The sequence below is a fragment of the Halichoeres trimaculatus genome, unplaced genomic scaffold (genome assembly GCF_033239565.1).
Source record: "Halichoeres trimaculatus isolate MK-OKI-2021-1 unplaced genomic scaffold, fHalTri1.1 fHalTri1_scaffold_5, whole genome shotgun sequence".
Taxonomy (NCBI): domain Eukaryota; kingdom Metazoa; phylum Chordata; class Actinopteri; order Labriformes; family Labridae; genus Halichoeres; species Halichoeres trimaculatus.
Genome location: NW_027437183.1, coordinates 5,532,995 through 6,001,882, shown reverse-complemented (window position 1 = coordinate 6,001,882; position 468,888 = coordinate 5,532,995). Strand labels below are relative to the sequence as shown.

The 468,888-nt window shown below is 39.6% G+C and overlaps 12 protein-coding genes across 16 annotated transcripts; 9 read left to right on the top strand and 3 right to left on the bottom strand.

Moving 5' to 3' along the window:
* Positions 1 to 45,852: 45,852 nt before the first annotated feature.
* Positions 45,853 to 122,243, top strand: nos1 (nitric oxide synthase 1 (neuronal)). The gene is made up of 29 exons (XM_074669961.1): positions 45,853 to 46,091; positions 48,881 to 49,667; positions 53,440 to 53,542; positions 60,007 to 60,144; positions 66,945 to 67,090; positions 69,577 to 69,739; positions 70,719 to 70,810; positions 74,753 to 74,894; positions 75,001 to 75,140; positions 75,993 to 76,167; positions 78,309 to 78,410; positions 79,274 to 79,468; positions 79,728 to 79,813; positions 82,931 to 83,075; positions 83,967 to 84,071; positions 84,170 to 84,228; positions 84,312 to 84,428; positions 87,268 to 87,442; positions 87,795 to 87,933; positions 90,717 to 90,795; positions 90,891 to 91,084; positions 106,126 to 106,295; positions 109,240 to 109,450; positions 110,220 to 110,307; positions 112,553 to 112,674; positions 112,923 to 113,071; positions 113,433 to 113,627; positions 114,327 to 114,445; positions 117,023 to 122,243. Exons 2-29 carry the CDS (start codon positions 48,946 to 48,948, stop codon positions 117,036 to 117,038), a joined length of 4,287 nt encoding a protein of 1,428 aa, XP_074526062.1. The 5' UTR covers positions 45,853 to 46,091; positions 48,881 to 48,945; the 3' UTR covers positions 117,039 to 122,243.
* A 332-nt stretch (positions 122,244 to 122,575) lies between these two features.
* On the top strand, positions 122,576 to 146,023 carry lrrc74b (leucine rich repeat containing 74B). The gene is made up of 10 exons (XM_074670198.1): positions 122,576 to 122,881; positions 124,672 to 124,846; positions 125,460 to 125,602; positions 132,294 to 132,426; positions 134,712 to 134,918; positions 138,740 to 138,849; positions 142,329 to 142,444; positions 142,811 to 142,889; positions 145,398 to 145,493; positions 145,605 to 146,023. The coding sequence occupies exons 1-10, from the start codon at positions 122,771 to 122,773 to the stop codon at positions 145,719 to 145,721; spliced, it is 1,287 nt and encodes a 428-aa protein (XP_074526299.1). The 5' UTR covers positions 122,576 to 122,770; the 3' UTR covers positions 145,722 to 146,023.
* A 2,044-nt stretch (positions 146,024 to 148,067) lies between these two features.
* On the top strand, positions 148,068 to 159,529 carry nipsnap1 (nipsnap homolog 1 (C. elegans)). Its single transcript, XM_074670200.1, has 10 exons — positions 148,068 to 148,301; positions 151,113 to 151,240; positions 151,876 to 151,921; positions 152,216 to 152,310; positions 152,612 to 152,682; positions 153,146 to 153,286; positions 156,265 to 156,296; positions 156,405 to 156,499; positions 158,130 to 158,213; positions 158,881 to 159,529. The coding sequence occupies exons 1-10, from the start codon at positions 148,225 to 148,227 to the stop codon at positions 158,943 to 158,945; spliced, it is 834 nt and encodes a 277-aa protein (XP_074526301.1). The 5' UTR covers positions 148,068 to 148,224; the 3' UTR covers positions 158,946 to 159,529.
* Positions 159,530 to 161,266: 1,737 nt separating this feature from the next.
* On the top strand, positions 161,267 to 188,931 carry castor1 (cytosolic arginine sensor for mTORC1 subunit 1). Its single transcript, XM_074671112.1, has 9 exons — positions 161,267 to 161,625; positions 170,212 to 170,282; positions 176,792 to 176,985; positions 177,493 to 177,628; positions 180,355 to 180,478; positions 180,977 to 181,093; positions 181,421 to 181,503; positions 182,725 to 182,819; positions 187,812 to 188,931. The coding sequence occupies exons 1-9, from the start codon at positions 161,513 to 161,515 to the stop codon at positions 187,881 to 187,883; spliced, it is 1,005 nt and encodes a 334-aa protein (XP_074527213.1). The 5' UTR covers positions 161,267 to 161,512; the 3' UTR covers positions 187,884 to 188,931.
* A 13,195-nt stretch (positions 188,932 to 202,126) lies between these two features.
* LOC141790039 (uncharacterized) lies at positions 202,127 to 204,820 on the top strand. Its single transcript, XM_074669671.1, has 3 exons — positions 202,127 to 202,178; positions 202,275 to 202,417; positions 204,317 to 204,820. Exons 1-3 carry the CDS (start codon positions 202,127 to 202,129, stop codon positions 204,818 to 204,820), a joined length of 699 nt encoding a protein of 232 aa, XP_074525772.1.
* A 3,823-nt stretch (positions 204,821 to 208,643) lies between these two features.
* spring1 (SREBF pathway regulator in golgi 1) lies at positions 208,644 to 213,641 on the bottom strand. Its single transcript, XM_074669605.1, has 5 exons — positions 212,975 to 213,641; positions 211,213 to 211,369; positions 210,965 to 211,116; positions 210,605 to 210,718; positions 208,644 to 209,156 (listed from the first exon to the last, which is right to left on the bottom strand). Exons 1-5 carry the CDS (start codon positions 213,068 to 213,070, stop codon positions 209,073 to 209,075), a joined length of 603 nt encoding a protein of 200 aa, XP_074525706.1. The 5' UTR covers positions 213,071 to 213,641; the 3' UTR covers positions 208,644 to 209,072.
* Positions 213,642 to 213,689: 48 nt separating this feature from the next.
* rnft2 (ring finger protein, transmembrane 2) lies at positions 213,690 to 229,979 on the top strand. 3 transcript variants are annotated; one of them, XM_074669602.1, is made up of 10 exons: positions 213,690 to 213,817; positions 213,941 to 214,018; positions 214,245 to 214,759; positions 214,853 to 214,929; positions 215,867 to 215,967; positions 216,257 to 216,410; positions 221,578 to 221,727; positions 226,324 to 226,389; positions 226,503 to 226,604; positions 226,797 to 227,711. In XM_074669602.1, the coding sequence occupies exons 2-10, from the start codon at positions 213,972 to 213,974 to the stop codon at positions 226,929 to 226,931; spliced, it is 1,347 nt and encodes a 448-aa protein (XP_074525703.1). In that variant the 5' UTR covers positions 213,690 to 213,817; positions 213,941 to 213,971; the 3' UTR covers positions 226,932 to 227,711. The 3 variants fall into 3 exon arrangements, with proteins under 3 accessions (XP_074525703.1, XP_074525705.1, XP_074525704.1); XM_074669603.1 differs by having other exon boundaries at positions 213,705 to 213,817; positions 213,938 to 214,018; XM_074669604.1 differs by lacking the exons at positions 226,324 to 226,389; positions 226,503 to 226,604; positions 226,797 to 227,711 and adding an exon at positions 229,770 to 229,979.
* Positions 229,980 to 230,406: 427 nt separating this feature from the next.
* Positions 230,407 to 260,895, top strand: fbxw8 (F-box and WD repeat domain containing 8). Its single transcript, XM_074669601.1, has 11 exons — positions 230,407 to 230,991; positions 231,076 to 231,180; positions 232,225 to 232,389; positions 232,604 to 232,692; positions 239,034 to 239,191; positions 239,274 to 239,470; positions 239,567 to 239,785; positions 253,526 to 253,653; positions 258,458 to 258,631; positions 259,033 to 259,149; positions 260,583 to 260,895. The coding sequence occupies exons 1-11, from the start codon at positions 230,560 to 230,562 to the stop codon at positions 260,746 to 260,748; spliced, it is 1,950 nt and encodes a 649-aa protein (XP_074525702.1). The 5' UTR covers positions 230,407 to 230,559; the 3' UTR covers positions 260,749 to 260,895.
* Positions 260,896 to 261,258: 363 nt separating this feature from the next.
* On the bottom strand, positions 261,259 to 274,499 carry tesca (tescalcin a). Of its 2 annotated transcripts, none has more exons than XM_074670109.1 (8): positions 274,319 to 274,499; positions 271,245 to 271,314; positions 270,785 to 270,865; positions 268,064 to 268,203; positions 265,666 to 265,727; positions 262,294 to 262,401; positions 262,153 to 262,200; positions 261,259 to 262,063 (listed from the first exon to the last, which is right to left on the bottom strand). In XM_074670109.1, exons 1-8 carry the CDS (start codon positions 274,377 to 274,379, stop codon positions 261,971 to 261,973), a joined length of 663 nt encoding a protein of 220 aa, XP_074526210.1. In that variant the 5' UTR covers positions 274,380 to 274,499; the 3' UTR covers positions 261,259 to 261,970. The 2 variants fall into 2 exon arrangements, with proteins under 2 accessions (XP_074526210.1, XP_074526211.1); XM_074670110.1 differs by having other exon boundaries at positions 270,785 to 270,862.
* A 132-nt stretch (positions 274,500 to 274,631) lies between these two features.
* Positions 274,632 to 287,736, bottom strand: fbxo21 (F-box protein 21). 2 transcript variants are annotated; one of them, XM_074670107.1, is made up of 12 exons: positions 287,477 to 287,736; positions 285,232 to 285,367; positions 284,867 to 284,976; positions 284,578 to 284,699; positions 282,330 to 282,476; positions 281,968 to 282,104; positions 281,746 to 281,882; positions 279,971 to 280,150; positions 279,692 to 279,824; positions 279,400 to 279,590; positions 279,155 to 279,312; positions 274,632 to 275,580 (listed from the first exon to the last, which is right to left on the bottom strand). In XM_074670107.1, exons 1-12 carry the CDS (start codon positions 287,698 to 287,700, stop codon positions 275,339 to 275,341), a joined length of 1,917 nt encoding a protein of 638 aa, XP_074526208.1. In that variant the 5' UTR covers positions 287,701 to 287,736; the 3' UTR covers positions 274,632 to 275,338. The 2 variants fall into 2 exon arrangements, with proteins under 2 accessions (XP_074526208.1, XP_074526209.1); XM_074670108.1 differs by having other exon boundaries at positions 284,867 to 284,961.
* Positions 287,737 to 288,309: 573 nt separating this feature from the next.
* On the top strand, positions 288,310 to 341,030 carry nf2a (NF2, moesin-ezrin-radixin like (MERLIN) tumor suppressor a). Its single transcript, XM_074670006.1, has 16 exons — positions 288,310 to 288,963; positions 293,362 to 293,487; positions 293,622 to 293,744; positions 301,889 to 301,972; positions 313,008 to 313,076; positions 313,199 to 313,281; positions 316,670 to 316,745; positions 317,250 to 317,384; positions 317,607 to 317,681; positions 319,204 to 319,317; positions 320,099 to 320,221; positions 320,452 to 320,669; positions 323,953 to 324,058; positions 327,146 to 327,264; positions 329,682 to 329,841; positions 340,278 to 341,030. The coding sequence occupies exons 1-16, from the start codon at positions 288,850 to 288,852 to the stop codon at positions 340,326 to 340,328; spliced, it is 1,776 nt and encodes a 591-aa protein (XP_074526107.1). The 5' UTR covers positions 288,310 to 288,849; the 3' UTR covers positions 340,329 to 341,030.
* A 79,644-nt stretch (positions 341,031 to 420,674) lies between these two features.
* cabp7a (calcium binding protein 7a) lies at positions 420,675 to 461,488 on the top strand. Its single transcript, XM_074671269.1, has 5 exons — positions 420,675 to 421,597; positions 452,830 to 452,973; positions 453,125 to 453,237; positions 456,770 to 456,920; positions 457,904 to 461,488. The coding sequence occupies exons 1-5, from the start codon at positions 421,489 to 421,491 to the stop codon at positions 458,032 to 458,034; spliced, it is 648 nt and encodes a 215-aa protein (XP_074527370.1). The 5' UTR covers positions 420,675 to 421,488; the 3' UTR covers positions 458,035 to 461,488.
* Positions 461,489 to 468,888: the final 7,400 nt, after the last annotated feature.

Below are 468,888 nucleotides of genomic sequence, written 5' to 3'. Positions count from 1 at the left end.
AGCAGTCTTTTCTTGTCCATCCTTGTGAAACGGTACAATTCAAAGAAAGCCCATTTTGAAAAAGAACACATGGTCTTCATGTAGATACTTATTTTATGGTAGATTTGATTTCCTCATTGTTAGATGCTTTGTTAGCTTAAAGGGTTACAGTTAGCTTCTCCTAGGACTTAGCTCCTAGCTAACTAACATGAAGAAGGGAAAGCAAAAAGAAATCTTGGTTGGCTGTTGACACTGAAATTTAAACACTTAAGCTACAGCGGATAGTTCAAAACAATGCTAATAAGAAATCAGAACTGCAACCTTTATGTTCACAAACCAGCCGTAAGCAAAGTAACACAACGAAACATAACATAAGATGATATTAGAAAACGTGGCTCATGCATGTTGTGGAGTTGAAATTGCTCATCTAATTCGTTGATCCTAGTTTCCAGAATTAAGTAAAGATGTTTTGACCAATCAAAAGAAGTGAATCAAAAGATAGCCACGTGTCTACTTGGGAAGTAGGGTGAAACTTTTTGTAATTCAACACTTAACGGACCATAAAGTTGTATAATGTGTTACATGTGACAGAATGTACAGCAACAAGATGTAACGATAGTAATGAGTGAAAAAAGGACACGAGAACGTAAGATAACACAATGAAATGTTACGTTCTTGTAACACAACATACCACAAAACAACTTTCACTACGTAACATAACATCACGTAACATAACATCACGTAACATAACACCACGTAACGTAACACCATGTAACGTAACACCACGTAACGTAACACCACGTAACGTAACACGACATAACACCACGTAACGTAACACAACATAACGTAACACCACCTAACGTAACACCACTTAACGTAACACCACTTAACGTAACACCATGTGAAGTAACGTAACACCACGTAACATAAAACGACATAACATAAAACAACGTAACATAAAACGACATAACATAAAACAACGTAACATAAAACGAGAAACTAAAAAGGATGTAACTTAAAACGAAGTAATTTAAAACGACGTAACTTAAAATGATGTAACTTAAAACAACGTAACGTAACACGACGTAACATAACACAACATAATGTAATACAACAATATAACAATGTAATATATCACAAGGACACATATTACAAGGTTAAGTAACACAATGTAACACAATGTTACATATCACTACACAACATATCACTACATAACATAACACAGTGTAATGTAATGTTACTTAACAAAACATACCATAAAACTGGGTACTGCAACACAGAGTACTGTAAACACAACATACGTAACACAACATATGTAACGCGACGTACGTAACACAACATAATGCACTTCAATGTAATGTACTGCAATGTAATGTTACGCTACTACAAATACAATGTTTAGAGTTAAGCTAAAACATGGAACTCATTCAAGAGTAGTTTGCTCACTTGTAACTGGAAAGAATCCAAAAACGGGCAAATAGACTTGTTTAGAATTACAGATCAGTTTCATTTGAGTATTTTCAAAACATTTGCCACTATAACCTACAAATTTACCAGACCCCGGAAATCTGTACAATCATCACAACTACTAAAAAATCTTTTGTGTATCTTGTGTCAGTGTAGCTATTGTCAACCTAAATTGACCCTGGTTGCATTTCATTATTGAAGGTCATATTAAATAAACTGTGACTGTAGCTGTTCAAATGAAATTCATCTTAAGTCCGTGAATTTTTTAGACTACAGAAAGAAACTAAAAGTCTTAGATTTCAAATTTCAACAATTTCTTCTTTCATTAACTTTTTACAGGCACTTATTCCCTTTGTTTTTTTGTCTTTTAGTTATAACAGCTCCTTGTCTTCTCATGACTACAACACTGCTGAAAAGCTAACTGTGTTTCTTGTTTTTTAATTCCTGAATAACACAAACATGTAGTGAGAACTACTGAGTTCATTAAGTGAAAGTAACAAGTAAGTTAAATCTGAACGTTCCCTTTAACATATCAGAAGAGACATATCAGGACGCTTATGACCACTCCAGACCATTTTTCTACTTCATACTGTTGAACATAATATATTTTGATTTCAGTGTTGTTTCAGAGATATCATTCCTCTGAGTCATATCATTAAGAATTGGAAGCTGTGGTGTCATTCAGCTGTATACTGCTTTTGATTCTCTCTAGCCACGTTGAATAGATAGAGACAATCCAATCATGTTAAATAGCCATTTTCCACCTCATTATATACACATCTGTGTGTTGGAAAATGCATACAAACAATCTGCTGCTGTTTTTTGGACACTGTCTATTTTGGAATTGCTGGGATTCAAATATTGTAAGTGGGTCATTTATATTTGTACTGTTTACAACTTTCAAGTGCATGAGATGGACTATCAAAGATTGATTGTTATGAAAAAAAATCCTTCTACACTATATATAAAAAGTATGTGAGCATTTTTCTGATGAACTGTTGTCCATTGAGCAGTTTGATCTCAATATCTAATGAAGTTTTTCGTCAGGCTTTGCAAAACTTTTCAACAGCTTTGTTTGAGAGAATGATTGTTTCAGAATATTTATAGATTATATAAATGATAAGCCTAGCATTTAAATTAAAAAAAGAAAAGAAAAAAGTTGCAACCTGTGCACATGCTAGAGTTGACAACAACCTGACTGGACAACAATCAAAGATCTTACATTTAGTGCCAAGTGTACATAACAGATTGTAGACTATGTTTTATCGTCATTTGCCGTAATATCAATATTCCTTGTGAATTTTTTTGGACTTCTTTATTTTGAATGTACAAATTGTGTTGTGTTTTTTTTTGGTTTTGTTTTTGTTTTGTTTGTATTTTTTCCTCTTCATTTAAGTTTCTTTTCCACCATTTATTTTCTGATTGCATAGGCATTGATGCTGTGTTGTTTCTTTTCCTTGATTCCGTCCTTGTATTGTAGATGATAGCTCCAAAAAGCTTGTATTTAATGATGCCTTATGGTCCATGGCTTAGTGATGAGTAGACTTTGATCACAAGCTCTTTTATTTGCACTCATCCTTTACAAAGTGTATGACAATAAAAAGATGTTTTCATTTTGGATGTTTTCTGTTTCTTTTATGTCATCTTTTATCTTACTCGACCCTTATCCATATTTTACTTTGGTTGGAATTTTTCACACGTCCTGACAGAGCTAATTTATGTCAGTTATGAGAACAGAGTTAATGATAAATCAATCGCAGTTCTGAATTTAAAAAAATTTGGTGATACCTGCACCAAACGGCAACCCCTGGGCTGAAACCTTATCGGAAGTACAAGAAATTGCAGTTCCTCAAGTGTCCACTAGAGGCTGGCTCCTGAAACACCAGATACCACAAACACACCAAACCTTAAAAGTTGATCTTCACAGCTGAATTCAACCTATTTGTAGCCCGGTTCATAAAAACTTGTGTAGTCTGAACACCTCCAAATATGGCTTCTGACAACATTCGGCCTCAAGACTCAGGAACTGAGTGACATCACAGACACTATGGCCATATATTAAAAAAAGAATTCTAAAAGCTGACACAGCAGCCCGGACAACAAAGGCAGAAAGTTTTAGACGAGCTGACAGACCTGGGCCTGTGGGCATGTGCAGTCATTAGAGTTGAAAACTGACCATTCGTACGAATGGAGAAAAAAACTGGATTAGCAGTTTGCATGAACCAGTTTAACGCCTCAAAGCAACTCAATGTAATGGTGGTAGACCCCACTATTACAAGCCCTGTCAGCACGACTACTCCAATTGTAAGGCTGTTTTAAAGATGGCGGATGTCATGCTCATAAAAGGCTCGTAGAAATCAGGACTTCTTCTACAAGGGTGACGTAGCCAACAGAGGCAGTGGTACACATCGAAGTAAACAAAACAGACACATAAAAAAATAAATTACAGGCAATTTGATATACAAAGTGCAGTACAGTAACAGTTTAAAAACATAGGAATTGTTTGATGGTTTGCCCTAGTTGATTTCTAAGACAGAGTGGGAAGATTTCATTAAAACAAACTGACAATTTTGGAGAAATTGAAGGGGATGCCAAGCAGAGGGGGCAGAGTAACTGAACTCTTTTTCCCCCAAAATACTTAGTGAAATACATGTGAAGAGAACACATTTTTAGCGATCAAGAGAACTACTTGGGAAAGTATGACAATAGCCATGGTTACGTGAGGAGTTTTTCGTCTTTCCGAATGGAATCTTTCTGAATGACTTTTCCGAAAACCATAGGATACATGTAAAGGTATATTCCAATCTCTGGTCTACATGCGCCGCTATAATTAAACAGAATAGTCAATGGGGTATGGGCAGAAAAAAGTAAACATCACTTGATTAATCAAAGTTGGAGGACGAGAGTTTTTTTTGTGCGAGTTTTTCGTCCACCCAGTCTTGAAATTATGTTCATTTCTTTCAAAGCTTGGATAAAAAAAAACTTTCTGCAGCAGTCCAGTACTGACTGCTCGCCGCCATTTTTAAAATTGAGGAACGTCTCTAGTTGCGTCTTACCTCATATCTGCACCCTGACAACTTTCCATTTGAGTGGATACATGATACGTCAATTGGTTTGGGGAAAGAAATATTCCACCCCTGTGAAACCGATTAAATTTCCATTCGGATTGACACTTTTCTTTCAGAATGAGGTGTATAAAAAGATTAAATTCTTTCCGTTTGAGCAAATAAACCGAATGCAAGCGGAATATTTGGGTCCATGTATACGTGGCTAGTATTAAGGTATACAGCATATTTCAATTTGGTAGATGAGACATTTGTTTTTCTCACTCTTTTCTCAGTGCCACCATTGCCACTCTCCATTTTTATTGCTGGTTATGCGTAGTATTAGGTATGCACAATTTGAATTTGTTGGATAGTGGTTGGGATGGGTACCAAATTAGGTACTTTTATAGGTACCAACTGAATTCTGTCTGTAGTACCCAGTTCCGTTTCACGTAAAAATCAAATGGTACCATGTTTAGGTACCGTAACGTATCCTTGTGACTGTGAGGGAGTGGAAGAGTAGGCGATTTTCCATGCTGGACATGAACACAGCATTACAAGTATATAAATGGAGAAATAAACATGTTAAATAGAAAAACTCTGGGATTTTATTAATTAACAATTTTTTTTTTTTTTTACCACATAAACACAAACAAAAGTGCCAAGCGTTGGTACCATATTTTTTCAAATGAGAAAGTTACCCATCTCTAGACAGTGGTTTTGGTTTGACAGTTTGGTTTAATGTTCTGCACCAGCCTCGCTTTCAACGTTCTATTAGTTAATTGGTGAAATTTTTGCAATCAGCTAATGCTACGGCCAAATTAGCCATTCCATAACAGCAACTTACGACTAATGGTCTTGTTTGTGTGATGACTGGATGTACATACTGTCTGAGTCTGCAATTATCAACGAACTCAAGAGGCTTTATCCAGTACGACACACTTGACATACTCAGACAACGAGAGCCTGGGTGACACAGCTGGACAGGTATTTGAACTAAAGATTTAACAGTGAGTCTCCAGCCAAGAAGCAACAATCTACTAAAGAATTCATTGGTGACTTTTACAACAGGAAACTCATTCAGAATGGCCTGGTGTCAACATTTCATCCAAAGAAGCTGCTATTTTGAACCACAAACATAGAGACAGTGTTGAATCTAAGCTCTCTTGATGTAAAGTCTGACTAAAATTAACACTTCTACTTGTTGCTAAAGCAGAAAACACACAGCCGGTTTGCAGCTCTTTGTGAGTGAAACAATAACTTCAAATTCACACGCTGTATTTGCCAGAAGAGCACGTGGTTGTTTTCACTGTGGAAACAATAAGCATACACTCCAGCTCTAATTATAGTGTTTTCTTGTCTTCTCCAACAGAAAATGGGAGAAAACATTTGTTTCTGCTGGATTCCCTCCAGATAAATCTGTAAAAACAGGTCTGAAAAAGACTTCACTAATCCCAGTGTCACGTTAGGGTCAAGGTTAGAGATGTCTATATTTAAAATCAACTGGCTTATTTCTTTATACTCTACCTTTGAGCATACCTGTTTCCATGAAATCCATGAACTCAGCTGAGCAATAGAGCCTTCACCACACAGAGACCTTCATCATTTGTTCTTACAGAGGGTTGCAGAAAAATAATATTTCAGTTACCTTAAACAAAATGTCTCTATAAGCAGTATTTGTATCGCTTACTGGACTACCTGGATAATGGACATTAGCCCTCTTTGGCCCCCACTGATTTTGTTATTACACCGGCCATTAAATTTAATTTTCAAATTTTATTTAAAGTTCAATAACAGAAGATATTTCTGTAGCCAAAAAGTATCAGGGGGATCAATGGGTGACACATTTCATCATGGGGTGGGGATTCCTTTTTGGAGTTACAACTCGCAGGATTCAGCCCCATGAACTGGTACACTGAATATTGTTTTATAAACCTAATTAAATTAGAAAAATGTGAGAAAAGTGTGAATTTTTCCTGTTGTCTAAAACTGTTTCTTTTTTTTCTTTTTATGCAATTAACAGAGGTACTCAGCTCTGGTCCTAGGCAAAGCCAATATTTCTTCTGTCTCCCAAACACAACCCCAGGGACCCTTCATTGGTAGGGTTGAGTAAAAATATTGACTAATTGATGCATCGCACTATTTTTTTCGCCCAATTCCATATTGATTCTGCAAATCCTCTGAATCAGTTCATTTCCCAGCAAGTGGGGGGCACTGTGCCTGTTATTCGCATTGTGTGGACAAGGGCCACACAAGACCAAACACCAACAAAATGGCAGCTGAAGCAGCAGCAGCATAAAGCCGGCCCCTTCAACTTTAAAGTCTGACGTTTGGGTTGTTAAAGTGCTCCAAAACATGAGGTGACATAATGCGTGTGTTAACATGGGTGTGAAAATCGAACAATCGAAACATTTAAATCAATATCAAATTGAATTGGTATCGAATCAATTCCAAACCTAAAGAATCAATATCGAATCAAATTGCAACCAAGAGAATCAATACAGAATAAAATTGCAACCTAGAGTATCAATAAAGAATGGAGTTGCACCCTAGAGAATCGATATAAAAGCGAATCGCAACCTAGAGCATCGATATAGAGTGGAATCTTAACCTAGAGAATTGATATAGAATCAAATCACAACCTAGAAAATTGATATAGAATCAAATCGCAACCTTGAGAATTGATATAGAATGGAATCACAACCTAGAGAATTGGCATAGAATCAAATCCCAACCTAGAGAATCGATATAAAAGCGAATCGCAACCTAGAGCATTGGTATAGGATCAAATTGTTACCTAAAGAATTGGTATGGAAAGGAATCGTAACCTAGAGAATTGATATAGAGTGGAATCTTAACCTAGAGAATTGATATAGAATCAAATCACAACCTAGAAAATTGATATAGAATCAAATCGCAACCTTGAGAATTGATATAGAATGGAATCACAACCTAGAGAATTGGCATAGAATCAAATCCCAACCTAGAGAATCGATATAAAAGCGAATCGCAACCTAGAGCATTGGTATAGGATCAAATTGTTACCTAAAGAATTGGTATGGAAAGGAATCGTAACCTAGAGAATTGATATAGAATCAAATTGCAACCTAGAGACTCGAAATAGAATCAAATCGCAACCTAGAGAAATGATATAGAATCAAATCGCATCCTAGAGAATTGATATAGCATAGAATCCCAACCTAGAGAATCAAAACAGAATCGAATTGCAACCTAGAGGATGGAATTTGAATCAAATCGAATCGAATTGAAACAAATCATGAGGTTCTTAGCGATACCCAGCCTTATTCATTGGGCCCTCTGTTTCAGGTTGTCTCCCATCTACACCTGGCCCCTTACACTGTGTAGCTTTCAGACTACCTCGGTAATCTTTGAAACAACAGGAATAACTGGCACAGTGCCCCCCCCCGAAACTCTAATTTTTCATGCTGATTCATCAATAAGCAGCCAAAAGCTACCAAAATGTGGGGTGACATATATTTTTCTCAAACAGAAGTAATAATAAAATAAAAAATCATACCAAAGAGAGTCAGTAGAAGGTGTGAATACAGTGAATACAGTGAATTACCATGTTGTGCTTGTGCTGCTCAATCTAATGAATCTGCTGACTGTCTTTCAACAAAATGAGAATCTGTTGCTCCACTTCTGCTCTCAGTATCCCCCAATACTCCAGATGATCAGCCCAACTCTACTTTGGTGGAGATCTACCATAAGTAGCTCCTGGACAAGACAGTTATAGCCCCACCTACTGGCCTGTCATGCTTACTACAGCGTTTTCAGTCACTCAGTGTCAACACAGATTTTCTTCACTGCGTTTTAACGTTTTTGTTTAGTGTTTTCAGATGAGTGTTTTTGTGTAAATGGGGCCTAAGAAGGCCGGCTTTAAAACCTTCACTTCAACTGTCATCAGAGGGAGCTCTCAAAGTTTTGGCTTCACTTTACGGGAGTTGTTGTGATGTCTGGGTTTTAATGCCATCCAAGCAAAACCGTCATAGGAAACAGACGTGACCTTTTACTCTATGTTTTGTAGGAGATATGATCACAGTGTACAGATTACAGCTGGATGTGATCCAATCAGACGATCTGGTTGATCCCATCAAAGTGTGGTCACAGTGTGTACTGCTAGAATGTACAGCTCTGCCTATATCCAAAGAGTGTACAGCTTAAAAAAAAAAGGTAAAAAACTCAACGTCTTCATCTCAGATTCTAACACGTTTGTGTAATTTGGCTGAAAAAAGAGAACAAGTCTACACCTCAAAGTTAGGTAGAAATCAGTTCAACTATTCGATCCATTTCTGCCTCCATGTGTCTCCTCCTCCTCCATACTGGAGCTACAACAGACATCATGTTGTACATGTGTTTGGCCAAAATTTCAGTCATGTGAAGCAAGAAGGTCGAAGAGTGAGTTAGTGACAGCGTCAAGCGAGAAAACTGGAATGATGGATTAAAAAGATGGACAGATGGGAGTTCGACCTACCTCTCCTCCACCTCCACCTCTAAAGTCTGGTCCTGCTCCGTCTTGTGTGTAATATGATCCACATCACCCAATTTTAGAGAGGCTGAGCCCGGCAGAGCATGAATGTTGGTTTTCTGTTAAGAATTTTAAAAGTCTTAAAGCCTGACGGGGTTCAGTGACTATCCAACCCAAGACACCAAGAGAAAAAAAAAGCATTTTGAGGATTTAAGGTGCAGTTAAACTAAATATAACGTTTACAGGAACAGTATATGGAGCGTAAATATAGCCTCAGCAATGCAACAACCACAGATAAAAAGCAACAAAATAAGAAGGAGAAAGTAAAAGGAATAATCCAACAAGATGTTATGATGCACCAGGCAGAACATGTTTTCTGTCATGTTTTCCCAGTCTTAAACTGAAACAGTTTTTCATTTATCATTCTGTTTTCTCTGTTTTCATCTGGTTTCTTTGAAGCGTCTGCAAGGAGTTTCTGATTCTAAAATGAACAGTGATGCCTTTTCATGAGCTGCAAAAAATAAGCAAGACAACATCAGTAATAAGGCTGAATATTTTTATACAGCAAATTTTAACATGTGTAACCACTGTGAGGTGGAACTGTCAGACAAGATGATTCAAAGCACACTGAAGAAACTGAGTTTTTACGTCTTACACAAAAAGTACTCCCACAGAGTGAAACATTCAAACACAGAAGAAGTCTTCGGGAATGCATCCTGGTTTAGTTTGATACAGGAATCAGAATATTTTCATCAGATAAGTAAGAAGACAGGGTGGTCTGGTGTTTTGCTGGTCAAAGCTCTTTCAGACTTCCTCAACCAGTAGCTGCGTTTCCATTACACCTTTTCTCAAAATATAAGATATTTCTGAAGTTTCAATAAAGTACAATTGCGCCTTGCTGGTGTTTCATTGCAACTAGAATTGTGCACAACTTGAGTAAAGTAACGCAATATCCGTCCAGAAGCTGCTATCATAATGAAGCCGATTCATGAACATTAGTGTTTTTATTCTCTGGTCAAACTGTCAAACTGTCGGCTATGATCGCCCCAACTCAAAACAGGCAGGAACAGAACACTGAATTAAAATCATCATCCCCAGCTCATTTGCTCTCCCACACACACACACACACCTCTGCCCCTCCCTCCTGCTGCTCTCTGACTCTGACCAGCTCGCAGCCTTCCTGGTCCCTTTACTACTACTAAATATCAATTTGTTTAATAATGAAATATACAAATTGTTCAATTTATCATATTTATTCTTGAATATATCACTCCCTCACAGTCACAAGGATGTGTTTAGGTATCTCAACATGCTACCTTTTGATTTACCATGAATTGGTACCCAATACTTTTGATGGAATTTGATCTGTACCTATAAAAGTACCTAATTTTGTACCCATCCCTACATAAAAACTTTTTATCCTAGTTCGAGAGTTTTTTTTTTTTTTTAAATATAGGTGTTTCCATATATATACATTTTTTTGCGATATTTAAATTCAGTGCAATTCCAGGTGTAATGGAAACGCAGCTGGCAACAGCTTTTCTTCTGAACAAGACAGTTACAGTACCAACTACAGGCCTGGCATGCTTACTACAGCGTTTTCAGTCCTTCAGCGTTTCAATGTAAATGCAATTTTTTTTTCACCGTGTTTTAGCGAATTTTGATTAATTACAGGCCTTAGTTAAGTTTTTTTTGGCTTTATTTCATGAGTCGCTTTAGCAGCACTTGATTTTCCTAATATAAAAGAAAACCCTGACACTGCCCTCTACTGGTGTGGCTGTGCTTTGCAACTAATTTTTTATTTTTTCTCCATACATTACTGGCCTGATTTTCGTAATCTACCCAGTTCCTGGTTGAAAAGCACCTTTGACCAGTAAAAATGTACTGGATACCACTCTGTCCACAGGGGGCTACGAAAGTGACACGAACAGAAAGATCCTGTCAGGAGCTTTAAATCTTGCTTTTAATTGTTGTACTAAGGAAAACCAAGCTCAGGAAAAAAAATGAAAGAAAGAAAGAAAAGCACCAAGCTGCAGGTAATAAAACCTGACCTTTAACTGCTCCTTAGAAAAGAGAATCCCTGTGGGAGTTCATCTTTATGGCAGAAACTGAACATTTTTATATAGAATAAGAGAAAAAATGACATTCATACATCATTGGCAGCCTCTAAATACAGGAACGATGAGTTCACTGACAGTCAGGCTGAGCAGCATTTTAGTCTCAGTGTCTAGAACATCAGGGGTAAATGTTATCACTTTGTGCCAACTGTTGAGTGATCTTTTAAAGGAAAGAAATAATCTATAAGAGGCTTAGATGGAAAATCTGCTGCCAACAGAGGCTTCAGATGACCTGAATTTATTGCTGGTGACATGTGGTGAGCTATGTTCTAAAAAAGAGATGACATGAAGAAATGTGCAAACTTTGTCAGATTAACAAATTTAGAGTGTCATCTGCATAAAAACAATGTCTGCTCTCACAGGATGGCTCACTTATTAAATGAGGTTGTAGCTCCTGGTCTACCGTGGTGTTTTTGGAGAGAGGTGCTGGTTTTGTAAAAGCAATGTTCAGCTGGTGAGGTGTTGACTCAAGGAGGCTGAATTTGGTCGTATCTTTCTGACTTCACCAAGGTCAGTTTTGAGCACTCTAAGCGACGAGTGCTTCCCCCTTTGCACAAAGCGTTCTCTTCAGAGATCTCCCACTTGAGTGATCACTGTGCCGACTGGCAGGCAGATTGAGTATCTCAAAGTTAAATTCAACACATCTCTCAAAGGGAGTGCTCTCATGTATTGTTGATGATCCACTGAGCCTCAAATCAAAAGTAAGAAATCAAACTTTGAAGTTTAAACCTTTCCTGCCGAGAATTTCCATTCCTGGCTACCCGAGGCGCCGGCCTCCGTCGCCCCCTGCTTCAAGTCCCACCATGGTGCTAGGCCCATTACTGCTCAGCGCTCGACCAAGATTACATCTCCGTTCCACACTTGCTCCAAAAATATGTGCATGCATATTTTACTTATCTTTAATTGAAGTCTTAGACCCCAAATAGCTGGGGGGTAATAAAATATTTGTACTCCCATACTTTACTTAGATAAATTGATTTTGGCCTGGATTTGCATTCAAGAGGTAACTGAAGTGGAATGCAGATACAAAAGCCTTATTTCCACCAAGCAGTTCAGTTCAATTCGTCTCGGCACAGCACGCATTCGATGGTGTTTTCACTGACTAATCCTGGGACAGATCCCCAAATAACCGAGATGAGCCATCCCACTTTTTGGGACCCTTCTGTAGTGGTGCCAGGCTGAACTAATCCGATCCCAGAAGGTGGAGCTACAGCACAGCAGTCTGTTGATTGGTCGAAAGAATCGTTGCTTACGGGCGTATCCGAAGCAAAGACTGATTGCGCTTCATAACAAACGAAGAAGACAAATTGCTGGATGTCTTCCATATTTGCTCTTTGTTTACTGGATTACTTGGATTTTTTTAGCAGGGTACACTGTGTCACGCTGCTATCAGCATCCAGTTTACACACCGCCTACCACAAGGGGGCACGGCTGGCTGTGGAAACACAAACAGGACCAGGCTTAAACAAGCCGACCCATACCAAACTGTACTGATCTAAACTGTACTACTTGGTGGAAATGGGGCTAAAAAGTCCAGTTGTTTTCCTTCTTTTGCCCCATGTGAGGGCTAAAAATCTTTATTTTTTTATTTGTAGCAATGCCGTGCATCAACGGTCAAAAGAATGTGAATGTCACCACAACTAGCTGTGCTCTCACTTATGTTAGCTAACTACAGACCCTTGTCACTTGCCGTAAAGACCCAAATATAGGATGACCCCTGTTATAAGACAACCCCCCTTTTTTCAAGACCTATCTTAAAAGATTTATAACCCAAATTTTCTTGGTAACTATTTTCTCACTGAAATTCTGAGACAATCATTGAAATGATACAGGCTGCTTTCATATTTCGCTCTCAGTACAATCACTAAGACCTGTGTTTCAGATGTAATTCCAATGACAGCTCTGGTAATGGGAATGCCTACGTTACATTTCTCAATAAACTCACACACCCTCTTGTCAGTGTCTTAGTAACGGTCGCTCTGAGGACTCTGATAAGCTTTTCTTTTACAGTTTGCTTTATGAATGCCTGATCTTTGGACATTATACTCCGTACCTTCATATTTTTTGTCTACCTGATGATTGTTTAACATCTCTGCTGCATTGCCCATCATTAGCTTAACATTAGCATCACAACTCTGCCACGGCTATCTGTTAACTTGCCCGACTTTTGGTCCACTTTGCTCTGGACAATCGTGAACAATCGGCGTGCCTCATCTCCTGTCACTGCATCTCTGCTTTGATTGACAGATGACCTTAGCCACCGTGAGGTCACTGGCCTTACAAAAAGCTGGTGCCCTCTGCTGTTGTAAACTGACCCTAGACAACTGTCAGCATGTGTCAATGGTTAGACCCCATTATGAGACGACCCTCCTACTTTTCACATTATTTTTGACAGAAAAAAAAAAAAAACTTGTCTTACATTTGGGTCAATACGTAATGTTTAAATGTCACATAATTATGTGAAACTGGATTTCATCGGCTTCACCCTTTCTGAAAACGTCATCAGAAATGTCACATAACTTGAAGCTTTCGGAAAAATTTGACTGTCAATATTCTTCAATAAACACAATCCCATTTGTAGTCAAAACTAAGCGCATCAGTTCCTTTTTAAGGTTTTTAATGGTGTGTTCTGGGGAATGTAGTTTAGAAGCCTCAAAAGGACCCTTGAAGAATATATCACCATACAGCATCCATATGAAAGACATGGCGATCTTTGTGAAGTTTCTTCTTCATCTAACAGACCTTTCTCAGACTAATGAAGCAAATGAGTTAAACTCGGTGTCCCTAGTCACAAACATGAAGAAGGTCTATAAAAGCAAAACTATATGACTTTGAAAATAGCCAATTTAGAGGAACATTAGCTCTGCCATAGCCTGGGAGGACTGTGGGCTTTTTCTTTATTCATTTAGAGACACCCACGTGGCTTATTAAACTGAGCATGTACTTCATTAGACCAGAGGTTGGGAACAGAGACAGGGAGAAAGAGCAGAAGCAGTACAAAGTGTGCCATGTAAGGGGGATTTCCTGAAGGTTTAGCTTTACTGAGCCCATAGCCTGCCAGGAAAGAAACACAAGCCAAGCCAAGAGGCTAAAAACATGTTGGCAACACCTGTATGTGCAACCCCACGCAGCTGTTGGCCTGATTCAGTGAGCAAGTACATAGATATACACTCTCAGTCAAATCAGCTGGAAACGTCTTGCTGAGTGAATAATTACGACCAGCGAGGCAGCCCGTCTGACGTATCTGGGGAAGAAGTTTTTGGCGGTCAAACTGGGCTGATTTCACATCATGCTCAAGAGCCTGAGAGTGGTTGACTGTCTGACAGCCACTTGGCAAACCCACACTGGTTTAAACTGTACATCCCAAAAATAAACCTTACGTAATGCAAGAGGATGGAGGATGTGACCCTGTCTTCCCCTCCAGCAGGCCCTGTGCCGGTCCATCTGGCAGATAATGTGCAATGGCACTGCCACTCAGAGCCGCTCAGATCCATTGTGGTTTTCCTGGATGTGGAGCTTGACTTCTGATCTGCAGAGTTTTTGTGGATAGGTGCTGAAGTCTTTCTTGAGTCTAGCCTTCACCTGATTATTTATTTTTTTAATTATTGCCCCATCTTTCTTTTTGCTGCAATTTTCTTCATGCAATTAAATTATTGTATATTTGCTTAATTTGAGTGTATTTATCAATGCAAATTCTTGCCAGTCGTTGCTCAAATTTAGGGGTGGAATGAGTTTGAGTGAGAAGGGGTAACAGTCAATTCAGCCATCTTTTTTTAAATTCTATTTTTATTTGGAATTGAAAGATTAATACAAAAGTTTTACACCATTATGGCAGGTAATACCAAAGTCTTTCTATTCTTTTTCTTTTTTTTTTTTTTTGAGTCCAGAGCAGTTTTTTGCTAAAAGTTGTAATGAAAACTTGTGTTTTTAAGTCCAGGGATATATTAAATTTCAACCAAAAGTTGAGAAGAAAACAACAACAAAAAAAGAGATTAAACAAAACAAAAACAGTGGATGCGTTTTGACCTTTCAAAGATAGAAATGTTAGTTTGGTCTGGATGAGATCTATCAGATAAAGCTCGAAAGCTCAAATAAAGGGAACTCTATGACTTCTTCAGTAAAGATAGAATAGTTTGCATAGAACTATATACAAAGAACTAGGGTGGTTGCCTGCCACTGTTGTCATAGAAAAACTAGAAAAATCAAAGCTGCAAGCAGCGATGAGCGGGCCCAATGCTTGCCAATCAGAGCATGTCTTAGCTGCCACATGTGCAGCAAAATGTGGCTCAGCCAAAAGCCATAGGTCAAGTCATGATAGTTATGCCAAAAACATTTCATGCCCGTAGCTCAAAGTAGCTGGACAGGCTGCAGATTTGAGCCCCTGGGTGGCGCTATGTGGCATTAATGTTTGTACATCTAGTGACAGAAATGCACTCAGACTGTGACAATGAACCTGTGTGTTTATTTTGGTCTTGATCCAAAAATGAACAGGCCAGCTATCAAGGTTTTCATGAAGCAGCCAAAATGGTCAATTTTGACAGTCATTTGTTGCCATGCCCATTTATGTAGCAAAAAACCATTAATAACTTTTGATTGTCAGTGTGAGTAGTGTACACAAGCCAAATTGGAGTTGATGAGACGAAAAACCTAGGAATTGTTGAAGGTACTACACAGGCTAGTACTCGTCAAAATCCGTTGTTTGTTTTCAAATTGCAAACTTTCTGTTCAAAATTCACTATGGTCATAAAAGACTTTTTAGTAGGCCCGGGCATGCTTGATATGCCCACAAAATTTCAGGCTTGTGGCTCAAAGTAGCTGGAAGGGCTGCAGTTTAAGCCCATAGGGGCGCTAAGAAGCATATTTTTTTTAACATGTAGCAGATTCATACATTTTTTCGGGGAAGTGAATTTTGGGGCTAGGTGCATTCACGTTTTTTTTCCAAGTGGAAGGCACGCAATTTGGGGTTGGGGGGGGGCAAATAATTAAGAGTAATAATAATCGCAAGGGTATCAATAGGGCTCTCGCCCAACCATTGGTTGGCAGGCTTGGGCCCTGATGAGTTTAACATGAATCAAATAAATATTTAATGCTTTAATCACAAAAATAGGTGTACCAGTGAGATCAAAGAAGTCTGCTCTCTAAGGGGAAATAAATATAAATCAGTTGTTCCAAATTTGGTAAAATTTGTCCATTTGTAGTTTTATTTAGTAGGTCAATTGTTCCATTTTGGATCTCAAAAGTTATTCCAATTCAATCATCCAGGGAGGGCTGAATTGGACTTCACCATCTCCTTGTAATGGTTTTCTTACTTATCTCACTTCTATGTTTTTTTTTTAAAAAAAAAAGAGATAAAACCTAAATATAAAATTTCAAAGCTCTGAGGAACTTGAGTGTTAAAAACAGAGCTCAGGGAGACCTGGATACCCTTCCAGAAAGCCTTATATTTAGGAAAATCCCCCAAAAATGTGATAGTGATTAGCGACATTCGAGCCACATTTTCTCCAGCATGGCAAATGTGTGTCTCTGTAGTGCTCCTGATGTGGTGATTTAAAAAATCTCGTGAAAAATTCTGATTCAACAGCTGAAAAGTCAGACAATTTACATTCATGACTGATATATGATCATAACTGCAGGTATCTACAATCAATTTGTGTCAGGCTATGTTTATTCTTCGAAGTATCAAAGCTGAGTGGCTGTTTTTTTTGGGGTAAGTGAAAAGAATGTTGTGAGACCATGTATTGTCCATGTCTTAAAATTAGTGTAGAGTCTGTTAGGAGCAACCCATCTAAAACTCTTCAACATTCTACGTTTGTCACATGTATTGATTACCCTCTGCCAGGCAATTCAGTCATCTTTAAAAGTATGTTTTCACTCTGTCTGGCGTTCTTTCCTCTATGACCTCTTCTTTCTGCAAAATAAACCAAATAATTTTCCAGAAATAATGACTTGGACATCACTGAATCTCCTTGTATTTGCCTCTAAAAGCTGAAACTGCAGGCTGCAACAGCTGAAATCAAACTGACCATCTCCACTGATGGTGAAATTAGGCGAGGTGGCTCATAGATGAATTTCAATCAGCAGGATGATATCAAATGAGCTGGATTCCTCCTGAAATGCACCTAATGGTCTGTTGATAGCAATCTTGCAAGATATGACCATCATATGCTGTAATAGACCAATTAGAATCATGCATTCATGAGATGTTTTGTAAAAACAAGTTTGCAGAAACCTCTGCAGACTGGGGGAAGTTTCTACACCTGGTACATTGAGCTGACAGCGCTGAAAAGATAAACAAAAAAACCCCAACTGTCACCAGGTTTTGAGTCAAATGGATCTGAATTGTGTTTCAACATGCTGACATCATACTTTCCCCGCAGAGCGCCGCCCACTTCAGACAAGTGAAAATGAGCACAGGCAGGGAAATAAAGACAACATACAACAGATTATTCTGAAGCTGATAGACAGATGTTGTTTTTTTTCAGGGTCTTAAAGGGTCTTTTATGTTTGACAACTTAATGAGCTTCAGTAACTACAGACTGTTTACTGCAACACTGGATATGTATATATTTCTTTATTATGACAGAGTCTGTGGCATCATTGTATGTGCACACACCATATTTACACAACTCCCTGTGCAGTTCCCAACCCACTAACTACTGTTTTTGTCATTTTAAAATCTGCAAAATTTGGAAAAAGTGTAAATTGGGCCAAAGAATGACAGATATATGATATGCAAATATACAGGGGTAGCCAAAAAATTTACACTTGATGAACAAAAAAATATAGATTTTTTCTTTTTTGGCAAAACAAGGTTTCATTTCATAATATTCTTAAATTAAATAATAAAATAAAAGATTAAAAAAAATCTTGTTTATTTAAAATGCTGTGTGCTTGTATCATTTTTAGTGCTTCCTAGATACAATTTTTCCTGTTTTTTTTTTTTTTTTTTTTTTTAACATAAATTGAAACTGAAGGATAGTTAACATAGTCAATCAATTTTGACAAAATTTCTGTATCATTTCAAATGAGAAATTATCTTTTCTGGGACTATTATTCCAAAAGACTTAATAGACAACCCCAAAAAAGGGAAAAAAAGAATAGACACTTACATAAAAATAAACAAAAAGTAATACTATTATTGATAAAATAATAATTATTATTTAAAAATAAAAACATATAAGGGACTTAAGTACCATAAATGAGAAAACTAAACTATATTTGTATATCTTTAGATAGATTTTTTTCTAAATTACTGCCCAAATCGTGAGAATAATACATTCATTAATTTAACTTACAATACTAACAATGAAACGTAGAATAACAATATGATTAACACTCACAATCTGAAAGCTGTAGTGTAAACCAATGGGTGGCAAATATCCTTTATGTAATAAAATGCAACTTAGTTGTTTTTGTGCACTCTATTTTTGCCAGAGTTCTTCAAATTTATCCAGTTTAAATTTGAGCAAGTAAATCAGTTTCCTCAATGTATAGATTCTTGGCATTACTTCACCCCAGCCCTTGACCTGAGATATCTGTGTAGTAAGCCACTTTTGTGTTATGGCTTTTTTTAACTTGATATAAGCATTGCCCTAAACATGTATTTCTTTACAAAAACTGTTATTTCTGCTGTCATTTTCCCAAGGTAGAAAAGTTCAAAATAAAGTGGAAGCATAATTCTCATAATGGTCTCCATACTCTTCTGGGTCTCCTCGTTTCACAATTTTCATTATGGTTGCTCTGAGCACAACAAATATCAGGTGAAGTGAGCTCCTCTGGTTTTGTCTACTTTGAGCTTTGATATTTGTTCCATCCATCTTTAGCAGCAACAAGTTACAGCAATAAAAAATAAATTGTAAAAAAAAAAAAAAATCAAATATGAGACTAAAAACACCAAATGACCATAACTTTATCAGCAGGGATGCAAAAGCACAAAACAAACCTTGAAATGAGCTCAACCTATCAAAGAGGGAAGCAGCAGCTGCAGTTGTTTTCTTGTCAAGATCATGCTAAAACAATTGTTTTATTACAAGAACACAAGCTTTGTTCACTAAGGATAATGAGATGTAGCCAGGTTTCTGTTTCTTTTATGTTAATCATAATACTTGTGTTTGTAACATGTCTTTTCTGAATCCAAATAAACCCCAAACCACTTTTACTTCACTGTGACTCAGCATCAGTTGATTCAAGAGTAGATGATAGCTATCTTCAGCTTCTTCTGGTTGCATTAAAATGGTATGAAAACATGGCTATGCATCAAATCTTTGAACCCCAGTGTAGCAGTATCCTGCATTGCTGTCTGTGTGAGCGTAGCCTGTTTACAATGTGGTGTCCCGCAGGGCTGTGTGTTAAGACCACCTCCGATTTAATGTTGTTTCTGTTCTCCTTCCCTCCCCCTCCCCGCTCTAGGCTGTAACGGAGGCATCGATGGGACTGTGTCTTTGCGTGAAGCTCGTCCTCAGCTCTGCTCACATCTGCTCCACCGCCCACCCACCCTCCTCTCTTACCCCACCTTTCCTGCTTCTTCAACCCCCCCTGCCTTTCCTGTTCCTCCTCCTCCTCGATTGAGCTCTGACACATACATCTTTCCCTTAATGCCTGATTGGACCCTTTAGCGGTCAGTATTTGCCCACTTGGCCAGAGTGGGTGACAAACACGCCGCAGACTTTCAAACAGAGGCCTTTCTTCGCTCTATGCCTGAAGCCCTTCCCCCAAAATGACATCCTTGTTTTTCTGTTGAGGAACTTTGACATGCACCATTCATGCCATGCTGCAATTCATCTTAAGCTGCAACTATGATTTCTGTTTAAAACCATGATTGTACAACCTCATTGTCAGCTTTTATAGGAAGCCCCTGGGGGACAATTTCACAACTGCTACAATGCTGTTAATCACAACATCTGGTGTGTGAAAATTATGCAAAGGAGTCCAATTTAACACATTTTGAAGTTTAATAACTTTGGTTGCCATCTTTTGAAGACCTTTTTCTCTTCTTGTTTCTCTTTTTTTTCAATTCAAAGGATAAAATTCTTTGTTTTTCCTCTAAAGAAATTTAGGAGAGATTATGCATCGAGAGATGAAACATAGCTATTTTCTTCAAAATGTGTGTTTCTCTGACACCATCCAATGTGTTTTGTTATTTTGAAAAGCATTTATTTTTGCTAGCAACTGTTTGTCTTCTGCCTTTCTTCTGTTGTTGATGTAACTAAAAGAGTCCCACACCAAAACATGCAAACCTACATCTAAAAATGACCGTGATACTGCTTATTTGGAACAGCAAACGCATTCATAGCCTCAAGCTAACGCTACTTGAAGAACACAGGTAGACATACTAGGCTGAGCAAAGAAATGTTAAAATGCAAAATGATCACTTCCAGCATCCGTCCAATGACCAGTGTTTAAATTCATATCAATGGGAATAATGCAACACATGTTAAAAGTAAGTTACAGTTACTGTCTCTGCTGCCAATCTGCCAATCTGCTTCAAATTTGCCTTATTCACATCCTACCGATTTGCCTCTGATATTGTTTGTCGCAACGTTGTACTCATGAGTTCCAGGTTTTAAATAATATAAAATGATGCCAAAGGCCTGTACGGAGAGTAAAACCAGGCAAAATGCATGCATGATGTCCTGACTCTTATCCACGGTAATCTGACCACAGTTTATCCATCTCTGTAAACATTTATCTGCAAATGCAGCTAAAAATCTGCTCAGGACAAAAATTTCTGCTTGATGTCTCCAGCCATAAGATGTTGTGAAATGCATTAATGTAAATAACCTCTGTTGAAAAATTTCAAAGCTCTTTGCTTAAGAATGGACTTGACTTGCTTAAGATTTCACTTTTCACAGGCATGCTTTGAGATTTTATTATATCAGCTAACGTAAATTTAGCTAATGTATAAAACCACAAGACGTTGATTTCAGGTATGGTTACTACTCTGAAGAAGCACCAGAGTGAAGCCTCTGTTTTATTTATTATCTAATGTTGAGCTGAGACACACCAGATTTAGATAGGTAGGCGATAATCCATGGGATTGTGAGTTAACCATAAGGTACTTTGGGCTAGAACTCATCCCTGCCTAGTTAGGCTGTCTACTCTACCTACCCCTGCTCCCTGATGGGTTTTTTTTATGAGTGATAAAAGGAGAGAAGAGACAGATAGTATATAATAATTTAAGAAATGAGACCCAGTTGCCACACGTCTTGACCAGAAGTCACATAACACCAGTCGCTGGCTGCAAGTTAGCAGTCATTCCTAGCATTATATCACCTTTCACCATCAGATGATTGCTGGTTGGTTTTAAGATAGCAAACCATACAGCTTATTATTCTTTACAGCTCCAGAAACTGTAAAGACAATGATGGATGAAAATTATATACGATCAGCTGTTGCGGCAACAGCAGATGATAGCATCCAGCTAGCTAATCACCAAAACAACAATAAAGATTGTAGCAGGGAAGTGGGTGAAGATTAAGGTCACCAGTCTGTAGTTTTGAATCTAACAACAACAGCACGAGTTTCTTATACAACTTTTCGCAAAATAAAAGCGATATTTCTGAAGTTTTGATTAAGTATAATTGCACCTTGCCGTGTGGTTCCATTGCAACTAGAATTGCGCACAACCTAAGTAAAGCACATTGTAACCTCCAAACGCCGCACTGATGATGACGTTGATTCGTCCTGATGCCTTTGCTATTGACAGTCAAAAACACAAACATCTGCACTGAACCCATGACTAACAACAGAGCTGTTACAAAATGAAGATATTTTTTTTGCGAAAAATGTGTTACCATTGCACTTTTGCGTAATTTCAGAATCAAAACTTCTGAAAAACCACCTCATGAGAGTGCAAAATGGTTCTATCAAAGTTTGAGAGGTTTTTCAAGATTTTGTTTTTTAATATAATTTTTTTTAACTGTGACATTTAGGTTTTGCACAATTCTAGGTGGAATGGAAACGCAGCTATATAGTGTGAAACAATTAAGTAGTTCATGTACATACAAGCTAATATGTTGTTTGATGCCTATTTTTAATTTGGGTCAGGTTGAGTGCTAGCATTATCCGTCTTAAGGCAGGTTAAAGCACGATTTGTAACTATGACCCAAAATGTAATAGAAGAAATGTAAAAAAAAAAACAACAACTCTGAAATGTAACACTTTGTCACATTTTGGGCAAAAAGTTATTAAATTTTTGGGTTACCATCTTGTTACATTTTGAGTCATTGTTACATATTGGGCTCTAACAAGGCAGTTTACTGCTTCCAATTTTTCTTTTCTACTTGAAAGTATGGCTCAACAAACCCCAGATTTTCACCATTAATAATTGTGTGATGATAATGACTGTCAGGCACTCTACATAAAAACAACTTACATCCAGTAGTCAAACTTGGTCTGTGCACACTGAAAACCAGTGTGACAGAGCCTCTACAACAAAAACCAAGCTACACAATTGATCACTCAGAGAAGGAAAGTGAGAAGTATCTAATGTTTGTGGAGGGAATCAAACCTTCCATTACGAATATCTCCGCAGAATTTATTCTATTACACGGTCCACTGACTTAGAGATGAGTATCGCTTTTGTCTAGACGCACAAATTAGCTTCTCGCCATTGAGAGACATAAATTTATAAAACATCCCCATAGTTGCACAGTGGTTGTGAATATATATGCACGGAGAAGGAATTCATTTTTCTTTTTATTAATTTTTCTTGAGATACTGGCTCCTAAAATTTTAAATCTCAGAGTGGTCAGACAATTTTTGTGAGTCATGTCTTGCCTCCAGTTAGAGGAAACTGAACAGACGATCAGATAATTCAACAAAGTATCTTAAGGTTTGTTCATGAGACAGAAGGATGGACTCTTCTCCTTAATGACCTTGAGACTATGCAAATTAAATAGAACATGCAGTCTGAAACTTAATGAATGTAGATTTTTTCTAAAGTTTTTAATCACCTGCAAATTTGACTTAAATTTGAGGCATGTTTTGATTTGTTTGGGGAGAACATCTTCCAGTTAAGGCTGATGCTTGTGCTAATTAAGACAAAGTGTAAAATATGAGAGCTCCCTGCGCAGGGCTTGGCAAGAAGCTTCACACCTGTTCTTTTGTCTAAAGTCTAAATAAAAAGGTTGCTTTTGATTACAATCTGTGTTTTGGGCAGGTGAATTAGAAAAGCTCCAGTACGTCATTTTCCTGCATCTGAAAAAAATCAGAACTGGCAAAGTTTCACACCACTAAGTCCACCCAGGTAATAATTATTATCATTGTTCACCTTCCTGACAGGATTGTGGAGGGTTTCCATCTTTAAATACTTACCTCACCCTGTTGTTTTCCTATATGAAATTAATTACACCTCCAATTTTCACCCACAAATACAAGCATTCTCATTCACAGTGAACAATGCCCAATCACAGCACACAGAAGTCAGAAATATTTGAATTGTTTGCGCTGTGTTCTCTGCTTGCAGCTCTCTTGTTTTCAGACCTGCAGCCTGACCACAAAGACAAACTCCACTCATTACGCTTCTCATGTGCTGCTGGCATTCAAAGATAAGGCTCGTACTGTTAACAAATCCCATAAAAAAGGACAAAACTAACAATGTGTTAATCTTGCCACCAATGCTTCCTGACTCCTCTACCCTTTTCTGGGGCATTTGGCACCAATAAGGCAACAATCTTTCAAAATAAGGTTTCCTAAATCAGCTGGGTCTCATGGGTTTTAGCAGAAGTAATTTGGCAGTTTTAAGTCACTATTTTTAGCCGTGGATTTGGTGCGTTAGCTCGTATTAAAAGCATGAGGATGCTGGATTTAAGAATGACTAAAAATAGAGGGCGCATGGTCACGGTGATGTTATGATATGTCACTTCCCTTAAAGGCAGAGCTCGCAAACTATTTCTAAAAATTGTACAAAGACAGCAAGCTCGGAAAAGCAACACAATCTGACAAATTTAGTCCTTTTACTTGCCCTATTTTCATTTTTGAGTCAAACTACTGGCTCCTGAAGGTCAGGAAAGCATTTGTTGGTACAACTGAAATACTCATCAAAGTTTCTGCCAACATAGTTAAAAGTTTTAAAGTCTTTTCCAGAATTCACCTGCTGGCTTCAAACAGAATAAAGCTCTGCATCGTGTATGAGTACACACAGTGTGGGCAGAGGACAAACCCTGTTAGACCTATTCCTCTGCTGTTCCTCTTAACTTTCCTACATAGTCTTGGCTAATAGGGCCCTGTTGAGATCAAACACAGTGGCAGGACATCAGAAAAAAAAAAAAAAACATAATTCACAAAAAAGGACATGCTGAAAAATGAGCGCTCTCAACTCCCCTGCTCCGTCTAATTTCCCCCAGCTCGGGGAAATATTGACACAAGTATCGTGCGACAGATGTGTGTGGAGAACCAGCTTTCCATGAAAATTACAGATGAGTTCATGCAGATGAGTGGATGCAAAGATGATCATTTTACAAATTGTTCACAGTTCATGAACAGGAGTGATGACCAATAGAGGCTTTTAGGGTACATGATACCCTCTGAAGTCTGGGGCTTCATACAAACAAAGGGACTAAATAAATTGTTTCAAACTCTTGCTTTTCAGAATTTTGGCTTCAAAGAAACATCTTACTCCTCTAGGAAATACTTCTCTTGTTTCTTTTTTTTGTTGTTGAAAGTTTAACTCAAAGGTCACTTCCACTGTGAAGTCTAGCAAATAAATAGCTTAGCTAACATAGCATGTGCTCATCTGCTGCTCCCCCTAGAGGTCGCTTATCAACAAAGTGTCACAAATTCAAGGTGGATTTGCCTAAAGATTGATTTAGACAGCTTTCATTCTTAATTTGTAAACTTCAAGGTGCTGGAAGGTGATTGTGCTACATTTGGACAGAGCCAGGTTAACTCATTTAGCTTGGCTAACCAGCAACTCGCTAAATACTAAACATGACAGGGGACTGAAAATTGTTTTTTACGTCTCTGAAGAGTTTTTATTGCACCATATTAAATTCAGATACAGTATCACTGTCTTTGATGTGCTTTACATGTTTGTGTGGTCATTTGATTTTACTGTCAAAACTTGCTATGCTAGCAGGGCTGGCCCTATGTTCCCACAGTTCTAAGTAATCTATGTCTGAGAGAAAAGTGTGTGTGTTTGTATAAGCATGATTACACAAAAAACAGGGCTGTGGAAGCATAGACACGCTAACATGCTAGCTTCTTTCCCAAGTTTTTAAGCTAAGTTATGCTAACAATCTGATATTTTGCCAGACTGGTAGCCTAGCATTGCGACCGAGGATTGGGGCCACATCAAACAATTGAAAAAAAAGGATTTGGGGGCTAAAGATATTAGCAAGAAAAAAGTATTATTACTACAAGTTGAATTTTTTTTATTTTATTTTTTTGAGTGAAATGTAAGTTAAGAAGGTTAAAATGCAACATTTATGAAAAATATGTTGTAAATACAGATTTTGACACTTTAATTTTTACATAGGTGAAAAAAAAACCAAATAACCATATATGGTGATATTAGAAGAGCAGCTGTCCTACTGTGCCAAAATGAAAAACTTGGATCAATTTTAACTCAACAGCTGAGGAAAAATGGCAGATGCAGAAAGAAGAACAATCCAATTATTAGTCCCCTCATCTTCAAAACAGACTCAACAGAATACATTGAAAGTCCTGAAACTTATGCTACAACTAGTCTTGGAGTATAACAACTTTTCCTCCTCATACATTTGTATGTTTACTCTCAATTTGAAAAACTTTCTCCATGAATTGAATCTCTGAAGGTGGCCCCTCTACTCTATCGTGTAACATTTTCTTTCAAACATTGGATTGAACATTTTTCACATATTCAGAGAGATCATCCCTTCCTTTTAAGCTAGAGATTCACAAAGAAAGAGACTTTGTTGTGCCATTTGAGGCTAAGGAACCATGAAATTGTTCTCAATTTGACTGTTATACAAGGGAACGCACAGAAAGGGCTTCTCACAATAGTTCTGTCTGCTTTTATTTGGTTTAAAAGGTCGTAATCAAATCAAAGTCATAAAAAACTTGAGAATGTACAGGATGATGTCAAATATGAGCAGCTTTTCCCAAAGGGGAGAGCTGATCAGATTAGCCTAAAAGTACAATATATCCTCCGTACTGACGACAGCCTTTCATGACTGCTCTTTTTCTTTTTAACCTTGGTCATACTGCTGATTCAAATGTGCTCTGAGTCTGCTTTCATCTTTTGAATGCATACTGTGTTCTGTAGCATTAAAGGAAATATTTCCATCTCCTTTAAAAATGTCATTTGATTCTGTTTTTACCCTAAAATCTTCTGCTGCAGTACAGTCATAAAGCAACACCACGATGCTTCCTCCCAGCCAGGTTCCTCATTTTAATTTTGACAAATCCTCTACCCCATTGCCATGGAAATCAGCATCGTCATCCTCATAGAAGCACATAAAGAGCATATCTATCATTCAAGCTTGTAACTGATCCTCATTTGTATAATTTGTACAGTAAAGTTTATAAAGTTTTCTACTCTTTCAGAAATGATTTAGTTTCTGCTGTTCAACTGAATGTCAATGAACTACAATTTGCAGGCCTTGTTATAAAGTTTGTGTTTTTTGTGCAACATTTCAGTTTGTTCTACTGTCCAGAAGAGAAATTGACAATAAAATCTTAAACTGATGAGTTCATGTTGTTTTTTTGTTTTGTTTTCTTGTGGTCCCCCTTTTTTGGTTTTGTTTGTCTCCGTCCTGAGACAAGACTGATGTTTCAAACAGCAAACTGAGTGACTCATTTAGCGCCCCGAGACATCATTAATGTTTCTAATAATGCAAATGTTGTTGACTTGATGTTATATTTATAGAAAGCTAATTTATCATTCTTTTGATATTGACCAAGGAAGGCCATAAATTGATGACTCATTTGATGCTATTCCATTATAGCTCATGGCAGTAATGTGAATGATAGCATACACACTGCATCCATCTGAAACTGAACCAATCAATGTTTGGTGTTCCTTCCTGCAGCCTACACAGGGAGGACGGTTTAATGACTACATACTGCACAGTCTGCTTTGCTAAAATGTAGCTGACATGTAGAAAGATGGCAGTTCCCCACTAAACAGGCAAGTTAGAGCCTTCAGGAAATAAACTGTGACCTCAGAAGAAAGAAGAAACATACTCATTGTGTCTGCAAAAATGCTAATGGAGTCGAGCTAAAGTTGGGTTATGGTTACAATCGGTGCAGCGCCCATTGGCATCCCTTCCCAAACTACAGGGGGCGGTGTATCACAAATGCATGTCTATCACAGTACTAAACTAGAGTAGAATAAGTTTACACTGTTTACAACTTATTATTTTTGCAAAGTCCTCTTCTCTGCAAAGTTTGGCCACAAATTCCCAAATTCCCACGGTGATCCCTGTGCTATGAATCAAGCCAGTGTTTTTGTACTCTGGACACTAGGGGCTCCTGTTAGTCCTTACATCTTCATGGGGAAGTAAAAATTTTTAGATTTGCATGATGCAGAAATTTTCGGCTTGGAAAAGGACCTTGCAAAGAGTCATGTCATCAAAGGGACTTTCAGGCTATTTGCCGTAAATAGATTTGTGTTTGTGAGAAATATCATTTAAGAATACCAAATTTTGTTGCTGATAATCTCATTTCTAATTTTGGATTATAAACAAGCAAATACATACAAGTGAGACTATTCCAAGATCAGAATAAATTCTTCACAGGGCCTTAGAGTATCCTTTGAACATACTGATATGATAAAAGGTTAATGAGGTGTTAGATAACATTGTCTGTCGGGCTGCTAATCTTCAACCCTCAATCAGAGCCAATTACTGCACATAGTCAGGTACTTACTGAGATGGCCAGCTAATCCTAAACAGATATAAAGCTGAAGTTTATTAAGTTTGTTTATTTTTGTGGACACCTTAAAGCATGTGACTGATAGGGATGGGCATTAAGAAGATTTTATCACTATCAATGCCATTATAAATTCTGCTTAGCAATCCAATTCTTTATCGATTCCCTTATCAATTCCTCCTGTGAATTTTCTCTGTAGAAGAAAGTTACTTTACAGGTTTTCTGGGACACCAACATTGAATTGAATTTCTAAGTGAATAAATATGTAATTGGTCACTGGATCTAGATATCTCTGGATGTAAATTTACAGAAATAAGTCAAAATTGCATGTCATGTGATGTAGACGTACTATTTTGTAATATCTTATTGACTCAAGTATGCCATCTAGTGTCTCAAAGTGGCTATAGCATTATTCTAAGTTATTTGGAACCTTGCCATAGCTATGGAGCCAGCCATGAGCCTGCACGTAACTTTTCTTTCATTTGCCTGAAAGTATTTTGACATTTGGAGTTCTCAGTAGGTTTTTACAAAGAGAAACTATGATATGTTTCTGTGATGAAAGTTGAAATTCTATTCTGAAGCCCAAGTTACACAAATGTATGCTAACCGCTAGCATACCAATGTAATTTCCTGTATACATAAACATCAAGCTAGCGGTATTTTCTTTACTTCATTTTTGGTAAATAAGGAGATTTAAATCGTGCTATATGTATTGAATAGGAATCTCCTGTGAGAGAGTAATGTAAATTTCTTTGTGTGTTCAGTTCTACAGTAAAACTTCAAGCTGAAAATCCTGAATCAGGGTTTTCATGGAAAACGTTATCTATCTGTTGAGCTAAGCTAAGAAAGCTGCGGCAGACTAGTTGTTGTAAGGTCCAGCAGTTCCAACATAGCGTAAAGAATCCATAGGAGAATTGTTAAGCACAAAGACTTACAAAATTAAAGGATTAAACATTTTTTACAAATTCTTAACAGGAACTGTTTCGCAATTCCCGTCCCCAGGCTTCGATGAAAAGTTAAGATATAACTACATTTTAACAATTCTTTTAAATTCTTTTTCAATCCATTTCCATCTATTAGGGTTATGTAAACAGATTTAAAATCACGCTTTGGTTTCTTTGACTGTATGATTGACCTGGGGTATTTAGCTGCTGCCGTGTTGGTTTGTCAGAAACGTGATATTTGGAGAAGAAGCTCACCAGGCAACTTTGCAGACAGTTTAGCTCTGATTCCTCGCTAACCCTTTACTCAATTCTGCTAACTTCCTGCTAATTGAATCACAAGGACAAACAAGCGTACTGGGAATCATTTTAGGGGTTCAAGTAGGTATCATTTTGCAATTCTGGTTGGGAAAGACTTGATTATCAATTAAATCCACGTGGAGATTAAACAAAACTGGAGTAGGTCCAAACTGTCTCCCTGGTTACTGCTGGTTTTCTCTCCTTCTTCTCATCTACAATCTATTACAGTTAATTAATCACAGTTATTTGGTTTCACCTTGACTTCACCTTGGGTGAGTCAGAGATAGCTCAAGAGAAGACCAGAGGGGATGCTGAGATCAGGGGGTGAGACACTTCTGTTTTATAATATAAAAATATACGCAATTAATGAACTTCATTCACAGTATGAATCACTAACACTGGTGTGGTTTAAATGTTTAAAGATACAGTGCAGAAAGAACTAATCTACATTTATAATCTGTGTTATGCACAATGGTGTTGTCATGATACCAAAATTATGATTCGATACAGTACCTGCCTAATATATCTCGATATCGATACTTAAACGACACCATGGTAAAACCTAAAACATCAGCAATAAGCAGCTTGAAGGGAAGGCTGCCTGAAGTGAGTATTTGCTGATTTTTCTGACGTCTGTTTGTGTGTCTAAGGGAGATTCATAAATTGTGCCTTGACAATTTATTCAATTGTACAGTTGTGCACAATATAACTAAATAGAAAACCAGAAATAAAATTCATTGTTGTGCAGTAATGAGCAGGTAAAATAATCCTGTCAGACTCCAACATCCATATATTGGTTTCATGCTCAGCACACTGGAGTTTAGCTCACACTGTGTGTGTTGAGACACGGAGCAGCAACACACTTTAACATGAAAAATCCAATCATGTTATTAACACTCTTTCACGGATGCAACACTTTAGTGTCTCCTGTAGGTTTCTTTCATTGTTAGAGTTACAAAACTACTTGTCACTTAGTCGAACTTTGTCAACACCACACAGCTCTGTGACTCAGGGCTGCGTGTGCTCCACAGCTCATGTGTTTACGACGCTGATTATTTGTCGGATCAACTACAAGCAGTGGTGAACTAGTTTGCTTGTCACAAAGTAATTGACACTCATTTGACTTTTGTGTTTGGGCACGTCGTTTGAATCTGTCACACTTGCTCTTTAAGGAGGTGAGGATGCTGAAAGGTGAGGTGCTTCGTCATGCTTGTAGTGTTTCCTCTGTGTGTGATGGTAGTAAGTTTTATGAACAGGCTTTGATAGGTCTGTTGGCTTACGAACTATTGGTTTCGTAAGTAAAGTAATGCCAAATTTTGCCCCTTACACCGGCTTTTTCAACGAGCTGTGGCCAGTTCGCGAGTGTTGAAACTTGGAGCTGATGTCTGTAACTCAAGCTGCGTTTCCATTGCACTTTTTCACAAAATAAAAGCGAGATTTCTGAAGTTTTGTGAAAGAACAATTTCACCTTGCTGGTGTTTCCATTATGACCAGAATTGTGCACAACTTGAGTAAAGTAAAACATAATGTCCGTCCGAACGCGGCACTCATGATGATGCCGATACTTGAATATTAGTGTTTTTATTCATGGCTCAAACTGTCAGCCGTGGTCACGCTAACTCAAAACAGGCACGAACAAAACACTGAATGAAGATCATCATCTCCAGCTCACATACTCTCACTCACAGACCTCTGTCCCTCCCTCCTGCTGCTCTCTGGTCCACTCACAGCCATCCTGCCAGATTCAGTTTATGTGGCAGTGGACACGTACAAGGAGGTGAGGGTGTTGTTATGGCAACATGATGTTTTTGCGAAAAAGGTGTTTCCATAGCACTTTTACAAGAAACTTTAATATCGAAACTTCTTAAAAACCACCACATGAGAGCGTAAAAACTTTTTATCTGAATATGAGAGGTTTTTCGAAAATGTGAGAACGGATGATTAAGACGCACGTTATCAACTCTGTTGGATGGACTGAAAACGGCCATGCATTGGCAAACAGAGATGATACAGGTTCACTGTTAAACTTCGCAACAACAGACACACTTTTGAAAGTCTTCAGAGAGGAGAGAGGACCCAGCCCGTTCACTGCAGTCTCTCAAGTTGCCTGACTCAAAATGTCTCTGATTTAGACGGGAAAAATTGCCTCAGAGTATCGATACCTAAAACACTTGGTATTGTTACTTTTTGAAAACAGGGAGTATCAATACTTTCTCAGTATCGGTATATTGTGCAACCCTAATGCACAGTCATATTTACAGCGCTGATACTGTTTTTGAAAATTACCCTGAATACCAAGCGTAAGTATGGGTGTAAAATTTCCAACATAAAATCCAGAAACATCACCATGCTCCCTGACTCTGTATGGCTTTCTGATCCTCAGGTGAACTCCTTCAGCAATTATTCAACAGAGGACTTCAGATTTATGTGTGATAAAGCTGTGAACAGCCTCACAGGTAATGACAAGTCTGACCTTCCAGGGCGAAGAGTAGGAACAGGAAGTGTTTTGTTGTTATATTTTCTTAGTAGAATTTTAGCAGGAAAAGTATGCGAGGATGGAAACATGACCATATTGATTATCTACAATGAGACAGAAAAATTAGTGTTGGCATCAAGCCTTCTTTTTGCATTTTTTCAGGTAGAAACAGACACATTCAGGAGTAGCATTCAAAATATGGTGATAATGTGAGGCATTCGATGGATAATTATTCTACAGGTTCAAACCATTTTCATAATTTCTGTTACTATTGTTTTCCCCAAGAAGTCTTCCTATATTCAAAGGTGTTTGCAGGTGCTGTTGTGGTTGATTGCCATTAACACATTGACAGCTTATTACAATTGTTGCACAAAAGCACCCAAGATTACGTGGTGGAAGTTTTAGCAAAACTAATTTAAAGTTCTAACGACCAATAGCACCTGTGAGCTCATCCCCTGAAATATAGATTATGAATTCAAAATTGTTCGACATTCCCATGGAACCCATTACCGTGTGTCATTGAAATTTGAGGAAGTAATTTCAACACCTAATAGTGCAAACTGTAAAACCTCTACTGTGTCAAAGTATCCTTATGTGGACTGTAACCACTTTCGCTTCATGGACAAAGTCTCAACAGGGAGATTCAAATAGTTTAACACCAGACAAGAACCTAGATCTCACCAGACATTAGTCATCCCACCCAAGTTTTCATCATCACACAGCAATTTCAAACGCGAGAGGATTTCACAGCCTGTGCTCACGCTATTGCTTTTGAATTTGTGAAGAAACACTTTGAAGGGCTCAAGAGGAAAAATGAGCTGCTCCTGCTATCAATTTTCTTATAACAGATTTCTTTGAAAGGCTTTGCTGCTTTTTTACAGTTTAAACAAGAATCTTGTTTCTCTACACACAATAGTTTTATTAATTCAATGACTACCAAGCTCAGCAATAAAGGAGAAGTGGAGGCACATTTATTGGAAAGAAAATTAGAGTACAAAGGAAATTCGACAGTCACAAATGTCTTTGTGAGTTTAACTGAATTCTGACTCTGAAAATGTGATGACATAACTTGAAGAAGTGGATTACTGAGAATAAGCCCTGTTCTGTTCACCATTTGTCAACTAGAATACATTGAGAACAACCAAATTCTTACCTCATACATAATCAAAAACATAATCTAGCATTAGACACAACAAGGACTCCATTTCCCATAAGCACCATTACCCACTGTTGTAAAGACATTACTCTCTTGGCACTAGTGGAGCTAGTGTTTGAAAGGTTTCCACAACCATCAAACTTTGTAAACTCAGTTTGTAGTCTAGTGTCCAGAAGGTGAGCAGACTATCTGTCTCGTGTTCCTCACAGCTTGGTGCTCTGAGACATGTCTGTAACGTGTAACGTTTGTGAATCCTGGTTATGTCCTACCACTGCTCATCTACCAACTCCAACCTCACCAAGCATGTAACCTGGCTCTCCCTTTTTACTGCTAAACTTTGCTGGCTGATGTTGGGTCACCAAAGGGACTTTCTGTCTACGTACTGTAAATGGATTTGTGATCTCTTAAGCCCTGTTTCTTATCAAGCAGTTCAGTTCAGTTTCATCTTGGTACAGCACGCATCTTGTGGCGTTTCCACTGACTAATCCTGGCACAGATCCCTAAATAACCAAGACTAGCTGTCTAACTTTTTGGGATCCTTCCGTAGGGGTGCCAGACTAAACTGACCCGATCCTGGAAGGTGGAGACTGTTGATTGGTAAAAAGAATCATCACTTACCGTGCGACAACGGCTGTATTTCTCCTTGCAACAGTCTTCTCAGAAACAAATCTTAATGGCACGTTGTAACAAAGAGCCACATGGAAATCACAAAAAAGGCGAACTGCTGGATGTCTTCCGTTGTTGCTCTTTGTTTACTGTGCCGCATTCTTCTTCTTCGTTGGATTTAATAGTGGGGTACAACGTGTCATGCTGCTATGCAGTCACACTATTACATAACTCATGTGGGTATGCAGCTTGCATGCTGCCTTCCAGCAGGGGCACTACAGTGGCCCTGAGAGCTCACGCCACAACTTAAGAAAGCACATGCAAAAACACAAGCAAATTAAGAAAACATCTTTGTCAATTTGACAACACACGAAGGAAACGCAGCAAAGACCACAACACATAGAAAAACGCGCTGCAAATACACTACAACATAACGGAAGTGTTTCCAGAGGACACTTAAAGTGATGCACATCTGTCGACACATTGTTGCCGGGGATTTACAGTCACAGCTCTAACATGAGTATCTTTCCGTCAGTTTTATTGGAAATGCAGCGCGTAAGGCACAGGTGGACCAGGACCAGGCTTAACTGAGCCAACCCGTACCAAACCGTACTGATCTAAACTAGACTTCTTGGTGGAAACAGGGCTTTAGGGACCAACCTGACCATAAATACTAATTGTAGATCATGGATCGTTAACAGGCAAATAAATAAAAGTGAGTCTATTTCAAGATCACTCATAAAGTCCTCACAGGGCCGCCTCGAAGTACTTTCAATAAAACCTTTAATAAAACCCTGTCCCAATTACAGGCAGGGCCCCTTTTAGTGGCCTGGCGTGGTTGTCAATTTTGACAAATAGATGGGTAAGGCTTCTATTATCTAGAGTTTAGCTTTTGAATTGTATGCGGTCAATCTGAATAAATAAATCTCTCATATGCACACCAAAGTATCAGAAAGCAATGTTACACAACCAACACGCTACCTGACTGAGAAACATTCAGCAAACATCCTTTTTAACATATAAAATGTTGAAATAAAACATCTGTTAAATTCAAAAAGTTGGGGTTTGAATAAATTATGAAACAGCTATAAACCTTCACTGCTTGTTTTGAAATATTCAAAAACTGTATAGAGGAGGAATTAAATATGAAATGATGTGGATAAAAGACTTCCCACATCAGAAGACCCTCAAGCTCTTACACACCACCCACCAGCATTTTGGGGCTGATACCACACAAGCCACCACTATCCTCATCAACAGGGTGTTATGGACTGGAGGAACACGATAAAAAAGTGCCACTCATCTGTGCTGATGATGATTTCTCTCCTTTTTTTCCATAAGCAGCTTTGCCCTCAGCTGTTTTCAGTTCTTTGTCTTTGGCTCTGCAGCACTGACCTTTTTAACTGTGCTCAATCTATTGGTTTCAAGACCATCTCAATGCCAACAAAGAGTGGGAGTTTTCTTTTCAAGTGAGAGATTTAGCGTGGAAATGCCCGCACTGTTTCTGCTTCGCTGTGGCCCACTGGTCTTCACAGATTTTCACTTTCACCCAGGAGCTACGGGGGGATCTACACTGATGTTACATTTCGGATCACATCAAAAGAAACGAGTTCTCCACATCGTAGCTGGTGGGAAGGTGCTGGCCTCGTCTTGCATACATTAAGACCTTTTCATTTTATCATCATTTTGCCTGCACTGCCCACTTCATTTTGATTTCGACAGCGCTGCCACACAAGCGGGAAATCTGACAACTTCAGAGGGAGCTCCCAGCCTCCACGCTGGGGAGAAAATGTAAAACCATTCCTCTCTGAGAGAAGTTAGTGTCAGAAAGAATTCTTCTTACCTTGTGCCACTTGGGTATTTCCCACCTGTGTGACAAAAATGAAGTCTGGGTCTTTGGGGATGTGAGTCATGGCGAAATAGGACCTCACATGTTTGGCAGGTTTTAGTAGTGTATAAATGAAAGAAAAGTTACATTTATACGAGTCCATTTCAAACTGTTGACGACATCTAGGCAACAAAGTTTAGAATTAAAATATCAGCCTCTGTTGGTGATTTGACTTTAAAGGTCCCATATTCTGCTCCTTTTCTGCAGTTTGATATGGATCATTGATGTCTTCATGAAATGGTAGTAACATGTTTTGGTCCAAAAAGCCAATAAATCAAGCACAGTAGCATTGTTTCCAGGCTCTCGTAGCCCCTCTGTTCAGAACGGTCTGATTAAGTGGTCGTGACCTTCATATGTAAATGAGCCACCGCTGATACCGCCCCGCTCTTCAGCGTCACTGAGAGCGGCGCCATGTAACCATAACGTCCGAGTGCACAATGTTAAGAAAACAGCATAGCTTGTTTACCGTAACATTACAGGCTAAAACAACAGGCCAACCACAGCTAAAATTAGCATCCTGAAGCTAACACAGAGACAGGGGGGACACTGAGGAAAAGCTCTTCCATCTGCTCCACAGCACACATTTAAAATACTCACATTTCCAGGGTCCGAGGTTTGTTGGCGGAAGTTTGGTAATGTGCTTGGATCCAGGACCAGTTAATTCGCTAGCTCTCTGTTGTACTGTCCAAAGTTGGAAAAGCAGTCGGCTGTGAAGTGACAAGCACACACTGCACAGTTTTACTGAGTGTCTAAAATTTCCTTGATAAATGAACTCTAGCCTCTCAGTCTTGTCTTCTTCCGAGATGGGAAGCAGCTGGAGAGATTTCTCTCCAGCAGCAGGGGGTGGGCGGGGTAGGGTGCGGGGGTATCTGCTCCGGTGGACCAATCAGGTCAGACCTGCTCCTGATTGGTCAAAAAAAAGGACTCGCTGATGTCGGCAAATCCTCAAAATCCAAACGGCTCGCTTTAGGGCAGGATTTTACATTCACAAGCACTACTAATTACGGTTTTTTTCATTAAATATCACATTTTGTGGGCTGGGAGGAAAGCCAAAGACCCACAAATTTCACTAAAAGACTTAATAAAGTGATTTTTGAATACTACTACTACTACTATTTGAATATCTTCTTTAAGAGATTTTCTGAAGGCCCATTTGTTCAGGGAACACTTAACTCTTAAGCGCTTAATCTGACTCTTCTCCTCTTTGTCCTCAGGGGTAGATTCACTCAGAAGGTCTCAGACTCAGCTCTTGGTGAATATTCAGCACTAATTACTGAATGTTGTCAAAGGTTGAAGTATACTGCTGCAGCAATTAATCGTTGATAGCTGGCTACATTATTCTAACAGTTCTTGCACTGAATGGCAGCACCTGAAGCCAAATAACTTTTTACACTAACTAATATTTCCCCTTCTGTCAAAATTCTTGCTTGTGTTGTAAAGCGTATGTAAAATAAAACTGTAGAAATGTATGATGCAAAAAGATATTATTAAGAGTGCAGAAAAGTCTGTCACTGACATACATATTACTTTTCTTTTGGATGTTTTTTAGAAGCAGGAGAGATAATCTACCAAAGAGCTCCTGGAACAAAATCCACTGACTCTGGTCTTATTAAAATAAAAAAAAATGCACATTTGAAAGTTTTCTCAGAATTTTTATGATCTCATAAAGCTCAATCATTTATTTATAAGTAGACTTTTCTCTTCAGTCTCTTTATTTCTTAAAGTAATTTTTATCTCTTTTTATACCTGGATTTTTGCATTAAAAAACGCTTTTTGTGGCTATATGGCCATATTCAGGCTATATCATGAGATCGGTCAAAAAGCAGATATGCATTAAAGACAGCATCTGTCCTTTTAGTCTGTTTGGCTCATAATGCAATTTAACATTAAATAGCATCCAGAACTAAATGCAGCAAGTCTGGAAAAATTGAATGAACTTATGGTTTTTCTTGCATTAACAAGCTGAAAGGTAGACATATATTTCAGAATTAAAGTCTTAAAGCTGACTTTGGTGGCAGATATTTCCTGTTTGAACCTTCAAGTAAACGTCATCTCAGTTCTTTTGGTCGTGCTTCACAGAAAAGAGGAGCCGTCGTACTAAGAGACAGTTAAGCTTGGAATTTAACTGACACAATGGAAATGTTGGATAGTGTGTGAGAGCTAAGAGAAGGGACATTAAGATAACTAGGAGAAAGAGAAGTAGGCGAAAAAGTGGGAGCAGAGGAAAGAGAAGAGGGTGCACAAGGAAGAGAAGAAGATAGAAACATGAAGCTAAAGAGGATTGGTTTTACCTTTGTACCACTTAGAGAAACCTCCAGCTGATATTTCCAGCTGTTACAGCTTTCTGATCTCTTCACCTTTGTGCGTCAGTTCACATCAGTCGCTCTTGACGTCGGACCTGATCGTCTCATATCAGGGGACATTTCTAAAGCTTTAACCTGCCTTTGAGGTTGCTCTCCCTGGCTCAGCGTTGGGGCTCAGCATTGGGGCTCACAAGGGATGTGAATCATTTTGTGAAGTGTGGATCGAAAGCTGAGGAAAACCAGGATTACAGGAGCTATTAACAGACCCTTTAGCACAGCAGACTAGTTTTTTGCTAAAGGGACAAAAATCCTCTAATTCACAGCAAGGTAGGGCAGATGTTCTGAAAGACTGGACAACGAATTACTTTGAAAATCTGTGAAATTCGACTTCAGATGCCTCACCATCCTTAACCAACTTCAGAAGGCGGGCTGCTTTTCTGATCTGATCCCCTTCGAAATACTGTACATAGTAAATGTTGATCAAAATTATTAAAAAACTTGACTTGTTTGCCTGTAAATTTACTCATCTTTTGGCTTAATTTTTTACTATTTTATCCCATTTTCTATGCAAAGAGACTCATGGAAGTTAGGAGGATAAACAAGTCATATGCCCCAGCTTTAATCAGCAGAAAGGCTGCAGTTTGAATCATCACTGTTTGTCACTCATAAACCAATCACAGCCCATTCTCACAACAAAGGCGGTCCATTTAAACACTTCTGTCCTCACTAATCTGTCTTTCCCCAATTCTGCTTACAATCTGCTGCTGGAAAAGCTTTGCCTCCACCACCTCATCCCCCTCCTCTCCAGTCGGAAAAAGCCTTGTTTTTACTCTTGTGGAGGATTTTGCAATCCTTGAAAGCCAAAACATGCTGCTTGGCTAACTAAAGCTGGGCTTCTAGTGCCAGGCATGACTGTATTTCCATTTGGCAAGAAATGGTTGAATTCATGACGAGTGTTCCCGAAGCCATTTATTTATCTTATTTATTTATTTTTCTGACCATCCGGACTTTGACTTCTTTTTAAGTCTCCAGTAAAAAAGTTGTGCAGGCCATGGATTGCTTTTGTTTTTGCAATCACATAAATGCCAGTATTTTTTGTACTTTGGACACTTGGAGCTCTGGTTCGTCTGCGCGTCTCAACACTGAAGTTAGGAATTTTTGAAGGTGCACGACGCGGAAATTTTTTGCCTGAAAAGGACCCTGCAAGGGGGTCAAGGCTGCTAAAATGACGTTATTTGTCCGTAGGTAGCCACATGGACACATCAAGCATGTACTAAGCTTCAGGCTTCCAGCTTCACAAACCTACCTCCCTTTGACTGGCAAGCCCTATGTAGGCTTGTTGGGGGCAGAGCTCTGGGTAAATCTTGGTGTTTCATGAACCAGTTATGAGATCCTTATTCGATGACATCATTTTCACACGTCCTGTAAAAAGCTCATGATATTTTTTAAGAAAAGACCATTTTGAGAAACTTACAGATTCAGGGATTTCTGCAAAATATGAATCAATGGAGGATTGAAAAGCTAAACATATCCATGTATCAAATGCGAAAAAGCAGAATATCCCCTCTCTAAGAATAAGTCATCTTCGTAAAGAGTGGTCTTTTTACTTTGACTTTCTATGTCACATTTGTTGGCCGTGGACACCTACATGGTTACATCTGTAGCGGCGTTTTTACTCATTTTTGTTCCTGTGTAAGTCTGGGAATCCTATGTGTAACCATGGTGGCATTGTTTGCACACAAGATTAGCTGTTAGCAGTCTGTAGCATGCTGGTACTAACCGGTGCTAGGCCCAATGCTCCCTGCAAGCTGATAAAGAAGGAGGTGAGGTCGACATGCTGGTGCTATGATGTGAGCTAAGGAGAGATGATATCAACCTGTCCCTCCATCCATCATTGTGGGGAATGTCGGATTTATCTCCAAAAAGATGGAAGAGCTGGCAGTGCCAACCCAGCATCAGAGGGAATACCAGCAGAGTAGCATCATGCTATTCACAGAGACATGGCTAACTGAGCAAACAGTGGACACGAACGCCAGACTGGAAGGATTTTACCTGTTGGCCCTGGTGGACATGTCCCACCCTTTCAGAAGACTTTTTACACATATTATGTAATTTTATTCATCATTTTCTTATTGTAATGTTTGCATCATACACGTTCTTGTTTGCTGCTGTAGTTTCCCAGTTGGGGGACAAATAAAGGATTATTTTTCTTATCTTATCTAAAAGGTTATATCTCAAACCAGTGTGTTCAAATTAGGTGTTAATATGAATCACCATTGTTCTTCTCTGGCTATTAATCTAATCACAAGTGGTCCATTAAACATAGGTAACATGTAGTAATTATGGCATGCATGTAATCAGTTCACAGCAGTATAAACATTGATTGCTGAGAATGCACCTAATCATGCTGTATACCATACTCACATTAATCAAACAACAATTAATATATGCAAACTGGAACTAAGTATAATTAATCCAATTTAGGTCGGATTCATGGAGCACACGTTTTTCCAGTATACTGTTTAACTGTCTCAAGAAGCAGGAAATGATGAAACATCATTAAAAGTTGCCATAGAAACAACATGAGTAATTAGGTGTCTTAAAAATGGTGTGAAAAGGCGAAAGAAGAAAGCACTGCAGAGCCACTTAAGGGATGAGACCAACCAGTACCTGTAGCATCATGCAGACGCAAAGTATTGCTATTAAGATGCATGTAGAATGCACTGAAACATACAAGACATGAATTATGGTCATTCTGAATAACGTGTGTGGCATATGTACTCATCCAGGCATGAAAATAAAGTCATGCAAACAAATGTCTTCTGCAGCCACACACTCTAACATGAGCTCGCAAGACACATCTTTGCTTTTCAGGGAACAAAAACGGTTTGAAGACTAGCAGAGAGGAGGAGGAGGAGGAGGGGAAGAGGGGGGTGTTTAAATAGAAATTTTAACCAGTGAGTCTTAACTCAGGGCGATGTGCGATGTAACGGGGCTAAGCAGGGGCTTTGCACAGTGATCCACATGGTGTGTGGCTTTATGAGAGGGCAGATGGTACCACTCAAGCAGGAAGTGATTGACATAATGACATGGCCGGCCGTGGAATGTGTGTGTATGTGTGTGCATATAGTGTGTCTGTGTCTAAATATACATCTTCCAAAGATATCTCACTGTTTTTTTTTAATCTAAATGTTCTTCTTCTTGTGTGAGACAGTGAGGCATATTTGTAATAACAAGGAGCTGCACTGGATTCAACTCTGCACTTTCAGTGGTATCTTATGCAAGGCAAAGGATCATGCATGACTTACTGTGCACACTTTGAACTCCACCAGGTTATTTCTCTCCACATGGCTAAGGAACTTCAATTCAGCAGTGCTAGCAGGCTCCATATCCGAACCACATGAATGTCTGTGCGTCATCTGCAAGATAACAGAGCAAACTCAGAGGAGGACTCAACTTTCAGCCTGTTATGATAAATGGAGGTAATTATTTTTCTTCTGTTCTGGGGAGAACTCTAAGAAGCGCTGTGAAAAAAAGGCTCACTCAGCGATCACATGCAGAGAGGCAGCACATCATTTGTTATAACTTTTTACCAATGTGGGGTAGACTCAGGGATGGTGCTGAACATTCAAACCCAGAGAAAGAGCTGGGAGATCCAATAGGGATACTTAAGGTGCTCTGCACCTGAAGGGCTGTGAGTAATTCACAAAGCTTTCCAATCAGAAACTAGACGTTTCACCAGCTACAAATATAACCAGACCACTTGGCCCGTGAATTTTTTTATCCAGTTTAATTTGAATTTGTGTTTCAGACACATCCAGCGGAACCTCAAAAGGCCAGGGGGTGAATAATCATCACTTGTGAAAAAGTCTGCAGCAACACATTGAAGGTTACTGGAGCTTTGTGTCACAGAGATCAGTTTAACAAAACAACCAAAGTTTGTCCTCACTGAAAAGATGACACACAGAGCCGTGAGTGACAGTTTTAATAGTTTGATGTCATCACCATCAACCACCTTCAACCACCTTTATTCTATGTCACCCTTTGTGCTCCTGTGTTTAGCTTTGTAATTAAAAATGCGTAGCCCTGTTAATGCACATACAGTACGTGTGCATGTGCGTGTGCCAACTTTGATGGCATAAAAACTAGACAATACTTGACAATATCAAAATCAGGATTCTTTGTTAAATTTTTTTTTTCAAATTCATATTCTTCATTTCAGTCTTTGTTTATAAATTGGAATGGAAAAAAGATACCACTTTTCCTAGCAGAGGGTGAAATGTTTCTCTATTACTCGTGTGATGTGCATTTTAGTGGAAAACATGGCTCCTGATATAGTCAGTAGACAATATCAGAAGCCATTTAACTTTTTCACATGGTCTGGTGTTAAAAAAACAAAAACAAATTTAAAATAAAAAATATTGCAATTTAAATCGAAGTGGCACCTCAAAAATTATAGCAGAATGGAATTGTGAGAGTGTATTGTCCAAGCCCTGATTAAAAGATGGCCAGCACAACAGCTCCTTCAAAGTGAAGCCTAAACTTTATGGGTTCCCTCTGGTAACCAGTTGCAGTATTGTTATAGAGCCTTACTAATCCTGTAAGACAAGTAGGAAATGAATCAACCAAAAATATGACAAACTATTTTGACAGGGACCTCTGTCACTGCAGTTACTGTGCACATTTATATCAAAAAGCTCCTTTGTTGGAGACTTTACTCTAGATACTGTTATTCTGTATGTTTATCATATCTTATTTTAGCTTGTTTTTGTGTGTATACATCCTCTCTTTCACTTTCTGCAAGCCAACACTTCTGGTAAAAACTCTTCATATCATCTGGGTTTGCTATCTGGGTTTTAACTGTTTGCACCAACAGACCAAAGTAAAGTCTTTGTAATGTAAAAACAACTTGGTAATAATTAAAACTAAAAAAACAAAATCTGATTCTGACAGGTTATTTGATGATAAAAGGAGAGATGTTTGTAATGATTGACAGGTGAGTGTTGTTTACCAGGTTAGCAAAGTAGAGGAAGGATAATAACAATCTGTTATGTCAATAACATCTGACTTTCAGTCACTGTCACTATTGGCTCCTGATCAACACATAAATCTGCTCTGCTGTAAACTGTACAGAGGAATCATTCATGGTCTATTGGCAACCAGAGAAAGCATGTGGTTCAACTGAAAGAGAACAATGCTGGAGGAGCATTTCAAAACATCTTGTTAAAACAGAAAAGCTCCCACGGTGTCATCCACAAGATAAAATAAAAAGAATAAAGATTTCTCCACTCTCTCTGTTTGTCTACTGCTGTTATGCCTTCTTCTGAAACTGTCTGTTGGCATCTACCATCAGTGACTAAGGTGTATGAAAAAAATGGGATGATAACATCTTCAAATTTCCACATCACAACAAGCTGTGACATGTGTGACTTTTTCACTCAGTTGCTTTCTTACAAGCAAAAGTATTAGACTTTTTCTATATGCCAACAGTCAACACTTTATTGCACCAAACATGAAAAAGAAATAAGGGTTTTCAAACATTTTCTCTAATTTAAACATTTGTAAGACCTGACCAAATCTAGTCTGTCCATATGAAAAGTGCTGACATGAAACCACAGAAGAGGTTTCTCTGCATGTGAACAATGTTTGAAAAACATCTCGTGAAGCCCACACCTCTTCCAACAACAGCAGGCAAGGCTGGAAAAACATCATATTTGTGGGCAAACAAGACTGGACAGGAAACACCCAAACTCAATCAGGTGTGTAAGCTTTATCATATCTGATATTGTGAAATCAACCTCTCAGATGAGTCATTAGGATTCACAGATCTCACAGAAGCAATAACTGTATCTTTCTACAATCATGATGAAGATTCTTGTAATTGAAATCAAGCTCAAACAATACATACACATACCAGGCACTGGCGCTGCTAACTTTAGCTACTCGGCAAACCGGTGTTTCTCTCCTTCACATTTTTGACTTTAACTTTGAAACTAGTCATTTGGATTAGACACAATGATAATGTATCATTGAACAACACCTCAAAAATACAAAACATATTTGTAAATTTAAACAGCCATGGGAGTAAGAGTTTTACAAAATGCTGAAGTTTTTCTAACTTGATGTGTTTCAATTTCAGAAAAAATGGCCTGCTTCTGTGAACTGAAGCCTTAGAGAGGCACTGACTTAAAACAGCTTACTCATCATGGTTTCTAAGCTTAAAGCTGCATCAGTTTCATTTATTATTTCTTTCAGATTTGGACTGAGTCTACGGGCTACTGAATAAATAAACAAAGTGAGTGGTTTAGTTGTGCCTCCCATTTGAAGCTCACCACATAAAAAGCGATTGCCTAAGGTCACAAATCAACAACCTTAAAAAGAAAAACCTTTAGTAAATACTGCTTGGATGACATTTGTTTCTTTTGTTTTTTGGACTTTCTTTCTGGCTTTGAACTTATGAAACATGAACTTTTTAAAGTTATGCCAAGGTGAAGACTACCTACATTTATCCACAACATCTAAAAGGCAGTGCTGCCACATCTGCAACTTTGTCACGATATTTCAAGAGCACCCATCTGCAGGGACTGAGCGTCGCCATATCGTCAACACATAGCGGAAAGGGCAAACTTGAAGTTGGTCTTCTTCGTGTTTTTTTTTTTTTTTTTTAAATGTAAGAATGTGCAATTTAAGTTTTTTTTTGTTTTCTGTTTTGTTTCTTACACAAATTACCATGTCATTTGAAACGAGCATAATACATGTCAACAGCATAACGTCTACAAAATCTGGTTACGTCGAAATTTCATTTGTGTTTCATTGATATCTGGTATTATTGGCTCTAAGGGGCGCCTGAGTTCCTGCATGGTGTCGTACAGCTGAAAAAGTGAAAAAATAGACGAAGAAGACCAACTTCCGGTTTGCCTTTTACGCTGTGTGTTGATGATATGGTGACGCTCAGTCCCTGCAGATGGGTGCCTCTCTGATATTTAGCGACTTTCAGAGCCCTCCAGCAACTGTTTTACAAAGTGCAACCAGTAACAAATCTAGTTACCGCTTCTGCAATTTAGAGACTCTGACCCAAAAGCATGATTCGATCTTAGCAGTCCCTCACAGCTGCAGCCCGTGCAGGTGACTGCATGCAAATGAATTGCACATGCTGGAACCTCACATTGGTGGATCCCAGGATAGGATGTTTTACTTTAGTTGGTATTTATTTCAGCCTGTTGTAACAAATTTATAATCAATCAAAAAAAAAAAAATCAAAAGAGAATGGAAGGAGCAAAAAGAATAATATACCTTACTTTATCTGCCCCTTCTCTCACACAATATTAAACACATAATACAACTTAAATAATATAATGAAAAATTGTATGCCTCTACAATAAATCCCTGCAAATAACGTACTGTTTGACGCATACTTATAGTGTTATTTACTCACTTTTTTGTCTTCCATAGTGCCCATGACAATTACATGCAAATTTTTAAGTTAGTTCCAAATGTTACTATTTTCACTGCTACAAAGCCAAAAAGAACACAATAACATACTCAAAAGAATAACCCAATAAATACTTCCAGTCTACAAGAGGAAATTCTCAAAAATCAGCATTAATATAACAAATAAGCGCTGCAATTTAAAAGTAAAACGTTTCTGTTTGCTGCTGCTCCTAGCGGGCTAACGTTCACTTTACCGAGTTCTGCTAGCACGTAGCTGCCGCTAGCACGTAGCTGCCGCTAGCACGTAGCTGCCGCTAGCACGTAGCTGCCGCTAGCACGTCAATGCTGCTAACAAGCTTAAGTGGGTGCTCAAATCTTTTCTGCGGTCTGAAAATTAGTGAATTATGTGGCAAATAGTTGTATATTATTATTTGCAGATGTATAAAGTGGTGGACAAAACTATTTACGTCTAAAATGAACTTTTACTGACGGGAACTGAATCTTATAAACAGTCATCAGTTAGTTGCCTCGAATGTCATTAGCATCATGAACAATTCACCCCCCTGGAATCAACTTTTAAGTCTCTGCATGTGCTGCTTGCTTATTTTTTAAAATGTTCATGACTGAAAATTTCAAACTAGGATCAAAGGCTCTCCAAGTTGCACACCTTGCCTCGTCGCTGCCTCCCGTGAAGGCCCACAGTGCGCTCTTGGAGGAGTGGATGTAAGGAGACTCTGCTCCTGCATGCTGAGTGATGACGATAGCCGACATAACTAAACCCACCCACAGTTGATTTAAATGCCCGCGCACGGCTCTCTCCCAGCTCGTCACTGTGTCTCCCGTTGCTCTGTATTTATAAAGCGCCCCGGTGCGCGGAGAGGCACAAGCATGCCTCGTCTCTAGAGAGGCAGAGCGCGTCGCTGTGACTTGGAGTCGTTTTATTTTGGATGAGAGACTTGTGCAGCCGCTGCTGAGGAAGCACAGGAGTTTTATCTCAAAGTTCACTGCTGCAGGTCGTTGTGACAGCGACCTTGTTCTCAGGGGTGAGTTTTTAAACATTTAATTTAACTGTTCTCTTGATTTCCTTCTCTTTTTACGGGAAACAAAGCTGCGCATTCCCTTGCTGAATGAGGGTGCGGGAGTGCTGTTAATGAGAATGGATGGAGAGCTGCAGAACTAATGTGCAAACCTGAGGCTGAGATAAGATTCATTTAATTAAACATATACAACTGCCATGCAAAAAAAAAAAAAAAAAAAAAAAAAAAAAAAAAAAAACAAGCTGGTACTTTTGTTTTTGCATCCAAAAAGTGAAGCCAGAACTTGTTGCTTTGAGAATCAGAGGTGAGAACATACTGTGCATTTTTGCAGATTATAATGAGATGAAAATGAATCAACTTGACTGCATCTTACTTAACTGTCCTTGCATGTTTGGTAAGTTAAATATCTTTAATTTCACTTGAAAATTAGTCACCTTGCATATATACTAAATTAAGCATTTCATAATTGAAAGACCATTGTATAGTTTTGCAGGTCTTATGTGCTGTTCTTTGCCTGCACTTCCCTACACAAAAGGTGGAGAGGAGGGGTAATTTATCTAACAGTAGGGGACTTAGGTTGAAATATATCATGGCTTGGTTTATCTATATTTATGGGACGTTTTTCTGGTTTATCAGGATTTTTTCATGGCTAGTACAGGTTTCTTTTTTACTCTAAAGAACCAGAATATCTGACTCCACTTTGTTTTATTTATGATGCATAGCCTGATTTACCTGCCAGGTATGCTGACAGCTTACCTAACCTTTTTGTAACAGGTAGATATTTTTTTAACCAATTTTCTGGTTCAAAACCTAGCAGTGTGTTTGTGTGGGAGAAACACCACACTTGAGAAATGTATGTTTATAAAAACACTTCAAAACTGTGCAGAAATGGATGCAAATTAAGAAAAGGTAGAAATCCTAAGTAACAACTACAAAACAAGTAAGAAAGCATTTGCATTGCCTGTTATTTATGAATGGTGAAGTTTCAGAACACTTGGGTTATACATGTAATGGGAGAAAAATGTAAAGAATCAATAATGTATGGTTTCTATATTTAAGGTAATTTCGTATCATCCTACCAGACACTGCAGGAAACATTTGACTCTCATGTTCATGACACGTTTCCATCAGTATTCACGTCGTTGTTGGTCATTTCTTATCTTAGTGGGGTGCAGCTACAAAGAGTTGGGATTAAAGGGCTCGTCTATGTAAAGTTATTCCTGTGCCTGGGGACAATTTAGTCAGTATTTATGACTGTGCGCCACTCTCACCTACAGCCATGTGCATGTGTGATTCCACTGGTTATGCAAAGTGGGAGTAGATATAAAGAGTGAGACTTTTGAACTATGCATTATCTTTAATGTGAGCGTCGTTTTTTGTGTTTTATGGTTTTTTTTTAATACAAAGAGTTGAGGTAAACACGAACTTAGTTGCAGAGGCAGATGAAGCTGTGGGTTTGAAAGCAGCACTCAGAGGCAGAGCGCTGTCCTCGGTGCTGAACTGCTGCCGCTGTTCGCCGCGTGCCTCCCTCCTCCATGCACAGACGGCGGAGCACGCGCAGCCTCAGCTCTGTGCGCGCGTGTGTTTTCTGACACACTGTACATACAAGGCGAAGCCACCCACGCGGACAGATGAAGCGACTTCAAAGAACAACTAAAACGGAAATGACGGATTATTATAACGTCTGGCTAAACGGGGCCGGAGGAGTGTTTCTGTTTTTGTGCGTAAAGTTCATTTCGAGTGAAAAGACAATGAGGCACAGGGTGGAATAATAGGGCTTGAGGAGCCGAGGGGTAGGCTTTAGTTGCATGCTTTTTTGTTTTGTGCTGAAGAGTGAAGTAGGAGTTGAGTGAATGCTCCCTTTTTCTTTACAGCTATGCCTCAAAATAAAAACAGACAATACATAATACAGTTTGTTGACACATTTCTACATTTTCATGTTGTTTGTCTCAACTTTGATGGAATGTGCTGCTGCTAGTCTTAGCCAAGAAATTCTTGCAAAAGAGATTTTTAATCTCAGTGAGGTTTTCCAGATTAAATTCAATTTAAATACTTAAAAAGATATGACATTTTTGTTTTTAAAGACATCTCTCTGTATGTACAAGTCCTTTCTTTTCAGAAGTTGGCCAAAAAAAGTGAAAAAACGTCAGAATTTGCCTAGCTTCTGCTTAAGATAGATGGAAACCACTTTAGTAAGACATGTCCTGAGGCAAAAGTAGTTATTGTGCCTGGTAATGATGCTTAATTTATCACAATTATCTACTTATCAAGACATTAAAAGCTGAATATTAAGCTGTATCAAAGGTTGCATTATGTTGACTCCTCATAAATTGAGATCTATAATTCTCCAGACCAATAATATGCCTTTGTAATTTAATAATATCTAAAAGTACAGCTGTATGATAAGTAAAAATAAATACTTAACCTTTAAATATACAGAAAAATTTTAGTGAGAGGTTACAGGAAAAACCACTATAGAAAAGAGACAACAGAAGCGAGGAGACAAGCTCAGCCAGTGTTTGCCTTTGAGAAATAACAGTCTGTGCTGCGTTAATACAGAGGATAATAGAGTCTGATTAGTTGCCTTATAGATTTTCACATCTGTGATGAAATCGTGCATAAGTGACTCAACGATGCTTTATTACCTTGAGAAAACATATAATGACTCTTATACCCTCTTTGACTTATGTTAAGTCAACACACTGTAAGTAAATGAGGCAGTCAAGGTAATTTCCTCTGAAACTAATAGAACTTCTACTTCTCCTCCTCCTCCCTCTCCTTCTGTTGCTTTTCAGAAACATCCCTGGGGACACACAAACACTCACACACTACCACACAGTAACAATCACACACAGGCACCATGCAGGAGTCAGAGCCGACAGTGTGCCAGCTGCAGCCCAACATCATTTCTGTGCGTCTTTTCAAGAGGAAGGTTGGCGGCCTGGGCTTTCTGGTGAAGCAGAGGGTGTCCAAGCCGCCTGTCATTGTGTCCGACCTTATCCGTGGGGGCGCAGCAGAGGAGTGCGGCCTTGTGCAGGTGGGCGACATAGTCTTGGCGGTCAACAACAAGCCCCTGGTGGACCTGTCGTACGAGCGGGCCCTGGAGACACTGAAGAATGTGTCACCTGAGAGCCATGCCGTGCTGATCCTCCGTGGGCCTGAGGGTTTTACCACCCACCTGGAGACCACCCTGTCTGGAGATGGCCGCCAACGCACAGTAAGGGTCACACGGCCTGCATTCCCACCCTCAAAGTCCTACGAGCACTGCTCCCCTCTGAGCCCATTCAGCCCCGGGCAGCAGCAGCAGGTCAACAAGGAGCCCCAGCTCCGAGCTATCGAGAACCTCTCCTCTCCATCCATCACCCAGTCCCTCCTGCAGAGGGGAGGTGTGCAGACTCAGGACCCCCTGCTGATGAGAGACGGGGGTCGTGGTGCCCTTCTGTGCAACGGGCTCGAGGAGAACAACGAGTTGCTGAAGGAGATCGAACCGGTGCTGCGCCTCATCAAAAACAGCAAAAAGGAGATCAATGGAGAAGGCCAGAGGAATGCTGGGAGGAGAGACGCACAGATTCAAGTAGCCTGGTAATTTGTGATGTGATGCTGCCTTATTGATCCTTTAGTTAAAGTGTCTTTGTGCTTGTTCGCCTCCACACACAAGCTGGAGTTAGAGGACAGGTAGACCTCAGATCCAGGTCAAGGACGCTTCAGCAAGTTAGTTATCAGCAGACATAAGAGGCTGCACCTGGTCCTCTTATTAAAATTAAGTCTCTCTATACACACTTTGTCACCCTGTAGTCTCCAAACTACCTGACCCAGCTGGGTTGTATTAGCAGCTGCAGACTGGCTCTCATTCATCTAATATGACTCAGAGTACAGCACCAAGTAATTACTGTCTGCACGCTGGCCTCTAGCAAACCTCAATTAACATGATATTGGTCATAACATTCATCATCACTATTTTTGGTTTTATTCTTGCTTCAATGAGTTCATGTAAACTGATTTAAACAAGGGTTAGCTGCATGGCTTTGGAAGTTTCTCATAATTAGACGCAAACTTTCAGTCCTCGATCAGGTGTGGGGTTATTGAGTTGCACTGATTGCTTTCAAAATCTGCATCAGAAATTAATTGCAACCCACTCAGATTTTAGGACAGCAGTTCATGTATTAATACTTGAGGACATTTGCTTCTTCAGCATTGATGTCAGCTTCCATATTCATGTGACATTAATAATTAGACCCCAATTAGCAGCCTGTCACACAAAGCTTATCACAAACCCTTTTAATAAGCTCCCAGAAAACAAAACTTCTTCCCGTCTCTCTTCTTCGGTGGGGTCAACAACAAAACGTTCAGTCATGAGGTTTTATATTTTTAATGTTTTCCTTTTAATATTCTGGTTGCTTTGAAGTGTCTACTCTTGCCTCGCTCATGAGTCTGCCTGTCTCCATCTAAATGCTCTGCACAGTGTACTGTTGATATTGGCGTCTCAGTTATCTGCTGTTCTCCTCCCACGTCCAATTGAAATCTAATTGAGGCTACAGTCTCCTGGAATCAATATCCCATTCTTGACCAATCCATGCCCGTCCTACACTCCTCTGTTATAAATACACTCAAAGTGATTCATGTATTCTGAGGAGACACGTGGCTAAAAAGATCTCAACATATGAACTGTGAAGTCATGCTACAATTTTTTTTCTTTTTAAAATTGGGGCAACCTTTGTACGAAGAAATTGGATTTAAAACCTTTTGACAACATTAAAGCATACTGACATTTGCTCAGCACCAGGAAGGAAGCAACTAACTCAATCTTATCTCTCGTTTCAACTTTAGAAGAAGGCTCTCTGAAGCCTTTAAAGTACAATTACACATTTCATCTGAGGGACTATTTTCCTCGAGCAGAAAGAATAACTCAAAGCTTGTTGCAAGAGAGGTTGATACTTCTCGATACCTCAGAGTCAGAGTGGCACAGACAACTCCTCCAGTCGTTTCTCCATGTCTGAACTCCACCTCTGATTGAGACGACCGAGGGGATAAATATGCTCTTGCAAATTGCATCATTTAAAGAGATACAGTGTGAACAGGAGTGTTAGAGAGGGGAAGGGATGCCTGCGAGGATTTACAATTAGCATGGAGCGTGCACATGAGGAAGAACTGGAGGAGGGGGTGAGTGTGAAAGACAGAAATGGTTGATATACTGTATGTGTGGGCGTTTTCAATAGGAAAGGGAACACAAACTTGAAATCACTTTGCTGGATTTAGTCATTTCTCCTGTGGTTTACAGCAGGAGCAGCACAGAGACGTCTCCTCCCCTCTAAACCTCTAAGGATTGCAGTTACAGCTCGGAGTGAGATCTCTCATTTCATATCCTATTCCTATTTACCTTTGGGGCATGGATTCAGCCGTTTGAAAAAAGGAGACTAGCGTCCAATCAACCAAATAAACCTAGCATAAAAAAAGAGGAAACATGTGTTTGGTGGATCAGTGGTTCTCAAATGGGGTACGTGTCCCTCTGGGGGTGTGCGGGGGCACTCCAGGGAGTATGCAAGATTTAAAAATGTATATTCAAAAAATACCAAACAAGCAAAATTCCTTCAACACCATATATTCAGTCATTTTTTGAATCAAGCGGCAAGCTCCAGTCTAAGAATATGTGACAATGCTGAAGTGCTAAACTCTCGAGTGTCCGCTTGAGGCTGGCTCCAGAAGTACCGGAAGTCACATACACACCAGGCCAAAAAAAGGCCTTTTCAGAAATAAACCTATTTACAGTCTGGTTAAAAAAAAGAGTCTTCTTTCTGAGTCACTAATTTTACTATCGGCACACACTGTACGGGGGGGGGGTGAATTTTTTCTAACTCGGCCATTTAGAGGATATCAAGATGGTGAGCTCGCCCAATCAAAGGCACAGCTCAGGTCATGTGACTGAAGGGCGCCCTATGGCTGTACTCCAAACCCTTGCCACTTCCAATATGGCATGAGAGCTGATCTGCTTCAAAAAAACTGTTTTGGAAACAGACAGACGTTGGGGAGACTGTGTTCATAAATTAAACAGTTTATGGTTTGAATCAAATACAAGTTTAAGTTTATAAAAGTAGTACTTTATCCAATTGCCACTAATATTACAGCGCTGTGTTTACAACAAAAGCGGCTTTGCGCTTATTAGGGTGAGGGTGTACTCGGCAGAAAAAAAAAAGAGGGTAAATGATTGAAAACAGTTTGAGATCCACTTTGGTAGATCATTTCTTTGTTGTAATACAGTTTCTTGGTAATAAACCTCATACTATTTGGATGAACAGCAAAGCTTAGATTTAGGTTGAACCCATGAAACATTTGCCAAATCTTCTCTGCCAATACCAAACAGATTAAAATCTAAAGAGACTAGATATATTTGAAATCAAAACATTTATTTATTGAACCATCCAGGCACCTGATGGTCAGCATTTTTCAAGAAGCTCAAAAGAAGATTTAACAGAAGAATTATCTGTTTGGTGTTGGCAGAGAAGAATTGGCAAATTTCTCAAGGGTGCAACCCACAAACTCTGCTCTGCTACCTCTCCCACAAAAAGAAAAATAAACAGACTTTCCAACAGTGTGGTTACAACAAAGCAATAATCTACCGAACGTACATTTCCTTACTGTTTGTGCTAAGTGTAGATTTGTGTTGCTTGTGCTCTGTAAAAAATCATTAAAGCAGCCAAAACAAGTCTTCAATAATGTTGTTAGCTTTCCAATGGCAGGAGTAAGGCCTCACAAATGAGTTCATGAGAAGAAAAGCCACCTACAGTCTTAATCTCCTGAATTACTGGGCAGCGTGTTGACGGGAACATTGATGGACTGGCACTTTTTCATTATTTGCAGGAGAACAAAACAATTAAAGAGGGAAAGTGATTGAAAGTGTAGAAACAAGGTCAATGCACTTTTCTGATTAACTTTTTTCTCCCCTCTGACTTCAAAGTGGTGTTTTCCTCTGAGGTTTGTAGCTTTTCACCCACTTCCTCTCAGTATGATGTTGGAGCAGAGCTGCGGTGGGAAATTACTGGAAGCCATCCCACTGCAGCTCTGCAACAGGTGCAAACAACACAAGAAACAAGAGAACCTGAAGCTTTGTGTGCACACCCACTATGTTCTGTGGAGGGGGAACCCTTCAAGGGGGTGTTGAAACTGTGCAGGGCTTCCTGTTTGACAGCATTTTGGAGGCTGCACAAGACTGTGGCTCAATGTGTAATGATACCAGACAGGCAGATTCATCACTGTGTGTTTGTGTGTGTGTGAATGATTCGTCTTGGGGTTTTCACATGAAATGAATGCACCGGATGTGATCATTCACACCTGACAGAGACTTCTGTGTGATTTCCAGGGACCTTGGCGTGGGAAATGGCACGACTCCACAGCTGGCGTCAGATAACAACAGAATGCTGGAAAACATGCCGGTGGTGCTGAACAACGCTGACAGTGACAAGGTAAAGAGAAAATGAATGCTCAACTCTGCAGTGAATGAGACCTTCTCTTCATTTCCACACTCTTGGAGGAATAACTTGAAAATCCCTTCCTCTCTTCTCTGTTTACATGTGTTTGTAAGTGTTTCTGAGCAGGCTCTCTGCAGCTGTGTAATGCATGTGTGAGCATGGCTGCCTGCGCCTGTCTGGCTCTTTCGACTCGCACAATAATCCACACTATTTGCACTTTCCATGCTTTCAGAAACTGAGCACGCACATCTGTGTTGCTTCTTTGCACAAAGTCGTAAAGCCTTTGCTTAAGATCCCATCACCTAGGCATTAGATCCTTCCGGGGGGAAAGCTGGTGCAGCATTAAATCCAGCTTATGCCTTCCTCACAGAAGGGTCTGGTCACAGGTCTGAGTGTCTGTGACAGGGATAGTGTCGTAATCTGCACATGGTCTGCGTTATCCACCCACTTGTGACGTCGCTCTAGCCCCCATCAATGGGACCGGATGGGACAAAATGATTCCAGGAGGCATAATGAATGAGTGCAGCTGCTGATCCGCCGCTCTCCATCAAATGTGGCCTCTGTTGAAACAATCTCGGCCCTTTAGACCTGCAGAGAAGAGACTGCTAATGTGCACGTTTGCTGGAATATCTATGCTGGAGTGTGTGGTGGTTCGAGGATGTGTGCGGATGATGTGGGGAAAAGCCGTATGTTTTTCCTGGTAGGATGTTCTCAACCTGAAGTGCCCGTCAGAGGGTGTGTTTGAGTGTCTGCTATGTTCTGATTCATGCAGCAAGCAGTTTCACTCCAGGCCTTTTGGGAGACACTGATGCAAACTTGCTCATTGTTTGAGAATTTAATTCAATAGACTGAAGATGATGGTTTTAGATGGTCTCGGAGTCTCTCTTTGATTAAATACAAGGATTTCAAGTGACATTATCTTGGCCTGCGAATTAGTTTTCTCACTCTAGCAAAGGGTTGTCCGTGTGCCTCAAGCTTGAGCTTCTGCTTCTGCATAATTTAATGTTTAATAAGCCGGCTGAAAACGAAAGGTGCCAGAATGTTCTGTTAAAATTTACCAGCTCATCAGCTGTGGATGATCAATAGAGGGCAGAGAATATGCCTCCTTATTGGTAAACGATGGCTTCATCATTACTGTCAATATAAGTGTGTTAAAACATGACTATACCTTATAAATACTAAGTGAATACTGTGTTTTTTCTTTCTTTGAGCTGTCAGTCTCTCCTCTCATCAACCCCCTGTCTTGCACTCTTCTTCATTTCCCATCTGAAGTTTTAATTGATGGGTAATTGAGGGACTTAAGCTGCATAACTGCATTTACTGGGAAAACATTGGTCATTATGCCTCTTCATGTAATTATCCTCATCCGATTAGCTTCAATTAGCTTCATTGGTGGCTCCACGGATGCTCTCCATTGTTACATCCACACCTCATTCTTGGCTATGAAGCCCTTTGATTGGCATATGATGAGATTAACACGTGTTTTAGATTTATGTCTGTTCCTGCAGCTGCTCTCGGTAATGGGAATTTCCTGTGGGGTTGTGTGCGATGTAATGCCATTAGTTTAAGATTATATATCACCTACTTATGATGTAGTTACTTACTATAAGATAAACCATGTTCCATGAGTTAGTTATTTAAGGGTCTCTGGGCCTACTTCCATTGAGTAAACCCTACAGATTATGTTTTCACTCAGTCTATGCCTGTGGCTAATTTACTCTAAGCTAGAGTGTTTTGAACAGAATGAGTCTGATTGTAAAAACTAAACAATAAGTAACAGTTGCTTTTAATTTTCAAGTAAAATTTAAAACAAAATAAAATAAAAGGAAACGCCCAGCAGACATCAAAAGTAACATTAACCAATCACCCCCCCTCCAAAATAAATAAATAAATATGTATATAAAATTATATTAAATAAAAAAATATAAATAAAATAAAAATAAATAAAAATAAAATAAAATAGAATAAAATAAAATAATTAAATACAATTTAATTTAATTCAATTCAATTCAATTCAATTCAATTATTTAATTTAATTTAATTTAATTTAATTTTATCTTATCTTATCTTATCCTATTTTATTTTATTTTATTTTATTTTTTTTATTTTATTTTTTTATTTTTTTATTTTATTTTTTTATTTTTTTATTTTATCTTATTTTATTTTATTAAAAAAAAACAGGAACAGTAAAGTCTGAAATGACAGCATTGCTAAACATGCTGCCAGCTGCAGGGGTTAGCATAATTACATGCTCACACTGGAACAACATACAAGCTCTAGGAAATAATAAGGTTATGAGTTTAGTTTTAAAAGAAGAGTGATGTACTTCAGGTCAGCAGGTAGAGCAATGGACCACAAAAACTGAAAGCATCTTCACTGGATTTTGATATGATTTTGGTTTCAGTTCAAGGATCTCCACCTGATGATATCAGGAGTGAACACATCAGAAAAATTACTTAAGGCCAAGGTAAAAGGTAAAGTGTGAATATTTAGCGATATCTAGTAGTTAGATAATAGATTGAAATTAAGCGGCAACCTCTTGTCAAAGAATATGAGACAATGCTTAAGTGCTAAAACCTGCTTTTTCTCGAGTGTCTGCTTGAGGGTGGTTCCAGGGGTACAGGAAGTCTCATACATACCAAGCCCAAAAAAGCTGTTTTCACAGCAGAAATAAAAACATTTACTGCCTGGTTCAAGAAACGTCTCCTGTCTGAATCGCTTATTTCACTATCGGCACACACTGTATGGGAGGGGTGAATAGTTTTCTAACTCAGCAGTTTAGAGAATATTAAGATTGTTAGCTCACCCAATCAGGGGCACAGCTTAGCTCAGCTCACGTGACTGATGGGGGCCCTATGGCTGTACTTGAAGCCTTTGCCACTTCCAATGTGGCCCTGATAGCCAATCTGCTTCAAAAATCTGTTTCAGAAACAGATGGCTGACGTTGGGGAAACTAAGTCCATTATTTGTACAGTCTATGATTGAAATACTCCAGGAACAATGGGGGACTTTAGGGACAAGAAACTCAGATAATGCCATTTTTTCAAGACTTTACCATTAAAACATCTATCCTTATCAGTTTTTTTCATTATGTGCTGCTGTAGAAACAACCCCCTCCAATCTGAGTTAACAAAAACAGAAAAAAAATATATTCAGGTAATTTGATTTATAGTGGTGGACAAAATTGCTGGCAAAACTTGGCATATTTCTAGAGGTTTCAGATGTTTTTGCTGAATTGGCTGTTTTACTTTCATTCTTTTGTCATTGTTATGTCATTGTGCTCTACGTACCATAGAATAGAGACATCATCATCAAAGAGATTTAGGTCCTTTTCCTGATAAGGATCATTGAGAGTGATGGACTTGCCCCCCCTCAAGTCTGGACCTCAACTCCATTCAGCAAATATGGATGAGTTGTAAAATAAAGTGGACACATCTATTGTTCATTCAAAGGGAAGCCTTTGGTATGAGTTGCAGACAACATGGGTTAAGATAAGTGTTAAAGTTTATGCCAGAGATGTGTGGTGCTGTAACAGCTGCAAAAGGTGCACAAACCACATATTAAAGTTCAAAGTAGATTCATCTGGTATTTGTCGTGCTCAGAGTAACCATCAGCACGTTTCTGTCAGGTGTTTTACAATTTTACGACCACTTTATTTAAGCATTACATCCGATTTCTACCAGGTCAGTTCTGTGAAATGCGGCTAAACACTCACTTTAACTGTGTCCCATTTAATTTGGGCACAGAGATCTTAAAAATGAATAAAAATAGCATCATTCTGCCATGCAAGCAAAAATTAGCATTAAGACTTTCCACAGCTGTCCCTGATGACGCAAAGTGATGATTATTTGAAAATGTCCAAAATCATAACTCCTCTGAAGCAGGTTGTAGTAAATGATGGATTGATTTTGACCCTGGCCTTGAAATACTTAGTGTGCCTGGTTATTACCGGACAATATCTGTTCATTTGGATGGTTGAGCGAAAAAGCAGTTGCACTCTTTGAGGCCAGTCATATATGACTTGTAATGTTTTCCATTTATCTCTCTCCATCCATCCAATTTCCATTGCTTATCTGGGTCTGGGTCTCAGCAATGTCATCAGCAAAGACCAGTGGCCCCTGTCCCCAGCCACTTTCGCAAGCTCCTCTGGAGGGAGGGATTGCGAGGCCAGCCGGGAGATAAATTTCTCTGAAGTCCTGGGTATACCCTAGAGTCTCCTCCCAGATGGGCATACCTGAAACACCTCTCCATGGCGGCATCCAGGCATCCTCACAAGATGCCTGAGCCACCTCATCTGGCTCCCCTCAATGTGAAAGAGGCTCTACTTTAAGCAGTATCTAAGCTCTGAACCGTCACGGCTAACAGATCAGATAGGTACCATTCTGTTGTGGTACATCTGCGTGGCTAGTGCATCATGTTGCTGGTAATACGCAGCCATCCTATTTTTGATAGACGCAGAGCTGTGATGCACCAGTTTAGCGTAGGGAAAAATGAGTGGGACAGGAAGCCGTGACCGTGAACTACCTAAAAACACCCAGTGACTTTCAAAACAAAACAAAACAAACGAAATCAGTTCGTGTTTAGCTTGACTACGATGGAAAACGGACATCATGAGTAGAACCAGACCAGGAGTCAACAGGTTTGAGGTTTTACAGCCAAGAGACTTATCAATGGAGTAGAAACTCTTTGGTCTGTGACTCCAGCTGTCTGTCAGTCATGCAGCTTGTTGGACTGAACACTGGTGCAAGTAGCTGGTGCAAGTTGACTGCTGCAATGGAGTCGCACTGCAGTATATCTGGTGTATTTGAGGTGTAAGGCTGAGCCCAGACACATTGTAAAGAAAGCTCATTGCAACCACTTGTATTCAGGATCTTGTCTTTTCGGTCACCTCCCATTGCTTGTGATAACAGGCGAGGGTTGGAATGTAGATTGACCGGTAAATTGACAGCCTTGCCTTCTGGCTCAGCTCCCTCTTAACCAGTACAGACAGTCCATCCTTTTCTGGCTGAGAACCATGGCCTCAGGCTTAGAGGTGTTGAGCTTCAGCCCAGCTACTTCACGTTCAACTGCAAGCTGCCCAGTACAAGCTGGAGGTCATTGCTTGATGAGACCAATAGGACCACATCATCTGCAAAAAGCAGAGTTGGGATCCCAAAACCCCTGAATATGATTCCCTCTGCTGCTTGGCTGCGCCTTACATGTCCTTAGAAGTAATGTACGGTATCAGTGACAGATACAAACCAAACTATGGCTCCGGAAATAGCATTTATCGCTCTTAATATCTTTGTTTTTCTGTCTGGACATTTACCCAGTGGTCTATATATGTCTGACCCCGCTCTAACAATTGCTAAATAAGTGAGTCTTTCCACACTGACTCTGACATTTAATAATCAACATCATCACATTTTTAAATGACTAAAGTAAACTGACCTTTAATAGTTGTTCTTAGAAACAGGCCTGTCTTAAACCTGCATGGATAGAGAGGTCCTCATGTAAATGCCAAAGCTGAAACTTCCGGTCAATGAGCGACAGGCTTAATACTCATATTCAAACACACAACCACTGTGCGTTTTATGTCAACAAGCTTTAATTCTCCTCATCTGATTTTCTTCGCCTCTTCGACTTAGAGTCTCTTTACGGTACAATGATCTTTCCTCCTGTCCGCGACCGCAGTGATCGCAATGTGTCACATCTGAGCCGCACAGTGAGGGTTACCGCTGTTGGAGCATGAACACACAGGAACTAAGCTCTTTACTCGCAGTTTGTGCGAAATCAAATTCAATCCTATCCTCCTCATTCCTCGCTGCTGTTTGAGAGGACACAAAATGACAATGAGACTCAAACGGCGTGACACTGTTGGTATTCATCTCCCCTGCAAGTGTGATGATTGTGTCACTGTTGTTCAGAAGCTCCTCCTCTGGGCGCTAACAATGCTTGGGGAGATGATGATAGAGCCTCCGAGGTGTGGGATTGATTACCAAGATCTTTGGCATTTACTCTCAGGTTGGCTTTGAGGTGAAATTGCAGGCATTCATCAGTCAATAGCTACAGTATTGGGAAATCCAGAAAACCAGGAGTTAGCGCAGCCTCAACCTGCTGTTAAATGTTGATTGCCTTTATCTTTCGGTGTGAAATAAAACAGCGTGAGGCGAAGGATGCACTCAGTAATCTGTGTGAGAGACTTCAGCCCAATGATGGGAGTGAAGAGTTCACAGAAAAAGCTCTTTGTTATAAAAACCCTGTTGAAAAATGCTTCCTGATTCTCGTATTATCCACACCCTTAACTTACCAATCAATGTCAAATTGTGACTCTTGAATCTATTCCCCAAAAGCATCCCTTTTCAGCTCTCTTCTGCTCAGTGATAAACATCTTGGTGTCACAGAGGTCAGACGCTCCACTCTCAAGATAAGATCGCACTTTAATGCCTCATGTGTAACTGTGTTTGTGCTCTTTTCAGCCTCCAGCCCAGGGCAGGGCCTCCCCCACTAAGACCCTGCAGAACGGCAGCCCGTCCAAATGCCCCCGCTTCATAAAGATCAAAAACTGGGAGACGGGCACCATCTACAGTGACACGCTCCACCACAGCTCCAGCAAGGTAAGTCATATGGAAATGAGATCAATTAATGGTTGGATGAAGCTGTCGACTCTGGAAATTTACATTTGTGGCTGAGGCAACCAGGCTGGCAGCAAAAAGACAGCTTTTGATGACATTATTCAAAGTTATCCCTTATTAGGCTGAGAGAAGCGAAACTGCCTCGAGGCAAGGAGGTGCAGCTCTCTCTTCACACCCTGACGCTCCTCATTAAGTTTTCAAACTTAGAGCATAGTGCAACCAGTTTTATGGGACACCTGTCTGATGCAATTTTGATGCAATGCAATAAAACACGACTCGAAAAACAAGTCATCCAAAATATTGCTGAAAATACAGAGGGTTACTTTTCAGATTGTAGCCATGTCAAACTATGAAATGTTACAAAACAGAAAAAAAATCGACATTCCTTATAATTAAACAAATTTGAACTGCTTTGATTTTACTGTACAATCACTATCAACTATTTTAGACATGAACATCTTCTCTGTGACGTCTCCAGCTCTTTATCAATCCAGAAACAGGCAAAGAGCAGGAGCTGAACTGAGATTTTAGCATCTGGCAAACAGCTACAAATGACCAACATCATCCTTCAACTTAGATAAGAAAATTTGTTGTGCTAGTTTATGAAACTCCTCATCTTGATAAAATCAAAATGGGTTGTGTTTTTAAGTTTTGTTGTAAAATAATTAAATCAGACACTATTAGACTCCTAAAAGATGTAATGCATATTGACAATAGCCCAGTTAAGCCCCATTCATTCAAATGAGTAAGCATTCTTTAAACTCTGAATGATAACTAACTTGAGAAGTACAAAAATGTCTGGTCAGTTGTCAGAACCGATAATCCGATAGACAATGTTACAGAGAAACCAGTGTTTTGGAGTTAAGAGCATAGACTGTAAAAAAAAAAGATGGACGCCATCTGCTCCCCCTGGTGGCTGGCTGCAGTATAGGTCAAAAAATCCATCTCCCCAGTCATTCAAGACAGGCTTTGGTCAAACTTTTCAAAATCAATACACCTCGTAGAAATGTTTCTCACATCCGATTGTTGTGGTGATTTGAAGACACCATTACTAGTATTAAAATCCTCTTTTTTCTAAAATGTTTCATTTTCATCAGCGAGAGGTTAAAAACGAGGCGTTACGACATGTTTAACGATGATTGGCGGCTGCCATTCTTGTGTATTTTTTGGGGGGATTGTAAAATATTTTGAGAGGGAGGGCCAAGATGAGATTAGACTCCCAAAAGAAAAAAAATATTATTTTTGTCACCCGTCTCCACTCAGATTCTCTCATAGCCTCTACCGTACAGACTCTGGCTTCACAGCTGCTGTCAATGGTGGCGCCTTTATCGGGGGTATTTCGGCTTCAAAACCGTACAACGGTTAATGGTGTTGGTGACCATGCCAACTTGAGACCTTCAGAATATGTCAGTAATTGTTGCCTGACAGTCACCAGTTAACAGGGTTACACTTTACTCTGAAACACCAGGGACATCAAAATTCTTAACCTGGATTTGTTTTCTGTGGCTTGTTAAAAAGTTGGTTTGGAGCAAAGTTTATGACATTTAGGACCCAGTCTATTGACAAGTTTATGTCTTTATATATCACAGTTGTCTAATGGATATCACTTTTCACTTGCTGATGTCTTCCGCCAACTCACAGATTTCAAAGTGATTTTTTCTTTTTCATTTTTTTTCTCAATAAAAATTTTGAATTTTGTTTTTAACTCATTAGTGTAGCTTTACAATCGATTGTAATCTGCAGTACTTCTGTAGCCTCAAGAGGAAACGCAAGGAACTGCAGGTTTTGTACTTTTTCACTTTGTACTTTTTACTTTTTTAGTGCTAGACAACCAAAAAAACAAACAAAGTAAAGCTGCTCCAATTTTTAATGTAGAAGGTGAAATATCATATTTTTGTCTCATTTAAAAAATTGATCAAATGTATCACAACCTTTTTTGCTGCATTACATTGGAAGGTGTTTGCTATCATTTCAATACATCATTTCAATATAAAGTAAGGGGGTGAAAAAGTTTAAATGCATTTGATATCAAAACGGAACACTTAGCTCTGCCAGTTCTCAGGGCAGTTTTGACCTTTGGCAAAAAAAAAAAAAAAGTAATTAGAAAAAAACAACTTTTCTTTAAGTAACTGCTGTATTTCAGTTTCTCTAAAGAGCGGAGATTGTTCCTGAAAATACTCAAATAAACTGTGATCTTGGAAAAGCATTTAAAGATAACTGCAGTTTCTCTGCAGGCTTCTGTAAAATCAAAACATGACTTCACAAACTGAAAAGAGAAAAGCACAACCCCTGTGAGTCAGCCTGTGTGTAATCTTACAGGCATGTGAAGCTTTCAGGTCAACTCACTGAGGTGGCACATGTGATATCTGTGGCTTTAATGGTATATTTAAGGCCCTAATGAACATCAAATACATACATTGGTTGACTTGGAAACATTTAGCCTGCAGGCTTAACAACACATCATTTGCAAGTCAAGTAGACAGAAGAATAATGGCACAGCATGGCGTGTTTTTCTCTCTGCTTCACACTAACTGTTCATACAGTAAAGAGCTCTTGCCTGAAATGTCGGTTATTCAGCTCGTTACTGTTTATCCAGAGAGGAAGGGAGTTACAGAAACCTGTGTGAAGCTTATGAAACAAGGGATTCGTCAGTAAGAAAAGGAGAAACGTATGGGGACAGCTGACACTGTAATACAGTGAGTCAGGTGGTCCTGTGATGATTCAGCATTTTCAGCAAGCTGAGGAATGAAATGTGACGTTTGATAGATATTTTTACAACATGCATGACAAAGAAATGCTCCCTATGATTCATAGATTCACATGCAATCCAACATTGCATTTATTTTTCAAAGAGGGCTGCATACCTTATTTTAAAATGACCAACTGTGAAAGTAACATAAGAATTTCCCATTCCTATCGTTTATTTTAGTGATTTAGTGTGTGTAACATCCATCTTCCATCATTACCGACTGATGAAATCAAACCTCATCCATCCCTCAGGTGTCTCTTGATACCAGATGATCAGTGGTCAGTTTTCTGCAGAGTAACTTGCTGTGTAAACACAAGCAAACTCTGCTTCTGACCAAGGAAAATGTTCACCATTAGTGGGCGATATGGGAAAATGTGTCAAGATGTTTTTATATCAGGTTGAGGATCTGGATTTTATTAGGATTGTTTTTCATATTCACGCTATTTTGACCTGCAAACAACCTTTTTAGACCCAAATATTTCTGATCCTTCATCATTAACAAGTTTTTTGCAGCAATTTTCACCTTTCCCACTCCATGTCATAACTTTAATCCGGTCTTCTGTCCTCTAATGTGTTTTCTGAACTGGAGACATTCCTCAGAGAGTTTGGTCCATATTGACATGATAGCATCACACAGTTGCTGCAGATTTGTCGGCTGAACATCCATGATGAGAATCTCCCGTTCCACCACATCCCAAAGGTGCTCTATTGGATTGAGATCTGGGGACTGTGGAGGACATTTGAGTACAGTGAACTCATTGTCATGTTGAAGAAACCAGTCTGAGATGATTCCAGCTTTATGACATGGAGCGTTATCCTGCTGGAAGTAGCCATCAGAAGATGGGTACACTGTGCTCATAAAGGGATGGACATGGTCAGCAACAATACTCAGGTAGGCTGTGGACTTTAAACCATGCTCAGTTGGTACTAAGGGGCCCAAAGTGAGCCAAGAAAATATCCCCCACACCATTACACCAGCAGCAGCAGCCTGAACCGTTGATACAAGGCAGGATGGATCCATGCTTTCATGTTGTTGACGCCAAATTCTGACCCCATCATCCAAATGTGGAGCAGAAATCCAGACTCATCAGACCAGGCAACGTTTTTCCAATCTTCTATTGTCCAGTTTTGGTGTTGCTGTGTGAATTGTAGCCTCAGTTTCCTGTTCTTAGCTGACAGGAGGGTCACCCGGTGTGGTCTTCTGCTGCTGTAGCCCATCTGCCTCAAGGTTGGACGTGTTGTGCGTTCAGAGATGCTCTTCTGCAGACCTCGGTTGTAACCAGTGGTTATTTGAGTTACTGTTGCCTTTCTATCAGCTCCAACCAGTCTGTCCATTCTCCTCTGACCTCTGGCATCAACAAAGCATTTTGTCCCACAGAACTGCCGCTCACTGGATATTTTCTCTTTTTGGGACCATTCTCTGTAAACCCTAGAGATGGTTGTTGGTTAAAATCCCAGTAGATCAGCAGTTTCTGAAATACTCAGACCAGCCCGTCTGGCAACAACAACCATGCCACGTTCAAAGTCCCTTAAATCACCTTTCTTCTCTATTCTGATGCTCAGCTTGAACTGCAGCAGATAGTCTTGACCATGTCTACATGCCTAAATGCATTGAGTTGCTGCCATATGATTGGCGCTTAAGAAATTTGCGTTATTGAGCAGTTGGACAGGGTGCCTAATAAAGTGGCCAGTGATTGTATTTTACTTTTATACTTTGGTTTTATTGAGAGACATTTTTAATTTCAGTCCCATAATGAAGATGAAAGCTGGGGGCTGTATGAAAATAGACCCGGGCCTGATTTTTGACGTGAATCTGAAATACTAAGGTCAACTTGTGCAAAACCACAAAAGTCATCATCTAAATGCAAGTCTTGGGGGGAAAATGTATTCCTGTGGTTTGTTTCCATCCCCCTCATCTATCATCCCCCTGGTTCATCCATTCCCTCCATTTTATCATGCAGCCATAGTTTCCTCTTCTTGTTAGTAAGCCGGTCCTGCAGGGACAAGGTGAACCCCACCGTTTACTAATTCTACCCCCCAAAACACTGCAGCCATTCGTAAACAGCAAACAGCCGTCTAATTACTTTGGTGATTTATCGGACACGCTGTGCATCCCGATGAATGGCCTGTAGTAGCTTCTTCAGAGTTATTATTTATCACAGACGCTGCTGTATTGGAGGATGATCCGTCTTTTTCCAAAAGGACAGCTGGCTGGCATGAATGCCCAGAGCGGTATGATGAGCGGACGTGCTGGAGCACAAGTGATTCCTTTGTTTTATTTTTAACACTCTCTGCTCTACTCATCCATTTCCCCATTTATGTTGTCCAATCTTTAGTGTTCATGATTTTCTGTAGCAGTGTTGTCTTCTTACTGTCAGTCACCGTCCCTGAGCTCTGGGTTATATCTGTATCATTGTTTTATTTTTATCTCTTCTTGATATGCTCAACTCAATTTCCTTTCCCATTTCCCATTGTTTTGACTAGCTGAAATTGCGTGTTTGTTGACTTGTCCAATAGTTTTTGTCCAGGGAGTGTTGAGCGGACACGGAGGGGAGTTTATTTTGGACAGACTGCCAGCCCACGTCTAAGTATTTGGACTGTACAAGTGTGTGGTTCAGAGTCACAAGCCAATTTTAGCAGCACTGGGGTCATTGTCAGATTTTCGCCTGCACGCCTGCGCTGTCGTCTCCGTCGGCTGCTCCGGCTCAGTCTTTGGCTCCAACTTTGAGCTGATGAGGACGTTTAGGCAAACCAAAGCGACAGCTGACTTCATCTCTAATCACATTCAACTGACCACACAAGGTTGCTCTCAGCTATGAGCCGCTCTCTCTGTGCATCTGTCTGTTTTCTGAGTCTCTGTCTTTGCTTCTTGCTCTTTCTGTCTTCCTGTCTCTGCTTCATGGAAGGATACCAATCCATGACTCACTGACTTACTCATTCACTCCCATTCGTGCCAGCCATTTGTGAGCGATATGATGAAAGGAATTGTAAAACAGTTATTATCTTTTACATGCATTCAGGGTCCGGAACTTAACATCAATAACGCTCTGACTTATGATAAAAATGTTCAATTTATTTCACATGAATGTATTATATTTAAAGGAAACTTTAGAATCGTCAGCGTATTGCACCAAATGCCATGATCCTCTCGCTCTTAACTTGCATTTTGCAGGGAAGATAAACCACAGTAGTGGTTCTAGTCAGAGTTTGAAAGTGATCTTGAAAAAGTCCCACTTCTAGATATATGCTACGATTTATGTGATTGATTTGTAGTGATGGTGGACACTGAAGTCTAACTGTCAGACAGAAAAAGGACAGAAGAGCAGAAGAAAGCTAAATGGGAGAGTGATACAGCCTGAGCTAAAGGCTAATTAGCCTTTAGCTTGGGCTGTATCACTCTATAACACAGGGGCTAAACTGTGCTGATATTCAACCCAACCCACAGTCAGCAGTTATTCTGCAGTGGTCTGTTCAAACTTGAGAGTCTATCAGTAAAATGAAGAGTGAGGTTATATTAGCTCTGCTTGGTATATGACTGGCGGGACGCAACCAGGATTTACCAATGTTACACATTACAGACATGTCTTAGAGCATTGGGCTGCCAGCTGTGCTAAATGTAAACTTTTGTGAATTTGAATCCTCCCTCCACCTTGTGCTGGCTTCCGCATTTGGGCCTCTAGAGAAAAAAGTAAAAATCGGGCAGCTTTAAAAATTACATGAATGGATTCCTGACACAATTTCCTACCAAACTATCCCAACTTTACACAGATTTGTGTAAAGTTGTGGCCTCTGTGAGGAGTTGTTTCCAAAATTTTGGTGACAAAATTTCACCATTCACTCTGCTGCAGTTGTTTGATGATGTCACACATTGATCAGGAGTTCCGTGCAGCTAGTCATGTGACTCAGCAGAGGACATAATACATGGCATCAACTGTTATAGCACTAAAAGGGCCAGAAAGGGATGAAACCCTAACAGTGGAGGTAATACCTTTTTAAAAAACCCTCCCGTCTGTCATGTGATTGCTTTTTTTAGATGCCAATCTGCTCTGAGAATGTCTGCATCGGCTCTGTTATGGTGCCCAACCAGCACGTCCGCAAGCCAGATGAAGTCAGAACCAAAGACGAGCTCCTTCCGCTGGCTACTGACTTCATAGACCAGTACTACACCTCCATCAGACGGTAAGCAGAGCATACTTTGGGCTGTCAGGGATACTGTAATGTGCTGTAAATGCCTACTCACTCTATACCATGTCACATATTACAGTGTTGCAGATTTCCCTAACAAAAATTAGAATAACAGAACTTGACCCAGGATGAGATCTGTAGCTTTTTTCAGATTTATTGTAGGGGCAAACATGCCCAGGCTTCTTTCACGTTTTATCAAAATTTTATCTTGTTGCGCAATTAATTTCCAGTTTTTCTTCCTAGGAGCTCCCTGCCCTTCCATGTGCCTATGTGGAAAGCCAGAGCCTAGTATACTTCCTGCCTCTTTCATGTGCATAGAAAAATTGTCAAAGCAGGGAGAGCAGCAGCAAATATATGACCCGGGTAAAATTAGTCACAGCATAAAAGGAAGAGCTGGTATCGAGATGGGCTGCACAGCGGCTGTGAAAGCAATCAGATGTTTAGATTCTAATCAGCAGAGCTGTCAGCTGATAGTCTGGTGTTGAGAGCAGCTGATGTTCTGTAGGCAAGTTTGGCTTTTGAGCCTTTGAGACACTGTGTGCAATGCTACAGTGTGTAGAAATGTTTATTCAGATTAAGATAACATACGTCGGTTTCAATACTATGTTAAATTTACTTTGTCAGAAGGCAGAGATAAGAAACTTCACTACCACATTACTCTACAAACGCCAAATAGAGAAAAAAATCTACTGTACACAGCAAACTCATGTTCATTGAGGGCCACATTAGCATGATGGTTACCCTCAAATAGCCACATGTAACTGGAAGAGTATAAAATGTTGCTTAATGTAATGTGAAATAAATGCAACTACTGCTTAGAAAATGCACCCCCTGAAAAAAGACTTTGCAGTGTAGGCAATTTCTCCGGCCACAATAAAGTTAGCTTTCACTGCCGCGTTGTTTGGTTGTGGTTTTCTCGAAAATCTCATACTGTTTGTTGCTTGTCTTGAAGGGTCACTTTAGCATTCTTAGCTCCGTGTTTGGTGTCAAAATGCTAACATAGATTGTACTTTTTGACAACCGCCACGGCCTCATAACACAAAAGACATATGGGTTTTTCTCCTTGAAGCAAAAACAAATATTGGCCTTCCCATTTTTCCTGAAACAGCCTTTACTCGGCATCAACTTTTCTCTTCCTGGACAGTTTGGGCACTGATAGGAAAACACTGCAATACACTGTAAAAAACTGATATTCTATTAAGTGTTTTTGTTTTATTTTAAGTTAAACTGTCTTCCTATACTTGATATGAGCCACAGACAATTGATTAGTCCAGAAAAATGTCTTGTTTCAAGTTGTTTGAAGACAAAAATGAGGTCTGAATTGCTTGTTACAAGCAAAAAAACAAATCTGACAATGAAACAGGAATAATGTTTTAATGCAAGTAACTTTTCTCTTGTTCTATTGGCAGATTTTTTTTACTTGTTACATGCAGACCTACATCAGACCTAATTTTTGTCTTTAAATAACTTGAAACAAGACATTTTTATGGACTAGTCGGGTTAATGCGGCTCATATTTAGTCTAAAAAGACATTTTCTACTGAAAATAAGACAAAAAAAAATCAATAAGATTTCTGTTTTTTTGCAGTGTAGTGGCAGGATGGTGTCACTTTGTGGGTAACATAGTCTGTAAGTATTATGGGAAATGTAGTTTATGGTCAATACGCTCTTTTGACATAAAATGGCATGGTGGGCCATGTGGTATACAGAATAGATTTGTTTCTTAGGCTAGAAACTGATCATTAGTTATAGAGTTACACTGCTGTGTGGTGTCTCCATTTTCTAAACAGAATTAAAGGAGGACCATCAATAAATCCAAACCTCACAGCACTGAAGGGGCAACAGCAGGGTCAAACCACCTTTTATTAGACCAACAGCTGTTTTCCTCACTGAGATCTGGATCAGATCTAAAGGAGGATTTCTGATCAGTACTTACACTTCAGCAACTTCAGCCACAAACACAGATAACAGCAAGAAGAGAGCGGCACAGTTTTTGGAGTGCTTTCACACAACACAAGGTTGCTTAGCAACATTGATGTTCTCTTCTGAAGAGAGTTACAACCAGCAGAGAGTTTTATTGTTGTTCTCACCTATCTGATTGGCATTTTGTGGGCTTTATGGTCCTTCACAATCTGCTCTCAATTCAACCTCACTGCTCGCTTGTTGGCTCGCTCTGTGGCATGAAATAACCAAACGCTCAGGCTCTTCTTTCCAACAAAATGTGATCAACAAACTGCAGAAAGACACCAAAAACACCTAGCTGGAGTTGGCATTTAGCCCCCTAGTTTCTGTAAATGTGTTTGTCACTTTCACCTCTGTGTTACATAAACTTGGTGAACAGCTCGATTAACTCTAAAAGCTTTTTTGAAGGTAACAGTGTTTTAAAGTGTTTTCATTCTTCTAGCAGCTTTATCTCTGAGTTCCAGAAGTGAACCGGTGTCTAGTTAAGGCTTTTGACAGTGAACCTGCTCTCATCTACAGGTATGGCTCCAAGGCTCATGTGGACAGGCTGGAGGAGGTGACCAAGGAGATCGAAGCTTCAGGAACTTACCAACTCAAAGACACTGAACTGATTTATGGAGCCAAACATGCGTGGAGAAATGCTGCTAGATGTGTCGGGAGGATCCAGTGGTCCAAACTACAGGTAGAGAAGGGTTTTGAAGTAGCATATTGGCATTTTGGTCATCCAGTAACTTGGTTGTGTGATCAAATTTGAAAGAAAGAAGTTTGGTGTGCATTGCTACTCCTCTATACTGGTTGACCAGTTGAATGCTTCATACAACTAGACTTAATTTTGCAACTGGGAAAGCAACACCCTGATGGGAATTTAAGATTACCCACGTTTTTGGCTTCACTGTGAAGATGCTGTTTTATGCTAAAAGTAGGGATGTCACTTTAACATGTTAACTAGATTAATTAATTACATCGCAAAATAATGCATTATAAAAAATATCCCAATCAACTCATTCGCTGCCAGCCAGCCATTTTCAGAGTATGTTGAAAGATCTCTCAAGACCCAAATAATATTGTGCGAACACAGACATTTTAATATTGGCTACTTGAAAAAAAACTTGGATATAAAAATATTCTCTTCTTTGTGTATTTATTTGATCGTGCTATAACTTAGTAATGTCTTATACTTCAAATTCTTTATCTGGGGACCTTAAGCAGAAATAAGATTAAAATGTGATTAATTTGATTAATTAATTACAAATGCTGTAATTAATTTGATTTTTTAATTGCCTGACAGCACAGCAAGTAGGGATGCACCGATATGAAAATTTTGGCCAATACCGATATCCGATATTGATATTGCTGTTATGGCCGATAACCGATATTTACCAATATCAATATAGTTAAAAAAAAAAAATCTTATGTCTGTTTTTTGGATCAAAAACAGGAAGAGAGACATTAAAGAAGAGAGTCCACTCTTCTTAGGTAGTTTTGGTGTTTACATAGTCAGAGAAAACAATATTATTTGGGTCGTTTGACATGCTCTGAAAATGGCCAGCAGTTAATGAGTAAATATTGGCTCACTTTTACGCATCAGCCGATACTGATATTGATACCAATATATTGTGCTTCCCTAATTTCAACTTTTCATTTTTGTCTTTGCTCCCCAGGTTTTTGATGCCAGAGACTGCACAACAGCTCATGGAATGTACAACTACATCTGTAATCACATCAAATATGCTACCAACAAAGGCAACCTGAGGTAAAAACCCAAGTCTCATCTCTTTATGTTGTCCATTGTTTCCTTTCTTTCAACTCTGCCCGGGTTCCTCTCCCCATCTGTCGCTCCATGTCTCTCATCACCCCTCTTGATATCTCGCTACCCTGACTTGACCCGCCGTCCCATCTGTCAGTGTGCGCTCCGCGTCTTAATGCTGCCTCTGACACTATCTGCTTTCTGTCTGTCTTTATGTGTCTCTGCACCAATCACGGCCCTGTCAGCGAGGTGCTGGACCCTGCTAACGACTAGCAGTCGTTTGCAGGAGCTCCACAGAGCACGCTCACTTTCTGCCAAGTGCTGATCACATGTGACACCTCTTATTTACTTCTTGGATGATGGGTAGCTTCTGAGTCATTACTAAACTCAGCCTGGCCTTCAGAGGGACAGCTCAGATACACATGTTGGTCAAAGCTGGTGGAGTAACATCCTGGCAGAGTGGAAACAGAATTATTTGGCTCATTCAAGTTGATGCATTGATATTACTGTAACAGAGAGAGCTCAAGAGTGAAAGTCATACTTCAAAGAAGACTCATTCAATAATGCAAGAAAGACTGAGTGCCAGCTGCTGAGAAAAGCTGGATTTGATGGGTTTAAAAACAGCACATACTTTCTGAAAAAGGAGTTCCCTACTGAAGTGTTTGGAGTTCAATAGAAGTACTTTTTCTGGTCTTTTCTTATTTGCATTTTCGGTTTATTGTCACTTTCAATAACAGACTAGCTGAAGAGAGACAGGAAGTGTGAGGAGTAGAAGTTTGGGGAAGACTTGCAGCAAATGATTGAAGCTGGGACACGCTGTAGTCTCAGAAAAGAAGCTAAAACTACAAGGCCAGCAGCGCCCCCCTTCTTTCTTTGTATTTAACAATAAATTAAAGTCAGTTTATCTCAGAATATGTTCACCAAACTGCTCATTTAGAAACAAACCAACAAGGCTAGCCTGCTGTTTTAAATATAAATGAAGCGTGAACCGATTCTGGGCTCTTTGATAGAAATAAATAATGCTCTCAGGTTTCTCAGCAGCTCATGCCCACCACTGCTTCAGAGTGTTATTTAAAGCAAAGTGAAATGACTGATGAGCCAGTTATCAAGCAATTAGCTCCAACTTATTCATGGCTATTAGTCACAGCTTATTGCGCCTTTATACAGAGTGGGTAAATATTAATATGTGCAGAATAATTACACCAACCAGCATGTGTTATAGTATTTGTTATTCTGAAGGAGACCAAGCTGTTAGTATCTGTTATTACTGATCTTTGGGGTTTGTAAGAAGCTTGATTCTGATTGGTCAAATGGTAAAAAATAATAATGGTTATTAACATTCACTTACATGCGTAACAGCAGAGGCAGACTGCGAGGCAAAACCGTGACTATTATATTGGTAAACAAGGTGGCTGAAGCGTTAGTTTGACAGGCTAACCAATGCAGATGCTTTCATACTGGATCCTGTCAAACAATCCTAGTGATGGCAGCAGAGCAGGTCAGAGAAACTTCAGGCTACTTGTCTCTTCAAAGAAACTTAAACCATGAGTGGTGGTGATGACATCAGCTGAGATACAAGACATTTGTTTATTTTTAAAGAGAAATAGGAGAAATGAAAGTTTACCCTTTATTTCCAAATGCATCATATTTGATACATCAGTTTCCTTAAAAACCTGTTAAAATGTCTAATTTACCCTACCCCTTTGAGGATCGTCATACCAATGCAGACAGATGAAGTTGTATTTTGGCCATTTGCAAAATGGCTGCTGAAATCATGAAAGTGCACACACTTTTTTGGTCAAAAAAATAATTTCTAATGTTCAAGAAGTTGCGGTAAGAATAACATATAAATTGTTACTTCGAATAAATATAGAATTTTCTAGCTATTTTTGATGGGTCAGGCTTTACAGGGTTAATGTTAAGGGAAAAATTCATAGCAGGCCCTTTGAACACTGACTGCAGTCACATCACTGGGATTCCTTTGTAACATTTTATTAGCAAATCCCTTGAATAAATAAAACAATCTCTTAATCAATGTTTTCTGACAGGATGTTTGTGTTTTAAGGTAGTAGACAGATGGTATAAATTTCCTGCTGGTGCGTCTTGGCCAGGTCATCTTTGTAAATGACAATATGAGAAACATTTATACCTGGTAAAATAAAGGTCAGATAATAAATATTGCAGGGCACAGATGGCCTTGTGGTTTAGGTCCCGCCCCATGAGGTTCATCCTTGAGTGGGGGACCTGGGTTCGACTCCAGCTTGTGGCCTGTTTCCTGCATGTCGCTCACCACTTTTGCCTCCTTTCCTGCTCTATACACTGTCCTCTCCTCTATGAAAAGCCCCAAAAATAACTTAAGATTAATAAATAGATATATAAACAAATTAAATAAATATATAAATATATTGCATGGTAAGCAGGTAGTTATGGGTTACAGAACCCCATCAGGTTTTGACAGGACCCCGAAGTGAACCACTGACCATATGTTATCTCTTACACATAAATTTCCACTGTGTAATAATAATAATGATAATGATAATAATAATAATAGAAATAATGATAACTAGAAAAGCACACATAGAGCTCTGACCTCTGCCAAGCATATTGTGATTGTCACAACACTTTAGTCCGACTTTAATGTTATACTCCCTTTCAGCAGACTGTGTGCTACAATTTGGTGTAAGTTGCAGGTTTGTACGATCATTCATTACCTGACAGTGTTAAAAATGATGATGACCCAGTGCATATTTCGTATTCCGGATCTTAGTATCCAGAATATTACCAGGATCTGGATCGTACTTTTACATCTGTCAAAAATTATAGTGACCCTGTCTTGTATTGTTTTGCAAAGCAATCCAACCATTTATGGTGGAGTTATATACACATATGTGGTGAAAACGGCCCTATCTCACAATGATAGAGAATCTTTTAAAAAAGTCCTAGACCCAGACGGTGATCCGGATCACCTCCAAAATTGAGTCACTTCTTCCTTATCCCATTTTGAACATTTCCTGAAAATGTCATCAAGATCTGTTGATTACTTTTTGAGTTATGTTGTTTACAGACAAACAAACAAATTCCCAAAAACATAACCTTCTTGGTGGAGGTAACAATAATGATAACAAAAGTAAATTTTATTTATAAGCCCCCATTTAAAACATTCAAGGTCACCTCACGATAAAACAAATAGCACAACAATAACTTAATAGCTTAACCACAAAAACTCACAGTGTGTATAATTAATAGTGAACAGTTGTAGTGAATTGGAATCAAAGTTGATATGCAAGTTTTGAAAGATGTGCTGTTGAGAATGGAGTTCAAGAGGCAGGGGATGGAGCAGCTAAAGGCTTTGAACCCCATGGTGGTACGGCGAGGAGGAGGTGCATTAATATCTGTTTTCTGCATAAAAAAATAACACTGTGAAAAAATGTCTATTTGTTCCCTCGTGTACTGTAGTCTCCACGGGCACAGAGAGACAGTTTCCATCAGATGGACACAGCAAACACAGCTGGCCCAGATTCCCACAGCTGCTCTCACTCCTCTGCGACTTATAACCAGCTTAGCAGTATTACTTTGACCCTTTCACTTTTACCAGGTCATGGCATCAAAACACTGCTGTCATGTAGAGCAGGGCAAAGGTATCGTGGCCTTGCTTATGCTTAATGCAACATGATTAAAATGAAGCCAGTGCAGGAACGCGACTACGTGTTGGGTATTGGGCTGATTCATGAAGTGAAAAATGGATGCAGAATGATTGAGTCAGAAATCTGTTAGAAGATTTTTTGGCTTTTACTACATTTGTTGCTGAATAAAGCAAGAAAGGAAGTATCAAGCACATTTCTCCAGCAGAATAACAAATAAATTGGTGATCTTATTCTAGGATGTTGCTGTAGAAAATCTGAAGAATCTCATTTAATGAGTCAAATTTCAATCTTTTGTGTTTTGAAGGTCAGCCATCACCATATTTCCACAGAGGACAGATGGCAAACATGACTATCGTGTGTGGAACAGTCAGCTGATCCGCTACGCAGGCTACAAACAGCTCGATGGACATATTTTGGGTGACCCTGCAAACGTTGAGTTCACCGAGGTAACCCAGGAGAAGGAGCTTCAGTTTTGATTTCTCAAGCTGAAGCAGCACAATCTCACTTTTTGTTTCCTCTACTCTCAGCTCACATGTTGCTTTTGGTCACCAGATCTGCATGCAGCTGGGGTGGAAAGCTCCGAAGGGTCGTTTCGATGTCCTCCCCCTCCTGCTGCAAGCCAACGGGAATGACCCTGAGCTGTTCGAGATCCCCGAAGACCTCGTCCTGGAGGTGCCAATCACACACCCAAAGTGAGTAATGCTGCCTTTCTGAAGCATTCAAGGAAGAAGGAGGAAGAAGGAAGAAGAAGAAGAAGAGAGGGGGCTGCACCAAAGACATCCACCCACTCACACATTCCTTACCAACACTTTTTTAAACAATGGGAGACTGCAGAGCCAAGAAGTCTTGTTGGGTTATCGTCACAATCCGACTGTGCTGAATGTTCCCAGAAAACACGGGGTGCCATGCTCTCTCTGTTGCTATGCCAGGTTTTGTGGTAACCATGGGGCTCGTTAGTGAGGTTTTCATTCTTATGTGTTTACTTTTCCTGCAAGCAAACTTCTCTCTAACTGCGCTGGCTTCTTGAGAGTTAAAACATTAAGCCGCTGTATCCAATCTCTTTATTCCATAATCACTCAATTTTATTACTACACTGCTTTCTGCACATACATGCCCAGATGCACACAGAGCTATCACAGAAGTGCTACACGCTACAAAGAGCATCTCATAATCCCTTGACACACTGATCTCCCTGCCAGACTCCCCCGAAATTGGCATCTTGTGCTGCAAACCCTGCACCAACCGGCCCTCAGCTCTGGCAGCAGCTTGGCACAGACCGGGACCACCAACAGAGTCTCATCATTACACTAGATTAGACCAAGCTCTGCAAATAATACACTGAAAGCAGTGTTATCAATCCCTCTAGAGGGTGCAAGGAGGTATATTTACGCCCTGGCTGCTCTGACCAGCTCTGAAAAGCTGTCAGGGTGTTGTTTTTTCATGTGTTAATGTTGGTTTTGGCTGCACTCTTTGTGTCATGAGGATAGCTATCTGTGCCCAACCGTGTACATTACTGACATCATTTCTCTGTTTGTTATGCCAAGGTATGACTGGTTTAAGGACCTGAACCTGAAGTGGTACGGCCTGCCAGCAGTGGCCAACATGCTGCTAGAGATTGGCGGCCTTGAGTTCACCGGCTGCCCCTTCAGTGGCTGGTACATGGGCACAGAGATTGGCGTGAGGGACTTCTGCGACAGCTCACGTTACAACATTCTGGAGGTAAGGGGCTGCGTCAAAGGACTGGGTCCTGATCCATGAAAACAAGGGATGAGAATCCAGGGCACAGATTGACAGAAGCCTGTACATAGGTGAGCACGTGTTCGGTCAAGAACGCCATTTTTCCTCACTAGAACACTATTAGGAGGAAAATTACCCTCTTCACATGTTAATGATAATTCAAAGAAGCAACCTTTTCTTTCATGAGAGCTACCTTAGCCTCAGCTCACCTGCACTGAAATAACTGCAGAGCCACAAAATCTACTTTGTCTTCACGATGAAGATAGTGAGTGTTATAAATGTTCTAACCATAGGTAAAATCTAGTGAATGACTAACAAGAAGCGGTTTTAATTCATATAATTGCAGATGATGTCTTTAGTTTGAGTTTAATTTGCAAATATAAAAGAATAAATTGAAATGTAAAAAATTCAGAAAACAAAGTATACATTTTTACATTCACAAATTAAAACAAAAGAAATAATTGAAATATTTTTTTTACTTAATTGAAACTTAATAAATTTACAAGAAGTAAAATTTGCAAAACTTACAAAAATTGACAAAAAAATCTAAAAATTGAAAAAAATAAAGTAAATTTGAAACCAAAAAATAACAATTTGAAATTTAAAAAGTTATAGATAAAAATAATTATGTTTGCAAATATAAATTTTAATTTGCAAATATAAAAAAATGAATTAAAATAAAAAAAATGCAAATATTAAAAATTTGAAATTTAAAAAATTGGCAAAACAAAATAAAAAATTTGAAATCCACGCAACTTAAAAAATTCAATCAATTGAAGCTTAATAAATTTGCATAGAGTAAAAATGTTCGAAATTTTATAAAGTTGCAACAATTTCAAAAATTCACAAAAAATAAAATAATTAAAAGTAAATTTAAATAAAACTGAAACAAAAAGTTATAAAATTAAAACAATAATTTAAAATGTTAAAAAGTGCAAAAATGTTTAACAATTTTGGATTGCAAAAATTTGCAAAAGTGATAAAAAATTTTAAATAAACTAGGATTTCATAACATGTATGGATTACTTTGCTAAACTTATCATTTTTTTGTATTTTTTCTAATGTCTTGCCAAATATTAAGGTTGTATTTTGAGTTTGCAAGTTAGCAGTTAACTGAATTCATCTAGACAGAATTAAAATCTGTATTTTCTTTTACACAGGGCTGTTGATGTTGTAGGAGGTGAAGTATGGGGATGGCAGGTTTTACTGCAAAAATGTGATGTGATGTTATTTCAATTAAAAAAAAATGATGTGAATGTCTTTAATCATCAATACCCTCAGTTAGAAAATAAAAAAGATACAAATTGAATGTGTGAGCTTTTAAGGAGGACATGCTTCATTTTTTATAATCCTGCAAGCAAAGAAAAGGTTATTTGTGAACAGTAAGGACCAAAGTTGTCGAACTGTTAAGAGCAACTGAGGACACAGTGGTTGATTTTTTGACAAGTGCTGTAATCATGTTGGGCTTTGTTAGTAACAGCAGCTTATACACTCGTGTTTTGTTCTTTAGGTTTTGTTCTCTTCTATAATTTGCGTGCATTGTTCGGAGAATCATTAATTGCCAGCCTTCCTCATTAAGCACTTATATAAACAACTTGAGGGACTTTAAAAAGAAGTCTTCATTTTAATGATAGACTGTCACAGAAGCTGAAGACCATACAGAAAGTGTTTCCGAGTCTTTTGTTGTAATGAAAATTAACAATTTACTGGATTTGTTACTTAGCTCAAATCAAAGTTGGATAATTAAAGGACCTGACCATCTGTGTTTATTTATCTTACATCTGGTTTATCTTCCGTTTTAACAACACAACTGAAGCTAAAATGCACTTTATGAGGCTCCACAGGCGTGACATACCAACTCTGTGTCACTGCTGATTTAATTTTATGCAGACACACGTGTTAGCTTCTGTTTTCCTCCTTTCTAACATGCTCAAGAAGAATCCATGAGGATGATTTTGGCTTAACAAATTAACAAATAGGGTAAAAAAAATATAACTGCAAATTCTTTTTATTCTGAAGCTTAAATCAAGAGGAAATGGAGCAACTCAAAAGCTGAATTATCAACCAGAACAGCAGCTTTCACTTGGCATCATAACTCCTTTTTTCTTTTCTGTGTTTCGTAGGAGGTTGCAAACAGGATGGCCTTAGACACCAGGAAGACCTCCTCCCTCTGGAAAGACCAAGCACTAGTGGAGGTCAACATTGCTGTTCTCTACAGCTTCCAGGTACGCACATGTTGTTGTTGTTGTTCATTTATAGAAACACTTCACCTGTGTTTGGACAGCCTTTCAAAACATTTCTGCAAACTACTCGGGTCTTTTTTCTGCAGAGTGTTACACAACTGATCTGTCCATTTCTACAGGCAGCTGCTTATGCTAGTCACTCATGGGTATACCAGCAATGTAAGCAGGCATAAAACATTTCAGATCAGCTCAAAAGTATTTAACACTTTTACTTCTGTAACCAATGTAATAATATAATAATAACAACAACAATAATAATAATAAAAGAAAATACTTTTTTTTATCCCTTAGGGGAAGTTAAGGAGTCAGAGTAGCAATCAAGGAAAAAAAAGTAAGAAAGTGCAAAAAGGTCCACAACAAGATAGATGATGGCAGCTTGCATGCTACTCTACCTTCTCATATTCCCTCTGTTGCTGGGTTAGCATGGCTAGCTCGTCCATCTTATTGGAGACAGATCTTGTGTTCCCAATAACGATGGATGGAAGGACAGGTCGATGTCATTACTTCTTAGCTCACACCTGAAAACCAGCACGTCGTCCTCACCTCCTTCTCCTCACCTTGTGGGAAAACATCTGGCCTTGCACCAGTTAGCATTGACATGCTACAGGCTGCTAACAGCTGATTATACAAAAAATGCGGCCATGGTTACATGTAGGATCTCCAGACAAACACAGGAGCAAAAATAGTAAAAAGTTTCACTGAAGACAAAACCAGTTTGGTGTCCTCGACCAACAAATGAACCATACAATGAAAAGAAGCAGCAACAACGGGCCAGCGCCTAGCAACAATAATAATACAGAGAAAAATACATTGATTGCTGTATTGGTTGTGCCTCATTTTTGTAGACCTGCAAAGTGACCATAGTCGACCACCACTCAGCTACAGAGTCCTTCATGAAGCATATGGAGAATGAGTACAGGGTGCGAGGCGGTTGCCCTGGCGACTGGGTGTGGATTGTGCCTCCCATGTCAGGAAGTATTACACCTGTGTTCCACCAAGAAATGCTCAACTACCGCCTCAGCCCCTCCTTTGAGTACCAGGTGAGATAAAGGGTTAACTTCATTGAATTAATTTGTAAACAGCTCTCCTATATTAAGAAAGTCGTTAAGGTAAATTAAAGTGGAAAGTCATTAGATGGTGTTTAAGAGGGCCAGGGATGTGTAAATTTATTGGGAGCTGCAGCTGCTTTATACTAAATTAGTTCTATAATACAAAGAATTTCACAGATATCATCAGTATCCTTGAATTGCCTTGAATCTTGAATAACAACAGCCTCTCATTTCTGCTCACATGCACCAGCCTGACCCCTGGAATACTCATGTGTGGAAAGGAGTCAATGGGACGCCCACAAAGAAAAGAGCTATCGGATTCAAGAAGCTTGCCAAGTGAGTGCAATCATACAGAAAAACCTGAATACCACATCGTTTTGCTTTGTTATGGTTGTGATTCACACCTGCATTTATTAACTCAAGGTTAATTTGCGGGCCTTAAATGTCAAAGATAATTCACTGTATGATGTGTGTATGATAATGCAACCCGTGACGAATAATCACTTCCCTGACAAAAGTTCGACACATGGGAAGGAAGCCAGTGTACTCAGCAGTGAAACTCATCCAATCAACCCCTCAGGGAGTAATCAAAGCTTTGTCGTCGTTTTTAATGCACATGCATTCACTAGAGTGTGTGTAAGTGTGTGTGTATTATCTGCTATTAGTATAATTACCCTGAGGATATGACAAGCTAGCTAATCACAATTGTTATCCGCCCGCTACCTTGACATAAAATCTGTTGGCTGCTGAAGAGAACCACATTACCCTCAACAACAAATATTTAGTCAGAGAAGTGAGATCTCTGGATTCAGTGGGTACAAGAAGATTGCAAGGTAGATTGTAGATAAAAAATGTATTCTGTTCAAGGAGTCCCCAGCAGAATCCAAGTGACAGATATAAACAACGATAACAGGCTTAAAGTAATTAATTTAGCTGAAAATTAGACCACCTTTGCACCCGCGATGCTGTGTCTTCTGAATCAACCTGTGGTTGTTTTCCTGGTTTAGACATATCATGGGGTCTTATGGCAACAAAGAAATTTGGAAAACAGATAAATATTTGTAATTTGCATGGTTGAAGACCAAATGTAACCCATATATCTGTTTTTGTATCTACAATTATGGATAAAATATTCACCTATCCACCAAAAGAAAACTGCAGACAGGTCTCGTTTTCCAACAGTTTAAGAGAGTGGTGGTGAATAGGCAGTTGAGTGAGTTGAATGAGGGAAGTAAGGGAAAGAATTGGCTTGGCTGGTTGGTTGTGGTGCGTTCCATTTGTATGCCGAAGTTGGAATTTACGAGTTTCAAGAGTTCAACTGGAAAACCCCCTGAGGTTGAAATTTCCAACTGGGAAGTCAGTGGATCCACACCGCCCCCAAGTTCACAATCAAAGATGGCTGCCCCGGGTGTAATCAGTAGTGAAGCTCCTGTTATATTCTGTTTATTTTAGCATTTCTGACTAGTGTTTGTCGCATAGGGATGGGTACCTTTCACATTTGAAATGATACAGTACCGATGCCCAGCACCTGGCAACCGGTTTCGGTACTCAACGGTACCAATTTTCTGTACTTTTTTGCATTTATGTGGTAAAAAATATAAATTTGTTTAAAAATAAAATCTTAATTTTTCAATTTAACTTATTTATTCTTCAGTATATAACCTTGCAATGTTGTGTTCAAATCCAGCATGGAAAATCACCTACTCTTCCACTCCCTCACAGTCACAAGGATGCATTTAGGTTGGGGCAAGTTTTTCCGGCTTGGCAACTGAAACGCTATTAACTCGGAGATGATATCTTTCCCACTTCCCAGTTCCCAGTTCTGATGTAAATGAAACACACCATTAGGGATGGGCGTCAGTGTAGGGTTCCTGTCGAAGGTGATGATTGGATGAAAGCTGGCAGGAGTGTAGATTGAAAATCCAGAGCAAGCAGCAACCTCCAATCTTAGAATATGAGACATTACGGAAGTGCTAAAATCCGCTGTTGAGGGTGAATTTTTTTCTAACCTGGCAGTACAGAGGATATTAAGATTGTGAGCTCGCCCAATCAGAGGCACAGCACAGTTCACGTGACTGACAGGTGCCCTACAGCTGTACTCGAAGCCCTTGCCACTTCCAATATGGCTGCGATAGCCAATCTGCTTCAAAAATTTGTTTTAGAAACAGATGGAAACAGAATTTGTGTGTGGTTGATTCTTGGGAGGGGGCGGAGATATAAGGTGATTTCCTTTTTTGGAGTCACCTTTCATGGCTTGGGTGGCGTGGATGAGAGGAGGGGATGAGCTGGGTCACCGTAATCCTTTAAATCACTGTTAAAATCATTTTTTTCACATTAAAATCAGTTCATTATGATTAAATTATCTTCAGTAATAAAAGGGTGACTTTTTTGTGATAATGAGCTGGACATTTTACCAGGCCCAACCTCAGCCTCTCAGCATTTTTTGTTCCTTGAAAGCCGCTACAACAAACAACACCAATAAAATGAACTAAAAACACATAAAAAACTGGTATACAGTAATTTCATTCTCGCTTTATTGATCTTGACTTTGCATTTGAAAATAAGGCCTGTACTCACTCTGCGTTTGGCTTTGCATCCATCTTATAAAAATCCACTTAAAATCCTGTCTTCTTTGAGGCTCTGAAAAGTAGTTTCAGTAGCCCACTTATTATTTATACCATAGCTATGAAGCTTTGTGATTGTATTTCTATTTTTAGCTCTTATTGTACAAGAAATATTGAGGCACAAAATCTCTTTTGGAAGGGAATTCTGGCCAAGACAGCAGCAGGAAAGTTTCACACAGTGAGCACAACAGAACAATAGACAACAAGAAGAAAACTTTACATCAATAAATAAATGAATTAGCAGCATCCATCAGATGATCCTGAATCCCAGTTTTACAGTGTGGGAGGAAGTCAAGGAAAGAAAAGACGGTGAACTCAAGGCTGTCGGCGAAAGCTGTCTTTCATTCTGATTGACTTTTGATTGACTCTCCTGATTGGTCAAAAAAGGGAATTGCTGACGTCAGCAAATCCCGGAAATTCCAAACAGCTCGTTTTAGGTCAGGATTTTACATTCACAAGCACTACTAAGTACAGGTTTTGTCATTAAATGTCACATGTTGTGGGCTGGGAGGAAAGCCAAAGACCCACAAATTTCACTAAAAGACTCAATAAAGTGATTTTTGCATAATATGGGACCTTTAACATATAATTATACCTCTCCATCATAACCTTAAAGTATATGTTTTAATCCATGCAGAGTTGCAGACTAATCTGTGGTATTTTTTGACATTTACTTTAGGAAGATGAGAATTCTCTCTTTAAGATATAAACCTGAGATATAACCATTGACTCGACTCGACAACCTTGTGACTTGACTTGACTCGACTTTCCCACAACAGAAAAACTTGAGACTTGCTTGAGACTTGGACTTTTCTCTATTTCTCTGCAGGGCTGTGAAGTTCTCGGCCAAGCTAATGGGTCAGGCCATGGCAAAGAGGGTGAAGGCGACCATACTGTTCGCCACGGAGACGGGCAAGTCACATGATTACGCCAAAACTCTGTGTGAAATCTTCAAGCACGCTTTTGATGCAAAGGTACGCTTGCTCCATCCTTGCATCACCTTATCTGAAAAGTGAAGGAGCTTGTGTGTGGTTGATATCTAATCAGAAAAAGAGGAATTCAAAGCTCCTCTTTGTCTCTCTGAGGAAGCCGAGAAGATGCCAGCTGAGCACAGGCGGCAAGAGGTTAGAAGAAGACAGTGTGTCTTTTGTCACATCTTCTTCTTCTCTCATGCAGCAAAGTGCCGGGGGTCAGTGGTAAGATTTACTCACTGGAGCGTTGAGCAGCGCAGTAGTTTAAGACGAGATCCTGAAGCACCCCTGGCTGTGCGAATCTGTTAAACAAAAATAGAGAAAAAAGATCAACATGCTGCTCTCAATCATACACAGTGTGCTTTTCCTCTCCTCCAGGTCATGTCTTATTTTCCCTTCCTGTTTCCCCTGGTGTGATCAATCACACAAGAGGAGATTTGTGCATGCGAGTGTGTGACTGTGTGTGTGTGTCACTGAGAGTGGGTGTCTAAAGATGGATGGCAGGGCAGATGTGAACGCCCGGGGCAAATCCTCCTTTTCGTGGGGCTAAAGCCTGTTTTCTCTTCACGCCTTTGGTTGTGTGTCCTCATGTATGTGTGCATCCTGTGCTCGCCTCACACCATCATGTTGAGTGGTGTGCATCACGGCTGCTCGTTGTGTGGCGGCAGCATATTATCATCTCGTTAGAGGCGAGGACAGAGTGGTCATTACAACCTCCTCCTCAGCCAGCGGCTGTGTGTTCAGCTTTAATTTACACGCTCGAGTCATCTTTCATGTGCAGCGTGTGTGTGTGTGTGTGTGTGTCACAAAGACCGGAGCTCGATAAAGACTGCACTGACAGAGATTGGAGTCTAATGCTCACTATGATGCTCTTTTTCTTTGTGGTTTGTAAAGGTCATGTCAATGGACGAGTACGATGTTGTGGATCTGGAGCACGAGACGTTGGTGTTAGTGGTGACCAGCACATTCGGTAATGGTGACCCTCCTGAAAACGGAGAGGTGTGTATGTCACCTAACAGTTAACGAAGCACAGAACACACACACACACACACACACACACATAGCGCACACTAACAGCCTCTCTTTGGTTGCTGCAGAAATTTGGAGCTGCCTTAATGGAGATGCGCCACCCAACATCCAACACAGAAGACAGAAAGTGAGTTTCAGTGTCGAGCTTTTCAGTTTCAGAGTTACTCACCCACCTGTCTCATCTCTCTCATGCTTTCACTTCACTTTCAGGAGCTACAAGGTCCGATTCAACAGTGTGTCCTCCTACTCTGACACTCGCAAGTCCTCCAGCGATGAGCCAGAAGCCAGGATTAACTTTGAGAGCACAGGACCTCTCGCAAATGTCAGGTAGAACAAAACCAAAGGGCACTAAAAAACACTTGTATGGCACTTTTCTGAAGGATACTGTGCTACTTTAAGAGTCAACACAACCAGGAAGATTAGACTAAACCTATGACCATCTTAGAAATATTTGGCCAATCCCAATTGTCACTCTTGCTCCTTCCCCTTTGTCTTATCCCTCTGGTTTAAGGGCTGAGGTGAAGGGGTGAAAACACATCTCTTAGAAATGAGATGCCACTTTCCTGCCGATGAGGGGGACAAACTCACAGCAACAGTAACGAGACAGCTAAACCATGAAAAGCCAACGTTAAGCAAACGTTATGGTACTCATAAGCTATATTAAGTAGCTTCTGAAAACTGTAACATTCCCCCTTTCATAGCTTGCACAAGTGACCCCTGAAATTTATCATACACAACTCGGTTGCACTGCATCTTGACTGGGTTCGTCAAATTACACCAGCTCCATGTTCAGATTGTTTCTTTGTTGTAACAACACTTCTCTGTGATAAATCTTAAACTGTTGGAAAGCCTCTTTTCTTCCCTTTTAAATGGAGCCTCATTTGTCCTCATTTGGAACCTGCGTTTTTGGGTTGAGCAGCAGAGCTTAGTATATGGGTTGTGCCCATGAAAAATTTGCCAAATCTTCTCTGCCAATGCTGAACAGCTGATTCTGTAGTTTTGATTGTCACCTGATTGGCCACATCCAGATTTTACTGATCTGCAGTAATCCTGCTGTTAGCGTCTGTAATGGGTCAGCCGCCATCGAATTTACTTCCCTGTAACTTGCGACCTTAACCTGGCTCATGCATACTGCTGATCCTTGTTTTCTGCAAACTCAAGCTGTGGCATTACATCGTACCTCTCCGAATTGAAGACCAAGCTCAATACTACTGTTTGTTAAATTAATAGATCGTTATATTACCAAGATGTCTCTTTTCTCTGGAGTTTAATGATGAAATCCACCGTAATACATCAATTAAGAGTCAATGGCAGCTGTTTGGCATTGACCAAGAAGATTTGGCAAATTTTTCATGGCGGCCATGATCAAACACAGCTCTACCGCTCATCCTATGAATGTGTAATTCCTTACATGTAGCACCATTTACATGGGAAATAAATATAAAAAATAAAATAAAATAAAAATATAAAATTTTAAAATATTTGTATTGATTAAAAATAATTTTTTTTTTTTTTTTTTTTACTTAAAACTCACCTTTTTAGTCTAGCTGTTGACTGAGTTTTACTTTAACTTATTTTTTTTCTATTTATTGAAATAAGTTCGGCTCTTCTTCCTAAAGGCATATAATCTTAATGTTTTAGTTTAACATATATTTAATATTTTATCTTATTTTTGCATTCCGTTCAGCTTTTTAATTCTGTATCTTAAAGTTTAGGTTCACATCATTTTCTCTTTTACTGCTTTGGTCTTTTAATATTTTATTATCTTATTTGTTTCATTTAATTTGGTTGCTTTATTTTCTTATTTTAAGTTTAACATTCAACTTTACCTTCTGTTTTTCCTCATTAAGGTCTCCAAATAGGGTTCCCAAGGTTCCAAAGATACTCAGGTCATCTTAATGGGTTTTAACTAAATTGTGTTCATCTTGTGCACTAAGGGTGTGGATTGGGGGTTGGAGGTGGAGGGTTGTAGACTGATGTGTGTGTTCATGGGGGTTTATCAGGCCACTTATGATTATTACTGTTACTTTGTTCTTGTTTTCTTTTGTCAAGAAGTTTGTGTTGCCACTGTTGTGCATAAAAAGTGCTTTATAAATTAAGTTTGATATTATGATTTGATTTATAATGCACTTGTCATCTCTCAGAAATCTCAAAGTGCTACAAGAAAAGTTTTTTTTTTTAATCTATTTATTCATTTTTTTCTTTTTAAACACACTATTGTAACTTAAAAGCCTCTTTGAAGAGGAATGCTTTTAGGTGTTTCTTAAAAGCATCCACGGTCTGTGGGGTACTGAGGTGACTGGGTAGGGAGTTTCACAGACTTGTTGTAGCAGCACAAAAGGCCCGGTCCCCCATAGTCCGGAGCTTAGTTCTGGGTGGGTGGCGGAGGTTTTGGTGTACCGATCTTGAATCTCCAGGTTGGGGTTTGCTGGCTGAGGAGCTCTTTCAGGTAAGGCGGGGCAGATACTTGTTCTAAGTTTTGAAACAAGTGAGTCATTCTCAAAAACTGAGCAGCAGTGTTGCCTCCAATTTGAAATTGGAAAAAAAAAAACGTTTTTTTCAACACAGAAACTGTCTGTAGATTTGTCAAGTTTCGTGACTTGTGCAAAAGTACAAACTGAATGACGTGAAGAACTAACAGAAAAACATCCACAAGGTTATTCTTTCACTCAAGGTTTCCATCAAATCCTTCAACTCAACCATCTGCAGAACGGTGTTAAGCTGTTAGTGCTTTCATAACATCCTGAAATATTCTCCTATGTAAATTGAGTTCTCATCGTCACTCACATGATGTTTAAATCAAAGTGCACTCTGAAAGGTTTTGGGGGTGACAGATCTGGATCTCAGATCTCAGACTGCCGTGGACAGTTGGCTGATTTTGATATGAGAAAACATGAAGACTCGCTCAGATTGAACCTGATGTGGGCTGACTACTCCTGGCTCCTCCTGAGAATGTGTTTTTCCCATGTTTACATCTTTCTAGAACAAGCATTTGTAAATCTTTCAGTGCCTCTTGAAAGGGAAGGAAGGCCAACTCTCTAACGTGGGCTCTGTGGGGAAGTTCTGATGCGTGTGAGCTCTTGTGTTTGTGTTTTGCTTTTTTTTTTTTAACACAACCTTTCTTTCCCATCTCCGTCTCTTTCTTCGTGTTTGTGTGTCTGTTCAGGTTTTCAGTGTTTGGCCTTGGCTCCAGGGCCTACCCACACTTCTGCGCCTTTGCCCACGCCGTGGACACGCTGTTTGAAGAGCTGGGGGGAGAGCGCATCCTACGCATGGGAGAAGGAGATGAGCTGTGTGGCCAGGAGGAGTCATTCAGAACCTGGGCCAAGAAGGTTTTTAAGGTTGGTTTCTGGGGACTCTTGGAGCTTAATTAAGTGAATTTTGTGGATCATTATGGTGTGGCGTGTCTGGAATGAAAGCACCATGCACATTTTTGGCTTAAGCTTGTAAATGGAATATAATTGGCTTGGCTTTGATACGAGTAGTTTCTCCTCACAGTCTAATTTAAATCAGAAATGCCTCTCATCCTTTTTAAACAACCTCAGCTTTCAAGGTTGCCCCTTTGTGGATTTCCACCACCTTGAACTAACGGAGGCTGTCCTAATTAGAGTGCAAGAGATCGAGTTACAAATCCTTTGTTGATGCCGTGTAGGTGTTCTCTGAATAATAGTGATGCTCTCTGCCCATGTTAAGGCTGCCTGTGACGTGTTCTGTGTCGGAGACGATGTGAACATTGAAAAAGCCCACGATTCATTGATCAGCAACGACCGCAGCTGGAAGAAGAGCAAGTTCCGTCTGACGTACACGGCCGAGGCTCCGGCGCTCACAGAAGGTAAATCATCATCCTAAAGGAGGGATGAGCTGGTGATGCTCTCCTGATGGCATGAGTGGTAATGAACCCTTAGCATAACTGGACGTAGTATATCCATGGAGAAATGGTAATGTTATTGATTAAACCCAGTGACTCATCTGTCAGAGCCCATTGAGATTAATGGTGTGCTGTGAAAAATGATTAACAGAGCGTCAAAACATTTCTACCCCATTTATTAGAGATTCACTTTGCAAGTGATCTGGAAGTAGTCTCACTTTTATGTGTTATGATCAGTCCCAGAGTCAGTGCTTTACATTTACGCCTGTTATCCACACGAAACTGCAGCTTTATGTCTGTAAAAACAATGTTTTCTGAAAACTCTGCCAAAGTGCAGATTTTGAAAAACAGTTTCATGGTTTCGTGCTGATGCAGGTAAACAGAGTTTTGGTTCTCAAATGTCACAGCTGAATGATGAGGGCTCATTCTGATTAAGGGGCATGGATTTTACGTCTCAAAAACACTGACAAATACAGGCCCGAAATGCCTCTAGCTGCAGTTTTCAGGGGGGGTTAGTTTCTGAAAATACCAGGCTACGTGTATACAAGGCCTTAAAGTGATACTCCTGCTGATACTATCATGTCCCTTTGTCCTGGCAGACTACCTGCATTTTTTTATATCTGGCACGCCGTGCGCGGACTGATACACTAAGTGGTGAGCGCCTCGTAGCCAGCTGTGGCTCTGCAGCGGAGGTAGCGCCGTTTTACGACACGATGAGAACTAGAGCCTTTTTTAGCGGTGTTTTTGTGTGAAAGTAACGAGCTGAAAATTCTCTAAATAAAGCATGAATGCAGACCCATATCGGATTTTTTTCGGTGGGAGTCCGTTTATTTGTGTTTTGGGTCAAGTAAAATATGGCCCCGTCTGAGTGCAGAGGAAACCAGCAGAGGAGCAGGGAGGGGGTGTTTGGTATTTGACTGCACAAAAACACTGCTGTAGGGGTCATTTCTGCCCTAAACCTTGTGATAGGACCCGACTTGTTCCATCCCAGAGTATCACTTTAATCTGTGTAAGACATGCCTACATGTGCTGGCCTACAAAGTTTGGGAGTGCAAAACAAGGTCTGTCCTTTTTCTGCTCAAAAAAAAAAAAATTGTTAGATTTATTTTGTGGTAATGTTGGACACTGGAGCTGGACTGTCCAAAAGAAAAAGGAGGTCAGAAAGGAAGAAAGCTAAACAGGAGAGTGATAGAGCACGAGCCAAAACAAGGGCTAAGCTGTTTGTGTCAATGTTGATTCCAACCCACAGTCAGCAGTTATTCTGCAGTGATCTGTTCAAACTTGAGAGTCTATCAATAAAATGAAGAGTGAGGTTACGTTAGCTCTGCTTGGTGAGGTTTGAGTTGGTAGATGAGCACTGGTAGGGCATAAACAAGATTCACTAATGTTATAGATACGTCCCACATTGCAAAAAAACTGAAATCTTATCAAGTGTTTCTGAACTATTTTATGTAAATATTTTCTTGTTATACTTGATAAAAGCCATATCCAACTGGTCAGTTCAGAAAAAATGGCTTGTTTTAAGTTTTTAGAGACAAAAGTGAGGTCTGAAGTGCTTGTAACAAGTGAAACTAGAAAAGCACTCAGAGACCGCAGACCTCCACCAAGCATATTGTGATTGTCACCAACACTTTACTCCTACTTTAATGTTATTCTCCCTTTCAGCAGACTGTCTGCTACAATTTGATGTTAGTTGCAGGTTTGTATGATAATTAGTTACCTGAAAGTGTTGAAAATGATGATAACCCAGTAAATATTTTATATTCTGGATCTTAGTATCCAGAATATTTCTGATCTGTCAGAAATTATGGTGACCTTTTCTTGTATTGTTTTTGTAAAGCAATCTGACCATTTATGGTGGAGTTATATACACATATGGTGAAAACGTCCCTATCTCACAATAATAAAAATTAGTAAAAATTGGGTCCAGACGTCGATCCAGATCACCTCCAAAAGTTAATCACTTCTTGCTTTTCCCAATTTGATCATTTCCTGAAAATGTCATCAAGATCAGTCGGTTACTTTTTGAGTTATGTTGTTCACAGACAAACTCTCCCAAACACATAACCTCCTTGGTGCAGGTAAAAATCTGCAGGTGGTACAAGAATTTTTTTATTTATTTTTTTTTCAAAATTTGCCTAAAACTAGAATAATGTCTTTATAAAAGTAACTTTTCTCTTATCCCATTGGCAGATTTTTTTTTCTTGTTACAAACAATTAAGACTTCATTTTTGTTTGAATAACCTTAAATAAGACTTCTTTCTGGACTGGGCAGGGGAATGTGGCTCATATTAAGTCTAAAAAGATATTTTCTACTGAAAATGAGACAAAAACACTTGATAAGATTAGTTTTTTCCAGTGCAAAGCATCAAGATGTGAGCAATACTAAACAGATAGTATGTTCACCTTCAGGACACTAAACTAAGAACTGAGTTTACAAAGTTTGATTATTGTCACGTAGCTACAAATAAACACGTTACCACATCACTTTGTATTCTGGGAAAAGTTGTCAAGAAAAGTAGATTTAAAAAGGTTATCGGCTCTCCGTTCATGTCTCTACCATGGTCTTTACGTGGTTGATAGTGCTGATAGGAAATGTATTGTATTTATCCCACAAAACTCAACCCATTTCGCCGAAGGTGTCTCTAAAACCAGCAGGTACAGATGGATGAACATTGTTCATTTATGAATATCTTGATTGAGCAAATATCTGACTTGTGATTGGCTTGATCTTTTCCTTCTTACAGCTTTATACAGTATTCACAAGAAGAAGGTCTATGGAGCAAAGATGCTAGAATCCCAGAACCTACAAAGTCCTAAATCCAAGTAAGTAAACACTGCTCTCCAGCTCCTTCATTCAGCCAGAGATCAGAGTGAAAATACTGCAGCATCTTTCCCTAAATCTCTGATCTCTTTCGCAGTCGCTCCACCATATTTGTGCGGCTCCACACAAACAACCACGACAGACTGAGCTACCAGCCCGGCGACCATCTGGGCATCTTCCCTGGCAACCACGAGGACCTGGTGACGGCTCTCATAGACAAACTGGAGGACGCTCCGCCTGTCAATCAAATTGTCAAAGTGGAGTTTCTGGAGGAAAGGAACACTGCCCTAGGTGGGTGTCGCTATCGGCAACACCACGCTAATGTACGAATGGAGTGGGCGCACGGTCAGGAGGGTCGCGGGCTGAAACGTGGGCAGGATGTCAAAATCAAAACATGAATAAGAGGCAGTCTCACTGCCGCTACAGACAACATGAAGTCACACTTCAGTGAGGTATCAGTGCCCAGAAATCTCAGTGAAGCTGCTTATTGGCAAACAGTTGTGGCGACACTTGGTGACATAAGTGTGATTTTCTCTGTGACTGTGAAGTAATGGTGTCTGTGTGCTTTTTAAAACTTAAGCTTGATTAATAGACACATTTTTTCCCTGATGCTTTGTTAAAAATCCTACTTCCTTCAGTTTCTTATATGTGCTGCTCCTTAAACCATTTGACTTTGTGTTTGAATGCCGACTCATATATCTTCTTACACTTGGGTAGATTTTATTTGAGCTGACAGAAAAAGAATAAGAGTGTTTATGGAGCCTTTTTTCTGCACGAGCGCTCTGTAAACGATGTTTACTTGTGGATGTCAAATGGTGTTATCGCTTCTCAAATGACTGTTCTTCACTAATTGCAAATACACTTAGAAGCTCCACAGGGCTCGTGTGGGTGTTTAGAGCATACAGTTTGTGATAATTGAAGTATTAATTAAAGAAAATGATCTCATGATCCTCATCAAGGCTTAAACACTGTAAAAAAAATATTTTTTAAGTGGTTTTATCTTATTTTAAGTAAAAATTGCCTTGATATGAGCCACATTCAACTGGTCAGTCCAGAAATAATGTTGTGTTTTCAGTTACTTGAAGACAAAAATGAGGTCTGAATTGCATGTGGCAAATAAAAAAATCAGACAATGGAACAAGATTTTTTTTCCTGAAAATTTGCCTAAAACTAGAACAATGTCTAAACACAAGTTGTTCTTGTTCCATTTGCAGATTTTTTTTTACTTGTTACAAGCAATTCAGACTAGGGCGCACCGATCTTTAAAAAAAGCCTGACCTGCTGATACCGATTTTGGCAGATACCAATTTTTATTTCTTATTTTTTGTAACTGACAGCATATACTTTCAATGTTCCAATCTTAAAATCATTGAACAATACCTGTGAAACAATAAAATCTTTATGTTTTAACTTAAACAACCAATAAAGTGTCCTGAGTTTTAGGTCTCAGAGCAAAAAGCAATGGCTGGCTGTCAGACCTTCCCGGAGGTATATAAGATCAGTTTCATATGTTAGGATGGGCTGATCACCAATCACTGATCCCCCCAAATTGTGGAAATTTGCACCAGTTACTCAATGCATGTCTAATTCAGACCTTATTTTTGTCTTTAGATAACTTGAAGTAAGACATTTTTTTGGACTTATCAGGTGAATGTGGCTTATATTAAGTTAAAAAAGACATTTCCCAATCAAAATAAGACAAAAACACTTGATAAAATTTAAATTTTAGTAGTACTGATTGGTGTTTTTTTTATTGGAGTGTTAAGTAGAACAACTGCAGAAAACTGTAATCCTATCAAGTGTTTTTGTCTTATTTTCAGTAAAAATTGTCTAGTTAAACTTGATACGAGACACATTCAACTGGTCAGTACAAAAATTATCATGTTTCAAGCTGTTAAAAAATAGAAAATGAGGTCTGAATTGCTCGTAACAGGTAGAAAATAATTGCCAATGGAATAAGAAAAATATGCTTGAAATAACTTAAAACTAGATAATGTCTTAGTACAAGTAGCTTTTCTCTTATTCCATTGGCAGACTTTTTTTTTTACTTGTTACAAACAATTCAGACCTCATTTTGTTTTAAAATTACTTGAAATAAGAGATTTTTCTGGGCTTGTCAGGTTAATGTGGCTCACATTCAAGTCTAAAAGAGGCTGTTTTTTTAAAAGACGAAAACACTAGATAATAATTTAAGGGTTTTTTCAGTATACTGATATGTGCGTTTTTAGGGTCCTCGGCCTGAGCCAGGGCACCTTCTAGCTCCTGCTAGAAGGTGCCCTCGGCCGAAGGCCGAGGGCACTATTGTTTTCCGTCCGTTTCTTTTTAGGGTCCTCGGCCTGAGCGGAGGGCACCTTCTAGCAGGGCTAGAAGGTGTCCTCCGCCGAAGGCGGAGGACACTATTGTTCCTGCTGCGTTTCTTTTTTCTTATTATTATTCCGCACCGTCTTTGATCGCAAATTAGACCCCCTAAACATATTCAAAAACTCACCAAAATTGGCACGCATCCCAGAATTGCGAAAAATTGCGAGTTAATACCAAACATGACCCCCGACATCCCATAATAATCTCCATAGAGCCAAAAAACCCAAAAAACACACTTAAACGGCCCTATCTCAGGCCAGGAATGTCGCAGAGAGATGAAACCAACACCAAAACGTTGCTCTCATTGAGACGCACAAAAAATATAGGAGGTATTTTCGCGTAGCTCCAACAGGAAGCCGGCAATTTGCCCGCCAAAATAAGAGTTTTCGCCATTTTTAGCCTTTCTACAAACATTAACTTGTCAATAACCAAAAATGGTACTGGCATGAAAATTGGCTCACATGACAGACCAGACCCTGCTCTACAAAAGTTGTTCAGGACGTTGTTATTTCGGGCCCGGTTTTCGAATGGCCAGCCCTCAAAGTCGCCGCCCGCACAATGTTAACAGATGGGAGAAGAGCTTCTCTGAAGCAGTTGGGCCTCTAGACAAAAAAGTAAAAGTCGCACAGCTTTAAAAATGACATGGTTGGATTCCTCACAAAATGTTCTTTAAGAAAATCATATTTTTACACAGATAAGGTCAACATTCTGGCCTACAGGATGAGAAATTGTCCCTTTGGGAATCTCATCCTCCTGCACTCCTGTGATGATGTCACACACTGATTAGTAGTTCCACACAGCTGGTCACATGACTCAGCAGAGGCAACAATGACTCTCTCCTCCATTAAAGTGCTTACTAGACCCCCTGAACATGCTCAAAAACTCACCAAAATCAGCACACACATTTCAAGCATCAAACTCTTCAATATAATACCAAACATCCCATAATATTCCCTCTGTCCACATTCTGGCACATTAAAACAGCCATAGCAGCCAGTAGGAATGTCCTAGAGAGATCAAACCAACATCAAAATGTTCATCTCATTGAGACGAAAAAATTATTTGCTGACACCCTGACCTGCCCCTGACAGGAAGTTGTCTATTTCTCTTCAGCATAGCAGAGGATACGTTACCATGGTATCAACTGACTCCCTGACATCCCATAATATTCTCTCAGAGCCATTAGGCTCACTTCCACCTATGCACAGCAAAACAGCCCTAACTGGGGCTAGGAATGTCCTAGAGAGATGAAACCACCACCAAAATGTTTGTCTTATTCTGTTGGACACAGTGGGGCCAATACCATGATAGTAGGGCAAAACCGGCATGAGCCCGAGGACCCGTCTAACGCTGCTTGCAGCTTTAATTTCTTATTATTCCGCCCCGTCAACGAATGCTAATTTGACCCCCTAAACATGCTCAAAAACTCACCAAAATTGGCACGCACATCAGGATCGCTGAAAAATTCGAGAAAATACCAAACATGACCCCCTACATCCCATAATAAGCTCAACAGCGCCACCTAGGCACACGCTAACGGCCCTAGCTTGGGCTAGGAATGTCGTAGAGAGATGAAACCAACACCAAAACGTACGTGTCATCGAGACGCAAAAATCATACGCTGCTACCCTGGACCTATCTCCAACAGGAAGCGGGCTATTTCCCTCCCAAAATAAAAAAAAAAATTTTTTTTACCCTTTATTTAGAAATTATACCATCTGAAACCAAAAATGGTACATGCTTGAAAATACCATCACATGACAGATGAGACCCTGCTCTACAAAAGTTGTTCAGGAAGTTGTTATTTCAGGCCCGGTTTTCGAATGGCGAGCCCTCAAAGTCGCCGACCGCTTTTGGCCAATTTAGGATTTCTCCATGTTAGCAGATGAGGAGAACAGATTTCAGGTCAAAACACACATTCTACTAGTGCCGCATTTGGGCCTCTAGACAAAAAACTACAAGTCATAGAGCTTTAAAAATTACATGGTTGGATTCCTGACAAAATCCCCTACAACAACATGATATTTTTACACAGATTAAGCCAACATTGTGGCCTACAGGACAAGTAGTTCAGACATGTCTCTAAAATAAAAAAATCCATTTTGAGCACTTTTCCATCTGTCTTGTGACGCATTTGTGCTTCTAGAGAAAAAAGTAAAACTCGTACAGCTTTAAAAATGCCAAAAATGGATTCCTCACAAGCTCCTCTATCAGAGATGATATTTTTGACACAGATTGGGGTAAAATTGTGGACTCTGTGAGGATTTCTTAACATTAGATGCCTGATAAAAACTCCCTCCAGCCTGTAGTCACACTCGTGTCACGCTAATTAGAATTCCAAGCATGCAGGTGGTGATGTCATTCAGCATAGCAGAGGATACTTTGCCATGGTATCAACTGACTCCCTGACATCCCATAATATTCTCTCAGAGCCATAAGGCTCACTTCCAGCCTACACACACCAAAACAGCCCTAACTGGGGCTAGGCATGTCGTAGACAGATGAAACCAACGCCGAAATGTTCGTCTTATTCTGTTGGACACAATGGGGCCAATACCATGATAGTAGGGCCAAACCGGCAGGAGCCCGAGGACCCGTCTAACGCTGCTTGCAGCTTTAATTAGGGTCCTCGGCCTGAGCGGAGGGCACCTTCTAGCAGGGCTAGAAGGTGTCCTCCGCCGAAGGCGGAGGACACTATTGTTCCTGCTGCGTTTCTTTTTAGGGTCCTCGGCCTGAGCCAGGGCACCTTCTAGCAGGGCTAGAAGGTGCCCTCGGCCGAAGGCCGAGGGCACTATTGTTCCTGCTGCGTTTCTTTTTTCTTCTTCCCTCCTCCAGTGAATCGCTTATTAGAACCCCTAAACATGCTCAAAAACTCACCAAAATTGGCACGCATGTTCTATGCGCCCAAAATTTTCGTTTGATACCAAACATGACCTCCGACATCCCATAATAATCTCTCTAGAGCCAAAAAACCTCTAAAAACCACTCTTAAACACACAAAAATGGCTCTAGCTCGGTCCAGGAATGTCGTAGAGAGATGAAACCAACATCAAAACGTTCGTCTCATTGAGACGCACAAAAAATATGAATAATATGAATATGATAAAAAAAGAGGTATTTTCGCGTAGCTCCAACAGGAAGCCGGCAATTTGCCCGCCAAAATAAGAGTTTTCTGAAATTTAAGCCTCTCTACAAAATTTAACTTGTCAATAACCAAAAATGGTACCGGCATGAAAATTGGCTCACATGACAGACCAGACCCTGTTCTACAAAAGTTGTGGGGGAATTCGTTGTTTCGGGCCCTGTTTTCGAATGGCGAGCCCTCAAAGTCGCCGACCACGCAATGTTAACAGATGGGAGAGCAGCCCTCGCTGAGCAGTTGGGCCTCTAGACAAAAAAGTAAAAGTCGCACAGCTTTAAAAATGACATGGTTGGATTCCTCGCGGAATTTCATATAAGATATGTATATTTTGACACAGATTAGGTCCACATTCTGGCCTACAGGATGAGAAGTTTGTCATTTGGGAATCTCATCTGTGATGATGTCACACACTGATTAGGAGCTCCACACAGCTGGTCACATGACTCAGCAGAGGAAACAAAGACTCTCTCCTCCATTAAAGTGCTTATTAGACCCCCTCAACATGCTCAAAAACTCACCAAAATTGGCACACACATTTCAAGCATCAAACTCTTCAATATAATACCAAACATCCCATAATATTCCCTCTGTCCACATTCTGACACATTAAAACAGCCATAGCAGCCAGTAGGAATGTCCTAGAGAGATCAAACCAACATCAAAATGTTCATCTTATTGAGACGAACAAATTACTTGCTGACACCCTGACCTTTCCCAGACAGGAAGTTGGCTATTTCTCTTCAGCATAGCAGAGGATACGTTGCCATGGTATCAACTGACTCCCTGACATCCCATAATATTCTCTCAGAGCCACAAGGCTCACTTTCACCCTATGCACACCAAAACAGCCCTAACTGGGGCTAGGGTCCTCGGCCTGAGCAGAGGACACCTTCTAGCAAGAGCTAGAAGGTGTCCTCCGCCGAAGGCGGAGGACACTATTGTTTTTCGTCCGTTTCTTTTTTCTTATTATTCCCTCCTCCAGTGAATCGCTTATTAGAACCCCGAAACATATTCAAAAACTCACCAAAATTGGCACACAGGTTCTATGCGCCCAAAATTTTCGTTTAATACCAAACATGACCCCCGACATCCCATAATAAGCTCAATAGCGCCACCTAGGCACACGCTAAGGGCCCTAGCTCGGGCTAGGAATGTCGTAGAGAGATGAAACCAACACCAAAACGCTCGTGTCATTGAGACGCAAAAATCATACGCTGCTACCCTGGACCTATCTCCAACAGGAAGCCGGCTAAATCCCTCACAAAATTAAAAAAAAAATTTTTTAACCCTTTCTGCAAAAATTTTCTCCTCTGAAACCAAAAATGGTACAGGTTTGAGACTACCATCACATGACAGACTAGACCCTGCTCTCCAAAAGTTGTGAAGGAAGTTGTGGTTTCTGGCCCGGTTTTTGAATGGTGAGCCCTCAAAGTTGCCGACCGCTTTTGGCCGATTTAGGATTTCTCCATGTTAGCAGATGAGGAGGCTGGATTTCAGCTCAAAACACACATTCTACTAGTGTCGCATTTGGGCCTCTAGACAAAAAACTACAAGTCATAGAGCTTTAAAAATTACATGGTTGGATTCCTGACAAAATTGTCTACAACCATATGATATTTTTACACAGATTAAGCCAACATTGTGACCTACAGGACAAGTAGTTTGGACGTTTCTCATAAATAAAAAATCCATTTCCAGCACTCTTCCATCTGTCTTGTGACGCATTTGTGCTTCTAGAGAAAAAAGTAAAACTCGTACAGCTTTAAAAATGCCAAAAATGGATTCCTGACAAAAATTCCTATCAACATGATATTTTTGACACAGATGGGGTAAAATTGTTGACTCTGTGAGGATTTCTTTACATTAGATGGCTGATAAACTCCACCTCTTCACTCTGATCACACTAGTGTCACGCTAATTAGAATTCCAAGCATCCAGCTGGTGATGTCACTCAGCTTAGCAGAGGATACGTTGCCATGGTATCAACTGACTCCCTGACATCCCATAATATTCTCTCAGAGCCACAAGGCTCACTTCCACCTAGGCACAGCAAAACCGCCCTAACAGGGGCTCGGAATGTAGTAGAGAGATGAAACAAACGCCAAAATGTTCGTCTCATTTTGTTGGACACATTGGAGGGAAAACCGGCAGGAGCCCGAGGACCCGTCTAACGCTGCTTGCAGCTTTAATTAGGGTCCTCGGCCTACGGAAGAGGGCACTTTCTAGCAAGCTAGAAAGTGCCCTCGGCCGAAGGCCGAGGGCACTATTGTTCCTGCTGCGTTTCTTTCTTATTATTATTATTATTCCACACGCGCTTTGAACGCTTATTAGGTCCACTTAACATATTCAAAAACTCACCAAAATTGGCACACACATTGTGACTGCCAAAAAATTTGATAAAATAAAAAAAGTTAAACCCGACATCCCATAATAATCCATCTAGAGCCAAAAAACCTCGAAAATCCACTCAAAACCACACAAAAATGGCTCTAGCTCGGGCCAGGAATGTCCGAGAGAGATGAAACCAACACCAAAACGTTCGTCTCATTGAGACGCACAACTTCGGGGGTGGTCTCTTTTCGCGTATCTCGCACAGGAAGCCGGCAATTTGCCCGCCAAAATAAGAGATTTCGGCATTTTTAGCCTTGCTGCCAAAATTTTCTCCTCTGGAACCAAAAATGGTACAGGCATGAACATTGGCTCACATGACAGACCAGACCCTGTTCTACAAAAGTTGTGGAGAAAGTTGTTGTTTCTGGCCCGGTTTTCGAATGGCGAGCCCTCAAAGTCGCCGACCACGCAATGTTAACAGATGGGAGAGGAGCTTCGGTGAAGCAGTTGGGCCTCTACACAAAAAAGTAAAAGTCGCACAGCTTTAAAATTCACATGGTTGGATTCCTCACAAAATTTCATACAAGAGAGTTGTATTTTTACACAGATTAGGTCAACATTCTGGCCTAGTTTCTTCATTTAGGCAATTTCATCCTCCTGCACTTCTGTGATGATGTCACACACTGATTAGGAGCTCCTTACAGCTGGTCATGTGACTCAGCAGAGGAAACAATGACTCTCTCCTCCATTAAAGTGCTTATTAGACCCCCTGAACATGCTCAAAAACTCACCAAAATCGGCACACACATTTCAAGCATCAAACTCTTCAATATAATACCAAACATCCCATAATATTCCCTCTGTCCACATTCTGACACATTAAAACAGCCATAGCAGCCAGTAGGAATGTCCTAGAGGGATCAAACCAACGTCAAAATGTTCATCTCATTGAGACGAAAAAATTATATGCTGACAACCTGACCTTCCCCAGACAGGAAGTTGTGTATTTCTCTTCAAAGAAATATTTCCACACATTTTTTCCCATTCCTACATTTTTTGATTGCTTATAACACATCCAAGCATGCTCAGAAACTCACCAAAATTAGCACACACATTTTGAGCGCCCTAAATTCCCATATGATACTTAACATGACCCCCAATATCCCATAATATGCTCTACAGCGCCACCTAGGCACACTAAAACGGCCCTAACAGGGGCTAGGAATGTCCTACAAAGATGAAACCACCACCAAAATGTTAGTCGTATTCTGTTAGACACATTGGGGCCAATCCTGTGACAGTGGGGCAAAACCGGCATGAGCCCCGAGGACCCGTCTAACGCTGCTTGCAGCTTTAATTAGGGTCCTCGGCCTGAGCCAGGGCACCTTCTAGCAGGGCTAGAAGGTGCCCTCGGCCGAAGGCCGAGGGCACTATTGTTCCTGCTGTGTTTCTTTTTTTTTCTTATTATTCCACACGCTCCGAAAACGCAAATTAGACCTGCTTAACAAACTCAAAAACTCACCAAAATTGGCACACACCTCACAATTGCGAAAAATTGCGTAATGATACCAAACATGACCCCCAACATCCCATAATAAGCTCAATAGCGCCACCTAGGCACACGCTAAGGGCCCTAGCTCGGGCTAGGAATGTCGTAGAGAGATGAAACCAACACCAAAACGTTCGTGTCATCGAGACCCAAAAATCATACGCTGCTACCCTGGACCTATCTCCAACAGGAAGCCGGCAATTTGCCCGCCAAAATAAAAAAAAATTTTTTTTAAACCTTTCTGCAAAAATTTTCTCCTCTAAAACCAAAAATGGTACAGGTTTGAGACTACCATCACATGACAGACCAGACCCTGCTCTACAAAAGTTGTGGGGGAAGTTGTTGTTTCGGGCCCGGTTTTCGAATGGCGAGCCCTCAAAGTCGCCGACCGCTTTTGGCCAATTTAGGATTTCTCCATGTTAGCAGATGAGGAGAACAGATTTCAGGTCAAAACACTCACTACTAGTACTTCTACTAGTGCCGCATTTTGGCCTCTAGACAAAAAACTAAAAGTCATAGAGCTTTAAAAATTACATGGTTGGATTCCTGACAAAATTCCCTACAACCATATGATATTTTTACACAGATTAAGCAAACATTGTGGCCTACAGGACAAGTAGTTCAGACATGTCTCTAAAATAACAAAATCCATTTTGAGCACTTTTCCACCGATGTTGTGACACATAAGGGCTTCTAGAGAAAAAAGTATAACTCGTACAGCTTTAAAAATGCCAAAAATGGATTCCTCACAAGCTCTACTATCAAATATGATATTTTGACACAGATTGGGGTAAAATTGTGGACTCTGTGAGGATTTCTTTACATAAGATGCCTGATAAAAACTCCCTCCAGGCACTAGTCACACTAGTGTCACGCTAATTAGAATTCCAAGCATGCAGCAGGTGATGTCATTCAGCATAGCAGAGGATACGTTGCCATGGTATCAACTGACTCCCTGACATCCCATAATATTCTCTCAGAGCCATAAGGCTCACTTCCAGCCTACACACACCAAAACAGCCCTAACTGGGGCTAGGCATGTCGTAGAGAGATGAAACCAACGCCGAAATGTTCGTCTTATTTTGATGGACACATTGGAGGGAAAACCGGCAGGAGCCCGAGGACCCGTCTAATGCTGCTTGCAGCTTTAATTTCTTATTATTCCGCCCCGTCAACGAATGCTAATTTGACCCCCTAAACATGCTCAAAAACTCACCAAAATTGGCACGCACATCAGGATCGCGGAAAAATTCGAGAAAATACCAAACATGACCCCCTACATCCCATAATAAGCTCAACAGCGCCACCTAGGAACACGCTAACGGCCCTAGCTTGGGCTAGGAATGTCGTAGAGAGATGAAACCAACACCAAAACGTTCGTGTCAAAGAGACGCAAAAATCATACGCTGCTACCCTGGACCTATCTCCAACAGGAAGCGGGCTATTTCCCTCCCAAAATAAAAAAAAATTTTTTTTTACCCTTTATTTAGAAATTATACCATCTGAAACCAAAAATGGTACATGCTTGAAAATACCATCACATGACAGATGAGACCCTGCTCTACAAAAGTTGTTCAGGAAGTTGTTATTTCAGGCCCGGTTTTCGAATGGCGAGCCCTCAAAGTTGCTGACCGCTTTTGGCCAATTCAGGATTTCTCCATGTTAGCAGATGAGGAGAACAGATTTCAGGTCAAAACACACATTCTACTAGTGCCGCATTTGGGCCTCTAGACAAAAAACTACAAGTCATAGAGCTTTAAAAATTACATGGTTGGATTCCTGACAAAATCCCCTACAACAACATGATATTTTTACACAGATTAAGCCAACATTGTGACCTACAGGACAAGTAGTGCGGACGTTTCTCATAAATAAAAAATCCATTTCCAGCACTCTTCCATCTGTCTTGTGACGCATTTGTGCTTCTAGAGAAAAAAGTAAAACTCGTACAGCTTTAAAAATGCCAAAAATGGATTCCTGACAAAAATTCCTATCAACATGATATTTTTGACACAGATTGGGGTAAAATTGTTGACTCTGTGAGGATTTCTTTACATTAGATGGCTGATAAACTCCACCTCTTCACTCTGATCACACTAGTGTCACGCTAATTAGAATTCCAAGCATCCAGCTGGTGATGTCACTCAGCTTAGCAGAGGATACGTTGCCATGGTATCAACTGACTCCCTGACATCCCATAATATTCTCTCAGAGCCACAAGGCTCACTTCCACCTAGGCACAGCAAAACCGCCCTAACAGGGGCTCGGAATGTAGTAGAGAGATGAAACAAACGCCAAAATGTTCGTCTCATTTTGTTGGACACATTGGAGGGAAAACCGGCAGGAGCCCGAGGACCCGTCTAACGCTGCTTGCAGCTTTAATTTCTTATTATTTCTTATTATTCCCTCCTCCAGTGAATTGCTTATTAGAACCCCTAAACAAAGTCAAAAACTCACCAAAATTGGCACACAGGTTCTATGCGCCCAAAATTTTCGTTTAATACCAAACATGACCCCCGACATCCCATAATAAGCTCAATAGCGCCACCTAGGCACACGCTAAGGGCCCTAGCTCGGGCTAGGAATGTCGTAGAGAGATGAAACCAACACCAAAACGCTCGTGTCATCGAGACCCAAAAATCATACGCTGCTACCCTGGACCTATCTCCAACAGGAAGCCGGCAATTTGCCCGCCAAAATAAAAAAAAAATTTTTTTAAACCTTTCTGCAAAAATTTTCTCCTCTAAAACCAAAAATGGTACAGGTTTGAGACTACCATCACATGACAGACCAGACCCTGCTCTACAAAAGTTGTGGGGGAAGTTGTTGTTTCGGGCCCGGTTTTCGAATGGCGAGCCCTCAAAGTCGCCGACCGCTTTTGGCCAATTTAGGATTTCTCCATGTTAGCAGATGAGGAGAACAGATTTCAGGTCAAAACACTCACTACTAGTACTTCTACTAGTGCCGCATTTGGGCCTCTAGACAAAAAACTAAAAGTCATAGAGCTTTAAAAATTACATGGTTGGATTCCTGACAAAATTCCCTACAACCATATGATATTTTTACACAGATTAAGCCAACATTGTGGCCTACAGGACAAGTAGTTCAGACATGTCTCTAAAATAAAAAAATCCATTTTGAGCACTCTTTCACCGGTGTTGTGACACATTAGGGCTTCTAGAGAAAAAAGTATAACTCGTACAGCTTTGAAAATGCCAAAAATGGATTCCTGACAAAAATTCCTATCAACATGATATTTTTGACACAGATTGGGGTAAAATTGTGGACTCTGTGAGGATTTCTTTACATTAGATGGCTGATAAACTCCACCTCTTCACTCTGATCACACTAGTGTCACGCTAATTAGAATTCCAAGCATTCAGCTGGTGATGTCATTCAGCATAGCAGAGGATACGTTGCCATGGTATCAACTGACTCCCTGACATCCCATAATATTCTCTCAGAGCCACAAGGCTCACTTTCACCCTATGCACACCAAAACAGCCCTAACTGGGGCTAGGAATGTCGTAGACAGATGAAACAAACGCCGAAATGTTCGTCTTATTTTGTCGGACACATTGGAGGGAAAACCGGCAGGAGCCCGAGGACCCGTCTAACGCTGCTTGCAGCTTTAATTTCTTATTATTCCACCCGCCCCGAGAACGCAAATTAGACCCCCTAAACCTGCTCAAAAACTCACCAAAATTGGCACACACATCAGGATCGCGTGAAATTACGATTTGATACCAAACATGACCCCAAGACATCCCATAATATGCTCAATAGCGCCACCTAGGCACACTCTGAGGGCCCTAGCTCGGGCTAGGAATGTGGTAGAGAGATGAAACCAACACCAAAACGTTCGTATGATCGAGACGCAAAAATCATACGCTGATACCCTTGACCTATCTCCAACAGGAAGCCGGCAATTTCCCCCCAAAGTAAAATTCCCCACATTTTTTCACCCTTTCTGCCAAAATTTTCTCCTCTGAAACCAAAAATGGTACATGTTTGAAAATTGCCTCACATGACAGACCAGACCCTGCTCTCCAAAAGTTGTGAAGGAAATTGTTGTTTCGGGCCCGGTTTTCGAATGGCGAGCCCTCAAAGTCGCCGACCGCTTTTGGACGAATTTCGCCATTCTCCATGTTAGCAGATGAGGAGAACCGATTTCAGGTCAAAACACTCACTACTAGTACTTCTACTAGTGCCGCATTTGGGCCTCTAGACAAAAAACTAAAAGTCATAGAGCTTTAAAAATCACATGCTTGGATTCCTGACAAAATTCCCTACAACCATATGATATTTTTACACAGATTAAGCCAACATTGTGACCTACAGGACAAGTAGTTTGGACGTTTCTCATAAATAAAAAATCCATTTCCAGCACTCTTCCATCTGTCTTGTGACGCATTTGTGCTTCTAGAGAAAAAAGTAAAACTCGTACAGCTTTAAAAATGCCAAAAATGGATTCCTGACAAAAATTCCTATCAACATGATATTTTTGACACAGATTGGGGTAAAATTGTTGACTCTGTGAGGATTTCTTTACATTAGATGGCTGATAAACTCCACCTCTTCACTCTGATCATACTAGTGTCACGCTAATTAGAATTCCAAGCATCCAGCTGGTGATGTCATTCAGCTCAGCAGAGGATACGTTGCCATGGTATCAACTGACTCCCTGACATCCCATAATATTCTCTCAGAGCCACAAGGCTCACTTCCACCTATGCACAGCAAAATAGCCCTAACTGGGGCTAGGAATGTCCTAGAGAGATGAAACCACCACCAAAATGTTCGTCTTATTCTGTTGGACACAGTGGGGCCAATTCCATGATAGTGAGCAAAACCGGCATGAGCCCCGAGGACCCGTCTAACGCTGCTTGCAGCTTTAATTTTTTGTTTGTTTTTTTTGTTGGAGTCTAGTGCAGAACAACACACTGCAAAAAACTGATAGCTTATCAAGTGTTTTTGTCTTATTTTAAGAAAAAATTGTCTGGTTATACCTGATTTGAGCCACATTCAACAGGTCAGTCCAGAAAAACATCTTGTTTTAGGTTGTTTAAAGACAAAAATGAGGTCTGAATTGCTTGTAACAGGTTATTTTTCTCTTGTTCCATTGGCAGATTTTATTTTTACTTGTTACAAGCAATTAAGACCTAATTTTTGTCTTTAAATAACTTGAAATATGATAGTTTTCTGGACTGGTCAGATGAATGTGTCTTATATTAAGTCTAAAAAGACATTTTCTACAGAAAAAAAGACAAAAACACAAGACAAGATTATCAGCTTTGGATCAATTTTGGTTTTATACATTGTCTCTGTTTTGGTCCTTAACTTCTAGATCGGGGGTGGCCAACCAGTCAGAGACCAAGAGCCACAAAAATGGCCATGGTACTACAGAGAGCCACGGCACACACGTGGTCTCTCTCACACTTGAACAAAATGACATAAAATGAAAATCAGTACATTTCCAATTTCCATTTTTTTACAGTGTTTGTGTGTTTAAATTCATACTACAGAAGAGAAACTGAAACTTAAGTATCAACCTGTACACCCAAACACTGATCGACACTGAACCCAATGTTGGCATCAGTATACCAATATTTAGATTGATCGGCACACCACTACTCATAACTTTATAATGAATTTTTATGAATGGATCAAAGAGCCGCACACTGAAAGACAAGGAGCCACATGTGGCTCGCGAGCCGCAGGTTGGCCACCCCTGTTCTAGATTACTCCTCTTTTTATCACTTGAAGGCTTCGCTATGTCCACCACAAACTCAAAAAGTCTTTCCAGAGTTTGCTGCCCAGCAAGTTGAAAACTGTGCTTTTCCCCATGCTAATAGCTTCCTGTTGAGCCTGAAAACACAGCTGATAAGAGCTGGCATGTCTGGAAATTGTAGAAGAAAAACAATTATTGCACTTTGTCTTCCTCTGCAGGTGTTATCAGTAACTGGACAAATGAAACACGCATCCCGCCCTGCACCATCTACCAAGCCTTCCAGTACTTCCTGGACATCACCACCCCACCCAGCCCTGTGCTCCTGCAGCAGTTTGCTGCTCTGGCAACCAACGACAAACACAGAAAGAAACTCGAGATCCTCAGTAAGGTACAGTCACTCGTTTTTTCTTCCTGGTCTCAAACGTTGACCTTTAGAAATATTGAGCTGCGGAGGCTGCCTGGCTTGGTTCGTGACCGGGTATTTGCTGTGTAAGTGCATAGGATAATTGTGAAAATGAACTGTGCCACATCCAAGCCCAACGTATGAGGTCATTTCTTTACTCGTGATACCTTTGAAGGCAGTATTCTGGTAATAGCCAACATAAAGACAGTGTTTCTTACATCTGAAAGCCAATTTGATGCACTTTGCAATGAGGGGAGTATGAAGGGTAGGACAGAGCTGGCACCAAATCGAAGCCACCGATTGTTCCACCCAGGAGCCATCCCCCCCTTGTTGTGCCTCCCACAATTCACTCTCCATTTTTGTCAATGTGTGGAGAAGGCTTGCTAAGGCCAAGCAGTGAGTCATATGCCCAGACTTTGAATCACTGTCACTGAAGCAAAGGGTAAAAGTTGGAAGGCTTCTGAAGTGTACGTTGGAGTCAGCAACTGTCAAATCACCTGAGAAAGTGGTCCCTGCACTATGTGCAGCTGCAACAATGATGCAACAAAAAAACAATAGAAATGTGTCTAATTTTTTTAAAATAAAACAGTCAGAGGAAACAGTAACTTTATTCAGAAATACACATCTCCACACAATTGGGTCTGCAACATACAGCAGATTTAATCACTGCCATAAGGGCACATGTTTTACAAGAAAGTCAAAATTTCAGCTCATTGTCCTGTATTGTTGACATTTTAATTCATAAATTTGACTTTTATCTCATAATTCTAACTTAATTTTTTTAATTTCATTTATTTAAAAAGGATGGTCCCATTAAGATCAAAAACCTATTTTAAAGGGAGGCCTGGCTAAGACAGGCAGCAGCAAAAACACAAAGTTACAGACAGAAGGCAGAAAAAGAGACAAAGCACAGTCAACAAAACTCAAGATCATGGATTAAAATCACGTTAAATTGTTCAAACAGTGGAGCTAAAACACTGACATCTTATAGAAAAAGCCTCCATGTCTTTTATTTAAGATTAAAAAAAACACTTAAGGACATCAGCTCCTTGAGCTTTAAGTCTTTCTGCAACTGGTTCCAAGCTGTAGGTGTACTCAAAGAGTACTCGAGTACCCAAAGACCTTTTTCCCGATTTCTGTCCGTGTGTTGAGGATAGACACATATTTTTGACTAAGTATCTTATCATTCAGACTTATCTCATAATTTTGACTAATATCTGATGAGTTTAAATTGAGTATCTTATAATTTTTTCATAAAATAACACAGTACCTCGTAACTTTGACTCTTAATCTTGTAATTTTGACTTATCATAATATGACTGCATCTCATAATTCTGACTATAACCCAAAATTTTAACAATTTATCTTATTATTGACTCTTTCTTTCATAGTTTGATATTTATCTCACATTTTTAAACTTTTGACCCTAGAACATCCCTTGGCACCTTGTAATTCTGACACTTTCTCTCTTAAATTTGACGTTAATGTCATAGTTTTTACTTTTCACATGACTTTACCTTTTTTTTCTCATAACCTTGAACATTGTTACATAATTTTAACATTTTATTTCATAACTTATACCAAATATAGAATAGAATAGAATAGAATAGAATAGAATAGAATAGAATAGAATAGAATAGAAAATACTTAACTTATCTAGTGGGGAAATTCAGGAGGAGTCACAGCAGCAAACAAGAAATCAAAAGTAAGAAAGTGAATAGAAAGTGCAAAAAGGTCCATAAGAAAATAGATGCTGACAGCTTGTCCATCATTGTCCAGTCAGCCAGCCTCCACCTCCACAGGGTCCAGGACTGAGCTGACAGGTCTATGTCTTCTCACCTTGTGGGGAAACATCCGGTCTTGCACCAGTTAGCACTGACATGCTACAGGCTGCTAACAGCTAATTTTACATGTAAACAATGCAGCCATGGTTACATGTAAGATCTCCAGACAAACACAGGAGCAAAAATGGTGAAAAAATCACTGAAGACAAAACCAGTTTGGTGTCCTTGACCAACAAATGAACCGTACAAAGTAATAATCCACTCCAAATGCAAAGATGATGAAAAAGAGATTAAAAAAATTACAAGACAAGGACAAGGAAGAGAGAGCTGCTGCAACAGGCAGCCACAACCAACAGGGCGGCGTCTAGCAACTTCTATAAATATCTCACTTGTTAAACTTCTCTTAATTTTTTTCTTTTTTTATCACTTCATCATTTAGTTTTTAACTCATAATTTTCACTTCTTATCTCATAGTTGTTCTTACTATGTCACAGTTTTTACTTTGTAGCTCATAAGTGCCTCTTTTTTATCCCCGTCTCCCATTTTCTAAATGTTTTTTTGGCTTCCATTAAACAGGAATGGAAAAAAATATTTTTTGTTTTATTATTAGTCTCATGTTTCAAAAAGCCCAAACAAACATATTTTAAATGTAGTTACAATACTTCAAGGGACTAAACCACGTTTGAAAAGTCCTTTATCCCCTGCTGTGCATCAAGGTCAGAAACCGTCCTGTGAGTCCTTCTTACTGTTGAAATGTTGCTAATTGTTCGCGCTGTGCTTCAAGCTCTGCTGCTGGCTGCAAGTGGAGACCATGTCGGGTCTTTTAATGGGTTCTGTGTCACTTTTTAGCAGTCTGAGAACAAAGCATAAGTGTGGAAAACACATCAAAGATTTTTAGTGCTCTAAATTCATGGTGCTAAAATGTCAGCGACGACACAGAGAAACAGTTGGGCAGTGAATGGTGAATGACTCTGCAGCCTCATGCTCTTCAGTCAGGGATGTTTGCAGATCCACAAAAAGGAAACCAATCCTCTGTCCACCTTCAGTTCTTTTATTAAGGTTCCACTAATTTAAAACATGCTTCAACAAAGCAAATCAAATCCAATAACCTCTTTATTTCCTCTCGTCTTTCTCTTGTTTTCCAGGGCTTGCAGGAGTACGAGGAGTGGAAGTGGTACAACAATCCAACGCTGGTGGAGGTGATGGAGGAGTTCCCCTCCATCCAGATGCCCTCCACTCTGCTGCTCACCCAGCTGCCCCTGCTGCAGCCTCGCTACTACTCCATCAGCTCCTCCCCAGACCTGCACCCAGGGGAGATCCATCTCACCGTCGCTGTGGTCTCTTACCGAGCCAGAGGTGAGGACCTAGCTGCTCAGATGAGCTAACGTCTCTCTGAGGATTTAATGCTGTGTGGGCGTAGCTGCAGGGCAGCTCACTTGTAAATTGCTTGACATCTCAGCACCTGTGCTTTAAATCTGAAATTTGTGCTTATCAAAAATACATCATACATATTCTGTATGTACATTTCCCCTCAGCTCATTTTTATTTTTTTGGGATAAAAGGGAGTTTGCTGTGCTTTTTCAAGGTTGCTGCAAAGACTTAAATAGAAAAATGACTCAGCCACTTTAAAAGCAATGGATTGGGAGTCATCATGGACTGGCAGCCAGACCATGACTGTAAATACAAGAAACAGTTTAGGGACTCTCTGAATCTCCAAACAGGTTTTTGTTACAGATCTGGACACAAACGTAAACGTTGGAGAAAATAACTGCATGTTTGCCTTTCTTATAAATGCATTAGTGCAAAGTTAATTACCCTAATAGCTCCAACTGTGAATTATCCTCCATACACTTAACCTTTAAAGCAGTCTGCAAACATCCCCAGACGCCATCACTTCTTTTCTCTCCCACACATGTAACGTCCTACAGCAAACATGTTAGCGTGCTTGGAAAAGCCGGGACCGAATCCCTGTAATTTCCTCTTTAGAAAGAGAAGAACAGCTCTAGTCTTGGAAAGCATGTAAAGGCCACTCTTCTCCTGTTAGTTTGTGCACTCAGAGAGAGTGGGAGGCAGAGGTGAGGAAGAAAAAAAGCTAAAGTGCTTGCTTGGTAATAATGCTTTTCAGATGGAGGAGGACCCATCCACCATGGAGTGTGTTCATCATGGCTCAACAGGATAGAGAAGGGAGAGATGGTGCCGTGTTTTGTCAGAAGGTAAATGTTGCATGTTTTTTCAAAGGGTTTTACTGAATGTCAGGCTGCATTTAATAGAGTACGATGATCACCTCTTTCTTAAGACATTTACACAACAATGTTTAAGCCACGAACAAATCTGAATGCTAAGTAGGGCTAACATCAACTTGGGTGCTGAGCTCAGCGAAAAAACTGGAAACCCCCGTTTGAAAACTTGCAGGGTTCATCTGATGTTTTATATCTCATTCAACCAATACAAAAAAATCACCAAACAGCTATTTTACAAGCATTTACTGTCATTTCTAAACTACAAAAAAGTTATAAAGCTGGAGTAGGCAACTAATCTTAATATTCCCAACAGCAGGCAAATGACGGTTACTCCTCGAGCCGGTGCATTGGATAAAGACAACAAAGTCTAAATTTATCAGAAGAAAGTTCCTGCACACTGGCCAACTTTCAGAAAGAAAAAAAATATATTGAAACGTTTTGGTCATAGACCTTTTTCAAGCAAATGTTTCTTTTAAACCTTTTATGTGCAGAGAAGCGATTGGTTGGAGCCACACAGCCACTCCTATTTTAAACGGCTTCTTTTGGCAGCACAAACACCTGCTTGATAAAAGTCTACGACCAAACCGTCGCAATATTTTTTCTTTTTCTTTCTGGAAGTTAGCCAGTGTGTAGGAAATTTCTTCTCATTCAATGATGAGAAAACTTTCATACTTGCTTTCTTGTGTCACCAATTATTCACAGCTACCGTCTTATGCATTGCAAGATGAACCCAGCTACATGTAGCATGACAGTCGTGCAAATGACACAAAAAGGTTGATAGTTATCGATAACATTAGGGATGTTTTGATCTTTCTTGTTTTAAAGGTAATTCGAAAGGTAAGAAAACACTCATCATAGCTAAGCAAAAGATCAAAAGGTGTTTTTTTCATTAGAGGGTCCAGGAATTGGAATGGTTTCTTGTAAAAAAAAAAAAAAATTCCCGGACAGACTGGTTCCTGTAGCCCATTGTTTGTCTGCTTGGCTGCTCCATCATGTTGCCGGTAATACGCAGCCTTCCTATTTTTACCGGACGCGGAGCTGTGATGCATAAATTCAGCATAGGGAATAAGGAGCGCAACAGGAAGTCGTGACCAGAAAATACCTAAAAGCACCAAGTGACCTTCAAAATAAAGTAAACTGTTGAAATCAGTTTGTATTTAGCGTAACTACAATGGAGCCAGACCAGGAGGCAAGACGTTTGGGACAACCAAATCTGAATGAAGAGAGACTTATCAATGGAGTGGGAAGCACAGGGACTCCTCGGTTTGTAACTCCAGCTGGGGTTAGCTGAACATGCAGCCAAGTTGACAAAGGCAGACAACACACAACGGAACAGAGACCGACTGCAGACATATCTGGTGTATTTGAGGCGTAACCTGTAGAAATGAAAAAAGTAACTGCAACACACCACAAAACCAGTAGAGGGCAGTAAGACAACGACAAAAGCCATCCACCAAAAGTGGTATATGTAGGATAATCAGCTTGTACTGGTTTTGATGGTGTTTCATTGCACTACGGATGGATTTGTTGACGCCAGTCGAATGGTCATATGAGAGTTTCACTAACCCCAGCCTTCGTACAACTTCATCTCCGGATCTGTGCTTTGAGTATGTCTGGGTTGAAGAACAGTGTAGCTGTAGTAACTGGAGTTACAGCAGCACAAATGGCAGCACTCCAGCTTAGATGAAGCATGTGAGCTGCATTTCAGGCCAACAGAAACAAAACCATTAAACTGGCTCGTTATTCTGTTGCCAATTAGAGATACTAACACAATTCATTGATTAGTTGACTAAACGCACTCTCGGTTGTTACTCAGTTGTTTCTCAGTTCATTAAATCGTCATCTCTCCTTGCCTGACCTGGAAATTGTCTCCCCCCTACCATCATGACGGATCTACGAATTCATTACTTGCACCTCGAGTAGACGAGGATTGATGAGAGGAGGTTTCTGTAGGAGCCCCGAGCGAGGATGCATGGGTTAATCCTCCGGGGAAGTCTTTTGATCAAAGACGCGACATGATTGGTGCACGTGTAGCATGCTGCGCTCCTGCATCATTCTTTATTTATGTCTTTGCCTACACCAGCTTTAATTTCGTCTCCATTTAGCCTCAGAGGGAGCCTGAGGAGAAGATGTGTTTTCGTTAATGTACAGTGCTAGAGTAGCTATTTACAGTCTAATCACCTCATTCATGTTTTCTTAATCAACTGTATTGTTTCAGCGCACCGTCATTCCAGCTTCCCAAAGACAACCAAGCACCGTGCATCCTGGTGGGTCCAGGAACGGGAATCGCTCCGTTCAGAAGCTTCTGGCAGCAGAGACTATATGACCTTGAACACAAAGGTAGGGTTTCTCCTCACTTAGTCGAGGTGTATTCATTATTGCTTCACACAAAAACCTGCAGACTGAATCTGAAATATGAAGGCAGATTTTCAGAATACCCACGACAAGGTGTTAAATTTATTCATCCAGTTCCAATGCTGTCATATGCACCTCGGCGAAATAATGGAATTCAGAGCAAATCCCTGTCAGAGATTTTGGCTATCACTCCCACAATGCCATCCTGACGCCTCTCTGCCTGTCGCCTCCAGGAATGGAGTTGTGCCCCATGATCCTGGTGTTTGGCTGTCGGCAGTCTGAGATGGATCACATCTACAAGGAGGAGACCATCCAGGCCAAGAACAAAGAGGTGTTCAAGGAGCTGTACGCGGCCTACTCCAGAGAACCCGGCAAACCAAAGGTACGAGTGCTAAACTGTCCACAACTGTGGATGAGTCAGCCCGTCACAACTCTCTGTGGATTGCTGTGTGGGTTTGAAGTGAAATCAGAGTGAAGAAGAGGCTGTTTTGAAGAAATCTGTGGTTATACTCTAGAGGACGTTTGCTCAGTGCTTCTGTTCCAGGGTTTTTTGGGGTGTCACTTAGAAAATCGTTACTTATTCAGTCTCTTACAAGCCAAAACTGCTCAAGCCGCAGTTTGCAAATTCAGCTTCATTTGACATTATTACCTGTCCATCAGTTGTCACATTGTTCCCTTTCCCACTTCTCTCACAATTGACTCCTTCACACTCACACATCATTCCTCCTCTGCCTCTCTGTCAGAAATATGTACAGGATGTTCTGCGCGAGCAGCTGTCAGAGACGGTGTACCAGTGCCTGAGGGAGGAGGGGGGACACATCTACGTGTGCGGGGATGTTACAATGGCTGGGGATGTTCTCAAGACCGTCCAGCAAATCATCAAACAGCAGGGCAACATGACCCTGGAGGATGCTGGGTTCTTCATCAGCAAGCTGCGGGTAAAGGGACTCTACCTTCTGCTGACATCAAACATATGCAGTTGCTCTGCTTCCTCATGTTCAATCATTAGTTCATTATTTTAAGGTGCAAAAGGAGACAGTTACTGCCACAGTATTCCTCCTCTTCCCCAGCCTGTGTGATGTAAAATTAAATCTTTAAAACCCATTAAAACACTGGTGCTCCCATTTTACAAGTCCTCTTTAAATTACCGTAATTCTTCAACTACTTGGGCAAGTGAAAACATTCAAACAACTCCTTAAAGAAGAAAACACAAGCTTTGAGTGATATCCAGAGTATTACAGTACTGCATATAAATAAATGTAATTGATGCAAGCTGTTCTCATTACTGTAACTCTTCAACAAATTGGTCAACTCAAATAATTCAGACAGCTTGTTGAAGAAGAAAACACAAGCTTTCTGTGATATCCAGAGTATTACGGCACTGCATAAAAATCCACAACTTGTAATTGATGCAAGCTTTTCTCGTTACCGTAACTCTTCAACCATTAGGGCAAGAGATAAAACTCAAATGGTTCCTGAAAGAGGAGAAGATAAATTTTTGATCTCTGACCCTCTTAAGGCCAAAATAAAAAAAAGTCCAGGTGGCCTGTATGATACTTGGGTAATAAATCCAAAACAGTATCCACCTCACATTCCTTTCTTGTTCTCTCTCCTCTTTCATGCCCTTTTTTTTCCAGGATGAGAACCGCTACCATGAGGACATCTTTGGTGTCACCCTGCGCACCTACGAGGTCACTAACCGGCTTCGTTCAGAGTCCATCGCCTACATTGAAGAAAGCAAAAAGGACTCAGATGAGTAAGTGGTTTCCTTTTATTGTTATTTTTTGTTATTTTTATACAAAGAGATATCTGCGTAAGGTGTTACCTTTTACATTCAGAACCCTAAAGTTTTTTGTCACTGGCTGAGATAAACATCGACAGGTTTGGTAAAATAATCGCAGGTTCAGGTTTTGTTTACATAATCTAATTTCACAACAACAGCATGTCCAGGCAGATTAGAAAACTAAAGGTGGATGCTTCCACCAGATGTTACTGGCGCTGCACTGCAAACAAGTGATTTTATGTTATTTCAGCAGAAAATGTCTTTTTAGACCTAATACGAGCCACATTCACCTAATCAGACCAGAAAAATGTCTTGTTTCAAATTATTTAAAGACAAAAATTTGGTCTGAATTGCCTGGGACAATGGGACAAGAGAAAAATTAGTTGTGTTAAGACAGTATCCAAGCTTATCAGCTTGTTACTTGTTATACAATTCAGACTTTAAAGAAGACTTTTCTGGACTGATCAGTTGAATGTGGCTCATATTCAGTATAATTTGGCAATTTTTACTTAAAGTTAGAAAACAACACTTGATAAGATTTCAGTTTTTTTTGCGGTGTGCTTGGCACTGGGTGAGATAGGTGACAAGTCAGCGTATCCACTCACGCTGTATCCGCTCATAGCTGCATCCCAGCCCCGGCAAATTGGAGCTCTCTGAGCAGTAATGTATCAATTAACAAAAAGCAGATCAAGCAGGGTGGGAAGTCGTACAAGGAAACAACATTTGAACACCCATTGACTTCCAAAATAAAACGAAACCAAAATTTAGCTTGGGAACCTCCTGTTCTCCTGACTCCAGCTGTCTGGTGGTCATGCAATGAGGCTGAACATGCAGCCAGGGTTAAGGCTGGTGCTTATTACAGGATTCTCCAAAACTTCACACATTTAGAGAGCACACACTTGATGATAACAAAAAGACGGATCGCACAAGATTTCTTTCTCCTGATCTTACAGTGTGTGGTGTGCACTCCGAAGACACCACACACTAACAGATTCTTCAGCAGAGCTTCAGCTTCTTCACGCTCAATATTCCAAATCTCGCAAAAAAGTAAAATGTGACTTTGGTGTAAACAGACATGACGGATGTAAGGAGAAAGGCAAAGATGTTTGTTTTCGGACTCTAGAATTTCAAACAAAACTCAGAAAAGTAAAGGGAATATGGAAATGGTTGTGGAGATGGCGGGGATATGGGCTGTATGAATAAAAATGCGAGTTGTTGGTGGGTAAAGTCGTTTTAAGTAGTACAGATAAATTTCTTACTTCCTCTTCGGTCAGTCAGCTGAGTCAGCTTGCGTCTTGATTGGCTTTGCTCCGGTACACGAGACATTACACACTGCTCGGCTCTCCTCAGAGCGCCCAACAAACTACAGGATTTTTAGTCGCAAATATTAAACATGTTCATTATCTACGATCTCTGAATCAGAGGCCTTCTGAGTGGCTATGACCAGAAGAAATCACTCTTAACACACCCCGCACCACAGGAAAATCACACATGATGTCATCAGACAATCGGGCCTTTGCTGGCTTTGATTGTAAGAGGGAGATCGGGACAAAAATCAGCCTGAAAATCCTGTAGTGTGCTGTAGTAAGCTGATGAATGAGAGTCAACACACAACAGGGCATAGTCGGACTGGACATGCATCTGGTGCTGTTAAGACCTGTAAAAGCACAACCTAAATACATCAAATCAACAATATGAATTTAGAGCCATGTCACAGTTATGGAACCTGCTGCTGACTCAGTCATTAATGATCCAAAATTGTAAACAGCTTCTTATTCTTTAAATAAACCCAGAATTTAGTAAATATATTCCTTTCTTTATTTATATATCATCCTCTTTCTTCTCTCATTGGAGTGTTTCATTTGTTCTGCCTGGGTTCTGGGACGCAAAGTGATGTGTAGTATAAACACTAAATCCTGAACTCAATTCACTTTTCGGCACCACCCCTGAACTGTGTGGGACGCCAAATATCTCTGATGTGTTCATTCATCTTTTTTTGTTTCACTCCAGCTGTTAACTTGTGCTTCATAAAAAAAAACAAAACAGTTTCTGCTCAGCCCATTGAGATTTATCTCAGCCAGTGAGATTACAGCAGTAGCTTTATCTCATAGAGACGTTTGAATAAACCCAAATCCAATCTGCAACCTGTAGTTGTTGGCGTTGCTGATGTGTTATCAGCCCCACTTTCAGATGGAAGCAGAGTTTGTATCTATGGAAACCTGAGGGGCGAGCCTTTAAACTAACAGGATTAGAGCGAAAGCGAGTGGCTCTGTTCCATTTCTGTTGTTGTTTCCGCCGTTATTTGCGCATATTCAAGATGAAACACTTCATATAGCCTTGCCATGAGAGCAAAACAAGGACCCTACATCGCCAGTATAGCTCATTAAACACCAACATAGTGCATCACAGACGATGGCTCCTGTGTGGATTGTCACTTGAATTTCACATTTGGCCATCAAAGCCCCAGCCAGCTGGATGAGTAATGACTGTAACATGTCTATTTCTATGTTTTTCTCTCTTTCTGTCTGTCTGTCCTCTTCTCTTCTCCAGGGTTTTCTGTTCATAAGTCTAAGAATCGGAGCTGTCTGATGAAAACCGGTCTGGAAGACACAGCGATGCTGGTTAAAGAATACTGTGCCAATTTTTGTACTGTAAAAAATGGGTTACTTTCTTTTTTTTTTTTATACCAATTCAATGTTTCTGTTGGGCTCTGCAATTTTTGTCTGTAGCAAGTTGGAAATGTTCTGTTCTCAGAGACTTTGTTCTTTGCTTGTTGATGATACTTCCAAAAATGATAAATTGATCATTTTGATTCATGATGTGTGCACCTAGTGTAATGACCTGCCTCATTGTGAATGCATGACCAAGACAAGATATACTCGAGAAATATAATGTACTCTGTGTTATTGTTACAGTTAAAAGGCTTTATTGGGGTTTTATATTTACGAGGAAACGTGTGGCATTGATAACAAACTCGCAGATATTTCAGAGGAATAAGTCGAGTTCATGTTCCAAGGTCATGTTCTTTGCCATTGCAAGACTTCTGGAGTAGGTCAATCCAGTCTATATATGTTTTGAGGACTTGGAGATGGCTTATTACCATGTCCTTTTGGGGTCTTAAGGGGCTCCACCAGGAGGGGGGGGGGGTTAGGGTAGCTGCAAGTCAGTTCTCTGACAGGGTTGTCCCTTGTCATTGATTCTGTTTTTGGTCTTAGTGGACACAATCTCGAGGCACAGGGTCTCCAGTTAGGGGGCTTCAAAATGTCAGTTCTTCTGTTTGCAGATGATGTGGTTCTTTTGGCTTCTTCAGCGGGCATCTTGAAGTCTAAGGCCATGGTTTCACATGGAAACGGTGGATTGCAAGTCTTCGCCCCAAGTGAAGCAGTTTAAGTATTTTGGGGTCATGCTCTTGATCGTCATGGCCAAGAAAGAGCTGAGCTAGAAGACAAAGCTGCCAATTTACCACTTGGTCCATGTTTCGACTCTTACCTTTGGTCATGAGCCTCTAGCTCTGACTGGAAGAAGAAGTTTGTGCTAACAACCAGTTGAAATGATTCTTTCTAAGGCTGTCTGGGCTCAGCCTTAAAGGGGGGGTCAGGAGATTGGACAACCAGAGCGTAGAGTAGAGCGTAGTACAGAAGGATGTCTTCTGGATGCATCCCTTTGGAGGAAATGTCCAATTTGGGAGGACCCAGATCTTGGGTCTTTAAATGGATCTCCTGGGGGTTTCTCAGAGGGAGCAGGAAAGAGTTGTTGGGAAGAGGGACGTCTTGGTTGATATACTTGGACTTCTGCCCTTGCAAACTGACGCCAGATAAGAAAACTATTGGATGAGGACATGTTTCAAGAAAGAATCAGAGCTTTTTTTTGTAAGAGGTTGTTGTTTTGAGAAAAGTTAAAAAGGGTTATTTATTTGACAGATGTACAGGCATGCAGATAAAAAACAGATTTTTTTGTACACAATTTGGCGTGTTGACAGCTCACCCTGAATTATGAAAACAGCGACTCTGTCACAGCCTCAACACACACACTCACACACACACAACCTCACACATCATTCTCTAGCTCTGCATTGGCAAACCATCCAAATGCATCAGTCGCTGTGCCAGCTCTGTTTTTAGTGGCCTCTCCATTCTCTCACAGCATCGTAACGTTTTTCCCAGCTGGTGCCACTCAACCTACAGCAGCTGCATGGGAACATGCAGGGCAGCCATTAGCCCGTCTGTACATACCGAAATATCTCTGTTAAATATGTACTCATGGGACAGGGAAGATTGAATTTGATCATTATTGATGATTAATCATTTATAAATTCATTTTTGGTTGTTGTTTTTTACATAAAGCTTGTTCTTTCAGAGCTAGATGAGAATATTGACACCACAATAATGTTTGTTCAGGAAATATGAGCAAGATTCCCACTTCCATTTAGCTAGAATTTAGACTAAAAAAAACCCTAATGTTAGCATGTATGACCTTGAAATGGCAGATGCTTTTGTGTCAGGGACTGGTAAGACCTGCAGTTTAACTCAAGAGATGTAGTTGGAGAAACTAATCTGATATCTTTCTCTTAGGTTGCATTTCTTTCTGTGTGCTAGAAATGCTAGTTAGCTGTTTTATAAGCTAAGGCTAGCAGTTCATCAAAGCAAAGGCTTAAACTCCAGAAAATCTGGTTTACTTCTAAAGCTAATTAGCTAGTTAGCATAAAATAGCAAGAATGAGGATTTGTAGCATTTAGCTACCAGCCTGGTTGTCTGCACACAAAGATGGGGGCGCTACTCTAGTTGTACAAAACTGAAGACAAAATATCAATCAAGATATATAGGATTAATGAGCAGGAAATTGGCATCCCTCCCTTCCACTGACCAAAACTTAAAGCTAACTCTGATAAAAACAGTGTCCAATCATCTATTGGAATCAGTTTGCAATCGACGGTCTCAATTGAGTCTAGCTTTGTCTCCTAACTGATCCTCAACTGCTCTGCTAACCCAGAGTACAAAGCTCCAAAGCAGCCACTCTTATCAATCTGTATGTCTTTTTGTGGGATCAATTAATGAGTTAAAACTACTCCGCTAAAAAAAAAAAAAAAAAAAAAAAGGAAGAATTTGTTTGACCTGAGTAAGCATTTTAAAGTGTGACTAGTGTCTCATCTGATAGCATGAGGTGTTTTTCAACTAGAAGGCCCAGGAACTCTTAGTTCCTGGGCCCAAAAAATACATGTTTTCTGTGGTTGTTCACCTGAGTAGATTATCCAAATCAAGCCAGAGACATAAAGAAAAAAAAGACATTTGCAATTCACTGCCAGACCAGTAGATGGCAGTAACACAATGACAGAGGCTTATAAGCAACAAGAAAAGCCCTCGGAGCTCAGACCTCTGCCAAGCATTTTGTTTTTGTCCCGCAAAATATAAAATATAATAACATTTGAGTCCTACTTTAATGTTATACTCTCTTTTGGCAGACTGTCTGCTACAGTTTGGTGTTAGTTGCCTGACAGTTTACCTGACAGTGTTGAAAATTGTGATGACCCAGTACATATTTCATATTCTGGTTCTTAGTATCCAGAATATTGCCTGGATCTGGATCATACTTCTACATCTGTCAGAAATTATGGTGACCTCATCTTGTACTGTTTTGCAAAGCAATCTGACCATTTATTGTGGAGTTATATACAAATATGGTGAAAACAGCCCTATCTCACAATGATAAAGAATCCTTAGAAAAAATCCTAGATCCAGACGGTGATCCAGATCACCTCCAAAAGTTAATCACTTCTTGCTTGTCTCATTTTGAACATAAACTGAAAATTTCATCCAAATCTGTCTGTAAAATACTTATCTGATGAGGATATTTTGACACATATAAGAGTATATGTATATGGTAACTATTTTCAAGGATATTTATTACCCTAGAACTAAATTTGACCTATACGGAAGGGCTCGGTTTGTTTATGCTTGACTTTTGGGCACCCCATGCATCTTTTAGCGTAGCTTACAACAAGCCTCTTAGCTAATGCTACAAAAGCAAAACAAAACAAAAAAACCCCTAAAAACTACAATTTCTAAATTGTTGTAAGTTTTTCTGGGGTAAAGCTTGTTACTTAGTGTAAAATTTGGATGTGAAGTCTTTTTCCACTGTTTTCAGTGCTTTTTCAATATGCTTAGCTAAGCTAGGCTAACTAACTTCTGGGTTGAAAAGTCTTGTGTGAATATGATTGTGGTGTCAATTTACTCATCTTTCAGCATAAAAAGCAAACAAGTGAAGTTTCAAAAAACTCCTCAAAGCTGTAGTTTCTCTGCCAGAGCTGAAAATTCTTAGCGGAGCTTTTAGCATCAACAGCGTCAGCATCACGACTCCTCTGCCTCTTGCCTTAGCTTAACTCTCTGCCTCTGCCTGCACACAGCACATTCATTTTCTTTCATGTCTCTCTGCATGATTATGCACAACCCTGCAGCTCATGCGCCACCCTTTCACTGTGACCTGACACCTGCTCAGTAGCATCAGCATGCATGATGAGTGTGCGCGTTTGTGTGTCATTAAGTGTCTGCATGTCTATAAGAGTGGGTGTAACACACGCATGTGCTCAGGTGTACGTTTTTACATGAGTATTCTTGCTTCTCGTCCGTCACCTTACCTAACCGGTCCGATTTGAAAATAGCATGTTGCTCTATGAGTCACACAAGCCTGCAAATTTAATTTAACATCTTGTTTTGGTGACAGGAAACCTGCCCACATGGCTTTCATTTTGATCTCTGCAGTTTGGTTTTATTGTCGAAGTTTTTCATTCAGGTATAAAAGGCGATCACACTGCCGCTGTGGTCATTCGCTGCTTTCCAATGAGTCAGGGTTGTAATTTGAATTTATAGTGCAGGGGCCATGTTGTTTATCGATCTCACTCTGCAGTAACTTGATGCTTTTCTCGTCAGCTTCTCGGTCTTGTTTGTTTCCTCTCTTTGTCCTTCAAATTAAAGATAGCTGTCAGCATGATTAAAAAAAAAAAGTTTTGATGTGATCTTCAAACGTCCCTTAAAGCTGCCAATTTTGCTGATTTTTTTTTGTTTTATTTCCCTTCCTGTGTCGACTATTTTTACTGCTGGGATGAAATGAGTAACTCTCATTGTCCCCACTGTTGTTCATTCTATATGAATGTCTCCTCTGTATCTTTTTTTTTTTTAAGCAGATTTAGTTTAATTGGAATGAGAGCCGTCAAGAAAATGTCTGTGATGTAAAATGTGCAACAAAAACAATTCGTACAAGACATAGCTTCTATATATAGCTTCTATATATAAATATAAATATATATATTCAAAGAAAAAGTATGAAATATAAAGAGTACCACTCCGATCTTTTCTAAGAATGTATTTTGATTATGTAAATGAGCACTATGACTCTGCTTGGTTTAAAAAGAACAAAAAAAGGCATATTCTATGGTGTCTCTCATATCCTTTGGGTGTGGGTATGAAGCAGCAGCAGTAAATAAATGCATGGTGATCTTCTGTCTCCTGTTCATATTTAAAAAGCTCTGTCTATTTACCAGCACTGTGTCTCTCAGTCAAGACTGTATTCGTGAGGTTTTTTTGGCCTTTCTCACAGCGCTCGGAGTGATAAAAACCATTCCCGAGGGGTTCCTTTTCTTGTGTTTGCATATCGCTGCTGCTACAAACAACTCTGATCCAATCAGCCTCTGCTGTAATGACCTTTGTCGTGTTATTGATTGAGGATTTAATGCATCAACTGCAAGGACTTTGCATTTACTTACAAATAAAGAGAAACATTTACAGAATATGTCAACACATTTGCTTCATTTGTTTTTGTTGTTGAAAAGGTTTCTTCCTGCGGTGGGAGTTGTCACAGGGGAAATTGTTTTAGTTTAGAGGTTCACGTTTCCATGTTGTAGCTGAGTAAACACTTCATTTACTTCCTCCCTTTCCCTGCTTCTGTGAGTGCTGGTATGCAATCACAACACAGAGCTGCTTCTCAGCGCCATGGCAACGCAACAACAAAACAAACCACCCAGACTTCACTGAAGGGCTCTGATTGGTCACCAGCTGCCACATAAAGAAGCAAAGTCCCTCCACTGTCCACTCAAAGAGCTTGACCCTCCTATGAAGCAAGTTCGGTTGTGTGAACACACACTGAAGTACCTGCTGGTCAAACCCAGGGCAGTGATTTCACTGGCAGTAAAATATTTTCACAGCACCCTGAGTTTAAAAAAAAACACACCCCAGCAGAATTCAGAGGGCGATTATTGCATAAAGGTAGCAAAATATATCTTTCACAGCATCGATAGCACCATTACTCATGGCTGAAGTCATGGTTCACGGGGAGAAGTTGGCCGAGGAGACGCTGCTGCCTTCTGTGCTGGAAGACGATGACGCAGGAACACAAAGTGAGAAGCTGCAGCTGTGGGAGGTAGGAAGCTGAAGCATCCAGCCAAGTCTGCAAACTTTAAAGAAAGGGAAGTATCAACAACCAGGTAGGGGAGAAGGGTTGTTATGGTGTTAAATAAGACACAGAAGATGGCCTTTATATACACCTGCAAGAGTATAGGAATCAAGGTCCTGACAAAAATACAAGCTCTTGACACGTCTGAACACTTTTCTGTGCCGAGGAAAAACAGGCTGAGACATTTTATTTCCTTTTTATGGGTTTTTCTTTAGACCTGTGCCGGCTACATGAATTAATTTAATGGTAGGACTCACCTTGAGAGCCTGTTATAATCACAGTTTTATGGCATAGTCATTGGGCTGCATGAAGCACTTCACAGAGAGATAAATACATGTTAGCAGTGTGACTCTAAAAATAAATATCCAGCTTTTCCTCACAAAATAAGAGCCTGAGATCACAAGCTGAACAACCCAAACTCCAAACAAACTTGAACGTTGGATGATGTCATTTAAAGCTTACATTTAGTTTAAGAAGTAGTAAAAAAATATCCCATATGATGCTAAAACTGAAAACAAATCCAACAGGTTGCTAACATGACTGTGTTTGGAAAAAGATACTCCAGAGAAGCGGAGTATCTCAGAGGTAAAGGCATGTTCAACACTCTGTGTGAGTAAAGAGTTGACAGTTTCAAAACTGTGTTTCCCGGTGTAAAGATAATTTGGGCATTTCATTATTTTCAGCACGGACAAGGCCAAAAAAACAACAATAGAAGACTGACACTAAGAGCTGCACATGGGAACAAAATTTCACTGCATACAGGCTTCAGCAAATCCAAACAGCTGAACATAAAGAGTAAATATTGCATATGCAAATTCTAAAGGAGCATTTAAGCACTTATCCAATTACACTTTATTAAAAAGTAGTCATGGCTCTGTAGTGGAAATCACCACATGAGCTCTAATTACCTTCAAAAACCTGTCAGTGAACAGTTTGTGACTGCATCCACAAATACAGGCTCTAGCTGGGCGTGTTGTTAAAGGGGCAATAAAATAAGATTGGAACATTGGAGGTATATGCTGTCAGTTATTAAAAATAAAAATTGTTATCTTCCCAAATCCATATCAGCAGGTCAGGCTTTTTAAAGATCGGTGATCGGCCAAAAATTGTGATCAGTGTACCCCTAATTCTAAGTTAAATGAAGGGTTTAAATGTTTCGCAGACGATCAAATTCTCTATTTTGACATTTTACAGTTATCCAACATTTACATGAATTGGGGTTGTTCAGTAAAGATGCCAATAAAAATAGAGTTCCAGATGTTTTAGTTTCACTTTTGTGGAACTGTAATGTGGTCCATATTGATATTTACAATCTATAGTCAAGTGGTCTACATCATCATGACTCATCTTAGTGACTCAAAAGTTTATTTAATTTTTAGTATGTTTTTGATGTTTTTTGATGACTGGACCATAAAGGAAACAATATTCAGTACATCACAGCATAAAATGTGATGAAAAATATGCCATCATTTTTTAAATAAAGAGAAACAGCTCAAACAGCCTCTGGTTCAAAAGTTGAAGAGAAGAAGTAGGAGGGGTTGGAAAAAGGGACAAAAGCTGTGAGGACAAAGGGATGTGAGCTTAAAAAGAGGAGTTAAAATGCTCCATCCACAGTGTCGGACTCTGTTGTCCAAACTGTAGGTATCAGTTTTGTTCTCCTGGCAGTGAATCCATCTAATCTCCTCACTCAGGCTGCCAGCAGCAGCCGCAGTGGCTCTGAGGAGTCACGATGTCTTATTGTGTCATTCTCCTCCCAGCAAAGAGCGAGCCGGACAGAGGTCGGCGTGCGTGGGCTAAAGGACCGGCGCTCCAGCCCTGACGGGGATGAGCTCGTCGGAGGTGAAAGAGAGTGTGAAGAGGAGGAGGAGGAGGATGAAGAGGAGGAGCAGGTGATCTCTGATGAAGACTACGACACAGATATAGAGCTTGAGGGTAAAAACAAAAATTGTTTTGGGATATAAAGGATGATACATTAGTTTATATATGATGACAATGCTTCAAGAGTATGATGGCTCTCAATATTATCTTCCTTTTAGTCATAAAATAGTTTGATTTCATTATTGTGTCATGTATCGATAATATCTCCAGTCCAAAATTTATAAACAAGATAAGAAATAAAATCCAGTTTTCATTTCATAACCATACTTGTCCACTGTACAGCCTGCGACCCAGTCTCTAACTTTCCTCTCTCGCCTCTGTGATTTCTCCATCACGAAATCATCTCAGAAACAGGGAGAAAAAAAAAACAAAAAACAAAGAAAAACTCTGACTCCTCCACACGCCTGCCCACGCATGTGGAGCCCCGCTTTGCATCTTAATGGTTTCATCTGAGTCTTTGTGTCAGGCTGAAGTGGAAACCATCTGCTCTGAATGAGCTCCCCTGACAGGACCAAATCTGCCATGAGGGACTTTTCAATATCACACTCAAAAGGTCCTCCTCCAGGAGGGGGGGAGTGAGAGCGCCACATCTCTGCTTCCACAAAGAGGTATTGACGAGGAACAATTCAGACAGACAGTACTGACAGTGTCTTTATTCATTCTGCAGATAAAGAGGGGGGATACGACCCCACAGGACAGACGCGCTACATGGAGGTGTGTGGAAAGTTACAGGTGGTTCCTTCCTCGTACTTCATGCGGCACCTGCAGGACAGTGAGCTGAACATGATGCATCGTGGTCTGGGGCCGAAGGTACTTTGATTTTATGTTAGAATAGAAATGAATAGAAAATACTTTGTTAATCCCCAAGGGGAAATTCTGGAGGAGTCACAGCAGCAATCAAGAAAACAAAAGTAAAAAAAGTGTCCATAACAAGATAGAGGATGACAGCTTGGCCATCACTGAGCTTCTTCAGCAGTCTGTTCAGTCTCTGTCTCCTGGATCCTGTCTGCTCACAGCAGGTGAAGTTCTTCCAATGTGGCGTTGGTGTCTGATGTTAGCTCTATTAGCCATGTCTGTTAATAACATGATGCTACTCTGCCTTCTGGTATTCTCTCTGTTGCTGGGTAAGCACGGCTAGCTTGTCCATCTCATTGGAGATTGATCTTAAGTTCCCAGTATCGATGGATGGAAGGACAGGTCAATGTTGTCACTTCTTAGCTCACACCTGAGAATCAGCACATCGTCCTCACCTCCTTCTCCTCACCTTGTGGGAAACATCAGGCCTTGCACCAGTTAGCATTGACATGCTACAGCTGATTTCACATGTAAACCAGTTTGGTGTCCACGACTAACAAATGAACCATACAAAGTAATGATCCACTCCAAATGCAAAAATGACAAAAAAAAAAAAAAAACGATGAAAAAATTAAAAGAAATGGACAAGGAAGAGAGTGCTGTTGTAATAGGCAGCCAAACAGGGGTTTTGTTAGTATGAAAACTTTAAGAGGAGACATGGACTAAACATAAGGGAACGGTCTTTTTATGTACACATTTTGACATAAAACTGTGTATTTTTGTCTTTTTATGTCAAGTTTTCAGTTTTGCCAAGCCCCTGCTGCTGAAAATAACCTCATGGTCCTCCATGTGAAATTAGACAGATGAGATGGATCGATTAACACTTTAATATAACACTGTGGATGATCCTGCTTTGTTGAACACGTGAAGCATTAGTTTTAAACACCCTCACCTAAACATTTCTCATCCAGCTCTCAATGTGGTTTGTTTTTTTCCTCCCGTTTCACTCATCAGACCTGATTCATTGAACAAACTTTGACTGAATCTGCCACAAACGTTTGACTCTTGTGTCAGATCAGCACAGACCTCTGATCAGTGTCTGGCTCATTAATTCAAAGTCACGTCCTGCCCTGGAGGGACTGAGCTGATCATGACAGAATCTGTGCACAAACCAGAGCAGCTGGGATTCAACAAGTTCCAAGTCCGGTTGCTGGGGTTAGATCATGCATGTACACACCTCTGCAGTGCATGTTAAGTATGACTTCACATGAATATTCAAAGCCAGTACTAGACTTATTTGTTTAAAGTAAGAAGACTGAAGGTTTTGGTTGGGCATCTTTATCAGAATCAATTGTTTTTTATGCCTTAGTATAATCTCAATCTGTGCTGGAGTTCAAGAGTTTTTCAGGAGTTTTGCATGAGTGTGTGTGGAGGCCTGTTTCTGCCAGGGGGGAAAAAAATTACATAGGGATACTTGCACTTGTAAAGGAAAAATATGGTAATTAAAATTACTTTATGTCTCAAAATGTAACATATAATATCATAATTTGAATTATTATTTTTTATTTCTATTTGTATGTCCTCACTTTGAATTAATTTCTTTTGCCTTTATATTTTCATTTGAGTTGAATCCCAAATTCTCATCTATTTATCTATTTTACCTCATAAATTCAAATCAATATCTCAAAATTTCAACAAATGCTTCATATTTAAATTGTTTCATCTCAAATTTTTGCATTTTCATCTCAATTGTATTTAAGTATCTCATATTTTCAACTTTTTATCTCATAATTTTGACCTTTTTCCATCATTTTCCAGCATAGCTTTTTCCATCTCACAATTTGTATTTTTTCTATCTCATAATTTTAACTTTGTATTGCATAATTCTAACTTTTCATCTCATATTGTCAACCTCTAAGCTTATAATTAAATCTTCTCATCGCATATTTTTAATTTATCTCATAATTTCAACTTGTCATGTCACATTTTCAACTTATTACCTCATAATTTTAGCTTCTCATTTCATATTTCATTTTTGTATTTCATAATTTAACTTATTATGTCATACTTTAAAGTTTATCTTATAATTTTGACTTTTTTATCTCATATTTACAAACTTTTATCTCATAATTTCAACCTTTATCTCATATTTTCAAATTTTTATCATATAATTTAACATAAAAATCTCAAATTTTTAGCCTTTTATCTCATGATTTTGACTATTTTTTATCATATCTTTGACTAAAAATCTCATAATCTTAATTTTTAATCTCATAATTTTAACTTTTTATTGCAAAGTTCTAACTTTTCATCTTATATTTTTTAACTTTTGTCTCATAATTTAACTCTTTATCTCATATTTTCACATTTTTATCTCATGATTTAATATAAGTATCGCATATTTTAAGCCTTTTATCTCATGATTTTCAGTTTTTTCATCATAGCTTTGACTTAATATCACACAATTTTAACTTCTTATCTCATATTTTTAAGTTATTTTCTCATAATTTCAACTTTTTATCTCATATTTCAACTTACTGTCTCATAATTTTAACTTCTCATTTAATATTTTCAATGTTTTATGTCATAATGTCAGCTTTAAGTTATTATTTCAACGTTTTATCTCATATTTTCACATTTTTATCTCATAATTTAAGATAAGTATCTCGTAATTTAGCTTTTTTTCCCCTAATTTTGTTTTTTTTTTAAATTAATCTATGACTTAGTATCTCATAAATTTGACTTTTTCTCATAATTTGAGTCTTAATCTCATACTTTTAATTTAGTTCATTGATTTAACTTCTTATGTCATAATTTAGACTAAGTATCTCAAAATGCCCTTATACTATCTCATACTTTTGACATTTTGTATCTGTAAGGTGATTATGTTGTACTGAGAATATACCTGGATTATTTTGGCTGCCATTCATCACAACATTTTTTTATTTGTTTTTCACGGTGCAAACTGTTTTTCTTTTACCTGTTCTGACAAATCTCAGCAGTTTGGTAGCATGACCGGAACAGTTCATGCTGGTTGATTCTCAATAAAACAAAAGAACTGGCTTTCCCTGGAACAAGTTCAACAATTGTTTTTTAACTATGATATTGTGCCAGATCAGAAGGTCACCTGAGGACAGGTTTCATATACTCTCAGATCTCAAATGTAGCAATAACTGACAGAGGTTTAATACTCTGGGAAGAGTCATGTGTGAAATGAAGAAGTTAACAGAACTTAAGGTTTGAGCACACATCTAAAGAAATGTTTGTAACTGAATCAAGTCTGTGAACATCAACTGTACTGTTTAAAATCATAACTCACGTTAGCTGCCGTTAAATTGAGTTCGTAAAGTCGTGAAGTTGTCTGGATAAACAGCTTGGCATTTCAGTGGTAACTGAAGGGGAACACCAACGCCAAAAGTCAGACGTTGAACTGCGAGTTTCTCAGTGGAAATTTAGCACCACCACGAAAATTCCTTCGCCTATTCTAACAAATCTGAGCTGTTTCACAACTGAAACTGTTTACGTGGTTTTATTCTGACGCAAACATGAGAGATGGCTCAATTACCAGAAATCAATACAACAACTTTTTAGTGATAAGACCCAAGACGCCAAAGAAAGTCATCTGACATTTCAACACATCAAACCAACCCTGCCATCAACTAAGACAAAGCCACCTGACTCATCAAACTCTGGTTGGAGGTGTGGTGGTTAGCGTGAGAACAGCGATGGGCCGGCGTTGTTTATTTTTCAATCCAATTCAACCTCAGCTGAACCAGCATTGAAACGCTCAGTTCTTGAATGTTTTGGCACACAGAAACAAAATGATTTCACAAAAAAAAAAAAAAAAAAATCAAAACTACCAGGGTCGAAGGAGAAGAAATGGAGTGAGAAGTTTCATCAAGAAATTCAAAGAGAGACACACACAGTCCAGAACAAGTCTGGCAGAGGAAGAAAGACAAAGATTTCAAAACTGGACTCTGGAAAGAAAACCAAAGAAAGAGATGTGATCCTCTAAAAAGTCCAGAACAACTACCAAACTACATGAGCCCATGACTCAGCCAAGTCAGGAATTGTTGAAGTGTCGAAGAAGACTGGCACTAGAGCCCTGATGCCCCAGACATGGACTGCTATGGAGGATGCAGGCCAAGAAAATCTCTACTTCTCTACAGGAGAGAGTGAAACCTTCAAGCCAGTAGACTGGAGGATGCCAAGGACCATCTGGAGGTGGATTCTGCAGACAATGTCTTCTTTGCTCAGATGAGACCGAAGTAGAATACTGTCTCCACAGATAAGTATGGTTGGGAGATGCTTCAGAGCCCAGTTTGGAACTGGGAATCTCCTCAAGGTCGAATCATGAAGAAAGAAGGGTATGCCAAGATTTGGAAAGAAAACCTCAAGCAGTCAGCAGCAAAACTGGGTCTTGGTCTGGGTTGTGGCTTTGTCTTTGAACATGACAAGGGGCCGAAACGTACGTGGCTCCTGGTGAAGAACAAGCTCCAGAAAACCAAAGTGAGCCTTGTTGACTCGCCCTGTCCTGGATCTCATTGGCTTCGGTTCCACCAAGAAGTTCAGTTTGGTTTGTCTTGGTAGGGTACACATTTTAGAATATTAATCCCAAGACAGATCCCCAAATGACCAAGACAAGCCATCCAACTCCTTAGCATCCCTCCGTAAGGATGCCAGACTAAACCGATCTGAGCCCGGGAGGTGGAGCTACAACACTACAGACAGTTGATTGATCGAAAGAATCATCACTTAGCGTGCGAGGCTGTAATTCTCTTAGCGGTACTCCGCCCTCTCTGAAACAAAGCTTGATTGCGCTTTGCAACAAAGAGCCAGATGGAAATCACAAAGAAGACAAATTGTTGGATGTCTTTCATCGTTGCTCTTTGTTTGCTGTGTAGCGTTTTTCTTCTCCGTTGGATTTATTGGCCAGGTACACTGTGTTGCGCTGCCATGGCTTCATGCTCTTATTTAACTAATGTGGCTATAAGCATCCGGCTTACATGCCACCTACTACAATTGCAATCATGTTTTGATTCAGCTTCTATGCTCCAAATATCTGGAACAAACTGCCAGAAAATATCAGGTCTGCTGAAACTCTGAGCTAATTTAAATCCAGGTTGAAGACTCACCTTTTTACAGTTGCCTTTTATTAGAGCATTTTAACAATAATTTTTCTTAAAAAAACAAAACAAAAAAAAAAACAAAACAAACATACAATTTGCAACTCTGCACTGTGACTCTTATCTTAAAATCTGTTTTAAAATCTGTTCTAACTTTTTATTCTTTTTCTCACTTTGTTTTATTGTATCTTAGTAATTTTTAATCTGCCTTTTAATAGAGTTTTATTTGTTTTGTTATGTCTGTAAAGCACTTTGAATTGCCTTGCTGAAATCTGCTATATAAATAAACTCACCTTGCCTTGCCTTACTACGAGGGGGCTGGAGAAAAGCAAACAGAACAGGCTTAACCGAGCTGACCCATACCAAATTGTACTGATCTAAACTGGACTGCATGGTGAAAACCGGACTATCGAAAACCTGTAAAGGGACTGAATTAAAGTCCAGGGTCCATTGGCATGATACTTAAAAAAAAACATCCAGGATGTCATTTTACAGTTAATTTCTGTAGTTCTACAGTTGTGTAAAATATTTTTGAGAAACAGAAAAAAATCTTAAAAAACTTAGGATAATCAACCATAAAATTACTATTTTGTTTTTAAGTGTAAAATAACTGAAAATATATTTAAATCTACTATTCTTGTGTTGTTTTATAAGAAAACAGGAAAAATCTGTTAAAAATTCCCAAACATTTCCTGTAAAATTCAAAAGCATCAAATATTGAGGAGCTTGAAAGATTTGCCAAAAAAAAAGATGGGATGAATAAAAAACCCATCCACCTTCTCATCAACTGATTGAGAACAAAGAAAACAAGAAACAAGTCGTACGTTTTTCATTTTCCCAGACAGGCATTAACGGAGAGTGAAAGATGTACCGTATGCTAAGTCATGTCTCACACTTATAGCTTCAATAACAACCACTAGCTGTTACAATTAAAAGCATATTGATGTTTAATCGATGCAAAACCGCTCTGCACATCATGAAAATGTGAGTACGTGCCCCCTGCTGCTCTTATAGACACATTTTGACATTTTCACAGCCTCCCACTGCTCCATAATGCTGCAAATGAGAGTTGACAAAGTAAATCCATTCCTTAACACCCAGCATCATCAGAGCTGACTTTAAATGTTCCCCTTTCCAATCACAGAGCAGAGAGGTCAAAAACTACAGTATAGTATGAGCTTCTGCAAAAGGTTTTTGTTTGGTGTCTCAGAGGTAGAACGGCTTCTTGAATATTATAGAAAGATGGCCTGCATGCATTGAGAAACCTTTGATGTGCATTTTTTATGCTCTGGTTTTTGAAGGATCAAGTTAACAGAGGGTTTCATGCTCTCAACTTTCTCATTAGCAAAGCTGGAGACTATAATTTTCATGTTCTGTATGCTTCATTTCTGACCTATACGCCTCCACACAGCTCCCTTCTGCCTCATTTGTCTCAAACAGGTTTAATACTCCATTCTTTCTCTCTCTGCCCACCTGCATCAGTACATGAACTCTTTTAACTGAAACACAGATATGAAAATATACTGCGGGGAACAAACAGCAGAATTTCACTCAAGGGGGGCTTGGTTTTGTGTTTGCAGGGCACCAAAGCACTGGCGGTTCCCCTGGTAACCAACACTTCAATACTGAGGCTGAACCTTCGAGATAATTGGATGGAAGGAATGGGAGGAGCTGCCGTGGCTGAGATGTTGAAGGAAAATTGTTACATTACAGGTGGTTTCACCGGGCACTCAAGCATGCACGTATGGTGTCACCCTCTCCCCCCAGCCCCACTCTGTTTCACCTTTTCTAGCAGCAGTGTCACCCCCACGCCCACTCGTATGGCACTCTCACCTCAATTCTACGCCACAGCACATGGTCTAACATCTGGGGTGTGTGTTCTGTATTAATTTAATGTCAGCCTAATGCTCGGGAAGCTAAAGAGGGACTGATGGAGAATAATTCCATCAAAGAATTTGTTTTCTATTGAACATCCTTAATCAGCAAAGTTGGTTTAACTTTCTGGGCTGATCCTGCAGACAGAAATATACACCAGAGCTTTATTTGCTGTTCATGAAAACACAAAAAACAAGATCTGCTCTCCAGAACAAATGCACACCTTGGAAGAGTCACATCCTCATGCTGCGTTCCATTTGTACTCAGAGCTGGGAAGTCAGAAGTGGGAATGACATCATCTCTGAGTTCACGGGTCCAGTTGCTAAGTCGGAAAAACTTGCCATAACAGCACTATTTCTGTATATAAACATTGAATAACACTAAACATATGGCTGATTTATTGCAACAAACTCTAGTCAAAAATTCTAGAATAAAAAGGATATAACATTAGCTTAATTACTGTTTACCCCTGAACTTGGAATTTCCTACTGGTAACTCAGGGTTGTGTTGATGCTCCTACTCACAAGTCAAAAAATTCTGACCTCGAGGAGGCGTTCCAGCTGGGTGTTCCCACTTGGAACTTGGAAATTCCGACTTCCGAGTACAAATGGAACACAGCATTATAACAGTTGTTGGTAGTGCTCATGGGAAACAGAGTCTTTATCCCAGCCAATTATAACATTATTGGTCTGTGTGTATAAAATGTGCAAACTTGATCGCTGATGTACTAACCGGGTGCACCGAGGACTGCGTCTGTCGGATGAGCAGAATAGCACGCCCTAACGCCCTAATGTTTGCTGATCATCTGAACGTGCAAAATACCAGGAGTGTTTTTGCACTTACAGTTAGCATGTTTGAAACGCAGGCGCAAACTGGCACAGCTTTTCGCACAAGTGGCTGATAATTGATTACTGACCATCTTCTTTTTATTTCATGGACAGACCTTATGGTTTTGCTCCAACTCCACGTCCCAAACTTCATTTTTCATTTGCAGACACTCTGCTTCCCCAAACTCTCGATGGTGACAGCCGGCAGCACACACAGAATTCGCATTTTAGTAGGGAGCTCTGCATAATTTTTGCACCTGTTATCAATTGCACATGCAATCATAGTAGATCACTCACAACATGCCCACAAATAGCACATGAATTCTTTTAGTTTGAACACGCAATTTAGTGCGTTATTTGGGATCTTAGTAGATCAATACCAACGTGTTTTACAAAAAGGATGATGTCTACAAACTATATCAGGAGCCATATTTTCCCAGAAAAATCCACATCAAATTTGGGTCAGTTTTTAAGATTTATTCAGGATATCTGACATGTTAACTTTTTTCCAACCAAGCTTATAAACAAAGACTATAATGAATGACTTTAATTTGACAATAAACAAAAAAAATTATAAATAATTTTTGAAAATCCTGATTTAAAATTGTAAAACAAAAATTGTGGATACAACCAGACAACACTTTCTGGGGCCTCTCTCTTCTCTGGCTTTTGTCAAATTATACTGCTTACCAGCTGCAAGCTCCCACCTCTCACCAAACCCACTCTACACGACAGAGAAGACAAGAGACTAAACAAAGAGTGTGTGGATTAATGTCAGAAAAAGGACAGGGAAGGCAGAACAGGGGTGAGAAGCTTGTTTGGGCTAGAGCTCCCTCTGCTGGATGAGGCTGTAAGCTCCATCTCCTCCAAATACCCTTTAATCATAAAGGAGAGGAGAGAGAAGAAGATAGAGTCTTCAAATCGTATGTCTCCTCAAAATTTGAAGAGGCATTTTGCTATTGTAGATAAAAAAGCAAATCTAACCTTAAAATCATCTTTTCTCCTTCATCCATGGATGAAGAATCCTCACAGGACCCTCTGAAGTGCTGAGGTTTTTAAGATTTGATCAGATTTGTCCTTTCCAGTGAGTAATCATTTAATAAAGAAAACGATGGTAAAAAAAATCATGACTGAAAACACTCAAAATCTTTGGAAGAAGCTGAACTTTTTTTCTGTGAACATTTGAAGCAATTATTTTATCAAACTGTTATATAAAAATGATATGTATATATGTTCCTCTTGCTTCACATTTCTCCTCCACTCGTGACGTTTTCTTCCCTTGCCTCTTCATCCCAGAGGTGGATTTATCCAACAACAGACTTGGGGATTACGGAGCCAGAGCAATTGCTGCTATGCTGAAGGAGAACAGCTCTCTTTTGAGGCTTAATCTGTCGGGAAACCATTTAACAGACCGCTGTGCTGAACACCTCGGTCCGGCCTTGATCAGCAACACAAAGCTGCAGCACCTGGACCTCAGCTACAACGCTCTGGGAGAACGTGCAGGTACGGCTGCAGTTATGTGAACACGTTTCATATTTTATAAAAGAAAAACTTCTCTGAGGTTTAAGCATTTTAAAAAGGAAACAGTTTCAAGTGCTCCCATTTTTTATTCACTTATTTATTAAAACAACCAGATAACTCAACCTTAGGGCATGTTGCATTAATAATTAGAAAATAATTAGAAAAAGACTGGTTGGTTAAAAAAATATGAACATAAATAGTGTTTTTAGCAAGGGTAAGTTAAATTTTAATTGGTTGAAAATATCTGTTGGAGATAAACTTGGTGAATTTTACATCAGTATAATTTTTGCAATGTCATGAATGTCAAGTAAAGGCTTTTGTTTATTTATTTATTGATAAAGGCACAATTAAAACAAAATCTCATCTTGACTAAAATGCTGAAACAACCAACGAGACATCAAACAACAACCCAATAAAAGACCTCAACAACAGTACAAGTGCCTCTAAACCCTGAGCCCTGTTCCTAGGCCTTGCACACACATAGCCAGGTATTTTCAAAAATGAATATCCCCCCTCATTAAGTTTTAAATACTTTTGTACGCACGTATCCAGGTAAATCCTCTGGTAAGTGCGGCTCGAAGCATGCAAAACCCATATGTGGTGACGTTATTCAGACGAGAAACCCCTGCAAGCCAATCAGGATGAACCCTGGCCATTCAGCTGTGACGTTTGAGATCCAAAAACTCTGTTTTCTATATATATATATATATATATATACATGAAACCATAAATTAGCGACCAGATTCTGTCAAAAGTACCGAGTACCGATTCACGTAAAACCAAAAGGTACCATGTTAAGGTACCTAAATGCATCCTTGTGAGTGGAAGAGTAGGCAATTCTCCATGCTGGACATGAACACAGCATTTTAAGGTTATATATAGAAGAATAAATATGTTAAACTGAACAACTTTATATTTTATTATTAAACAAATTGATATTTTTTACCACATAAACACAAAAAAGTACTGAAAATTGGTACTGTTGAGCACTGGTACCAATTGCCAGGTACCGGGCATCGGTACCGTATCATTTCAAATGTGAAAGGTACCCATCCATACCACAAATCCAGAGTTTGCCAAAATCTGCACTTTGGTTGGAGTTTTCAGAAAACACTGTTTTTGGTGACTTTAATCTGCAGTTTCATGTAGATGTCAACATACATAAGTGCATGCAGTTTCCCAGATAACCTGCTTCGTGTGGACCTGGCCACAGTCTCTGGCTGTACTGGAAATGTTGGAACTCAACCCAACTTTGTTTAAAGGGGCTGTGGGGAGATGAAGTGATCTTGAAAAAGTCTCTCTTCTAGATATATGCCTGATCGTTAGGGATGGGTACAGAATTAGGTACTTTTATAGGTACCGACCAAATTCAGTCAGAAGTACCGGGTACCGATTCACATAAAAAGTACCATGTTTAGGTACCTAAATGCATCCTTGTGACTGAGAGAGTAGAAAAGTAGGCAGTTTTCCATGCTGGACATGAACACAGCATTGCAAGGTTATATACTGAAGAATAATTATGTTGAATTAAAAAAAAAAATGAGATTTTGTTATTGATTATACAACTTTATATTTTTTTTACCACATAAACGCAAAAAAAGTACCGAAAATTGGTACCGTTGAGTACCGTATGCCAGGTACTGAACATTGGTACCGTATCATTTTAAATGTGTAAGGTACCCATCCCTACTGATCGTAATCCACACTTTGAGATGGGATTATCAGGGCCAGTGCAGGTTATTTGGAAATGCTACTTCCTAGCTTCTAATTAGTTTGGCAATCAGGTCAAGCAAGACTGGATTGATTTACAACACGTCCAAGTCTCTATGACAACACCACGACGAGATCTGTGTTTTTCTCTGGTGAAATTGATTTCTTGGGTTAATTCTGTAGTGATGGTGGACACTGGAGTCTAACTGTCAGACAGAAAAAGAACAGAAGAGCAGAAGAAAGCTAAACACGAGAGTGATACAGCCTACGCTAAAGGCTTAAAGGGCTAAACTGTTTGTGATAATGTTCATTTCAACCCACAGTCAGCAGTTATTCTGCAGTAGTCTGTTCAAACTTGAGAGTCTATCAATAGAATGCAGAGTGAGGTTACGTTAGCTAGCAGGACACAACCAGGACTCACTAACGTTACACATTACAGACATATCTCACAGCACCAGGCTGTCAGAGCTACGTATGGGTGTCTACTAAACTACCGTAAGAACTGACAGTTTGCTTGTTGACGCGTTAGTCTATGGATACGTCGGAGCACCAGGCTGCTGATAGTGCTACATATAGCCAGCTACTGACATACGGAACAAACATGTGTTTGCTTGTTGTCATGTTTCAACCAACAGGGCAATGTAACTGTTCTGATAAATACCCTACCTCGTTCTATTCTTTTCAAGAATTAAGAAAATTTGTTCCCAAACAAAAACACATGTGCTGAGACTCCAGGCCAGAAGGTGGCGAGGCAGTCCAATTTAAACAGATTCTCCTCATCGCATCTTTTAGTGGGAACTAAAATGCAATTCAAACAGAGATCTTATAATGCTGATTTATATCTATCTATTCTGAGAAGTTTAGCTTTAAATGGTCAGCTAACTATGATTCTTGATTTACTGCTCTGTTGATTGAAGAATTTGGTATTGGTTTACCAGAGTAGATGAGAAACAGCTTGAGAAAACGTATTGAACACTAACACAAGAGTCATTAAACTTTCATTTGCCATGAGTGTCTGCTTCAAATCAACACATGTAGAACACTGTGTGCCGTGGAGGTGGTCTTTCAGTCATGACCTTATTCAGGCCACCTCAGTCTGAAAAGTCTGGATACGCCCCTGACTGACTGCACAATAAAGCCCTATAAATAAACCAATTACAGCAAAGAGTGCAGATTAATGTGATATTCTGACCATGTATGATAAGTGCTATCTACTTAAATAGAATTTAGAAAGCTATCCTCATAAAACCAGTAAGAGCTCGCCATAATGGTGCAGCCTTATCTCTGAGCAGACAGAGGACAGCAGGCTGCGGCAGACTGTGGCATTCAAAGGTCAAGAACGTACCGCCTTCATTAAAACCTCTTTCAATTATGATGAGGATGAGCTCTGTGACAGGCAGTCTGCGGAGGAACCACCGTCTGGGGTGTACTGAGTGTGTGATGGAGGTAATAGAAAATAAATCTGTCCGTGGGAAAAAGGGGCACAGCTACGTCTTATTGCTGTTCGTGTAGATGAATCACCCCCACATACTCAATTTCCTCCATGGCTGAAATATCAAAGAGCGTCCTCATTGGTTCTGAGCGCACACTTCCGAACAGTGGAGAGAAAGTACACTAATCTAACGCTCACTGACACCCAAGCTGGTGTTATTACTTTTCCAGAGCGCACCATGAGCGTGTTTTCTGTGATTACGAACCGCTGAGGGCCGTGCACTTTCTTATCGTTGGCGTGATAATATCAGGGATCCCTCTCTTTGTGATTTCTGCGTCAGGCTTACTCACTGGTGCTTTAAGGCAATGAAACACACTCACACCATCTCAGCGGAGATGAGATAAGTTGCCCGCAGAGATAGTGGAAGTGAGTGTTTGATTTTAATAAGTGCTTCTGATTATACTTCCCTGCCACTACAGTATCATAAGTACATCTGTCATGTGTCATTGTGTCATTTCCTTCCTGCTCCAGTCTGGATGTGAAACAAATGTCACAGGCTTTGAGAGCTGAAAGTGAGACCTGACTTTTTGTTTTATGTAACAAAATTGGAGTTTTAAATTTTCATAAAGCCATTAATTTGCATTTCGTTTCCTATCCAAAGGGCAGTTCTTGGGAGACTCCCTGTCAGAGAACACGGGGCTGAAATCTTTAAATCTGGCCTGGAACTCTATCAGAGGAAGAGGAGCTGTGCTGTTGGCCAATGGGCTCGAGGTAATGCACCTGGACAATGCTTTTCACAGACTACAGCAAAGAGAGAAAACCAAAGACTGTGTAAAACATTAGCACCGTCTCAGAGACATCATCCAAAGCTGATAGTATTAAACCCTGGACAAGCCTCCAGCCTATCACAGGGCAAACATTTCTATTTATTTAATTAAAGGGGCTGCGAGGAGTTTCTAAGTGATCTTTAAGAAGTCTCCCTTCTGTGATTAATTTTGTAGTGATGGTGGACACTAGAGCCTAACTGTCAGACAGAAAAACGACAGAAGAGCAGAAGAATGATACAGGAGAGTGATACAGCCCGAACTAAAGGCTAAAAGGACTAATCTGTTTGTGATAATGTTCATTCCCTCCCACAGTCAGCAGTTATTCTGCAGTGGTCTGTTCAAACTTGAGAGTCTATCAATAAAATGAAGAGTGAGGTTACGTTAGCTCTGATTGGTAGATGACTGGCTGGACATAACCAGAATTCACTAATGTTACCCATTACAGACACGTCTTAGAGCACCGGAATGACAGCTGCGCTAAATATAGACCGCTACTAAACTACTTACTGACATGTCATATTAGCCTATGGATATAATAATATATATCTTGAATAAAGAAAGTTTGTTTCGATGCTCTCTCCATTTAATTCCAAAACAAACACATGCCTCACTAAAAGAAATTTATGAAAGTGTGTGTGAGATTCCAGGGCAGAAGGTGGCGAGGGAGTGCAATCAAAACAGATCCTTCTCATAGCATCTTTGATTTATAGGAACAATGCATATTAGGTAACATTTCTGTAATTGTGCCAGTTAGTCAAAAGCTAGTTTCCATCTGTAGTCCAAGGCCAGATGTTAAAAGAGACTCCCTAAAATGAAGCAAAGGAAGTAAAAAAAAAAACAGAATACAAATAACACCCTGCAAATAAACCTGAAGGGAAACAACAACATTAAGTAACCATGGTCAATTCAGAAGCATTTCGCAACTAAATAGACTATGCATGAGTCAAAAACTGTTGGATAGCCGACAGTCGTGGTATACGCCTGTCTTCTTGTGTCTTGCGGCATTAATCCACTTCATGTTTCTTTTAAATTCAAAACACAAAAACCTTTTTTTTTAAGAAGTGTCACAAAATTATCCAGAAGCTTCAGTAAATCAAAATCTCATAAGTCCCAAAATCTGCAGCCAAGCACCACACCAAGATAAAGTTCAAGCTGTATCAACAAAACCCAGAATAAGACAACAATTACAAATTTATGCAGAGCACAAGATCAACATATTCATTATTCAACCACACTTGAATAACTAGAACTTGTCTCATACAGATTAACTGGCAACACGTCAGCAAAACGACTGGGTATAAAAAGATTATTTCAGAGAGGCCCAGTCCCTCAGAAGTACGGATAGGCAGATATTCCTCAGTCTGTGAAAAACTTTGTTGAAAAAATGTGAGACAATTCCAGAAAACAGTCCTCAGCAAAAATTGGAAAGACTTTAAATATCCTAACATCATCATGGTAGTAATAAAAAATTCCTCAAGTATGGCCAAGAGGTCTAGGTTGCGTGCCTAATGAAGCACCCTGTTTCCTGCTCTATCCAATGCCCTGTCCTCTTTGAGTGAAAAGCCAAGCAATCTGGAAAAATTTCTACACTGGAAAAAAATTAAATCTTTTGTTTTTGTCTTATTTTCTGTAGAAAATGTCTTTTTAGACATGGTATAAGCCACATTTACCAACCAGTCCAGAAATATGTCTTATTTCAAGTTATTTAAAGACAAAAATCAGGTCTGAATTACTTCTAACAAGTGGAAAAAAATCTGCAAATGGAAAAAGAGAAAAGTTACTTGTATTAAGACATGTTTCTAGTTTTAAACTTTTTTTTTGAGCAATTTTTTCTTGTTCCATTGTCAGATTTTTTGCTTGTTACAAGCAATTCAGACCTAATTTTTGTCTTTAAATAACTTAAAACAAGACATTTTTCTGGACTGACCTCTGACCTGTTGAATGTAGCTAACATCAAGTATAACAAGACAATTTTTACTTAAAATAAGACAAAAACACATGATAAGATTTAAGTTTTTGCAAGGACCAAGAAGGAAAGTCAGTATTGGATGCTTGTGACCTCCAGAAACACTTCCATAAATTATTGTCTGTGACAACAGCAGTAACCGCACAAAAAAGTTGCATGTCAGAGAGCAGCCATAGACATAAAACACATAAAATACAAGCAGGAAGAAGCATTAAGTGAATTTTTAAAATATGCAAGCATAAGAAACAACGGAAGAGAAAAAGAAGTGCAAAAATTGAAGGTTTAAAAGAAGCAGCATTAAGAAAGTGATTATAAGAAGTGAGAAAAACATTAAATGCAGCAATATATAAATTTCTTGCTTACCTGGTCAGTAGGTAGTAACAGACATGCTGCTGTTACAGCTGCCTCAAATATTGTTGGTTTACGCCAGTGGATTTCAGCTGGTCTGGCTTTGGGACCTACCTTCACTCCAATAAGACAAGCTGTGACCCAGATACAGGAACATTTTTCCAAATCCATATCTCATGTAGATGGAGTTGAACTTGCATTTTGCCATGCTCAATTGAACATGAGAGCAAACTTTGTGGATCTTCTTCTGCACTGTGAATCTGCAGGTGTCAGTTAGCATTACAGGCCATTATCGCCACCTACTGTTTAGGAGTGTGAACAGACAAAAAAAAAAAAAATCCCTTCCAAATAAAAGCTTTTTTTCCTCCCAGGCAAAGGCCCTTGATTGACTTACTTATGGATGACGTTTTTGCAGCGACCCACCAGCTGAGAATCACTGATTTAAGTAAACAGATGCTTTCACAACCCAGGCTGCCTTGCTCCAGTTTTTCCCATCAGAGATGTCAAGGGTCAAGTAGTTCCTCAGTCTGCTCTCATACCTTTTGCCTGGTTTCTGTCATTATTTCATCATTTTAGACCAGCATTTGTCAGAAACATTTTAGCCACTGTATCAACAGGCAGAGGTGTTTTCACCAATCAAATTGACATGACCTGTGTGAGTCACGACAAATCTCTTGTATCACTTTATCTATTAAGAATCAATTGGTTTGAACCAATCAGAGTTTTATAGAATATTTTAAATTTCTAAACTGACGTGTATTAATTTTGATATTATGACTCACCTCTGCAGGTTTTCAAAGGATAATGTTGTGTATAAAACCTCACTTGTTTATGCAGTTTGTGCAGCAACCCTCAGGTCAAGTATTCATTAAGTAAGTCCCAGCAGGAGAAACAGAAGAAGCAGCTTCTCCTTAATGACCGGAGTGGTCAGGAGGGCTCTGATCATCACGCCACGCTGACAGCTCTGATTGATTCAGGTCCTGAGAGGCTTATTATCTCAGGATCTATACTGGGGCTCTCTTACATTAAATCCGGTTGTTCTTTTGGTCTCTGGTCAAGCTTGTTTAAACTCTAACTTCTTCTTGCATTTATTTGTTCCTTTGCTGTAGGGAAACTTTTCCCTCAGAGCCGTGGATCTGTCTTTTAATGGTTTTGGTAAAGAAGGAGCCAACGCCTTGGGACAGGCTCTGAAAGAAAACACCATATTAGAGGAGCTGAATGTGAGGTATGGACCTTTAATTTCTGAGATTATTATTTCGTAAATCACAATGAGAGGAAATTACCCTGATTGTTTCATCTCGTTTGGTTCGAACTCTGAGAGAAAAACTACAGGACCCTTTCTTTATTAGACTCCTAGTGGTCAATTTGCTCCACTTGATTAGTTGTTTTGGTAATAAATCTTAAGCAGTGCTCCCCTTCTGTCTTTCAGTACCTCTTTGTTTCTCAAGCAAAATAAAGCTTTCTTCACAGTTTAGAGACATTTGAGCAACATCGATGAAAATGCTTTTTTAAAGATGACACTTTCTGATTGCTTCCCTCACACCCCAACACTTTCTTTTTTGTTGACTTCTCCATTTGTTTCTCGCCGCAGTGAGAACCGAATACCCCCTGAAGGAGCGATCTGCCTTGCCGTGGGCCTCAAAGCAAATAGGACAATCAAATCCCTGAATGTAAGCTGCTGAAAACAGATTGGTTGGAGCTGTGAAAGCTACAGGGGGCAACAGATGAATAAGTGGAGCACTGTACTTTGTTTTAATGTTGATCTCAAGCAGAGTTTGGGACTCATCTTAATCCAGGAGTGAGATGGTTTTTAAGAAGAAATGATGGGGAAAAGTTGCACTTAAACTAAGTTATCGCCTGAAGATGTAATGGAAACATATGCTCTCATAAGATGAAGTATTAATTGGATGTTAAATTGTCTGTAAACTTTCTGTGAACAGCAAAATTTCAGCCATTCAGGATTCAGAAGTGTGATAAGTTACTTTTACTGTTAAGAGCTGAAAGAATAAGTTTGGGCCTAATCGTCATCAAGAAAAGTTTCCTGCTAGCAGCCTATTGGCTCAGCTTTGCATAAAAGTGGAAATAAACCAGCTGTTTAAACCATTATCTGTATTAAAAAATGTGTTTAATCCCTATGACATCACTGGTTAGATTCCAGAGAGACATTTTTAATCCCTATGATGGTGAGCACCATGTTGGAAATGTTGATTTAACCTATTTTTTGATTCCAGTGTTAAGCTTTTTTGCACACCGGACGCATATTTTTGTGCGAATATTTTGCACATCATTTATTTTTTTTAACCTACCGTTTATTATTCCAAGCTTTCACACCAGCAATGTTATTTTGCTGAGCCAATTTGCGGCTTTTATTTTTCGGACCAAGGTCGATTTTTCCAAAGTTTTGCTTGCGACAAGTACACATCTGGACAATCAAAAAGCACACTGTTGACAAGTCACATACTAAAACATTCAACGCTGATTGTGTTCGAGTCCCAGCACCTGGTTCTTTATGACAAAAGACATAAAACTGCAAAGACAACAATTCCAAAGACATCCTTGGAGGAGAGTAGCTGCAGAGATTGAATATGAATTGGTTAAGGTCTTGGAGGCCTTTCACCTATCCTCTTCAGGCTTCTTCAGGTCTACCTGACTGGACAGAGCAAGAAAATATGAGTCTCAAAGGGTCGTTGGTCTGCCATTGAGTCACATGTGGTCTAACAGAGCTGTTAACCTAGTTTGGGGTTAAAGTTGTTTGGGGTCTATGATCATCTTGAGTACATTTGCTGACCAAGTTGTGAGGCCACCACCACCTCAGACACTTCTTATCTCCAACATTTATTGTAGTTTTGAATTGTCTTTCTGAGCAAGCAAGGCCACACATACACCAGACATCTTGTGACCCAAACAATTCTCAGAAACTAGGGTAATGACTGTACTTAGGATGACCAATCAGCAATCAACAGGAGGCCAATCCATCAATGGTCAGTCCTGCTGTGAAACTTCAATTAATTACATGGACAGGGACATGGTCAGTGTTGAACACTACAGTGGACTGCTAGCCTTGCTCCTTCACGTGGGATCAATAGGGCTTTATGGTAGACTTCTACCAAGGCCCCGTTTACTCGACGTTTTCATCTGAAAACACAGTGGAAAAAAAATCTGTGTTTACACGGAAGTGCTGAAGGACTGAAAACGCTGCAGTAAGCATGCCAGGCCTATAGTCGGCGCTACAACTGTCTTGTCGCCGAAGCCGCTTTTGGGAGAGCTCCACCCAAGTAGAGTTGGGCCAATCATCTGGTGTATTGGAAAATACTTAGTTCAAAAGTGGAGCAACAGATGCTCATTTTGCTGAAAGACAGTCAACAGCTTCAGCAGATTCAGCAGCAAAAGCTTAACATAGTAGTCCGTGATGATCGTAACAACGGTACCGTTGTCCTGTTGTATGCGCTTGCACGAAGCGGAGTCTGAAGTCAGCGTTTCCACTGAAAAGGCCGCCCTACTGTTTACATGGCAACGGTGTCGGCAGCCACTCTGGGGGCTGTTTTCAAAAGTTTGTGTTTTAGGTAGGCTGAAACACCGTTTCCGTGGCTTATGCCGTTGTCGCGTAGGAAGTGGGACCTGGTCTATTGCATCACTGGCGGCCTTTTCAGTTTGTAGGTGTAGAGAATGTTGGCTTGGTTAACGGTGGGGGAGATCGTTAATGAGTTTCACATTTGTCTCAAGGGTGTTTATCATTACAACAAACTACGTGCCAGTCATTAAGTGGCACATGTCTGTCAGCCAGTGCCATGTGGTGATGAAAAGGCACAACATGCAGATAGCACAGCGCCACATAAAGGGCAGTTAGCTTCATACATAGATCACTTAGCAACTGACATAAGGTGCAGCTACTGGCATGTGCCGTTGATTGACTGGCACATGCCACTTAATGACTGGCACTTATGTGCCATTAGCACATGGGTCAACTGAATGGCACATGGTGTTGACCTACCGGTATGTGGCACTGACTGACTGGCATGTGATAATCAGAGGTCAGTGTCATACCATAAGGTAATTAGGATCAATCTGGGACAGTAACTGTCTTCCTGCCAGTTTAAAATGCTAGAAAAGCCTCAAAAAAGCCTCAAGTCAAATGCTTGTGACGTATTATTGTATGTGTTTTGTTTGTCTCTGGCCAGATGGGGAGGAACCCTATCCAAAACGCTGGCTCCTATGCTATCCTGAAGGCAATACAGGAAAACCCAGATTCAGCCATGGAGACGTTAGACTTTTCAGTGAGTCACACATACAACTCTCGTCTTTGAGACATTCTGTTAATCCTCTCCCTTTTTAAACATATTCACCCACTTCTCTGTGTATCTGTCTTTTTCTCGCTCCCTCTCTAGGACATGACAGTGAACCAGGATTTTGTAGACTTGTATGCGGCAGTGAAAGAAACATTCCCTTCGCTTACAGTAATTCACGGGGGCAAATTTGGCACATTCAGGAAAGCAAAGGCTTGAAAAGTGTTTTAAAGTTGTGAGAAAAAAAGTTTAATTGCTGCACTTTTATGCCAGAAAAGATGCAAATGGTCTCATCAAAGCTCTGCGGACGATTTTGTCGACAGATGAGCGAAAGGATTGATGCATGCCAGGATATAATTATAAAAGAGAAAGTTCTGGTTAAATGAGCTGCGTGAGAGAATATCGCTCTCTGGAATGTTTTTATATCGCATAAATCTTGTTAAATACCCAATCAAGTGAAAATAAAGATGATTAAGAAAAAGTTTGTTCATTTCCTCTGAGAGAAAGCAAATAAACGACATGTGTGCTGGCTTTGAATGTGGTGTTGTTAAAGCCATTCAGCGCAGGCATACAATACAGGTATTGAGTGATTCTTTTCAGGTATGATCTGATTTGATGTTATATAATGTCAGTGGGTAGAATGATAGAGAGGATCAGAGTGCAGCGCATTGTGTATGAAAAGAAGTGAAAGTGGGTTGCACAAAAAGGATTTAAGTACTGCATGACTAGTCTAATAGAGAAACCAGCTTTGAAAGAACAGTCCACGATTAGATAAGAGACCTGTTTACTGCAGCAGGACAGCTCCAACACCGTTACTGATACAGTGAGCCACCATATGGAGACATGTGTTCCTCCCACACAGACTCAGTAACTACATCAAACATGGCCTTTTTCTTATAAATCCATATGATATTAACTGATTTAGACCTTTGTACCCTTTTTAAAAGCAGATATGACAACTATGGTTAAACTTTTTTAGATGTCTTGATCTCATAGCAGTAATTTTATCTTGGTTTTAAGGTATCGGGTCAAAAATCAAGAAGTTAAGGGCTTGGGTAATACATCAGGATTTGATGTGTGGGTTTGGCCTTGTAGTTACATTGTGCATCTCATGTATAAAGGACATAGTCACCAAGCTTTATCCACTGTCCTATTGTCTTTGAATTAAGGCATAAAACCCTTGAAACATAATTTAAAAGAAAAGTCCACTGAAACTTGAATTAAACTATGGTGTTTACAAATCCTAAAGTAAAAATTATAAACTGATAAAATTGTGATAATGCAACAGTGTTTGAAAATACATTTCTGTCACAAGAACATACAACAACTTAATTATGTATTAATTCCACCCAGCGTTGAAAAAGGTGGACAATAAAGCAGTTGAAAATTTGAGGGGTAAAGCTAGGGATGGGTACCTCTCACTTTTGAAACGATACAGTACCGATACCCGGTACCTGGCAATCGATACCGGTACTCAACGGTACCAATTTTCAGTATTTTTTTGTGTTCATGTGGTAAAAAAATATCAATTTGTTTGAGAATTAAATATATATTTTTTTCAACTTAACATATTTATTCTTCAGTTTATAACCTTGTCATGCTGTGTTCATGTCCAGCTTGGAAAATTGCCTACTCTTCCACTCTCACAGTCACAAGGATGCATTTAGGTACCTAAACATGGTACCTTCTGATTCTACGTGAACCTGTACCTGGTACTTTTGGCAGAATTCGGTCGGTACCTATAAAAGTACCTAATTCGGTACCCATCCCTAGGTAAAGCTGACTTGAATGAGAGAAAAACTGTAAAATCATGTCGCTTATTTTGTGTTAATGTTGCCGTTGAAGATTAGAGTTTCTTCGCAGCAATATGTGCTGCCTTTTAATGACTTAACTAACATTTCTGAGGTATTTATTCACTGATAAATTAATCAATGAAGGTCTCAGAATGGGGGCTGTCTACTATAAGAAGGCTACTGCAGTCCTTCTCTGTTTTGACACTCACCTTTTCTTATTATTTTAAAATAAAATTAATATAGTATATAAATACAAATACTTAATAAATATATATTTATGTATAAAAATATTTGAATAATTTAATAAAAATAAAGATTAAAAAATAAATAAATGTAGTTATTTGAAACAGAATGTCCCAAAATATTCCAGCTTGCCAGCTCCGTAAATAGTAAGAATACACTTATTGGCCAATCCAAAAAACAGGCAACAACAACAGCAAAAAAAAGGAAAGATCTTGTGACACTAAAGAAATGTGAGGAAAAGATGTAACATTTCTGTTTGCATGGGTTTATATAAAATCTGACCTCAATTTTAGTTTATATTTCTGCAACAATGGATGAACTATGCAACTGTCTTAAGTTTTTCATCCTAAAAGGCATTTCTACTAATTTAGAATCATTATTAAATAAACATAGCTTAGCTCGTTTCATGGAATATATAAGATAATCAAATAAAAACCAAAACAAATATTGTGTTAAGTCCGTCGGCATTTAATTTTCCTGTTTTAAGTGAACGCCTCTATCAGCTCCTCAGGTCTGATCGATTGTGCGTGCTACGTCACAGCGTCACCCGTCCTTTAAACCTCCGGCGGGCTAACTGTTAGCAGGTTTGACAGGATTAGCCGTGAAAAAAACACAGACAAGGGGGTAAACATTAACCTGAACAGTCTGTTTGAGTGTCAGAAGAAGTTTTTACTGTACAGGGGAACATGGCGACTAACAGCTCTGTGTGGTCTAAAGGACAAATGTTGTTCAAGTATCCTGTGAATCTGCGTCAAGCTACCAGGTAAGTTGGTGTTTATGTTAAAGTAACGGTAGCTCATAAAGGGGTTTGTGTGGCGTTATGTAAGCATACCTGAAGGCTAGCGGTAACTCTCCATGTCTCCCCAGTCTAATATATCAGAAAATAAGCTTGATTAACTATAAACTATAGCAGTATATAAGGAGTTTTTGTCGTTGTTTCAGTTAATCAGCAAACGTACAATTCCATCAAACGTCAACCGTCGTTTTCCTGCTGCCTTTGCTGACTCTGTGACCCCATATGTCACAATTCTTTCACATAAATGCAGCACATTGTAAACAGAACTTGTGCTACATTAACCGTTTTATGTCAAAAACAAGGGTCATAATTCAGAAAACAACATGGCACTTTTCCAAACCAGCTTTAATCATTTGCTGGGCTCCTGAACTTTGTCCTGTAAAGCCACACTAAGTATACCCCCCACTTGTAAACTACTTATCTCTGCTTACACACTGTCTGCAATCACTCTGTGCCATTCAAAAGCAAATCTTTCACTTAAATTACTGCTAATTTTAAGAGGGTGTCATGGGAATTTCATTTCTAATTATAGCTCCCAATTAAAGCCATATGCTTATTAAAAGAGGCGCCACAATAACCTTGGAAGTTTTTGGATATTCAAATCATGAATTACAGACTCACAGTGTTTGTGATTAGACTTTCAAGGGCTACAGATGTACAATATATCCCCCTAATCCTTAAGTGGTTCTTACTGGGCTGCTCTTAGTTTAACATTTCATATCCAGAGGGGAGAAAAAAACAGAATCAGAGGTTATTTATGACGTTAAAGCAGCTTTAAAGTGGTCTCAGAATTACGACAAACTGGTGAGTTTATAAATAGAAAAATGTCCTTGGATTTAAGAGTGTGGGGACTCAGTTTAACTCGGCTGATGAGAAGGCATTTTTTGTGTTGTTGGTGAAACAGCTGATAAATTCCATATTCAATCAATCCTTCATTTTTATTGAAACAGCACAAACTCATGATAACCCTTATCTCAAGGAAGTACAAAGAAGTACCTTTACTCTTTGTTATATAATCTCCAGAGACCCTTTATGAGCCAAACACATACAAAGTAACAAATAGGAAAGCACTGACATGATTCTGGTATTGCATACATGGTTCTGATACTAACTCAAAATAAGATTATATTTTGATGACAAAGCGCTGACACATTCATAATCCCATAAAATGTTTAAAGGGGACATACCATGCTGATCCCTGATTTAATACTTACATATAATATAATACATTTGAAAACAAGACCTTACACCCCCTGAATTTTCAAAAAAATGAGATATTGTATTTTTTCTGATATCCTAGAACGAGATTTGATGCCTCTGAAAATAGGTCATTGCCATTTGGCCGCGAGATTTCGACTGTCGTGATGACACGAGGATCCTTTCTTTTTATTGGAGTAATCTGATAAAGCAGCTCCTCCTCTGTGATGTCAGTTAGTCACACAACCGCCACCGAGGGATACACCCACCAAGAGCCGACTGACTGAGTGCTGGATGCAGGGACTCTGCTCTGCTTAGCAGCTCGGCTTTACATGGTGAATTAGCAGTTAAAACACTGTAGTTTTAGCAGACGGGGTAATACTTGTGAGACTGTGATATTTGAATGCTTGTTCTGACATTCACTGTGAGCCTGTACCACAATAATGCTGCAGTAATAACATAGTGACAAACTGACGGTAGAGGCGATCTTTAGACTACACTTTCAGCATGATGGATAAAACAGACAGAGAAAAGTGAAGGAGCAGGATGGAGCCCTGTTATAGAAATAGTTTATTGGTGAAGTCTGCCTATATTTCCACCTATAAACTATACATGTTACAGTACCGCTTTGACTCACCACACTGAAGCGTCCTGAGATGATCTGTGTGGAGGTGGATTTTCTTCCTCCTGAGCTGCAGAACCGTCTGGGTCTGACTCGGGGTCCAATACAAAAGGACGTATCGTACACTCTGCCATTTTATTAGTGCTATCAATGCCTTACGGTGAAGTTTTGGCAAACAGCAAACTCGCTCGGTCTGCTCCATCCAATATGGCGACTTTGTAAATTCTGCCATGATGCAAAAACCGCCCCCTGGCTCTACCCCCTCCGCCCCTCTGATAGAACTGACCAATCAGAGCACAAAGGGCTGTGACGTTGCGAGGTTACTGGAGGTCATTCTCCAAACGGAGCGTTTCAACGAGATCTTCAGAATGGCCTAAAATGAGGATATTGAGAACGCTATTGTGGGGCAATGAAGGAACTAAATGACTTGTACTGAGGGCAGATATGCTTTATAGGCATCCTAGTCTGGCATAGTGAAAAGGAGAAACAAGCATGATATGTCTCCTTTAAATCTGTATCAGACTGATGCCTCATACCAGGATCAGATCAGTACATCCCTAATCTGTAGAGACAGTTGAGTACAGACAGCTAAGACCACCACTTGTGTAGCATCAGCAAGATGAGCACAATAACGATCAACTGACGCCACAACTCTGACTTTTTCCCCTCTCTGAATTTGAGGCAAAGTTATTTGTGATCAAAAACTCATCAGAGCCTCTTGGGTTGTAACAATAGCTCTTAAAGTGAAGTTTCTTGTGCGGCATTCAGCCCACTCACTCATACAGTATGCATGTTTTTCCACATCAAAGCATATTAGCATGACTATCTTTTTAACCCATATGTCACGCACATCTCTCTCTTTCTTTCAAGTTTGTCTCTCCATCCATAACTTTTCTGTTTTATGTTGTCGCTCAGAGCCTTTGTTCAACTTTTTTTCTCATCTTCTTTTTTGTGTGTAGGAGGTTTTCAGAGAGCGGCGACAAAGGCTGGTTACGTTCCTTGTTTGTGCACAAAGTGGATGCCAGGAAAGATGCCCACTCCAACCTCCTGTCAAAGAAAGAGACCAGTAACCTCTATAAGATTCAATGTAAGAGACAATCTTTACTCTTAACTGGAGTGTAGGAGACGATATGTAAGATGTGGTTTTATTATGTTTTAATGAAATCGATTGTGCTTTCGAGTCTCGACAGTTGATTTGTTTGTGGAGAAAACTCACTGAATCATGCGGATGAGATTCAATCCTCTCTGGCCTCAGTGACCCCCCACAGAAAAGTGAAAGCAACATTCAAGACGAGCATTGTTACGAGTTGTTTGTTATTCATTTATGAGCAGCACAACCCATCTGACGCTGTGTACCACACATCAAGCCTGTAAAGTTTTCTAAGAGACATCAATACAATACTGTCTGCCTTTCTCTTTGTGATAACTTTCTGTGTCTGTGTCTTGAAGAGAAATCTATCACTTTCCCCCGAGCTTTGATCTTTTTTTTCTTTTTTTTTTTTCGGTGGCGTACGTCTCACCATGTGGGGATTTCAATTTGAACACTCTATCAGCCGTAGCCTACAACCCATTGAAAGCAAATCTGTTTTTTTGTGTATAGAAGTCTTTGTTGAATCGGAGTGTGAAATTACTTTGTTGGAGAATTTGATCGTTGCTTGTATTTAAAAAAAAAAAAGAAGAAGAAAATCACAAGTCTGATTTTTCTTTTTTTTTTTTCCCCAGTTCACAACGTCAAGCCAGAGTGCCTCGAAGCCTACAACAGTTTAGAGTGAGTACATTCACTGTAACATCAAATATTTCCAAAAAACTAGACGACTTCAGGGATTCGAAGACGACACAACTTGAGAGTTCCTCGCTTTATTCCCTGGTTTTTATCCAGATCGTAAGATTTATTTAGCATTGAATTAAAGTCGTAGAAGTAATGTCTCAACACTGCTAGTTAATTGCAGTCTGGATGCTCTGAGTGCCCTCAAGTTGCTCATTGTAGTGAAGTAACAGTATGATATAATTAAGCGCACTGTAAGTGTGTGAAGATTCTCTGTTTATTTGCTTCTAAATTTAGAGCTGAAGTGCAGAACAGGCTCCATCAGGACGAGGACTACCCCTGTGAGGTGGTAGGAAGCTGGAACACCTGGTACGGAGAGCAGGACCAAGCAGGTAAGCAGCAAACATGATGAGAAGTGTTCTCTGTTTGGATCCATTTTTCTGTCTCAAGGCTTCATGAACAACAGCACTTATTTTAAGTGTTTGGCAGAGCATCACAGAAGACTGTACAGACACTGTCGGATGACTCATCGCCAATACTTCTCCTTGTACATCTGATCTATTACCATGTATATATACATGAGTGCTCAGAGAGAAGTGGTATCAGGATGGAGGTGCTGGAGCTCTGGGTTATGTGGGTGGAATTAATACTTATACGGAGCTACAGTGACATCTGCTGGTTGTTTTTTTGCAGTGCATCTATGGCGGTACAGAGGAGGATACCCAGCTCTGACTGAATGCCTGAAAAAGCTGAACAAAAACAAGGTCAGCAGTGAAGAGTTTGTTCATTTTTATCCAGAGCTCTGTTCCAGGATATACAACCTCAATCTCTCAAAAGTTTGGAAGAATTTCATGATTTGCAAATCATTTGAACCCTGTGTAATATAGAATATTGTGCCAAGACATTTTATCAAATCTTAAAGCTATGGTCTATGATCTGAAACCCAGTTTGGCTGATGAGACACATTTGAAAAACGTCTTGCAGCTGATGTACTGAATGGATTTTTTTCGTTCTTTTTGCTTTTTATATTGCGCCCTGACCCTAACCCTGTAGATCAGACCATCGGACCATAAGAGCCTCATAAGTGGTGATATTAATAATTACTTAGCTTCCAACTCGTAGACCATAGCTTTAATTTGGTTTGTGAAAGTTCTAAAATGTCATGTTGGTAAAATGAATGGTAAAATCTTAATGTGCTTCTTTGATTTTCTTCGTGATGTCTTTCAGGAGTATTTGGAGTTTCGAAAGGAGAGGGCAAAAATGTTGATTGCACGGCGAAATCAGCTCCTCCTGGAGTTCAGTTTCTGGAATGAACCCTTTCCGCGACCAGGACCCAACATCTATGAAATGCGGACGTATAACCTCAAGGTATCATCACACTTAATAATAATAATAAATGTTATTTATGTAGTGCTTTTCAGGAACTCAAATCTGCAAATCTATTGCAGAGGGGGCGCTGGGTATCTAGCGAGCTCCTAGGTTCATCTCATTTCTGTATTTCCCCATGTTTGTTTTCTTATATGTCTTGAAAGGGATGTAACTGAAATGAAACTGCCCCTCGGGGATCAACAAAGTATTCTGATGTTCTGATGCACAGTCACAAATTAAAAGATCATTTAAAAAAGGTGAGTTATTAACAGAGATTTGAATGTAGGGAAGTCAGAGCAGTTTTGGATATGCGTGGGGAGTGAGTTCCAGAGAGTGGTGGCAGTTATGGAAAATGCTCTGTCCCCCCAGGTTTGGTGCTTGGTTCTGTGAGGGGGAGACAGGAGGTTGGTGTGTGAGGAATGGAGGTTACGGGAGGAAATGTGATAGTGGAAGAGGTCAGTGAGGTAGGAATGAGCCTGGTGGTGGAGGGCTTTATGGGTGAGGAGGAGAGTTTTAAACTGTATGCAGAAGGGGACGGGAAGTAGAGGTAAGATCTTAAGCCCGAGCCCGAGCTCAAGCCGGCCCAAAATTTTTGGGTCGGGTCGGGCCGGGCTTCTCTCTCGCTAATTTTTTTGAATGAATATATATTTATATTTTATGTATAGTATTGCACACTCACAGTCAAAAGCATACTGGGAAGCTTTAGGGCCCCGCTTTTTCAACCAGAGGCAGTAGCACCTGTTTCACGAGCCATTGCTGACTGAAGTCTGTAATAACCAAATACACGGCTCGGGACACGTGCGTGCTTTACGCAGTGCTTAATGCCAGATGTTCAAGAGGACGAGACCCGAGACTGAACTCCCGCACAATACGTACTTTACATCGAGATGACTGCCCTGGACCACCTACCTCAGCAGGTCTGACTTCTGCAAACAGCAGCAGGTCCAGAAACATGTATGAATGGATTCATCCGTGCGCACAGTCTCCAGCGGAGGATTTTTAAAGTCTGTTTGTTTCCGCCTTTGGTAACGAAGACTATAGTGAACCTGCTGCGCTCTGGAGGCTTTACCCTGTGTATCTTAGATGCCCTTCCTTGTGATCTACAATGAAGCCCAGAGACCTGCTCCTGCTGCTGTTCCTCTCCTTGTCAGAGAGGCGCGTCCATGTGAGCACAATATCTCACACAGAAATATCTTCAACAAACTTTTCCAGCATTATTTCATTGTGTAAATGCATTTATAATGATCATAAAATATATTGATTTTTTTAACATTAAGAAAACTTGCGATAAATTAAAATTTGGGGTTTGTTTCGGGCTTGGGCCTGCAAATCAAGTTAATTGATCGGGCTCGGGCCGGGTCGGGCTTTAATACCCACGGGTATGGTGGTGTGGTCATGGGAGCGGGTGCAGGTGAGGAGGCGTGCAGCCGAGTTTTGAATGTACTGTTGTTTATGGAGGACTTTGGATGATGTACCATAGAGGATGCTGTTACAGTAGTCTAAGCGTAATGTGATAAATGCATGAATAAGTGTTTCAGCAGCAGAAAAGAAGAGGAATGGACGGAGGCGGGCTATGTTTCTGTGACGGAAAAAGGCCCTTTTAGTGAGCTGAGTAACGTGATGGTGAAAAGAAAGGTTGCTGTCAAAAATGGTACCAAGGTTATAGATGTGAGGTGAGGGAGATAGTAGGGAGTTGCTGAAAGTGAGACTGAAGTCCTGGATGGGCCTATGATTATGAGGTCAGATTTGTTGTAGTTAAGTGATAGGAAGTTGAGGTTCATCCAAGTTTTTATGCCAGTGATGCAGTTTATGATTGAGGAGTGTGTGTCTGGGGTTATGGATTTGGTGGAAATGTTGAGCTGAATGTCATCTGCATAACAATGAAAATGGAGGCTATGTTGATGGATCATGTCACCAAGGAGGAGCAGATATATGATGAAAAGAAGGGGACCAAACACCTAGCCCTGGGGGACGCCTTGAGTCAGAGGAGCAGTTGTTGATGTAAATGAACTGTTGATGGTCAGTGAGGTAAGATTACAGCCAGGATAGATGAAGATTAACATGATGTAAAGATTTAAACATTAAATATTCTTGGATGGAGCAAAGTGTCTCCTGAGGGAGTCAAATGTTTGAAAACACCAGCTGAGAAAACCCTACCAAAGACTTACAGGAGGATCTGATGACAGACTTTCAGAAAAATACTGCACAAGCAACAACTTCATGGTCAGAAACCACATACTTGAACAAAATGCATCAAAAAGTGAAGCAAACTGGCAGACCTAACCTTGTGTGACAAAAGAGCACTTTGAATACAAGCTGGTTTTTGAGAGAGGACAGCGATGCCCTCAGTGTGTAAATCACATTTCTTGGATTTTATTTCCGCTGAAAATTTCCACTTGGGTTAAAAGAGAGCTGTGACACCACAGAAACCAATTTGCTAAGCTGAGCTGGAAGGTTTGGCCCATGAGGAAGAGGCTAAAAACAGAGTCTGAAGCCTGTTAGAGGATACTTGAAGTGTTTATTAAAAGTCATACAAACCATTAGAATAAAATAATCTTTGTGGATGAAATTTTTTACAGCTTTTCTTGACGTCAGAAGAACCCTTTTGTTTCTTTCCTAACAACCATGAAATAACTTGTCATGACAAAGCTGTTAAGTTGCATTCAGGATGTCATGTTTTTACACTTTGGAGCTGCTGTTAGACTGAATCTCATATCTGTCTTTGTCAGAAAGGAGGATTTTGACTAAACAGAGACTACAGTGTGTGTACAGACAGCACTGAAGTTCTTCTTTCTGTTTGGTCTGTTTGAATAAGCAAGCTATGAATGTGCTGTCCAACTGGTTTGTCTGCAGCATTTTTGTCTGATTAAACTGTATGTGTACACAGAGAAGGACTGACCTGTGTAGAGAAGTGCTGGTGCAGCTTTGATTGTGACGTCTTAGTTTTTAAACCACATTAATGCCTCTTTGTTTTTCAGCCAGGAACTATGATTGAATGGGGAAACCACTGGTAAGGCTCAACCATCTAAATATGGACAAATTCCCTGAACTTTTTCTAGTAGCAAGAGTGAAATATTTTGAATGTGATCAGGATTAACATGAACTTTCTAAACAACAGGGCCAGGGCTATCAAATTCAGACAGGAGAATAATGAAGCAGTGGGAGGGTTCTTCTCACAGATTGGCGACCTCTATGTTGTTCATCACTTGTGGGGTGAGTATGTTACACTACGTTTCTGTCAATCACAAAGTTTGGGACATAACGTGGATTTCAAAATGAAATATGTTGGGTTTTTATGATCAAGGTGAAGTGATGAAGCAAGCATTTAATCACTGTAGTACACCATTCAGCAATTTGTCTTCTCTACTGTTCTTTGTCTTGGTGCAACCAAGTAAATGCCTGACAAACGGATTGGCAGTTGCATTGAGAAAAGACACTTTCTGTCCTCTAAATTTAGAAAAGAAGAAAACAAAACAAGAAAACAAAAGTAAGAAAGTGTATAGAGGGATTATTTGTTTATTTGTTTAACCACCAAAAAATGCATTTTTAAACTTAATATCATCACTTTTACGGATGGTAATTGGCTCCCAGGTTTGTGAAGTAGCAGTGAGTGGATATAAGAGATCAGCAAGTGGACAGACTTTTTTGGAGGAGCAATCTAGCGTGTACCCAGAGAGCAATTTAAACACACAACTGTCACTCGATGCTCATGACTGCATTATCCGTGGACACTTACCAGATTGTGACAGACCAGGACGTAAACATGTGTCAATAAATCAGAAACCCTCCCAGACCAAAAAGAGCACACAGACTGCTGAGTCTGAGACCCGGTTCATAATAAAAGAACCAAAACTACGTCCAGAGAACTTCACCAAATCAGATAAAGACGGCACATTTCATTAGTCACCCACAGACGTTGCTGGTGTTTCAGTGTAAAGTGTGACCCTGTTAACTGGTGACTCTTGGCCGTTAATCACTGATGCAGTCGACTGAGAGTCACCAGTTAGCATGGTCCCTATTAACTCCAAAACACTGGTTGCTCTGTGACGGTCAAAACTTGATAGACGTTTCCTCTGTTGTGTAGTATTGTTTCTAAAATCTGACCACAGAACAACCGAACATTTTTATGCTGATAACAGGCTGAAATTAGTGTTTAAAAAAACGCTAACTCGTCTGAATGAATGGAGCTAAACGCTGTTTCTGTGTGCGCATCTTTATAATGACGTTGACTAATAATCCCTCTATAGAAAGTGCAAAAAGCTCCATAAGAAAATAGATGATGACACCTTGTCATTCTCCAGTCAGCCAGCCTCCACCTCCACAGGGTCCAGGACTCCTTCCGTCCAGTGTTCGCTCTGTTAGCCATGTCTGTGAATCGCATGATGCTACTCTACTTTCTGGTATTCCCTCTGTTGCTGGGTTAGCACAGCTAGCTCGTCCATCTTATTGGAGATAGATCTTGCGTTCTCAATAACGATGGATGGAAGGACAGGTTGATGTCGTCACTTCTTAGCTCTCTCTTCAGCACCAGCATGTCATCCTCACCTCCTTCTCCTCACCTTGTGGGGAAACATCAGGCCATGCACTAGTTAGCATTGACATTTGAGAACTGAACCTGCCACAGACGAGTATTTTGTCTCATGCTACAGAAGTGTCGTGTTTACTTATTATCTTTATTGATGACCTGATCCAAAAAGTAATTTAAGTTATTCAAAAATTGCCTGATTTGATACAGTTCATGCTAAAATTTGTTCTCTTTAAAAATTTTTAAGTGAATTTTCTTGCAGTGGCCAAAAATTATTTAAGACCTAACGTATGTTTTTTTTTTAACGTGTGTCTACAGCCTATGAAAGCCTCCACTCCCGAGAGGAGACCAGGAACTCTGCCTGGATGAAGCAGGGATGGGATGCAAATGTGTATTATACAGGTAAGAGAAACACATAGAAATCATTAAAAGCCAGTGTCTCACACAAGACACTGTACAGCTTACATCAATGTATCATGCCTCTAAGTGATAGTCCTGCGTCTGTTGATAATTAGATGGAATTAAGGGTCTTTAAAGGTGTTTGTCATATTACCATATAAATATTCAGAGGTTAAACGGCAGGATGAAGCTATAGTGGCTTAGGAATGTGAAAAGGTTCAAAAACATTGAGTTTTGAGTGCCAGTTTAGTTTTTTGAGGTTTAAGCCTTCACTTTGGGTGCAGAGGCTGTAGCCTCTGTAGCAGATGCGGGTTATACTTCTGAAAATGTCAGTTATCAGGGGAAGACTTTCAAATAAAAAGTTGGATTTTAAATGTAGTTTGGTTTTCTATACTTTATAAGTTTCAATCAATTTGGATACAGAGAGTTTATCTTCTTATGCAAAGTATCACAAACCTACAACTTGGCTTCATCAATAGCACAGTCATTTCCACTTTTAGTGATATCTCATAAAGACAATTATAGCTAGAAAGGTTTTTGCAAACTGAATATATTATTTTAATCACGTTACGTTCTACTAATTTACCTAAATACTTGTAACATGGAAAAAAAAAACCTTTGTTGTTTGACTCTGAAAAATGACTGATCCTGTTTCCATCTCTGTCCTCAGTACCTCTGATCCGAAGCATGGAGTCTAGAATAATGATTCCCACCAAGAGCTCACCTTTACAATAAGATGTAGACTGAAACAAGGTCTCAACTCTGGCCTGGAGCTCATTTTCCCAAAGCAGCATCCAGTTTTATTTAATTGCTTGATAATCATTGTTTTGTTCATGCATGCAAGCTAAACTACAGCAGCAGGCTAGTCTAAGAAAAAAGGATGCAGTGTTTGTGTGCATGTACTAGTGAAAATCCCTGTGTGTCGAGCGGTTAAGGTCTAACATGGAAAAAGGAATTATAATGTGGCACAATGAAATTCTAGCTTGTATGTAATGGAGAGGTGTGGTGTGGTTCTGTTTTCTGTTTTTATCATGAATTAAGGTAATGATCCATGTTGTTGTACTTCACGGTGATTAGTCTCCACCCAGGCTTTTATGATTACACTTTTATGACTGCATCATGAATCACTCGTAATGGGTCACACTAAGCCTCACTGTGGTGCATGGCGGTGAATTCTGTGTTTGATGAAACAAAACATGCCAGACTACCTCAGGTATTCAGATGTTTGATTATTTCTAAGATTCATCAAGGAGCAGAAATGTAACCTCAGGTGATGAATATGGTCTGTATTTTCAAAATAAATGTTGAATTAAAAACAATATGGGTGTGTTATTTTCATGAAGTTTTGGTTTGCAGGACAGGTCCTCATACCACCAAGAAAACAAATGAGGTTGAATCAAGAACTGTAAAATCAAATGTTATCATAACGGCTATTTATCTTTCTTGCACAGTTCCTGTATTTATAGCAAAAAAAAAAAAAAAAAAAAAGATAAGGAACATCATTTATAGAAGTGCTGTTTTCAGGAAGAGTTGCTTTTAACATCTATACTTCCGGTCAGGCTTTACTGTTATGAATCCTGACAAAGGGATTAGTTAGTGATATATGGGCAAAAAATCTGGCACATGAAGTCAGCACATTAAGATCACTGTATGGGTTAAAGTTAGTCCCCTATTCAGACATATATATTAGGATCCTTCTCTTCATGTAGACTTGTTAGAGCCCAATATGTAACAACAACCCCAATGTAATTTGAAAAATAATAATACTAATAATAATAACACCAGAAATACAATGACTGGTTGACAATGTAACAAAAGTGCTGCCCTCCAAATGTAATTAAAACAGAATAAAACCCAAAGATGTAAGAAGTTGTTACATATCAGGCACTAACAAGACTTCAGTCAACAGGGTCAGGATCATTTCAAAGGGTTTTGTGATTACCTGGTTTCAAAATGTAAATTTTCAAAGAAAAAAAAGACAGATAAAGTTAATTTTACAGAATTTCTCTGATATTAAAAAATGTTGTCAGCAATGTGGAGAGTTAACTCATTTATCTAAAATGTGCTCAAATGGTGTCATATTTAGAACGTAGATATCTAATGTAGATATGTAGATATCTTATGATGTTCTTTATCGATATATATTTTTAAATTCCTCTTTATAACTTACTTCTCAAGTATTTCTTTTATTAGGAGTAGTCTTCTCAATACACTTTGTTGTCTTTATTTTCATAATGTCATTACATTTATGTAGATGACATTTTTTTTAGTTCTTGATTTGTGTAGTTTTAGTAAATCTGTCTTCTTATTTCCAAAATATCCCTTTTATTTAGTTATTTATATTTAATTTCTATTTATTTTAATTGCTCTTATCTTTTTACTATTTTTTTAGTGTTTCATGTCAAGGTTTTAATAATCAGAATTGTTGATTTGGGAATGGGATTTTGGGTTGGGGATCTGTGTGAGTTCTTTTGTGTTTAGGTCTCTAGATTTATATATCTATTTATTTATTTATTTATTTATTTATAATTTTTTGCCTGTTAATTAACTGTTTTTCTAAAGATGCTGTATGAATAAATTTATTATTATTATTATTATTATTATTATTATTATTATTATTATTATTATTATTATTATTATTATAAGTAGTAGTAGTATTGGGTCAAGTCAAAAAATAGACAGGCTATCACTCATCTAAATATGATAGTGTGTCCAATACCAGTAAAGTTTTTTTTTTTTTTTTTTTTTTTTGTAGCACATTTAGAACCTTGTTTTTTTTACTTAAATTTCTTAGACCTTTGTGGCTCTTAGTGCTGCTAATAAATGTCATTGGTTCATCCTACGTTGAAAGTCTGCTTGATTTCCTGTAGAGTTCAGGGTATAAGAATGACTCCTCATATCTCATTACTAAAAGTTGTATCTCAGATTAACCAGACCAAAAGTGATCGGAAATTTCCTAATATTTTGGGCTGGTTTTTAACTTTTAAAAGCCATCTTTCTCCTGCATGCACGACACACTCCACGTCACAAACCTGTAGCTTTAAGAGGAGGGGGCGTGTCCTCCTCGGGGCTGTCCCTGTTGTTTGAATATACAGTAGTTCAGCAAGCCCGGAGTCGGATTGCGTCGGATGTTTTTCGGCTGGTGAGTCGAGCCCAGCGGGACGTGGTCTAGAGGAATCCTCGGTAATGGTTATCATCCGGGCCTGTGTTTAGCATTTGAATGAGACCTTTCAGCTAGAGAGGCGCTCCCACCGCCGCATGCTCACACACAGGAGGAGACTGCACCGCTCGCAACCGAGAATATGGACTTGCACATATTGGACCACAGGCTGCGAGTCATCAGCATATCCAAGAACGGGCTGGTGAATTTCACACACCCCCTGATTAAACTCATATTCCTCCGCAACAGAACACGGTAAGAGGGCTCACCGATCTGGGTTGTATGTTTGTGAATCAGCCTGGTCTTTAATGTGATCACCTACAGCGCCTTTTCATTCACTGGGTGGCCGAGCTGTTATTTGGATATTTGCCTGTGCATGCCCTGCTCCGCCTGCATGAATAACACACTGCCATGTATGTAACTGAGGGTAGTTGTACTTCATTCAGCAGTGTTTTACCTTTCCCATGGTATGATACTACAAAAAACCCTGCAGCACTTTGGTAAACACAATGCAATTCCATGTGTTACCATGCATTTATTATGTAATCCTCTTAGATATATGCACGAGTGCACAGTATGCATGCAGCAGTTGGCTTTCATACATCTGCATGCACTGTGCACAAACTTAACCCTTGACCTCTTTTGCTCAAACACCACATCCAGTTTACAAGTTGCCAGGATGTCATGTAGGCATTAGTACCACTTCTCAGCTAATCTCTGGACATCCTCCCATTGTTATGTAATTGTTTACTCCTCTGGCTGCTCCACATATAGCAGGAAAGAGGAGCTCAACATCTGTCTTCAAGCTGCCTTTGATACAGGCCAGGTGGTGGCCCAGCTACTGTTCTCATATTAAGTTACAGACAAGTTTTCAGCAGGCGGATCGGGATCCTTGAAAGCATAAGCATGTAAATGTGTCATGTAAACTGACATACAGATGTGAAACCTGGATGTGTGCCTAGCTGCACCCAGCAGGAGTTATGAGGTTTTAACATGTCCGACTCCGAACCAGACAAATTGTCATGATGACTTGCAGCACCTCATAAACTCACTGAGTGAATAACCGGTCAGAGTGAGTAATAGGTTGATGTGCTGCGTTTTGCATCAGTATGAGTAACTTAGGGCTGCAGCTATCGAATATTTTAGTATTCGAGTATTCTACTGAAAATCCCATCAATTAATCGAGTAATTGGATAAAAAACATTTTTGTTTAGTTAAAGAGCAGTTATTTTTCAAATGAAAATTTTTCTCTTTAAAAAATTTAATTTTCTGATACAGCATGTCAATAAGAGCACTTGCTTTGGTAGCTCCAAAATTTTTAAACACACACATTTTTTGTGCCTTGTACATCTCATCAAATGCTGTGGACCCAAATGGCACCCGTTGCGTAGAATGATCCATTAGTCTCCAAACTCCAGAAAAGAAGCTAGATTTGTTGCTAGTTGCTATTTTGTATAAGAGGTAGCTTGAGGGGTCTAAAAACTCTCTTAAAGGGATAGTTCAGTTTTTTTGAAGTGGGGCTGTATGAGCTCTATGTGACCACTAAGGACATTAGGTACAGTAGAAAGTTGTCTCCTCTCCCTCAGTAAGACACAGACTGTAATTGCTGGTGACGAGGAAATAGGCGCTAATAGGGAAATACCGTACCAAATTCAAAGGCTATTTTCTCTGCCTACAAGAACTAAAATCCAAAAAGTAATACCACAGTTTAAGAGTACGCTACATAAAATATTTTTTAAGTGCATTAAGTCTTCGGAAATATAAACATTTATCTGGACCTAACTAACTGGTCATGTATCCTTCCGCGCAACGCTAGTGTGCTCCGTCCCCCCTCCTCCTTTCAGCTGTAGGGAATGTAAACAAGCTATGCTTCGGGCGCTGGTTGTAGCCTCGTGTAAGTTTGATCAAGTATCGTAATTCTTTTGTTTGTACTCTAAGGATTGTGAGGCAGCGTAGGAAATTCAAAATGAGTGACTATGACAGCGATGATGAAGTTCCATTCACTTTGGAACCAAAAGGACACCTGTATGAACCGGAGTACACAGAAGAAGAGCTGCTACAGATGGCAACTGAAAGGAATACAGAGGAAACATCCACGGACACTGGACATCAAACCCCACTTCAAAAAAACTGAACTGTCCCTTTAATATGGCCTCAGCTCTATTTGAAATACCACTCTTTGATCTTTTTAAACGATTCCTTGAGGCAGAGAAAATTAGTCGAGTAATTTTTGTAACCGAGTACCTCGAACCATTCGAGGAATCGTGTCAGCTCTAGGGTAACTCTAACTACGGGGTTAGCATCTATATTTCATCATATGCTAAAAGTGCAATCCTAAATTTTAATGTGGAGAGGCTCATTGCAGGCAGGATGCAGAGTGAGCCATAAAAAGCATGCAAGCCACGCTTCCTTGGATTAGCTGCCCGGTCTGTTTTGCAGTGTTTTGTTCTGCATGCTTTCAAGTTATGTCATCCGACTGTGGCTCGGCAGTGTTTTGCCCTGTTTTTCCTGTTCCTTTTCTGCCACAGAGGTTGTTTTTTTATCCTATTCTTCCCCCCCTCTGGTGAAATTATACACAATGCAGATCGGGGAGTGGTGGAGACGCTTGAGTTCATGGCGACTCAAAACAATCACAGAGGAAAAACAAACCTGATTGCATGTGTTTTTTGTTTAATACAGCTCCCTCTCTTGGGCCTCTGCTATTCAATGGAGGAACACTTCCCCGAGAATGTGCTCAAAGTGGTTTGAAAGCGGTCCTGAGCAGAATTTTAAAGAGGTTATCGCTTTCAGTCGCTGGGAGTTGGCAGAGAGAAAGAGAGGATTGAATGCTGAAGATGCAGAGGATGAAATGTTCAGACTTGTCTAAAAAAACATAGCTGAAAGTTTTGACAGTGAGTTTGCGATCTGTTGTTTTGTAGTCCTGTTTTGTTGGTTGTAGTTTTTAGGTGTGGTAACAATCAAAGCTCAGTATCAGTGCAGTAAATCAGAGTTACTGTACTGTGTGTGGTGTGTGGATGCAGCCCAGCAGGCTCCACGCAGCCCTCTTTTCTTCTCTTCCACAGGCTCACTAACGAGAGCATGAGCCCGAACAAAGCCTCAGCTGAGCCAGAAACCCAGCGGGGAGTTTTCCATGTGTCTGCCTCTGTGATCCCTCAAGGTTGGGGCTCAGAGCAGGCCCCTCCACCCCCTCTAATAACAAGCAAGGATTTCTAGAAAAAACACACGTTTTCCCATTGTTCCTAAAAAAGTAGAGCCGTGAGAACGCTGATGGTCTGTTTGTAGGAAGCTGTGAAGGCAGCTCGAACAATGTGGCTTAGATAGCTCAAGGCGAACACCTCACACTTCAGCTACATCGGCCTGCTCCGCTCTTATCATGTTTCCTCAGCTGGAGCATCAGTCACAGAAACCCCACCGTCACCAGCTCGCACCACTGCAGCCTCTGAAGCTGGATCAAAGTCGAAAGTCTCGTGTGGTTGGTTTTCATCTCCACATCTCGGCTGCTTCCTCCATACCTGTTGCTTCTCTTTTGGTTATTTTCCACCTCCTCTTCATCCGCAGCAGAAGGAGCTTGAACCCATTACCGGCAGGCTATGTGGGCACGGTTACAGAGAGCTGTGTAAACATGTGTAATCACACGATTAATCATGGAGACACAAGTTCCCACAGCCTGAAGTAGGCAGCAGACTGCAATCTGAAGGAATGTTTGTCTTGCTAAGAGTGGAAACAGAAGTTTCCATAAGAGAAGCTGAAACTTTCATATTTTCAATCAAGAGAATCAGAAAAATCGTTTGTTGTTAGTGTTCTTTCAGACCTCAAGTTGCGTCCTTTAAGCATGCTCCAAAACTCAAGAAACTTTGCACCAAAGTCAGTCATGGCAAAACATGTATGAAACCAGTGCTTTTGTGCTGATATTTGCTCTGTAGCGCCCCCTAGTGACTTAAAACTGCAGCTACTTTCACCTTCACACATGAATTTTTGGTGCGTAGCGATTATACCAAGACCTACTGCATTTAAGCATTTTCGGGTGAAACGTTGTTGTGTAAACGGGGCCTAAGACCAAAGTGAAATCCGAACAGGAAGGTACTAAATATGAATTAAATGACGTATTTTGGTGATTTGCAGAATTTGTACTCTAACGAACTCATCCTAAGTATTTTTGCAGTATTTAACCCCATACACCTTCAGACATGCTTAAAAAACATCCAGATTCCCAAATGACCTCGCATCAACATTGCTGTGGATGATATCCACATCATAGTTACAGCCGTACCTGGTGGTCAGAAGCAGTACTGCATCATACTCAATGGTTAAAAATACCCATGTGTGCCTGGTGTAAGGAACTGGGTTATTCAACATACAAAATCCCTAACAGACACATGGTTGCAAGGCCATTTCTGACCGCTTGTGGATGTGATTTTATTTGTTTCTCTTTAAAGGTCGAGGTCTCTATGTCTCCTCAGAGCACGGTTCAGTTCCCTTGAGACTCTCTGTCCCCCCACACTCTCTACTCCCAGCAGGAGGAGGCCGTGTCTGTAAACTTTTGTTACTCTCAAAAACCACTGATCCAGTGTTCACGCCCACACCTCACCAGGTCTACAGAGAGGAGGAAGGAGAGTTGAACTTACCTCTCTAGCTTTAATGTTTCATCCCTTTAGCCAATACTTTGCCTTCTACTCTTTTATTGAGGCTGGCTTCTTGTTCCATTCTCTTGCATAGAGGTGGGCAAACTTTTATCACAGTGGGACAGATTTGGTTTTGTTAAAATGACAAAGGGGGCAGCTCTTACATTTACATTTTCTGTCAAGTTCACAAACAAAACCAACGTAAAACTAGTAAAGTTTCTATAAACTACACTTGGATTGTGCATAGCTACTTGTATAAAGCTAAAGCTCTGTATATCCTAGAGACACTCAACAGCTCTTGCAGCCAGCATTTTTAAATGAATGTCTATCATGACGTGAAAATGTGAGCGTTCAAAACAAAAGCGTCGGAGGATACGAGATGAGATTCAGGAGCCGTTCACATAACAACGGTTTTAGGATAAACGCACAAGTATTGTTGTGTTTTGGCCTCGCGTTTACATAGAAACTGTGTTTTAGCCAACCTGAAATGCAAACTCTTGAAAACAGCCTCCAGAGTGGATTTTTTCTGACTTGTGCCACCACAGTTGCAGTGTAAACAGTAAGCCAGCATCTTCAGTGGAAATCCTGACTTCACGCTCTGCTTAATGCATGTGTGTACAACAGTTCAGCAGTACCATTGTTACGATCGCTGCGGACTACTATGTTGTGCTTGTGCTGAATCTTCTGACTGTCTTTCTGCAAAATGTGCCTCTGTTGCTCCACTTCTACACTTAACATCCACCAATACATCAGATGATCAGCACAACTCTACTTCACTTGAGATCTCCTAAAAGCTGCTTCTGGACAAGACCGTTATAGCGCCAACTACAGGCCTGGCATGCTAACTACAGCGTTTTCAGTCCCTCAGCATTCCTGTATGAATACAGATTTTTTTTTTCACTGTGCTTTAGCGTTTTTGGATGAAACATTGTCGTGTAAACAGGGCGTAAAGTTATGACAGGACCTGAACATGAAAAACAACCCTGATAAAGTCCAGATCCTGATCCTGCCATAAAAAATCCCATATTCTTCCCATATCTCCCCCTAATGGAGAACACATTCCTTGGTTGGAAGCAGAGTTTCCTGATGTTTACGCAGTAACTCTGCAGAAAACTGACCACTGACCATCTGGTATCAAGAGACACCTGAGAGACAGATGAGGTTAGATTTCATAAAAACTGATTTATGTTTGACATGTCCATGCCGTCTGCGCAGCTTTGTGCGGACGAATGACCTCATTTTCACACCTACGGCCCTTGTGCGGTCCTTCACACAAAATTTCAGTGCTGCACATACTTGAAAATTTCTAACCTAGATAGAGACGCACGGATAAGATGGGGAAAGAACAGGATCTCCTAGTGGTTGAAGTGCAAAAATCTGTATGACTCTTCACTCAGAGATCACAGTGATAACTAAGTGATAAACAATTCATGGCGTGAAATTGCGGCCACTCTCAGCAGAGAAGAGGAATCTGTTAAAAGAACCTACAATAATCTATGTGTTGTAAACAAAGGCAAACTTCTTCGACTCTCGTTTAGTACTCTGGTAGATGGACGTTTGTGATACACCGCCCCCTGCAGTTTGGGAATGGTCACCAAAAGACGCTACACGGAGTGTTGTTGAAAAGCACTAAAGTCTTACGCGTTCTCTCGTGTGGATCTTGTGTGTCTCATTTACGTGCGTCACGTTCGTGCGGGAAGCATAACACAGCCTTAAGTCACCCTTGGCCTCAGTGATGGAGGATTATCTGATTTAATACTGTCTGTATTTCACAAACCAGCTAAGTTGTATCACAGATGTTGTTCAGCCATTGGACCCTCGTGTTGCTGAAGCAGGAAAGTTTAACTCCCCCGCAGGTTGAGATAATAAAGCTTTTATTGTCTTCTCCACATGTGATTCTGCTCCAAACTAAAAACACCCAGTCCCACTTCCAGGATGAGTTTCTAGCAGAAACTACCAACAGGAAAACCACGATCTGGGAAAGGTGAAGGGTCAACAGGAAATGAGCAGGGTATTATAACACAATGGACCAGCTGAGTTTGCCAGCACAGCTGATATTTCGTGATACAGCGTCCTGCCTCCACCTCTCTTTGTCTCTGTGGGGTGATTGTCTCATCTCATGGCAGGGATTACTTTTTGCTGAGTCATGAGTTTGGCGGTCTCACTCAGGCCTCTACTGTAACGGCCTCAGCTGACTGATAAGCAGAGGAAGAGGAAGGTGTATCTCCAGTGGGACGTTTTAAGAAAACAGGAATATGCACTTCCTTTTTTAAGGGAATTGGAGAAAACAGAGAGAGGTCATCCAAGTGGAGACTGCTCATATCTTCTCTCTGTGGTAAGCAGAGGTTTTCTTTCAGCTGTGTTTATCACCACTGTGGCTGGTGTTTTTCAGTGTCAGGCTTCTTCCTATGATGAAACCCTGTTTTTCATCGGATCTGGAAGAATTTAAAGAGGGGGTATTCTGCTTCCCATATTTTAAACATAAATACAAAGTAACAATGATAGAAGTCTAGACTGAGCATGTGCAGATTTTCAAACATCTACATATTCATATATTATAGAAATCCCTAAATCTGTCTATAAACTGATCAAGATGCTTTTTTCAAAAAAACAGCATGAGATCTTCACAAGACTTACTGAAATGATGACATCACCATATAAGAATCTCTTTACTTGTTAATGACATGTTAAAAGGTAGGGCCTCAAACACCATGGCCTGCCCATAGCTCCGCCCTAAACAGGTCTCAAGAGGGCTAGCCAATCAGAGGGAAGGGGGTAAGTGGAGCTTTTAAGAGACAGGATCAGGGATCAGGATAAAAACCAAGTTGTTGCTTATTGATATGGACTGCTGTCCAGTCTTGTGGGCCTATGACTGCCATTAACTGCCTCATATTGATTAACTGATGTGCAAAATGGTCTTTTGTTTGGCCACATTTTACCAACACCAAAGATAAAGAGGAGGCAGAATACAATTTGTGATGCAAAGTATAGTCTTCACCTCCATGCACATCAGCTTTGTGCATCAGAGTACACAAAAAAGCAAAACTTATGACTGCTTAGGTAAAGTTTATTAAGGCTGTATAATGATGCGTTCAAGGTCACCTTGGAAAAATGACTATTACGTACCCTATTCCAACTTTAAACTCTAAAGAAGAAAGAAAACTTGACACTGGTTGAAAATCTTCCTAGAAAACAAAAAATCCACACAGCCTGAAGCCTCCAAGAGTTTAAAATAAGAGTTTATTAAAACCCTAAAGTCTGGACTAAGCGGTGGAGACCGACCAAAACAGCCATTAATGTCAAAGCAACGGACTCACTGCAGGGTGAGTCTACTCCTCAGTTACACAGTAATCACTCCTCTAGGCCCACAGCTCACCATATGATATAATCCTGTCTCTGCTGTCTTGTTTTCAGCATCACATTTGGTAGAAATATTACATTTGGTGTGGAAAAACTAAATTTTTCCTGTCCGGAGATGTAATTTGAAGTATACCATTGACAAACCTGATGAGTTTCACTCAGTGTCGACCCCAAAAAAACCCGGGGGGGCAGTTTTCCTTTTTTTAACAACACTGCAGCCAAACCAAGAAGAGCCTGTGCAAGCTGTTTTATTTCCTGGCCTCAAGACTGATGAAGAGGCAGAGCTGGGAGAGAATTGTAATGAAGTAAATAAAAGATCAGCCAGTGGAGAGAAATCTTTAAAGCCCAAAAGACATGTTCGTTCTTCTCTTTTGGTAAATTTTTAACCCTGTTGAGACTGTATCAGTCCACAAAGCGACTCAGTCCTTCAAATATTTAACTGACATGACTCTTTTTTTGGCTCAAGGCAGCACAAGTTGGTCTTATGAAGAGCTCTTTATACTCTTTCTGGCTGTCTGAGTTATAGAAGTTGAACATTATAACACAATGTTTTGGTCTCCCTGAATGCAGCAGTCGATAATTGAAGCCGTGCCCCAGTTTGGAGCGTTCCCCACCACTTGCTGAAGACAAAAGAAGCGATGCTGGCATAACACTGAGCATGTGCTCGTGCTAATTGAGTGACAGCCAGGACAAATTCATGGAAATCCATTTATGGGATTCTTGGTAGCTGTTTGTTTTTATGTAAAACTGAGCCTCTTTCATTGTTGTTAGCAGATGAATAACTCTCTTCTTCTTCTTCTTCTTCTCTCTTTCTCCTTCTTTTCCTCTTCCCTCTCTTCATCTGCACCTCCACATTCAGATGCAAGTTTTTCAGCCTGACAGAGACACCGGAGAACTACACAGTCGTCCTGGACGAAGAAGGATTCAAAGGTAAACACAGGCCACGCACATCTTTCATCTTTAATGCAAGACACAGGATGTCCTCCCACTGTCTAAACATAGACTCACTATTACAGTATACTCTGATGTAATAATGAATATAAATGTACCAATCACTCTTTGTGTAGAAGAGAAACTTGGTGTGATATTTTGTAGAAACAGAGGCATGCACTGATTTAAACCAACAATCAACAGAGGTTTAGGGAAGCTACAGCACTCAAGAAAGTCAGTAACTTCTAGTCAACAAGATCACATTTTAGTGTCTAACTCCTCTATTTGTCATGTTAAAACTGTAGTTCAGTTTATTTTCTGGGTCTGGAGGACCTCTGTCAAATGACAACAGAGGTGTCATAGCTTGATATAACTAACAAATAAATATATTACCTCGCCGCTTTGCTTCCTGGGAAAAGAAGTGTAAAAAATGATTCATTTGCTTCCAAAACAAATGCATACCTTAGCAGGAATAGGGATGGGCAATGAATTAGGTACTTTTATAGGTACCATATGAAATTCTGTCTGTAGTACTGATTCTCATAAAATAAAACGGTACCATGTCCAGGTACCTAAACACATCCTTATGACTGAGAGGGAGTGGAAGAGTAGGTGATTATCCATGATGGACATGAACACAGCATTGCAAGTTTATATTAAGAAATAAAAACTTAGATTTTTTATGAAACAAACTAATACTTATTACCACAAACACACAAAAAGGTAACAAAAATAAGTTCCAGGTATCATCCGGTACCATATCATTTCAAATGTGAAAGGCTCCCATTCCTAGGCAAGAGTCATGTCCTAATAAGAAGAGGTGACGGTAGGGACGGGTACCGAATTAGGTACTTTTATAGGCACTGACCAAATTCTGTCAAAAGTACCGGGTCCAGATTCATTTAAAATCAAAATGTACCATGTTTAGGCACCTGAATTTATCCTTGTGACTGTGAGGGAGTGGAAGAGTAGGTGATTATCCATGATGGACATGAACACAGCATTGCAAGGTGATATGTTGGACAGTAAATTGAAAAGGATTTACATTGTTTTAATTAAACAAATTCATATATTTTACCACATAAACACACACAAGTATTTAAAATTAGTACTGTTGAGTACCAGTACCGACTGCCATGTACTGGCAGTCGGTACCGTATCGTTTCAAATGTGAAAGGTATCGATTCCCAGGGTGACAGTGCTTGTTGGAAACAGTCTTTCCTGAGAAGCAGCACAGATTCTGGCCACTGGTGTCACTGCGATCAGTGCCAAGCTATTAGTCCTCACAGCTCCTTTAAAGATGTTATGTGGAGGATCTGTTTTAATTTGACAGCCTGGACACCTTCTGGCCCGGAGTCCCACGAACACTGTCGTGAAGATGTGACTTTAACCAGTAAAACTTTAATCAAGTCAAATTTTTACTGGATACAACCTGACAAGGTATTTATCAGTACAGTGACAAGCAAACTGTCAGTTTGTGCAGTAGTTTAGTAGCCGTCCATAATTGGCTCTGACAGCCTGGCGCTGTGAGACGTGTCTGTAATGTGTAACATTAGTAAATCCTAGTTATGTCCTGCCAGTCGTCTACCAAGCAGAGCTAACATAACCTCACTCTTCATTTTATTGATAGACAAGTTTCAAGTTTAAACAGACTGTGGATTGGAATGAACCCTAGCACAAACAGTTTAGCCCTTTTAGCCTTTAGCTCGGGCTGTATCACTTTCTCATTTATATTTCTTCTGCTCTTCTGTCCTTTTTCTGTCTGACAGTTAGGCTCCAGTGTCCACCATCGCTACAAAATCAATCACAGAAATCGTTTACAGCAGAGAAAAACACAGATCTCTCTTCTCACTTCTAAACTTAGTCAGACGGCGTGGTGTTGTCATAGAGACTTGGATGTACCGAAAATCAGTCCAGCCCCTTCAGGTGCCCCAGTTCACCTTGAATTTATGAACAATCTTAGTTTATTTGTTTCACCAGCTTGAATTTCCCTGTAATGAACAGAGCACACTCTCTGTTTATTTTTCCACACGTTATTTCCTCTTTGAGTTGATTTGTGGCCTCGGTATGCAGGTGTCACTGAAGTATCGTGTCGCTCTCTGAAGCGTTTAGTTTTTCACAGATGAAAAATGAAACTGCAGACGTACACTCTTCACATATTAAGAGGTGTGGTTTGGCTTTTTTGGAAAGATGTTGGTCTGAGGTGTTGAGCAGGCAGCAGCATCTAAAGAAGCAAGTGAGGGGAAGGATTTTCAAAATAAAAATATAAAATATTTTGATGAATGTTGAGACACATCATGTATGTGTTAGGGTTTATCACTCTTATCTTCTGCTTTCCAAAAAAAGCAAATGTCATCTCTTTTTGTCTGAACTATAGGGCTGCAACAACTAATCGATTAAATTGATTATTAAATTAGTCGGCAACTAATTTAATAATCGATTTTCATCTGCAACTAATCGTGGGTGTTTTGGTGCATGAAACTGTAGCTTACAGAATGTAAGTTCGGAGGAGATGAGCCCGCTCTCTTGCCATGGGGTCCTGAAAGAGGTGAAAAGATTCAGATTCAGCAGATTCAGCTCTACTTCCAAGAAAGAGAAAGCTGTAATGAAATATTACTGAAGGAAAAAGGCTTTTATTGTCTTTATTGCTGTTTAGAAAATACCTAAAACAATTTTAAGCGAAATTGTAAAGGAAAGTGCAAAAATGTGTCATTATCCGATTTATCGATTAATCATTTAAATAATTGCCAGATTAGTTGATTATGAAAATGATCGTTAGTTGCAGCCCTACTGAACTATCAGGAATTAACTGATTGGTTGTAACTGTTGCATGGTCCTGAGTATGACCACAGCATACCCTTTGGTTGTTTAACCACTCTTATGTTCCTTCCTTCCTTTCTTCCTTGTATGGCTCCTTAAGGTTGAATAGCTGTTTTAATTTCAGTTTGATCAAGAGAGGCTGGGAAAGTCTGAGGAAGAAAAAAAAAGTCTCACCACTTTAAATGAAGAGCAGTGCCTGTGTTCACACCCACACTTCCTGTTTTGGGTATCTTTCCTGGTGAGAGTGTGAAAAGTTACAGATTTCTTTTCAGCACAAGTACATGAGGTTTTGGACCAGTCTCGGACCAGTTTTAGAATTTTAAAAGCACTTTTGAATGACTTGAAATACATATTTTGAATTGCTGGGTGTTTCTTCCAGTGTCTGATCAGTAGGAACAGCTTTTTCTCAGTTGTAGTCCAACTCTTTGAATTTGTCCTTCTGTCTGAGTCTGCAGAGAAACTTTCTTTGTGCATGCACTGATGCACCCCTCATCCTCCTCTGCCTGGTCTGTCCTCACAGATGAACTTGTTAAAGGCACATATCGCCTCTGGGTGCTCTGCTTCTCTCCCTGTCTCCTTTGCTCTGCTCCTGACTGAGTGCCTATTTTAAGAGGTGAGAGCCGGTGTAGCGTAGCCACAAGGGGCCGTCTGTGACAAATTATGCCAAACAGAGCTGTGGCTCTTTGAAGGGAAGGAAAGAAAAAGAAACAGGGGAAACAGTTCTCAGTGTTTTAGCAACATTAGGTGATGAAACCAAACCAAAAGGATTTGTTTGGAAGGTTTCACATCCAGCTTTTTGAAGTTAACACACACCGGCACACACAGACAGAGTTTGGCTGCACACAACCTGCAGCTATCACCTCAGTATCTCTGTCTTTCAGCTTCTTGTTTACTTCCTGGACACACATCTGTTTCCCAGGTAGCTGCCAGCTTCAGCTCGTGTCATGTTTGGGGACAAAGAGTGAAATATCCTGCTTTTCCCTCACATTGTTCCAGCTCCACCCAGGAGTTCTCTTTTATTTGACCTTTGACCCCTCAGCAGATGCACCTGTATCAAGTGGTGTTTGTGGTGGTGGAGGGTGGTGAAGGAGCTGTGTTTTTTTGTGTCACTGTGGTGTATAAATAGCAGGGCTGTTTAAGGTCTCCATGGTGAAGGCAGCGACAGAAGGTGGGGGGAGAGGAAGTAAGTGTGCATGTATATCGAGCTGCAAACAAGAGGAAGTTGGTACTTGAAGCTGCCTCATAGTTTACACCTTCATAAACATGACAGAGAGTTTCTGATGTGAAATACACACTTCACTTCACAGCAGTATTAGCTGCAGAAACATGGTGCTGGTGGAGCTCCTGTCATCTCATTTGTTTCTGGCATATGAAGCATTGCTGATACTAGCAGTGTTTGCATCTGTGATTCCAAAAACTGTATAAAAACTGTCCAAACTTTTGCAGAGGGCCACATTTGATTGTATGAAAATAAGCAAGAACCAACAGCTCTTACTGACTCATTTATTGACCATGAAAGTAATGCATAAATGCTTCATTAGGTAACCATTTCTATGATGAAACAAAACCTCACCTGTCCCTCGGGTGTCTCTTGATACCAGATGATCAGTGGTCAGTTTTCTGCAGTGTTACGTGCTGCGTAAACATCAGCAAACTCTGCTTCTGACCAAGGAGGTGATATAGGGAAAATATGGCAGGATGTTTTTATGGCAGGATCAGGATCAGGACTGTTTTTCATGGTGACTATTTTTGACCTGCAAACATTTTAAGCCAAAATATCTTTAATTCCTGCACCACTTTTTATCTTTTCTGCGCCATTTCATAACTTGAAACCGGTCTTGTGTCCTCTTATGTTCTATTTTGAGATCTGGATGTTCATGGAGCACATTTTCCCATCAACACATTTATGTAAACATGCCAGCTTTAAACATCAAGCCTGGATGTTGACACTAAACAAAATCATGTGTTAACATTTTGTTGATCTAAGTCTTTAAAGATTTTTGCAAATTTCTTTGAACTTTTTGCAATTTCTTTTTTGAATTTCTATTTTTTTTCTGAAATGAGAAAAAACTCCAGTTTTTTTTTTTTTTTACGAATTTTTGCAAAACTTTGCATTTATTGAGATTCCACTTTTTTTAATTTAGACAATTTTTGAAATTCAACTTCTTTTTTTGGGGGGGGGGGGGGGGGGGGGGGATTTAGCAAATTTAGAAACAGCATTTTTTTTCTTTTGCATTAATTTTTTTAATGGAATTTTGGCAAACTTTTGCACATTTTTTAAAATTATTTTTTGGGTTGGGAGGGGGTAATTTTACCAATTTTCGAAACATTTAGCAACTTATTGAATTTCAATAAAATTTGCTAATTTCTGACAGTTACATAAATTTTTTTACATTTTTGAAAAGTATTTGCAAATTTATTTCAGATAAAAATCTAAGAAATTACACATTTAATTTTATAAAACACAAAAAACTTGCCATTTAGATTATTATTTTCTAGATTTACGATGTTTAGAATATTATGCACTCTTTTGTCTTTATTGTGAAGATAAAGTGGATTTTGTGGCTCCCAAATGACTTTAATCCAGGTGAGCTGAGGCAAAATGGCTTCTTTGAAAGTAAAGGTTTTGCAGACCCCTGGTTTAGAGGTTCTGCCCCTACAACATTTAGCCCCTGATAGGTGACATTCCATGTCCCAAAACTGTCTCTGTAACCAGGGATCAGGCTGCCAAGGCCTTTGACCACTGGCTAATCCACATTGCACCAGACCCCTATGGCTTCCCATGGATAGAGGCCACTAGGTGCTCGCTGCAGGCCCCAACCCCGGGCCTTCACCACACTTTGTCTGGCCCCTCACCTAGGACCAGTCTTGGGAGACCCTACCAAGGGCAATTATGGAACAACGTAGTGTCTTGGATCACTGAGACACTCAGTCCCTTCCACAATGATAAGGTGGCAGACACTGAAGAGCCATGGAAGCTTAGGCTAGGGAATCCAGGAGAGGAGCTATATGAGGTAGTTAGGGCATCTTGTGAGGATGCCTTCCAGATGCCCCCTTGGGGTGGTGTTTCAGGTATGTCCATCTGGAAGGAGACCTTGGGCTGGACCCAGGACATGATGGAGAGATTACATCTCTCAGCTGGCCTGGATACACCTTAGTGTCTTTCCAGAGTAGCTGGCGGAAGTGGCCGGGACAGCGATCATTGATCTTTGCGGATGGCATTGCAGCCCCTGAGACCTGGACCTGGAGCAGGACCTAGTGGTGGGAGATGGATGAATGGATTTTTTTGCCCCTTTCAAACATTAACTTTGGAAATTTTCATGAATGATTTGAAGAGATTCAGGCACGGTCTTGTATTTTCACTTTAGTAGTGTATGTGTGGATGGAGGTTTTTCTCATCAATACTGTAGCTGCATCAACGGATTAGAAATCTTCAACTGTTCAGTTTCCAAATCTCTCTGAATTAATGCAGCAACAGCAGCATTCTACAGACGTGCCATATACTTTATAATGTTGTCACTGCAGTGTTTCTGAAACTGTAACCAACACATGCTTTTAATCAGATTCGGCATCATTTTTATTGTTACATCTTTTGATAAGCTGAGGAACAAATTCATCACACTCACTTGGTGTGTTCTCAGCACTTAGTCCCACTAACTCTCAACTTTTCTCTTCTCAACCCCGCTCAGAGCTGAGGCCCTCGGAGCATCTCCAGGTGGAAAGCTCCATCTGGCTCCCACTCAATGTCGTCTCCAACGGCAACGCCTCCAGCAGCTCGCAAGCGGTCGGCGTGACCAAGATCGCCAAGTCCGTCATCGCGCCTCTGGCTCAGCAGCACGTCTCTGTTTTCATGCTCTCGACGTATCAGACTGACTTCATCCTGGTGAGTCTGAACTTGTACATGACCTCCTCTTCGGTTATATTGGGGCTGTCTCTTTAAAACGCAAGAGGCACTCTAAGCTGTTCTGTGTTTTATAATTCAGCGACGTCTGGGGCGCTTTTTAAAAGCAGCGTAACGTAGAAAAACTCCAGACGTCTTATCTTCACATACTGAGCTCTGCCAGACAAAAGAAGACACGGTGTCTGCGTTTTGTCCACTCCACAAATTCTGCATGCCAGGAATTAATTCCCCTCGGAGCTGAGAGCCCTGAAAAGTTAGTTGATGTATAACACGTGAAAGTGTTAAGTGGGCAAAAATAGATAACACAAAGAAGTCAGACGTTTGTGTCAGCAGATTAATAAACGCTCCACTTGCTCCTGGAGCCGGAACGTTCTCTCAAAAGAGCCTGTGTCAACATATATCAGCCTTAAGTCCACCACCAAGGAGTTAATGCATGTTTCACTGTATGTCTTACCATCAATATTTATGTTTCACATCCCTGTCATGTAGGTGAGAGAGAAAGACCTGTCTGTGGTCATCAGCACTCTGGAGGAGGAGTTTAATATCTACAAGGAGGTGGGAGGAGAGTCGGTCCCCATGCACTGTCAGGATGTTTCCAACGGGCTCCAGAAGAACGGCAAAGAAGGTAGAGGTCACAGAGTGTTCAGTATGACGTCTCATACGCCACAGATAGGAAAAGAGTTAAGATGCTCTAGCACCATCTTCAGGTTCTTTATGCAAAGTGGAAGAGGTGCAGGAGCTAGGAAGAAAGGATGGAAATATGAAACTAAAAAAGCACTCAGAGAATACAGACCTCCGCCACGCATACTGTGATTATCACAAAACACATTTGTCCTACTTTAATGTTATACTCTCTTTCAGCAGACTGTCTGCTACAATTTGGTGTTAGTTGCAGGTTTGTATGATAATTTGTTACCTGACAGTGTTGAAAATTATGATGACCCAGTACATATTTCATAATCCAGTTGTTAGTATCCAGAATTTTGCCAGGATCTGGATGATACTTTTACATCTGTCAGAACTTATGGTGACCTTGTCTTGTAATGTTTGGCAAAGCAATCCGACCATTTATTGTGAAGTTATATACACATATCATGAAAACGGCCCTATCTCACAATGATAAAGAATCCTTTAAAAAAGTCCTGCATCCAGACGGTGATTCGGATCACCTCCAAAATTTAATCACTTCTTCCTTATCCCATTTTGAACATTTCCTGAAAATTTCATCAAGATCCGTTTGTTACTTTTAACAAAACATTAACATAACCTCCTTGGTGGAGGTAAAAATGACTAAAAAAAATGTAAAAGCATCATTTTTTCTCAAAGATATTTTTATTAAATTTTCACAAGTTTATAATCCAAGTGTAAAACCTTGACAGTAAATTTATGAAATGTGCAATCAGCTCAGGTCGCGAAAAAAAACAAAAACAAAAAAACAGTCTGTACAGCGAAAAGCATCATTTAAAAGATTTTTTATTACTAAGAAAAAAAATAACCACAAGAGAAACAAAAGGATCTACTTTTTATCATAGTTTTAACCTGAAAATAAGCTAAATAAAATAAATAAGAAATAAATAAGCATATGCTCGTGAGGACTGGAGGTTCAGGATTGTTTTTTCAGACATGAATTCAGCTCCACACATCACTCTAAGCTTCGAAAAGAGGAATGTGTTTCTACAAACAGAACCTGCTGTTCAAAGATATCTGCTGTCCTACCATCGCTGACGTGAAGACACAAACTTTACAGGACGTTATATAAAGGAACAATGCAAACAGGCTGGTTTCAAACAAAGCAACACTTAAACTGCTGTAAACCCTGAGTCCTCCACAGGAAGTTATTTTTAACCTGGCCATAAAGCACAGGACATGCTGTACCATGAGGGCAGAGCATGCTGGTAAATGCATGCTCTGCTCTGACGTTCTTTCATTATTCATATCTGTGCATCTCCAAGATGTCAGCTTTAAGTCAGCGTGTCAGAAAAATGAATGTTTGAACACAATGAAACCTTTCAGCCACCAGTTACACCTCAAGTTCTGTGCTTATCTGCAAGAGTGAAGATGAAGAATTACAAAGTTAAGAAAACTTTGTTGAATTGAAGTTGTGGCTGTGACGCAGAAATCCTGCAGATTGTGAAACTAAGCTACATGTGCGTGCAGGTCTTCTGCAGAATGGTAGATTAGATTTCAGTGTTGTGCATCTTATCCTTCTGTTTCAGGTCTAACTTCAGTCAAATATACATGCAATATACACTCCTGAACAAAATCTTAGGACCACAAGAATCTGCATTTCACACTGGTGGATGGTAAGCAGGTTGTAAGTAGAGCTTCAAAATGCAAAAATAAGAAACAGGTGCAAAAGACCAAAAAAAAAAACAAAAAAACCCTGCAGTCGTTCACTTTTTGAAAACTGCATTAAACTCAGACTGCTTCTAAGTTGATAATAAGTTTAAGACCATAGATCATAGACCATTAACCCCCCTGAGGAGATCAGAATATGTCTTTTAAAGACACAATTTTAATATGTGCTTTTATTTGGGCTTTTAGCTGAGCGTGTTTTTAATTGTCAAATTGCTGCTTTTATTTTATTTTAATTGTAATTTTGTTTTTAACTTTTTTTCTTTGACAGTTTCATGCAGTATTTTAAATCTTTTATCTTTTGTTGTTTTAATTGTTTTTTTTCCCTTTCCTTTATTTGGTGGTGATTCTCAGCCTCTTATATGTTTCTATATTTTCCTCACATTTCTCTTTTACCTCTCTTGTACTTCTTATCTTCTGTTTCTTTTTACTGGTGGTTTTTTAAGCACTTTGTAACTCTGTTTTGAAATATGCTATATAAATTGGGTTTTTTAATTTTATTATCATAGCCTTGGAAAAAAACAACAACATCAATTTGTTCAAAAAAAGTGTTCAGAAATTTGTTTTGGAGGCTGTTTTCATTGAATAAGAAATTCTACAAAAAACTTTGAGCGTGATCCTTCAAAACCAAAATTTTGTCAGCACACCCAGAAATGCGTGGAAGGCAGGTAACTCTTTAACTATTCCTGCAGTTTTGGAAAAAATATTGACTATAAAGAGCCAAATATTAGATAACTCAGGAGATTTCCAAAACATATGGATAAAAGTGGCTCGTTATGGATTTACATTCACACATAAGACAAAAACTGAATTGTGGTTTTAGAAACAATTTTATCTTCATCCTGGAAACCATTTCTCACGGTTGAAGGATGTTATGTGGTTAAAAAAAAAAAGGTTAATTTCAGACAGTTTAAGTCAGGAAGCACAGAAATTTTCACTGTATTCAAAGTATCAGTTAATCTGACTCTGTTCTTTCAAACTCTCGTCCTCCTGCAGCCATCCAGCCGACAGTTCACCCGGTGCTCATCCCCCAGAACCACTTCTGTGTCATGTCTCTGGACCCAGACACGCTGCCGTCCATCGCCACCACGCTCATAGATGTTCTCTTTTACTCCAGCAGGTGAGATTCAGTGAACACACACACACACACACACACACACACACACACACACACACACACACACACTGCTGCAGTACCGTTGATAGCCAGAGGGGGGCAGCACATGATGGAGAGTCAGCTTCAACCATTTCTGACTCATGAGTATTTCAGGTTTTTATCAGTTCTCAATGAATAAGTGCTATTTAGTGATTATTTGACATTCTATGTGTTACAAAATTAATTATTTTTTAGAAGTTAAAGTGAAAAATAAGACTGTTTTTCTATCCCTGCTTCTGTGTCTTTCAAAGTATTTTCATGTTTTCTTCTAAATGACAAAAAGAGAAAAAGTTCAAACTCTGTATGAGGGTGAAGAATGAATAAAACTTCTCTTTGTTCAACTTTTTAGCTCTTTCAAATTACTCTTACTTGCTTTTCCCTCTTCCCTTACAGTTCTGTTCAACTTAATGTCACTTTGAAATCTAAATTGACAGACTCTCTCATGTCTCCTCTTCTCTGTAGTCCCAAAGAGGACGCACAGTCGTCTCCCAGCCAGGATCTGGACTGTATTAAGTTCTTCTCCTTCTCCCTCATCGACGGCTACATCTCTCTGGTGATGGACACAGAGGCTCAGAGACAGTAAGACAACACGATCACAATGTAGCCAAACAAATAAACAGCTCTGATTAGTTTTAATCAAAGTTATGATGATCTGATTTTAGATAGCAAAGAGAGAAAATGTAACCCTCCTTAGATTTAATTTCATGTAAACAACGCTAACCCCTAAATTGCACCATAATGATTCAGGGCTCAATATAGTGATTATCCTCGATTTGCCGCTGAGTCATTACTTTGTGGGTGTCACAAAGCATTTGGCAACCTCTATAGCTTGGTCTTTCCCAGTCCACCTTCAAAGGGATCTTGATTTTTCATGGTAGTGATCAGCAATCGATCTCTGTGCTTCAGGTTTCCAGCCGATCTTCTCTTCACCAGCTCGTCCGGGGAGCTGTGGAGGATGGTGCGTATCGGAGGACAACCACTGGGCTTTGGTAAGGATACGCTGCCTCTAATGTACATCAGGATAAAGTCATGTAATTTGAGATTAAATGAATCACTCAGAGTGACTGTGAGTCTGAAAAACTTTTGTTATTGGAGGTCTCCATTCGGATGAGCTTTAACTCATTGTTTGAGCTCTTACTCTGCTTCTAATGATCAAATTGGCTTCAGTCATTTTTCATATTTCTGTTGTTAAAAAATAGACTCCTGTCTGTTGGAGTTAAACTGTAAAAAATAATCGGGCAGTTTTTGTCTTAATATGTGAATTTGATGATCAGCCTTATTTTGTGAATGGGGCTGTAAGGAGCTCTCAGTGATCTTGAAAAAGTCTCCCTTCTAGATATATTGCCTGATCGTAATCCACTCCTTAAAATGAGATTATCAGCGCTAATATCACTGGTTACAGGTTATTAAAAAATGCTACTTCTTAGTAGCTCCTTAGTCCCAGACCGTATTGATTTACAGCACGTATAGGTCTCTAAGACAACACCACTCCAGCTGATGAAGTTTAGTAGTGAGAAGAGATAAAACACAGAGATCTGCATTTTTTCTCTGCTGAAAACAATTTCTGTGATTAATTTTGTAGTGATGGTGGACGCTGGAGCCTAACTGTCAGACAGAAAAAGGACAGAAGAGCAGAAGAAAGCTAAACAGGAGGGTGATACAGCTCGAGCTAAAGGCTTATTAGCCTTTAGCTCGAGCTGTATCACATTACGGACATGTCTTAGAGCACCGGACTGCCTGCTGCACTGAATATAAACTGCTACTAAACTACTTACAAACTGACAGTGTTTAATTGTTTTGTTAGCCTACAAATACATTGGAGCGCTGGGCTAACATATAGCTGGCTGCTACAGCTTGATGTCACGTTTCAAACCGTAGTGCAACATAACTGTGCTGATTAATACCTTACCTCAGCGCGTTGTGTCCAGTAAAAAGTTGTCTTGAACAAAGAAAATTTGTTTTGATCCAATCTCCATTTAATTCCAAAACAAACACGCCTCACTAAAAGTCATTTAAGAAAGTGTGCAGAGACTCCAGGCCACAAGGTGGCGAGGGAGTGCAATCAAAACAGATCCTCCTCATGGCATCTTTAAGCATCTGAACCACAGTCAGGAGACTTTCATTCTAACTGCTGAAAAACTGTGAGTGATTTGGTTAAGCTTCTACACAGAAGTGAACGTGACTCTAATCTCAGTGTGTCTCCCTCCTAGATGAATGTGGAATAGTCGCCCAGATATCTCAGCCTCTGGCCGACAGCGATATCTCTGCCTATTACATAAGCACCTTCAGCTTCGACCACGCTCTGGTGAGTCCAACATCCCTACATCACCAGTTTTCATAAAAGTCTTCACTTTCGAGTAATTTGTGACTCAAACAACCATGACTTTCTACCCAAGTATAAAAGGAATTCAAGATTAGGCGTATGAATAAGAGAGGTGTAGATAGATAAAGGGCGGTAAATGGCGTTCCTATGAGGTTCAGTCAGAAGTTTGGCAGATGATTTCATATCAGTTTGTGGGACTGTTTGCTGATGTAAGCAAAATTTAAAATAGAAATGGAGATGATGCAGAGTTAAAAAACACAATTTGGGGCTAAGTTGATGTTAACTGGTCAAAATAGTCTGGATATCAAAACAATCCTGATAAAATCCAGATCCTCATCCTGCCACAAAAACATCCTGACACATATTCCCCATATCGCCTCCTAATGGAGAACATGTTCCTTGGTCAGAAGCAGAGTTTGCTGATGTTTACGCAGCATGTAACTGCAGAAAACTGACCACTGATCATCTGGTATCAAAAGACACTTGAGGGACGGGTGAGGGTTGATTTCATCAGTCTGTGATGATGGAACAAGGATGTTTGAGCACACTTATTGACGAGAGGTAACAAAAAGAGCATTTCCGTGTGGCTTTAACAGTTAACAGCAGAAAAATTTGACTTGAGTCGCATGTTTGACAACTTGCAACTTGACTCGGCTTGACTTGAAAGACAATGACTTCAGGCTCACCTCGACTTGACCACACTATAGGTTCACACTTTTATTGATTGATTGATTGATTGATTGATTGATTGATTGACTAGAGACAGGTGTGGCGAGATCATAAGTACACAAGCAGCCAATGGACACACAACACAATGCAATTGTTAGCTAATAGTGGCGACTGCCCCCGAGCAGTTTGTGTTTAAAAACTTCCACTCAATCGGAAAAAGGAGGAACGCACACTGCAATATATGCTACAATAAAGGAAAAGAGGGAACAAAGTGCAACTTTATCCCCCATTTAAAGACTGCACATGGAGCTAAGGAAGTGAAACCAAGCTAACACACAACAATTCCACTCGCCACTGTCGTAAACGTTGATATGGGCTACTTTTGCTGATGTGACTGCATCAATAATATCCATCCATGGTAGCAAGCCCCCGTCTTCCAACACTTTATCACTCTTCATAACAAACATCCAGTCGTGACCATAGACTGTAAAAAAAATGGAAGTCATCGTGCTCGGCTCGAAGTGAGGTCTCCACAAAAACTGCTCCCCCTGGTGGCTGGCTGCAGTATAGGTTAAAAAATCCGGCTTTCCAGCCATTCCAGATGGGCTGTGGTCAAACTCTAAAAAACTTAATACACCTCGTAGAAATGTTTCTCACGTCTGATTGTTGTGGTGATTTGAAGATATTTAGCTGTCTTGTATTCAAGTCCTCTTTTTTCTGAGAAGTTTCGTTTCCATTAGTTATAAGAGGTTAAAAACAAGGTTTTACGTAACGTTTAACGATGATTGACAGCTGCTGTTCTTGTGTATTTATTTTGGGGATTGTAAAACATGTCGGGAGGTTTAGCCAAGAAGTGATTATACTCTCGAAAAGAAAAAAATAATTCCTATTTTTGTCACCCAGCTCCACTCAAATTCTCCCAGAATCCTTCACAGTCTCTACTGCTCAGACTCTGGCTGCAATTGCTGCCAATGGCTGCGCCTATGATGGAGATATTTTGGCTTCAAAACCGTAAATGGCGGAGCCACGCTGTCCACTCTATATACAGTCTATGGTCGTGACTCGTCGGCAGAGTAAATAACTCTCATGCACATCCTTTATTCCTTCTCATTTAGCCTCCACTAAGTTTTCCCTCTAGCTATAGTTTCATTCAGTCCAATCTGTTATTCTTTAGGAGCATGGATAAAGGATCCTATGCCAGCAAAACAAATGCATGTGGCCAGGCAGCTAAATTTGTGCCTGATGATAAATGACATATTAAAATATAACTATACCTCTCCAGTATAATATTAAAAATGGTTTAATCCATGCAGAGCTGCAGGATAAACTGCATGGTATTTTTTGACATTTACTCTAGGAAGATGAGAATTCTCTCTGAAAGATACAAACCTGAGATATAACCACTGACTTGACTTGACAGCCTTGTGACTCCACTTGACTTGAATTGCCCACAACAGAAAAACTTGAGACTTGCTTAAGACTTGGACCAAATGACTCGTATCAAAGGGACTTGATCCGAGGGCCTGTCTTCTCTTAAAAAAAGTTTGGACACCACAATTCATCACAAACAATCAATGAACCTCTGAGCAGATCTAGGATATGTTATTCTGTGTAGACTTATTTAAGTTTGATGCTCTGGTTTTCCGACCCCATTAGAAAACCATCATTGAGTTTGTTCCCTCATGTAGTCAGAGAGTGTTTAAGGTGAATACCTCTGCGTTTTCTGTGTCTAAGTCATCAACTCCTGCCACCAGTTTTATCTTACAAGTTACTGAGAAAAGATAAAGTTACCCTGTCCTACCCAGAAACTTATCTTTGAGCATCCTTCACCATGCTTATTATCTGTTAGATCACACCCTTCAGAAACAGACTGATCATCAGAGTTATTTATAAGCACTCGACTGTCATAGTGGAGGCAGCTTTGTGGGTTGACATGCATTTAAACTGCTCTCAGAGAAACACGTATACAAAATTGTCTCTAACACCTGACAGATACAGGTTAGTGTGAAGGGGTTCCCTGAAACAAATGTGGTTTGAGCAAACCTTAAAATTCTTTGGTAGCATGTGTGTACTGATAATAACCCTCCTCCTTGCATTGCAGTGAAGTTTATTCATACATTCTTATGATTTAAGATAGCTTGGCTTTGTCATTAAATATCCTGACAGATAAATAACCTAAGCTAAAAATAGCCTAAAAGTGTCATGGAGCATCATCGTCTTTGTAATCGGCTTCTCAACCCGAGTGGCTCAGTGTCAACCACAAGCTAGTCTGAAATAAGCATTACCATTAAAAAATAGACACCGGTGACATCACAGCTGCGTCTGTATGAATATTTCTGAGGAAGTGCTTTCACTCATGGTAAATATACTATATATGTGTAATGAATGGTAATGCATCACATCCTTTGAATGATTAACATGGTTTGTGTCATCAGAAACTACAGAGGAAATTTTGGTGTATGGTTTTAATTTGTGGTGTTAAATAACTCTCTAGCCAAAAGAAAAACCTCCAAAAATTTTAATGCAAATTACAAATCTATTTGTTTTTCTGCATAGAGCAGTAATATCAACACCCTATTGTTATTAGATTACTGGATAAAGAAGGCTCTTTTCACTCTCTGTAACTGTGCACTACAAAAAAATGAAATCTTACCATGTGTTTTTGTCTTATTTTAAATAAAAATTGTCTTGTCACACTTGATATGAGCCACATTCAATTTATCAGTTGAGAAAAATGTCTTGTTTCAAGTTATTTAAAGACAAAAATTAGGTTTGAATTTATTGTAACGAGTAAAAAAAATCTGCCATGTAACAAGAAAGTAAGACAAAATCACTTGATAAGATTTCATTTTTTGCAGTGTTCAAAGAGGATGGAGGTCATTTAGAAAGATCATCTAAGGACATTCCCAGGGCTACGTCACTGAAACATGTGAAAGAACATGTGCGTATGGGATGATGGGAGTACAATCTTTAGCTCATGTGTTGAGTTAGTCAGGGTCATTTTATCTGAAGGCCCAGGGAAAATCCAGGCAGGTCACACATCTGGTTATGAATTTGGTTTCATAACTGGTTGTTTGTTCCAACAACACAAAAGTGACAAACTGAAATCCTACTCTCAATATTGTTAATCCTTTTCATGGTAAGATAGCTATACATTTCTCCATATCTCCTACTTGAGTTATGTATTTTTGTTATACTCTACATCCTTTCAACCTGCCAAAATTTGACAAAATGCAATATTTTTTGTGCATGTCAGTGCAATTTAAGAAAGGTTATTTGCAATTTACAATGTGGCATACCACATGGCTTATAAGTGGGTCCTCTACCTTTTGGTCCAAAATATCTTTTCCCAGGTTTTGTGTGTTGGAATTATAAATGAGTGAGGGCTTTAATGTATATTTTAGGTCATCACCAACTTTACCCTCCAGTGCATAGTGGTCACTGCAGTGGACAGTTAATTTTCTCCTTAATGGTTTCAGTTTTGGAACTGCATATCATCATATCTGATTATTCATAGAGCATGAAAATAATGTTTTCTATTCTTTTTGAAATATTAGCTACAAAATTTACAAAGTTAAAATGTGTTAAAATATGCAAAAATATTTTTTAGAGCATAAAAAAAGAAATAATTATCTCTGGAATTACCAAATAAATTAATTAATTAAAAAAAAGAAAATACAAAAAAAAAAAAAATCAAAATAATTAAAATTAATTTAAAGCTATCCAGAAAACAAAAGCTAGTTCATGCAAATAAATAATGTTAAATCTGACAAATGTAAATTAACATGTGGAGTGCCCCAGGGGTCTGTTTTGGGACCCACATTCATTTCGGGGGGGGGGGGGGGGGGGGGCAAGAACAAAATGGCGTGTAATATGGCATGTGGGCCTGCAGCTCTTTTTCATTTTGCACTGGGTGATCTGTAAATAATATTTTGTAAGGAAAGGGGCAGCAGACATATCGATAACCTTTCCTTTTTTTTGCTCCCTTTTCATTCATACGTATAATTTCTTTTTTTTTTGTATTACTTTTTTATTTTTCGCCAGAATGAAATGAATGAAGTAAATTCATTTTTTATGTTCAAGTTCATACTGTTTTAAGTTGAATCTTCAGGTGTATATAGTCCACTGGAGGGACATGTCTGTAACGCAATAATACTTAAGGAAAGGTGTACCACATGGCTCAATCCTGGGACCACTACCTTTTGGTAAAATTGTTCTTTTAGCTATTTGTTTTAGGGTTATTGTTCTGCTACTTCTGGTGTGAAAAAAACCTAACTAACATTTTGATAACATTTTAATTTTTAGGTCCCCGAGGAGGACATAGTGAGTGTGACAGACATGCTTCAGCATCAGCGAAAAGAACAAGCCACAAGTTGATTCCTGAAGTGCAGCCTAAGCTGAAAGAGGCTGTCTCATTGTGCCACCCCTCACTCCAGCCCCAGAGGCCTTGGGGAGGCAGGTCAGCAGGAAATGGAGGCTAACTCTGTGCCTAGATTAGCGCTGCGTCACTAGCAGTATTAACAACGAACTTGCAAAGACCACCAGAAGCCCTTTTCCACGGTGTGCACACGGTTTGTCTGTGAGGCCCCCTGTCTTACCTTTCTGAGGCATGATGCACTGACTCCCAGGGGGCCCACAAGCTCACATCTGCACATCTAAACACACGATGACTCCTCAGACACTCAACACATCCAGACACACACACATACAGTATAAAGCACAAAGTTAGGTTCTCTAAAGTATGATCTGAAGACAAACTGTTCATAAACTTACACACATTTCATGACAACTAGGGATGTCCTGATCAGATCACGTGATCTGAAATTATCAGTTGGTATGATTGGCAGATACTCAAAATGAAATGACTATCAAACTTGATTGGAACATCCCTAATGACAATACACTTGGTCTTCCAGTTATGCTTATGTGAAAATGTAATGTGTGTAAATGTTATTTCTTTATTTTTTAGTCAAAGGCCATTTGCAAGATTTGCGATTTTTATGGTTTGTGAAACTGAAGGGTTGATGCTTGAAACACCCGTTTGATGAATTATGGACGTGACTTAATTTTCGGGGAAAAAAGAACCGAAAGTTATATACTTTTTGACGACAGAGCTCATATATTTTGGTTTTAGAAGGATGTGTTGGTAATTCTTGTTAACTAAGACTGCCACAAACAAGTTCAAGCAGGAGTAGGTTTGGTCAGTGTTCTTTTGCGAGGTCAGCATTTCGTAACCCTAGTATTATCCAAGGTCAATAACACTATGTCTTACGTTTTGTTATTTGCACAATAAACTTTCATTTAGCTTTTATCTTATAGACTTTTTTCCTTGGTACAACTACATTTTGTACAATTTGAAGTCAAGTTATCTGGAAACATTTGTATTTTTTGTGCTGCTTCATTCAATAAATAGTTATGAAATTAAGTTGTCTTTGTGAACTTCTTGATACAGTGAAATATGTAAAGTTCAGATACACAACACAAATGAACTGAAGAAAATGGGACAATTTCATGACCTATGATGGATTCATCACTTATGAGTCAAACGAATAGAGGAGGTATTTTTGTTTTAACAGGAATGGAAGCGAGTGATGAATGTACAAAGGAAAAGACAACGACTAAAGAGGATCTTCCTTCTTTTAAGGAAGTCTAATTTCAACATCTCATAGTTGTGATCAACCAAGCTGTTATGAGTCAAGCCCTGGGATAAAAGCAGAGGAGCCTGGATAGTTAACCTTTTCCAAACTTTTGTTGGTGTGTAGAGGGAAACAAATGAGGACCTAGAACACGACCCTGGGACACGCCAGAAGACCAGTTTATGCATCCAAACACAGCCATCCAAAAGAAAGAAAATTTTTTTTTGCAGGTTGCCATCCAGTACAATCAGAAATTAACCTGCAGTGCCATGCCAGAGCATTCAGCAATTTAAGTGAGAAAAGAGTGGTTCGATTACCTTTTTCTTATGGAATTTACCAATGCAATATGTATGCAAATCAGCTATGATTTACTGAAGGTTAATCTGATTCCCTCATCTGACCTTAAAAAGAAAATTAGCATCAGGACTGATTGTTTCCAATGATATGTGTAATCTAAAGTCCCTGGAACTGGTGCCACAAGGTAGGCATCGGAAAAAGTGTGTTACAGTGATTCTTAAGCCCTGAGATGAAAATAAAGCGAAGCCTAAAGAGTTAACCTTATCCAAACTTTTGTTGGAGCTTAAAGTTAGATCCTTGAATTGGTCCAAGCAAGTGTCAAGTATTGCCATGTAGTTTTACAATTCTAGAATGTACCTTTAAATGTATGACTCTTCTCAGAGAAAGCACATAAGGGGAAACAAATGAGGACCCAGAACGTGACTCTGGGGCACGCCAGAAGACCAGTTTATGCATCCAAAAAGCAGCAATCAAACAGGGAGAAGAAAAATTGTTGCTGGTTGCTATCCAGCTCTACCAGAAATTAACTAGCCACACCATGCTAGAGCATTCAGCAATTCAAGTGAAAAAAGAGTGGTTTGATGACCCTTTTTTAAGGAATTTACCAATGCAATGTGTATGCAAATCAGATTCAACTCACTAAAACTGAATCTGATTCCTTCATCTGACCTTAAAAAAGCATATTAGCATCAGGACTGATTGTTTCCAATGATATGTGTAATCTTAAGTGCCTGGAACTGGTGCCACGAGGTAGGCATCAGAAAAAGTGAGTTACACTGAGTCTTAATCCCTGAGGTGAACGCAAAGCGAAGCCTGAAGAGTTAACCTTATCCAAACTTTTGTTGGAGCCTAAAGTAAGATCCTTCAAATGGTCTCAGTAAGTGTCAAGTGTTTTTGTGTAATTATACAAATCTAAGATTTACCTTTAAACGTGTAATTCTTCTCAGAGAAAGTTCATAAGGGGAAATAAAAGAGGACCCAGAACGTGACCCTAGGGCAAGCCAGAAGACCAGTTTATGCATTCAAAAAGCAGCAATCAAACAGGGAGAAGAAAAATTGTTGCTGGTTGCCATCCAGCTCTACCAGAAATTAACTAGCCACACCATGCCAGAGCATTCAGCAATTCAAGTGAAAAAAGAGCGGTTCGATTACCTTTTTCTTATGGAATTTACCAGTGCAATATGTATGCAAATCAGATTCAACTCACTAAAAGTGAATCTGATTCCTTCATCTGACCTTAAAAAAGCAAATTAGCATCAGGACTGATTGTTTCCAATGATATGTGTAATCTTAAGAGCCTGGAACTGGTGCCACGAGATAGGCATCAGAAAAAGTGAGTTACACTGAGTCTTAATCCCTGAGGTGAACGCAAAGCAAAGCCTGAAGAGTTAACCTTATCCAAACTTTTGTTGGAGCTTAAAGTTAGATCCTTCAAATGGTCTCAGTAAGTGTCAAGAATTTTTGTGTAGTAATACAAATCTAGGATTTACCTTTAAATGTCTGACTCTTCTCAGAGAAAGCATGTGAGAAAAAAATCAATGGAGGACCCAAAACATGACCATGAGGCACTCCAGAAGACAAGTTTATGCATCCAAACACAGCCATCCAGGAGGAAGAAGAACATTTTTTACAGGTTGCCATCCAGTACAATCAGAAATTAACTGGCAGTGCCATGCCGGAGCATTCAGCAATGTAAATTTGATGACCTTTTTATGAAATTTACCAATGCAATCTGTTTCAAATGTTGTTGAATATCTTATCAGGGTTTCTGTCAAGCTGTGAGAGTGACTCAAAGTGAATCTGACTCCTTCATCTGACCTTGAAAAGCAAACTAGCATCAGGACTGATTGTTTCCGATGTTAGGTGTAATCTTAAGTGCTCGGGACTGGTGCCACAAGGTGGGCGTTGGACAAAGTGAGTTACATAGTGAGACTATGTTAAATCATGGAAGGTGTAATGGCCACACTGAGTGAAGAGGAAGCGAGTTACAACATTTGTCCACTTGCGTTTTTTCACAGAAGCAGAAAATAACAGCAGCACCTGTATAAGGTCCTCTTTCGTGTGACTTTACCGTACCGTGTTGTGGTCTGTGGTTGCTTCACATCCGTTTTCTTAAGTTTTTTTCAACCTTGGTTTGACTCAGCTCATCCCTCATGCTGTTTTCCTAACCCTGGCCTTAACCCTTATTTTCTAGATTGGTCACCCATTACCCACTAATCAACATAGTACAGCATGTGAAATGTGAGTTTTGGTCAGAGGAGGGTGTGTGACACAGCCAGCCAGCCTGTTATGTCAGCGCTCAATGAGGGGGAGGAAAGGGGAATAGAATAGAAAGGAATCAAATGTTCTTTATTTATCCCTGAAGAGAAATTAAGATTAGCAATACAAGAAAGTGTATTGTGCAAAAAAAAATCAAGAATATATAGATAGAATACTAAAATTAGTGTCAACTGGAAAAACAAACAATCAAACAAAAAGGTCCATTGGAGATGACAGTGTACCCTCAATCAGTCATGTCTGTGAATAGCATTATGCTAATCTGCCCAGTGGTGCTGGGTTAGCACTACTAGCTCATCCATCTTACTGGAGTTCAATCTTACATTCCTCATAAGGATGGATGGAAGGACAGGTTGATGTCATCTCTTCTTAGCCCAACAAAGTACCAGCACATCATACTTGCCTCCTTCTCCTCAGTTCCCAGGGAACATTGGGTCTAGCACCAGTTAGCATTGACATGCTACAGGCTGCTAACAGCTGTAATTAAGGTTACAAGTAGAATCTCTGGACACAGACAGGAACATAAAAAGCAGCCAGGTCCTCAAATGAGCCATAAAAAGTACAGGTACCAAATATGAAGAGAACTACATAGACAAGAGGAGAAGAAAAGAATAACAAAGGGAAGAGCTGCTGCAATAAGCTAACACTTGAGGGGCGCTTAGCAGCAGCCTGCAGAGCCAGTGCAGGCTGCTATTTTTCACTTTTTCCAATCTTAAGGACGGATGTGCTTTACAGGAAACACAATTTATGCTTGAAAAGGTCAGATCAGCAAAGAGATTAGATTTACTGATTGTCTTACCAGGGGCACGAGAATCAGCATAAAGAGATATGTCCTTCTGGGCTCTTAAATGGAAGCAGTTCTTAAATATGAAAAAATCTTTATGTGATTTCACTCTCAAGTTTGTTGGTTCCATATTTTGTATGGACAAAAAGTCTGGTTTTTTTTTGTTTTTTTTTTTAAATAATTTCACAAGATTTAAAAAATATATATACAGTATATGCATTAATTCCCACTGACCATCCCATAAAAAGGTGTTATCATGCTTTTTTTTTCTATACAAACAAATATTTAATTAAAATGAAAGATAACGCGTCACAGTTGTTGCTGATTTCTATGCCCCACCCTGGCTTGCAAGGCAAAAATGTCTCTTGCCCTGGAAATAAAAGCTTGGATGTCATTGCTTAACCTGTGAAAAGTTTCATATTGTGAGACCTTTGGCTGCTCTGAACAGTTTGTTCACAAAGTCACGTGAGAACTAATCATGAGGGGCATGAAGTTTGCTGAAATTGTGACATCACTAATCAGTGAGTCTTCTTAAGAGGAAGTGATTAACACTTACCTGTTCTTTGTCGCTAAATAAAGTAGTCTGAAATCTGCTTAATTTGATGATGATGATGACTTCAAGGTGACAACAGTGAAGGAGGATTCTAGAGAGCTGCTTGAAGCGACAGTAGCTGAAATGAAGCCAACCTGAAGTAAGTAAAGACATTTTTCAAACCTGCTATAAGGACAATGTAGAGCCCAAAAATGAGCACAGCATCCCCTCTGTAAACATCTCCTGTATCCTCTTAGTGATGACCCTCATACTGCTCTGACCCTGGAGTTCCCTGGGTTCATATTTAGAAACACACTGCACACAGTGAAAGGGTGTTTCATTAAAACTGCTGATATTTTATCATCCTTCGGGACTGTATGTGTCACTTTTTGTTGTCTCATTTGTCAACTCTGTCTGCAAGATAAAAATCTTCAAGTATTGAAGTCATACCTCTGCTCTTTCATCATGGAACTTGTCATTCTTTGCAGCGTGTGTAAGTGTGGGTGGGTAAAGATGACCAAGCATAAGTTAGTATATATAGGCCGGTTAAAGCCATGAGAAGTACTTTGCAATATTACACCCTGCTGTGTTTACGTGGGTTTTTCAGGAGCCACTTTTTACTTTGACAATGGATTTAAAGCCTAGTGGACTTTTGAGACTCTTTGGTAAGTACTTTTTTTTTTTTTATCTTATACTAAAAATATCCAACAAGGAAAGTTTTTTTTCTTTCACCAGTGTCAGCTATTTGGGTCACATTTTTGATGAGTAGAACCATCCTTATGACAGATTTATCTCATGTGTAGAGAAACTAAATTGTCGCACTTTTCAAGCAAGCTAAAAGATTTCTGTTTTTAACAGAAAAAGAGGGAGATACATGATGAATCAGTACTTCAGAATCTACTTTTTGTAATTCTACCTCTGTTTTATGCTCATGCTTGTACCCTTAAAATATGAGCTAAAGCCGCCTTCTTTAATTTTTCTGAAGCTATTTCACACTGTTACACTTTAACTAACTTGCATCCGCACCATGTCTTCCCAGTCCTGGTCTCTCTCCTCCTGGAGGTCCAGCTGAGGCCTGTGCGTCATGCTCCACTGCCCTTCAGCTGTAAGGATGCTGTGGAAAGCACAAAGAAAATATCAGAAGTCTTGGATAATCAAGCAAAAGAGCTCCTGGATCTCTATGTAAGTACAAACCAGTGATTCTGAAATGCTGTCATTTTTCCAGGAAGATTTTTATTTTTATTTTCTGTGCTCAGCAAATGTGCTTTTTTCTTTGTAACAGTTTCTGTCACTTCTGCAAAACATTTGTGTTTATCTAATGTCCCAAAACCAACCAATCAAAAACTTACAGAGCAGCTGAGCTACGTTTAGCGACATATCTGGATTAATTTGTATATTTATTTTACATAGTTTGAATATGACCTCCAAGGATTGTTCAAGGATTGCCAGGGGCGACAGATGAACATGAGCCTTAAGGCTAAATCTGGCATATTTACAATACAGTAATGCTGCAGGGAAATACTCATTATAATTAAAATGAAAAATTAATTTACGCTGTCCCTTTAAATAAGTAAAAATAAATGAATTTAATCTCAGAAACACAGGATGATCTGATCCTTTGGATGTACAGTCAATCCCTGTTGAGCAAGCAAATGTTAACATAGTGTTTAGTGACTCCTAAAAAAAGCTGCTTTAAAATCTAAAATACAAAAATAAATGTGAGTTTATCTTCAAAAAGTAGCTCAACAAACTGATGTTTTGATTAAAACATTAAATATGATATTGTGCGCTGTGACTGCACCGTTCTTTTTCTCTACCCCCTGCAAGTTTATTTATGTATCTTTTAAAGGTATATTCAACCAGGAAAGGCTCTCTAAAAGCTAAAGAAATATTTAATAAGTGTGTGTTTGCAAGGTTTGTCTTTGCCATTGTAACTTAAATGCTGCAAAGCTCTGGACTCATGGTGAAGAGATAAGAAAAGATAAGACTCCTTATCTTGTCTTGAGGTTAGGTTTCTGCTAATAACACTGTTAATGTTTTTGGAAAGTGTCTTGAGATAACACATCCTGGATCAGTCACAGAAAGCAAGTAACAGGCTTGAGTTGCTTTTGTATAATTGTTCCTGTTTTATTTTGAAGTTCTTGCTTCCTGTCTTTCGTGCTGTGCTTAACTTCCTGTAATTTTGTGTTTTCCTCCCCTTTGATTAGTTTCGCCTGTGTCTCGTTTGTTTCACCTGCTGCTCGTTACTGAACTTTCTTGCGCTCCCTCAAATTGTAGCATAAACCTCAGTGAGCATGCAGTTATATCAAAAACTTAATCCTATATACTTTAACCAAAAATGAATGACGTCTTGTGTTCTGTGACAGCGTTAAGAGGCTGAGAATTTAATCTGAAGGTTTATTCATGACTGTGTCACTGCTGATAACAGCAGATACATTTCATGAGAAATGCAATGACAAAAACAGAGAAAAGAACACAGGTGCATCTCAACAAATCAGGATGACCGTACGTGCATAAATGAGCGTACTACTCAGATGTTAGACATTCCTGTTATTTAAATCTTTTGTTCTTTTATTTTTAACCTATCTTGGGTAATATTGCAGTATTCTGTCATGCTTGATTTCACATTTTCAGAAATAGTTTAAGGAATTAAAAGTCTTTGAGAGTCAAAACTTCAGCACACACTTGTCACATAAAGATCTTTATTCTCAGATCATCAGGTTTTGTATTTTGGCCTTTATCAGGCTTATAGAATAACACAATAAACATGAAGAAAAATGGGCCCCAACCAAATATTGAGTGTGAATGTGAGAGCAAGTTAAACATTTCTGCATTGAAATCTGATTTTTTTTAATTTGATTAATCTTCGGAGATGGTGGATATCTGAGTTTCAAGAGCCTCAGGCCATAGATGTCTATAATAAATTAATAAAAATAATAATAATAAAAAAAACTGTAGATAAAAAAATAGAAATGATAAAACATGCAAAATATTCAAGATATTTGAAATTTTTGAGATGCACCTGGATTTCCATAAAACCTTTCTTAGCTTTTGAAAAATAAGAAATAACACCTAAACTGTAAAATCTGATTTACAAGCCTTGTCCTAAATAAGTAACAAGGAAAAAAAAAAAAAAAAAGACATATATGTTGGGTGTGTTGTGCTTCATGCCACTCCAAATATATATATATATATTTATTACATTTACATTTACATTATATATTAAGATTGAATAAATTGTGTTTGATGTATTCTTGAATCAAAAAGAAGGAACTACTCTTCCAAACAAAGTGATCCCAAGTGTACAGCTAGCATTTGAAGCTAACATGTTGTTTGTTACTCCAAACAGTTGACAGATGTTTTCCTGTTTCTGTCTCAGACTGAAACTTTTGAATCCCACGCTGATGAAACTCCCGAGGACGTCCCTGACTCCAACGTCACCGGTGAAAACTTTTCTGAGAGGCTTCTGGACATCTACGCCAAGGATGAGCTTTTTTCTCGGCACCTTTCAAAGGTGAACAGGTATCTGGACGATATTATTGCTAATCTAGTACCTAAAGAGAAGATAAAGAAGAACTTAGCGCAGGTCCAAGGTTCGATCTCCAACCTTTTAACCAGGGTAAAGCAGATAGTCTCAGAGCTCTACCCGGACTCCAGTTTCCCACCAGAACCAGAACCTTTGAACTTCACCCATCATGGCTATGCACAGAAGAGGTACTGCTGGTTTGTCATAGACAGAGTCCAGTCCTGGGGGGCGCAGGTGGCTCAGGTACTTGAAGAAGGAAAGGAAGAGTGTAAGAACTGGTCAGTAGAGATTTTGTGATAATGCTGTCTGATTACCTAACTGATCTCATACTTCCTGCTAAGCTAAAAATGCCGCACTGGAAAAAACTGAAATTTCATCAAGTGATTTTTTTTTTTTTTTTTTAAGTAGAAAATTTTATTTTAGACTTAGTTAAAACCACCAGTCCAGAAAAATGTCTTATTTCAAGTTATTTCTTTTACTTGTTACAAGCAATTCAGACCTCACCTTTGTCTTTAAATAACTCAAAACAAGACATTTTTCTGGATTGACCAGTTAGATGTGGCTCAAATTAAGTACGAAAAGACAGTTTTTTCTTAAAATAAGACAAAAACACTTGATGAAATTTAAGTTTTTGCAATGCAATCTACATTGGACAGTGGGAGTCAGACAATTTGCAAATTAAAAATGCTCTGCAAAAAGAAAAAAAACCATACTGTTGGAAAAAAAAAAAAAAAAAAAAAAAGGCAAATTACATCACTGAAAACAGCCACAACGAAAGCCAAGAGAGCTCATCTTTAGTGGTTTTCTAGTGGGTGGTTAACCTGACAAACACAGAAAAGTTGTAAAAGAAAGTAAAACATTGTTTTCTTTAAACTTTAGCTAAGATAAATATAGCTTTAATGCTAACGTTATGGCATGGCTTATTCTTAAAGCCAAAGCCATGACATATTACTGTTAAATATTAAGAAATATGAGCACCATAAAGAATATCACAAGGTGGGACCCTTACACATTGTTTACATTCCTGTTGTAGTTTATGAAAATCATCTGACACCAACAGGCCACCATTCTGATCAACTAGCAATGATCACGCTATCAACAGGATGCAACCTGATAATGATTTATGATTTTATGAACTCCTCACCAGGGGTGATTTTGAGGAAGAGTTCCTGTTCAGTTCCTATGAATGAGAGGAAAGAAAGAAAAAGAAAAAAAAGAGGAAGGAGGGGGGTCAGGGTGAAGGACAGGAGGAGGGAAATAAGTCTGAATTTCAGAGAGCTGGAAAAGGTGCGGCTGAGGTGTGGTCCTGTTTCTGAGCTCAGCTGAAAAGTCAGAGTCAGGAGGAGAGTTCTGGAAACAGCTGCCTTTGTCTGATGTGAACATGGGATTGAAAGAAGGAGTATGTTTTTATATTTATAATCTATTTATAGATATTTATTCAACAGGCCATGAAGTCATGTGAGTAAAACATTGAGGCAACAGACTGTTTCTAATAAGTTTAATTCATGTTTTATGTTGTATTTAATATTTGTTCAGTATTTTGTATTTTATAATAATTTATGTGCTATTGTATTTTGTAACATTTCATCTGTGTTTTGCTGACAGAGCTAACACTGAAAACAGCACTTTATATGAATGATGCTAGCGGTGTGTGGACTGCATAAAAAGTGAAAATGTTGAACAAAAAATAGGTCACCAGCTGTTTCTGTTTTTTTTTAAAAAATATTTATTTTAAGTTTGTTTTTGTGTCTTTTACATCAAATTTTGTAATAAATACCACTTTTTACCCTGGCTCTGTCTGGTCTGTAGAATATTTTACTCCTTTCTGTACTGACATTCAACACTGCAGAGAAATGAACGTATTTCACATATAAACAAATAAGCAAAAGAATAGAATGTGTTGCACCCAAACTTAGCTCAAAAAGTAAGGAAAATTTGGTTTGTTTTAACAATGCCTTTCTGCAATAAATCGTATACTGTTTATTGTTTTAAAGGATCCCAATTAGCTGCTGCCAAGATGACAAGCTAATCTTCTTGGTGTCCACACAGGAAGACATAAACAAAAGACAGGCCATAACAACACATGAAACACATGACAATCACACTTCACACAACTGAAAATGCAGATCTAAAAGCTTAAAACATTATAAACATCATTAAAACATAAACATTGTCAGAAAATTGTGAGATTGGTTATTATATTCTCAAGTTGCATCCATCATATTAACATACACTCCCTTACTGACAGTGTTGGCTCTTAACCTTTCTATTTCCCCTTTGAATGGAGCCACATTTGTAAGGAATATAAATTCATAGGATAAGCAGCAGAGAAGAGTATGTGGATTGTGCCCATGAAAAGTTTTACCAAATCTTCTCAGCCCATGTCAAACATTTTTTTATGACATAACTTTTGTGGTTTGTATTTCACCTATCGAACAGGTGCAGCTCAATATAAAAAGCAAGCAATAAACAGTGAAATACTAAAACCTAAACAAGGGCTAAAACCTCAAAAAGTTCAGCAAATACATTATAATCAGGAAAGACTTTTACACCAGAAAGAGTTATGAATAGATTTAATGAAAAAATGCAAAGAAAAGTTTGGCAGTTAGACCCCTTCAAGTGTTAAGCAAAATAATCCATGTAGGGGGTCCAATGGCATTATGAATTATGAATATCCCCTGAAAGAATGAAAGAATACTTACCTGAAGAGAGTCTGATTATTCTAGATAAATGCAAAGAGAAGACATAGAAATAATGTTAAGTCGATACAAGTAATAGGGGTAACCACCAGTGGAGACAGAAAGGAAATATGACGATAAGAACTCATCTTGCTACAAATAGATAAAAACCCAGCAGTAGGAGTAGAGAACCCAGGCAGCACAAGAACCCCACAACATAGACTGGGACCACAAGGACTAGAGGTGAAAGCAGAAATGATGGGAGAAATATGGAGATAAATACATAAAAGAAGATTAAAGTTATGATAATCATGGTAAGGCCAAAAGTTTAAATAGCTATGATAATGTTAGGACTAGTAGAATTATTGAAGTAAACTAGCAAAAATGATAAAGATAGATTGAGACACAACAATAAGATAAAGGTAAATAAAACAGTTCAAATAAATAGATTACATGATAAAAAGTAGAAATAGGGTAAAAGGCAGAGAAGGCAATAAAAAGATGATACATGTTGGTAAAAGTGTGTTTTAAGCATAGACTTTGAAAAAAAAAAAAAAAAACTTGGCCTGAAGTGAGGTCGCCGTAAACATAGTTCCCCCTGTTGGCTGGCTGCAGTATGGGTCGAAAACTCTGTCTCCCCCATTTATTCTAGTGGGGATGTGAACAAACTTTTAAAAATAAATACACCTGCTAGAAATGTTTCTCACATGTGTTTGCTGAGGTGATATGAAGATATTATTTGGCTGTGCTGTGTCCGCCCTGTTGGTTGTGGCTGCCTGTTGCAGCAGCTCTGTTTTCTTTGTCAATTTCTTGTAGTTTTTCTCATCATCTTTGCATTTGGAGTGGGTCATTACTTTGTACGGTTAATTTGTGGTCTTGGACACCAAACTGGTTTTGTCTTCAGCAATATTTTTACTATTTTTTCTCCTGTGTTTGTCTGGAGATCCTACATGTAACCATGGCTGCATTGTTTACATGTGAAATTAGCTGTTAGCAGCCTGTAGCATGTCAATGCTAACTGGTGCAAGGCCAGATGTTTCCCTATAAGGTGAGGAGAAGGAGGTTTGGACGACGTGCTGGTTCTCAGGTGTGAGCTAAGAAGTGATGACATCGACCTGTCCTTCCATCCATCGTTATCGGGAACGTAAGAGCCGTCTCCAATAACACGGACAAGCTAGCCATGCTAACCCAGCACCAGAGGGAATACCAGAAGGCAGAGAAGCATCGTGTTATTCACAGACATGGCTAACAGAGCTAACACCAGACACCAACCCCACATTGGAAGAGCTTCACCTGCGGTGAGCAGACAGGATCCAGGAGACAGAGACTGAACAGACTGTTGAAGAAGCTCAGTCCTGAACCCTGTGGAGGTGGAGGCTGGCTGACTGGACAATGATGGACAAGCTGTCATCATCTATTTTCTTATGGACTTTTTTGCACTTTCTATACACTTTCTTACTTTTGTTTTCTTGTTTGCTGCTGTGACTCCTCCTGAATTTCCCCTCGGGGATAAAGAAAGTATTTTCTTTTCTATTCCATTCTATATGTAAAAAACAGGGTTTTGGGTCATCTGTTACGTTAATTAAAAGCTGCTGTTCTTGTGTAGCTTTTCAGGTATTGTAAGATATGTCAGGAAGGAGAGCGAAGAAGGGATTAGCCTTTCAAAAGTTAAATTTTTTTTTTCACCTGAAGCCTCCTTTCTAAGGGGCAATTAAAAAGATAAAACTGACTTATTCATCTTGTTTCCCCAAAAATTTTCAAACTGGTGTAACATTCTCCATTACTGAGGTAGAGATCCCTTTGACTTCTCAGCAAATTATTTAATGTAACTACAAATAAATGCATCACCTCATCGCTTTGCATCCTGCTAAAAGTTGTCTTGTACAAAGCAAAATAATGTTAAAACAACCTGTTTTCTGTTATTTGTGTCACCAGCAAATGTAGGCTTTTAATGGGAGCCCCGTCTTTGCCCCAGTGGGTGATGGTGCTCATGGGAAATGAAGTCCTCATCCCAGAATCAACAGAACATGAGATTGTCTCACAGTCTTTAAAATCAGTGTGATTAGTGGAGTTAAAATGGTAAATGAAAGCTATTCATTTGTTTCTGTGAGTGTCTTTATTTGAATTTAAAGGAGCAGTTTGTATTTTTTTAAACCCTGTCCTAGTTATCATCATGTCGCTCTCACCATGAACTGTCAAATGATTTTCATTTAAGAAAAACTTTTCCCCAACTTCTCAGTCAGTGATTGCACCACTAACTATGACTTTTCACTCATATTTAATCAGTCATAATGAAGAAATCAAACCAGTTCTGTCAAGCTTTAAAATGTTGCTGGAAGGTCAATCTGCTCTGAACTAGTCTGAACTCAAAGGATATTGTTGAGTTGTGGTTAACGTCACACTTACGTACAGGAAGTTTGTTTGTGAAGTGGGTCTGAGAGAAATGAATCAACTGAACTGTAATATGTCATCACAAAGGAGTACGATAACAGGTGACGCATATCAAAGACTGTCACAAAGAGGATTTAAAGTTGAATGACGCAGAGAGGTGTTTTTCTTGGTGGTGAGATTCAAGAAAACATACATGAAATAAAATCATTAACAAATACACTTAGGTTTGAATTTGTTTGTTTTTCTCTTTGAATGTTTTTTTTCTGTTTGTGGTAAATCTTTATGACAGTTATCAATCTTCATCAGTAATAGTATTCAGCGTTTTTGACAGAGCTGACCTGTGAGTTGAACCCAGTCTTTATCTGTCCAAAAACCCAACTTTTTCCATCAAAGGAAGTCAGAGATAAGAGCAGTTTATCTTTTTTTCTTTCGCATGCATCCTGTGTGAGCTGATATAAGAATGATCCCGCGTGATTGTGCTGCATTACCTGAGAAAACGATGCCCATCATTTTTACACACTTGAGCAGAGTCATGAAGAGCTCCGATGCTGGTACAGTAAACCTTCACTTTTCTTCGATGATTCGAAACTAAATCAAACCTCAACAATTCTACAAACTTCTTGTGATTGTGCATGTTTTGTTTGCAGGTGTTTTGAGAGTTGCGTGCATCTGGATGCTGATTCTGATGCATGGCTTGCATGCACCTGTGAATGCTGCAAAGACATCATGCAGGCTGAGGGAGATGACAGCGCTCACTAAGAGTCTGGTGCAAGAGAGCATGATACGATTTGTAAGTGACATAAAAAATATATATTTTTCCTAAAACTTTAGGGTATTTCACAGCTGTTGCTTGGACTTAAACCTCAAATTTTAGCATTTTCATTCAAGGTTGTCAAATGATGAAGATAAAGATTTTAAGAGCTGCACTGTGAAGGGATTTTAAACCTAAAATTACTATGCCTTTAAAAGTGCAAATGCATCAGTTTTGCGTTATACTTCTGCTAGTGAAGAAGTTTTTAGAGAAGTGTGCATTCAAATTGTATATGCACAAGTAAGCAAATGCAGTCCGGCTCGTTTTAGTATTCAAGATACTGCTTGATATTGATCCCTGGTGAAATTACAGTAACACAAAAATAAATCGTCAGATAAGCAAATATCGTTAAAATTTGAGAAGACTAATAAAAAAGAATAAGCAATGTATGCAAGTGGTAAACAGTGTTTCAAAATAAAAGAACTAAACAGGAGAGTTTACGATTATCTTTACTGTAGGTGGCATGATTAAGCGACCTGGTGTGATGTGACGAGGAAACGTTGAGAACATGAGATGAGTACAATTAAAGTCTATATTTATACATGTGGAATAAAATTAAAAAAATCACTTAATTGAATCAAAATAGGATATGATTTATTTCTGAAGTACTAAAACTTTTGAGATGAAATGTAATCAACGTTTTTTAATGTATTTGGTTAATTTTAAACAAATCTGATCTTTATCTGTCAAATGAAGGAAAGATTGTGTTTGTAAAAAGGCATCGCTTCAAAGGACGTAGCACTGAGGTTTTTAAGATTAAGCCCTCAACAAATTTATCAGACCACCTCCCATTTTTTTTAATGTTTCTGTAATGGTTAATCCACCAGTGCACAAGCTCTTTACTCACAATGATAATGGTAAAGCTGGAGTTGAATTATTGTTGTATTTAAATGTACTGTTTTTAAAAAAAAAAAAAAAAAAAAACTAAAAAAAAACTAAAATAAAATAAATAAAACAATAAAAAGAGAGAAAAAAAACAGGGATGTAAAAGCACAATTATATTTCTGATTTCCAAATTACAGTAATTTACTTTCATTATTGAACATAGAAGCATGTTTTAGTTGTTGTACATTATTCATGATTAATCTCTGAACTCTTAATTTGCATAGATTCCCAGTGTTATGGCTAAAATTTGGGGGAAAAAAATAACAAACAAAAAAAACCCCAACAAAAAAACGGGTATAAAAAGTTTTCAGTTTTTCTTTTATTTATTATTTCAGTCAATAAACCAAGTAAGAAATTAAATACTATTTTTTATAGAAAATGAAAAATTAAATCAGCTCTTACAAAGTAAAAAATTACTTATAGGTTCATTTTATAAGTTACAATATTTATTGCAATATTGTAGAAAATTTAATCATTGTCTGAAAAGTGTAAAATATTGATTAAAGGAGCATTATGTGGAGATTAAACCAAACTTCTAGATCTTAAGTGACAAAACTGACAGTTATCAATGAATATACTTAATTTTTTCTGAGCTATAAATTGAAGCTTTGGCAGTATATTAAAAGTTTACACATACAGCTCTTTTCTGAATTTTTTTGGGGGGCTTTCATGCCTTCGATAAGATAGTAGAGAGGACAGTGGATAGAGCAGGAAGCCAGGCAAGAGTCAGGAGTGACAGGCAGGAAAGAGGCCACAGGCTGGATTTGAACCTGGACCACCTGCATGAGGGCAAACCTCATGGAGCGCGACCTTAAACAACAGGCCATTTGCGCTCCACGCAGCTCTTTTCTGTGAATTATTCATTGCACAAGAATTTGGGCTTTCAAAACATCATAATTTAATGATAATCCAACAGTGAGATTAATAAAATACTTGCGACACAGTGATGTAAAGAGTTTGCAGCTTATTCCCTGTTGGTCTTCTTTTTTCCAGGACAAAGCCAACGGGAAGCACCTTGGCACCTGGTCTCCAGGCTTCCCTATTCTCCACGTGGACAAAAACGCCTCCCTCATCGGGCCAGAGGCTCAGTGCAGCCTCCTCTTCATGGCTCATGGCCTGAATAGAGTCCTGCAGGACCAGAAGACCAACCTGAACCCTGGAGATGTCCCACTTCACCAGAAGCTGAAAGAAACCATCAACAGGGTCAACATGCTCGTAGTTTGCGTGAAGACAACCTTCGGAGGAGAGTGCACCTCAAAGCCATCACCACCAGAGATGCCAAATCACGTGTTTGAGAGGAAACAGTGGAGCCACACTCTGTTGAAGTCAGCGAAGGACTATCTGGACTGGATGGAGAGCAAGACTGAGGTCCAGACACCATTGAACGGAGAGAAAAACAAGATCAAACGTGTGGTTTCTAATGCAGCTGCTAAAAAGATGGATAAGATAAATCGTAGCCATCAGAATTACCTCGAGGGGAGCGGATACTTCTTATAGTTTCTGTAAGGCAGATTTTATTACAGCTTTTTAACAATACACAACTTTTTAAGATTTTAATTTGCTTGTATGAGATGTTGGCATGTCTCATTTTACACACTAGGAATAAATGGTGGATTGAACGCATTCTGACTATACTCTATTTTTATTGGACACTAATTACACCTAATTTTGACAGCACCCCAAGGGAAACAGCCATTCTTAACTATTTCTACAGCAGAGATTCACAGTGAGGAGCACATTTGACAAAGCAGGGTGGGATTTTTGTCTGGAAAATAAAACCTTGGCGTGTACATTTTTTGGCCACAGGGGGCGCCAGAATCAAAACAGACTGGAGGTCAGCTTTAAGTTAGTACTGTATATGGGATCAGCAACCTGAAATCACAGCACACTAAAACTTACTCAATTACAATTTTAGTTTTTTAATTTGAAAAACAAAAATTATATATATATATATATATATATATTCTTTTAAGGATTAAAGGATGACATTTAGTTTGAGATCAGCATACTAACCCCCAAGTTAGTGAGCATTATGCTGCACATACAGTTTAAGTAGGCAGGTAGTATGTCTGTATTATTTTTTATTGGACTGGATGAAAAATGGACAGGATGACAGCTCCCAGAAAATAAAGCAAAATTATTTGAAGCTCCCCCTACCAAAAAAAAAAAAAAAAAGGGGGGGGGGGGGGGGGGGGGGGTGACCTCCTCCATATTATCACATTAGACAAGGGTCAAAATAAATAATCAAATGCAGGTTAAATAAATCCTGCTTTTCTGCAGTTTCTGTCATTTTTACCTTCCCCTTTTTATTGATACCATCAGATGTTTTTTTAATAAACTGGCAGAAACTCATCTGTTCATTTTTCTTTTCTAAAGCATCTAAAACAACAAAAACCTCAAATCAATAAAATGTAAAAAGTTTGATGTAAGAGGAGTGCTGTAACCATAGTTCATTGATGTGGTACAACCAACCTGACCCCAAGCCACTTTATTTTAGCATTCTGGATTGAGATTGAAAAAATTATATAACATAGATCTGGGATAATCAAAAACTTGACGATAGTGACACCTGTGGTCAGAATCAATTGAGGTTGTCCAGTATACAGACACCATTACCCATGAGCACTATCACCCACTGTGGTAAGATGTGACTTTTACCAAGGCATGCAATTGTTTTGGAGAGCAAATCTTTACTGCTTCTTATTGTTCACAGCCACATTTCCCAGGATGTAACTGTGCTCTATCACTCTCCTGTTTAGCTCTCTTCTTCTCTAATATCCATTTCCTTTTTGATAGTCCAGCTCCAGTGTCCACCATCACTACAAAAAGAAACACTTTTAATCTAGAAAATATGGTTGCCGGTAGGTGTCAACCTATTTGCAAAAGCAGCAACACGAATGCAAAAGCCACAACACAATGGAAGTACAGTCACAGCGGGAGACAAGAGAACAGTTATCCTAACAGGCACAGAAACATTGTAAATGATTTATAACTTCATCTATGATAAGTGTATGATGAATACAGCTCTTATGCTGATGCTATGACTGATTCAAACAGATAATATAAGATGACATATTTTTCAGGTAAATAAAGAAATAGATAGAGGTTAAAAAAATAGAATTATTTGATTACTTTCACAAATTTTCTGTGTCCTTTGGAACAACTAACCTCTTTTATATATGCATCCAAGTTGTAGCTTTTGCATTTGTGCTGAGGCCTTTGCAAATTGTCTGTCACTCACCGGCCTCCGTAAGAAAAAGGACAGATCTTGCTTCTCAGCTCAACTCAACTTTGCCCACCAGCCTAGTTTACTCAAGGGGCCTTAAAGGAATTCTACACAACACCTTTATGTCAATCCCATCACCAAACTCTCAAACCGACAGGAAGTTTTTCCCCAAATTATCAAACTATTTCTCATAAGACTATCAAATTTGCTATGTTCAAATAAATTTGCTACCTTCCGCCAGCTGACATTGCTCCCATGTGACGGTAATTAATCAACATGCCAAAGAGGCAATGAAATTCAGCTCTGATACATTTCTTAATTACGACACTTTGTTTGCTCAGCCTTCATGATGATTAATTGTTTCACCGTGGTCCTGCATCCCTCGTGAGCGAAGCTGCATGGCCTGAGGTAGAAAGAGAAGCTGATAAAATCACCTTCAGAGGGAAAGCGAGAGTTAGGACTCCAATCACTGGACTCCGAGTGAATGTGTGGACAGATGGACAGAGCACAGAGACGCAGATAAGTCTGTCACAGCTCCATCACAACAATGCAGGAGAACAACACTGGAAGAAAGATTAATGTGAGACTCGCTCCGCTAAAATTACGTGATTAATATTTAATGCAAGTTCTGCAGTCTCGTGGGTCTGAATGAAATAGTGACTGGATAATGTTGAAATGCGTAAAGTTTGTGAATCTTTATCCACTGTGGAGGTCATGAATGTTTTACTCTGCAGTGGGAAAAGAATTTGCTTGTAAGCTCATGAGTTATTCCTGCTGTCCTAACAAATATCCCTTCTATCCCTCTTTTGCTAACACTGTAATATATATATTTTTTCTGTTTAACTGTATTTTATTTGTTTGAAGTGCTGAAATATATATTTGTGTATTTGTTCGTGTCTCTGGAGGGGCCACTTGACAAGCCCTGAGGGGTTTTCTTGGCCCCTCCTGCACATTTCCTAATGTTACTGTCTGTGGCTTTGTTTAGTTTTGTTTGGTTTGGTTATTTGACCAAATCATTATGTATGGTTTACTTTGATTTTTTTTCCGTTATGTGCAAAAAAAAAAAGGGAAAAAAAGATTAAAATAAATAAATAACAACAAAATGAAATAATACAACAAAACATAAAAAACACAATAAAATAAAAAACAGAAAAAAAAAAAAATATATATATATATAAAATGAAAAAATACAAAACACAAAAAAACCCAGAACACGATGCAATAAAAAACAGGAAAAACAAAATAAAATAATATAAAACAAAACATATTAAAATAAAAAAACCTAGAAAAAATAAAATAAAATAATATAAAACCAAACCAAACAAAACACGATAAAATAAAAAACAAAAAAATAAAATAAAATCAGAAAAAATAAAATAATATAAAACCAAATAAAATAAAATAAAACAAAACAAAACACAATAAAATAATAAAATAAAATAAAACAACACAAAACATAATAAAATAAAATAGAATGAAATGAAATAAAAAAAAACAAGATCAATAATATTGGCTGGTTAAAATAAAAACACCATTTATTACTTCTTTACTTGGCACTGCTTGATAATTTTCTGTAACCTTCAAACTTAATGACATTTTTTGTGGCACTTAGTACCGTATTTCGTATGTTTATCTCTTTCTTTGAATAAATAACACATTGACAAATGTTGTACCACTCCTTCCACCTGCAACACAACAAACTTTGATTAAACTTTAAGGTGCTAGTTTTGCTTGGCTGTTCCCATGTCATTCCTTATCTTCTCTACCAAGTTTCTTACTATCTGCTGCCCTTTTTTCTTTAACTTCTTCCTCTTTAAGCGTTGTCATAGCAATGTCATGTCCAGCATGTTGATTTGGCACAGTTTTGGTCTGATTCCCTTCATGACATGATCCTCTCCTTTTATCCCAGTTTAGGACTAACACTAATGAGACCACTGGTTTGTGTTCCTCTTGGTGGCTGAGTAAGAAAGCTGCTGAACGCAGGAGCAGTTTGGGGGTCCAGTGTCTGGCTCGAACCCAATTAATAAAAAAAATCTAATGTGTATCTGTTTTCAAAAATGCAGGAAGCAAAACCAAAATCTACAATTTCACAGTCACATTTATTAAATAACAGTTTCACATGCATGCACTGATACACAGAGTTAATGACACATTCTTGGCTGTTTTCTAAAAATGATCAAATGAAACATCAAACAGCTGTTTCCTTCCTTTAAAATGAAGCCTGTTAAATGACCCGGACAGGTTTGAAGCAGATTCTTGGGGATGAGCTGCCAGCTTTATGTCGACCTGATGATCATCACGGATGAATGGATGAAGCTTCTATGCACTTATGAAGTGTAAAATAATTAAATCATGAACATTAGTCCAGTTTGAGGTTGATTTCAGATGTCTCGCCACCAGAATGCAAAATTGTCCGAGAGAAGAGTTTGTTTTAGTGTCGTCTTCAAGCACCATTGAGTGTCGGAGCGGGGACGCCTTGCTGACCCACTTCTCCTCCTGTAGCTCCAGAATGAAGACGGGCGCTCATACAGGGAGCAGCTCTGGGGGACTCTCTCCATAGCAGTACTTTGCTTGAGGATTTCGGTATGTGTTTTCATGTTGAACACTCTGCATGAAAGAGAAACAAAAATAAGCTTTTATTATTTTTTTGTAAAATGCACATCTCTCCAAAAACTGTTCACTTATGCTTTAAAGCTACATTTCTTTCCCATACAAAAAGTCAGTGCCACCAAAAATGCAAAAATCCTTCTCAGTTGCTTTGGCTCATTTCTTGAAACAGACCGGACCTTCTCAACTTTTTGGTACTCTTTTGGTGCTTTTGCTAAAAATAACTAGGATTGATCAGCATAACACCATGGATCACCTGCAAAAAGCCCATGTCTCTCCCAAAACTGTTCAGTTATGAGTCAAAACCATACATACACATTGTCATTTTGGCTTTGTGTGAGCACTGCAGGTCAAAATGTTTAGATGTTTTGTCACTGTGGCAGAGGATCACTGAAATATCCCTCATGTCCACCTCTCAGTCTGAGCACAGTCCTTCATTGACAAAGGTTACTGTACTCATTTTTTTGTCTGGCTAACAGAAAACAATGATATATAAAGCTGGTTAAAAATAAAATAGATTTGATGGTTTGACATCACACATTGGACTTGTACAGCCAAGGAAATTGTAACCTTTGTTATTCACACACATAAAGTCACTTCCCTGCATCAGAGTAGAAAGAAAATGCATAAAGCCCAAAATACTGTAATATAAACACATAAACAAAAACAACGAAAATCATATGTAGCCTACAGTGACTTGTGAAACTCCTCTTTCGAGTTCTAGTTTCACCTGACTTTCGATTTATCAATTTATCAAATGCTCAAAGAGATTCACATTTGGTATTTATGGTGTTATGTTGCTTGTTGTTATTGTGCATGAGGTGACACATACAATGAAATGATGCTGATGTGTTTTGGAAAGACGAACCATTAGACTGAGAATCAGCAATTACAGTCACACTGGTCATCCAAACTGTGCCGTGCTTAACCACTAGTCTGTGGGGACCCTCAAGGCTCTATTTTAGGACCAATACTTTTTTCTTTGTGTATGCTTCCACTGGGATCCATCTTTAAAAAACATGGTGTCTCCTTTCACTTTTTTTGCAGATGATTTGCAAATCTATCTGTCTCTGAAAACAAATGATTCGCAGAAGCTGAAGCTGAACGAGCTGCAGAATGAATGCAGCATGACCGCATTAAGACTCACTGAATCAGATTCAGCAAACTATGCAGTCTTTGATCAAACCTTTGTTGGTGAGTAATGTTTCTGTGTTAAAGAAAACCATGCATATCATCAATCAGGCCTTTACTGCTGAGTCATGTATAAACCTAGATGATAAAGAAATAAGCAGGATGTGTGTCTGCAATCTGTGGGAAAACCATTTCTAATAACGGCACCAAGTTTCACATCGACAAGCGGACAGATATGTTTAAGCCTGATGTTTGTTTTCGAAAGCAAGGACTGCGGTCAGTCAGAGGTGACCGTAATTATCTGTCTCACTACATACTTGTGAAGAGGTCCTACACTTGGCGAGGCACAGCTCGAAATGATCCTCCACGGCGGTGAAGAGATTCCGAAAGCCGTCAGCTGCACGATTCAGGAAGCGCTCGAGGAGAAGTTGCTGCAGAAGAGTACAAAGATAAGGTGGTGGGTAAGTAAAAGACACACAAGTGCAGATTTAATCTCATCATCCTCTTTGTCTCTCGTGGTAACAACTGTTTAAAAGTGCAGCATCAGTTTCAAACTTCAAGATGTGAATACAATAATGTGCACACAAAGCAGTCCTGTGAGATGCAGCATGCAGACAGATGAAGTTTTTTCTTATTTCAAGTAATAAACCCTGAACCACTCTCATGTGACAGATTACCTTATCAGGCTGGAGACAGCACGACACACAGTACTCGTAGATGCTGCAGCAGCCGTTTGCCAGGCAGCTTTTGCAGATGTACTGTCTGGTGCTGGGAGCATTGACGTTACAGCAGCCATTAATCAGCAAGTCTTTTCTCTCACAGACGTAACCTGTGAAACATTAACACAGATAAGAGAAAGCATCGGTTGATTAAAAGGACACAAATCTAGGATTGTCTGATGATAAGTTTCTGCTTTGTTACTGACCGAGCTCGTCTGTGAGCAGCGCCTTGCCCTGGATAGAGTTCCTGCACTGTGTGATCTGTCGGCTGCTGTTGCCCAGGTTGAAACGGACTTTCCAGGGGATGCGGTGGTCAGGGTCTCTAGCCTCCAAGAGGGTGCGGTCCCGTATGGTCCGCTCCTCCTATAAAAAATAAATAGATAAAAAATGAACAAGTCGAAAAACACAATTTTATCAAAAAGGGATCAATGAAGTGAATATAAGCAAGAGTTAAATAGGCTGAAAAATGAGATAAATTTTCCCCATTCATAACTGATTCACATAAACACCATATCTATATTTTCTGGCAGCCATTATAACAAAAAAGTCAGTGTGAGCAACTGTATTGAAGAATAGAAAAATTGAGAAAAAATGAGAATATTTATTCATTTTATATTTTTTCAGAGAATATTTTGGATTGTTGATGAATCATTCTTGTTTTTTATTTATTAATTAATTTATTTTTTTTGGACGCTATCCTATTTTAAGAAAAAACAATGTTTAAAATGCACTTGTATTTATTTGAAGATCTCCGAGATAGGACATAACATACCCTAGGGCTTGGAACTAACCAAGTAAAGCAGAAGCTAAAGTGATTACCTTCAAATGGGTCGTAATAACTATTTTATGACAGATCCTCCTCTTCTGTTTTTACTGTCAAAATACTGAGAAATCCCCTTGGATCAATCAAGGCTATGTGTATAAAAAGGTTAGCAGTGAGACTTTTAAAGGCTAAAAACTTAAAAAGTGAGCAACTTAGCATCTAATTAGGGCTGAGGATTTTTATAAACACTGATCACTTCTTTGGACTCTAATATAGTTAAAATGTCCCCACTACTGCTTCTTAGAGACGAGCGATAATGATAAAAACAGTCATCAGCCGCAGCACAAAAACCAGGGCTAACTGGTCTAACGATGAGTGAAAGGGGGATGACAAATGTAACCATGACATTTAACAACAACAGATTTTACTCATGTGTTTATCTTATGAAAGGTCACGACGGGCCACCAGGGAAACCTGAACACAACCACAGTTCTCATTGCCAAACAGACCCACTTTCACCCACTCTTGCCTACAAGTTGCTATATTCCCTCCAGGTCTGTGTACATGAAACTTTTTTTTTTGCAGCCTTTGCGATTTGAAAATTACATTCTATTACATTGCGATGTCGGTTCAAAATGGATTAATTGTTCAGCCCTTGAAAAAACATGACTATTTTCACAGTAAAATGAATGTAGATATGTCATTACAGGTTCACTTAAGTTTTCCACTTCTTTCAATATAACTCACATTTTGTAGTTGCCTTGAGAGAAAGTCAGGTGTTCCATACAACAGATTTCTAGGACGATCTCTTTTTTTCCCCTCTACTTTCAGAATTAAACTTGACACCTAGTTGTTCTCTCAAAAATGTTCTAGTCTCTATGTTTTTGTGTTTATTTGGTCTGTCTGCTGCAGAAGTGGGGTACAAGCTTTATGCTGTATCTTATTCAGACAGGAGACAGATTGCAGATTCTATTCCATAGAAATAAATCTGATTTTTTTTTCCTTTTTTTTCTGATGATAATGTTAATGGTCACATTGACTTATGAGATTAGTTTGGGTACATGTTCATGGGGTTATTTCCAGGATGGTTTCAAAAATACAAGCTGTATTCTCTTTATCCAACATAAGATAATCTACATCTCCCATAAATTTACTTAACCTCTTATTTAGAGAATAGTACGTTATTGCAGAGTGAGTTTCTGTACCTGTTTGAGTGTGCTGGTGAGAAAGTAGATGAGAGACAGTCCGAAGACTACCCCCAGCACCCAGCGCTTTCTCAGTAACCTCCGCAGCACCATCATAGCATGACTCTCTGTGGGAGGATCCGCTGACAGTGACAGTCCAAAACATCAACCCTGGACGGCTTAGCAAGCTCTCTGATTGACGATTGTATCAGAATTAAAAATACACGTGATGATGACCAACTATTTCCTTGCAAACCTTAGAAAAACTCGCGGCATCACACAAGAAATACACAAGAAATAGCAAATGTTGAGCTGCGCTTTCCAGTTTCCAGCTAACCCATGCTGCTCACGTTAATTTCTCACTACCATTGAAATCAGACACAGGCCGTATAAAAAGAAATAGCAGTCCGGATAAGTTAAAACAGTACTAACGGTATTTTATTATAAAGCCTGCTTTGTTAGCTTGCTACCTCCTAGCTGACGTTAGCATTAGCTCTCAGTTTTGGACGAGCTTGATATCAAAAAGAAATTTCATACTAATATATCGCAATGTAAGTACAAGATATAGCGACGTAGCTTCATTTTCTATGAGGAGGTCGCTCCAGTATTGCCAAAAATACGCAAAGGAAGAAAAAGTGTCAGTTATCCTGCGAAATCTGACATCCAGCGTTAGCAAAACAAATTCCCAATACGGATATGGTATAGCTAGAAAAGGGACGCTGATTGGTTCGTTCGAAGCATGTGACCGTGACGTCAACCAGCATCTTTTACTGCCGGAGCATCTTTTGCAGCAACACCCCAGCTAACCTGAAAACAAAAATGACAAAATTCACACAAAAGGGGCCACTCACTGGAAAAATTCAGGTAAAGGAGGCTTTGTTTTTGTAAAACTTACAGTCCAGCATTCATTAAGATGAGAAAAGATGGAAATGTGAAGTGTAACCACCCTGTCAGACAGTCATTGCTAATGTTGGTCTGCATTAGCAGGGCTGGACCATATGGTGAGGAGCGATATGCCATGCAGAGGAGACACAGCAGCAACACGGATGGCATGCCCTCTGAAAGGTGGGGACAAAAGCTCTGAAAGCTGCACAGATTATTTGATAGCTTTTTGTTCCTCCATTGTCTCCTTATCCTATATTACCTGATGTAGGTGGAGCCCCTGTCCATCTATAAACCACAACAGCATAATGTTACATTCTTAAGGGATATTCTATACAGTATGAAAATGAGGCATTACCATCTTTTTGGTTTATATTTTTATCTTTGTGTCCCTTCCTTCCCCACATAGGAGCCGAAGCCAAACTCTGGGATCAGAGAGCAGTCTGGATGAGGGTGGTGTGTTTGACTGCCTGAAACCCGACTCGCCAGCATCACCCCAGCAGATCTTCTCCGGCCTGGTGGGTGTCCCCTCCAGCTCCGTCTCCTCCGCTCAATTCCAGGCAGCCGGCTTAGTCCTGGGCTCCCCCCCTGAAGTTTTCATCCAGATGACAGCATCATCCAGAGAGGAAGGTGGCTCTCACCGCACAGAGGTTGGACCTTATCTTCCCCGACCCCCTCCGCACCACCATCACCATCATCACCACTTCCACCACCAGCCCCTGCAGCATAGGACCCCCTCCCTGCTCCAGCAGGCTGCTGCAGGGTCTGCCACAGAGAGGCACAGCTCCAGGGAGGAGACCCAAGAAGACCCATCCACCCCAGCTCCAGCCCTGTCTGAGTTAAAGGCAGTAGTGACATGGCTGCAGAGGGGCTTCCCTTTCATCCTTATTCTGTTGGCTAAAGTCTGCTTCCAGCATAAGCTAGGTACACCATTTGCTATGAACCTTAAATTACAAAAACAAACTTTTACCTTCATGATATCTGGTTTCGTGATGATGATGCCCCTCTCTTTTGCAGGTATTGCTGTCTGTGTGGGCATGGCCAGCACTTTTGCTTATGCCAATTCCACTTTAAGGCACCAAGTTTCATTACGGGTAAAAATACATTTATACATACTTTGTGCACCCTTTGCTTTTCTCTTACATTCAACACAACTTTTTGACATTTCCAATGTCAGCCTAAACCAATGCTGAGACAAGGGCATTATCCCCATTAGTGGCCATGTTTTGTTTATTCACTTACGAAAAAAACTGGAGCTCTTTCTTACAGAAGCGTATTGCATCCACTTGAAGAAAAAAAAAAACTCAGGTATTTCAGAATAATTTATTCTTTGGTTTGTTTTTTTTGTGGTAATTAATTTAGTTTTTCTAATATATATTTTTTATTGGTTTGTTTTTTTTTTATAATTGTTTCTGTTTTTTTTTTGAGTAATTTTTTTTTCTGTTTTCAGATTACTTTTTTCCTGTTTTTCGGAGTATTTTTTTCCTGAAGTATCGAGATACTTAGAAATCCTGTGAGAACCTCAACCTGATGTTTTTCGTGGTAATTTTTTCCTCCTGTTTTTAGGAGTAATTTTTTTCCTGAAGTATCGAGTTACTTCGAAATCCCAGAAAACAGCAGGTTGAGGTTCTCGCAGGATTTCTAAGTATCTCAATACTTCAGGAAAAAATTACTCCGAAAAACAGGAAAAGTAATCTGAAAACAGAAAAAAAAATTACTCATAAAAACAGAAGTAATTATAACAAAAAACAAACCAATATGATAATTATAACAAAAAACAAACCAATAAAAAATATTATTTAGAAAAACAAAATTAATTACCTCAAAAAACAAACCGAAGAATAAATTATTCTGAAAAACCTGAGTTGTTTTTTTTATTTCAAGTGAATGCAATACGCTCCCGTACTTTCTGACTTAAATTACACAATACAGTATTCATCCTGCTAATTTACTGAAATTAATCTGTGTAATTAAAATAGATGTGTATAAGAGTGTTGCAAAATTATTAGTATGTATCTTCTCTGCAAACAGGAGGAACGTTCTGTCTTCACGGCTCTCTGGATCCTCATCTTCCTCTCAGGGAATGTCGTATACATCTACTACACCTTCAGTCAGGAGGAGCTGCACAGCAGGTACTACACATGCATTTTTCTGATATAATCTCAGTTTCCTTGTCTGCCATCTTTTTTTTGTTTGTTTTCATTTGTTTGTGCATATGCATGTTTTTAAGCCATTTTATTTTTACTCCAATTTCCTTTAGGGAATGTTCCTCTTCTTGTGAGTATTTTGTGCCTACTTCATTATTTCGTTTCGTTACGTTTTGTTGAATGTTTCCCCAGCTGTCATTACACCATCCTGAGTGAAAGCATCAAATCTACCAAAGAAGAAGTCATCTTCATGTTCTGTCTTTTTTTCTTCCAGTCTCATGTTCGCCAAGCCCAACCTGAACAGCTTCGACTTCTTTGATCTGATCTGGGCTGTGGGGATCACTGACTTTGTCCTGAAGTATTTCACCATCGGTCTGAAATGCTTTGTTCTCTTTCTGCCCAAGATTCTCCTGGCCTTCAAATCCAGGGTAAGTCATCCAATAAGACTTTTGATAATTAAATGAATATTTTCAGGTCATGCAAAAAAGTGTTAAGAATCATAAATTAACATATAAATCACTTTTCTTAACACTGGCCTTGTTTACATGTGGTATCAACGCACCAGCTGGGTGTTGAGATCACATGAGGATGGCCTGGACTCCAGGTGGAAATGCGCCTCAATCTGTCTGAAAACATGAAATAATAATCATTTCAAATTTGATCTGATTGAATAGTTTACTCATAATTTTCCATTTTTTATTACCCTCTTTCCTTTTTTGCATACTAGAGTTTGAACCTTCATTAGTGGATGTTTCCATGAACTGTGTTCACAGACCGCAGTTTTTGGGCACATGCAGTGATTTCCACTACAGAGTCCGATCAGACTCACAGTGCCTTCTAAGGGCCTGAGGATTATGACCATTCATTACACTGGGGAACACAATTTTTGTTGAGATAGGTCTGACAGCTGTTTCTAACTCATTTTTGGGTGCAGAATCCAAAACTGATCAAAGTTTTTCTTTATCGCGTCGAGTTTTTGAACTATATGACCCCTGTTTTCTCAAAAAATATATTAAAAAAAATCACTGAACAGATATGTGCTTGTTTTATTAAAATCCTCAAATACTGACACAGGAATGACCGCAATGTTTATTTAACACTATTGTGTTTTTATAAAGGAAATGGCTACTGGAGGAGCTACAGGAGCAGACATGATCTGGAACAAAGGAAATACAAACCTATGTAAATAAAACACTAATAAGGAATGTTACAAGCTTTGAAAAATAAAAAAACAGCATAAAATGAAATAAAAAGCCAGCACAAACCTCTTAATTCCTGCTATGCTAGCTTTCTGTTTGCAGATATAGATCGCACTGACTTATTGGGAGCTGCACACACTTCTGACCTCACTGTTTCAATGGTGACTGCAGAAACAAGTTGCCACGTAGCTGAAGATGAGTCTAATCGTAATCAGGTGGCAAGTCTTACTACAGCTTATCAGGGGAATTTTGCTTATCTGTATGGTAAGCTGTGGGGAAAAACTTGAGGCGCCCACCCGTTTCAGAATCAGGGTTGAAGTTTTTTGAATGCTAATAGTCCAAGACATTGCTTTGTGCTGACTGGGATTTCTGTTTTTTAGACATTTTTAGTATCTCTTCAAACATTTAATTACTGAGAATGCTTGTTCGATTTATCCCTAGTTAAGTGCTCAGCTTCCATAAAGGTTGCAGCTCTTTTCACACGTTGTCCTTGAAAACCTTTTGAACATTTTATCATCTGACCAAAACAAGATTTACACAAAAGTTTCCTTTAAATTAGATTTTCCCCTGTGGCTTCTTACAGTTGTTTCACAGTAACAATATTACAGCTAGTATGTCTGGTTTTAAACGTATTACTGAATGTGCAGACCTGGGAAATCTTGTACAGCAAAGGTGAAGATATGAAAACTGAACTGAAGTTTCCACTGCTCTGCCGCTCATGATCCTTCACATGATGTAGTCGATGATTGAGTTACAGGAAGTTCACCGTTGAAGTTGTGAAAGGTTGTTAGAAATCCAAAGAGAAAAAAAAAAGCTGAACTATGATGAAATGCTCCACAGGGTGAAGAGAGTGCCAAAGGGTCACAGTGTGAAACTGTTTTGTATTCATAAGGTTTTAAATGGTGCTCCTGTGTATGTGTGTGTCCGTGTGGCAGCGTTATGTTGCCTCAGGCTGCAGACAGCAAACACACACACACACACACTCTCACAGATAGAGTTTGATTTCCATACAGGTGCTGGCTGAGGCTAATGTTGTCAAGAGGAGAGTAGAGGAGGGGAGGGTAGTGTTAGGAAGTATTAGGATTAAATTTTCCACTGATAAACAGACCCACAGGCCTGTCAAAACCACGGCAGCCAGCAACTGAGCTCATTCACCCTCCAGGGGGTTACAGGGGTGAGGTCATCCCTCCCTGGAGCTGGACCATTACCTGAACCCTACACACACTTACACACAGATTAACACAGAGTTAAACAGCTTTGATGGGGCGCATGTTGAGTTTGAGCAAGTCTAAGATGGCATCGTTACTCTCTTCTTCACGTCTATTTTGACTCCAATGAAGTCACATCATCAGCCCGTCCACTTCATTAAAGCATCTGACTGCAGACACACTAATGATGCTACATAATCAGTGCAAGTCTGCACAAGTGAGGACACACACATAGCTTCCACAGCAGCTGTGTTTTTGCTTTTGGTCAGATCCGTTGTTTTGTAAGACTCCTTTCGAAGGAGTCAGTATTTTCGAGGTTGAGTAGGCGTCTGGATGTCTTGGCACGTAAGCAGTTCCTAAATTTAGTAATCTCCTATATTTGGTTTATTTCTTGGTTTGCTGGTGTTCCTCTACATGTCTGTGAGGAAGTCGCAACACAAAGTGAGTAATATATAGCGTCACACACTACAAACCCAAGCTGTAGCTGTAATTACTTCCTGCCATGACGCTATATTGCTCTAACACCTGGATGTAAACAAGCACAGATGACAGTTAACAATATAGTGAAGTTTGGCAATATTTGGATTTTGAAAATGGAGATAAAGTCCGGTTAAATTGACATAAAACCTCTTGACTAGCATACCTAGGCTCACTGAGGGTTTGTAATGGTAGCTCTGCAAACTTAAGCTACACTCAGGGCGTCAGTGTAATGAGTGCTCACTGATGATTTCTATTTGGGACGGACATTTCCACCAGTATTAATACTAGATAGTCACAGCTAGCACTATTCACTGATAAGTTGAGTAGTTCCCCTCCCAGCAGACATAAGACAAGAGAGATCCTTTTAATGATAATGCAAAGTGACTACTCACCAACAAACTCTAAAGATAGCGGCCTTTCCCTCTCTTACAGAGTTGAAGACCTTGATTACTGACCATTGTTGCTCTCATTGTAACTGTTTTAACTGTTTTAACAGATTCCTTTGCTGTTGGATTGATTGATTTGTGTTTATTATTGTTATCACTTTTATGACTTAGTAAGATTGTCACTTTAACACACTAATTAGATTAATAAACTACTCTGCAAATTAATGCGTTAACTCATTGGCTGCCAGCCATTTTCAGAGCGTCTTGAACGATCTTTCAAGACCCAAATAATATTGTTTTCTACGGCTATGTAAACACCAAAACTATCCAAGAAAAGTAGACTCTCATCTTTTATATCTCTCTTCCTGTTTTTGATCCAAAAAAAAAAAAAAAATTTTTTTTGTGATTGCGTTCATCTCAGGCGCTCCATCCTTTGAGCCTCTCCATAATCTCCGTCGTCTTTTCTCACAATCTAGTCGCTCTTTCTCTCTGAACTACTGCGACACATCCTCAGTTGGAACGTGAGCTGCCTGAACTTTTCTGACTTGCAGCGTCTCGCTTTGTCTCTGTCATCTCACATCTTCTCCTCATATCCATGCTGAGCTCTCATCCAAAGAGAGCACTGCTCTCACCCACAGAAGTTTACAAGCATGATTTTGATTGACAAGCTCCAACAGACCCCGCCTCCCCTCGCTCAAAAACATAATTAACTTCTATACATGCAGTAAATGATTGCAATCAAATTGATGGTTGCAACTGGGATTGGTTTCCTGAAATGATCGGATTAGTCTGCCACAGCTATCTTAGCTTAGGGGTTAGATGACATTTCCCAAGAAAACTAGATGTCCAAGGCAGCAAACTCAGACATTTTGATATTGGCACTCTTGGTTCCTCTTATTCAAAATCTTAAATTGTTATTAAGGAAGATTTTTCTTGTTAAATGGCAAAGGAAACAGCTCTCAGATGTCCTACAACCACTGTATAGAGATTGCAACACATTACAACCGTGTTTTTTATTAAAGTTAATCAAATAGATTATGACCCAACCTTTTCTAGGTTAAAATGGCAGAATACATTCAAGATTTAAACAAAACGTGTCCCCTCACACATTTCCTCCCAAAGTAAAGTTATGATAATATAACAGTGTAACAGTTCCATAGTTTAAAATATAAAGTTAGCTTTGATGTTTTTGCCAATTTCTTTGACCACCCAACGAAAGCACAAAGAGGAAGCGTGATGAAACCAAGCAGGAAACAAGTCAAACACGGCCTGCAGTGGAGCTTACTCAGACTCTTTGGCTTCTGTCCAAACTTTAAATTTGACAGTTTTTTGCGTGGGCGTGATGGGCACTGTGGGATACGAGGCTGAGGGGACAATAAGGAAGATGAATTAGCCACTAGCAGAGGTCTTCCTCCCCTACCAACCTGGCTGCTCAAGGCTCTTTATCCACAGTCATCAATCTTTGTCAGCCAACATCCAGGAAGTCATTATCAAGCTGGGATGCTGCAGGGGCCATCAGGGAATCAAGTCTGCCTTCATTTTGGTCACCTCTGTTTTTTTTTTACCATCCTCAATTCACTTTGTGCACTTTTTGTCAGTGGGGACTTTGTCAGGAGTTCATTTCTTCTGTGTGATTATTCAGGGAAGGGGAGGTCCGTTAAAGGCAGCTAGCAAGCCCCCCGCAGGGCTGGGTTTAATGCGGGCACTGGGTAGCAGGTGGATAGAGCTGCTGCCAGTTTCCCTTGCAGTGTGGGGAAATTGCTTGTACTGCTGTGAAACTGTGGAGCTCTGGACAGCAGCCATGTTTGGGCTGGAGGCGTGCTGTTTTAAGCTTTTAATACCGCACTGCTCTTGACTAGATAGAAGAGTCCCCTGAAGCTGTTGAGCTCTTTCTGATTGTTTGGACAGTATGTTAGTGGATCAAAGACAGAATACAGTCTCAGTTTAGAAACCTGGATTTTGTAATGTACTTCAAGGAGTTTTGATGGGTTTTGAAACAAACTGAAATATAGATTGATGCCTTTATGTGACTGACAAAGCAAACAGGATGTCACCACAGCCACCAGGTCTAGTAAAGCTAGTTATACCCAAAAAGGTTTTATCCAAAGAGGCCGCCAAAAAGTTCCTTTAGTTGCTTTAACCCCGGACTAAAATGACTCTTCCTTGTTGTATGTGACTTGAAAAGGTTTCTGCTTGATTTGGAAAAGTACAAAGTGGGCACATTTACTGCCAGTCCTACCTGCTTTGAACATAAAGCTTGATTGAAGCATCTAAACGTGTCTCCTTTGCTGCTGCTGTTTCCAATTTTGTTTCTTCATCCAGGGAAAGTTCTACCTGCTGATCGAGGAGCTGAGCCAACTGTTTCGGGCCCTGGTGCCCATCCAGCTGTGGTACAAGTACATCATGGGAGAAGACCCGTCCAACAGTTACTTCCTGGGAGCTACTCTCATCATTATCTACAGCCTCTGTAAGGTAAGCATTGCCAGGGCATCAGGATATTAAGCATCTCACAAATTTTTTCTTAAATCCCTGGAGCTGTTTCCTGGGAGTAAGATCTTGCACACCACAGCACCAAAATTTAGGGATGCCCGATAATATCTGTGTTATCGGTATCAACCTATATTGGCTTAAAAGTGCAATATTAATTAAATGCCCGACCTTTGGGTCATTAACTGAAGCTGCTGCTACAGTTCTACACTTCTACAGTTTCATTTAACAGATGCTTTTGTCCAAAGCGATGTACAACGCAAGCAAGAATTCAGACAGAAGGAAAAACCATGTCAGTGCTATAACAGTGCTTCAAGTTATTTGGCGGCAGGTGCTGCCATCAAGTGCATGACTTTTCTTTTTGAATAATGAAGAATAATCTAGCCAACTAATCACATTTATTGGTGCAACTTCAACATTCAACAACATTCAATGATCAGTGCTGAAAAATCAATAAGAGCTGAGTCTTTGACCTTCTGACTCATTCTACCCCTGAGGACAAAGAGGAGAAGGCTCAGATTAAGGGTGTTTTCTACCAAGCAGTCTGGTTCTGTTCAGTACGGTTTGGCACGGTTTGGTGCAGTTAAGCCTGATCCCGTTTGCTTTTCCACAGCAAACTGTGCCCTCTCGTGTTAGGCGGCGTGTAAGCAGGATGCCGAAAGCCGCAGCTGTTAAATAATAGCGTGACACAGTTTATCCTGCTAATAAATCCTACGAAAAAGAACACAAAATCCACCTGAAGGGTTTGATTGAATCATTCTACAGGTGTCATTTTATGCATTAGAGTGTTGAGATTAAAATTTGTATAAATCAGAATATAAAGATATATATATCATGTATCACAATATAGCTTAAAAACATTGCGATACTGGTTAAAGGCCTTATCATGCAGTCCTAATTCAGGGTTCATCTTCTGTGGAGCATGAAATAAATTGCAATAACTCTACATTTTTGAATTTCTTGTGATGTCTTGTAGGGATGCACCGATATGAAATTTTGGGCCTATGCCGATATCCGATATCAATATTGCTGTTATGGCTGATAACCGCTATTTACCAATATCAATATAGGTAAAAAGAAAAAAACACAATTTGAGATGATGTGTCGAGGTAGTTCCTAGAGATAAAGAGCCGTGCGATCGTGAGAAAAGACGACCATGGAGAGGGTCAAAGGATGTAGCACCCAGGATGAACGTGATCAAAAAAAGTACGTTTTGTCTGTTTTTTTTCGGATCAGAATTAGGAAGATAGACATAAAAGAAGAGAGTCCACTCTTCTTAGGTAGTTTTGGTGTTTACACAGTCACAGAAAACAATATTATTTGGGTCTTCAAGATGTTCTGAAAATGGCTGGCAGCCAATGAGTTAATATTGGCCCACTTTTACACATCGGACGATACCGATATTGATACCGATCGTGCATCCCTTATGTCCAGCTTTCTATTTTTCTCTGCAATTGCAATTGTCTTGTTAAATTCTTGATAAATTCAATACTTTGGGTCATCCTGTAGAACCTTAAACACCGCCAGCCTTCCCTTGGCTTCTTGTAATGACTGCTGGCAAATGACTGCCTGCAAAACTAGCAGAGCAAAGAGAGTTTAATTTAAAGAGGGGGTAGAAATCCCTGAATCTGTCCGGAAACTGCTCAGAACGGTGTGTGATCTTGCTGAAATGATGACCTCATCACATAAGGATTTCCTAACTGGTTCGTCCAGTTGCCCTGCTCCCAACAGGCCTCAAGGGGACTGGCCAATCAGAGGGAAAGGGGTTTGTGATGCAGGGGGCCTTAAAGAGACAGCAGCTAAAACAAAGCGTCTCAGACAAAAGCTGAAATAAAGATATCGTGAAGCACCAGGGTGAGAAAAAAATGAATCATTTTGAGCTGTAAGTCATGTAAAGCTGCTACAAGGACCAGAAGGACAGAATACAGTCTAGTGAAAAAGCACTAACACCCCCTCTTTGACAGTTGGAGGTATGAGTCAGTTAAAGTCAGTCATAATAAGAATCAGGAAGTTATAATAGTGAAACTTTGTGGAACTTGGAATAATGAAACACTAAATGATGCAATCATCATTCGAGTATTTACTCATTGAGTCTGTCACGAACACTGTGTCATATTTCCCAGGCCTTTTTTTCTTAAATGCATCAGTGATTCAGCGGGTGTAGTTAAGGAAGACGGCCTTTTTGAGCCAAACGTGGTCAGTTTCCGGGGTGTGCGTGCTGTGGTACGATGCACTGGTGTTTTCCAGGATCTGCCCATGTCAGCCGTCGCGCCGGATGTGCATCACTTGTTGACTAATGTTATGTTTCTCATGCTGTTGTGTCACAAGTGGCAACTTTTTTGTTATTTGGAAAACAGGTGTGCCTTTAGAGGGAAAGAGAATAATTTGCACGTGGGTTCTGGTAAATTAGGTGTTAGGGAGGGATCGTGGGGAAAAGTTACAGACGTTTTTAGAAAGAGTTAGCAAGTTTTGTTTTAGTCAGAGAAAATGCTGTTGCTTCGTCTTGTTTTACCAACATTTGTGATCCCCACTGTAGAGGGTAAGCACGTGAAGTCACCGTCACTGTGGTTACGCCCACCGAGTGGCAGAAAGAGAGATGAGTGGCAGTGCTGCCTTAAATACCGTCTGAACTTAAAGACAAAATCCAAAATGGGGAAGAGCTGTTGCACGACTGATTGAACGGACATGTTTGAAAAGCATTCAGGGCTATTTTTTAAAAGGCAACTGGAAGACAAAGAAAAGAGAAACTGATGGATCACTGCAATTTTCAGAAACAATCAGGCAACGGAAAATGACGAAACGTTAATTTATGCTAAATTTTTAAGTTTAATCATTCCTTTCAATATGAAAGCTCTAAATGTTAACATTTTTTAAGCTTTATTTTTCATAACTGAAACATTTTTGTTTTTGTGTGATTATGAACCTTGTGCTCTACCTCAATTTGAAAACTCACTTAAAGATGCTACGAGGAGGATCTGTTTTAATTGCACTTCCTTGCCACCTTCTGGCCCGGAGTCTTCGCACACTGTCGTAAATGACCTTTAGCGAGGTGTGTGTTTCTTTTGGATTTAAATGGAGATCGGATCACATCTTTTTACTGGATACGACGCGCTGAGGTAAGATATTTATCAGTGCAGTTATGTAGCTCTACGTTTTGAAACGTGACATCAAGCAAACGTAGCTGCCAGCCATACGTTGGCAACATCGTCAGCCCGGTGCTCTGACGTATCTGTTGGCTGGTGTGACAACAAGTTAACACTGTCAGTTTGTAAGTAGTTAAGTAGCCACTTATGTTTAGCACAGCTGGCAGCCCGGTGCTCTAAGACGTGTCTGTAATGTGTAACGTCAGTAAATCCTGGTTAGCTATGTCCTGCCAGTCATCTACTAATCAGAGCTAACGTAACCTCACTCTTCATTTTATTGATAGACTCTCAAGTTTGAACAGATCACTGCAGAATAACTGCTGAATGTGGGTTGGAATGAACATTAGCACAAACAGACTAGCCCCTGTGATATAGAGTGATACAGCTCGAGCTAAAGGCTAATTAACCTTTAGCCCCGGCTGTATCACTCTCCTGTTTATCTCTCTTCTGCTCTTCTGTCTTTTTTCTGTCTGACAGTTGGACTTCAGTGTCCACCATTACTACAAAATTAGTCACAGAAATCATTTTTGGCAGAGAATTGGGAAGCTAAGTGGTAGCAATTTTAAATAACCTGTAACCAGCAATATTGGCGCTGATAATATCATTTTAAAATGTGGATTACGATCAGGCATATATCTAGAAGGGAGACCTTTCCAAGATCACTTAGAAACTCCTCTCAGCCCCTTTGAAATGAGCCTAACCCAGTTTTCCAAATAAGGGGGAACTCCACCAGAAACAGTTGTAGCTGTGTTGTATATAGTATTTATAATCAACTATACCTAAATACTGTCGGGGACACCTTACATCAACTAATTGGACAGTCTGTGTTAAATACCAAAAGTACAAATGGATACTTTTCTTCACTTTGGTCAATCCACTGTATACTGTAAATTGAATCCTACAGAGGCTTTCGTAGCTTTCAGGCTTTACATTGTGTGTTTTCCTGGCGTTGAAATCAGGTACGAATAAATGTCTGGATACAATTTCTGGCCACATGTAGACGTTCGTGGACCCCTGGTTCTTTGGTAGCTTTAACAAATGAATGTTGAGTCCAACTTTCCTCAATTTCATGTCATATTCCACATTTTCCCAGTCTTGCTGTGTTCACTGCCACACTCCGCAGTGCTAAGTGGGGTTTGTTTTGCCACTGACTGATCGTGATATTTGAATTTAGGTGTCCCACAGTTCAAGAGAACTCCCTGCTTGTTGCTGGCCAAATTGGATATACTGGATGTTGATTATGTAAATTTCATAAACAACAGGACAAGACTTGAGACCTGCAACAGTATCACGGTTTAATTTTATCCCAAGCACAAGATGGAAAAAGGCGTTTTATGAACATCTTTATCTACTTTATTACAAATAAACAAATAACTTTGATTTTCACTCCTGTAAAATCTTGATTGTTGACTGCTGGTCTGTCTGTGTTTGTTTGCAGTCTTTTGACATCTGTGGACGAGTGTCTGCCATACGTAAAGCTATGGTCATTCTTTGCAGCTCCCAGGTTAGATTTACACTAATTTTACTTTATAACACAGAAATCACACAGATGTTTACACGTTTTCAAAAGTTTAAACCTAAACCTGTCAAATGTCTCTCTTTCTGACTCTCATCCAGAGTTATGGAGTGAGGGCAGGCATTCAGCAGTGCAGTGAAGCTGGTGATGTTTGTGCCATCTGTCAGGCGGACTTCAAAGACCCCATTGCCTTGCTCTGTCAGGTAAGGATTCATTCAAGCAGTTAGAAAGACTCATTTATTAAAGGAAACAGATGTAGAAATTGAAAAAGAAGTGTTTGCTGCCCTCTTTGGTTAAAACATGAAGCTTGCTGACACATTGACCCAAATCAGCTTCATGCATCATCCTTCCTTCCTCGTTGTTGGCTTTTAAGTGTACATTTTGTGTCCCTGCAGCATGTTTTCTGCGAGGACTGCCTTTGCTTGTGGTTCGACCGCGAGCGAACATGCCCACTGTGCCGCTCCACTGTCATCGAGACCCTGCGATGCTGGAAGGACGGCACAACCTCGGCTCACTTCCAGATCTACTAAGCTTTGACGACAAATCAGAGAAAGATTTGATGAGCTGAAGAATGTGAGTTAGATGAATTTTGGGCCTTTGTTTTTCCTGTCTGTCTTACTTTGGGTCACTCTTTACGTCAGGGTAGGTTCTTTGCTTTTATTATGACACTGAAGTATTGAGTTTTAGAGGTATTTAGGCCTACAAGAAGAGGGAAACAATTGCACTATTTTGTCAGTGGACATCAGAATGGCATCAGTTTAGAAAGTGGAAACACATTTCTGATCAAAGTCAGTTTTGTAGTTTGATTTTTGTCACAGTCACAGCACCAAATCTTGTGTACGTACCATCTACACCACAGTGAACATGGTCTTTTACAATGAACACATCATAAAAATGTTGATTTAATCTTGTAAGAATGTTAAAAAGTGGCTGCATTTTTTATTATTTGTGTTGCTTTGTTTTTCTTTGTATTTATATTGTTGCTGTTTTATATACTCTGTTTTATTAAGCTTTTATTGTAAGTTATTCAAAATGATGAATCACACTCTGAACGAAATGCCATTAAGTAGAAGATAGAGTGGAAAAAAGGCATCTTTTTCAAGTTATTCAAATATTGAGTGATGAATGTAAGTTGGCGTGTTTTTTTTTTTTATTATTCAGACAGTAAATGGTACAAAACACTACCTTTTTACTGCCTCCATCCACGCTTCTTTGCAAGATTTGTGTCACGTTGGGTGCAGAAATTAAATTCAGTTGCATTTACTTGTCTATACATTGTTTGTATTTTTAAATGGTGTACACATAAATCTGTTCTTGGGTTGTATAAAAGCTCAGTGATGTGTTCAGGTGTAAATTAAAGCACTCCAGCTCACTCTCCTTCTTGTTTTCTTTTAACAACACCTGCAGAGTTTATTCCAGAAGATATTTTTATTCCAACTACTAAAAATTCATATGAAATGTTGAATCAGTATAAATAGCACACACTTTATAAAAGACAGCTTCAGCACTTTTTTTGCTCACATTACACTTGATATATAAGAAAAAAGAGCTTATTCCAGAGATCACAAACAGCATTAACAGCATAGCTTCCTCTGCACAGGTCCTGTATCACGTTCATGATTAAAAAGCCACTTAACACTGCTCCCAACTGATAATGCTAAAGCACAGGAGAGTGTGTAAACATTATCTAAACACTGTAGAAAACATCTATAAAACCATCATCCTCTCGTTATTCACATTTGTACACAGAGTATAGCTTATATTAAAGAGTACAGTGCGTCGTGAAGTAAAACAGATCTGTTGAAGGTCAAACCAGTTTAACTCCTCTGCAGTTGATGCACTCCTATTGTAGGAGGTGTAAAATCAAAGCAGTCCTATTAGTAAGCTTTTCCCTCCACTCTACCAGGGGAGGATTACATCACCGTTTTGTAACTGGGATGACAGAATGGGAGAGTCACGCAGGGGGCAGGACGTGCAGCTGACTGGCTGCAGGGCTGCTGGGGTTCAGTGTGTCAGCTCGTTAGAGAGCTCAGTGCGTCCACATCAAGCCTGAGCGAGTCTCTGCGACACATGGAGTTTTTTTTTTTCAGACGCAGGGTCCTGACCCTGGAACGTGAATGTAATCCTCCTTCCTCGCTCTTTTCGTCAATGCATGCACATCTCCTCTTGCACGGCTCTTCTTGCCCCGTTTTCAGTGCAAAGATGCTCCTCGTGTCCTAAAGGCACCATCTGCAGAAGATATAATGCATACTCTGAATTAAGTCAGGGATTAAAAAAAATTAAGCTATACAGACTAGAAAGATGAAGATGCACAATTTTCAACAGAAACGTGGACAAAAATGAAAGACTGGGGCGGAAGTGAGGAGTGACATGCGTAAAACAGGCCATAGGCTGGGCTCAAACCCGTGTCACCCGCTCGAGGTCGAACCTTATTGGGGCGCGCGACCTTGGCCGCTAGGCCACCTGCGCCTCAAAACTGACTATCAAAGGCAAATTTGAGAAACAAAACAGACGTATTTCGAAAAAAGAAAAAAAAAGTGTGTCTGCCGGTTTGCAAAGTCAGCTTCTCATCGTTTCACAACAAACAAACTTAATTCTTGTGTTGTGTTCTCAAGAAATGAGCACTTCAGCATAAACTACGAATTTATTATAAGTTGTAGAATAAACCAGAAACATTTGGGTTCAAAGAAACGTCAATAATCATTAAATGTAAGAATTAAGACAATTAAAGTCCAATCAGAAAAATCACAATTGCACCTGTTTCGTATTTCAGTTAAATTAAGTATGGCTTTTTGATTTTTTTTTTGTATTTATGTCCATTTTATTTTATTTATTTATTTTTAAATTTATCTTTTTATTTTTACTTTTTTTTGTTTTAAATCCGTTCGTATTTTTGCAGTTATTCCAATTAACTGACTCACCAAGAAAACAAAAGAAAAAAAGAAAGAAAAAAGCTATAATAAGGCAAAGAAGGCCTTCATTAAAAAAAAAAAAAAAAAAAAAAAAAAAAAGAATAGATAAATAATTAAGAAAAAAACACATTTAAAGTAAACTACCATCACGTTGAATTAATAATTTTCTGTTACACTTTAATTTACAGATTTAAAAAAAAAATAGCGTGCAACACGTATCAGAATACCTGATTTACCATTTTCCCCATTATAACAACAGTGGGGCAAGGCTACTCAAACGCCACACGCGATGTGTGACTCTGTTTACACACCTGTTGCTGCTGTTGCCGCCTCGCGCCCTACAGGTGTCGCCTTGCAACCACCAGCACGAGCACGGTGAAGTGTATTGCAGTTCGCAGGAGGCTCTTCAGGTGTCCTCTCCCGGTCACCATCTCCGCCCTCCCTCTGTCTCCGCAGCTGAAGCCGCTCCTCGTCTCGCCGGCCGCCCAGCTCTTCTCCAGCTGGTCCCCGATCCTCCGCAGGCGGGTGGCGAGCAACTGAGCCACGGAGCACGGAGAGGGTCCGTGGAAGCTGCAGGTGGAGTCACCGGGCTGGAGCAGAGGCTGGTCTATCGGCAACCAGCACATCTTCTCTGTCAGAACAACCGGTCTGCTCTCTTTAGGTCCTAAGCATATATGACCATCCTTCTCCTCTGTCATCAAACCTTAACTGTGTTCGCGCCCCCCTTTTCACTGCCTCTCTCTCTACTGTATTATTCATTACAGTGTCACATGGTGTGGGGTTTACATCATCTTCTCCCAAAAGAGGGATGCAATGGTTAACTCTTGAATTTCTCCTGTCTGGTTTGTTGTGGGCTGTCTTTTGTTATGGGGGATGTAGGACATTGTGTTCTTTTCTCTCATTTGTGTACTTTAAAAATCACATTTTGTTTTATTTTCATACAAAAACTCCTAATTTGCATTATTGAGATATACAGACTTTTATATAAAGAGAATTGAAAGAAATGGCCAAGACATTATTTTTTAAAGTTGCGCCTATAATAAAGCTGCGGAATTAAAAACTGACGGAACTAATGCAAGGGAGTACGTTGTCCCTCATCGGAATGTTTACAAAGAAGGACGCGTTTTTTGTTTTGATTCGGCGTAGAGCTATGGTGTCCACCAGGTTTTGTGGAATACTTCAAAATACGTTACCTTTATCAATTTTAAGTTTTTCCGTTGTATTTTATTTATAATGCGTGTTAAATATGTCCGACGACGAGCTTGCTGCGTTCAGGAAACGTTGGAAACAAGAGTTGTCGAGTAAAAATGAGAAGCAGCCACTCAATTGCTCCTCTTCCCATGGTCAGTCAAGCAAAGGAGACTTACAAAACAGATATTTTGAAGATTTAGAAAACCACAGCCATCCTTCTGGTCCTTCAAAGCCAGAAAAGGATGAAGAGGGAAGAGGAACAGATGCTGCAAAATCCGAGGATCAGCCTGAATATGTCTCAATCGCTCGCAGTTTGTTGGATGGAAGGACCAGTCCTCTCCTGGACAGGATCCAGGAGGAGAGAAGCAGGAGAAAGAGACAATATGATGAAGTGACTGATGTTTACAGATCATCCCTGCAGCATCAGCAGCAAAGGAGTAAAATCAAGGAGGACAAGGAGCTGGTGGAGCAACTCATTCAGGATCTGGTGAGAGGAAGTTGATGATGATGATGTACATGGTTGGAGGCTAGAATGAGATAATGAATGTAAGTCTCCTTTTCTCTGTTGCAGAATGAAGTCAATGACATTCCATTTTTTGATGTTGAGCTGCCGTATGAGTTGGCATTGAAGATATTCCAATATTTGGACTGTACTGAGCTCGGCAGGTGTGCACAGGTGAGCTGCTGCAGCTGTAAAACCTTCCTCAATGAACAGCTTAGCATCACAGATAAAATGACAACATGGGTACAAAATAAAAATCTAAAATACAAACCAAAGTAGAAGCCACAGGTTGTTTTTTTTTTTTTTTTTTTTTTTTTTATAAATATATTCATATTATTTTAATTTTACCTCCTTTGTCAGTTTATAAATCAGGAAGACAAGGAGGAAAACCACTCTTCAGTTAAATAAGATATAACTCATATATTTATTATACTAAATTGTCCCAATTTTCTTAATCGTAGTATTCAGTTTCCCAGAGTCATTTTACATTAATATTATTCTTCTGTTTCTCTAGATTGTGATTAATGTTAATTATTTTGTATGACATAGTTAAATCTTTTTTGGCACTATCCATCAGGACTCTGTCTCCTGACCAAGCGTTAACCCTTTGGAGCTTTGTTTTACTGGTGGACCAGGCTCTAGAAACTGGTGACACATACTACTTTTGGTTATTCTTATCAAAAAATTGCAAGCCTGAAATACAAGCAGTCTACATGAATAGGAAAATCTTTCAGTATTCTTTAACATTTTGGCTCATTGTAACTTTTGTGGCCACTGTACACTCTCTGCCTGGATGTAAATGCATCACAGTAAAGGTGTGTGTATCAGTAGGTTTGGTTATGGGTCTTTTTTTCTGAACGAGGTTGGTATGATGTCATCAGAAATAATGTATTGTTGAAAACTTAGTTAAAGGTAATGAGATGTTGTCTCATGGATTTTTTGTTTTGCTTTTCATGTTTTTCACAAGCTTTTACACCTCTTGGTTTGAGCTCCGCAATTACATTACCTCCACAAACTGCTGAGGCAAGCTTTATTACCTCATGTGACCTAAATGGCTTTAGATCACTAAATTACATTTTGTCCAGCAGGACAGCAGCACACAGCGCATGTGTCCGTCTGGCAGTCAGCCGGGCTCATTAAGCAAACATAAATCAAGTGATGCAAGCTGCTAATGTATGCTGACTCAATCCACAGTAACGCTGTCCAATCTCTTCGCAGGTGAGCCGGGTATGGAGAGCCCTTGCAGAGGACAGCGTCCTGTGGTACAAGATATGCAAAAAGGAGGGTTTTCACCAGGATGCCAGTGTGTCTGACTCCCCCTGCTGGAAGAGCACGCTGCGAGACTGCAGGAACTCAGCCAAAACTGTGTGCTCCAACTGGAAGGTGAGTCTAGGGCTCTGAGAAATCTGTTTTCCAAAGTACAACACCTGACCTGGATTATTTTTGTGGATATTCCTCCAAATCTTTATTTTTCTTTTTGATTTGAACTTATTTCGCATGAAATGTTACGTTACATAAAATGTTACAGCAGCTGTTTGAAAGTGTATTTGTATTGAGCATGGGCCCGTATTACAGTAGAGTCATATTCTCTGTGCAGAATCGAGTGGGATCCATCAGCCAGCTGCAGTTCGAGCTGGGGAAGGTTCTCTGTGATGTCAGCTCCTGTGACAACTTTGTACTGGCTGGGTGAGTTACAGAAGTGAGCATGAAGCTCTTTTCTATATGCAGTATAAACATTACAGCCACTGACAGGCTGAAGTGGATATAGGTGGGATGTTTTTAAGTCAGAAAGTGAACACTTTACCCTGAAGTTGATGTGTTATAAGCTGAAAGATTGGAGATGATGCGGTCTTGACAAAGACCTGTGATGGAGAGGTGACTGGGTCACTCCAAAACTTGCACTTCTTGTAAGGTTTTCCTGGTCTGCAGGACGGAAAATTTACAGGGTCATGGAAGACCAGAGCTTATGGGATAGAGGAGGGGTGGCTTGTGTTGTTGGATCTAAATGGACCTTGGAGGTCAAATCTAGCTTTCAATTGGAAGCCATATGATGACTGTGTCCAAATTTGTATTGAGTTTATTCTAAATTTTACCAAATTCTATTCATTTTATTTACTTAATTTATTTTTCTTACTTTTAATTTTGGTTGTATTTTTAATTCTTTCGTTATTTTGAAAGATGCCATAAAAATAAAGTTGAGTTGGGTTGGGAACCAATGAAGGGACACCTGGAGCTCAAATCACTGAAAAAGTAAATGCTTGTTCGAAAAGAAAGGCTACAAGAAAATACACTGTATCAGAGTTTGCTGCGTTCTGTTTTACCATCGGCAGGTGAAGCTCTTCCAATGTGGCGTTGATGCCTGGTGTTACCTCTGTTAGCCATGTCTGTGAATAGCATGATGCTACACTGCCTTCTGGTATTCCCTCTGTTGCTGGGTTAGTATTGCTAGCTTGCCCATATTATTAGAGATAGATCATACGTTCCCATTAATGATGGAAAGACAGGTCCATGTGTTCACTTCTTAGCTCACAACTAAGAACTAGCACATCGTCCTCACCTCCTTTTCTTAACCTTGTGGGAAACATCAGGCCTTGCACCAGTTAGCATTGACATGCTAAAGGCTGCTAACAGCTGATTTCACATGTAAACAATGCAGCCATGGTTACATGTAGGATCTCCAGACAAACATAGGAACAAAAATAGTAAAAATATCACTGAAGACAAAACCAGTTTGGTGTCCATGACCAACAAATGAACCATACAAAGTAATGACCCACTCCAAATATAAAGATGTGAAAAAGGTGAAAAAATCCCAAGAAATGGACATGGAAGAGAGAGTTCCTGCAACAGGCAGCCACAACCAACTGGGCGGTGCCTAGCAACAATGTGTAATAAATAAATAAATTATTATTATTACTAATAATAAATTATAAATAAATGTAAATGTGTAAAATTGAAAATTTTTGAGATTTTAGTATTAAACAAATTAATTTTTATAACCACATGCAGAAGAACCGAAAATTTGTACTATTTAGTACCAACACCGATTGCCAGGTAGCGGGTATCTGTACCAAATTATTTCAGATGTAAAAGGTTCCCATCCCTAAACATTTCTGAACACAATCACAGACTTATCTTTACATTGACTGTGGAAAAGGACAGAAACAGAAGGTATACAAATGAAACAACACTTTCTGGCAACAGTTTGGATGTCAGAATTTCCCAGTGTAAGTAAGTGACCGCTTTATTCTGAATTATTACCCTCTGTGAGCCAGCAGTGATGAAATTTAGCTAAATCTGTATTCAGATCTTATATTTCATGTCACTGATGAGGACATTTTAGTGCATTGTTGTGTCTGTTTACTCCGCCTGATGTCTTCACTGCTGGCAGATGTGCATGAGTGTGTGAATCACAGCCTCACTGAGCCAAACCTGCTGTTAAGTAAGTGAGACACTGATGGATTGTGATGAACCACAGGAGCTTGTTTGGTCTCGTGGGGGAGATGTGATTAGATTCCCCTCAGTCCTGCTGTGTCTCACTGGAAAAAAACAGTCTGTTTTTATCTTTTCATGTCGGCAGATGTCAGAGGAGTAAAGATGAAAGAGTCCAGATGGGGAAAAAAAGTGTCGGACAGTTTTTAAGCTTACTCCTGTATTCTTGTTTTGAAGCAGTGCTATTAACAATTTAACAGCATCAATAGTTTTCCCATTATCGGTGCTCAAAGGGTCGTTAAGGAAAGTGAAAGTCCCTTAATTCTTAAACAAGGAGAGGATCAATAGTCATAAAAAGTAATCAGAAAGTGATGCAATTGCGACCTGGAAATCTTGTTAGAAGAGCGCTGGAATGAGATTTGGTATTCACAATAGGGAAAATAAGTATTGAACGCGTCAACTTTTTCTCATTACATTTATTTCCAAAGCTGCAATTCAAACCAAATTTCTACCAGACATTAGTATTAACTCAAATAATCCACACATGAAAATAAATCACAATTTTGGGAATTAAGGATGATAACACAGGAATAAAGTATTGAACACACCATGGAAAGGCTGTATACTTTGGCAAGGAAATGCACCATACCACCTGAAATCTGTCAGTAATTATTACTTGAACTTCCAATTAGTGCAAACCAACATCAGCTGGGCTAGAGCAAATTGATGGTCCTATAAAAAAAGGTTGTTTTTTCACCAAGCAGTTAAATACCACACACCTCATGATGGGTAAAGGCAAAGAGCTCTCTGAAGATATTCGCAACCTGATTGTTGCTCAGCATCAGAATGGAACTGATTACAGACTTATATCAAAGCACCTGAATATTCCAGTCAGCACCGTTGGGGCCATTATTCACAAGTGGAAGAAGCACCATCTTTCCATCAACAGGCCATGCACAGGAGCTCCTTGCAAGATATCTGACCAGGGAGTCAAAAAGATAGTCAGAAGAGTACTCAACGAGCCAAGGACCACCCTGAAAGTGCTCCAGAAAGACTTGGAGGCAGCAGGTACAATTGTTACAGAGAAAACAATAGGCAATGCACTCTACCGCCATGGCCTCTGTGGACGCTCAGCCCTTAAGACTCCACTCCTCAAGAAAAGGCATGTTGAAGCTGGTTTGAAGTTTGCTAAACAGCATCTTGACAAGCCTGTAGAATACTGGGAGAATGTTGTCTGGTCAGATGAGACCGAAACTGAACTTTTGGGCTGTCATACTACAGACCATGTTTGGAGGAGAAATGTCACTGCACATCACCAAAAAAACACTACACCAACAGTGAAGTTTGGAGGTGGAAGCATCATGGCATGGGGTTGTTTCTCATCTCATGGTGTTGGCAAACTTCATATAACTGACGGAGCAATGAATGGAGCCATGTATGGGGAAATTCTTGATCTGAATCTGCTGCCATCCACCAGGATGATGAAGATGAGACGTGTGTAGAGGAATGGGCCAAAATCACACCTGAGCAGTGCAGGCGATTAGTTAAAACATACAAGAAGCATCTGGAAGCTGTCATTGCAAACAAATGCTTCTCTTCTAAGTATTAGTCTGAGTCTGATGAGTCTCAGTTAGTGTGTTCAATACTTTTTTCCTGTGTTATCACACTTAATCTCACATAATCATTATTTATGGACCTGAACATTGTGATTTCTTTTCATGTGTGGATTATTTGAGTTAATACCAATGTCTGGTAGAAATTTCGTTTGAATTGCATCTTTGGAAATAGATGTGGTGAGAAAGAAGTTGATGCGTTCAATACTTATTTTCCCCACTGTAGAAGGACCCGAGGAGATGTTGCCTCATTAACCCAAAACAGTCTGGGGGTCACACAGAGACCTAAAAGGCCAAATCTGTCAGGGCTCGCTTCAAGACTGTAGCAGAAAGTTTCCTCTGAAAGTTTTGACTGATTTATCTGGAGCGGATTCAGCGTTTTCATCCTGCTGATGAGACGCACCAATTAATCCGAAGTGTATTTTCCGTTTGTGTGTTTCCTGCCAAACCCACAGACACTCGAGCGGGGGCTCACATGTACACCCTCTGTCGCACTTGCTGTCATTGTGTCACACACTCTGGCTGCGAGGCGGGGACTTGCTCAGACATGATGGTATCTGTGGAGGTGGGAACATTGGCAGTTTGTCGTCTCCCACAGTGAGAGCTCCTTGACTTGGGCGAGGAGTGAACGGAGCAGAAGGGGGAGGGCTGTGTTGGTACTTAACGATCGGTTGGTAGAGCTTTGAACTTATAGAAAATAGCAGAAGTTCCTCTGAGTTTGTGATGGAAAAAGAAAGATGTCTGAATCCCCAAACATTCGTAAAATTTAAAAAAAGCATTATGAGCTTTCATTTAAAGCCCACATAAGAAGTTTTTCGCTGCTCATGAAACAGGCTAAAACAAACAACCATGCCTCTTTATGAGCTGTAAAGCAAACTAGACCACCAGAACAAATTCTGTTCTTTAATACTGCTTTTTGTTTTTGCTTAGCGGTCTTTAGTTGGTCCAAAACAGCACATGTCACCCAGCTGTTAATCTCTCTTCACTGGCTTCCAGTGGCAGCTCCAATCAAATTTAAAGCTCTTCTTCTGGCTTACAAAACATTAACAAGAATGGCTCTTTCCTACCTGGGGTCCCTCATCCAGGTCTACACTCCTTCTGGTCCTCTACGCTCTGCTTGTGAAAGACGCCTGATGCTCCCAGCCCAGTGCGGCTCCAAATCTCTAGCCAGACTCTTCTCCTCTGCCTTACCCAAATGGTGGAATGAATTACCTAACTCAGAGTTCATTTCTACTTAAAGAGATTTCTGAAGACTCATGTGTTCAGGGAACACTTAGGCCCTTAATCTGAGCCTTCTCCTCTTTGTCCTCAGGGGTAGAATGAGTCAGAAGGTCTAAGACACAGCTGTTAGTGAATATTAAGCGCTGGACATTGAATGTTGTTGAAGGTTGAAAAATATTGTTGCAGTGATTAATTGTGGTACGTTATGGACATATAATTCTACATAGGGATTTTTTTTATTATCATTTTTTTATTTTTAGATTTATTTAAGCTGAATGAGTGAAGAGCTCTTGCTACTGTTAAAAGACAGCTCAACAGTATTGCAGCAACTTCTGCTGTGACATCTTGAGTGTTTCGGGCAAATGCACGTTCGGCCTCTTTCTGCTGACTGCTAGTTTATCTGTGTCTCTTTATAAGCATGGGATAAGAAGCTGAAGATCTCAGGTGATACACAGCAAAAAACTGAAATCTTATGAAGTGTTTTTTTGTCTTTTTTTTTTAAGTCAAAATTGTGTTATTAGACTCAGTATTAGCCACATTCACCAGAACAGCCCAGAAAAGTTTCTTATTTCAAGTTATTTTAAGACAAAAATGAGCTCTGAATTTCTTGGAACAAGAGAAAAGTTACTCATATTAAGACATTATTTAAGTTTCAAGCAAATTTTCCAGCAAACTTTTCTTGTTCCATTTGCAGATTTTTGTTTTACTTGTTAGAAGCAATTCAGACCTATTTTTTTCTTTAAACAACTTGAAACAAGACATTTTTCTTGACTGATAAGGTGAACATGGCTCATATTGAGTATAACGAGACATTTTTTACTTAAAATAAGCTAAAACACTTCATAATATTTCAGCTTTTTGCAGTGCAACTCTCTCTTGATGAGAGTGGTTGATGGTGCTCATGGGAAACAGAGTCTTTATCCTTTATCTTTTATTCCTCAGTCCATTTTAACGAGTCATGGAGGAGTCATAGATTGTAGAAAGATACAAAAAAGTTTTCCAAAGGCCCAAATAATATCCTCATGGCATGTTCTCCAATGAATAAAAGGTACAAAAAGTTTTTTTTCTACTTTTTTTTACGGTAAAACTTAGAAAATGTTTCTAAATGACTCAAATCAATGATCAAAAAACCCTTAGTTAGCAGTTTTAGGCATGTAACAGGTGTGCTTACAGGCTCTCAGCTTTACTTTTCTGTGAAATCACAGCATTTGTTGTTTAATGTGATGCTTAATTGCATATATTTGGTCAGAGAAACAAATAATCTCCAGAATTCATTCAGGACATAACATCTTCTCTTCAGATGCAGAAAGATTGTCACATCAGTTGCTGGAAGTTTATTTCAGGTATTTCTGTGAATCTGAAAATAAAGTCTAAAGGAATCTGTTGCATTTATGAATACTTGGATTTGCAAAGTAGAGAAATGTTTCAGTTTTTAAAACTGTGTACAAATTATGTAAACTTGGAGCGTTTGATGCGACATGTTCCGCCTTGTTCCGCCCAAACAACACCCCTGTAATCCTGGAAAGATCATGCAACAAAGACTCAGGAAAACAAAATAACAGCAAGTCAGAAAGGTGTGAGAGGGGGAATGATTCAGTGGTGAGAAGGTGACGTCAGGTATTCTCGAAAAGACAAAGTTCACTGAGTGCGATGGAGAACACGCGGCTCTGCAGACATCACTTTCATGTGCCTTTTTAATATCAACAAATATTAAATACATCACATCTATACCTTGATTTTTTGGGCTTGTTTGGACTCCAGGTACACGTCTGGAGATGTGAGGCTGTGGGACACGCTGCACTGGGACTCAACAGCCTCTTACCTGAAGACAAACAGCCTGTCAGCGAACTCTGAACCCAGACCACATGTCAGACACGTCCAGGTCAACGGCACAGTGGCTGCTGCTGCTTATGAAGACGGTGGGTGCTTTTCATAGGGAAATTCTGACATTTAAATGTTAAATTATTGCTTTTGGAAAGAGCTGAGTGACTCTGGTTACAGGTTGTGTGGACCTGTGGAGCACAGAGACAGGAGGAGAGCCGATCCACCACTACCAGACTCCGGGGTGCATCCAGGCTCTGGCTCTGAGCCCTGACAGCCCCGTCCTGTGCTCAGCCGCTGGGCCTGATGTTCGGCTGGACCGCGCTGATGATCCAGGCTACTGGAGGACGCTCTGCCAGACTCAGCTGCCCAAGTCTGTGAGTCAAAGTTCTGGGTTTATTTCACGTGAAACTGAGGCTGAAACCCATAATTCCTTGCTGTTAACATCATCTGTAACCTGGCTCCCATTGCAGGTAGAGGGTCTGGTTTTGGTGCCAGGCAGGGGGCAGCAGCGCCCGCTGGCTGTGCTGTCAGCAGGAGAGACCGTGTACCTGTTGGACCCCTGGGAGGAGGAACCACAGATGCTTCACTCAGTCTACGGTCATCCTGTTACCTGCCTGGACGCCTCAGACTCTCAGGTTGCATTTGGAGTGAAGCGCTCAGGGTGGGCCATGCATGATGGAGGGAACAAGGTGAGTTCTGCACTGAAACAGAAAAAGCCACTTTTGATTGCAGATGTCACTATGATCACAGCCAAACAGATCGCCCTCATGGTGCTTTTAAGATCATAAGGTAAACCCTGACAGAAAATCAAAACACAGTGAGCTGATCATTTGAACAAGAATCTTAAAAAAGCAGCTGTGTTTAAAGTTCATGTTATGCTACCTTCCACAAATCCATGTCATCACTGTCCACTCGGAGAAAAACAAGCCTGTGTATGAAAAAAGAACAGCGATCTTGAATTTGCATGTTAATGGGACTGATGGAGCGGTTTCAAGGCCTCTTTTGTGTCCTGATTTTAGATGTAGTCATAAAAAATGTTACCCTGACATTAGTAATTAAAAATGAAAAGCTCCCACATGAGGAAACAAGGTCACATGTGCTCTCAAACAGGCTCGTAATGAAAAAAAGGGTTAATAATGTGGTTTGATGAAATGGAGGGATGATGATGATGATGGAGAGGACAGAGGTTCTGGCTTTGGGCCACCTTCAGAGATGGTTTTTTGCTATGGGCAACGTGGGCAGTCTATCTGAGGACACACAAGCGCCCACAAGAAGAAAAAAAAAAAGAAAAAGAGTGTTCCGCACTAACTCATTTCCAGGTGGAGTGGGTGCTGGGGCGCCTCTATCATTACTTCAACTTGTCACACCAGCGTCTCTCTGGACTCGCTACCATCAGCATTAATAACACAATTGCACAATAAATTTCATATGATGATCTAATTGATGATTTTGTATCAAAAAAGGCAAGCAAAGTCAGGTTTTACATTTCACTTCATACCTGTACTTTCATGTGGCCAAGCACAGCTTCATAGCTACCTTCACCTTCTTCAGGGATTTTCAAAGCATAGGTTTGACCCTGGATTTAATTATTCAAATTATCCAAGCTAATCCATGTATAAAATAGTATTTGTTATTTATTTTATCTTATTCATTCATGTTAGGGGGGTTAAGAATTTTTGCAATTTAGATTAGTGTTTCCATAGTGTATTCTATTTATTAATGTTATTTTTTGTGTGATGAGGAATTTCTCACTATTCATGTTAACTTTTGGATTAAAAAAAAAGAAAAAAAAAAAATGTATATAGACATATATTTATATATATACAACTTGCTACTACCTGAGTTTGGTCTATATTGACATGATAGCATCACACAGTTGCTGCAGATTTGTCGTCTGAACATCCATGATGAGAATCTCCCGTTCCACCACATCCCATAGGTGCTCAATTGGATTGAGATCTGGGGACTGTGGAGGACATTTGAGTACAGGGAACTCATTGTCATGTTGAAGAAAGCAGTCTGAGATGATTCCAGCTTTATGACATGGAGTGTTATCCTGCTGGAAGTAACCATCAGAAGATGGGTACACTGTGCTCATAAAGGGATGGACATGGTCAGCAACAATACTCAGGTAGGCTGTGGACTTTAAACCATGCTCAGTTGGTACTAAGGGGCCCAAAGTGTGCCAAGAAAATATCCCCCACACCATTACACCAGCAGCAGCTGCCTGAACCGTTGATACAAGGCAGGATGGATCCATGCTTTCATGTTGTTGAGGCCAAATTCTGACCCTACCATCTGAATGTGGAGCAGAAATCCAGACTCATCAGACCAGGCAACGTTTTTCCAATCTTCTATTGTCCAGTTTTGGTGTTGCTGTGTGAATTGTAGCCTCAGTTTCCTGTTCTTAGCTGACAGGAGGGTCACCCGGTGTGGTCTTCTGCTGCTGTAGCCCATCTGCCTCAAGGTTGGACGTGTTGTGTGTTCAGAGATGCTCTTCTGCAGACCTCGGTTGTAACCAGTGGTTATTTGAGTTACTGTTGCCTTTCTATCAGCTCCAACCAGTCTGTCCATTCTCCTCTGACCTCTGGCATCAACAAGGCATTTTGTCCCACAGAACCGCTGCTCACTGGATATTTTCTCTTTTTGTGACCATTCTCTGTAAACCCTAGAGATGGTTGTGGGTTAAAATCCCAGTAGATCAGCAGTTTCTGAAATACTCAGACCAGCCCCTCCGGCACCAACAACCATGCCACGTTCAAAGTCCCTTAAATCACCTTTCTTCCCCATTTTGATGCTCAGTTTGAACTGCAGCAGATCGTCTTGACCATGTCTACATGCCCAAATGCATTGAGTTGCTGCCATGTGATTGGCTGATTAGAAATTTGTGTTGACCAGCAGTTGGACAGGTGTGCCTAACAAAGTATCCGGTGAGTGTATGTTTTTTTATTTTTTTATACATTGGTCAGCTCGCGGACTGGTTTTTAGAGTCTAGGTTCCAAGAGGGGGGATGGTTCACCCAGGGCACAAAAGTAGCCAGGACCGCCCCTGGTCACCATCACATGCTGAAATACGACAGTGTCAGTCTGAAAGTAGACATTTAATTTTCTTTCATGCTAGGTTTGTTCTACTGATCTTTTTCTTTTGATATCGAAGAGCCAGCCTCTCCTGATACGTCTCGTCTGTGTAAATGTAAACGTGGTCTCTTGACGGTGTGATCACTATTACTCCATGTCCCTTCAGACCTCTTGACTCCTCTCAGTAATAGATGTGATGTACCTGAGGAGTGTTTGTTTATAGAACAAATACAACTCTTAAATAGCTCCAAACCCCTTGTCAGACTCAGCTTCTAATTGCTGCGGCCTTTAAGGGCACTTTGAAAAACCGCTGTTCCCTGAGCTGCGTCTGTTTGCGTCTAATAATACAGTGTTTCTAATGACCCGCGCACTAATTGACTCTTCAGCCTTTACTTAGAAAAGTACAAAGAGCCAGGAGACCAACTATTCTGCAGGGATCAGGAGGTAGATATGACTTCAAGTTCACATCATCATGTTTTTCTATCAGGCAAATTATAATTAAGCCTAAAATCTCAGATGTGAGTTGCCATAGAGACTGGACATCTGCTTGTACCATGCAGGCATATTGTGTGTGTTTGCAGCGCTCTGTTTGTGATGGACAGGTTTTTGGCAAAACGTCTCTAGTGACATCATCGGGCTGTAAGAGAGGAACAGCTGACACACTGTAGAGCGGATTCAGAGGTAGCGCTAAAGCACCACACAGTGGAGCAGGGAGGGAGCAGCAGTGAAGGAGGAAACTCATATGCTCCTGTTGAAGGACCCTGTCAGTTTTTTAGATGTGTTTTTTACCTGTGGCCCTGAAGACTTTGAGTAAATACATGTCTCATCTACCAACGGATTGTTGCAATGTCCAATTCAGGAAAAGAGAAATCAAGTCACATTACAAGTCCTTTCTATCCTTGATCAAATAGAAAATCATATCCTCACCCTATTAAAACAATGACCAAAGTTGTCTTTTTAACAAAAATGAGTTTTTGGCTTAAATCATCTCTTGATTATGCTGGTCATCTCTGGTAAAATTGTTTAAATCTTTCGCTAAAAGGATCATACTCTTTATGCCCTATAGGAAAATGGCCTATGTCAAGAATGTGACTTAAGCCAGCTTAAGTCAAAAATTGGGATTATTTAGGATCAAGTGTGTGACTTGGGCAACTAAACAAGCTTTTATGATGCTGCTGCTTCAAGAAGAAACAGAAACTTAAGTGCAAAAAAAAGCTGTGAACATGATTCTTGAATCTACTGGTGAGTGATTAGGTTTACTGACACAAAGGCTAGGGTACAATGTTGTGTAGTAATTAAGTCAAAGTTTCACAAGTTATAGTTTACAAAGTTTACAAAGTTTACAAATTCAGCTACTTCTAGCTAGCTACCTATTCCTGGCTAACCCACTTATTTCTGTAACCAAACATAAATGAGCACAAGCTAATAATCCCCCTCAAAGTTTTAAATTAAAGAAATGTTTTTGCTTCTTGGTAGAAGATGTATGAGTATGCCTACTCAGCGTCTGATTGACCTGACATTTGTTCAATTTAGCTTGGAGTTAATTTAGTTTTGAGTTTGTTTTATGGAATTAAAGGACAGTTAATGGTCAGGTTTTAAAAAGTTGTCAAAACTGGATGTTGGAAATGGGTTAAGTTCAATAAAAACCCAGCAAAGAAGACCTGGAGAAGTGAGGAAAGGGACTGCCTCCTGACCAACTTGATTTACTTGACATTTGTTTAATTTAACTCAGGATAATTCAGTTCTGAGTTTGCACTATAGAATGAAAGGGCAGTTTAAGCCAGGTTTAAAGTTGACCTGAGTCACTTTATTCTTTAATGTTACATGATTAACACACCATGTTCTCTGCATTTCAAGAGTCATCTACTGTGAAGGCCCTTTTGATTGAAATGATTAGTATCATATGCTCTGTATTTGGTAAAGTTTTTTAGTTTTTTTTTCCCAAAAACTTGAAATATGACTTAGGCCACTGTTTAAATAAGGTGATGATATGAAGGTGCATAGTGATACGAAGTGACAAGAAAAATTTACAAGAAAATGTGCTTGAAACTGGAATAATGTCTTAATATAAGTAAATTTTCTCCTGTTCCATTGGCAGATTTTTTCTTTTACTTGTTTTAAGCAATTCAGACCTCATTTTTTCTCTTTTTGTCTTTAAACAACTTGAAACAGGACATTTTTTTTCTGGACTGGGCAGGTGAGTTTGGCATGTTTTATGTCTAAAAGTACATTTTCTACAGAAAATAAGACAAAACACCTGATAAGATTTCCATTTTTTTGCAGTGTGTACTTGATCTTATTTCTAAACACTGACGATTGTGATTTAACAAATGCCCCCAAACGCAAATGGTGAAGCATCTTTACAACACACAAGTCTCTTCTTCTGTAGAGCCCCATGCATCTCAAAATCTGTTTTAGTGTACGCATCATGATATCATCTACAGTAAACCCATGCATTGACCTCAATTAAATTGAATCAATACTTTAAGTTTACAATACAGTAATCATGTTTCAACGCAAAACTTTTCACATTATAACGTGATACTACTGACTTTTTTTTCTGGAGCGGCAGCAACATGAAGATCAAAAAGAGGAGAAAAATATGAGAAAGAGAATAGACGTTAGAAATTGAATTCTGTAGTAGTTTTTCTTATTTTTACAGAAATCTGAAGATGGCCTTTGAGAACTATTTGTGATGTTGCTTAGAAAAACCACATGATTGAAATTGTCTTCAGAATAAAGGCAGCTAACCTCAGACTCTCAATCCAGCTGAAACGTTCATTCTCAACTGAAGCCGCCATTCTTCCACAGTGAAAAAAAAAGCCAATGTTTCTTACCTCCTAAACTACTTTTTTTTTTTTTTATTTCTTTGTTATTTCAGAACTGAATCACAGAAAGTCTTTGAAACTTTCCTGCTTTCCACAGCGTGCCTCCTGAATTCATTATTAACCTGCTCTTCTTTCCAATTAAAGTATTTCGCAAATTTAATTAACCTTCTGCTCCTCTAACAAGAGTTTCAAACAGTCAGGGAGACAAAGCACGGATTGGCTGAAACCTTTTTCCCCCACATTTGAGTCAGAAAACATATGCTTCATTAAAATCTGTCAGAATTCATGGAAGAAGTCATGTCACACCTTTTTGTCTCACAGGAGAGCGACACGTTTTCATTAACAGGAGCGTGAACACAACAACACTTTGAGATTTTTATGGTAATGGCTGAGTTTAGTTTAGTTTAGTTTTTAAACTCTAACAGGTTGAAGCACAGAGGCTGCTTTGTTCCCTTTTAAATCAGATTCTTTATCATATTCTGGAGCACGTTATCATTCAGCTGGTGGCTTTGTCTTTGCACTTTTTATGTTTGTGTGTGTGTGTGGTCGGAGCCAGTCTCCAGATCCTCATTACTACGTGCCGCCTTCTTGCCAGTGGACTGGGGGGCACCCAGGCAGGCACCCAGCTCATGGCTGGGCATTCAGCACAAGCTGGCATCTCCACTGGCAAAGTGTCCGTCCACTACAGCCCATCGACCACCAAGCTCAGAGCAGGAGAGCCGTCTGAAAAGCTGTCAGCCTCTCGCTGCTTTGAGTCGAGAGGGCTGGATGGATGAGGGCAAGTTTTCATGTTTGGTCTTTTTGGAGAAAGATGGAGAAATTAAGGAGGAATAGAAGTTCTGCCACAGATTAGCCAACAAGGGTCATTCAGTTTGGAAAACCATGACAATATCAGCTAAGGCTGGCACGATATGCTATTCTTATGATTCTATTCTGTTACGATTTTTCAGGTGCTGATTTGATTTAAATTGCAATTCTTTGATGTTTACGATTTTTAGTTTTCTTTTTTAACACCAGACCATGTGAAAAAGTTAAATGATGAGCCATGTTTTCATATAAAATGCACATCATGTGAGCCAGAAAGAAATATAAATCAATTTTTTGACAAAGAATCCTGGTTTTGATATCGACAAACAAAAAATCTCCATGTATTGTATAACTATTTTGTCTGTGCAGACGTATAAAGTATGATTTTGATAAAGAATCGATCGATACGGTATACGGTATATGATGATATCCCACTTTATGGCATGCTAGAAGTCAAGATCAGTGGTCAAGGGGTCTCAAAACATTGATAGTGGGGCCACTAAATGGCTCCCAACATCAAAACTATTAAAAGACAATTATGCACTTATTTTCGCAACTCTTCTGTGTCAGTTGGGATAACTAACCTCTTTTAACTCCTGTTGTGGCTGTATTTCCGTTGTGCTGTGGCTTTTGCAAGTCATTTGACACACACCGGCCACCGTAGTTTGAGGTGCAAACAGAAACTGTTAAGACTGTTTGGTCTATTTCTCACATTTCGTTGTGGAAGACCCCCTTGGTGAATAAACCAGGATAACGAGGGTATCAGTGGAAGCAGATAAGATTAGTAAACTCAGAAATGTGTGCACATAGGTACTCTAATTTTCTACCAATTTGCTTAATTAAGCATTTGTGGCCTTTTTGTTTTTGTCTGTTTCTGGATTGGCTTGTTAGTGTATTCACATGGCAGGGGGTTTGTTGGAGTTTTAGAAACCCTGTTCTAAGATGTTTGAAGAAACTAGATTGATTGCTACACTGGAAAAAAAGAAGTCTTAACAAGTTATTTTCAGTAGAAAATGTCTTTTTAGACTTAATATGAGCCACATTCACCTGTCCAGTCCAGAAAAATGTCTTGTTTTAAGTTATCTAAAGACAAAATTCAGGTCTGGGTTTCTTGTAACAAGATTAAAAAAACTTCCAATGGAACAAGAGAAAAGTTACTTGTATTAAGACTTATTAATACTTATTCTAGTTTTAAGCAAATTTCTCTTCTTCTATTGGTAATTTTTTTTTTACTTGTTACAAGCAATTAAGACCTCATTTTATCTTTAAATAAATTCAAACAAGACCTTTCTTGGACCGACCCATTGAATATTGCTCATATCAAGTATATCGAGACAATTTTGACTTAAAATATGACAACACTTAATAAGATTTAAGAAGTTTTTTTATGATAATATTAATGTATTATATGCAGAATTCTGATCTCAGAGGTCCCTAGAAATTTACATGAACATCAGCAATCACCTATGAGACAGGACCTACAAGATGAGGTGAAGATGGGCATTGTTAGATGCTGTGATAGGAAAGAGAAGGAAGAATTTGGAAGCTACAAAGTGGGTTATACGTATTAATATAATAATAATTTATAGATGGAGAGAAGGGAGCTTGGTGTGTCAGGTAAACCAGAAATAGTGGTGTTGGAGACCAGCGACCTCTACTTTGGGAAAAAAAAATGACTAAGATATTGAAGGTAGCTGGTTGGTAGAAAATTATTTTTTCATTTGCAAATATTGCTGTGTTTCTTAAATAATCTGCCTCCACTAATACCGTTGTTATCGATGTTCCTCACATTTAATTTAACTTCAATTTTGTTCACATTTTTAAAATAATGGATGAAAAATACACCACAAAGAGTGTCTGGTTGTGGACCCCAAATGGAATAGACAGTTTATGCCTATAGCATAACTAGTCTGATCCAGGTCTGAGACAGGCTGAACTATTAGATCTCTCAATACGGATAAAAAAAAGGGGAAAACGAAACACTGAAAAGAAACAACAAAACTACAAAATGTCAGGCGTAAACTTATAACTGTGAGTGCCACCTGGTGGCCACTGATTTACCGTTGCGATCGACCCATATAAGCTGTTTAGTAAGCGTTAGCAAGCACCATCAATGCAAGGATAGAGACTTTTGCCCTAAAATAAAAGTTAAAAAATATGTAAATTCTCTTTAAATCCTTGCCAAAGCATAGAAACTCCATGGCAGGCTGATTTATTTACCAAATTCCACTTTCACCAATCCAGTGTGCCACCACTGTGTGTATTAGAGCACCTCAAACACACGGATGTTTGTTTATCTTGATTCATATTCATCTCACTGTTGTTACTGCAGATTTTGGGCCATGGCCAAAAACATCAAACCAAAAACCACAAACAAGAGAAGAAGCACAAAGAAACCACTCATTCCACTCTTGTTGTTTTCTGCTCTCCTTGCTCTGTTTTTGTTAGGTGAAATAAAACCACCCATGTGATTCTGTCCCACAGTGGGAACACTGTGGGAACACTGTGGGAGCACTGTGCATCCTGCTGAAAGTGTAGTTCTTCTCATTAAGTTTTAAACTCTGCCCTGCTGGATGAGCTGGAGGTAAAAACCTCCAAATGACATCAAAGTGCAAAGCTGCCATTGTCACGTCTCAGGTCCAATGTGCTAATCTCTGTTTGTCCACATGGTGTCTAAACCAAACGTGGCTCTGACTCCGTGTTTGGTTCAGATGTGGGTGTTTGTGTAAGACGCAGGCAGAGAATCAGGCGCGAGTGAGGGCCAAGAGTCTGGAGATCTCATCCAAACCTCTCACCTTATTTTGCTGCAGAGCTTTTCTCTTGAATTGATGAAGCGGGGAAACGTAAAGTTTGGCTGATTGGAGTTGAATGCGTTTTGCCTCAAAGTGTATCAATGTCATTTTCTACTCACAATAAAAAATCTCTGTATAGTGAATACACCATTTTGTTGTGATGCCCAAAATCTGACTGAGCATGGTCATACACTATATACTCTACTCAATATATAATAATAATAATAATAATAATAATAATAATAATAATAATAATAATAATAATAATAACAATAATAACAAGCAGAAAAATAAACAACATAGACGTTAGCTGCTGAACCATCACGTCTCGGGCGATGCATTTACTTCACCTTGTAATTCTCAAACACAGTATAAGTTGCTGTGCGAATATGTGGTTTATTTATTTAAAAAGTAAATTCAAAAGTTGTTTTTGTTATATTTGATTGTTGCAAAAAACAACCTAAGTATAATACTAGTTATCACTGAAATCCATGCCATTTTGCAGTGTTTGAGAAAAATTATAATGCAACTTTTTCCAAATGGTTCCTGTCACATGACATCATCAGCTTCCTGCTCCTTCCCGTGGAACACATGGCGGATGCAAATCATCCTGGATAGAGGCAGTTTTTATAAATTTCTTATGATTTTCCCCCTAAACACATTTGGGATTATTTAATCATTTAAATCTCTAGGGTAACCCTCCCCCCCAAAAATTGTACCTGGGATAAATATTTTTCTGTTCTTGGGCTTATTTCTATGCGTGGCAACAAAAGTTGCCGGTGGGCACATTGCTAGTTGCTAACTAAAGAAAAACACAGCCTGCAGGATTGTTTATAATTTACTTATTTCTTAGCTCACATCTGAGAACCAGCACGTCATCCTCACCTCCTTCTCCTCACCTTGTGGGAAGACATCAGGCCTTGCACCAGTTAGCATTGACATGCTACAGACTGCTAAGAGTTGCTTTTACATGAAAACAATGCAGCCATGGTTACATGTAGGATCTCCAGACAAACACAGGAGCAAAAATAGTAAAAATATCACTGAAGACACAAAAAGTTTGGTGTCTATGACCAACAATTGAGCCATAAAAAGTAATGATCCACTCCAAATACAAAGATGATGAAAAAGAGATGAAAAAATAACTTACTAGATTTTTCTATATTTTTATTACTTTATTATTATCATAATTATTATTATTTCTATTTAGTTTTTAGGTGACCTAGTAACAAGCTGTATGACCACCGGCAACAGTTGTTGCCAGTCATAAGAATCATATTTTCCTCAAAACAAAGAACAAAATGGAAAAAATAAATACATAACATGATTCAGAGGGACTCAACTGATAAAACTGTGCTTCACACAGCTGAAAAAAAAATTGAGCATTAATGGGCTAAACCTTCAGGATATGGCTCCTGATATTATTCATCAGGTTATTCTTATTATCTAAATATATATATATATATATATATATATATATATATATATATATATATATATATATATATATATATATATATATATATATATATATAAAAGTTTAGGTCATAAAAACCCAAATTAAGGTCTGCTCTTTCCCAAATTTGCTCCATAAAAAGACTTCTTGAAAGTGCCGTAATCATTGCCAAATGTTTCATCTTTTTAAAAGCAAACAAGTGATTACATTAACATCCCGGTGCAAGCCACCATTACAGTTTCTTTTGTCTGCGAGCCTCACAGGCGCTCCAACAAGTGCATTAACCAAACAACTCATCCATAGTCATCCTCATGATTATTCTTCCTCCAAACATCCTGCTGTAGACTCCAAACAGGCCCCAGCATCATCACAAAACGTCCCTATGCGTCCCTGAGCGGCACTTCTTGGTTTTAGTGGGTGGATATTTAATAAGAAATCTCTGCCCCACACTGTAATAATTCATGGAGAACAGCAGGCTGAACCTCATTTCTCTACCCCCCACCACTTCCTCTTTCTCCTCCGCTGTCCAAATCCTATCAAGCTGTCATTTCAAAGTCCGGTGTGATTTGGGTTTTGCCCCTGGGTGGTGCACAATTAAAGCTCTGCTTGGCTGTAATAAGGGACACACAGAAACTGCTGGCATCTCCTTAAGGCTTACATCATGCCTCTGTTTTTTCCCCTTCTCTCAAACTTCCTTATCATCCCTGCTGTCTCTCCATCTCTTTCCCTTTTTTTCCTCTCCTCTACCTTCTGGCTCCTCTCACTCTCACTCCATCCCTCCCTCGGTTTAATTTCTTTATCGTTTTAATTATTCAAAGTCAATTTTGCCTGGCGGTTATCCTGTTTGTTCTGTCTCATTTGGATGAGAAAACACCAGCCGCTAATTGACCAATTAGGCCGCCTGCAGATGACATCATTGTGAGTTGAAGGAAGAAAGTTTGCTGCAGCCATGGAGCCGCAGGCGGCGGTGTGCACCTCTGTCTGTAAATGAAGAATGCCTCGAGGTGATTTATTTTTTCTTCTTTCCCCAGATTTGATACTTAAGTGCTGCTTTGCTTTTAATTAACTGGCAAAGAGTCACTACAGCTCGCTGGGCTTGTGTTTGTATGATTCATGAGACACAGAAACATCAGTTTGTGTGTTTTTCTGAGCACATTGTTCAGTGTGGAGAGAATCAGAAAGTAGAGCTACCATCTGTGGCAAATTTGAAATTAAAGGGATAGTTTGTTTTTTGAGGTGGGGTTGTACGAGGTTCTTTTCAAAAGACAGCCTGCTTTAATTGTTGGGACATTAAGGCCTTAAAAAGGTGAACTGTCAGCTGTGATATAGACATTTTTTCTTCTTCAGCTTTTTGCACTTTATTACTCCCAAGCAGCAACTTTTGTCCTTGAATAACGAAACGTTATAAACTGCAGTTCATCAAGCGTCCACTAGAGGCTGGCTCTAGAAGCACAGATAACCACAGACACACCAAACCAAAAAAAAACCCTGATCTTTATGCCTAATTTCCTATTTTCAGTAGGGCTGTCTCCTACTTAATTAAAAATAATATTGTTTTCTATGACTTTGTAAACACCAAAACTACGCAACAAGAGTGGACTTTCCTCTTTTATGCCTCTCTTCATGTTTGATCCAAAACAGACAAATCAAACTTTTTTTGATCGTGTTCATCTCGGGCGCTCAGTCCTTTGATCCTCTCCATGATCTCCGTCGTCTTTTCTCAAGATGGCGCTGCTCTTTCTTTCTTAACTACTGCTACACATCCTCAGTTGGAGCGTGAGCTGCCTGAACTTTTCTGACTTGCAGCGTCTCTCTATGCCTGTGTCATCTCACATCTTCTCCTCATATCCATGCTGAGCTCTCATCAAGTGAGCGCACCGCTCTCACCCACAGTAGTTTACGAGCAGGAGTTTGACTGACAATGGCAATGGCAGCGTACATGGACATTTTAATATTGTCCAGTTGAAAACAAATCCTGTAATTAATTAGGTTAATTTTTTTAATCGCCTGTCTGGTACGAAAAACAATTTTAGCATGTTTGTTTTTATTAATGGCTTGTTATTTTTGAAGCTTTTCCCAATAAAGGGCATAGTTTTGCTAGGTTACCTTGTTGTTGTCTGCCCGTCAAACAAATCAGGCTAAAAGCTTGTCTTGCTTTATACTTGATCAGCTAAAGTCAGGCTTCCAATATGGCCAAACATAGCCTTCAAAACTCTGTATCAGAGACAGATGGGTGACATCACTGAGACTACGTCCATATAGTATACAGCGTGTGGTCTTTCTTTACAATCTGAGTCATTTCAACGATTCGGGGCCATTTCAGCATTGTGACTGTCTTTTAAAAAAAGTAAAACTTAGCAAGAATTTTTGATGTACTCTGAAGGAGGGCTTATTCAACTACAAGAAGATTATATCCATAAAGCTCATGATATTGAACTTTAATAATTTTGACTAAATTCTTGGCATGGCATTAATGGTACAAATGTCCATCCCATTATGGGACATTTTCATCTTTATTGAGAAGTGTTCTCAATGCATAGTCATTGTGCTTTTCATATCTTTTGAAGATCTAAATGTCTCCTATTTTATAAGTAAAAGCATCCCTTCTTCTGGCGTGCAAAACATTGACAAGAACGGCTCCTGCCTACCTGGGGTCTCTCATCCAGGTCTACACTCCTTCTCGCCCATTACGCTCTGCTTTTGAAAGACGCCTGGTGCTCCCAGCCCAGCGTGGCTCTAAATCTCTAGCCAGACTCTTCTTCTCTGTTGTTCCCAAATGGTGGATGAATTACCTAACTCTATACAATCCACAGAGTCCCTTTCTACCTTAAGAGATGTCTGAAGACTCATCTGTTCAGGGAACACTCATGCACTTCATCTGAGCCTTCTCCTCTTTGTCCTCAGGGGTAGAATGAGTCAGAAGGTCTCAGACCCAGCTCTTAGTGAATTTTCAGCACTAGTTACTCACTGTTATTGAAGGTTGAACTGTATTGTTGCAGCAATTAATTATGGTCAATTGGCTACATTATTTTACAAATGTAGAATGTAAATGGGAAATAAATATTCTGTTCTGTCAAAATTCTTGCTTTTGTTGTACGTGGCTTTGGACAAAAGCATCTGCTAAATGAAAGTGTAGAACTGTAGAACTGTATTTTCTCTATCCACTGTCCTGTCTTCTTAGAGGCATAAAAGCCCCAAAATGAATCTTCATGAAATAAAAGAATCAAAATATGGGGTGAAGAATTGATTTCACTAGCACCCCTTTAGAAACCAAATGCTGCACCCTCCTCTTGTATCCAGTCTATGGTTCAGATTGAAGATATCTGATGACAAATCTTCTGTCAGGTTTTGTTTTTGACTTTTTTTGTTTTAGTTTTAAAGTTGGTTGATGTTTTTATGGAAGTTGAACTGAATAGACTGAGTTAAGTGATCCTAATGAAGGATTTTTACATGTACTCTTGTGTTTCAGATCCACGTCTACAGCCTGGAGACGAAGAAACCCGTGGTCTGTGTTGGAAACTCTCCTGGAGATTTCTCCTGCATTAACCTGAGGGACAGCCCGCCTCACCTGCTGGTGTGTGGGAACAAAGACAGGAGGTAGAACACACTTTTTAGCTACTTAAACTTCACAAACTGAGCTGAAAGAAAAGTTTCTCAAAGTGACACCTGATGGAGAAGTTCAGTTAGTGGGCAACAGGTGTGAAGGAAGACGAGGCTGGATCCGATCTGAGCATTTTCACACGTCTCAGCCGCGGCGAGAAAGCTTCGAAACACTCAAAAAGATGCGAGACGTTCTTTGTGTTGAATAGAGACATCTTTCCATCTGTCTCCTCTGTTACCTGGGAAACTATACAAGAAAGACATCTGGCCACACGTGTGCATTTGCACATGCTTGCCACATTGCTAACCTGGCTCTCCAGATGAGGAAAAGAAGCATAAAAGAGTCGTTCTCTTCTATTCTTCACTTGTTAACGAGTGCCGCAGTGCACACGCTGGCAGCAGGACAAAAATCCCTGGCGCTTCCTCGTCCAAAGCTGCCCCTGCTGTTTCTATTCAGCACCAAATCCATCTGGCTGTTAAGTAGTTGGCTTAAAGGGAGAGATGGACCGTATCATATTGTTAAGTTCTGTTTTTTTCTTCCTCTTCTAGTTGGTTACGCCTCCTAGCAACTGCACAAAAACCGCTCTGTTAGAAGCGTTTGTCAAGTGGATTCAGAAATGTTCGGCTTTGTTTTCATTAAAAATTGTTTTTTTCCCCTCTTCCGATTGCGTCCGTCCTTTGTGTCATTTTTCTCTCTGAAAGACGAGCAGTTTCGTTCAGAGGTTCCACTTTGGCCCCAGCTGATGCTCAGTCGAAGACAAATGGAAATGATAGAGACGAAGGGACGGCCGGTGATCTTGGCTCTGTAACAGGGTGGCTTCAGGCCAAACTCTAATGCATCCCTTCCTTTTTGTCCAAATGATTTCTGTCCCTCGGCTTTTTGTGAGATCCAGGGAGCAAATGAGGGCGTCTGATAAGGGCTGCTGGAAGAGAGCCGCATTTGTTCCAACAGGAAAGAGCAAAACTGAATAAAGAGAAGAAAAAGTGAGAATCACACCTGTGGCTGGCCTTCTTTTTGATTACGACCGACTGAATCCAGCTTTTCAGACTTGACTTAGACTTTCCCCGCTAACTTAAAAACTTTTACATCTTGGAGTTAGTTTTTCTGTTGCACCACAAAAGTTTATGTCTGTTTTCTTTCTTCCTCTGTAGGAAATCTCTAAGATACTTTGATGGATTGTGATGAAATGCCTTAAGTGGTCTTCAAATGTTGACTCACAATAACCTCGAAGTTTGTTTTTTTGACGAAAGAACAGAAGCTTTGCTAAAGTGGCTTCGGAGAAACACTGGTGCTGACCCAAACTTCAGGAACCATATTTACTAGGAGTGGGAGAAAATCGAAAAATGATGAATTGCGATTTTTTTTTTTGACAATATCAAAAACAGGATTCTTTTAAAAAAAAAATCAATTTTGTGTTTTCAAATTCAAATTCTTCATTCCAGTCTTTGCTTATAAACTTGATTAGAAAAAAGTTACAACTTTCCTCCAGCAGAGGGTGAAATGATTATATCTGTAAACGTTATCATCGTTATTTAACTCTTTCACATGGTCCAGTGTTAAAAAAACAAACTAAAAATCGCAAAAACCTTATTTAACTTATGCTTTTGAGACATTTAAGTTGAACTGAATTGACCACCATATCCACACTAAATAATAAAGAAAAACACGTGTATTTATATAAAATGTGAGCTCATGCTGTGCAGAAACTTCAGGATTCAGGAGGACGATTACCAGGTACCAGGCATCGGTACCGTATTGATTCAAATGTGAAAGGTACCCATCCCTACATATCATGTGGATATCTTTGAATTATATCTTTCATTTTGGAGTTACAACTCTTTCTGCACACTTTAAATAGTGTTTGAGTCTTAACTCAAACTGTAGCATTCATTTTGTTATTTCTGATCTTGAAGAAGAGAAAACCTACACAAAGGATTAAAATAAACTTTTTAAGTTGTCCAAGTTTTGTATTCCCGAATACAGTTTTTGATCTGAAATAAAAGAAAAGACATCTCCATCCATTTTTCCTAATCCTGCATTCATAATGCTTCATGTCTGGTCCAGGATTAGGAAAGTAACCAGAGTTATCTGAGCCTCTCCCTCACTGAGCCGCTCCTGATTAATGAAGAGGAGTCTGTCCACTGACAGCTCGCTGAAGACCGAGCTGCCTCCAGCGTTAGATTTATGACTCCCTGTGGTCTGCCAGTAATGCTCAGTCCTCATTGTTTAAACGTGTGCTTCCATCACGTAATGCCCCTGAACAGACAGAAGTAACTGCAAGGACAACAAGTCCACCGTGCCCATTTAGCCATTTAACTCTAGAATTTGGAAGTGAAAGCTGTCTGAGTCCCCAAAGTGGATTTGATTATGGTAATGAGGTCTTGGAAGAAGGTTGAGGCTGGATGGAGTCATGTCCTGGATGCTTTCAGCTGTAATAAAGCCACAATGACAACAGATGGAGCTGCTGGTCCCCTGGGCTGCTGCTGCTCAGGAAACCCAGCACGAGTCCACCAGAGCCTGGCTGCCTTTTATCCGTGACACACACTGGTTCAAAAACTGCCATAACAATAACGAGTAATCATAGTAAGGTAATAACAATGAGGACTATGAGGAGCATGTATTTTTTGCTCTTTGCTGTGATCTGCTGATTTGATTTTCACGCTTTATTAGTTTCACTCATAGCTCCTCACACCAGGGGCGGCGTTATGGGTGGGCCCAACAGTCCCAGGCCCACACACTTTCCAACAGACCCACCTCAAACTTTCTATCTTTTTCTTTACTTATTTAATCAGTTTAAAAGGAATGTTGTACATTTTTTAAAAATTTTTTGTTAGATGCTCTGTCTTTATAAAATGAGCTGAGTTTCCAATCCAGTACAATCCAACTTTATTTGAATAGCACTTTAAAAATGGATACTGTTGACCAAAGTGCTGTACAGAGAAATTAAATAATTTAAACGAAATGAAATATGTGGCTAACATGAGACAAAAGAAACACTTTATGTAAAATACAAAACAAAAAGTTCAAAAACAATTTTAAAACATAATTTAAGATGCTATGAAGTAGGTACTTTTATAGGTACCGACCAAATTCTGTCAAAAGTACCAAGTATCCATTCATGTAAAATTAAAAGGTACCATGCTTAGGTACCTAAATGCATCCTTGTGACTGCGAGGGAGTGTCCATGCTGGACACAAACACAGCATTGCAAGGTTATTTAATGAAGAATAAATATGTGTAATTGGAAAAAAAAGAAGTATTTTATAACTAAAAAAAAATGATAATTTTTTACCGCATAAACACTAGAAAGTAACAAAAGTTGGTACCGTTGAGTACCAGTACTGATTGCCAGGTACCAGGCATTGGTACCTTATCCTTTCAAATGTGAAAGGTACCCATCCCTCCTCAGGTACTATGAGGAGGATCTGTTTTGATTGCACTCCCTTGCCACCTTGTGGCCAGGAGTCTCAGCACACTGTTGTAAAGTACTTTTAGTGAGGTGTGTGTTTGTTTTGGAATTAAATGGAGATCAGATCGAACACATTTCTTTGTTCAAGACAACTTTTTACTGAGGGCCGAGGTAAATCGGCAAATGTGACAAGTTAACACTGTCAGTTTGTAAGTAGTTTAGTAGCCGTTTATATTTAGCGGAGCTGGCAGCCCAGTGTTTTAGGACATGTCTGCAATGTGTAACGTCAGTAAATCCTGGTTATGTCCTGCCAGTCATCTACCAATCAGAGCTAACGTAACCTCACTCTTCATTTTATTGATAGACTCTCAAGTTTGAACAGACCACTGCAGAATAACTGCTGACTGTGGGTTGGAATGAACATTAGCAGTTTAGCCCTATGTTATAGAGTGATACAGCCTGATCTAAAGGCTAATTAACCTTTAGCTCAGGCTGTATCACTCTGCTGTTTAGCTTTCTTCTGCTCTTCTATCGTTTTTCTGTCTGACAGTTAGGCTCCAGTGTCCACCATCACTACAAAGTTAATCACAGAAATCATTTTTAGAAGAGGTAAAACACTACACTACGAAACTTCGTCAGTCTGCATGATGTTGTCATAGAGACCTAGACGTGCCGTGAACCAATCCTGTCCTGGTTGACCCAAACTGGAAGCTAAGAAGTAGCCCAGCAATTAAAAATAACATGTAACCAGCAATATTGGCGCTGATGATCACATTTCAAAATACAAAATTTTCAAGATGACTTTCAAACTTGTCACAGCCTCTTTATACAGTGATCTACCAACTTTTGTAATTCAAGGCCCACCCAAAACTAAAATCCTGGCTCCACCCCTGCCTCACATGATCTCTTTCTTCTTGTAATTTTTTTAACTGATCCACTGTACCGCCTGAATTCATCTTTGTTTGAAGACAGGAGAAGAAGAAACATGAGATCTAAATAGAGAGCAGGACATGTGATTGTGGAGCCAAATCTGTCAGCAACATGTGCTCCGGGTTGTGTTTGTCTTTGCTCTCCTGGCTCGGACGTTGAGAAGTTCCTCTAAATAGGAGAATAGTTGTCCCTTTGTCTGCTGATGAAAGCGCTCTTTGACTCACTGTACTCCTCTCTTCTGCGGCCTTGGAGTCCTCCTCCTCTGTAAACGGGAAGTAAAATCTAACGCGACCTCGCTTCATTGAAAGTGACTGATACTATTGAAAACAGTCGCTTCTATTTTTGGAACTGTGACCTGGGTGTAGGAGGAAATACACTGACTTCCTAAGTGTATAACTTTATCCCGTCTTTCACACAAGTAATGCATCATGAACTAATGTGTCATCTCTTCTGTGATTCAGGGTGAGGGTGTTCGACCTCCGAGCCGGCTCCTCCGTAGCCTCCCTCTATGCCCACCACCTGGGTGTCACCTCGGTTCAGGCGGACGACTGGAAGATCGTGAGCGGTGGAGGCGAGGGATTGGTGTGTGTGTGGGAGATGAGGATGGGAGCCAAGCTGTGGGAGATGCACAACAGGTGGGATTTCCTCTGATTCTCCCCAGAGGAGCTGTAAACTCGCAGAAACACTGAAAACGTGAAGCTGAACGGTTTCCGAAAGGCGCCACATCTGTTCTTGTAGCAGAGCTGCTCACACGTCACAGCTGTGAAGTGTGTCTTTGAGATTAGAGTTAATTAAGACTGGAACAAAACACACATGCAATGAGTGTGGATGCTTTCTTCCCTGAAAAACTAGAAATAAAATGATTTAAGGCCAAATTTTAATAAGTTAAATTCACATCCACATGATCCAAATGAAGGGAAATAAAAAATTCAGTAACCTGTCATGCAAAAGAAAAAACTCCAAAGTGAGAAAACAAAAGAAAAAAAAGCAGTTTGATGCTTTAAACTGAAAGTGTTATTCTCTGTTTGTGCTGCAGACATCCTGTGCGCCACGTTTGCTTCAACACCAGCACCCTGCTAACAGCGAACATCCCCGATGACAAGTCGCCACGAGGAGCGTGCATCACAGACGATGACCTCACAGCTCACCGCAGGTCGCTGATCATCCCACACTCTTCTTTTACCACTCTCCTTTCTCCTTTGTATCCAACGTCCATGTTTTCTTTCAAGCTTACAACTAGTGAGTCAAATAATTTCACCTTCTCCCCCCATGAGGAGTAGTTTGATATTTTTGTCTTGTGATGATGAAGATCTTAAGCACAAGATGAGTTACTGCCGTCCCGTCATTAAGTGTTTAAGAGCTCTGACGTAGCCGGATTTTCCCACAGGTCGCTTTGACCTTGCTGACGTGAAGGATTTCATTGTGAAGCTCTCTTTGTTTACTAATCCTAAAATAAGCCTTCATGCTCAAGTAGATTTAGACAAAGTTAAGAAGGAGAACAGTAAAAACCAGCTTGCTGCCAGGGATGATATTGTTATCATGTGGCCAGTGTTCTGTCTAGTTTTGCTGCTTAGTTGAAAAGTGCTACCCCAAATTCGGCTCCAAAAAATCCACAGCTGTATGAATGTTTTATAGTTTAAGTTTTCTTTTTTTCCTTTTTTAAAATTCAGTATATGGACACCTGATGTGTTAAAAGTGTAAAAGGAGGTTTTGTCATTTTATGGGTCTCTAAAATCAATGTCAGGATGTTTTTATGGCAGGATCAGGATCAGGCTTAAGTTTTTTTTTTGTCATATTCAGACTTTTTTGACCTGAAAACAACATTTTTTGATCCAAATATTTATTTTTTTGCACCATTATTGTCTTTTTTTGCTCTATTTCATCCTTGTTCTTATTTGCACTGGTTTTTAATATTTTATTTTTTTATTTTTATTTTATTTAAACTATTGTTTTCTGTCGATAAACGAGTGTGTGGGAGGGGGGCATCAGTCCTTGGGGTTAATTTTCGACTGTCTTTTCATTTTGTCATGTTTCTCTTGTAACTGCTACTTGATGCCTTGAATCTCCCTCGGGGATAGATAAAGTATCTATCTATCTATCTATCTATCTATCTATCTATCTATCTATCTATCTATCTATCTATCTATCTATCTATCTATCTATCTATCTATCTATCTATCTATCTATCTATCTATCTATCTATCTATCTATCTTTCTATCTATCTATACGTCTGTCTGTCTGTCTGTCTGTCCGTCTGTTTTATAACTGTAATCTGGTCTTCTGTCCTCTGTTTTTTTGAGCTCTCACATTTTCACATTATGATAAATCCGTTCATTTAAAGACGTCAGCTGTAAGAGTTGTTTAGTTTCTACAGAATGCACAGAGCTTTAGCTTTATACAAGTAGACTACTTACAGTTCAAATAGACTTTGGCTTGGTTTGTGACATTGACAGAAGCTGTAAATGTTCTCATAATTTAGAACATGATTCATTTTTTTGCCATAATTAATAAATTGTGAGATAAAAGCTGGGAGCTGTATTTTAAGGATGAATGAGTGATGTCTCTGTTGTTGTTTTCTTCTGCAGACACCGTGGAGTCATCTGCCATTACGACTTCTCCGAGGACGCGTTGTCTCAGGACCACATCCTGCCAATCTGCAGGTCTGACTACACCGAGTCACACGGATACAACTACAACATCGGGTTGGCTGTGCCTTACGACAGACTGTCTGGATCCCATCCATCCCACTGAGCGGACAGGAGGAACTCTGACCCAGGATCAGTTTGGTTCTCCAAACTGTGTCTTTTTATTGGACTAGTTTTCATCTGTGTTATCTGTATGTGTGCAGGTATTTGTCATTTGAATCGTTGATTGCATCTGCAATAAAAAGGTCTTATTTTTACCTCATATCAGAGAAAAAACTTCTTTTTAACCACAGCATTATGGGACCTCAAAAGATTCATAATTAAATAAATAAAAACAACATTTCGAAATAATTACCATTTTGAAAAATAACTGACAAAGGCAATGTTATTATGAAAGAGGTTTTATTATTCTTTACTATTTATTTTTTTAATTAAATATTTAAAAATTATTTTTCACAATTTCATCCTTTTTAAAATAATGACTTTTTTCCCAAGCTTAAAAAAAAAAAAAAAAAAAAAAAAACTTTTTGTTATAAAGTCCATTTTTATTTCCTTAAATTTTTTCCACAATAACCTTTTTATGTCATCATTTAGCTTTTCAGCTTCAAAATGGTGGTTTATTTTTTTTAAATGTTGTTTTTATTGATTTAATTATGAATGTTTTGGGGTTCAAAACAAAACAATATTCAAATGTTTTTTGTTTTTACTTTTGTCATAAATTTATTTGATTATTTTCTAACATTCAGTGCAAAGTCTGCTATAGTTAAAGGGAAGGAAAGAGTTAATTTCCCCACTTATGGTGAAAAATAACAGATATTTATGTTGAAAGAAAAGTAGTTACACAAAGACTCATGGGAAAATTAAACCTGGAACTATTCTGGAGCTGCAGAGAGGAATGGTATGTGCCCGCAGTCTCACGCTCTGGATGTCAGCCATAACAGATGACCCATGGATGCCAGAGCTGCCACTTAGCATGAAGCTTTAGACTGAAGTACAAAGAAATCTTCACAGTGAAGCAACGTTTAGTAGAAAAGCAGGAGAAAACAGGGAGGTAGATTGTTAGTTTCAAACCTGACAGTTTCACTAGAAGATGGGAAATAATCTCCTGAAATATGGGACACTCATTCCTTCTTTAGGCACCATCACGCCATCCGAGCTTCTTAGCTGCTATAAAAAATGTTATTACTGTGCTGGAGTTAATTATTTATCCTCCATCCAAAAATATATTAGTGCATATCAAAAGTGTTTGGTTTAGTTCCATTTAAGGACTGGAGAGTTTCTGCTAAAAACAGCAGCAACATAAACATTTCTCCCCAAGAACAACTGCATCAAGAGGTCGATTTCCCACAGCGCATTGTTGTGGTGTCCACATCCAGAAAGCGAATGTGCATCCTGGACTCCATCTCAAGTCCTTTTAAAATCTATGGGAAAAGAACAAAACAGTATCATAGAGAATCAGCAAAGAGAGGAGCCATAATTTTTATTTAGAGGTTGGACCAAAAGTGCTGACCTGTTCAAAGTGTTCAAACGTGATCCCTTCATAGAAATCATCTGGAGCCTGAAGTGATGAAAACACACACATGTATCTGTCACTTTGCTGCAGAAATGTGAGAACTTATTGTAACACTTAAATTCTGGGAGGATCCATTACCATGTGGGGAACATTTGTGCTCGCCACTTCCAACATGGCAGCATCTGCTATCGCCTTGGCAGCTTCCAACCCGATGGCGCCGCTTTTAGACAGAAGCTCTTCTACTACCTTGGACGAGAAGAGAATTAGTAGTTTCTAATCCCTCAACTGGAACTGAGTAGCATCAATCGTCAGACTCATGGGGTTAATTGCAAAGGGTGAGAATAATTAAAACAAAGTAATAATTATCGGATGATGTAATGCAATGATCTACTGCAGGATGGTGTGCACGTGTTTAAAAAGTCTGAATAAAACATGGTAGAAATGTCAGATCTACTTTTTGAATTAGGATGCATGATGCAGGATTTTTGCAGATATTTACTCTCTGATGCAATGTTTCCATGACAAAGCTAGAAAACTACACCTAAAGTTACATGCAATTACCACTACACTGCATTTCTTTGAGCCTAATACCACAACCTTCAGTATGGGAAGAGTAGATGTAAAGAGCTGAAATATGCAGTCTTCACAATCTGAGATTCAATGAAAATGTTGAGAAGTTTCGACCAATCAGAATCAAGTAATTTATCATGATTAGAAAAACAGCTAGGTAAAGCATTGGTTAAACAACATTAAATGACAACCTTATGCAGCGTTTGTGGCATCAGGGCTGAATTTTAATTGGCTGAAGCCTTCATCTGTCTAAACTCTTTTCTTTTAAGGCGACTTTTTGTGGTTACAGTTAAAGAAAAATGGGTAATGTGCCATACAAAGACACAAATAGAAATAAGTGTTTTTGTCCTATTTTAAGTCTTATTGGACTTAAAATGAACCACATTCGCCTGATAATTCCAGAAAAATGGCTTACTTCAAAATATTAAAGGACTCAATTGCTTTTAAAGAGTAAAAAGAAACGCCAAAAGAGTGAGGAAAATGTACTTAAATTTCTTGTATTAAGATTTGATTCTTATTTCAAGAGACTGGTCAAGCAATTCTTTTTATCCCAACATTAGATTTTTATTGCCATTCAGGTGTTGTTTTCATTTTTTCACATCTTGAACTAAGAGGGTTGGGTTAGAGTTAGGTTAGATCTTTCTTTTTTTAAATAATTAATTTAAAGATATCTTTTTTTTCATACTACTACTTCTACTACTACCTATACTACTAATGATGATGATGATAATAATAATAATAATAATAATAATAATAATAATAATAATAACTATTATTATTATTATTATTATCATTAGAAGTAGTAGTAGTAGTAGTAGTATTGTTACTGAAAACATTTATATCTGATGTTTAATAACATAATAATAATAATAGTAATAATAATAATAATAATAATAATAATAATAATAATAATAATAATAATAATAATAATAATAATTTTTATCTTTTTTTTTTTTTTTTTTTTTTTTTTTTTTTTTTTTACTATTTTTGCTGAATTATTTTTTACTTAAAATAAGACAAACAGTTGTTCAGATTTCAGTTTTTGCAGATGGGGGGGGGGCATACAGCAAAGGGTTGTGGCCTTGCAGCATCCGTTTGTGGAGTGCATGCTTTAACTGCTAGTGTTTTTTTTTTGTCCACATCCCTTTTTTTTTAAATGTGTGATTTAAGTTACGGTGGTGCAACAGGTGGCACTGCAGCCCCACAGCAAGAAGGTCACTGGTTCGATTCCCAGCTTGGCCGGTGGGCCTTTCTGTGTAGAGTTTGCACGTTCTCTTGAGGTTAATTGAACACTCTAAATTGTCCCTAGGTATGAGTATGTGCGTGAATGGTTGTCTGTCTCTGTGTCAGCCCTGCAATTGACTGGCGACCAGTCCAGGGTGTACATCACCTCTCGCCCAATGACAGCTGGGATAGGCTCCAGCCACCCGTGACCCTGAACAGGATAAGCTGTTCAGAAAAGCTGTTCATTACTTGTCTAATAATCTACATGATCTACAGTTAAGTCAAACTTCTGTCATCCTTTCTTGCACTCTGGGCCATTTCAACTTCCTCTACAAGATGAGCTTTGAATAAAGGAAGCATGACTTTATATCAACCAGGATGTCTTATAACATCCTGCACAGCGGTGCAGTGTTTCGCACTGTTGCATCACAGCAAGAAGGTTCCTGGTTTGAAACTGTCGGGAGTTTGCATGTTCCTCCTGTGTATGCACAGGTCCCTCTGTGTACAGCAAGCAATCATCTGTGATTCTTAATGGTCTGAGCAGTACAAAGATAATGGATGAATATCCTAAAAACAATAGAGTTAGAGAGCTTCATGTGTGTTTACATCCCAGCTGAGCCAAGTCAAACCATCCAACAACAGTATTCAATCTCATGGCTTACATGCTGAATGTAATTACATATTTTCAAAGCAGCAGAGACACTCTGACTGCTTGTTATTGTATTTTAATTGCACCTCCAGAATCCACACAAACTCATTTATACTCATAATATCTGTTCTCTGTGTGTTTACTGACGTCTGATTCACTCTGCAAAACAGCACTTTGCACCTGTTTGGGTAGGACGGCGTGAACCTCATCATTTTGACGACACATGACGTCTGAAGGCCTGGTGTATTTTTCAAAACAGCTCTGGCATACGGTAAGCTCAGCAGAAAGACCAGACAGTGAGTAATGACTGGGTTAGAGCTGCTGAAAATCATGAGATGCTGTGGCGACTTCGAGGCTTTTTGAGAGCTCATTTCACTTATTTTACTAACAGAAAAATAACTTATTAAAATACTATTTTAGTCAGCACATTTTGTATGGGGACTGTATTATAATAGAATATAAATAAAAAATTAAAATTTGACCCCAGCTTTAATTTTTTTTTTTTTAAAGCGGGGTATCATTCTTTTCTAAACTTTCAAACATGGACATGGACATAACAATGCTGGATTTTTAGACTAAAAATGGGCAGATTTTCAAACTTCTGCATAACCATATTTTGTATAAATCCTTGAATCTGTCTGTAAACTGATAAAAACACCCTGTTGTAAATGAAATGGCACGAGATCTTCACTGGACTTGCAGAAATAATGCTGTCACATTAGGGTCCCCTAACTGGTTCAATGCCACATTGGGGGGCACCAGGGTTCAAACAAAGTCTGCTAATTGCTCTGCCCCTGACAGGCCCACAAAGAGCTGGCCAATCAGAGGGTCAGGGGTTTCTGGAGTGGGAAGCCTTAAAGAGACAGCAGCTAAAATAAAGCGTAAAACACCAGTGTGAGAAAAGTATGGATATTTTTTGTTAGTAGTTTAGTTTTTAATTGCTATTACTCAGGCACCAGAGGGACAATATAAAGCCTCAAAAAAAAGAAAAAAAAAAGGCTCAGTACCCCCTCTTTAAATGAAAAAAAAAACACTATCACCTTTCTTAAGTAGTGGAGTTTTCTTACCTTCCTGTATTCCTCCAGGGTGATGGTGCCGTCATTGTCCGTGTCATGCATGTTGAAGAGGACTGTAAAGAAAAGCAAAAGAAACTTTAACCTTTGGTCTGATCTCTAAGGAGCTTTCTCTCATCAAGTCAAAGATGGCCGGATGTTTCTGACAGAGCAGAGGAAGCTGTGATTAGAGGAATGTTTGTAGAGATGCAGAGATAGAAGGGTTGAATAACAGAGTGTTTCCCTTTAAGGCCATGGCAGAAACACCTCAAAAATGTCTTTTATTAACTTTGACATTTAACAAGCTCCATGACAGTACGACAGTACATTTAACAGCCCTACAGCTGCTACAGGAAGCAAAAATGTCAGTTTGCTTCGTAAGGCGACGTCCAACAACAATAAACTGAGCTACTCAAATCCGCTAAAACAGCTGACACTGCTTTTGTGGATTTCACACCAAAGTGTTTCACTCTTCTCAGAAAATATTCTCTCTTTGCTGCTAGTCTGACCCCCTCACTTCCCTCAAATGATTTTACTTCATTTAAAGAATTCCCATGGTTATAGAACATGAAAATTACTCCATTATTTCAGTCATTGCCTGGGGAGCACGTTGCTTTTGTTCCTCCTGTTATCTAAACCTACAGCTCCATTTATTCTGGAAGCTGTGAGAGAGAGGCCCTGATAGGTCGCGTTTCCCCTCTGAGAAGCATTAAATGGTTGCAGCTGGTAGCTTGTGGGGTAGTTTTAACTGTCCTTAACCCTTACCTGCTTCATATTTGTGGCCCCAGGGGACTAATCTGTATTCTCAAGCAAATCATGAAATTATTTTAAATATTTAGGCCTTTAAGTTTAATTTTCCTGCTAAAAATTCCAGCTTATTTTATTTAGAGTCTCTTTCATGGAGTGGTTGATAATTCAGAGACTAAATGATCAATATCATTACCTAATTTGCATAATCAAACCTTCTTCTGGTAATTTGTTTATTTATTATTCATCTATTTATTATTTATTTATTTCACAATTTATTTATTTATGTATTCATCTATTATTTACTTATTTCATTATTTATGTATTTATCATTTGTTTATTTTATTATTTATTTATTTATTTATCTATTATTTACTTATTTCATTATTTATTTATTTATCTATTTATTTATTTTTGTATTCATCTATTATTTGTTTATTTTTACTTCTTATTTTTTGCATTTCAGTGTCAATCTCACAACCTGCTCCTTTATCCCGGCTTGGGACTGGCAAAAATTACACCAAAAGAGACACTCTGGCCCAGAGTGGCAGGTTTGCAGTTGCCTGCTCTGGCTGCAGCTGGGAGGGACCACTGAGTGAGAGGTCATTGGAGAACAACATTGATACCCGAATTCAAGTTTGAGTCTCCAAACTCGATGAAAAGCCTCTAGATTTGTCGCTAGTTGCTTTTTTGAAGGCAACTAACAACTTTTTAACTCATCTGAATGAATAAATGAATGAAGCTTAACGCTCATTCAAACCTTACTTAACTCTTACCCACAATATAATACAAATAAAAAAGTTTAAGCAATCCATCTATCTCTGTAAAATTTATAAAAATGTAAAAACGAACCACTGAGACTTTCGTATTTTTTTTAACCAGGCTGTAAACATGTTAAATTCGGCTGTGAAAATGTCCATTTTAACATGGACGTTAATGTGACTTCTGAGTTTTCAAAGCCAGCCTCAAGTGGGCATTCAGGGAACTGCAGCTTTTTGCAAATTCACATAGGCTTCAATTTTTAATCCCATACATTGATCCTGGCTCAAAGGCCCTGACTCAAATGTAGTTTGAAATATTTGACACTTTCAGAGATACACTCCTGTGTTTACAAATTAATCAACTGAAAGCCAGTGATGCATTGTTGGATTCTACCTCTCTAATATGTCTACATGTGAGTGTTACTGTGTGAAACGTAGGAGGTCACATATCACACAGGGTGGGTTCAAGGGAGGGACGAGGAGGAGAAACTACTCAACATAAATTATGACCTGCTGTGGTTTTATTATTACAGTAACCTCTCTGAGTGCTGAGCTCCAAGATTGGTGGTTTTAAATCGATCCTGTTGTGGTTGTGGAGCTGCTGCTCTGGCCTTGAGAACCTGCAAATCTCTCCTCTGTGACACGCAGCGAGGCTGAGCGCTCACATGAGCAGCTGTGCATCATCCTGCTCTCTGCGGCATGTAGGTGGTGATTGAAACAAGATACTCACATCGCCAGTTTATCTACAGCATGCAGCAGCGTTTTCTTATGAGTGAGACACACATTCGGACACGAGACTGAAATATCTAACCCTAAATGAGCAACTGGAGCTCTCAAACCACATTCTCAACCAACAAGTATATCCAGTTCTTTTGTACAATTAAAAATTAACTTCAGCCTCTTACAGCGAAGCTTCTCCTTCCTCAAAGCTTCCTTCTCCTCATCCGTCGTCTTCAAGGTCGGAGGGCGGAAGTGGGACATGACCATGAGGAACTGCTCGAAGCCGATCTCCTCGAAGGAGCCGGCCTCTTCTTGATGCTGGTTTCTGGATCACAGTGAGGAGAGATTGAGCTTTAAATGCATCAAACAGTATTTCTTAAATGCCTCCAAGGTGCAAACAGATTTATCTCTAATGGTTCTGAATAATATGCCATGAAGGAATTTCCCTTTCTTTTTATTTGTTTCCTCCAGCGTCTCATTTTGCACATGACTCGTGAGCTTGACAGCTGAAGTCACATGCACTCACAAAAAGCTTGTTTGTCATTCAGTCCTGCTAGTGGTTTGCTGGGTTAAGCTAATCCTTTCAAAATGAGAGAACTGCTGCTTTAAAACTGTGCTTTTCAACATCAAATCTCTAGTTTTATTTTGTTTTATCAACCTTAGCTGATGCTGGATCACATTTTTTGCTTCTTAAACTGTGCAGCATTCTTCTTTTGCTGCAGAATGAAGGCCCACATATCAACCTTGCATTGTCAATTGAGTTATTTCCACCAGGCCGTGATCAATGGATTGTTTTCATTTGATTAAACAAACAGAGAAGAAGTATTGTGCTGTCAGATGTTTGATTAAATCAGGCGTCTAAAGCAATTGACGGTCACCAATCAGCACAAACTCTGCAAACACAAGTTTGAGTCAGCTGGAAAGACAAACACAGAACATTTTAGCTGTGAGACAATAACACCTGCTAAAATAACACTAAGGCACCTCTTTAGAAGAAAATCATGTGACTGTTTTTAGCACAAGTTAATCCTGATTTCATGGCAATATCTTTATATTTCAAAACACAGACTCAGTCACAATTTTTTTCACATTGAAATGAGCTATATTATATCATATTTATACTTTGAGTACATAAGTACGTTTTATTCAGTATAGTAACTTTCATAGAACAGAATCACAAGGTGCTTCATAAAAAATATGAAATATAAAATGAAATCATAACAACACAAAAAACATTAAAAATGTTGTCAAACAGCAAAGACAACAAACAGTTAGAAAAAAAAACTTTAATTTGTATAGAGTCAAAGGCCTGCTTAAATAAATGCATCTTTAGAAGTTTTTTTTTTTTTTTTTTTAAATGAAAACAGAGACAGCTGAACATATACTTAGATGAAATTTTGAGGATGTATTGTTGTAGCTGTCGCAATAAAACTCAGCCAGGTGCTGAGGTGTGCTTTGTTTCTCTCCAAGAAAAGTGGAAATTTTCATTGTGTTGTGTGAGTAACAAGATTCAGGGGGCGTTTACATGACAATGGTTTTAGGGTGAAACACAAAGTTTTGTTGTGTTTCAGCCTCACGTTTACACGGAAACGGCGTTTCAGCCGACCTAAAATGCAAACTTTTGAGAATGGCCTCCAGAGTGGGATTTTTCTGAAACGCTGCCAATACCGTTGCCATGTAAACAGTGAGCCGGCGTTTTCAGTGGAAAACGCTGATGTCACACTCCGCCTCCCATGAGCACATACAACAGGACAACAGTACCAATGTTATGATCATCGCAAACTACCGTGTTGTGCATGTGCTGCTGAATCTGCTGACTGTCTTTCAACAAAATGTGCATCTGTTGATCCACTACTGCTCTTAGCATTCCCTAATACACCAGATGATTGGCTCAACTCTACTTTAATGGAGAGCTACGAAAAGCAGCTTCTTGACAAGACAGTTATAGCACCACCTATAGGCCTGGCATGCTTACTACAGTGTTTTCAGTCCCGCTGCGTTTTCGTTTTCAGATGAAACGTTATCATATAAACGGGGCCTTAGGTGAGCTCAAGGCTATTCAACTTTTCAGCCTGTGTCTCTCAAAATAACAGTGCCAGAGACCAGTTACCCCCTACTATGGCACTAAGTATTAGAGCAATCTAAAAAAAGACAACGTCGTTACCCTGGTTCAGTCACAGCAGGGGGTCTTTAAGAAAGAAATGCTGAAAACAAGACAAACTTGTCCTGCTTTAATGGTTTTATATTCATTTGAACCCCTCTTTTTGGGCAATTTTTTTTACAGTAATAGCTGATATAATTATATTAAAATGGTTTTCGATTTTGGAAGGTATTTGAAACCCTTCTGTCAGTGTTTGGTTCTTTGCTCACTTTGTGTAAAGCTGCATTAAGTCATGTATTTGTCAACTTGCCAATGCAATCAAACCTTTTTAAAGAGTTTTTTTTTTCCCAATAAAATAACATTGTGGGAAAACGACACCATAGTGTGAGACCTTGTCTTTGGTAGTGAATTACCTCTTTGTTACAGTTGGAAAATGAGATGTTTTCACGTTTCAAGCCAACATTTTAAGCTTTAGTTTAATGTAGAAATGACTATTGAAAAATGGTCTGATGATAAGAAAGTCACACTAAAGTAAAGAGCGTGACAGGCAACCCCGTTCTCCCCTAGTTTATTTATATTGAGCCGAGTCTGAATGCAGCTTCCTAACAGGAGATAAAGGCTGATACGTCCTTTTTTAACATTAATATTTATCATGCGAGTTAGATAAGCATCAGTGCTTAAACAAACTGACCTTTGATGAGTTATTACTGCTAGGAAATTGGGGTTTCATTTTGAAAGGGTTTCATAACACTGCACATTATTAGTCAGAGGTAGAATATGGTGAAAGCAGCTGTACTGTACCCACCTTTTATCAAAGAACGCTTCAACAATCTGCTTCTTGATTGGATTGTTGGCGAGGGCTTGGATGTTTTCCAAGTTCTGTCTGCTGCAATGAACAAAACACACACAAAGATATCATAAAACACACACTGAGCTTTTAGCAACTGAGTGTTTTATTCACGGGAAGTACCATGAACTGTTACTCTGACAGGAGAAATGTTCAACACTTGTTCCCTGTTTCTTTTTAAAGGGCTCGTGTATCAGCGGCGGCGTGCCTCTCTGACAGTCAGAGTGTATGTCTGACGTATTAATGTGTGTGTACAGTGTGTGTGTGCCTGGTGGATCGACATATTGTATTTGTCTCCTTTTGCATTAGCTCAGCCCAGGTGTCACCATATGCCGCTTGTTTGTGTCTGTGCCAGAGATACCACAAATTACCCACAATTCATCACTCCAAGGAGATAGTACTGCTGTGCACATTTTACCTGATGGTCTCTTCGTTTCCGCTCAGGTACTTGAATCTTTTGTGAAGGTTTTTAATCTGCTCCGGTGAAACTGAAAACAAGAAGAAAGTATGTCAGTGATACACCTGCAGTCAGTCCACACCCATAAACACACCTCCTGCACTCCTTTAGGTGCTCATTATGAGTCACAACACATAATTAGTCACTGATAAACAGAAAAACAACACAGCATGGATGCGTTTAAGATGCTATGAGGAAGATCTGTTTTGATTGGAGTCCCTCGCCGCCTTGTGGCCCGGAGTGTCCGCACACTGTCGTAAATTACTTTTAGTGAAGTGTGTGCTTGTTTTTGAATTAAATTGGAACAAAACAAATTTTCTTTGTTTTAGACAACTTTTTACTGGGGCTTATCAGTACAGTTATGTAGCACTACGGTTTGAAACGTGACATCAAGCCGGCTGTACATTAGTGACATTGGCAGCCCCGTGTTCCAACACATCCGTAGGCTAAGGTGACAACAAAAAAACACTGTCAGTTTGTAAGTAGTTTAGTAGCCGTTTAGATTTAGCGCAGCTGACAGCCCGGTGCTCTAAGATAGTGGTCACCAACCCCTGCTCCGTGGGTCAATTGGTGGGCCGCACATAATAAATACTCAGCCTAAAAAGTTTCGGTTTGATTTATCTGAACAATGTTTTATTTTGAAAAATAACCTGGAATGTCTCCATCAAACCCTCTATGTTTTTTGCGTTTTTAAAATTGTACATGTGATCTCTAAGTTTTTGATAATTTTGCAAATGTGTTTCTAAAAAACACCCCCCCAAAAATTGTAATGTCATTAATGTCATAAATTTTCCAAAACTTAAGAAATTTCAATAACTTGCAAAAGTTTTTAGAGGTTTTGAAATTATGAAATTATGCACATTTTCTCAAAGAATGGAATTCATGAATGTGCCACAATTTACAAAAGGACCAAGATTACAAGTTTTAAAAATTTGCCCAAATTTTTATAAATTTGCAAAAATAAATATAATTAGAATTTCAAAAAACTTGCTGATTTTTTTTAAATGTAAAAATTACAAAAAAATGCAAAGTTTTTTTTTTTTTAGAAAAAAGATCAAATTTAAATAATTAGAAAATTTTTCAGAAATTAAAACAAATATTAAATTTTGCACACTTTTCAAAAAAATGTTTTTTTTTCTTTATTTGAAAAAAATATTTAAAAAATTAATTGAAAAAGTTTGCAAAAAGTTCAAAAACATTTGCTAAAATCTCAAAAAATGTGAACGCTCTATTTAAAGAGGTAAAGACATGAATTTATTTAATGTCACTGTCTTAAATAATCAATTCCCTCTGTAAGAAAAATAAAAAATCTTTATTGCAGTTATATTTTTTAAAGCTTCATGAAGCCACAGCAAATGAGTCAGAGAGTCACATGTGGTCGAAGACCCTTGGTTTAGCCCCTGTGCTATAGAGTGATACAGCCCAAGCTAAAGGCCAATTAGACTTAAGCTTGGGCTGTATCTCTCTCCTGTTTATCTTTCTTCTGCTCTTCTGTCCTTTTTCTGTCTGACAGTTAGGCTCCAGTGTCCACCATCACTACAAAATTGATCACAGTAATTGTTTTTAGCAGAGAACAACACAGATTTTTGTGTTTTATCTCTTCTCTCTGCTAAACTTTGTCAGCTGGCGTGGTGTTGTCATAGAGAAATAGACATGTCGTAAATCAGTCTGGTCCTTGTCGATCCTAACTGGAAGCTAAAAAGTAGCAATTTAAAATAACCTGTAACCAGCAATATTGGTGCTGATAATCTCATTTTAAAGTGTGGATTATGATCAGGCATATATCTAGAACAGAGCTTTTTCAAGATCACCTTCAAACTCCTCAAAGCCCCTTTAATGTGTTCAGTTGCAGCTCTGCTCTTACTTTAATGGCAAAGCTAACACTGTACAGCAGCAGCATTCTCTCTTTTTATGTCACTTAAGGAGGATTCCCTGAATCATTAACTCACTGTGTGGACTGGTGACCGCACACTAAAAGGTTCAAACATCATAATCGAGTCTTGCTTTGTGCTGTACCGAGATGGATTTGACATTTTCAAGTGTTTCCACCAAACACTTGTGTTTGTTTTGATATTTTTCCCTTTCCCTGAGGCTGTCAAGTGGATGTTTGCAGTAGCAACTGTAGCTGCAGAATAATCAGAGAAAGATAAAGCAGGAAGAAGTTTCTCAGTCAGAGTGGGAGGTGAGGTTAGGAGTATTTTAGGATCCAAGAAAAGCATTGATGTAAATAAATGCTTAAAAATCAGCTGCAAATTGTGATTTTTCCAACAAGTAAAAGCATGTCAGCACAATCAGACATTTCATCAGTATCCAGAGTAAACATTTTATAAAATGCTGCATCTGAGCCAGGAGAGAAACAAGGTCAACGCCCCACCTTGGAGAAACAAAAGGTGGTAAAAATGGTTCAAAGTCTCACCAATACAGAATCAATCAGATAAAGCTCAGTGTGGGGTGTAAAACCTGATTTCTGCATGTCCGTGCATGCAAAAGTTTCACACCAAGATCCTGGTGCACTTCCTAAAAATAGACACACTATACTTCTGCAGTTTGTGTCTGCTTTTTGTTTCATTTCTTTAACAGACTGTTCAATCCACACATGGAAGAAGAGAGGGGTTTATGGCAACAAATAAGGTGTGTCAAGGTGTTTATAGCAGTTGGACGAACTCATGGCACAAGAATGAATTCATCAATAAAACAATCTGCAAATTGAGGAAGTGCAAATATAAATCAATGCCAGTACAAACATTGTAAACGTTTAAAAGTTGAGGAATAAATGTGAATGTTCAGGGTTGTTATCAATGCCACTGTACATATTTGTGTCATGGCTGGCGATCTGCTCAGTTATCTGTCATTACACAGCAGTCACAGCTGTATTTGACGTTAATACCGTGCGCAACTTCATCAAAACAAAGTTGATCTGATGCGTCAATAAGGGCTGATTTCGCGCCACACGTGCGTCTACAAACCAATCACTCAGAAACCGCGTTATCTTAAAGTTCCTCGTTGTAAAGATTCTCGTTTTTTGTCTTACTTACACCCAGTTCTGTCCGCCAGATCTTGGTACTTGTTATCGGAGCGCGTCTGTGAAGCCCCCATCGCTGCTGCTGCTGCTGCCGGTGCGTCAGGACGCACGACCTCGCTCAACTGGCTCGACTTTCTGCGCCGCTCCTGCTTAACCACGCTCTATGTCGTCGCAACTGTATCCTGCTGGCATCCTCAAGGTCCTAAATCCACACAGCCTGTGACGAAATAACCTGCTCTCTTCTGCCTCATGCTGTAATTTCATGGTCAGTATGTTGCACACAAGAGTAAATGAATCATTGTACACAGGAGTCAGAGAGAGAAGCTAAAAAAAACTTGAAACGCTTTATTTTTTTTTTGTAATTTCCTCAAAGCTTAGAGCCGTTTCTGTTTCAAGTCAGCAATGTTCCTCTTCTGTTGTGTTTCAGCAACACTGGTGCGCCTCGACATCCTACATGTTTCATTTGTAAATATACAGAAAAAAACAGATTATCTATAAATGTGAAAGCTGAACTTTCATAAGTGCATGAATCTTTGATTAAAAGATGGAGAATTACATCAGATTTACAAAGTTTTTCCTCCTAGTCTCTTATGTGGCACTGGAACTGTAGTTGAGAGGGGTCTGGACTAAATGCTGGAGGTTGTTAGACTGGTGCTGTGTGCAGGGTTTTGTGGGTAAAGGATCATTCCTAGGTAAAGGGAAATTTACAGCACCTGGGCGCCGATCCTCAACCTACACATCCACTTAACTGTGCAGCTCAAGTTTACATTAGTTTTTCCTCCAAACACTACATTGTTTAAGCTTTGTTTTCACACTGAGCAAACTTTTGGTTTTAAGCTTTGTGTGGTAAATTTTCTGCAAGAAATAAAAACATTTTCAAACAATATCCTGTGTCATTTGTACAAAAAAGAACCCAGCTCCTTCATCCACACCTCCTCTTGAGTGTTTGCACTGCACAGTTAAGTGGATTGTGAATTGAAAATGGGTGACCAGTGGGTGATTTGTTAGTCAAGTGTCGGACACAGCTGTTTTGCTACATGGGCATGGCTTCGTGGTTGTTTTGGTCTGAGGTTGCCGCCTGCTCCTGGTTCACAGAGCCAGGTGTGAGTCTGTGGTAAAGCTCCTGCACCGTGCCCAGAGTCTCATCCATGTCCTCGGGGTATCGCGTCTGCAGCTCTTCGTTGGCAGCGTAGTGGGTGTCTGCGAATTCAGAGAAGTAGCGTCCCACCTCCGGGTGGCCGATCTCCAGCGGGGCTGAGTGAGGCTCCAGGTTCTCTGAGGTACAAAGATGGAAACAGTCTGAGAGGTGGCTTTTTAAAGATTGTCTTTGTTGAATTAATAATTTAAACTGTGAAACAAGCATCAACAGACAGGAACGCAGAGTGAGCAAGTTAAATGTATGAGTCAGCCTGTGAGGAAGACCTTTAAGTGGGAAAATTTCAGAAACAGGGTGACGCAGCGCTAAAAAACCCACCTGTTTTTACTCTGCAGACTTCTCCTCATTTATGGAGATAACCCTCAGTCTGACTGACTCATATAAACAGTCAATACTCCGGGGTCAGCATTTTCAGTATGTAAGAACTGTATAACACTACAACTAACGCATTATTCAATCTGTGAAGTTTCAACTCAGCTCTGACTGGAGAAAATAGATATTACGCATATTTTTTCAGTAATCTGGAAAAGCAATCACAAATCAGAGTATGATCTGTCCCACCAGCAGCCAACACTTGACTAAACAAAGTTTTTTTTTTTTTTTTTGCGCTTAACTCATCAGCTGATCATTTTCCACATCATTTGAATTTAATAAGCTAAATTCAGTTTTTATGTACTGAATTAAAGAAATCATCATTTTAAACAATAATTACAAAGTACTCTGTGGTCAAAGTAACCCATGACTGATGATTCTTCACACTTATGACCCAAATAGCTTTAAATATGTGTCTGATCAGGAGTCTAAGACATTTTTCTCCAGTTTTTGAAAGTCTGATTTACTTTGGAGGGATGGAACACAACCAGGTATTTACAGTGGTGATCAAAATTATCAGAACACATAGCATATTTGAGAGGTTTCAGTTGTTTTGTTTAATTGGGTGTTAAAATGCCCATAAAATGAATGAAAGGATAAGTTCGGTTTAAACGGCTTTTACATTGTTTATAAAATGAAGTAGAACAAAATACTCACCCAGAAGGCTTTCCTGATCCAAGCAGTGCTTCGGGAGATATTTAGATCCAAAATTGTGCAGCAGATGTTCGTATAATGGGATCCATCGGGGCATAGACAGCGCCGCTCCTAAAACTGCATTAATTGTCCAAAAACTCATGTTTTTCACCTGCGTTTGCCCCTCAAAGAAAGGAGGAGGTGGAGTCAGCTCTCCAGAGAGTACTGCGCATGCACGGAGGGGCAAACGTAAACAAAGTCTTCGTCAGTTCAGAGGTCAGTACAGCCACACAGCGCTGTCTGGAGTGACACAGACTGCAGCAGAGGACTAACCCGGAGCGGACCATGATGGAATATTGGTGAAAAACATGTGTTTTTGGACGATTAATGCAGTTTTAGGAGTGGCGCTGTCCATGCCCCGATGGCTCCCATTATACGGACGTCCGCTGCACGATTTTGGATCTACATATCTCCCAAAGCACTGCTTGGATCAGGAAAACCTTCTAGGTGAGTATTTTGTTCTACTTCATTCTATAAACAATGTAAAAGCTGTATTAACTGAACTTACCCTTTAAATATCCACAGAGTCATCATGCTGCTCTATAACCATAGAATAGAGGAGAAGATTTAGGTCATTCTCCTTACACATAAATAGTAAGGCTGTTCTAGGTCTGCTGCCACATTATTAATGTGTTTTTATTGTGCAGAAAAGTGCCAGACAGTACTCTCTGCATTCTCAGGACCTCATTATCTCTCTGTCCCAAACGCTTGGGCAGAAATTGGGAAAAGAGCCTTCGGGTTCTCTGCACCCTCAGCTTAGAACCAGTTGAAGAATGACTTAAAGCTCAAGGAGCTGGTGTCTTTGAATGTTTTTGAATACAAAATGAAGGACATATAGGCTGGCTCTAAAAGATGCCACTGTGTCAACTTGGTTGTTTGAACAGTTGTTTCTTAGAACATGGTTTTAATCCATAATCTTGTGTTTTATTGACTGTGCTTTGTCTTTTCTGTGCTATCTGTCTGCAACTTCGTGTTTTTGCTGCTGCCTGTCTTGGCCAGGTCTCCCTTGAAAAAGAGTTTTTGATCTCAATGGGACCAACCTGGTTAAATAAAAATTACAACAAAATTGTTCATTTAAAGGAAATAGTTTAAATAGTTTTAACATCATGAATACAAAAGAACACAAGAAGTGATTCTTTTTTATTATGCTTTGTGTATCTCAATATACGGAACAACTGCTTCTGCTTGTCTCTATGACTGTTCTATTTTTAGAGATGATTATGCAAACAAAACCCATTTATATCGATACTGAAAGCTGTGAACTTGTAGGGTTGTGAAAAGACATTATTGTGAACTTTGTACCTCTGTCCATTGATTTATTTTTTACTCTACCGTTTCTGTTTTTTTTGTCTTCATTTCAATTCTTGTCCATGAGAAATAATCAAACTTAAGTTTGAGTTGTGTGAGAGGCTGTTAACCTGTTCAGGGAGCACCCTATCTCCTGCCCAGTAACTGCTGGGACAGGCTCCAGGCCCTCACGATGCGTGGGATTATAAAACTTTTACACATTCACAGTGTCTGATAGTTGTAGCACAATAAAACCTTTGATCATATTTAGGCCTGGGTGATAAAACAATAAAGATATACATCCCAAGATAACTATTCCTCAATAGAAATATGAGACCTGGTCGATAGAATTTCGATAGAATTCATTCATTTATATTTAGACAGATGTATGATCAGCCAATCAAATCTGGGAGGAGGGGATGGAGATATAATTGTTGAGCACTTGCAGGGTGATCTATCAAACCCAAAACTGTAAGTGGTCACTGTTTTTGCATCTATATTTAACATGTTTGGAAGGCAGGCACAAACTGGCACAGCTTCACACACAAATGGATACTGTCACTATGGCATGGAGGTGCAATGAATGAAGGAGGGAAAGAAACCTTTGTGTATGTACCAACACAGTTGGACTGTCAGAAATAAAAGTAGTGGAGAGACATCGTCTGTCCAACAACGCCATTTCTGAACTCTGATTTTTTTTAACTGGGGCTCTGTGTTTTCGCCGGCTGCACTGGTCTCCACTCATGCATAATGAAAGTTCATCTGCTGCGATCTATGGAGAGCACAGGAGATGAACCTCCCTCTTTGTCCGCCGGCAGCTGAATAACCTCCTAACTGTTGCTGGGGCATTTACGATCAATGTCAGCACCAACTAGCTGCTTCATTTTCATTTTTCCTTCACGGCCACTCTGCTCTCCCAAACTCTCTTTGGTGACAGCAGGTAGCACGCTCTAAACCCTCATTTAAAGAGGGCGGTTTGCTCCTGTTATCAACAGGCATGCGGTCTTAGTATGTGGGCAATACGCTCACTGATAACAAAAATAAAGGAGATGTTCCTATTTTATTTATCTAAAGAGGTTGTGTAATGTTCATCAGCACATCTGTCATGTTCAACCTCTGACAAAAAATAAACCAAAGTCAAAAATAACCATCTGACATTTTCTCAATTCACTTCTGAGTAACAGCATTTAAGCTTAACAGTTATTTGATTTATATCGTGATAAATATCGATATCGTCTGATGTGAAAAAATTTATCGTAATAAGATTTTTTCCCATGTTGTCCAGCCCTAATCATAATGTTATGATATAATATATCTTGATGTCTGTGTGTTTGGACTAACCCTGTGCTGCGTAGCGACAGGTGCCATCCTGGACGAGCACGTTGTAGAAAGGCTGGTTGGCCCCGTTGGGCAGCTGGTGGACCCTCATGGTGGTGATCCACTCCTGGCTCATGGTGCATTTCGGGTCCCAGCCGTAGATCACGCAGTTGTACCCTGACCTGATGGAGGAGATGGAGCAGAAAGACAAACATGAAGACAGTAAAAGGAACAATGAAACCACTGTGCTGGACGTTAGCCTGACTCACCGTTTGTGTTTCATGATGAGACCAACTGAATACTGGACCTCCAGGTGTTCTGGAGCGCTCCGCTTCTTCACCTCAGGTGTGACAGGATGCTTCTTGTGCTGGATGTGCTCCAGTGTGTGCTGCACCAGGTAACCCACGGCCCCGTGCTGAGAGGGGTCCAACGCCTGGATGTGCTGCAGGATGTCTAGCACCTGGAGTCCAAACACCAGCAGACAACATGCTGAGGTGAATAACAGTTCATTCTTCATTAAATTAATCTCATTACAGTAAAGAAAAAGCTTCTGTGTGTGACCTTTTCTGGCCAGATGCCCAGGTGGAAGTAGAGGCGAGCCTGCAGCAGCAGGTACTGCACATTATCAGGGTTGATAGTGAGGTAGAGGTCCAGAGAGTCTCGCAGCAGCTGGTAGGATTTCTCATTACCATCGCTGGAGATAATTAAAACAGAACAAAACATTCATGCGCTCATTTAATTACAGCAAACACATAATGTATTCAAATGATCTATTTGTTCATTACTGAGTCAACAAACAACATCCCCACGCCTGGACTACACGTTGTTTTCTGCTCTCACCCTCTCTTGCCGATGTTCAGCAGGTTTCCCACCATCCTCTGCAGCACCTCGGTGGTGCTGATGGCACTGTAGTAATCTGCTGTCACCTGGTGGCCAATCAGGTACTCGCACTCCTTGACACTCAGCTGTTTGCCTTTACCGAAGGCATCGATGTAGACAAAGTCATAGATGTCTTCACTCCTGCAGGAATGAAAAAACAAACGACTCATCTGTATTAAAAAAGTATCCTCCACAGGGGATGGTTACCACCTCTGAAGCCCGGGGAATACAAGCATGCAAGCAGAGGGCATGTAACTTAAGCACAATGAATGTATTCTGTGGAGCCAGATCGGTCAAAGTTCACAAATGCAAAAACTGTGTGTGTGTCAATGCATCCACAAATGCATGAACTGATCCACAAATGTGTAAAATATTTACAAATGTGTGCACAAATCTACAGATGCACAAGGAAGGATTCAAAAATATAAAAAAATAATGGTATGTCATTTTTAAACCTTGCTGCATTTGTGTGCGGATTTTTGAGACTCCCCTGATGTGCTTGGATCCACAAATGCGTTTTGTTCATCAGGGAAAGTCTGTAGCCAATCAGCTGTCTCCCTCCTTTTCAGCCAATCACATGCTTCATGTGAATGTAGTATGTGGTAGGTACTGAATACTTCCTTCTGCTTTTGCATGTAGTATGTAGTATGTAGTATGACTTTTCTGTTGGGTCTGTTTTGTAGTATACTACTCTGGTTTCCAGTCTCAGAAGGCGGAGCTACAGATGATGTCGTTTTTTTTGCCTTATATAAATATACAAAACAAGCTATGGGCAGATCTCGGCATTTGGTTATTTTGTTAATCATATCACACAGAATCATCATTCTTGATTTCTTATCTTACAGCAAAAGTTATATCGTTTACTGAAAATAAATCTGTATTTTTATTTCTACAGCTGATGGAAAACCCACTTCTATATAATCCATATATGGTTAAAAAAGGGGTAAATTGTGTTTTATATGGGCTTTAATGAATTTTTAAAGTAAACACCTCTTTTACAACTAGAAGTGACAAGATTTACCGGTGTTTCTTTCTTATCACTTCACTTCTATCTCAGGGACCGTCTAACGTTAGTGTTGTTGTATTGTGGTAGATGGTGGTAATTCACCAAAACCTGCCACCTGCATTGACGCATCAGCGTCATGCATTGTGGTAAACAGTATGCCAGGTAGACTGGTCTGTTGCATACTGAGAAATTTTCCTTTTTTTTGGCATACTGCAGATTTTGCATACTACCCACTACAGACTGAATTTCAGCCAAAATAATAGGCGGTTTGGAAAACAGCCACTGTTGCAGCATCTGCGCATGCAGAAATACTAATGGCCGCGTGCATTTTGCAGTGAAATCACATCTGACATCTGATTGGCTACTGATTTTCCCTGACGACAAAAATGCTTTTGGTGACGATTTTTTTTTTTTTTAACTTGTAAATTCTTTCCTTGTGGATTTGCGCACTCATCTGTAAATTGTTTACACACATGTGGATGCATTTACACTCACACAAATTTTGCATTTGTGAATAATGACACTAATCTGGCTCAATAATATTCTCTATTATGATTTTTACCAAAGAAACCTTATTATTTGTCATAAAAAAAGCATCAGTATGAGGGTGAGATTACATTAAAATCAATAACAAACTCCTCTCTATGCTTTTGACTGATCATCCAAGCTCTCCTTTTTCTCTCTTTAACTCAAGAAGCTAACAGCTAAAATCTTTCATTTTCAACGTTACCCTCTTGGTTTTTGGCACCATCGCAATAAGAAGTGATTGGGGAAGTTGACAGGTTCCAGCTTAACCCCCAGCTTCTGAGCTAACGTCATGTAGAGAACAGAGAGGCTGATGGGAATGCCTGTACGGCGTAGTAGCACCTGAATAGAAAACAGGGAGTAAAATATTAGCTCAAAAACAGAAATGTTTGTGATTTAAGGACACAGAGCGTTTCGGATGATCTACCTGGTGGATGTAAGAGTTGAGCGGGTTGTAATAGTCAAACTCGTTGCCCTTGTACTGAAGCTGCTCGTATAAGACTGAGTTTAGTGCGGACACCACCTGCCTCTGGAGCTCAAAGTCCTCCACCACTAAACAGTCGCCTGCAACAAACACAAGACATAAAGCTGCAGAAGAGCACACAGGTATTGGTTTATTTTAACACACTGTGCTAGGAACAAAACCCTGTGCCTCTGGGCTTTTGGAGCCTCCTGCTGATGCATTCTGGAGAGAGAAACTTTGGAAAAGAACATGCGATAAAAATAACTTCTGTCACGAAAGGACAGAAACGACTGTACTCAGGAGCTTTTCTGGTTTTGACAGCAAACCTTGAGCAATGCGGAGGCTGGGGTGAGAGGGGTTCTTGATTCTCAGCATCTTCTTTACTTTCTCTGTGATCTCATCCAGCTGGGCCGATGTGCTGCTCAGGGTTACATCAGCCAGTGGGTTACAATACTGATCCACCAGAACGGCACCTAGAGGAGCAGATGAGACCAAGAGAGGGAATTTATAATGTGAAGCTGCTTTTATGAACCTTGAAAGAAAAACCACAGAAATAAACATCATTCAACAAGCAAAGTTATGCTACTCCATGCATTTTAGAATTGCTTTTAAGGTTTTATTTCTGTCTTTTAAATCATCACATATACGACTTGCACCTAAATTTATTTCTGATTTCCCCTGCCAACGCTTTGCCTACAGTCCCAAAATCAAAGCCGAGGACCACAGGTGACCTTTGACCTTTTCTGTCTGAGCTTCCATGCTATGGGACAGCGATCAGAATCATTATCCTTCTTTAAATATCCTCACACATTTCTAATGTGCTTTCACAGGAGATTATTTCATGATAGATGTTCCTCAAAATGATGCTTTTATTCTTTCTCAGGTAGAAACGCTTATGATGCTATGACTGCCTCGCCACCTTCTAGCCCAGAGTTGCAGCATACTGTCTTAAAATGTGACTTTTAACCAGTCCTGTTTGTTTTGAAACAAAATTTCTTTGTTGAAGACAACTCTTTACTGTATACAACCCAACAAGGCAAGGTATTCATTAGTACAGTTATGTTGCGCTGTTGTTTGAAACGTGACAACAAACAAACGCTGTAAGCTTGTACTGTATGTCAGTAGCCAGCTATATTGAGCGCTAATAGCAGCCCAGTGCTGTGAGACGTGCCTGTAATGTGTAACGTTAGTGAATCCCGGTTATGTCCTGCCAGTCATCTACCAAGCAGAGCTAACGTATCCTCACTCTTCATTTTATTGACAGACTCTCAAGTTTGAACAGACCACTGCAGAATAACTGCTGACTGTGGGTTGTAATAAGCATTATCACAAACAACTTAGCCCCTGTGTTAGCCTTTAGCTCGTGCTCTATCACTCTCCTGTTTATCTTTCTTCTGCTCCTCTGTCCTTTTTCTGTCTGACAGTTAGGCTCCTGTGTTCACCATCACTACAAAATTAATCACTGAAATCATTTTCAAGCAGAGAAAAACACAGATCTCTCTTCTAATGACTGAACTTCGTCAGCTGCCGTGGTGTTGTCATAGAGACTTGGATGTTAGGGCTGGGACGATATGCTATTCTCTGAATTTGATTCTATTGCAATATTTGGGATGCTGATTCAAATTCAATAGGGATTTTTGGATATTGACGAATTTTGCGTTTTGTTTTTTTTGTTGTTTTTTTTGGAACACCAGACGATGTGAAAAAGTTAAGTGTTGATGAAAATGTCTACAGACTATATCGGGAGCCATATTTTCCCATAAAATGCACATCACTTGAGTCAGAGAGAAACATTTCCCCCTCTGCTGGAGAAAAGTGGTAACTTTTTTCCAATCCAGTTTACAAACAAAAACTGAAATGAAAAATTTGAATAAAAACCCTATATTTTGACAAAGAATCCTGATTTTGATATTGTCAAATAAAAAATCCTGATATATCAATTTTCAATTTTTTTTTCCACCCCTGAATGGATGTGCTGCGGATCAATCCAGTCACAAAGTAGTATTAAGGAATAACCTATATTGGTGCTGATAATCTCATTTTAAAGTGTGGGCATATCGGGCATATATCTGGAAGGGAGACTTTTTTAAGATCACTTTCAAACTACTCACAGCTCCTTTAAGTTCAATTTGGTCTAGCGCTTTTTAGCCCTGTTGCTATACAAAATAAATTTATCCTCATTATTAATCTTTTACAATAAATGATGTACCACTTCACACTTAGCAATAAAAAGACTAACAAATTTCAGAACTTTTTCAGAGAGTTGATATTTTATCCTCATTGATTTATCAGTTTTCACAATGCGAGAGTTTGTTTTGTATGAGATGTGCTCATCACTGTTTTGCAGTGCCTGAAGTAAAATCTGAACATCACTTCCTTCAAAATGACAAATGTTTAAATGAATCAAATCTGAATATGATTCTGGATAAAAAAAAATGCAGCGAATCCAAACTCAGAAAAATGATGTTTGCTTAAAAAATGACTGTTTTTTTTTAAATTATTTATTAACTGCAGCTCTGGCACGACACACTGTAAATTGATTGTTTTTATTTGCAGCTTGCACTCATGTCTCACCTGCTAGAGCAGACTGCTGCTCCGCCGGCTGCTCCAGAAAACTCTTTAAACTCTTCAGGATGTTCTGCTGTCTCAGGAAGTAAAGGATTTTCTTTGCATAGTACTTCAGGGTCAGGCTTTTCCTAACAGAGGATAAAAACAATTGAGGTTGGAGGTTTCGCAACACAACAAAAGGCCTTCATAATGACTGAAATCTCACAGATTAACTCCTAATCTGATCCACAATTACAAAGCCCTGTGTGAGAGGAAAGTGTTGAGGGTTTAACTGAGAGTGAAATGTTACTCTCACCTCTTGTCTGAGTTGAGGATGAAGAGGAGCTCATCTTCACAGAAGTGCTCCGGCATCCCCAGTGACTCAATCTCTGCAAAGCTGTCTCCCAGCACCTGGCCAACGCAAGGCTGAGTTACAGATCTCTGGGTTAGTGTAGAAAATTTAAAGCGCACATTTTGTTTTTTTGCTCAAACATGCACCCACACAGAACATAAAAACACACAGAAGGCCAGTACACACACAGAAAGGGTCAGATATCTTTCTTTACCAAATAACTGTTCCCCTCCACTTCTATTCTGAGTCATCTTTGTTTTCTGTCTTTTCAATTTTACATTTTTTAACAATGTATAAAAACATTCATTCATTACACATGGATTACTTACAACTTCTGTGAAGAATCTCTTTGAGATTGATTCCACCGTCCTTCGTATTTGTATTCCCACTCTGTGGCGTGTTTTGTATTCTCTGAGCCAGTCGCAGCACTCGTTCTGGCGGTAAAACCTCTGCAGTCTTGGCCATCTGTTGATAAGGCACTAAAAATGTTATTTAAGTAACATCTTACAGACGGACTGTAATAGCTACTAAAGCTACTACCACTGCAATATAATATGATTTGTTTTCCCTGTTTTTTTTTTTTTTTTGCTTTTTGTATTTCTTTCTCTATTATTATTTATTTTTGTGTCATTTGTTTAGTTTTGTTAGTTTTGTTCATTTGTTCTTTTCCCTGTTGATTTCCTTTATTTTTCTTTTTGTTTTATTTTCACATGTTCAAAATAAAGCATTCATTCATTCATTCATTGCAAATAATCTCATGCAGCACATTTCCTTTTTTTTTTACTCCAGGGATATAGTTTTTAAAATTATAATGATATGACATATGTTTAAGTCAGAAGGGAAGATTTTTTTTTTTTTTTTTTTTTTTTTTACAGCGGAAGAAAAAAATCTTTCCATTTAGTGATATCTGCAGCAATGCATTATAATACTGTTGTGCATTATTACACATTACACTTAATAAAAAGGAAATCCAGCTTCTGCTGTGAGATTGATGTAATTTTCACACTTCCTGTATTAATTTTTAACCACTCTTTGGCATGTTGTTCCAAAAAAAGAGGTGAAACCACTGGAAGCCGCCAAAGCCTGTAGTGTTAAGCCCAAAGAATTAACGGGACGTAGACCAACCCTGGTATCACCCAAAAATCTTAAGCCATGATTTGTTAATTGCCTTGTCAGATGAAAAACAAAACTATGTACACATTTTTTGCAACAGGTTGTGAGTTGTTTCTTGGTCTTTCAGTGAAGCCTGTTTCTTCTGTTTGTGTCTAATTTGTCACTTTGGGATCATCCCTCCTACCTGGGTACTTATAGAGTAATGGAGTTTATATATTTGTATTTATATAATTTTTTACATACTTTTTAAAATATATATACAGATTATCGGTTGGGCTGATTATCGGGCCGATATTTGGCATTTTGGGGCATATCGGCTCTTTTCTTAATCCGACGGCTGATATAAAACCCATTCAAAACTGTGTTGTTTGGGCTCTGATGCTTCCCTGCACAGAATTCCTCCCTGTCTACACTATGGAAGCCCTAGATGGTCATTTAGAATCAAGTCATGTAAAACCATACAGAAAATTAATTCATCTGCTTTAAAAGGCAGCACAAACTCAATTCTGTCCAGTTTTATTGCAGTAACATAGAATTTTTTGAAAACTTTATTTACTGGAGAAAACTTGAGCTATTTATTTTTTTAAGTTTTCAGTTAACTTTATAAAACATGCTGCTAAGTATGGGAGCTGTTTAATAAACACATGCTAGAGGGCATTTGATTTCAGTTAAGTGTTGGAGTTTGTATTGCTCAATATTTTCACTTTGACAGCAAATAAGTATCGGCTTCAAATATCAGTTATCAGCCTCCCTGACTACTAATAATCAGTATCAGCATCGGGCCTGAAAATCCATATGGGTCTATGTCTAATATTCATTGCATCTGTTCAGCACTGCATTGTTCGTAGCTAAAGCAGATGTAATTAGCAGAGATAAAGGGGTTATTAAATGCTTTTTATTAATAGTGTATGCACACAAACTGTATTTCAGCCTTTGCCCTACTGGGCCACCCAGGTTAAAAAAAAATAAAAATTAACCAGCCTCTGCATGTAGTGTCAACAACTTCAACACTGCAAAGTCCAGGTTCTCTCTGTCCACGAAGAAAACCACACAAGACTATCAGCCAAGCCTGTCTGCAGGAAGGCTCAGCTTTTGGCAAGAGCTGCACCCCCCCAGTAGATCCCAGGCTACATGCAACATTCAAGGTCACACAGATCCATTTTGCGTAAAATGAAGAACAGGGTGTAACTTTTAAGACATTTTCAGGCGTGTCTACATGCTTTAGCTATACGTGCAGAGCAGGGGGGCTTGCAACTGGCCTGACGTGATGATGAATTTGGTGCATCAGCAGAATGTCAGCGTTTGACAGCCGGTGAGTTTGCACAAACCAAACCCACTGTCAGTAAAGATAAAGCGATATGTGACTATGAAGAAGGATTTTTAAACACATAGTGACCAAGATGATGATTACAGAAAACAAACAGACGTCCTAACTTAAATGCAACAAGAAAATAACAGCACCTGAGTTTGTACTGGTGTCCCCAGACCTTTCCCCTTCCATGGCAAACGTCGTGTAGCCGCTTGCAGCAGCAGGAAACGTTACAAATGTCGACATGCTTGAGGACGGGGAAGCACAGGATGTGTTCGAGTAATTCGGTTGGCAGATCGGTCAGATTTTTAGTCTGGGGGTCGCAAATAATCCCATTTAGACTTGGTTGCCCCTCTCCGGCTACAGACGTCGCCATCTTTACTGTTTACCCCGATTACCTCATTGCACAAGCCACGCCCCTTTATGGCGCAGGGGGCAGAGCTAAAGGCGGGGCTTATGGTATGTATTGCAACATGATTGGCTGTCCAGTCGAGAGGCGAAGAGGAGCTGTGCTACATTCAGGAACCTCAAGTAACAATGTAACTTTCTGTTTATGATTAATATTACGGCAGAAAAAGACAGAAATCACTTCTAAATGACTTGAGTCAGTGACATCTTTTTAGTCACCGTTCAAAACTCAATTATACAGGCTATTTTTAAATGTAATTTTACATTTCAATGTATTTCAATTTAGATGTTGTAAATCTCGTATAATCGGATTTTTTTTCTGTTTTATTTATTTTTTTCTAAAATGACATTTAGAGAGCCGTTTTTTCAAATGTCGAGCATTTAAAACCCTCTCTAAAAGAATTTGAGATATCACAAAGCATACACGCGTTGTAAAAAATACTGCAGATAGATTAATAATTCCTTAAAACCACTGACGTTTCTTTTGGAAGCATAAAGTCGTCACTACAGTGTCATTACAACATTGTATATGGCACGTGAACGCCGCACAGCTCTCGATATGAGATAGCTGAAGCTAACAAATGGTTAGCAGCAGTTAGCCAGCGCTTCTTTCCCAGGATAATCAATGGACAGCACCCAGAGGGGTTTTTACTACTTAGGAAGATTTGTTTATCCTGGATACAATGTAATTCAACGATATTACCTTGGTGAAATGTAACGCTAAACGGCTAACACAAGATGAGGTTTTGTTTTCAAATATAAGTTAAGTTAATTGGAGTCTTAACGCAAGCTAAAGTTAGCAGGAAGTTTAGTTCAGTCTTTTTTTACTCAGCGCTTTTAACTTTTTCTGTGGCAGTGTGAAAAAATACCTTATGATCACTGAAGTGTTGGACACTTAATGTTTACTTTGGCTGAGCTTCTACAGAGTCATCCATTTACAGATAGCTCGTACAGGTGGACGGTCACATGTACAACTGGACCTGTAATAGTTTGATAACCTAAGCTATGCCCAAACGCTTTACTACGCCTGAGAGGGTAACTGCCATAATGCTTTGACAGTTTACGTAATTTGTGGAAACTTTTGCGGATTGAATAGTGAGTTTATAAGCTGTTCGCCATGGCAAGTGCCCTAGCAGCGAAAATGGGATTTAACTCACTGAAGAGAAGACAAGCCAGGACCTTTAACGTGAGGATCTGCACGATGGAGTCAGACATGGAGTTCAGCTGCGAGGTATGGATACATTTATTTATTTATTTATTTATTTATTTATTTATTTATTTATTTATTTATTCATTTATTAAGTCCCCTAGAAAGTAATTGGGGGATAAAACTCGTTGTTAGTAATGCCAAGGTACAGACAGCAGTGAAGGGGATGGGTTAAAAATAGAGGAAAAAAGAATGTGAAAAAAACAACAACATAAAATTACACACACATACTCACATACATACAAACCCCCCACACACATATAGACACTGGTAGTTCAATTAAGTGGTCAAAAAAAGGCAAAGGTTTTCAGTGTGTTAGATTTTTGGAACATACAGCACTACTACTACAACTGAAATTATAATGAATAAATTAATTATAATTAAGGCTGAACAATTAATCAAATTTAAACCGACATCGCAATGTAAGACGATGCAATTTTCAAATTGCAAAGGCTGCAATTTAAAAAAAAAAAAGCATTTAATATGCATTTACTGTAGTGTGTGTTTTGTTACTGATGAGAGATCAGCCATATTTTTATACAATTTCTATTTAAATGTATGTTCACACAGTATTTCTTTTTCATTTCATAAAAAAGTGTGCTTGACATGTAGAAATATTTCAGTGGTTGAGCCAGAAATTTGGTCTTATTCACAATTCTGCACTTTATTTCGTGTGAGATTCATATTTATTTTTTATTTCATTGTTCATACCAGGCCTGTTTTGCAGTGCTTTATTTTTCATCTTTTCTGATTGTATTTAAGGAAATTAATGATAATTTTATTACACGTCTACAAGGCTTGAAGTTAAATCAATCAGTCAATATTCAACTGTGATTGTAATAGTTAAATTGAGATGTGTTATTCTTATCAGTTAATGCTTCAAGTCATCTAATTTCATCATAACACGAAGGTTGACAGTATTATTTGTTGTGTTGGTCATACTACAGAATGGTGTATTGCTTGTGATCAGTAAAAAATGTAGAAGAGGAACCCCCCCCCCCCCCCCCCCCAAAAAAAAAAAAAAATAAAATAAAATAAAAAAAATTGGCATGCTAAATCGCAATCGCAGTATTGGTCCAGAAAATCGCAATTACATTATTTTCTGAAATCGTTCAGCCCTAATTATAATGCTTTGACATCCTTAGCAATAATATGCAACAGTGAAAAAAATGGGTCTTACAGTTAAAAAAAAACTCAACTGAACATGACTTTTTAATTTCAAGAGTTTCATAGAGTTGGTGCATGGATTGAAAACACATGCTCACATTTAATATTTTTTCTGACCTTAGGAAAACTCAAAAGGCCAGTCCCCTGAGAACTTAATGCTCGAGTAGGCACAGATACGAGGGTGCAGTGCCATTTACTACTGTAAATGTCAAGAGCAGCACCTTACAATCTGCAGCCAATGAAGGGAGGAACACTGCAGTTATGGACTCATATTTGTGTGACTGGATCAGAATACAAACTCCAGACCTCTCAAGCCCAGACAAAAAAACATACATCAAGTCTTGATGTAAGAAAGGAATGGACTGCAACAACAGGATTGATCGTATCTTATTGATGCTTCTGAGGTGGAAAAAAGCTTGTAACCTCTTTGATATGAAAGCCAATAGAAAAGGTTTGATCAAAAATAAAACCAAGAGTCTTCACTCTGTCTCTGCAATGAATATCATAATCAGCCAGTGACATTCAACGCGCTTATGCTGTTAGTCTGAATGCAACGCACATATATTTCTGTTCCCATAGCTATTAAGTTACCAGCTGCCACATCTTAAGACTAAGGTGAATACCACTAAATTCCACGCCTTACTCATCTGAAATTACAGCTTAGATATTTATAAAAGTTTATAGTGATGATTGTTGCAAATAAAACACTAGATGGCAGCAAGTAACTATAAAAAAAACACTGTGAAGTCCACTCTGCAGACTTTTTCTGTCACAATTTATCTCTTCCCTTAAGAGTGGAATCATGTTTTTCATCCGTGGCAAATCTCAAAATACTGCACTGATTTACACCCCCCACCCCCACCTTTCTTAAAAAAAAAAAAAAAAAGTTTCTAGCTTAGAATATGACTTGGCAGATGCTTCACCACATCTGAAAGGCACCACACTTACTCGCAGTCATCACATCTGTATTTAAATGGGAGGAACCCTCCTAAGTTTGCAGTGATAATTACACAGAGCAGCGTAATGTTAGTCGTAGGTTTCTCATTTCTGGATTTGGGTGGTAATTGTTATCAATTATTGGTTTGTAAATAGCACTTAAAGGCACTTGGTGGTAGGGCCTAAATGTTGGTTGTCAGTATCCCTGCGTGGAAAGGAACCCAGATTTTAAGACGCGCTAACCTTGGATGCACTTGGCAGAGGATTGTGCCTTGGGCTTCCTCAGAGGCTGGTGATGATAGGTGTCTAAATTGGATACATGAGCCTGATACGACACAGACAGATAAGAAGAACATGCATCATTCTCTGAGCTCTTATTGAATTGCTGATTTGTACACATTAAATGTAAATGGTGTGAATTTTATCATCTATTTTAAAAACTCATGGACTCAATTTTCACCCTTTAACACAATGATTTTTAGGCAACATAACTCTTCTCTCAGTATTAAAGGATAAGTTACAGCTTTTACATTGTTTATAGAATGAAGTAGAACAAAATACTCAACCAGAAGATTTTCCTGATCCAAGCAGTGCTTCGGGAGATATTTAGATCCAAAATCGTGCAGCTTACGTCCGTATAATGGGATCCATCGGGGCATAGACAGCGCCGCTCCTAAAACTGCATCAATCGTCCAAAAACTCATGTTTTTCACCAATATTCCATCATGGTCCACTCTGGGTTAGTCCTCTGCTGCAGTCTGTGTCACTCCAGACAGCACTGTGTGGCTGTGCTGAGCTCTGAACTGACAAAGACATTGTTTACATTTGCCCCTCAAAGAAAGGAGGAAGTGGAGTCAGCTCTCCAGAGAGTACTGCGCATGCGCGGAGAGGCAAACATAAACAAAGTCTTCGTCAGTTCAGAGGTCATTATAGCCACATAGCGCTGTCTGGAGTGACACAGACTGCAGCAGAGGACTAACCCGGAGCGGACCATGATGGAATATTGGTGAAAAACATGAGTTTTTGGACGATTAATGCAGTTTTAGGAGCGGCGCTGTCTATGCCCCGATGGATCCCATTATACGGACATCTGCTGCACGATTTTGGATCTAAATATCTCCCGGAGCACTGCTTGGATCAGGAAAACCTTCTTTGTGAGTATTTTGTTCTACTTCATTCTATAAAAAATGTAAAAGCTGTATAAACCAAACTTATCCTTTAATGTAGCTGTGTAATCTAGCAGTTTTTATATACAGACCTGATCAAAATCTTAAGACCAGTTGAAAAATAACTTGAATATGCATTTTGCACATTTGGATATTAATGAGGTTTTAAGTAGAGCTACAATATGCAAAAACAAGAAGGAGGAGTGCCACAAAAAACAACTTGTAACTTAAAAAACAAAACAAAAAAATGAAATAGGTTGTTTATCACCTGATCAAAAGTTTAAGACCACAGGCTATTTAAGCCAAAATCTGCTCGAAATGTTTATTTTCTGTCAGGCATTCGCACGGTCAGTCCCTCCTGATGGCTAAAGCTAAAAAGCTGTCTCTACTTGAACGTGGTTGGCTCATCGAGCTGCATAAGCAAGGCCTCTGACAGTGTGCTGTTGCTGCTGAGGTTGGACATAGTAAGACAGTCATTCTACATTTTTATGGAACAAAAAAGTCAAGTGGTGGACTCAAAAAATTACACCTGCGCTGAGCCAGAGGATCTGACACAAGGTGGTCCACGACCCAAATTAAGGCCCTTACTGGTGCCTACTGCAGCGCAATAACCATCAGACGGCATCTGCGAGAAAAAGGGTTGCAAAAACAAAAAAATAATTCAAAGACCTCGTCTTCTACAATGCCACAAAACTGCCCGTTTAGACTTTTCCAGGAGCATCAAACATGGGACATTGAAAGGTGGAAAAAAGTTTGATTCTCTGATGAGAAAAAAATGTAACCTTGTCGGTCTCGATGGCTTCAGGAGATCCCACCTGAGATGTTTTCTACCCGGCACAGTGGAGGGGGGTCCATCATGATCTGGGGCTTTTTCATTCAGTGAACACTGGAGCTTCAGGTGGTGCAGGGTGGTCAAACGGCGGCTGGTTACATGCAGATGTTGCAGTGGGCATCCTTCATGACTGAGGGCCCTGGTCTGTGTGGGAACAGCTGGGGTTTTTTTATGATTCAAATCCAATAGAGAACATTTGGGGATTGATGGCAGACAGTTGATGCCCTTCATGAAGCCATCTTCACCACTTCGAGCAATTTTTCAGCTGGTCTTAAGATTATGATCAGGTCTGTACTTTAAATTAACATTTGTTTGTTTCAGATCAAGTGGAAAGGTAAAGACCTTTTCGACTTAGTGTGCCGCACTCTTGGACTGAGGGAGACCTGGTTCTTCGGACTCCGCTACAACATCAAAGACACGGTTGCTTGGCTGAAAATGGAAAAACGGGTAAATGCTTCTCATTTCTCACCAGGCCTGTAAAAACCATGAGACGAAGCATGTAAACTCAATTGATTAGATGGTTGTAAGCATAAAAAGTGCTGAGCAAATATTGATTTCTTTTGTTTGTGTGTTGATTGCAGGTTCTGGATCAGGAAGTACCGAAAGAGGAACCAATCACACTTCATTTCCTGGCCAAGTTTTACCCTGAAAATGCAGAAGAGGAGCTTGTACAAGATATCACACAGCATCTTTTCTTCCTACAGGTAAAATATATTGTTATAAGATTACAGTAAGAGTTTTGTTTCCTCCGAGGTAGATTGGATTGAATCAGTGTTTGCACTGATTGTTCTTTTGGCTTTGAATATAGCCTGGAGGTAATTACCTTAGAGACTCCCCTTCTGTTTCATTTGTGCTCATGATGCCATATTTGCTTTTTAAGAAGTGCACTCACACTGAAGACACATTCTCTCTTTTTCTGCTGCATGTTGGGGGTTGATTGATAAACCTGAAATTCAACATTCCTCTAAGAAGAAGCTGGTTTACTGTCTCGCTTTTCTTTCTTAAAATCTGTTTCCTTGATGGCCATCTCCACAGACGGGCGCTTCATTCAAGCCTTCAAAAGAACAATATCATTAGAACATCACAACTGCAATAGACGTATATTATATGACCTGACATGTCATGTTGCCACCAGCCCCTTATCCATAAATGAACAATAAACATGCGTGCAAGAGGTATTCTTTTTTACAAATGGGTGATAGAAACGGAATCTTTACCCTGGAAAAACACCACCAATTTCAGCCAAAGGTGGATTTTGTGTTTTGTTTTCTAAGACAGAGAACATCACATATATTGTTTTTGTTAAATTGAGGAAGTAACCATCACAACACTGGGGGTTCAAATTCAACAACCTTTCATGTAGTCGGAGATTACATCTAAGTAAATCTGTGTTTATTAGTAAAATTAATGAGGTAGTATGTAGCTATCATAGACTGCAAAAAAAAAAAAAAAAATTGAAGTCATCTTGCTCAGCTGGAAGTGAGGTCGCCACAAAAACTGCTCCTCCTGGTAGCTGGCAGCAGTATAGGTCAAAAATCCATCCCCCCAGTCTTTCCAGATAGGCTTTGGTCAAACTTTATAAAAATTAACACACCCCGTAGAAATGTTTCTCTCATCTGATTGTTTCAGTGATTTGAAGATATCATTTTGCTGCATTGTATTCAAGTTCTTTTTTTTTCTGAAAAGTCATTTTCATTAGTTATAAGAGGTTAAAAATGAGGCTCTACGTCACATTTAATGATGATTGACAGCTGCTGTTCTTGTGTATTTTTTTCAGGGATTGTAAAATATGTCAGGAGGTAGAGTCAAAAAGAGATAAGACTCTCGAAAGAAACAAAACATATATTATTTTTATCACCGGGCTCCACTCGGATTCCACTCTGTATACAAAAAACTGAAATCTTATCAAGTTTTTTTGTCTTATTTTCAGCAGAAATGTCTTTTCAGATCTGATATGAGCCACATTTGCCTGACTGGTCCAGAAATATGTCTTATTTGAAGTTATTTAAAAACAAAGATGAGGACTAAACTGCCTATAACAAGTTACAAAATCTGCCAGTGGTGTACGAGAAATGTGCTTGTACTAAGACATTATTCTAATCTTGACAAGCAATTTTCTCTTACCCCACTGGCAGATTTTTTCACTTGTTACAGGCAGTTTAGACCTCATTTTTGTCTGTAAAGAACTTGGAATGAGACATTTTTGTGGACTGGTCAGGTTTAAGGGATTCATATCAGGTCTAAAAAGATATTTAATTTTACTAAAAACAAGAGAAAAACACTTGAAAATATTTCGTTTTTTGCAGTGTACAGTCTGTTAGGGGTGGGAGAAAAAATGGAGATACGATATGTTATGGTTTTTTGTTTGGCAATATCAAAATCAGGATTCTTTGTAAATAAAAACAGTTTTTATTCAAATTAAAATTCTTCATTCCAGTCTTTGTTTTTAAACTTGATTGGAAAGAAGTTACCACTTTTCTCCAGCAGAGGGTGAAATGTTTCTCTCCGACTCACATGATGTGCTTTTTATGGGAAAATATGTCTCCTGATATAGTCTGTAGACATTATCATCATCATTTAGGGATGAGTACCTTTCACATTTGAAACAATACGGTACCGATGCCCGGTACCTAGCAATCAGTATGGTACTTTTTTGTGTTTATGTTGTGAAAAATATCAATTTGTTTAATAATGAAATATAAAAATTGTCCCGTTTAACATATTTATTCTTCAATATATAACCTTGCAATGCTGTGTTCATGTCCAGCATGGAAAATCACCAACTCTTCCACTCCCTCACAGTCACAAGGATGCATTTAGGTACCGGAACATGGTACCTTTTGGTTTTACGTGAATTGGTACCGGATACTTTTGACATGATTCGGCCGGTACCTATTAAAGTACCTAATTCGGCACCCACACCTATCATCACTTAACTTTTTCCCATTATCTAGTGCTCAAAAGGCAAACTGAAAATGGAAAAAATTATAACAGAATCAAATTGCAAACATAGCATAGCATCCCAGCCTTACTAGATATGTGGTAGCTACACTCTGTACTCTCTCCACAGGTGTCAGAGATGCTGTCAGGTAGTTGGAAACGGTGTGGGAAAAGAGTAAGGACTCTGATTCAAAAGTAGAAAACAGATGAAAAGATCCAAATGATAGTTTGAATAATTCTATAAAAAGTAGACTATAGAAAAGTCATTGACTTTGACATCTAAAAGACTTCAAAATGTGATATAAATTTAGAGATACTGTGAAATAATGAAGCTGATTGACTGATCAGCTGCATCCTGACAAATCTGATCCTGTGCCAACAGAGGACACGCAGCCTCGGACAGACATCCTGCCAAGTGGTGGAGCAGAGCACTCTCTGATACACTCTCTGTCCCGGTCTCATTGTGTGCAGCCACATGGAATCAATGCACAACATATTACTGCTGCCCTTTCTCTTCACTTAATACTCCTCGGGGAATCCCTGCCAAGCCTGCTTCACCGCTCCAGAGATGAGATTTGTTACTGTGTGCTCCCTTCATCCAGTTCTAGCAGCCACATTTATCAATTACCAATTAGGCTTTAAGGGCTCAGTTATTGGCCCAGTTAATGACATATTCTCTACGGGATTCTCGTCTCCTGTCATACCCGTCCCGTTGTGGCTGGTTTGGTAATTTGGCGGAGGCAGAGCTTGTGTTCCTGAACATTTGGATAGAGACACTTGTCTCCTTAATACTCATGAAAGTCTCTCTGTGTCTTTTAATCCATTTAGAGGTAGTCGAAGCGATTCTTTTATTTCGCGGGGAAGCCTCGCTGAAAGAAAAGAAGACCAAAGCTGACAAATGGCTCAGTTAAAGTGGTACACAGCGACAAGAGGCGAAGAATACCAATGTGTAGCCTGTCTCTTTATTACCCCGCTCTCATTAATTCACATAATGTCGGGAGCTGCCCTCTGTGCAGATAGTGTCACCGGCATGACAGCTGGATTAGTGCTTATCAGAAATGATCACCGACCCGGATACAAACACACACACACACACACACACACGCGCACACACTCAGCTTACACAAACAGACACACGACTTCTTCCCCTCAGCCCAAAATCTTGGCAGCAACGTGCTCTCATTTGTGAAGCAGATTGCAGCCTCGGCCTCTTGTGCTCCGCTCCATTAGAGAGCTGTCACCTTTGGGCTCCTCACCTTTGTCAGCTCAAAACAAGAGGAGACAGATCAACCGGCTTTGCAAATGATCAGGTTTGAAGCACCAAACTGCGCACTTCCACCGCTCGGGCTATTTTTTACATTAAACTTAACAATGTGTCTCTTCGTCTTCTGCGTGTGGCTCTTCTGCAGATTCAGTCAGTTTGACAGGTGAGGGAGCTCTGGTTGTGACACCTGGTGAGACGCAGCGCTTGAATCTGCAGGGAGCTTGTTAAAAGGGATTGCTGCTTTATTTTTAGGGCTTCATGTTATTACTGTGATCTTTGACAGTTTAGTCAACACACTGAGCAACAAGATTGTTTTCCATAAAGTGAAAACTGGAGGCCTAAACCTGGAATTCGCCACTCTTCGAGGGTGACCAGGTGCTCACGAGCCACATGTGGGACAAGGTGTGTGTTTGTGTGGGACATGCTACTACAATGCTGAAACATAGGGGAAATTGTTAGATAATTTCCATCTAACCACGAAAAAATTAATACTTCTAATGAACAACATGTAGGGATGGGTACCAAATTAGGTACTTTTAAAGGTACTGACCGAATTCTGTCAAAAGTACCGGGTACCTATTCACGCGAAATCAAAAGGTACCATGTTCAGGTACCTAAATGCATCCTTGTGACTGTGAGGGAGTGGAAGAGTAGGTGATTTTCCATACTGGACATGAACATATCATTGCAAGGTTATACTTTGAAGAATAAATATGTAAAATTGAAATATATATATATATATATATATATATATATATATATATATATATATATATATATTATTAAACAAATTGATATTTTTACCACATACAGCCAAAAAAGTACCAAAATTTGTTACGGTTGAGTACCGGTACCAATTACTAGGTACCAGGCATCGGTACACAGCATTGCAAGGTGTGCTTTGAAGAAGAAATATGTTAAATTAAAAAAATATATATATTTATTATCGAACAAATTGATATTTTTTACCACATACAGCCAAAAAAGTACCGAAAAGTAGTACTGTTGAGTACCGGTACCAATTACCAAGAACTGGGCATCGGTTCAAATATGAAAGGTATCCACAACATGTATTTGTTGTGGAATTTTTCCAATTCAAAAGACAAGAAAATGCATTTGTCACAGGAAAATGATACTCAAAAAAAAACAATTAAAAAATATACTGGTAAAAGTTCAACAAAGAGACCACAAGTTTCTCAGAACTTGTGAAATATTGTAATTGTATTCATTTGCAGGGTGTCTATGGGGTCTTAAAAAGTATCAACAGTTGATAAAACAATTGTCGGAAAATTAAGGCCCCTTAAAAGTACTAAAACGTCTTAATTGTGATGTAATGAGATATCAAATTTTATTGGTATTCAAACTTTGACTCCAAAAATATCCATGAATAATTATTTTCCTCCTTGTGACTGTTACAAACTAATCTGACAAGTCAGACAGACAGTTCCATATATCCGCCATGGAAATAGTCCATCTGGTTTGAAAACGTTCTTAGGGGCTGAAGCTTCAAAAATATTTGCACCTGGTGATCGGACAATTGTTCCGCTCACCACACTCATCACAGACCAGCGTGTATTTGTTTAGAACAAATTTTCTTTGTTCAAATCAACTTTTTACTGGATACAAAGCGACAAGATTAGATATTTATCAATACAGTTACATAGCGCTGTTGTGTAAAACGTGACAACAAGAAAAGTTGTAATTTTGTGTATTGCTAGTAGCCCAACATATCCATAGGCTAATGTGACAAACTCAGTTCGTACAGTAGTTTAGTAGCCGTCAGTTTAGTAGCATATGTGTCGCTGATAAAAAGCAAATAACACATTTTCAGCATCGATTTCAGCATATACCCTGATTTAGAGTATCAGCAAATTTTTGCGTTCAGTGTATGTTCTTAGCTCTTGTAAGTCCACTGTGTGCAATAAAACAAAAAGACATGGGTGACAACATCTTAACTTTGTGTGTGAGCTGTTTCTTGTAAGTTTGACATCATGATGTGTGTTGCTCTACATCACACTCACCTCCATGTGGGGTGGAGAAATACTAAAGCAAATTCCCAAAACTCATACTGTGAATTGCCCTGCACTGCTTTCGATCTTAAATAAAGAAGTTCGAAGTAGTGTAGTCCCTTTTTCTCAGAGGAATTTCATGATTTTTCACCAAAATCTGCAATTTGGTGTCTGAAGCTTTTACCTTACTTTTTCATGTCATTGGGCAGAGGTAAGGAGGAGCAGTTGACAGGTCGATCAACTCGCCACATGTACGACTACACTGATAGACAGTGAAAAATACTCATAGCCCTCTTTCAGCTATTGAATGAAAGAGTCTCAATTTGCGGGACATGGAAAAGTGATTAAAATGCTGTGCACCTAGTCACACTAAGTCCCACACATTAATGCAGCTGTCCTGCAGGTCCAGAGAGAAACACGACTGATATAAAAATTAGTGACCTTCCCCTCTTAGTATTATCTGGGGCTTCTTTGGCATGTTTTTCTGCTTTGCTGACTTGCAGGCTTGGAGCAGCTTCACGATCATATGAACTAATGTTGGCTGTGGTACATACTGCAGCTCCTGGCTCACTATCTAATAGGTCCCTGTGTGGCTATGATACTTAAGTCCTCCGGTATTTATTTTGAAAAGGTCGCCCTGTTTGCAGACCTCTCTGGAATGTGAAAGCAGAGGTACACTGGAGCAGAAGTCACTGCGAGTTTATGTATCACGATTTAACTTGAAATTGTGTCTTCTGAAAGCTAGAACCTGAACACTGTGCTTTGACAAATACAGGCTGTCAAAAGTTCAGGCTGTCAGAAGACAGTTTCAGAAAGTTGTGTTTTATGCTGCGCTGTCACTCTTCTCTCTGAGGTATTGAGTTTTTTTTTTCATTTTGTTTGAGTCAAGTAAGACGAGCTGTCAATCTGATTCAAGTCCGTCACGTCTCTGAAGTCGTTTTCATCTTCTAAAGGAAGTCGATATGAAGCAGATGTAACACTCAAACTGAAAACAAAGACATTCAGATTTACATTATAGATGAAACTGCTTCTAAACACACTCGTTCTGACGTTGTTGTCTTATTCCTGTTCAGTCTTTAGTTAAATTCTTTAACGCTGTCATTCTGGCGTTGACAGTTGTATGAAAACAAAGTTATCAGTGCTTCACACCGCTGACACATCTGTGTCATGTAATCCCGGTCATGGAGAGGGTAAGATTTAAGGAAGCTGTTTCACCACTATGTGGCAGTAGTGTGCTAATAAGTGACTTGTGATAAAGGTGTATCAGATTTACCCAGAGCCGCTGAGAAGGATTCAACGGCACTGGACATACGAGATTTGAGTATCTGTGAAGGAAGGAACCAAACTCTGCTCTTTTCCTTCATATTATTAAATTTTGGCAAATTAATGGATTGACTTTTTTGAAAGTCAACGTCTTAATTTAGAGTTAAATTTAAGTTAACTGATTTTTTTTTTCCAATTATCTTTTCATTTATTTTCACTTTTTATATACATACAAGGCAAGAACAAAGCCAAGACAAGTAGAATCAAAACCAAAAGAGAGTTAAACAGGATGGAAAATATAAAAAAGACAATAAATAAATAAAAGATTTAAAGTAACTAAATAAATAAAATAGAAAAAAATATATTATTTGAAATTTTTTTTTTAAATAGAATAAAAAATACAAAATAAATCATGGTCACAGTGCTTTGTTTTTTTTTTAATTGACTGAATTTTTGTTTAACTGTGCCTCACCTCTGTACACTTTACTACCTCTTGCTTTGGAATGACACAGTTTCCGTTAATTAAATGCAAATGAAAAAAAAAAAAACGATCACTTTTTTTTCAACCAGAAGCTGATAAATAAGAAAGAGAGGAAACAGGGAGGCTGGATTTATTTGGAGATAAAGACAAAGTAATCCAAGCAGCAGAACTGAAAAGCTCTAAACAACTTACAAACACTCTCAAATCTCTCCACAACATTAGGGCTTTGTGTGTGAGTGTCTCTGCTCTGCCCTCCATCACAACCACAACACTGCGTACTATAGTGACTTTTAGTTTGTTTTAGCATGAAGACATGCTATGTTTGTGACAGGAGGAGATCAGAAGAGAGAGTCCTTACATGTTTTCAATTGTGTCCCATAAAAAAATTGAATTAGTAAGAAAAAGATGAAATACGGACAGAAATTACACTCAGAGTAGCTACATACCACCAAACACCTCACCTGCATTTTTAAAAAATACTTCAGAGTTCACGTTTTATTGTAGTTATAGACTTTTCATGGGAAAAATCCTTCTTATGGTGCTTTTTGATAGCTGTTGGTCTTTGTTCATTGACTTTCATTAACAGCAGTGTGTGAAGGCTGACACAAAAATAAAAAATATAGTAATTTTGAGTACTGAGGTGTGGAAACAAGGATTGATATCTTCTTTATTTTGCCTGGATTTGTGTTTGCATTGAACATTCTGGTACATCACAACACTTCACAACTCCTTTCCATTCCCTCAGTCATTTAACAAATTGTGAAATTACACAAACTATATGTGTCTCAGAAATAAAGCAGTGAAGCCAGATCTGTTATTCAGGTGTAAACATGCAAAGCAAGAGCAGCAGCTCCTTAACCCAAGAGATGACTATATTTGGTAACTCCACAGGTGAAGAGGAAGATCCTGGAGGAGGAGATTCACTGTCCACCTGAGGCCTCTGTGCTGCTAGCCTCCTACGCTGTCCATGCCAAGGTAAGTGCACCTTTAGGGACTCACAATTTAATTGGCAGGTGAAAAAAAAAATCCTTCCATTCATTCATCAGTGCTCTGCACTCTGTTACAGTTTATTTTTGGTGCATTCATTGTTGGCATGACCAAGAAAACTCCTTCGCCTTACAAATCAATGTGACTATAATCTATTTTCTAAAGAGAAAAGGAGTAGACCCAGAGGTCTGGGAAATTTTCATCCAGCTCTCAGGCCTATCCAAGCAGGGACAAGCCTTTAGAGGAAACAGACCCAGTTCTGTCTGAGGCTCTTTTTTTTACCTTCTATTTCACTGAGACAGAGCCCTGTATGAAATACCTCTAATGTATGAGTTCGGATGCTCTGGAGGAAGCCTTTTAACCAACTGCTCTGATATTCAGAGAAAAAAATGTCTGCTAAAGCAGAGTCTTTATGTCCCAGCAGATCTGCAGGTAGCACGAAATACTTAACAGATACTACACAGAAATCTCATTAATCAAAGGCTCTGCTGCGCGAGGAAGGGTTTTCAGCTGTGCATCTTGCCACTAATGAAGTAATGGCTTCTCTGGACAGATAATGCATGCAGGAACTGTTGAAGCAGAAATATGGGTCATCACCGACAAATCTGAAGATGTGTTACTTAAATGGAAGCCATGAATTGATCTTCCGTACTTTGGAGCAGATGGCTGCAGGAGAAAGATGTATGTATTAAAGACTCACTGAAAGGCTGGAGTTTTATGGAGGTGAAAGCTGTGTTGACTGTTTCAGTTACACAAGCTTGGGTGTCCAAACTTCTTACAAAGAGTATTTACTCACTGTGAAAGTAGCATATGAATTCTCTATTTGTTTACAGTTTCTTTTAGTGATTCCTGTAAGAATCACTCACCAAGTGTGGTCTAACATCCTTGTTCCATCATTACAGACTGATGAAATCAAACCTCACCTGTCCCTCAGGTGTCTCTTGATACCAGATGGTCAGTGGTCTGTTGTGTTACATGCCCTGTGATTTCTTCATCTCTTTTTCATCATTTAGCATTAAGAGTGGATCACTACTTTGTATGGTTCATTTGTTGGTCGTAGACACCAAACTGGTTTTATCTTCAGTGATACTTTTATTATTTTTGCTCCTGTGTTTGTCTGGAGATCCTACATGTAAACATGGCCACATTGTTTACATGTGAAATCAGCTGTGAGCAGCCTGTAGCATGTCAATGCTAACTAGTGCAAGGCCTGATGTTTCCCACAAGGTGAGGGGTAGGAGGTGAGGACAACATGCACAATGTAAATTAGTGAGACATTACTAGATATAGGGTGTCCATAAAATCTTTTTACTATTTAAAAACAATATTACAAATGCAAGTGAACTGACAAACAAAATAAGAAGTAGGTACTGATTTTTTTTTTTTGATTTAATATGAAAACTTAATTTGTATGACAATCCTAAAGGGCTTGTCTTACACATTTGTTATTTTCCTGAGATGTTCTTGGTACCACTTTCTTTATCTCACGCTGTCCCTGTTTCCATAAATTTGTTTGTGCCATGCACAAAGTGACGGACGTGACGGTGGATCTGTTCCATACTAAGTTCTGTAGTTTTGAAAGTTTGTTCCAATAGACCATGACACACACATTGCTAGGCACCCTTCCGTTGGTTGTGGCTGCCTGTTGCAGCAGTCCTGTCTTCCTTGTCCATTTCTTGTAAGTTTTTCATCTCTTTTTTTGTCATTTTCAAATTTAGAGTGAATCATTACTTTGTCTGGTTCATTTGTTGGTCATGAACACCAAACTGGTTTTGTTTGTGATATTTTTACTATTTTTGCATTTGTGTTTGTCTGAAGATCCTACATGTAACCATGACCGCATCGTTTACATTTGAAATCAGCTGTTGGCAGCCTGTAGCATGTCAATGCTAACTGGTGCAAGGCCAGATGTTTCCTCACAAGGTGAGGAGAGGGAGGTGAGGATACTCAAGTGTGAGCTAAGAAGTGACGATATGGACCTTTCCATCCATCGTTATTGGGATTGAAGATCTATCTCCAATAAGGTGGACGAGCTAGCCATGTTAACCCAGCAGCAGAGGGAATACCAGAAGGGAGACTAGCATCATGCTATTCACAGACATGGCTAACAGAGCTAATACCAGACACCAAGGCCACATTGGAAGAGCTTCACCTGCTGTGAGCAGACAGGATCCAGGAGACAGAGACTGAACAGACTGCTGAAGAAGCTCAGTCCTGGACCCTGTGGAGGTGGAGGCTGGCTGAACTGGACAGTGATGGACAAGCTGTCAGCATCTATTCTCTTATGGACCTTTTTGCACTTTCTATACACTTTCTTACTTTTTTTTACTTGATTGCTGCTGTGACTCCTCCTGAATTTCCCCTGGCGATAAAGTATTTTCTAGTCTATTGTAGCTTTTCTTGAGGAGTAGCCGTTTTAAGGCGCTCATTTAAAAGTAGCTCTTTCATCAACAGGAGACCTAAAATACACAAATGCAATGTGATTAAACACTTTGATAACTACCTGGTAAACACAACTTTTGTAATATAAATTTTAGATTATAAAGACACTTTGTGGACACTTTTGGTTTAGTTTGTGCTCTTGACAGAAAATCTAAATGTACACATGCAATTCAGAACATGCTTCATTTCATCGTAAGAAAGAAGATGTGGTCAGAAGTGTTTAAAATAAGCTTTGTTTAGAGGCATTTAAACTGCGCAGCTCTATATAAAAAGGCGCTGCTGCATAAAATCTTTCACTGATTTATTGGTGGAGGATCAAACAACAAGTTCACCTGACGTCAATGGAAATCCCTCCACAGGAAGAAGCAGTCTTAATAAACCTCAAGCGATCAGAGTCGTTTTGGTTGAAGGATCCCATCTCTCTGAAATCCACACGAAGAAAGATAGGGAGAGTGAGGTGCAGCTTTTTGACAGGCGGACAAGGTCTAGTGAGACTGTAGCTCTACCTCAAAGGTTTGGCCGAGAGCCTTTGGAGACTCGCACATCCCATGCCAATTTAGCCGACCAGGTTTAAAGAGTGTGTAGAAAAAAAATCAGCAAATGAGTCTGAGACTGGAGCTCCCTGCTGTGAGCAACCTCACTCTGGAGACAGAAGAGAAAATGAGACTACGATCTGTTTTCATTTAAACAGGAGTCCACTTTGATTAGAGACAATACGAGTACGGTGGCTTTGTGAAGGGGCGACAGGTACATGTTGAGCAGAGCAGCTGCTGGGAGACTTTTCTCCTTTTCTTTTTCTCATCATGAGTTGTTTTCATTTCCCTGTCAACATCACCACCCGTTATGTTGAGTAGATCACACAGTGGGGTTTATTTTAGTGCCTCTAATCATGATTATACCAGCCTGATATTTAGAGTAAGAAGGAAAGAAAATAAAAAACATTAATGCGGTGGAAAGGATTTTTCAGAGTCTTCTGCCCATACCAGGTAAAGACAGATATTTATTTTTTTCCTCTTTCTACAATGTTACAATCACAGCAGGAAGCCATCAAAGCTGCTTTTGCCTGGTATGAGCTGCAGAGTGTTTGAACGGAACCAAAAGTCAAGTCAAGAAGACTGACTCTCAAACTATTTCACTCATGATTTGGGTTGAAAAATTAATAAAATAGACAATAGAATAGAATAGAATAGAAAATATTTAGCCCAGAGGGAAATTCAGGAAGAGTCACATCAGCAATCAAGAAAAAAGAAGTAAGAAGTTGTATAGAAAGTACAAAAAGGTCCATAACACTTCTCCACACTTTTAGAAACATCTGGCCTTGCACCAGTTAGCATTGACATGCTACAGGCTGCTAACAGCTAAATTCACATGTAAACAATGTGGCCACGGTTACATGTGGGATCTCCAGACAAACACATGAGCAAAAATAGTAAAAATATCACTGAAGACAAAACCAGTCTGGTGTCCACGACCTACAAATTAATCATACAAAGTAATGATCCACTCCAAATACAAAGGTGAAATAAATGACAAGAAACGGACAAAGAAGACAGAGCTGCTGCAACAGACAGCCACAACCAACAGAGCTGAGCCTAGCAATGTGTGTGTCATGGTTTCAAAACAAGATACTCAAACTCCCTGAATTTAGAATGGAACAGATCCACCCACATCTGTCAATTTTTGCATTGCACAAGAAATTTATAGAAACAGGGACAGCGTGAGATAAAGAGAGGGGTATGGATGACCAAGAACATCTCAGGAAAATAACGAATGTGCAAGACAAGCCCTTTAGGATTCTCCTACAAAAAAAGTTTTCATATTAAATTATCTTTAAAAAAAACTTCTTGTTAAATTGCTTTTTAAATTGTAAAAAGATTTTATGGACACCCTATGTCTCACTAAATTACATTGTGCACATCCTCACCTCCTTCCCCTCACCTTGTGGGAAACATCAGGCCTTGCACCAATTAGCATTGACATGCTAACTGGCTAACTTAGTGGTTACATGTAGGATCTCCAGACATCTACAGGAGCAAAAAATAGTAAAAATATTACTGAAGACAAAACCAGTTTGGTGTCCATGACCAACAAATAAACCATACAAAATAATGATCCACTCTAAATACAGAAATGACAAAAAAGAGATGAAAAAATTACAAGAAACAGACTAGGAAAAGATAACTGCTGTAACAGTCAGCCACAACAGGGCGGCGCCTAGCAACAAATGTTACATCATCACCAATGTTTCATCCTCAAAAGTTTTGACTGAAAATCTCAACTAGTGTATTGCGTTTTTTTTTCCTCTTTACTGAGAAAAAAGGATTAATCATCTATAAAACTAGATGCCAATCCAGTTTCTGCCTGTAGCTTTAGTTTTTTAGTAAAAAAAAAAGATTCAGTCTTTACTTGATGCCAGAATGTGTTATGCCCTTCCTCATTGTTAGTCATAGCTGTGATGGTTTAAAGCAGAAAAATGAAAGTTTGATGACTAATCCTTTATGAATATAACTTTTTAAAGGTTAAACCTGAGCCATCTGTTGCATTAAACTGAGAAAGAAAACACAGAATGACTCAATGTATAAAATCTTCTGAATAACTCCATTTAAGAGCCTATTCAGCTCTTATATGTTTGTTTTGCAGTGAACAAACATTACACCTCTTAGTCCGCAGAGGCTTCTGTGCCTTCTGCTTTGTATTCCAAACTGCTGCAGTGCTGCAAAAAAAAAAAAAAAAAAAAGTATCAGGAGGGAATTGCAGGAAGCTGCCTCAACAAGAAAATACAGAGGGGACTTTCTTTGGGAGGGGGGTTTCATATAGGGGGAGGACTCAGAGATTCACAGTGAAGAGACGTATATCATTTTATGAATGCCACAGATGAGAGAAAACCTTTTTCTTCACGTCTGGCTCCGACATTTTCTGATTAAATAATTTGGATTTTCGTCCAAAATAAGTTTGATTTGTAGCTGTTTTTTTCATCTTTCCACCTCACAGCGTGTTGCGTTGATTAGATGATTTTTAATCTTTGCAAACAGCCGCAAACCAAAAACAGATGTTTTTTTCAGTTTCAATCTGAAACACAGAATATATTTATGGCTCATCAGCAGCTGTGGGTTGATTATATAAAACACAGGTTTGTATGTGTCTTAAAAAGTCTCCAAATAGATTTTTTGATTAAAAAATGCAAGGGCAGTCTTTTGATGCCAAGAGGTCTAAAAGAAATTTGAATGGGTCTAAATAAATCAAAGGGCGGATCTTTTCAACTCAGTTCTATGCTGCTCTGTGTTTGCAACATGGAGCTAAAGGCTAACACACAGATTAAGCTGTTTGTGCTAATGTCCATTCCAACCCACATGTAGCAGTTATTCTGCAGTGGTCTGTTCAAACTTGAATCTATTAACAAAAAGAAGAGTGAGGTTGTGTTAGCTCTGCTTGGTAGTAGCTGGCAGGACATAGCGAGGATTTGCTAATGTTACACATTACAGATACATCTCAGAGTGCTGGGCTGTCAGTAGCGCTAAATAAATAGCTGGCTACTAAACTGCAGTACAAACCAACAAAATTTGCTTGTTGTGACGTTTCAAACTATACAGGGATAATGAGTCTACGTCATCACAAAGATGCTTGACCGCAGAAACAGCATTAAGCTCCATTCATTCAGACAAGGTAGCGTTTTTTAAACACCAAATTTAACCTGTTATCAGCATAAAAATGTTCGGTTGTTCTGTGGTCAGTTTTTAGAAATGATATTGTACAGCAGAGGCAATGTCTATCAAGTTTTGACCGTCACAGAGCAACCGGTGTTTTGGAGTTAATAGCGACCATGCTAACTCTCAGTCAACAGAATTAGTGATTAACGGCCAAGAGTCGCCAGTTAACAGGGTCACACTTTACACTGAAACACTAGCGACGTCTGCTGGTAAATAACTAACTCTGGACGTAGTTTTGGTTCTTTTATTATGAACCGGGTCTCAGACTCAGCAGTCTGTGTGCTTTTTTTGTTCTGGGAGGGTTTCTGATTTATTGACACATGTTTACGTCCTGGTCTGTCACAGTCTGGTAAGTGCCCACGGATAATGCAGTCATGAGCATCGAGTGACAGTTATGTGTTTAAATTGCTCTTTGGGTACACGCGGGATTTCTCCACTAAATATGTCTGTCCACCTAATACCTGTCCACTTGCTGATTTCTTTTGTCCACTCACTGCTATTTCACAAACCTGGGAGCTGTTTACCAGCCATCAAAATGATATCAAGTTAAACAAAATATGTTCTTTGATGGTTATCTCCTCCACGTCAGTTGACAAACCATTATACTCCGCAGTGCTTCTGCACCTAAGTTGCACGCGCATCCAGTGTTGATGATAAACAAATAATCCCTTTATAGCAGTGGTCCCCAATCCCCAGGCTGTGGACCAGTACCAGTCCATTGGTTCAGTTGGTACCGGGTCGCACATAAACAATACTCAACTTACATTATTTCAGTGTGATTTATTATCTGATTCTAAACAATGGTTTATTTTGAAAAATGACTGGATTCTCTCTGTCATACCTGTCTATGAATCATTCTTGACACCAAACCCCCAAGCTAGCAAAATGGACAAAAAACACTTAAATTAGAAGGTTAGAAAGCTCAAATTTGTTGTGTAAGAAACTGTTGAAAACGTAAGAATAGCATGTTGACTCATTGCAGTTATTGGCCTACAAACATAATGCCTAAGTTGGTGAAAACATCACGAGATGTGCAGGTGTTGAAATTAAAAACAGAGTATGTTCAAACAGAAATCTTGCCTTACAGTTTGGGAACTCACCAGAAATTACTTTTCAGTCAGGGCTGAATGTCTGCACCAAATTTCATGCCAATCCAGTCAATATTATTGAATGATTTTTCCAAAAACTGGTGCCAAAAGAAGAGTCAGGAGACAGTCAGAGAGGCACAGGACAGACTTTCACAGACAGTTGAGTCTTAATATTGATTCATATCCGTCTGAGGAAGTATCAAGAAAGAGACTCAGTTTAGAGGAAAGTTGTGTTTCTTAGAAGTGTGCTTGAAATGGATTTTCTCAAAGTGACTGCACTGTGTGAGTCACACAGTTCTCAAATTCAGAAACTGGCTCCAACTGAACACCCCGTATCCTGTTAAATGAAAATATTGACACAAACCGACCTCTGAGAATAGATTCTTAGTGTTAGTTTGAAATAATTGGAGAAAAAAAGGTGTTGCTGTCAAAGTGCCACATTTACTGTACCATTACCTGAAGCTGAAGCAGGCTCCATGATGACTGTAGCTCTATCTATTATCAATTATGTAGCACTTACAAACAAACAGGAGAAGAACTAAGGGACTGCAAAACTGAAGGGATCTCATTAAATGGCCCTCGGCTTCTTCACTCTGTTAGCCACTTAGCCGAGGGCCCAGGCTTTCCAATCTCTCTGCTCAGCTTATTAAAGTCAAGTCTGCTCAGTGCTTTTTCGGACTGGTGTGCACAAAAATGACAATATTAATAGTAATTTAATAACCCTGATAACACAAAAGTAGGAAAATGAAACAAAAACAAATCTTCAAAATAGAATTTTTAATGTCTTTATTTGTAAGCGTACTTTGTTGCATCCACACATCTGATTGGTATTCGGCCTCTTCTTGCGCTTATTCTGTGGCAACGCCTTTGTTGTGTATATTTTTCTCCTCCTTCATGTAACTGGCCAACTAAAAGTAAAAGTCTGAGGCAAATTGCGTCAACACTTCAGCTCTATAGCATTTTAAAGCTATCTGAACCATCTCAGCGGTGTTGTTAGTTTTCTCTCAGACTCAGATTCAAACAGGGGATGAGTCATTTCAGCCTGACTGTTTGCCACCAAGGTAAACCAGAGGATCACAGAGGTAAAGAGACACCACTTTTATTCTCTGTCAGCTTCTTAAAGTGGAGGACAAAAGGCTCCTCCTAAATCCTCCTAAAACTTTGGCGACTTTAGTGCCCTCACCTGAGTGGTTTAGCACTTAAGATGTTTGCCTTTACATCTTGAAAAGCACAGAAAAAAAGGGAAACCAAGGATGTTAAAAGGACGATTTAAAATGAGATAATCAGCACCCTAATTGGTTATTTTTAAATGCTATTTCTCAGTATATAGTGTTCAGTTCTCTGTAAGATCAAGAGGAAGGGCTACACAGCCCTTGGAACAAAGACAAACCAAGACCTCACTTGAAACCAAGGAATAAGGGGTGTGACTAATTTCCCATGATATGGATATATATATTTTAATCAGATATCCAATCTGTTGCTACTTCATATTACTATTAGCCATATTTTGACTTGTTTGTTGTATTTGAAATCGCTTGTTATAACGACCTACGTAATGCTGCTATAGCAACAGCTACAGCTAATAATAGCTACAGTGATGTCAGACCTTGGTGACAGATTAACAGCAAACAAACTGCATCTCATGAATGATCAGACAGCTAAGCTGCATTCAAGAGCTGCGTTAGCTACATAAGCTATGAAAAGCAGACGTTACTTCTTGCTACAATATAGCAAGAAGTCTGTTTGCTGTGAATTTGTCACCCTAATCAAACATTAGTTTATTATCACTGTGTAAAAAAGTGTTTTTTTTGGAAGTAACTTAACAGTTACTCTGCCTACGACAGCCAGTTAGCGTCTAGGGATGATCGAGTGGCGTCTCGTTTCTAGGAGATGTTTTTTTACCCCTATCCCTTGGCCCTTGAGACCTTTGCACAACAACAGCGACGCAAATAAACGGCACAAGATTGCGAAAAGTTTTGAGACGTCATATTCAATATCCGCAGCTGTTCTCCTTCAAACGGTGTCTTTGTAATTGTTGTCTTTGTAGTTTTTGTGTCTTTTGTCGTAAAGAACCAGTTGCTGGGACACAAACACAATTAATGTTGAATGTTTTGGGTTGGATTAGGGCTGGGGGATTATGGTAGAAATAAGAATCCCGATTATTTTAAGTGATATTGAAATCACAATTAATATACACAATTATTCATTTATTCAAAAACTTCAGTACTGATTTAAACACAACTTTAAAGAACCAGCAAGTGGCACATTCTGTATTATTGATACACATAAGTCACACACACTCGCTGTGGCTGCACATGGAACACAGAAGAGCTATGAAGCACAGGAACTTGCATACATCTACACTGTGTGGCATATTAATTGTTTTTCTTCGATTATATTGTTTTTATGATTGTCAGATGGCAAAATTGAAATCACGATTAAAATCCGATTAATTGTCCAGCCCTAGGTTGGATGTGTACTCGTCACAAGCGAAACTTTGGAAAAATCGGCCTAGGTCTTAAAAATAAAAGCCCCAATTTTGCTCAGCCAAATAATGTTGCTGATGTGAACTCTTGCATTGAAAAACAGTAAGTTCGAAAAAAAAAATGTGCAAGATATTTGCGCAAAAAATATGCTTCTGTTGTGAAAAGGGCTTTAAAACAGAAGGCCAAGAAGAAGAGGTTGACGAAGAGTAGGGATGGGTACCAAATTAGGTACTTTTATTGGTACATACTGAATTCTGTCAAAAGTACCGGGGACCGACTCACGTAACATTAAAAGGTAACATGTTTCAGTACCTAAATGCATCCTTGTGACTGTGAGGGAGTGGAAGAGTCGGCAATTTCCACGCTGGACATGAACCCAGCACTGCAAGGTTATATATTGAGAAATAAATATGTTAAAATGAAAAATATATATATTTTGTTATCAAAGAAATTGATATTTTTTACCACATATTAAATCGGCATATCGGACATTGGCGAAAAAAAATCCAATATATTTCATCCCTAGAAGAAGCACTTGTTTACATTTTTGTCTATTCTTGAAATGTTCTTTTCCAAATGAAAACAATAAAATTTAAGTTTCAAAGAAAAAAAACTTATAGCAACATGATTAAGGCTGATTTTTTATAACGATACAAACATAAATCCCTTGTCTCTCTAATTTTGACATGGATGAATACCTGATTGATAAAAATGAGACCTGCAATTATGTAAAGAGAGCATACCCTTTGGCTATTTTCAGCTTCAACTTAACCAAAAATGACTATAACCAGCATTCTTATTGCTGAAGAAAGTGCTGGATTTATATGCAGAGCATACAGCGACATACAGATGAAGGTAAATGTGCAGGTTAACCCACTTACATAAATCTACACTCGCAGCCTACTTTTTTACTTCTCTACATGTTTAATTCATATCCTTCCACCAGTCCCGTAGCAGCCCTGAGGAATTCCTCACCATCCACTCCATCATGCCTAATCCATCCATATCTCCCCTCAAACATGCATGATATAATTTGTATCCCGTCCCTGTGATGATAAGTGATCAGTCTCTCAGAGATATCTCCTAATAGCATCATTTATACGGTCTCTGAACAACTGGGTGCACGCTAATGACCTGACGGCTCACCGGCTTCCATTCATTCTCAGAGGCACCTTTCTCTTACAGGAGAAATCCTGACTGAGGACAGCTCCCAAGAGAGGAGAAGTCTGCCCTGTTATGGAAATGAACCATTATTTTGGAGTGATTTTCATTCTTTTGGCACTTTTGCTCTAATTTACAGTATGGGGACTATGATCCAAACATACACAAACCTGGTTTCTTGGCTGAGGAGGAGCTTCTACCAAAGCGGGTGAGTGGCAGCTGTCTTCATCTTACATATTCACCCAGTTATCTAGGCCAGCACCTGCATTATTCTGTTGTTCCAGTACGCAAACATTCATGGATATTCACATCTGTCGCTCTGCATTCCAGGTGATCAACCTGTACCAGATGACTGCAGAGATGTGGGAGGAGAGAATCACTGCGTGTTATGCTGAGCACAGGGGCAGGACGAGGTAAACAGAGCTACACCGAGTCTTTTATATTCATGAGCAGAGTTTAATTTGAAGTCCATTTTGAATGATGTACCCAAGATTTGGTCTGAGGAGAAATATTTTATGCAAAACTGACCCATGTTTTGGCAGTCGCAGGCTAAAAGAGTCTCTGCAGGGAAGTTTTCACTTTCTGTGTCCACGTTCGAGTAAATGCACCAACACCAAAAAGCTCAAAAATGTCCCTACCTTTTAAATGAAGCTTTTGGAGATTAAACAAAAAAAATCAGAGAGAAATAAAGCTATTAAAATTCAGCACAGGTGGAGCTATTTTCACAAATCAAAATGAAAACGATAATGAAAATCAGTTATTCTGTTGTTGCACTCTGCTCTTCTGCCACTCCGCACTAAGTTGGAAATGGATCAGGAGCCAATGTTGAGTGTCTTAAAACCCTCGTGGGTGTGGAGTTGTGGACAGGAAACTGAGTTAAACTGCTGCACTTTAGAAAAGTGAAAACTGACTCACTGCTGATGATCAATAACCCCTTCAACCCCAGCAGAGGGAGGGAGGTGGGTGGGCCTCACACCTTTGGCACTGTGGTTGTTTGGTGAGGGATGCAGGGGAGAGGTCACAGGCCAGTAGGGGGCACCAGAGCTGGGTTCAAATATAGAGTATTTGAGGTTTTGGAACTAACTCCGAGACAAACTTGGTGTTGTGTGTTCAAAACTTGAGATTTTATCACCTGCCTCAGCTTCCTTTAGTGTTTGATAACAGGTATCAGTGAAACATGAACATCAGGGCTGCAAACAACCATTTTGATAGTTGAGCAGCCATCAGTTATTGAAATGATTAACACACCCATTGGAAAATGATTTGCACCTTTATTTTAAGAGCTCTTTTTGCTGGCAGCATTCAAATTTAATCTGACTCTTTAACCTGGTTTATGCAACGTCGAGTCATAGCTTACATCATAGGTCTGCTTAGCCGTTTTTCAACTCAAAGGCCTACAGCCCCAAGTGGCCTGACGTGCACCCTATTCTAACACCTTGTACACATGTAGCGGGGAATTTTCAAAAATGAATATTGCCCCATCTTTCGTTTTTTGCAGCTCAAAGAATACCACACCCATGTTTGGCAGTGTTTTTCTGGCATGAAACCGGTGCAATCCAATCAGTAAAAACTTCCATAATTAAGCTGTGATATTTGAGAACCAAAAACTCTGTTTCGCAGCATTAACATGGAACCACGAAACCAGAGTTTTCTCAAGTCTTCACTTTGGCAGGAATTTACAGAAAACATAGTTTTCAGTGACGCAAAACTGTGGTTTCGTGTTGAAGTCAGGCCTTGTGAAAAATATGGTGTTTCCCAAGTACTCAGTTACATCGCCTAAATGTAACTACCTCAACATGACGCAAACGGCAAGCCCTGTCATTGGTTTTCTGAGAGGGGTCAAGTTTCCTCTGTTAACATTTCCAGAGCACATCGACCATACCATGTATCTCCTCTCTATAAGATTTGAAGGTGAGTGACTAAAAGGAAATGAAAGTGAAATCACAATATGGCTCTGACTTGGAACGTGAAGTTGAACCTCATAGTCTGCTGGCAGAGAGATCATTAACCTCTAGTTTCCACATAAACTGTGAACACACGCTGCAGTCTGCCGGTGCCGCAATCACCAACGACTGTGCACAGCAGTTGCGCTGTGAGTCTTCTTTTGCCACAATGCGCTGTAGAAACTCGCCAATCTCTCCAGAGCAGATCGTACCACACAGGAAATCAAACACAAAAACAATCAGAGTATCCGGTCATTTCAAAATAAAGCTCCATGTTCTGGCTCCAGATTGTAAATCTCATCCTTGTTTATTAAACCTACATCGCTGGCACAGGACTTGAAGTCATCAGTAGGTCAGATCCAGAGGAAATCTGACATTTTGGATGAGGAAAAGTAAATCTCTGAGGTGAAAAACTTCATAATTCACTACGTCACTACACATTCTTTCTATAAGAACACCAACAGAAAGGAGAAGGCATGGACTGAAGGTGCTGAAATTTTAGGAAGGCCAGATGAACTTAACATGCTAATTTATTTTAATTTATTGTCATGGGTGGGATTCCTGCAGGAACATGTGGTTCTCCTGTGATCTTGTGATCTCGGGGATCCAGCTGCTATGGGCCCTGTTCTGTGCTGGGCAGTGCTGCGCTCATGTATGTGTGCATTAGGAGCAACAATCTGTCTCTTGAACCTTTTGTTTTCAACATTAAGGCTTAGATGTTCTCAGACTTCGATAGTGTTGCATCACCTGCTGTTTTGTTGTTTGTTTGCCAGTTTACTTTAAAGGAAGTTAAATGCTGTTGCCTCCTGGTTAGGTGAGGTTAGATTAATACTAAAGGTCATCAGGTTATGTCACCTACTGTAGTTTATTTTTCTGTCATAATTTTTGACTTTGGCTTTTAAAATCCCATTAAAAGTGGTGCCAAGAGCACTCAGACAAAAAAAAACGAAAAAAAAAAAAACCAAAAAAACTTATCTGTAGCAGCTGCAGGGTCAAGGGGTAAGTTCATCCCGTCATCTTGCAGACTGAGTGAAATAAGCTGCTACGTACAACCCAGATCTATCATTTTTTCTACTAAACAGCTGGAATTAAGAGCCAGCAGTTGGACAAAAACAGCAGAGTAAGAGAAGACAAAGATTTTAGCTGCTACACAGAGCAAGAAAAAGAAGACGCCAGGCAAGGACGACAAGGTGACTTTAATAAGATTGCACATTATAAGTTAAAGACGGTATTTATTGTGACTCATGCGTTAACAGCCTGCTGTCAGGACATCAAAGAAATGACTGACCCGCCGCGTCCATTTGCATGTTCAACTAATGCTCAACACTTCCTTTGCGTTCCTCAAACATTAGCATTTAAATTTCCCCTGACTCACTCTCAAGTCAGACTGTGACTAGTCCAGCCTAGTTAAGATTTCTTTTTGGCATAATGCTCTCCTGCCTCTTCACACTTTAACGAGGCCTTAAACAAAGATTTATCAACCGCTACTTGAATCGAACTGCACCACAGGTCTACTTCACCAAAGATCTGCCAGACAGAGCAGAGTTTGAAGCATTTTGTTTGTGTCGTAGAGTCTTGGGGGCATCAGAGTAAGTCTACCCTCCTATCAAGCATGACCTCTTAAGTCTGTTAGCGAATTATGGTTTTGTTTGTGTCAGCACCGTGCTTGTGTTTTCACCCTCTGAAGAGATATGTGGTGCTTTAAAGATCACACAACATGACAGATGCTGCACACAAAAGCCAAGAAAACAAGGCCTGATCCCCTTTTTTCTCCACCTCCTCTCCTCTTCTTCTCTTTTCTATCCTCCTCGATCCCTCTAAATCTCCTTCCCCTTTTCTCTGTCTGTCTTTGAACCAGGGATGAAGCTGAGATGGAGTACTTAAAAATAGCTCAGGACCTGGACATGTATGGCATCAATTACTTTTTAATCAGGGTGAGTCAATGCAGCTTCCTTTTACCTTTACAAAGAAACCCAATGAGAGAGATTAAGAGGTCTGTCACTTACAAGGTGGTGATGGGAATTGTAGTCTGGCTTTTCTGTTTTAAATTTACCTCAGTCGTTGAAAAATTAGTCTTTAAAAGAAAAAGTTTTGCGTCTATTTCTCACTATATTGTCTCCAACTGAAACGAAAACGTCTCAACAAACTGAGACTCACCTGAGGTGGCTCTGGCCCTGATGAATACATTCAGTAAAAGGCCAAGACATTTTGAAATACCACCAGTAAGTCAACCCCAGCTTCAGTAATCCACTGTAGCATTACTTTACAAAGAAACAGGCCCAGACTGTGTACAAACACTCCGCTGCTCAGCTCAGCTCAGCTTTAACAAATAGTTCTGGCAAGCAGAGCACCACAACACCACTTCTGTCAAAGCAAATATAAACAAATGTTGGCCTGAGAAAGAGAAAAGGTTTCTTTATTCTGCTGATGTGCTTCAGAATAAAAAGGGAACAGATCTTCTCCTCGGGGTCGACGCTCTGGGTCTGCACATCTACGAGCCAGACAACAGGCTGACGCCCAAGTGCTCCTTCCCGTGGAACGAGATTCGAAACATCTCCTACAGCGACAAAGAGGTATAGTTGACTTTGTGATGTGGTTTAACTTGTTTTAAACAGACTCTGAATATATGAAAGTTACTTGGCTTCCCTCACAAACAGAATGAATGGGTGAAGACGCACTGTCCATCTGTATAATTTTTTATTATTTGTTTATTTGTCCCATGGACCCTTTTACACTTCAAATGTCTGGGGTTTCACACATACTGTCATGTCGGGTCTTTTCTTTCCTCTTTCTAGTTTACCATCAAACCTCTGGACAAGAAAACCAACGTTTTTAAGTTCAACTCTTCACGACTCAGAGTCAACAAGTTGGTGAGTTTTGCTGAAATGTTTGAACATGTTTTGACACCTGAATAAGATCTAAAGCTTAAAGGCTGTGTTATGCTTTCCGCGCGAACGTGACACACGGATATCAGAGACACAAGATCCTCGCGAGAGAACGCATGAGGCTTTCATGCTTTTTAACACCCCGCGCGGCGTCCGTTGGTGTCCATTCCCGAACTGCAGGGGTTGGTATATCATAACCGTACGTCTACCAGAGAACTAAACGAAGGTCGAAGAAGTTTGCCTTTTGTTTACAACATGACATATCTGTCCCGGAGACTTTTCCAGGTTATTTTAACCGATTTCACTCGGTTATCACGGTGATCTTTGCATGAAGAGTGATACCGATGCCTCTATTTGTGCACTTGACCACTAGGAGATCCTGTCCTTCAGCCATTTTGTCTGTGCGTCTCTGTCCTGCAGGTTAGAAACTTTCAAGTGTGTGCGGCACGGAAATTTTCCACGTGAAAGGGATCGCGTAAGGGGGCGTAGGAGCGATAAATGACATCATTGGTCTGCACAAAGCTGTGCAGGCCCCGCAGATGCGCCAGGCATAAATCAGCCTTGACTAGGGATGGGTGCCTTTCACATTTGAAACAATACAGTACCAATACCTGGCACTTGGCAATAGTATTGGCATTCAACGATACCAGTTTTTGGTTGTTTTGTGTGTTGATGTGGTAATAAATATTAATCTGTGTAGTAAGAAAATCGTATAGTTTTCAATTTAATGTATTGATTTCTCAATATGTAAATTTGTTATGCTATGTTCATGTCTAGCATGGAAAATCCCCTACTCTTCCACTCCCTCACAGTCACACGGATGCGTTTAGGTACCTAAACATGGTGCTGTTCAATTTTCTGTGAATCAGTACTTGGTACTACAGACAGAATTCGGTCAGTACCTCTAAGTACCTAATTCGATGCCCATCCTTAAGCTTAATCCTAAAGAGCCCAGTGTAGTGCTGGGGCTACAATTAGCATGTTAGCTTTAAATTCAGGGTTAGGGTTACGGTTAGGGAGATAAACCCATCATTTTTTTTTGGTGTACAAAATCTGGGGGGTTACTCTGTCATAAAGTGTTTTCAACAAGTCCCAGAGCGCTGGTTCTTTCAAAGAACAAATTTTTGCTAGGGCCTTTGAACAGCAAGTTTTTACCAAAGAAATGAAGACAGGACAGTCAACAAAAATACAGTTATGTAGCGTATGTAAAAAAGAATTGTCATACCACTGAAGCAGCTCCAGCCTAACATAACATTATACATATAGGACTTTTTGGACAAGATCCCCTGACTTAGGTTTTATTCAATCACCTATTAAAATGTGGATTTACAGATCGTCTCTTCTTCTTTTAATAAAGTCTGTGATGTAAGGGTTTTAACGATGTATAGCAAAAGTTTTACTCAAAAAATGACATTATAGCATGTAGAAATGTTAAGATATGCTCTTGCAAATTTGGTATGGTGGGTCAAAAAGGGTTAAATGATGTTGTTTTTGTCTACCTGTGCAGATCCTCCAGCTGTGTATAGGGAACCATGACCTGTTCATGCGCAGGCGGCGGGTCGACTCACTTGAAGTGCAGCAGATGAAGGCTCAGGCCAGAGAGGAGAGGGCCAGGAAACAGGTACTAAAACATGTTCTGATGAAATGTTTGTATAAGCTTCCAGCTCAGTGTAAGAGCAGACTTCACAGGTTTGTTGTCCATTTTCAGACATTGTTGTTTAACATAGTATGAAGGACATAAACTTGTGTGCGCTAATACTTCAGCCGACTGGAGTAAGACCACAGCAAACAGGAACTTTCCTCAGGAACTATTTGCTTTTTGATCACAGGAACTGGGGTCTAAGTTTAGTTCTTGGGTGACAAAATTACCCCTCAAAAAGATCACATTTTGCTGTGATGGACTTGGTTTAGTACCCCCTAACCAATGGTCTTTTTTGAGGCTGATAGTGTGAATGTGTCTCTGTCAGCTCCTTGTGATCCAGTTTAAAGAGTGACCCTGTAAACTGGAACACCGGGAGCTGAACGTGTCAGTTTATATCAGCTGTTCTTGGGCAGAAAAAGTCCTCAGGAAGTATTCCTACTTTGGTTTTATATATGTGTTAAAAAATCCTCATCAGACAAGTATTAAACGATGATTTAAAACTAATTAAGGACGATGGAAGTCATCAATTGAGCTGTTTTTATTCTGAAATAATTACACCAATTAAAATCAGTTTAGTCTCACTTATTTATCACACGTCTAAACTACATATTGATCCTCCTGGCTCAAAGCTTTTCTTTCTCTGTTGTATTTTCATCCATATTCCACACTCTTTTTCATTGTTTGTCCATATTTAGACCAGTTTTTCCACCATGTCCTGTTTCTTCTGTTCACACTCCACCTGCTTGTCTTTGTCACTCAGGTGGAGAGGCAGCGTCTGCAGAGGGAGAAGCAGCTGAGAGAGGAGGCAGAGAGAGCCAGAGACGAGCTGGAGAGGAGGCTGATTCAGCTGCAGGATGAGGCTCATATGGCCAACGAGGCTCTGGTAAGCTTCAGCGGGTTCGCCGAAACCGAAATCCATCCTGTCAGTCGTCATAAGGGCCAAGTTTGTAAACGAAAAGATCAGAGTTTCATCTTTTTGTGCCATTTTTCTGTTTAATTTTAAAAGTTCCCTTTTATGTATGTTTATTTCCTCTGTATTTACTGCTTCCTTCCTCTTCCAATCTTCGTTCTCTTCTCCCTCTTTCTTACCATACCCTCCGTCCTCCTCTCCAGCTGCGTTCCGAGCAGACGGCGGACCTGCTGGCGGAAAAGGCCCAGATCGCGGAGGAGGAGGCCAAGCTGCTGGCCCAGAAAGCTGCCGAGGCTGAGACGGAGATGCAGCGCATCAAAGTGACTGCCATCCGTGGCCAGGAGGAGCGGCGGCTCATGGAGCAGAAGATGCTGGAGGCAGAGATGCTGGCCCTAAAGATGGCCGAGGAATCTGAAAGGAGGTGCGGTGAGGGGGAGGACGGAATGAATTTATGAATGTGGAGCGTGCAGCCATCAGTGCTGGAATGATTCTGATCAGGCTTTGGCTGCGAGGTTGTCTCTCACACACCACAATTCACTCTGTATCCATCGTACACACTCCTATGAATTCAAATGAGGTTATTCTCCTGTCTTACTCACTTCCCATGAGCTCTTTCTTTCTTTATTTGTGATGCAGATATCTTGAAGTTCTTCAAAAACCCTCCACTCATGAGCCTCCCAAATGTTTTCTGAGTCACTTTACTGTTTAATGTCAAGGTGCAAAAACATGCTGCTTCACTTCAGTCTGCTCAGCAGCACGGGAGTCAGTCGATACGCTGCGAGCCTAGAGCCGGCTAACTCTGCTGCATATAAATGACTTGATCAAAGAAAAAAACTTTCTCCTTGTTTAAAATCATTTAATTTTGAAGCCTTTGTTCTTGCACCAACGCTGAAACGCAGGTAATCATGCAGCTACAGCCACAGTGCTTCACACACAGACGAAGGAGAGAGCTTTTGTTCTGCAGCCCTCTTTTTCAGACCCTGTACGCCCATTTGTGCTTGTTAATCGTTCGCAGTAGTATCGACTGATGGGGGACTCTCAGTCAAGTCTCTGTCAGGGCTTGTTGAAGCGCCACAAAGCTGAAACTGATCTGTGTTTTGATCCCTTTCTATAAAAGCAGTTGTCCTTTTTAGGGATGCGCCATATCATACTGCTTTGATAGCATTTGTCATTTCGCAATATTTACAGTGCAGAGGCGCAATGACGTACAACACTCCCTGCTGTGTACAAAACAATAACGGCTGAGAGCGAAAGTAGCCCGGCAGCATCAACTTCCTCCTCACATGAGGATTTAGTGCCTAAAAGAGGAGCAACCTCAGTGATGTGGAGGTGTTTTGGCTGACCAAAGATCAGGCAAACCATGTCGATGAAGACACGTGAAGAGTATGTGAAAGCTAAAAATTTTTTGCCTCTATGAATGATGTGTGGTTGAGCCAAACGTCTGAAACCCTATACCAGCATTATCACCTCTGATTCACAATTGAATTGTGAATCGGATAGATAAAGCGGACGTTGTAATGACGTATAGCATTTGGACGTCATTTGCAGACCAAATCTAGTCGTCAATGAGACGTTCAAAATGGATCCAAACATTCAGACATCATTAGTAGACCTTTTTTAGGAGTTAATCTGATCGTATATAATCCATACAACGTCCAAAAAAGACATCATAAAAACTTTTATTCTGCACCTTCAGGAGACCTGATTTGGACGTCAAAAATTACGTCAAATATACGTCATTTCAACGTCACTTTGCGCAGAGAACCACATGTTCCTGCAGGAATCCCACCCATGACAACGTACTTTCATGGTAATTGATTAGCATGTTAAGCTCACCTGGCCCTCCCAAAACTTCAGCTCCTTCAGTCCATGCCTTCTCTTTTCTGTTGGTGTCCTTATAGAAAGAATGTATTGTGTCGTAGAGAATTATAAAGTTTTTCGTCTGCAAGATTAACTTTTCCTTCTCCAAAGCTTCAGATTTCCTCTGGATCTGACATATTTACTATGTTTACATTTCAAGCTTGTGTAGTAGGAGTAAATGATTGGGAAAGAGACTTCCATACTGTGTGTACAACAAAAATGCTGTTATTCAGGAGCAGCAACCACTGATAATAATAATAATATTTTTTTTCGGTAACACTTTACTTTAGAGGTCTGCAAATTTTATCACAATTTGACAATTTTTTTCAACAAATTAACAAGTTATAAACAAATAAGACAAAGTTTATAAACGAACAAATAAGACAAAGTTTTTCTTATTTCTTTGAAATTAGCACATAACTTCTTTGAAATAATGTCCAATTTTATTGTTGCTAGTCATAATTGGTTACTGTTTTTTTTCCAGTTTCTTTAAAATTTACTCCAAATTGCAAGGACAAAAGGTGACAATTAGCAAATAATTTATTTGAAATGAAATCACAACCCACCACAAAATGTTTTTAGAAGTATCCCAACATTTCTGCTTTTTCCAGAGAAGCAGGTGATTAACAGCTGCTTAGATCTTGAAAACAGAAGTTAGTTTCATTGTTTCCTCTGATAATTACCTTTGAAATGTTAAGTGAGTAATTCAATTTCCCAATAAGCAGTTGATAGTTAGCTATTTGTTATTTAATCTCACCAAGTTCTTCAGTACCCAGTTTGTTGATATGTATAATTGAGATCACATGTAAAATGATAAACCGTTATGATTAGGCCTATAATGCTTTACATGATACAACTAAAGACTTCAGATGTGATTTTCATCATTTGTGGGGTTGTAAAGTGGCCTTACCTGATTGTGATGACACTGTAAGTACAGGGGCACTGCAAAACAGAATCTGGACCGAAGTTTTGTGCTCATTTTCACCAAATTCTCATGAAATAAGAAAAACAAAACTTTGTCTAATTATTACCTAAGTGTGATGAAATTTGAGAACCTCTAAAAAAAAGTGTTACCTGTTTTTTCCCCATATTGTCATAATAATCGTTATCGTAGATTTCCTTGAAATATCGTGATATAATTTTGAGGCTATATCTCCCACCCCTTGTCCTTTTTTATCCATCCTGACATGATTCAAACGTGACTTTTTTCACTCTCTGGAGGTCAGACGGATAAGCAGATGGCGCCTCATTGAGTGATCGTTTTGAGCAAAAAATGATAGATGTGATAGATGCAGATGCGTTGTGGCGGAGAACCTTAGTAAGCCGTTTCACAACGGGACAAATTACATACATACTAAAAATATCACTTCACAGCCTCTCCTCCACAATTTATAAGCCAATCATTTGAAATGGGTACCATTAACCACTTGCCAGTAACAGCAATTTGTGGATGAGCACTTTCTGCTGCAGAGAAATTTAAACCGGCTGCACTCAACATGTAAATGACTACGTCCACTCAAACCCTCGAGGCGCACGGCTCCCCACACACACACACACACACACACACACACACACACACACACACACACACACGAGGAACTGCTGAGTGTTCAGAAACACAATCAAATGAAATGTAATCACCTGCATATAGCTTTCTGGATGAGACCATTGTCTTGCCGCAGCAATTCATTGATCACTGGGGTAATAAAATGAAAATCCCATTTCATCAAGATCCTGCACACGTCATGTGAGATCGTTTTTGATCCCATTTAGATAGTTGTGTTTCTCTTGAAGGAATGGGAGGTGAATTTTTAACGGCAGCTGCTTTTCTGTTTGTCCCTCAGGGCCAAGGAGGCCGAGCAGCTGAAACAAGACCTGCAGGAAGCCAGAGAGTCAGAGCGGAGGGCGAAACACAAGCTGCTGGAGATAACCACCAGAGCTGTCTACACGGTAATAGACCCACAACACACACACAAGTAATACGCACAAGTGCTTGGCGTATACTACTCCATGATTTAAAGATAAAAAGGCAGATGATTCAGCACCAAATCCCCCCAAAAAATGAATAAGCAAGCAGAGGTAATAATGGTAATTAGCAACTAGAAAAGCACTCAGAGAGCTCAGACCTATTGTGATTGTCACCAACACTTTAGTCCGACTTTAATGTTATACTCCCTTTCAGCAGACTGTCTGCTACAATTTGGTGTTAGTTGCAGGTTTGTACAATAATTTTTTACCTGGCAGTGTTGAAAATTATGATGACCCAGTATATACTTTATATTCCAGATCTTAGTATCCAGAATATTGTCGGGATCTGGATCGTACTTTTACATCTGTCAGAAATTATGGTGACCTTGTCTTGTATTGTTTTGAAAAGCAATCTGACCATTTATCGTGGAGTATATACACAAATGGTGAAAACGGCCCTATCTCACAATGATAAATATCCTGTAAAAAAAACCTGGATCCATTTCCTGAAAATTTCAGCAAAAACAGAGAGTGTAGTTGTTGTTTTGCGCACAATTGTTCATATTGATAGCATTTTGTGATTGCAAATAGAGGCTGACATTTTTTTGAAAATTCCGCGGGATGGGAGTCAACTTTACTAGTAATCACGTGGTTGGGACGGTACAGGATAAAAAGTTAACGAGAGCAGACGGGAGCCAATCAGGAAGATAAAATATAATATGCGGTTTGTGCCGCTATTTTGTAGTTTATTTCCATTAAGCCTACACTGTAACGCAAGTGAAAAGAACTACACTTCCAAGTTACCAACGGTAATCTAAAAAAGAATGGGGAGGAAATCAAATCAAATTCAATGTATTACCTAAAAATTAAAAGAAGGGAAAAAAATAGGAGCAGTGCAGGAGTCTTTCTGAATGGGACCGGATTTTTTTTTGTGGGAGTGGGACAGGACAGGAGATCTAATAGCAATCATGCATCACATGAGTGTGAATCTGCAGTATTTTAGTGAAACAAGACACAAAGTAACAAAGAGAAACAGAGAAAGACAACAACAGATAAGAGCAAAATCAGAGGTTTTGCGTTTCCAAGGTGAAAGTCTGAATAACAAAGTTTTCTAAAAAAGTTTTAGCAGCCATCACACTGAGTCAGAATTAGTTGCAGAACCTGATGGAAAAAAATCAGATTGAGGGCTCTAATTTTGTAGATTAGGCACAAGCGCAGGCGCACCTGCCCCGCGCCGGCCTTCGCCTTACAATAATGAACTCCATCTTTTTAGATCATGTTGAAAATAAAGACTTAAATACGGAAATATGGGAATCACGGGTAAATCCTGAGTGTCATACATTTATTTTGTCTCTTTTTTCTTTGTCTTTTCTCTCCCTTTGAATTAACTGAAATGAGAGAAGCCAGATATATACTCAGTATCAGATGTTAAGGCTGTTTATTGTTTAATTGTAAGATGTGAATCAAACTTCCAGCTGCCGTCAGGTTAACTTTCCATTGTAATAAACGGCTTTAATCTGACATCAGATGCAACGGGACAATTAATATAGATACAAATTTATATGCTGGTTCAGAAATTAAATAGTGATTGCTGTGATTGTTTATTGCATTAAAATGTGCCTGACACTCTGGAAACCTGCCTCTGAGGCTTTGTTGACACATCTGCGCATGTCACCAAATTACAGCTGCGGAGGGTGCGCTCCGCTTTGCGCCGAGAATAGACCAGGTTGGAGCTGGCGAGCTTTCAGCGCACTTTCTGAACTGTTTTTGGCACGAAATTGTCACTGCGCCAACATAAATATGCCATCAACTCCCCCTGGCGTGCCGTCACACCCATCTCTGCGCAGATGGTCTACCAAATTGTCAAATTGGCAGCGCACAGCGGTGCGCCGCACAAAATAAACCTTGCGCAGGTTGCGCCAGGTTTGCGCCCCCTGCACTGCGCCACGAAATTAGAGCCCAGAGACTTAACATAACACTTTCAGTTTAATAAGTTACGGATATCAAAAATGAGGCTTATCTGCCTTCTCTTCTTTTACTACTCATGTTTGTATTCCATCTTAACCAGATCTCTCTTTAAGGTGGTATTTTGTATTCAAATTGGATCTTCTGGGCTATACTGAGGGAAAAACTGTTTTACTGTGCTGTTCACAAATTCACTCCTATAGGGGACAGCAATTCATGTAGAAGAACCCCCCAGAAATATATCATTTATCCCTCTCCTACTGTTATCCTCTGCATCTGTAAGTAAGGAAACAACCGTGCCAGTATTAGCTTGAATACAGATATGACACACAATGGAGAACAAATGCACGCATACACATATGAAGCCCCGCAGAGCTGAACGGGAGATACTTACATAACAACATGCGGTAAGCACAGAAGGCAGCCTACGCAAATACTCTCAACATGCTAAAAACCCACGCACGTCACATTCATCTGCTTACACACATGTACACACACGCACACGCAGATCCATATTAGGATTCCAGACTTAGATGGAGAGCTACTCCCTCACCTACTTGTGAATGAAGACTGCTGCGCTAACATACAAAAGAAACTGCTGCTGCTGGAGCTCCATAAATACACTTATCAGCTCATGAATAAGAAGTCCCAACATACACATACAAACAGACAACATTCCCTTTCCCATTATCCCCAGCATTGCCCTTTATGCCTGGAGACGGTCGGACGTACCCACTCTGCAGCCCTGACTCACATGCCAACCTGCGGATTTACATTTATATTGTGTATTAGGTCCACTCCATATTCCTCAGGCTCCTGTGGTGGCATGTGGTCAATGCATTTCACACATGTGGGCAGGATCTTAAAGCGTTCATTCCTGTGTGTTCACGGCCTGTTACCGTCAAAGTGTTCATACTGTGTCCTCTCTTTTATAGTGTGTCCTACTTGCAGATATCTTTTCCATGCATTTCTAATCTTTTCTGATATGTGCTGTCATCTCGATTTGATCTTTTATATTTCTTTTACCTCCCTTATCTGTCCTGTCCTGTCTTCCTTTCCTTTATTTTTCTTTCCTCTAATCTCTCCTTCCATCTCTGCTCTTAGTCTCCTGGACTGCCGCCTGACAACATGCCTCCAGACCTGAGCTTCAGCCGGGAGAACCTCAGCTTTGACTTTAAAGATACGGACATGAAACGCCTCTCCATGGAGATTGAGAAGGAGAAGTGAGTGGCTGGACATGTTCTGCTGATATTTTGAGCCTCAGACAGCTTTTGTTTTTGACTCTGGTTTTGTGATTAATCCTGAAAAGTAAGGTATACATTTTCTATCTGTAAAATAATTCTTTTAGTGGTTTTTTGTTACTAAAGTGTGGTCAGACATCCTTGTTCCATCATCACAGACTGATGAAATCAACCCTCACCTGTCCCCTCAGGTGTCGCTTAATACCAGATGATCAGTGGTCAGTTTTCTGCAGTGTTACTTGCTGCTTCAACGTCAGCAATCGCTGTTTCTGACCAAGGAAAATGATTTCCATTAGGGGGTGATACGGGGGAAATATAAGGATATTTTTATAACATCATCAGGATCTGAATTTTATTGGGATACATTTTCAGAATCAGACTGTTTTGACCGGAAAACAACATATTTCTAGAACAGTTTTCTTGCACCAATGTCAGTTATCTTTCCACTGGTTTTGTGTCCTCTGATGGGTTTTTTGAACCCTCACATTTTCACTTCTTGATAAACAGTGTTGGGAAAAACAGTGTTAAAAGTATTGGGATCAAAACTAATGCCATCAAAAATTAGAGCTTCAAAACTAACTGTGTCAAAACTAGCTTAGTCAAAACTAGCTTAGTCAAAACTAGCTGCATCAAAACTAATGGCGTCAAAACTAGCTGTGCCAAAACAAGCTGTGTCAAAAATAATTATGTAAAATTGATGGCGTCAAACAAATGGCGTCAAAACTAATGTCGTTAAAACTAACAATGTCAAAACTAGCTGCGTCAAAACTAGCTGCGTCAAAACTAGCGGTGTCAACACTGGCTGCGTCAAAACTAATTGCGTCAAAACTAGCTGCGGCAAAACTAACGGTGTCAAAACTAGCTGGGTCAAAACTAATTGGGTTAAAACTCATGGTGTCACAACTAATGTTGTCAAAACTAATTGCATCAAAACTAGCAGCGTCAAAACTAGCTGCGTCAATATTAACTGCGTCAAAACTAATTGCGTTAGAACTAATTGCATTAAAAAACTAACAGCGATAAAAAACTAACGGCATCACTAAGTTATAGCAATGAGAAGTAATCTATTTAATTACAGTTTCAAACCTTATAACTTGATTACCGTTATCAACAGTGCAATGGGGAGCATTATGATGTATTCAACCTGGCTAGCTCAGCCAGGCAGAAGAGAGGAGCTGCAAATAAAATGTGGGAAAAAGTGTCAGACACACAAGTCATGATGTGAACAATCATGTTGACTCGTCTTAGAGCTGATGCTTAAGTAAACTTTTCAGCAACAAATATCACACAGCTACCTGTGTGCGTCTGTGTAACCAGCAGTCACAGAGGATCTCATGCAGCGTCTTTGGATCAAACCAACTCCAAGGAGAGGGGTGGATGCTTTTCAAGGTTTGAATGTAAGGCACAAGCAGCCGACTTGTTTTGACTTGAAAAATAGTAGATGACAGGACCAGACTTAAAAATAAGAGGTTAATCTGGAGAAATTACAAGTTGGGAGTGGAACAAGAGACAGAATTGAAAAGCGGGAAAATAGGTTTTAGGGAGGAAATTTAATATGTGCGGGGTTAAAACTGGTGTTTTCAACACCATAGGTGTAAAAAGCAAGAACAGACATGTGAATATTATGTACCAGTACTTATATAATGCTTTTCAACCACTTTTCCAACCACTCAAGGCACTTCACACATCTTGTCTTATTCACTCACACACTGACGGCAGACATTTCTATTAAGAACCGTCAGTTTTTTTAACTAACACATTCATACCCATCCATGCACCGCTGACCAAGCAGCAATTTGGGGTTCAGTGTCTTGCTCAAGGACAGTTCGGCATGTGACTGCAAGAGCTGGAATCAAACCCCCTACCTTCTGATTGAGAGGTGACGACTTAACACTAAGCCACAGCCATCCCAGATCAAAACCTGCTCAAAAGCTGAATTCTTTTGTAAAATTATTATTACTATTTTTCTTTTTTAGAAAAGTAACACAGTAATTACTTTCCCTGGTAACTAATTATATTTATGAAGGAGTAATTCAGTTACTAATTCAATTACTTTTTTGGGAAAGTAAAAACTATTACTTATTACTTTTTTTAGGTAATTTGACACCGCTGATGAATCAATTCATTTAAAGACGTCAGCTGTAAGAGTTGTTGAGTTTCTGCAGAATATACAGAGCTTTAGCTTTACATTAATCACCTATGCACAGTCTGAATGTACTTCAGTGAGACTTTACTAGATAGACTTTGGTTTTGTTTGTACACTTGACAGAAAATGTAAATGTACACACCATTGAAAATGGGTAACTTTTACTGGTTTTAATGTGTAAATAGTTGTTCAAATTATCACAGTGTTTATACATGATTTTCTATTAGCTAATAAATACTATTATCTTTTTTAGGGTGGAGTACATGGAAAAAAGCAAACACCTGCAGGAGCAGCTGAACGAGCTGAAGACAGAGATCGAAAGTCTGAAGCTGAAAGAGAGGGAGACTCCTCTGGACATCATCCACAACCAGAACACCGAGCAGGGGACCAGCAAGCAGAGCAACTTTAAAAAGGTAAAATACTCTGAATGTTTGTCAGCAGGACAGACTGGCACCTTTCACCCCTCTGGGTGTTTTCACTAATCATGCAATGATTAACTGATACACATCAGCAAACTGACAGAGAGGTTCAATCACATTTATACACAATCTGACCAGCAAGCTGCTGCAGTGTGGCGAAAACATTGACTGCTGTCAAAAAACAATGATGCAGACTCTGTGTTGCTGTGTTTGGCTGAGTTAAATAATTTGTGTTCAATCTTGTCTGTTTTCTGTGCATTTAGATGACACAGGTAATCAGGATTTGGATTTTTTTTTGACTAAGAGATTAGCCACTTCTGAGCATCTCTCATGTTGTGAGTGTCAAAGACGCAAGCAAAATGCACAACACTGTCTCAGGGTGTCCAAACATCCTTGACAAGTCTTAAAGTGTCTTAAATTCATTGAAGATTTCATACGCTGGAATTAAATAGATTACTCAGGAAATAGCAATCCGTAACATGACGGAGCGTTTCAGTTATACCATGTTCAGGCAGAGGAGACTGTTGTCGAGCCAGACACACTTGGTTAGGAATATGCGTTCAGACAACAGGTGATACAACACATCATCCACACAGAGCACCGTGCGACATGTACCAGCTTTTAACTGAAGCATATGACAACATAATCCTTACATGGTATATTAGCTTAACAAGCTAACACAAGTTTACTTTTTCACTGTTAACGACTGAGTGGGCCAGAGTTATAAAACACAGTACTGCACAAGTTATGTCCAGATGTAAAAAAAAAAGCATGTTGTATTTAATGGAATATTTCTCTTAGGTCCACTGAATCTATAGCGAACCTTCAGTTTGTTTGCTAGTTTATTTCTTAGATCCAGATTTATAATGAATAAAGTATTTGTTAAAATATCTTCCCCTGGGAATTCACAAGGTATCCATCTACAGCTCAGTAAAAAGGATTAGCTTCAACTGTAGCACTCTCAATAAAATGAGGAACACTTTAATGGGTTTTAAATATATAAAGTTATTATTCTAGAAAAGGTACATTTTTGCAAAATAGCTAGTTTTCATTGGTTCCTCCAGACTAAAGTCTGATGTGTTTCTACTCTAACTTCAGTAACTTGTTGAAGGTCTGTCTGTGTTATTACTACTTCAGGCTGCTTAAAGTCAAGAGCAGAGGAGGCTTCTTATTCCACTGTCCTAATTAGTATAAAAACCAAGTCCTCATTTATAATAATCTAATCTCAAAATACTCCAAAAGCCTCATTTTGACGTTAAACAGCTAGATTTTTCCCCTTCTGTACATTCCCCCAGACCCCCTAATTTTATTGTTCTATTTAAATAGAACAACTGTTGCTTCTTTTAATCTATGTAGCAATAAAATTCACTTGACTGTCGGTCAGATTTGTTGGAAAAGATGTAAGCTCATATCTGTCAGCCCAAACCTTCAGCTTCAAAAAAGAAAAAATATGTCAGTGTTATTCCTAAAATAGAAAAAAAAAAACTTCTGTTGTTTTCTTTCTTTCTTTATTTCGTTAATTTTTATTTTTTTGGTTTATTTCAATTATATTTACAAGTATACCAACCAAAGCGACAACATTGAACACCAGGTTGACCAAAAAGGTTTAGGCTAAATCTACTTAGCTTATATGTGCCTAACCTTCTTACTATACAACATTTATTTTTTTTCTTTCCCCTTTCCATTTATTTATTTATTTATTTATTTATTTTTTATTTTTTATTTTTTATTTTTTTCTTTCCTCTTCCTATTTTTCCTTCCTTCCCTTCCCTTTCTTCCTTTCCTCTCTTCCTCCTTTTTCTCTCCCCTTCCTTCTTCCTCCCCCTTAAGAATAACATTTTCAGTCTTTTTTTTTTTTTTTTTTTTTGCTTTTACCCCTGTGATATAAAGTATCTGCATGCTAGCTAGCCAGTCTGGGACTGTGGGTAATTGCAAATTTCTTAAGGTTGGCTGTATGATGTCTATTTGGATTGCAATGCAGCAGAATCCATGACCATCATGTGTATTTACAGCATTTCAGACATAAATTTCATCCAAGGTGACACTAAAAAGTCTTAAATTTGACTTGCTGAAACCTGCAGACACCCTGTTTATAGAAAACCTTTAGTTTGTTTGATAGTTTATTTCTTAGATTTAGATTTATAATGTAAAATAGGATGAATACAGTATTTGTCAAAATATCTTTGATCTATTTCCAGGGATTCACAAGGTATCCATCTACAGCTCAGTAAAACAGATTAGCTTCAACTGAAGAAATCATAATAAAATAAGGGACACATTAATATGATTTAAATATACAAAGGTAATTTTTTGGAAAAGGTTAAATTTTGCAAAATAGCTGTTTTTCATTTGTTCCTCCAGACTAAAGTCTGATGGCAAGGCGGCATAAAAGTCTTAAAAAGTCTTCGATTGACTTGCTGAAACCTGCCGATACCCTGTGTCTGCAAATGTCATATTGTATCTTTTAAAGCAGACAACTGCATCACCACATCAGTCCAAGCGGTAGCTCAGCTCAGCAGCTGTCCAATTAGCTGGCGCTACACAAGTGGTTTAAAAAGTCATCTAACGTTATCGTTGGGGGATAATTGCCGATCAATTTGATACTCATCCTTCGCCCAAGCCCCACGCCCAACCTTCATATTATTTAAAGTCTGCGTATTGATTCTCAGAGCATCTCTTAATAGCACTTGGCCCGAGGTTCAGATCCCAGCCTTGAGTTTCTCTTTTGATGAGACCCCCTGGGAGAAGAGCAGCAATCACTCATTTTCTACCATAACCTTTAGAAACGAGCAGTTATTATCGTCTTAGGTGTATAAAAAATACCCAAAAGATCAAGTGAGATGAGAATCTGTGCTTTTGTGTGCATCTTATATCCACCCCTGGAGAGAGCAGAGATTACATCAAAGTTCCTGGCTTGAAATTATGAGAAATGACAGCTGGAGGGATATTTCAAAATTGATTGGTCTGAAGCGAGGGAAGATTCTCTTTTCATTGTCCTCTGATGAACTGGCAGATTAGACCCATTGTCCTTCATCTTCCTATTCCTGAGTCTTTCTTCTTTCAATAGAAGTGTAAAATGAAAATATGAGCTTGTCCTCAGCGTATTGTGTAACAGGAAAAGCCCACCCCTCCTCTGCTCTGTGTAAAAACACTTGTTAAGCGAGCGGTAATTGACTTCTGCTTGGTGATTAGTCATCTGGATGGATGGGGCAGCTCCAGCACACCCGTGGAGAAGGATCTAAGTTAAAAGTGTTGGTTTAATTGAACCAGAGGCAGCCAGCATTCATCTTGTTAGCGAAGGAAGGAGGTGGAGGAAAAAAAAAAGGAGACTCTAAGCCAGCTTTACCAAAAGAAGCAGGAAGTTTCGGGGAGGCTGAGGTGGACAGAAAATGTTCAAAGGATGAAGAGTTTGAGGGAGGCTAAGTCACCGAAAAGTGCTAAGAATGTGCTCTGAAGTTTGGGACCAGAGAAGAAGAAGATGAGAGGGAGACTGGAGGGAAAGATGAGCTGAGGGAATATGGAACAAAATGCAGATTTCAGAGTCAGGAGTATCAGGTCCGGCTGCACCCTCAGGCAAAGCTTTCCCCCTCCTGCTCCCCCTGTGGATGATTAATGAAAGGCCCCTTAACACGGCCCAGCGCCTTCCTCCTTCTAGCAGGTCACAGGTTCTGCTCTGTTAGCGCCGGGCCTGCCAAGGAAGCTTGTTCTCAACAACTGCATCAGAGCATTAGAGCTGCAGTAATTCTGTGTGAACTTTCATTTAATGGCCTTTTTTTTTTTAGCTGTACAGCAGCTCGACCGGGCTGTGTGAGGCGGCTCACACCAGAGGTCGGCCATCAGCAGAGATGGCAAAAGTAGAGAGACTCTTTGATCAAGCTGGAGGACAGAAACATGTAAAAAAAAAAAGAAAAGAAAAAAAGCCTTTTTTTTTTTTTTTTTACCAAGGTCTTTCTGGCTGAAGTAAAAGAGTCCAGACTGTGAAATGTTCTCACTGTATGAAAGTAAAAAGTAGCTGTTTCTGTGCAAAGCTCACTGAAACTCAAAGCTTATTTCAGAGACTTAAATTAGTCCAGATTCAGATTCACAGAAACTCAATAAACTGTAAAAATCAAACACACTTATTCTTGCATATTCACCATGTTAAGGAATATTTTACACACTATATGACACAAGTCTTGCATGAAATACCATTATGGACACACCAAGGTGCTCTTGTCCCATTTATGTCAATTAGGATTAAGATTGATGTTCAGGTTAAAAGCGAAGCATGCAGTGGTATTACACTAAAACAATTTCTCGTTGTTATATTTAAGCTGAGGTAATGAGCCTGTTTCAATCAATCACACATAATATCAATCATCATCAGTCAAACAGTCTCGAAGGCCCTGTGAGAACCTTCTAAGTGATCATGAAATAGTCTCACTTTCATGTTTTTGCCTGTTCATAATCCACGGTTCAGAATGAGATCATCAGTGCAAAAAATCTGTTATTACTTAATTATTTTCCCCAGTTTCTGTGGTCATATTGAATTCAGATTTGTCCTTTTTCTTAAAGAAAAGTATTTCTTGGATTTATTTTGTGGCAATGTTTGACACTGGAGCTGGACTGCCAAAAAGACAAAGGACCTCAGAGCAGAGGAAGCTTAACAGGAGTTTAACCCGTGTTTTAGCTAAAGGCTAAAACCATAGACTGTATATAGAGAGGACAGCGTGGCTCCGTCATTTACCTTTGTATGGTTTTGAAGCCAAAATACCCCCCATCACAGGTGAAGTCTAATCCCTTCTTGACTCTACCTTTGGATATATTTTATAATCCCTGAAAAAAAATACATGAGAACACCAGCTGTCAATCATCATTGAAACCTTGTTTTTAACCCCTTATAACTAATGAAAATGATACTTTTCAGAAAAAAAGAGGACTTGGATACAAGACAGCCAAACAATATCTTCAAATCACCTCAACAATTGAGCGTAACAAAGATTTCTACGAGGTGTAGTCATTTTTTAAAGTTTGACCACAGCCCATCTGGAATGACTGGGGAGACAGATTTTTTTTACCTATACTGCAGCCAGCCACCAGGGGTGCAGTTTTTGTGGTGACCTCACTTCGAGTCGAGCAAGATGACGTCCAATTTTTTTTACAGTCTATGGCTAAAACACGGGTTAAACTGATGGTGATAAAGTTCATTCCAACCCACATGCAGCAGTTTTTCTGCAGTGGTCTGTTTCTGGCCAAAGACGTCTACGCTCAACATAGAACAGATAGCCCACATAGAGTCCTCGACTTGCATGGACTCAATTCATATTTGATGTTACATCACTTTCAGGGATGCATCAATACCGATCCTGGTATTGGTGTATCATTGCCCCCCAAAGCTGGATCGGTATTTGTGGGAAGAACCTGATCCAGGCAACCAGCTCTGTGCCTTTTTTTAACCAGAGCTCTTGGCTACTTGATTTAAAATGTTACCTCTGATGCACCTTTTTTTTCTGCATTACAAGTCTACGGGGTATAAAAGTTTCCAATTGAATAGAATTTTTGTACGTTCTGAAGTTTTGTTTTACTGGTAACCATTTAAATATTTCATAGTCTAAATAAATATTAACTTCAGTAATCCATCTACTCATTTTTTACTTTTTACCCAAATCATTACCAGTCTTATCCCACAGTAGGGCATGCAGGGTATTATTTAACACTAGTATCGGATTGGTATTGGTATCAGTCAATACCCAAAGCCCAGGTATTGGTATCAGAATCAGAAACAGTGTGTTGTCGTTCTTGTGGTGTTTTTCCCAGCTCTCTGTCCACTATACTGAATGTACTTGTCTGTGTGTTAAATGCCCGCATGTGTTTCTGTGTCTGTGAACACGTTGGAGCGGAAGTTCACAGTGCGCTTATGATCACGTGCTCTTTCGCGCACGAGAAGAAATGTAAACCCAACCATGTACAAACAACTTCCCATCATGAAAATTAGATAAACAACAAAAGTCTTTTCGGTCTGTTTGATTAAAAAAACAAGGTATAAGTAACTCAACTTCCAGGGGGGGGCGGGTGCCTCCGGGCACCTATACAATTGTTGGGGGAAAAATGAGGATAGTTGGATTGATGCATCCCTCATCACTTTAAAAAATGAGCAGGACCAGACCAAAATCTCCAACGTTAATAAATGATGTGATTCAGGCCCTTCCTACAGGCAAGACTCAGCCTTATCTTATCTTCGTTTTGCAAGTTTGGGACAATGAATCTGAGGAATAGATGCAGAAAGATGGAGATGGATGGAATAAAATTTAAAATTTTTCAAGAAGAAGATTTAGATGCTTTTGGCGACCCCTGTGGTCAAAGTGTGAGTTAAATCTCTTTGCAGATCTTATCTCGTAAATGTGTGTTTCCTTTCTGTTTTACAAGTTATTTTTTTATCCTCTGCTGAGAGGGCAATACAGTAAACAGTGGTGGAAGCTGTGTTTGTTTTTGCAGGTCATATAGGCTTTCATTTTTGTTTCACAACCAGGTAAAAAATCCTTACAGTATTTTACAGGTGGTATTGTGAAGCACACTGAGAGTTGAATTTGACATTTATTATGTTCCATCTCTTGCCAAGAGTCACTTTGGTTGCACTCTCCTGCTTATAAAACCAACACTCAGCTTTTGTTTGTGTCTAATAGTCTGATACTTGGAACATTGAATTAAGAGTTCATGGCCAGTGTGTTTATATCTATAAACACACACTTCAGCTCTCTCACACACACACACTCAGGTGTGGTTCAGACAGCCTGTCAGTGGGGAGAATAGAAAGCGATCTGTAAACATCACGCTGTAAATCCATCTCCCTACCACGCGCTATCTGCTCAGATTTGCTTAATTCCCTCCGTCTACTCACTCCCCAGAAATAACCTCCACATCCCCAAACTATCCTCCCTCCTGCTCAAGTCTAATATTTACTTTGGCTCCCAGCTTTAATTCCCTTTACCCTACAGATGTTGAAGAGAGGAAAAAGTTTACCCAGCCAATTGGAAGTTGTGTTCACTTATTTTCGCACCAGATGAGCTCGAGGTAAACTGCGCCGAAGGGGTTAAAGCACAGCCAGTGGTCGGGATTAATCCATCTCCAGCTCGTTTAAACCTGAAGAGAAAAACAATTAACTGAGCTCCCAGTGACTCCCATTGATCCTGGAGAAAGGCTGCAGTGAATCTGAGTTTGGGAAACACACACTTTTCTTTGTCCTTTAGGAGCGATTGTAAACTCTCCTCCAGTCTTGTTGTCTTTCCAGCCAGAGATGTATCACTTACGCCACATGCTTTTATATAACATCACAGATTGATTACAAATTGAATCGTAACCTTGGGGGTGTGTGTACTAAACACACACGAGTGTACAGACAATCCAATTAGCCTCTCCTTATGATCACTCAGTCAGGGGAGAGTTGAAGCAGGTGTTTCTCTGGAATCACTTTCCTCTTCCTTTTTAAGCACACACTGTTACGGTTAAACATCCATTTGTATTCAGAGTGTAATTCATAGAACTTCAGAGATATTACGTTTTGAAGTTGAACGGCTTTCCTTATCTTCAGACTCTTTGGGATATAGATTTCTGTTAAAAGAAAAAGCAAATTAGTCACTTTTGAGCGTTCCCTGTGTTATGTAACAATAACAAGCTGTGTAAGTGGAGCAAACTCCCTCTCTCTGATATGAAGCATTGTTTGCAGTGCCAGGGAATAAATTGTTTATCTTCTGTGAAGGAGGAAAAAGGCCAACCAGGGTTCAACAAATTGAAGTTGAAGGTAAACTCTAGTTTTTCTCCAAAAGTGAGGAAATTGTTGACAAATGATGCGAGTTTGACGTCAGGAGTTCCTAAAGAGCCTCAAAAAAACCTTTCAATTCACAAAAAACAGCAGCAACAAGGACACATTTTTTAACGCCTGCTGAGAGTGGCCAGTGGCAGTGCCCATAAAAGTTTAGAAACTTTTTGTTCATCTTTGGATGAGAGGAAAAAAGTATATCTTTACATGTACGCAATTTAATGTCTCATTGTAGTCAGAAATTAAAATATAGAGCAAATAAACAGTTTATTGTTTATTTGGATGTCCATTAGTCACAACTTGAGTAGCGACTACTCTTCTAGGGGTCCACTCATACAAACATAAGTTTAAAAAAAGGAACAGTCCAAAACAAAACAAAGAAAGACAAGAAAAAATGAAAATAAGTGGCAGCTCAATAAAAATCAATCACGAATTCAAGAGCACTGATATAAAACCTGTTACAAGTCTATGTACAATATAAAGAAAATAAAGTAAAATAAAAAAAGACAGCAGAATGACAAGACAATGACTTACAGGACAGCTTACACACACACGATCACATACTTACATAGACTTACACTTATTACCACATATTGGAAAGTTCATGAAATTCTCTGTGACACAAGATATTTCTTTAAATTGCTCTAAAAACAGTTCTCCTTGTAAGATTGGTAATGTCTGATGGGAGGTCGTTTACAAGTGTCCACCTTTGGCAGTTCTAACAGCCAGACACACTCCGGCTTCTAAGAAAAAAGTGTACATGTGACATCCTAAAACAGTAAAACAAGTTAAAAAAAAACACAAAGAAAGAGGTTCTCCCAGCTCTGTTCCAGCATAAGTTTCTCTAAATGTTGGTCATTGTAGCTTTCTTTGCATCTCTCTTCCATCCAGTTCATCCCAAACCAGATCTACTGGGTTATAAGCCCAGTTTCTAACCACGCCCCCTCTTGGTTAAACTTTGACCTCCGATACAATACCTTTATTTCAACTCTTAATATCTTTATTTTTTTCTTTGTAAAAATAAAAAGTCATATTTTAGCTGAGTTAGAAGTAAAATACAGCTTCCACACTTCCACTGCAGTAGATGGCGCTGAAGAGCTACTACCCTAAACTTGATAATGTGGGTTTTTGTTGCACTAAGCAAGTCAGTATGCTGAAGACATCAATGTTTTCCTTGGTCCTTTTAATTTTGAGAAATATTTTGATTTACATACACATCATCTCTATTTTTTACTTTGTTAACTTTAATAACATTGTAAAATTGCGATACATTGTGATACTATTGTATCATAACCTAGGTGTCGTGATGTGTATCGAGAGGTTTTTGTCAATACACACCCCTAGATGACAGTGTTGTAGCCTTCCGGGATCTGATCAGTTTAGTCTGGCACCCCAACGGAAGGGTTCCGTTTTTTTCCACATGAATTTTTTTTTTTTTTTTTTTAAACCAACTGTTTTTAAATGCATGCTTTCACACCAGCAACACTCTTTTGCTGAGCAAAACTGTGGCTTTTATTTTTCTGTACTGAGGTCCACTTTTCCAAAGTTTCACTTGCAACGAGTACACATCAGACCAATCAAAACACTTGTTGTTAGCAAGTCACACACCTGGTTCTGTACGACAAAAGACATAAAAACTACAAAGACATCATTTGGAGGAGAATAGCTGTGGAGATTGAATATGATGCCTCCAAATTTTTCTCAATTTCGTGCTGTTTATCTGCGTCACTGTTGGTGTGCAAAGCCTTAGCCGACTCCGCCTATGGGATAAAAAATAATCCTGTGATGATGAAGCAAAAATTTCAAACCTTGATGATGAGCCCGTAGCAGTATCTGACCATCTTGAGTAGTCTATTAGCAAAACTTCTTTCCCAGGCAAGCTTCTTTTTCTTATTCCAACCCTATCTTAGTGACAGCTAGTGGAAAAACACTACCCATTCCAGCCACAGGTGTCACTACAAACAACGTCCAAAGTTCTCACAGAGACTTTAACATAATTTAGTGATGACTTATCTGCAAGTGTAGCACAGGACTCACTGAAAAGGAAACATTTGTTAAATCATTAAAATATAATACATGACTTGAATAATCAGGAAATGCAAGAAAATCCAATGAATAGCTCCAACAGAAGTTCTGGATATAATATGAAACAATGAAGCTCAGGTATTTGATTCATGCTCCTGACTCCTGCTTAAAGCCCCTGGCATCACATTCTCCTCCAGCCGAGGCTTTCTCGCTGAAAATAAGTTAGAAAATCACTGAAGGATAAAAACAGGAGCAGAAGCTCATGAAAGTCTGAATTTGGGAGAAGATTTGATTTGTAACAGCTCCCAGTGACTGCAGAGACCAATCCAGAGTTCTGGGGGTTTCATGCATATGCACCTGAAATGGATTTTAAAATGATCCACACATCCTGCGTGCTCAGACGTGTGTCAGGCAGATATTAAGGATCTTTGGCGCTGCAGGAAATGTGTTGAATGATTGGATGAGGCAGGAAATGGCAGAGAGATGATTTCCAGGTCCTTAGCTTCCAGTGAAGACTCCAGTTTGCTTGCTGCAGTACATTTTGTATCTGTTTACCTCCACTGTGGGGGAAAAAAAAGGCTTATCAGGTCCGTGGTTATCTCCTCCACAGCTAACACTACAGAGCACAAAGTCCAGAGTGGCCTTCTTTGAAGAACTCTAAACTGCACGACCGCCTGCAAACCTCATGAGTCTACAGCCCAGCTCAGCTTCAACCTCTACGAGGCCTTGCGCTCCTCTTCTTGGGAAACACTACAGACGGGAAGTGACCACTGCCTCGATATGCACCGACCTTGGAGGCCTTCTGGGAATGCACAAACAAGTCGCATGCATAATCTTCCTGCACTGAGTCATGGGGATTTGTGAAAAGAGAGTGTGTGTTTACAGTGAGTGAAATGTAAAACACTCTCCTTGGATATTTTGAAGTGAACTACAGTGATTTTTTATAATAAAAGTCAAAGAACAAAGGTAATGTACTGGAAATAAACCACTAAGGGAGAACACAGGAATTACTAATTGATCTCCTCAGCAGGAAGCAGAAAACTGTTTCCATTTGCTGCCTGTAACTGTTACACTTGCTATTGTTTCGTACATAACTTTTTGTATAAATGACTTTATGCTGCCTTATGTTTATTGTGTAAGAGGCAAAATTTGAGAGAAAATTATTCAAGCTGCAAAAAATGGGACTTTTTTTTTTGCCTTAACACATTTAACAGCTGCTAAGGGTTAATAGTGGGAGTTATGGAAGCCCCTCACTGCCAGGTAAAAAAAAGAAAAAGACTTCCTGTGAAACCAAAAAGGGAAAATAAAATAAATGTCACCTGATAATAAATAGGAGATGAAATTGTATTGCTACAAAGCATTAAAAAAAAATGGGTTGAGGTTGCCTTTTGTTTCCCTTTTTTCTCTTAAGTGGTTTTTTTTTTAAGGACAAGTCTCCCCTTTTTTTTGTTTCTTATTTTATTTCCAGTGCATTTAATTTTTCATGAGCACAGCTTTTTTTAAGGGCAAGTTTCTTTTTGTCTTTTGTCTCTTCTTACTTTTTTCTCTTACGGGAAAGTTTTCAAAATTTCAATTGAAGGTCAAATCTTGTTTTTTTTTTTTTAACACTTTTTACTTTTAGTTTTTTCCAAGGGGAATCATTCTTTAAAAAAAGACAAAAGGGCAAGTTGTTTTTCTTTTTGCAGAGCAAGTCTTTCTGTTTTAAGGTACAAGGTTTTTTTTTTTTTTAAGGGACAAGTCTTCATTTTTTTTTTTTTTTTTAAAAGACTAGTCTCCCTTTTTTCTTTTCTTAACCGGTGCATTTATTTATTGTTTTTATTAGCATAGCTTTTTTGAGGGCAAATTTTTTTCTTGTCTTTATTTTCTTTTCTTTTTTTTTAAGGGCAAGTCCTTTCTCTTTTTTTCTCTTAAGGGAAAGTTTTCAGATTTTCTTTTTAAGGTCAAATCTTACATTTTTTTTTGTTTTTTTTTTACTTCAAACAAGTCTTTCTTTGTTTCATTTTTTTTTTCAAATGCAAATCATTCTTTTTAAAAGGCGAGTTGTTTTGTTTTTTTGCAGAGAGAGTCTTTCTTTTTTAAGGCGCAGGGTTTTATGTTTTTGTTTATGCAAACTTTCATGGTATATGTCAACAGATCGTTGCACATGAGGCCTCAGAAGCTGCGTTTACACCTCACCACACAGAGAAGTCATGTGACTTATCTCTGGCTGCCTGAACACTTGGCTTGAAGTGCCCTTGAGGAAGTCGTTGAGCGCACTATGCTCTGCTCTCAAAAGTGAAGAGACAGTCATTTGTTCTAGATGGTTCTTAGAATTCAAACAATGATAGAGCTGTGAGTCTTAAATGTGAGCTTGTGTTTGATCCATCGCTATGTGAAGACAACGAGTGAGTATTTGTCTCTTTTTGAATTTGAGTGTTTATTCCTTTTGAAAGCAGTTTATTTTGAGGAATGTGATGAAAATATGATTTTGTTTTCTTTCTTTTTGCATTTAACATGAATAGAGAGCAGTATTTAAACCTTGGGTAAAGAAGTAGAGCATTTATTTCTAGATTTAGAATTTTACAGAAACTTTGTAACACTTTTGTATGTTTTTCATGTAAATAAATGAATTTAAGGTCTTACTTTGAGCTCTTTTTCAATCAGAAATAACTCTTTTGGCAGATTTTGTCAGACGCCTCTACCAAGCAGCTGTTCAATTACACCTTTGAAAGAAGTGTTACATAAGCACCCTCCATCTTGTGTCAGATCACGTCCTCCTGTTTTCTGAGAGATGAGGTTTTTGTGTGTGTGTGTACAGATGTGTGGGTGTGCTGCATGCTGCGTGCGTTAGCTCATGAGTGTGTGTTGTATGCCACCAATTTAACCCTCTAATGTGACACCCTTCCTGTGACAGCTCTCTGACAGAGTGAGTGGCGTGGAGGTCAGAGCGCTTCACCTCTGTGCTCAGTTGGAGGAAGGCCGCCCTCGGCTTGTCAGAGTCACCGTGGAGGAGGCAGCTCTCCCCGCGGGCACAAATCCAGAGGGACCAGGTTGGAAGGTCCGCAGGGCCATCAGGAAAAACCAGGCACACACATTCTCATTCATTGCTGCCTTCCTCTGAAACACTGGGAGAAAAGAGGAGACAGGAACTATCACGTGTTTTGTCATTTATCCATTCTCCAGGGATCACGGTTGACGTCACACTTGCGGATACACACACCGGTGTACACACAAACACAAGCACCTTGCAGCAGGGTGGAAAAGGTTTTGACTTTACTGCAGGGCGAGGGGAGTTGATGGGGACTGCGCAGCAGCTGCTGATGGCTTGAATGCTGAACGAGTATACACAATAGGAAGGAAAAACGCCTTTATAATCTGAGACACACTTGAAGGAATAAAATGATAGCAGCTCAAACAGCTTAGTGCTTTAACCAATAAAATGTCTCCATGATAATTTTATGAATGACTGTGCAAACCTAAAACGCCAATTGAATTCAAAGTAGGAGCACCATTTTTTCTCAAATAATGAGATAAAAATTAATCAACAACTAGAAAAGCACTCAGAGGGCGCAGACCTACACTAAGCATATTGTGATTGTCACCAACACTTTGGTCCGACTTTAATATTATACTCCCTTTTAGCAGACTGACTGCTACAATTTGGTGTTAGTTGCAGATTTGTATGATAATTTGTTTCCTGACAGTGTTGAAAATGATGATGACCCAGTACATATTTCATATTCTGGATCTTTGTATCCAGAATATTGTCAGGATCTGGATAGTACTTTTATCTGTCGGAAATTATGGTGACCATGTCTTGTATTGCTTTGCAAAGCTATCCGACCATTTATCATGGAGTTATATACACATACACCATATCACCAAAAGTATTTACTCCCCCATCCAAATGATCAGAATCAGGCGTCCTAATCACTTGGCCTGGCCACAGGTGTATAAAATCAAGCACCTAGGCATGCTGACTGTTTTTATATACATTTGTGAAAGAGTGGGCCGCTCTCAGGTCAGTTGTGAAATTTCCTCACTCTTAAATATTCCACAGTAAACTGTCAGCTTTATTATTAGAAAGTGGAAGAGTTTGGGAACAACAGCAACTCAGCCATGAAGTGGTAGGCCATGTAAACTGACGGAGAGGGGTCAGCGGATGCTGAGGCGCATAGGGCAAAGAGGTCACAGACTTTCTGCACAGTCATTTTCCACAGAGGTCCAAACTACATGTGGCCTTCAGATCAGCCCAAGGACAGTACGCAGAGAGCTTCACGGAGTGGGTTTCCATGGCCGAGCAGCTGCATCCAGGCCATACATCATCACATGCAATGCAAAGCATCGAATGCGGTGCACCGCCACTGGACTCTAGAGCAGTGGAGTCCCATTCTCTGGACTGATTAATCACGCTTTTCTATTTGGCAATCTGATGGACGAGTCTGGGTTTGGAGGTTGCCAGGAGAACGGTACATTTTGGACTGCATTGTGCCAAGTGTGAAATTTGCAATTTCGCTGTTTGCAATTTCGTTGTACTTGTTGCAATGACAAATAAAGTTCTATTCTATTCAATTCTATTTGTTGAAGGAGGAATTATGGTGTGGGGTTGTTTCTCAGGAGCTGGGCTTGGCCTCTTAGTCCCAGTGAAAGGAACTTTGAATGCTTCAGGATACCAAAACATTTTGGACAATTCCATGCTCCCAACCTTGTGGGAACAGTTTGGAGCGGGCCCCTTCCTCTTCCAACGTGACTGTGCACCAATGCACAAAGCAAGGCCCATAAAGACATGGATGACAGAGTCTGGTGTGGATGAACTTGACTGGCCTGCACAGTCTTGACCTAAACCCAACAGTACACCTTTGGGATGAATTAGAGCGGGGACAGAGAGCCAGGCCTTCTCAACCAACACCAGTGTGTGACCTCACCAACACACTTTTTGAAGAATGGTCAAAAATTCCTATAAACACACTCTTCAACCATGTGGACAGCCTCCCCCAGAAGAGTTAAAGCTGTAACAGCTGCAAAAGGTGGACCAACAAATTGAACCCTATGGGTTAGGAATGAGATGGCACTTAAGTTCATATGAAAGTTAAGGCAGGTGAGCGAATAGTGTATGTTGAAAATGGCCCTATCTCACAATGATTAAAATGAAATGAAAAAAAGTCCTGGATACAGACGGTGATCCAGATCACCTCCAAAATTTGATCACTTCTTCCTTATCCCATTTCGAACTTTTCCTGATAATTTCATCAAGATCTGTTTGTTACTTTTTGAGTTATGTTGTTTACAGACAAACAAACAGACGAACTCTCCCAAAAACATAACCTCCTTGTCGGAGGTAATGACAATATAAAGCTATAAGAATGTGTGACACTTCATCAAATTAAATGCATCCAACTGATTTTCTAGTTACCTTATCCTATCACTTCCATTTCATCTTGGAAGGTCAAACCACCCCGCAGTCACTGCTTGATAAGCAGAATGTAATACCAAAAAACAGACCACTTCTGAGGCCAAAGTAGTAATTGAAAAGCTGGTGTTGCAAGCATTCCTTTTCTGAACTCTGTGTCCTCTTTAACAAACTCGTGGAGTAGCTTGTGAACCTGGCTTTTCACCGGCAGCTCAAAGGTGAAGTGCTTCATTCAGAAACACAGTGAGGCACCGTGAGCTCTGTTGTGTCTGGTTCTGGTTAAGACTCTAAAGTTCCTGATGTTGTATAGTGGCTAATCCTATTAGCATTGCTTGAATGTGGGACTTCTCTCTACCCTGGAAAGTTTACTGATAGCTTTAAGGTGGGTACACACTAAAGACACATTACAAAACCACAGGCTGCTCAAAATCAGAGTCTTGAAGCTCTTATATAATTTTGGTTTATGATGTAAAATTTTAAAAGCTAACAAAGTTTGCAACACAAAAACGAGAAAACCTCCAAAAGACCAACTCTCATTCATCACAGCTTAACTTTCCAACCCTACCACTTCATCTCTGACACCACCTTCTCTTCCCAAACCGTCTCCATCCTCTGCCGTGTCCTCTCCTGACACTGTGATCTCCAAACACTAAACCATCCATTGTGTTTTATCTACACCTGCTGTGCTGGAGCTATTTCCTGTGAGCTTATCAAGTGCTTCCTCAAATCTACTCCCCCTGTGCTAATCTCTTCCCACCCATACTTGTTTTCCAATATGCCAGCTCAGAGATCCTTCGGTGCCTTTTCTTTGGAACACTGTGGGTGAAAATTTGAAGAAGACATTCATATGGGATGATAAATGAGTCACTGGAGTTCTCAGTTTCGGCCTGAAAATGTTTTTTGTTACCTGGTTTATCACGCTGAGACAAACTTTGGGACAGAATATAGAGGTAAAAGGTCACAAATGTGTTTCTGATACAGGGGTTTGAAGCACATCATCAATGGGGATCATAATATATACTGAGTGTAAACTAAAGCTATGTTCATTTGAGTTTGGGTTAGGTAGAAACATGGGCCTTTAGCCTCTTTGCAGACAGCAACAGGATGTCCTTATATGGGCAAAACTTAAGTTTAACAACTCAAAAATGATGAGTTACAAAAATGTTAAGTGCAGTGTGTGCTAATGAGAAATGAGCATTCCAGACCCAAGCTGTATCTTGAACCAGGCCATAAACATGTTTATTTTTTTCTGTAAAGATCAGCTTTTTTGGCTTGGTGTGTATGTGTGGTCAGCCTCGAGTGGACAGTCCGAAAACGGCAACTTTTATATTTTTGGACCAGGAACTGCCACTTGTGTGCAGGGTTGCCAACTTAGCAACTTTTCAGACCCAACTAGTGATTTTTTGGAGTTTGGAGACTTTGACGTGATAGCATGTATCAATCTGACCTTTCTAAACCAGCAGCAGGTACTGCCATAAGCCCCTCCTTTTCAAACACTCACAGGTGAGACAAGTCCTCCTCACTCGCAGCAGTTCCTCCCAACTGCAGCCACAGCAGGTGACTGAATTCTGCACATCTTTTGGATAACTTTTGCTGGTCCCAAGCCCAGATAAAGGAGGAGAGTTGATATTTTGACTTTGATGAACAAACAAAAATAGAAACTAGAACTAATGGAAAAAAGTTCATTTGTAGTTCTGAACATATTTAAAGCCATACAGGAGACAGCTATAGAACACTGCGAAACACCCATCATGTATTGTAAAATAAAACTCAGTAAATGTTGACTTCTCATTGCACCTTATACTGCTGGTTGGACATTACACCCCTCAAAGTATTTATATTTGTTCTATGTTTACATCTTTGCACCATATACCCACCCTCGCTCATGTTTATTTCCCTCCATTCTACCTCCATGACCAGCCAATCACAAAATTGCTAGGTGAGCAGGGAAGTTTGGGGAGTTAAGGAGGTGGCAAAGAACATGGATAAAGGTCTGTGCTCATCTGTTGCCTCTTTAAACTTCATCTGTGACCTCACCTGCGTGGGTTTAAGGTACCTGCTCTACAATAGATATCACAGTTGCCTGAAACTTCTATCACAGGGGCTATGAATCAAAGACAAAGAATCAACTTGTTTTGGCTGTGGTCAAATGAAGTTCGTCTTGGGCAACTGCGATGAGTAAAAAACACTACAATGGCGTAACATGTTTACTTGAAGTTCGTCCAACAGAAACATTCCAGGTGCTTGCAGTATGAAAAAAGCACAGGAACATAAAACAGTACATTGGGTTAAAAACAAAAAGGGCGATTTACTCAGCGTGGTAGCGTGAGACAAACTTTGTTTGACCACAGCCAAAACAACTACAGAGCACCAGCAGCATCCGGCAATGACATCATCTCCGGAAAATAAAGAGTTTTATATTTATAAAACCCCAGTGGCACAAACAAAAGTTTTTATGGCACAAACAATCAGTATCATTTTGGGTCCATTTGGTGCAAATGGGGGGGGGGGGGGGGGGGGGGGGGGGGGGGGGGGGGTTGGATGAACTCTGGATAACCTTTAAAATAATATGTAATAACTTAAAAACTATAGCAGCACAAACAACAATTTTTACAACACAAACCAGCAGAAATGAAGCACAAAAGAAAAAAAAATGTTTTCCCTAAATTTTGCAAGGGGTAGGGGGCCAGCTTAGAATAGAATAGATTAGAATAGAATGGATAAAACTGTATTTATCCCTGAGGGGAAATCCAGGAGTCACAGCAGCAATCAAGAACACAAAAGTAAGAAAATGTATAGAAAGTGCAAAAAGGTCCATGAAGAAATAGATGCTGACAGCTTGTCCATCATTGTCCAGTCAGCCAGCCTCCATTACCACAGGGTCCAGGACTGAGCTTCTTCAGCAGTCTGTTCAGTCTCTGTCTCCTGGATCCTGTCTGCTCACAGCAGGTGAAGCTCTTCCAATGTGGCATTGGTGTCTGTTGTTAGCTCCTTTAGCCATGTCTGTGAATAGCATGATGCTACTCTACCTTCTGGTTTTCCCTCTGTTGATGGGTTAGCACGGCTATCTTGTTTACCTTATAGGAGATAGATCTTCCCAATAATGATGGATGGAAGGACAGGTCCATGTCGTCACTTCTTAGCTCACACCTGAGGACCAGCACGTCATCCTCATCTCCTTCTCCTCACCTTGTGGGAAAACATCAGGCCTTGCACCAGTTAGCATTGACATGCTACAGGCTACTAACAGCTGAGTTCACATATAAACAATGCAACTATGGTTACATGTAGGGTCTCCAGACAAACACAGGAGCAAAAATAGTAAAAAAAAATATCACTGAAGACAAACCAGTTTGGTGTCCACGACCAACAAATGAACCATACAAAGTAATGACCCACTCCAAATACAAAGATTACAAAAAAGAGATGAAAAATTACTAGAAACAGACAAGGAGGAGAGCTGACACAACAGGCACAGCTTGTCTGAAGAAGGCAACAAATTTAAAAGTACAACTTTTATGTCTGCGAGATGACTTTACCAAGTCATCAAATCCTTGTGGCTTGATCACATGTTATGAATGAATAAAAAGATAAATAAAAGACACATGTTGCTTTACTGGGCCCTAACAAAGCGTAAATGTTGTCTTTCCCATCCTTCCTTTCATCATGGTCTTTGAATGATCTCATCTAACACCGTAACAGAAAGCTGGGGTAGGATCTCGCAAACTCTGCTCTGTGAGTCATCCCAGAATGCCCAGATTAGTTTGAATTGAAACCCTTTCACAGTATCTGAAGTGGGATACAGCCAAAGGCATTAGTGGGGTCTAAAAATAACACACGGAGGTCTCGGCGCTCCAGCATCCAACAGAAGAGTGTCATCATACTCGTATTCCTGGATATGCTGGGTTTTTAATCCAGTTTGTCAATTTACTGGCTGACCTTTTGGAAAAGTGAGCTGAAAGATGAAATCAGAACATGTTCAGGTTTCATTCAGCTGTACGCCCTCATGTATGACTGTACTTTTGAATGTTTTTGCCCACACAAGATTCTCAATAACCTTTCAAAAAGGTGGGTTTCTGTTGTCACGTAAGCACATTAGAGCTCAGAACATGACCATGAAGACAGTTTCTAGAATCATCGTCTAAATATACGCGGTATGTGCATGCTGTGTAGGTAATAAGCAGATTAATTGGCATGTTGTGCTTAACTTGTCCTCCCAGGGGAATCCATTCATCCGTCTATTATGAAACACATCCTCAAAGATGTTAAATCCCTCACTTTTTCCCGTGTGAGGGGGTGAGGTGCAGCAGCCTGCCCATTCTGCTGGGAATTTATTCACTCAACGCTCAGCACGAATCCTTGTAACATCACTTCTTTCTGCTTCTCTTTACGCTTATATTTATTTCACGGTGTCACCACGCCGTGCACATGTGTTTGGGGTGATTACATTTTCCGCTCCCCCGTGGACGGGAGTGTGGGGAAGCAGGAAGGTGTATGGGATTTGAGAACTTGGACGCCGCGCTGCATCAGGTTTCTGGAGTGTTTCGCTCAAATTCGTGCACCCACACTCTTGACAGACACAAAAAATCACGAAATCCCTCTCAGTCCTTCAAGCCAAATTAGTATCTCCTTTCATTCCAGGATGCAGATGTCTCAGAGTGAAATACCTGTGGAAAATCGCCATGATTGGGTTCATTATCTCGCCTGCAGTTAGCAGAGACGGAAATGAGTTTGGTATTTTGGCCGGGGAAAAAAATATCAGCTTGTCAGACTGCAGAATGGGCTGCTGTCTGCCTGCCTGCCTGCCTGCTTGGTGCCATCTTTTACGGCTTGATGAGGGGCTATGAATAAATTCCTCTACGACCCTGTCCCTGAGATAATGATGAGCGCTGTTTTTAATTGTCTCGGCCTGTAATAAATTACATTATGAATTTCAACTTGTGCGTCTCACCGGGGTGTGGATCTATCTTCACTAATATCCGCTCTTTCTTTGCTCGTCGGCATCATTTATTTCCTTTTTCCAGCAGCTTTGCTTCTCCTCTCTGTCTTCAGGGAGCAGAGTATCTGTGAGTCATTGGTCATCACCAGCCCCGTTATCGCGCTCTCTCTCCTGCACACTTCAGTCTGCATTGGAGCAGATACAGACACAGAAGTGAGTGAGCCATAAAGCAGTGTTTGGATTAGGTCAGCAAAGACAAGGCTTCCCGTGAAGATATACATATTAAGCCTTTTAGTAAAAGAAGTATTTAGACTACAGGGCAAAACTCTACCTGGGGAAAGAAGGGACTGAGAACATCTTGCTTCTAGTGACGCACATATAAACAAACCAGCACTGTTAGAGACACCAGAGCAGATTCAGAGTCTTTAAAGTGGTACTTTTTGGTGCCAGCCCCGAGTGGACACAAGAGGTACTACAGTTTTTAAATTACCCTGCAACCAAATCACATCCAATTCCAATAGGTTTCAATTCAAATCAATGCATTGACTCACAACAACTCCACTCCTTTGAGTTCCAGTTATTTCTCAGCTTCGGCATGTTGGAGTCCTCGGGTATGAAAGACTTCTATTTTTGCCAAATGCTGCAGAAACAACATGTCATGTCTTTCTAACCGTTCATACTTTTCAAAGCTATGCAGCATTATGATATTAAAAATAATTTTCACAGCACCGCTTCAAAAAAAAAACAAACAAAAAAAACATTTCTTACCTGCGCAGCCTAATGAAAAAGTTGCCCCAGGGAAAGAGACACCATTGTCCTCCGCACTCTATTCAGTCGAGACCCCCTTATGCCAGAACAGGGCCAAAAGTTTGAATTTGGAAAAAAAATCTGAAATAAAAAAACCAATAATAAAATGAAATTAAATGCCAATTTAAATAATAATAATAATAATAATAATAATAATAATAATAATAATAATAATAATAATAATAATAATTAATACATAAATCAATCAATCTGGAAAAAAAATCTACTTGAAAAAAACTTAACATCTCAAATTTTAGATAAATTTAAGAGTAAAAACTGAAAATAAATAATTTGTTTAAAAAATATTAAAGGGCTGAAGTAAAACTACTTTTTGAATGAAGAATAATTGCTTATGCCTATTTTCTGGTTCTGGTTCCGTTTTTTTTTTTTTCTTTTTCTTTTTTTTAAAGTTAGGATCAAACTTTAAATTTTCTTTTTTTAGTTTTTTTTAAATGTTTTTTTTTTTCTTTCAAATTTGGAAGGACATTGGACTTTGAAACCTCATTAAAACAAACATGATGATTTTCAAATAAAATTAACCATGCCGACACTTGATTGATTTTAAGATAGCATACACAATTACCACGCCAAGGAGCAGCAATATTTTCTTTCACATTTTAATATTGGAGGTTGCTGCTAGCACAGCACTCCAAAAGTGAAGCCAAAACAGCCAGAGCTCCCCCTGCAGTACTGATCATAAAGATGGCTTTCTTTATGTAAACAAATGGGTCTTTATAAGTAAAAAAATTAAAACACTTAGTATTTTGTACAAGTTTTTCTCAAACATGTTCCATGTTGTAAGTTGATACTGAAGGAGGCTGCTGGAGAACAGGTTGAAGGTCTACAAGAACTCTACCAAGTCCAGATGCCATCCAGGTCATGGTCCAGTAACAGGTCATATTAGTAATTTATGTTTTCAGCTTTGGGATGTTTCTGCCTTTGTTGATAGGACAGATGAAGCAAGGGAAATGATATGGGGAGAAGTTATTCCTCTGAAGATAGTGATCCTGACAGAAGTTTTTATATTTTCTAGGTAGAGTTGCTCAAAGAAGGATTACAATGGGTAGAAGACAAACAAACTACATGCCATCACTTTTGTACATGAGATGTCAGAGACATACTGTCTGACTTTAGAGCTGAGATACACCATGCACCATCAATTTCCTCTACAAATCTAATGTTCATTATATTCTGCCATGTGGCACAAGTAGCTGTGTTATCGCTACCTGGAGCTTACATAACAGTTTACTTTTTGGAGCCTGTGTATTTTTTCATTTTGGTAAAGGAGTTGAAACAGTACCTCTACTTTTATCAGCCTTTTTTTGGTTCAGTTGTACTCTTTGCTGCAGCTCCACCACAGAGAACATGTATTTTTTACACCTCTGGAGACTCCTAATGAGCCTTAGACTGAGGGGGGCATGAGGAGAAACCTGTCATGAATTAATAATGATCGTAAAACTATTTGTGATTATTTAGGGCCGAATAGACCATGAATGACTTTCTTTTTACCTCCCCTTTTTAAAAAGGACTCATTATGCATGCACATACCCTGAGGGGCCATTCGTTGCACCTTTACCTTGCATTTCCTCTCGTTATTTCCAAATGAGCTTCTCTTTGCTTAGACTCCATTCTCATCACATCTGGTGGTGTGACAGATGGGGCTCGGCCTAATGGTGAGACCGGCGGGCAGCTGGTGGCTTATTTGGTGTTGTCAGTCTGGTTTTTTAAACCCAAAAACAAGCAGAAGAAGGGGGTTTATAGCCCAGGTAGAGCATTGGAGGTATTCATGAGATCATAAGGATGCATCTCTCTCTGGTTCATCCATCTTGACCTGTTTAACTGACCCACTTCTGCAACCACCTACCTGTCCCGGGGTTGCAGACTTTGCATCAGAGGTACTCCAGGGAAAAGGAATTTGCATTAGAGAAAGGTATGTGGCAGCTTCTCTCTGTGCAAAGTTTAAAACACCTTACTCTTTTATTACCAGACCAGTGTGGAAAATAAGAGCTCACTTAGAGTCTCTCTCTGGTATGAATGTCTCCTTCTTTTAAATGACTTCCCAGCAGGTGAAAAACTGTAGGCTAATTGCTGCCCCCAGAAATGATGTCATACAGGACCATGATGTTTTTAATCAGAAATGTCAGTAACGCCACATATACACTAGATACAGCTACAGTCCAGCTACACATGTTGACTGCGTTCAGCTCCCACCAATTGCATGTTCAGTTCATAGACTGTATACAGAGTGGATAGCGTAGCTTCACCATAAACCGTTGTACAAATCTGAAGCTATCTGAATACATATACCTACATATACATATATCTACCCATTTTTATACACCTACCCACATATATACCTAAATGTATGGATGGCTCACAATGGCCTTGGTTACCCTACTGTTGGGCCATCTCTCATACATACCACATATCAGTCACGCTCCAATTCTATAATGGTACCTAAGTCTCCAACTGCATGTAAGAATGGTGCCCAGGTCCTAATAACAAATCCTGTCCAATCCCTTTCCAATGTCTCTGAACTATTCTACAGCCTGTGCTCAAAGCAAGTCTGTACCATAGTGTTTCCTCTGTAGACATCTTTAACCCCTCTGTCATTATTCCCATTATGCACAGGGCTGGGCATCTCTGCATCTCTTTATCAAGTACTTAGTTCAGAAGTGTTATAACCTCTGGAAAAAATTATAATCATAAAAATATTATTGATTTTTTTCAAGGTTGTAATCTTTTCTTGGCTTTACGTCCCAAACTATTTTACAATCCCTGAAAAAATACACAAAGGACGCAGCTGTCAGTCATTGTTAAACCTAATGTAGAGCCTTGTTTTTAACCTCTTACAACTACTGAAAACAAAAACCCTCGGAAAAAAGAGGACTTGAATACAATGCAGCACAATAATACCTTCAAATCACCACAACAATCAGATTTGAGAAACATTTCTACGAGGTGTATTAATATTTTAAAGTTTGACCACAGCCCATCTGGAATGACTGGGGAGATAGAATTTTTGGCCTATATTGCAGCCAGCCACCAGGGGAAGCAGTTTTTGTGGCGACCTCTCTTCAAGCTGAGCAAGGTGACGTCCTTTTTTTTTTTTTTTTTTTTTTTTTTTTTTACAATCTATGGTTCACTCCAGCAGGTTTGTTTTATTTCAAAAGACACTAGCTACTTCCTGACCTGCTAGATCTTTCCTACAGTGATGTCACAGCTTGAGGCAAAAATAGGATGGGTTTGTGTTAGCTGCAACCTGCCGGACTGAATGAAAACCTTTCTGGTTGGTGCCGTTATGGGGCGGAGATGGACTGGAGATGCATCTGGTGTATTTCATCTGACAGATAGAAAAATTTACAAGCTGTCCTCTTCAGTGAGAGTGTGCCACGCCAAAACAATGACATCAAGGGGTAGTTCTCATTATTAAAGTTCCTGAGGTGTAACGCCAATGCTCGTACGTGAAGGCTCGTACGCAAGCTCCCCTTCTGTGTAGAGTTGAAGTGGAAGAAGCAAATAAATTGTTACAGAATCCAAGTCTGCCAGTTTTGGTTTATTTGTACTCCAGGGAACTTGGATCTAATACGGAGTTATGTAACAGGCAGAGATTGGGGCACAGGAGGCTGTGTTACTGCGCGGTCACGTCAGCTTCATTGTTCGTTCGTGTGCTTCTCTTTCTCTCTGAGCTGCTATCCTTTTAACATCCTGATGGCAGACATCCCAATACCCCTGCTAGTGTTTTACAGATTCACACACACACACACACACACACACACACACACACACACACACTTGGCAATTGCCTCTACTCTCTCACTGTCCTCTTTTCTCTGTTTCTCAACGGTTAAAGAAGCTAAACTCAAAACACTGTCAGGCCTGGAAATGCTCCTGCCTTGTTCCTATTTTTAGGCAAGCTGTGAAATGGCACATTTCAATTCTGCGTTCAGAATCTATACTTGCGCAAAGAATCTCTTTTTCCACTCCCTCAGCCTTGTCATCTCTCTGTGTACGTTCTCTGCTGCTCATCTCTCTTTCTCTCCGCTGTAGAGAAAATTATTTAAAACCTAGAAGGAAAAATCCCCCAGAATGCCGTATGACTCACTGAGTCAACCAAACATACATTAAGCCTGAATATCAGGAAGTGTTTGTCTCCGGTGGTAAAATTAGGCTCTTTTCACAGTCTCAAATTTGATGCTTTATTTTTTTTCCCATTAGCTTCCCCGGGAATCACATCGCCCTGTCTCCCGGTGTTGTTGTGTGACCTATTTGCTGGCATTCAGAGACAGTAATATTTTTTGGCTTGTCACCTTTTCGCAGACATCATTGATTTGCATGGATGTCTACTTGCTGCCACCACTGACTGGGTATAAAGGACACCTTATTACTCAGACTGTGTGGTTTCTATATAAAACTGTACCAAGCTACAAGTCCCAGCTAGCACCTCAGTCATATCCAGAACCACTCTGCTGAATAAAATGGGAACGTCCAAATATGGATACAGGCAGCACCAGAAATGCCAAATTTAATGATCGGAAACTTAAGTCTACGAACTGATGACTGGTTCCTTCCCATTCACAACACCTAAGAGAAGAATGTAAAGGTTAATTTAGCCTCATTTCCACCGAGTAGTTCAGTTCAGTATGTTTTGGCACGGCCTGCATTTTACAGCATTTCCACTGACTGCTCCCCAAATAATCGAGATGAGCTGTCCTACTCTTTGGGACCCTTCCGTTGGGGTGCCAGACTAAACCGATCTGATCCCAGAAGGTGGAGCTTCAACTCCGCAGACTGTTGATTGGTCATAAGGATCATGACCTACCGTGCGTCAGCGGATGTATTTCTCTGCGCGGTCTTCTCTGAAACAAAGCTTGATTGCGCTTTTTAGCAAAGAGCCACTTGTCATTCACTAAGAAAACAAATTGAGGATGTTTCCCAATCGTTGCTCTTCGTTTACTGTGTCCCGTTTTTCTTCTTTGTTGGATTTATTAGTAGGGTACACTGTGGCGCGCTGCTATGGCATCATGCTATTATTCAACTGACGTGGCAAACGGGACAACGCAACGCAAACAGAACCGGGCTTAACCGAGCCAACCCTTACCAAACAGTACTGATCTAAACCAGACTTCTTGGTGGGCACAGGGCTAATATGGTTCCTATCTCTTTCGTTGGACTTCCCAACAACCAACGCTTTAACCAAAACTTCTTTGCCCTGCTTCTTTGAGTGCCAGCTGTGTCTTGCTCTCTTGCTCAGTTACCCAAGACTTCTGTTTTTCTTGAATGCTGGGGCCACAATCAAGCCGCAACCTCTGGTCTAAGAATATGAGACAATGTGGAAGTGCAAAAATCTGCTGTTTCTCTAGTTTCTTCTTGAGGCTGGCTTTGGAAGTACTGAAAGTCACAAACACACCAAGCCCAAAAAGAAAAAAAGTTTTTACAGCAGAAATCAACCTATTTACAGCCTGGTTCAAAAACGTCTATTTTACTATTGGCACACACTTTACAGGAGCTCGTGAGCTCACCCAATCAGAGGCATAGCTCAGGTCACGTGACTGACAGGCATCCTATAGCTGTACCATAGACTGTATAAAACACGGACGTAGTCTCGTCGACGTCACCGGTCTGTTTCTGATACGGAAAATGAAGCAGATCGGCTATAGCGGCCATATTGTAAGTGGCAAGGGCTTCACCAACAGCCATAGGGCGCCGGCCATCACGTGACCCTCAGCTGTGCCTCTTATTGGGGGAGCTCACGATCGTAACATCCTCCGAACGGCTGCGTTAGAAAAAAAATCACCCCCTGTACAGTGGGTGCCGGTAGTAAAATTAGCGACTCAGACAGGAGACATTTTTTGAACCAGGCTGTAAATAGGTTAATTTCTGCTTTGAAAACAGCTTTTTTTGGCTTGGTGTGTATGTGACTTCTGCTACTTCCGGAGCCAGCCTCAAGCGAACACTCAAGAAACAGCAGATTTTGGCACTTCCTCATTGTCTCATATTCCCAGACCGGAGGTTTGCTGCTTGAGCTGTACTCATAGCCCTTGCCACTTCCAGTATGGCCATAATAGCTGATTTGCTTCATTTTCAGTTTCAGAAACAGACGGGTGACGTCGGGGAGACTACGTCCATGTTTTATACAGTTTATGGCCACGCCGCACCAATTCACACAGAGCAGATCAAGCTGGACAGGAAGTCAGGCACTGAAACGTGTCAACACCAGATCATATTAACTTTGCTGCTGCGGACTGCCAGGCCAGGAGTCAACAAGTCTGAGGTTTTACAGCCAAACATAAATGAAGAGAGACTCAATATTGGAGTGGCAAGCGCAAGAGCTCCTCGGTCACACAACTCCAGCTGTCTGGCACTGCTGCAACAGGCTGGATTGAACATGCACTTGCTGTGAGTTGATGGATGAGAATCAAAATGCAACAGAGCAGAGACAGAATTGACACAGACCTGGTGTGAGTCCAGCGTTGGACCAGTCATAGTTGCGTCTTGTCTAATCACAAATGCCTAATATTGACTCTGCTTTTCTCAACCTGAACACAGTAGCTTGTAATTCAAGGGAATAGACAGTTTTATAACTGCCAATCTCATTTTAAACAGGGTAGACAGTAAAAACCTTTGTAAGATATGGGAGAAAGATATTGGTTGCACATTTGATGAAGAAACATGGCAGAGAAATTTCTCCAACAACTGGAAAACATTAGAGAGGCTAGAGGCAAATATATCCAATAGAAAATACTTCATAGGTACAACTACACACCAACCAGGCTTTTGAGTATAGGTTTAATGAAAGAGAGTGTTTTGAGATATATGGATGAATGGTTAGGATTTAAACTGCCAAGATCAGCCCAGCTGTGTCTTCTTGGGGACAGACGTTTGGTGCCACAGATGAGTAAATTTAGATTTTGAATATTAATAACTGGCTTCATAACTTGTACTAAACTGATTTTAAGGTTATGGAAGGAGACTCAAACCCCTAAACTTTAAACATGGAGGGAGCAGATGACAGTTATAGCAGCATGTGAAAAGATGCTAGGATGACTGGACTCAAGAAATGATGCGACTGGGGAACAGTGGGACAGCTTTGGTGATTTTGAGACTAGAGGAGATAATGTAAACATGAAAAAAATATACAATACTGTCTTAATTATGTAAGAGCAAATGTAAAATGCACACAACCTGCCAACATGTTTTTTTTTATTATTATAATTTTTTTATTTATTTATTTATTTTTTTTAATTTAATCGTGTTTGTAATTAATCACAAAATCTGGTTTTTGTATTACTTATTTTAGTTGATTATTTCATAGTTCGTATTATTTGTGTTGTCTGTCTTTTGTGGAGAAAAATAAGGAAAATTTAATAAATTACATATTACAGAAAAATAATTAAAAAAAACTCTTCTGGGACCTGGCTGAAGTTGTCTGAACTCTTTGGGTGTAAACTCCCCAAATGCAATAATGAGCCGAACTAAGCTGTTAGCTTAAACTCCAATTTGATGCTACACTCTGGAAGTGGGAGCTGTTTTGCTGTAATTAGCTCATTTTGAAACAATTAAAAGCGACCCTTTAAACTAAGAAAGTTGGGTAATGATGGTCTCCTTGGGCTTGGAGGCAAGCTGTGTGTACTCACAGCGCTAACAAGCTTGACATGCTAACCTTTTAGCTTACTGTAGAACAGATGTTTCGCATCCCCTTGCACTTAGCCTCCTAATTTGTTGCAGGAAGTCTGAGCAACAGCAAAGTGAGTGGTAAAACTCTTAAAACTCTTTGAATTCAGAAAATCCATAGCTCAGATGGTTGATTCTTCATGCATAATTTCATGCCTGAAGTTACAGTAATTACTGACACAGTTGTAACAATATTTCAGTTTCCAGATATGTGCTACAAAGCCAAAGAGCTGCTGCATGACAACCATGGCGGCAATAAAAGAGTTGATAAACGTGATATGAAATATAGAAAAGCATACGTTCAGAAATTCATTAACCCTGTGGCTCATGCTTGCATTCATTCAAAGACTGGAAAGGGAGGGGAAGCAGTGTGTCATTTCTAAGTGCCTGAGCGGCACGTTTGTTTTATTAATGACGGGGTTTCTCATTTACAGTGAGGTCCTCTGGCTGTTAATATTGGATCATCATGAAAAACCAAGGGCGTTAGATAAGCTTTAAATATTTGAGAGGCAAAATGGAGCATGGTGTTAAAGATTAGCTGAGCTCAGATCTCTCAGTCAGACCTCATTTTAGATACAGGGGGAAATGTGTGGATGTTGTACTGGGCTGATGTTAGAGTGCGTTTAAGTCTTTTAAAATCGCTGACTGTTAAAGAATCTTTCATTGAGCGCTAAAGTTATCTTTTTTTTTTTTAATGTCTCCAGTGGGCACTAACTTAAAAAGCTTCCATGCAGAAACTCTCCCTAGAGAGTATTTGCATTTCAACTGGAGCAACTAGGGTCTCAGTTTAGTTCTGAGATAACAAATTTACCCCTGAAAAAAGACACTTTCTAGATGCCTAGAAACTTTGGGGGCCAGGGCCTGTAAGCCAAACGTTTCTGGTTGGTGAAGCATTCACAGCATTTTTAATTCCCCCTCCATTTGTCCTCAATAGGGTGACGCCCTGATGTGCTGGACTTAGTTTAGAATCTCCAAAACAAGTGTTCTTTTTTGAGTCTGATAGTGTAAATGTGTCTCTTTTTCATCATTTTTGCATTTAGAGTGGATCACTACTTTGTGTGGTTCATTTATTGGTCGTGGACACCAAACTGGTTTTGTCTTCAGTGATATTTTTACTATTTTTGCTCCTGTGTTTGTCTGGAGATCCTACGTGTAACCATGGCTGCATTGTTTACATGTGAAATCAGCTGTTAGCAGCCTGTAGCATGTCAATGCTTACTGGTGCAAGGCCGGATGTTTCCCCACAAGGTGAGGAGAAGGAGGTGAGAATGATATGCTGGTTCTCAGGTGTGAGCAAAGAAGTGATGACATGGACCTGTCCTTCCATCCATAGTTATTTGGAACGTAAGATCTATCTCCAATAAGTTGGACAAACTAGACATGCTAACCCAGCAACAGAGGGGATACCAGATGGCCAAGTAGCATCATGCTATTCACAGACATGGCTAAGAGAGCTAACACTGGACACCAACGCCACATTGGAAGAGCTTCACCTGCTGTGAGCAGACAGGATCCAGGAGACAGAGACTGAACAGACTGCTGAAGAAGCTCAGTCCTGGACCCTGTGGAGGTGGAGGCTGGCTGGCTGGACAATAATGGACAAGCTGTCATCATCTATTTTTTTTTTGACCTTTTTGTCACTTTCTATACACTTTCTAACTTGTGTTTTCTTGATTGCTGCTGTGACCCCTCCTGAATTTTCCCCCGAGGATAAAGTATTTTCTATTCCATTCTAAACTGGAGACCTTGAGTTGAACGTACCAGTGGACATCCCAGTTTATAACAGCTGTTCAAACACAGAAGAAGTCCACAGTAATGCATGCTAGTTTACTTTAAATATATAAAATTCTCCTCCTTTTTTGAGCTGAGCTACAGGTTGATCTCTGTCGTTGTCACGTTTTCGACGGCAGAGCAGTTCAGTATTTGTATCGTTGTATATTTGCAGTGAAATATTACACAATCCAAATCTGCACAGGGTAATTAACCATGCTAACAGGCTAACTGTGGGGCAGCCTGTCTGTCTCCATCTATGGTGTTCATTATCGTCTTACTGCCCTCTACTGGTCTGATAGTGTTCTGCAATGACCTTTATTTTACGACATACGTCACTGGCCCCACTGACATAATTTACCTGGGTCTTAGGTCAATGGTGGAAATGCAGCCAAAACTGACCCCACACAAAGTTTCTGAGACTGAAAGTTCAGTCTGCAGAGCCCCCAGCATGCATTGCTGCCCCATTATCAGGGTGAAACCCAGAGTGTCAAGCTCATCGAGCCGTGCGGTCGACACTTTGTAAAAACACCTCTGATGCACAGTGATAGCCTGAATCACCTTCTCTCTGTTTGATTTCATGCCCACTGAGTGTTGAAGAAGGTGCTCACAAGTCAGCTCGTGTTTTTAACGCCATGGGCAACTCTCCAGGACTCTGTTTACCTTTTGCCCTGTTGGTGTGAGACTCACAACCCTGTTGGAGACATCAGTTTTCCAGAGTATGCACAGACACCCTGAGGTGAAGAGCTGTCCACTGACATACAGCCAGCTCCAACGCTTCTGAGGGTAAATCTGTTATCAACAAGTCTGTGTTTTTTGGTTCTGAGTTTGATTATGTTTCCAATAAAATGAGTTACAGGCTAATTTAGCAGCTTGAGGGCTTTATCTTAAAAGTAAACCAGAGCCTGTTCGTTCTAAACTGTGAGGAATAATTGCATGAGTTTTGCTGTGTTTTTGACGTTTTATGCAAATGTATTCAAGGGTCTTAACACGAAAAGAGCTCAAACTGACATTGTAAAACGCTCTCATTATTCCTTCCCCTCATATTTATGCCAAAGATAGTTTCCATTTAATTTGTTTTGGCTGCACACACTCATTATTTAAAATTGTACACTGAATTAAGTAGTTTGAGTGTCTCGGTGGCGTTGAGGAAGCATGTATCACAGAAGACAGCTGATTAAGTTATGCATGAAAACAACCAACAAACATGTTATTACAGCATCAGCTCTGACAAAAGCTACAGAGGAGTTTATTTAGACATTTTTAAAGATAAGTCTGACCTAAACACTGAGATTTATGTAATTGTACAACATATTTGGATGTCTCATTGTCTTACTTTTCAACATTATTTGCCAGATTTTTGCAAGATGCATGAAAATGTATCTTATCCCTTCCAACTCATATATCTTCCTCTGCCTAACCAGCTGTTTGGGTCTGCTAGCTTTGAAAGAGGAAAAACCTATAATCAAACTACAATTTGTGACTCTGAGTCCAGAGTCCAACCAAACCAAAAGTAACAGCTATCCTGAGTGGGATTTGGTGACAATAGGATTTAATTATCCTTAGATCTGAGGACGCCAGCGGCCCACATACAGCTGCAGCCTGCCTCACTCACCACACAGAGCTCTCTGCCATACTTAGTCCAGCTGTTTTATTTGCTTTCTTTAATTTTCAGATGTTGAAATGGAAATTTGTTCTTCAAGAATCTTTTCTGCTCTCATTGATGAAATGATGAAAGTAGCCCACGCTAGCTGCCAAATGGGGAGACAGAGCTGTCACTGTCATAAACATGTGACTTTCAACCAGGCCTGTTTGTTTTGGACCAAATTTTCTTTGTTCAAGTCAAATTTTTACTGGATAAAATGCAACAAGGTAGGGTATTTATCAGTACAGTTACATAGCACTGTTGTTTGAAATGTGAAAACAAGCAAATGTAAGTTTGTACTGTATTGCATTGCTTCTACCAAGCAGTCCGGTTCGGTTCAGTACGGTTTGGAACTGTTTGGTACAGTAAGCCTGATCCAGTTTGTGTTTCCACAGCAAGCTGTGCCCTCTCATGGTAGGTGGCGTGTAAAGACATTCAGCAATTTGTCCTCTCTGTGATTGGCATGTAGCTCTTTGATACAAAGTGAAATGAAGCTTTGTTTCAGAGAAGTCTGTGTGCCGCCAGCAGAAAATACAGCTGCTGTGGGGGTAAGTGACGATTCTTTTGACCAATCAATGGTCTTCAGTGTTAGCTCCACCTTCTGAGAGCGGATCAGTTCAGTCTGGCACCCCTACGGAAGGGTCCCAAAAAGTGGGTTGGCTCGCCTTGGTTATTTGGGGATCCTTCCTGGGATAAGTCAGTGGAAACGCTATAAAATGTGCGCCGTACCGAGACGAACCCGACCGGTCTGCTTGGTGGAAATGCGGTTATTAACTCTTTCACTGCCATTGACGTAAATAGACGTCATTTCAGTGCGGAACGTTGCCGCTAAAGAACAGAAAAAGGTAGAGACAATCTTTTTTTTTTTGGTGAAAGAAGAGAGTCTACTCTTTATTTCGGTAGTTTCTGTGTTTACAGAGTCATAGAACTCAATATTTTGTGGGTCTTGAAAGATAGGTCAAAATGCGCTAAAACGGCTGGCAGTGAATGAGTTAAGTGCTACCAGCTGCACGGTGGTACGATGTATCTGTAGGCTAACGTGGCATCAAGCAGACTGTTGGTTCTTACAGTAGTTTAGTAGCCTCATACGTAGCTCTGACAGCGAATGCTGTTAGGCTCCTGTGTCCACCATCACTACAAAATTAGTCACAGAAATCGTTTTTTTGTTACTAAACTTCACCAGCCGGTGTGGTGTCATCACAGAGACTTTGACGTACTGTAAATCAATCAGGTCCGGCTCAACCCGATCCGGAAGCTATGAAGCAATTTGTTTTAATCTCTATTAGCCCTGATAATCTCATTTTAGTGTGGATTACAATCAGATATAGATATATAGACTTTTTCAAGATCACTTGAAAACTCCTCACAGCCCCTTTAAAGTGTTTTTATGCTTCTAAGGGCATAAAATAAAATTTTCTCTATTTTTTTCAAATATTAGTTTCAAACATGTCCTCTCCAGTGAATGACATGTGCCTCAGCATTCAACATAAGACAACAACTTTTTTTTTTTTGGTAATTTTTTTTAAATTCCAAAAATCTTTTTATGCTTCTCTAAAAAAATCTAAACTATTTTCATACATTTTGACTTAGTGGGGTAAAGATACTTAGTGTGGCATGATGTCTACTTCATTGGAAACATACTTAATGTGACTTCTGCTCATTTGAAACAAAATTTTCCAATATAATAGTACTATTACTTGAAAGTTACTGTTTATATGAACACCATAATGCCACAAGAATCTGTTTTTTTTGTTTGTTTTTTTTTTTCTTTTGGCTGGGTGTCACCGTGACATCCAGTCTCTCTGCAGCCAGCCTCAAGTGAACGTTGCCCCTTGATTGTATGTTTTAGACCTGAACAGCTCTTTAGAGAACATGAATGTGTTGTGTCAGAGAGTGAAAACCAGTGAACGTCTGATGGCAAAGTCAAAAGCTAAACAGTTTCTAAGTAAAGCTTGACTCAGCAGTCGATAGTCCAGCATCTGGTTTCCCAATAAAGAGGCCGAGCTGACCAGGATCCCCATTTACTACAGACTAAAAATAAACCTGTTCATTTAAGTTCCTTTAATTTTTTTTTCGTCAGTGTGAGAGTTTTTTCCGGAGTGCTCAAGCAATATCGATTACAAAAACATGAGTGGGCTCTGGCATGAATTTCATAAAAACATATTAAAAACTCCAAAAGAAGCATAACACAATGCGTGTAAAGGAGAAGGAGCGTAAAGGCCATCCATCATTTCATGGAAAAATGTCTGCAAACACAAAGTACATCACCAACTGCATCTACAAAAGGGCAAATTTCTTGCAAGCGTCGCTCCTTTAATTGCATCATTAATACACATTACAAATGTGGTTTAAGGCGTCTTTTGTTTCCCTCTGAAATCCACTTCTAGTCATGCTTACTGTTTGCCACGCACGCCAGAAAGAAGCAATTATTCCTCCCAGCTTTCATTACAGCTAAATGACAAAAAGAGGAAAACACAGGAGCTGTGAGAAAGCACCATTTGCCTCTTTGTGCCCCCTGCATGCAGCTGGAAAAAGAGACGGTATTAGCTCGCATTTTGTTTTTTAAACATGACTGAGTTTAATTGGGAAGCACTCTCGTCTGGGGGATACCAGCACTTCGGCGCGGCCTGCCTGCATGGGAGCTGATGCGCCAGCTTGTTCCACAGGGGTAATTTCATTGGGGTTCGTCTACAATTGGCTCGACTGCCTGTTTCCATTACCCTCAGAACGAGTGGAGAATAAACAAGCTGGGATGAATGAGAAAGTGTGGCGAGGAAGAAAAAGCCAAAGGGGTGTTACAAGGAGTTCCTGCTGTCCTGTTTTCACGCTGAGGTGAGCGGTGTTTTAACAGAACAGGCGTGAAGTTGCTTGTCTTTTTTCAGGGAGAAGTTTCTGGCATCAGGAATGGTGTTTTCTGTTAAAGCAGAGAGTTGATGCACGTCTGCTTTTGAATGAAGGAGGAAAAAGTCAAATTGAGACTGTAATTTTAATATTTAGAGCATACATTTCAATCTCGTATGTGTTCTCTTTTTCTGTGACAACATAAACAACATTTCTCGCCTTTGTTTCCAGAATCGTCCCCCTCTCACATCGATCAAATGCAGTTGCAGCCATCTGGGAGTCTTACATAACTTCTGTGCAGCCCGCCTCTTTCTGCAGCTTCCACTGAACGTGCAGCCTCCCGCTAACGAACATCCCTCACTTCAAAGAGTTTTCTGGGGGCTCAAAGTGTCCTTGTGCGTCCTTGAACATTTTCCTCTGAAACGAGAAACTGTTGCACGTGAAACATAACGTGTCGAGTTAAAAAAAAATACAAGAAGAAAAAGTGTGTTTGTGTCAGTTTCACACTCCAGCTGTTGGCCCCTTGTCGAAAAGGCAGAGCCAATTAATGCGAAACACTCAGAATAATGTTTCATCAAGTTTTCACCCAACAATGCTTTGTAAAACATGTGAGTATTTGGCCTCTTTGGTTCTGATTATGTTATTTCCGAGCCCAGAGTTGTAATATCTGGCAAAAAAACATGAAAATATTTGTGTGTTTTTAAACCTCATTAGCACTAATGGCTAATTCAGAAATCACTTGCCAAGAAACAGGCAGAACACTAAAGACCTCTCAGCAGTTCTTTCCCCAGCCATCTGTTGGGAACACACAAACCACGACACGAGTTGCTTTCTTGAGACGCTTAAAAAAGTGGAGGGCAGACTGCCAAGTGAGCTCTAATCATTAGAAGAAAAAGAAAAATAAATAAAAAAGAAGAATTGGCCCCTGAAACATGGAACGCGGCTGTAAAAGAGCAGATATCTGCGAAACAGACGTGGCCTTGAGGTGTCTTCAGCTCTTCATTGACTCCTGACAGGAGGCAGAACGAGGAGATAACAGCTCATTCTTATGTTTTTTTTTTTCAGTGATGTATGTGTCCGGTAAAAAGGGCCACGTTCACATCTGTTGAAGGACTCGCTGCCAATAAAAAATGTCATTTGTTTTCTGTGGCACACACATGGGTGGTTAATTGTATGAGTAATTGGTTTTATGTCTAAGGTCGACCACAATACAGCGTCTGTCCTTGAAACCAGAGTTATCTGTCTAAAGGCTTAAGGTACTAATTACCTGCTCAGTGCAGGGCTAAGAAAGGATTGGTACGTCATTGTTAAACATGCAGCGACATGAGACGGCCCTCAGCTTGAAAATGGAGGTATTAGATGGTTGTTTAACTTAAAACTCTATTGATAAAAACAATGAGATAAAGACAAAACTTGTCAAATATGTTTTTTTAACCCCCATTATAGAGAATTATTATCATTCTCATGTTCATTAGTATTCAGTTTTTGTGATGTTTGAATCTGTTACCAAAAAAGAGGGTAAAGAGGGTCTGTATAAAAAGTATTAACACAATTGAAAGCTGTGTCAGAATCAGAATCAGAATACTTTATTGATCCTCAAGGGGAAATTTCATTTCAGTTACATCCCTTTCAAGACGTATAACAGGGGTGGCCAACCTGCGGCTCTGTGCCTTTGGGTGTGCGGCTCTTTGAACCATTCATTATTGTTATGAGTAGTGGTGTACCAATCAATCTAAATTATTGATATATTGATGTTGTGATCAGTATTGATCAATACTTGGCTGCTGAGATTGATACTTAAGTTTCAGTTTCTTTTCTACATCACACATGGGCTCATTGCAATCTAGATAGATAGATGGATGAAACTTTGTCGCTTCTGCAGTAAAAACTGAAAACAGACACGGCTCCAAGTATGTATTGAAACACGCTTACAAACGCGAGATGTGGCTCTTTGTAGTACCACAGTAATTTTTGTGGCTCTTGGTCTCTGACTGGTTGGTCACTCCTGACATATAAGAAAACAAACATGGTGAGACACAAACTCGAAAACTTGCACAAATGTCACTGCTTAGCCACAGGGGGGCAAGCAGCCTCATTCGGGCACATCAACCCTCCGCAGCTGAACTGTAACAAAGCCAAAGAAGGCGTTGAGTCCTAAGTAGTGTGTGCCATGTGACTTCATGTGTGTGTATGTATAAGCCCATGGACTTCATCCCCACCCAGACTCAACAATGTTCGTGCCATCTGATGATGACAAGGAGATGACCTCAAGAGTTCTGATCCAGAGACAAGTTCACGGGATGAAGATGAGGGATGGGAGGGGGTAGAGCATCTGTCTGCATTCCATCCAGGAGAGTAGAGCGTTATCAGCCTACCAAGGCTGAGGCGGAGGAGCTGAAAGAAAGATAAAGATTGTTTGGGTCAGGGAAGCACAATGAACATTTTCTGTCTACCTTAGAGTCCAAACTGGCCAACTCTGTGGCGTGCCAAATGACCTAATTTGGTGGCCCATTACAGGCGAGCCGAGCTGACAACTTCTCCAAGAGGTTATCCATCCTGCAAAAAAGTCCAGGAATCACAGCCTGCCTGGGATTAAGTTCGCATATCGCTTGAGTCTGAGTGTTGTGCCCTGCACAATCCCTCAATGAAAGGCAACTTGTCAGTTCCCAAAACAGTAACCTGTGTCTTCTGAAGTTTGCGATAAATCAGGAAACCACCAGCTCCAAACAGCAGAAAGCCTGTTACCATAATTCCAAATATGTAGATATCTTCAACATCCTCAACAGGAAGGATCGACAGGCATATGGTCCTCCAAGTATCCCAGGAGTCGATCATATACCCGGCTGCAACCATTCCGCGGGGGGGGCTCCCCTTTGCCCAGTTTCCTTGTTGAGAAAATTTGATCGATTGCCTTGAGACCAGTCGATCAAATCCATGATTTTAGGATTTGGATAGGACACAAAGAGAGGCTCAGGTAGTTCAGTCAGAGACAGACCAAGAGCAAGCAGGACAGATAGGGAGGAGGGAGCTAGAAGAAAAGCGTCCGCCTTTGTCTAGAGCAGAAGAGAAGGCTCCAATTCCTGAACTTTAGGAAGGGGATACACTGATAAAGGATGCACCTGCTAATAGCGAAATGAATTGGTATTTTGGCTTCACTTTTAGACCACTGGGGAAGGTGGGAAATCATTATCTATCCTTAAATACTCTCAAGTCAATACAAAAAAAAGAAAAGAAAGAAAACACTTTCAGGCTCAGAAGATCTGAGGAAATATCAGTATTCACTGAGGGTGAGTCGTGTTTCTGTCTGTTCGACAAATGCAAGAGTTTACTGTCTTTTAAGCTCTACTTTGATCTCTAGCAACTCCTAAAGAAAAGAGCTAAATCTTTAGCTTTTTACTCTGCTGAGTGCTAATAGTTATTTTGCAAGAGAAATCTAGCAGGACAGATTTCCTTCTTGCACCTTGGAAAGCTAATGAGAATGTTATATCAAGGCCAACAGAACATTTGATGGAGGCAAAACTAACACAAACTTGAGTGACTGAGCTTGAGTCTCTGTGAACTACCAGGAGGACAACACAGGAACAAGATTATGCAACTAAATGAGTTGCCGAAGGGTTTGAATTGATGATCACAGCCTTGAAACAGCCAGCTGTGTGTTTATCTGTATTCTATGGTTATGAAGAAAACAAACAGACTGATCCAAGCATTAACTGTTAAAATTTGGCAGCAAGCTCCACTTTGTGTATTGATATACACTCAGCAGCCACTTTATTAGGCACACCTGTCCAACTGCTCATTAACACAAATTTCTAATCAGCCAATCACATGACAGCAACTCAATGCATTTAAGCATGCAGACATGGTGAAGATGATCTGCTGCAGTTCAAACTGGGCATCAAAATGGGGAAGAAAGGTGATTTAAGGGATTTTGAACGTGGCATGGTTGTTGGTGCCAGACAGGCTGGTCTGAGTATTTCAGAAACTGCTGATCTACTGGGATTTCAACCCACAACAATCTCTAGGGTTTACAGAGAATGGTCCCAAAAAGAGAAAATAATCAGTGAGCTGAATAGTTAAATTTCTCACATTTTGCAAGGTTTTTGATTAAGACTCTTTTCCCCGCTTACTTTTTTATTCACTTTTTAACATATAAGATATGAACATGTAAATTTCACATTTACATTTACAAAATAAAAACGCATAAAAAGGGCAGGTTAGGGCTAGTTTAGTGTATAAATTTACAATTTGTGCAAAATAAATTAAACAAAACTGAAAACTTTTTTGAACATTGGAGACAGCAACCAATACTGGGATGTAAAAGTGGGGCAGACTGAGGCAAAATGTGTTGTTTCAGATATTGCAGGCAATCCATTTGGTCCATTTTTTCTTGAAATTCGTCTTCTTCAAGTCTCATAGCAAAAGTCATTCTTTCCGCGGTGAAAATCTCCCATACAGTGTTAATCCACTGAGCATGGCTGGGGCGCTCAGGTTTGAGACAGCTTTGCGTTATTGCTTTCCTTCTAGCTGTCAATAAAAAATTCATTATTTTATTTATTTTTTTTACATCGTCATAAAAACAGCCCAGGCACAATGTAACAAATTTTGGTGGAACAGGGTGTTTTAGTATCCCACATAGTTTACCGTGAATAGATGTCCAAAATGGTTTAATGTGCAAACAGTGCCAGAAAATATGGGTGTGGTTAGCACCCAAGTGCCACATTGCCTCCACAATTGTTTTCATTGAATAGATAGTGTAATGAAGGATGGTATTTTTCATTAAGATTTGACTTTCAACTGACTTGTCAGTATATTTAAAACAGAAAAATTGCGAAAAAAAAAAAAAAAAAAAAAAAAGCTCTTTTGTACAGTGTGTATGGATAAAAAAACAAGCTAGGCTAACCAAACTTTTTTTTTTTTTTTTTTTTTTGCTGCTGTAAAAATTGGCATTTTGATGAGTGTTTAAGGGGATTCTACAGCTTTTCAACTCAACCTCTAGTGGACATTTGAAGAACTGACACTTTTGCATCATTTACGTGTTTTAACACTTGGACTATGCAGCTTGGGTTGATAACATAGCCTTTTATTAGGCCCCTAATCCTCTTAATCAGGGTTGTTATTCTCTGAATCGTCATTTTTGTATGGCATATTGCAGTTGACATCTAACCACCAACCGGTGACATTGGTTTTGAGAAGTATCACTGCGATGTTTTTAAATCCCTGCATTCAAGCCTTCTTCCATCCAGTGGGGATGATTTTGATCATTCCTCTTTTTCAAAGACTATGGATAAAAAGCCTGGATTCCTTTCACATTTTAAAATTACTCCAACACCTCTAATGTGTTTTTATTGAGGCACTGCATGAACTGCTTCCTGTTTATTAATCTAAGCCACCACCCTTCCTTTTATCCCTGTGGAAATCTTCTGACTCTGGACCCCGGGGCCCCAACAAAAGCCTCATCACACAGTGACAAAATTACCCTAAACGATTACCCACTAGTACCAATTACAGGCACCCCAGAGTTCTCTTTCTGCCTTTTTAATGTCATAAATATTTCCCTTCATAAAACTTCAGGCAACAAGGGGATAGGCATCACTTAAAAAATTCATATCAAAGAACCGTGTCCCTGAGAATGATGAGGCGCTATTACCCTGGGAGGGAATTTACACTCTGATTGTGAATGTGCTTCTCACACAAGCCTGTGTGTGATGTGTGTGAGATGTTGTCGACAAAAAGAGGGGATGATGGGATTTCACTTTTTTTAAAAGCATCCAGCATTATGAGTGCCAGGGGAGCGACACGCGTATGATCCGGTGATGAGTTTAAAAATGACAGAAGCCGCGTCACGTAAGGTTTGCTGCGAGCTCAAGTTGTGCATAAAAACAGAATATTTTAAAAGTGATAGTCTCATGACTTCAGATTTAATTATTGGCTTGATGAAGAAGAATTAGCACAGTGTTTTTTTTCCTTGTCGAAAAAAGATTATTTCATACAAGATGAGCAGAGTATGATGGAATAGTGTTTTTGAATTTCATTTATGTTGTAATGTAAAACAGGTAAGTGCAGTGTGACATGGTCTAGCTGGTGAAAAGATGGAAAGAGAGGAACAAGAAGTGGGTTATTGGAAGAAATTATCACAAAAAAACAAGTTTTGAGAGGCTTTGGGATTAAGAATCAAAGGAACCCATTTAAGGAGGAAGAGTTGAGGAAACTGGCCCTGAAATACAGACACAGACACAGACACAGGTGGAAATAAAAAGGGTGGGGGACTCAGTCACAAAGGAGGTAAAAGAAAAGAAGGCCAAAGTATAGGTGTACACCGAGCAGCCCCACCCTGACCTGCAATATAAAACCTGAAATATGAAGAAATACCTAAATTGCTCAAAGTGGAGTGACACTGAGGTTCAACACTGGCATATGCTTTGCTACAAAGAATTGCACATTACAATACCCAAATTAGGCTTTGGCATGTCAGTGCTAGATAGCACCACAAGCCGTCTGTTGTAATGAGTGGTGAAGGCAGTGAAAATGGGAAAAAAAACAAAACCGTCCCAACCAGGATTCAGATTTGCAGGTCACTCTTTCTTTTAATTTTTCCAGCCACAGAGAGAAAAAATACATATTCTGTATAAAACTGCATCTTTTTCCAAAGTTACACAGGAGCAAAGGCTCTCCTCCTAGCCCCAATATCATGCAGCCAAACAGAAACCCTCTAGCCCAGAGCTTATGTAGCGGTCTACCAGATAATTTAGCCAATCATGCTGCAGCTCTGCTGATTAGAGTTCTCCATTCAGGTGGGCTTCATCAGCCACAAATCAGTTGAAAGATTATGGAAATCTTGTTTAGGAAACCCAAAAGCCTCTGAAAATACATCTTGAGAATACCTCTCTACATTACAACAACTGAAATCAACAAATGTCTAAGTCTTATTTTTAGTTTGAAAAAAAAAACAAAAAGTCTCAGTAGACTCAATATTAGCATTAGCATTATTAGCTTCAATCACCTGAAAGGTCTCAAAAAATGTCTCATTTCAAGACATAAGAAAGCGATGACATATAAAATTCTTGTGAGGATGGTAAAAAAAAAAAACTAACAGGGTAAGAACAATTTTACTTGTTCAGTTTCTTAAGGTAAGAATAAAGTCTAAATACAAGAAACTGTTTCCTCCCTCAACACTGGCTGATTTTTCTGCCAATTAAATGCGGGTCATATTACGTCTGATTACAATGACATTATTTATTAAAGTAAGCCAAAAAAAAAAAAAAAACACTAGGTTAGATTTCAGGTTTTGCAGTATGAGCACAGGGATTATAAGCCTGGAGTGACATCACCCAAGGTTATAATAAACCTTGAGTAATTACATGAGCACCTGTCACTCACAGTAGATATCACCAGCTGCTCCAGTAGCTCTCTCACTCTGTTGGATTCACCACTGTGCTCCATGAACTTCTGCTTTACTCAATCGTCTAATGCATCTTGGATAAATTAGACAGCTATCTGCTCTAAAAGGGGGGAGAAAAAAAAGAAAAAGTGAAATGTCATCGCTTCTAAGAGGCATTCAAGTGAATGGAAGACTGATTGTTCACAATCTAGCCAGAAGTTGAATCAGAGAGGTCAGGGGAAATTTACTCTCTGGGTCTGTCTTTTCTGGTTGAAGCAGCTAAAATGGACTAAAATCAGCTGCTGATTTGTATCAAATAAAGGCGATAAATCCTCATTTTAATGGTTCAGCTTGAATAGTTTCACATTTCTGCATCTGGATTTATGAAACCAGTTTATGCAGCCTGGAGAAAGAAACCTGGGTACCATGGTGTGCATACCCATCTACCTGTAAATTATATATTAATCAGTGACTGTACTTCTTTTACTCCTGTGGCCTTAATAATCTCATATTACATATTACTGAGATGTTGAATAATAATAAAACAGTGGGTTTAGACCTTTACTTATTCTAATGCTAAATGTTTATACTTAATGTGCAGCCTCTCTGTTTCCAATGTGTTAATGTGTTTTTGCATTTTTATAGATATTAAATTAAGTGGAGATTGTTAATTTGAGTATAGTTTACACAGATAAACTAAATTATATTATGTATATAGAAATGAGAAGCTCATCACCTGACCAATATATTCTGACATAGTGGATCTGATACCATGTTTGGTTTGTGTACATTATGAATCAATGGGTAATTGTGAGATACAGAGAAAATTTTTGACAAATTTTGCAAATTTGTGACAACAGGCATAAATGGGTTAAACATTGACAAAAATGGCTCCTTCCTACCTCGGATCCCTCATTCAGGTCTACACTACTTCTTGCTCACGCTCTGCTTGTGAAAGACGCCTGGTGCTCCCAGCCCAGCATGGCTCCGAATCTCTAGCCAGACTCTTCTCCTCTGTTGTTCCCAAATGGTGGAATAAATTACCTAACTCTATACAATCCACAGAGTCCCTTTCTACTTTAACCTCTTAAGACCAAGCGTCCACATATGTGGACATAACATTTCTGCCTGTCAGACCCATGATACTTCAGTTTTTAAAACTTTAACCTATTAGCCACATTTAGGGACACTGCCCACATCTTACAAAAGCTCGGGTCTCAAGACGTTAAGAGATGTCTGAAGAATCATCTGTTCAGGGAACACTTAGGCACTTAATCTGAGCCTTCTCCTCTTTGTCCTCAGGGGTTGGATGAGTCAGAAGGTCTAAGACCCATCTCTTAGGGAATATTTAGCACTGATTATTGAATATATTGAAGGTTGAACTTTATAGTTGCAGTGATTGATCGTAGTTAGCTATAGACACATCATTCTACATAGGAAAAAATCTTCTAACTAAGGTTTTCCCTTCTGTCAGAACTATTGCTTGTGTTGAACGTTGCTTTGGAAAAAAGCGTCTGCTAAAGGAAACTGTAAAACTGTAGAAAAGCTGAGGATCTCTCATGAAGCTCTTATTTTTCTTGATTGTTGAATTTTTCAGCTTCTTAGGGATTTATTTTATAGGAACTATTTCCACACTTCTGTGTTAGCAACTAGGAATAAAGTATGATGGACGTTGGACTGTTTCATGACCGGCACCATCTGCTCTGGAGCAGCCTCCACCTCGATGTACATTTGGCCTAAATAAAACTGTCTGATCTGATTTGTCATCTTGCCAACGAGGCCATCAGAAAGTAAAACTTCATCTGTGTTTTATACCTGCTGATCCAACCCTGCTACCATCATGTTCCTGGCTGTTCACCTTTCACACCCAGCTGTTCAAAACCTCACTGTTGTCTCATTCTTCCGCCTGACCACCCTGCACTAACAGGATGAAGACGTAAGAGTGAAGGTGATGTGTATCTACAGTTAATCCAGCACCATGAGGCAGTCTACTGGAGCTGTATTGATTTCTGTGTAAATGGAGAAGCTGGCAGGACATTACATGCTTGGTGCTGTTGTTCTTTCACGTCTCAGCTCCTTTACTCACGGAGCACCAGCATGTTGTCTGAATTAGACACCGGAGCAGGCCATGACGGTGCTGATTGTTTTCGGTGTGAGAAAACAAGCGGTAAGTGTCAGCTTGTTTACCTCACTGCATCAGCTAGAAGGTTTTATTTTTGCCTTGTACTTGTCCTTTCTCAATTCATCACAGCTGCAGTGTTCTTGTCAAGGCAAGAGATGAAATTAAGGTTGTGGTGTACGATTCTATGAGAAAATTACCTTTTTTTTCTTCTTTTTTTGGTCCAATGCCACTCGCTCCCTTTCAGGAAGAATAACAGGCAGCCTTCGTTTTCTACAAAGGGAGGCCTCTGAAAACAATGTTCAAAAAGTTATGTCATCGTTTTGGGACATCTGTCATTGTTAGATCTGTGTGTGCATGTGAAAGCCTCTGAAATGTTTTCGCACACACTCTACACTGCAAAAAACTGAAACCTTACCAAGTTATTTTGTCTGATTTTCAGTAAAAATGTGTTTTTAGACTCAATATAAGCTACTTTCACTGACCAGTCTGGAAAAATGTCTTGTTTCAAGTTAATCTAACAAAAGAAAAGAGCTCTGAATTGCTTAATTGTATTAAGACATTATTCTAGTTTTAAGCAATTTTTTCTTGTTCCATTGGCTGGTATATTTTTTACTTGATAAAAGCAGTTCATATGGAGATTCATATGAGATTCATAATTAAATAAATAAATGAAAACAATGTTTTTAAATAAATACCTTATTGAAAAATAAAAAAAATATATAATAAACCTCTACTTGTTCATATTTTGTACACATCTCTGAATATTTCTGTAAGCTGGTCAGAAAGATCCATTCTAAGACAGCATCAGATCTTGCTGAAATGATGATGTCATCATCACCTAAGGATCTTCTAACTGGCTCAAGACATATTGAAGGGGCGGGCCTCAAACACCAAGGTCTGCCAGTAGCTCCAGTCAAAAAGCAAAAAGAAAGGGGTTTGTGGAGCAGAGAGCCTTAAAAAGACAGCTTCTGAAAGTGTTTCAGACAGAGGCTGAATATGCTTTTTTTTCTTATTGCCCATTGGGACCATTAGTCCTAACGTTCTGTTATGGAACAGCCTGTTTAGCTGCAGTGTTAGCCGCATGCAGGACTGCAAATAATCAGCCAGTTAATTAATTACACCATAAAAGAGACACAGGTGCAGATTACGTCATAATTAAGCGGAAGTGGAACTGCCTGCCTACCACTTATAAACAGTGATAAACCTGGATAGCGGTACCAATGTGACCGAGAGAAGAGCAAGAAAATGTTTTTTCCCCTGAGGAATGGAGAATTTATAACAAGAATACACAAACAGCTGTTAGTCAATCATGTAAACAAAGAGAAAGTTTGGCGATTTTGACCAGAGTAAATGTGTGTGGTGTTTCTGAGTGCTTTGTGAAGCAAGTGTTGCAGCAATGCCCCAGTACCTTGATGAGTAACTCTTAAAGGAGGAGGCTCATGCATACCACTAATCAACTTTTTTTTTCCCACCGTTAGTACAAACAGCCAATTGTAAAATAAGGCTATGTTATTATGAAACATTGCCTTATAGTGACCAAGTCATTTTGCTGAAAAACACCATTTTGAAATAAAAAAGTAATGTGGCAAAAGACATTATGAAATAAAAATTGACTTTTTAAAATGAGTTTTTTTTAAATAAAAACTTGGAATAAAAAATAAACTTCATTATTTTTTAAAAAAATATGCAATTTTTTAAATAATCGTGAAATATTTAATTATACTAATTTTACATTATAGAAAAAAAATCTTAATATTGCTGCCATATTTTACAATTTAATGGCCATATTTTATATTTGTCTGTTATTTATGAAAAATATAATTTATTACAATTTTTTTTTATCTCTCTAATTATGCATCCTTTGGGGTTCCATAAATTCAGACCTCATTTTTATCTTTAAATGACTTAAAACAAGACATTTTTCCGGACTGATAAGTTGAATGTGGCTCAAATCAAGTGAAATACAATATTTTTTTTACTTAAAACAAGACAAAAACACTTGATAAGATCTCAGTTTATTGCAGTGTAAATAAAAATCAGAAGGTTACAAAGAGATAAAACACCCTGCATCCTCATCTTTTCCTTCTCATTATAGTCCAATGTGATGTCTCCCCCATTCTCACTCCTCTATACTGTCATGCCAGATGAGTTTCTCTTGGGTAACACACTCTTCTCCAGGTGCAGACTTCTCTCTAAGTGGACTCTGCCGCAGTAACATTGCAGCTCAACTGACAGCCTGGTAGAGAGTGTGTTGCAAAGAGAGAAAGAAAGAAAGAAAGACGGAGGAGATAAAGAAGGAAGGGGTGTCGAAATGCTGCCTCAAGGTGAGACAGGTACAGAGGAGACGCTGCTGTGAGATGACTGGGGACTGTTAATGTGTGTGTGTGTGTGCGTGTGTGTGTGTGAGACAGAGATAGAGAGAATACCCCCTCCACCCTCGAGTGAAGCCTCAACGGGTGTGTTGTGCAGAATCTTAATGGACTCTACTGTCAGATATGGGGATTTTCCATCCAAATCCCCAGACACAGAGGACACACACACACATTCACACACACACACACACGGTAATGAATTAGAGGGAAAGCACCCTGGAGCAGACCCAGTCTTGAACAAACGGTGTATCTACGCACACAGAAAATGCAATATCTAGCATGAAGATAGCCGTTTTATAAATCAATACCTTATTATCTACACCTGATAGTCCATTACTGTAGTTTTGTGGTCAGCACAGATAGAGGGCTGTGAAATGAAACCTACTGAGTGTGCAAACATACGCTAACACGCACACTGACGAATGAGCCTGAGTGGGGAGATTCGAGTGAAATTGATGCTTTCTGCAACACTTTTTCTTTTCTTCAATATTTGCTGAAAGCAGAGAGAGGCACGGAGCGGGAATCTGCTCTTTAACACAAACAAGGTGTCTCTATACTTGAAATGTTTACCACCATCAGTGTGGGTGTTGGAAATTTGTTTTGGGAGGTTAAAAAAGGACAGAAGTAAAGCTCTTGATGTATAGCTGCAGAAGTGATGCAAAAATGTTCTTTTTCTCAGTTTTTTCCTTTTTTTTCGCATAAGAACAGCCTCACAATGGCTGATGAGTTCTGATTTCTTGCACAAGTGACATTCTTAGTATCAGACTGTTGCGGGATATTTTTCTCCCAATGATTCAAGCGTCATCACTAGAGCAGCTGCAGCAAACCTGGTGTTTAGCGCTGATTGGCAGTGACACCTTAGGTCAGAATCAGCGGCATTTTTCAGGATAGAGACACCATTTCCCATGAGCACTAACACCCACTGTTATAAGACATGACTCTTGCCAATGCGTGATTTAGAAAAGTACAACTTTGCTTGATGCAAAGTGACAAGTTACTATCTTGTTGTCACTTTGCATATGAAATATTAATGTAAATCATAATAAATAAAGAACACAATAAACAAACAAGTTATTATTATTATTATTATTAATAATAATAATAATAATAATAGATATAACACACACACACACACACACACACACACATATATATATATATATATATATATATATATATAATAAATTAAAAAATATAATTATAAATAATAAATTTAATTGCAAATAAACACATTAGTAATGCATTTATTTGTAAATACGTGGTGCTATTGTTTGAAATGTGACAACAGTTAAACTCCATAAACTCAAATTTTAGTTTAGTGTCCAAGGCCCATATACATGTCCAGCCATTAGCAGGGAAAACGGACTACTTGTACTAACAGCGAAAAAACAAAACAAAACAAACATTAGTGGTATGCATGAGCCAGGTTGACGGGCCAAAAGAGCATTGAATTTCATGGAGGTATACCCACCATTACAGGCGCTAATGGCAGGATTACAGCGCACGATGTGTTACTATTTGAGAAGAAATATACAAAGACAGTAGACAATCCTATCTAAAGGTGATGTGTAGACATACAGCAAATTTAGATTTCGTATACACAAGATTTTCTTCAGTGTACAGATGACATAAGGGAGACATTAAAGTGATACTCCGGGATGGAACAATTTGGGTCCTATCACAAGGTTTAGGGCAGAAATCACCCCTCCAAGTCTCAAACCGACGAGTCTTGCTGCCGTCATTTTTTTAAGTTTAATTCTCCCCTTTACTTTTACACGTCTGGGTCCTTTCAAGATGGTGAAATGTTGGAGTTCATAAACTGCTTTAAGAGTTATTCATTGAGGTACTGCAGCATTGCTGCAGTGCTTGTTCCTCAAGCAGCTTTCATATTACTGATTTTATTATTAAGGTTTTCTACTGTGAGCTCAGAAACACAACACACTTTTACTCTGTTCAAGATCGCCAAACTTTCTCTTTCTCTTTGTTTACCTGATTGACTCACTGATACTAGCTGTTTGTGTATTCTTATAATAAAATCTCAATTTCTTCTACTGAAAAATTATCTTCTCTTAGACACACGGTTAGCACTTGCCAGGTTTATTACTGTTTATGAGTGGTAGACATGCGCAATTTGAAATTGTTGGGGTTTTCCAGAAGGTTCTCCTTAATTATGACATAATATGCACTTGCGTCTGTTTCACGGTGTAATACGTTAACTCAACGATTATTCGCAGTCGTGGATGTGGCTAACGCTGTAGCTAAACGGATTGTTCCATAACAGAACATTAGGACTAATGGTCCTCTTTGCTCAATGACTGAACGTGCATACGGGCCCAGAAGGCGAGCAGACTATCTGTTAAGTGTTACTCAGAGCCCAGTGCTGTAACAATCTAAATACACCAGATGTGTCTCTGGGCACTGGATCAGACAGGTTTCCATTCAAGTCAATGTGTGAACTCACACTGGGTCCAGTCCCAGGTCACAGCATATACAACAATCCTATCTTTGCCGGATGCTGGAGCTGTGACGTGTCAATTCACTGTAAGGCAAGTCAAGCTGCGGGATGGATAGTTGTTCACAGAAACTGCCGAAAAACCCTCAGTGACTTTCAAAATAAAACAAACTGTATCACAACCAGATCGTATTTAGCTTGACTACAACAACAAACCTACATGTCATGCAGAACCAGGTCCGGAGTCAGGTTGGGGTTTAACAGCCCAGTGGATTGGAAGCGCAGGAACTCCTTTATGACAAGATGCCATCTGTCAGGCTACAAAATAAGTCCAAGGAGTTTTTTTCAGCAGAGAAAGAGGACAGATCTTAGAAATAATCAATTTTGGCACTCTCATTTTGAATCCTGGATTATGAACAGGCAAATATGAGAAATTGAGACTGTTAAGTCCTTACAGGAACTTTGATCAGTGAAGAGAAAAGGGATCTAAAACACTGTTTGTGGTGTACCTGTAGAGATCCAGATTGGTGTGGAGCAGGATTTTTGATGGGTTCAGGGAAAGAAGCCAGGTGATGAAAGCTCGAGGTGGCTGAAGATAAAGAAGGGGTGCATCGATCTGACATCTGGAAAAAGCAGCTGCCAGCAGGAGACAAAGAACAGTTCTGAAAAGTATGACAGAAGAAGAAGAAGAGAGGAATTTTTCACAGACTGCAACAGAAACTGACAGAGAAATACCCTCAATATGATTTATGATGAGGAAGATATATTACAGTATGATTTGAAACATAATTATTGACTGCAAGAGATCCTGAAACACAAAGTTTTTCTCCCACATTTGTCTGTAGCTGCTTAACATGAGTGTAAACACAACTTCTCCTGCCCGTTCTGAACCCTCCTCACTGCCAGTTGCAGCTTCAGTAAATAAACTCAAATGTTTTTTTTGTTATTTTTATGCCTGCATTGACCTTTTATACATTTGCAATTTCAAACCTCAAGTGAAAGCCTATATCACAAATTGCACAGGGCAGTCTGGGAAATGAGAGACGGCTCTGAATAAACAAGCACAAAAAAAAACAAACAAAAAAAAAACACAGAGAGTGAAGTGGTCTGCCTGATCTGAAGTGGAATGAACTGTGAGAGGCTACATGCATTATTCAGAGAGCTGCCCTGACATCTGCCTGTCTCTGACACGGTAATGAGTTCAGAAAGTCCATGTATTGTCAAATCAAGAATATATTTTCCAAAAAGGTTGGGGCACTGTGTGAAATGGTGATCAAAACAGATTTTGACCATTTGTAAATCATTTTAGATAGTTCAAGGCACTGGAAAACAGAAGAGCCAAATTCCCCCAGATCTGTGTTTGGTCCATCTCCACTCTAACATCTAGTTCTGAAGGTTTCAATTATATCTGATATGTTTACTCTTTAGACAAGGGCTATTCAGTTAAAATTTGGCCAGGCCAGATCGTTAGACTAAGGACATGAGCTGGGCTACACAACTATGCAGGTCTGCTTTATTGTAGTACAGCCCCGGTTGTAAAACGCAGTCAAAATCTGAATTTTAGCCACCCTGTTATGAGATCCTTCTGGAAAGTTTGTCCGCAACAGGACATGTTTTTCCAGTGTGGTGTCTCTGGACATTATAATCTTTCAGCACTGCAATGCTCTCATTGCAAACACAGTGGTTAGGACTTGGTGGTAAAAAAAACAAACAAACTTTGCAGTCCATGCAGGATTACACGGACAATTATCCTTGCTGATTTTTTGTATTACTGTAGAAAGATACGTGCAATTAGTACTGCTTATGTAAACTTTTCAACAGATCTGCTCAATTACACATTGAATTGGGTTAGTTGCTAGGTTACAATCGGTGTTATTGTCCGTATTTGTAATAATGTTAGAATTTTTGTAAAACTTGCTAGAGTTAGTAAAAGATGTTTTTTTTGTCGGACCCAAATCCCAATCACACAGCAGCTGCTCTTGGGTCACTAATTGAATAGAGCTTCCATAGACTGTATAAAACATGGACGGTGTTTGCGGGACATCACTAGTCTGTTCTTGATACAGTGAAATGAAGTCAATATGCAGTCGCGGCCATGGTGGATATGACGTGTGCTTTCAGTTTCTTTTTTAATAGCTATAACATGTTACTCATGTTAGCTGAGCTGTGTCTCTGATTGGACAATTAGACGATCCTAATATCTTCTGAACCCAGCTTCTGTCTAATTTCTTGCTTGTGTTGTATCTTGCTTTGGACAAAAGAGTCTGCTAAATGAAACTGTAGAACTGTAAACTGCCGAGTTAGAAGAAAAACCTCAGCTCCCAAAGTTTAATTAGTGTTTAAGCCCAAAGCTGTTTTTTTTTTTTTTTTTTTTTTTTTTAACAAGGTTGTAAATAGGCTTTTTGGGGCCTTCAAAGTCTGTTTTTTTTTTTTGACTGGGTGTGTACGTGGCGTCCGGTCTTTCTGCAGCCTCATGTGGATTCTCGATGAACAGCAACTTTTATTTCTGCATAGGCTTCATTTTTATAAACCAGATATTGTCCCATGGTTAACCCCTGAAAATGGATCAGTACCTTGGTCTTCTTTGAGCCTGATAGTGTGAATGTGTCTCTGTCAGCTCCCGGTGTTCCAGTTAAAAGGGTGACTCTGTAAACTGGAGACCTTCAGCTGAACGTGTCAGTGAAAATCCACTTTACAACAGCCGTTCAAACACAGGAGAGGTCTTTGGGAATGCATCCTACTTTAGTTTTATGGATGTATGTACGAGTCAAAATCAAATTCATTGGTCAAAAGCTGTCTCAGGCTTTCAGAAACGGCTTTAACCGGCGACGGCTCTGCCACTGCACTTCTCTCCTTTCAAGTGTCATAAATCCATCTACAGTGAAATACACATCAATATGCCTGCCTGTCTTCAAGTTTTATGGCACCATTTCTGTCATACTGCCCTCTATTGGTCCTGTGGTTTGTTACAATTACGTTTTTTTTGTTTTCTCTCTCCATACATCAATGGCCTGATTTGTAAAATCCACTCAGTTGTCTGGCCCGAGTGAAAATGCAGGAACCATGTTGTTTTTTGGAGCCAGGAACTAAAATTTACCAGACCCCTCTGGTTAACAAACACTTCCTGTGTTAAATTCATGTATTTTTATTTCTCCATACATTTAATCCTTAACACTTATCAACAGTATGATTAATGTGGATTGGCTAAATTTAGGATTCAGTCTCTTACAGTTTACAGTTTTTTGTGATGTGTTAGAACTGTGTCCTGGTTTGGGACAGCTTGCAGTATCTGTCATTATTTACTGTTAGTGCCAATTAGCTGAGGTTAATAGAGGTTATGTGTATTAAATTTTACAGAAGTCCCTTAAATTAAGCCTGGAACCTCTGAATAGTGTTTGTTTTATCTTAGGGTGGTCAATTTAGTCAGCATTCATAGCAAGTTTTCTCTCTAAAGCAGACCATACAACTTTAAAAAGTGCAGTTTGCACGGAGCACTGAGCAATCAATAAATGCACTCAAAGATTTGTATTTTTGTGGGGTTTTGTTTGTTGATAGTTGCAAACCGCCCTCCCATGCCCTCATTAAAACTACAGCCGGAGAGGGATTTAGCTTCCTGTAAGTCAGACGGAGCTGTGACAGTACGCCAGAGAGGCCCAACGCTACTTCTGCATGTTGATGAATTTGCTGGCATTTCCTTCTTGACTGCTGGAATTCAGGAACCCCTGACACGGTTGCACCGCAAAGCCCTTCGTAAGTGCTCATTTGCATAATGACACATTATGTTGTTTACATGGGAAAAAGGAAGAGACAATTAGCGGCTGGCTGCAGAGCGAAGGGAGGAGAGAGGAAGGGGGGGGTTACCTGTTGATGATCTGAGCGACATAAAGACAGCTTCCTCAGGTCTGAGTCAGGGTTGAAGACACTCAGCTTATTATGCATTTATTCAGGAGTGATTTGGCTGCGTGAAAATTCTCATTTAGAAAATAAAATGAAACACATACACCAAAAATACTTTCTTCTGCCTATGACAAAGATAATCTACTTAAAATCCACTCGTACTTTCTGAATTCTTAAAACTGTCTTCTTGTCAGCTTAATTATTGTTTGTGTTCACATGGAGTTTTTGGGGGTCATAGAAACAATCTGCAAGAGGATTGTGTTTCTATCACAACAAGTTTTCTGTGATTAATTAGTATCCTCTCTATCTGGGTTTCATTATCCAGCCTAAATCTTTTTATTATCTATTCGTTTTAGGCTGTTTCGCCCCTCATACTTGTTTTAATCTTGACAAACAGATCCTGCAGTTGAATACAAAACCTGTTGGCCAGGGATGTTATCTTTGGTGCTGGAGGTATGCTTATTTCCTTCGTGTTTTCAGGAGACAGTCAGTGTTAAGAGCCAAATCAGCCTTTGGTATAGACAACAGGAAATGTAAATGTAGTCTCAATGACGACCTTGGTTTATATACATCCAGTGCAGACGTTATGAGGAGAAAGTGAGCATGTGCTTTGAGCGGTTTATTAATTCTTGCCTTGATGAACTGACTGGTCACACATTCATCTCTGTCAGGGACTCTTGTGTCAAAGAATTTCATTTGCAAGTGATAAGTTTTACCTGGCAGTATAACTGTGTTCTTGCAGCTCTTTGCCTTTTCTTCATGTACATGTATGAAAAATCAAGGAAGCAAGAGCATCAGCAAAGACTCCACAGCTACAGAACAGAGCGAGCATCAGTGACGATATGAAAGTGGAAAAATCAGTACTGCTGCAGTAACATAGGAAATCTTGGGGGGGCAGCGTTGAGCCATTTAGCTGTAAAAGCTGTTTGGACAGGTATTTTCTCACTTTGAAGCTTTTTTTGTAGTTTTTATCTTTTTTTGGACAACACAAATGAAACAAAAACAAACAGGAAACTAAGCAAACAAAAAAACACAGCTAAGACGTACTCTAAAGGGGCTGTGAGGAGTTTAAAAGTGATCAAGAGAAAGTCTCTCTTCTAGATATGTGCCTGATCATAATCCACAGTTTAAAATGAGATTATCAGCGCCAGTTTTGCTGGTTACAGGTTACTTCAGAATGCTACTTCTTAGCATCCTGATCGAGTCGAGGAGGTCAGGATTGATTTACGGCATGTCGAGGTCTCTATTACGACAAAGAGACCTCTGATGTTAATGAAGTTTAGTACTGAGAAGAGAGATCTGTGTTATTCTCTGCTTGAAAACTTTTTTGAGATTAATTTTGTAGTGGATGGTGGACACTGGAGCCTAAATGTCAGAGCTGAAGAAAGCTGAATGGGAGAGTGATACAGCCCAAGCTAAAAGCTAACACAGGAGCTAAACTATTCATGCTAATGTCCATTCCAACCCACAGTCAGCAGTTATTCTGCAGTGGTCTGTTCAAACTTGAGAGTCTATCAATAAAATGAAGAGTGAGGTTACGTTAGCTCTGCTTGGTAGATGACTGGCAGGATATGACCAGGATGTACTTGCATTACACATTACAGACATGCCTCAAAGCACCGGGCTGCCAGCTGAGCTAAATATGAACAGCTACTACAGCACTTGCAAACTGACAGTGTTTACTTGTTGCCACGTTAGCCTATAGATACGTCGGAGCACCGGGCTGACAATAGCTGCATTTACATGGACCCAGATATTCCGCTCGCATTCCGTTTATTTGCTCAAACGGAAAGAATTTAACCTTTGTATACACCTCATTCCGACAGAAAAGTGCCAATCGGAATGGAAATTTAATCGGTTTCACAGGGGTGGAATATTCCTTTCCCCAAACTGATTGAGGTATCATGTATCCACTCAAACGGAAAGTTGTCAGGGTGCGTTCTTTCAGCGCATGCTCAGATATGACGTAAGACGCAACTAGAGAGGTTCCTCAACTTTAAAAATGGCGACAAGCCGTCAGCACTGGACTGCTAAGGAAAGCTTGTTTTTGATCCAATCTTTGAAAAAAATGAACATAATTTCAAGACTGGACGGACAACACAGACACCGTGATAAACAAACTGTCGTCCTCCAGCTTTGATAAATCTTGTGATGTTTACGTTTTCTCTGCGCATGCCCCATTGACTATTCTGTTTAATTACAGCGGGGCATGTAGACCAGAGATTGGAATATTCCTTTCCGTGTATATTATTGTTTTCCGAAAAGTCATTCGGAAAGACAAAAAACTCCTCATGTAACCGTGGCTAGTGTTGCTAACATTTAGCCGGCTGCTACAACATTTGCTTGATGTTATGTTTCAAACTGTAGTGCCACATGACTTAACTGATAAGTACCTTACCTCGGTGCGTTGTATCCAGTAAAAAGTTGTTTTAAACAAAGAAAATTAATTTCGATCAGCTCTTTATTTAATTCCAAAATAAACACACACCTCACTAAAAGTAATTTACAACACTGTACGGAGACTCCGGGCCACAAGGTGGCAAGGGAGTGCAACTAAACAGATGGTTCCTCCTTGTAGCATCTTTAAGAACCTGATTTTTTTCTATTTGTAAGGCCAACATAATTTCAAAGATCCTTTTCAGTGTTTTCAGTTACTTTATCAGAGTTTGAGGAGGACTTTGAGGAGAAAGCAAAGGCTCTCCACTTATCCTGTGATGTACTGGAATTCCAAAATCTAAAGAGGTTTGTTTATCCTTTGAAAGACGTAGAAACATACCTTAACACAAATCACAACCTAAAGGATCCATGTTATATAAAGTGGATGTGTCTATTTTTGATCTAAAGAATGGAATCTAATATTTAAGACTGTAATGGAGGCATTGGATACCACTGTCATCGGTATTTTCTAACAGATGCTCCCCTCTTTCTTCTCTTGATCATTTCTATCTCACTTATTCTATCCTTTGGGACGTTGTGAGATACCCACATCAAGCTTCTTCTTCTTTCTCTTGATTACAAGGCTGACGAGTCCCTCTGCACACCCCTGTAAAAAGGACAGTGATGACACCAGGGCGTCTGTAAAAAGTTCAGAGATTCTCCCCACGCACACACACAAAAAGCCGGCGCTCTCAGAATGCTCTGTGATTTTCCTCTCGGCGGTTGCATGCTCCCGTGTTTGCTCCCCTCTCATGGGGGACTTTCAGAAAAAGACCAGCTGAGAAAAAAAAAGAAGCACATTTTGTGTACACGGGCCCGCTGCATGCTCATGACGGTGTGTGATTCCAGTTGCATTGTCTCCCCATGTGTTTCCCTTTGCTTTCAGAGATACCTCTCATTACGCTTTGTTTCCACGAGTTAACACCTCGGCGCAGTGAGCAGTGATTAGGCAGTAATTGACAGAAAACACAAAACGAGCAAAATTGCTCCTGAGCTCACTCTCATCCTTGGCGGTGGCTGTCTTTGTTTCAGTTCCTTGTTCCCCCTCCTGATCATTAAAGTTGTTCCAACTTGGGAGGCATCGCACAAGACTGGTGTTGGTATAATTACATACATTTGGCAGGCTAAACAACGATGCTGATTGGCTGTCGATGACTGATGGCTGCAGACTGAGCAGTCGTGCCCTATGTGTCTGAGCTGACGGCACACAGATGGTCTGCACATCTCTGGTTGTGTAATTAATAAAAAGTAACAAACTCTCCTGCATGTGCTCTGTGTGTGTCGGCACTTTGTAAATATACTAGAAAGCTGCGAATGTGCACACAACCATTAGCACACGAACGACTCCAAATCCACAGAGAGCGTGTGCGGCCGGACTCCAAATTTGTTCATCCTCATTCAAGCTCCAGCTCCGGCATGACATCCCTGCTCACACTCACCAACATGTGTATCCACACAGGACCCGCTCACGCCACCTGGGCATTACCCATAATGCCGTGCAGTGGCTGGCTCGGACAACTGAGAAGGTGAACATCTGCCAGAAAGAAAGTTTCACAGCTTCTGTTTTTTCCTCATTTCATCTCCCTCTAGCCAGCTCGACTGTGTGTGAACACACACGTACACACACACACACAAATATACCCCTAATGAGATTTACTTGTCAAGGAATGCTGGCTGATTCATGACATGCCATCGCAGTGGGATGGAATAAACATGAGGCGGCTGAGTCTATGTAGGAAACAACATGCATAGGTGGTTGTGTACATTATTTCAGCACAGGTGGCTCATGGGAAACAAATTAAGTATAATCTAGTTTCAGATCACTAATTGACAACCCTGTCGATTCAAGTAACCTTAAAGGAGTGTTTTCTACCCTCCACTGTGACTGCTTTAAACAGTAATTTCCAGTTCCTTACATCTAGATGAAGACGTGCCCAAAATGCGTCCGGGTTGTCGTTTACGCCGTAAGCAGTGGCTGTCAGCGGCTATCCAGGAAGTGATTGTTGATTTTGGAAAGTCCCCAAAGTAACAGCTGTCCAATCATAATGAGCCTGGAAGTGGTGCCTCTCCCTCTCTCATTCGCTGGACTCGCGGTGGACATGATCCAGCTGGCAAATAAACCCAAGAAGGGAAAGACTTGTGTTAATGTGATGCAGGGTTGTGTCCAAGCTTGTTGATGTGTGATGGTGAAAATATTCCAGTGTGATCAGAAAATAAGGAGGAACAGGGTTTGTGTGTTTGAAAGATAGCATCCTTTGGTTCCTGGGCTTCTCATTTTGGAGATTATTTCTGACGGGAGGATCATTTGTCCTCCTCAGGGCTGCAGCTCAACAACTAATGCTGTTTTGGTGGGTCAGTAACGCCTCATCTATATCCATCAGATATCTAACCTGATAATCCTCTCACACAGAGAGAAGGTCAAAGCTGCAATTACTTCTTCTTTTTATAGACTTCTGCATAACCAGGTTAGAGATTCGTGCCAGAACTCCAGACATCCAAGGTGGAGGCAGAAAGTTAGAGTCTGAAGAAGTTTGAGCAGTCCAGGCTTTTAAAAGGAACTTAATTGCCAGCCTCAGGCTTTTGTATATCCTGTTCTTGGAGCTCAATTTTACAGATGAAGTGTAAATCAAATAAAACAAATGGATACGAATACGGATACGGACAGAGCCTTCTGTCCGTGCTCTGCTTGCATTTCGTCTGTATTTCTGCAAATTTCCATGAAGATTACGGATGCAGACCAAATGTTGCAGTACCACTGGAAACAGTGGGGGCAGTGTTGCTGTTACAACCCAATACAAAGCTTTATGCCTGGACCACACGAATATTGATACATTCCTAAATGCACATTTTTCTGTCCAGTTGGGCCTCATAACCACCCAAACACAGCGATTTTACCCACATAAACTGAGACTTTTTAAAACGGATAAAAAAGTGAAGATCCAGCCACCTGTGACCCTAAACTGGAAAAGCGGTTCAGAAAAGGAATGAATGAATGAATGAAAAAAGTGAAGAAATAAAAACATATCTGGTTGAGTGTATCTGCGTAGTGGTGTTAAATAGAGCTGGTGTTGACGCGATGATGTCAAGCGCTTAGCAACAAGTCACTGTAGCAACGGTTCCCAACAACAAGAACGATGGCCGACATTTACCACACTATTTCTGAGTTCTTTGCACTTTTTGCCCTCATTACAACTCTGCAAATGAATGTGATGTTGTTGATGACAATGTTGTTTTTTTTCACTATCCACTTACTCCATTGACTGCTTCTTCTTCCTGTTTATGACTGTGCATGCTCATAACATTCTTCTTCTATGGTTTTCACATTTTGCTAACATCCCACTTATTGGCCAGGCATGGCATTGCAGGCTTCAGAGGAAATCGTTTTCAGTTTTGCCTCCTCGTATGGACAGAGATATTTCTGTAGTGTGGTCCGGGCTAAGAAAATAGGACAATGCGGAAGTGCTACAATCTGCTGTTTCTCGAGTGTCTGCTTGGAGCTGGCTCCGGAAGTACCAGAAGTCACATACACATCAAGCCAAAACAATCTGATTTCAAAGCAGAAACTAACCTATTTACAGCCTGGTTCAGAAAACGTCTCATGTCTGAATCGCTAATTTTACTATCAGCACACGCTGTACGGGGAGTGAATTTTTTCTAACTTGGCCGTTCAGAGGATATTGAGATCGCAAGCTCGCCCAATCAGAGGCACAGCTCAGGGTCACGTGACCGACAGGTGCCCTATAGCTGTACAGGAAGCCCTTCCCACTACCAATAAGGCTGCTATAGCCGATTTGCTTAATTTTCTGTTTCAGAAACAGACAGGTGACGTCGGGGAGACTACGTCCATGTGTTATACAGTCTATGGCTAAGGTCAATTTATAGGTTAATTCAGTAGATATTCCACATATTCCTCCATGTTTGAATCTATGGTCATTAAAACCAGCAGCACCAATTCTTGCCCATTTTATGACAAGTTAAAAAAAAATCCTTGGTGAAGAAATTCTGGTTACTGTTAGGTTTCACCCTGAAGACGAGCTTCTGGCATTTTTATAAGCTTCCTCTGTCTCCATGATGTATGTTCCAGCTTTCTGCTTCATATCCTCATTCTCTAACTTTTGGACAATTTCCTCTTCATATCCATCTTTGCTGTGATATGAAAAAGTGTTTTTGTCTCTTTCAGCATGTCAGCATGTCATCATCATCATCACTGTCAGCTGGAGACTAAAGATATCACATCAGAGACGTTCCCCTCTGTCTCTCTCACTTCCTTACAAGGGCTTCATTTAGCCCACGATAGCAGTGGCTGGTGTTATATTGATCTGCAGCATCAAACATTGTGAAGGCCTTGTCTCCGGCTGTGATTGACAGCTCTTCCTCGTGTGGGCTTTGACGCTGGAACTGAAACATTGACTGTAGGCTGGAAACCAGAATCAATCAGGATCACTTAGGCATGACCGGATCAGAGAGTCTCTTCATAAACAAAGCTGTCATGTGACTCGTCAGAGAAACAATTGATTTGACTGCACAATAGACACTTTGGTGACCAAGTGTTTTAACCCAGACCCCTGAATATAGACACATGACTTCATACTGCAACATCAAATTAATACAACTTATACAGGAATGTAAGTTTCAGAGTCTGTTTTGGTGTTCAGCAATGTGAGGTTTCAATGCAGCTGTGTAGCTTCTTTGAGCATAGTCTGTTATGCTACCCCACCAGTCACTTATATGATCGCCTGCACCGCACAACGTTTGTTTCTTTAATAGTTTACCACTGGTTTTCGTTAAATGCATGATTATGACCAACACCAGGAAGAAAAGCTGTGATAAAAAGGAAGTGCCAGACTGGCTGGCCTCACTTTGTATCTAGCACGCTATGCGTTTTGATGCAGCTGCTAGCTAATCACAAAATAGAATACCTTTCAATAGGATGCATCTATTTGATGACAAACAAAATTGTCTCAAATCAAAATTATCTGAATTTCTAAGACATGTGGAAATGTTTTTTTGTTTGGACCAGAACAGATTGAGAAAAGGACCAAAGGCTGGTGGTGCTAGCTCTGCTAATGTTAGCTAACACTGAACACAACTGATACTGCGTTTTAAGCCATGGCAAATAAACTGGGCTCAGTTTTGACTTTTTTCCTGGGAGTTTTCTGACTTTCTGACCACACTAGACCACACTATTTCCATTTTTTTTCAATGGATATTTTATTCCATTAGTTAGATATGATAGGACAGTGGATAGAGTTGAAAACAGAGTGAGAATGGGGAATGTAATGCGGGAAACAGGCCACAGGCTGGATTAAAGCCCAGCACTTGAGGGCAAACCTCATGGGCCATGACCAAGACCACCAGGCCCTCTGCTTCTCACAGCTAGCATCTTGAATTTGCTTGTCTACAAGCTAGCTAGCAAGTCTACCTGACATAACTACTTTCCTATATGCACACATACATTTCCAAGCAATAGCATACAGTTGTAATTACATGTAGCTTCACCACTTGTTTATAATAATACCATTTGCAACTAGCTAACTATCTTATGGGGCTAGTACAAGGATTCAAGGTTTTTTATTTGTCATTTGTAGATGGACCAACAGTCCAGATACATTTGAAATCTTGTGCGGGGCTCTCACAGAGTCAAAGATATAAAGGATATAAAGATACGTATAAAAGATTTAAATAGGGAATATAAAAAGTTTAAATAAAGAATATAAAACAGTTTAAATAAAGAATATAAAAAATGTCTGAGTATGTTGGGATACAGACACCCACAAAGCAGTTCCAAAGAAAAAAGTCTCTTTAAAGAAGCTTTAAGGAGGATCTGTTTTTACTTGGACTAAAGATGTAACTTTTAACCAGGCGAGTGTTTATATTGGAACTAATAAGACACATTTCTACCGGACACACCTCGATGGGTAAAGTATTTATCAGTGCAGTAACGTAGCACTTCAGTTTGAAATGTGATATAGCAAACATTTTAAGTTTGTACCATACGTTGGTAGCTGGCTACATAGCGCTACTAGTAGCTCGGGGCGACAACGTATCCATAAGCTAACGTGACAACAAGCAAACTATCAGTTCATACAGTGGTGTAGTAGCCGTTCATATGTAGAGCCACTCACAGCCAGACATGTCAGTAATGTGTAATGTCCCGCCAGTCATCTACCAAACAGAGCTAACGTAACTTTACTCTTCATTTTATTGATAGACTCTCAAGTTTGAACAGACCACTGCAGAATAACTGCTGACTGTGGGTTGGAATTGACATTAGCACAAACAGTTTCGCCCCTGTATTAGCCTTTAGCTCGTGCTCTATGACTCTCCTCTTTATCTTTCTTCTGCTCTTCTGTCCTTTTTTCTGTCTGACAGTTAGGCTCCAGTGTCCACCATCACTACAACAAAACAACATTCAACTATTCCTTCGCAGCATGAATTATTATACAGTCATATTTGGCTTTTCTTGCTGAATGCTTGCTGTCAGACACCTGAGAGAGCTCTTCTTCTCAGACAGCTGGGCCACATTAGCTCTGAGGGAGGTGGCAGTTGAAACTCTCAGTTTGTGAGAGTCTAGACCTGTTCTTTGATTGGCCTCCTTTCTTGCTCTCTGGAAAACATTTTGTTGTTTTGACATCTCTTTTTTAAGCTGTGCAACTCATTGTGCCAGCTCATCTCGCTGATATTTTGAACAAAACAGGAAATGCACGACAAAAATAAAGCTGTCACTCCAGGACAGGAAGCTGTTATGGTTGTATTTTGTCATCATTCAAATCAAGCAAAGATTTAAAGTTAAGAAACCCTCAGATCAAAGTTGTTAGCCCAGCGTGGGGTCCATCCACTTGAGAAAGAGAGCAGTTTGAAACAGCCACTCTCGATGCAAAGGCAAAAAGCCTGTTAGTAAGGAAGAGGGTGCTGCAGTGAACTGTGCAAATGGGTATAAAGCAGATCTAACAACAGGGGTGCTTAAAAGGTTTCATAATTTAGGTTTGTACACAGGAAAAAAGGATGATGGAGGTTGTTCAGACATGAGAACGCCTGGAAGAGGATTTCAAACCCTGTGTGAAGTGAGGATGGATGTTCAGGAGGGGCTTCTGGGCGCTGTGCAGCCGAACAACAGGCACTTTGGCGAACAGCAGTGTTGATTCTCTTCACCGCAGCAGGCGCCGCTTTTGGCAGGCACACTGTCATTTGATTAGAAAAATATGAACACAAACATGTTTGAAATCGGTAGACCTTCATGAAAAATCTCCACTTCTGCTTCAAACTCCATGTGGATCCTGTTAGTGTGTCATGTCCACACTAGTATCTTCAAAAAAAGCGTCTTTAAAGGAGTTTTAACAGCGAGGACAGGCCCCAGCTCCCTAACCCTGGAAGGTAAGGCAGTAAAGATAATGAATGGATTTAACAGGCTGTCTTTCTTGTTTGTTACCCTCACTAAATAATTTCTCACCTCCAAGAGATGTCTCCTTGTCGAATCACTTCGAAGGTCAAGGTTTCAATAAAGATAATGTGTAAAGTGCAGCACCCTGAGTAAATCCTTTCCTCCTTTATCTGTGATTGGAAGTTTTTTAAGTCCATATAAAACTTCAGAGGCGCCTGTCTTTAACAGTCAGGCTTATCAGCTACCTGGCTCCCCCAGCACTGGAATCCCTAATCTCTACTCAGGGATGGAGAGGACAGCCCGATTCAGGCCGTGCTGTTGGGAGGGAAAAGAGAGGGCTGTGTTTTTTCTTTTTCTTTTTTTTAAACACGCTAATGAAGGCTCGTCTCCCTCCTGCAGGCTCTTGGTTTGATATCCCATGACAGGCAGAAATACATTAGCCACTGACCGTTCATTTCGGATTTGACAGCAGCAGGGAGGAGAAGGGGGGGATGAGACTGTCTCGGTAATCCCCGACTGACACCTAAAGTCACTGCTGTCAGACTTTCAAATAACAAACAAACATGCTAACAAACATACAGCATGGGGATTATATAGAGAGCAACATATCGGAGCACAAGTGGCCATTTCCTGGTGTGATTCATCCGATCAGCAGATAGTGGATGATTTATGGTCCATATTCCTGCCTGTCGTCCAGGAGCCGGCGCGACATATTGGTATGCGGATGGAGTAATGTTTTTGGTCCGCTGGTTACAATCAAAGCTATGTTATTATAGCGCTGAGGCTCCAACAGCAGAGCAGCAGAGGAGAAAGAGAGACAGGCTGGAGCTTATCAGGTGCTAATCACGCACGAGAGCAGGGCCCTCTTCTACAGCTCTATTATACATCTGACCTCCTTTCCCTCACAGTTCAGAGCCTCCTGCTGCGAGGAGAGATCAGCTGTGCTAAATTACAAACTGTGTTCACTCCATCATGAACCAAACTGTTACATCAAAATACTGTAAAAGGCTGGATTAACATACTAAGACTACTGGAGGTCAAAGAAAGTTGAATGTCAGAGTTAATTCAAAGTGAACATAACATGATGATGTATTACATTAAAAAAAAACAAAACAGTTTGACAAGGAGGTACCATCTTTTTTATTGCTGTACATGATTACAGATCAAAAAAATCTCTATCATAAGACTCCCCACTCCACAAACCCCCTTCCTTCTGATTGGCCAGTTTTCTGGTGGCTTGTTAGAGGTGAAACTAGGGGCAGACCTTGGTGTTTGAGGCCCACCCCTTGAATGTGTCATGAACTAGTTGGGAGATCCTTCTGTTATGACCAATGGGCAACATCCAGTTAGTAGAAATGAAGCCTATGCGGAAATGCTAAAGAAGACTGGAAGTCACGTACACACCCAGCCATAAAAACAGACTTTGACGTTATTAAAAAACATTTTTTACAGCCTGGTTCAAAAAACAGCTTGGGTCTAAAACACTGATTCCACGAGCGCCACATACTGTATGGTGAGTTAATTTTTTTTCTATCTCTGCTGTTTAGAAGTTATTAGGATTGTTTGATTTCCAATCAGAGTCACAGCTCAGGTCAGGTGACCGCTGGGCACCCTGTAGCTGCTCAAAGAAAAAATGGCGAAATGTGGCTGTGGATTGGCTTCATTTCACGGTTTCAGGAACAGACGGGTGATGTCGTGGATGCTACGTCCATGTTTTATACAGTTTATTGTTCTGACCTTGTTTTATGCAATCTCGTTGGGATCTTGTGAAGATCTCGTGTTAGTTTCCACAACATAAGAAGATATAGAGTTTTAAAAGCCCACACTCGTCTGAACGTCCAATTTTTTTCTACTTTATACCAGTTTAAATATAGAAAAGCGCACTACCCCTCTTTAAAATGAAACTGAAATAAGAATAACTAAAAAAAGCACTCAGAGAGCGCAGACCTCCACCAAGCATATTGTGATTGTCACACAACACTTCAGTCGTACTTTAATGTTATACTCCCTTTCAGCAGACTGTCTGCTACAATTTGGTGTTGGCTGCAGGGTTGTACGATAATTTGTTTCCTGACAGTGTTGAAAATTATGATGACCCAGTACATATTTCATATTCCAGATCTTAGTATCCAGAATATTGCCAGGATCTGGATCGTACTTTAACATCCGTCAGACATTATGGTGACCTTGTCTTGTATTGTTTTGCAAAGCAATCTAACCATTTATGGTGGAGTTGAGTTGGAGTAGACACATATGGTGAAAACAGCCCTATCTCACAATGATAAAGAATCCTTTAAAAAGTCCTGGATCCAGACAGTGATCCAGATCACCTCCAAAATGTAATCACTTCTTCCTTATCCCATTTTGAACATTTCATAAAAATTTCATCAAGATCCGTTCGTAAGTTTTTGATTTGTGTTGTTCACAGTCAAACAGACAAACTCTCCCAAAACCATACCCTCCTTGGCAGAGGTAATATTTACCTTAAACAACAAAAATAGCAAGGACTTTGGCTATTTTTTCTTGAGCAGTTCAAGTTAGTTTAGCATCATTTTTGTCTTTTAATATCTCAAAATTTTTCTAGACTTTTCAGGTAAATGCGGTTCACTTTAAGTCTAATAAGACTTTGTTGATTAAAAATACTTGCTTCGATTTCAGATTATTGCACCGTCCTGGACAAACATTCAGGAGAAATATGGTGTGAGAACTAGTGGAGCATCTCTCCACTGATCAGGCTTTTATTTTGAAAAGAAGAACAGAGGGAATCATTGTGCATCTGTAAAATACAAAGAAGACATAGTGTATAAAGTTTATTGTTGGCACAAGGTCAATAAACAGTCTGTTTTTGACAAGAACTGTACACAGCTTGTGGTGAAACTATAGTCCAGACTTGTCTCATGCTGTCTGCCTGAAAGTTTTATCTGTTTACATACACATGTAAATGCAAATCAAGCAGCCAATAGAAAGTGTGAAAAAAGGGAAAGGCAGTAGTGAATCCTGAAGCTTCGACCGATCAGAGCACTCAGCTGCTATAAATCAAACTAAACTGATGTTGAAATGATGTGAAGATATTGATATTCTCTGCACAGTTTCACAGCTTTCTCTTTGACAGCTTTAATTTATTGTACTTTTTCTTGCTGTTTTAGTCTGGAGTCACTTAAAATCATTTTCCCTGAACTTATTTCTGTGAATTAATGTGATTACAGTAAATCCCAACAAGTGACATGCAGTGTATTTGTGGCAGGATCTGCTGACAAAAACAACATTTTTATCTGAACCAGCGCTTCAAAGACAGAGCGTCTCTCCCAGAGGTAGATTTGTTTTCCTCTGATCTCTGGTGAGTCTTTGGGGAAGATGTGACTGTCAGGCTGTGTTTTGCTGACCTTGCTCACGCTGCCATGGTTTCTCCTCTGTTATCTTCCCTACTCATCAAAGCTGCTGTAAATCTACTTCAGATAAGGTCTGTGTCCATGAGGACCCTTCGTCATCTCTTCAGTCATCTTGACCATCTCTCAAAAAGACATGCATCTTCACTTCTATACTCTGAATAAAATACACAATGTAAGCTTCCCTTTTTTCTTTCACTAGCTGTACTGTATGTGATACTACATCTGAGCCTCTGGAGAACAGAATGTTCACTCAGATGAAGTGTTTTTATGTCTACATTGACATTAAGGGAATTTGTATTGAGTCGAATATCCTTAATTAGAGTAATATCCTTACTCTGACATTGTTGAAAGTTGCAGTCAGATCGTTGAAATCAAAGCAGTCCAGCCCTAAAATAACCGTCCTCAGAATGATAACAGGCAGGTTAATTTTAAAAAGTGAAATCTAACCGTGTTATACCCGCTTTTGCCTTCAGAGCTGCCTTAATCCTTGGTGGCATAGATTCAACAAGGTACTGGAAAAATTCCACAGAGAGTTTGGTCCATATTAACATGATAGCATCACACAGTTGCTGCAGATTTGTTGGCTGAACATCCATGATGAGAATCTCCCGTTCCACCACATCCCAAAGGTGCTCTATAGGATTGAGATCTGGGGACTGTGGAGGACATTTGAGTACAGGGAACTCATTGTCATGTTGAAGAAAGCAGTCTGAGATGATTCCAGCTTTATGACATGGAGCGTTATCTCGCTGGAAGTAGCCATCTGAAGATGGGGACACTGTGCTCATAAAGGGATGGACATGGTCAGCAACAATACTCAGGTAGGCTGTGGACTTTAAACCATGCTCAGTTGGTACTAAGGGGCCCAAAGTGAGCCAAGAAAATATCCCCCACACCATTACACCAGCAGCAGCAGCCTGAACCGTTGATACAAGGCAGGATGGATCCATGCTTTCATGTTGTTGACGCCAAATTCTGACCCTACCATCTGAATGTGGAGCAGAAATCCAGACTCATCAGACCAGGCAACGCTTTTCCAATCTTCTATTGTCCAGTTTTGGTGTTGCTGTGTGAATTGTAGCCTCAGTTTCCTGTTCTTAGCTGACAGGAGGGTCACCCGGTGTGGTCTTCTGCTGCTGTAGCCCATCTGCCTCAAGGTTGGACGTGTTGTGTGTTCAGAGATGCTCTTCTGCAGACCTCGGTTGTAACCAGTGGTTATTTGAGTTACTGTTGCCTTTCTATCAGCTCCAACCAGTCTGTCCATTCTCCTCTGACCTCTGGCATCAACAAGGCATTTTGGCCCACAGAACTGCCGCTCACTGGATATTTTCTCTTTTTGGGACCATTCTCTGATGGTTGTGGGTTAAAATCCCAGTAGATCAGCAGTTTCTGAAATACTCAGACCAGCCCGTCTGGCACCAACAACCATGCCAAGTTCAAAGTCACTTAAATCACCTTTCTTCCCCATTCTGATGCTTGCTTTGAACTGCAGCAGATTGTCTTGACCATGTCTACATGCTTTGATGCATTAAGTCAGAGATCATGCCATCAGTGTTTCCTTTTCAGAATCACCCAAGCTCACAGTAGCTGGCAACATTTGGAAGCCCTTTTAAGTTGATAACAGCTTGAATGAAATATTGCCTGTTACTGCAACAAAGTTGTATGTAGATTCCTGGGCAGTACAGTAATACCCCTGATATAGCCATGGAACTTATCTTTTCTTCTTAAGGAGCCATTTCAATTTGGAAATTGTTGAGGACTTACGGCAATGGTGATTTTTTTTGTTGAAGATTGTCAGAATTTCACAACAGAAACATGACTTGAACCATAGCACAAAGACACTGTCCCTTTAAATGATTGACAACAGCAGTTTCCTCCTCACTGCATCTTGTACAAGACCATGACCTCCAGAAATCCAAAGTGAAGCAGCTCCTCGCACTGAGATGCTGCTCCTGACAATCCAAGGAGTGGGATATTACTCATGCCTGTGTGAGTTTGAAAGAAAGCTAATGAGGTATGAGGTTTCTTTATGTGGTTTCTCATTTACATTTTGCGGCATTATTTTCATAATGTATGCATGTGGCATTGCAGGACTTAGGAATATCTTAATTGGACTACAAAGTAATACAGCTGAAGAATAGCTTAGTTAATCATAAAGGTTGGGATTCCATTCACGTTGAGATAATTTATTCCAACATGAGCTGAATTTATGGACACCAGAATTACTCAGGTGTTTAAAATCAAAGAACTTTCTCTCGTCCATTATGAACGTTATTCAGCCAAAAGTGGGCGTAAAATGACATCTAATTAGAAAACTATGTATTTAGAAATTAATGATGCAATTAAGTCATGGCACAGGCGTTCTGCTGTTTCGTAACAATACAGGGAAGGAAAAACTGACAGGCTGGTTGCATGCATCATACATAAAGTGAATCAGAACCATCGCCTATACAATCCCCTCACTTTTTTCTATTTCTTTGGTTACGGTTTGGTGGTTCCACCTCAAAGAGCGAGCACACGAGGAGGGGCTGAGCTGAGAGAGGCCCGTGAAGAAAAATTCATGGTCAAATTCACTTTTCTTCAGATTTATTACTGGGTCACACGGTGCTGTGATAATGTACCATTATGAAACTGACACAGGAAGCCGATGGAACCTCATTGGGTATTCAGGGGGACCCACGGTGCCGTGAAGTGGAGGAGCTGTTGACAGCATACAAACACTTCAGTAGAAGTGTGCGGCTGTCAGACCTTATTGACTGCCGTGACTTGCTCCAGGCTGACACTGTAAATACAGACCTAATGTGATTGAGAGTGAGAGTATAGAAGAGTCCAGCTGATTGAAAACACACAACTAAAAACTGATGAGAGCTTCGTTATTAAATCATGTCCTCTCAGCAAGCTACGGTGGCAAAAGCAACTCCAAAAGAAACGGCAAGAAACGTTTTCAATACTAGAATGAGACAAAAAGATTCTGGGTGCTTTTGAGTACAGAAACTATGTTTTAGACTGGAGGAACTAGGGTCTAAATTTAGTTCTTGGGTTGGAACTTCATTCTATGAAACAGCCGTACCTGAATAATAAGCAGTGCTTCTTATTACCTCGCACAGCTGCTATGTGCTGTACGGTCAGTGTTGCCACAGCTACTTTGAAAAAGTAATCTGTTTACTCCTTTAAAAAGTAACTTAGTTACTTTGCTGACTACTTGATTTTAAAGGTAACTCAGTTAGATTACAAGTTACTTTATTACCTACTCTCAGCAGCTGCCGACAACACCTGCAGGTGTGTGATTTGGCAAAATTGTGCAATGCAATTAAAATGAATAATATGAGTATACATGTTTTGTTTCAGAGTAACATGCAGAAATTGGTAGTCGTAATAGTACTTTACAATTAAAACAAAGATATTCATTTTATACATTTTGAATTAAAAAAAAACAACTAAAGAAAGCTTTTACAGAACTATTGTACAATTTTTGGTACACTACAGCATTGTTAAGCTGAATTATTTTCTTTTTCAATGCTTTGTTTTGGTCTAGTTCGGTTTTTGTTAGTTTTTTTTGTTGTTGTTGTTTTTTTTTGTTTTTTTTTGTTAAAGCTGAAGTCTGTTGATCCTGTATTTGTAATATCATACAAAAAATAAATGTTGCTAGTGTGGGCTCACATAATCCTTAGTACCCTGCTTGGGGCACCAAAGTCTAAAAAGTCTGGGCACGCCCCTGCTTGTCACTGGGTGCCTCGTTGTAGCCTACATTATGTTTCTCTGCTCCTCAACAGATGGATTTGTGCAAAACAGAGGCTTCAGCTCATGAAATAGAGGGAGTTACAGTGAAAGACAGGACTCACCTTACCCCCAGGTAAAAGTCTTCTCAAGCGTTTTTGTCCACAGCACGCTCTCTGACTGATTCCTAAATGTTTTAGTCAAAGATCTTAAGCAAACTGCTAGCACAGAGTGAACAACAAACCTTAATATCTTCATCTTTAGCTGACACAATGATTTGGACAAGTAACATTGATCTGATTACTGGTTTGGAAATAGTAACGCGTTAGATCAGTCATTACTAAAAAAAGGGGTCAAATTAGACTAACATGTTACATAGTAGCACGTTTTCGGCATCACTGTGTAACGTTTATCTCAGGGCTGTCCAATTTGGGACTCGCCATTGCCCATGTTTGAATTTTTACTTTATATATATTTATATATATATATATATATATATATATATATATATATATATATATATATATATATATATATATATATATATATATATATAATTATCATGATTATTTTCTCACTGCCAGCAGCCTGAATTTCTCATTCATTATTTATATATTGTTGCATTTCCTTTACTGGTCACAAATTAACACTGTGTTACTTCAATAATGCTCGTCCTATCAGCTCAGATTTGGAAGTCCATGACCTGAGGGTGTCATGGTAGGAAGGGAGTGTATGAGACAGTGGCACTCTGACAAGAGAAAGTTTTAAAATAGTTGGGAACATGAGCACTTTTTTTTACAGAAATGGATTCCACGGCCGTGTGCCCAATATGTAGGCCAAAAGTGTCTGTTTTAAAGAGTTTAATCTTCTTAAATTTATGTAAATACAGTAGTCATTTACAGGGGAAGATCTAAAGCTGGTGTCCAGTTTTATCGCCATGCCTTGTTTTAACAGGATGGAAAATGCACTATACCCTACAACATGAATGTTTAGTTTTGGCCCACAACCCTCCACCCTGATTCGTTTTTGGCTCTTCTCTGAAAAGAATTTGGGCAGCTCCACCCCCTGGACTTAATATGGAAACTTTTGGCTACAGAAAAATAAACTTTCATTAATCATTTATAAGGTCTTTTGAAAAACGCAAATTTGTCTGAAAATTGTGCAGACAAAAAGATTAGAGTGTGGTGTTTGTATGTTTTGCAATAATTGGAGAGTTTTAGTCTTCTCAGTTTGGTTTTGTTGAAAACAGTGATAATTAAAGCCACTGGTTCATGTGAAAATAACAATTTGGTTCCAACAGATTCACCAATTAAAACTCAGCCAACTTGGAAACTTTTCGGTTGAATTTGTGGACTCTCCTCTCCGGCTGTTTGGCCCAGGAGAGAATTGAAATGCACATAAAAATAAGTTTCTCAACCTGCACCTTGTTACCAAGAGGTGTGACGGACAGGGTGGGTGCAGCAGCTTGTGCAGATCAGCTGCTGATGAATGGACGAAGCAGACGCTCAATGAAGCCTGTCCGTCAATCTACCGCCAAACCTCCCCTCGCACAGCAGCGTCTCACCAAGGTAACAGCCTGTGGTCGATTCTCCCCCATTGAGAGAGACTTCATTTCCCTGTGACTCAGAGTTCACAGCCAAGTACTGACACAGATGGTGCAAGAGCCATTTCCTCTTCCACTGCGAGCAGTCCAGTCAATCTGTGCAGAATAGTAACATGTTGTGTAACTGACACATTTGGTAGCACAGGGAGCCGCGCAGTCATTCATTACATCAGTGACTTCAAAGGAAACGATTTTCTGCCTGCACAGTGTTTCTAATGCTGCTAAAGTTGTTCATCACAGTCATAACCTTAAGGGCAAAAGATATAAGAGGAATCAAAACATGCTTTTGTATCTTGCTGGGATAGTTTTAGGTCACAAGTTGAGTTAAATATACCCAAACTTTAAAGAGTCCAAAGTTAAAACAGTTTTTTTCCTGATAAACAAAGTGATCAAAATGAAGAAATCCTCTTCCAGAATCAAACTTTGAGTAGGTTGATTTCTTTCCTCTCTTTCCTTGTCCCGAGTGGATTCTCATCCTCCTGCAAGCTGAAAGGTTTCTCTAAACCAACTGATCCTTCCTCTACATGCACATTCATGTTCACCTGTACAGAATCAGAAAGCTGTTACGTCAATCTCTTCTTCACACAGCTTTTCAGACTACTACTGATACTGACATTTTACAAGTCCCAGTATGAGAGCCCACAAATGTCAGGTCACCAGGAGCAGCCTGTGAGACGTTTTCAGTGCATGAGGAGGATGAAAGGAAACTCACAGGTACTGGTAGTCCATGAGAGGCAGAGACTTGAAAACTTTGTTGATGAACTCTTGTAAGTTTTGTAAATGAGCATAAACACATCAAGAGATTGAAGTATAAAAAGCAAAATAAGACAGTGCGGAAGTGCCAAAATCTGCTGTTTCTTGAGTGTCCACTTGGGGCTGGATTATGAAGTGCAGGAAGTCACAAACACACCAAGCCAAAAAAGGTGTTTTCGCAGCAGAAATTATCCTATTTACAGCCTGGTTCAAAAAATGTCTCCTTACTGTCTGAATTGCTGATTTCAGTGTCGACACACACTCTATGGAGGAGAATCATTTTCAAACCCAGTGGTTCAGAGGATATTAAGATTGCAAGCTTGCCCAATCACAGGCACAGTTCAGCTCACATGACTGACGGGCAGCCTATAGCTATACTTGCAGCCCCCCTCACTTCCAATATGGCTGTGATAGCCGATCTGCTTCAAAAATCAATTTCAGAAACGGACGGGTGAAGTTGGGGAGACTACGTCCATTAATTATACAGTCTATGGCCAACACCTACAAGCTGCACAAAGCTTGAACACCAGACAACTGGAGTTATGTGATTTTCCTGGTAAATACAGAATCAATGGTGTTTCCTGCTCCGTCCTTGAAAATTGATGCACCAGCATCTTGTGACTCAGCTGCTGTGGGCTTTAACCTGTTAGATTTGAATCTCTGCTTCAACTTGTGCCCCATTACCATCTACACTCACTGGGCACTTAATTAGGCACACCTGTCCAACTACTCGTTAAAGCAAATTTCTAATCAGCCAATCACATGGCAGCAACTCAAAGTGTTTAGTCATGTAGACATGGTCAAGATGATCTGCTGCAGTTTAAACCGAGCATCAGAATGGGGAAGAAAGGTGATTTAAGTGACTTTGAACGTGGCATGGTTGTTGGTGCCACACAGGCTGGTCTGAGTATTTCAGAAACTGCTGATCTACTGGGATTTTAACCCACAACCATCTCTAGGGTTTACAGAGAATGGTCCCAAAAAGAGAAAATATCCAGTGAGCGGCAGTTCTGTGGGCCAAAATGCCTTGTTGATGCCAGAGGTCAGAGGAGAATGGACAGACTGGTTGGAGCTGATAGAAAGGCAATGGTAACTCAAATAACCACTGGTTACAACCGAGGTCTGCAGAAGAGCATCTCTGAACACACAACACGTCCAACCTCGAGGCAGATGGGCTACAGCAGCAGAAGACCACACCGGGTGACCCTCCTGTCAGCTAAGAACAGGAAACTGAGGCTACAATTCACACAGCAACACCAAAACTGGACAATAGAAGATTGGAAAAACGTTGCCTGGTCTGATGAGTCTGGATTTCTGCTCCACATTCAGATGGTAGGGTCAGAATTTGGCGTCAACAACATGAAAGCATTGATCCATCCTGCCTTGTATCAACGGTTCAGGCTGCTGCTGCTGGTGTAATGGTGTGGGGGATATTTTCTTGGCACAGTTTGGGCCCCTTAGTACCAACTGAGCATGGTTTAAAGTCCACAGCCTACCTGAGTATTGTTGCTGACCATGTCCATCCCTTTATGAGCACAGTGTGCCCATCTTCTGATGGCTACTTCCAGCAGGGTAATGCTCCATGTCATACAGCTGGAATCATCTCAGACTGCTTTCTTCAACATGACAATGAGTACCCTGTACTCAAATGGCCTCCACAGTCCCCAGATCTCAATCCAATAGAGCACCTTTGGGATGTGGTGGAACGGGAGATTCTCATCATGGATGTTCAGGCGACAAATCTGCAGCATCTGTGTGATGCTATCATGTCAATATGAACCAAACTCTCTGAGGAATGTTTCCAGTACCTTGTTGAATCAATGCCACCAAGGATTATGGCAGCTCTGAAGGCAAAAGGGGGTCCAACCCGGTACTAGCAAGTTCTACCTTATAAAGTGGCTGTGAGTGTACAACACAGAATATACACAAAAACATCATACATCCCCCCAAAATCAAACCACCAAATTATAACCCCACCAAAATGTCTCTAAAAGGCCTCTGTGACCTAAAGTCGAATTAAGCTCTAAACTTTTCCAATTCTGAGGACTACAAACGAAATGAAGCCATCTACACTGCTGATATCACTCTTGTAGCAGACACTGGTTATACAGTAACACTCAGTGAACATTTCATCTTCCCTGCAGACCTCTATCAGACAGCTTACCTCCGGCCCAGCAGAGAAAATGCTGCTGAATGGCATCTCTTCAATCCACAAAGGCTACAGAGGAGCACTGCAACATCATTTCTCTCTCACACATTTTCAACTTCTCAGCACTTGAGCAGCTAATAAGACGCTACGCTAAAGAGACACAGTAACCTTTCCCTATCTGCTCCTGCAGACCTTTCTGAGAAGCTGGTTCTCTCTGCGGGGTTCAGTTATTGAGACAGGGAAAAGGGTTTGTCCGGCTTTCAGTCCTTGTGCTGCTAACATTACACTAAAGGGTTTAGCATGAACTTTCCTCATGCTTGTGCACACACGCTAGCATTCTGAGAATCATCTTAGGAAACTGCCAGAGCCTGCACATCCCTAGAGATGACTGTGAATAATTGATTTTAACCAGGGAGACGTTTGCATTTTTCCCCTTATTTCCATATAGAGCAGTCTCCAGGAGGTGATTCAATAGTTGACTGATACTTGCAACACTTTGAAAAAGTTAGAGGAAGTATAATTTGTAAGTCTAGGATGTGTCTCTAGGGATGTTAGGAAATAATGTCAACTTTTATTGAGAAGTGGGAAGGAAAGAATGAGTTTCTCTCTGCAGGTTGGCTTTCAATATTTAAAGAAACATGGAGCTACAGCGACCCATGCAATATGCTAAATAGATGACATACACTTTTAACAGTTTCCTTATGTTCCTATGAGGCATTTTCTGCCCTCAGGAAGTGTAAGAAAATATACACAAAAAAGATATTTCCCGACGACGCTGTTATCTCATCAGATTTCACCTCACTCTCACTGAACTTGGAGTTTGCTTAACTTTTTCAAAAGGCTGCTCTCCCTCTTGGTTTCTCCTCTTCCACTGCTTTCAGTGTTTTCTTTCATTTCTGGGTCATGAGCGTGAAAAGAGAGTCTCACTTTTTTTTTTTTGAAGTTTGAAAAATGGTTCCTGAATAAAAAGGTGTGTAAACACTCAGCGGCTTGCTCAAGAGGTAAACATGACGCAGCTTTCTCACCCTGGTTTATACAACTTTGATGTTTTTGGGATGGCATTATTAACATTCTGGAGGGGGAGTCAGCTCTGTGCTTGTGTTCATCAGATATCCCTCAAACTGGGAGCGTAAGGCGGGAAAAGTCTGGCAGTAATTTTCACGCTCTAAGTCCTGGGTGTTTGGATCATCGCCGCTCTGTCTGTTGGTGACGTGGTGGGTCTGGAGTCACAGGGGTTTGTGGGACATGCTGCGATTGCTTTCTTAGAGATGATATGTCCTGCATTACTGTGCATTTATTAAACTGGGAGTGGTCTCAGTGCTGTACCTCTGAGAGGACTAATAGGCATCCCAATCATTGAAATTCTGATTGATGCTCTCTTAACGGAACATTAAGTTTCATAAAATAGCCGGGGGGATAACCCTGCGCTGGCTGGATGTACAAGCTTTTAATGAGCAGAGCCCCTGGTGATGTATATATAGTGTTATCTATGCATTTAAAACTGCTCACGTAGCACTGCTGCGGTTAGCTCGGGCTCATTTGCCCTCAACTCAACTGCAGTGCTGAGATTCCCATTAGTCCTGTTACCAATATTTAAAAAATGGGTGATCAGATACTGACGGGAACTTTAGCCTCTTTTAGTCAGTAAGTCCTTAGTTAAACTTAGTTAAAAAGTCCTCAGAGTAGCACAGGATTGAGTCTCTCTGGATGATATTATGTCGTGTTGATTGATGCATGTTTTCAATACTGAATGACTTGATCACATCAACTGGTGACCAATGTAAAACAACTGACCGTGTTTGGATGTCATTTTTACAATAGCTGCTACACTGATGTTGATGTCAAGGTTTGGTTAAATCAAGTTCAAGGCCATAGACAGTACAAAAACACTGACAGCACAATAACAACCTAAAGTAGTTGAAACATTGAGAGGGGCAGAATGGGTCAGAAGGTCTCAGACTCAGCTCTTGTGATTTTTCAGCACTATTACTGAATGTTGTTGAAGATTGAAGTATACTGATGCAGCAATTCATCGTGGTTTGTTAGCTTGATGATTATTCTTGATGAAAATCCTGCACTTAATGGCAGCACCTGCAGCCGAATAACTTGATAACTTGTAGCACTATTGTCACACTAACTAGGTTTTCCTTCTGTCTAAATTATTGCTTGTGTTGTACATTGCTTTGGACAAAAGGGTCTGCTAAATGAAACTGTAAACTGTATATACTGTAACAGTACCGTGTTATACACCATTATGTTACTGATTTATGTCATGACCCTCTGTCATGTATTTATTTTTTAGTAATTGTTTTGTTGTTAGTTGTATCTCTCCACCTGTGTGTGAGTGCATGTGAGTGAACTGCACAGGTGGAGATGGAGGATTGGCTCTACGGTCGTTTTGATTGGTGCTCGGCTGGAGGACGGGATTTGGGGGAGAGCTGCGACTGGAGGGACCAGGCATCTCCATCTTTAAAAGGCCGGTGGAAGCCCCGCCCTCTCTCTCTGACTTACCTCTCCAAACAAAGAGCCGTGGGCCGCCTGAACGTGTCTTTGTGAAGCTGTCGAGCCAGTGTTACTTGTGTGTAGCTGTGCAACTTTGTGTGAAGCCAAAAAGGCGGGTTTGCAGGAGGGAAAAGCCCGTTTTCTTTTATTGACTCTTTTCTCCTGTTTTTCATAGTTTTAGTTAGGTAAGAGACCTGTCATTTGTTTTTCACTGTTTCTTTTCCCAAAGGTAAGATTAGGTGCATAAGACCGTTTTGTTTGTTGTTTTGGGCATTGCTCTCGGTCAGTTAATAAAACTGAGGTTCTGATTTGAAAACTGTTTATTGGCCTTTGTTGGGATTGGGCAAGCAGAGAGGGCTCTGCATGTTGTGTTCTGGGCACCCCTAGGCTGGGGACGTAACACTTATTAATTTCAGTGTATGTTTTTTTTTTTTTTTGATTTGTGAGAGGCAGTAAGCCTAAAGCTCTGTTTCCACCAAGGGGCTCATTTCGGTTCGTCTCGATACAGCACGCATTTTGTGGCATTTCCTTTGCCTAAAACCGGTACAGGTCCCCAAATTACCAATCTGTACCGTTCCACTTTTTGGTACCCTTCTGTTGGGGAGTCAGACATCCCCATCTGACCCCCAGAGGGTGGAGCTAGAAACATTGCGGTCTGTTGATTGGTTGAAAGAATTGTTTCTTATGGGGATGCACTGATATGAAAATTTTGGCCAATACCGATATGCAATATTGCTGTTGTTGCCGATAACTGATATTTACTGATATCAATATTGGTTAAAAAAAAGAAAAAGAAAATAAACAACGAATAAAAAACTGAGATGATGTGTCGAGGTAGTTCAAAGAGAAAGAGCAGCTTGATTGTGAGAAAAGACAACCACGGAGAGGATCAAAGGATGGAGCACCTGAGATATATGAGATCAAAAAGGTAGGTTTCGTTGTTTTTTGGATAAAAAACAGGAAGAGAGGCACAAAAGAAGAGAGTCCACTCTTCTTAAGTAGGTACCTGAAAGATTGTTCAAGATGCTCTGAAAATAGCCGGCAGTTGATGAGACATGTTAAAAAAATGACCGTCAACGGCCGATACTGATATTGATACAAATATATATCATGTATCCTTAGTTTCTTCACATGCTACAGCAGTAATTAAGAACAACACGTAACATTTTCAGTCAACATTGTGGTGAAAACTTTCTTTTTGTTTGGAAAATAGCAAACAAGAAGAAGACAAATTGCTGGATGTCTTCTGTCCTTGCTCTTTGTGTACTGTGTCGCGTGTCGGTTGGATCAGTTAGCAGGGAACAGTGTGTTGTACAACCAACTATCACGTAGCTGACAAGGCTGTTGGAATCCGGCTTACACACCACCTACCAAGACCTGTAACAAACTGTACTGATTCATACTGGACCACTTTGACCACAGCCCATCTGGAATGATTGGAGAGACAGATTTTTTGACCTATACTACAGCCAGTCACCAGGGGGAGCAGTTTTTGTGGCGATCTCACTTTGAGCCGAGCAAAATGGCATCCATTTTTTTTTTTTTTTACAGTCTATGCTTGTGGGTCTGCCGCTTTTCCCCACTTTTCATTTGCAGCTCCTCTCTTGTAACCTGACACACCAGACGGACAGTTTCATATATCTGCCACGGAATTATTTCACAAGTCCATCTGGGTAGCAGCTCTTCCGATTTGTTATCAGAGGCGGGACTTTAAAAAAAATCTGCAGGTGGTGATTGGACGACTGTTCTGATTAACACACTCACCACGGACCAATCCACATCAAGCCACGGTATGACGTAGCTTATGCGAGCTGATGCTTCTAAGAAACAAAAGATGAACAACTTCTGAATCACGAGAAACAGCTGTGAAAAAGGCGTTAGACGACCGCTTCCGTTTTTATAAATTTAACTTAAATATCAAAGGACCGCTGACAAGTATGAAAGTCTTCTGACATCACGTTTGCTCCCACAGCTCCCGGCTCTCTTCCCTGATTGGGCCAGTTAGAATTTAGCCGAGTGAAATCGTTGGTCATTGGAGCCTGGCAAGATGGACCTGCAGGAGTTCAGAAACTGAGTCAGGCAGGGCCATCTGCTCTGCAAGGTTACCTCTCTTGTGCCTAGCTGAGCGAGCCAGGTCGAATATATAGTAACTTGTCTCATTTTACTGTCAGTAACAGAAACGGCGTTATCATGTAGTAAAGAGTAATCAATTGGATTACCCTTTACTGGAAAAAAGTAACTGTCAGTAATGTTAGTTTTAACGCGGTTATTCCCAACACTGGTCCTTTTTGAAGAGGATTTATTTTTGCGAAAGTCACACGTGAACTCTTTCAATACAACACCTGATGTGCTCCCTCTGAGTGTTTCATATTTATGTTCTGGTTTTGTTTCATTGTTTGTCAGATTTTCTTTTGCTCTCGTTTAAAAGAAATACCTGTCCAATCTTTCTGTCCGTCAGTTATGCTTTGTTAAATCCCTCCACTTTCATCACTCACCAGTCAACCCTGACAAATGAGCAAGGATCAAATATATTCTAAGTCAGGTTTGGTAAAATGGAGAAACTTCAGTCTGTCAGAATAATAAACGTCTCTGGAAGAAGCATCAATCAGAGTACAAGGTTGTGTTTCCGATGTGGGACTCTAAAACTACTTTACCATAAGTATCAAGGTGTATTGTCAGACTTTAAATCATCCGATCAAACTCTCAGATCCCCAAACACCAAATATTCTCCAGCTCCTACAAAGACTCGTATGATCTTTGATTTGCAAGATCAAGCATCTGTTACTTCAGGGAGAAACCAGCCAGGTGACTTTCAGCCACCAGGGGTTGCTGTTTCATTTCTTCCTCAAATAAAAGAAAAGCTTTTCTTTACTTCCAAATCCAATCTTTTTTCCCCCTCTCTTCTACACCTCTCAGCAGAAACTCCCCAAATAGCAGAGCAGCACTTCAAACAGGCACCGAACATCCTCTGAAATTATCAACGGGGTCCAGCTTGGGGCTGCCCAGCACAGGCAGGAGGAGGGGAGAGTGGGGAGAGTGGGGAGAGTGGAGCAGGCAGAACACTGCGGAGAATACATGTTTGGGCCTGCAGTGCAGCTTATGTTGATCCTGCAGCTTCATTCAGAGGCAGATTCAGCACACTGGCTGATTGGTAATTTCCTTGTAGACCGGAGCTCCTCCTCCTTCTCCTCGTCCACACAGCCTGAAACTTTTAAGAACGGCAGCATGGGGCCACTTTAGCTGAAAACAGGCATAAAGAGGGAGGGGAGGAGAGGGGATGATGCCAGTTCGCCAGGCAGAGGACGTCTGCATGGATGGTAGAGTTTATGAGGCCTGATTGTAAAGTTGCACAAGCTACAAATAACATTTCTCTACATGAAGCTCTACAACATCACTTTTTATGCTGATTTAGATAAATATTTTTGACATATATTTATCAAATATTATATGTAAATGATGAATGTTTTATCGATATGTTTAATATTATATACAAAGGTTATAAATACATTTCAAAGTATCTAAATCTTTAGCTATGTTTCAAAAAAACTTAGTTTTCATTCTTAATACTCAGCTAAGATTTCTAAATATTAAGCTAAGACTAAATATTTGTCTGAGATTTCTGAATCTTAGGTGAAAACTTCTAAATATTTAGCTAAGACTAAATATTTGCTAAGATATATAAATATTTATCTAGGATTGAACAAAGATTTCTGAATTTTTGCTTAGATTTCTAGACTAAATTTCTAAACTAAATGTTAAGAAACTTTAGCAAAGATTTGGAAGTTTTGTTGCTTATGATTTAAATTAAAGATTAAAATCTTGACAAAATATTAAGAAAGCTTTGCAACGATTTAAAAATATTGACTAAATATGTAGCTGAGTAAAAATATTCATCCAAGATTTAATTCTTCAGTAACAATTTCTAAATGTTTGCTAAAATTTCTTAATTTTTATCTAAGATTTCTAAATATTTAGCTAAGACCTAATATTAATTTAAGATTTCTAAATCTGAAGGATAGGTTTTATAATATTTGATAAGATTTCTAAAATTTGTTTAAGATTTCTAAAACTTGAGTAAAGATTTGTGAATTTTTGCTGAGCTTTCTAGACCAAATTTTTAGAGTAAATGTTTAGAATTAATTAAATAAAAATATTTAGAAATATTTGTTGCTTATGATTTAAATATCTTGACTAAATATATTTAAAAAAATCTTTGCTTATGATTTTAAAATATTGACTGCATATTTAGCTAAGATTAAATATTATCTTTGATTTATAATTCTTGAAGGACAATTTCTAAATGTTTGCTAAGACTTCCCAAAAAGAATCTTAGATTTCTTAAAATTGATCTTAGATTTCTAAAAATGTATCTTAGATTTCTCAAAAATTAGCCAAGACTAAATATTAATCTAAGATTTCTAAATCTTTAGGAAAGATTTGTGAATATTTGCTAAGATTTCTAGACCAAATATTTAGTCTAAATGTTTAGAAATTTTAGCAAATATTTAGGAATTTTTGTTTCTTGTGATTGAAAAATCTTGACTAATTATAAATTCTTGCTTAAGATATACAAATCTTGACTTAATATTTAGAAACCTTAGCAAATATTTAAAATCTTACTTGAATATTTAGTCTTTGCTAAATATTCAGAAATTTTAGCTAATTATTTAGAATGACAACTAAATGTTTAGAAACGTAGCTAGATATTGAGAATCAGGGCTTTAATTTTACATTTGTAAATACCATTTATCATTTAGATACAACATTTGACACTGAGATTAAACATCCAACATAGTAGTAATAGTATATAAAGTATATTTCACAAATCTTTCTCTAAATTTGCATAAAAAGTGATGTTTTAGATCTAAATGTGGAGAAATGTTGTTATTTGTCGTGTTTGCAACTTTACAATCGGCGCCCCACAGGGGTTACGTAAGGCAGTGCTTGGTCCATTTTGCAGACTCTTGTTGGCGTTTCAGACTCCAAAACATCCATCTCATGCAGGGATTTAGTAAATGCATCAACATTAACGAATGCAAAGCTGTACAGACAGAATCTGTTCAGGGGTTTGTGAAATGACCACATTCATCTTTGCTGCTTCTCCCAAACAGAGAGGAAAAGCTTTTCCCCATCAGGCTGCAGCTCTCTGGCTCCATGCTTATAATCCTGGAGCAGCTCAATGGGCTCGCAGTATAGGCCATTATTCACTCCAATACTTTTTCTCTCTGCTGGTCAATAGCCTTGGACGCAGAATTGAAAAGGTTTATTGGTTCCAAGGGGGCAGGAGGATGTGAGCTAAGGGCAGAATTGCAACAAATCCTCATGGTATGGATTCTGTAGCTCGCTGCACAGAGAAATCACTAAGGCCACATATTTGTCCTCAGAATCGCTGCTTGGTTAGAAAACAGTCCTGTTCTTATCACCAAATTAAGAAAGCCAAGTGTGGGTACCAGGAGTCTTCTCTGTCCATTTTATATAAACCATAACTAGGAATCCCCAAAAAGGACATAAAAGCGACTTACTCATTCATTTTGCTCAAAAACCACCACACTAATAGAGAAGGGAGCAATAAAAAAAGCACATTTTAAGGTTTTTTCCACTGTGTAAGCAGCCGTTACTTATTTGAATGGAACTGTGAAGGAATAAAAACATACAGTGAGGGTTGTATTTAAAGCCCCGCTGCCTACAAAATAACCACAGAGATCATACACATGAGGTTTAAAGGTGAAATAAAAATGCTGAAGGGAAGCCCTGAAATACCACAATTCAAATAAGTTTTCCATTACAAAAAGAGAACGATCATAAAAGCAAGAAACGTGTCGCAGATGTAATGTTTACAATGTAATCCTTTGGGGCACTTCCATTTAGGCAAGTTAGGTCCACTTAAAGTTCTTGTTTTTGTGTCTTACAGGCTCATTTTGTGATTTTAATTGTTTAACTACATCTCTCATACTAGAGGAAGTCTAGTGGTGAAGTCTTAAGGAAGCTTGTTGCAGGAACTCAACTCAACTCAATTCACCTCAACTTCATTTATAAAGCACTTTAAAACAACCTCAGCTGAAACAGAGGGGAGGAAAGAGTTGCGAGTGTGGTTGACATGTGAGAGTAGAGCAGGGGTCTGCAACCATTACTTTCATAAGAGCCATTTTGCCTCAGCTCACCTGGATTAAAGTCATTCAGAAGCCACAAAAAGTAGTAAAAATGTAGTGAAAAATTGTCTAACGAAAAAGGTTTTTTTTGTGTGTTTATATAACTGTACATATGATGTCTTATTTTTTTATATTTAATAAATTTGTTAATATAAAAAAGAAAAATGTGTTATATAATAAATAACATAAATTTGCAAAATGTAAGACATTTTAATACATTGCAAAAATTCTTAAAATTTGAATTTCAAAACTTTGCAAACATTTAAAAAATTGCAAACATTAAAAAAATGCTAACATTTAAAAAAGGTAATCAAAAATGCTACTTTCATTAAAAAAGGTAAAAATTTAAAAAACTTTTTCAAAAACATGGAATATAAATAATTTGCAAAAATTTGCAAAAGTTGAAAAAAAGATATCTACCAAAATTTCAATAACTTTTTTTTTTATTTGAAAAAATGCCCCCAAAAATTAAAATTCAAAACAAATGTAAACTTCTAAAATTACAAAAGTCTTGCCATGCCATTTGAAAGCTTTATTAACAGATGTGATGCATACAAACAGACATTCGTTGTAACTGTGTTTGGTTTATCCATTGAGCCACATGAAAGTGCAATGATATTGCTATTTGTGACAAGAACAGGCAAAAAAAGGGGCCCCAAAAAGAGTGTAAAAACAAAGCATCAACACAAATTAACAGCTTGTTTGAATGCAGGCAATAGAAATAATTTACATATTAAAAAAAAAATAAGGCATGCTGCAAGAAACTGGATAAGCAAAGTAAAAACAAAGATGCAGTATCTAACTGAAATAGCAAAATAAATATGTAAAAAACAGATTCAGCCTAGGGCTAAAAAAAAAATAAAGCATAGACAAGAGGGGAAGGCAGACTTTACATACCAGGTAAGGGGGCACAGTCAGTAAAAAAATAACAATAATGATAATAAAATGGATGTCATCTCGCTAGACTCAAAGTGAGTTTCCCACAAAAACTGCTCCCTCTGGTGACTGGCCGCAGTATAGGTCAAAAACTCTGTCTCCCCCATTCATTCTAATGGGGCTGTGAACAAACTTTGAAGAATAAATACAACTCAAAGAAATGCGTTTCACATGTGTTTGCTGTGGTGATATGAAAATATTATTGGGCTGTGTTGTATTCAAGTCCTCTTTTTTCTAAAAGTTTCTTTTTTAGTCGTTATCAGATGTTTAAAACACTGTTTACTGTCACATTTAATGGTGATTGATAGTTGCTGCTCTTGTGTAGTTCTTTCAGGGATAGTAAGATATGTCAGGAAGGAGAGCCAAGGATAGATTAGACTTTCAAAAGAAAGAAATCACTTTTCTTTTTCGTTTTTTTTTTTTCTTTTCTTTTTTTTTTTTGGTTACCGGGCTCCACACAGATTCACTTCTGTGCATTGGTAAAAGGTGGAGCCACACTGTCCATTCCTTTTATGGTGGAAACAATGAGTTACAGGGATCTTAACTACAAAGGTCGGGACACAACAAAGTAGGAAGTAAAGAGACTTGACACAATAGGAGAGACGTGGCAAAATGCACATAAAGATAAGGCTGAAATGACACATCGGATAAGACAATAACTTGGTTGGAGCGGTTGAGCCAGCATTCCCTGATTCTTAATACCAGCCTGAGACAGAAAATCACGTTTTTACCACAGTGTCAACAGGCTGAGGTGAAATGTGTGGAAACTCTTTTTTTGCTGGATTGATTTTATTTGATGTGGATGAAGATATTTTCCCTTGCACCAGCTTTTCCTACGTAATTCTGGTAGTTGCGGACATGACCCTTTGAGGTTATTTAAGTTACATTGTGATATAAGTATTTTCTTGCGTAAAGAATCTGAGTCAGGCTGAACAAGTAGTTAAGAGAGTGCTGACTTTCTCATCAACAAAAGTATCACATGCAGCAGAAGTGGTACAGTAATAAACAACAGAAATAACTTCAAGTGGTATCCAATGTTTCAAATTTTCAATCATGAAAACTTGCGAGCTGGTAAAAGCAGCAGGACTCCTCATCCAGACTGCTCCGGAGTGATGCATGATGATTGAGGGAATTTAGGCCCTAATGAGGGTACTGAGCATTGGACTCCTGAATCCACAGTGTAATCATTAGGCTTCAGAACATTTGGACTGTGCTGCTGAATTGTTTAGGGTAATTTTCTGGTGATTTTTGCTCTTCTGGCACTCAGAAGGAAGATATTCACAGTCTCTGCACCTGCTGGGTTAATGCGGCATTAAAAACTGGGGTTTGGGCTGGCTTGAGGGTGAGAGGCGAATGGCTGAAAAGTTTAGTCTCACTAATTAGGGGCCGGGCCCAAAGCTGCCAAATAATGAAGAACATGACTCTCAAAATCTGTCAAAGTAATTAAAGCTGTCTGACAGTTTCTTCTCAATTGACTCAAAACTGATGAAAAATCTTCCTCAGGCTGTTCTGCAAATTTTTGATTCATTAAAACTTGAGTCAGTGAAGCATCAAAACATCTCGATTGAAGCAAATCTGTCAACAGACATGGCAAATACTGTCACAGGGGATTTTTTTTTTTTATCTGAAAATGTTAAAACATCTGTTAATGATATTGGAGCAACAGACTGAAAGTGATGTGTTTTTAAATCTTTTTAGACTACATGAAAACAGGAGCATCAGCATAAACATTGACCTTTTCTGCACATTTTTGATGTCTTAAAATGCTGCCTCAAGGTCGATGTCAGCTTGCAGACATTGCATCAGCCAATATTTTCCATTGCAAATATGATAATTTTGTTACAAAACCTAAACAAACAAATCTTCTGCATATGTAGATCATAAGCCCAGAGATAAGAGGCAACACTTGGTCTACAGGGGGGGGGCACATATCAATGCAAATTGGAGGTTTGCCCCTAACAGGGAATTTAGATTTCTTTAAAAGTCAGAATTCTGACTCCACTTTAAAAATGTTAATTGATTCCAAAAGTAGGAATAAATCTTTGAGAAATACACACATCTCTAAACTGTTTTGTGTGAAATTCACAGTAACACAACTGATTGTCTAGTTAACCAAATGGAGCCAGCTGGAACTCTACTTTGCTCAGCGAGCACATTCAGTAACACAGCCTCAGTGGTTACCCACCGCATATTTGTGAAACTACCTCAATAAACTCCCTCCTGACATTGCTCGGTATCACAGTGTACTTTTGGTTTTCAAGCCTGTGAAAAAACAACAAAAAAAAAGGATTTCACATTGAATATCTTTCAGCTAATTTTGCATATTGCTGCTTAAGGGCCTGTGTCCACCCACTGCGCTTTTTTCACTGTACTTGCAGTTTGCTGCAGTGAAAACACTTTTTGGTTTTGTGACTGTTTTTATTTATTTATTTTCCCGTCCTTGTTTCTGTGCTCACAGTGATTTGAGTTAAAAGTAGTTCAACTTTATGACTTTTATAATGCTCGTCTGTCATTTCTCCATCACTGACCAATCAGGCCCCAACACAGAAAAAAAAAAAAGAAGGCAAGGCGCAGGTGCAGGAGGACAAGTTGCAAGAACAAGGCGCAGAAAAAGGCACAAGTGCAAGAAAAAGCACGAGACAAAAGGAACGGAGGAAGAAAGATGCTCAAGCACAAGTAGAAGACAAGGCAGGGGCGCAAGAAGACATGGCGCAGGCACAAGAAAACATGGCGTGGGTGCAAGAACACAAGGCGCAGGTGCAAAAAGAAGAGGAGCAGGGCCAAGGAGCAAAGGCACAGGTGCAAGAAGACATGCCACAGGTGGAAAAACACAAGGCGCAGGTGTAAGAAAAAGGTGCAGGTGCAAGAAAAAAGGTGCAGGTGCAAGAAGATAAGGTGCAGTCGCAAGAAGACATGACGAAGGCAAAAGTACACAAGGGGCAGTTGCAAGACAACAAGGCCCATGTACAAAAAAAGAGGGGGTAGGGCCAAGGAGACAAGGCACAGGGGCACAAGAAGACATGGCAGAGGCACAAGAAGACATACTGCAGGTGCAAGAACACAAGGCACAGGGGCAAGGCAGCAAGGCCCAGGTGCAAATAGAAGAGGAGCAGGGCCAAGACAAGGCACAGGCGAAAAGAGACAAGCGCAGGCACAAGACGAAATGCTACAGGCGAAAGAACACAAGGCACAGGCACAGGCACAGGAAGACATGGCGCAGTCGCGAGAAAACATGCGGCAGGCAAAAGAGCACAAGTCGCAGGCATAAGACAACAAGGCTCAGGTGCAAAAAGAAGAGGGGCAGGGCCAAGGAGACAAGGTGCAGGTGCAAGAAGACAAGGAGCAGGCGCAGGTGTAAGGAAAAGAAGAAAAAAAGGAGAAAAAGAAGAAGAAGTGCAAGAGGAGAGAAAAAAGGGGCACAATAAGAAGAGGTGGGAATCTTAGGTTGATTTCGTCAATGACAAGGAGGTACCCTAGGGGTAGACTTGAACATTGCATGTTTTTATCAAAGTTACTCTATTCAGGCCGAGAGCAGCTTGAGAGTTCTTACACATCCCCTCTGTGGACCCTGCAGCATCAGGAGAATGAATCACAGATTAAGGGGGCACTGGGCTGGCAGGATCAGCTGCCATCTAGTGCCAGCCTTAACACCAGCTCACCCCTCACTCTCTGAATGTGGAGAAAACCAGAATGTAAGAGACCTTCACCTAGCAGGGGTCGATTATTGAACATTTTCATTGACAAAAGAGCCCGCTGACACGTCAGACTCCGAACGCTGCAGCGACCGGATTCTGAAAGTGCTCTGACCTTCAGTTTCTTTCTGTGGAGAGGGCTTCAGCTAGACTGTTTCTGCAGGAATGAAAAAAAGGAGCTGCATGTCACCTGGGGATACTGGTGCCCTTTTATGCTGAGCCAGTGATGGTTGGTGGTGTTGTTGGACAGTGCTGACATGTTCAGTGACCAGTCGCCTGCCAGCCAGCACACAGGATGCTTTTATGTGTGGACTTTGAGTATCGTGTCATCCTGTGACTGAGAAAAGGTGGAGTTATGAAGGGACTGGCATCAGACAGTTAAAGAAGATGACCAACATTTGGGTGGCTTTCTAACTCTTTTGGCATCCTTGATCAAGTCCGGGGAGCTTAGAGATCTTCTCGTAAGCATGATAGCATATTAGAGCCCCTGTCTCCCCTTTAATAGCATAAAAACATATTTTTCAAAGCACAACAACAACAACAACAACATTGTAAGCCTTGTTTTGGTGTCTACAACATCTCTTTAGCTGCCTGATAGTACATTTCTAAAAAGTGTCTTTCACCCAAGCTTAGCAGCAGTAACAGCAGGTTTTTTCGACCTCTTTTTCTGAGAGCAGCTGCCGACTGTGGCCGGACATTAAGATATAAGAGCAGAGACGGTGAACCAAAACAGGAAAGTGGCAGACTAGAGAGCCACAAAATGAGGTAAACGCTCCATAAAACTCTGCACAAACCGGGGGAGCTGCAGATTTAAGAGATAAGATTCAAGAAGTTTGTTCACGGTCTGAGTCCTTCAACATCTCAGTCCATTTTCAGTCAGTTGATACGTTATTAACAGAACATACCCTTTGCAACCATCCAGTGTTTGTTTATTAGCTTATAACATGACTCAAAGTCACTTTCAGGCATAAAAGCCTGAAGATTTCTTTGTCTGCAGCTGAATTTTTGCCCAAGCTGTTTTTCTTTTTTTAAAAAACAATGCCTAATGAAATGGAACAGCACAGTCACAGGAAAGGTTTTCCACACCTTACCTAAAATTTGAAAAGAAGTAAAAAGTATTCAAAGGAGAAAACTAGTTAATTTTGCATTTATTATTTCTGTTACTGTGACACAAACAGAACGAGTCTCTCAGACTGACTGGAGCAAAACCAAAACAAATAAACACAAGGGTTACCGTGGAGCCCACCAGTCGACTTCATGAATGTTTTCACGTCCAATTTGCACAATAATACTTCACTTTTATTACTTTGTTCCCCAGCAGAAAGTTATAAAACTGTTTTTGCCAAAATAAAGTCAAGACATCTCTGACGTTTCATGCCAGCTTTGCATGCAGAATATCAGTACGATTAATTGTTTTTCAAAATGTTATCAGTTGGGGCACCAGGTGGCTGAGCAGGTTGAGTTTAGACAGAATGTGCACCTGGATTGTCTTAGAGGCAAAAACATGCTTAAAAAAAAAAATAAACAAAAAAAGAAAACAACAACATTGTGATGTGGTAGTTAGTGGTATATGATCTGACATTATTCGGAAAGAATAAGTGTAAATGCAATAAGCAAATGGAAGCCAAAAATGGCATCACTGATGTGAATTTTTACCATTGAGTACCACTGGAAAAAATCAGGCATCAAGCCACTCAAGTCACCTGAGAGGCTTGATGCCTGTCCAGCTCATAGACTGTAAAAAAAATGGATGCATGTCTCAAAGTGAGGTTGCCACAAAAACTGCTCCCCCTGGTGGCTGGCTGCAGTATAGGTCAAGAACTCTGTCTCCCCTATTCATTCTAATGGGGCTGTGGTCAAACTTTAAAAAAATAAATAAATAAACCTGGTAGAAATGTTCCTCACATTCATTTGCTGTGGTGACATGAAGATATTATAGGGCTGTATTGTATTCAGGTCCTCTTTTTTTCCAGAAAGTTTGTTTTTCATTAGTTAACAGATGTTAAAAACAGGGTTTTACAACACTTTTTGTGATGGTGGACAGCTGCCGTTACTATGTAGTTTTTGGGGGGGATGGTAAGATACATCAGGAAGCAGGGTCAAGAAGACTAATTTTGTCACCAGGCTCCACACAGATTCTCTACAGTGAAAACTCTGGATGCACAATGGCAGCAATGCTGACTGGGGTATTTTAGCGTCAAAACTGTAAAAGGTGGAGCCACACTGTCCATTTTTTATACAGTCTATCATCCAGCTTGCCTTTCTCGACGCTTTTCACAGTGATTTTGAGCAGGATCCCTCTCAACAGACCAATCACAGGGCCTGTGGTCTGCACCTTTTTTTGACATGTACTTGCATTTGGGATGAAGTGCATTGGGGCTACGGTTTTTAACAGTACTTCCTGTACTATTAAAAACCAGGCAACAGGAGGAAGTTAGACCACTTCTTACTGCATGGCGAAGCATGTAAAACCATTTGAGGAGACTTTCCTTTCAACTGTCAATGATTTTATGAAAGAAGAAAGTATTGCTACTTTGGGCATGAGTGGATTTTAAAGTGGCTTGAGTCACGGAAAAGGTCGCCTACTCCTGCACTATATGCTTTTAAGTTGAGTGTATGTATGAAACACTGCATCTGACGTTCAGTATTAAAAAGACAATAAAATATAAAAAATGTTTTCAATCAAATCGTAGATATCGCAATATATTGCTATATTGTGATATTATCATGACCACAGTATTGCGCTGTGTATCGTAATGCTCTTGCCAATACACACCCTTATTAAATTAGTAGGAAAGTTGTGCAAAATGAGTGTCTGTTTTTCATCTTAAGGTTACATTGATTGTTCCTATGGCAGGTAAGGGAGCTGAAGCATCCACCTACAGTTTACAGCCATCCATCAGAGCTCATGATGATCACTCAGACATCAGGGAGTGACCGGAAAACGCACATAGAAAGAGTAATTGTAGAAAAACAAAGAGAAAAGCAGAAAAGGAGGGAGAGTGGGTGTGTTATTACACTCCTACAGAGAGTGTGTGTGTGCAGACGTATGTAGGAGAGACTCAGAGACAGAGTGACGAGGGTGAGATGGGAGAGACAGAGGTGGGTGACTACATATAGAGAGCTCCTTTCACAAAAACCACTGAAGACGGAACAACTGGATCTCTCTGCGCTCCCGGATCTGTGACCAATCAGGAGCGCGAGAGCAATTATCGTCCGCAGGGATCCTGGCACGCGCTCATCTGTCTTAGTTTCACGCGGAACCTCGTCTTTGAAGTGTAAAACCGCATTTTTCTGTGGATTTCATGAAGGCGGCTGGATGTTGGGGACGGAGTGCGTCAAGTGAGCGCACGTATCCAACAAGTGGATGAATGAATCCGCTCACGGCGGACACTCATCAGACTGAGGATCCGAGGATTGATGAGCTGCGAACGCGAATCGATTGATCTGTTTCTGACACAGACAAACAAGCTGCGCTGATTAGCTCTGATTTGGAGCTTCTTTGGTGATGCAGATCTGTGCGCATCCTGTCGCTCTGAGGTAGTTTATTTTAAAATCTCACGACTTTCTGTGTCAATTAGGGTTTTTTTTCTCCCATGAAAGGATTCAAAGAAACTGCGATGAGATGAGACACCTGCAACATTCACCACATTGACAATAAACCGGTTTTTGGCGGACACGCTGCGGAATCCTACCTCCCTCCTCTTCCCCCCCACACCCATGGACTTGCTCCTCCGTTCCCTCGGTGATCGTGGGGGGAACTTAGCCTCCTCTTAGTTGTCTTTTTCTTTATGACAAGGGCGCAGGTGGCTCCTAAAGGTCGCAGCCATGCCCATGCATCCAGTCACCTCCACTCTGATGTACCGGGGGATCTGCACCATCCCGGACATCCTCTCCTACAGCGCCCCGGTGAACCTTCCGGAAGACGAAGTTGAAGGTGAGATGTTACCTGTTCGTGTTCACCAGGGAAAATAAACAGGTGTTTCAGTCATAAGCTGCTCAGAAAGGCAGTCCGTGGAGCTCATTTAGGGAGACGCGCGGTCAGCACCTTGGACAGCGCTTAGAGCTCCACTGTGATCCAGCCTGACATTTGAAATTTCACTGATTTTCTGCACAAAAATGTCTTCTCATAGAGCTTTATCACCAAAATCCTTTTCATCCTCTTTTCTTATCTTCATCTAAACAGTGCAAAAACAATCACCCTCTTATTTTTTTATCAGTGGACTCAAACCTTCCAATTTGCAGCAAATCAGATATTTTGGTTTCACATTCACCCTACAGGTGTTGAGCTGATTTGATTGAAAAAAATAAGGCATCCCTGCTTCCTTTTATAGCAATTCTTGCTTCCTCGGGGCTGAAATGATGCATTGGCTCTAACTGGAAGTCTTGAGATGGAAATTTAATTCATTGGAGCTTGATTTCACTGGACCATTAAGTCTAGACGTAGACTTTCTGGCAGTCTGAAAATATCTAATGTTCCTGCTTTTTTTTTCTTCTTCCACCTGTGAGAACTCTGCATCACTGCTGCAACACATTCAACCAAATTTCATCAATAATTTGCTTTTGATTAAAGTGAAAATGTCACATCAGTGGCAGCTGATGTGGGGGGAAATAAGTGGCATCCCTTTGCAACAAGCAGCCAGACATGTTGACATCTTTTCTGAGCAATTCGCCTCTTTTTGGTATCCGAAGATTATTCATGCCTGGAGCGCTTGTGATGTGGACCTGTAACATCTGCACATTATTACCCAGAAGCCTCTTTGGGAGGCTGTTCTGATCCCAAAGGATGGGTGATGATGGAAGTTCTTGTGTTGTTTTCAGAACGGTGACGCTGACACCTGCAGAGCCATTACCTGAATGCACCTCTCATCCTCACCTCTGTAACACACACAATGTTAGGAAAAGAATTACTTTGCAGATCCCTGTAGCGATGATTTACTGGAAAGAAAAGGGAGCTGGGGTTTGTTAGAGTCACAAATGCAACCTCCTTTCTGTCTCCCTTTGCACCTGCTGAGGTAGATCCTGAGAGAGAAACCTGAGTGCAAAAGGCCAAATACGAAAAGGTTTCATGACGTAAGAGCTGTTTCAGATTGCACACACTGCCAAAAACATCAGCAAAAGACACAAAAAGAGGTGAAAAATAGATCAGGTAGAATTTTCCTTCAACCTGTGAGCGTAAGATTAAAGAAAAATGTCACTATGTCACTTCAAAAAGTGATCTGTGCAATATTTCAGACCTTTGATTACAGCATTGCCTCATCCACGGCTTCATTTTCAAGTGTTATTTCTAAACTTTTGTGCAAAAGTCGTCACTTTTATTGAGTCAATGACACTTCTGCTCAAGGAATCACTTTCCCCTCTCATCCTCCCGGCTTTTATTTACAGCCCAGCTCTGGGTGCGATAAACAGACAGCACTTCACTCTAACTTCAATTCGTCAAATCCACTTGTGCCGTTTGGCTGCAGCCGCTCTGTACAGCCGGACTTACAGCGTCAGATTGAGTGGGGAAGCAATGGGATGGTTTGTGCAGAGCCGGGAGGTAAAGCACGGTTAACGGCATTGACAGAGCCTTTTTTCAGTCGCTGTAGAGCATTAGTGATCCAGCGTGAGCGATGTCTTACAGGGTGTGAAGGAGGCAGGCTGCTCTGTCACTGAGCAGATTGAGTGTTGTTGTTGTTGAGAGTGGAACTGAGGGTCACAGCTTCACCTGTCAGATAGCACAGACAGCAGCTATTATACATGTGACAGGGCTGATTAGGTTGTTTCATCAGGTTAAAAAAAAACAACAAAAAAACCCCACAAAAATACTTCACCCTGTGCCAAGACTCAGTTTTCTAGCTCTTGAAGCTATCTCGTCTTTTCTCAGACAATTTTGTCAGCCCAAAGAAAGAAGACACAAACACAGGATCATATTTTCAGCCAAAGCAAGATTAAGCTGCATTGTGATGGATCGGATGTGTCTTTGAGGGGTTTTGTACGAAAGCACAGAGAGTGTAGACGTAGAATCCTGGTTACATAAGAGGAACCAATGCAGCAATGTCTTCACCCTGCATTGTTCTCCAATGGTATTTCCTCTGGAAGGACTTAGATTGTATGAGAGCAGCTTTGTTATCCATCTGATGATTGTTCTTAATGAGTGTACGGATGGTATGGTGTTTGTTTTTGAATTTCTATCACATTAAGAGCAGAGAACTGTAGTGAAGAATAGGATACTAGGACCTTCAAGTCCAGGTCCTGCCTCCCAAATACCAAGGCAGGGGTGTCCAAACTTTTTTCCTAAAAGGGTCACATCAGATTTAATGAAAATGACTTAATGCCAGCGGCTCCAGCTGACACTGAGTGTAGTTGAACATCCTTTTGCCACCGTAAGAAACCTGTAAAAAATGATTGGCAGCAAAGAGAGCCAAATAAAAATCTTTGAATTAAAGTAAAATATCCTAATTCAAATGAAGTGCAAATATATTATGTTTACAGGAATTTTCATTAAGAGTTCTGCGCAAGAATATCACTATTTAACAGTTTTTCCTAAATTGTTACAATCAAATTCCCTCAATTTAGTAACAGTGCAAAGAACTCTGCAGAAAAATATTATATTACAATGGCATTTTGTAACCATGAGTGTGGTGGGAACACATTGGATATGAGACACTGCTGAACATTATGATAAGATAAAATTAAGATTGCATGGGGGTAACACGCTGCCTGTGCAACGCTGCATGGACCAGCTGTGTAATCTTCATAACAATGCATTTTAAATTAGGCCAACATAGCAGAGCCCATCAACACATCTCATTCATTTACAGAAAACACTGTAAAAATCATGGTAACATGGATCATGCCATGTGGAGCACAAACAGCCGGTCCGCGCCATGGAGCACAGACATGCTGTGCCCTCTGTACATAACAGGAATGTGTTTCCAGGAAAGGAGCAGTGTGTTCTATTTAAGGGTTTTGGGGTTTTTTCAAAGACTTTCTTTGATCAAAGAACAGTTTATTGTGTAAGTGTAACCATGATGGCAACCATGAGTGAGGAGGGAACGGCTACATACCCCGCATAAAACCTAAAAATTCCTGTTTAAAACATTAGATTATAAATTCATTTTAAAATGAGCTACAAATTTAGTTAAAGCTAATGATTGCTATTTTACTTTTATCTGACTGTGATTTAAGGGAGTAGAAAAGACAAAACAATATTTTTCCATTAAAAAATGAGAAATAAACACAGTTTGTCATTACTGGCATAATACTTTAAAAAATCCAGGTTGTTATTTTACAGACAATTTATGTAATACACTATTTTTGAAAAGCAGAAAAACTATTTTAAAAATTTAGGGTAATTAACAATAAAATAAGTTTTTTTTGTTTTATTTATTTATTTATTTTGATGTACAGACTTTTAAATCAATCAGTGGTCGGATTTCTGCTGTGTTACATGCTGGCTAAACACCAGCAAACTCTGCTTGTGACCAAGGAACATGTTCTCCATTAGGGGGGGGACATGGGAAAAATATTTTATGAGTTATTTTTACTGCAGGATCAGGAACTGGATCTTATCAGAATGTTTTGACCTTTGAACATCAATTTATGCCCCAGATTGAACTGATTTCCTCTGTCTCCTGCAACAATGATGTGTCAAGTGCATAAGATGCGTCTCTTTGTAGTGACTCAGAATCAAAAGAGCCGCCTCCTGACTTTATTCCTTTTGTAGCTCAGCTCTGCTTACAGAACTTTGTTTTGACTGAAGGCATGGCAGCTAATCACATGTGAGGATATAGGATCATACCATTATGTGATAGCAAAGAGGGGGGACACTCAGTCAGGTAACGCGTCTTGTCCCTGTTCAGTGAGTGAGACAGCAGACACACGGTGGGAGGGAGTGTTTTTTGTGCAAAAATTTCTTGACTTAAGTATCACATAAAAGTAAGAATACCTGCTTTTGTAACAGGTTAGGTTGCCAGGTTAGGCTAAAGTATGATGCTATACATAATACCAGCTGAAGACAGTTGAATCTTCTTCGGGAGCCAAGCCAAAAGAACCAGCTCCTTGACAAGAGACGAACACCCCATCAATATTATGTGTAATTTTTGTCATTTCAAACAACATTTCACAACTTTAATCTAGTCTTGTGTCCTCTGATCTGTTTTTGAACTCTCCAATTTTCACATCATGATTATTAGATATACTTTGGTTTGTTTGTGCACCTGACAGAAAACGTAAATGCACACATTACTGAATCTGACTTAATCGAGCACATGAGCGGAGGCGTTTCTGTGTCTTTCTACAAGCATCTCAGGCTCTTAGAGAGAGACAAGCAGGTCCATCTCTTCACACCTTCTCTTTTCTGTTTAGTGACAGATCTATAATCTATGTGTTTATCTACCCACCAGGGAGAGGTTAGATTAAGGTTCACATCAGCGCTTTGCTGCCTTTCTTTTCTTTCAGGGCAGGAAACTTAGTCACCAATGGGCTCCTTTTTTTTTCCTTTTTTTTTTGTTCATATCACCAGAGGTGCTGCTCTGCTTCCCCAGAGCTGCAGGGCCTAAACCAGAGCTGAGGCTGGAGCTTGAATTTAAAGGGGGAGGGGAGAGCAGGCTCAGGTGTGTTAATGATGGAAGGTACCATGTTCCACTGAGCCATAGTTTATGCCTCTTTTTAAAGACACTTTTGGGTTTATTTAGGGTATTTTTTTCTTGAAATGACAGGCCACATGATGGGTTTTGTTTGCTTAAAGTAAAATGAGAGTTGTATTAAGGTCACTGTAGTAAATTAGAGTTAATTGATTAACTCAATAGGTTGGTCCGGTGGGAGGGGCTCAGCAGTTAAAAGCCTCTGGCCAACGCAAGTCTCGAGCTCTTCAGTCTAAGGGCAGCTTTAACCGAGATAAATGCCGATCTTTAACGTATCTGACATTGACGTTTTCTTCTTTTCTCTCCGAATCATCTTTGGAACTCAAGGCATCATAGTCTTGTTTTTCTGGGGACCCCTTTTTGTAACAAACATGTTCAGTTTTCTAAATGTAAATGAAGCTTCAGAGTTTTCTAAGGTGGTTTCAGGTTTCTATGTGATTCACCTTTTCAGATGGGAAAGAATCGAAATCCTAGTAAAAACAAATTAAATAAAAAACAAACAAAAAACAAACAAAAGAAAAATAACTGACATGGACATGATGATCAGCTCAAGTTACTTAATGTTAGTTTTGGCTGATTTTTTATTGCTCAGCCCTACAAAGAAATATGATACAGAAACCAAAAAAAAGGGACAAAGATGACAAAATACAATCCACAGTTTCAAACCAACCTTCAATGTGGAAGTGCTAAAACCTGCTGTTTCTGGAGAGTTTGCTTGAGGCTGGCTCCAGTACAGGAAGTCACAAACACACCAAGTCAAAAAAAAAAAAACACAGCAGAAATTAAGCTATTTAAAGCCTGGTACAAAAAATGTATGTATTTATTTTTCTAACTTGGCAGTTTAGAGGATATTAAGACCACGAGTTGGCCCAATCAGAGGCACAGCTCAGCTTACGTGGCTGACGGGTGCCCTGTTGCTGTACATGAAGCCCGCGTGACTTCCAATATGGCCGGGAAAGCCGATATGCTTCAAAAATCGGAAACAGGCAGGTGACATCAGGGAGACTACAGCCATTTATTATTAGGGATGGGTACCAAATTAGGTACTTTTATAGGTACCAACTGAATTCTGTCAAAAGGATCGGGTACTGATTTACATAAATCCAAAAGGTACCATGTTTAGGTACCTAAACGCATCCTTGTGACTGTGAGGAAGTGGAAGAGTAGGTGATTTTCCATGCTGGACATGAACATAACATAAGGGTTATATATTATTGAATAAATATGTAAAATTGAATTTTTCTTTTATTTAATTATTATTTAAATTGACACAAAAGAGTACCGAAAGTTGGTACCATTGAGTACCGGTATCAATTACCAGGTACCGGGCATCGGTACCATATTGTTGCAAATGTGAAAGGTACCATCCCTATTTATTATACAGTCTATGGTCAAAGTTTTCCTCACCCAACTGCAAAATTATGACGGTAGTAAACCTTCGAACAAAGTTTTAATCTAACAAACAATCAACATAATAAATATATACATATATCTAATATTTTCATCGCATAATAGTGATCTTATTTTTTTTTAATTACATGTAAAAAATTGTCCTGTCTGGGATATGGTAATTTCCAGCTGTGGTGAACTTGGTGCAGGGCCTGTAAGTGGAACATTTCTGATTGGTGGAGCAGCCATATTGTTTTTATTTCCCATCCACAGTAAGGTGACCTCCAGCTGTGAGGGACTTGGTTTAGTACCTCCTAAACAATGGTCTTCTTTGAGCCTGATAGTGTGACTGTGTCTCTGTCAGCTCCCAGTGTTCCAATTTAAAGAGTAACCCTGTAAACTGGAGACCTTCAGCTGAATGTGTCAGCTGATCAAACACAGAGGAAGCTCTCACGAATGCATGCTATTTTTTGGTCTTTACTTGTCATAATCTCCTCTCCTTCACAATGAATTTCAAAATCAAAATCTAACGGCTTACTTTTCAAAAAAATACTTTTACTTATACTTTTAATACTTAAGTAGATTTTATATCAGGAAATTATTTTTGATACTTAAGTACAATAAAAATCAGGTACTTCAAGACTTTATCTCAAGTAATATTCTGAAAGGTGACTTTAACTTATACCAAAATGGTTTTAGGGTAAAACACTTATACTTTTACTCAAGTACTGCTTCCAAGTATTTTATACAAAACTGTGTAACTGTGTTGTCCTCTTTGCTTCCCAGAGTAAATAACAATTGTCTAGGGTTTTGACCAATCAGAATTAAGTATTTGACAGAGCCTCGATGAAGCTGGGTGGTCATTTTTATTAAGGATTGAAAAAAGAGATAATTGATGGGAGAGCATGAAGCCAGGTTTGTAAACTATGAATAGTAAGTCCAGACATTGTTGGCGCAGATGAGTTTCGAATGATAGTACGCATTAAACAATCTCATCCATTCTATTTAGATCCTCCAGTGACAGCATCCCCGTCTGATCTACACTCACGTCTCCTGATGGACGGATGAGAATTGGCTGGCAGTGAGAGATGTCACATACATCAGCTCTGTCAGCAGGGAGACGAGGCTTTGTCACCAAACCAAATTGCACATTAGTGCATATGTGTGTGTGAGCGCATGTATAGGTTCAGGAGGCTCAGGCCTCGTTGGCACGCGTAGCCGAGAACTCAATTTTCAATTACTGGCCTGGACACTCCCGGGATTGGACCACCGGCGCCATACTCTGAGGTCGTGAAGGCTGTCAACGCTATAATTGGACAAAATGCTCTTTTTCTGATGCTCAATAAGCATCTGTGTGTTAGTGTGTGTATATGTGGTTGTGAGTGCCTTCATGTACAATAATGTGAGCACAAGTTGAACTGGACTCCATATTCTCCATTTTTCCGCCTACACAAAAAGGATGAAAAAAAAGGCAGTTGGTCAAATTACAAGAGCTTCATGTAGTGCAGACCTCCTCCACCAGTAATAGATACACACACACACACACACTCATAAACACACACACAAAGCTCAGCGTAGATATAACTGCAGGTGGAATTAAGTGGGAAGCCCATTTCCACGCTGCCTAACAACAGCCCGGTTGGAGCCAGCTCCAGAATGGTCCCCAGAGTGGAGTTCATGTAAACAGACTCCTGTAGACATGAGCAGAGTCTTTGCATCTCTCCAGTCCACTCTGGCTTTTTTTTTTATTGCTTCTTACCTTTTGCTATTCTCAGTTTCAGAAATACAAGCCTGATTCCAAAAACTGAGTTGGAAAAAAACTGAGAAACACATGGATTGCATAATAAATTAACGTCACCCAATGTTATCAAGTGTTTTTGTCTTATTTTAAGTAAAAAATGTCTTATCGCACTTGATATGAGCCACATTCAACTGATCAGTGCAGAAAAATGTCTTGTTTCAAGTTGTTCAAAGACAAAAAAATCTGCCAATGGAACAAGAAAAATTTGCTTGAAGCTAGAATAATGTCTTAATACAAGTAACTTTTCTCTTGTTCCACACATTTGGTCTTTAAAGAACTTGAAATAAGACATTTTCCTGGACTAGTCAGGTGAATGTGGCTCATAAAAAGTCTTATAAGACATTTTCTACTGAAAATAAGACAAAACCACTTGATAAGAGTTCATTTTTTTGCAGTGTAGCTATTCAGACCAGGCTGTAGACATGTTTATTTCTACTGTGTGTATGTGGTTTTGGGTACTTCAGAGCCAGTCTCAAATGGACACTCGACAAACTGGGGTCTCTAGCACTTCCACAGCGTGTCATATTTTAAGCCTGGAAGTTTGGATTAGACTGTATCCACATGAAGCTGGGTACCTGGGAAACCGCACATATTTTTATACATTGACGCTGGTCATCTGCACAAAACTGCAGTTTTACGTCACTAAAAACGGTGTTTCTAAAAACTGAAGCCAAAGTAAAGATTTTCAAAAACCTCTGGTTTATGATTTTATGTAGATGTTGGAAAACCTATATTTTAGTTCTCAATTGTCAGAGCTGAATGACAAGAGCTCATTCTGATTGGCTGACACAGGTTTTACATCTGAAAAACACCGACAAATATGGGTTTGGCAGGCCTTGGGCCACACTCCTCAGCAGATTTTCCTGTTGTGTGTGGATGAGAGTATTTTTAAAAATGAGTTGTTGGGGGGGAATGTTGGTTTTTGAAAATGCCCGGCTATGTGTGTACCTGGCCTTAAGGTCTTTGCACATTGAGTCCCTTTTTTGCGTCTGAAATTGACACACGTTACAAAAGAAATTTGATCCCATGTTAAGTCAATCACATTTGCACTCTCATGCAGAAATTTTCATCCACCAATAATTTTTATGGAATAGGTTTGATTTTTTGCATTTATTTGCGTCCACCCAGCTCATTTTTTTTAGGTAGTTTGACTATTCAGGGACACTGTAGGCTACTTGCAACATCACATTCTCACATTTTCTGACATATTTTCTCGACACATTTTGGCTGTTGCTTAGATGATGAATAAAGACTTGCTGTGTGTGTGTGACAATGTGTGTGGTTGCTGTGTGTGTGTGATGGGCACTGCTCAGGATTGATTACTTGACGATTCTGTTTTTCCCGTACTGTGAATTTTCACAATTAATACAAAAACAAATGCATCGGATTCATTGTACAAGGTGTCTGTGCGTGACTTTTTTTGTCTTGGATAACAGATCTAAAAAATGCATTCATAAAAAACAGACTCATTGTGCAAAGACCTTTAGATTAACGCATATAGTCTGATCACCTCCTAGACAGTAACTTATGGTAAGAACTGAGTTTACAAAATGTTATTTTTCGACACATTTCAAGCAGTAAAAATATATAACTATGAATCAATACATTCCCTTGTCGCTTTGCATCCTGGGAAAAGTTGTCTTGGACAAAGAAAAGTCGATCTTGGTAAGAGTCATGTCTTTACGACAGTGGGTAATGGTGCTCATGGGAAAAAAGAGATTCTGGCCTAAGGTGTCTCTACTGTCAACACCAAACAGAGTCTCCACAGAGACTTAAAATATGTTTTAAAGATCTAAAGAATTTAAAACATCTTTATCTTTTTTTTTAATTAAAGCTGTAAAAAAACACTAACTTATCACTAAACACAGTTAACAAAATAGAAGTATTTATTTCCTCTGTCTGCCTTTCTCACCTCATCTTTAGTCCAAGAAAGTAAACTTTTTTGCCTCGCTTGAGGCAAGTTGGATTCTCCCATTTATTCAACAAATTGGCCCTAATTCTGTTTGATTCTTGAGAGAGTTGTCCCAAAAACCTGAAAAACACTTTTATTCTTCTGGGACTGAGTGTGAAAACAGAACTGACGCATAAAGAGAAGCTTTAAACCCTGGTAGAAAAGAGCCGAACAAAAGGCTTTCTTTTCACTGCGACAGGTAACACTCAGGGTTTAATATTTAGTCAAGGATATTTCACCTGTTATTGAATCATTCAGTGTTCTGCTAAAAGCAGAATTATGATAGCTGCAATTAAATAATGAGAAATCCAGGAGTATTAAATCATTCAGAGTTTTTAAATGTAGTAGCTGTCCTAATATTTATGCATGCTTTGATTCTTTCAATTACTTCCTCAAGTATTAAATATGCTTCAAGACATCATTCTGCAAGTGCGAATTAAAGGAGAGGAGCAAACGAGGAATTTACTGTAATTATAAGACAGCTTTATTTGACGGACCTTATGTCTGAATCCTTTCTTTTTCAAATAATCCTCATTTGAATGTCAAAGTACAACATTTATGGACTCATATGTTGAAGATTTGAATGATTACACTTGTTTTTCCTCTTTCATTACAGCCTGAGTGTGTTTGGTTAAACATGAAAGGCTTTCACTAATCACTGTCAGCGTAACAAGAGAGCATCAGGAGTTGGAGTCTGTCAGGGAGGAATCTCGAAGGGAGCGTTTTTAACTCGCAGAGTAACTGTCTGCTGTAATCTCAATCAGCCTGCCTACAAGGTTATCTCTGCGTTTGTTCACGCTGCTGGCAGAGCGATGGGGCTTTCCTTGTCTGGAGATCAAACACAGATTGCGCTGTCACTCCCTCTCCAGAGACAGGAAGCTGAGATGGTGCCAACAGGAAGTGATTGTAGAATAATGGCAGGAGGTTTGCTGAGGATTCAAGTTGGATTCATAGTGACTGTGTGTGTTTTTGTTTTTAACTTTGTGGTGAAATAGCTTGAGGATCTGCCAAGCTGAATCAAAGTGTGGTTGATGTGAACAAGATGATAACTGAAACCTTCAAAACATAGCTTTTTTCTGTGATGATGCTAGTGTCACTGTTTGACTGTCTGTTTCGGACGCAAATATCCCAATAACACATAAATACACACTGTGAAGTTTAATACAGTTATTATTCTTAGTGTTTATCCACTTAGCATCAGGATGTTAGCATTATTATTTTTTAACATGTTTTCATTTTCATGTTATCATTCAGCCCAAAGCAACAACTGGCTGAAAGAAAATCATGGATATAGCATCTGTGATGTCACCACTTGGTTCTTGAAATGGATTTTAAAGCTGGTCAATGAAATGCTGACCCAGTCAAATTTTTGGTCCACTTAAGAGATAAGGTTGAGTCGAAGCAAGGCTTGAAACCAAGCGGTAACCTCCGGTCTCAGGATCTGAGACAATACAGAAGTGCCAAAAATCTACTGTTTCTTGAGTGTCCGCCTCAGAAGTACCCAGCAGAACTTAACCTATTTACAGCCTGGTTCAAAAAACGTCTCCTGTCTGAGTCGCTAATGTCACTACTGGCATACACTGTACACTGGTGAATCGTTTTCTAGAGGATAGTAAGATAGCGAGCTCACCCAATCAGAGGCACAGCCCAGGTCACATGACTGACAGGAGACAAAGCTGTGCCCGAGGCCCTTGCCATTTCCAATATGGCCGGGATAGCCGATCTGCTTCATTTTCCGTTTCAGAAAGAGACGGGTCACGCCAGGGAGACTTCATCCATGTTTTATACAGTCTATGCTCGAAACCTTTTTTTTTTTTTCTGTGGTAATGATTGGTTGATCTTTGAATGGGTGTGTTTTATGACTTTGGGTGCTTCTACAGCCACCCTCAAGTGGACATTCACTGAACTGCAGTTTAATTTTATTATTGTTTTTTTTTTCAGGACTAACTGCGAGTTAAACACTCCCTTTGAGATTCCTCCCTGACAGACCTTAGGACTGGAGTTTGCTGCTTGGCTCAAAGTTAGACCATAAACTGCTCAAAAAGATGGTTGGCATGACTTTTTTTTAAAGTGAAACCTAAAGATGTAAAGTTCCCTGTTGTTAGACCTGTTTTATTTTTCAATTACTGATGCAATTACTGATGACACTATGCTATTTCCTGTCTATAATTTTCTTGTTTTTTTTCCCCTTGTAAGTTTAATACAGAGATTAACATAATGACAAAAGTGGCTTCTCTGGAAAGGTTATAGGAGATTTAATGCTGCATTCCATTTGTACTCAGAACTGGAAAAGTCTGGAGTGGGAATGACGTCATGTCCGAGTTAAGCAGAGTCAGAAAAACTTGCCATAACAGCAGTGTAGCTGAAAATAAACATTGAATAACGCTATGTTTATGGCTGTTTTATTGGGACCTTGGGGGGCATTTCAGTTGGGGTTTCCTACTCGGATTCCTACTTCCATAAAAATAGAACACACTATAATGAACACTGAGGAAATTTTTACTGTTTAATCAGGAAGCTTAAAAAATGTGTTATTAGTTTGCATACATCAAGTGAAACATCAAAACTGTAGCCTTGAAAGCCAATCCCTACTTTAACGGTGCCAAAATGTCTCCAGCCCAATAGAACACCCTACCTTTGCGGATATTTGGCATCGCTTTTTTAGAGGGAGGTCGAGGCATGTCGTCCATCTTTATTTACAGTCCATGAACCATCCCCACAATGCTGCTGATGGCTGAGGGCTCTTGTTTGATCGTAACTGCACTGAAACTCAAAGGAGGAAATGTGATCAGGCAAAAGAAGCAGTCACTATTGTTGATTTTATTTGACATCTTTGAAATTGATTGGTTGAAGATGTGTTAATCAGCTGCACAAGCTTTGTATACTGACTCTTGAGTGATTTGAAACTCTTGTAGGAGCAGGAAGGGCACCCTTACCCAAGCAACCTGTGGCACTCAAACTGGTGAAGTCTGTGTATCTGGATGATTTGAAATAAGTGCTCTTGACTAATCCATGGGACTTGCTGTGAATCCTTTCCCCCTCATGTGTCTCCTCGAGTTGAAAATTTAATTTTAGGAATAATTCATCAGGATATTCAGACTCCCACGCTGCACTTTGTTTTTCAAAAAGAAGTTTGCTTTCAGTTGTAAAAAATTAACACGCTCTAGCGGGGTTTCTTTTGCAACATTTTTAGTCATCGCCTGGCAGAGATTTTGGGACTCTGCGAACAGCCGTGACTGACAGCTGCAGAGAAAAAAAAAAGAAAACGCTCAGACACCACTGTGCTGCTAATAACAAAAACTGCCTGTGAGGCCATCTTGATGTTTCTGCTGCAGCTACAGTAGGAGTCGAGCACAACGTTGACTCATTCGTTTGCCCTGAGGTGGAGGGTTGACTTCCACTCCTTTGGAAATACTTACATGAATACAAATGAGGATATTTAAAGACACCGGCATCTGCTTGGCAAGAAATTATGCACACAACGTATCACTGGAGCAGAATCAGTGGGCGTTGTGGGGGTGTACTTCCAAGGGGTCAGCTGAGACCGTTTTAAAGCAGATGCTGCAAAGAAGATTTGGACAAAACACAAAAACAAACAGACCAATCAGGATGGCAGCGGATATGCTGGCTCATTTTCAGGGATTTGAAATGTGCAAACAATCCAGCTGTGTTTACAAAAACACTTATTTGTCTCTCCTCCTCACCTCAGCTATTGACTGCTATTAGCAAGGCCCTTTCTCCCTGGAAGCCAGAATTAGCTCAATTATTGCTCCACGTCAGAAAATAACACCTTGTATTACTCTTGAATTGGATTCATTAAGCAATGTTTGTTTCCCTTTGAAAAAGAGAGAGCTGTACCTTCCTGCAGAAAACTTTTCATCAAAGCATCTCCTGCTCAAATAATATTGAAAGAAAAAGCTAATCAAGCTAATAAATGAAGTGTTTCTGCAGCGCCAACACAATCACATTTCCAATTTCTTTTTTCTCAAATCCCTTTGACTGTGTTTGAAGTCTGGTAAACATAAATTAAGAGCTCTGAAGGCTAAAAAATCACAATTAAATTTGAGTGGTGTTTGGTTTGGGAATTTTTTGTGCAACAATATACTGAAGCAGGATGTTGAGATATTGTTGTATTAGTGCAGAGTGACGCTGTGAATTAAGCCAGTTTGCTGTACCACCTGTTTGTAATCATTGGCTAACCTGGTTTTCATTCAGCAGACTGAAACTTTTTACCAGCTGCTAGTTTTCTTTATAACACAGTTACTCTTGACACTCTAAGTTGTCTCTTTCTTTCTTTCTTTCTTTCTTTCTTTCTTTCTTTCTTTCTTTCTTTCTTTCTTTCTTTCTTTCTTTCTTTCATAAAGATGTGATTTTTAACTCGGCGTGTGTTTGTTTTGGAACAAATTTTCTTTGTTCAAGTCAACTTTCTACAGCACGACGTGGTAAGGTATTTATCAGTACAGTTACGTAGCACTAAGCTAAGGTTTGAAATTTGACAACAAACAAATTTTCCACAGTATGTCCATAGCCAGCTATATGTAGGGCTAATAGCAGCCTGGTGCTACGACGTATCCACTGGCTAACGTGACAACAAGCAAACTGTCAGTTTGTACAGTAGCTTAGAAGCCGTCCACATGTAGTGCTGACAGTTCGATCCTGTGAGACATGTCTGTAATGTGTAACATTATTGAACCCTGGTTATGTCCTGCCAGTCATCCACCAATCAGAGCTAACGTAACCTCACTCTTCATTTTATTGATAGACTCTCAAGTTTGAACAGACCACTGCAGAATAACTGCTGACTGTGGGTTGGAATCATAGACTGTTTAAGAAATGGAAAATGAAGCAGATCGGCTATCGTGGCCACATTGGAAGTGGCAAGAGCTTTGCGTACAGCTATAGGGCGCCTGTTGGCCATGTGGCCTGAGCTGTGCCTCTGATTGAGTGAGCTTGTGATCTTAATATCCTCTGAATGGCTGAGTTAGAAAAAAAATTACCCCCTGTACAATGTGGACTGATAGTAAAATTAGCAACTCAGACAGGAGACGTTTTTGGAACCAGGCTGTAAATAGGTTAATGTCTGCTTTGAAAACGTGTTTTTTTTTGGCTTGGTGTGTATGTGACTTCCTGTACTTCAGGAGCCAGCCTCAAGCGGACACTCAAGAAACAGCAGCACTTCCACATTGTGTCATATTCTTAGACCGGAGGTTGCCGCTTGGTTGGGATGAACATTATCACAAACAGTTTAACCCCTGTGTTAGCGTGCTGTATCTCTCTCCCGTTTGTCTTTCTTCTGCTCTTCTGTTCTTTTTTTGTCTGACAGTTAGGCTCCAGTGTCCACCATCACCACAAAATTAATCACAGAATTTTTTTTCAGCAGAGAAAAACACAGTTCTCGCTTCTCACTTCTAGATTTTGTCAGCTAGTGTGGTGTTGTCATGGCGACTTGGACATGCCATGAATCAATCCAGTCCTGCTTGACCTGTTTGGAGAGCTACAAAGAAGCAACAAGGTAGCATTTTGAAACAACCTATATTGGCAGTGATAATCTCATTTTAAAGTGTGGATTACAATCAGGCATATATCTAGAAGGGAGGCTTGTTCAAGATCACTTTCAAACTCCTCACAGCCCCCTTAACCCACATAAATGCATTTTTTTGTGCATAGCTATGGTGCTAACACCTACATAAAAATCTTTTGGGACTGTAGTGAAATCCCAAGTTGCTTGCAAAATGCCCAAAAAGTCATCAACATCACTGAAAATTCAGTCCTGATGAAAAAAGAAGATGAAAAGGCAGATTCTGCTGCAGCTGACTCAGATAGGGGCATGAATGTATCACCCCCGATAGTAACATCGACTTACATGCCGCTTACAATAAGGGGCATAGTTGGCTGTTGGTGCCTTTTTTGTATTTTCTCCCATTTCCCTCAAAAAGTCTGTACACGCCACTGCTGTTGAACAAAAAAGATGCTTTACCTCCATTTTTGAAGTGTTGTGAGTGGTGTTGTCAAGGTGTTACACAACCAAGGAAACACACGACACTTCAAGCATGTAATCAGTTTATTGAAACAGATTATTGTCCAGGTAAAGAGATTAGTGCATTTTCACTTGGACAGGTTTTAATCTGACTAACAAGTAGTAGTCATATAAGCCCAGCTTCTGGAGTCTTTTCTGAGATAGATTTACATTTGTTGTAAACATCAGAATCATCCTCTGGTTTCTTGGTAATTCAAGAAAAAAAATACTACTGTGTGTACAATCAGTTTGTTTTGAAGGCCTCCTAGGATCAAACTCAAAAAATAATAAAAAGCAATATCTCAGAAAAATAACAACTTCATCTGTCTTGTTTAAGAACTCGGTTTGTAACATTACAGATTTATGGCACTGGGGACACCCATGAAAGCGTCCTCCTTGAATATAATCAGGCAGAGAGCAATAAATCTCACTTTGTGTCTTCCTGACACCCTTCCTTCCCACTCTGCCTGTATGGTAGATGGAGGGTCATCTTGTTCAATCCACCAGACAGACAGGAAGCAGGCAGGGAGGCAGGAACTGATTTCAAAACGACCCTCCTGGTTCTAACACCTGCCTGAATGAGAGAGGCAGAGTGTGGAAAAAGCTCTACTTGACATGGATGGTGGTGAAGATGAAAGTGGTGACGCGTTTTTCTGAGAGGCTGAAGTGACCCTGCACAGCAGCCGGTAAGCCTTAGAGAAATGTGCAGAGGTTTGTTGAAATGCTGGATTTATAATGATATCACTGGTTAAATTAGTTTGTATAGTGTCCTCAATTTTTTCAATACTTTGAAAAAAAGAGAGAAATACAGTCACAATTATGACACTTTCTTTATTCTTACTCAGAAACTAAGCACTCTATACCACTTACTGTATACATGGATGAAAGAAGTCTATACCTCACTCTGATTGGTCCTCCAATTTCCCTCCTCTTTCCTCAATCCTCTGTCTTCAGATCGCACTAAAGGCTTTGAAACGTCACATAGCACGGCGGTCCACATGTACTTCTGCTTCAGTTGGAGACTAAGGATCATATCTAGGGATAGACCGATTATCCACCAGGCCAATTATCAGGCCGATATTTGGCATTTTGAAGCATTTCGGCATCTGCCTTTTTAAAAAAAAATCCAAAGGCCGATGAGAAACAAATTTAAAACTGTGTTGTTGCGGCTCTGATGCACCTGCCCCGCTGTCTTCAATCACTACGCAGTCCCCAGCACTGTCCCACCCACAGTATCATGTGATTGGTTACAAGCAGAGCCATGGCTTGGGAAACAGCCAATCAGCAGTGCAGTTATTACAGTTATTGCAGTCACATTTGAAACTTTGGCAAACTTTATTTACTGTAGAAAACTTTGGTTATTTATTTTTTTAAGTTTTCATTTAACTTTATCAAAAATGCTAATGAGCCTGGAAGCTGTTTAATAAACTCATGCTTAAAGGTTTTTGAATAAAGTTAAGTGTTGGAGTTTGTATTGTTCAAAATTTTGGCACGATATTTTCACTTTGACTGCAAATTAATATCGGCTTCAAATATTGGTTATCAGCTTCCTTGACAAAAAATAATCAGTATTGGTATCGGCCTGGAAAAATCTATATCGGTCTATCTCTAATCCTATCAGTGGCTGCGTTTCCATTACACTTAACATTGTGCCAAAGCTAAATATCACAATAAATAAATGGCAATTGAAACACCAACATTTTTAAAAACTTCAAATTTGGATAAAATGTTTTTACACTGTCGTGAGGTGGTTTTTCAAAAGTTTGGTTGTTGAAGTTTATCACAAAAGTGCAATGGAAACAGCTTTTTTTCACGTCCATATTGTAACAGCTCTGCTATTAGTTATTTTCAGAAGGCAGGGGTGAAGGTGTGTGTGTGTGAGTGGGAGAGCAGGTGAGCTGGAGATGATGATTTTCATTCAGTGTTTTGTTCCTGCCTGTTTTGAGTTAGCATGATAACGGCCGACAGTTTGACCAGCAAATAGAAACACTAATGTCCATAAATCATCATCATCATGAGTGCAGCATCTGGGCGGATGTTACCTTTACTTTTCTCAAGTTTTGTGCAATTCTAGTCGTGATCTAAACTTCAGAAATATTGCTTCTATTTTGTGAAAGGTGTAATGGAAACGTAGCTTCTGTATCTGCTACATCAAATATCTGAACACCCCGGCTCCAATTTGCAAGATGAACTAACTGAAGTTAATCTATGTTTGACATGAACTTTGATTTTGTAGCAAGCAATTTCCCATATTTTACGTTGGAGACAAGATTTTGGCTTCACTTTTATGGAGCTGTCACTATATACATCTTTCTATAAAGTCCCTGTAGCCTTTAATGAGATCCTCTCTATGAGCACATTATGAGGCACCCTCTGTTTTCTAATGGTAGCAAGGCCCTCGTACCAGAGATAATATATTTACTCCTGCAGCAGCACATCTGGCCCAGCACCAATTCACTGCTGCAAGCATATGTCTACATCCTCACCTGTTATCTCCAGAGATAAGAATCGCATCGTACCATGAGGCCAACGTCTGTTGCAGTGATTCCATCCCTATAAAAGTGTGCAAATGTGTCTTTTATTGGTGTGTAAATAACCACAAAATACAGCTCTCTGTGGAGAAGAACTGTGTCTGATTCTCTCAAGCTTGATGTTATCTAGAATTTGATGAGGAGAAAAGACACAGTTCATTTTGTAATGAACAATAACAGGGGGATTTCTCCATCATTCTCCTCTCGGCAAAATTCTTTACATTCATACAGATGAATGAATATTTTTGAACTCACAACACATTGAACCACTTGAGTTCAAGAGTTGCTAAAAGCTTAAAACAGCTCTTGGATCAAACCAAAGTGACTCAGTGAATGTGTGTTCTGGTATTTCTTGATCTCACTGCTGCCTGTTGATGATGACATTTTCATTTAAAAGCTACATTTATCATCTGGCTCAGCATGTCCTGTTACTGGCTTGTTATTCAACATCTGAAAGGATACATATGGAAAGAGATTATTTTGAATATGTAGAAACAAAATGTTCTCGGTGTTCCTCAGGGGTCCATCCTTAGGCCACTTCTCTTTAGTTTATCCATGATTCTGTTTAAAAATACAAAAATACAAAAAAACAAAAAACAAAACTGAAATATCCTCAGACATTTCAGTTTTTAAAGAGCTGTCCAAGATGATTATGATTGGTGTAAAGATGTCTGAGACACCTCAAAACAATATTTCTCCTTTCTTTATGGTATAAGAGTTTAGCACATATCCGTCTGTACAGGACCATCATGCAGAGGTCTTCCTCATGTAGCCAGAATTAGATCCAGTTCTGTTGAGGGTGTCTTTAATTACTTCAGCCCTGCTCCCAGGAACAAGCTTTCCTCAGACAGCTCCCCCGACACTCCACTAAACAGCTGCATCAACAAATGCTTGTCAGCTTCCCGCCTCTCTGCGGAAGGATTCTTAAAAACAAAAGCCTGAAGGTCAACGCCAAGGTTGTTTTGTGTGATTCAGCGTCTGCCAGCACTTGTTAGAGGTTGCAGAAACATGGACCCCATGCAGGAGATGTGCTACAAAGGAGTTAACCTCTAAATTGCCCATGGTCTTAACCAAGTTGCAATCTCCGGCAGTGAGAAATAAAGCCAATGGAGTGGTACTAACATCTGTAGTTCTTAGAGAATCAACTTAGTGTTGCAGAGAGACTGGAAACACATACTCACCAAACCAAAAAAGCAGATTTTTACAGCTTGTGGAAACATATTTACAGTTTTAAGGGGCTTTGAGAAGTTTGAAAGAGATCTTGAAAAAGATCTAGATATATGCCTGATGGTAATCCATACTTGGGCCAGATTTTTGGCTGGCTACTGTGTTTGCCTGATGTCATTGTTTCAAACCATAGCGCTACATAACTGTACCAATATAATACTTTACCTGGGCGCGTTGTATCCAGCAACAAGTTGTCTTGAACAAAAAGATAAATCGTTTTGATCTGATCTCTATTGAATTCCAAAACAAACACACAACTCACTAAAAGTAATTTTACATCAGTGTGCATGAGATTCCAGGCCAGAAGGTGAAAGGGAACTAAAACAGATCCTCGTCAAAGCATCGATTAAACAACAGTTTGGGCCTAAGTACCTTATTTCTCCAGCTGCAATTTTTTCACAACTGGTTGTTTTTGAGGTTATTAAACTAAACTTGAGTTTCGCCCATATAAGGGCATGGGTGACTTTACTGAAAGGGACAGTCTGTCACTGTCTGCAAAGAGGCTATAGACCATCTCTTTACCTCTTAGTAACTTGAACAAAGCTAGGATTAAGTTCAGTGTCTGTCAGTGATTGACTTGAAAACCTTGTAACAGAAACAGATGGATGATGTCACAGAGCGTGTGTCCATATATTATACTGTCTGTGCTTTTAACCAATGGGTCTAAAGAAGCCAGGCACAGGTTTCCTCCTAGTGAACTGCCATTACCTTCCAGGATTCAAGGGCGTTTGCGGGTGTTTATAGGCCCAATAATTAGTGATATTTAATACCACCAGTTTTCTTCTCAATCCAATTTTGTGTAAAATTCAGGTTGGTATCAGCGATACCTATCCGATACCAATACCTTGTGGAAATGTGTCCCATAAATCTGAAAAAAAAAGAGTGCATTTCACATTTTATCACTAAATTGAAATTACCAGCAAAATATTTAATTAAATAGTTAAACTCCACAATAAATGCACAAGTTTGTAAAAACCTATGGTTTGAATTATTTATTTAATAGTTGAAGCAAATCACAATGGATATATTTTACAAATTATATGTTTTTTTTATTATTCTTTTTTTTTTTAAGTATGTAGTTTTCTTAACTCATCATCACTATTTTTTCTTAATTGTTCTGTGTAATTTAATGACATCTGGTGTTTGAAACCCACTTTGAATTGTCAAATCTTTAGGTAACCTTGCCTGAATTAATCAAGGCTTTTTTTTGCTAATGTGAGATTTTCTCCTTGATACATATTTTATTACTCTTGTTACTTATGTCATAACATATTTATTAGTTCGAAGAACTCCATCAGTAACAGTGCTCTGCATGTGTCACAAACAGTGTCTTGGCTGTTTCATTCATTCATTTACCCCCTGTTTAGGGGGTTGGAGGGTGGCTGGAGCCTATCCCAGCTGTCATTGGGCGAGAGGCAGGGTACACCCTGGACAGGTCGCCAGCCAATCACTGGGCTGACACAGAGACAGACAACCATTCACGCACACATTCACACCTATGGGCAATTTAGAGTGACCAATTAACCTGAGCTAAAATAGCTCCAAACATGACTTCTTTTGCACATTGCCATTCTGTCCTATACAAACTGCAGACTATAGGCTGAGACTACAAAAAGTAGTTCTCATGGAACGGCGAATCATTTAGATACCTTCTCAACAGTTTGGTGACTTTCACTGTGTTCCTATTGATTATTTTCAGGACCTCAAAGGCTGAAGTATCAAAAGTATCAATAATATCTGTTTTCTCATTTAGTATGTCCTTCTGGAAAAGATCTGTCATTCCATACCCTCCTGTCCTGTTGGTATTTAATGAAAAACATTGTCCAGAAAGATCGACTGTATCATGAAATGCTTTGATTACATCTTTGGAGTAGGTTAAAGATAAGTCATTTATTCTCATCTTGATCGATTGCCACGTAGGAGTGTATCTGGCAGACTTTATTACCTGTGAAATTAACTGTGATGAGTTCTGGAAGGTGAAGTGCTTTTTTTCCCCTCTGGGTAATATTTCCTCCCTATGATGAGCAATATTGCAAAGTCTTCACCAGACAAAAACAAAATCCGTTGTTAGCATCATCCATACAGGGGGCGGCGTTAACGTGGTGGAACTGATGAGGGAGTGTTTGATGAAGCTGGAGGCTTTTGATTGTTCACTTCTGACCTTTGTTTGACATGTGTTGAAGGTGTTGGCTGCTGCTCAGCGTGATATCGGCTGTGATGATGAAAATGTGCAGTTTTGGAAAAATTACAGCTAGAGAAGGAAGTGAAGAAGATGGATGAGTGTTTCACTCTGTGCCGGAGAAGAAGAGAAACTGTAAGAGTGAGAAGAAGAGACGGGCTGAATTCACAGCCTTCTCTGACTTCAATCAGTTAAGGTCAAGTGGGGTTTTGGAATTTGGCAGTGGGAGACTTTTCCTTATAGAGTTCAAGGCATTTTGACCTTTCCAACTATTTCTCTCCTCACCCTGCAGTCATGTCAGTACGCTGAGTACGACTGGTGAGGTCAAAGTGCTTCAAATTTCATAATACAGAAGCCAGTTTCCATCCAAACCCAGAGTGAGGATTTTTCCTTAAGACGCACACATTGTCATCTGTGCCGTAAACCCCTCAGAGTACCCCAGAGCCTTATTAGAAGCACATTATGGTAATATTCAAACCTTCCGGGTGCCCAAGTCGGCCCATTTCCAGCTAAAGACGGATTAAGGTTGCTTTGAGTGTTTAAAAATAGTCGCTGGAGGTTTACACACACAAATACAAAGCAAAGCTGTGTTCCTCACACTGATAAGGTCTTACATAAAGAGTGGGTGTGCAGCAATTACCGCTCAAAAGCAGCCCTGAGCAGATGCAGGTCTGATTGAAGCCAAGAGGATCTCTGGCTCTTGATAAAACATGCCCCGGTTTTTGCATTCACGGACACTTCACAGCGACAAAAGCCTCAGTATTACCCCGCTTAGCTCAAAGAGCATCACCGGTAATTAGCTAAAGTTTCACTGATGCTAATTTTAGCCTGAAGAGGCGTAACATTTTTGCTCCGAGCAAGTCTGGAAACTAGAGTAAATTTTTCTTTGCATGAAATGTTTCCGCTCTGTGAGGACAAGAGTTCATCTTTCAGCAAAAATTAAGACATTCTTTCAACCTGTTTCACTTCATCACACCCTTTGAAGTCTAATTGGAAATAAAAGAAGTTGGATGTGATGCCAGATGTTTTTCATGATTCAAAGCATTTCCAATTTGTCATTGTGAATGAGCTCCGTTCCTGTTTCTCCTGGCTTCCTCTAATGTTGTTTACAGTTCACACACTGTTCAGCGTCTCTGTTATGCAGTAGAGATCCAGTGAACTTCATTTATAAACAGCGGCGCACAGGGAGAGCAGCGCGGTGGCACTACTCGGCACCTTCCCTTTGTGGGAGTTCAGCCTCAGATGCCTGCCCCCTCCCCGGCTCGCTATCTTGACTCATGTTTTTCATCCTCTGTCAGATCACACCACAGGAGACCGCATGGCACAGCATCTTTGAAAGCCAACAAGCACCCCTCTACATCAAAGCACACACCTCAGCTTTCAACAAAAATATTCACGCCCCCCTGGTGGAGCCGGGGTCCCAGGGCCCGAGTGAAAGATGCAGCAACAGCAGCTTCCAATAAAACATACACATATTAGTTTAGCAAAGTGTAATAGAAACTGAAAGTACGATTAGAGCCCGAGGCCATGAGAAGATCTTCTGCAGTGAAGGAAAATCAAAATCCGTTATCTCAGAGGTGCCGTCCTGAAAGATTTAATTTCAACAACTCTGAGAATTATGCTGAGCCTAGCACACCCTTATGAATTCATGACAAAAGTTAAAAACTCTGGATGGTACAAATGACGGGCTGCAGGAGCGATGTCATCCTCCTTCACTAACTGCAGAAAACATTTCACTCACAGAAAAAAAAACAGCGCTCTCTCAGGACAGCACAGTCCAAAGTTTGAACAGATTCTTGTGTTGATTTGACGCGGACACTAATAGTCATGGGAAGTTCTGGTCTTAGTGTCGGTTAACCTGTACCTCCATTTCCCATCTTTTCCAATCATCCTGCATGAGCCTTTTTTATCCTTATTTATTCATTTAATTTTTTAATTTTCTTAAAATTCGAATAGGGTCTTCACTTACATAAAAAAAAAACATTAGCACGTATAAATCAATTAAAGACAGATTTAATAGTAGAACTATTAGTAGTAAAAACAAACCTGAAACCTCAAATAAACAAATCAATACATAAATGATTGACCATTATTTGTCACTGTAGCTGACAATCATGATGTCACAACAAGTCTTTTTCATTTCAAATAACTAAATGATTAAAGGTAAAGACTTTTTAGAAAAAAAAAGATCTGGGTTTAAATTAGCCCAAAAATACTTAACAGTAATACAGAAAACATGTTAAAGATTGGGCTTGTTGTCCAATACAGCAGCTCAACACCAGAGGGAGCTTTAAATATTTTAGCCTCCATCTTCCACAGCACAAAAACTAATCTTTGCCATGAAATTTATGTGAAGCTAATTGCTTCTGTCTTTTTGTCTGAAGTCGTTTTTGGTGTCATCTTAAATTACACTTATCCTTTTCTACATCTTGTCCACCAGCCTTTATGGAGGCAAAAGTTGCCATAAGATTTAATGTGCTTTTAGAACAGAAGTTCAAGAAACTTTACAGTCCCAGGAACTACACAGTTTCTGTGTGTCCTTCATGGGCCAACAACTCTGGTAAATTATGTAAATAAGGCCAGTGAGGTAGGCACCATGACAAAGATAAAGACCATTCAGTAAAAATGACATCATAGAAAGGTGATTACAGTTAGCCTGTTAGCCTGCTAGCATAAAGGACATTCAGCTTGCCTTGGTTCTGATTTTGCTTTGTTGCACCAAAGATGGATTTGTTGATATTTGAAAGGTGATAAGACCTTGTGACAAAGATGGTGCCGTTTCAAAAGCAGCTACGACCAATAAAACATCACAATACTTTGCTGGCTAAAGCACAAAGGCCTGTTGATTGGCATTTTTCAGCATATTCCCCTTTAGATCATCATTAAAAAGTTATCTGATAAAAATGTTTTGACACATTTTATCAAACTGAGCTAGGATGCATTCTTGAGGACTTCTGTGTTTGAACAGCTGTTGAAAACTGGATATCCACTGACACGTTCATCTGAAGGTCTCCAGTTTACAGGGTCACTCTTTAAACTGGAACACCAGGAGCTGACAGAGACACATTCACGCCATCGGGCCCGAAGGGGAGATAAAAACACTGTGGGTACTCCACCATTCGGAAATATTCGGCTTGCAGGCCCCGCCTTCCAAAAGTTCCTGGACATATTGGAAGTACTACTCCTAACCGAGTAGTTTTTTGGGGTAAGAAAATTACCCCAGAACTTACTATTAGATCTCAGTTCCTGCAGTCTAAAAGCACAGAGTTCCTTAAAAAGTTCCTGGGGAGAGTTCCTGCAGTCAAAAAGCACCTTTAGTATCAAAGCGAAGACAACAGAGGGAGGCAGAGCCAGGAGAAAGTTCTCTTTCAGCTGCTGTTTCCAGTTTTGGAACAGATTGTGGCTTCTGGTCCTCTGCAGGTTTAGTCTGATCCTTTTATTTTAAAAGGACATCAGTAAGCAGGGGTTCAGTTTTGCTATCTACCACCCTTTGATTTGGCAGGATAAGTCAGCTCGTCTGTCAGGAGTAATGTCAGAAATATTCACTTCATTTGTTTTCAGTGGGGTGCGTTTCATTCATGGCCAAGGAGAGGAGAGTTCCTCAATTACAATAGAGTCACTCTGGAGACCAACGTGTAAGTTTGGCCTGTTTTTTGTCACCGGGATGAAATATGAGAATATATTTGTGTCTCCTGAGGACAATTAAGATAGGGAATGTCTAAAAGAGATACCATTCTATCTGGGTTGTATGTGGTTAAAGGGAAATTGATTCTTTTGGAGGATGATTAGAGGCCTTATTTTATTTTATTTTATTTTATTTCATTTTATTATACTTTTGATAAGTTGGATATGGGATTATGCTGGTGTGCTGTACCCCAGAGATTCCCTCCTCTTCCCGCCCAGCCAAGAGGTTCAGATAATATATATGTTTTGCCTATACATATTTCTAGCTCCATGCTGCATATCTCACAGGACGTGATAAGCCATTTATTAAATCCTGGCCCATGCAGCTCTGGAGGCATTTGTATTCTGTAAACGGTTTGTGACAGACTATAAAATCCCTCCACAACAACATATTTCATTATAAACTTATCTGAAGTCTACCATACACCATTCACTTGCGGGGATGTTTTGCTCTCCTTGGCGTTCGATCAACAAACAAAGCTTCCGCAGGAAACAGACGACTCGCCAAAGCCGTCTTGGCACTTTATTTAAGAGTGGGATTCCCTCCTGCATGGCAGCAACATGTGTTCTTCAGCAGGAAAGACGCTCTTTCCAAAGCAAACAGGTGGAGCAGGGGACCTCAGGTGGAAATAGAGGTGGTGTTATTCTGGAAACTATTAGATCTCAACCAGGGATGGAGGGAAAACACAGCGCTGCAGGCTCTCAATGATTCAGACTTTACCTCCAGGAAGACATTTGATAGGAGGCGTAATGTGTGAATGTCACTCAACAGGGTTTATATATTACAAGCCCAGATGTGGTCCCATGTAATACATGCAGCCAGACATCCTCGTCCCTGTGGCAGGGTTTCCATTCTGTGGCCCTGAACTCGATAACAACAAGCCGTTTCCTGAAGCCCTGCTTGCATTACACGCACAGATGACACACGCTGCGTCTCGCCATCAGTGATGTTTTATGTTTTGTTCCACAACTTGGATATCTGTCACAGGCTGTCACGCTGTGGATTTTGGCCTGAGGCTTGGCCATTTGTTGCCATTTGACACAAATCACCAAAGCAGCAAAAACCCATTTTCAAGACTTGTGGCTTTGCTGTGGATTGATAGTTTGTTTTTGTGGAGTGATTCACCGTTTTCAGGGATTTTAACATTCTTGATCCTCGCCCGAAGAATAACAGTATCAAAAATAACTAATATGACTAATAATAACTGATAACACTTTCTTGAAAAGAAGGATGGAGTTGATTTTTAAATGAGCTAAGTGAGTCAGAATTGCAGGTGCTTTGGGGGTGAGAGTCAGGAGAGATGGCGCCCAAGGTGCGGTACTTGCGGTCCTGGTGATTGGGAGGCTGACACCTGATAATCAAAAGGTCAGTCAGGTATGAGGGGGCGAAGTCAATGAGGGCTTTGTAGGTGATGAGAAGGATCTTGAAGTGGACTTTGGTGCTGAAGGATGGTGTGATGTGAGCTCTGGAGTTGGAGTGGGTGAGCAACCAAGCCGGTGAATTTTGCACATTTGAAGCCTTTGAAAGTTAACAGAGGGAAGGCTGTCGCAGCAGTCTGAGACGGCAACGCTACAGAGGTAAAGGAAAGAGTTTTGGTGATGTATTTGATGTGGGATTGGAAGGAGGGAGTCGGATTGAGGATCAGTGATGATGGTAATGCGCTACTTAGTAACGAGTTACTCTGGTTTTCTGTAACCACTAATCTAACGCATTACTATTTCCAAATTTGTAGTCAGATTAAAGTAACTTATCCAAGTCACTTTGTGTTACTATCATTTCTATCTGCTTTTTCCATCACGCATTCCATCCATTTACACATCCATCATGTTTTCAGCATGTGAACAACTCACGTGTCCATCAGACTGGGGTTAGCATGGCTAGCTTGTCCATCTTACTGGAGATAGATCTTTTACGTTTCCCAATAACGATGGATGGAAGGACAGGCTGACGTCGTCACTTCTTAGCTCACACCTGAGAACCAGCACGTCGTCTTCACCTCCTTCTCTTCATCTTGTGGGGAAACATCAGGCCTAGCACCAGTTAGCAATGACATGCTTAAGGCTGCTAACAGCTGATTTCACATGTAAACATGTATCAACAGAGCGGGGAGGAGAGAGATGTGCATTTTCTAGCTGGAAATACAGTCACTGTTTTGAGTTTGTGTCAACTAATGATGACAATATTACGGTTCGTTGTTCACTCTGTGCTGTTAATTTGCTCAAGATCCTTTACTGAAACATTTAGGAATCAACTCAAGCGAGGTCAGCACACTGCATGGCCATAAATGCGAGAGAAGTTGTTTGACTTTTAACTGAGGGAAAGGTGAGTCTTCCACTGTAATTCCTTTGATCCCATTAGCTGACTGTACATAAGTAAAGGACATAAAGTACTGAGGATTATGTGAGCCCGCACTCCAGTGACTTTTTTTTTTTTTGCTTATTGTATTGCAAATACAGTATCAACAGACTACAGCTTTAACAGAAAAAAAAACTGATAAAAAAAAAACAAAAAACAAGACTTTGAAAGTCACTGGTTGTCTTTTGGGGGTTTCTTGCACGACTTCCTGTCCTGCTTGAGCTGTTCTTTGTAAATCGACACATCGCTGCATTGGCATACGGCAAAATTAGGATCCTTGCGACACACATCGGTGAAGCAGTTTGGAAAAGTAGAAAAAAACTAGCTGGAGTGATGGTTTTTGTGGAGATGTAGAGCTGGGCATCATCGGCGTAGCAGTGGAAGAACAATTAGGCTGAGGGAAGCATGTAGACAATGTAGTGGAGAGGACCCAGCAGTGACCCTTGTGGGACACCACATGTTGAGTTCTAACGAGTGTTAGAATTTGGAGTGATTGATGGAGATTTATTAAAATCTGAGTGGTAAGATTGTCTTTGTCCTCTATGCCAACTGTGAATCTATGTAAAGTATCTGCCACAGGTTCCTAACAATGTTCTTAATAACTCTTTTTTAGATGAGAAGTAAAAGTAAAAGAGGAAAAGGCATTCAAAAACGAGCCATCCAAAGAAGTGAGCACAGCTGTTGTAAAGACATGCCTTTTTAGTAGTGACGAATGCACATTCAGATTCATTGTTGCAGCTTATTCTGTCAGCATCATTGCTAATAGGCAGCTGTTTTAGTGCATGTACGTATATCAGCGCTATCTTTATTACTTGTTCAGACCTCTAAGCATGACGCTCGCATGACTAACTACACATTACACATGTTACACCTTCTGTCGCTGAGTCATCATGTTTCCTGCTCCCAGCCAACACTAGATTAAAAAGATTACAGATATTTCCTGTCATTTCCAGAGGATTTACATCATCTCTATCTTAAGATTCATGTCCCGCTCTGCTCCTTTGTGTGCTAATCAGGCGTGTGACACTAAGATCTGACAAGCCTGAAATGGTAGGTGACTTGGTTGTGGATGTTATTGCATATCAATGAAGGAATTCACTCCCTTATAATAAAGGGGGTAAACACGCAGAGATGTGCTGCGTGGCTGAACTGAGGAATTAGCAGCTCACAGATCTCCTGTAGTGATAGTAGCTCTGCGTTGGCAGGGGGAAATCCTCTTTTCTCTCACACTCCTTTCCACTTTGCTTCTGCTTTTAGTTTTTCTTTTTTTATCATCTGGGTGGCTTTACCATTTCTGTATACCTGGGTACACCTACTAATGTTCCCTGTCTTTCATATCATCAATATTGTGCTAATGACTTCTCTGAAAGCAGAAGACTCAACAGCTAATAGAGGAGGCATGTCCTCAACATCATGCCTCCCAATCTGTCTGTTTAGTCCTTCCTGGCTTCCTTCCTGGAGCTGGCAGTGATTTAAAACCAAGTCTTGGCTGTTTGGATGGAGTTCCTCCTCCTTGATCTGCCAAGCTAACATGAACTGTACCTGGGTCCTGGGTGGGCTGATTGATCCAAATATCAATACTATTGATACCAACGTTGGTATTAAAATCAAATAATACCAGTGTAAAAAGATCAGTACTCTAGTTTTATTTTTATTTTTTTCCTGCTGCGGCTTTATGATAGTGACTGACTTTTTTTTTATTATTATTTGTATTGTAGTCTTCAACTCTCTGTTTTAACAAGAATATTTATCATGACACTTAAGTAATTTGGAGTCACATTTAGACTTTGCCCAAATTCTGCCATAGGTTTTAAGAACATAATCAAAAGAAAAAATCACAACAACACTTTAAAGAAAGTAAGTAAACATGTAATTAGCTACCAGGGAAAGTGATTATTGTGCTAGTTTTTGGAAAACCTTTAATTTTGCAAAAGAATTCAGTTTATGAGCAGGTTTTGCTCTGTTTTAACCTTACAGACCAATCGACACTCATGCATATTAAATCTGCAGCTCCTGTCCTGTGTTTAGCTGAGTGATTCAGGTCAGACAGACCTGCCAACTCTCTTTTTGACTCAGAAGGAGTCACTGCAGCAATCAAGAAAACAAAAGTAAGAAGGTGCGCAGAAAGTGCTAAAAGGTCCATAAGAAAATAGATGCTGACAGCTTGTCCATCATTGTCCAGTTCAGCCAGCCTCCACCTCCACAGGGTCCAGGACTGAGCTTCTTCGGTAGTCTATTCTTCCAATGTGGTGTTGGTGTCTGGTGTTGCTCTGTTAGCCATGTCTGTGAATAGCATGATGCTACTCTGCCTTCTGGTATTCCCTCTGTTGCTGGGTTAGCACAGCTAGCTCGTCCATCTTATTGGAGATAGATCTTACGTTCCCAATAACGATGGATGGAAGGACAGGTCCATGTCGTCACTTCTTAGCTCACACCTAAGAACCAGCACGTCTTCCTCTCCTCCGTCTCCTCACCTTGTGGGGAACATCTGGCCTTACACTAGTTAGCGTTGCCATGCTATAGGCTGCTAACAGCTGATCCCACATGTAAACAATGCAGCCATGGTTACATGTAGGATCTCCAGACAAACACAGGAGTAAAAATAGTAAAAATATCACTGAAGACAAAACCAGTTTGGTGTCCACGACCATCAAATGAGCCATACAAAGTAATAATCCACTCCAAATGCAAAAATGACCAAAAACAGACGAAAAAATTAGAAGAAGCTGCTATAACAGGCAGCCACAACCAACAGTGTGACGCCTAGCAACTGATATATAACTTATATGATATATAACTTATGTTTATTAATATAAATACATTGTTCAAGACAATCTTGAACATCCATATGAAGGTCTGTGTTTTATACGTTTCCGAATCTGATGCCCAGTGTAAAGAATGTGTTTTTCTAAATGTCAGCAATCATTTATATTCAGACAGTTCATTCAGTAAATAATAGTAATTTCTTTTTATGAAATGATAGGACTCATGAGGATCTAGGAAATATACCCTCCCTCAAACACTGCTCTTGGTCTGACAGCGGAAAATGTAGCTGGTTATTTTAGCATCAAAGCTCCTCAGATTTTGGCAGCTTACAGAGTTTGACTTCTTACTTTGATTAATCCCCATGAAATCTAAAATACATAGACGACAGGGACAGCTGCTCTTAAATGTGACATTTTTTCCTGTCCTCTTTGTTCGGGGCTATTTTGTTCCATTCTGTTTTTATTTAGCTGGTGAAGTTTCTTCTCCTGTGCTGCCAACCCCCATATAACTATGACTCAAGCACTAATGCGGCATAGCAAATTTGTCTTTGCTGGTTGGAACATTTCCTGCTTTATACCCTGCTCTGCCCTAAGTCTGCAGTTTAAAGCATGGGTGTGTTTGTGTGTGTGTGTGTTTACACAGAGATCCGAGAAGCCTTCAAAGTGTTTGACCGCGATGGGAATGGGTTCATCTCCAAGCAGGAGCTGGGGATGGCCATGCGCTCGCTGGGCTACATGCCAAACGAGGTGGAGCTGGAGGTCATCATCCAGAGACTGGACATGGACGGTGAGGCATACACACAGCCTGGTTTTTATATTAACCAAAGCCACAAAGCACAGAAGCAATTTGCATTCTATTTGCCCTCCAAACTGGACTGAGCGCGCAACGAAACCAGCGGCGATAAAAACACCAACTGTTTCCCTTTTTCTTCTCACAGGCGACGGCCAGGTGGACTTTGAGGAGTTTGTGACTCTCCTGGGCCCGAAGCTGACGGCAGCTGGGTTGCCAGATAAGTTCAACGGCACCGACTTTGACTCCGTCTTTTGGAAGGTGCTCATTATTCAGCAACTCATTTCGTGCTTATTAGAGAGACATCTGTATTAAACCTCCAAGCTCAGTATGAGGCAGAATATGCCACTGAATGACTTTAACTACAAATCTGTTTTAATTGTCACATCCACTGGGGAGGAAGTGGGTGGATTTTAATCTCTCAAAGGTTTGAAATCTCTCAAGAAGTGTGCCTTTAATCAAGTCTTTGAGATGTTATCTCCGCCTCTTTGTGTGGTGACAGCCTTGTTAAAACATTAAAGCTGATTTAATGTAAACCAGATATAACTGTATTTACAGACACCGCATTAGATAATTGGCCCCTCACTTTGACAGAGGAATGAAGTTAATGGGATGGAGTGTGTGCCTTTAGTGTAGTTAGGTGATAACAGCCACACAGTGGCTGTCAGAGACTGAGGCTCCAAACGGAGTGTGAGGGAGATTTATGGTGCAGCCGGTGCACGAAAAAAGCGTCACAGGCAGAGACACCTGCTGGGAGAGTCCAGGATCCTCAGGGACTGATGCAAAGGCTGCATGGCTTCACATAACATTATGTTTGTGAAGAGATGTGTCAGACATGTGCAGCTGGAGTGATCACAGATAGCCTGCGGTCATACTGGGGCTCAGGCTGAGCTTAAAATAAGAGACGCAGGGTTTTTTGAAGCGGTGTTTTATATATCACACCAAAATCTTCAACTGTCAGAGTGCGATGAAAATAAAACTCTATATTTTAAAATGTAACATATATATATATATATATATATATATATATATATATATATATATATATATATATATATATATATATATATATATATATATATATATATATATATATATATAAGTATTATTATTATTGTTATTATTGTTTTATGAGGAAAAAAATATTTATTTATTTTGACATATGATCACATTTTTAATTTATCACCTTGACCATGGTTAACATTAACATAAACATGAGTTTAGCCTGGCTCTGTTTGTCAAAAAATTCTTAAAAAGAAAAATGAAAAATTGTTAAAATGAATGGCTAACACTGGAATGCAAAAATTAGAAAAGACAAAAAAGAACTAAATAACTAAATGAATAAATGTAAACTGAGTAGTAATTTTGGATGAATTTAGTCATATGAGGGGAATTAGTCAAATATTTAAGAATAAACTTGTAATATAATAAGGTTAAATCAACAACTATTATTAAGCCGGCTTCATCTACGCTCTCTTCACAGAGAAGCTACAACTTTTGGGTCACCATGGGCGAAGAAATTAAATAATAAAATCGAAATCAACCTGTAGCCTGTAATTCAACTTTGCTTTATTTGAGCTAAATTATCAAACTGGAAATTGAAAAATGAACAGAATTTCATTTGTTTTCTTTTAGAAAAGGAAAAAAAATGAAACTTTTCTCAATGTTTTGTTTTTTAAATCATAATTGAATATCAATTGAATGAATGTTACACAGATTATTCGTGCACAGTTCATCAAGTTCATCAGTCAATCAATCGGTCTTTATTTGTTTAGCGCCAAATCATAAAAAACGTTATCTCAAGACACTTTCCAGAAACGTTCACAGATCTAGACCCGTGAATGTTGATAAAATTTTATTAGCAGAAACCCAACATCAAGAAAAGATAAGGAGTCTTAACTTATCTTAATCCACCATGAGTACAGGACTTTGCTGCATTTAACAAGTTACAATGGCAAGGAAAAACTTCCCTTTAACAGGCAGAAACCTCAGACAGAACCAGACTCATGTTAGACAGACATCTGTCTCGACTGTGTTGGGGTCAGAGAGAGACAGATAGAGGAGAGAGAGTGGGAGAGAGAAGCATAGAGAGATGGGGTGGGGGGGACGACAGAGGGAGAAAGAGACACACACATATAGACACAGACATAGTCTAAAGTTTGGCATTGTAGAGACGTAGTAGCTGGAGTCTGCACAGCAGCAGGCTGTCCACATCGCTGATCCCCAGGAACCTACAAGACAAACTTAGAGCCTCCCAGAGAGGTGTATGGTCAGTAACTATAACAGGACGTTAAGACTAAAAGTTACTCTGACAGATAGAGAGAAGGAAACAGGAGCCCTGTGTGTCAGTTCCACCTGGCAGTCCAAACCTAAAGCAGTATGACTAAGAGCTGGTTCAGACCTGATCCAGCTCTAACTGTAAGCTTTATCAAAAAGGAAAGTTTTAAGTCTACTCTTAAAGGTTGAGACCGTGTCTGCTCCCCGGACCTCAACCAGTAAGTTATTCCAAAGAAGAGGAGCCTGAAAACTAAAGGCTCGACCTCCCATACTACTTTTAGAGACCCTAGGTACAACAAGCAGACCTGCATGTTGAGAACGCAAAGACCTAGACGGATAATAAGGAACGATTAAGTCTTTAAGATAGGATGGCCCGATGCCATTAAGCGCTTTGTAAGTCAGAAGAAGAATTTTTAACTCTATCCGAGAGGAGAGATGTGCTCTCTCCTTCTGGTCCAAGTCAGTTTACCTCCTGTGAACTCTGCTCTCTCTATACTACATCAAACATGAGCAATACTTATGTTCAATCAATCAATCAATCAATCTTTATTTATATAGCGCAAACAAATGTTATTTCAAGACACTTTACAAAAACATTTACAGGTCTAGACCCGTAAATGTTAATAAAATTTTATTAGCAGAAACCCAACATCAAGACAAGATAAGGAGTCTTATCTTATCTTAATCCACCAAGAGTACAGGACTTTGCAGCATTTAGCAAGTTACAATGGCAAGGAAAAACTTCCCTTTAACGGGCAGAAACCTCGGACAGAACCAGACTCATGTTAGACAGACATCTGTCTCGACTGTGTTGGGGTTAGAGAGAGACAGATAGAGGAGAGAGAGTGGGAGAGAGAGGGGGGAGAGAGAAAAAAGGAGGGGGGGGGGTAGGGATACACACACACGCACACAGACACACACACAGACACACATACACACACACACACACACACACACACACACAGAAAGGGAGAGAGAGAGAAACAGACGCAGTCTGAAGTTTGGCGCTGTGGCGACAGTTAAGGAGAAACCAGCAGGCCAAATCCAAAGCTGTAGTAGCTGGTGTCGGACAGGAGCACAGCAGCAGGCCGTCTTCTTCACCGATCCCCAGGAACCTACAAGACAAACTCAGACCCTCCCAGAGAGCTGTATGGTCAGTAACTATAACAGGACAGTAAGACTAGAAGTTAGACTGACAGAAAAAGAGGGAAACAGGAGCCCTGTGTGTCAGTTCCCCCCAGCAGTCTAAACCTATAGCAGCATAACTAAGAGCTGGTTCAGATCTGATCCAGCTGATGTTCAGGCCTTCAGTAGACATTAAACATTTGGTACATGAATACAAGATTGTGAAAGTGGCACTGAATGACCCTCGACAATCTGGAAGATTTCCAATAGGGAGTGAACATTAACAGCAGGAGGATCAGTGTGAGAGTAAACTGAGGGGATTTTATGAGTGTGTGGGGACAAACTGTATCTATAAACTGAGTGTGTGCATACGCTGTGTTTGTGTTTCCAGTGTGACATGCAGAAGTTAACAGTGGAAGAGCTGAAGAGGCTCCTGTACGACACTTTCTGTGATCACCTCTCTATGAAGGACATCGAGAACATCATCATGACGGAGGAGAACCACATAGAGAACCCAGAGGACTGCCAGGTGGACATAGACAGTAAGGAACAACCTCCTTTACCTTTAACTGATTATTAACCGGATGGTTGTGGCATTGTTAGCATGTTAAAGGACCAGTCTGCACCAAAATCCAGCGTTTTAAAGGCTGCAGAAACAAGAGATACACATTTTCTCCGTGCACAGTGAATGTTATTGTTCCTCCTCCAATATTGCTTCCTCCTCACAAGGAAAAATTACTACACTGTTGCTTAATCTTCACCCGCCTCCACAAACTCTGCACAGTGAGCACTGTTTTCCTGAAGCTCATTTGAAAGACGTGAAGAAAGAAAGCAGGAAATCCATGACTGAGGAAGAAAAACGTCCACAGTTGAAGTAAACGACACCTTTTGTTGCAGAATCAGATGGATTACTGGAGGTGGCAGATTCTGCCTCAAAGAGAGAAATTTCTCCTGCTTTGAGGATGTGTTGACAGGGAACTGTTAGCGAGGGTATAAAGTCATTTTATAATGTTGTTGCTGAGAGCAATACAAAATGATTTACAACAGCAGATTCCTCTTCTTCTGGAGGAGGGTGAATCAAAAGTAAAAATCAAACCAAAGATTTTCTGAAACCTCTTGAAAAAGCAACAACAAAGCCCCCGTTTGATCACCGTCTTCCGCCTCGCCGGCCTCTGTTCTTCGGCTCGTTCTGCAGGTACACTGCACCTTTTCTTGTGTGCTGCTGTCATGATGCACAACCTTTAAAATGCCAGTCAGGCGTGCATCCATTTGTTTGTTGTTCCAAAACCCCAATCAACATTTCAATCTCAGAGCAGTTACGCGGCATACAGGTGTGAAAACAAATCTTCTTGGCGGCGTTCATTCCGTATAATTGTGTTTCTGTAATTGTAAGGTTTTGTGATGAGCTCTGTCATTCGGAAATTGCTATCAGATATCTTTCAAGCATGAAATAACACCTGATTCAATGGACCTTCAGATGCTTATTTTTCCTTAATCCCCTTCCTCTCTCTTTTTATCCCTCCAGGCTCCAGCCCGACGCAGCAGGTCAAGCAAACATGCGTGCGTAAGAGCCTGATATGTGCGTTTGCTATCGCTTTCATCATCAGCGTCATGCTCATCGCAGCCAATCAGGTGCTGAGAAGTGGCATGAAATAGGAGCTGGGGCATTTCCAGCCTTGACTACCAACAAAAGGCTGCTTTTCACAGAAATGACTGCTGAGTTGAAGCTTCAAGAACAAACCCAACGGACAATCACACAGCTCGAAAAACAGGAGACCGCGAAACACCTGCGGTTGCCGAGGACGCTACGTGTGAAGGAATTTGTCTTCTTTCCAAAGACTTTGTGACGATTTCTGAAGACAAAAAAGGACCTCCTGACTAAACATATCACTCTTTGTTAGACTTCATTTAGCGACGTGAATTTGAGCAGTGTTGCATCAGTCTGGTGGCAGCTATAGAGAGAAGTGTAGTGACCGTCCAGTTTTGTATTCGTCCAGTGTTCCGGTTTATTCCAAACAAGTACAAAGAAAAAGTGTGAAACACTGTGGGGACATTGCAGAAGATGTAATCCTGAGGCTGGAAATTGATGCTATGCGAGAGGTCTGGAGTGCACGGCATTGAGGAGGTATTGTACGCGGTGCAACATTGTTCAAAAACCACTTGGGTATAACAATAGCTCGGCAGGAGACTGATAAAAGGGTTTGCAGGGCGGTGCATGTGATTGTGTGGAATAGTTTCACTCATTCACAGGCTGCAGGACCCCAGTCTGAGATGGATGGGAGAGGGTGAGGGAGGTTAACAGCTCTCTGAGGGAGGCGTGGAGGTCTGAATGGATGGGTACTAAACCTGGACACGCAGCAAACACTCGACTCTTTTTGTCTCCACAGCTTGGGAGGGCCTCAAAACGACAGGACGACCATCATCTATGCATGAAGTGCATGGGTTTAAACAGTCTTCTTGACACATTTGTAAAAGTTTTATCAATGTATTTACCATAATGACTGTGTTACGATTACTAAACGACAACTGTGAGCAATTTGTGTGGTCTGGGGTGTCAGCAATCATAACTGAAGTAAAGCATTCAGCTGCATGACAAAGAAAGGGCTGCTTTGCTCGTAGAAATTACTTTGGGGATTGCTAAGCTATGGATCTTTTACCTCGCCAGGCCTGATGATCATCTGTCACTGCCACAGAAGAGCAAACACCAAGATTTGTGCCACTTAGCATTTAAAGAATATGCATCAAAACCAGTCGGGTTGGTAGTGCTGATACAAATGTGCAGGTAGTCTTATGTTTTTTTAATTTTCTGTCCGGATGCGTTGCTGTAGAGCAATAAATGTGTAAAATAGACATCAAACAATGCTTTGAACAGGCAAGAGTCTTCAAAAATGTTAGCAGCGATGGACCTACGAGTGTTGGGGTCAGGATATGTTCTATAGCACTTTTCAAATGAAGATTTGGCAATACAACAGAGAGACAGGCTCTGATCTTTAAACAGGGGACAGCGCTGTAATTCAGTGAAGTACAAAGATCAAACGGATGAGTGGGAAACTGGGCGTCCAAAGCTGCCCGGTGCATCGAGGTTTGACATGGGCCAAATGGTGTAAACCACTGCAATAAAACATCAATGTCTGTGAGGCACCTCATGGGTTTAGTTGCTTGTAGTTTAGATTGTTGTGCATGCATCTGGAAAAGTCTGTCTCTTATGATGTGTGTTGTACATAAAAAACAACTTCAACCAAAGCTAAGGATGGATCTGTGACATTTCAACCTGGTCAGAAACACAGGCTGTTTTTTAGGCATTGGGAGAAACCATTGTGATGACACCCACTCGTTTGCTGACTGCTGTTTTGAGTCCTAAGTCCAGCTCTTTGGTGGTCGCTGTCTAGTTTTCTTTGGTGTCAGAAGGGACCACAATTGGACAAGAAGTCACTGTGGAAACAACAGATAACTCATAGGTAGCCACACCATAAAGCATATCCAGGTGTGGTGTCGGATTACATTTTACACGTACACCAGATAATTTATATTACTAACAAACACCCAGCTGCAATGAGGTCACACCGTTAAAATATGTTGACTAATATCATAGATTGACTAAGAATTACAGTATTCCTTTTATCTGGTTGACTTTGAATTGCATCCATTGTAGTGCCCCCTGCTGACCACAAGGGGAAATACAGGTTAGGGCATCTTTGTCTCTGCTTCATGTGTATAACCTGGAGATTTCGGTTAATTCTTTAACGCAAAAAATAATGAATAAAAGAAAGAAAGCTAAGGGTGCTTTCACACTTAAATCATTGTGTTGTCAGCAATCAGAGATCTGCTAGAAGATAGAAGTAAACCCAGTGACTGGAACAAGTAGCTGCTGTATTTATCATACTGTTGAAGTAGATGGATTAAGAAGTATGAAAACAAACTCTCTCAAAAAACAACTCTTTCAAATCATTCCACAACTTGTTCTGCTGGTAGGCTAACTGGCTAACATTATCTGGCATCTTGGATTCACCTTCTAAATTTTTTGATTGTGTTCAGTTTGAAACAACAATGAACCATTTCATCACCTGGTAATGAAAGCAGGAAATGAGCTACAGGTGTGAAAGCATCCTTTGTGAAAAATGAAAATGACAATGAAAAAAAGTCAAAGATGTGCTCTCAAAATTGAAAACAAGTCCATTTTTTTCTTTTTGTTTTTGTTTTTTGGACTGGTTAAGGCCACTCTTGACTTGACCTTGGCATGTCTACAAAAAAGAGAAAAAAAAACCTCTTCAAAAAAGCCTCAAAGACAGAAAACCACAACACCCTGATCAAAAAAATGTCACACCTCTCAAACATCTCTTCATCAGATCGCTATCGGCAGCTTCTCAAACCTGGATCTCACACCAGAGCCACAGCTTTACACACGCCTGAGAATTAGACATCCCTATCGCCCAGAGCCATGCAGGGTAACGATTATCTGATGCTCCTGGGTAATTTGTCAAAAGTGTCAGGGCTCTGGGGGAACACGCTCTGAAAAAGAACAGAGACAAAAACCCATTTATCAACAAGTACTTTGGTTTCCATTTTGCACTTTAAGATGTGCTGCAGTGCACAAAAACAACTCACCGCCATGATTGTTCATCTGTTTCAAGATAACGTTTAAGCATCACCTCACCATAGATGTATCTATTTTTGTGATAAGACTGGGGCAGAGTATTTCCTGAATGACAAATGATGCTGTGTAGTTAGGTTTTTTTTTTTTTTTTTTAATCATATCACAACTGAGGAGCATTTTCATGGGGAATAAAGTTTTAATAAGAGTTTGATTTGTTGCCTTATTCTCTCCAAACTTGGCATTGTGCATACACATTAAAACAAATCACTCACAGATTATTATTTATCACCAGAGCATACTGTACAAAACAATATTTATTTTCTTTTTACAGATGAAAATACTGTGTGAAAATATTGATAGTCTACTGAATGTTCTAATTCCATTGTACTGTACTTTGATACTTGTCTTTGGATCTTGCAAAAATGTTTATTGACCATGTGATACCTGTTCATCGTCTCCACCTGATGTTCTTCTTCTATGTGTGTGGGATTGTATTTCACATGAATAAAACCATGTACTGACCACGTCTCTTGTTAATGAAATGTTTCTTGGATTAGTCAAATCAGGCAGTTTGAGATGGCGTCATGAAACTCTGAGGACTGCTGTATTGATTGACATGTTGACGCTTTCTGACTAGAATCCCTGGAAAGAGATGGATTCACTGATACCATGGATTGCTTTATTTCATTTCTTGATGCCCCTTGGCTTGGTTTGGTGTTTTGGACCCAGTCTGACTCATTTTCCCAACAGAATCACTCTCATATCTTTTTTTTTTTTTTTTGCCTGCAAGCAGTGGTCAGGCTGTTGTTTTCTGGCAGTCTGCAGGAATGGGAGGCTTTTAGCAACTGCAGTTCACTGAATATGATGCCATAGTTCAGCATCAGGATGAGATACTGGTATGATACTGGGAAATGAAACAGCACTGGTTTGATTTGATACTAATGGTCCTGAAGCAGGACGTCTTAAGGATTCATCACATTTGAATTGTACAGTTAATTAACGATATCTGACAGAATGAAACGTCCGAAGCTTGTCGCAACATCCGCCCAGCATCCCATTTTTGGCTGTTTTATTCTAAGCAGTTAGCTCGCAGTGGAAGTTTCAGCGTTTGTGTTTGCAGTTATTTTGCAAAACTTTTAGACTTAATTAAAAAGAAACACCCAGAAGAAGTTGAAACTAGTCAAGTGATGGCGCTATTTAAAGATGCTATGAGGAGGATCTGTCTTAATGTGACTGCCTCGCCACCTTTTGGCCCAGAGTCTTACGCACACTGTTGTAAAGCTGTGACTTTTAACCAGGCGTGTGTTTGTTTTGGAACACGTTTTCTTTTCTGGAGACAACTTTTTACTGGATATAACCATAGACTGTAAAAAAAATGGACATCATCTTGCTGGGTTCAAAGTGAGGTCACCACAAAAACTGCTCCTCCTGGTGACTTGCTGCAGTACAGGTTAAAAAATCCATACTTTAAAAAAATAGTACAGCGCATAGAAATGTTTCTCACGTCTGATTGTTGTGGTGATTTGAAGATAACATTTGGCTGTCTTGTATTCATGTCCTCTTTTTTCAGAAAAGTTTTGTTTTCATTAGTTATACGATGTCAAAAACGAGGTTTTACGTTAAGTTTAACAATGACTGACGGCTGCTGTTCTTGTGTATTTTTTTCGGGGATTGTAAAATATGTCAGGAGGTAGAGTCAAGAACTGATTAGACTCTCAAAAGAAAAATTTAAAAAATTATTAATTTTGTCACTTGGCTTCTCTCAGAATCTCCCAGAATCCCTCACAGTCTCTACTGTGCAGACTCTGGCTGCACAATGGCTGCCAATGGCTGCGCCTGTGATGGCTTCAAAACCGTACAATGGGAAATGGCGGAGCCACACTGCCCACTCTATATACAGTCTATGGATATAACACGCAGAGGTAAAGGACTTATCAGTGCAGTTAAGTAGCACTGTTGTTTGAAACATGACAACAGGCAAACGTTGTATGTTTGGTCTGTACATCAGTAGCCAGTTATATGAAGCGCTAAAAGCAGCCCGGTGCTACGATTTATCCGTAGGCTAAGGTGACAACAAGCAACTTCTGTCATTTTTCTGTCTGACAATTAGGCTCCAGTTTCCACCATCACAACAAAATTAATCACAGAAATTGTTTTTAGCAGAGAAAAACACAGATCTCTCTTCTAACTACGAACTTTGTCAGCCGGCATGGTATTGTCATAGAGACCTAGATGTGTTGTAAATCAATCTGCTCGACCTGGTTGGAAAGCTACAAAGAAGCTACCAAGTGATATGTTAAAATAACCTATATTGGTGCTGATAATCTAATTTTAAAGTGTACGATACAATCAGGCATATATCTAGAAGGGAGACTTATTCAAGATCACTTAAAAACTCCTCACAACCCCTTAAATGACACTTGCATAATTCATTTCAGAAACATTCTGAAAGGGAGGATGAACCAGACCTCACTGGACGGGTTATATCAAAAACACCTGCAAATGAAAGTGAGGAAAGCATTGTGAGAAGGGCAAAAAAACAGCCAATAAGATTTAGTGATTCGGTTCAGCCTTTCTCCTCCACTTTTGTCAGCATCTTCAAGTTGAATGATCTCCAAGGGAAATGCTGAACATTAGAATTAATAATGATATTGCTGTAAATTTGTTTTACATTAAAAATATGGGAAAGAAATGCGTTTTTTTTATTTTGGGTGTACAATTTATTTCAATGTGGAAAATTGATTTGACATATGAGTTATTTGAGTTACAAGCTCTGTCACGGGACAAATTAAACTCGTAAGTCAGGGCACCACTGTACTCCTGTCCTGGGAAGACACAGACAATGCTTCATCAAAGTCTGAAAAACTTACAAACAGTACCCTACCTTCAAGAAAAACTGTAACGCCTTTTATACTAAATGGTAAAGTATCTAAAAATGACAAAACTTCGGGACAGCATGCAACACTGCTGCAACCAAAGAAGCAGATGAAAGATGAAAGATGAAATCAGATGAGTTTTCTACAGCCCTGCTCCTGCCTTGCACTCAGACATCAGCATTTTCATCTGGTAAATGTTAAGATTATCATCTGTCTGTTGATCTGCTTGTCTCTTGCTAAGAGCAAAACGCTGGTGTCTTTCAGCAGCTGAAAATATGAGTAGGTGTTGAAAGGAGATAAGACGCATCTTAAATTGCCAGGGGGCTGACAGACAGCTCGTGTCCCAGTGCTGTGTTTAAACTAATCAATATGTTCTGAATGCTGGGACATCTGAGGTCTCTTTCATGTCACTGTGAAGTCTCCATGTTTGTTTTCCAATCAAATGATGTTTTATTTTTATCTTTTAAGGCAAATACATCTCCTGTCTGAAGCATCTGTTTTCAAAATTAAACTGTCAAACTATTACTGAAGCAGTGTCCAGTGTGCATAGAAATATGTTTTGTAAGCAGCTTACCAAAATAATATGGACGTCATGCATCACAACAACAAACACATTTAACGAAGATTCTCTACATTTAAAGCAAAGCATTAATTCCCAATTTAGGTTGCTAATGTAAACTAACGGTTTTGCCACAGTGCCAACAGGCAGAGACAAAATATACTGCCTTGATACTACACTGTAAAACACAACATTGACTTTAATTAAGAAATATTAAGTGAACCCAACTCACTTTCATCATAATGTTATTAACACTCATTTCAAACAAGTAATGGTAAGTAGAAGTGAAAAAAAGTTGGAAAACTTAGTTTTTTGGAGTTGGGTCAACATAGAAAAATAAATCTATGACCAAGATGTTTTTATTTGATCAGTTCACACATGCACAAATAAACCCTGATCTGCTTGGCGCTTCATCATTTCCTGAACATCTTTAGGCAAGTCCATGTACACTAAATAAACAGCCTGTTGGTCCAACTTACATAGAAAATCATTCAAGTTTTCCTTTTGAATAACAGTTTTAGGCTGGACTGACAAAAAACAAATTGATTAGAGTCAAATGAGCTTAGCGGTTTGATTTATTTCAAATCATCACATTACATAAATCTGAATCAAAATTTACATAAACTGACCTCAAAACAGCTTCTTTATACATTTTAAGAAAATGTTTTTAGCAAAGCAAGTTTTCTGTGACAGTGTTTTGAAACCGTGAGTGAGGAGGGAACGCAGTGGATATGAAATGCTGAGTGTGGCGCAGGCTGTTCGTGCTCCACATGTCATGGACTGGTTTTCTTTGGTCTTCATGGCATGGCATGGGCTGAATGTCTGTGCTAAAAAAGAAAAAATCCTTTACACTTAATTTCACAATTGGCCAAAATAGCTTGGTTCAGTCAAAAATGTATTTAATTTAATTTGTATTTAATATAATTTATTTTAGTGCTGTCAGGGGATTAGAAAAAATTAATCTAATTAATTACAGGATTTGTAATTAATCAATATAATTAAACACATTTTAATCTCATACCTGCTTAAGGTCCCCAAATAAAGAATCTTGGCATTACAAAATTGTAGTGCATGACTAATCAAGTGAATACACAAAGAAGAAAAGATTTGTCAAGCCACATTTTTTTAATTGGCCAATATTAAAATGTCTGTTTTCACTGCAACGTCTATGGACGTTAATTCAATTGAAGCCCTTTACTGCGTCCACAGAAGTAAATTATGTTTCTAAGGGGGGGGGGGGGGGGGGGGGGGGTCTGGCGGAGCTTGGTAAACTACTGTGGGTGAAAGCGGTGTGCTCTTTGGATGAGATCTCATGGATATGAGGAGAAGATGTGAGATGACAGAGACATAAGGAGACGCTGCAAGTTAGAAAAGTCCAGGCAGCTCACGCTCCACCTGAAGATGTGTCAAGGTAGTTCAGAGAGAAAACAGGAGTAAAGACAAAATAGAAGAGAGTCAACTCTTTTTAGGTAGTTTTGGTGTTTACATAGTCATAGAAAACAATGTTATTTGGGTTTGGAAAAAGATATTATTAACAAGTTAAAGTGACAGCTGTTATTTATTTATAAATTCAAAAATCATTCGGCACACTGCAAAAATCAATAGGTACAAGACCCTGTGCCATGGAGCACAGACCACCAATTGGTGTCATGGAGGTCAGACAGCCTGTGCCCCCTGAGGAACAATATTTCAACTTACAGCAGAGTCTCATATCTACTGCCTCCCCTCTTCACTCACGGTAAAAAAAAATCATAAAATTAGAGCTGATTTTTGTTGTGACTGCGTTTGTAACCATGAGTGAGGAGGGGATGTAATTTAATGAAGTAGATCTGCCTCTTGTTTATTTTATTTTTTTACTCAGGCAAAGGCAGAGACCAAAACAAGAAAATTAATTTATCACAAAATGATGTAAGTTGCATCAGCTTATACAATTATATAAGGGAGTTTTTGAGTTCTAAAACTAATCTAGTTGTATGTACTTTTCATATTTGAGTCAGGGTGACTTCATTTATTTGAGGCAATGAGTTACCATATTTTTTCTGAGTAAGGTCAACTTTTTATGTTTTACAGTGTACATGGATTCAACACAAAACAACATGTTGATTAGTTTCTGGAGGGGCGATTGTTCAGCAGCTTTGAACAGCTTTCTGTGGCATCCTTTCATCACAGTGAGGGAAATGTTAGCTCAGATAATTACTTATGACCATTTCTGTGTTTGTTCCCACAATATTTCAGCATGATAGACTCTGCAGGCTTCCAAATGGCAGCGCAGGCCCTTGCTCGAGTGAGTAATGGTTTTGTTGTTCACTGGGGGAAAGAAAATTGGAAAAGTATTTCATTTCTTTTGTCTCAACATTAATCAGTAGCTGAATGCCTCAAGGTGAACACTGGTAATCAAAAGAGAAGCACTGCCATAACATTCATCTTTTCCGTGTGCGGTGTGAAAAACCTTGGAGAGGGAAAAAAAACTCAGCAGTTACCAATGAGCATCAAACCATTACTGTGACCTGATGATCAATGGAGGTTAGAAAATCAAGTTCAGAAAACATATATCATAGAAGAAGACAAAGAGGTGCACCTGATTTCTAAATCAAGATGGTTGAAAAATGTCTAAACTCTGCTTGTTTAACTTTTGCATCTATCTATGAGTCCACTTTGATTCTGAGTAGCACCAGCATCTTTATGCATCAAGAGAAAATCTTGTTCATGATAATGTTAGAAGGCTTTTTATTTTAAATCCAATAGTGGATTAAAAAAAAAGGGGCAAGGTTGGACACCAGCTTTTTCTCCACCGGAAAACTTTCCTCACAGACGAGGAACTTTAAGATATGATGCTTTTCTACTGCAGGGATTTTCCCTGGGGACTTAACTTATACAGGTCCAAACAGTGTGTTTCAACCTCAGGCAACAGTCAAAATAAAAACACAACTTTACCCTCACAGTTGCTACAAGAAGGCTTCTGCTGTCCAGAAGTACCAGGAGTTCAACAAAAGCCTTTTCACTCTAAAACATAAACTTTCCTGAACCACCAGGAACTTTAAGAAGTATTTGATGCTTCTTAACTTTCCTTTGGGACTTGGGGTTTACATACAGCATGTGTTTCAACCTCAAGAATATATCCTACAAGGTTGCTTGAGAGGACAAGATACCTTGTCACACACATACACTTTATCTATTTTGACTGCAGAAACTTTCTCAAGGGACTTCAGATTTTGGTACACAATGTGTTTTATTCTCAGGAAACTGAGCCAAAAAAAGAAACACTGTTTTAATCCCCACAAACTCACTGCAAGAGGACTAGAGACCATAATACAGGTTTTTTTTTCATTGTAAAAAAAAAAAAAAAGTATCCAAACAGACAGGAACTTTAAGAAGAACATGACCCATTTTCACTGCAAGAATTTCCCTGAGGGACTTTGACTTTGTTAGGTATATTACAATTTCAGGAAGCCGAGCCTAAATAAAGACCTATTTTACCTCTCAAAGTTGCTACAAGACAACACTTTTACAAATGCTGCTTTCACCGCTAAAAGGTTTTTTGATAGTGTAACCCACTCATCCGAACCCACTCATCCACTCATCCATTCCATGTTTTCATTATTTCCATTCTGAGTAGCATCCATTCCACATCCATCCATTCAAGACATGGATAATTCATTCACATCAATAACTTCTATGGGCGAATGTGGGATGCTTTGTATTGTGCTTGTGGAAAACAAACAAACAAACAAACAAACAAACAAACAAACAAACAAACAAACAAACAAACAAAAAAACAGACTTCTGGAGTTCTTTCTTGTGTTCCTCCAGGTTGACCCAACAGCTGATCATGGACTATTACCTGAACTATGTAACTGGTCTGCAGAAACTGTAAATAGTTTGGATCCTGTGTTCACTTCTCATTGTATAATACACTGTCACAAATCATAACATCTAGTCATTATTTACTGGTCCCTGACCGGTATTACCATACTTGTTACAGTAGACCTAATGGGAACTTAATGCTGCACTTGACAAATTTCTAGAGCAGGAATTTACCCAGGAACTTTGGACTTTCTTTGGTACACACTGAAACAGCCAAAGTAAAAACACGATTGACCCCTCACAGTTGCTAGAGACTTTGTTGTCTCAGAGTACCAGAACCTTTACTGAAAAAACTTTCCTGACAAACCAAGAACCAAATGAATTTTGTCTATAGTTATTTTCCAATTGGACCAAGGAAATGCCATGATTAGGGACCTTTAAAGAGTACTCAGTCAAACTGAACTTCAAGGAGCAGGGTACCTGTAAAAGGAATAACTGTTATTGAGAGTGTAGGGATTTAAAAACAAGCTGTGTTTTCACTCACAAAGAAACCCTAAAGCAGTGGTAACCAACTTTTTTGAGCCCAAGATCTCTAAACCCAACCAGAGTGAATGCAAGATCTACCTATTGAAGGCTTGAGGAAAAATGGAAAACACATTATGTATTTCCAGCTTTAA

Excerpts from the sequence above, each read along its gene's own strand:
- fbxw8 (XM_074669601.1), top strand. The coding sequence starts at position 230,560 with ATGTCCGACGACGAGCTTGCTGCGTTCAGGAAACGTTGGAAACAAGAG. Across the intron at positions 232,390-232,603 it reads CTGTGTGCTCCAACTGGAAG|AATCGAGTGGGATCCATCAG; the intron begins GTGAGTCTAGGG and ends TTCTCTGTGCAG. Across the intron at positions 239,471-239,566 it reads AGACTCAGCTGCCCAAGTCT|GTAGAGGGTCTGGTTTTGGT; the intron begins GTGAGTCAAAGT and ends CTCCCATTGCAG.
- nipsnap1 (XM_074670200.1), top strand. The coding sequence starts at position 148,225 with ATGGCGACTAACAGCTCTGTGTGGTCTAAAGGACAAATGTTGTTCAAG. Across the intron at positions 153,287-156,264 it reads TGCGGACGTATAACCTCAAG|CCAGGAACTATGATTGAATG; the intron begins GTATCATCACAC and ends TTTGTTTTTCAG. Across the intron at positions 158,214-158,880 it reads TGCAAATGTGTATTATACAG|TACCTCTGATCCGAAGCATG; the intron begins GTAAGAGAAACA and ends CTCTGTCCTCAG.
- nf2a (XM_074670006.1), top strand. The coding sequence starts at position 288,850 with ATGGCAAGTGCCCTAGCAGCGAAAATGGGATTTAACTCACTGAAGAGA. Across the intron at positions 301,973-313,007 it reads CCTACGCTGTCCATGCCAAG|TATGGGGACTATGATCCAAA; the intron begins GTAAGTGCACCT and ends TCTAATTTACAG. Across the intron at positions 317,385-317,606 it reads TCTCCTACAGCGACAAAGAG|TTTACCATCAAACCTCTGGA; the intron begins GTATAGTTGACT and ends TCCTCTTTCTAG.
- fbxo21 (XM_074670107.1), bottom strand. The coding sequence starts at position 287,700 with ATGGCGACGTCTGTAGCCGGAGAGGGGCAACCAAGTCTAAATGGGATT. Across the intron at positions 282,105-282,329 it reads CAGCCTCCGCATTGCTCAAG|GCGACTGTTTAGTGGTGGAG; the intron begins GTTTGCTGTCAA and ends TGTTTGTTGCAG. Across the intron at positions 281,883-281,967 it reads TCAACTCTTACATCCACCAG|GTGCTACTACGCCGTACAGG; the intron begins GTAGATCATCCG and ends TTTTCTATTCAG.
- LOC141790039 (XM_074669671.1), top strand. The coding sequence starts at position 202,127 with ATGCCCATCATTTTTACACACTTGAGCAGAGTCATGAAGAGCTCCGAT. Across the intron at positions 202,179-202,274 it reads CATGAAGAGCTCCGATGCTG|GTGTTTTGAGAGTTGCGTGC; the intron begins GTACAGTAAACC and ends TTTTGTTTGCAG. Across the intron at positions 202,418-204,316 it reads AAGAGAGCATGATACGATTT|GACAAAGCCAACGGGAAGCA; the intron begins GTAAGTGACATA and ends TCTTTTTTCCAG.
- cabp7a (XM_074671269.1), top strand. The coding sequence starts at position 421,489 with ATGCCCATGCATCCAGTCACCTCCACTCTGATGTACCGGGGGATCTGC. Across the intron at positions 421,598-452,829 it reads TCCGGAAGACGAAGTTGAAG|AGATCCGAGAAGCCTTCAAA; the intron begins GTGAGATGTTAC and ends GTGTTTACACAG. Across the intron at positions 452,974-453,124 it reads CCAGAGACTGGACATGGACG|GCGACGGCCAGGTGGACTTT; the intron begins GTGAGGCATACA and ends TTCTTCTCACAG.
- castor1 (XM_074671112.1), top strand. The coding sequence starts at position 161,513 with ATGGACTTGCACATATTGGACCACAGGCTGCGAGTCATCAGCATATCC. Across the intron at positions 176,986-177,492 it reads ATCAGACTGACTTCATCCTG|GTGAGAGAGAAAGACCTGTC; the intron begins GTGAGTCTGAAC and ends CCTGTCATGTAG. Across the intron at positions 181,094-181,420 it reads GACACAGAGGCTCAGAGACA|GTTTCCAGCCGATCTTCTCT; the intron begins GTAAGACAACAC and ends TCTGTGCTTCAG.
- spring1 (XM_074669605.1), bottom strand. The coding sequence starts at position 213,070 with ATGATGGTGCTGCGGAGGTTACTGAGAAAGCGCTGGGTGCTGGGGGTA. Across the intron at positions 211,117-211,212 it reads GCTGCTCACAGACGAGCTCG|GTTACGTCTGTGAGAGAAAA; the intron begins GTCAGTAACAAA and ends AATGTTTCACAG. Across the intron at positions 209,157-210,604 it reads AGTGTAGGACCTCTTCACAA|AGTGTTCAACATGAAAACAC; the intron begins GTATGTAGTGAG and ends TCTTTCATGCAG.
- rnft2 (XM_074669602.1), top strand. The coding sequence starts at position 213,972 with ATGCAGAGGAGACACAGCAGCAACACGGATGGCATGCCCTCTGAAAG. Across the intron at positions 214,019-214,244 it reads GATGGCATGCCCTCTGAAAG|GAGCCGAAGCCAAACTCTGG; the intron begins GTGGGGACAAAA and ends TTCCCCACATAG. Across the intron at positions 216,411-221,577 it reads TCCTGGCCTTCAAATCCAGG|GGAAAGTTCTACCTGCTGAT; the intron begins GTAAGTCATCCA and ends TTCTTCATCCAG.
- tesca (XM_074670109.1), bottom strand. The coding sequence starts at position 274,379 with ATGGGGGCTTCACAGACGCGCTCCGATAACAAGTACCAAGATCTGGCG. Across the intron at positions 265,728-268,063 it reads GAGGAAGGAGAAGCTTCGCT|TCCTCTTCAACATGCATGAC; the intron begins GTAAGAGGCTGA and ends TTTTCTTTACAG. Across the intron at positions 262,201-262,293 it reads GCACAAATGTTCCCCACATG|GCTCCAGATGATTTCTATGA; the intron begins GTAATGGATCCT and ends TCATCACTTCAG.
- lrrc74b (XM_074670198.1), top strand. The coding sequence starts at position 122,771 with ATGGCTGAAGTCATGGTTCACGGGGAGAAGTTGGCCGAGGAGACGCTG. Across the intron at positions 122,882-124,671 it reads AGAAGCTGCAGCTGTGGGAG|CAAAGAGCGAGCCGGACAGA; the intron begins GTAGGAAGCTGA and ends TTCTCCTCCCAG. Across the intron at positions 142,445-142,810 it reads TTAGAGGAGCTGAATGTGAG|TGAGAACCGAATACCCCCTG; the intron begins GTATGGACCTTT and ends TTCTCGCCGCAG.
- nos1 (XM_074669961.1), top strand. The coding sequence starts at position 48,946 with ATGCAGGAGTCAGAGCCGACAGTGTGCCAGCTGCAGCCCAACATCATT. Across the intron at positions 67,091-69,576 it reads TACTACACCTCCATCAGACG|GTATGGCTCCAAGGCTCATG; the intron begins GTAAGCAGAGCA and ends TCTCATCTACAG. Across the intron at positions 90,796-90,890 it reads CTACAAAGTCCTAAATCCAA|TCGCTCCACCATATTTGTGC; the intron begins GTAAGTAAACAC and ends TCTCTTTCGCAG.